At 34.2% G+C, this 487,587-nt stretch overlaps 4 protein-coding genes, 2 long non-coding RNA genes and 1 pseudogene across 18 annotated transcripts; 4 read left to right on the forward strand and 3 right to left on the reverse strand.

The window, feature by feature from the left end:
• Positions 1-49,656: 49,656 nt before the first annotated feature.
• SLC6A15 (solute carrier family 6 member 15) lies at positions 49,657-101,697 on the reverse strand. The gene is made up of 12 exons (XM_016923927.3): positions 101,389-101,697; positions 80,764-81,237; positions 74,859-75,016; positions 74,383-74,509; positions 72,810-72,991; positions 65,460-65,570; positions 62,102-62,343; positions 61,617-61,809; positions 59,485-59,677; positions 56,039-56,198; positions 52,443-52,605; positions 49,657-51,014 (listed from the first exon to the last, which is right to left on the reverse strand). The coding sequence occupies exons 2-12, from the start codon at positions 81,050-81,052 to the stop codon at positions 50,640-50,642; spliced, it is 2,193 nt and encodes a 730-aa protein (XP_016779416.2). The 5' UTR covers positions 81,053-81,237; positions 101,389-101,697; the 3' UTR covers positions 49,657-50,639.
• Positions 82,802-82,955, reverse strand: LOC112205190 (U2 spliceosomal RNA; annotated as a pseudogene).
• Positions 101,688-155,987, forward strand: LOC107967592 (uncharacterized). Of its 3 annotated transcripts, XR_010148093.1 has the most exons (6): positions 101,721-101,770; positions 103,625-103,730; positions 106,013-106,114; positions 110,015-110,156; positions 111,510-111,684; positions 153,727-155,987. It is a non-coding gene; the product is annotated as an uncharacterized LOC107967592 (long non-coding RNA). The 3 variants fall into 3 exon arrangements; XR_010148094.1 differs by lacking the exon at positions 153,727-155,987 and having other exon boundaries at positions 101,747-101,770; positions 106,013-106,130; positions 111,510-113,824; XR_001708149.3 differs by lacking the exons at positions 106,013-106,114; positions 153,727-155,987 and having other exon boundaries at positions 101,688-101,770; positions 111,510-113,824.
• A 17,452-nt stretch (positions 155,988-173,439) lies between these two features.
• On the forward strand, positions 173,440-181,439 carry LOC129136665 (uncharacterized). The gene is made up of 3 exons (XR_008538527.2): positions 173,440-173,629; positions 175,569-175,669; positions 179,201-181,439. It is a non-coding gene; the product is annotated as an uncharacterized LOC129136665 (long non-coding RNA).
• A 19,293-nt stretch (positions 181,440-200,732) lies between these two features.
• Positions 200,733-224,611, reverse strand: TSPAN19 (tetraspanin 19). Of its 8 annotated transcripts, none has more exons than XM_054664564.2 (10): positions 224,538-224,597; positions 223,476-223,599; positions 218,222-218,314; positions 218,060-218,132; positions 216,243-216,367; positions 211,663-211,737; positions 206,635-206,745; positions 204,465-204,608; positions 202,901-202,984; positions 200,733-201,562 (listed from the first exon to the last, which is right to left on the reverse strand). In XM_054664564.2, exons 3-10 carry the CDS (start codon positions 218,285-218,287, stop codon positions 201,494-201,496), a joined length of 747 nt encoding a protein of 248 aa, XP_054520539.2. In that variant the 5' UTR covers positions 218,288-218,314; positions 223,476-223,599; positions 224,538-224,597; the 3' UTR covers positions 200,733-201,493. The 8 variants fall into 8 exon arrangements, with proteins under 8 accessions (XP_054520539.2, XP_016779421.3, XP_016779422.3 ...); XM_016923932.3 differs by having other exon boundaries at positions 204,459-204,608; XM_016923933.3 differs by lacking the exon at positions 223,476-223,599 and having other exon boundaries at positions 224,538-224,611.
• A 24-nt stretch (positions 224,612-224,635) lies between these two features.
• LRRIQ1 (leucine rich repeats and IQ motif containing 1) lies at positions 224,636-447,607 on the forward strand. Of its 4 annotated transcripts, XM_016923928.4 has the most exons (27): positions 224,636-224,741; positions 226,504-226,639; positions 228,821-228,932; positions 233,036-233,127; positions 234,327-234,444; positions 235,573-235,796; positions 240,505-240,579; positions 243,879-245,516; positions 253,595-253,747; positions 255,081-255,231; positions 286,707-286,900; positions 287,219-287,346; positions 292,372-292,445; positions 294,893-294,986; positions 310,095-310,274; positions 312,485-312,934; positions 316,245-316,446; positions 326,317-326,436; positions 340,733-340,822; positions 341,477-341,598; positions 342,116-342,211; positions 342,465-342,547; positions 349,073-349,174; positions 412,953-413,082; positions 416,135-416,195; positions 428,200-428,320; positions 446,064-447,607. In XM_016923928.4, the coding sequence occupies exons 2-27, from the start codon at positions 226,508-226,510 to the stop codon at positions 446,207-446,209; spliced, it is 5,088 nt and encodes a 1,695-aa protein (XP_016779417.4). In that variant the 5' UTR covers positions 224,636-224,741; positions 226,504-226,507; the 3' UTR covers positions 446,210-447,607. The 4 variants fall into 4 exon arrangements, with proteins under 4 accessions (XP_016779417.4, XP_016779418.4, XP_016779420.4 ...); XM_016923929.4 differs by lacking the exon at positions 446,064-447,607 and having other exon boundaries at positions 428,200-428,433; XM_016923931.4 differs by lacking the exons at positions 412,953-413,082; positions 416,135-416,195.
• A 15,648-nt stretch (positions 447,608-463,255) lies between these two features.
• On the forward strand, positions 463,256-484,953 carry ALX1 (ALX homeobox 1). Its single transcript, XM_509250.9, has 4 exons — positions 463,256-463,657; positions 466,735-467,039; positions 470,022-470,150; positions 484,324-484,953. The coding sequence occupies exons 1-4, from the start codon at positions 463,432-463,434 to the stop codon at positions 484,642-484,644; spliced, it is 981 nt and encodes a 326-aa protein (XP_509250.2). The 5' UTR covers positions 463,256-463,431; the 3' UTR covers positions 484,645-484,953.
• The last annotated feature ends 2,634 nt before the right edge of the window (positions 484,954-487,587 follow it).

Genomic DNA, 487,587 nt, shown 5'->3' on the forward strand with positions numbered 1-487,587 from the left:
AAATTATATTATTGATTATATTTGTGTACCTTGCATATTTTTGTCGCCCAGGCTGGAGTGCAGTGGCGGGATCTCAGTTCACTGCAACCTCTGCCTCCCGGGGTTCATGTCATTCTCCTGCCTCAGCCTCCGGAGTAGCTGGGACTACAGGCGTGCGCCACCACACTTGGCTAATTTTTTTTTGTATTTTTAGTAGAGACCGGGTTTCACCGTGTTAGCCAGGATGGTCTCGATCTCCTGACCTCATGATCCGCCCGCCTCGGCCTCCCAAAGTGTTGGGATTACAGGCATGAGCCACCACGCCCGGCCAAGGTTTGTATTTTATTCATCACTGTCTCTCTAACGTCTAGCATAGCATGATGTCTAGAACATAGTAGGAACTCACAAACACTATATTTCATTACATCTAAAATACTTTCTTATGTAAGGAGCGCCATCATGTTATACACCACTAAGAAAGAAAAAAAATACTTTAGCAATTAGAACTCTTTTTTACATGGTATTTTCTTATAGGTTTTAAAATATATTCCTGGAATGTATTCACATTGAATCTGAAATTTTGGAATTCCTTTTCAACTTGGATAGATTGGTATTCTTTTTATTTTTCTCACAATGTCAAATTCTGTGTTATTACCAACACTGATGTTACGGCATTTCTTGAGAGCATCCTTAATAATTACGCTAAATTTTCTTTCAAGAATGACATGCATTCTTCAGGTTTTTATACTGGGCTTCTTTGATCTTAATAGATCAAGAATCCAAATGCCTTCCTCCAATAGTACTTAAAAGTTTATTGATGAAAGTGTCAATAGTTATGATTGTCCCATCGTGTCACCAAGAAGAATAACCAAGTTAGCGCTAAGTGTGTTTAAAATGAATAAATAAAATTAAAAAATATATCTTATATGTATTTCTTTTCTCTAGCGTATTATAATGAAAGCTTTCAAACATAGGGGAAAAATTGAAAAATTTTACAGTGTCTACTCATATACTCAGCACTTAGATTATATAATTAATATTTTATTATATTTGCTTTACCACATATCTACTCATCAACCCTTCTTCTATCCCTTCATAAACCTACGTTATTTTTAAGCACTATGAAGTTAGCTGCAGACATCAGTACACTCCCCTATAAAGACTTCAGAATATATATGATTATTTAGATTTTAAACTTTGTTTCATTTGAGAAAATGCTTACAAGCAACAAAATGCAAAGATATTTAGTATACCATTTTATAATTTTCCACAAAAGCATATGCTTGTGCAAACCAATATAATATCAAGATATATAATATTAGCATGACCCCAGGAATTATCCTCAGCTACTTTCACGGTAAATCATAGTATCAACTCCCCAGAGATAAACACTATGTTGTTTTGTTTTGTTTTGTTTTTTCTTATTATAGAACTTCTTATATATGTAACCATACAGTCTTATATATATATATGTAACCATATGTATGGCTATATACAACCTTACAATCCATTCTTTGGCACAATTCATTCATTCAGTGTTTTTGAGATTCACCCATGTTACACATATCAATTGTGTGTTCTTTTGATTGCTTAATATTATCCCATTTTATGATTATGTCACAATTTGTTTATCCATTCTCTTACTGAAGGACTCCTGATATGTTGCCAGAAAGTTTTCACTATTATAAATATAACCAGTATGAATATTCTTGTAGATATCTTTTTATGAACATGCTTTAAATTTGTATTGGGTAAAAGCTTAGGACTAGAATTGCCATGTCATGGAAAGTATGTGCTTGGTCTTGTAATAGACAGCCAGATAGTTCCAAAGTAATTGTAACATTTTAAACTCTCACTAACAATACTGAAGAGTTCCAGTATCTCCACATTCTTGCCAATATTCAGTGTGGTCAGTTTTTTTTATTTTAGCCATTCAACTATAAAAATAGGCAGTGGCTTCTCATTGTGGTTTTATTATGATTTTTTTGTGATGACTGAGGATATTACACACTTTTCGTGGTTTTATTGCTCATTCTTATATCTTTTATTTTTAAGACATCTATTAAAATATTTTGCTAATTTATGTCATCTTTTAAAGGTAAAGGAGTTTATATTTTCATGATACCAGTACTTTGTCAGACGTATGATGAGCAAATATTTTAAACATGTTTTCCACATCTGAGACGTAAATATTTGTTTCCTTTTTGACATCTTTTAATGAACAGAGTTTTATTTGATGAGGTCTAACTTATTTTTACTTTTATGGCAAAGTTGTATATCCTAACAAACTTTAGCCTACTTACAAGTTGAAAAGATATTCTGTCTTCTAAACCCTCAATGGTGGTTAACTTTTTCATTTAAGTATATCATCCAAATTATTAATCTCAAATTAATTTTGTATATAAGGAGAAAAGAATTGACATTTTCTCCATAAATTTAGTTGTTTTACCACCATTTGTTGAAAAAAATGTCTCCTTCCCATGTTTTTCCTGATTCATCAAAATATAATTATTTTCATATTTTTGTATTGCACATTATAAATGATCTGATGTAGAAATTCTGACTCTTATATTCTCACAAATACTTTATTTTGAAACCAGTGGTTTAACTTGGCTAAACTCTAGTCAAGAGTTCTTGTTTCCCTTTCAGTGAACAATAGCTTAAACCTCAGGTCAGGTCATTTAGCCTCTTCTGGACTGCTTGGAGACTTCCCCCAAGCATACATATTGTGGAGTCAAACAAAGATGTGAGAAGAGTATATATAGAACTTGGGATTCCCCTTTTTTACTTTCTTCCTCTCAGGATTTCACCCCTAGCTTTCCAGTAACTTTGGTCCTTTCCTGAGCTCTGCCTTGTTCTCAAGCAAACAAGACTGAGGGTTTTTCATTGAAGTTTTAACTGAACTACAATGTATAGTCTCAGACCTGCCTCCAGGCATGTAGTACACTGTAAGTGACAAATTGTAGCTATACGATCACCAGTACCCTTAGGTCCACTCAAACATCTTGCAGTGCTGACACTATGTGTCAGTTAGCAATCTAGCCCAGGGGTTTTTCAGCCCTGGCCCAAGGACTTCCAGGAGACAAGATCATCTCAGCACAGATGAAATTCTCATATACCTAAACCATAAAACAAAGCTTATCCTTACAAGTACAGCTTAAACTCCCTTTAAGAAAGAAACATCTTGTAACTGACATAGACTGAACACCAGTATAAGAAAGGAGGAAGTATCCCCCAAACTCTGAGAATGGTCTCCAGATGTAGACCTTCTTGGGCAGACAGTCCTCTGACCCCTAACTGCATCTCTCTATCTGGCCCATGCCACAAGACTGCTTTCACTATCTGTGGTGGCATATGCCACAATAAACTGCTTGAGTATCAGAGGGTATCTAAGTCTCTTTTTGTTGTTTGCTTATTTTTGGACATGGTCTCACTCTGTAGCCTAGTGGCGCTATTCTAGCTCACTGCATACTTCAACTTCTGACTCAAGCAATCCTCCCGTCTTGGCCTCTTGATTAGCTAGGACTACAGGCACATGCCAACACACCCAGCTATTTTATCTGTGATGGATTTCAAACTGGAAGTGAAAAGTAACTCCTGGGGAAGCTGATTAACTATGACCATCCAGGAGTCCTGAGTACGACAAGGTAACAGCTGTAAAAATGGGAAAATCTCCCAGTGTAATTCTTTTCTTTTTTTCTAAGTGTCACCTCCTTTTCAGTATCTGCCTACTTTTGGACAGTCTCCAGTCTTCTGGTAGTGGTTTGTATCTTTTCCAGAGTTTGTGGTTATTCTTGGTGATATGACTGGTCCTGATTCAACAGGAGATGCACAGCTGTACCTAATTACATTAGATAAATACACTAATTGTTTTACATCCACTTATATGTATATTCATTTCTTCTACAAATAGAATACATTATGATATAGTGTGATTTTTCAATAAGATTGATTATTTTATTCCATTTTTGTCAAAACCAATAGAAAATACTAGGTTTACCAGAATATGAACTGAGAGTGGAAAGATAAGCCATAAAGGGAAAAAGCGAAAATAAGTTTCTGTTTTGTTTGATAAGTTTATGCCAAACATGTAAATAATCCAAGAACAAGACTATTCCTTTTTCTTTTACTTTTTAGAACCGAAGGTATTTTATATATCCAATAGATAGCTTTTATGTTACTCTAAAAATGTCTTTGCTATCCAAGAGAAAACAACTTTTTTAAGGCCAATACTTTAAAAGAAGATATAAAATTTATCAAAAAATTCTGATGAAAATAATTTTTATTACTCTTATAATTCTAAATACAAAATGATATTTTCAAGCCTTCTGTATACAAGTGTATTATTTTCTATATATAGAAAGTATATTATATACATAATAGATATCAAAATAATGAAATACTATTACAAAGAAATCAATAAATAACACAGAAGCCAACCAATCTGTGATTATTTATTTTATATATCTACTTCCAAAACACCTCAATGAAAGTTAATATATCAATCACTTCTATAAAAATTTTGCCAAAAATTATCCTAATGTTGCTAAGTAACTGTCTGAATGTTTCTAACATACATAAAGTTGTTTTGAATTAGTTTTTGCAGTAATTCCACCAGGCAGTCTATATTTATGGAGTACCTATCTGTGCAGGCACTGTCTAAAAAACAATTGTTCCAAATGAAGAAAGCTGAAGAATGATAAATACAGAAAAACAGAGAAAGAGAACACAACCATATGAGAGAAACACAAATCATACTTTTTTAAAAAAGAGGATTAAGATTGGCATTTGGAAAGAATTAGAAAATAAGAAGTTATGAGATTTAAAAGTGTAAAAGGTGAAAATAATAAAATGTAAATAAATGAAATCCAAATCAGAACCAGCTTTGCAAAAATAAAATGAAATGCCATATAAAGGTTGGAAAGAACATACACAGAACATGTTTATAACAAACTAGAGGCCCAATCACTGGACACCTAAATGTGAAGTCCAGTTGATGTAGCACGTAGTAAACATAATTGTAGTTAAAATTGGAAAAAATAGTTAAGATTAAATAGGTTAGAATATGAGTTTGAAAAATATCCATCAAATAAAGTAAATAAAAGGTAAGTGGTCTATAACAAGTTGAAATAAACAGTGCTTGAAATATACCACCTTCGAAAGGTCCAATTTGAGATTTGATTATGCTTTCCTTCTAGAGATGAAAGAATAACAATTGACATTTGTTGCTTTCTATCTTAATTATTACATATTTATTTTCTCGGTCTCATGTATAAAGCTTGTGGTTCAGATCTATTTGGAATGGAGTTATGGTACACTATATTTTTTCAGGCTGTGACCTTAAAGAAGTCTTCATTTCCAATTCTAAGGGAATTGAATGGATTTTTTTCTCTCTTGAACTTATAAAAATGAGTAAATCTTCTAGTCAAACAATAAAAACAAGAAAACAAAAAGTGTTCCATTTTGAAAAACCTTTAGTGATATTTGGTTCCCACACACACATACATAAAAATCTCAGCACTTATACGTGCTCTTAAAATTTCCAAGTTATACTGTCTACTTTTGATTTATGAACCTGCTTTAGATTCCATTACCTAAAGTACACAAAATATGTAATAAATGATTTAACTATATTCTTCAACATAATTCTTAGATAAGAAAAATGTTGCAAAGAAAGATGCTAGGGTAAAATCTATTTTTAGTACATCTCATTTACTGAAAGTCCATATCCATTCTGCACTGATGAATAATGCGAATAAAACTTTGTCAAAATTATCATATTTCAAATATTATGATATGCACTCTTTTATAGTTTAACATCTTTTCGATTGGATATATCTTAGAACTGATAACATCTTACAGTCACTTTCTGCCAGAGGGCAGTTGTGACAGGAAATATGCTATGTTATTCTTTATGCTTTGACTTAGTTGTAATTCCTTGTACCATGACAGGATAATCACAAGTTCTCAAACTTTCAGTCATTACATTATCTAAGAATCATTTAAGAAAAGAATATCGGTTCCAGTAGTTACCTGAAAATGTTCAATTGACATCTTCTGGTAAACTCAACAAAGTGCTAGCATTAAAAATTAGAGTGTTTATCAGTGCCTTGTGTGAAAATCCTGGAAATAATGGTGAAGCTCTCTTAAGGAAAAGAGAATCAACAACCCTCTTGAGGACACAGAAGATGATATTGTAAGGAAAACCATGGAAATTGATGACTAATGCAAAAGTGATTAAAAAGATTCAGACTCTAAGTGGGAAAACATTTTAGTGATACCTTAACCAATGTATTTCACTTATATTTTTCTTTATATGAACACACAAGATGTGTGTGTGTGTGTGCGTGTGTGTGTGTGTGGTAAAATCTTTCAAAGACAAAAACAAAACTTACATTTATTCTAAATGTTTCTCTTCTTCTGTTAGAATATCTGAAATAAATCATCATTATTATTGAAAATTAGAAATCGATTTTGCTTTTAAATTAGTAACTAGAATAACAGTCATTGTTTCATATGCAGTATACATATACTACCCTATGATGTTAAAAAAGGGGGAGTTCTGGGGCCAGACTTTTGAGTTCAAATCCCGTCTTTGAATATTTAGTTACTTAACATTTTTATGCTTCAGTTTTATTATTTGTAATATAGGTATAATATGTTATATCATAGATTTATTATAAAGTTTGCATGTGTAAAGTGCTTACAATAGTGCCTCCTATATCATTACTCTTAGAGTTATATGTATTTACTATGCAATGAAGAGGAACTCAAAATTTAAAACTATGAATGTTACAAACCATTAAGTTTTTACTTATCAGTCTTTTCTTATCTTGTTATCAACAAGTGATCTTTGAAACCAAGAGTGAGGGATGATAAATGTGGAAGAATATCAATCAAAAGAGCATTATTTTTTTCAAAATTCTGCCTTGAATCCACATAAAGCCTACTGATTCAGTTTTCAGGACAGGAGTGAGGTAGAGAATAGAGGTAATATGTGTGGGTCACCTTTTTTTGTTTGTTTGTTTGTTTTGTTTTTTGAGACGGAGTCTGGCTCTGTCACCAGGCTGGAGTGCAGTAGCATGATCTCAGCTCGCTGCAACCTCCACCTCCTGGGTTCAAGCAATTCTCCTGCCTCAGCCTCCCGAGTAGCTGGGACTACAGGTGCGCACCACCGTGGCCTGCTAATTTTTGTATTTTCAGTAGAGACGGGGTTTCTCCATGTTGGCCAGGATGCTCTCGATCTCTTGATCTCGTGATCTGCCCACCTGGGCCTCCCAAAGTTCTGGGATTACAGACATGATCCACTGCACCCGGCCTGAGTCACCTTTTTATCCCAACTATTGAGAGTCATTTTTTTTATATATGATCTAGATTCCAGAATGACTCACAAAAATGAGACTACCCGATGTTTCAACATTGCAGCCTTCTTTTCTGTTTCTTAACAGCCAATTCAGAAGACCAAAATGTGGCAAATTTTTAGTTATTTATTTTTAGTTTATGCTCCTCTAGAGAGTCAAGGAAAAGGGAAAATTAACAGCTTATGCTTTTCTTTGTTTCCTTTGCCTCATGGAAATCTCCCTTTTCTCCTGAACTGTAATGTTACAGAATGCTATGACTCTTCCTCTTTGATAATAACAGCAAACAAATTTTCCTTACAAGATCAAAGAAATGGCAAAGCAAGGCATTTGAGTTGCTTTTAGATTTAAAAAAATTTTTAAAAATTAGCTAATTTTTAATGATTTTCAGTGTGATGTTTTGTGCTTGCTCTAAGAAAGGGTAAACAAAAGTTCTTTAACAACAAAAAGTTGAAAACTCGAACCAAAATCATGATTTAAAGTAAGAAATGTGTTTACCTTTCTGTCCCTGGCTTATTTCACTTAACATAATGTCCTCCAGTTCTATCCATGTTGCCATGAACGAAAGGATTTTGTTTGTTTTTTACTGCTGAATAGTATTCTGTTTGTGTATACACCTCATGTTCTCACTCATGTGTGGAGGCTTTAAAAAATTTCATCTCATAGAAGTAAAAGGTAGAACAGAGGATACTAGAGGCTAAGAAGGGTTGAGGAAGAAGGAATAGGAAGATATTTGTTGAAATTGAAAGGCACAAAATTACAGCCTGATAGGAGGAATAAATTCCAATGTTCTAGATCACTCTAGGATGACTGTAGTTAACAATAATATATGAAATAATTTCAAATAGCTAGGCAGAGGATATTGACTGTTCCCAACATAAAGAAATTATAAATTTTGAGATGATGGATATCCTAATTACACTGATCTGATACCTCTACATTATATGAATCACGAAGTCACGATGTACCCCATAAATATGTTCAATTATTATGTGTCAATGTAAAATTTAAGTAAAAAGAGTAGGTACATATGATTGCCTCTTAAAATGTTACTAATAATAGTCAAATACCACTTTCTGTTTTAAAAATAACTGATGACAAACTTGGATCATCAAATTTTGCCCCAATGAATATGCCTTCTTATAGATAACTTGTGTAACTAACTATAACCGTGTAACTAACTGTAACTGTACATTGAATTTTATAGCAGACTAGCTTTTCTATGAATCTAAAAGTCTTGCTACATATAATCTTTAACCTTAACCAGGGATCCAGAAATTCCATTTAAAGTCCAATCTATGCATGGATAAACATCAATAATAAAATTCCTTGAAATTTAGGTACAATTTATTATTTTTCCAGTCTATAGAAAACACACTGTAACCTGGAACTCACTCTAACTAAGATTGCATTAGGCTCCTCTCTACATATATATATGATTATTTCTGAAATGTTAGCTTTGTTTGGCTCTTTGTTAATTTGGAGGCTGCTCTTCAGTTCCCTCTGTTTGTGTGGATCTTTCCACACAAGTGAAGGATTCATGGATCCTTCATTTATTTATTCAACATAATTATTTGTGAGCCTATTATGAACCTGACAAAGCAAGGAACAAAAAAGTGCTGTTCCTGTCTTCTGAGTCACTGGAGGAAAAGTCTACACTTTTGAAAAAATAATGGAAGGGAACTCTCAAGCTAGGTTTACTTGAAGGTGGAGTTTTATTAGGAATTGAGAATTTCGGATTAAGATCTGAGATGAAGAGAGGATACTGAGAAGGAAACCCCAGCATTTCAAGGGAATGTTTTCCCCTGGTTTCTAGGTGACTTTAGAAGCAACAGTCATGGGAATCTTAACAGAGTAGAGAGAAGTAATTTCTTTGAAATACACCAAAAAGGTACTCAGAAAGAATCTTGGTGTTAATAAAGGACATTGAGTAAAATCCATACATTTTATTTATCCAGTCATTTAACAAACAATTTTGAGTGTCTGTAATGTAGAACTATGATAAACCTTAGGAAACAGATCCAGTATCTGCCCTCTTGGAATTTGTACTTTAGAAGAGCCAAAGTTCATTTATAAATATACTTATTGTGATATATTCTATGATAGAGAAAATAAAGCAAAAATATTTATTCAGTATCTATCATGTGTGTTCAGATGTAACGGTAAATAAAGCAGATTGGCTCCCTATAGGTGAGGAAATCATACCAGTCAAATACATACACAGATATGCAAACTGGCACATGTAACAAAGTGAAAGTATGGTGTATCACATGAGAGTACATAAGGGTTGACTGAGAAGATTGGGGACTCAAGGAAGACGTTCCTTAAGTAATGATGACTGAGCTTATAACCAAAGGACTGTCAAGAGTTAACTAATAAAGCGAGATGGAGGATACGAGTGGAAGGATCAGGCCTAGGCCAAGGGACCACCTTTAGCAATGAAGATAAATTCCAATGGCCTGATTAATACCTTTCATAGCCCGAGTTCTAATCTACCATGGTGGACCCAAAAGTTACAGTCATTCTCCTACACTTTGCAAAATGAGATACTGAAAAAGTCTAGAGAAAACAAATAGTGATTTTTCTGGGAAGAAACCTTCCTTAGCAGAATTCTATAGGAAATTATTTTTCCCCTTTCAAAACGATCAAATTGAGGCAAAAGGCCTTCAGTGGGTTGACATAGAAAATGCAAGTAAGACAGATTATGGAAGTCTTGGAAACCAAAATGGACATTCCATTGTGTGGAAGGACAGCTCTGCCTAAGCCAGAAGGTTAACATGTGAACACTAAGACTTGTGGACCTGATGACAAAAACAAAAGGAAAAGCATGAAGCCAGAGACATTTTAGGAGACCAGATGGCAAAATAAATAAATAAAATACCTCTTTAACAGCAGACCCAGAATACAGTGTGAGGCAACTGCATTCAAGCAAAACCAATGCAATGTTAAAAAGGAGAAGACCAAGAAAGCACATAGCAGTGGCATTAACAAAAGAAGCAATGATGAAGAGCATTTTGTGGTGCAGTTTAGCAAGCCCTTGCACTGTGACGATATGATGCTATATCTGAAAATCACTGAAGGCAACCTAAGAGCTCCAGCATTAACTGAGATGGATTAATGTATTTATTCATCAGTTCACCAAATATTGGTTGAACTCCCACTCTGTTCTAAGCACTGTGCTCGACATTAGGGATACAGCAGTTAACAACAACAAGAAAATCCTAGCCTTTATTCATTTAAAGAAGATCTATAAAAACATATAAACTAATCTTTAGTACAGTAAATATTTTTAAGTACTGCAGGGGGAAATGTCAGATAAGAAACCTAGAAAATTCTGGGAGTGGAAAGTCAACCATAGCTCAGTGGCAATGCAGCATTAAATAGAGTCCCACAAGAAGAGAAGGAGGAAACAATAGGGATTCCTGGAAAATATTCCAGGCAGAGAAGAGGAAATAGCCAAGACCCTTCCTCCAGAATTTTCCTCCTGAGTTCAGAGATTACATGTCTGTACAACACTAGAGAGTATCTTTAATAGTGGCTTAGACAGCATTCACTAAGTGCTAGGCACTGTTTCTAGTGATTAACAGAAGTACACTCAGGTAACTCATTTCATCCTTACAACAACCCTAGAAGTCATATACTATTATTATCATCATCCCTATTTTACAGATGAGAAATGGAGGAAAAGAGAAGTTGAACAACTAATCCAGAATCGCATAGTTACTATGCGGCATTGCTGGGATTTGAACCCAGATGGTCTGGCTCTGTATTGGTCTTGAGTCCTTCTCACATCACATCACATATCATCTGACCTCTTCCATAGCCACACCTTTCTTTGACTCTGTCTTTTCTGCCTCTCTTTTTTCAATTTGAAAAACTCTTGTGATTATGTTGCATCTATCTGTATAATCTGGAATACACTATTTTACAGTCAGCTGATTAGCAAACTTAATTCTATTGCAAACTTCATTCTATTGCAAACTTCTTTCTCCTTCGCCAGATAACATAACATATTCACAAGCTCTGGGGCAGAATGTTGACATTTTTGTGGTGAGGACAGAGGGTGGGCAGGCATTAATCTGCCTACCATAAGCTCTAAAAATGTACTCTCAACCACTAAATTACTCTACCCTTACAAACATAGCCAGAACACAGGTGGTTTCTGTTTGGGTCAGCCAGACTAAGTCTCATATCCTCTGCATATTCTAGGGCACCAACATGATTAAAGCTAGACAAATTTGGGTTCTGAAATATGTTTTGAGTCTAGTCATAAACTCAACAGGCATTGAGTTGAAATGTAAAGGACAGGCGTGCTACGCATTCAACTGGCATGGGATTTGAGTCATATATGATTACTTGAAACACAATTTTATTATTTCTATGTTATAAAAACATGAAAATATTTTTAATATAAAACATTTTAGTACTCTTGCTTCCCACTTAGTTCAGTTCTATTGTCATTTGTATAACTTGTTTCTAGTAGCTTTTTCTCTACTTTTTTTTTTTTTTTTTTGAGACGGAGTCTCGCTCCGTCGCCCAGGCTGGAGTGCAGTGGCGCGATCTCGGCTCACTGCAAGCTCCGCCTCCCGGGTTCACGCCATTCTCCTGCCTCAGCCTCCCCAGTAGCTGGGACTACAGGCGCCCGCTACCACGCCCGGCTAATTTTTTGTATTTTTAGTAGAGACGGGGTTTCACCGTGTTAGCCAGGATGGTCTCGATCTCCTGACCTCGTGATCCGCCCGCCTCGGCCTCCCAAAGTGCTGGGATTACAGGCGTGAGCCACCGCGCCCGGCCTTTCTCTACTTTTTTACTCTGCATTCATTCTTTTGTATTCCACATGAGAAGCTCCAAATGTTATTCCTGTCTGTGATTTGTGTTTTTCAATGAATTTAAAAGCAAAAATAAAGAGTGCTTGCCTACAATATAATTTCTCCCAAGGAGTGAGACAATTTTGCTTTTCCTAAACCCATCCTATACTTAGTCTTATCTCTACAGTCTTCATTCATTATTCCTTCATCCTCTCTCCAGCCTTGCTGGTAAATTCTACTCATCTTTCAAAGCCTGGTTATTTTTCCTGTGTGCTCTTAATGGCATTTGTTTCTTCTTTGAGATGACACATATTGTATATTGTCATAAGTTATTTGTTGTATTCATTTTTATGTATTACTTACTGAATTTATTTTGTGTAGCAGGATATACATGCAAATGATTTTGATAGATAAATGTAACTCTTTAAAATGTTTTTTTTTTTTTTGGCAAATTAATGCTGGTCACATTTTTCAGTTATATAAAAATGTGTTTATAATTTTCTAACATTTATTTACTTTCATGAAATTAAATTCATATATTAAATAATTACCTGCCTATGACTAATTAAAAAATAATCTCTCTAATATGTCTAATGCCAATTTGGGAATTTGGCATTTAATAAATAAAAATAAAATAATTTATAATAAAACTCTGCTTTCTTTTCCTGTCAATGCCCCAGCAGGTCTGCACTACACTATATGAAGTGGCAAAAAGGTTGTGCCTGTATATAAAATTACAATGGATTCACTGCCATGTATGTTTATTCATTCTGTGTATTTTACTGTGGATGTAAATATTATTAATTGGCATTACTATTATTTATTTTATTTCCCACAACGTGAAATACTCTTGGTAAGTTCCCAAACAGAAGAGTATGCAATTTTCTCTTGATATATACAGTACCGGCATTTCTACACAATTCAGTGAAAATCAAAATAGTGCAAAAATCCTTTATGATTACATGTAGAAGAGAAAGAAGAATAGATTACAAATAGAGTACATTTAAAAAATTGTAATAAGAACATGCAACATGAGATATGCCTTTTTAACAAATTTTAAGTGTACAATATAGTATTGCTAGCTATAGCCATGATGTTGTACGGCAAATCTCTAAAACTTACTCATCTTCTGTAACTGAAACTTTACATCTGCTGAATAGCTTTTCATTTCCTCTTCCCTCATCCCTGGGCCACCACCATTCTACTTTCTGCTTCCATGAGTTTGGCTATTTTACATACTTTATATAAGTGGAAAAATACAGTATGCGTTCTTTGATGGCTAGCTTATTTTACTTAGCATGATATCCTCCAAGTTCATCCATATTGTTGCATATTTCAGGATTTCCTTCCTTTTTAAGGTTAAAGAATATTTCATTATATATGTATACCACATTTTCTCTATCTATTAATCCACTGATGGACATTTAGGTTGTTTCCACATCTTGACTATTGTGAATTATGCTTCAATGAACATGGGAGTGCAAATATTAATTCTTTCCTTTCTCTTTTTTTCATTATTTACTCTCCCTTTGCAAAGAAATAGTGCTAGAGAGTGTGATTTTACAGCATTTCCTTTTCATAATGTTCTAAGATTTTTCTGAATCCAAACATCAAATTCATCTTTACACAATATGCAGCTAGTAATTGGTCAGACCAACTAATAATGATATATGTATATCTATGTATATTTGAAGGTGATATATTTTGAGCATAAAATAGGTATCTTAATAAACATTTGTTTAATTGGATTTAAAATCATTATAATCAGTACAACCATGGTCCTTTCTTCTACTTTTTTTTTCACATTTTGATAATAAAGATTGTTGAAGCTTTCTTCTCTAAGTATCCTCCACAACATTGCGTATGTTATAGGTTTCAGTAACTATTTTGAATGAATTTTAAAATGAATGTGTAAATAAAGTGACTACTAATTGTTAGGCAAGAGGCTTAGCAAAATACCTAATATGATTTGCATTCAGCACCTGCCTTGTCAACTCTGAAATGATTACTTTGATTTTCACCATTATCTTAGTTTTAGAAAATAATGCTATTGGATTTTGAAATTGAAATTGAGGATTATTTTTCATGCCTATACATACTTGTGTTTGTAGCTAGATCAAGAGGAACAAAAAATGCACAGCTATTTTTGGAACTTCAAGTATGGTCTCCTGTGCTACAAACTATGCAAATAAATCAACACACCTGGGTAACCTAGGTCAGAAAAAAACACATAAACAACAACTTCAAGTCTGTTTAGCAAATCTGGGTATTATTGCCTCATGCAGGCTATGCCACTGTGGACAGCTTCTACAGCTACAGCATGGCTGAAGTGCTGTACCCTGGAAAATGTAGGCCCTGCTGGATCAAAAGTAAACAACTATGCAACAGTGAAGTTTCGATAGACCACAAGTATATCTAAGTAGAAAAACAGCATCCCACCAAGTGATTACTTTAGCCAGCTGTGTGAATTTGCCTTGGGCTGAGGCAGAACCTTCACAGTGCCAATCCGTCATTAGTAGAATTCTGAGTATGTGTCTTTTGGAGCCAAGAAAATGGGATGGAGAGGGAGGGAATATCCAAATACCTAGGTGCATTTTGGCAAGCAAATCAACTGGACACAATTATATTCTAAACTTTTCACAGTGAAAGAATCATAGCATACGTGAGAAAAAATGTCTGATTTCTTTACCCTTGATCACTTGAATAAAAGTGCATTAAGTCAGCCATCAACACAAGACAATGTTTTTCTATACAGAGAAATGTAAGACAGAAATTACTTATCGTGTTATAGAAATGCAGAAAAGATAAAATATCTTAATTACCCCACTTTAACAAAAAGAGTCAACAAATATTTCTTTCTTATATACTCTGTATTAGGAGCTGTTATAATTGCTTACTAGATATCTCTGAGAAAATGCCGTTCTCCTTAAAGATTATATGTTCTAATAATAAACTAAAAAAATTAAGATTATATATGTGTATGTGTATATGGAAAGAGAGTACATAAGGAATATATAATAATATATTATAATATAATAATATAACAAAGAGTGATCAGGACAGGAAAGAAGTTTGAAAGTGGGCTCTTATTTTTACTGAAACTGTCAAAGAAGTCCTGTCTGAAATAACAATTGTGTTTGTATGCATTATTTTATTTATGAAACATATACTATAGGAGATGAGGATTTCTAAGAAATTTGCCAATAGTTGTGAATAGACAAATATCCCTACCATCACTACCTTCCAATGATGATGGAGAAGAGCAGTGAAAACCAAAATTATGATCAGTAAACATAATAAATAACTAATATAAGAGAGTGTGATATGTGCCATTTAGAGGTGATAACAGATATTTGGGATCCTAAGAGCTGGTGGAAAGCTGCCATTTAAATAGGGATCAGGTAGTTTTAGGGGAGAGATAATATTTGAGCAAAGATTTTAAGGAGGTAAGAGATCTAGCCATAGGATATTTGGAATAAGCATATTCCAGGCAGAGGCAACATCTAGTGCAGAATCTTGAGGTAGTTTGCTTGGAGATTATCAGAAACAGCAAAGAGGCCAGTATGTCTGCAGTAGGGTTAGGAAGGGGATATATTGCACAGAGGCAATGGGAATCCAGGTCATGTGGAACCCTACTGGACATTGTAAGGTCTCCAGGTTTGACTCTAAATGATGTGTCTGTAGCTATATGTCAAACTATTTTGCCTCAAAATTCAGCGCTGCTTCACTTGATAGAAAAGAAGCTTTGAAGGGAGGAGGGGCACCTGCTCAGAATGAAAACCCCTTCCTTTTCTCTCTTGATCTTACAAAACACTTCTACCCCAAATCTTCATGCACATATGTCTCCAACATGCACCTATACCTATGTGCACTCTCAGCAGAGAAAATAATTTGTCTAAGTCAGTGGTTCACCACCCTGGCTGGGACTCACGCTCACTGATGGAGCTTATTAACCACACATGTCAGAGGCCCACTTAAGTGAACCTAATTCAGAACTAGGTTTAGACACAGGCTTCTCTTTTGGTGTGAAACCTCCCTCAGGTGACTCTGATGGGCTGTCACATATAGGACTCACTGCTCTAGATGCTAGCTACTCAGTGTGCGGTCTGTGGTCCAGCAATATCAGCATCATCTGGGAGCTTGTTAGAAATGAGAAACTCAGGCTTCATCAGAAAACTATGAAATCAGAACCTATATTTTAACAAACTCCTCAGTTGATTCGTATGCATACTCAAGTTCGAGATGCATTTCTCTAGCTCTTTTTCTCAACTCTCTATTACTTTACACTCAGTCTTTGTACATATGCCCAGGTATTTAAAATCTATTTCTTAGATGAAAGTAATTGCAGATCAAGGAAATAAAATAATCTCCTTCCCAACAGAAACACTTCATCGAACTTCTTATGTAAATCTGTTTTCTTTCTCACCCATATTTTATAGCCTGGAAACAATTTGTAAAACAGTTTATGTGACCAGAAATCCTTCATGATAATTCTGTGTAATTTGATACCATAATAATACAATTATTTGTTAATTCTTTGTTGAAACTTTTTTTTTAAGTTTCTATGGAGAAGTCTTGAAATTAAACATTTCTCCTGATATAGTTTGGCTATGTCCCTACCCAAAATCTCATCTTGAATTGTAATCCCCATAAACTCCATAATCCCCACATGTTGTGAGCAGGACCAGGTGGAGGTAACTGGATTATGGAGACAGTTTGCCCCATGCTGTTCTCATGAAAATGAATGATTCTCACAATATCTGATGGTTTTATAAGTGTCTGGCATTTCCCCTTCTTGCACTCACTCTGTCCTGCCACCCTGTGAAGAAGGTGCCTGCTTCTCTTTTGCCTTCCACCATGATTTTAAGTTTCCTGAGGCCTCCCCAACAATGTGGAACTGTGAGTCAATTAAACCTCTTTCCTTTATAAATTACCCAGTCTCAGGTATTTCTTCATAGTAGTATACGAATGGACTAATACAGTAAATTGGTACCGAGATAGTGGGGCATTGCTATAAGATACCTGAGAATGTGGAAACAACTTTGGGACTGGGTAATAGGTAGAGATTGAAACCACTGTAGGGGTCAGAAGACAGAAAGATTTGGGAAAATTTGGAACTTCCTAGAGACTTGTTGAATGGCTTTGACCAAAATGCTAATACTGATATGGGCAATGAAGTCCAGGCTGAGGTGGTCTCAAATGGAGTTGAGTAACTTGTTGGGAACTCTTGCTATACTTTAGCAAACAGACTGGCGGCATTTAGCACCTGCCCTAGGGATCTGTGTAACTTTGAACTTGATAGAGATGATTTGGGGTATCTGGTAGAAGAAATTCTAAGCAGAAAAGTGTTCAAAAGGAAGCAGAGCATACAAATTAGGAAAATTTGCAGCATGACGATGTGATAGAAAAAAAATTCTGGGGAGAAATTCAAGCCCACTGCAGAAATGTTAATCACCAAGACAATGAGGAAAACATCTCCAGGGCATGTTAGATACCTTCATGGCAGTGCCTCCCATCCAGGCCCAGAGGCCTAGGAGGGAAAAATGGTTTTGTGTGCTGGGCCCAGGGCATCCTGCTCTATGCAACCTTGGGACATGGTCCCCTGTGTTCCAGCTGCTTCACCTACAAGCATGGCTAAAAGGGGTCAAGGTACAGCCTGGGCTATTGCTTCAGAAGGTGCAAGTCCCAAGCCTTGGCAATTTCCATGTAGTGTTGAGCCTGCAGATATACAGAAGTCAGGAATTGAGGTTAGGAACCTCCATCTAGATTTAAGGGGATGTATGGAAATGCCTGCATGTCCAGGCAGAAGTTTGCTGCAGGGGCAGAGCTCTCATGAAGAGCCTCTACTAGTGTAGTGCAGAAGGGATATATCAGGTTGTAGCCCCCACACAGAATACCCACTGGGACACTGCATAGTGGAACTGTGAGAAGAGGGCACTATTCTCCCATCCCCAGAACAGTAGATCCACCAACAGCTTGCACCATGTGGCTGGAAAAGCTGCAGACACTTGGTGCCAGCTTGTGAAAGCATCTAGGAGAGGGGCTGTACCCTGCAAAGCCACAGGGCCGGAGTTGTCCAAGGCCATGGGAGCCCACCTCTTGCATCAGCATGACCTGGATGTGAGACCTAGTGTCAAAGGAGATCATTTTGGAACTTTAAGGTTTAATATCTGCCCTATTGGATTTGGGACTTGCATGGCGCCTGTAGCCCATTTGTTTTGGCCAGTTTCTTCTATTTGGAACAGGTTTATTTACCCAATGCCTGTACTCCCATTGTATCTTGAAAGTAACTAACTTGCTTTTGATTTTACAGGGTCAAAGGCAGACAGGACTTGCCTTGTCTCAGGTGAGACTTTGGAATTAGACTTTTGGGTTAATGCTGGAATGAGTTAAGACTCTGGAGGACTGTTGGAAAGCCATGACTGTGTTTTAAAATGTGAGGACACAAGATTTGGGAGAGGCCAGGGATGGAATGACATGGTTTGACTATGTTCCTACGAAAATCTCATCCTGAATTGTAATCCCCATAATCCCCACGTGTCAAGGGTGGGACCAGGTGGAGGTAATTGGATCCTGGGGTCAGTTTGCCTCATGCTGTTCTCCTGATAATGAGTAAGTCTCATGAGATCTGATGGTTTTGTATGCATTTGGCATTTCCCCTGCTTGCACTCACTCTGTTCTGCCACCCTGTGAAGAAGGTGCCTGCTTCTCTTTGCCTTCCACCATAAGTATATGTTTCCTGAGGCCTTCCCAACAATGTAGAACTGTGAGGCAATTAAAGCTCTTTTCTTTACAAATTACACAGTCTTGGGAATTTCTTCATTGCAGTGCGAGAGCGGACTAATATATCCCCTCTCCTAGCTTGTAAATACACGTGGGATCTTCTACATGTTCAAAATTAGAAAATGTTCAAATTAATATAGGGAAAATTTGGGAGAGGAGCGTATTTTTTAGGGTCTGGCAAACTGTGTAATTTTTTTCTCATTTTGTTTTCTTTCTCTCTCTGCTTCTAATGAGTAGACATGAGGAATACACTTATGGCTCAAAATTTCTTTCTCCACATATGCATTTTAAATAATAAATAACAGTCTATAATTGAAACAAAATATTTTAATTAAAAAAATTGAAAGGAAATTATTTAGGGTTTCACATATATAAATAAACTCTAAAAGCCTGATTTAACATGGTACACTAGAGATTATCACTTTTTGGTAAGGTCAACTTTAATGATAAAAGATTATTAGCTGAATAAAAAATAGCAAAATGAGTAATTAGTTCAGGAGATAAAAATAAGTAAAATAATTTGGGGGAAGCATCACAATGCTGTCACGAACTTTAAAGAAAAAAAAAAAAAAAAAAAAGGCTGGCCTGCACCTTTTAAATCCAAAAGCTTAAAGCTGTCAGATAAAATATATTGCATGTAAAAAGTGTTATTTAAAGACAATTCATATATTTTTCTACTTTTTAAGATAACTTTTATTTGAAATATATTTCAACCTCACTATAATTTTGTTAGTTCAGAAGGTCAAAATCTTTAGGACAGCTCCTCAGAAATCCAAACCCTTTAGGATTACTCATCAAAAGGTCAAAATCTTTAGGATTGTTCTTCATATTCTTTAAACATTAACTAAGCTATCTTCCATCTAGGTATGTGCTTTCCAGAAATAATTATCTTCTCTAGCCCTTTGTACATTTTCTAAAGATCCAGTGGTTTGAGGAGCATAGAAGAATGGATGAAGAGAATACACAATAGCAGTAATTGGATTTATTGACATACCTAGTATCCAAGACGGAATGTCTTTGTGCCTCCATTTTTAAGACCAAAGAAATTGTTCTTTATAGTTAAATTAAATTGCCCTAATTTTAACTAGAACCATCAGATTCTAATACACAGTCATTATAGCAGAAGTTAAAATAAACTCAAGGTTTTTAATAGTGTATGAAATTAGTTTGAATAATATATGCCAAAAAACTTTCACTGAATTATCTCAGAAAAAGAGAAATCCGGATTATGCCTATTTTCTTGAGTACTGTGGGAGTTGTAGAGATAAGAAATTCACTGATTTATTTTTAGCAACTCTCGATGATAGCAAATGTTTCTTCAGAATGGAGCTATTGCAAGACCAAAATATATACATTTGAATCACTGACAATTTAGAGACTATTGTCTGGGGAAAAATTGTGAAAGAAGTTCAAATATTTTGAAAACTGTTTCTAAAGGAAAACAACTTTTTGATAACACTCACATCTTTTCATCCTATTTCACTAGTTCCCAAAATTGACCACACACTAGAATTTCTCATACTATTTAATGAAAACTACAGAATTCAAATGTTAATCCCTGAAGATTCTGAGTTGATAGAGCTCTAGAAGTGGAGTTTTTTTTTTAAAGATCCCAACAGACTTGGATGACCCCCTAATCTAGATATGAGGATTTATAATCTATGTCAAAAGATGCAAATATATAAGATTATGTTAAAGAGATAATAAAATAAAACATAAAAATAAAAAATAACTGGTTATATGTAACAATTCCATAAAAATCTATAAATATTATATTTGAGTGTGGAACTACTTGAATATTCAAATAAATTAGATTTTTTTTCTATAAATGAATCAGTCTAACTTGCTTAAGGCTATGTATTATCTCAGAGATCAACCATATTGACTACAAAGTGTAACTGGGCACTCATGCCAGTGTCAGCAGTAAACAGAATTTTTTTTAGACAAGAATAAAATCCCAAGTAAATATTTCTGCAATTACTATTTTCCACACTCCATTATGTCATGTTTATTCTTACCAGTCTTTCCTATGACATTGCTTTATCTATGACTATTTTTGGGAATCTACTTGAGAAATACAGGAATAAAGTGTTTGGTGAAGAGATTTTAGGCCTATTTAGAGTAAGCCTCTTTAAAAGTGTTCCCAATTAAATTCTGATTGGTGGATTTCTGTGTTACTTTATTTACTTTTGTAACTTTTCAGTATTTTGTAAATTTACATAATGTTTCTGAATTACTTTCACAATTAGAAAGAAATTTCAAAAATAGACCAAATGCAAATCGTAAATGGTATGAATATTGTCATAATAATCAAGGATATTTACACCAATTGCCTTATTCATGTGGTAAGACAATTCATTAAGTTAATAATTTATGTGCTTTCATTCTTGTTAATATTTTTCCTTCCCTTTTTATCAAACCATGTCCTTGGGCACCCCTTCCTCAGAAGCAAAGCAAAATACTTTCCTTTTCTCTCACATAAAAATTTGAGTTCATTGAATGTAAACGGACTGTGAGTAGGTGAAAGGAAGTATCCATGATGATATGATAAATGTTAATTATTGAAAGGTCATTAATAAACATGAATTTATGTTTTACAGTAGCTTTCAAACTATTGGGGTAAAAGGAAGCAAGGAAAGTGCCCATGCAGGGGAAAGAATTAGCCAAAGACTCTGTGTTGGGTCTAAGGAAGTCGGATTATTTAGATCCAGGTGTTTCACAGTAGGACAGAGTTAAGGGCATCTGGTAGAGTAAAATAGTTTGTGCACCTAAGTTAGTACAGTATGGAATATACTCACTACTTTTTTTTTTCTTCTTCTCAATTACTAAAGTTTATTTAATATACTCTATGGAATAATATTTCTTATAGTAAGTGACAAAAATCATTTGCATCAAGATCCCCAAAGTTATTTGTTTAAAAAAAAATGCTGGTCACTGAACCCCTTCCAGATATATTAAATTAGAATTTCTGAGAGCTCAGGAGCTATTATTCAAATGAGCAATGTAAGTTGTTTGAATCATAGTAAAGTTTGAAAACTATTGTTGTAAATGAATAAATTCATGTTTATTGAATAACTTTATATTCCATAATTAACATTTATCATATCATCATTTTAAATATTGGGGCAAATCTTGTATCCTTTCCTCAGACTGAGAGGAAGTCTTCTCTGATCCACAATAACATGAGAAAATAAGGATAATGCAGTGAGTGTATAACTAGTTCTCAGCCTCCTGGAGAACTGATTGCTGTGGACAGGAGGATAATGAATCTTTATCACCCTTTTCACTTCCATCTATTTGCTTCTGTTTAATCTAAGGTAAGTAAATATGGTATTTAGTTTTATGAAAGAACTTTTACTAGAAGAAGGTATCTGCAAGTGACAGATGCTTGGAAAATGCACAGCAATTACCACAGTTTCTCACTGGCTCATAACCCTTTGGGTATGGTTTTGGAATTAGGGAGAGGAACACAAGGGTGAGTTGTAACACTTTGGTGTTACATGGAAGGCAAGGTACCCTATAGATACATAGTTTATTTAATATGAATACGGGCCATATTGACAAATTATTATTTGAAACTTGGAGTACCAAAATCTGATTCCAGACCTGTGAGCTACACCTGAAGTCCCAGGTCTCATACAGACAGTTCCGTTTAAGCCTCCTCTACCTTTCTTAGGCAGTTTATTATAAACAGAATGACTTAGACCTATGATATTTACTCAGGTCCATTTATTATGTCCCCAGATTGTATTAATGGAAGGAAAGAACTGATTATAAAATAAGGCTGGACTCTTCAGTTTTCAGTGGAGTTTTCCAAGAGGGAAAAATGAAACTGTGATAGCTTACGGGAAAGTATTGTCAGGAGATAGAGAACAGAGAAGGCCTTCATAGGGTAGCAGGGCTAGGTTCTGGGGAGTCTTCTCATGGGGGCCTGGATTAGTCTGAAAATCCTTTGGTTTAATGGTTTTTAATAGCATGGGAATTTCCCTAACACTCATCATAAAAGGAAAGACATTTTTTCCCTTATTCTCTAGGGGTATAGGTGGGATTAGGAACTTTTGATTGTCAACAACGGACCTTAAAATCTGCATGAACTTTTCCTCAAAGAAGATAAAATTAACCATAATGGAAGTAACATGTAAGATTCATTGCTATTTTAGTGTTGTTTTTAGAAAATAGGAAGGGACCACCTGTTCATTGAACCCATCTCAAATGAGGTGATAGAATTGTAATTGCCTGTTCCCATGACCCATTGTTTCTGCCCAAGTGGAAGTCATAAAAGTGGCCAAATTCCTCTTTACTTTGCAACAGTCACCTGGTTGTAAGCAATATCAGAACTTCCCCCTCTGGGAAGCCCAGAACTTCTCAGAGATTTAGAAAAGGAGGAAGAAGAAAAGGAGTCCTTCTAATTAGAACTAAGCGATGAAACCTGTGGGGATAGAAACTGAATGTGTTTAATGCTGGTTTGGGGTAAATAATTAAAACGCATAGTAGATTGGTCTCTGCCTCTGTGTCATTTTTGTTTCTTACAGAAGAATCAAACTAAAATTACATGATGTCTGATATTTGCTTTAAAATATTCTAGAAAAAAGTTACAGAATATACTAAACAAGATTGGTAAATCGTTTATAATTATTCCAGTTGGATGAATAAGGGTGCAGGGGGGTTTGTTTATTGTTACCTTCTCTCTTCCTTATGTATTTCTGAAAATTACAGAAAAAACATTGAGTTTTAGCCCAGAAAATAGTGTCATCTCTGATTTTAGCTAGATCTAAAACAGTGACCCTTTTAAATGCCCCCCGCCCCTGCCTCGAGTCCCCAAGTGAAGTCTGGCCTTTTGTATAGCAACACCTCAGTTGAAAACATTGTCAAATATACTGGGGAGGGCAATGGTCCTGAAGCTTTAGACCATAATCAGCAAAGAAGTTGCCGTGAGTTCCATTTTAGAAGTGAGAGAATTGGGAAAGAACACTTTAAATATCTGCTTCCAAACAATCTAGTTGAAGATATAACTACCTTCTCTCCCAAATATAGTAGCAGAGAATGATCCTCGAGGAATATCTGTGTATATCCACATGTGTCTGTGTCCGCTAATACGTTGCCAACTGCCTCTTCTTTGAAAGAGTTGGCTTCAATTCTGACAGTATATTCTTCCTCCATTTTGTATTCCAATGTCTTTTCTTTATGAAGTGGTGAGGCTAACATATGGTAGTACGGCAAATATTTTTTAAATCTCATTTTATGTTGTTCTACAAAACTGTTTTGAAATTATTTTAAAAATCCAGGGATATTGTCTTTGTTTAATCTCCTTTTTTGTCTATTCCATCCCTTCATCTCCTTCCCTTAATTATCTGTTTCTCCAATTTGTTTACTTCTATAATTTTTCTCCTCTATTCCATCAAGTCTCATTATGTTGAGATTTGTACAATCACAGATTTTTTTAATTTTTAAAAAATCACTATTCACTCTGGTCACCATCCAAGATTCCTGTGAACACACAACAAACATAAAACAGAAAGATGCATATTATGTAGAAGTAATACCTTGATTTTCCATTTTGCAACAGTGAAGGAATGATGAAGTAAAAATTAACAAAGAGACTTTCACCTTTGTATGTCCAACATTTTTTCAGAGCTGTGTTGGTTGATGATGATTACATTAATAAAGTCTATTTTAAAGAACAGAAACCATACTAGTTATTTTAATAGATATAATTTAATATAGGTAATTTGTTAAAGAGGTATTGGTGGGCCTAGAATATTTAAAAATAAAAGGCATCACAGGCCGGGCGCAGTGGCTCACGCCTGTAATCTCAGCACTTTGGGATCACGAAGTCAGGAGTTCGAGACCAGCCTGACCAACATGGTGAAACCTCGTCTCTACTAGAAATACAAAAGTTAGCTGGGCGTGGTGGCACGTGCCTGTAATCTCAGCTACTCAGAAGGCTGAGGCAGGAGAATCACTTGAACCCGGGAGGCAGAGGTTGCAGTGAGCCAAAATTGTGCCACCCACGCCAGCCTGGGCAACAGAGCAAGACTCCGTCTCTGAATAAATAAATAGGTATCACAAAGAGAGTAAAGGAAAGAAGCAGCCACCATCCTTTCAGATGGAGGAAAAGGGAAGAAGTTGAAGGTATTAGAACTTAGAAGTTTGAAAGAGGAACCCTGTAGAGTTAAGGCTTAGTCTCCTTAGAAAGGAGGAAGACCAAGTAGTGCTAATATTTTAGGAGCCAGGGAAAGGAACTCAGCTGAGCTAGGACCTAGGCATTGGAATGAAGATGCTGCTTGGCTGGTGCTGGTACCTCAGGAGCTCAGATCCATGCTTTGCAAAGATGCAACTCAGATCTCTAAAGAGAGGGCTCTACCCTTCAGGAACTAGTCCCTCTAAGGAGAGGTAATAAGTCTGTTTGGTGAAGAAAGTTATTACTGGGACAGCACTGTCAGGAATAACACTAGCATCACAGAGCAGATAACAAGTGTAGGTTTGGAGATAAGAGAAAAATGACCAACATGATAAATCCCTTCTGCTACTAATCACTTGTACACACCTTTCTGCATATATTAAAATGTCCATATAACAATAAAAGCAATTTTATGCTTTTGCCTCAAAGTATTCAAATATCTTTTATACACATGAAGATGTTCTCATCTACTCCCTAAAAAAGTCAGATAAAATCTAAACAGTCATAGAATCCATCTCTGGATATTATCCATTAATCCCCACCTGAAAATACTGTAATTTAAAGACTAAATTATAAAATTGACCACCCATGACAATCCTTAATATGATAAGGATAAGAGTGGGATACAAAGTAACTGGTACACACACACACACACACACACACACACACTACATCACAACATGCTAGGAGAAACAGGCTTAGCTGCTCTAGTACTTGTTTTTGTAACCAGCCATAAAGTCATAGTTGATATTATGTTCTGATTTGTAGCATTGGCTGAATTCTGTGGGGGTAAATATTCCCACAAATGCCAATTTCAAGATGCCAAGGTGATGTCACTAAAAACAGAGTTGGGAAATGATGCACATCAGTGATTCTGAGGAGTCCATATGAACCTGTTGCAGTGTGCCAGCTCTTTCACAGCATTGGAAGTTAAACTGCACCTACCCATCTTGCACTTGGCCATTTTGCACTCCTCACGCTGTTGAAACAAGATGCAAAGAAGATAGTACACTGGCCAGGGTGATAGATCCTAACTAATATAAGATGAGGTTGCTACTCCACAGGGGAGCAAGAAAGGCTCTAAAACCTATGGAATTCTCTAGGGGCTATTCTCATTCTTCCATTCCAATTGGTAAAGGTTAGTCTGAAAAAAAAAAACAAAAACAAACAAACAAAAAAAAACCCAAAAACACCTTCAATGAAAAGTTGGAGCAAAGTGCAAAACAAATGAAAAAACCAACAAGCAACCATACAACAGATGAGGCAGGTCCACTCATGATTCAGACCTTTCAGAAATGAAGGTTGAGATCACTACCAGGTAAAGAACTTCAACCAGCTGAGACTTTTGACACAAAACTAGAGGCATATAGAATATGTAATCAAAAAAGAATACTGACTAGTCATATTTTTGTTCCCAAAATCTAAGAGTGTTTTGGCACATTTAAATGCTCAAAAAAGTATTTGCCAACTGAATAAAAGTTGTCTACCAGACTAATTAAATTGTCATTAAACCAAGTGATGTTTTCTGAACTAAATGATCAAATACACTGATGTCTTTGGGTTTGAAATTCCCATTTCCTGATACATGTGTGCCAAAATATAACCAAAAAGTGACTCAATTAATTTTGCCAACCTGATAAAAATCTTCTGAGTAATCCTGTACAGAGGTACCCAAATTTCTCACTTTGCTTTTTATTATATTGATATGAGGATTTTTGAAGAACTAAAGATAAAACATTTATCTTCACCTGACTAGAATGACAGTTGCTGAATAATAGCCATTAATTTGGATACTGAGCTTAAAGAAGAAATAACACCAATCCACCTGTATTAGACATTGTTTGCTAATTCTCAGTATCATCCCTATCCTTCAAATCTCTCCCCAAAACTGCAGGGGAAGAAAGCTAAAGGCCCCATTTCCCTAATCCCCTGTCAGTAGGGCTGTGAGAAACACTCACATAAGTTTGGGAGGTAGGAGATGAGAAGGAGTATCCTGCGACAGCTGTGGGCAAGTGTGAGGGCATCTGCAGGCAAGCAGCAGATGAAGGGTATTTTGGACAGGAATTCCACCTGAGGATTCCCACATTAGTATTCTACGACTTGAGATCATTAGTAGAGGCTCCCTGAGGCTTTCTGGGATCCTTCAGAAAATGACCCACCCTTGTACTGCAGGCAGCTGAGGTCACTGGCAACTACTTTTCTGCTCTATTTCCATTTCTCAATTTCCTAAAAGTGCTTTTCTCAGCCCTTATAATGGTTTTGGGAAGCTACTTGTTATTCATTTAAATCTTTTCCCTGTATTACATTAATCTGTGGTCACCTATGCACGATACACCATTCAATCCCATACTTTTCCTTCATAAATGGCATAATGAAGATAGATGAAGCAGAAGGAATAAGCAGAAAAGGCAAATAGATCAATATTTGTTTATTTTTCTTCAAAATTAATACAAAGATTTCCTAGTCCCAGGGATACTTAGAGATGGATCAGATGAACATTTGTCAGAAAATGCTGAAAATCAGTATCGTTTAAGGAATCTAATAATTATGTCTAAAATTAGCTTTAATGCTACAATGTTGTATTTATATGAACCATCATTGAATGGTAGGCATTTAGAACCATTGTGGAACTGTTATTAAGTTATCTAAAATGTGATAGAATAATAGCAGTAATAGGATTGATAGCTTATATTAGCACTTAAAACTGTTTTTCGGTACAGGATTGCATAATTTCATCCTAAAACTTTCCCTATGGAAGCATTATTCTATAATTCTTTTCACTCTTCTAATTATTTTTTAAATGATATAAAAATCTCCAGTTAATTAATATATAACACACACAAAATATTTCATACACGCAAGACCCTATGCTATGCATGTACTTTGGGACATAGCAAAGAGTATAATTTACATGCTCCCTGATTTTACAGCGAACCTCAGAGTCATCCATAATCGCCATGGGCCTGCCTCCTCACCCTTGCTTCTATACATTTTTCTCCCCATCCCACCACCACCACCAAGCCAATTTAAACTCAGCATGGACAGGACAGTTTTTTTAAAAATCAGGATCATACCGATCACCTGATTTTAAACTTTCAGGGCTTCCACTTTTTTAAATGACAACATCCATATGCCTTTGGCCACTCAAGTCCTGCAAGACAGGGCTCCTGCATATCTCTCAAGCCTTATCTCATAATACTGCACCCTTTCCCTTCCTATGCTGCAGCCACTCTGCCCTTCTGTATCAACCTCCTTCCTTTGTGTTAGCATCTTGGCATTTTCAATTCTCTCCCTGGTAAAATCACTGGTGTTTCCTTTGTTTTGTTTTGTTTTGTTTTGTTTTGTTTTTTGAGACAGAGTTTCGCTCTTGTTGCCCAGGCTGGAGTGCAATGGTGCAATCTCGGCTCACTGCAATCTCCGCCTCCAGGGTTCAAGCGATTCTCCTGCCTCAGCCTCCTGAGTAGCTAGGACTATAGGCACCCACCACCACGCCAGTCGTGGGGTAGGGGAAGGGTGAGGGATAGCATTAAGAGAAATACCTAATGTAAATGATGAGTTAATGGGTGTAGCACACCAACATGGCACATGTATACATATGTAACAAACCTGCAAGTTATGCACATGTACCCTAGAACTTAAGGTATAATAAAATAAATAAATAAATAAAAATAATTTACATATTTTTAGTAGAGACGGGGTTTCACCATGTTGGCCAGGCTGGTCTTGAACTCCTGACCTCAGGTGATCCACCCGCCTCGGCCTCCCAATGTGCTGGGATTACAGGCGTGAGCCACCACGACTGGCCCACTGGTGTTTTTTTTTAATAAAAATAAATGTATTTTGAAATAATTTTTGAATTCACATAAATGTTGTCAGCTAGTATTAAGAACTCCCAGAAACACTTTTTCTAGATTAGGACACTTGCATCAATAACCACAGCAAAATAATCACAATCATGAAATTATCATTGATCAAATATTGATTAAATATCATTATCTTATCCACAAACCGTATTCAAATCTCCTTGATTGTCCTTGTAATATGCTTCTAAGGACAAGAATCCAATCCAATATTGTATAATACATGTAACTATCATGTTTCATTAGCCTTTTAAGACTGGAACAGTTGCTCAGGCTCTCCTTGTATTTCATGGTTTTGAGAGATATGAAGAATGCAGGCTAGTTGCTTTGCATAGTGTTTTATATTGATTTGTATTCTCGTTACATTGTATCAGAAAGTACACAACAGCTAACTGTCATTTTACTGATGATGTTAACTTTTATCATTTTGTTAAGATAGTGCCAGGTTTCTCCACTGTAGAATTAACTAATATATGCTTTAATTAATACATAAGTTTAAGCATTTTGTAGAAATATACTCTGACACTTTGTAACTGTCCTGTTCCTCATCAAAATTTCACCCACCAATTTGCATCCATTTATGATTCATGCATGAATTATTGCTATGATGATTGCCAAATGCTGATTATCCAATTCCAGCATTTCTTTTGCACTTATTAGTCAGCAGTCTACTTAAGTAGAACTTGCCCTCTCTTCCATTTAATAATTATTCAGTTATCATTTATTTATTTATGGATTTTGGATTTCTGTCCTACTCAAAATGTTGACATTGTTACTACAGCTATTTTGACACTCAAATTATCTTATATTTGTTAAGTAGAAGCCTGTTCAATGTTGTTGCTGTATCTTTTTGACACACCTACATTATTCTTTGAGCACATTCTTACTCCAAGCCCAAGTGGTTCCCAGCTCATCCTGTATTTCCTTGCCCAAGCCTTGGAGTGAGCCACTTCTTCAAAGAATCTTGGTTCATTTTAGTGAATAATTATATTTATGAACCAAGACCAATGTGCTAATGTGCTCATTTCAAATGAAGCATCACTATATATTGGCTGGTCGGTGGAGAGATTTGGGAAATATATATGTGTATATATATATATATATATATGTACACACACACATGCACACATACACATATATGTGTGTGTATATATATACACACACACGTACAAACTCATACATGTGTATCTATTTTAATATCAACTTACATATAATTTATTCTTGAAAATCATGATTTCACACTGCTACTTCAAATTCTAGCCATTCCATTTCCATGTCTGTAACTCCATTTTTTAACAGTGTGAAACTTAGCTTCCTTCTTCCTCAATTTGTTTGCTTATTTTCTTCATCCTCTTATATCATATGTAGCAATCTTACAGCAGTCTTGGTAATATCTCAACACCTATGGAGGGGGAAAAAAAGAAAAGAATAACGAAGAAAGAGATAATCTCACCATGTCTTTCAACTAGTTCAATTTCACCCTTGAGGTCTTAGCTCAAATGCAACTACCCTTTACAACTGGCCTTTTCACACAGGGCCACAGAGGGCCACACAAGTCCCACGTAAAAATATAAGAAAATTGACTACCTAGTTTTTATAATGTTTTATTTTTTCAATGTGTCAAATTTTTGATGCTTTATTCCAGTAAACTGGTTAAGATCTTAGACTTTTTGAGATTTGATTCTGCCATTTATTAGCATTATGAACTTGGGTGATGGATTTTAATTCTCAAATATAAAATGGAGCTCATATTACAAAGACAGCTAACTCATACAGATGTTGTAAAGAACAAATGAGATCAGAACTTAAAGTTCTTGGCATGAGTTTTATCTGGCATGTAGTAATCACTTAAACAAGAAACGTTAGTTGTTGCTGAAATATATTTGGGGTAGTATTGTTGTTGCTATCAGGTTCAATTGATGTTAATATTAGCATTAGCACTCTTAAGATTTTTTCCTACAATAATTTATGTATCTTCCAAATCAGAATCATATGCTATACAGTTACCATTAAAGTATCTGAAGATTTTTTCTTAAGAAACATAAATTTACAACAATAAAAATCTTGCATAATTTTAGCATAGTATTCATAATGATGTGAATATATTGATTATGTTAGCCTGCCTATTACAAAGAGATTCTATTATTTTCAAAGTTGATTCATGGCATTATACACACACTAATACACACACACATATATAGACACATAATATATGCCTAAGCAATGACGAAAAAACTGGCAAATTCATCTTTTAACTGTTTATATTTTAATAAAAGTGTTTTTAAAATATATTACTAATGTCCAGAATTGTTACTAGAAAATCAATACATTAGATCAATTTTCTTGATGCCTGCTTTTATTTAGAAAAAAAAATGTTTAATGATTGTCTGTATTTTGTTTTTAGGAATCAATAATGTTGGTCTCTCATGTTTTTTGAGTAAAGGTTTTATTTCTAAATGGAAATAAAATACATTTTATTTTAAAAATGCATGATAATAGAGTACACAAAATAAAACTAAAACAACAACAACAACCAAAAACAAGAGGATTTTACATAAACATACACCTTCCAAGCAACCAATTATTAGCATCAATTTACTTGGACATAATATGAATGAAAATAGCTGAAAACCTATTGGTATGGAAATGTGCCACTGCCCTCTTATGGAAGATACTTGAATGACACTCAGTGGTTTCACAGATCACTTTTGGAGTGGAGATATAATTAAGATTATAGTGAACAATATGGTTCAATTCATTATACTTTATTCTGTTCACCTATTGTTTAGATTTTTGTAAGTTAATTTCCTTACTACAAAATATTTTAAAGTTATATTTGTATAATATTAAAATTCCCCTTAAACTAATCAACTAATCAGTATAGAATTTTGACAAATTTCCTTTTTATATAGCGTCCTTCAAACTTGTATCAGAATTATAATAGTATGTTTAGTGAAAAATTAAAATACAGTAGTTGAGCATTTATGTTTGAAGGTGGGTGACATAACTCATTTTAATGTTTAAATCATGGCTGGTTAACACAGATGGAAAAGCTGGATAGATGTCGAAAATAATAGTTCACATTATGTAACATGTATTATTTGACATGCATTGTTCTAGGTTTAAAGCATTCCACATTATTAATCCACTATATCCTTACATCAACCTTATGAATTAAGTACTGTTATCATTTCTAATTCAGATGGAGACATGGAAAAGTTACATTAATTATTCAAAGTCATTTGGATTCAAAGTAGAAGAGCTGGTATTTCAGCCAAGGCAATCTGGTTTCAAATAATTTATATGAAGATATTACACAGGCCTACCTTGTTTTATTACACTTTGCTTTACAGAGCTTTGCACATACTGTGGTTTTTCTTTTACAAATTGATGGTTTCTTCCTTTAATCCAGCTAGTCTATCAGAACCATTTTTCCAACACCATTCTCACTTCATGTCTCTATGTCACATTTAGGTAATTATTGAAATATGTTAAGCTTTTATATTATGATTACAACTTCTGTGGTGATCTCTTATGTTAGATTATTGCGGTTTTGGGGTACCATTAACCTCATCCTTATAAGACAGCAAAGTTAATAAATGTTGCCAGTATTCTGACTGTTTCACCAACTGGCTTTTCCCCAGTGTCTCTTACTCCTAGGGCTTCCCTATTCTCTGAGACTCAAGAATATAAAAACTAGGCCAATTAATAGCATTACAATTCTAAGTGTTCAAGTGAAAGGAAGTGTTGTTCATCTCTCACTTTAAATCAAAAGCTGGAAATGATTAAGCTTATTGAGGAAGGCATGTCAAAAGCTGATATAGGCCGAAAGCTGATATAGGCTGAAAGCTAGGCCTGTTGCACCAAACAGCCAAGTTGAGGGTGCAAAGAAAAATTTCTGAAGGAAATTAAAAGTGCTACTTCAGTTATCACACCAATGATAAGAAAGCAAAACAGCTTTATTACTGAAATACAGGACGTTTTAGTGATCTAGATAGAAGATCAAACCAGCCACAACACTCTCTTAAGCTAAGCCTAATCCAGAGCAAAGCACTAACTCTCTTCTATTCTGTGAAATCTGAAAGTAGTGAGAAAAAAAGAAAAAACTGAAGCTAAAGAAGTTGATTCATGAGTTTAAGGAAAGAAGCCATCTCCATAACATAAAAGTACAAGGTGAAGCAGAAAGTGCTGATGGAGAAGCTGCAGGAAGTTATCTAGAAGATCCAGCAAAGATAATTAATGGGATGACTACACTAAACAACAGATTTTCAGTGTAGATGAAACAGCCCTGTATTTTAAGGATATGCAACCTAGAACTTTCATGGCTAGGGAAAAGTCAGTATCTAGCTTTAAATCTTCAAAAGACAGGCTGACTCTCTTGTTACAGGCTAATGCAGCTAATGACTTTAAGTTGAAGCCATTGCTCACTTACCATTACACCAATCCTAGGACCCTTTAGAATTACGCTAAATCTACTCTGCCTGTGCTCTGCAAATGTAACAACATAGTCTGGATGACAGCATATATGTTTATAGCATGGCTTACTGAGTATTTTAAGTGTGCCATTGAGAACTACTCCTCAGGGAAAAAAAATCCTTTTAAAATCTTATTGCCCATTGCCAATGCACCTGTTCATCCAAGAGCTCTGATGGAGATGTACAAGGTTGGTGTTCTTTTCATGTCTGCTAATACATTCTTCAGCCCAAAGAACAAGGAGTAACTTTGGCTTTCAAGTCTTATTATTTAATGAATACATTTTGTAAAGCTGTATTCGCCAAAGATAATTATTCTTTTGATGGATCTAGGCCAAGTATATTGAAAACGTCTGGAAAAGTATCACCGTCTAGATGCCATTAAGAACATTAGTGATTCATGGGAGGAGCTCAAAGTATCAACATTAACAGCAGTTTGGAAGAAGGTGATTCCAGCCCTCATGGATGATTTTGAGGGGTTCAGAGTCTTAAATGGAGAAAGGAAGTATAGATGCGATGGAAATAGTAAATGAACTGGAATCAGTAAGTGGAGCCCGAAGTTGTGACTGAATTGCTGCAATCTCATGATTCAAATTCAATAGATAAGAAGTTGCTTCTAGTGGATAGCAAAAAAAAAAGTGGTTTCTTGAGATGAAATATACTCCTAGTGAAAATGATATGGACATTGTGGAAATGACGAGAAAGGATTTAGAATACTGCACAAACTAACTTGATAAAGCAGCAACAGGGTTTGAATGGATTGAATCCAATTTTGAAAGAAGTTCTGTGGGTAAAATGCTATCAAACAACATCACATCCTACACAGAAATCTTTCATGAAAGGAAGTCAACCTATGGGACAAGCTTTATTGTCTCACTTTTAGAAATTGCCACAGCCACCCTAACGTTCAGCAACCACCACCCTGCTCAGTCAACAGCCCAACCATCAACATTAAGGTAAGATCCTCCACTAGCAAAAAGATTAAGACTTGCTTAAGACTCAAATGAATATTAGCATTTTTTAGCAACAAAGTATTTTTAATTAAAATATGTACCCTATTTTTTATGCATAATACTATTGCACAGATAGTAGACTACAGTATTGTGCAAACATAACTTTCTATGCACTGGGAAATTTAAAAATCCATGTGACTTGCTTATTGTGATATTTGCTTGATTCAGGTGGTCTGGAACTGAACTTGCAAAATCTCTAAGGTATGCTGTGTATTTATCCATGATCCCTGAAGAGAACTTAGCAATGGTCAGCTCATCTCTACTTATATCATTATAATGAGTTTCCACAATTTAAGTAGGCAAACTAATTTGATCCTATAATAAGAGTGTAATTGTTCATATGGGGCTCTGTTTATTCTCCTCTAATATTTCTTCCTCTTTCAATACCTGCTTCTCTTCTACCCCACCTACTTAAAAAAAAATAAAAATGAAACGCTTGTGTCTTCTATGTCAAGTGCTATGTAAGTTCTGGGAACATGATTCTGAACAAAACAAAACACCTCACTTTTGGGAGTTTATAGACTAATGTAAGAAACAGATAATTTCAATATAGTGTGATGAATGCTGTGCTAAGGGTGAGCAGAGCACACAATCAGGACAAACAGCCCCACAAAAGAAAATACCATCTGAACTAAGAACTGAAAGATGTGTTGATTCTAGTCAAAGTTTAAGGGAAGAATGGAGAGGGATGTGGATATAGGTAATAGCATGTACAAGGAAATGAAGTAGAAGAAATTTAGAATACAATAGTTAAGAACTATGAATATAGCAATTGCTAGGGGACAGAGGCATAAACTTATTGCAGAGAAGGAGGGTTACCATCTTAAACACTTTGTACTGTAGGAAATAAAAAGACTTAAAATGAGTTTTGTACTTTAGAAGGTGTATGTTTATGTAAAATCTTGTTTCTTTTTGTTTTCTTTGCTTAATGCTTTATTTTACACACCTCTATTAATGTGTAATTTTAAAAGAAAATGTACTTTTATTTCTCCATAGAAATAAAACTTAGTAAAATAATATTAAAAGGTCAACATTATTGATTCCTAAAAACAAAATACAATCATTAAGTGTGTTTTCCTAAATGAAAGCAAGCATCAAGAAAACTGATATAATATATTGATATTCCAATAACAATTCTGGACATTAGTAAAATATTTTGAAAACACTTTCATTAAAATGTAAATAGTGAAAAGATTAATTAGTTAGGTTTTTTCATCATTGCTTTGGTATTATTGTGTGTGTGTGTGTATGTGTATTACTGTTTGTTAAATGCCATAAATCATCTTTGATAATAATAAAACCTCTTTGTATTAAGTAAGCTAGCACAATAAATTTATTTATATCATTTTGAATAATATGCAATATAAATCTAATACTGCTAAAAGTAATAATATAGATTTCACTATTTTCCTTCATATTTCTAGAGAAAAATACAAATCACTGAAATATTTAAAAGTATAATTCTAGTCTGATCATTCTCTTAAAAACCTAAGTCAGCCTTGTTAGTTATTCAATGAGCCAGACAAGGTTGCCATGTCTGGCTGATCAGTGAAGGGCATCAAAGAATGGAAAACAAAAGTAGGAGCTCACAGTCCATTACTCTGTCTAGTGCACACTTTTCTTTAATGATGTTACAAGATAATACAATTTTATATTAAAAGATAAAATCTCATCCACATATAATTAGTCCTTCCTCTCTGATAATCAAAACTATCATGTGAACACAGAAATTTATAATTCTATTCTGTCTATTATCAAGTAATTATAATTTTTATTAAGACAAAGCATAATTTAATGCCAAAAATATTTTTTCCCTATTCCAAAAACTTTTTTATGGCCTTAACATTACCTGAAATTGTATGACTATAATTTTTAAAAGTTATTATACTTTAATAATATACAACTATTGAATTTTCTGAAACAAACTACTTGTGAAATTTCAGATATTTTCATGTGGTAATCAAAAATTGATGAAATAGAAAATTAGCTGGCAGAATCAAGACAAAATCTCAGAATTAATGTTTATCAGCATTATATGCATCATGAAGTGCACGCTAATGATGAGAATATAAAAAAAAAGTGAATGTTTCCACCCATCATCCCCATCACAGAGGTATTTGCTGACTCTGCCTAAGTGAATCAGTTCTAACGGCTTAATTTAAATAAATTGGAAATTTGAAAATTTGGAACCTCTGGAAAATTGAAGTTTAGTATTGAACTATTGTATTTTCTAAAAACACACAGATAAATATACAACAAAGTCATGACAAAAATAACTGTTGTTTTTGCTATTGAAATGAGTGAATAGCAAAACCAGAAGATAGATTTATTTACTTATTTTGGTTGAAATTTGTTTGAATATAAATATTTTATTAACAGTTGAGAAAAAATAAAAGTGAAACAGTCCTGGATAAGAAAACGCTCCCTCTGCTTTATGGATAAGTTATTATTAAAAGAGTTATAAAGTAAAAACACAATAGAAAATCAGTTCCATATCATGATATTAAAGTGTATATGATGTAAATAGTCAAATTTATTTTACTGAAACTAATTACTAGAACCAGTTTGCCAGTGGCTTCATTTGGCAAAAGAAATGGAGAGTAGGGCTGGGCATGATGTCAAGTGCCTATATAGTCCCAACTACTCAGGAAGTGAGGCAGGAAGATGGCTTGAGCCTAGGAGTGTGAAGCTGTAGTGTGAAATGATCACATTTGTGAATAGTTACTGCACTCTAGCCTGGGCACCATAGAGAGACCTTTTCTCTAAAAAGAAAAAAAAGAAAGAAGAAAAGAAAGGGAAGGAAGAGGAGGAGAAGAAGAGGGAAAGAATGGAGGAAGAAGGGAGGGAGAGAAGGAAGGAAGGAGAGATGAAGAAAGGAAGAAAGAAAGGAAGGAGGGAAAGAGGAAGGAAGGAAGGAAGGTGGGAGGGAAGGAGTGGAAGGGAGGGAGAAATAGAGGGAGGGAGGAAGAAAAGAAAGTGAAAGAAGAAAAAGAAAGAAGGAAGGAAAGAAAAAAGAGAGAAAGAGAGAGAAGGAAAGAGAAGGAAAGAAAGAAAAGAAAGAAAGAAAAAGAAAGAAAGAAAGAGGGATGGATGGAGGGAGGGAAAGAAAGAAAGAAAGAAAGAAAAAGAAAGAAAGAAAGAAAGATGGAGGGAGGGAGGGAAAGAAAGAGAGAGAGAAAGGAAGAAAGAAAGAGGAAGGAAGAAAGAAAGGGGAAAATAGAGAAAGAGAAAGAAATAGGGTAGATACTAATATGTAGAATAGCTGGTTGTTTGGTTGGTTGTCTATTTCAACATTGCATTACTTGATACAAGAACTCAGAAAAAAGGAATTTGAAAAGATTAAATCTCTTGTAGGAATGCTTACAGAAAGAAAGAATTCAAATTATTATTTCCAAAAGTGGATTTAGAAAGTATAGAGTGAATAGTTAAACTTTGATTTGATTTGTTCAGCAGAGATTCGGACATCCAGGTCCCTTCTGCTCAGACAGGCAATCTTCATTGTTCAGTTCTATAAGATATTAATTTCACTATTGTAATGCTCATATGTTCCAGTATTAATCCTTTTAATATTTGCTCAAATTAAAATCTTTAAAATGGAGGTTTAAAAAGGCATATCCCAGATGAGACAGAGAGTGCTCTGGAGGGAATAAATATAAGCCAGGTGTCTGCATTATGAATTCTATTGACCTTGCACTAATGTGTGTAAATGCTAGTGATGAGCAGATAGAATGGCTGCCACATTGTTATTGTGCTTGAAATTTTTTAAATTTACTCTATATTATCAGGTCAAGGTGTGCTGGGGTTTCATGTTCTACTTTTTTTTTGCTTTTTATAATGAAACATTCCTTTAAAAACACTGAAACAACCCATTTTTGGAACTAGTATATTAGACTGTTCCTGAAAAAATTCTATTCTCAGAAAAACAAATGTCAATCTCTACTAATTAGTTTTTTTTAATCTTCTTTACTATGCAACTGAATATACCCTGAAAAGGCAATTGATGAAAAATAATAGCAGCTGGGATATCACCACTCATCTACAGGAGATGGTTTCTTTTATTTACGCAGCACCACATATGGTATTGCAGAGGCACAACATGGCACGTTTTTGCTGTTCAAACAATTCAGGTGTTTTTGGTTTTGGTGGTGACAGTGTGTGTACATATGTTTTGATGGTGGTACTAAAAAAGATCTTGGTGTGTTAAAGCAATAACCAAATCCAAAGGGCATTTAATTTAGGACAAGATAGTGTTTAGTCCCTTTTTTCTTTTCACCTCCACATGAGAGGTATTCTTAAGACAAACTTTTAGGTAGAATTTCATGTCATAATAGCTAGAGGATGAGTCAATTTTGGAGTTAAGCATTTGAGGCAAAATAACATATGAAGCATTTTATTTCAGTTCCAAATTTTGAAGGTGAAAATATGCTATAGTCAGTAATAGATAGCTTATGGAATGTTTTGTTTTAATATTTCCAATAGTTTTCTAGAGTTTTAAGGTTTTCTCTTTTTGTCAAAACTTTATGGCTCAAAAATTTACAACTAAGCACTTTCATTTTCATTCTGTTTGAGAAAAGGCAATAATAATTTGTCTTATTTCATTTTGTGTTGCTATAACAGAATACCAAAGTCCGGGTAATTTATGAAGAGTTTAATTAGCTCATGGTTCTGCAGGCTGGGAAGTTCAAGAAGCATGGTGCCAGCATCTGCTTGGCTTCTGGTGAGGGCTTTTGTGCTGGTCACAACATGGTAGAAGGTCAAAAGGCAAGAAGACGTGTGAAAAGGGACCAACCAGGAGGAACTTCCCTTTATAACAACCCAATATCATGGGCACTATTCCATTCTTATAAGAACTAATCCAGTCTCATGAGAGAGAGAACTCACTTCTGCAAGAAAGCCACCAAGCAATCCATGAGTGGTCCACTCCCATGACCCAAACGTCTCCCATCAGGCCCCATATTCCAGTACTGCCACATTACGGATAAAATTTCTACATGCATTTTAGTCAAGGAGAAACCACATCCAAAGGATATCAAAATCAGTATTTTACTTGTCATTTTTAAATTTTCTTTGCACCCATAATTCCTAACCAAGAATATATATTAGAATAACTGTGAAGTTTTAAAACTATACTCTTGTCCTGCTTCCAACCCCAAAAGAATTTTTATTTAGTAGGTTGGAAATTGATATGGTTTGGCTCTTTGTCTCCATCCAAATCTTATCTTGAATTCTAATCCAAATTGTATTGCACATGTGTTGGGGGAGGGAACTCATGAGAGATAATTAGATCACGGGGGTGGTTCCCTCATGCTGTTCTTGTGATAGTGAGTGAGTTCTCATGAGATATGATGGTTTTATAAGGGATTTTCCCCCTTCATTCAGCATTTCTCTTTCCTGCTGCCATGTGAAGAAGGATGTGTTTGCTTCCCCTTCTGCCATGATTGTAAGTTTCCTGAGGCCTTCCCAGCCCTGTGAAACTATGAGGTAATTATACCTCTTTCCTTTATAAATTATCAGTCTCAGATATTTCTACATAGCAGTGTGAGAATAGACTAACACAGAAATATAGCTTTAACAAGGGTACAGGTGATTGAAAACATAATTATAGTTAAGGAGCACTATGTATTGATCTTGAATTTACTGGAAACACATACTTATTTGATGATTTGTTAAAAAGAAGTAACTTCTGCATAAAAATACACATAAACACAAACACATGAAAATGCAAATATATTTTCATGAAATTATGTCCTAAGGTCTGACTGTATCAATATACTAGACTATCTCATTATGACTCTAATACCTTACTCAGTACCTTTTCTCCTTCATTCTTTTATGTTTTAATTTTTATTTTTAATTATTGTGGGTATATTGTAGGTGTACATATTTGTGGCTGATATGGTTTTTCTGTGTCCCTACCCAAATCTTATCTTGAATTGTAACTCCAACAATTCCCACATGTCATGGGAGGAACCCAGTGAGAGGTGATTGAATTACGGGGGCAGGTCTTTCCTGCGCTATTCTTGCAATAGTGAATGAGTCTCACAAGATCTATGATTTTAAAAACGGGAGTGTCCCCGTACGAGTTCTCCTTTTTGCCTGCCACCATCCACATAAGATGTGATTTTCTCTTCCTTTCTTTCCACCATGATTGTGAGGCTTCTCCAGCCACGTGAAAATGTAAGTCCGTTAAACCTCTTTCTTCCGTAAATTGCCCAGTCTTGGGTATGTCTTTATCAGCAGCATGAAAATGGATTAATACAGTGGCATACATGAGACATTTTTATACAAGCCTGCAATGCATTATAATAAAATCATGGAAATGAGGTATCCATCCCCTCAAGCATTTATCCTTGTGTCACAAACAATCCAATTATACTCTTAGTTATTTTAAAATGTACAATTAAATTATTATTGACTATAGTCACCCTGCTGTGCTATCAATAGTAGGTCTTAACTCATTCTTTATAACTATTTCTTTTGACTCATCAAGCATCCCCACCTCCCCCACACTCCCCAACTCTCCTTCTACCCTGCCTAACCTATGGTAACCATCCTTCTACTCTCTATCTTAATGATTTCCATTACTTTGATTTTTAGATCTCACAAATAAGTGAAAACATTCAATGTTTGTCTTTATGTTTCTGGTTTATTTCACCTTACAAGATGACCTCCAGTTCTATCCATGTTGTTGCAAATGACAGGATCTCTTATGCATTTTTATGACAGAATATGCTCAATTGTGTAAAAGTATCACATTTTCTTTAACCATTTATCCGTTAATGAGCACTTAGGTTGCTTCCAAATCTTGACCATTGCTGTGACAAACATTGGCATCTAGATATATCTTTGATATACTGGTTTCCTTTCTTTTAGGCATATACTCAGAAGTAGGATTGCTGGATCATATGGTAGCTCTATTTTTAGGTTTTCAAGAAAACTCCTAAAGGTTCTCCATAGTCGTTGTACTATTTTACACCCCCACCAAGAGTGTACAAGAGTTCCCTTTTCACCACATCCTTGCTTACATTTGCTATTGACTGTCTTTTGTTTCTGCATTCTCTATTCTGTTCCACTGGTCCATGTCTCTATTTTTATGACAGTATCATGGAGTTTTGGCTATCATAGCTTTGAACTATAATTTGAAGTTTGGTAATATCATTCCTCTGATTTTATTCTTTTTGCTCAGGATAGCGTTGGCTACTCTGGGTCTTTTGTGGAACTGATTTTGTATGTTGATTTTGTATCTTGCAACTTTACTGAATTCGTTTATCAGTCCTAACAGTTTTTTTGGTGGAGTCTCTAGGTTATTCCAAATATAAGATCATATCATCTACAACAAGGATAACTTGACTTTTTTCTTTTCAGTTTGGATACCCTTTATTTTTTTTCTCATGTCTGATTGCTCTAGCTAGGACTTCGAGTACAATTGAGATGTTGAATAATAGTAGTGACAGTGGGCATCCTTGTCGTGTTCCAGATCTTAGAGGAAATGCTTTTAGATTTTCCCCATGCAGTATGATACTAGCTATGGAGCTGTCTTATATGGGTTTTATCATGTTGAGGTATGTTCCTTCTATATCCAGTTTTTGAGGGATTTTATCATGAAGCAACGTTGAATTTTACCAAATGCTTTTTCAGCATCAATTGAAATATCATATGGTTTTTATCCTTCATTCTGTTGATACAATATATCACATTGATTGACTTGCAAATGTTGAGCCATCCTTGCATCCCAGGAATAAATCCCACGTGGACATAACGAATGATCTTTTAAATGTATTGTTGAGTCCTGTTTGCTAATATTTTGTTGGGGATTTTTGCATGAGTATTAATCAGAGATATTGGTCTGGCATTTTATTTTTTTGATATGTCTTTGTCTGGTTTTGGTATCAGAGTAATACTCGTCTCATAGAATTAGTTTTTAAGTATCCCCTCTCCTATTCTTTGAAATAGTTTGAGTAGGATTGGTATTATTTCTTTTTTAAATGTTTGGTAGAATTTAGCAGAGAAGCCATTGGGGCCCAGGTTTCTCCTTGCTGGGTGAGTTTCATTGCAGCTTCAATATCATCATTTGTTATTGGTCTGTTTGGGTTATGTATTTTCTCATGGTTCAGTCTTGGTGGATTGTATTGTCTGGGAATTTATCGGCTTCTACTAGATTTTCAAATTTATTGGCATATAATTACTCATAGTAGCCACTAACAATCTTTTCAATTTCTGCAGTATCAATTGTAATGGTTACGTTTTTCATCTCTGATTTTATTTATTTGGGTCTTCTCCCTTTTTTCTTTGTTAGTCTGGTTAAAGGTTTGTCAATTTTGTTTAACTTTTCAAAAAGCCAACTTTTTGTTTTGTTGCTATTTTACATTTTCATCATTTCAAATGCATTTACTTCTGCTCTTATCTTTATTATTATGTTTTTCTACCACTTATTTTAGTTTTGGCTTGCTCTTCCTTTTCTAATTACTTAAGATGCATCATTAGATTGTTTATTTGAAGTTATTCTCCTTTTTTGATGTAGGCACTTATAGCTATACATGTTCCTCTTAGCACTGTTTTCACTGTATCCCATGAGTTTTGGTATGTTGTGTTTCAATTATCATTTGTTTCCAGAAATCTTAAATTTTCTTCTGAATTTCTTCATCGACTCACTGGTCATTCAGGACCATATAATTTAATTTCAATGTGTTTGTATAGTTTCCAAAATTTCTTTTGTTATTGATCTCTAGTATTATTCCCTTGTAGCCAGATACGATGCTTGATATTATTTCATTTTCTTGAATGTTTTAAGACTTGTTTTATGACCTAATGTATGATCTATCTTTTAGAATGATTCATGTGCTGAGGAGAAGAATGTGTATTCTGAAGCTGATGTATGAAATTTTCTGTAAATATCTATAAGGTTTATATTTGGTCTGTAGTGCAGATTAATTCTGATTTTTTTTGTTGATTTTCTGTCTGGGAGATCTGTTCAATGCTAAAAATGGGGTCTTGAAGTCTCTGGCTATTATTTTATTGGAGTTTCTATCTCTCTTTAGATCCAATAATATTTGCTTTATATATCTTGGTTCTTCAATGTTGGTCGCATATGTATTTATAATTGTTATATTTTCTGACTGAATTTACCCCTTTATCATTAAATAATGACCTTCTTTGTATTTTCTTATAGTTTTTGTATTGAAATCTATTTTGTCTGACAAAAGTATAGCTACTCTTGCTCTTTTTTTTGTTTGTTTCTAATGATTTGGAATATCTTTTTCCACCTTTTATTTTCAGTCTACATGTATTTTTATAAGTGAAGTGTGTTTCTTGTAGGTGACAGATTATTTGTTCTTGTTTTTTCATCCATTCAGCCACTCTATGTCTTTTGATTGGAATATTTAGTTCATTTATAATCAATGTTATCATTGGCAAGCAAGGACTTCCTCTTGCCATTTTGCTAAATTTTTTCCAGTTGTTTCATTGTCTTCTCTTTTTTCTTTTCTTCCTGTCTTCCTCTTAGTGAATATTGTTTTCTCTGGTGGTATGATTTAATTTTTTTGCTTTTTGTATATCCATTGTATGTTTTTCAATTTGAGGTTACCATGAAGCTTGCAAATATTATCTTATAATACATTATTTTAAAATGATGACAACTTAACACTAATTGTATAAATGAACAAATATCCCAGAAGAAACCTTATAAAAACTCTATACTGTAACTTAATCCCCTACTTTAAAAACTGTTTTTATTTCTCTTCATATCTTATTGTACTATGTCTGAAAAGCTGTTGTACTCATTTTTAATATTTCATCATTTAGTCTTTCTACTTAAGATGAGTATTTTACACACCCCAATTACAATGTTATAATATTCTATGCTTTTCTATGAGCTTACTATTACCCATGAGTTTTGTATCTTCTTGCTTATTAACACTATTTTCTTCCAAATTGAAGAACTCCCTGTAGCAGTTTTTGTAGAAGAGGTCTGGTATGAATGAAATCTCTCAGCTTTTGTTTGCTTGGGAAAGCCTTTATTTTTCCTTCAGGCTTGAAGAATATATTTGCCAGATATACCATACTAGGGTAAAGTTTTTTTTTTTTTTTTCTAATTTTATTTTTGGCTCCAGCACTTTAAATATGGTTTGTCACTCTATGTTGGCCTGTAATCTTTCCATTGAAAAGCCTGCTGCCAGACATACTGGCATTCCATTATATGTTATTTATTTCCTTTCTCCTGCTGCTTTTAGGAACCTTTCTTTATGCTTGATCTTTGGGAGTTTGATTATTACATGCATCAAAATAGTTTTCTTTGGCTTAAATCTGCTTGGTGTCCTATAACCTTGTTGCATTTGAAAACTGATATTTCTAGGTTTAGGAAGTTCTCTATTATTATCCCTTTGAATGAATTTCTATCCCTGTCTCTTTCTCTATCTCCTCTTTAAGGGCAATAACTCTTATATTTGCCCTTTTAGGCTATTTTCTATATCTTACTGACATGCTTGATTCTTCTTATTTTCTTATGTCTCCTCTGACTGTATATCAAATAGCCTGTCTTCAAGTTCACTAATTCTTTCTTCTGCTTGATCAGTTCTGCTATTAAGAGATTGATGCATTTTCTGTATGTCAATTGCACTTTTCAACTCCAGAATTTCTGCTTCTTTTTAATTATTTCAATCTCTTTGTTAAATTTATCTGATAGAATTCAGAACTTTTTCTTTGTGTTATCTTCAATTTCTTTGAGTTTCCTCAAAACAACAATTTAAAATTATCTGTACGAATGATCACATATCTCTTTTTCTCCAGGACTGGTCCCTGGCGCCTTTTAGTTCATTTAGCGAGCTCATGTGTTTCTGAATCATCTTGATGCTTGTGGATGGTCAATGCTTCCGGGCATTGATGAGTCGGGTATTTATTGTACTCTGCAGTCTGGGCTTGTTTGTGCCTGTCCTTCTTGAGAACGCTTTCCAGATATTCAAAAGGACTTGTGCCTGAAGCCCAATAATGCTGTCTTTTGTTTGTTTGTGTGTTTGTTTGTTTTGTTTGTTTTTTTCAGATTCGTAGAGATATTCCCTTGGTGACTTGAATAAGATCTGGGAGCATTTTCTGGATTACCAGGGAGAGACACTTGTTCTCTTCCCTTAATTTCTCTCAAATAAATGGAGTCTCTCTTTGTACTGAGCCACCTGGAACTGGGAATGTGGCATTGCAAGTACCCCTGTGGTCACCACCACTGGAACTATGCTGGGCTTGACCTGAAGCCAGCACAACACTATGTCTCACCCGTTGCCTTCTGTAACCACCACCTGGCTACCAACTGTGTTCACTCAAGGCCCTACAGCTCCATAATAGGTAGGTAGCAAAGCCAACCAGGTTTATGTCTTTCCTCTCAGGTGTTGGGTTCTCCCAGGTCCCAGACAGGTCCAGAGATGCTGTCTGGGAGGCAGGGATTGGAGTCAAAAATCTTAAAAATTTACCCGATGTTCTACTCTTCTGCAGCAAAGCTGGCACTCAAACCACAAGACAAAATTCTCTCCACTTTTCCCTCCTCTTTCCTCAGTCAGAGGAGCCTCTCTCTGTGGCCACTACCACCAGCCCATAAGGTGCTCTGCCAGACCACCACTGATGTTCACTTAAAGACCAAGGACTCTTCAGTCAGCTTGTGGTGGATGCTGCCAGGACTGAGACTCACCCTTCAGAAAAGTGGGCTCCCGTCTGGCCAAGAGCTGGTCCAGAAATGCTGTCCAAGAGCCTAGTCCTTGGCTCAGAGACCCCAAGACCCTGCTTGTTGCCCTAGCCCATTGTGGCGGAGCTGGTACCTAAGGTGCAAGACAAAGTCATCTTTATTTTCTCCCTGATTTCCTTAAACAGAAGGAGTGTTTTACTATTGTCACTAGAGCTGGGAGTGTGCTGGGTCACATATGAAGCCAGTACATCTCAGAGCCCAAGGCCCATGGCATACTACCTGGGTATCACTACTGGTTATTCAAGGCACAAGGGCTCTTTAGTCAGCATGTGGTAAGTCCTGCCAGAACTGGGTCTTTTCCTTCAGGGCAGAAGGCTCCCTTTTGGCCCAGGATGTGTCTAGAAATGTCACCCAGGAGCTAGGGTCTGGAATGGGGACCTTGTCACAGCTCTACTCTGTGCCCTATCCTACTGTGGCTGAGCTGGTATCCAAGATGCAAGATACAGTCCTTCTTACTGTTTGATCTCTCCTCAAGAAAAAGGAAGGAGTCATTTTTGTTGCTGCAAGTCACACTGCCTGGGGTTGGGGGAGTGGTGGCACAAGCACTACTCCCTTAACCACCCAGGCTGGTGTTTCCCTAGGTCATGTGCCACCCTAGTCCACCCTAGTCCCAGCCCAGCAGTAGGAATTGCCTAGGAATTGCAGTCCTTGTGTCCTAGACTGCCTTTCAAGTTTACCTAGAACCCCAGAGCACTTTGGCCCATGTTGGTGATGCTTGCTGGGACACCCAAGTTTTGACTGCTGGGATGGGCGATTTCTTTCCAGATATGTTTGGTCTAAATGCTCTCTCTGTGCACAGGTGCTGACTCAGCCTAGCACAGCTTTTCTCTCCTCTGTGGCAGGGCAGCACTGAGTTATAAGTAAAAGTCCCTTAGTCACTGTGCTTTCCCTTCCCCAAGTGCACAGGCTGCACAGCAGGCCCTCTGTTAGGAAATGGGAAAGGGGTGGCTTCAGCAATTCAAGAATGTCCCCTACCCTCTTCAATGCCTCTTTCAGCAATATGAAGTTAAAACCAGTATTGTGAATGTTCACCTGAATTTTTTGTTCTTGTAATTGTGCTTTTCTGTGTACATGCAGTTGTTAAAATTTGGTGTTCCTGCAAGGAAGATAAAAGGTGTAGGCTTCTATTCCACCATCTTGCTCCACCCTCTCATCCTTTTATTCCACTTTATTATCCCTCCCGTCACAGTCCCTAGTCTCCTTTCTGTTTGAAGACAGACAAATCTTGGCTACATCACTTGGAGGTGCAACTTTAGGCCAGGGTTTATAGAAGTAGTGGAAAGTAATACAAATTTGAAAGCCTCAAATTTTACAGTATAGAGAAGGCTATTTCAAACCACCATTTGTTGATTAACTCTTACATTGCCTGGGGAAAGGCAGGTAGCAGGTCTCACTGGCAAAGAAGAGAAAATGGAAAAAAAAATCAATAGCATTTATACTCTAATTATAATGATGTCTTGTATAAAGTACTTAGAATAAGTTAGAATTTTAGTTAATAGAACCTGAGTGAATAAATCAATAAATAAGTGTACAGCTGAAGAACTGACTGCATGAAGGAAGCAAAAAGAAGAGAACTTTGTTCATTTTTCTTTAACTTCTTTGGCCAGATTTCCTTATCTGCCAAGTGAAACCATAATAAGGGTTTTAAATTCTATTTCAATTCAAAAATAAGATTCCTGCATTGTTCATATTACTCAGTGAATAGAAGGATGGAGAAATAATTCCTAGTGCAAGGCAGGTACCCAAACTGTAGATTATATCAAAAGGAAATGAAATCAGCACTTCATAGAAAGATCTGTGCTCCCACGTGCATTGCAGCATTATTCATAATAGCCAAGATATGGAAACAATTTAAGTGTCGATCAATGGAAGAATGAATAAAGAAATTGTGACATATATACACAATGGAATATTATACCATTTGTGAAAGCATGGATAAACTTGGAGGACATTATGCTAAGTGAAGTAAGCCAGACAGAGAAAGAAATATAGCATGACCTCACTTATATGTAGAAATGTAAAAAAAAAAAAAAATCAAGTGTATGGAAACAGAGAGTAGAACAGTTGATTATCAGGAGCAGGAAGAAGGTGAAAATGGGGAGAAGTAGGTCAAAAGATTCAAAGTTACATAGAATGAATAACTCTAGAGGTCTCATGTAAAACATGAAAATAATAGTTAATAATATTGCATTGAATATTGAAAAAATTGCTAAAAGAATACATTTTAGGTGCACTTGCCACCAGAAAATGTAACTATGGGAGATGATGGACAAGTTAATCACTGCAACTATGTTTATGTATATCAAAACAGCATATTGTACACCTTAGATATATACTTTATTTGCTTTCACTATATTTATATACATCAAAACAGCATGTTGTACACCTTAGATGTATACTTTTTTTTTTAAGAGCCCCCATGGCAAGAGAGTGAGAGAAGAAGAATGGTGCTATTTGGCAATACATTATTGTGTTACGGTTAAAGTCTGGCAGGTTAAGTATTAAAGATTAGGGTACCATATAAAAATATTGCCTCAACACAAAAATAAACAAAATTTTTATTACTTCAGCCTCTGAAATAAGGAAGCACATTTGTGAATATTCATACATAAAATGCTGTTCAAAATAAATTATTCACAGAAATAGGTAAGATATAGAAGAGAGAATATAGAATGCTGTCATTTATGTAATATATTGTATTTCCAGAAGGATACAGAAGAAACTGGCAATGATGATTGCCTTTAAAGATGGAGAATGGATGGCCAGGAGAAATGTTGGATGAGAACTTACTTCACACTGAATTGTCATAATTTTTTAGTTTTGTATAATGTGCATATACTGCCTATTTATAAAATATTAAACATTTTAAAGGGATACAAACACAATATTCATGAATATATTTTAAAAGACTAAAAATTTATGCACCAGTGGGTTTAATACTTTAAATGCTGTGATACCGTTTATTCACATCTATCTATAGCAGAGCGAGAATACTGGCTGAAATAAATCAATTGATATGGCATGTGTATTACCTCACCTATTTTGCTGCTATATCCATCATTGTTTTAAAAATGTAACTGATCTGGTGGTAGGATAAATGAAAGATTTTTAACTAGAGGGCATTCAGTGAGGTTCCTCTGCTCTATCCAATTTCATATATACAACAGTTTTATTTAAAAATCATAGTCTTTTTTACTTTGCAGACAATATTGAATCAGCAAGCAGTCAATTGTACACATGGTTTCTTGGGAGGCTGTAAGTACTTTTTCAAGAATCATAAGACTACATAAGAACACCATTGAACCATAATACTCTATTTTTCCTTAGACTCTGAAGCGGTGGTAACTCTATTCAATTAATGTAATTAATCCCACTTGGAATGCGATGTTTAGTTATTATGAAATGCCTAAGTGCTGACTGAAATGAAAGACAATCCAGTTCAGGTGATACAAAGAAAATCAATGTGAAAAACAAACATCATTTTTAAACTTTGTTTATTTGTAGATTAAAATGTAATGCATTAAAATTTTAACAATCACTTAAAAATGATTTATATTTGCATAAAGCAGAAGCAAAACAGAAATATATTAATTAAAATGCCATCTTGCTTCAAGTTTTCAAATTAGTACTTTAAGTACTTAAATGCATTGCAAGTATATTGTATAAATATACTATGAATAATCTTGAAACCACAATAAATATCAAGTAGGTTTTTAGGCACACGGCATAAGAAAAATGCAGAATCTGCATAATTCTTGAGAGTGCTGAGTAACTCACTCTTAGTTCATTTTCACACATATATTTTACACAAAATATACAGCCATCACTCACATGATTCTCAGTCACCTCTGAATCTCATCTTTCATCCCAGCGTTAGTGCCTTCTCATGCTTTGATTGCTATTGCTCTATACAGCTATTACATAAGAAAATATTTTGCAGTTTTCTTCAACTAATTGCCTAAGAAGGTATCAATGCTACCAAAATCAATACAGCCTATCTACATAATATATTCATGGAAATGTGCTGAGAGGCACCCACTTACAGAACTGCTCATTGTGACACTGGAAGTTACCCTGAAGGCAAACTTATAAATTTTAAGGTATACCATTTTTAATTGTCAACACTACTAAACCCAGAAATTATTAGAAACTGAGGTAATACCATTTTTTTTAAGAGATAGAAATATTTGAAAATACACCAAAGGTACTTAAAAAAAAATCCTGGCAAACATGTACCTCAGCCCTCCTAAGATTTGTCTGCAATCCTTTCTGCACAAATGTAAACCAAAGAATCCAAAAGAATGCTCAAGTTGAACTGACATATACTGTTAGGATTAAAGATCACAGCCACAGAACACCTGAGATTGCCCTCTGATAAGTGAAGCCTAATGCTTCTCTTACTAGGGCCAATGTTCATTGGTAAAAATGAACCAAATAAAACCCACTGACTTTTCCCCCAGCTACAAATCAGATTCTGGCATATCTGGCATAATATCTGCCATCAAGTACCCTATTCCATACCGTCCATTGGGAGCAGTATCCAGAGTTGGGGATCCACTCTGTTTTCGATAAATATTTTTACCAAAATTTGGAGATGGCATCTCGCTCGGTATTTTTCCGTGAATGAGGCTTGTATCATCGCCCTCTAAGTTCACAGGCTCTTTCAGGACCCTTCCTCTCTTATAGGTCACAGATGCTAAATTACCAGAACTATCATCTATAAGGTTGAAGCGACGAACAATGAAAACTACAGGGACTGGGAGTATTGCAAAGACAACCAGAGAGACACAAACAACCAGTCCCCACGTTGGATAGCTCAGAAATTCTTCAGATGCCTGTTAAAGAAGAAAATAATAATTATTAGTAATCTATCTTTCTTTGCACATACATAAAATATTGTACTTGCTTCAAGTTTGTAAGCAAAGAATCTGGGCTGGCTTTGTGACTTGCTTTGACCAATAGAAAGCAGTAGAAGTGACACTCAGCAACTTCCAAGACTAGGCCTCAAAGGCCTTCCAATTTCTGCTTCTTTCTTAGAATATTGCCCTGAATATGATGCTTGGAAACGTTATAAGTGAAAGACCACCTAAAGAGAGAGCCCAGCTCTCCTCCAAGCTGAATGCAACTGCTTGAGTTAGCCCAGGCAAGAAAAGAAGAAGAACTGCTCAGCTCAGCCACAGAACTGTAAGAAATAATAAATCAATGTCGCTCTTAGCCATTAAATTTCAGGGTAGTTTGTTACTAAGCAATAGATACCTCTTAAATGTGTCATATATCTTTCTAAAATCTGGAAACCAAACTTTTGAAGCACATCTGGCCCCAAGGGTTTTGGTGAGAGAACGGATTTGTTTATGCCTCAGTCTGGAATTATTAACCATAGGATAGTTAAAGGTCAGAGGTATCTCTGAAAATAAGCACTTTGATTTTATAACAGCTGACATATACCTAATGATTACATTATTATTCAGCTTGAGAATAGAAATTGAAATAGTTATTGCTAATATAAAAATTAGAACTTTACTTCAAAATTTACTTATTTTAAATTGTGTACTTTGCTAATATATATTTTTCATCATTATATAGAATCTGGGATACAATTTTTATTTATTTATTTGTTTATTGATTGATTGAGTGATTGATAGTGACTTGCTTTGTCACACAGGCTGGACTGCAGTGGTAATCATAACTCACTTTAACCTTCAACTCCTAGGCTCAAGCTATCCTTCAGCCTCAGCCTGACTAGTAGCTAGGACTATAGGCGTGTGCTACCATGCCCAGCTAATTTTTTCATCTTTTGTAGAGACAGGGATTCTCTATGTTGCACAGGCTGCTCTCAAGCTGCTGGCCTCAAGTGATGCTTTTGCCTTGGCCTCCAAAAGTGTTGGGATTATAGGTATGAGTCACTGCACCTGGCCTGGGATACAACTTCATAAATTCATATATTAAAATATTTCTGGAGTTTTGATTAATATGTTTTCTAGAGTCAAAGGCCCAATAATTATTGGTTCATCAGTGTTAAGATGGATATATCTGCTTTAATAAGGACAAGGTCAGTGTTTCACATGTGTTGAAAACATTCACAATGTATTTAAAAAATCACATATGCTCGGGGCAGAGCACAAACGTAAATCTCATATCCTTGCATAAAAGTTATGCCATTCATTAAACAGCAAAAAATACTGTGATGGAGACAAAAGAAAAAGCCCTCTAAAAAAGCTTTTTATGTATCTTTTAAAAATGTAATTCCCTTATTTTGTATTTACCTTATCTTCAATCCATGCGTTATAGCCAGGAGGACTTAATCCCATATTCACAACACTAGCTATTAGCAATGATAATAGCATTAGAGGAGAAATATATTTCCACATATAGTAGTAATATCTGCTGGGAGCAAAGCCCAGCATATCTTTTAGGTCTTCCATAAACCTGAATAAAAAGAAAGTATTTAATTATTCCTTAATTTAATATTGCTAAACCTTAAAAAATGTGCATTATATTAATGGTCTGACAAACATTTACCATTGATACCCTATGACATTTTATACTGTATCAAAGTTCCTCTTGGAAGATGACTATAAAGTAAAATGAAGCCAGGTAAGTACTATAATTTTTATTTAGGGAAAGCTCTCTTAAGCCAATTATTGATTTCTCCTTCTACTGATAACTTTCTATTCTATAAACAAAATATTTTCAGTATATTAAAAATTTCTTGTCTCTTTTTTAGTAATACAAGTAATAATTACAAAAAGGAATTATTTAGAAATTATTTCTTTTAGTAATTACTGCTTAAATATTATTAAGAAATATTAAGTAATTATATATTAAGGAATTATTACTATGCTATTAATACTATTCTATCAAGGAATTATTACTTTTAGTAATAATTACTTATTAGTAAATAATTTTACTAATTACTACTTTTCCTAATAATTTTACTATTACTTTAGTAATAATTAGTAAAAGTAATAATTCCTTAATATCACAGCATTAAAAGCATAATAATAATTCCTTAATATCATCAAATATACCTAATCAATGTTATATTTTCTGAACTCTTCTTTTTACATTCCGAATTTCTAAAAAGGTCTACATATAATAACTAATTGTTATGAATTGTTATGTCTCTTGAGTCCATTCTTTCTTTTTTTTTTTTTTTTTTTTTTGAGACAGAGTCTCACCTGTTGCCCAGGCTGGAGTACAGTGGCACAATCTCGACTCACTGCAACCTCATCTTCCCAGGTTCAAGCAATTCTCCTGCCTCAGCCTCCCGAGTAGCTGGGATTACAGGCGACCACCATCACGCCCGGCTGATTTTTGTATTTTTAGTAGAGATGGCGTTTCACCATGTTGGTCAGACTGGTCTCTATCTCCTGACCTCAAGTGATCTGCCCACCTTGACCTCCCAAAGTGTTGGGATTACAGGCGTGAGCCACCACACCTGGCCCAGTCTTAATCTCTATGTTTCTCCTCCCTTTTTCATTTCTTCCAAGTTGCTCCAGAATCTTAAAGGACATCTTCAATGTAAGAATTCTATACCTGCCCTTTAGAAAAAATATGAACTTTGAAGACCAAGAGACCTCATTTCAGATCACAGTTCTGTGTTCTTTTGATGTATATCTTAATCTCTCTAAGCTTCATTTTTGGTGTTTTCCAAAAAGATAATATAATACCCACCTTTGAGGGTTATTACTAGAACCATAAACAATGGATGCTTAGCATACTACCTCACATATGGTACAAAATCGACAGATGCATCTATTAGTAGTAGTATTTTTTCTTCTGTTGTTATAAATAGTGTTATTCAGGAACACTAGCATTAAAAAGAGAGATTCTTTAGTAAGTCTATCATGAATAACGAACTGTCTAAATGGAAATCTAAATTACAAATGTATTTATTTACAGATCAGTCCAAAAACAATATCAAATTCCATCATGGTACAGGTTATGAGTTTTGAGTAGCCTAGTAAAGCTTAGAGAAACCTGGCCTTGAAATGAAGGTCAAGGTTACAGTACTGGCTCTACAGCTAACATATTGTATCCTCCTGTAAAAGAAGGGGCAGTTTCCCATCTGTAAGATATGGATCATGTTAGTTAACAAGGAGTATTTTTTGATTACACACTTTATTTTTTAAGAGCAATTTTAGGTTCACAGCAAAATTGAGCTGAAAGAAGAGAGATTTCCCATATAGCTCCTACCAATATATGTGCATAACCTCCTCCATTATCAGCATCCCCCACGAGAGTGGAATATTGGTTACAATTGATAAACCTACATAAGTTAACACATCATTATTACCTAGAGCCCACAGTTTACGCTGGAATTCACTGTTTGTGTAGTACATTCTCTGGGTTTGGACAAATGTATAATGACGTGTGTCCACCATTACAGTGTCATACAGAGTAGTTTCACTGCCCTAAACATTCTGTGCTCAGCCTATACATCCCTGGATCTGGCCCAACCCCTGTTAACTGCTGATGTTTTTACTGTTTCCATAGTTTTACCTTTTCCATATTATAATATAGGGGAATCTTACAATATGTAACCTTTTCATATGTGACTTTTTTTCACTAAGTAATGTGCATTAAAATTTCCTCTGTGTCTTTTCATGGATTGAATAATATTTCATTGTCTGGATGTATGACAATTTATCCATTTACCTACTAAAGGATATCTTGTTTGCCTCCAAGTTTGGGCAATTATGAATATAGTTGCTATAAACACCCACGTGCAGAATTTTAAGTGGGCATAAGTTTTCAACTCCTTTGGGTAAATACCAAGTAGCATGATTGCTGGGTTATACACTAAGAGCTATTACTACTATTATTATACAGTACATGATTATTAAATGTAAGTTCTCCTAAGCTTCCTGACCTGGAGCTTTTGGCAACCACAAAAAACATTCTCTAAGCTTTGTTATAAAGCTCATTCAATACCCACAATATTCTTTATGCTGCTTAAAAGGACTCTGGCCTTCACTTAAGGTGCATGCATTACTACTTTACATAGGGCTGTAATGAACTTGGTGATCTTACTACCTCTCAGCCCATATATGTGATTAGAGACAGTGACTATAAAAAGTATTGGACAAATCCTCCAAAGGTCTTTTTCCCTTGAGAGAACTCTGGTGCTTCACATCATTTCAAATACATACACTTTTCACATCAGTGTACCTGAATGGTGTGAAAAGTATGTGTATTTGATATGAATTTATGAATAAATAGTGAATTTATTCATTATTTATGCGTATAGTGAATTTAAGTAATGACTCTATATAAAAATAATGTTTCTGTGCAGCAAATGACATATACATCTCAGACCTGGGAAAATATCATTTCCCAATATTGTCCTGCTATATAAGGCATTATGACACATGCACTCCTCTTATAAATCAATTTAGCAATATAATTAGGAGATAAGCTTTAGAGTTAAACAGAAATGGACATGAGACCCAGGTCTGCTGCTGTCCAGGTGGGTGACAGGCAAGTCACAGGGTGTCTCTCTAAGCTTGATTTTCCTTATCTGTGAAATGTAGATAACAATAAACAACTCAAAAGAAACTAAGGTTCTTGGAACTCTGCCAATACTTACTAAATCCTGAAAGTTAGCTATTTGATAACCAGGACCAAATCAAAGACCTAAAATTCTACATACTATTACATCCTATATAATTCTATTTGCCCAACAGGGAAATGTACTTTACCAAAACTGTTGAATCAGTGAGAGCCTGCAAAAGGTTTGATTTTTTAAAGAATTGTTCCCTCTATTCATTTATTTCCTCTTCTAAATGAAATGAACATTGATAATTGATGTTTTCAAACTAGAGATTAAAAGTGAATACATAAAAGCAAATATACTTACTTATCTATGCCATAAACAAAGCATACAGCAATATTCTCCAAAATGACTACAATTAGCAGAGGCAGTGTAGCAGAATAATCATCAAACATTGTAACAAAGTAATTTCCAGAGCGTTGCACAAATATCAGGCCAATACAAAATGCCAGAAGACAACAGATAACTAGACAAAAGAAATAAATGAAAAAATGAGACTCTATTCAGAGACAAGTCCTTTAAACTTTATTGTAAATTATTATATTCAAACTTTTAAAACTTTTATAACATGTCCATCATATAAACAGGCAATACCTTTCCTGATAAATGGCATATAACCTATTAGGAATTAGGTTACCTGGGTGTAGCCTCAACATTCATACAAATTTATTCTAAGACAGTAATTCATCTCCCTGAGCCCGTGGAAACTCATTTACCAAGTACAATAATAAATGAGTCAAAGTTTAGAGAAAAATTTAAAAGTATAAATTTCCATACTCTACTCGTATAATTAATAGCAAAGTGACTTCTTCAGGCACCAAATATTTATAGGTCGTTTATTCATTTAATAATGTTCTACAGTGTTGAAATATAGATGAGATTTTTGAATTAATAATGAGACTAATATTGCTTATATTATTATGAAATATACATATTATATATTTGATTGAAATATGGTTACTTTTCAAGCATAAGTGGAAAAATCTGACCAGACTTAACCTCAGCAACAATCCACATTTATATCTTTATCTTGCCTGAACAGATTAGTTTGGAAACAAATTATAATGGAGTTGAGCAATCTGATCATCCACATAACATCTAAGAAAAATCATCTAAAAAGTGTTTCGCCAGTAATAGCTAAGAAACAGATGCATAAATTTCTGACCAGCTACTACTTAGAAAAGTTTTTGAAATTCATATAATATTCCCATATTTTTGTTGGACTCTGTTCTTTTGTGCTCATTAGCAGAGAAGCCTCCAAAGGTAAAAGATGACTGCATTCCATTTCTCAACCACATTTCGGCAGAGGTGAGTAAACTTGAAAGAAGTAGAGTAGTAATGGCAGCTAAGGAAAAAAGACACCCATGGAGTCAATCATATGAACACTCCCTAACAATTTCAGCAAGTATGTGTGACATGAAGAAATTACCTCCATCTCTTAAGTACTATACTAGTGCTGTGAGTTACATCTTACAGAAATGAATGTCGTATGTAAACATATAATGTAGAATAAGAAAAGTAACATTTACTTGGATTCTACTGCATATTAAATTTAAATGCTTATCACAGTATAAAATAATATTGCATTCTCTTACTTAATTTTTATAACATCCCAGTTGAACAATGTATTGCTTTGTTTACAGATGAGAGAAATGATCCCGAAGAACGTTAAGTAATGTGCTTAAATTCTCAAGCTGGAAGTAGCAGAGTTTGGATCTGCACCCAAATCTGTCTGCCTCAACAGCCTGTGTCACTTTCACTATCTCCTAATTACACCCCAGTATGAGGCAAATATAAAAAAGTGCATTATAAGTGGTACAGACAGTAAGAGTTTTGCTGGAGATGTGAGGGAAAAAGATAATGAGTAATTCATTTGCCTAAATCTTACTGCATAAAGAAGTAAACACACCTACCAAAGAAAATAAGGTAATATTTCATTGAGGTCAAATACAACTACGATTTGAAGTATCAGTATGATCCCAAAAAACAAGAAGTGGGAAAGAGGGTACATTCCCCTTTGCTCTTTCCAAATAAGTCTTCCAGAAGGTCTTAGAAAATACTGCTTTGTGTGATTTTCCCTTTACACTGTTACTTTTTCCTTAACCTGCAAGCCTTTTACTACAGGAGGGGACAGTTTGGATATGGTGAGCAAGGATAAGAATACAAAAATGACTTTAGCCTGCATGTCAGGCAGGATATGGATTTTCATATTAAGTAGAAATCACTTTCTTGAATAATATAAAGCAGTTTCTCATTTCTGTTCAGCTGAATTGTGGATATATAGCTATCAATATTAACAAACTGCTGAAATTAAATTGTTTTATACACGCACACACATGCACATGCACAAACACATACAGACATAATTATCAGAGCAGCAAATGATAAAGGTATATATTTGAGACTTATTTAGACATATATTATTAGTAAATTTTTTATGGCTAAGAAAGAGCTGGGCACGGTGGCTCACGCCTGTAATCCTAGCACTTTGGGAGGCTGAGGCGGGCGGATCACGAGGTCAGGAGATTGAGACCATCCTGGCTAACACGGTGAAACCCCGTCTCTATTAAAAAAAATACAAAAAATTAGCCAAGCGTGGTGGCGGGCGCCTGTAGTCCCAGCTACTCGGGAGGCTGAGGCAGGAGAATGGCGTGAACCCGGGAGGCGGAGCTTGCAGTGAGCTGAGATCGCACCACTGCCGCACTCCAGCCTGGGCGACAGAGCAAGACTACGTCTCAAAAAAAAAAAAAAAAAAAAAAAAAAAGCCTTGGGGAATTGCACACCACTGCCCAGCATTCATGGTCATCTCTACAAAATTTGTATCCAATCTTATTTTACATCACTTACCAGTATTGTTTCTGTACTCTCGTATGGTTGGCTTTCTTATTGTTGCCTTTATCTTCATTTATGTATGTTTACTAGTTATCCTCTGACCCTTGAGAAGATCCTTCCTCTTTCCAATTCAACTTCCATCTCTTTCTCTGACAGTTCCATCATATATTTAGATGACCTAGACTCTTTTGAATTCTTACATGTAAAATCCATTATGCTATCAGTATTTTACATGCTGTAAGTCTTATCTATGCAATCTGATTTTAATTTTAGTGTTATTGTTTTTGGAGAAGAGTTTTTTTATATATTTGTATATCTCTTATAATTTATTTTATATCCTTTATAGCCCTTAAATGGGAGTATGATGCATTAAACTGGTACTTTAATAATCACTTGTAAATTGGACCTATTAACTACCATCCATATTGATAAATTGTTTTATTTTCTTCTCTACTTGGAGACATTAACTACTAGTAAATTACTACTGCTGCTGTATATGAGAACGGGATTTAGGTTTATCATTTTCAGCTATGCACTTTTTGGATAGGAATATCACATCTGAACTGCTCTAATTATGATTATTTGACTTGTATAAAAATTATACACAAACACTCCATGACTTTATTCTAGTGTCAGTCATTCTTGATAATGCATTACTATTAATGAATAACAATAAATATTTTTATAAATGATAAAATATAATTTATATTAAAACATCCATATTATATTATATATACAATAAAATTTATACAATTAAAATAAAATAAAATAAATTATACAATGTATACAATAATAAATAGTGATAATAGACATTAATAAAACTCAAAATATAAGACTTTCCACTTTTCATCTCTAATCTTTCACCAAGAATAAAATGGCCTGGATTTGTTCAATGAAAAGTCAAATACAAAAAAACTCACCAGTAAGAATTTCTTTCCTCACTTTGAAAGTGTCCACAATAGGCGTGACAATCCCTTCAATGGTTCCAAACATACTGCCAAGGCCTAGATTGACCAGCATGAGGAAAAACATCACTGACCAGAAGGGAGATGCAGGAAAATGTGTCATCGCTTCTGTAAAGGCAATAAAAGCTAAGCCGGTCCCCTGAACAGCCTGCAAAATACACAAAATAGCAACATTAGTACAGAGTAATTATTAAACAATGGCTCTATATGTCAGTTACAATGAGGAGGAAAGATCTCTGAATAATGTCCAGGACTGCTGGAAATAGACATGCTCACATCAGCTCTTAACCTGATAAATCATGTTGTCATTCTCAGAACCTGGATTTAATTAGATCAAGCGGATCCAAATAATGAAATTTTGTTTATAATTAATAAACAGAGTACACGATTGTGTTGTATATACTAACTATTTCACAAGGCTCCTAGAATGAAAAACTATATTAAAGAATACATAATATTTTTGGTTTTGTTAAAGCTTATGAATATGAATAGTGACATATTATCATAGATATATAAATACAAATATATATATACAACTATTTCTGGCTCATATATAAAGATTTTTAAAATTTGGTTTTACCTTACCTCAAAGTGGCTCAATCAATTGTTGTTATATATATATATACATATACACTATGAATAATAAACTTGTTTTGATTTAAGAGAAAACTGCAAATGCAAAATAAAAGGATGTGAACAGAATAAGTAGATTATAAAAAGCCAATTTTTAATTTAAAAAACCGACATCTTTACCTTTTTTTACTTCTGATATTCCTACCTCCCTGATTAAAAAAAAAAAAAAGTTGGGCTGATATACTGGTTTGCATAATTCAGAAGAGACAATGAATTTCCAGTCAAAACTAATAACAAAATGAATAAAAAGACAGATACTCCAATTGGGCAGAAAGAAATTGAATTACTTGCAAATATTAATGTGAGTTTATTTTATAAATATCACAAATATTGAGTTGTAAAATAACAACTTACTTTGTCTAACTAACTGTACCTATAACCAAACTTCAAGTTGATTGTGTTGTCTCATAAAGACAGATGAGAATTTAAAAAAAAAAACTTTGAACGGTACATTAGTAATTAATTAAATATTTCCTTAAGGAATTCAAGGTTTTTATATTAATGATGGCTTTACTTTTTAATGAATAATATCCACACATGATTCTTTATGTTAGTCTCAAGTACAGTTAACTATCTTAAAGCAAATAATTAGTGACTAATTTCTCCATTATATTTTCCTTTTCGACATACAGGAGACAGTGGCAGCCAATACAAGGACATTTATTAATGGTGACCTATTTCTTATTTAATACAACATAGCTAAGAAAAAGAACTTCATCGGTTGGGCACGGTGGCTGAGGCCTGTAATCGCAGCACTTTGGGAGGCCAAGGCGGGCGGATCATGAGGTCAAGTGTTCGAGACCAGCCTGGCCAAAATGGTGAACCGCCTTCTCCCGTCTCTACTAAAAGTACAAAAATTAGCCAGGTGTGGTGGTATGTGCCTGTAATCCCAGCTACTTGGGAGGCTGACCAGGAGAATTGCTTGAACCTGGGAAGCAGAGGATGCAGTGAGCCGAGATCGCACCACTGCACCCCGGCCTGGGCGACAGAGAGAGACTACGGCTCAAAAAAAAAAAAAAAAAAGAACTTGATCATGACTTGTGGAACACAACTATTAAAATTTCTATTTTAAATATTATTCATGCATCAAAGCAATCATGTATGTGTAAATGAGAGCCATAATTCTAATTCTGTATTGAAAATTATAGCAAGAAAGATTTCAGACTAATCATCATTCTATGATGAAAATCACTTTATATTCATATTTTAAATTATTGTGGCTCAATCAATGAAATAACTTTTTAAAATAAAGCAAATCTTTACCATTTAAGAAAACATATTCTCTAAAATTAAGAATGTAAATTCTGAAGGACTTATAATACCCAGGAGCTTCTCCGGGCATTTTAAGAGCTTCTTCGGGCATTTTAAAGCCCTTTTCCTGAAGGGAGTCTGCTGGATAATGCACATTTCAAGTGAATGATAATTATTTTATTGCTCAAACATGGCTTACTAACTTTATTTAGCTCTTCTTCAATTTTACAGGAATTGAGATGAAGAGCAGGAAACTCTTCTTCTTTCACTTTTTGAATGATGTCATAAACTAAATGATAATCTTCTGCAGTAACAGTTGAAAGGTTGATATGATGGGGAATAATATCCTGACTAATGTTCCCCATTTTCAAAAATTTCATGATCGTCTCTGAATTTCTGAAAAATAAAACAACATACAAATGAGCACATAAGAGTTCTTTGGTGTATAGTTTGTGAATGACTATGCCATTATAAGCTAATGAATGAGCAATGTTCCCAACACAAAGAAATGATTAATGTTTGAGGTGATGACTATCCCAATTACCCAGATTTGACCATTATACATTGTATGTTTGTGTCGAACTATCACATGTATCTCATAAATATGTATAGCTATCATGTATCAATAAAAGTATAAATAACAAAATAAAAACTAAGAAAAAAGGCAAATGGAAATTAGTATTCATACTGTGTAATGCATTTCTCATTTATGACATTTGCTTTGAAGCCCAGAACTGCAAACACCACCAATGTTGCCAGGACAGAAGTGAAAAAATTGATGAAGGACACCAGGACAGCATCAAAGTGGCAGTTGTTGTCTCTCTTGTTGTAGCTTGAAAAGGCAATGACACCACCAAATCCCAGACCTAAGGCAAAGAACACTTGAGTAGCAGCTTCTCTCCAGACCTTGGGCTCCAGCATTATTTCAAGCTGTTTAAAAATAAACATAATAGAATCAGCTACAAAATAATGTTTCAGAATAATTAATTTTTTATGGAATTTACTGTTTATGGAGTATACAATGATATTTATGCATCCAAAGTTTATTTAAATCGAGAAATAATATGTTCTTAAGCATAAACATCTATTTTTTAGGAAACAAATAATTATGAGTAAGAAAGTTGATCAGTCCTTTACATGGAGATTTTAAGTACATGGGGATTTTCTACTTACATGGTGGTTTTTAAATATTTTAAGAATATCAAAGGAAATATGAAATGAGAATATGAAGAAAAATTAATTATCCTCAATCATTTCCCATTATGTCTTTTATTCTTTCCATAGCAAAACAGGTCAATTACCAATAAAAGTTAATAGTTGCTTCACTAACACTCCATGTTTTGTGTTTTCTGCTGTTAATCTAATGGTTGAAGCAGAAAACAATTATAAACTTCGCAGAGTTGAACTATTTGTACTTTGCATATTCACATATGTATTCTTCATTCATTCAAAAGTCTGCTAAAAGATTTTTCTTTGAAAATTGAAGAAATTCACCTATATTGTCTATAAGATACTCTTTCAGATCCAAAGTTCTGACATTGAACAGATATTAAATATTGAACAGACATTTCATGTAGTTGTGCTTTATGTCTTAGATAATTATCACTGTATATAATCAAAACTTAAATGAAACAATTCAGATCAGCCATGTGTGGCCCAGACCTTAATAAACAGTTCCGTTTGATTTCAGTAATAATAGCGTTTAAATTGGCATTTTATCTCTTTTTGCCATTACAATCAAATTGCCTTTATTGAGAGCCATGTCAAACATGACTAAGAACACGAATTCTACAGAGAGTTTCAGATTCTGATTCTGCCATTTAGTAATTTTAAAATAGTTCAAACAATGGCAAATGGCGTGTCCTCTTTGAGTTTCAGCTTCTTCAGAAAGATCAGAATAATAAGAAGTGTACCACTTACCACGGTGCCTACCACACTCTAAAAATGCTCAGCAACCGATAACATAGATGAGCTATAGCGGCAAACACACCGGTAAGCATTTTACATGGTTTAACTCATTTAGTACTCACAACAACCCACGAAGCTGTTGCTACTATTAACTGATTCTTAGGAAGGTTATGTAACTTGCCTAAGTTTACACAGCAGCTCTGAGGTAGAGATGAAATAAGAACATAGGTAGATTCCAAAATCCATATTCTCTCAAACAATAGGATGTATTGCTTCAATTAATTTTGGTTATTAAAATCTATGAAATATGCTTATTAAACATAATCATGATTATCTTTATAATTTATGAACAATTAACATATGCACATTGTTTACTGATCATTGCTACATCATATTCTATTAAAATACACTCAACTGTCTATCTCTGCTTTAGCCACTAGGTGGCAGAAAAGACCTGTTAACTAAAGACATTACCAGCAGCCCAATTTCTGAACTAAATCTCCACTCACTGTTTCACAAGTATTTGATGTGCTTATGTACTTTCTCTCCTACATAAACAATGTAAAATTTTTAAAAATTACAATTACTTCTCATATTGAGTATCACATCCTACAGAAATGTAATACAGTCTTATCAACACTCAATGAAAAGTTAGCTGAAGGAAAACTAACATTTTAATAGTGATCCCTAGTCTAGGTCAGAAATGTTAATTCATGCTGCAGTTTTCAGTACTGGGGCTATATAGAATTATTACATATAAGCATTTAAATTCTAAAATATCTAGCTAAATCAAATGTTTAGAATTTTGTCACAAGCAATTGTCAGTTTAGAAAGAATATATTCTAGAAATTCACACAGAATTTTGGTTGTCTTGAACTCAGAAAACATTTTCTTCAATATTATACATATAAGTATTTTTGGTCATTAAGTGTGGCCCATTTGTAGCAGATTTAAATTATAGTGTGGCTGAAACTCGTAAATCTTAACTAGTTGTTCACAGAGAAGTTCCAAGAACTCTAAATGTTAAACAGGAATTTTGAAGTAGCTGAGAAAACCAGACACCAGTGCCAGCATTTTTGCTGCTACAGAATGAATACCAACCCAGAACTAAACACACAAAGAACACAGCTTCTTTTACGCGGTATCAAGGCAGCTGCCAGGAGTGACAAAGAATTCCAGAGAAGCTAATCCCTTATGCCCAAATCTCACAGCACAATGCTGCCTGCACATTCATCCTTCAGATAACTTTTAATTTCTAAACTAATTTTGAAATCATATCTTTAGACAGTTTCATCTTAATGTCTGCCTATGATAGTATTAGCAAACTAATAGTGGGGTGCTATATATATAATCAAAAACTTGTTTCCTGTTAAATCAGTATAAGAAGTTATGATTAAGTCCACACTTATGATTAACCAGGTTAAGTGTGCCCAGTGTTGAGTTTAGCTCTACAAAGTTGCATGATGGATTATAAGTTCTGAGCCCCTGATGGAGTCTAATGAGAATTTTCCTAAAATATATATGCATCTATAGAAGTTACAGAATTTCACAAGCTGATTACTATAAATATTCTTCCAAAAACTACAAAACTACAAAGCCTCAAAAAAATTAACTAAGAAAAGAAAACACTGATTTTCTCTGAGAGAGTATTTTAGGGTTCTTAATCTTATTTTAGGGTCCATGGATTCCAGATGATCAATCAACTTCCGGATACACTAAGCAAATTAATATGTTCATTTTTTTTTTTCGGTAAGAAAATCCTCATCACTTTTTCAAATGGATCCATGACACAAAAAGGTTAAAAACCACTAGAATAAAGGGGAAAGAGTAAATGAAGACTGAAAAATTCTGAAGTCTAATCAGTATAAAACTTAGAAATAAATTTATTATAAAAGAGAGATTTTTGAAGTTGAAATAGTGGTAGCCTTACTCTAAAATCAAAATGGGATATAAAAAATGGAGATAAATGGCTATAATTATACATAAAAAATGCTGCTTTTTCCTAGACTGGTTAACAACTATAAAAGTTTAATGTACATATATTAGAACAATTATTCCTTAAATATAACTTAGAATATTTTAACAATAAACATAATACTTTCATGATCATAAGCCTTAAATAGAAATATGGTACATACCTTAGGGGTAAACATGTGGCGAATGCCATCAATTGAACCATTTAAAAGGAATGCTCTGATGAGGAAGCATATAAGTACCACATATGGAAACAGAGAACTAAAATATATGATCTGCAAAGAAATAAAAATAAAAATAAGTGAGATGCAATGACCATTTTTTTATAGTTAAGATTTTATATGTTAGTTTCTGTACTTTGACAGTCACTGTTTCATGACAGGATTAATAAAACTATTAATAACTTCTAAAGCCATTTTTAAGAATGGTTTATGAGTCGTGATTCAGCCTTAAGATTTTATTTGAGATATAATTTAAATTTAAAATACTCTATCTCCTTTGAAAAAATCCATCAGCTATGGTGTAGCTTCAATAGTGTTGATTCCTTATAGTTCATAAAACAAGAAATATTTAAGACAGAAATGAACAGGCACTAACTACCTAATGAATTCCTACTTTTTTGTTGTTGTTCTAAGTAGCAAAATAAAGTCCTATTTCTTTTTCTTTTAACCAAATTTTCATTGTGATTCTGTAAAGCTTTCAATGCAGCATTGTTCCTATGCTGTATCTTCCAGAACCCAAACAATCAAACGTGTAAAGATTTTACTTTCCGCTTCAGCAATTTTCACTGTTAAACAGTTCAGCAAATATTTATAATAGAAAAGGAAGTGTGCTACTCAGACATTCACTGCCTCCTTGACATCTTCCTCTGGAGGCCTAATAGGTCTCTAAAATGTTTCAGGTCCAGAGGGAAACTTCTGAATTTCCCTCAAAGCTATTCCCACCCATCTCTATTTCAGAAAATGGCCCCACCCTCCATCCCATTAGTAAAGCCAAACATCTAGAAATGGTTCTGGACTATTCATAATATTCTCCTAACTGAATTGCTGGCTGCCCCTTGGTTTATGTCATACCCTGCTTAAAACACTCCAGGAATTTCTAATGTCGTTGGAGTGAAGTGCTGATTCCACCCTCTGGCCTGCAAAGTCTTACCTTAGAGTGCCTGCTTGCCTGGCCACCACTCTTCCCATGGAGCTCTGGCCACTCAGGCCCTTGCTATCCTGTGAGTCTACCAAGCTCAGCCAGCCTTAAGATGCAGGGCGGCACCTTCCTTCAGAAGCACCTCTTCCTTATTTGCAGATGACTTGCTCCTCCTTACTATTTTAGTCTCATCTTCATCTTCTCCCTGAGGTCTTCCCTGACCACCCAAAATAAGGTGATGCCTTTTTCCATCCTTTCTCTCCCATCTGCACCCTGCCAACCCTCAGTGATACTACCCTAGGTTTGTTGTTGTTGTTGTTTAGAGCACTTAGCACTTTTCGAATTTTATTTATGTGTTTCTGTGTTTATTTTTTGTATCCTCTACCAGGGTATAAGCTAGTGAGGGTAAAGATATTTTCTGTTTACTACCATATCTCACACACCTAACACAGTTGCTGACATAGTAACTCTATCATATGTATCTGTGGAAGGAAGGAATGGAAGGAGAATTGGAACAATGGAGGAGAAAGTGCCATAGCAGATGATGCTTCCGGGCAGGTAAAAGATACTGAATTCAATAATAACTACAAACAACATTAATATAAGGCAACACAATAAGGGGCACTTTCTCTAGTTTTACCCACTTAAGAATCATATATAAACACATGGCACACCTTAAGGAAAAAATATGGATAAAATGTCAGCATACTTTAGAACACAATATTTTAAAAATAAATTATATTTTAACTTAATTAGTTGTAATGAACATAATTTTTTAATAATTTCAAATTGGTTTAATCCTTTGATTAATCCTTCACTCAGATTTTTTGACTTTTTAAAAAATCAGAATGCTTTCAGATGGATTTTTTCATTCTCCCTGCGTACTTTTGGCATTCATTAAATTTGGCAGTTGCCTTGATCTCACTTGAATTAAAGTTATCCCCTTTATGATTCTTCTTCACAAATGTTGTGGCTAGCCAGAAGCATGGATTCACTTTTGAACAATAGCTTCTTTTTATGTTTTTAAACAAAACTCAAATGTACTGCTTTATAAATCATATAATTGACTTCCATTAATTCTGCTTATATAAAAGTGAAAATGAAGATTATACATTATAAAGTCTAGATAGACTGATTATGATTTTATCCAATAAAATATGCTTTTTAATTTTGTTTTAATTTTATATTTTATCTTTATATTTTTAATATAATTTCTAATTAGGTACTAAGAAAAGATTCTTCCTGTACTCATATTATTCGAGGCTAAAATACTCTCATCTACCCTTAGTATGTCCCACTTCCTCAAATCCCATAAACCAACTGATCACCACACCCAGCTAATTCTACCACAGAAATCTCACATCTGTCCCTTTGCTTCACCTCTCAATAGCACACCTTTCAGTATGAAAACAGTTTCCTGCTCATCTTGCCTCCAGATTCTGTTAGCTTTCCTCTGCATCCCAGAAATCCATTTTTCACAGTTGCCAGAGCGATCTTTCTAAAAATCTGGTGCTATCACTGAACTATTAAAAATCCTCAAATGTTCCACACTGTTTGCTAGCTAACAGCCCATCATTTTACAAGAGTCCACAGATCCTCCAATATCATCAGTCAATTTGCATATCATCCTTCGTCTTCCACAAGCTGCACAAGTTGTATGCAAAAGTCACACAAATACTCAGCAGTCATTGAGCTTTGTACATGCTGTTGTCTGTGTCTACACACAGTTCTCTGTGAACTTGCTAGTGAACTTCTCTTCAACCATTGAACCCTACTCCAAAATTTACATCCCCTGTGAAGCCTTCTTGCAAATCCAGTTTAACTGCAATTACTGACTCTACACTATCACACACTTTCTTGTTTTTGGAGACCGAGTCTCACTCTGTCGCCCAGGGTGGAGTGCCGTGGTGCAATCTCGGCTCACTGCAACCACTGCTTCCCGGGTTCAAGTGATTATTTTGCCTCAGCCTCCCGAGTAGCTGGGATTACAGGCACCTGCCACCATGCCCGGCTAATTTTTGTATTTTAGTAGAGACGGAGTTTCACCGTTTTGCCCAGGCTGGTCTCAAACTCGTGAGCTCAGGCAATCCACCCGCCTCGGCCTCCAAAAGTGCTGGGATTACAGGCGTGAGCCACCGCCTGGCCACTATCACACACTTTGTATGTGCTTCTGTTACTCCACTTAGTATGTTCTAATCATCATTACAATATGTTGCAATATGGTTGTACAATAATATAATACTAAAACATATTGCACATTAAGATAAAACTTATAGGAATTTAAGTTTTTCTTCTTGTACACAATTCATTCATTGAATTGTGGGTTCCATGAGGACAGACTGTGGCCTATTAATCTTTGCATATCCATCAGTGCCTGACAAATAGCAGATATTCAAATATATTGTTCATTGAGAGAGGATTTACAGGAATTTGAGTTTTTCTTCCTGCACACAATTCCTAAAATTGCAAGCTTATGGTTATTCTGCAGTATTTTGAAAATTATATTCTAATTATATGTCCAGACATTTCAATTTTCATTTATTAATTCAACAAACATTTAAATTCTTAAGGACACTGATCTGGATTCAGTAAGACTCTAACACAGTTTCCTAATAAGTTACAAGAACATTTCAAGCCTGCAAGATGGAGAAAAATAAGTCAATATTTCAAACATTTAAGTGATATTAAGAAGGCAACACATCAATTTTATTCCTCTGTGAGCAGGTAAGAGGACAAAATATTTCATTTTTAAATTCCATGATTTAAAAAGATGTGTCTTAGGAGTCAGCAGGTTACTTAAATATCTGTGTCATTTATAAACACAAATTATTTGCATTCAGTCATATGGCTCTAATCTTAATAGACCAAAACAGCCACTTGCATAATATTATTAAAATGAGTTAAATTCAACCTATTCACTGTATTTATACCAACCACTTTCTTCTCTCTATGTGTTACGCCTTATAACTTGAAGTTATTTTATAAATTTGTTTATTGTTTGCTGCCTCTGCCACTAAATGGAAACTCCATGAGGACAGGCACATTGTTTACCTTGTTAGTTGTATTTCCAAAACTAGATCAGTGTCTAGAACATAGTAAGTGCTTAATAAATATTTGCTCAAAATAATAATGAATGGGTGAATGATTATTACACATTGTCCAAGAAGTATACATTTTTAAAACTGGGAAATGATACAAAGAAACATGTTCCTTTGACTGATTTTTAAGACCCCTCCCCCGGGCCTTGACAACTATTATGCCTGTCAAAGCAAGTACGTTAGTAAGAGAGACTATTTTATCTTTCAAAATATTGTATAAAACATTTTCATTTTACTAAAGTGTTTAAAAAATCGAAAACAAAAACCATTGTTTTACATATGAAAATGTTTATTATAAACATACCTTCAGAATGTATCATTCTTTTTGAAAATTCTGTAGCCCAGTTTTAGCCCTGTCTATCATGTATTGGTTGCTTAATTCTGGCCAACTATTTATTTTTCCTGAGCTTGTCAACTTTGCAGTAAAATGGGGATAAAATATGCAAATTATCTAGCTGATAGAAAGAATAAACAAGATAATGTATGCATAGTATTTAGCATAGTAGTAGTAACAACAGGAAAGTAGTCAGAGTAGAAAATACTACCTTAGAGTTAAAAGCAAGCTTGGGGCTTCTCATTTCTGTCCTACATATTTGAGGCAGTCATCCCCTTAATAGATTCTGTAACTAGGGCACATGCTACCTCTGTGTGACCACCTCCAGTGATGCTGAGCTCTCTACCATTGAGGCAACTGATTTCATTATTATCAAGTTTGATTCTTGAAAGGTCTTTCTTTCTTTGAAGGCTTACCACCATCACAACCTCCTCCATAATACCCAATATTTGATCATAGTTTTGCTCTCTATGGCCACACAAAGCAGCCCTATTCTTCTTTTGGTTTAACTATTTGAAGACTTTGATCACTGAGCTGAAATTTCTCATAATAAAAAGGAAAATACAAGATTTCAGTAAAATCCAGTATTGCAGATGTGGTCCAACTGATATGTGCCTACCTAGCCCAAAGGACAATGTCCCTACATACCCCTCTTTTAATTCATGCAGTTTCCACTTAGCATTTTGGGGTATATGTATATGCATGTATGACTGTGTGTTTTGACCAAGCACATCACCAGCTGACTCATTCTTCTTTTAGCTGCTAAATCCTCTAAGTTGTTTTTCCATGTGCTAGCCTTAAACAATATTTCTCTCTTCTGTACTTGTGACACTGTTTATTTGGAGGCATTTTCTGTTTAGTAGGTAAACACAAAGCTTAACCTTTAATTCCTCATAAAGTCATTCTTGTTATATTTAACTCATTGTTTCAGATTGAGGAATTGTGACAATTTTGGCTTCCACATCTTTGCTCACATTACCTACAGCTAGCTTTCTCCCCATCAGTGCCTGTTAAATTCTTTCTTCAAATATTGCCCAAATACTAGTCTTTTCCTGAGGCATTCTCATTAAAATAATAAATGTATGTACTAAATAAATTGTATGACATTTTCTATATAAATTTACACTACATGACATGAGAAAAACAACCCCAAGATTCTGTGATAAGAAAAGGATGAATAGTTCTTTAAGTAATGCTAAGACACAGACTAAGAAGAAACAGAAACAAAACGTGGTAGTAAGAGAACCTGAGTACAAGAGTTTTTGAGCTTCTCTGGATGACCACAGTTGGTTTTCTTTCTACCAAATGATATTATGTTAGGAATCATATAAATATGGTTAGGTCTTATTTAAGAATCCACTCCTTCATTTATAATGTGACGGGAATGTGGCTCTGACATAGTGGAAGACACACACAATTGAACAATTCGAAGTTATTTAGTCATATAATACAATAACATTGCCAAAGACTTAAAGATATTTAGATGTGTTAACAAGTATATTCACAAATTCAAAAGACAAAATGATACAGAGTTTCCTTCAGGAAGATAAATGTAAAATCAGCTACAATTTACAAGTTAAAAAGTCACTGAAATTTTTAATTAAATATAAAGCAACAGGAAGCAAAGATGAATTAGACAGACTTCTGCCCTAAAAGAGTTCACTAATTGGTGGGACTAGGACGGGGTGAGACATTATAGTGTTGTAGTTAAAGAACATGGGCTCTAGATTTAGACAGACTTGCATTTGACTCCAAATGCTGGAACTTAATAGCCATGAAACTTTGGATAAGTTAACCTAATTCCTCAAACCTGTTTATTTTAAATCTGTAAAATGGTTCTGAAAATAAAAATTACTTCTCAAGAGTGGTTTTTATAATTAAATGGGATAAAGTATAAAAAGTAGTTATCACAGTACCCAAAGCAAAATAAATTTGTAATAAATAATTGGCTTCAATTACTGTTCTTACCCTAATTCTTGTCAGAAACATCTTTATCATCATTTATTATTATTGTTATTATGACTACTTCTACTATTGCTGCTGCTACTACTACTACTATTGCCATTCCTGCTAGTATATGATGATGAGTGGTAATAAGTTAGCCTGAAATCAGAGTTATACTTTGAAAAGGAAAATAGCACAGCTGGACAGTTAAACGGCAGAGAGAAAAGCCAACAGTAAATTCTTGCTATGATCCAGCCAAGAGATGTGGAGAGCTTTAGAACAATGGCTGTGATAATGAAAAAAAAAAAGTAATACGAAAGCAAAATAGTGAATAGCAATTACTTTCCTAGCGCGTCCTTTAAAAATAATAACAAACAAGCTACCTAGAATTCACTTAATGTCTTTTTAAACCACAACCATTCTAATTTTCAATTTGCCTTAGAAGGAATGATATTTAGTCTTTTACATTACTCTGAATTCCTTGTTGGAATTATTATTAACTACTTAATGATGTTCAGAGCGTTAAGAAACACTCCACATTACATTATTTCAAAATGTCTTATGCAACTATTCCTTAGAACACCTACAGCAGAGAGAAACAAATGATATCAAACAAACAAAATGAATGAATTACTCATTTTACCACTTTCCCCAATTTCCATAATTTAACTAATTGGTAATTAGAGAACTGAAACATTAGGTCTGATTGAATAAAGGGCAAAAAGAAAGGACTTTTAAGTATTCACAAAAATTTTAAAGACCTTGTTGAAATAAGGAAAGATTATAATTAACCTTAGATTTCACTATAAAACACTGTTTTTATTTGTCTTTTTAAAAATGTAAGCACACTTTTAAAGTGTCACTTTTCACTAATATTTAACTACCTAGAATGAAGTGTTATGTGTGATTTGCCCACAGAAATCTGTAACAGAATTTGAGAGAGGGATGAATCCAGAAATGGTGATTAGCAGAATGGGGAAGGGCTCTAACATACTAACTTTTCCAGAAGACTGAATGCCTTTGATCATAGCCAAGCAAACCATGACCCAGGCAGCCAACAAGCAGATGGTCATCTTCCAGTTTAAGCCCCCACTTTCAGAAATGGAACTTGAAATATTCAGTGCTTCCCTGTACCAGTAATAGGTGGTGGCAGAACTTTGTTCACATTCTGGTTCTACAACTGTAGAAAGAAAAGTAACACACAATTATTTCAGAATATAAAGAGCAATGAGACAATTTCTTTTCCAATAAACCTGTAAGTGAATTCTTAATGCTTCCTAGAAAAGTACTACCATTGTATAGCAGCATGTAAATTCACAATGAACAATAAAAATTCAACTGTGCAACCAACAGAAATGTATCCTGTTAAATATTTCTTATGCAGTCCTGCAGTAAGAATATGTGAACCTCTTATCAAAGTAATTTTTATTTATTTATTTTTATTTTATTTTATTCTTATTTTTGAGACTGAGTTTTGCTCTGTCGCCCAGGCTGGAGTGCAATGGTGCGATCTCGGCTCACTGCAACCTCTGCCTCCCGGATTCAAGTGATTCTCCTGCCTCAGCCTCCCAAGTAGCTGGGATTACAGGCACCCGCCACCAAACCCAGCTAATTTTTGTATTTTTAGTAGAGATGTTGTTTCACCACATTGGCCAGACTGTTCTCAAACTCCTGACCTCAGGGGCTCTACCTGCCTCGACCTCCCAAAGTGCTGGGATTACAGGTGTGAGCCACCGCACCCAACCCCTTATCAAAGTAATTTAAGCAAATCAGGTTTATCACCCCTACTACCCTTGGAATTATGGGATTGACTCCCTGGGTAAGCACTGTCAAATATGCTAGCTGCTGGCCACATGTTGCTTTTGAAATGGGGCCAATCTAAAGTGACATGGGTTACAAATGTGAAATTTGAACTAGATTTCAGATTCAGTATAAGAAAATTATTGTGAATTATATTAATAATGTTTAGAGTAATTATATATTGAAATAGTATTTTTATATAATAGATTAAGTAAAATATTTCATCTATTTCTTTTTACTTTCTTTAAACATGTTTACTTGAAAAATATAAACTATATCTTTGCATTACAATCTATGTTTACTAGACATCACTACTATAGGTGACTGCTCTTTAAAATATTTATATTATATTATGGGATTTAAAAAAATGATGGGAAAAGCATGAAACAACAGAACCAAAGACATAAAAGCAACTATTTTCATTCAAATTCTTATTTCTGTCCCCTTTCTCTTAGTTTTAATGAAAATGTAAGGCATCAATCAGGGCATACAAAATAAAGATTATCAAAGTTAATAAGTGAAGGCTTATAATACTTTACCCTAATATCATAGGGCATAGTAAAGTAACTTGGAAAGAGCTAGAAAAATTAGATGGTCCCAAAAGTCTATCTCTAAGAGTATGTCAATCCTGAATGTGAGCAAAGTCTGTTATAATGATAATTTTGAATGATGTTTCTACATTATTTTAAAAAGAAAAAAATCTTGAAAGCTTGTACCTTTGCCACTCTTATAATGCTTAAATACCAAAACACTATATTATACATATCTTACAAGTGTGTGAAGCATTTTTCACCAAAGGACACTGATCCCAAGGCAGGGGTTGCTGAAAAGACTGAGAAAAATAAAACAAACTCCAGCCAATGATGACGTTGTAGTAGAGAGCTACAAAATAGCACACCTGCAAAATAAAATGATATCCCATTAAACCTCTCATACCTCTTCCATTAAAAGAATGAGATCAAATGCATAAAATTTTATTTAACATTTTAAAATCCTCTTCATTTTATTATTTATTTGGGACACATTATCTTTTCTAAAAAGTTAATGTCTTTCTCAGGACTTAGAACAGGCATTAACAACATTGAGCTATATTAATATTTATAGTTAATCCATATGCCAGTAACGTTTTCTAAAACATAGTAAAAGAGTTGTTTATTAACACACACTCCAAAGTTTCATTTAAATGTTAATTATATAATTTGAAACCCTATAAAGATTAGAGCATACACCAACACCAGGAAACTTACTACACAACTTGCAAATCCAATCCCGCCCAGTTTAGGGCTTATGTAATTCCATACACCAATGCTGCCTCGCCGAATTCTTTGACCCACAGAGAGTTCCAAGAAAAAAAGGGGAATACCTATTACCATAAGTAGTATTAAATATGGTAAAAGATATGCACCTAAAGAAACAAGAACAAAAAATAGATTATATTTTCAATACAGTAGAAAATACACTAATTCAGTTTATCCCATTAAAGATAATATTTGAATTACTATATAGTGCAATTATGGAGAACTCTGAAGAAGACACAATTTCATTACTTTGCACTTTCTAGATTCTGAAACTTGAACTTGATTTCTACAAAGAGTTTCTGATAATAAAATAATTAGGGTAAAATTAAGAATATTAATGAATAGCTTTAGTTTAAATTTCTTTAAAGAGTAAAACAGTTTCATTTTCCATAAAAATAATTGATTATTTAAAATTCATTCTTTTCTGGGGCAGGTTTCACAAACTCCTAGAAATCTTATTCACACAATGTTTATGAACTCATTTATTAAAATTTATACGAACTCATTGAAATAATGCATTCTAAATCAGAAAAATTAGAGTGAATGAGATTTTATGGTATTAATGTTGACTTTTTTTTCCAAATAAAATAACATCATGGAAGAAGAAATGTCTGCTTAGACTGAAAAAGAAAAAAAAAAAACAGCAACATAACTTCTACCAGAGACAAATGTCATTTTTCCCATAAATACTACATAAAAGAAGTACACAAATAGTTTTTTTGTTTTCCAAAATTATCAGAAAAGGTAGTGAGAGTCATTAAGAAATTGAAACATTAATATCTATTGTAAAAATGTATATGTTATTATCCTTGTAATAAAATTTCCATATTTTAAAAAGTACTTTTTAGTTAAATCACAAATTAAGACATATGACTATGACTAGTGATTTCAAAAAGTACCTAGTTTGACAATGTTAATACAAGATTCTATTAACTGAATTATAAAAAGATGAATGTGAAATCTTTACTCATTTCTTTGTGTCTTTCTTTCCTTTTCTTTCCTTTTGGAGACAGGCTCTCACTCTGTCACCCAGGCTGAAGTACAGTGGTGTGATCACTGTTCACTGCATTCTCAAACTACCCAGCTCAAGGGATCTTCCCACCTCAGCCTGCGGAGGTCATTCCTACATGAGGCTACATGTGCAAATTATTATTAAATGACCTCTTAGCTAAACTTCTTACATTCAATTTTTTAATCTGCAGTTTTGTCCAACTAGATACTGTTAAATGTAATGGTCTTACAATCAATGGTAACTAATTCCTGTTTTCTATAAAGAGCCTTTTATTATACATTTCCTACATATTTATCATATGTTTAATGGCACTGAATAGATTTTTGAAGCTATTCGAATCGTCTTAATGGAATATTTAGTGGAACACAAATATTTAGTGAGTAACTGTATTCAGCTGAAGCAGTGAAATAATGGATTTTTTCAAATTATTTATCTCAGCATCTGTATATCTCTGTAATAATGATTATATCCAGGCACTTCCCTACATAGTGGTTGCTACATAATCTGAACCTTTCTATGACTGATTTTCAGTCTTTCATTCTTAGTTGATTCTAACAAAACTACATATACAATGTAAAAATTGGATGCATGAGCTTAGAAAACAAAATTCTAATTCTAAAATGATTAGTAACATTCAGGAACTGCTGACCTTAATGTTTTTCCCAAAGACTGAAAGTGAATTTTAACATCTGCATCAAATCTTAGATTATGAATGGGTTTTTTATACGCATGTGAATGAGTAAGAAAAAAGAGAGAGAGAAAGAATTATGACTGAACTCATTGGGGATTTTTTTCCAGTTATGTGTGCGTGACATGCTGTTGGATACTTAGACTTTTCTTCTATCTCAAATTCTTCTATAGAAAACAGTATGAAGAACCCTTAAAGAACTGAAAGTAGATCTACATTCAATCCAGCAAGCCCACTCCTAGATATCTACCCAAAGGAAGAAAAGTTATTATATGAAAAAGATACTTGAGGCTGGGCACGGTGGCTCATGCCTGTAATCTCAGCACTTTGGGAGGCCGAGGCTGGCAGATCGCTTGAGTTCAGGAGTTCGAGACCAGCTTGGGCAACATGGTGAGACCCCCCCGTCTCTACTAAAAAAAAAATAAAATACAAAAAAAAAAAAGAAAAAAAAAACAGCTGAGCGTGGGCTGCGCACCTGTGGTCCCAGCTACTCGGAAGGCTGAGGTGGGAAGACTGACTCTTGAGTCCAAAGATGGGGAGAGGTTGCAGTGAGCTGAGATCGCACCACTGCACTCCAGTCTGGGTGACAGAGTGAGACCTTGTCGAAAAAAAAAAAAAAAAAGCCAAAAACAAAAACAAAAAAAAGACACTTACATGCATATGTTTACAGCAGTACAATTCACAATTGCAAAGATGTGGAACCAGCCTAAGTGCCCATCGACTAATGAGTGGATAAAGAAAAGGTGATATTATGCACCACAGAATACTACTCAGCCATAAAAAGGAACAAAATAATGCCCTTCATATTAAATTGAATGGAGCTGGAGGCCATTATTCTAAGTGAAATAACTTAGGAGTAGAAAACCAAAAACTTTATGTTCTTATTTATAAGTAGGAGTTAGGCTATAAGTATGCAAAGGCATACAGTATGATGTAATGCACTTTAGAGATTCAGAAGGGGAAAATTGGGATAGGGGATAGGGTTAAAAAACTACATATTATGTACAATGTATGCTACTTGGGTGAGGGGTACATTAAAATCTCTGAATTCACCACTATATAATTCATTTATGTAACAAAAATCCACTTCTACTCCAAAAGCTATTGAAATAATTTTTCTTTTAAGCGTGGCACGTTGGCATGCTGGATACCTTGAACTAAAGGAAATTGGAAGGACCTCGGAAGCCAAGGCTTCCTGGCCTTTTTCTTTACTCCTGTCTCCCACTCTTTTTTTGTCCCTGAAGCAAGTCACAGACACAAGATTTCTTTCCCTCAAGGTGGGTCATAGAAACTAGAATGCCTCTTCCCCAAAGCAAGCCACAAAACCTAGAAAGGTCATTTTCTCCCTTCTCCCTTGAAGATCCTCATTCCGGAGACGTCCTGTTTCATATCCAGGAGGAAGGAATGCTACTCAGAGAGGTCAAGAAAAATCTGAACAGACAGGACTTGCTGGGTTTGCTTCCTTTAGTCTATTCTCATTAGATCTACCCTTTTGTCCAATCACATTTCTACATGGCTGCCTATTCTTCAGGTAATCTAAGCATAAAAACAGTTGCCTGGGCACGGTAGCCATGCCTGTAGTCCCAGCACTTTGGGAGGCCGAGGCAGACGGATCATGAGGTCAGGAGATCAAGACCATCCTGGCTAACACGGTGAAACCCTGTCTCTACCAAAAATACAAAAAATTAGCCGGGCGTGGTGGCGGGCGCCCGTAGTCCCAGCTACTCGGGAGGCTGAGGCAGGAGAATGGTGTGAACCCGGGAGGCGGAGCTTGTAGTGAGCAGACAGAGATTGCGCCACTGAACTCCAGGCTGGGCAAAAGAGCAAGACTGGGTCTCAGAAAAAAAAGAAAAAAAAAAAAAAAACAGTTTTCCCTGAGTCTTTGGGTCTTCATTTCTGAAAGTTCCCATGTTATGAAAGACTACGATTTAATAAATGTGTTACGCTTTAAATACATATATTTGAACATGTACTATTTGCCAGCCACATTTCTAAGCACATTACCTGTAGCTATTAATGTATCCCTTACAAGAATCCTTGGAGATAGATAAAATTATTAACCCTATTTTACAGGGTGGAAACTAAGCCTGAACAAATGAGGTAGCCTGTGAAAGGTCACATGGGTAGTGTGTAAAAGAACCAGGCTTCAAACAGTGAAATTGACTTCAAAACCTGATCTGGAAGTCTCTATACTATACCACCTACTTCGCTTAACCATTGTGTTTTAAAAGGATAATATCATTAGGCAAATAAACTTATATTGACTCTATTACCTTTTTTTTCTATTACTCAAAAAGTGCTTAAGTGATTCATGAATAAGATTTTGATAGCCTGAGGCAGAGGACTATCTTCTGGTTGTTTAGCCAGAAGATATTCCTCCAACAATTAGAAGACTCAATGCCATACTGAATGGTGAGTACAATCTTTGGTACTGTAACAACCATTCTAAAGTGAAAAATCGGTTTGTATTTTATAATATGTACACTACTGCTTTCTAGTATTTCCATTTAGTAGAAAAGAAATAATACTAGAAAAGATATTTTGACTTTTTTAATGTATGGAAATAAGAAGGAGGAGCCATTTGTGCTAAGAACCAATTACTACATATAAAATCTTTTAGCACTCTCCAGCAAGACAGAAATTGTACTAAATGGAAGTCAACCTGACTTTTCAGCCAAATCAGCTATCCTCCTTAATAGTGTGGTCAATACGATTTACAAGGCAAAAAAGTCTTAAAACCAGAATTGATATTCTGCTAGTCTTGGCAAATGGAATGATTTGTGAGAAACAAAAAGCAGGATAGTACATAGTTGCTTACAGCTGATTTAATAAATAATTCATGTGTGAGGTTACCAGCTAGCTAAGGAGCTTTTCAGTATAGGGATGCACAGTGCGTCACTGACTCTAGGTATTGATCTTTACCTCTAAGGCAGATTTGCCAAATGGGCTACTTTTTCCAAACCTTTTGTTTTGTGCCTGTTTGAATTAACTAAAAGATATCTTAAACATATTTTGTCACCATAACATCTTAAGAGTTTCATGTTTCAGTGGCCAGGAAAAAATTTACATACGCATGGGTTTTATTATTTTATTTGATGTAGGGTTTGTAGATTACAACCACATTAAAAATAAACCATATTTTTGTCCAGTCAATAAAATTATCACAAACTAGAATCAAATACCAAAATATTCTTTATATACTTTGTGTCCTGAAATGCATGACTTATGGAATATTTTGTTTTCAGCCACACTTATTTTAACAGCATGTACATGTACATAAATAATAATATTTCATATACATAGATAATAACATTTCAATCCAATGTTAGTTAAATTAAATTCAGTTTGGTTTTGGTGTACTATAGAACTAGCATCATATGTAAACAATTTTCCCCTTTGTAAAGTTTTTTCCCTAGACTTCTAAGATAATTTTGCTAAGTAAGCCTTTATAAGTACAAATGCAAATATTAATAGCAAGAATAGCAATGATGTTGCAGATAATTTTGTTTAAAATTAAGGTTGCTAATTTCTTTAAAGTTGTCTTTGAAATGGAACATTGTTCCAAAATACCCCCATAGAACTGGAAAGGAAATGCATAAAATGCCTAAGAATGAAGAATGTCTAGCATTGTATTATCTGTTTACATTCCTTCTACTGGGATCTAAATGTTCTCATCAGCATTTGAAGATTATGATTATTCTAAGTTACATATCATTTTGTATTTTTTGAAGAATGAGGCAACTTAAAATTAAGAATTAATAAATCACGGAGAGAAAATTCTGTTTTCCTTCACCAGTATTGTCATATATCAGAAGCTTTAGGTTATTCTTCAAAGGGAATAATTTACAGGCACAAATGATGCAAGAAAAGTTTCACTCAGTTATTCAGAGTTGTTTAATAAGCTTCCAGAGAAAGAAGTTGAGAATGTGTTACCCTTAAGCAATCCCTGAGCATTCACAGCAAGCCCATCTGCTCCTGTGGAAACGTAATCTGAAAACATATCTGGGCTCACTTCCCACAAAGAAGTGGGTTTCTCTAGCTTTACAATGAAATCGAAAGTTTCAAAAATAATGAGAAACAGCAATAATAGGAGCTATTTGAGAAACCCAATTGCAATTTACTACAGTAATTTATCACTTAAAAAGATTACTTACCACCCCCATTCTTCTGACATAGGTATGGAAATCGCCACACATTTCCTAAACCTACAGAAAATCCAACTTGGGCCAGGATGTATTGTAGTTTACTGTTCCAAGCTGGTCTTTCATCTTCGACTTCAGATCCTTCTTCAACATCTGTATCTTTCTCTTCCTGGCCATCAACAATTAGTTCACTTGTCTTAAAAGCATCATCAGCTGCGTCTTCATTGGAAAGAAGGTCTTTGACAGACTCAGTAACATCATCATCTAATTCTCTTTTTACCACCTTGCTATTTTTGGGCATTGGAGAGTATGCGAAGTATTTTAAAAAAAAAAAAACTCCCTTATGGCAAATGTGTTAATTCTGTTTTTCAAAACAATGTTACTTGATAGGAAGTAAAGACCGAGGATGATATCAAATAAATCCTTGATTCAAGGTGATAAAGCCTTATGGATTCTGAATCCGTATGTCCAGTATTCCGTAGGTACCTGTAAAATTATAAGTTGAAATGTGATCATATTTAATGATGAAAAAATTTAAATACAGAATTATTCTTTTTTGTTTATTTTTATGATAGAAACCCTTTCTACAGAGTATAAAACATGTAACTGTCTTTAGCATTTCAGAGCTTAATATTCCCATAAGTATAAGAATTTTAAAGCACATATGAGCTTCAAATACAACTTTCTTAGCTAACATCCTCCTTCTTGCAAAAATCTCAGATACACTCCAATGCATAATGAATATTCTGTTCATTAGTAACTAAACTTTTAGGACTCTTTTTCTTAATTCTTTATTTTTTCCTCCCTGACTAAAGCAGATATTTTCTTATATATCCCTGATTTTGTTCCTTGTGGAATTATAAACACAATTGCAAACCAACTCTGTAAATTTGTCTCATATATAATCTCTTCTGTTCAAACATTCGTCATTCACTCATTTGATATTAATTGTTCTCAAAAATTTAACCTAGTTTATTTTATTTTTATTTTTGGAGACAGGGTCCCACTCTGTCACCCAGGCTGGAGTGCTGTGGCAAAATCAGGACTCACTGCAGCCTGTACCTCTCCCAGAGATCCTCTTGCCTCAGTCCCAGAAGTAGCTGGGACTACAGGTGTGTACCACCACACCCAGCTAATTTTATTTTTCTTTTCTTTGTAGAGATGAAGTCTCACTATGTTGCCTAGGCAGATCTCGAACTTCTGGGTTCAAGGGATCCCGCCTTGGCCTCCCAAAGTGCTGGGATTATATTGCATAAGTGATCTCACCCAACCCATTTGATATTTATTGTGATGAGGCTTTATGGGATACAATAATCAATGAAACGTACAAAGCATGTTTTTAAGGATCTTATATTTAATAGAGAGAAAGGTACATCAAATAACAATTCTATAGTGCAGAATTTAAATGACCCAACATTATTACAACAGGAAAGATCAGGAATGTTGGATAAAATTAGAGTTGAGCATAAATGGAGAGAGGTCATACCCAAACATAAGGAAAAGTATAAATGAGACAAGAAATGATCAAAATGTACATTATATATGTGATCAGTCTCTTAACAGCTCAGGAAAAACACTGTAATCACTTTGGGATTTTTTTTCCTTTCTTTATTTGTATGTTACGTCTCCTATCCTTTTCCCCACTCAGATACAGACCAAGTAAGTATATAAGACATGTCTACAGACCAGCGACACTATGTTAAAATGTGACTGAAAAATATGAGTGCTTCTCTTCAAATCTGAATCAGGAAATTTATGAAATGGTAGCCCAAGAATTCCGCCCTTCATTTCTGGAATAAAATAGAATTTCTTAAGAGAACTGCTATTAGATTGACATTAAAAGTCAAAGAAAACAGCTATCATATTTCAATCTATAATCTTAATGAGCAAGACAAAGTGTTGGGTAACCCAGTGGAAAAAAAATTACTTAACTTACTATGTAACTAATTTGTTGCCTTTAGGTTGGGATGATGTTTAGTTGTTTTAAAATTAAAATATATACCCTAAGAGCAAACACTCCTCGTTTAGGATTTGGTGAAGATTAAGAGAAAACTGTTTAGAAAATTGTGAAAGAGATGCATTCCCAAAATATTTTGAGTGATAGACACATCTCCAGAATAGGTGTAAAACTTCCCACAGTGATTATTTTAAACTGATAAGAACAGATACTACACTTGATCTTAGCAAAAAGGCCGAGAAGTGATCACAGTGACTATTTCACAGAGGCCAATAAAGTTTTGATATGGAAATAATTCATGAGGTTTGACATTTTGTCTGTTTAATGTATATTATTTCCCCTACAGCTCAGTAAATATTAGTTGAATACATTAATAAATATAGCCATTGAAAAACTGAAATAAACAAATTTCTAGATGGTATTTGCTGGAAGAAAACAACCTGACATATAAAAAATTGTGATTTGTAAGACATGAATTATCCAGAAAAAAGTTTTACATTTATTAAATTATCTGAAGATAAAATGTGTTGGCATAGTAGCAAGTGATATATGGATAAGAGCATGGATTTTAGTCTGACAAATTTGGAGTTGTGTCCTAGCACTCTAACTTATTAATTGTGTAAATGCTGATAGTTATGCCTCTCTTAACCTCAGTTCCCACAATAAACTTTGGTTTCTTATTCCTTTTGCTTTTTCCATACAGACAGAAAACTAAGGAGTGTATCCAAGCTTAGAGATACTATTATAGTAAAAACACTCAACATTTTACAAAGAAAAAAAATTTTAAATAGTGTGAACCATGAATCTCCCCCAAATTTTTATGGAAAATACTATATCTCTTCTATACATTTCTATTCTTTGGACAAAAAATACACACACAAAAATCAAAATAAAAAGTAATACCTTTGGCTACTACTGCATGTTTTTTACACACCAAGTGAATAATCCTCACCAATTTGCGTAAGATATCCTTTGGCAAAGTTTACACTTAAAAATTCTGATCAAACTACCTGAAGGTCATATTTTCTATTTTAAAAAGTCAGTATCTAATGTAAATAAATTTTAAATGTAATATTATATCATAAACACTTTGAATATACATAAATATATACTATAGATATTGTATAACAACTCTAGCCAAACTTTATAAAATAAAATACTTATTAAAAAGGGAGTTGAAGTGGGTATTTGCATGCATTAAGAGCTCCTTTTCTCATATGAGCAAAAAACTATAATGAATCCTTAATGATATTATAAATAAAATTATCAAAGCTCTCTTTTCTTACTATTTTTCTTACCCTGTCCCACTTCTTGGTCTGTCTGGGGTGGTTGTAGGAAGATAGGGGAAGAATTGTAATTAACATTAAAATATTCACAATAACATGTAAGTCTAGGAGAAAATAAGTCATTGCCTTGAGAATGACATTGTTTATCTTACTCACCCCCATATTACCAATGTTTAAACTTGTCTGTTGAATGAATGAACCGAAAGGTTTAAAGAATAAGATCATATAACTAAACAAGTATTTTGCACTTAGATGTTTTCATTTTTGTTTGTTTTTGTTTTTGTTTTTGTTTTGTTTTGTTTTGTTTTTTTTGAGATGGAGTCTCACTCTGTCGCCCAGCCTGGAGTGCAGTGGCGTGATCTCGGCTCACCACAACCTCTGCCTCCCGAGTTCAAGCAATTCTCTGCCTCAGCCTCTTGGGTAGCTGGGATTACAGGCACCCGTCCCCATGCCCGGCTAATTTTTGTATTTTTAGTAGAGACAAGGTTTCACCTTCTTGGTCAGGCTGGTCTTGAACTCCTGACCTCGTGATCCACCCACCTCGGCCTCCCAAAGTGCTAGGATTACAAGCGTGAGCCACCATGCCCAGCTTGTTTGTATTTTTACTTTAAGACCATGCACCCACTGAACATAAGAATTCACTTCTTGTGCACAGGTTTCATATAGCCAAAAGTAAATAAATAAATTTAGTTTCTGAAGAGATTTATTAAAACTACGTATAGCAACAATAATTTAGAAGCCAGATCAATTTCAAATTTTTAAGAGTAACTTTCTTGAAGGATAACCATTTTTATAAATTCTAAAAGCCCGCCTAAAAACTAAGTCCATAAATGTAGTCCATAAACATAGACGAAAAAGAAAATCAAAAGAGAGGTTGGCAATTGCCAAAAATGTATTACAATTGTTACATCTGAGAACAGAAGAAGAAATGAAGAGAAATGTCCAGGAAGAGAGATAGAGTGATAAAGTATCAGTGCTCGATAGGTCATATGGACAGTAGTGGAATCAGTATCAAGTAACAGCACAATCTCTGCCAACTTAGCAGCATCCATTCTTGTGACAGAGAATCAACTAAGGAACAAACTATCACTCACTGCACTTCATCTGCCCCGAAGAGTTGTAATACTTGTCCTCATCATTATTGGGTAAGAGCCTCCTGTCTACAACTGTACAATAGAGCAGGAGTCAACACAATATTGCTCATGGGCCAAATACAACCCACCATCTGTATTTTGTAAAAAAGATTGCATTGGCATGTATCCATGCCCATAAAATATTGCTCATGGGCCAAATACAACCCACCATCTGTATTTTGTAAAAAAAAAAAAAAAAAAAAAAGATTGTGTTGGCACGTATCCATGCCCATAGATTTACATTTTGTTATGGCTGATTTTGTGCTACAACAACAGAGTTATTGTTATGGACCATAAAGCCTAAAATGTTTACTAACTCTTCACTGAAAACATTTGCCAACCTCTCTTTCAGAGAATAAATCTAAATTGAAAATGTGGAGTTCCCCAGCTCACTCAATTTATATGGCACTCAATTCCCATGTCAAAAAATATTCCAATATAGAAATTTTCCTATTGAAAATGAGTAGTTCCAAATAATGAAAAATATGTGTATGGAAATGGAAAGATAGAGGTGATAGTGGACAGAGGAAGAAACATAAGCAAAAGACATATACAGAATATAAATATACACCAGGAAACAATGTGCTTCAGAGTTACAAAGAAAACATTTATTTAAAACAAATTTCATGGAAGTGAACTAAAAGATTAACTGAAAGAAAAAGGTAAGTGGATGAACACAAGAAATGGGAGAATTCATCAGAGGACTGAAAGTCACATTAGAAGCAACTGAAGGCCAGGTGTGGTGGTTCATGCCTGTAAACCCAGCACTTTGGGAGCACTAGGCGGGTGGATCACTTGAGGCCAGGAGTTCGAGGCCATACTGGCCAATATGGTGAAACTCCCTCTCCCCTAAAAAAATACAAAAATTAGCTGGGTGTGGTGGCAGGCGCCTGTAATCCCAGATACTCAGGAGGCTGGGGCAGGAGAATCATTTGAACTGGGGAGGCAGAGGTTGCAGGCAGCGGTTGCACAAATCATACCACTGCATTCCAGCCTGAGTGACGGAGCAAGACCGTGTCTCAAATAAAATAAATAAAATAAAATAAAATAAAGAAAAAGAAACAACAGAAACTAGAATAAACACTACTGAAACTATATCTGAGACATGGAGGACAGATGTAAAGAAAGTTCACAAAAAAGAAATGAAAAGTTACAAATATCTTAAAGTAATTTAGAAGAAAGCTAATGAAAACTGAAGTCAGCTAAAGGTAATCCAACAAACTTCTAATTGGTATAGCCAAACACAATAATACAATTAATAAAATACAAAATACTAAAAGAAAAGCAGAGGTTTTGCTTGAAGACTTGTATTTGCAAATAATAATAACAATACAGAAGAGTAAACACTGATAAATTACCAAGATAAGAATTCCTAGGGATTTCAAGCAGAAGTAGAAAGATCAAATTAAAACACTTCTCATAATATCCATTAATAGATGAAATTAAAACGCTTCTCATAATATTCATTAATTTCAATAAAACTAAGAGAAAAATATGTGATCTCCAATTTTATACCCAATTAATTTGTATTCTGATTATAAAAGCCACAGGCAAATATTCCTAAGCATAAGAGAAATGATGAGCCCTATGGCATGAAGGAGTGGGGTATGGAGGGAAAGACTACATAATCATAAAATTTAGCCAAACAGAGAAAACAAAGTAAAAGATCTTAGTAAAGAGGAGCCATGTTGAAGAATAGAAGTGAACATTAATTTAAACAAGGAGATATGGTTTACTTTTTATAGAAATTATGTGCAGGGGACAATTGTGAGTTAAATTACAAAAAAAAACAAAATCGAAAATTGAAATGAGAGGAGAAAAAGAAATAAGAGTGTGAAAATATGCTCATCTTTCGTGTAGGAAGTAATAGATACTGTGTAAATATGACTTGGTTGGGCACAGTGGCTCATGCCTATAATCCCAGCACTGGGAGGCTGAGATGGGCAGATCACTTGATGCCAGGAGTTCAAGACCAGCCTGGCCAACATGGTGAAACCCCATCTCTACCAAAAACTACAAAAATTAGCCAGGCCTGGTGGCATGCACCTTTAGTCCCAGCTACTTGGTTGGCTGAGGCATAAGAATCACTTGAGCCAGGAGGTGGATGTTGCAGTGAGCTGAGATTGCATCACTGCACTCCAGCCTCGGTGACAGAGTGAGATCTGTCTTAAACAAACAAACAAACAAACAAACAAGCAAAAAACAACTTATTATATAAAAGAGGATAATGACCTCAAGCTCTTCATGTTTTCATATAATCTTTCTTATTTAATTGTAATGTGATATTATAAGAATCAATATGTTTTGATGTGAAAAGACATGTATTGGTCCCAAATATTTATACATAGATTTTAGAAAGAGACTATGTGAGTTCAAATTGTAACTCTGTCACTTATGGTTTTATGACCCTGGCCAAGTTACTAAACTGTGCTTCAGTTTCTTCATTTATAAAATGAGAACAATAATATACTTATCTACTGACACAGTACATAAGTCAATGTCAGCACACTGAGAGGACTCAATATATTCTCTCTTTTATTACTATGATTATCACAACACTAAGACTATAATATAACTGATTTGTTGTAGATGCTTCTGTAATATTAAGGACAATGTTAGGTCCAGAGCCAATGCTGCATGTTTAATTTTCTCCTTAACACAACTTTTTGTTTGTTTCAGTTATCCATGGCTGCACATCAAATCTCCTTTATATTTAGTGGCTTTGAAAAACAATTTAATTCATTCATGATTCTCTGAATTAGCAGTGTGAACTAGGCTTACAGGATCAGTTGTTCTTGAATTCGGTCCTGCACTGCAGTGATCTGTCAGTTCCAAGAAGGTGGTCTAATATGGTCTAATTGACATTCTAGCAAAAGTCAGGCTGTCAGCTGGAGCACTTTGGTTTGCTTATAAGTAATCTCTCCAAAATACTACCTGCAACTTGTTCATATTGTAGCTCAGATTTCCAACTGTAGCCAAAAAAAAAGGTGAGCCCAATGTACAAGTGCTACTAGAGCCTCTCTCTATTTCACATCGGCTAATGCCTCATTGACCAAAGAAAGTCTCAAACCTAAGTCCATACTGATTCAAGAGTAGAGATAAACCTTACTTTTTGATGGAAGGGACAAAAAAACCCTACTGCAAAAGGCATGCGTAGAAAGGAAAAAAAAATACTGCCACTATCTTCGAAAAAATTCAGCATTTGCTTAGTTTCCACCTCCCTGGAGTTTTAATCTTGAGGAGAGGCACAAAGTGATAAAAAGGTAGGCATGTCATCCAATTCCATCAAAGGCATTATGCCCAGGCTGTAAATACTACCGTAGTCATGGACATTGGCTCCTAGTTTTCAGAACTATTTTCATTCTTGCCTTTTTCCATTTCATTGCCAAGCATCCCATTGTTTCTTTGAGCTCCTGTGACTGCCAATATTACTTTTCTTTGCCTCTTATCCAGCATCAGTTTCTAAAGCTTGCAAAGAACCCCAAATGGCTTACAAATTATGAATCAAAAACTACTGCTATATTTCCATTCATCTATCTACGTATATGAACATAAATACATAAATATGTTGGGAACTTTACAGTATTTAAAATTGAACTTATATTTACCTCTTTCTCAATCTCTCATTTTTTGTATCGCTTTAGTTATCTTCATATATTTTTCAAAATAAATCTATTTTGAAGCACTTAAAAGTAGATCCAAAATTTTTAAAATCATGATAATAAATTTCCAACTCAGTGGTTCTTAACCCCAACCATTTTACTTTTTGTGTTCTTTTTCAAGATTGTTTCACCTGTTCTAGGTTCTTTTATTTCCACGTAATTTTTGAAATCAGCTTGACAATTTCTACCACAAAAAACCCAGCCTACTAGGATTTAAAATTGAATTACATTGATTTCATTGATCTATTTGGGGAACACTGATATCTACCAAATTGAGTTTTCCACTCTATAAACTTGGTGTATCTTTTTATTTATTTCATGTCTTTAATTTCTCTCAACAGTGTTTCAGAGATTTCAGTGTATTGGTCTTGCACAACTTTTGTTAAATTTATTTCTGATTAATGTGTGTTTGGGGTATGATTGCAAATTCTTTTCTTAGGTTTCAATTATATTTTGCTAGTATATGCAATATAACTGATTTTTAATATAGGCTTCTGCCCACAAAGATGCTAAATCAAGTTTTGCATCTTTCTAAGATCCCGAGGGACCTCCATTTACATAATCATGTCATCAGTCAATAATGATAATTTAACTTTCATTTTTATAATCATTATTTTTATATCTTTCTCTTGACTTATTTTACTGGCTAAGACATCCACCAAAACATTGACTAGAAATGCTAAAGGCAAACATCTTCATTTATGTCTCAGTGTTATTTGTAGTCAATATTCCCCTACGTTCAATGTTAATTGGACATTGTTTTCATAGATCCCTTTATTAGTTTAGAGAAGTTACTTTATATTCCTAGTTCAGTGAGGTCATTAGTTTGAATTACTGTGTTAAATTTTGACAAATTATTTTTGCCTTTATTAAGATAACCATATCATTTCTTCATCTATTCATATGGAGTATCACGTTCGTTGCTCTTCTATCTTAAAACAATCTTTCATTTATGAAATAAACCTCACTTGGTCAAGATGAATTACTTTTTAATATATCACTAAAATAAATCTGCTATATTTTGTTATAGATTTTCTTTCAACTACATTCATAGGAAAGTGGATGTATATATGTATGTATATATATACATATCTATACACATATATACATGTATATATGTATATATGTATACGTATATATGTGTGTGTGTGTATATATATATAAAATGTATTTTGCTTCTGTGGTTTTGGTGGTGTCTTAGAAAGCTTTGAAATGATTTATCTTTTATTTTCTGAGAGTACGTGTGTAGAATTAGTTTTATTCTTCTTTAAAAGTTTGGCAGCACTCACCAATAAAGCCATCTGGGCTTGGGGTTTTCTTTCTGAAAGGTTTTAAATTAAAAATTCAATTCATTTCATTGATATACAGCTACTAAGATTTTCCTTTTCTTGTTTTACTTTTGGTAAGCCATCTTTTTGAAGGATTTGTCCATTTTATGTAAGGTGCCAAACTCATTGCCATAAAGTGTTCTATAATATTCCACAGTTTTTTAAACACATATAGAATTCGTCATCATATCTTATCTTTATTACTGATATTGGTAATAGGTATTTTTCTTTGTTTTTATCTTGACCAGTCTTGCTATAATATGTTCACTAAAAAATTAACTCAATACTTTCCCCCATTCTTGTTCCATCTTTCAAAATTTCCTACCTCCCAAGCCATTGTTACAATCTCTTTTGAAATTATATTAAATTTTAATTAACATTTCCAGTGAAAATATGCAAACACTTGAAGTAGCAGGTAGGTGTCTGCATCTGACATATATGATGGATGACTCAAACATATATATCTGCACTGGCTAATTTTTGGCATTTGTCACAAGCTTAGTATTCTATAATAAAGCACTAGAACACTAGTAAATTATCTCCCTGTCTTTGACAACTTAAAATTTCACTGAAAAAAAAAGTTTTATTTAAATACGAACTAATTTGAATATGAAATGTTTAATTATTTATAGATTCAAATGAAATTCATTTTTCTATTTTCTAATATAGGACAAAAATAAAGACCATCCAAATAAAATCAAAATTTGGACCATACTGTAATGCTCAAGAAAAATTGTCACCATATGCCGATTAGTTTATAGTTACGGTATAATTATAGAGGAAAAATATTTTCATCAAGAGATTTCATGAAATACTGAAATAATAATCTTGATGAATAATGTGAAATATTTTTAACAATATAGAATTCAATAAATTGAAATGTATTTTGCAAATTGTATCCTGGTTTACATAAAATTTTTGCACTGAGTTATCAAATAAAAAATTACAGAGCCAATCAAAAGGAAGGGAACTTTTTTTACAAATAACAATACCAAGTCACAATTTATACTTCATTAAATGTATATGTTTTTTTCCCAAAAGGTGGGCTACAAATAACACACCTATCAGAATGGCTAAACTTTGTTTTTAAAAGTAATAACACCAAATATTGGTGAGGACATGTAGAAACTAAATCAATCACATGTTGCTGGTGGAAATGTAAAATGGTACAGCCACTCTGAAAAACAACTTGGTTACTTTTAACACTAATAAAGACTTCTCATAGTAACCAGCAACTATATTTCAGAGATATATCACAGAAAAATAAAAAAAAAACCTTACAAAACTTGTATACAAATGTCCATAGCAGCTTTACTTATAATAGAAAAAAACTGGAAACTATCCAGTATGCGTTTCAATGGGTGAATGGTTAAACTGTGCTACATTTGCACCATGAACCACTACTCAGCAGTAAAAAAGAACTATTGATACATGCAACAACTTGCATGTGCCCAAAGGAAATGATACTCAGTGAAAACAATATAAAAATGCCAATTTCAAAGAAATACATATATAACAATTTTTATATAACATTTGTAAAACAACATAATTATAGAAATAAACAACATATTCATGGTTTGAAGAGTTAGGGATGGAGAGGGTAAGTGGGTGTGCTTATAAAAGAGTAGCAGGAGAGAATCATATGGTAAGGCACACAGGTTACTATCTTCATTGTGGTAAGGGATAGAAGAAGGTATACATTTTATAAAATTTCATAGAGCTATAAACGTGGACATACTATGGATTATACCAACATCCATATGCTGGTTTTGATATAGTACCGTATCTGACATAAGATGTTAGTGGTGGGGAAGTCGAGTAAATGGTGCATACACCTCCATGTGCACCCTTCTGTGAAATCATAATTATTTCAAAATTAATTATAATCATAAAGCAATTTCCATAAATTGGAGTATATTTTTGTTGACTTCTGTGAATCAAAGATAGACAATCTTTCAAAATTCTTTTAGAGATTTCTGAAGTAGACAAAAAGTTTTTAAGACAAAGTTTTATTAACATAAGATATACCTCATGTAAGTGATGACTTCATGGGTGCAGCACACCAACATGGCACATGTATACATATGTAACAAACCTGCACATTGTGCACATGTACCCTAAAACTTAAAGTATAACAAAAAATAAAATAAAATATACTAATATGCCCTAGTATTAAAAAAATAAAAAAATAAAAAATAAAAAACATTGAGAATAAAAAAAATTACTTCAAATTTAATGTCTCAAAACAACAGAAATGTATTCTTTCATACTTCTGGAGACCAAAGAATCCAAATTAAGTTACAGTCAACCAAAATCAAGGCGTTACCAGGGTGGTATTTTCTTGGGAGGCTCTAGGGGAGAACATGAACCTTGCCTTCTCCAGTTTCTGGTGGCTGCTGGCATTCCTCAATTTGTGGCCTCATTACTCCATTCTCTGTTTCTGTAGTCAGATTGCCTACTTCCTTCTACTTCAGTCTCTCTCCATCTTTCCTATAAGGATGCTTGTCATGGCATGTAGGGCCCATCTGGATCTTCCGAAATCATATCTTCATCTCAATACTATATCTGCAAAGACTTTTCTTCCAAATTAGGTAACATTTATAGATGTCAGGAAGTAGGAACTGGACACATCTTTAGGAGGCATATACTATTATTTAAACTAATTTATACTATGTTTTCTAAAAATATTAATTTAAAGGCACTGAATATGTTTTATTTGTTCATACACCCTTATAGAATGTTGTTTGATCTTTTATAGTTATTTGTTGTAGTAGGCTGTTTTCCCTTCTTTTAAATCTGGGTTAACTTTGGTTTGCTTTGACCAGAAGGCAGCAGCAGTGAAACTATGCAAGTTCCAAGGCTATAGAAGCTTGGCAGTTTCCGCTTTCCCTCTTTTGGAAGCTAGGCACCATGTAAAACGTCTGCTTCTCCTGCTAGAAACCCCACATGGAAAGAGGGAGAGAAAGGGAGAGAAAGGGGGGGGGAGGGGGAGAGAGACAGAGAGAGAGAGAGAGAGAAATAGTCTCAAGCAACCATCATCTGAGGTGAAGCTCCAGGCATAAGAACAAAGGTATTGATATTCCAGCCCTAGCTGAACAGCCAGGTAACACACCAATTAGAGCAAATGAACCACCCAAATGAGCCCAACCACCCCACAGAAGAATGATTTTAAAAAGTCATTATTTTAAGACACTATGTTGTAGAATGGTTTGTTGTGTAGCAATAGATACCTGAAACATTTGTCTATGGATAAGATTAATTATGTATTGGATTTAACTAAAATTATACAAACTGTACTGAAATTTAAAATATTGTCCAATAACCTGTTCACAATGTGGCTAGATATATGTAGAGGATATGTGGTTTAGGTTTTTAAATACACACAGTGATTTTATTTTAACCACGAAATAGGTATTAACTTTCAAAGCCACATTTAGTCAATCATATGTAAAGCTGCATAAAGTCAATTTCATGCTTAAGGCATCTTGGATATCATAAGTGAAACAGGAATTATCATTGCAAAATCTGCAGACATCAAAATCACCACGAGAGAATACTAACAAAAACTCTACACACATAAATTTAGTAACTGAGGTGTAACCAATCAGTTCCTTAAAAAACACAAACTACCACAACTTAGCCAATAAGAAATAGATCATTTAATAGCTATATAACTAATAAATAAGTTGAATGCATAATTTTAAAACTGTCACAAAAGAAATATCACTGGAAAATTCTACCAAACATTTAAAGAAGAATTAACATCAATTCTACACAATCTCTTCAGGCAATAGAAGATGATAGAATAATTTGTATTTCATTTTATGAAAGCAGTATTACTCAGATACCAAAACCAGGCAAAGATCATAGTAAAAAATAAAAAACTACAGATCAATATTCCTAATGAATATAGACACAAAATTCCTTTACACAGTGTTAGAAAACAGAATTCAGTGATGTATAGAAAGAATTATATTCCATGATCAAGTAGGGTTTATTCTAAGTATTCAAGGTTGGTTCAATATTCAAAAATCAATATGTAATATACAATAATGACAGGCTAAAGGAAAAATCACATGACTATATCTACTGATGCAGGAAAGACAAAATTCAATGTCCATTTATGATCAAAAATGTCAAAAATTAGGAACAGAAGGAAACTTTCTCAACTTGATCAACAGCATCTACAAAAAATTTACAGTTGACATTATATTTACTGGTGAAAGACTAAATGCTTTTCCTTCAGGATAAGAAACAAGATAAAAACGTCTACTCTCACACTCTTATTCAACATAGTATTGGAAGTTCTAAGCAGTGGCATAAGGCAAGAAAAAGAAAATACAGTCAGCCCTTAGTGTCCAAGGGACATTGTTGAAGGACCTCCCACAAATACCAAAATCCTCAGATGCTCAAGTCCCGCATTCATCTGTGGGTCCTGCATCCCACAAGTACTATATTCACATCTGCATTTGGTTGAATCTGTGGATGCAGAACCTAAGGATACAGAAGCCTAACTGTATAAGTCACATAAATCAAGAAACAAGAAAAGTCAAGTTACAAATTTATGTATAAGTCACATAAATCAAGAAAGAAGAACAGCCAAGTTACAAAAGAGTTCCATCACATAAGGATTCCCTGTGTTGGCCTTTTTTAACTACAACCACTGTGCTCCAGTCCCCAGGCTCTCCTTAACTCCTGGCAACCTCTAATCTGTTCTCCATACTTATTTTTTGGTCATTTCAAGAATGTCATATGAATGTAATAATACAGTATTCAATTTTTTTGCAGATATTTTGATTGTCTATATTATAAATTCTAATGAATCTACAAAAATACCTTCTAGAGTAATAGTCCCAAAAAGTCACAGAATACACGGTAAACATACACAAATCATTTACAGTTCCATATGTTACCAATAAACAAGTGAACACAGAAATTAAAAATGCAATAGCATTTACAATCATTAAACTGACATAATTACACGAAAATGTAACAAAACCTGGATGGTACATTTTTGCTGACAACTACAAAGTGCTGATAAAGTAAATGAAAGAAGATCTAAATGTATGGGAAGACATGCCATGTTCATGGATTAGAAAACTCAACATAAGAAAGATGTCAAATTTCCCTAAATTGATATATGGTTAAATGAATTCCTATCAAAATATCAGTGACATTTTTCTACAAAGAAGATTATTTCAAAATTTATATGAACAGGCAAAAAATTAGAGGAGCTACAACAATTTTAAACAGAAGAATGAAGTGGGAGGAATGATTCTACCGAATTTTGTGACTTATTATATAGCTACAGTAATGAAGTCTATGTGAGGTTGGTGAAAGGATAGACAAAAATGAATGTAACAGAAGAGGCTACCCAGAAAGAAGTGCACACAATATGCCTAACTAATTTTTGATAAAAGTACCAAAGCAATTTCAATGGAGAAAAAAATAGCTCTTTCAACAAATTGTTCTGGAAATAATTGGACATCCCTAGGCAAAAGTATAACCCTGAACCTAAATCTCATATCTTACACAAAAATTAATTCAAAATGAATTACAAACTTAAGTGGAAAATATAAAACTTTAAGAAACAAGTCATCAGATTAAATCTTTGAGATCTAGGGTTAACCAAAGAGCTCTTAGACATGACAAAAGCAGGATTCAGAAACACAAAAATTGATAAACTGGGCCCCAAAATTTGAAACTTTTGCTATGAGAAAGAATCTATTAAGAGGATGGGGGAAAAAAAGCTTAAAAGTGGGAGAATATATTTGAAGGTCACAAATGACTGGTGTTTAGGATATATAAAGAACTCTTAAAACTCGACCGTTGCCAGGCGCGGTGGCTCACGCCTGTAATCCCAGCACTTTGGGAGGTCCAGACAGGTGGATCATGAGGTCAGGAGATTGAGACCATCCTGGCTAACACGGTGAAACCCTGTCTATACTAAAAATACAAAAATTAGCCGGGTGTGGTGGCGGGTACCTGTAGTCCCAGCTACTTGGGAGGCTGAGGCAGGAGAATGGTGTGAACCAGGGAGGCGGAGCTTGCAGTGAGCTGAGATCGCGCCACTGAACTCCAGCCTGGGCCACAGAGACTCCGTCTCGAAAAAAAACAAAAAACAAAAAAAACTCGACCATTATAAATAAAATAAGAAAACAGGTAGAGATATTTCAATGAATATTATATGTGAATGACAAATAAGCACAAGAACTGAGGCTCGATATTATTAGCCATTAGGTAAATGCAAATATAAAATACTATGAGATGTTGCTATATACCTATCAGAATGGCCAAAATATAGTGACAACCAAATTCTGGCAAGGATGCAGAGAAAATGGATCATTTATTCATTACTGGTGAGAATGTAAAATTGTACAAACACTCTGGAAAAGTTCGACTGTTCATTTAAAAACTAAACACACTGCTACCATATAACCGAGCAAGTGTTCTCATTTATCCCAGATAAATGAAAATTTATGTTCCAGAAAAGCCTATGCAGGAATGTCCATAGCAGTTTTATTTACATTAACCCTAAACTAGAAATAATCCAGATGTCATTCAATGGGTAAATAGTTATAAATTCTGGCACATCCATACCATTAACTACTATTTAGCAAAAACTACCAATATACATGACTTAGATAAATCTACAGAAAATTATGCCGAGTGAAAAAACATCAATTCAAATACATTGAATACTGTATGATTACATTTATATAATATTCTTGCAATGACCAAAAAATAAATATGGAGAACAGAGTAGAGGTTGCCAGGAGTTAAGGAGAGCCTGGGGACTGGAGTGAAGTGGTTGTGGTTATAAAAGGCCAACACAGTTAATCCTTATGTAATGGAACTCTTTTGTAACTTAACTGTATCAATGTCAATATTCTGATTAGGAAGGTTTAATATAGTTATTACAAAATGTTATATTTGCAGGAAATTTGTCAAGAGCTCACAAGAACTCTCTGTGTTATTTCTTACCAACTACATGGGACTCAACACCCATCTCAAAATTAAGACTTTTTTTATACCCTAAAATTATGCCTTTTTTGCTAGTATAATTGGTTAACTTTATTGAATCAAGTACTAAATATGCTTCTCCAATATAATTTTATTACTAAAACTCTTGAAAGAGGAAGCTTTCTTGTAAATTCAGAAACAACAACAAAAATCAGGGGGTCGTCAAAATACTCATTGACTTTTGTACCTTACTAATTCCATGGCATGTGATGAATGAATAAAACTCTACCAAAGGTGTTTATTTGCCTCTGTCTTTACTTTAAAATATTTTATATATTTATATTTTGAATACAAAATACTGTAATATGATATTAAAGGGCAAAGAGTAAAGAAACATACATATATATACATATATATCTTCCTACCCTTTCTCCCTAGAATATACTGTACCATCTGTACCTCCCAATAAGTAACCAAAATCTTCAATAAATATTTTCTGTATATTCAAGCATATATATATGTGTGTATACACACTTAAACACTCTATATATATTCAAGCTAATATGTGTTTTCTCCCCACCAGCCCCCAATCTGCTTCTTTTTATACAACTATTACTATGTGCATAATTCTACCTCTTAGTTTTTCACTCAAATAAATTCTTCAAAACTCTTGATCTCAATGTAATAGCTTCATTTAAAAAACTTCTGTATGATGTTCCTTGGTATAGGTATACCATATATTTAGATCATCACTGATAATTTGCTACTACAATGTTCCAACAAATTATTTTGTATATCTTGCATCTCCATATCTGTAGAATAAATTCCTAGAACTGGAACAGCTTGATCAAAAGGTACAAGCTTTTATAATTTTGATAAATATTACCAAATAGCCCTTGATAAAAATTGTGTCCATTTGCACTATCACCAGCAATGCATGAGAGTGCCCACTTTCTTCTACCGTCTTCTGTATAACAAATAATCTCTTTGATCTTTGCCAATCTGATAGGTGAAAAAGTTCCCAAAGTATGCATTCTATTTAAAAATAAAAGTCAATTAATCTTATATGAAAAGATACCTTAGCACATTAATGACAAGGAAATAAAGTGACCTTCAAGGCTGAACACAACTTACAGCTCTGCCCTGTGTCAAGTGATACTATGCATTTGAAATTGCCCTATATCCCAGTTTATTTTTAGGGCTTGTTGTTCACAGAAAAAGAGATGATCATTACTGGTCAAAGTTAATATTTAAGCAGATAAATACATCAAAAATTGTTTAGTAAAGACAGCCAGAAGAGTGGTATGATAAGCAAAGTGGAAATAAATCTAATGATTCCTGCTATGTAACCTTGAATGTTGTTCATGCATCCAACTATGCCTGTAGATTTTTATTAATACTATCTGCTGAGAAAACCATTTCAAAATCTACTCTGCACAGCTGCATAAGAATATACTAATATATTCTATCATGCATATGTATGTAGTAATAAAGAATTAACATACTCTTCCACAAGGTGAGAGGTCCATTGAGAAGTGAAAGAAAAGTTTTTAGGAGATTTTGATAGCCACCAAGCTCTCTTTTGGGTCTGCTATTCTAAGTCAATGATTCAATTGCCTAGATGATATAATCCCAGAGTTAAAAAGAATGCAAATATCTTACCTATTCATATACAAATTATATTTTATGACAAGAGAAGCATATTTACAATTTCAACTATGATCACTGGGTAAGGTAATAACTATGAATATGGACTTTAGAGTTTAGTAACTATTCTGACTTATTTTAAATGTTTCAGTAGGTGAAAAGGAAGGCATCTCATCTGATTATTGGCATCTCTCATAACTGTTATCCAGTTTTAAGATTCTGCATTATTTCATATTTATTCAGTGATAGAGTACTGATCTCCTAGAAACATATAAAAATACCTTTCTTAATTCGATTAAAATACTACATCTTGAGTTAACTACATTAGAATTATAAAATAAGTTTTCAATCAACTATATAATGTGCAATCAGAAAAAAGAAAAGCTTATCAACAGTAAAATATTATCTTTCTTTAAAAATCCTATTAATTCCTGTCATCCTAAAAAAAAACACAAACTGAAAGCTTTATTTAGAGAAAAATGGTTAATAAATTCCATTTTAAATTTGTTGGGATATGTTTTACTACAACAAATACACATGGATCATTGATGATTCCATAGAAAAGGCAACAACACATAAAAATAAAATCGCCTGATTTGATGGTCAAATATCTTGAATTTAATATGAGAGAAAAAAATACATACTGTTTGTTAGTCCAAACTGCACCATGTTGTAAGCTCCCTGCTATTTTGCAGACCTTGGTGAAAGCGAAACATTTCACAGGGGTTCGAGCTGTGAGAAACATCCCGTCTAACCAACTGACCACGAGTTGGACAAAGGCCCAACTAAAGAGACATCCCTATCATATCTTGCTGGACAAAGGTCCAAGGAACACCCTGAACACCAGAACGACATCGCGCCGGAACAAGAGCCAGAACCGCCTCTTCATGGAAGCATCTTATTAATATCCCGCGGAGCAGCAAGCCATACTGCTCAGACCCCTTCTGCCCATACCTATAAATTGCTCCAGCCTGTAAGCGGCTGCGGGCTCCCGCATTAGGCTGGTCCTCCACTTCTATAGGTTTTATGCTGGACAGAGCCGCCCTCTTCGTGTGTGTGTGTGTGTGTGTGTGTGTGTGTGTGTGTGTGTGTGTGTTTCTTTAACCCTTCCCTTCAAAACCTAACACTGTTCAAAGAAGATTTAGTCCATCATTAAGTGTTTATTAAGAACGTACAAGTCAAGCCCGCTACTGGGCACCTAAGACATAAATAGGTCTGTGTTTCAGCAATGATATTGCAGAAATGAGGTTGGGTGGGTGAGGGGCTTGTTGGGGTTGTGTCTGCAGATAATAACTCCTCAAAACAAACACTTTGTTGCTGGCATCGCGGAAAAGCAATCAGGCATTGACAGGTAGAAAATAGCTTTTACAGCATGGGCGATGAGGAGCCCCAGAGCAGCATATAAAGCAAATCCTTCATTTCTCCCATACGTCTTAAGTAGTGAACCGCAAGGATGGTGCAGACTAAGATTGGGTCTACCTATAAGATCTGGAGGGGAAAACGGCAAGACCAGAAGAAACCGTCGCAGACTCATTTGCATAAGCACCCAAACACTGCTTACGTCACTGCGCCGGAGTCCGGACCCCGCCCCGTCTTACTCCAGCCTTTCCCAGCTAGCGAGGAGGATGGAAAGGGAAAGCGGGACGCTGGAGAGCGCGAGCCTGGGGGCTTTGCTTCCTAAAACGTACATCAAAAGCTGCTTCTCAGCTCAGGAAAAATAATTCCCGTTCCCGCAGCCTGTGCCACTGGGTGGGTCATGCCTGTTCCCGAACGCCTCGGGAGTCTTGATTCATTCTTATGTATCCGATTGGTGCGCTACGTTAGAGTGCAAGGTTTTCCCTGTACTCAATACCATCTTCTTCCCAGTCACACACAGACCAGCCTAGTGAAAGAAAGGTAGAAACGATCTGGGTTTCTAACTGCTTCCCATCTTCTTACAGTCCCAGCAGCACCACCCTCACCGCCACACTCTCAAATTCCAGGATGCGCAGAAACACAGGAGCCGTGATTTCTCCAGCAGCCACGTGCCTTTCGTACGGCGAAAGGCCCCCTTTCGGGCCATTTATCACAGGATACCTCAAGCAAAAGGGAACTGTGGTCACGTGAAAACACTCTGTCCTCGGTAGTCGCCTTCTGCCTTTGCTAAAGCGAACGGAAGCGAATGAGGAATAAAGCTCTCTGCTCTCCCCGCCCCATCGCCCACCTGCACGAGGTTTAGCTTCCAATTCACCTCGCGTCTCTCTCTGCCCCAACCCTCCCAACTTCCCTCTTGGACTTTCCCGTGTTGGACCCCACCCTTCAACCAACCCCGACTTGGCTTGGAAACGAGTAGGTCTCTGGGGATGCTGTGGGCAATTTCCACGACGGGAAGAAAGGATGGCGGCACGTTTCAACCCATGTGCTTCCCCTTACATGTGCAGCCTGTCGCCCCCCACCCTGATTGTACAGAGATGCAGAGTTAGAAGGTTGCCCGCCCAGCCCAGCTTCTCCCTCCCAGGGCTTTTGAGCTGCCCTCCCTCCTTCCACCACAGGACGCAGCGAGTCCTTCCCGGCATCCATCCATCAATTCGTTCCCGGTGCTGGTGCCCAGGCTCCTGGGTGGCTAATGGCGAGCCCCACCTCACCCCCAGTTGTGCCCTTAGCGTAGGCCCTTGCCATTACCGTCAGTGTGTCTTGACCAAGCGCCTCTTGCTGCTTCCACGTCCGGGCAGCAGCAGCAGCAGTCGCGAAAGGGTAGGGTCCAGGTGGCTGTGACGGAGGCCGAAGAGGAGCTGTTGGCAGAGAAGCAGCTTCTTGCCTAGGTTGGGACCCGGAGCTGGGTTTTGGGGGTCGCCGCCCTGCAGGCTGGCAAGGAGAGACTCGTGAGCGCCTGTGTGTCTGCCAGGGAAACAGCACGGGATACAGGCGCGCGGGTGCGGGTGCGCGTGTACATGCGTATGTGTGTGTGCGCGCGCGCGTGTGTGTATGTGTGAGGGTGTGACGGAGGCGCCCACGTGCTCGGCCCGCCCGTGTTACGGCCGCCTACCGGCTGCAGAGGAGAAGGGTAGGCTGTGGGCGGCGGCGGGGCGCGGAGGGGTAGCCAGGAGCGCAGGCTGGGCTCCGCACCTCCCTGCCCCAAAACCCAATGATGCAGCGGCCACTGCGGCTGCCGAGCGGCGTCTTCCCAGAGCCCGGGGCTGTGCCCGCCCGAGGCAGGATGCAACTGAGGAAGCCCGCTCCAAAGCAAAACAAAACAAATTCCTCCAGCCATCCCGTCTTTCTCCAACCCATTCAAGCGGAAGAATGGACACCAGTTACCCGCCGCTGACTTTTGTCTCAGTGAGAATAATAATAGGCATGGTGCTACCTGGCGCCATCTGAATATTCTCAAAGAGTCAGTAATGGGACTAGAAAAAATGGGTGACCCAAAGAACCCTTTTCCCTACCTATCCCCCCAAGCAGGCCATTTACATCTCTTGCGAAAGAAAAAGCCTCTGGGCATTGGCTCCTCCGTCAGGCGATGGCCTCATAGCGCTCAGTGATTCTCGCCAGGTTATGAAAGGCCGTTTTAGAAAGCTGGCCCTCACCCACCCTGTGTTGGTGCCTCAGCAGCAGACTTTTTTCCAAGGGGTCTCATTACAAGATGAAGCCTGACTTACCTCTGCTAACAATCGAGGCATGCTCGTAATTAAGCCACGTGGAGAATTCCTAAAATATACACCTCTGAACACAAAGCTTAGCCTCCTTTTGAAAATGGCTGAACCGTCCCCTAAACAGTGCATATGCTCTAAGGATGAAATTTTCCGTCCTTGAAACGTTCAAAATTTGAAAGAAATACAAAATGAACCTAGAACCTAGGTAGAAAGGTTCAGTAACTTAGCAAAGTACATTTTTCACTTGCAGATTATTAATATTACTCTTTAAAAATACTTTTGTGCACTTTTAGGCCTTTTAACAATCCCTTAGATTTTTACGGTTCGTATCCAATTAAGATTGAATTAAATTAAAAAGGCCATTGCAAACAGGTTTTTCATGCAGTGAAAAATCTCTTGGAAAGAAATCACAAGACCTAAATTTCAGGTCAGAACATTGCTACTAATCCTTAGCTTTTAAAACAGCCAAGAGAGCTTTTTCTCAGCCTCTCTTCCAATCCCAACTTTGAAAAATTAAAAGTTAAGAAATTAAATTAGATTTGATTCCCTGATACCCCTCCCCTGCCATGAGTAAATAAATGCTCTTTGATAGATGCACCGCGTGAAAAAATAAAAACAGTCAAAATAAACCTTTTATAGGACTTTTTTTGCTTTTTACTTCACATTTTGGTGACAGGCAAATATTTAATGTTGATATATAAAGAAACTGAAATACAGTACCAACATTATCAGTAACAACTGAGAAAATTTTAGGAAAATAAGGAGAGCTGTGTCCACCATGATCAGGATTAGGATTATCTGTGGGAAACAAAGTTATCCATATGCTGGCAGAAATCGTTTACGGTAGTACCAAGAAGTACGAAAATTATTTCTCTCCCACGCTTTTTCACTAGTGTCTGATACCTAATTCCAATACATATGCATAGGTCACAAAATATTTGTAGTGCGATGCCCTCCATAATGACTGATACTAATTTATGTCTCAATGCCAATGAAGAGAAGTAGGAGAAAGCAACTATTGTTTTAAGCTTCCCTCTAAGTACCTGGGGCTTAATAATATCTTATTTAATCCTCTCAACTAATTAATGAGGTGATTTTTCCTAATTTAGAGATTAGAGAGAGGTGATACTCAAAAAAAAATTGCAAAAAGTCAGAAAACTTGTTCAATGACAGAATGGAGAAATAAATTCAGATCTGCTGGCCTCAAACTTCATGTGCTTTTATACTATCCTGTAACCCTTTAACAAATTATATATTTTTAACAGGAGGAAAGGGTGGAATCTCAACACAAGTGGTAGGCATCTTTGAAAACAATAAATAGATGAAGAATGGAGAGACCTCAAAAGGAGAGTCTGGGAACCCTAGCCAAAGGTAAAATGTATTCATTTTTAAAATTTAACAACAATGAGTCTTCAAAGATTTAAAATTCAATTGCTAATATCTTTTAGGCTAATGATTACAGAGTTCTTTCTCTGTCACCATAGGGCAAAATGGCCAACATGGGATTGGTGTGGGAGGAAGAGGCAGCACACAGAAAGGAAAAAAACAGAACTTGGAAGAATTAACTACAAGTTAAGGGAGACTAGTGCTTCCAGCCACACTGTATTTAATAATATTAACAAGGATTGATTAATGTTAACTATGTGTCTTTGAAATGTACAGAATAATTTCTATATTTTATGAATATATACTTCTTAATTCTTACACCAAGCCTGTGATGTAGGTCTAGTTTTTACAAAACATTGCCAGAAAAGAAACTGAAGCTTCGATTGTCCAAGGTCATACCGTCAAAAGGCATCTGTTAGATATTGTAAAAATAAAAACCTGCCCTATCTAAATCACTTTCTGAAATTGATACCTACTTTTAATCAATTAATATTACACTTGCTATTTTTAAAATTTGATAAAAGATCACATGAAGGAAAAGAGTATTCTCTTTGACTAGAGGAGAGAAGGAATCTGACTCACCAAGCCTTTCTACCTTATTTCTTAAACCAAATCCTTTAGAATAACAATATTATGTAAAAACTTCCAAAGATGTAGCACTAGAGTTCAGAAAAATAATTCAGACATTTACTAAAAGATGATTTTAAAACTACAATACTAAAGAAAAACATTGAAATCAATTCACATCCTAAGATTACATTAATTCATTTGCTTATATTGCTATATGGGCAGTAGAGTATATTGTGAGGATTTTTTTTTTGCATTTTAATAAAACTTTTTATTCTAATGTCCTCCATGCCAAATGTCATTTGATATATGGTCTCCAAATTTTTATGAAAACAAAGTCTGCACAAGCCCAAAATATCCACTGAATATTCTGTTCTGTTCATACTACTGATAAGAACTGAGAGGTAGATGCAAGGAAAGTAGGTTCTCTGATTTCTCAATGGGTAGAGGATGGGTTAACTGAATTGGCAAATGTCAGAGTAATCAAATCAATTTTTTAAGTAATTGACTAAGATAGTAAAGCAATCAAGACAATGTAGGAAATGATTGAATTTTACTGTTTCTGCACTTTGAAGATAAAGCCTAAATGGCCCTGGCGAGTAAAAATACCAACACAAGCTGTCATTTTTTTGACAGAGAAATGCATCCCCTACCTCTGTAAACTGATTATAACCACTAAGTTTTTAAGTTGCCCTTTTATTATAATATAATAGCAAACTATGTCTCTAAAACATTTTATGTGTGTCAGGTACTATGCTCAGCATTAGTCTATATAGCTACTTAAATGTCCGAAACCAAAATATTTAGTGGTATTTGTTTTGTATAAAGTATATGAGGTGCCTTTTATTTGCTGCACAATCTCATTGATATATACAGATTCTATAGGCTCCATGATTTTTATACGTACTTCTAAAATATAATTTGAATACAAAAGTGATACTTGCTCATTGAATACATTTCAATCTATGAACTTGTACATGGTGAAAAGTTAAGACCCCTGTGTTTATGTTCGCCTGACTTTGAGGAGGGTCCCAGGAAAGAGGGTAGAGTTAGATTTTAAATAGAGTGGTCAGGGTAGGTCTCATTGAGATTTTACTGGTGCAAGGACACAAAGGATTTGCAGGAGTTAGCCTTGTAGATATAAGGAGATAGGAGTAAGTTCCAGGGAGAGGTCAGTGAAAAGGGTCTTTTCAGTCAGTTTAAAAAGATTGTAGGATCAGTGAATAGACCCTAAAAAAAGAATTTAACTGGTATGTTTGAGGAAGAGAAAGAAGACCCAGATATTGCAAATATGTCTTACTCCGTAGAGACAAGCTTATAGTTTTTACAATTTAATTTATTTTATAAAATTCATATTCATAGATTTTCTGTTATTGAACCATGCTTGCATCCCTGGAATAAATCCTACTTGATTATGAGATAATATTCTTCTTTATATAAATTGATGGACCCAATTTTTTCATATTTTTATAGAGTTTTTCATCTATATACATAAATGTATTTGATAAGTGATTTATATTCTCCTTATAAGGTTATTCTAGCACTGTAAAATGAGATCCAAAGCTTACACTTGTAGTCTCTCAAATACCCTTTTATGATATAGACATTGTTTCTTACTCACCTGAGAAATCAAGGAAAGTAGGAAAGTGGTAAGATACAGATTTTTTATTTATGCTTTTTTTTTTTTTCTTTTGAGACAGGGCCTGGCTCTGTCATCCAGACTGGAATGCAGTGTTGGAGTCACAGCTCACTGCAGCCTCAACTTCTCAGGCTCAAGTGAACCTCCCACCCCAGCTTCCCAGGTAGCCGAGACTACAGGTGCATGCCACCATGCCCAGTTAATTTTTTAATATTTATTTATTTATTATTATTTATTTTTTTTTTTTTTGAGACAGAGTCTCGTTCTGTCACCCAGGCTAGAGTGCAGTGACGCGATCTCGGCTCGCTGTAACCTTCGCCTCCCGGGTTCATGCAGTTCTCCTGCCTCAGCCTCCCGAGTAGCTGGGATTACACATCACCATGCCCGACCAATTTTTTGTATTTTCAGTAGAGACGGGGTTTCACTATATTGCTCAGACTGGTCTCGAACTTTTGACCTCATGATCTGCCTGCCTCGGCCTCCCAAAGTGCTGGGATTACAGGTGTGAGCCACCGCACCTGGCCTAATATTTATTTTTCTAGAGACAGGGTCTCACCATGTTGCCCAGGTTGGTCTTCAACTCCTGTGCTCAAGCAATCCTTCCACCTTGGCCTCCAAATATACCAAGATTACAGTTGTGAACCACAGTACCCAGCAATATGTTTTATTATTTATTGAGTTTTTCTATTGGTCTATTCAAGTTAACTAGTTCTTCTTTAGTAAATGAGTAAATGTTGCCAATTCATTTCTTTTAAAGTGTTCATTTCACCTAATTTTTAAAAGTGCTTCAATAATTTTTGTACTATTTTCTTTTGAATTTTAAATCCTAGATTACATTTATAGATATATGAACTTCTCCATAGGTTTTGTTTCAACCTTTTCTTCATATCTCTTTTAATCTGTTAAATGCTAAACATTATCTATGAGTCTTTTCAAAGAAACAACTATTGATATTATTGGTGTTATAAATTTTATTTTCTGTAAATTTCTTTTCTTGTGTTATTTATATATTTCTCCTACTTTCTTTGAGTTCAGTCTTTTCCTAGGTTTTGAATTTGAACAAATATAGTACATTTTAATTTCTATATTGCTTCAAGGTTATAATTTATTTTATAAGTATAGCTTTAGCTGCAACCTAAACATTTTGGTTATATAATACTTTAAGTGTTCATTTAAAATAATTTCAGGAGCCTCTCTGAACCTATTCTGGCTTGAAGAGGCCGCCCTAAAAATAATAATCATAATTTCAATTCTTATTTGCTTAATTTATGAGCATATTTTAAACTTTTTTACTGTTTATTACTTATAGTTACATTTAAGTCATAAAACTTAATATTTGTGATATCAATTCTGTTGGATTTGTTGAGACATTCTTTGTGGCCTAGTACTTGTTCACTTTCATTTACATTATCTATGTTGTCTTCCAGAGTATGTATGTTTTATTTGTTAAATCCAGCTTATTAATTGTGGATTTTAAATCTTCAAATATGCAGCATAGACTTTTAAGACACATATGGTTGCATAATCCTATTCCAAGTAGATTTAGTTTTTTATTTGTTTGTTTGTTTTGAAAAGGATTTTTGCTCTTGTTGCCCAGGCTGGAGTGCAATGGCGCGATTTCAGCTCACTGCAATCTTCGCCCCCCGGTTTCAAGCAATTCTCCTGTCTCAGCCTCCTGAGTAGCTGGGATTATGGGCATATGCCACCACACCCGGCTAATTTTCTATTTTTAGTAGAGAAAGGGTTTCACCATGTGGGTCAGGCTGGTTTCAAACTCTTGATCTCAGGTGATCCTCCCGCCTCAGTCTCCCAAAGTGCTGGGATTACAGGCATGAGCCACCATGCCCGGCCTAGATTTAGTTTTTTTAAAAAATTTTAGATTAAAAAAAAATGTGGGATGTTGGTTTGTTTCTTTCTTTTTCTTTTTCCTCCTCCTCCTCCTCTTCCTCCTTCTTTGTCTTCCCCTTCCCTTCCTTCTCCTTCTTATTCTCCTTCTTCTCCTTCTTTGACTTCTATACCTCCCAGGGAAGACTTTGGCTATGTTGGGGTCACTTTCCTACACCTGAGCCAACCAAGGTGGCTTCAGAAATGAAGTTCATTTTTCCATATGATCAGAGTGGCATAAACTTCTCCCAATGAAAGAAAGCACTATTAACAGAAAAAGGGCAAAAGGGAAAAAAAAATTTAAACACTCAAAAACATGAACAAATAAAATATCTCCTACACTTCATGTATGAAAATACATTCTACAGGGAGTATAGCTACCTTGGATACTAGGAACTGAAGAGTTTGAGTCATTGAGAAAAAGTTTGACGGTCTAGCATATAATTAAATGGTGATGTTTGGGCCTGGCTTTCTCAGCTGATGGTGGAATCATGAGTCATGAGAACTCAAATGAATGAAGAGCATTGTCCCTGAGTAATGAATGGTGAACTCTGGCCACCCCCCAGTGTTATTTCTGTATCTCATCCTTGCCCCCCACCCCAACCACAAGCAATATAATAGGGGTGGACTAGACTAATAATTTGGTCACTAGTCTAATAATTTGGAAGTTGGCTTTAGACCTAGAGAATTTGGAATTCTCTAGGTGTGCAGGGATTTGGCATGCATAATTTTATGCGGGTAGTAAATATTTACTCCCCCGCCTCCCAAATCCGAATTTGACATATGCTAGAACCTCAGTAGGTAAATGCCCTTGGATTATCAGACCACATTCAGCAGTACAGTAGTCTCCCTTTATCCTGGGAGAATATGTTCTAAGACTTTCCATGGATGCTTGAAATCACGAACAGTACCAAACTGGATTGCCAAACAGTTGGAACATGTTTCTTTTAAGGTCTTTTATCCACAAATTTGATGCCTTTTCCATCTTATCTAAGCACTTATTATGCACTGTGGCTGTAACTTTTGCAGTTTGAAGTGCTATAGCAAAACCAGCACAAGTCTATTTTTTTCACAGTGACACAGATAGAAGAATTATTCTTAATGTAAATCTTAGCAACCTCAGCATACGATTGTTTCTTCTTTTCGTATTGAGAGCTTTCATCTTTTTATTTTTATTTTTTAATTACTGAGACAGAATCTCATTCTGTTGCCCAGGCTGGAGTGCCTTGGTTCAATTATAGCTCACTGTAGCCTCAAACTCCTGGGCTCAAGCAATTATTCTGCCTCCGTCTCCTGAATAGCTGGGACTACAGGCCTACATCACTACTCACAGCCTCACATTTTACTTAAAGAAAGCACTTTACTCCTTTCCTCTGGCATATCCAAATTGCTAGCATCACTACTCTTGCCCTTTGGGGCCATTATGAAGTCAAATAAGGGTGAATTGAACACAAGCATTGCCATCTCATGATATTCTATCCGATAACCAAGGCTGATACTAAGTGACTACTGGGCAGGTAGTGTCTACAGCATGAAGAATCTGGACAAAGGAATGATTCATGTCCTAGGCAGGATGGTGTGGTACAGAACAAGATTTCATCACACTACTTAGAAGGGAGTGCAATTTAAAACTGATAAAACTGTGGGTAAGGGGAGCCACTGTAGCTGCAACTCTTATTTCTATAAATTAATTTAATTTCTAACTCTGAACTCACATACAATTTATCTGCAAAGAAAAAAAAAGTATACCTCATTCATTCTTAGGGCCTCCTTGCAATCTCCAAGCATCCTCTGTGCCCCCACCTCACTCCTATATTTTTATATCAAGGATTTTGGGACTTCATATAGGTCCCAGGCAAAAGAGTTGGTATCATCTGATTATTGGGTTATGTATCTGCAGAGATAATCACTAAGATGTCCACTATCTTTGCTCATATTATTCCTTCAGGTTCTATGGGGTACCACTCTTCCCATTCCAAGTTTGGGACACAAGACTCTGCTAAGGCAGAGTCTAAGTCTATGCTTAGAATTGCCCCCAACCTACAGTTAAACCTTGCTGATTCCCTGTTGCCGCTTTAGCTTAACAGATGCTAATACTAAGCCAGAAGCTATTAGGGTTTATTAATTGCAAGGCAGTTTGCTTGCTATCAAATAAATACCCATGTATACTTCTTCACAGACCCACATATGCTACCATGTGGCCCTCCCTACTCAACCTCAGTATATCTTTACTGAAAAACACATGCCAAAGAACAACACCCAGAGAGCTGGAAACACTGGAAAAGATTTCGTGATGCCCCCAACTTTACTTTATAGGGAAGGTACGTAAGTAAAATCTCATTATAACATCCTCCACAGGGAATTGTCCAATAATTACAATGACAACATTGTAAGTTAATAAAATGGTTATGTTAGTCTCTGTTGCATGAGGAACACAAAAATAAACAAAGGCAAAGTTACTCACTGTTAGAGAATAAGAAATAAAGGAGGGAAGCCTGTCGTAGTGAAAAAGGGGCTATGTCATTCATGGGCATCAAAGTAAGGGGCAGAAGCGGTTTAAATCAAGATCAAATATTTACATTTGGGTTTCAAATATTCCATTTGTAGCTCCTATAGCTTGAGTTTAGTCCCCCAACTAATACTTCGGTGACATTTCTTAGACTCAGTTTTACCACTGTTATGTAGTCTCTTTCCTAACACTAGAGAGATTGTCAGAATCTCATTTACTACTGGCAGGAAAGCCTTTTAATGTAAGCAGATTCTGGAACCACTTTCGGACTCCTTTCCTTAAAGTCATTTCCCGTAGAACCATTCTTGTATGAACATTTTTATTAGTCCTGGTTTGGTCAGCAAAGCAGAGCCACCATAAATGTTACAGGAATAAGATATTTAATATAGGAAATAGGACTTCAAAAATTTGGCAGGAATTAATATAGGAGAGTAAAATTCTAGAATGCTACAGCCAGAGAATCAAATATTTACCAACAACTTTAGTTTCAAGCAATGTAGCAAGCTGGTTGTATGACCTCCTGAAAATTGTGGCTTCTATTTCTGTCTTCCAAAATACATGCCAATTTATCTTATTGTCAAGCCCTAAAAACCTACAGGGAAGATGATTCTTTGAAATGTACTGCCCACTACACTAGAAGAAAGTAACGGTAGCAAGAAATTGACAACAGCCAATCCAGTAAAGTATTTCCATGTATAACAGAAATTTTTTTCTCATGAGTGTGTGTTTGTGTGTGTGTGTGTGTGTGTGTGTTATTTTTGTTAGATGTTGTTATTATGGCAATGCTGATTTTTACAAAATGAATTGGAGATATTTTTTGTTTTACCAAATTGTCGAATAGCATGGATGTATCTTCCTGGAAGTATCTCTTCTTTGCAAGATTGAAATAAACTAGCTTGTAAGGCCATCTGGCCTGGTAGTCTTTGGGAGGTAATTCTTTCACATTTTCTCCAAGATCTTCTAAAAAAAATCTGCCTATTTAGTTTTTTCTTCTTTCTCTATAGCCATTTTGGAAATTTTTTTCAGAAATCATTACTTCAAGAATATTATTTTATATTGAAAAAATCAATTTTTCCTGTAAGCTTGTGTTTATGTTAGTTCAGGTTGCTGTGACAAATTACCATAGACTAGGTGGCTTAAATAACAAACATTTATTTTCTCACAGTTCTGGAGTTTGGGAGTTGAAAAGCAAGATGCTGGCAGGTCTACTGTCTGGTGAGGGACTGCTTCCTGGTTTGCAGATAGCTGACTTTTTGCTGTGTCCTCATATGGCAGAGAGCAAAGACAAGAAAAACGAACTCAAGAATCCCTTTTATAAGGACACTAATCCCATTCACGAGGTATCCACCCTTATGATCTAATTACCTAACTATGGATCAGTCCATGGCAGCTTGTCTCAGACAGCCTTACTGCACCACTATTTACCAAAAAATCTGAGTTCCTTACAACACAACACACATTTATTACTCACTCACATTACATTCCTGCAACTGTAGTTTGCTCAACTCTACTCAGCTCTGCTCCACTTTGCTCCATGTGTCTTCTCATTCTGGAACTTTGCCTGAAGGAGCAAACTTTCTACAGGACACACTTATTCTCTTAGGGAATAAGCGGGAAGGGAGGAACAAGAGGAGAAATCAAACCACACAATTACAAATAGAGCTTCTGTTTAGATGTAGTATGTTTCACATTTTTCAGTTTTCATTGTCCAAAGCAAGTAAAGTACATTTGTGGCTGCTTTTAATCTAGAGACATAGTATGGGGGGAAAGCCAAGTTGTCCAGCCTTCTACTCTTGCCACCAAACCCCACAATACAAATCCAATACTTAATGGCAGAATGGGGACAAGATTAGCTATGATAAGCACTACCATTTAGAGTATTCATTGGTTCATAGCAATTCTTAAGTCTCACTGAGCTAACTTTGTTGAGTGTTCCTACCCTGATCAAGGAAATGTTACTTAGAAGTTATGGTTCTCCTCCCCGGAAGTAGCACACTTGTCTTTTGTTCTCCATGGCTCCTGGGTTCCCACTTTTTTTCCATTATTATCTTTGGCCACATCTGAAATGGACAGTTTTGTGCCTAAAGTATCTCAGTCTCTCTAACTAGACTGATGGTGTTAGGGCAACAGGAGCCTGCGAGAGCCAGAGTAACACCATTTTAAAATCAACTCCATTTTGAGACTAGCAAAGCACATTCCTTGCCAATCACAACCCATATTCACAGATGCTTACAGCAAAAGAAACAACCTAAGGATACTGCAAGGACACACTCCTACAACAGCAAAGTCCAGATCTCTCAAAACCAATAACAATATATATTCTTCAGATAATAACAGTTATGATTTCATGTAGTCACAAACTAGACTGTCAAGGCTAGTTCTCTTTAAATAAATAGAGTAATAAATTTGTCATAATGCCGGCTCACCCACATGTGGACACAGCTTAGCTTAGTCTTTACATAGACAAGATCCCTATATGAGAAAAACTTAAAGCCAGGGCATTCCTCCTCTTGTTTGCTTGCTTAACCTACTGTGCACCCAGGCTGGAGTCCAGTGGCCGATCTTGGCTCACTGCAACCTTCACCTCTCGGGTTCAAGCGATTCTTGTGCCTCAAGCCTCCTGAGTGGCTGGGGTTATAGGTATGCACCACCATGCCTGGCTATTTTTATTTTTATTTTTATTTTTATTTTTAGTAGAGACGGGGTTTCACCATGTTGGCCAGGCTGGTCTCAAACTCCTGGCCTCCAGTGATCCATTCAACTTGACCTCCCAAAGTACTGGGATTACATTTTTACTTTTACCAGTCAGAGAAGAGAACAACTTATATTTCCAAATCCTGCAAGTGTTGAAATTTCTAAACTGCTTTTCTCTTTCATCTCATTTTGAAAATGAGCTGATTCTTCCCTGAACTTAACTCTTTCTTGGAAGATATCTTATCAAGTGCAGCTAATACCAAAAAGCTCATTTAATAACATTCTGTTTAAAAACTCCTTTTCCCAGAGCCACAGGTTCATTAGATACAATTATCTGTTTTTTAAATTATTGCAAGTGACATGTTTACCAAATATTTTACCATTGCATCATGTCTGTTGCCATTTTTCTCATCTCTAGTAACTGTTTACTATCTATCTACAATCTGATCACGAGCCAATATTACATGTGTCAGTTTCTTGTTGATATTTGCTTATTTGTTATGTGTTATGTCAGGACCAACTTCTTGTATCAATTTCTGTGCTAATCCTCTTTATTGAATAACAAACATGCTTAATGTGGCTTATTCTGGAGCTCATGTAGCAGATGCCTATGTGTCCAGGCAAAGAGCAGAGGCAAGAATATAAGCAAAACCACGTGGTCATATTCATAACTGCTAAGACATTCAGAATATTTTATTTTTGTGAAAGACCCAACTCTTAAACTTATTTGTATATTTTATCAATTTTCCTACTTTCAAATTTACTAAATTTGGCTTTAACTCTGTTATGTTCTTCTGCTTTTATTGATTTGTTTTTCGATTTCAGACTCCTTAAATTAATGCTCAATTCATTTTCCTTTCTTCCTTCCCTTCTTTCTTACCTTTTTTTTTCTTTGTTAATAAGGAAGTGATCTTGCCAGTCACAAAGTGATGATGTATTCAGCCTGTTTCCTAGAGTTGCTGACTCAGTGTCAGGAACTTTCCCCAGATGCCCTTTTATTTCAGCTTTCTCTGAAAGTTACTGTATGTTGTCTGTTGGCTTGTTGGCTTATTGGCTTATGGTTTGAAGTCCAGCTGCTTTCAAATTTATAGAGTTCCACTGCAGGAAAAAGAAAAGAGATAAATGGTATCTCTGCCTCATAGTTGATTAAAGATTTTACCCCTTGCTCTACAAATCAGAGTGCACTTAAGATGTTCTAAAAAGGCATATCTTTATTATTTAGAAGTGACACAACATTTTCAAGGAGAAAAAGAATCCTCTTTATGTCTTCATTTGCTATATCTAGTTAAAATTCTTCACAGTTGTTTTTTAACATCTTTCTTTAGTTTTCACTTTATATTCAGAAATTTCTCCTTTAAAATTCCCTTTGATCATTGCAGTGAGGAGCCAAGGAGGACTTAATTGCCTGTGTTCGTCTTACTCAAAACTTTTCTTTTGAATCATAAACATATAATGCAATACAGATTTGAATAATATCTAAATACGCTGAAGTTGTAAGGAGGCAGAGTTTTTACTGGTGGAGAAGAGTGATACAAATAAGCAATGCTAGAAGTCAAAGAAGGCAAAAAATGTAAAGAAGAACCCCCTATTCTCGCAGCAAAATTGCAGGTATCAGAATAAGTTCATTACTTAAAGGTATAATTTAAGCTTTAAATGATTAAAAAGAGATGGGAACATTCAAAAGGATACAGGAAATAGCTTGAAAGACTTCCAACCTGATATATATATATATGTATGTGTGTGTGTGTGTATATATATATATATATATATATATATATATATTTAAATTGTATATTTGAATGGAAATTCAGTAGAATTTTATAAATTTTATACTTGTATATATAACATATACATTTAAAAATAAAATATATTTATAAATAATAATATACATCAATTTTAAAATAAAATTCATGAAATTTTACTGAAAGTGTCTAAAGTCAAAGACACACCTAGCAATGAGTATATCTAGCAGCCTGGTCTTGGCTTCCAGATGTTATTCTCAATTCACAAGAATCAAAGTTTCTGAAGGGAATGGCTGCATGAAGTTCTGGGACAGAGACAATACAAAATGAGCTTGCAAATATCTTGTGTCAAAAGTGATTAAAACAGGATAGGGACATATCTAAAGGAAACAGAAGTAGCTTGGAAATTAATAATAACAGTGATGTAGTATAATTGAGTAAATAGAGTAAGCACAGACCATGCTCACAATAAATAAATCAATAATTATGGGGGGATAAAAAAGCTCCTTCTTACAGTAAAATGCCAACTAATAAATGTTGATGGAATGAAAGACTTAGAGGAACAATCATTTTGCATCCAGGAGAGTAATCATAGATTAGAGTAACAATATGATTTCGAAAGCTAGTGGTTAACATTTTTTTCCAATATTTATTATGAAAAATCTCAAACGTACAGAAAAGTTTAAGGAATTGTCTAGCAAACACTGATAACCCACCACTTTGATTCTACCATTAACATTTTACTACATGTGGTTTATCACACATTGTGACATGATGAGGATGTATATTTGGTCTCTGCCCCTACGAGCTCCTAAACTGCTTGTCATTTCCTGGTTGACAGAAGGATTTTTTGTTCTAATGAGGGAACTCTTGTTGGGCTCCTGATAGCTTCATAGTTGAGGCTGGTTACCAGAAAGACCAAGCCATAATTAGAGTCTTGGAACTTTCAGCCCCACCCTTTATTTTCTGGGAAAGGGAGAGGGGCTAGAGGTTGAGTTAATAATTGATCAAGCCTATATGAAGAAACCCCTATAAAATCTCCTAAACTATAGAGTTCAGGAGCCTCCAGGTTGGGGATGCATCCATGTACCTGGCATGGGGCACACCCCCACTCCATCAGGACAGAAGCTTCTGTGCTGGGAACTCTTCTAGATCTTGCCTGATATGGACCTCTTCACCTGGCTGTTCATTTGTAACTTTTATAGTATCCTTTACAATGAGCCTGTAAACATTAATAAAATGTTTCCCTGAGTTTTTTTGGCTATTATAGCAAATTCTCAAACATGAGAAGAAGGTGGTAGGAAGCCCAATTTGTAGCCAAGCCAGATAGAAGTGAGTACCCTGGGCACTAAATACTTGTGACTGGTGTCTGAAGAGGGAGCAAGTCTTGTGGGACTTAGCCTTTAAACTGTGGGGTCTGCACTAACTTTGGGTAGTTAGTGTGAGAATTGAATGAATTGTAGGATACCCAACTGGAGTCCACAGAAAACTGGAGAATTGGTTGGTGTGGAAAACTTACATCTTTGGTGGGAACTGAGTGTAAAGAAACAGTTTCCTATACACATTAGACCATCTTTTCATCATTCTACCTAACCATCAATCCATCATATTTTATTGAAGCATTTCCAAATAAATTTTAAACATCAATGAATTTTCTCCCTAAACACTTCAGCATATATTCACTGGAATTCAATATGTTTATAGTTCTTTTTTTCCTTTGGAGATGAAATTTACATAAGACAAAGTTAACAAGTCTTAAGTATATCATTTAGAATCTTGACACAACTCTGTAACCCAACTACTTGTCAAGATATAAAACATTGTCATCACTGGAGAAAATTTGTTCTTTCCTCTTCCCAGTCAACACCTACACCATTCCCCAGAGGCAACTACTTTTCAGATTTTGTTTTTCCAACATACATACATTTTACATCTCTACAACTTTATATAAATAAAATAATAGAGTAGTGTCTTTTATTAATGCTAGTTTCACTGAGCATAATGCTTTTTGATTCATCCATGTTGTTTGCGTTTCTTTTTATGGCTGAGTAGAATTCTTTCAGATGAATACAAATATACAATGATTATTCATACTCTTAATGATGGATATCTGTGATATTTTCAATGTGGAATGTTTAGAATACTTTTGCTACAAATATTCTTGCATATTTCTTTTTGTGTACTTTTTTTTTTCATTTCTTTTAAGTAAATTCCTTTGGTAGAATTCTTGTGCCATACCATAATTGTATATTTAGCTTTAAAGGAAACTGGTGGAACTTCTAAAAAATGGGTCTATCTTCCAAATTTGTGCTCTTAATGACTATGTATAGAGTTGAGAGGGACTTTACAGGAAGAATAGGATTTTTTTTTTCAAGGAGAAAATTTAGAGAAAGATATTTCAGATCAAGGGAATAATACCAAAAAAGTACACACCTGTCAGAATACATTTCGCCCATGAGAAGAAATTAGATATGTGTTTGGATATAGTGAGAGATGAGATTGCAAAGGTAATTAAATCGTGTCCTGGAGATTTGCTTGATCACAGTGCTAAAGATTTGGGACTTATTGCCACAAAAAGTGGGCAATCATAGCAGTTTTGGGGAGAAGGAGTAACCATTTATTCATTCATTCTTAATAGAAAACACTTCCAAACTGCTAAGCATACATAAGCACTATAGTGGTCTCTCTAGTAGTTTAAGAGGAGATGCAAGGGGTCTGAGATGGTATAATCTCAGGAAAGGAAAGAACATCTCTTGAGAATCACTGAAAAGGTGAAATCTAAGAGATCTTGTGGTTAATTAGATTTAGCTTTCTGAAAGAAAATAAGGGTCTGTTGTTAGCCCGAATCTGAAGAGTTGGGAAGCTAACATTGCCTTAACCAGAAGAGGAAACCTAAAAGATAGTCAAGTTAAAACCAGAAAGCTGGAAGCAGAAAGTGTTTTTGAAGACACACGTCTTATGAAACACAGCAGTTCTGCTAGGATACCAAGTACCTCATAAAAGAGCTTCTAATTGGGAGAGTTTGTGTTCCAGGTTTTACATAAGAAAATAAAACTTGTTTAAACTGTTCTGCAATAAACACAGGGCTATTTTAATTCTAAGTTGATATGCCATAGTCCAGTTACAGTTATAAGGATCTGTCAGATAATTTCTTAGAATAGTTTTGTTTGTTGTAGGAAAGAAATACAGCCAAGAAGATCATATTTCCTTTGAAAATAACAATATTCAATGATTTAAAATTGGATTTCAAGCCAAGTGCAGTGGCTCACCCCTGTAGTCCCAGCACTTTGGGAGGCCAGGATAGGCAGATCTCATGAGCCCAGGAGTTTGAGACCAGTCTGAGAAATGAGGCAAAACACCAACTCTACTAAATATAAAAATTAGCCAGTCCTGGTGATGTGTGCCTGTAGTCTCAGCTATTTGGGGGCTTGAGGCAGGAGGATCACGTGAGCCCAGGAGGTGAAGGCTACAGTGAAGTGAGATCATGCCACTGTACTTCAGCCTGGGCAACAGAGCAAGATTCTCTCTCTAAATAAATAAATAATTTAAAAATAGATATATATATAATAGATTTCAGAGCTTTTAAAATGTATTAATGTATTAGTATTAGTGCATTTTTGGACTTAGGCTAAACCAATATGCAGAACTAAGAGATAGAGGGAGATATAATAACTTTATATTTCAAGGAAAAGCAGTGTACACTTGTATTTAATATGTTACTTTAATTTTCTGCCTAGAAAGCATTTGGGGATTTGCGTAAAACCTGAGAATTCAGAGTGAGTCAGAAATGAATCTATAGTCTCATAAAAGCTCTACTAACAATTTTTCTCTTTCATTATTTTAAGATGTCCTACCTTGAGTCTAATTGTCATATTATAATCTGTTGGTTATTTGCACATGCTTCTCTTGTGAGTAATACTTGAGCATTGTGTTTTCCACCCAGTTAAGTGGATTTTTATATTAAATTAAGTTAAATTCTGCTTTTCTAATTGTCTAGAGTCTTCCTCTATTTCAGAATGCTGGGACCACCATTTAATGAACCCTTTTACCATGTACTCAGCTCTGTCAATTTCTGATTGTAAGGAAATTTATAATAAAAGTCACAGTTTAAAATAATATAGCATGGAGGAGGATATAGGAGGGACTTGGGACATTCAATTGAAAAATAGTGCTAATTCGAGAAAAAAAGTGAGGAACACTGAGTAAATCAGCTGTTGCCACAATAATGCTGCAAAACAAATCATTCCCAAGGCCAAAGTCTTAAAACTACAATTATTATATTTGTCACATATCTATGTGGTTGATGGAAAGTACATTTTCTAGACTGGCCTGAATCTATTGCTTCTAAACTTTATTTAGGACTGCTTCACAAGTTCCTCATCCATCTTAAATCGGTAGTGTCAAGGCATGCTCTTCTCATGGAAAAAGGCAGGAATGTAAAAAGGGTCAACAAAAACATGGTAACTCTTAAGGCCAGGGTTAATTCTGGGACAGTGTTAGAACTGCTGATATTCTACTGGCCAAAGCAAGTCACTTGGCCAAGCCCCACATGAGGAGGTAGGGAAGTAAATTTATTCCATAATGTTAGGGGAAAGAACTGAATATTTGTGAAGAGTAATCTAATACAACACAACCACTTAGGTAATCTAAACTATTTTCTGCAACCTAGAAGTATCTCTCTTGAATTTCATACCTATACATATCCCTGCCTGATCTTGCCCAGTAGCATCTTTTAAGGAAATTTTATTTGTAGGCACAGCCTCACCTGAGTCATCAATAAGAAAATAAAGCAATTTTTTAGTCATCCCATTTCTGTTAAGTCTTGCTGTAGAAACTAAACATCATAATGCCATAGGTCCTATAGGCTTGCTAGGCATCAGCCCCTGTGTTTCTAAAAAACTTTTGCAAAGAGGTGGGAAGTTTTAAAACTAGGATTCTGAATCACTTTTCCAAAGTGCATGCTAGAATCCAACCTCAGTATATCCTGTTAGAAAGGTCTAATCTATCTTTCTAGAGCTTGATCTGTTTCTTATGCCCATAGTGATTGGACTGAATTCTTTTCCAACCTCAAAAGTGGATCCACATGCCTCAAATATTGCTCATGGCAAGGATTTCCTGCTTGAAAACCTACTTGGCCAAAATATCACCTCTGAAAAGAGTTTTGGTTTTTTTGTGTGTATACTACATGCCAGATAAGCCCTTGGATGTTGACTTTATTCTGATTAAGGAAAGGTCCTTAGAGGTCTCAATCAAGTATCAAGAAAAACATTAAAGTTCATGGAGCTACCATCTTTTCATCTTTTTCTATGTACAATCACATACCACATAACAACATTTCAGTCAAGGATGTATTAAATATATGATGGTCTTCCCATAAGATTATAATGAATCAGAAAATTTCTACCACCTGATGACATTATAGCCATCATAGGGTCATAATATGATGCATTATTCATGTTTTCAGTGATGCTGTCTTAAACAAATCTATGCTGCCAGTTGTATAAAAGTGTGCTATAAGGTCATAGGCCTTCATATTCATTTACCACTCACTCACTAATGCATCCCAGAGCAACTTCCCATACTGCAAACTCCATTCATGGTAACTGTCCTATAAAAGCATATATTTTCTTTAAAAATCATTTATACTCTATTTTTACAGCACCTTTCCTATGTTTAGATATGTTCAGGTATACAAACTTACCATTATGTACAATTAATATTCAGTACAGTAACATGCTGTACAGTTTTGTAGCCTAGGAGCAATAGGCTATACCACAGAGATTATATGTGTAGTATGGTACATCTAGGTTGGTGTAAGTACACTCTTTAAGGTTCACAGAATGACAAAATCACCTAATGATAAGTTTTTCGTAATGTATCCCCATTGTTAAGCAACACATGATTATATAGTATATTAGCAAATTCTATCAGCTATTTCATAAAACATTTCTCATATTGATCCATTTCAAATTATTCTTTCTGTTTCTACCATTGTCTCAACAAACATTTTACTTGCAAAACAGCTCTTGTCGCTGAGCTGTAATCTCTGTGAGCTATCATTTCTAACTTTGAACATCCCAAACACAGCTAGACATTTTATTTGAACATTTGGCTGCTCTCTTCTGTATGTTAGTCTTGCTAACCTTGAATCTACACAGTCTTGACAGGCAGACAACACTGCTGAAGACCATGGACTCAGAAGCCTCTTTTATTGGGTTCGAAGCTCAACTCTGCCATGTGCTATCTGTATAGCTTTGGAAGCTCACTTAACATTTTTGTGTTTCAGCTTTCTTCTCTGTAAAATAGAGATAATAGCACCTACCTTACAAGATAGCTATAAGTGTTAAAAGTTATGTAAAGCATTTATAAAAGTGGCTAACATCTAAAGAGGTTCTTAAAAAGTTCATGGAAAATGTGCGTTATGAAAAAACTATGCATGAATTTCAATTTTTTTGCACCAAAATAAACTTTTACTATCTTGTTATAATATGTCTGAACAATACATAGTGTTGGGCACTAATTAGGATAAAACATAAGTTTGAAAAGAACCGCAGGCCGGGCACGGTGGCTCACACCTGTAATCCCAGCAATTTGGGAAGCCAAGGCAGGAGGATCACCTGAGCCCAGGAGTTTGAGGCCAGTCTGGACAACATGGCAAGACCCAGTCTCTACAAAAATTTTTTAAAATATCTGAGTCTGGTAGTGTGTGTCTGTGGTTTCAGACACTTGGGAGGCTGAGGCAGGTGAATCATTTGAGCCCAAGAGGTTGAGGCTGCAGTGAGCCATGTTTGGGCTACTGCACTCCAGCCTGGGCAACAGAGCGAGACCTTGTCTTGGGAAAAAAAAAATAAGAAAAAAGAGAAGAAAAGAACACCTATCAGAGCAATGTGAACTCTACTAAAGTTGAAGCAAGAACAAACATCAAATTCATGGTGGAATTTGGGTGGGAGAATGATGAAGTCATTGATACTTTATGAAAAGTTTATGCAGACAATGTCCTAAAGAAATGAGCACTTTACAAATGGAAAACTCATTTTATGAAAAGACAAGAAGATGTTGAAAATGAATTCTATGGTGGCAGACCATCAACAATAATTTTGAAGGAAAATAAGTTGTTCACTTTTTCATGCTCTAATTGAAGAAGATTGAGGATTAACAGCAGAAACAATAGCCAGCACTGCAGACATCTCCATTGGTTTAGCTTACACAACTCTGATTCGAAAATTTAAGTTCAACAAGTTTACCACTTGATGAGTACCAAAACCATTATACCCACATCAGCTGCAAATAAGACCACAGTTTTCCATGAAAATTTTAAACAAATGAAACCAAAATCCTGAAGCATTTCCTCAAAGCATTGTAGCAGAAGATAAAACATGGCTTTACCAGTAGAATCCTGAAGACAAAGCACAGTCAAAGCAATGGCTACCATGCCAGTCAGGAGCAAAAATCATGACAGTAGCTTTTTGGGATGTTCAAGGCATTTTTCTTGTTGACTTTCTGATAAGCCAGAGAAAAAATAACATCTGCTTTTTGTGAAGGTTTTGAGAAAGTTAATCAAAGTGTTAGCAGAAAAACACCTGAGAAAGCTTCACCAGAGAGTCTTTCTCCACCGTGACAATGCTCCTGCTCATTCCTCTCATCAAACAAGGGCAATTTTGCAAGAGTTTTGATGGAAAAATCATTAGGCATCCATCTTTCTGTTTGGATTTGGCTCCTTCTGACTTCTTTTTGTTTCTAATCTTAAAAAAATCTATAAAGGCCACCCATTTTTCTTCAGTTAATAATGTGAAAAAAAACTACATTGACATTGTTAGATTCCCAGAATGTTCAGTTCTTTAGGAATGGACTAAATGGCTGGTATTATTGCTTACAAAAGCGTCTTGAATGTGATGAAATTTATGCTGAAAAAATTGTTTTTATTTTTATCTTTTAATTTAATTTTCCTCATGAACATAATATATACAAGCTCCCTTGTGTATATATTATGAATTTGTTTCACTTTCCTTGTTCAATGCTAGAATTTCACACCTTGTTGGGGAGACCTAAAGAATCCATAATGGAAAAAAGTGAAATTTCCACTACATAAGAACAAATAAAAATAAATTATAAAGCCAAAGAGACCAAATATAATGTCAAATTCAAAAAAATTAAATGTGAGAAAATATTTACTATGTGCCTTGCTTTCCTTGCCTTTGTATAAGCTATTGCACTTTCTTTCCATCTCCAACTGACAAAAAGCTATTTGTTTTTTAAAACGCAATTTATTTTTTACTGGTATAACAGAAAAGTGGGGTAAAAGGTAAAGGAAAAGTTATAAAAATTCAAAATATTCAAGGTGAATAGTAAAATAATGGGACATCAATGATAGAAATAAAATTATCAGATGGGGAACCATTTTTGAAGAAAGACATTATAGAGATCCAACTGAAAGTTTTCTGGAAGCTTAGCAATTATGTAGAAGAAATTCTACATTGTGTTAGAAAAGAACTCTGTGGCCAGGGAGGTCAAATAATTTGTTTATTGTCACATGGCTAGTTAAAGAAGAATTAGAAGAAAAACACCCTAAATACTTTTTCACGTACACTATGCTACCTTCTAACAAGTAACATACTTGAGGTCAAAATTAGACCTCCAGTTAGACAGTCCATGAGAGCACTAGATCAAGTATCACTAGATATGATACTAGATCAAGTGTCAGGCCTGGATATTTAGAGGAACAAAGATTTATATTAAGGGCGAGAGAACATAAGTACACAGCAGTATGCATGCTTTGATATCTTAAGAAATAAGTCATGAAAGAAAGAAAGGAAACTATAAAAAAGGAAAGAAAAATTCTGAGAGGAAGTAAGCACAGAAAGAGAACAACAAAGGTAATATGAAAGAACTTTGAGTAACTTCATCCTGTTTTTGTTTTGTTTTGTTTTGTTTTGTTTGACAGAGTCTTGCTCTGTTGCCCAGGCTGTAGTGCAGTGGCACGATCTCGGCTCACTGCAACCTCCGCCTCCCAGCTTCAAGCGATTCTCCTGCCTCAGCACCCCATGTAGCTGGGAATACAGGCACCCGCCACCATGAGTGGATAATTTTTGTATTTTTAGTAGAGATGGGGTTTCACCATATTGGCAAGGCAGGTCTTGAACTCCTGACCACAGGTGATCCGCCTGCCTCGACCTCCCAAAGTGCTGGGATTACAGGTGTGAGCCATCGTGCCCGGCCTGAATAACTTCATTCTGATGGTCATTTGCCTCTATTAGGGTTCTATTTAGTTTCTGTAGTATTAGGAGAAAAAAACAGAGAAAAATAATCAGTAACAGGAAAATATAGTGCCCTAGAAATTTAAGGAGTAATCAGGCAACAGGAAGTTGCCATAATTTATCTTAAATAATGCATCGTTAGTACAGGAATAATAAGGAAAGAAATCATTGTCATTCTTATTAATTTATTCAATAAATATGTTTAGGAAAATCTAATTTGTGCTAGGCACTTGCCTAGATGTAGGTTTTAGAAATCTGAGAAAGAAACATTTGGACAGGAAGTTGACCTTGAATTTGGGAACAAAAGGAAAAACAAATGATAGGGTCAATAATAAAATAATTATTTGATTTTGTTTTCAAGTTTAACACATTCTGCTCTGCAGCAAGCTATGTATTACTAGCACATTCCAGTCTACAAAGTGTACATATAGATTTTTTAAAATCAGCCAAATTAATGCTGTTTTTTAAAAACTTCATCTTTCAATATTAAGGATTTCTTTCATTGTTTAAATTGATGACCATACAATGTTAATATGCATAATTGAAGTGTCCATGATATTGAATCTTAGGTAGGTCTTCTTGATCTTTGAATTTTTAAATTTGAAAATTATTCCTGATTACTATAAAAATAACTGAATTCAAAGATATGGCCAATTGTGACTTAGAAAAAAATCTATTCTTTTTTTTTTTTTTTTTGATGGAATCTCACTCTGTTGCCTAGACTGGAATGCAGCAGTGTGATCTCAGCTCACTGCAACCTCTGACTCCTGGGTTCAAGCAATTCTGCCTCAACCTCCCGAGTAGCTGGGATTACAGGTGTGTGCCCCCACGCTTGGCTAATTTTTGTATTTTTAGTAGAGATGGAGTTTCACCATGTTGGCCAGGCTGGTCTCGAACTCCTGACCTCAGGTAATCCGTCCACCTTGGCCTCCCAAAGTGCTGGGACTACAGGCATTAACCACCGTGCCCGGCCGAGAAAAATATATACCTATAAGATAAAAAATAAATATAAGAATAAACTTTATTATTTGTTTTGCGATAAAGGTTGAGGCATTTTTGTCTGTATTCTCGTGGATATTACTATATTCCAGGACATAAAATTGGGAAAGTAGGTCTATATACACATAATTACAGTCACAGGACAAAAAAAAAATCAGTAATACGTATTATACTCTACCCTCAATGGTCATTACATGGAATATAATCAAGTAATTTGTACTCTGTAAATAACTGGGTATATTTAACAGTGCTAAGTTTTTGATTTGAAAAAAAGTTGGCCCAATTTAAAGAAATAGTTCACGTCAACATCAAAAATGGCATTTTTATTTTGTCGTACTTTTTCTTTATAAAGAAATGATTGATGTGAACATATTGCATTTAAAGTGGTAGTGCAGAACTATGCCAACCTCATTATATTTGAATTACTAAAAATGTATCGTTTTGTAAGAACATTAGCTAAAAGAAAAAGGAAAATGAACCTTCCAATAAAAAGTTAACACCTTTAAAGTTACAGTTCTATCAGAAAACTTTCTTCTGCTTCATAGAAATAGTTCTTAAAATCAGAGACAATATAATGGGTATCAAGCTAGCTAAATAGATTTGATAATGCCTATTATCTTTTTGTAAAAAAAATTCTTTACTCAAAAATTTTTAAAGTTTAAATTTTGTGGTTAAAAATTGATTAGAAAGATTACTAATTTACATAAAAACTGGCTTATTATCATACCAGCTGCTGAAAAATTTGTGAAACAAGTTTCAGGTTGGCAAGCAGAACTACAGGCTGTCATAGATGTAAAAATATCTGCAAGCATGAAAGATGTTTTATGCAATTAGAGAAGAAGTACAAATCCAAGTTTTGAATTTCTCAGAGTTTCTCTTGTAGACAATTTTCATTCTCAGTGAAGATAGGAAGTAACAAGAGAAGTTTACCTGGCAAAGGTGGATACCCTGCAACTAAATTGACCTCTTCTCAGGTAAAAATATTATTATAGACAGGATCATGTAAGCTTAATGAATCAGCACGCTACAAGATATAGATGTGCATTACACATTTTCTTAATAAAATTAAATCAACGGGTAGTTCAGATTTTATTTTAAAGTCTTTCTATCCTTACTCCTGAGAGAGTTCAGAGTTTTAAAATATGTCCCTGTGGTTTCACCTATTTTCCACTCAATAGTAAAATAGTCAAAGATTAAAATATCTTTCTCTAAAAAACATTTCTCATTCTTTTTGCATTCGAATTGTTGACAGACCAAAATAAAACAAAAAACAAAAAAAAATTCACAAGAATGTTCTGAAATAGTTTCGTGATTTGCATAATATTATTCATTCTGTGGAATCTACTAGAGGTGATTTTTAGAAGAAAAATTATAAAATTATCCAATGAACTCAGCTTTTCAAAGAGCAGATGCTTCCAAAGTATTTTTAAACTGAACTCCTTGTGTTACATGATGTTTTATAAAAACTTATCTCTAATCATTTTATTCAGTGACCTAAATATCTTCAGTCTATCATTTATATTTACTAGTTAAAAAAAAAACTAGAAAAACCCTGGTTTCAATTACATTGAAATATAAATATCAATTTAAAGGTACATATAAACATAGTCAATATAGACAATGCATGGTTACTACAATAATGCAAACAAGATCCTCTGCTTCTCTATCGCCTGGACTTGTTCTCCAATTTATTGGATTAGTTACTTTCACTACTGTTATGGGCTTTAGATAAAAATAATTTAAAAATAAAATTAAGCTAAAATAATTAAATTTCCACTTTATATATTCATGTGTCCATTTTTTTTTACTTTAGGACCCTATATATTTTCTCAGATCAAAAATAAAATCCATATTGCCACTTATAGAAGGTAAAAACAGGGTTCATTTCCAATTTGTTGTCAGATTTGGGAGCTATATTACTTGTTTTTTTCTTACTACATAACTTAAACTTATAGAGGTTATTGGAAATTTCTGTTCATTTTGTGCTAAGTTTAACATAAATTTTACAAACTGTAAGGTCAAATGTAATTATATTTGATGCACTACTTTTTGTATCTTTATGAGAAGAACAGTACCCAAGAATACTGTATTAATTGTTCTCAAGAATATCTTATTGGCTTACTTTCACATTGCCTTCCAAAAAAGATTTGTATTTAAAATAATTTTTCACTCCTTTCTTTTTTCATCCATTCTCTTTCACTGGTAGTGTCTCTTTCTTGATTGCATATTTTTGTTAGGAACACAACAACTATTACATTCTCTCACCATAGTAATAATATAATTGATGAAAGGATTGAGTGAATTAACCTTTGTAATTATTTTATTAAAATAAACATGAGTATCTGATATTCTGAAACATATCATTAGATGTCACATAAAATTTTTCTTTACAGAACACATAATAAACAAAATAGCCAAACATAATTGAAAAATTTTTAAAAGCTTTCTCAAATTATTTAATTTAAGAAACTTTACAGCAGTGGCAAGATGGCAGAATAGAAACCTGTGTGGTTTGTCCCCAACACTGAAACATCAAATTTTAGCAACTATCTGCACACAGAAAAGTGCCATCACAAGAACCAAAAATCAGGTGAGCAATCAACTACCCCATTTTAACACCATATTTCTGAAAAAGGCATCGAGGAGGGCAGGAGAGACAGCCTTGATGTACCAACAACACCCCACTCCCATCCTCCACGCAATGGCTTTCTGTTGTGGAGAGAAAATCCATGCACTTTGGGGAGGGAGAGCACAGCGACTGGGAGACCTTGCATTGAACTCAGTACTGCCCTGTCACAGGAGAAAGAAAAACCATGCTGAGCCCAGTCAGCCCCTGCACACAGAGGGAGCCTTTAGACCAGACATAGCAAGAGGGGAATTGCCCATCCCAGCAGTCAGAACTTGAGTTTCTTGGCAAGGCTTGCCAACACAAGCCAAAGTGCTCTGGGGTCCTAGGAAACATGCAAGGCAATCTAAGACACAAGGACTGCAATTTCTAGGCAACTCCTAGTGCTGGGTTGGGCTCAGAGCTAGTGGTCTAGGATGGCATGTGATCTAGGGATACACCAGCCTGGGTGGTTAACCCCCAACCCCAGGCAGTGCAGCTCGCAGCAACAAAGTGACTTCTTCCTTCTGCTTAGGAAAAGGAGATCAAAGAGTAAAGAGGACTAAATCTTGCATCTTGGATACCAGCTCAGCCACAGTAGGATAGGGCACCAGGTAGGGTTGTGAGGTCTCCATTCTCCATTGCAGACCCTAGCTCTGGATGACATTTCTAGACACATCCTGGGCCAAAAGGGAGTCTGCTGCCTTGAAGAAAAGGACCCATTCCTGGCAGGATTTATCACCTGCTGACTAAAGAGCCCTTGTGCCCTGAATAGCCAGTAGTGGATACTCAGGTAGTAAGTTATGCGTCTTGGGCTCTGAGATCTACTGGTTTCAGGTGTAACCCAGCATACTCCTAGCTGTGGAGGCTGTGATGAAAGACTCCTTCTGTTTAAGAGAATGAAAGTTAAAGGGACTTTGTCTTGTACTTTAGGTACCAGCTCAGCCACAATGGGCCAGAGCAACAAGCAGGGTGTTGGAGTTCCTGAGCCCAGGCCTAGGCTCTTGGACATCATTTCTGGACCAGCTCTGGGCCAGAAGGGAACCCACTGACCTGAAGGGTGAGTCCCAGTCCTGTCGGTACACAACACAAGCTGACTGAAGAGCTCTTGGCCTTTAAGTGAATACCAGTGGTTGCCTGGAAGAACATCCATGGACTGGTGGTGGTGGTTGCCACAGGAGAGGCTTCTCTGCTTGTGTAAAGGGGAGGGAATAGCAAGAAGGTCTTTGTATTGTGGTTTGAGTCTTAGCTTATCCACAATACAATAGAAATCAGGGAAACTGCTAAAGTTTTTAACTCCAATTCCTGGCTCCCAGCCAGCATCTCTAAACAAGCCCAGAGACTGGGATAACTTACTGTCCTGGGCAAGACTCAGTGGTGTGCTGGCTTCAGGTCTGACCCAGCACAGTCCCAGTGATGGTGGCCACAGGGCTGCTTGCATCATATACTCCCAGTTCCAAGTGGCTTATTACAGAGAGAAGGAGACTGTTTGTCCGGGAGAAAGTAAGGGAATAGAACAAGAATCTCTATTTGGTTATGTAGAGAATTCTTCCAGATCTTACCTAAGACAACCAAGGTGGCCCATCTATGAGTCTGCAACAACCACAGTGTTATTAGGCTTGGGACCTATGCCCCTTCAAATACAAGGAAAGCCTTCCCAAGAAGGACAGACACAAACAAGCCCGGATTGTAAAGATTACAATAAATACCTAACTCTTCAACACCCAGAGAATGACGAACATCTACAAGCATCAGTATCACCCAGGAAAACGTGACATCACCAAATGAAATAAATAAGGCACCAGGAATGAATCCCGGAGGAACGAGATATACGATCTTTCAGACAGATAATTCAAAAGAGCTGTTTTGAGAAAATTCAAAGAAGTTCAGGATAACACAGAGAAATAATTCAGAATTCTATCAGATAAATTTAATGAAAAGATTCAATAATCAAAATCAAGCAGAAATTCTAGAGATGAAAAATACAAGTCACATGCTGAAGAATACATCAGTATCTTTTTTTTTTTTTAATGCAGTGCTTTATTATTCTCAACACCAATGACAGTGGCCTCCATAGGACAGGGGAGTGAGTTCCGTCGACGGAGGGGTGGCCCCTTCTTGCTGGCGATGAGCGAGTTCCTCAGAACCACGATGTCTCAGTCCTCACGCAGGAACGTCTTGGAGATGTAGTGGTCTTTCTTGACTGGCTTGGACTTCTTCTTGCCCTTGCCACTCTTGGGTACCTCAGTCCACATCTCCTTCAAGTATCTTAATAGCAGACTTGATCAAGTAGAAGAAAGAATTAGTGAGCTTGAAGAAAGGCTATCTAAAAATACACAGTCAAAGGAGACAAATTAAAAAAGGATAAAAAACAATGGAGCACTTCTATAATATCTAGAACATTGCCTCACAAGGGCAAATCTAAGAGTTATTACCCTTAAAGTAGAGACAGAGAAAGAGATAAGGGTAGACAGTGTATTCAAATGGATATCAGAGAATTTCCCAAACCTAGAGAAAGATATCAACATTCAAGTATACGAAAGTTATAGAAAACTAAGTAGATTTAACCCAAAGAAGACTTCCTCAGGGCATTTAATAATCCAACTCCCAAAGATTAAAGATGAAGAAAGGATCCTAAAAGCAGCAAGATACAAAAATCAGACAAAGATGTAACAAAAAAGGAAAATGGCAGGCTAATATCATTGATTAATATTGATGCAAAAATCCTCAACCAAATATTAGAAAATGTAATTAACAATACATTAAAAATATCATTTATCATGACCAGTGGATTTACCCAAAAGATATAAGGATAGTTCAACATACGGAAAACAACCATTGTTATACATCATATCAATAGAATAAAAGACAAAAAGCTTATGATCATTTTAATTGATTCTGTTGAAGCATTTGATAAATTTCAACATCCCTTCATGGTAAAAACCATCAAAAATTGTGTACAGAAGGAACATACCTCAACATAATAAAATCCATATATGAAAGACCTGCAGCTAGTATCATATTGAATGGGAGGAAACTGAAAGCCTATCCCCTAATATCTGGAACATGATAGGGATGCCCACTGTCATCACTGTTATGCAACTTATTACTGGAAGTCCTAGCTACAACAATCTGACAAGAAAAAGAAATAAAAGGCATCTGATTTGGAAAAGAAGAAGTCAAATTATCTTGTTTGCAGATGCTATGATCTTATATTTAGAAAAACCTAAGGTCTCTGCAAGAAAACCAGTAGGACTGATAAACGCAGTAAATTTGCAGGATACAAAATCAACATACAAAAATTAGTTTCATTTCCATATATCAACAGTGAACAATCTGGAAATGAATCAAAAAAGTAATCTCATTTACAATAGCTACATATAAGATAAAATACCTAGGAATTAACATAGCCCAAGAAGTGAAAGATTTCTTTAATAAAAAGTATAAAACACTGATGAAAGAAATTGAAGTGGCACAAAAAAATAGAAAAATATTCCACATTCATAGATTGGAATAATTGACACTGTTAAAATGTCCATACCACCCAAAGCAATCTACAGATTCAATGCCATCTCTGTCAAAATAGCAATGACATTCTTCACAGAAATAGAAATGACAATCCCAAAATTTATATGGAACCACAAAAGACGCAGAATGGGCAAAGCTATCCTGAGCAAAATGAACAAAACTGGAGGAATCTCATTACCTGACTTCATATTATAGTACAGAGTTATAGTAACCAAAACAGCATTGTATTGGCATAAAAATAGACACGTGGAGCAATGGGACAGAATGGAGAACAGTTTGGAGATTACTCAAAAAAACTAAAAAATGAGCTACCATACAATCCAGCAATTCTACTGCTGGGTATGTACCCAAAAGAAAGAAAATCGGTATATTGAAGAGATATCTACACTCCCATAGATCTTACAGCACTGTTCACAACAGCTAAGATTTGGAAGCAACATAAGTGTCCATCAATAGACAAATGGATAAAGAAAATGTGGTGCTTCACTTGAACCCAGGAGGTGGAGGTTGCAGTGAACTGAGATTGCGCCACTGCACTCCAGTCTGGGCAACAGAGGGAGACTCTGTCTCAAAAAAAAAAAGAAGGAAAAGGAAAAGGAAAAGGAGAAGGGGAAAGGAAAGGAAAGGAAAGGAAAAGAAGAGGGAGGGAAAGAAAAGAAGGAAGGAAAGAGGGAGGGAGGGAAGGAAGGAAGGAAGCAAGGAAGGAAGCAAGGAAGGAAAGAAGGAAGGAAATGTGGTCCTTATACAAATGGAGTACTATTCAGCCATAAAAGAAATGAGATTCTGTCACTGCAACAACATGGATGCAACTAACCTCATTATATTCAGCGAAATAAGTCAGGCACAGAAAGACCATCATTGCATGTTCTCACTTATCATTAGGATCTAAAAATCAAAACAATTGAACTAATGGAGATAGAGATTTGAAGGGTGGTTACCAGAGGCTTAGAAGGATAGCGGGAGGCTGAGGGGTAGGTAGGGATGCTTAATGGGTACCAAAAAAAATAGTCAGAAAGAATGAGTTAAGACCTAATATTCGAGAGCACAACAGAGTGACTATAGTCAATAATAATTTAATTGTACATTTTAAAATAACTAAAAGAGTATAATTGGATTGCTTGTACCACAAAGGATAAGTGCTTGAGGAGATGGATACCCAATTTTCCATGATGTGATTATTACACATTTCATACCTGTACCAAAATATCTCATGTATCCCATAAATATATACTCCTACCATGTACCCACAAAAATTTAAAAAAGAATATTTAATGCTAATATATTTACTGAGTACCTTGTAAAGTTAAGGCAAAGTGATATATATAATATGCACCCTGTCCTCAAGCAATTCACTCACCATTCATATGAGAGACAATACAAATATACTTAAAAGGAAGAATGAGTGCAACAATTTGAGTAAGTTATTTAGCATTATACGGCCATTTTAAGAACATAATATCTAGCTAAATTAATACAAGAACACATCAAACATTTTAAATGAAACTTAAAAATTGGTAAACTTCAAAACGCATTCAGATACGAATTACCTCTCATTCCTTCTCCATCTGTCATCCCTATATGAACCACCATCTTATCTTTTATCTACATTATTCTCATAGCCTCCTTACTGTTTAACCTGATTCTGCCATGTCTCTCTATACTTCATTTGCAGTAGCACATGTAATGAAACTATACTTTAAAAAATGGAAGGTATATTCTGTCTCTTCCATGCTTAAAAAGCTGCAATGACTCCCCATCTCATTCAGAGTAAAGTCAAATTTATCAAATGACCTATCAGATCTTCTATGATCCCCCCTCCTTTCCTTATCACACCATCCAAGCTTATTATGTGCGATTCTCCCTTGCTCATCTTCTTTGCTCAGTTAGCTGCTGCCACATTGGCTTCCTTTCTATTCTTGAACACTCCATGCATGCTCTACCCTTAGTAGGGCCTTTGCAGTGGCTATTTCCTCTACCTGCAATATTCTTGCTCCACAGTCAAATGTTATCACCTTTAACTTTGCTCAAGTATCCTTGACCATGTTTTTTTGTTTGTTTGTTTGTTTTTTGTTTGTTTGTTCTCTCCCCAAGATGGAGTCTCCCTCTGTTGCCCAGGCTGGAGTGCAGTGGCCCGATCTTGAGTCACTGCAAACTCCGCCTCCCAGGGTTCAAGTGATTCTCCTGCCTCAACCTCCTGAGTAGCTGGGATTACAGGTGCACGCCACGGGCTGGCTAATTTTTTTTTTTTTCTTTGAGAGGGAGTCTCACTCTGTCGCCCAGTCTGGAGTGCAGTGGCACAATCTCGGCTTACTGCAACCTCCGCCTCCCCAGTTTAAGTGATTCTTCTGCCTCAGCCTCCCGAGTAGCTGAGACTACAGGTGTGTGCCACCACGCCTGGATAATTGTTGTATTTTTAGCAGAGACGGTGTTTCACCATATTGGCCAGGCTGGTCTCAAACTCCTAACCTTGAGATCTGCCTGCCTCGACCTTCCAAAGTGCTGGGATTACAGGCGTGAGCCACTGCGCCCAGCCTAATTTTTGTATTTTTAATAGAGACAGGGTTTTACCATGTTGGTCAGGCTGGACTCGAACTCCTGACCTCCAGTGATCTACCCACCTCGGCCTCCCAAAGTGTTGGGATTATAAGCCTGAGCCACCGCGCCCAACTAACCATCTTATTTTAAATTGCATACTACTCCTTAGCCTGGCATTCTCAATTCTCCTCAACCTTCTTTATTTACTGTTTTTCCACGGCACTTTTTACATTCTAATGAACCGTAATTATTTAGTTATTTGTTATGCTCAGTGTTTACTTTTTCTCCTTAACTCCATGAGGCTAAGAGTCTTTGGATTGCTTGCTGATATATTTCAAATCAGTAGAGTAATGCGGGACTCACAGAGGGAACTTAATAAAAATGTGTTAGGTAAATGAACAAATGATTATATGAACGTATAGGAAATTCTAGTTTGATTTTTATAAAAGGTCAACTTTTACGATAATGAAAGTTACCTATATTGTATTTGGATTTTAATTTAGTTTTCTTCTTTATTTCTAGTTATGAACTTTTGCTAGAAAAAAACTAAAATAACACCACTATGTATGTAGGAGAAACAAGAAATAATAAAAGAAAAATTATCATTCCACCTCTGTTATTATTGATTAAATATAAAATTTCAAAGTTAAAGTCTAATTATTTTCTTATTTGCTATTCAAAAGGGAATATCTCTTGTGATGCTACATTAGATAAATTATTAGTCAGATCTTCCAACAGGCAGATCAAAGCCTGGGCTTTGGACCACTGTCTGAGACAGGCACCTTATGTAGGTTTGTGGAAGGATGAGAATGAATAGCTTTTCCCCCTTGATGAGAACAGACCTCTGCACACCTGTTTTGTTCCTGTCTTCATTGGTGCTGGCACTCTTTTTTTTCCCTTCCAGGACATAGGCCATGGATACATACTTAAGGATATAAACAGAACTATGTGAAATTAATTACTATTTTAACTATGGCTCTTCCTCTTTCTCTTCTGCAATAATAATAATAATAAGCGTATCAGAATGCTAGTAACATTAGTAATTTTATACATAATCCAAGTGATTTCATGAAAATATTTTAAAATTTATAAAAGTTAGCTTTTATTGCCTGCAAATATAAGGTAGGAATATAAATGACAAAGCAACAAAGGGTTTTGACACTGAGTGAAGAAACACTAGCTCATCAATTTCTGAGCACGCATTTGAGGGAAAAACAGGAAGTGAGAGGTTCCACTGATACATATTGACAGCTGACTATAGAACATTTATTGATTCATTGATTCATTAATTATTCAATAGATATTGAACCTTACGTCTCAGAAAATATATTATTATAACAGGGTGCAAATATAAGACATTGTCTTTTTAAAAAAGAAAGTATAAACTAGTAGGAGAAGGAGAGATAAAAAGATAATTAGAGTGAAATATGCGAATTTTGCTAGGCAGCAAAATATAAGCAAAAATTCTGTAGAAGAAATAAAATAAAACTTTATCCTCTCTGAAACTAAATAGCCAATATTCACTAAAATTTAGCTCAAGCAGTTCCCTATTTTGAGCATCCTATGATTTCGACTGTAGAATAAATTCTTTGACTTAAGTTACACAAAAATATGCATGTATAAACTAAATCTCTCATGGTGATATAAACATGGAATGGACATCTAATTATTTCTTTCTGTGCTCAAAGTATTCCAATGTGCTCTTTTTTTGTCAGTGACTACATGACTTTTTCTAACTTGAGCCTCAAACTTTACCTCTCATGTTCTGCCTCCACATCTTGCTTTTCTAAAGTCAAACTTCTCCCCTTTCCAAAAACTGTGCTTCTTTTGATTTAACAAGGCAGAACCACATATAGCTTCCTCAAAACAAACTATGCTTTTTCATGCTTCTGAATTGTTGTTTGTGCTGTTTGCTATTTTCTATGCCTATAATACCATTCCAACTTTCCCCTAAGAAAATTCTGCCTATTCTTTAAAACTTTTTATATCCAAATTATGTGAATTTTTCCCTGAGGTCAGAGTCACCCACTCCTACTTAGTACTCTTGAAATTGCATTTAAAAGTTTTTATTTTGCATTTATATATCACATTTTAAATGTTCTCCTATTTCTTTCCGTTTCTCATTAGCTAAAACATTCTGAGAATAAGAGATACAACATTCATTTATGCTTCCATTATCTCTCATAGTATTGGTATATAGTGGCTGATCAGTAAATATCAATTAAAATGAGCTTAATTTGAACATTATATGTTTTTGTTATTTTTTGTTTATGTCATGGGAAACTTTTAAAGCATCACATTTGCCATTTACTTCTCAATAAATATTTACTTTGCCTTAGTCTCCTAACCTACATGAATTCATCACTTTGTGTTAAACTCATAGACAGCTAATATTTTTTCATTATATCTTTGCCCAGAGCCACATTTTAAAACTACCAACATTTATATAACTTCTATTCACAACTCCAAATCAGGAAACTATGTATCTTTGTTTCTAGTTGAAGTACCTTCTAGCTACTTCATGAAACACATATATTTTTCAAATGATAGATTGCTCAATCTGGCAAAGACAATCTGTTACTGTAGAAGATACATATTCATTTTTCAATTCGTAAGAAAATCATATTGATATTAACCTAAATTACTCAGATTCTTATTGTTTCAGGCAAGAAGGAAAATATGAAGAACCCAGCCATGTTATAATAAGAGCTGATCCTAGTGCTTTCTGTGTATTGGCTTATTTCAGTGTGTCACATTTCTGTTATTTCACTGACTCAGCACGTTGGTGCAGGTTTACGAATCCTGACCTCTCGAGAAATGGTCCTATATTGACTAGCTGACAATATTTGAAACATTTGTGAAAAACAGAAGAATTTGTCTGCCACTGAGAAATATTTTTATATTTATCAGGTCATATGAGTGAAATCACAGAATTAAATTAGAATATTTATTTCTAGGCCAGAAGATTTCCTTAGTCATTATAGTGATTTTTCTGGGATGGGAGTGGGGAGGACAAGTTTTAAAGAAGAATTCTTTAATGCACCCATATTTTAAAATTTGAAAAAAAAATGTAATCTTCCTAAATCTTAGGCTAATTTTAATACAAATAATCAAGTTAGTTTAGAATATGAGGTAAATAATATACGAAGTCAATAGCTAGATAATAATATCAACCAGCACCAAAACATAAAGAATTGGGAGTTCACTCTAGAATAAATTTTGAGTTAGTTTACTCTACCCTGATTTACCCTGGAAATTTTAATAAGATTTGTGGCAATTATGACTTCCAACCTAGCTTTAAAAGGCAAAAGATTTATATAATATGAAGAGTAACCAGAGTTTAACCAAGTTTAAATCCACAGAGGAGTTATGATAAAGGAACACCAGACGTTCACACATATTTTTACCAATGAAAGTAGTCAGCTTGATTCTTGAAATTAAAAACAGTACTGTTTTATGATTGTGGAGATGCGGCAGGAAATGAAAACAGAGGACTGTGTTTTCACAGTCAGTTTCAGCTAGTTTCATTGAGCGATGTAATAGTACCAAACATCATCTGGATTCTGTGATTTTTGCTTCCTATGCTGTATTAATATCACAATCTCTAAAGTCTCCAACATTTGCATTTGTAACTCTCATCACCCATCAACCCATTTCAAAAGGAATCTTTGCATAATCTATATTCCTAACCTTGTTAGACCCAGATGCTAAAGTAATTTTGTGATTTTATTCTCAACACTCTTACTATCTGAAAATGGACACAGAGTATGATTTTATATGCAAATGTCTGTAGATAGTATTAAAAGAGGAGGCTAGCAACATGGAGATGTTATTTTCCTGTACAATATGATACAGGAAGCTTGGTATTATGAAATCCAACCTTGTTACTATCCTGTAGGTGCATATAAGAAAATGTATCGATCTTCTTATATACCCAACAGAATTCTCCATATACACTGCTGCAAATACATAGATTCCACTCTGTTAGGAAAATGTGTTGTTCATTAAATGATGTTTGGTGAAAACAAATCCGGTGACTGACAATCGCCAGGGGTAGAAGATAGGGAGAAAATTGCTACAAACATGTTGCTAAGATCAGTATACATGAAAAAATGGATTTATTAACAATGCCACCTAGCTAGTACCTTTAGCCAAAAAAATGGTAAATGATTCACTGTTGTCACCTTAAGACAGTGCTGCAGGTTTTCAGCACTCAAATGCATTGTGTCTAGAAACAGAAGCTGATGGGCCGTGCGCGATGGTGCACTCCTGTAATCCCAGCACTTTGGGAGGCCGAGGCGGGCGGATCACGAGGTCAGGAGATCGAGACCATCCTGGCTAACACGGTGAAACCCCGTCTCTACTAAAAATACAAAAAAAATTAGCCGGGCATTGTGGCGGGCGCCTGTAGTCCCAGCTACTCTGGAGGCTGAGGCAGGAGAATGGTGTGAAGCCGGGAGGCGGAGCCTGCAGTGAGCCGGGATCGCGCCACTGGACTCCAGCCTGGGCAACAGAGCGAGACTCTGTCTCAAAAGAAAAAAAGAAAAGAAAAAAGGAAAAAGAAACCAAGAAGCTGATGGTAGCCCTAGGCATTGGAAACACTGTAAAAGAATAATATTCTTTTTGATAAAATCTCAAAAGATTGACAACTCAAATTGTTATTTTTATTTTGAAATTCAAACTTCTCTTTAATAATTTGAGTTAAGAGTTCATTGTTAAGGATGTTAGTGTTTACAGAATGTTTTGTAAAGTCAAAAAATGCAAACTGATCAGACAAGTACATATAAAACCAAATTAAATGATACTACCCATACAACATTTTTCTTTGTTTATGTTATTCATGTTGTGAATTAATATTTGAAATGATTGGACACTTTAGGAGGTGAAAAAAATCACTGCAGTAAATTTAATATAAACTAATGGAGCAATATTGTATCTGTCAGATTGTGCTTACACTTTTTTTTCACTTTATAATTTCTCTTTTTAAAAATTTTTAATTAAGCTATAACCCAACCCAACAAACCTGCCACACATTTCCTTTAAAATATAAATCATGCTTCCAGGAAAATTTTTACAAGTTCAGTCAAATGTTGGAATGTATTAAGAAAGCCATAGTTGGGTAAAATGAGTTTAATATCAATATCCTATCATAAGGCACTTATGCAAAACAAAATGAAGATTTCTAAATAAATTGAAATGCTCAGACCTTCTCATGGTATGACTTACATTATGCTAAGACATGCCCCCTTTTTCAACTTAGTGTATGCTTGATATTACAAAATAATCATTTATAGTAACAGAAAAGCATTCATTTATTTATCCATCTATTTGGTTGATATTTATTCATTGGTTTGTATATGACCTACACTGTTTTTAAGGAATGAAACACGTAGTTTGTATCTGATATGTATTTTTTCTTTATCCAACATCAGTTCCTTTAAGAGTAATCCCCTGCTTCTTTTTTTTTTTTTTTTTTTTTTTTTTTTTTTGAGATGGAGTCTCACTCTGTCACCCAGGCTGGAGTGCAGTGGCACAGTCTAGGCTCACTGCAGCCTCTGCCTCCCAGGTTCAAGCAATTTGCCTGCCTCAGCCTCCCAAGTAGCTGAGATTACAGGTGGACACCACCACGCCCAGCTAATATTTGTATTTTTAGTAGAGACAGGGTTTCGCTATGTTGGCCAGGGTGGTCTCGAACTCCTGACCTCAAGTGATCCACCTGCCTTGGCCTCCCAAAGTGTTGGGATTACAGGCATGAGCCACCATGCCCAGCCACCCTTTCTTATACCATGTGTTTCTGGTAGAGTTGAGTTTTTTGTTTGTTTGTTTTTTGTTTTAAATGGAGTCTTGCTCTGTCACCCAGGCTGGAATGCAGTGGCATGATCTCAGCTCACTGCAACCTCTGCCTCCCAGGTTCAAGCGATTCTCCTGCCTCAGCCTCCCGAGTAGCTAGGATTACAGGAGCCTGCTACCATAATGAGCCCTAACTACCCCACCACAGAGGTGAGCACATAATCCAGGCTAACCAAAAAAAAAAAAAAAAAGTGAGAGAAAAGAAAATAAAAAAACAGATGATTCCACTGCACGTGAACAACTGTTCCATGATTGGGCACATAATAACTTGAAATCACTGTTTGCCTGTGAGTGAAATCTACACAGAAGTAAGCTCGGATTACTTGAGAGTGGAATCTACACAGAAGTAAGATTGTCTGAGAGCGAAATCTACCCAGAAGTAAACTCAGAGAAGAAATGATTTCCTATTCAGTGAATGGTACTGGCATAACTGGCTAACCACATGCAGAAGATTGACATGGGACCCCTTCCTTTCACCATATACAAAAATCAACTCAATATGGACTAAAGACTTAAATGTAAAACCTAACACTGTAAAAACCCTAGAAGAGAATCTAGGAAATACCATATTGAACATAGGCACTGGCAGTGAGTTCATGATGAAGATGCCAAAAGCAATGGCAACAAAAATAAAAATTGACAAATGATACCTAATTAAAGAGCTTCTGCACAGCAAAAGAAACTATCAACAGAGTAAATAGACAACTTAGACAGAATGGGAGAAAAGATTTGCAAACTATGCATTTAACAAAGGTCTAATATCTAGGATCTATAAGGAACTTAAACCAACAAGCAAAAACCAAACAACCCCATTAAAAAATAGGCAAAGGACATGAACAGACCGTTCTCAAAAATAAATAAATAAATAAAAGACAAACATGCAGGCAACATGCATATACAAAAAAATAAGCACCGCTAATCAGTAGAGAAATACAAATCAAAATTGGAGTGAGATACCATCTCACACCAGTCAGAATGGCTATTATTAAGTCAAAAAATAACAGATGCTGGTGAGGTTGCAGAGAAAAGGGAACACTTATACACTGCGGGTGGGAACGTGAACTAGTTCAGCCACTGTGGAAAGCTGTTTGGAGATCTCTTAAAGAACTTAGAACTACCATTCGACCGAGCAATTCCATTATTGTGTGTATACCCAATGGAATATAAATAATTCTGTCATAAAGACCCATACACATGTACGTTCAATGCAACGTTATTCACAATAACAAAGACAAGGAATCAACCTAAATGGCCATAATGGTGAACTCGATAAAGAAAATGTGGTACATATGCATCATGGAATACTACACAGCCATAAAAGACTACCCTTTGAAGATCATGTCCTTTGGAGTAACACAGATAGAGCTGGAAGTCATTATCCTAAGCAAATTAACACAGGAACAGGAAGCCAAATCCTGCATGTTCTGACTTATAAGTAGTCCACAAACATTAAGAACACATGGACATAGGAACAACAAACAGCAGAGCCTACTTGAGGGTGGAGAGTGGGAGGAGGGTGAGGATGGAAAAACTAACCATTGAGTACTATGCTTACTTACCTGGGTAATGAAATAATCTGTATACCAAACCCCCACAAGATGCAATTTACCTATATAACAAACTTGCACATGTACCCATGAACCTAAAATAAAAGTTTGAAGAAAAAAAAACACCAAGAAAATCATACAGAAACTGTCTAAAGAAATTATCTCTCAGACATGAGATGGAGGATATGCATTAAACTTACCTTTCATAATAAAAAGAAAAGAAAAGGAAAAGCAGTCACATCAACTTGAGAATGATAAGAAGAATCGTAAAATTAGTCAGATTTAAAACTGATCTTGAGCAATGCAGGGAATTCCGGCAAGTACATGAGTGTGAATGCTGTTGCAGGCCTGGGCAGTATGAGCACATGTGAAGTATCTGCCTGTTTGCCTTCCTTCTTTCCTCCCTCCTTTCCTCACTTCCTTTTTTTCTCCCTCCCTTCCTGTCTTCCTTGTCTCCTCCTTCCCTCCCTTTCTTCCTTCTTTCCTTCCTCCCTTCCTCTCTTCTACCCTTTCTTCCCTCCTTCTCTCTCACTCTCTCTTCTTCCTTTCCTTTGTCCATCCTCTCCCTTTCTCCTTTCTTTTCTTCCTACCTTAAGCATTTTGGGGGCAGTAACTAAAAACCATAATGGATGCTAAGGTTAGAAATGAAAATAAAGAGTTCCTGTCTTCTAGATCATGGAGTAAGAATGCAATATCTATATATATTTTTGATGGAATTTTAAATGATCCATGCAAAACAACTTTTTTTCATATTCCTCTTAGAATTCAGATAATACAGCATTTCTATAAGTAGAAATGTATAAGAAGTATGTTTTGTGGAAGTTGGATTTAAATCTTTGATATATGCCAAGTGATCAAAAATTATATATTGCCCTGAGTCTATTTAGAATATGAAAAATTGGGTATGAAGTAGAAAATAATTTGATTTTTACATGAAATATATAAATTTATTTGAAACTATAAAATACAATTAAACATTGTCTTTCTGACTCTATTGTTATGCTGTGTGATATGCATCTTTAAAAGAATGGTTTTAGCACTTTTTAGAGAACTGTGTGGCTGATGACTTTTCACATGGCTTAAATAATTATCCAATTAAATTTGTGCATATAAAGCCAAATGGAAAAACACTTTGTTTCTAACAGATGAATAATTTGATGAAGAAAGAATAGAGGGATAATGTATAGATAAATTAAAAATTACACACACACAGTGGAAATACTCTCATAAGAGGACAATTTCACCTTAATGTAATAAAAATTAAATGTCAATTAATTTAATGATTCTAAGAGAATAATTATATTATTTAGACTTCTTCAAGACTGTAGAATCTTCTATTTTTTTATATTGCCAACTATGAAATTGCTTTCTTTTTGTAGCCAGAAAGCACAGCTGACAGATAAAAAAAATTGTTAATTTCATAACTCTTAAAGACTAAATGGAGACTGGCATTAAGATTTGAGATATTCAATGCTATTTCTGTACAATATGTTTAGCTTGTTGTTTTCTCAATTTGATGTTGGGATATGGCCCAGAGTTTTTCTTTCTATTTTAACTGTGCTCTTGAGATATGCATTTCATAATTTTTGTCTCTATTACAATTGAAAAAAACGTCTACATAAATTACTCTAATTACATAAATTACCTAAATTAACTGAAGACAGTAAAAGGAAAACTTTGCAATTATCCATTTCACTTAACATAAAAGGCACAATATTATTTTAACAGATGTCTGCTTTATCCTTTGTTTAGACACAACTGTAAAGCACTTTTTGTGAGATTTCAACTGGGGAATTTTCTATGAAGATGTAAAATAAAAAATATGTTTGATTACAATAAAATAAAATTTATTCAATTATTCTATGATGTGCACATAATTAGACATTATAGGTAGTTCCAAAAGTATAAACATAGGTTTTTTCCAAAATTTTATTTATGAGAAAAAATTTTTTTAAGAAAGGGAAAATGAGTGGCTTTTCTACAGAATCTCATAAAGGTTTATTTTATCCACTAATAAGCTGTCTTACAGCAAATTAATACTCTGCTAATAAATGCCTGTGTATAAGACTACCCAGAGAACATAAAATGTTTTTTTAATAAGAATAATAGAATTAAGCAAAAGTTAATAGAAATTATTAACGAGAAAGAAATGAGACAAAATATTTTACGTTGATTTTTGTTCAAACATTGATCTGGGTAAACTTATACAGTTAAATAAAGAATTGTTTAAAGCAATGTTACTATATTGGACATTTTGGTTATCTCCATTATCTATGACTTTCCAATACATTAGCCCATTGGTTTGTAGGATTCATCTCAGCTCAGTTAGGTGCTGCAAGTAATCTAAGGTTCTCGTTCTCGACACTGACGGCACATTAGAATGAGCAGGAGAGGTTTTTGTGTTTTTTTTTTTAAATCTAATGGTGTTAGGGCCTCTCTTCATAGCCTCTGACCAGTATTTTTTATTTCTTGCGTCATTCTAAAGTGCAGCCATTACTGAGAATTATTGGTGGCAACTAATTACAATATTGCGTTTATCTATCCGACAAATATTTTAGAAACCAGGTTTGATTCAAGCGTGGGAATGTAGAATTGTAGATCCTGGTCAGGCAGTGGCATCTGGTGTCTCCTGGCAACATCAGAGAATGCATACCCACAGACAGATGAAACCTATGAGGCACTGCTCATGAGTGATATCTAGTGACTAGTTTGTAATGTGTCCAAGACATATAAAGATAGTCCCCATTGCATTTTAAGAAAATACATCTAAATTTCACATTTTAGATCCAGGTGACATGGGTTATTAGAATCAATTATGGTAACACTTTAAATTAAGTGTATTAGAGCTTCAGGGTGATATGTTAAGGTAGCTCCCTTGCTAAGCCCACTCTTAGGACTTGTCACAATCTGGAAGAACACACAGAATACTATTGCCAACATGACCAGGAAAACTGGAAAATGTCAGTTTTAGACATCCCAGTTGTCTCAGTGCTTTCTCAGTACCCTCCGCTGAAAATATATTGTCTACATTTATCACAGCAAAATATAACTTCTATAGAATTTGTCAGTGTTTATTTTTATCATGTCTCTAACCCATTTGCTTATGGAATTACCACAGCATATGATATAATTCTGTCCACTGACACATGAATGAAAGTTCATTGGGATTCCTAGAATACATTTTCACTGGGACTTCTACAAAAAAATTTCAGACACCTCTTCTAGATGTTGTAATATGGCTTTGAACCTTACAAAATGTTGTATCCTTTCGTTTGTATCAAATGAAAATGAAACTGGTGAAAGGAAGGTGGTGAATTGCAGAGAAGCACATTGGAGATACTTAGGGCACCTCTGCAGCCTGGTCTGCTTCTGGATTTCTAGTTACATGAAGCAGTAACTGCTGCCAAGAGCATGCTTGCCGTAAGAGTTAGTACATGTCTACCCAGAAAACAGTATGTTCAGGCCCACCATTTTTATCTAAAATGCTTGGGATCACAAGTATTTCATAAGCATTTGTATTATTTTAGGAAGGCCGTATACATGTTACATACTGTGAAATAAGCTTAGCAGAGCCTAGGACAGCACTACATTATCAAGAAAAAAAATCTCTGGAACAAAAAAACGTGTGTGGATGAATGGTTGGCTAGAGAGATGGAAATAGATATACTGCTATACAGGTATATACAGGTATTTGTGTACACATGTATACACACACATTCACACTATGTATCATAAAGACTATAAATAGTCTCACTTCAGTTCACTTCAGGTCTTGTCTAAATTAGTCATAAGCCACTTTCAGTTTTTGGATTTCAGATTTGTGGACAAGCATTGTGAACCTTTTATACTTATATGACTCTTCTCTTCCTCTCATTCTTTTTTCTCTTTACCCTTTTATGTTAATCTTAGATTATGGCACCAGAGATAAGCAGATAATGTGAACAACAAATATAATCACAGTCAGTCCTGTATGACTGATTTTTAAGATTATTTTGTTAATTTTCAAAACTCAATTTCTTCTAATTATATTTGGCAATGATAGGCCATATTAACTCATAATTCGAGCAATTTGAAAAAATTCAATTTAATGCTTATTCATTAAAATGTTCAAGAATCAATAATAATTTAATCATAAGACATAAGTACACATATTAAGATTGTAAAACTAATGGTCATCTAATTCTCTTAGATAATTAGGTTATATACAAAGATTGTCCAGAAATTGCATCTAATTAAAGCATGAATGAAGTAATCATCAGAAGTTCATAAAAGACTTTCCTTCATCATCTTCCTTTTCTCCCTGGTCATATTTCTCACTTTTCATTAGTTCACAAATTAATCATTCCAAGCTATTCAAATTGGGAGAGCAAGAAACTCAGAAGTAGCATAGCCTTAACAAGGGATGCATATGATAACACATTAAACGTATTTCAAAATTTTATTTCCAGGTTTTGCATACTGTGATTTTATATGTTTAGTGTTACAGAAAGGTTTAAAATATCTTAATCAGAATTTAAATGCACCGTGATCCTTGGGTATATGTTTTACATTTCAATCTCTACATTTTTTTCCACTGTAACGTAACTTTGCACATGAGTCATTTGAACTAGTTTATTTATAAACATGTAGCTCTGGCTGAAGAGACCTAAATGATTCCTTTAGTTTTAGACTCATCCCCATTTCTTACTCATCACCTGAATAAGGATATCCTACAGATACTTCCAATTCAAGAAGGTCAAAACTGACTGCAAGTTCCTAACAAAGCAAGCTCTTGTTTTTTAATTCTCCTTTTCATTAGATGCTATTCCATTTGCATTCAGTCAGGAACAGAGATACTTGGGGGTCATCCCCGACTCCTCTTCGTCATCAATTTCCACATCCAGTCTACTTGCAATGTTTGACAACATACTTCATAACTATCCATTATCAGTTTTCTTCTTTGTCACCCATATTAACAAGGATTAAGATCAGCTACTTAGTGTCCCTTGCAGTGGCTATACAATCATGTTGTGGTTTCCCTGATGCCAGTTGTGTACCCTTCATATTCCTCTGTCCTAAATTGGCCAGAGTGTTATTCCTACAATGTAAATATGGCCATGTCATTCCTATTCAAAATTCTGCAAGAACTTATGACAAATAATGTTCTATATAATGTGCCACTGCTTAACTCTCCAAATTGATTATCCGATAAATTCTGTTTTAAATGTTATCTTTCAATGTGTGTTTTTACCTACATAAACAATAATATGTTACCTGTTAGGACCAAGCACTGGGGATACAAAAAAAGTAATATATGGTCCCAACTGCTAAAAAGGCCACAGGCATGTAAACAAAAACTTACGAAGTTTTTGTAATAGTAGAGATATCCACCATATTTGATGACAACACAGGATGGGCTGAGGATAGCTAAATATACTTATTTATTTTCCATTTATACACCAACTAGTGCACTTTGACTTTCTCTCCTTACCACTTTGCAACAGGTGCATCTTTCAAGGTCATGAACATTTTAAATTTCTTATTGAACAATAATATTTGACATATCTAAAAGATAATCTCTTTTAAATTTTATAATCCTTTGGCGTACATTAGAAAATTAGACTCTATAATTCTGTTTTCTCCTTAATAACACTTTGTTTTGTTTTCTCTTAGAGCCATCCAGCTCTGTTTCCTCTTAATCACTGTGTTCTACTCTTTATTATCCTTAAATGCTTGTTGAACAACCTCATCCACTTTCATACATATCAACTACTTACTTTATATTGTAATGTTTCACAGATGTCTGTCTCTAGGCTTGACCATCCTTTTGAGATTTGGATTCCTACATCTGACTACTTAACAGGTATATATCCTCTAGATACTCCTGAAACAAGGTCTATATGCCCCATGCTATGAAGCAGCATCAAACATTCCAGTCCCCAAATGTATCATCATATCGTTCTGATTGTATATTTTATCTTTCTCTTGTATTAGGTAGTTTTTAGAAAGAATACAAGTCTTGTACTCATTCTTTTGTAATTATTGCTAAATATTTTATTCTTTTTGATGCAATATTCAATGGAATTATTCATTTAATTATCAGATTTTTAATTATATCTATTTGATTACAATTGATTTTTTCTGTAGGACTAAAACTTTGTGTGTGTGTGGGGGGGGGGGTGTGTGTGTGTGTGTGTGTGTAGACTACTATTTGATGTATTGCCCAGGTTAGAGTGCAGTGCCTATTCACAGGCATGATTGTAGCACACTACAGACTCAAACTCCTGGACTCAAACTATTCCCCTACTTCAGCCTCCCAAGTAGCTGGGACTACAGGCTTTGAAGGCAATTGATTTTTGTATATTGATCTTGCATCCTGTCACTTTGATAAACTCACTTATTAGATCTAATAGCATTTTGTGGATTTCTGAGGACTTTCTATATAGAAGATCATGTTATCTGCAAATAGTGGTTTTTTAATTAATTAATTTATTTATTTATTTATTATTTTATTTTTTGAGACAGAATCTCACTCTGTCTCCAGGATGGAGTGCAGTGATGCGCTCTTGGCTCACTGCAACCTCCGCCTCCTTGGTTCAAGTGATTCTTCTGCCTCAGCCTCCTGAGTAGCTGGGACTACAGGCATGTGCCACCACGCCCAGCTGATTTTTGTATTTTTAGTAGAGACAGTGTTTCACCATGTTGGCCAGGATGGTCTCAATCTCTTGACCTCGTGATCTGCCTGCCTCTGCCTCCCAAAGTACTGGGATTACAGGCATGAGCCACCCCGCCTGGCTTATTTATTTATCTTTAAAATTTGCATGTATTTCATTTATTATTCTTCCTCATTACCCTACATACCAGTACAATGTGAAATGGAAGTGTGAATGTGATTTTTTTTCCATAGAGGAAGCATTTCTTCTTCTTTTACCACTAAGTATGATATCAGCTGTGTATTAATCATAGATGCCCTTTATCAGGTTTGAGGTTGAGGTTGAAGTTTGTCAGGTTGAAGACATTCCCTTCTGTTCCTAGTTTGTTGAGTATTCTTTTCAGGAAAGGGTTTGAGATTTTGTCAAATGCTTTTCCTACATATATTGAGATGACCATGTGATTTTTGTATTTTATTCTTGTTAGTATGGTATATTACATGGATTAATTTTCACATGTTAATTCAAACTTACATTTCTGGGATAAATCCTACTTGACCATGGTACATCGTCCTTTTTATATGTTGCAACATTTGATTTGCCAGTATTTTGTTGAGGATATTTGCAAGACGTGTTTATCAGATTTTGGTATCAAGATAATGCTAGCCTAATAAAATGAACTGGAATATGTTTCCTCCTCTTTCATACTTTGGAAGAGTTTGTGAGGGACAAATATTATTCTTTGAATGTTTGGTAGAATTTACCAGTGAAGCTGAGACTGGGCTTTACATTGTAGGTAGCTTTTAAAATATTAGTTCAATTCCTTCAATTATTAAAAGACTATTCCAATGTTCTACTTCTTCTTGAATTAGTTTTGTTAATTTCTTTCTTTCTAGAGCATTGTCCATTTTATTCAGGTTATCATATTTGTTGGCATATAGTTGTTGATAATATTAACTTACAATCCTTGTATTTCTATAAGATCAGTAATAATGCCTCTTCTTTTATTCTTGATTTACTAATTTGAGTCTTTTATGGTTTCATTTATGTCAGGCTAGCTAAACTTTGTCATTTTGTTGATTTGTTAACAAACCAACTTTTAGTTTAGTTGATTAGGAAATCAACTAAAACTATTGTTTTTCCAATCTCAATTTCATTCATTTTCACTCTAATCTTTATCATGCCTCTCCTGCTTCCTTTGGGTTTTATTTGTTTTTCTTTTCCCAGTTTTTCAGGGGAAAGCTTATATTATTTGAAATTTGAGATTTTTTTAATGTAGGCATTTACAACTATAAATTTCTCTCTAATCACTGCTTTACCTGCATCCTATAGATTCATACATGTTGTGGCTTTGTTTTCATTTATCTCATGGTATTTTCTAATTTCTTTTGCTATTTCTTCTTTGAATGATTAGTTATTTAGGAATGTGTTTTTAAATTTCTACTTGTTTTGAATTTCCCAAATTTTCTTTTATTATTAATTTCTAGTTTCATTCCATTGTGGTCACAAAACATACTATGTATGATTTTATTCCTTTTACATATATTGAGGTTTGTTTTATGGAGTAACATATGGTCTATCCTGGAGAATGTGCCATATACACTTGAGAATGTGTTCTAGGGATATCTGTTAGTTATCATTGATTTATAGTGTTGATCAAGTCTTCCATTTCCATGTTGATTTTTACCTAGTTTTTCTATCCATTACTGAAAGTGAGCTAATAATATCTCCCACTATTACTTATTATTGAATTGCCAATTTCCCCCTTCAATTCTGTCAATTTAAAAAAATATATTCTAGGGCTGTCTTTAGGTCCATATATGTTCATAATTGTTTTCTTGCTTACGAACTTATACCTTTTCATTTAAATGTCCTTCTTTGTCTCCAGTAACAATTTTGCCTTAACATTGATTGGCATATACTTGTTGATGATATTATCTTATAATTCATGTATTTCTATAAGGTCAGTAATAATGGGCCAGGTGCAGTGGCTCACGCCTGTAATCCCTGCACTTTGGGAGGCCAAGGCGGGTGGATCACCTGAGGTCAGGAGTTTGAGGCCAACCTGACAAACATGGCAAAACCCCATCTCTACTAAAAATACAAAAATTAGCCAAGCTTGGCGGTGGGTGCCTGTAATCCCAGCTACTCGGGAGGTTGAGACATGAGAATAGCTTGAACCCTGGAGGCAGAGGTTGCAGTGAGCCAAGATTGTGCCATTGCACTCCAGCCTGGGCAAGACTCCATCTCAAAAAAAAAAAAAACCAGTAATAATGTCTCTTCTTTCATTCTTTTATTCTATACTAATAGTATAGCCACTACAGCTCTATTTTGTTTACTATTTGCATGGTATATTTTTTTCATCCTTATATTTTGAACTTATATGTGTGTTTAAATTTAACATGTGTCTCTGGTAGACAGAATACATGTGGATCATGTAGTTTTACCAAAAATTCATTCAACTAACTTCTGCCTTTTGATAGGAGAATTAAATTCATTTATATTTATTATAATTGCCAACATAGTAGGATTTACAGCTGGCATTTTACTATTTGTTTCTATATGTCTTATGTCTTTTTCTTTGTCTATTCTTTCATTACTATTTTCTTTTGTACTAAATTAATATTTTCTCATGTGCTATTTAAAACCCCTGTTTCTTTTACCATATTTTAGGATTTTTCTTAGTGATAGCCCTGAGCATTACAATTAAAATATTAACTTAAATATTTAGTTCAGATTAAGACCAAATTGATTTCAATAATAGTACATGAAAGTTTATTTTAATAGAGTTCCATTTCATCATCGCTTCTTTATGTTCTTATTTTTATACTTATAAGCCCATTGATACAGTTTTAATACTTTAGCCATTATTTTTAAATCTAGTAGGAGAAGAAAATAATTATAAACAAAAATATATTTATTCTTTCATTTATATTGACCTATGTGGTTACCTTACTGCTGCCATTTACTTTTTGATGTGAATTCAAGTAAAATTTTAGTGCCTTAATTTCTGATTGAAGGATTTTCTTTAGTAGTTCTTATAAGATATGTCTGCTAGTAACAAATTCTCTCAGTTTTCATTTATATGAATATCTCTGTATTTCCCCTTCAATTTTGAAGGATAGTTTTACTTGATGTAGAATTATTGGCTGACTGATATTTTCTTTTAGAACTTTGAACATGTCATTGTACTGTATTCTGGTTATCAATATTATTGAGGATTCATTGTATGTGATAAGTTTTTCTTCTTTCACTGTTTTTAAGAATCTATGTCTTTGGCTTTCAACCATTTGAATATTTTGTGTCTAGGTGCAGTTCTCTGAGTTTATCTTACTTGAAGTTCATTAAACATTTTGGATATAGAGATTAAATGTTTTTCATCAAATTTTAGAGTTCCAGCCTTGAAAATATAGTAAGACTACATCTCTGCTAAAATTTTAAAAAATAGCAATTTAGCCAGGCATGGTGATATGTGCCTGCAGTCCCAGTTGCTTGGGAGTCTGAGGCAAAAGGATCACTTGGGCCCAGGAGTTCAAAGTTGAAGTGAACTATGATTGCCGTTGCACTCTAGCCTGGGAAACAGAATGAAACTTTGTCTAAAAATAAATTTTTTGAGAAGTTTTTGGAATTTTTTTTCAAATATTCTTCCCATTTCTCTCCCTCTCTCTTTCTAGGATTTCCATTATGCGTATATTGTAACACTTGTTGATATTCTACAGGTGTCTGAGGCTCTGTTCAGTTTTTCTTTATTCTATTTCCTTTTCATTATTCAGACTGAATATACTCAATCACCAATTTTCAAGTTCACTGATTCTTTCTTCTGTCAATTCAAATCTTCTGTTAATTCCATTTAGTGGTTTTTTTTTAATTTCGTGTATTGGACTTACCTATACCACAATATTTCTTTCTTTCTTTTTATAATTTCACTTTATAGATAAGCTCTATTATGTGAGATATCGTTCTCACACTTTTCTTTCGCTCTGTAGAGAAAGTTTTTTCCTTTGTTTCTTGAATATATTTATAATAGCTTATATAAATTCTTTGCCTAGTTAAGTTCACATCTGAACTTCCTCAGGGATAATTTATTTTTACTTTTTTTCTATGTAGGGGCCACCCTTTCCTGTCTCTTTGCATGTCTCATTTTTTTTATTGAAAACTGGACATTTTAACTCACATAATGTGGCAAATTTGTAAATCAAATCCATAGCTGGTTGTTATTGCTGTTTCGATGTGGCTAATGCTGCTGGTTTTTAGTGGTTTTCCTGGACTTATTCTGTAAAAGCTCTATTTTCTGTCATGTACAGCTTTTGAAGTCTCTGCTCAAAAGACTATCTTAGTGGTAATCTCATGACTAGACAGTCATCTTTGGATGACTTAATCCAATAAGTTTTCTACCCCTTGCCAAATGATTCTGTGCTTGTGTTGGAACATGGAATCAATGCTTTGGCAGTTTATAGCTCTGCCTTCTTGTCTTTCCTTACTGGTCATTCAGAGGCTCATAGTCAGCTGGAGTTGAAAGATTAGTGATTCTGCATGACTTTCCTGAGCATGTACATATTTTTACACATGTATGTGGGCCAGATCATCAGAAAGATCTCAGTGTTTTTCAAGGCTCTTATAGTTACCTGATTTCCAGATCTCCCTTTTCAGATTTTTTGGCCAGCCTTTCGTTTGTCCCAGTTGCTATCACTGCCTCACATAGATGAGATGCTAAATAATTGCTGCTGATTGTTTTTGAAAAATTACCTAGGGATGTTTATTTTTAATTTTTTTTACTTTTTTTCTTCATCGAGTGAGCTCTGGGTCCATTCAAATAAAGACAATTCCTATAAATGGGACTTTTCCAGGGAACTGCCAGACATATCAAATAGTGACAATTCTCTAGAAATAAGGAATTTTTGAGGTGCTGTAAACTTGGTCTATGTTCTCTATGTTCAGTGACTGCTAAACTGTTGGTTTCAATAGCTGTCATCATAGTGAACCTGTTGGTTTTCAAGGCTGCTATGGAGCTGAGAGAGGGCAAATTAAGACACTATGAAGTTCACAGCTTTTGCCAAGATTCTGCTATTTTTCATGAATAAATACTCAGACCGTTGCAGGCCTTTGGTTAATTTCCAGAGTTCCAAAATGATTTTAACAATTAGTGACTGTTTTCTCATTGTGCTTACGGGAGAATAGATTTTTGATGTCCTTACTATGCCATTCTGGAAATACTGCATTCCACCTATTTTGAAGGACTATCTTCTATTCTTCTTTTTTTTTTTCCCTAGCAGAAATTTTACATAAACACACCTGCTATCCCATTATTCCAAATGCCTTTCCTTTGGTCATAACTGGGACAATATGAAAAACCTTCGATTAGCTGCTGGGGTTGATTACAAAGAACAATTCAATAATCACGACATTAAATCTGCCAGAATAGATGTTTAGATAGCATTGGCATAGAATAATAATTAATTGCTTCTCTTGATGTTTTGAGGGAGAAAGGAGCTGAGATAAATAGGGATGCAATTTTTCAGAGCACTTATATAGATTGAAACTTTTAAATGACAGTATGCTGATCTCCAGAGATAGGGTAAAATAAAACCCCATATGATGTCACCAGAGTTTCATTTCTTCCTGGAGATGATGAGGATGAGCATGGAAAAGTGTGGGGAGAGGGAGCCACTCTGCATCATCTAGAATAGATGGTCAGAGTCTACATATTGACTAACAAAAATTAGATAAAGATATACAGCAGTAGCAACATCAAGAGTAAGAAGGCAGTTATAACAGGAATGAATATAATTTTTCCCAGGGAAAGCCTGAAATTTGGATTAAAATGAATGATAATATATTAGCCAAAATAATTAATGCCAGCTACTGCAACAAAATTTTAGGGACTTATAACCAAAGTTTTTTTTTTTCTCACATAACATCGAAAGTAGCTTAGGTGCTTCTCCTACAAGAAATCTGTTCTTAATAATAATGAAGATACCCATATTATTTCCATCTTGCAGATCCACCTTCTTTGAATTGTTTCTAGCTGCACAGAGGAGAAAAAAGAAAGAATGAAGTGAAAAGACCCAAACATCCTTGGCTGCCTCAAAGCAGAGGTGACCCATCGCTTTACTTCTGCTCCTAATACATTGATGTTAAATAACTACCTACCTGTACCCAGCTAGACACGTTGTAGGTTTCTGTGAAATACAGGAAAAACATGTGGATAATTGGTTAGCACTAGCTGTCTCTGCCATACCCTCACAATCTAACAAACCAAAGGATAACCAACAACAGAAAGAAAATATTCTATTGTCTTTCTGAATTTGATGGCTTCAAACTTCACCTAGTAATTTCTATAAGTTAGAATTAAATTCCACTGTGTAAAACTTGTTAATATTAGTTTCAATTATAAGAAATCTGAAAAAATATGACTTTAAAATACAAATGCTGCAAAAACTGTTCGGCATTTTTGTATGAAGATATACTTACCATATGACCATCAATTCTTAGATATTACCCAAGGGAAACAAAAACTTATGTTCACACAAAACCTTATGTTCACACAAAACCTTATGTTCACACAAAAATGTGAATGGGAATATTTACGGTGGCAAGAATGGTTAATTTTGTCAACTGAGCTTGGCTGTGGTACCCAGTTGTTTTGCAAACATCAGTCTAAATATTGCTGTGAAGTTTTTTTTTAGATGTAATTAACATTAAAATCAGTACACATTGAATAAAGATTAACATCAAAATCAGTAGATTTTTGAGTAAAGCAGATTACCCCCTGTAATGTGGTAGGCATTATTCAATCAGTTGGAGGTCCTAGGAGCAAAGACTGAGATTTCCAGCTGGGAAGGAATCCTGTCTCTAGACTGCCTTCAGACTCAAGATTGCAACATTGACTAATGGCAGAATTGTCAGTCTGCCAGACTTGCCATCAGGGGATGGCATCATCACGTGAGATGATTCTTTAAAATAAATCTCTCTTTTTTATTCTCCCTCTTTCCTTCTCTCACAGAGTTTCTTCTCTCCCTCTCTCTCCATATACATACACACACCCTGTTAGCTCTGTTTCCCTGGAGAACCCGGACTGAGCATAAATTGCTTAGAAGAAGAAATGGCCAGATGTACAATTGCATACCAACTCATTAGTTGGGACCAAAGACTTGACTGAATGGTCAGGGACTTGGAAGAAACATTACTGGAAAACTGATAACAGGGAAGTCTGGAGAAGAGGTATATGGATAGACTTCTATGAATGGACCAAAAATGTCAGAAAATAAAGTGAAGATATTTATGCCCCTTGTGAATGTACAGTAAAGAGTGACCTCAGCATAGGAAAATTTTAATCATTAAATGGACAGGATAACCCGTTGTCTTTCCCCACTCACTTTCACTGTATTCTATTCTTTTTCAAGGGAGTCACTAGGTCTAACCCATGGACTCAATGGAGGAGATCACATAAGGGTGTAAATACCAGGTAGGGGGATGGAGATCATAAGAGTCCTATCTACTATGTAGGGTCTGTCTTCCTTGTTTAGACACTGGAGAAAAGGAGTTTCTTATTAGCACTGCTCACAGTATTTAGATGATAGTTTTGAAATAATAAATGTCTTCTTTATCTTTGTATTCCCCTCCTTCAGTATCCAGTGCAGGTTTAGCATGTAGGAGAAGTTCAATTAATATTCTTTGAACTGAGCTAAACTGAGATTCCCTTTGTGAACCCTTCATTCAAATTAGCCCTGAAAAGCCACCATCTCATGAACACATCATAGACTTTTTTTTTCCATGTTTTTATTCATTCTATTGTCTACTGAGAATGGCTTTCTCTAAACTCTGCTTTAAATCCATTTCAAATTCTATTTCCAGTAAATTTTTATAGAATTCTACTGAAAATCAATAATGGTCATATTTACATATATTACATTATTGTTTTAATATTATTTAGATCTTCTGCTGACTTTTAGCTTTTCATACTTTCCTATCTTCTCATCTTCTCTACCCGGCTAAATTGTAAATGTGCTGAGAACAGAAATGCTCTTGTGAAATTCTTTACATCACTCAAAAAGACGTATGGTGTAGCATGTGATTTTATGTTTTCATGGTAATGGATTGTAAGGCATTTTTAATATTAAGCAGTATTATGAAAACTTAATGTACTTATTTTTCCTTATGGTTATTATAATCCTTTTAAAATGACATGGCATTATTCAATAGCATTTTTCCCTTTAGGGTAATGTACATTAAGCCAATAAAAATAATGAAGTTTTATTGTACTGGAAAGTTAATTGTAAATTTCAGGCGTCAAAATATTCATATATACACAGAAGCACATTTACTGACTCAACTCATGTCAAATTTTGCCCAAAACTAAAAATTTCACCAAAACAGTCAAATACCTCTTCAACTTACAGTATTAATAAAAATATAGATACTTGTATATTTGCTACATAAATGATGACCACTTTTTTTAGCCAAATTTGTAATATGATAAAACTTTTTATTTTATATATTTTTTTGACTTTTTATTTTTTATTATTATACTTTAAGTTCTGGGATACATGTGCAGGCAGAACGTGCAGGTTTGTTACATAGGTATACGTATGCCATGGTGGTTTGCTGCACCCATCAACCCGTCATCTAGGTTTTAAGCCCCGCATGCACTAGGTATTGGTCCTAATGCTATCCCTCCCTTGTCCCCAGCATCTGACAGGCCCTGGTGTGTGATGTTACCCTCCCTGTGTCCATGTATTCTCATTGTTCAACTCCCACTAATCAGTGAGAACATGCGGTGTTTGGTTTTCTGTTCCCGTGTTCGTTTGCTGAAAATGATGGTTTCCAGCAAAGGTCATGAACTCATTCTTCATTCTTTTTTATGCATAGTATTCCACGGTGTATATGTGCCACATTTTCTTTATCGCATTGATTGGCATTTGCGTTGGTTCAAAGTCTTTGCTATTGTAAATAGTACTGCAATAAACATACATGTGTATGTGTCTTTATAGTAGGATGATTTATAATCCTTTGGGTATATAATCAGTAGTGGGATTGCCGGGTCAAATGGTATATCTGGTTCTAGATTCTTGAGGAATCACCGCAGTGTCTTCCACAATGGCTGAGCTAATTTACACTCCCACCAAGAGTGTAAAAACATTCCTATTTCTCCACATCCTTGCCATCATCTGTTGTTTCCTGACTTTTTAATGATCGCCATTCTAACTGGCATGAGATGTTATCTCATTGTGGTTTTGATTTGCATTTCTCTAATGACCAGTGATGATGAGCTTTTTTTCATATGTTTTCATATGTTTGTTGTCCACATTAATATCTTCTTTTGAGAAGTGTCTGTTCATATCCTTTGCTCACTTTTTGATGGGGTTGTTTGTTTTTTTCTTGTAAATTTGTTTCAGTTCCTTGTAGATTCTGGATATTAGACTTTTGTCAGATAGATAGATTGTAAAACTTTTCTCCCATTCTGTAGGTTGCCTGTTCACTCTGATGATAGTTTCTCTTGCTGAGCAGAAGTTATTTGTTTAATTGGATCTCCTTTGTCAATTTTGGCTTTTGTTGCAATTGCTTTTGATGTTTTAGTCATAAAGTCTTTGCCCAGGCCTATGTCCTTAATGGGATTGCCTAGGTTTTCTTCTAGGGTTTTTATGGTTTTAGGTCTTATGTTTAAGTCTTTAATCTATCTTGAGTTAATTTTTGTATAAAGTGTAAGGAAGGGATCCAGTTCCAGTTTTCCGCATATGGCTAACCAAAACCTAACATTTTAAAGTGAGACTCTTACACAATGTGAATGCATGGTCACCACTGACGTAAGCCATCAGCAAACACTTAATCCTTCCTTTGACCAAAGTTCTACATTCATTAAACTGTCCAGGACTATTCAGAGTGCCAGTGAAGTCTATTTCCACCAGTGCATTGGTTCACATCAAAATAAAAGAAAACTGGATGGTCAGGCTTTCACTTCTCAGTCACTAATTACTGAAACTTTAAAAATATTTATTTGATACAGCTTGATTTTATGTCTATATAATTCATTGAATTGAACATATTTATGTTTCCAATTTTACTCTGTAAGAAGTTACAGAAAATTACATATATTATGGAAAAACTGAAAATAAAATAACATTCTGGACACTTTTTCATGCCACTTATAATACTTTAAGTTTTTATTGTACTATCAATTTCTATTTGATTAAATCCACAACTACCCACATACATTTTACTTTTGCTTACTCTCCTAAATTTATAAAGTAATTTATATTCAGGTAAATTCATGCCACATTAACTGAGAGTCAGGCTAATTCAGAAGATGCTTTTCTTCACATAATGCTGCAGTAATAAGTAACTTCAGTAGACATTGGCTATGCTGAACAGATGCTGGAGACTCCAATGAGTCTCAATTTTATGGCTACACTAAGAAATGTTTGACTTCAGCTTAATTTTGTTATTGTTGCAAATCTGGACTGTAGTCTTAAAAAGGCAAGGGTCATATCTCTGTCCCTCTCTTTAATGTTTCTTATATCTAACTAACATAGCGCCGGGCATGCAAAATTCATTCTGTAAATACTTATTGAATAAATTAATTTATGCTAGATTAATTACGAATACAATAATCATCTCTCTACACTACTTATAAGTCATTCCCACTCTTTTTCCCATTAATTAGCTTAATGTACATTTTTTTTTCTTTTTACTCCAAATTTTCTTCACTTTTTCTCCTTATCTAACCTTGGTATCCATCTCATAATGTCATGATCATGAGCCACAAATGGTTCTGTGTAATAGAATAGTGTCTCATATGCACATCAAGATTCTATGTACAGGCCCTGAACTTGACATACATTAACTCACTGAATACTCCATATATTTGTGCTGGTGTTTTTATTTTTTAACTTGTCACTGACTTGAAGCTCATGTGAAGTTGGGAATATTAATATGTCTATTTCACAGATAATGAAACTGAGGCACCTAGAAACCGGTAATGTGCTTAAGGTCATACAGCTAGTGACACTAGGATTTTAATTTAGCCCATTGGACTCCAGAATGTGTATTCTAACATAACATTCTAGCCACTGCAATCTTATGCTGCCTCACCACTATGGTGTGATTTAAATTATGATTCACTTTTATAATCAACGTAGCTCTCATTGTATAAGAGCCTCTCCTTAAATAAATTCTTATAAATATAAATAATTGATGCTTATATCTCAAATATATTGCTGAAAAGTTAATGTTTGTATTTTAACAATATATTTTCCATCTACAAAATTTGTAATCAGGCCCAGATTCAAATTTTATATTTGCCTCGTATTAACTATGCCACTTTCACTATGTTACTTATCTTTACCTCTTTTAGTACAATTGTTTAATCTGTGACACAGCTAATACAACTGCTCTGAAGTTAAATAAGATGAAAAAAAATTTTAAAGTACTTAACACAGTGCCCAAAATATAATAGCCTTTCAATAAATATAAATAGTAATAATACATTTTGTAAGGATTCTAACATATTTACTGTATTTGCAATATTTGTGCCAAATCTCCTCCCATATTTAGTTAAGGTTTACGGTTCAACATCCTGGGTAGCATGTTGTTAAATCTTGTGATCAAACATATAGTTTAGAAAGATTACCTATTGCTTTATTATTTAATTGCAAAAATACGCATATTTCATGGGAGATGAATAAAAGGCCTCTAAAAAGTTTGTCTTTAAATATAAAATATTTGCATGAACTCATAATGTTGAGTGTACTAGATCACTATATTGACACTTTGAAAGTATATATGCATCAACTATGCCCTTCTAGTTTCATCTCCATTGATAATCTTATTTAAAATCAGATCTATTCATATCTTCAAATTAAGAAATAGAATATAAAAGGACCTTAATTTCATTTTGTTTTCAAAAGAAAAAAATAAGTCAATAAAAAGCTGTGTTGTACAGGAAATAACACATGTTTAACTAATAAATGCCAAAGGATTTATTTCAACATTATAGACTAATGTTCAGTTATGAATGTACACTTTGAGGATTAGCCTGTGGGTACAGGAAACAACATGTTCAAGAGATCACCTTTTCAGAACAATGAAATACCCTAGAGCATTATGAGGCTTAATTGAATAAAATTTCACCATATACACCCATTTATAAGCCTACAACTCTTGACAAGTTCAAACTTCATCAAGAATTCAACATCAATAAAAATTAATTTCTACCAGCCATGATGCGTGAAACCCTAATCCAGACAGGATGATATTACTAACATCTACATTCTTTCTCCAAGACACAGTTGCCTCTAAGCTAATTGTAAAATGTGTTTCTCTTTTTTCCATTTCCCTTGAAGAAAGTATCAAACAAATGACATCCCATTCTTAGATTATTTTTTAAAGGACAAGACTTTAAAATTTTATTTTCCTTCAAAGGAAGTGATCCATCACTGTAAAGCATTTACATATGTAGCTACAAAATATTCTTAGCCCTTCATAAATTAACAGTAGGATTATAAGAATAAATGCATTAGCAATATTAAAAGTATTATTCATTTATACAAATTTAGTACCTACTCAAAATCTCCAACAAATCAGGGCTTTCGACAATCGTTAAATACGAGTTGTGTGCCTACTATGTGAAATATGTATAAATTTCTTATTAATCAAAAATAAGGATAGTGCAGACTAAAGCAGAATGTGGTTAGTTTGTTGTAGATAATGATTTCATAGATTAGAGTCTTAAAGACTAAGAAATTTTGCTAAATTATATGATTAATTCTAAAAAGTAATAGCTATCTTATGTTGGATAATTATAAACAAAAACTAATGGGGTGAGCATGGTCTTAGTAAGTGCATACTGTGTCACTCAGCTTATTCATAAGACAAATGATTTTAAATATATTCAGTTGTTTGTACCTAAGTGTTTTCCACCCTTCTGTTATGTTTTGATTACGTACTCAGTCTAAGAAGATACATGCTGAGAGAATAGAGTTATTGTGACTTTACTTGTCTTACTTGTCAAATTATTTGAAGCAGACTTTAGGTCAACAGCATTTAAAATTTCTATTGAATAGTGAACAGCTGAAGGAATTTTCCAGGAAGAATGAAAAGGAATGAATAGATGTTTCATAGATCCTAATATAGAATAAACAAGCTATGAAAAATTCCCTTTGTCTTCCTCATAACATTTTCTCTTTTTCTTCTTTACTTTAAAATCTACTAAAAAATACAACCCTTGCTCTCTTTGGTCTTTAGAAATAAGTTTATTAGACTATTTAACAAGTCATTTAACTTCTCAGCGCTTCAGTCTTCTCATCTGCAATATAAGGTGACAGGATTAGAACATGTGGCCCACAAACTTTAGGTGTGTGTAAGAATCAACATGGAAAGCTTGTTAAAATACAGCTTCCCAAGGCCAGCTTCAGAAATCCTCATTTAGTAGGATTGGGGTAACCCTCTGAATCTGGTTGTTTTTAATATGCCCCTAAATATTTTTGAAGCTGGTAGTCTACATATCTTATTTAGAAGCCCTGAAAATGTGACAAATTCTCTCCAAGTCTCCTTCCATCTCTCATAAATCGCCAGGTCAATATTTCCCTTAGAGTCCATAAAATGAGTGAAAACTAATTTTCTGGCTCCCAAAGGTAAAGTAGGGAGAATCTTGATATTATCTTTGTGTTCCAGTTCATCCATTCAGTTTTTTAACATCTATGTAGAGGCCACTCTAAAAGTCAACAGAGTATTGCAAGAGAAATATACCTTCCTAGTGATTATATTGTAGGTCCTGGAGCATTTTATTAAATATTAAAAGACTATACAGAGATTGTATTATGATATCAGAACAAATACTCTTGTTTGAAAGTGTTGAGCTCTTACAGATTCAAGGTGATAACAGAAATAAAATGAATATGTGCCTTGTCTTTTCATTTCAGTTTGTAATGGAACATCAAGAGGAATCAAAATTACAAAGTTTTAGAGGTTGTCTATTATAAATATTTCTATTCCCTCTAAGGTGTTATCTGCTCCCTGATACCAACAATCCAAGTGTCTTTCTGTTTGTATTCTGGTAACACAGTTCTTCATTCACTGTAGACATTCAAAAAAGGACACTGAATGAATGAGAATAAATAAATGGAAAAGAATGCATTCCATCATTGAAGTACTGACAGAGACTCAGTGAAGAACTGGACTCATTTGTTAAAAGGCAGATCTATTTTTAGGGCATGGTCAGATATCTTCATTCCTAACAGAGGCTTTTAAACATTTGTGTTGTGCTTCTTTGTAAAATTAGCTCTTATGTCTCTAAAAATGTGTGAAGGGCTGCCTTTCCTCTTGCCTCATCTCCATTACCACCATAGGCAACATATCCTGAAATGCTCAAGGAAGTCCCATTTTATTCAAAAAATTTTGCTACTTACAGCCTGTATGATTGAAAATCTTAATAATTCCAGATTACTTTTTTTGAAGTTAATGAGTCTTTCTGTGTACTACTTAATGTATACCTATCATATGGCAATAATGTAACAGGTTACAAACAATAGCTAGTAACATCTGAAATCATGTGATTCTTGTTTTATTTTTATTTGTGAGAATTACATCATAAAATGAGGCTTATTATTTTATATCACACTAGCTCAAATTCTCATGATTTAAATCTTCACAAAATGCAAAACACACACTCTCACCATTTTAATTCTGATGCACAAGTCTGAAAACAACTGGGATAAGACTATCTTGGCAATCTCTTGTCAGTCTCCTTATTTTCTACATGGCCTTGCTTGATAGCAACATGTGTAACTGGAGTGAATATTTAGTTATTTAATTTAGTCACTTGCTCCCGAGGAAAGGGGATACTGTCATCTAGCTTGTCGCAGTGTACAGGGGATGAGATTTTTCATGTGATTTGCTTTAGACAGATAAGATGCCATATGGATAAGGCAAAACATTAGGAGTCAATTCAAGGCATAATTAATACTTAATGTTTTAGCAGAGGTAGATTTATTTACTGAAAAAAAGAAACAAATTTAACATACTCAAGAAGAGGCAAGAGTATTCTCATTGTTTTAGTTACCTACAGTCATCTAACAAACCACCCCAAAATACAGTAGCTTCAAATAACAACCATTTCATTATATCTCAGCTTCTGTGATACTCAGATTTCTGTTTACTACTTAATACTTAATACTTCTGTTTAGCACTTTCTCTGCTGGTCTTGCTTTCAGTCTTCACAGTGTTACAGTGGAATGGTGGCTATGACTGACATCTGGCTCATTGTTCCACCCCTTGGCCTCTCTTCATCCAGCAGATCTGCCTAAACTTCATTAATGTGGGGATTCGTGTTCTAAGAAGGAGAAAGGGGGAGTCGCAAGGCAGACTTTTACATTCCCAGACTCACAAGTCCCAGAGCATTTCTTCTTTCACATTATGTTGGTCAAAGCAGGGGCAAGCCCAGCCTAGATTCAATGGGAAGGGGCATAACCGGCACCTCTTAATAGGAGGAACAGCATTCAGGAAAACAGATGAGTGGAATTGTTTGGAAATTCGCTACCACACTTATGGATCTTCTAGGGAAATATTGATATACCCAGATTACAGATTATTGTGATCTCTGAGGACAGTTTTTGGATGCTTTCTGAAAGTATTTCTGTGAATTCTTTCTGAAGCCTTATATGGTTAAACTATACCATCCAGTATTATCTATGTACTTTTACAAAAAGGCAGAATAGCATTAATTGATTGTGTGGAGCAGACAAAGAAGAAAAGCTGGAAATCCTCTTATCACTCACACATCAACTCCTAGACCCTTGCTGGTATCACAATCCCACAATGAAAGATTCTTGTGGGTACAAACATTCTTTCTCTCTGAACTGACATCCCTAACAAAGATGTGATGTGTGAAGGATGCTTACTTACCCAGACTATGACCTTTGCCATTCTAGGGAGAGTTACAGGAATAGTGCAGGGTTTAAGATATTATCCTACACAGATGGAAGACCAACCAGAGCAGCCCTAATTTTCCATGAGGTGGGTTCTACATTTTAAGGTTCTTCCCTCTTCTTCTAATAGTTTTTTTTTTTAAGTCAGATGAAGATTGCTTTAAAGGGCCTTCTTTTCTCAAGGATGTGCCATCAGAAACTAAAGAGATGTGTCTGTTATAGACTTACTTCTTCCTGAGACTTATTTGGAGGTATGAGATAGATTTTGTATTGTCTGAACTGCTGCTTCCTGCTATTTCTATTTCTATATTTCTAATAATACAAAATAATCGTAGAAAAAAACCTAAATGCTCAGACTTAACAATTGCTTTATGATTTTTTAAAACCCCAATAACCAAGAATACTTAATCCAAAAATTACTTAAGAAATTTCTGGCGTGAGCCAGGGTGTCAGTCCACATATGCCTGAATATAATTCTCTTTGAATCATGGAAGAGGAGAAGAAAATAGCAAGCTTATATTTCTACAGTAGAATGGTTAAAAAAAAAAAAATCTCCTAGCCTTCTCTGAAAACTGGGTACCATGACAGAGCTTCACCACATGACTAGGATAAAAGACTGGGTCATGGCCTCAGTAATCCCTAGATTCAACTTCCTATAACCAGTGTATTGAACAAGTAGCTGTCATGAAATGTAACCATAAAACATACTTGATTTTGCATCTGTGGAGAAATTTTTCTTGGTGAAAACATGGGAAGTTTACACCTTGTTTTTAGACAATTAAAATTTCCTGGGTGTCTTTAAGTCATAAAACAGTGTCAATTTAATATTTACATTATCTGGTCCTGTATACTACTCAAAACTTTTGATTTCATTCAAGATAATAGCCAATTTTTTTTTTTTTTTCCTGAAGCTTCTAACTCTTCTGTCCCATCTTTTAACTGTAACTCTGATTTTTCAGAGTTGAAATAAAGGGAGGCAGAAGAGTAAGGGGAGAAAAATAAGTCATGCTTGACTGGTATTCTTTTATCCTGGCTACATTATTGATGAGCTTTCCAAGTTTTTAAAGCTGACAAAGTCCCTAGTGGCTGTCTTCACACATTCCTCAGAGGCCCCACATTCACATTCAGTTTCCTCAGTCTGAGTGAATGATTCTCTCATGTGACCTTTTGCTTAATCTTGCAACCCCAAAAATATATTAGTTTCTAGCACTTAATGCTGAGGTTCTCTTGCTCCTCAAAATTGATCCTACTGGTAAGGCCCAGGACTATCTGCATGCTGCTCTTTTACATGTGCCCCACACATGGGCTTCAGGAAACACTCACACAACCTTTGTTTCAACAGTTAGTAAGAGGAAATGCTGATCCTAGCTAAGTGGCAAAACCTTTTAACTCTTGCCTTTGGAGCAGTTTCCCAGGCCATCCCTGCTGTTTACTACTCACAGATGAGGGTCAGGAAAAAATCTACTATGCTTCCCCAAACTCAAAAGTGGAGGTCAAGTTTTCTGAGAGACCCATTGATGTGTCTCTCAAACTCTCATTCTCACTCTCGCTCTAAATTTGAAAGGAAAAGGGAGAACCCCACTTCACTCCTGTGGGGAAGATTCTAGTCAAGATCTGGTCTTTCAGCTGTTTTATGTGCCTGAGGTGAGCCAAGGTGTTCAAGATTCATATAAGTGGTTTTGATTATAGCTCCTTGGAAATCCTTGGGCACCATCTGCATTACTTTGGTATTTGAGAAACAGAGTAACGTAGTGGTCAAAAGAACAGCCCTGGAGCTAGGTTTCCCAGCTTCATATTCCAATATACTTAACTTAGCTAGTGTTAAGTCACCTCTTCAATAAAATGGTCTCACTTAGCTGGCATAAATAGTGCCTACTTACGTTCTTTGTGATGATTAAATAGGACACTGAAAGGAGTGGCCCAGAAGTCAACACAAGAAGAATCTTATTTTAACACCCTGTTAACATTATCATTATTGCCAGAAATGTCAATCAAAAGCTGGAATGTCAAATATGTTAGGGAACTTCCCTCCATAAGAGGAAGGAAGGTGAATTAAAACTCAGATTCAATTATCCAGGCAACCTAGCTAAAGGTTCAATACTGCTACTAAGTAACAATGTGATCTAAGGAAGATTCTTTAATAACTTGTATGCTTAGATTTCTTATTTATATGTAAGTTTCATAGTTTTTCCCACTTCAGGACATGGAACTGATGGCAGCAGGAGGCAGACAAATCCTAGGCAGACAGAGCCAGGTCCATGGTAAAACCAGACCTTCAAGCCTATGACAGTTTAAAGCCTAGCTACAAGTCTCAGGTAAATCCTTGGACTGGATTGAGAGCCTCTCTTCCCATTTGGAGTGCTTTCCTCTAACTGATCCCCACCATTCACCTATTTTACATATACCTCCCCTTCCCTAATTTGTTTTCTACACTGTCTTGGCCATCTTTGAGCCATACCTTTGTTTAAACCCTTTTTGCATATTCACAAACCCATCTGAGCCTATAAAACCCTTGGACTCAGCTGTACTGGGAGAGAGACCACCCGGCTTTGGGTGGGAAACCACCCCTGCATTCCCTTTCCACTGAGAGCTGTTTTGTCACTCAATAAAATTCTTCTCCATCCTCCTGACCCTTCAATTATCAGCGTAACCTCATTCTTCTTGGATGTGGTGCAAGAATTTGGAACACATCAAACGCAGGTACAAAAAAAGGCTGTAACACCGTGGCCCTCTGCCCTCTGCCAGTGAAGGCGGCCACCCCATGCAACAGGAAGCAGTGGCAGGGCCGAGCCAGCCTTGGAGCCATGGAACAGAGTGAGGTAACAGGGTTGGCAGAACTGTTAATGCACCTCCATCTGTCAGGCTGCAGACGGGGGACTAAAAGAGCAAATTAGCATGCTTTAACACTCCCTCTGGGGCTTTGGGGTCACAGACACCCACCACATTTCCCTCATCTGGGTGCCAGAGTCCACCACAGGAGTGGCTTGCTACATGCCTGGTCCAGCCACAAGCCCCGCAAGGATCCCACTCCTGTGTCAGTGCTTGGAATGGCTGGCCAGACCCCACACTCACTTGCTCACACTCCCCTCCCAACGAGGGTTGGGCATGCAGTCATGGCAGCTGCAGGATCTGTGCTGGAGTGCAGGCCTGGCACAGCCCAGTGGGCCAAGTGGATGGGGTGTCTCCTGTGGTGAGCCCAGGCCCCAGGTGATGCAGGGGCATCACCAGCCAGAGGTCTCTGGCTGGCAAAATGACTGAGAAAAATCCTGCATCAAAACTTCTATGTCAATAGATATTTATTCAATAGGTATCTATTGAATGAAAGGTATTTATTCAGTAAAGTACTTATTAAGCAAATACTATGTGCCAGGTTCTCTAGGCTCTGAGGATACAGCAGTGAACAAAAACGGAAAAAATCATCTCTGCCATCAGGTATATTATACACTGCTGACAGGACCCAGAAAACAAATGAAATATGTGTTATGTCTTACAGTTGTTTCACTGTTCATAAAACCACATGGGAACTGACTTCAGGAGAGGAGTAATGTGCCTGTGTGTCTGCACTTCATTGTTGTGACAGAAGTAGTCCCATGTTTAAGACATAAAATGATTTCCAGTCGTCTCAAGCACAGAGTGGTTATGGGACTGTGAATAGTATTCAGGAAAGGAAACAATGAGGCTTTCACTGGGAGCATGCAGAGTTCTGGTGCCATCTCTTTTGCTGAACAATGATGATGTTGAGACTAGCAAGGAGTAGCCTTACTTGAAGAACACAGATCTTCTGGACTTCCTCTTAACTCCTGATGGAGTCTTTAGAGGCTGAGGAGCGGTAGTCTTACATGGTGCTCCTTATCCCATGATCCTTTCTGATTCTTAAAGGAAGAAATCTTTGAGACTTGTTCCGGTATCCTGCAGATGTGGGGACAAAGGATGATAAAAAAAAAATCTGTTTTTAAGGCTTGTATGTGTTTTTGGATTCTTTCTAACTGGGATTAAATACTGTTTTGTGATCTGTAAAAGAAGAACCTAGAAACACTAGTGTCATTTTAAAATTCTTGTTGGATTTATATTTAACAGAATGGCTAATATGAAAAAGACTGACAACACCAAATGTGAGTAAGACTGTAGGCCAATCTGAGATCTCATACATTACTGGTGTGAGTGGAAAGTGGTACAACTACTTTGAAAAAAAATCTGGCAATTTTTATAAAATTAAGTATACACCTACTATGTGAACTCCTGAATAGAATTTATTCAGGAGAAAAGAAAACACATGTTCACACATATATAAAAAAATACAGTGATATTCATAACAGCTTATTCATAATAGTCCAAAACAAGAAACTGCCCACCAATTGGAGAATAGATAGACTGTGGCTTATTCATAGAAGATACCAGTCATCAGCGAAAAGGAATGAAACAACACAGAGGAATCTCGGCACATGGAGCTGAGTGAAAGAAATACTACACAAAAGAGTATGTACTACATGATCTATAGGAAGTTCTGGAACAGAAAAAAAACTAATCTATAGAAAAAAAATAAGACTAGTGGTTGTCTCTGGGATGGTAGGAGCAAGGATTGACAGGGAAGGAACATGAAGGAACTTTCTGTGGTTACAGTAGTCTTCTTTATTTTGATAGGGATTATGGGTTGCACAGGTGTGTGTCCTGTGATCAGTTCCTGAACGGACTAAATGGTACACTGAAGAACTTTGCAATTCATTATATGCAAATTTTACCTCAGCTCTAGTTAATGCCATGCATGTTTAAATATATGGGAAATGTATTGCTCTCTGCACCTTATTTGGAAAAGCATCAAAAAATAAGATGAATTGTTAGAGGGGTAGTGGGATTAATAATTATATGATCAAACAAATTTATAAAGGGTTAAAAATAGAATCTGGGTAATGGGTACATGTTTATTTACTAAATAATTCTTTTATTTTCTGTGACCGAGATAATTCTCAAAATAAAATTTTAAGAAAAAATTTTAGTTTGAGCAGGGCATATGATATTTTATTATCATATTTTCATATTTTAAAAATTCAAACAATAGAAATATCTTACAGTTTTATTATAAAAGATGCATTTATTAACTAAATAATTATTTATTAAGTAACTAATTGTCAATCTTCAGTGAGAACAGGCACAATAGTTTATTCCTGCCCTTATATTCTAATGGAAGAAGAAAAGGTACTTATTTTACAATTATTTCACAAATAAATAATATAACATTTATATTTAAAATAATGTTTTAAAAGTAATTTTCTTGTAAAATTCCCAATATTGCTTGAGTAGTTTACTTATATTTGATTTGAAATATTTGCAATTAAAAATAAGGAACTGTTATGAAAATATGTTGTAGAAATTGGTTTTCTGGTGCTTTCTATATTGAACCAATAGCTAGCAATTTGTCTCCCACTAATATTCTTCATGTGTTTCATGTAAAGCACATTAATACTAGCCCATAAAATAAATGTACCCAAAAAGAAACCAGCAGAATAAGTAATCATTAAGAAGTACAAACTAGAACATTTTTAAGAAAATCAAAAAGAAAATCTTTTTGAAACACAGCCAGCAACATCACAAGATTTATCCTTAATACCTACATAATATAAATTATATCTGGCATGTCTCCTCAGTAAAGTCACAGTGTCCAGACAAACTAAATAGCTTTAAGCAAGTTAATTTGTAATCTCGTCCAGTAAGTGTATATGCAGCTGTCAAAAAACATTAGTCTTCTAGTTACTGATTGAAATACAAATCCTATTATCTCTATTATTGAAATGCTAATACCAAGCTTTTAATCAGTGAGATGTTAGGTCCAGTCCTTAGTCTTTCTCCATTCTTTTTCTTTGTTCTTTTCTTTTGTGAATTTACCTAACTGGTCCTTTCCCTAAGCTCCAGTCTTATTTTGCCTAAATAATATTATGTATTTTTCTTTAAATATTTCCAACACTAAACTTTTCATCCTTCTCCCAAAAAGGACATGCAATTTTCTTTCTTAACCATAGCTCTACTATTTTCTCATCACCCAGAAGTTAAATTCAGTTTATTCTTCTGTTAATCTAGTACATTAAGCCACTGAATTGTATTAGATTGTTTTCTCTAAAGTTTCTTATGCCTCTTTTTTTTTCTTTTTATACTCATTGTCTCTAGTCTAGTTTAATGATCTTGCACTGAACTATTGCAATAGCTTTTAAAAGTAGAATTTATTGTTTTTCTGATTATTAAAAACAAATAGAAATAATTTAAAATATGAATTATTTAAAGCATAGTTTTTGGTATTGCTATGTTCTTGTTTTGCATATGCTTCTAGTTCCTTCTCCCTTTTCTTTGAAAACAGTTTTTAAATATGTATACTACTTTTTCATAAATACATCATATATATTTAAATCTACTTTTTAATATTTATTTTATTACTAATTTTGTCTCACTATAAATAACTGATATAGACATCTGTGTGTGTCTATATATAAACATATATATATATGTTTGTACAAACCTCTGATTATTTCCTAAAGATAATACAAAGAAGTGGAAATAGTGACTTAAATAGTATTAATTATTGAAACATAAAGTGATCTTGTCAAATTTCCTTTCAATCCTACTTCCAACCGTGTATGAGTATCTGTTTTGTCATCCTTGAAAAAAAAATTCGGCATTATCACTTATAAGTAATACTTATCAATTGTGTAGCTTAAAATTGTATCTTGTTATACTGATCAGCCCTATTTGCTTAGTGATAAAATAATTACTCCCTTATTCATAAGTTTTACAGATCACTTATACTTCTTTATTGTTAATTACCAATTCGTAAATTTTCTTATCGGAGGGGCTGGTCTTTGCTTATTTGTTTGCCATAGCTTTTTTTTTTTTTCGAGACGGAGTCTCGCTCTGTCCCCCAGGCTGGAGTGCAGTGACACTATCTCGGCTCACTGCAAGCTCCGCCTTCCGGGTTCATGTCATTCTCCTGCCTCAGCCTCCCGAGTAGCCGGGACTACAGGCGCCCACCACCACGCCCGGCTAATTTTTTGTATTTTTAGTAGAGACGGGGTTTCACCGTGGTCTCGATCTCCCGACCTTGTGATCCACCCGCCTCGGCCTCCCAGAGTGCTGGGATTACAAGCGTGAGCCACCGCGCCCGGCCGCCATAGCTTTATAATCAGTATGTCTGTCTACAATTTTTTCAATTCTAATTTATCCTGTGTTTCATTTCAAGAGAAATATTGCCAATACAGTATTTGCTTGTCCACATTGTAAGTGTTTCTGTATTGCCCTACAGAATCAAGAGTTCAACATTCAAGCATTCTAATTCCCGTCTACCTACCTATGTATTAGTACATTTTGAATTGCTATAAAGGAATATCTGAGGCTGAGTAATTTATAAAGAAAAGAAGTTTATTTGGCTCACAGTTCTGCAAGCTGTACAAAAAGCACGGTGCTGACATATGCTTTTGATGAAGGTCTCAGGAGGCTTCCAATCATGGCAGAGACCAGCTAATATCCTTATTTTAAATGTCTTCACTTATTATATTTGGAATACATGATTCAACTACATATAGAAATAAATGTGCACATTTGTCAGTTTGATAATATTTCAAAATATTCTATTAGAATATAATAAGCAATAATTTCTAAATTCAGATTATATTTTGGTGTTAGTTTGTGAGTATTCCTTTCTCTGTTTTTGTTTTTCACTTTTGCCTGATCTCTCTCTTTTTTTTTCTGTGTAATTGCTAAATCTAGCAAAGTCCTAAAACAGTAAGTCAGTACCTAATAATGACACAACACAAATGTATGTGAAAATATATTGTTTAAAAATATATTTACAGGAAAACGTTCTAATCCCATGTGATTTTCTATTTTACATATGAAGAAACTGAGACTCAGAGAGGTTAAGCGAGGTCCCATACCAGATCCTGTTGCCTCTAGGAGGAGGAATGGGAGCAGGGTACACCAACACTGGTATGCCAATAAGCTACACCATTATGGTGTGGTGGATGACGTAAGGGGGTGCTACATACAGCAGCTGTGTGTAGTATGTGCCTTTCTCTGTTGCCACCACAATTAAGAACAGGATTAAGAATTCAATTAACTATTACGATGCTTGTTTTTAAAAAGCTAGAGAAATGAATTTTCGGAGGAAATTCTTTTTCTGTAGTTTATACAACAGATGAAAATGAATAGAATTATTCATTTTAAGATCATATACATGGAGTAACATTATCTATGCCTAATGCAAAACTAAGATTTTAAAAATTATATATATTTGTGTATTGATATATGTAGGTAGTATATATATTTAAATATAATACAAATATAAATATACATATTTATATAATAGCCCAACACATATTTATGTGAAAATATATAACATATTTATAAATACATAATATATAAATGATATACATCATATATAAATATATCATATGTATTTTTAAAAGCTATTTTTAAAATATTTACATTTATATGTTCTAATCCCACGTGATGCTCTATTTTACATATGAAGAAACTGAGACTTCGAGAGGTTAAGTGAGATCAAATATTACATTTCCAGGTAGTGAAGGAGGAGAAATTCAAATCCTAATTTCTGATTTAAATCCATTTTCCTTCAACATCACCAAAAACTGAAGAACATAGAGGTAATACAGAAAATAGACAAATGACACCTAAAAACCAAATTCCCTTTCTGTGCCACCAAATACTTAAAAGTTTCCAATGATTTGATTATTTAAATAGCATTATTAATTTATACCTGCAATAGCAATGTGAGAATTGAGTAATGCCTCAGTGAGTTAGGTTAGTTAGTGTGCTCAATCCTCTCTCACTTTAATTAGCTGAAAAATTGCTTCAACTTTTCAATTCTCTTTGTCCATGGAGACTTAACTTGAGATTCAACTTTCGTTATGTGAAAATCACATTGTTTTTTTCTCAGAGAATCTGTTCAACTTTCTTCACCAAAATGATTGACAACTGTTCAGAATGAACAAAATTCAGATAAAACTTTACACTAAGAATTACTGATCCATGAAAGAATGGTTTCTTTACACTGAAAGAAAAAAAAAATACTTGGATTTAGAATTTTAAAACATTTTATATCATTTTATATACTTATATGTATTTATACCATAGCTGTCATCTACTTAAATATATTTATGCTTTTATATATCTGTATGTGCATATTAAGTAGTAATTTTTTTTTTAAATATGTGAGATCCCCAAGACTGAGACACATTTACTTGAAGTAAAATCACAGGAAAAACAGCATATACAATGAACTATGCAGCAATATGAAAATTAAAAATTAAAGTTTAATATCGACTGGACCATATCCTTTTCTACATATGACCTTGTATTTTACATATTTTATGTATTTTTTATTGTCTTTTAAATAAGGTTGAGTACAAGTTGCCATCTAAAATCAAGAGAAACAGCAACTGAAGAATCGAGGAGTTTATACAGTCTATTCTCATTATTCAGGCAAAAGTCTTAGTTTGTTATGAATCCCATTTTGACTCTTCATTTTATCTAGTCATAGAGGCAGTGAATTGATTACACATTAACATAGAAAGGAAATAAATTTTATTTAACTGAATTTAGAACCATATTTTAAAGGCCACATGATTACACGGCATATAAAATCATAAAACTTAAAGGTAAACTGCCTTTGAAATGTTTAAGCTCTTTCCAACCATCATGTGTTTGTGTGTGTAACGTGACATACGATAGCCAGTTTTTGCCATCTGTAGTGTTGCCCTTAGCAACAAAAAAGCATGTGACAGTGCTTATGTGACTCTGCTGGCCTGCAACAGTGTGTAGAAGGATTTAAGCAAAATGAAACAGACAGAAATATTGATCCAGACAACTGGAATTTTCAAGTGTATTGCAATGATAATGCCGACTGGAAAGGAAAGAGAAGAAGGTAACAAAGAAAAGCCAAGAAAACTATTTGGAGTGAGAGACTATGGTAATATAAAAGGTATATTTTCTAGAAGTTATTATAAAGTTTAAGTTAAATTATGTACATGTATAACAGATATAATAATTTTCTTCTTTTGCACCATCATGTTATAATTTGCATTTAGTAAATAAAGTTAAACCCTACTCTGTTGCTGGACATGAAAGGGGGTAGTTCTATGTCACACACATCTTTCTCTGTTGCCATCACAGTTAAGAACAAGATTAAGAATTCTATTAACTATTACCATGCTCGTTTTCAAAAAGCTAGAGAAATGGATTTTCAGACGATATTATTTTCTGTAGTTCATACAACAGAGTAAAATGTATAGAATTATTCATTGTAAAATCATATATATGGAATAATATATAATCAGGCCTAATGCAAAACCGTAAGTTATCTCATATATATATGTATATATATATTTAGTTTTGGAAGCTTCAATAATAAAAGTAGGAAAGAGAAAATTCTGTAGTGTACATTTGTAAACAAACCCAACTTATTCACCCTGTTTTTAAGAAACTCTGGCTATATATCTTCAACCAGAAAGAAAAAAATGCAGACGTGACAACATGAGGACATGTGCTAGATAAATAGCATGTAAAGAAATATGCTTCTGGGTCATTTAATTATTCAGTCAAAGTTTCAGTGCATTTAATAGTCTATTGTGAAGAGAACTATGGTGGAGAGAACAAATCTCAAAAGGGAAAATACCTTCACTTTTACTATTGTATATTTACTATTGTAAAGAAGAAAATCAATAGATGAACTTTACACTTCCCAGATAGTTCAATTTTTAGGAGAGCCCAAAATACTGAGCATTTGTGATACCTAATTCCTTTATATTACCTCATTGTGAAATTATACCCATCTTAGAGATGAGAAACGTGGGGTGTTTATAATAGAGTGTGTTAATTTCCCATTGCTTCTACTCAGTAATTAAGTCTATATTTTCACCCAAGCCTTGTCCCCTACTCTTTTTCTCCACTAATTCACTTGGATAGAAGGAAGTGTGTATGCATGCACATTCAATATCACAGTGTCTCGTACAACTGCAAGAAATGAGCAGTCCATTTGAACTCTGAGCTTCCAAAAAGTCAAACCAATAAGTACATGACAAGTTTTAGTTCTCTAATTTTTCCAACAAATATTCATTTAGTACTGTTTCTATGTCAGACATTGTGTTAGTCACTAGAAAGAGAATACAGGTAAAACAGGTGTGGTTCCTGCCTTATGTGTTCCAGCCTTGCCTCATGTGTTTGTGGCTTCATGGAATTACCATGGTCTTTCCTCTTAGTCCTCATCAAAATGGTAAAATACAACATTAATCAAGTGTTATGTTTAGTTTTGTTTTCTAATAAGAGTGATAACAAGTGATCTTATTTTCACTGCTATAACCTAGAACTGTGTCTGACTCCATAATTATGCTCTAATGAATTACTAAAGAAATTAGACCTAACTATGTAATTAAAACTATGGAAGGAGGCATACTGGTTTTATAAGGAGCAGAGAAAATGCCAGATAGCTTCAGAAATGAAGAAGAGATATGAAAACAGATAGTAATTGGAAAGAACACTTGAGAAGTTTGGCTACCAATGGGAATAACAAGATAAGATAGCTTGAAAGAAAAGAAGAGATAATAAAAAGTTTTAAATTTTTGAGTTTAACTTTGCTTTTTTTTTTCTTAAGGTAGAAGAAATTTGAATAAGCTTAACCATTGATTAGAAGTATGGCAGATGCTGCTTGTCCTCCAAAAGTTATTCTCTTTTTCTATAAAAAGTGTTAGCTTGGCACATGGCCACTGAGTTAGAGACTAAATTTCTTAACTTCCCTTGCAGCTAAGTATGGCTGTAGACCCTAGCCAGGGGTATACGAGTGAAAGTGATCTTCGCAACCTCCACAAGGCTTAGTTAAAAGCAAACTTTGTGCTCTCCACTTCTTCCCTTTCCCTCTTTCACAGGCTATATATAATGTGGTAAAATCGTGGGGACTTAATTCCATCATATGGAGGGTTACTGAATGTATCAGAGACAGCCTGCAGTTCATCACCACACAAATTAGGTAAGAGAGAAATAAGCATTTATCTTATTACTAATGTCTTTATTTTGGAGTCTCTTTTCCCCCACGCTTCTTTAGCTTACATTTTTAGCCTAGGAAGGATCCAGTGGAGGGAGAAGTTAGAGGCACCATAGTTAAAATAAATAAGTAAGGTTCATAAGAAATTGTAAAAATAAAGAATCACACTGTATATTGCATATATGAAAATATAATATGTATAGCAGTCTTTCCTGGCTCTGACACTTGAGAGAAATTTCTTTTGAGATCCTCATATCTTCAAGATATATTCAAGAACATTTTAAAATACATATATTGTATTTTATACAACTGCTTATTTTAACATTCCTCAATGCCTATATATGAACTAATGTCAAACCTTATTTAATAAATATGGCTCTGTGAATCTAAATTTATATAGAGACAGCTCTATTAATTGGTAATAGGATTTTTACGTAATAAAATTGGGCAATATACAGAAGCAAGTTTTGTACTAGAGGAATGAGGATGCTGTTAAGGATAAAGACATTTTAAGCACATATTGTGAGTCCTGCACAATATTAGGTAACTTAACTATATTAGTTTATTTAATAGTGATAATGATGCTCAGAGATAAATTTTATTAAATTAGGGTTTTAGAAATGTAGAGTCAGAGAGGCCATGTATTTGTCCATTGTCTCACAGCTATTAAGTGGTTTATACAGACAGAGTTCAAAGATGAAATATCCAATTCCTAATTCTCTGCACATTTCACTAGTCTCCTGATAACAAAATTCTTATTTGAATTCTAATTTAAATGTCTATCATCTTAAAAATAAAATATCTACTAATCCAACTCAAATATCTAATAAATTATCAATAAGTAGTTTAAGGGACTATAATTAATGGAATACTAGCTTAAAAAAATTGCTTATTCCATTTCATGCCCGTGTCTTAGGGGAATTATAATTAAATGTGATCCTACTCCAAGTCTACATACTAAGTCTGATTACATTCATTTGTAATTTGTCCTAGCCACTAGCCATTACTTTGTCATAATCAGGAGCTCCTCTTTTTACAAACTTCTCTAACTTGCAAACTTTCAAGGCCGGGCGTGGTGGCTCACACCTGTAATCCTAGCAGTTTAGTAGGCCGAGGTGGGTGGATTGCCTGAGCTCAGGAGTTCTAGAACAGCCTGGGAAACACGGTGAAACCCAGTCTCTACTAAAAAACAAAAAGTTAGCTGGGCATGGTGGTGTGCGCCTGTAATCCCAGCTACTTGGGAGGCTGAGGCAGGACGATCAGTTGAATCCAGGAGGTGGAGGTTGCAGTGAGCTGAGATAGCGCCACTGCCCTCCAGCCTGGGCAACAGAGCAAGACTTTGTCTCAAAACAAAACAAAACAAACAAATAAAAAACTTTCATAGATTTGAAGCTACTTTTCAGAACAAAAGTATGTCACCTCTGCTTGTTCCCAATAAAAGGAACATTCACTAGTGCAACACTGCTATGTCATTATAAACAAATGAATTTAGAAACAACCTTTCATAAGTTACTGTTTTCATAGAAAAGGGAGCTTTTGAACACTTTTGCTCCAGTGTTTCTCAAATCTTAGCCGTCAGTAAATCCCATGACTGGTGCTTAGCTGGTAACAACCTTCAGAGAATAGAAGTTGAAAAGGTTACTCTGTAGTCAGACTGCTTGTTCAAATCCCAGATCTTTTCACGTCCTAAAAGCAGGTTACTGTGCAAGTTACTTCATGCCTCTCTGCCTCAGTTTCCTTATCTGTGGAAAATGTTGTTGTGAAGGGAAAATGAGATAATTTATGTAATTACAGTTAAAGAATATTTAAGATGCATATTGGTTAAAATATCCTAAACTTTTGCATTTTATTTACACATATTCAGTCATTATTCTACCCAGACTTTGTTTTTTTCTTAAGAAAAAGTATTAACTCACTCAAACTACACGGTTATTAACAAATTTAAAAATTTTAAACTACTGTTAAAAACAGTTTTGAAAACATAAGATACACTTCTTAAATCTTAAGAGGAGATTTTTAAATATGTAGAAAGCTGAAAGCTTATACATAAAATGATGTTTCTTTACTAAACTCTAGTACTATACCTACCTTTGTCACAGCTTCGGTTTTTTAAAGTAATAATTCAAAGAATTTTAAATCTACACATATGTGTGCACAGAAACACACATATACAGCATGTGCATAAAGCTGGAGTTTTAGCTCAATGCTCAACTATATCCATTGATACAATTCACTCCTATGGGAGGTATGAAAGGGACAGTGTTTCATTATTTATTTATTTCATTGCTTCCAAACAAAGATTCACACACCAAATTATGGAGGTAAATTATGAATGATAAGATAAAAGCTAAGGCCTGGCACACAATGGCTTATGCCTGTAATTCCAGCATTTTGGGAAGCCAAGGTGGGAGGATTGCTTGAAGTCACGAGTTTGAGACCAGCCTGGGCAACAAAATAAGACCCTATTTCTTTAAAAATATATATATATCTATATATAGTCAGGTATGATGGCACACACCTATAGTTCTAGCTACTCAGGAGACTGAGGTGGGAGAATTGCTTGAGCCCAGGGGGTTCAAGGTTGCAGTGAGCTGTGAGGCACCACTACACTCCAGCCTATGCAACAGAGAGACCCTGTCTCAAAAAAGATAAAAAAAAAAAAGATTAAAAGATAAAAAGCTAAACTCTATAAGAAGAAACTAAACATAGAGTAACTTAAAAGAGGTTTCTCTTTTAATTGGTGGTCTGGTCCCATGTTCCTGGGTTCGCATGCCATCTTCGCTATCAGAGACTTCACTATTAGAGACTCAGATATTTTCCATCTTATTGCTCTGTCACCCCTAAAATATGGTCCTCGTCCACATAGCAAAAGGTAATTTACCACCACATCCACATTTCAGCTGTGGGAAGGGGAAGGGAGATAGGGTACAAACTTTTATTTTTATGGGCATGACCCCATAGTTGAAAACATAACTTCCAATTGTATTCATTGACGAGAAAGTGATTACATCCACCACCTTAGCAGAAAGAGAAGCTAGGAATTGTAGCCTAAGCTAGGTAGGCATAAGTCTAGCTAAGACTTATGTAGAAGAAATCGAGAAAAGGAAGTGGAGACAGAAACATCAGTCTCTAACATAGTACAGCAAAGCCCAATTCATTTGAATCCACAGATTCAAAAGTTGCTGACGATCTTGTTTGCCAACCTATTTTACTTCTTCTGAAAAATTTAGGTTTGTGTACAGAACAATAAGTAATGACTCTGAGAAAAATATTTTTCAGTTTATTCTTGAATACATTGTTTAATGCCATCTGAGCTTTCATTTTGAATGGAGAGTAAAGCATAAATAAAGCTCAGTTTAGGGGTTCAGCCTGGGAAAGGACCCTGGGCAGGCGAAGCATAATGTTACTGTGGACTTAAGGAAAAGGAAGTTGGAAATAATTTTCAATTTTCAGTGTTAAAAAAGAGTCTACAAAGAATATGCTGGGCATGACATCTTGCTTTCTTTTCTCTACTAGGAGCAACGTAAGAAGAGAAAAAGAAAAAGGAATTACAGATTAAAAAATGCAAGAGAATATAAACAAAAACATGTTCAACTGGAATTTGTATTGGGATTGTATTAAATGGATGAACTAATTTGTGAGGAAATGATATCATTCCATCCAAGAGCATGGAACTCCTATTTTTCCTATTGTCTTCTATGTTTCTTTTTAAAAAGTTTTAAGTTTTCTCTGTAGAGTTTTTTGCATTCTGGATGATTTTAATTGAAACATACTGTATAGATATTGTTACTATTATAAGTGGTGCCTCTTATTAGATTTTGTAATTCATTATGATTGGTAAAGCAAATAGGATAGATTTTGAACCTAGAAAACTGCCTCAATTACCTCATTACTTCAAAAAGTGTTGCCATTGGTTCTATTGCTTTTTTTAAAAAAAACATGATAATATCTTCTGCACATTATGAAATTTTATCTCAACACTTTCAATCACTGCATCTCTGTTTGACACCGATGAACACTTCCAAAGTGAAATATTTTGCTCTCTTTATTTTTCTCCTTTTGCTTTTTGGGGCCTCTTTACTTTCTAAACTTGTCACTTCTTGGTTTATCTTCCATACCTCTTGGCTTTTCTTTTGTGTAGTATACTTTAGCTTCATTCTGGGAGAGTTTTTCATTCTGAACTTTTCGATTTACTAGTTTATTCTCCATCAGTATGTTTGCTAATTTTTCTTCCATTGACTGCTTTTCCCAAATACTTATTTTTCATACTTTATATTTTCACTTGGAATTTGGGGGGAATATTTTGTTCTAGTTTCAAATTGATCCTATATTTTTTGTCTCCTTAAGTATATTTATCAGGCTTATTTTAAATTCTTGATTTATGTGTTATAATAATGCTACCTTAGATGGCATATGCTGCTCAATTTTTCTTTCCCTTTTCCACTCTAGTAGTGGTAGTCCTCTGGCTTCTGGTTATTTTTGTCTCTAGAGTTATGTTATGTTATTATAACAGATGTGAGAAAGGGCCCAAAACCAGGTTTTAGCCTGTGTCTGCTCTAATGAGTTAATGTGATTACTATGGATGATCTTCAGAGTAGAATACAATAAGCAATTGTTGTTTATTACAAGTTTCGAGTTTATAACTGTGAAATCTACTGTGCTTCCTAATTTAGCACCTTTAACAATCTATGATCTAGGCTATTGCTTCCAACTTTTAAAGTTTAAGGGAAGACACTGATTGTCCCAAGGAAATGTGGTCAGAGGAAATAACAGAGGTAATACTCAAAATAAGAAATACTCGAAATAAGTTAATGTGAAAAACAATAGTATAGAAGCAGCTCAAGAAGGAAATGATGAGTTGCAAGATCAGATTGAAGAACTGTTCCAGAAGGCAGCAAGAAACAATAATGTAAAATTTTAAAAATTAATAATAATAACAAAAAACTAAAAGACATGGAGGATAGAAATAGATATATATGGTGTGTTGTATGAGATGAGTCAGTTAGCTTATGAGCAAGCAACCCAACCATATCTAAACATATATCTGAGTATGCTTTAACTCATGTACTTACAAAATTGCATTTCTTAGTGAAAAAAAAATCAAGAAAGAAAAGAATTCCTAAGGTTAGTGATGAAAGTATAAAGTCAAGAGATAAACTAGTGATTTTCAAAAAAAAAAAAAAAGTAACTTTAGAGTGGCAAATCAAATGTCACTCTGTTCATACAAGATTCATGAAACTGTTTCAGAGAGGGTTTTGTTCCTTGCAAAAGTTGTTCACCCACAAGAGACAGATTTTGTAAAATTTAAAATGTAGCTAATTTTCCATGTGATTAGGCAGTGTAATTTAAAGAAACTCAAGATTTTCTACAAATAATTTTTTGAGGCAAGAAGATGCTAAAGTCACTTGTACTGCCACTAAACTTTACTAAAAGTTGGTTTGAACACTTTAATTGCTTTTGAATAGATGATTGAAGCTGTGAAGAGGTGGCAGCAGCTGACATGTTGCCATGGTAGCATTTCCTCCCCAGCTGAGGAGGCTATACAGAAGAAAGGATATAGGTCAGAAAGTGTTTATACTGACAAAACAACCGCATATTAAAATCAAATGCTTTTGTAAACATCATAAGCCAAATGAGAGTTGTGAAATCTAGTTTCAGGCTATTAAAGACAGACTGATTTATCTTTAGGATGATGTATCAAGCTGTACGGTGAGAATGGAGCATTCAAGGTCAAGAATACTCTCCTTCCTGCATATTGGCAATTCAATTTTAAAAGATTGAAACACGATGAAAGTGTTTCTATCAGTTTCTTCTGTGTTCCTTGCAATAAGGATATATTTAATTGAAAAATTCTTCTGGAAGGTAGTTCATCTCTGAATAAACTACTCCAGGGTAAGGAGGATCAACTCTATGATCAATAAATATCTGTTGGTTAATTACTTTTGTACTCTGACAAAATTTTATAAATGCAATTAAGGAAGATCTAACTACAATGAGAGAGGGAATAAGAGAGAGAAAGGTGGGAAGAAATGGAGTAAAGTTGGCCAGTAGTTCAGTGGGGAGACAGAATGAAAGAAATATGATGGAAAGAAGGAAGGAAAGAAAAAGGGAAGAAAGGAAGGAAGGAAGGAGATAGGTAGGGAGGGAGGGAGGAAGTGAGGGAGGGAAGGAGGGAAGGGCGGGCACTAGGAAGTGTCAGTCTTCCTGATGAAAGGAAGAGGGTGCCATTTGCAAGACAGTGGCTGAAATGGAAATTTGTAAATTGCCTTAACAGCATTAATCATTCCTCACATCTTCAGACAATTGAACTGTTTTTCATGAGGAATTCACACTTCACCATTTTTACTGAATTTGGTTTAGATAAGGTTAACTCAAGGTGCTGTTCTAAGTACAGCATCTGATTGGTTTAAGCTAATAATATATCCCATTCTTCCCTGGAAAAAGTAGTTAGTTCAGGGACAGGCAGCTAACCCAATCGAGCATACTTTTTTTTTTTTTTTTTTTTTTTGTTCCTAGAACATAAAAGCCCTTTTAACCTTTTCCTGGATTGTTAATACAAAAATTTGAGGTCTCTCTGCAGCCATCTCAGTACAACTAGGAAAAAGCTTGAAACTGGTAGAAGCTATCAATGAAGTCTGAAGATAGAGACACCATAGGAGAAGGTGACTTGCATCTAGTGACATTTAAGCCCTGAATCTGAAACCAATCCTATAAACATTATAAAAATTAGTCAGGGAAGAAGGGAGGTGGAGAAACAAAAATAAACCAAGATTGCACCAAACTTAGCATTAATCATTAGGTAAACTTGATCTCTGACCCACTTCCTAATAGTTGTTTCCTGCCTACTCCACCCCCACCCTAGAATCACATAAACCTGGTCACAAGATTACAGCTCTCCCTAAATGTTCTATAGATGACAACTTAAACATTATGAAAAGTTACATTTTCCATTAGAGATATTCATTCAGGTCCTGCATACTAATGAAACTACTGATGCTAGCTGGACTGAAGGATGTCATGAATTCCAGCTGATCTAAAAGACCCTATGAGGAGCTGACACACCAAAAGAAATGTAGTTTCCACAACCTGATGATTTCATCCCCCTTACCTTAACCAATTAATGACCCCAATTTTCCAGTCCCTAGCCCTTCACAATCCGCTTAAAAATCTCAGCCCAGAAGTCCTCAAGGAGACAGATGTAAGGGTCTCTTCTTGTCTCCTTACTAGGCCTCTCTTTGATCATTAAACTCTTCCACTGCTACAAACCCTGCTGTCTCAGTGTATTGGTCTGTAACTGCACAGTGGGCATATGGACCTGTTGGTTCTATAATAAACCTGTAAACTAAAAAATATAATTCTAAGCTCTTCAACTGACTGAATGGACCCACTCTTGGCCAAGGGAACCCTAGATAAACCTTAAAAACTGAGTTCTTGGCCATGATCAGAAGACTTATCAGACATGCCTTGTTGCCAGGTGCAGTGGCTCATGCTTGTAATCCCAGCACTTTGGGAGGCCGAGGCGGGCGGATCACCTGAGGTCAGAAGTTCGAGACCACCCTGGCCAACAAGGTGAAACCCCGTCTCTACCAAAAATACAAAAATTAGCTGGGAGTGGTGGCAGGTGCCTATAATCCCAACTACTCAGGGGGCTGAGGCAGGAGAATCACTTGAACCCAGGAGGCTGAAGTTCGCACCGTTTAACCCAGGAGGGGAGATTGCACCATTGCACTCCAGCCTAGGAGAAATGAGCAAGACTTCAGCTCAAGGAAACTTAAAAAAAAAAAAAAAAAAAGACATGCCTGGTTATACCCCCTTCTTTTTGGAGTTTAAGCACAACTGACAAACATTAAGTTAAAAATAGAGGTCATGAGACTGACAGAACGCTCTTTGTGTGAATAAGATAACAAGTTATAAACAAAGCCTAAGGCCATGGAAGGCAAGGGTTCAGTCAGGCCCTACAACCATAAAATCTCATTGAACAGTTTTTTAAAATTATACACCTGGTATAATGTGGCTTACATTCCAAGGTGAGTCTGGTATGGCATCACATGACAGATAGCAGACCCCCTTGCCTTAACTAAAGCATTCCTTTTAACTGACTTCAAGTCTTTAGACAAAGCTTAGCTCCTTTAACCAAATGCCAAACTAACAATCCTTAAAAACATCTTATGACTTAAAAATCCCAGCTTTGAGATGTCCCACCTTTTCAGGCCAAACCAATGTACAACTTCCGTATATTGAGTTAAGATTTTACCTGTAATTTCTGTCTCCCTAAAATGTTTAAAACCATACTGCAACCCAACTGCCTTGTGTGCACTTTCTCAGGACCTATTGAAACTGTGTTCCTGAGGCATGGTCACCATATCGGCTCAGAATAAAGCTCTTTAAAATGTTTTACAGGACTTAATTTTTTTTTTTCATTAGCAAACCAACTACAACAGAAGGCAGAACTATCCATGAGCTGCAAGAGAAATTACATCCCTTATTTTGACTGAACCAGTTTGAGCTGAGTTTTCCATTTCTTATTTTGTGAAAGAATGCTAATAAAATTTCCCTTGATTCCCAAATCTTCCCACCCCTTTGAACCAAATGAAGGTAACTGAAGTAATTAAGACAAAATAATGGTCATCTCTTTGGGTTAGGATTCCATGAAAATCCCTTGAACTCATATTTGTCACCTCCCATGTGCAACAGAAAGGGTTTAAAAATAAACAAGACAACATCTATGACATTGATCTGTGAAATCTGCAGATAATAGGATAAAATCACTTTTGCTAGATCCAGACAAAATAGGACTGAGAAGGCACAAAGGAGATGGGCTCATACAAACATGCTTAACTAAGAAATTGTTTCCAAGGACTTTCTAAAAACCCCACAAGAAATCCTTTCACATCCTTCACATGTTTCCTGTTTTCCACAGCGTGTACGTTTCACACATATTCATATACTCCTATGACAAGACTTATTACTAGATTTTCTTTAGGACTGTAGTAATTCGGATAAGATGTTCTGGAAAGAATATTTGCCCAGTAATGGCATCTCCGCCAATGAACTGACAACAACTCTGTCTTTGAGTCTCTAGAACCAATAAACTCTGTTTATAAGTAGCTTATGTGAACTTTTCCCATGTTACCAATAAGAGCTTCCTTTTACCTTTCTCTCACCAGATGCACTTGTGGCTGGCCACTCAGTGCATACTGGATCCTAATACTTATTTCTCATTCCCTCAAAAACTCAACATAGTTGGACATATTTTTCTCTAATTTTTGGAGGGAAGGGGAGCCTTGATAGAGCCTAGAAACTAACAAAGGCCAGGATGGGTAACAAATAATTAATAAGGAGGTAGATATTTTGTTGTCATTATTTTAAAAAACCTGAGGCATTAAATTTAAATAACTGCCTAGAGAGGTGACAGAATTGATGGAGTATAGAGCTGCAGACCAAGCTACTTTGATTTATATGAACTGTCAGCCAACACATAGTAGTAAATATTATGTGCTGTCTATGTTACATTCATATACCAATAAATCCCACCTGTTTATGGGCATTTCTATTAGTAATAAAAAAATAGCTGTTAAATTATAAAGAATTTGACTGGCATTTGCCTCTGGTTCCTAGGAAACAATAAATTATTGGGATTTTCCAAGTGATAGTATTTCTTTGTTATTCACAGCAGGCTTTGATAATTTATGTTAATGAGATGACCTATGATGGTCATTACTATTGGCTTCTGTTAGCCAGATGATTTGTGATGGGCATAAGCCACTGCCAAAAAACCAACCATGTGATAAAGGGATTGGAGCTTTGACTCACATGGTATCAGCCCAAGTTCCAACATCAGGGGAAAAAAGAAAGGCTGGAAGTTGAATTCAATCAGGTGCTCAATGATTTAACCAATAATACCTACTTAATGAAACTGCAATAATGACTCTGGACATCAAAAATTGATTATCTTCCTGGTTGGTAAATACACTGATGTGGCAGGAGGGTGATGTGCTCTGATTCCGTAGGATGAGTTCATAGAAGCCTTGTGTTTCTTTCTAGGTTGCACTGTATGTGTTCTTCATTTGGCTGGCTCTCCTGATTTATGTCCTTTGTAATACAACTGTAATCATAGGTATAGTGCTTTCCTGATTTCTGTGTCCTTTTAGCAAGTTATCAAAACTGATTTAGAGTCATGGAAACCTCTGAATTTATAGCCAGTCAGTCATAAGAAGTATGAGTGTCTCCTGATAACTCTAAAGTGTGGCTGTAGTGTATCAAGTCAGGGCAGCCTTCTTAGGGACCAAGTCTTATAATCTGTGGAATCTGTGCTAACTCCAATTGGTCAGCTGCAGAATTGAATTGCAGTGCACCCAGTTGGTTTTAGACAATTTGTGCTGAAATAGAACAACAACATAAACACCATAATAAAATTTCAGGAACTAAAAAAATCTAAGCAAAAAATGTATCTCAAGTCCAAATCTAATACAATGATATTTAAAGAAAAAATAAATTTTCCCTTGGCATTTTTTCATTGAAGTATAGCAAGGATTTAAGAAGAATTTTATGGAATGCACTGAGCTTTTGGGAGACATTTTAATGAAAGATTTGTGAAGACAGATATTTTTAAACAGCTTTTAAATTAGAGTTGCTGCTGTTCATAGCTCATAGTTGAAGACTGAGAGAATTGCAACTGCACATGAAGACAGCCATACCTGAATTCCTTCTGCACCTCATTCTGCAGTAAGGACAGAGTACTTCCAAAACATTTCATATGCCATTGGAGTCATTTGAAGTAAGTTAGGTGGGAAGAAGCTTCTGAGGCTCAAGCAATTATGTGACTCAAGAGTCTAGAAGTGGATCCAGGGCTCAAATTCAGGTCATTTCGTTCATAAATGTGTGGTGTTTTTCTGCTATAACATACTGGCCTAAGGATAAAAATAGGCTTCCACTAAGTCAATAAACAGGGAACATGTATTTACATATTCATTATTTATTATCATTTTTACAAATCCTATAAAATCCACTTCTCAAACCCTACTCACAGTAATATTCCCTGTAAGAGATGGACCTTATCAGAAATCCACTAGTATTGTCAAGAAATACTGAGTGTTGATTTAATGTCAGTTATCGTAATTTTATTCTGTTCTGTGCAGTTGTAATATTTTATCCAGCAAACTTCAACTACACCAGAGTCAGCGTAGACTTAGCTACTGAAATCAAGGGTGAGAGAAGGGTGGTTGAAAGATGTTACTAATGAATCCTGAATCTAAGTTAAAAAAGAGATGAGGACAGGAGGTGGGTGTTGACAAATAGAAAAAAATTCTAAGCACCCCTAACATATCTCTTCTTGGCCAAAGGGACCCCAGAGAAACCTTGGAAGCTGAGTTCCAGCCATGATGGCATAGGAGGTTGGGCATGCCTCATTATAATCCCTAATTTGCTATCCACCATTAGGCTTTCTTTCCTAAGGGATAAACAGAAATCATCCCTTTCAAAAGATTCCATCACCAATTTCAACCAACTGATTTAAACTGGTTCTGATTTCAACTGCTGCTCCTCCCTTTTGCAGTTTCAACACAACTGACCTGCATTCCTTCTTAATAAGACACCAGCAACTATGGAGTGATTCTGGACAGTCTACAGAGGATCCACATTAAGTATCTTCCTGTCTTCTCTTTCACGTTTTTTAGACAGCCAAAAACTCCACCCTTGGACCCATGAAGAGGCATGAGGCCAATTGTGCATGTGCATGTTTCTCCTTTTGGAAATATTTATGACATTCATGACTCCTTCTATAGCTCATTGAATATGTATATGTAGCCACCCATTCAGCATACATCTGTCTTATTCTTCTGAGCCTCCTCAAGTGCCTGTTTCTGGCCTCTGCCCAGAGGCTATGCTTCCCAGGCTGTGAAAATGGCCACTTGCAGGCTGCAACCCTTTATAAGAAATAAAGCTCTGCTTTCCAAATTTATGAACCTGTCATTCTTTAGTTGGCAGTATGATTAGCGAGGATGTGGAGGGCTCAATAGACTGGAGGACTATAGAGTAAAAGAAGTGTTTCTATGGGGCACTTAGAGGCAGGGTGGAAGTGTGGGGAGATACCAAGATATTTTTCTAGTCTCATTTTAAGCCCTCTGAGTTCAGAGGACCAAGAGGCCCAATCACCCTAGCTGGTTGGATTTAGAAGAAAATAATATAACTCAAAGTCAAACACTGGTAAATTCAGAAGTAAACACTAAAAGTATTTTTTTTTCTTGCAAACCCCTACATACCTGAAAAGCAAACTTCCTAATGCTGTGTCTGTTTTGTTCACAGTTCATTTTGAGGTGACTGGTAGAATTTGATGAATTTTTGTGTGAAATTATTCTAGACTTTTTAAAAGAATGTCCCTCTGAGGTGTTCCTGAAATCAGGCACAGTAGTAACTTACCCCATTTAAGCTGTTCCAGGAGACTAGGAGACCAGTTCAGTCCAGCTTCTTAAGACATGAAAACACTTCTCTCTCAAAGTCTACTCTGTCACCCTTACTTCATGGATTCCAGTGACTGGCATATCATGAATATTCCTCAGAGCAATTAAGATACAAATATCCTATATTCCTCAGAGCAATTAGGAATTCAGTATAATTTGTTTATTTTACCAATATGTGAATAAAATTCCTTTACAAGGCATTAGGTCACATTCTTAAATACTTTGTAAACATCAAAGCATTTAATCCTAACATAGTAATACCTAATTCATAGGGTTATTTTTTATTATATGTATATTTTGAATAAGGAAACTGAACTACAGAAAGGTGAAGAAACTTGCTTAACATCACATAATAAGTGGCATGATTTGAACCAAGACCATCTGACTCCAAAATTATGCATTGATCACTCCACTTTTCTGCTTCTCAGTGGTCTGTAAAGGACATTAGGTTTCTACCAACAGATTTGTAGGAGGCTTAAGCAATGGAAACAGAATGAACCAACGCATGGAAAGCAATAGGACATTTTTACAAAAAAAACTAACGTGCTCAGATGTGACTGATCTGATGCTGGAATGAAATAGGAGTGGTATGATGAGACAAGATGGCCTATTAGACACAGCTGGGAAGCAACTCTCTCACTGAAAGAAACCAAAATATTGAGTAAACCATCACATTTTGAACAGATCTTTTAAGAGAAAACACTGAAAGTTGACAGACATGCAACAGAAACACTGAGATGGAAGAGACAGGAAGCTGGGAACTCTGAATAGAGTTGCTGAGCACCAGGGCCAGCTCCCATCCCTGAAAAGGTAATTAGGAAGGGGTAAGGGAAGGAACTGCAGGACAACACACTCCCATTGTGGACCTCTGGGATCCTCACTACAAGAGATTCCACAATCCCCATAGTCAATTGAATTGGTGGGGGAAACTGCCTGCAGAGTAGGCAGAAGCAGAGCTCAGGCTGCATTTCTCTTTACTGATGATGTGATTCTATACCTAGAACACCCTAAAGATTCCACCCATACATAGGTTTCTAGGACTGATAAAGAACTTCAGTAAAGTTTCAGGATACAAAATCAATCTTTCTTTCTTTCTTTCTTTCTTTCTTTCTTTCTTTCTTTCTTTCTTTCTTTCTTTCTTTCTTTCCTTCTTTCCTTCTTTCAATGGTGATATGGTTTGGCTGTGTCTCCACCCAAATCTCAACTTGAATTGTATCTCCCAGAATTCCTGCATGTTGTAGGAGAGGCCTAGCGGGAGGTAATTGAATCATGGGGGATGGTCTTTCCCATGTTATTTTCATGATAGTGAATAAGTCTCATGAGATATGATGGGTTTATCAGGGATTTGCGCTTTTGCTTCTTCCTCATTTTTTCTCTTGCCACAGCCATGTAAGAAGTGCCTTTCACCTCCTGCCATGATTCTGAGGCCTCCCCAGCCATGTGGAACTGAAAGTCCAATTAAACCTCTTTTTGTTCCCAGTTTCAGATATGTCTTTATCAGCAGCATGAAAATCAACCAATATAGATGGGGTTTCACCATGTTGACCAGGCTGGTCTTGTGCTCTTCAGCTCAAATTATGCACCTGACTTGGCCTCCCAAAGTGCTTACAGGCAGGAGTCACCATGCCTGGCTTCTCAGTAGCATTTCTTTTTTTCTTTTTCTTACTTTCTTACTTTTTTTTTTTTTCTTTCTTTCTTTTTTTTTTGTTGTTGTTGTTGATGGCATCTCACTCTGTCTACCAGGGTGGAGTCCAGTGGCATGAACTCAGCTCACTGCAACCTCGGCCTCCTGGGTTCAAGTGAGTCTCCTGCTTCAGCCTCCCAAGTAGCTGGGACTACAGGCCTGCGCTACTACGCCTGGCTATTTTTTTTTTTTTCAGTAGAGACAAGGTTTCACCATCTTTGCCAGGCTGGTTTCAAACTCATAACCTCATGTGATCTACCCACCTCAGCCTCCCAAAGTGCTGAGATTACGGGTGTGAAACACTGTGGCTGGCCCTCAGTAGCATTTTTATACAGCAATAATGTTCAAGTTGAGAGCCAAATCAAAAATTTATCTAATTTGCAATAGCCACAAAAAGATTAAAATACCTAGGAATACATTAACCAAGGAGTTAAAAGTTCCATAAAAAAAGAAGTATAAAAAACTGCAAAAATAAATCAGAGATGATACAAATACGTAGAAAAATATTTCATGCTCATGAATTGGAAGAATCAATATTATCAAAATGTCCATATTGCCCAGAGCAATTTACAGATTCAACACTATTCCTACCAAACTACCAACGGCATTTTTTTTTTAACAGAATTAGGGGAAAAAAAATCTAAAACTCTTATAGAACTCAAAAAGAGCCTGAGTAGCCAAAGCAATCCTAAGCAGAAAAAACAAAGCTGGAGGCATCACACTACCTGACTTCAAACTATAATATACTGCTACAGTAGCCCAAACAACATGGTATTGGTACAAAAACAGACATATTGACCAATGGAACAGGACAGAGAACCCATGAAAAAACTTTCCACCTACAACCATCCAATCTTTGACAAAGTCAACAAAAATAATCAATGGAAAGATGCACCCTATTTAATACATGTTGCTGGGACAGCTAGCTGTCCATGTACAGAAAAAAGCGAAACTAGACCCCTACCTATCATAATATACAAAAATTAACTCAAGATAAATTAAAGATTTAAATGTAAGGCCTCCAACTATTAAAATCCTATAAGAAAACTGATATAGTTTGGCTGTGTATCCCCATCAAAATCTCACCTTGAATTGTAATAATCCCCACCTGTCAAGGGCAGGACCTGGTAGAGGTAATTGAATCAATAGGGGTGGTTTCCCCCATGCCGTTCTCATGGTAATGAGTGGGTCTCATGAATTTGATGGTTTTGTAAGCATCTGGCATTTTCCCTGCTCATTCTCATGCTCTCTCCTGCTGCTCTGTGAAGAGGTGCCTTCTGCCATGACTGTAATTTTCCTGAGGCTTCCCCAGCCATGTGGAACTGTGAGTCAATTAAACCTCTTTCTTTTTTTTTTTTTTTAATAAATTACTTAGTCTTGGGTATTTCTTCAAAGCAGCATGAGAACAGACTAATACAGTAAATTGGTACTGAGGTGGTGGGGCACTGCTGTGAAGATACTTGAAAATGTGGAAGTGACTTTGGAACTGGGTAACAGGCAGTGTTGAAACAGTTTAGAGGGCTCAGAAGAAGACAGAAAAATGTGAGAAAGCTTGGAACTTCCCAGAGACTTGGAGGGCTCAGAAGACAGAAAAGTGTGGGAAAGTTTGGAACTTCCTAGAGACTTGTTGAACGGCTTTGACTAAAATGCTGATAGTGATATAGACAATGAAGTCCAGGCTAAGGTGGTCTCAGATGGACCTGAGGAACTTATCAGGAACTGAAGTAAAGATCACTCTTGCTGTGCTTTAGCCAAAAGACTGGTGGCTTTTTGCTCCTGCCCTAGAGATCTGTAGAACTTTAAACTTGACAGAGATCATTTAGGGTACCTGGAGGAAGAAATTTCTAAGCAGCAAAGCATTCAAGAGAAAGCAGAGTATAAAAGTTTGGAAAATTTGCAGCCTGACGATGAGATAGAAAAGAAAAGCCCATTTTCTGGAGAGAAATTCAAGCCAGCTGCAGAAATTTGCATAAGTAATGAGGAGCCAAATGTTAATCACCAAGACAAAGGGGAAAATGTCAGGAGGGCATGTCAGAGACCTTCATAGCAGCCCCTCCTATCACAAGCCTGGAGGCCTAGGAGGGAAAAATGGTTTGGTGAGCTTGACCCAGGGTCCCCCTGCTCTGTGCAGCCTCAGAACATGGTGCCCTGGATCCCAGCTGCTTCAGCTCCAGCCATGGCTAAAAGGGGTCAACATACAGCTCAGACCATGGCTTCAGAGGGTGCAAGCCCCAAGCCTTGGTGGCTTACACATGGTGTTGGGACTGCAGGTGTGCGGAAGTCAAGAATTGAGGTATGGGAACTGTGCCTAGATTTCAGAGGATCTATGGAAATACCTGAATGTCCAGGCAGAGGTATGCTTCAGGGTGAAACCCTCATGGAGAAACTCTGCTAAGGCAGTGTAGAAGGAAAATGTGGGGTTGAAGCCCACACATAGGGTACCAACTGGGGCACAGCCTAGTGAACCTGTGAGAAGAGGGCCACCATCCTCCAGACCCTAGAATGGTAGATCCACTGACAGTTTGCACCGTGCACCCGGAAAAACCACAGACACTCAATGCCAGCACATGAAAGCAGCTGGTAGGGGTGCTGTACCTTTCAAAGCCACAGGGGTGGAGGTACTGAAGGCTGTGGGAGTTTTCCAAGTATGTGGGAGCCCACCTCTTGCATCGGAGTGAGCTGGGTGTGCGACATGGAGTCAGAGGATATTATTTTAGAACTTTAGGGTTTAATGACTATCCTATTGGATTTCAGACTTGCATGGGGCCTGGGGCCCCTTTGTTTTGGGCAATTTCTCCCATTTGGAACAGGTGTATGTACTCTATGCCTAGGTATCCCCATTGTATCTAGTAAGTAACTAACTTGCTTTTGAGTTTACAGAGTCATAGGCAGATGCGACTTGCCTTGTCTCAGATGAGACTTTGATCTTGGACATTTGGGTTGATGCTGGAATGAATTAAGAATTTGGGGGACTGTTGAAGGGGCATGATTGTGTTTTGAAATGTGAGGACATGAGATTTGGATGGGGCCAAGGGTGGAATAATATTATCTGCCTCTGTGTCTCCACCTAAATCTCACTTTAAATTGTAGTAATCCCCACATGTCAGAATCAGGTGGTGGTAATTGAATCATGGGAGCAGTTTCCCCCATACTATTCTCATGATAATGAGTGAGTCTCATGAGTTCTGATGGTTTTATAAGCATCTGGCATATCCTCTGTTCACGCTCATTCTCTCTTCTGCCACCCTGTGAAGAGGTGCCTTCTGCCATGATTGTAAGTTTCCTAAAGCCTCCCTAGCCATGGGGACGTGTGAGTCAATTAACCTCTTTTCTATATAAATTACCCAGTCTTGCATATTTCTTCATAGGAATGTGAGAATGAACTAATACAAAAACCTAGGAAATCTTCTCAATATCAGCTTTGGAATATAATTTATGGCTAAGTCCTCAAAAGCAATTGCAACAAAAACAAAAATTGACAGTGGGAACTAATTATACTACAGAGCTTCTGCACAGCAAGAAAAACTGTCAAGGGAGTAAAAACAGACAACCTACAGAATGAAAGATAATATTTGCAAACTATGCATATGACAAAGGTCTAAAATCCTGTATTTATAAGGAACTTAAACAATTCAACAAGCAAAAAACAACTAATCCCATTACAAAGTGGTCAAAAAACATGAACAGACACTTCCCAAAAGAAGACATACAAGTGGCCAACAAATATATGAAAAAAATACTCTACAACACTAATCATCAGAGAAAGGAAATCAAAACCACCATAAGATATTATCTCCCATCAGTCAGAATGGCTTCTGTTAAAAAGTCAAAAAATAACAGATGTTGGCAGGACTGTGAAGGAAAAGGAAGGCTTATCCACTGTTGGTGGGAATGTAAACTAGCTCAGCCACTGTATAAAGCAGTTTGGAGATCTCTCAAAGAACTCAGAACTACCATTCAATCCAGCAATCCCATTACTGGGTCCATAACCAAAGGAAAATAAATCGTTATACCAAAGACACATGCAACTCTATGTTCATCACAGCATTATTCATAATAGTAAGGACATAGAATTAACCCAGGTGCCCATCAACAGCAGATCGCATAAAGAAAATGTGATACATATACACCATAAAATACTACACGACTGTAGAAAAGAATGAAATTATGTCCTTTGCATCAACATATATGCAGCTACATGTCATTATCCGAAGTGAAGTAATGCAGAAACAGAAAACTAAATATTCTATGTTCACACTTGTAAGGAGAGCTAAACATTGGGTCCACATGTACATAAAGATGGGAACAATATACACTGGGAATACAGGAGGAGAGAGAGAAGGAGTGGGGCAAAGTTTGAAAAACTACCTATTGGTTACTATACTCACTACCTGGGTAATGGGCACTTCAGTTGTGCTTTAGACCTCAGCATCACACAATATACTTTTGTAACAAACCTGCACATGTATCCCCTGAATCTAAAACTTTTAGTCAAACTATTGAATTTTGTCAAAAAATTAATAATAAGAGTGTTAAATGAAAATAGTTACAAGATAGTAATGACATCAATGAAGGAATAAACATTCAAAGCAAATATTTTGGGTGAAGGTAATGTATTTCCGTGTATTGAAAGCAACATGTTCAAGCCCTTTTGGTAGACTAGAATTATCCTTTTTCAGAGAGTGTGGTGAGAGTTCCCAGTGTGAATCTAGGTTCAGTGATTCACTAGAAGAACTCACAGAACTCAGCTCATGACTATGACTTATTACAGTAAAGGATTACCAAAAAAAGTCAGCCAAAACAAACAAAAAAAATGGGGCAAAGTACAGAGGAAATCTGGCACCAGCTTTTAAGAGTCCTCTGCCAATAGAGTCACACTTTACACATCTATTTCCTCTAGCAAGTGGGTTGTGGGAACACATATGAAATATTTTCTACCAAGGAAGCTCATTAAAGATTCAACATCCAAGGTTTTCGTTGGAGATGGCCCACATAGGCATGTTCTGCCTAGCAGATACCTACATTCCAAAATCCCAAAGGGAAAGCAAGTATTCGGCATAAACCACATTGCTTGTAGCAAATTTTTAGGTACAGTAAGCCATTCTTATTTAAGAAAAGTTTTATATCCATGCTGGAAACTCTGTATCAGCCAAGTTCCCAGATGTCAGCTAAGGGTCAACCTAGCAAGCAGGACTTTCTAAGGCTAGACAGGCTCAGGCCTGCCACATTAACTCTTTTCTGCACAAAGCGTCACTAGAAAAAAAAAGTCCATAATTTGTCAGGTAAAGAATATTGCCTTCTATTTTGAGTATGAGATTCTAAGTGAAAAAGATATCCATGTTTTCTTAAATATATTCATTTATTTGGTGTATGCCTGTGATATGATGGAGGTACCAAATCACAAGAACAAAAACTGGTCTAAGTGTAGACTGTGATTGAGGCCTTAAAGCTGAGAATAAATAGCTGGAGACCCCCCTGTCTCGGTCCATTTTGTGTTGCTGTAACAGAATACCTATGGTGCATAATTTATTTAAAAAAAATTTATTTCTTGCAGTTCTGAAGGCTGGGGAAGCCCAATATGAAAGTGCTGTCAGGCCGGGCACAGTGGCTCATGCCTCTAATCCCAGCACTTTGGGAGGCCAAGGCGGGGGAATCACCTGAGGTCGGGAGTTCAAGACCAGCCTAACCAACATGGAGAAACCCTGTCTCTACTAAAAATACAAAATTAGCTGGGCATGGTGGTGCATACCTGTAATCCCAGCTACTTGGGAGGCTGAGGCAGGAGAATCGCTTGAACCCAGGAGGCAGAGGTTGCGGTGAGCCAAGATCATGCCATTGCACTCCAGCCTGGGCAACAAGAGCGAAACTCTTCTAAAAAAAAAGCAAGAAAGAAAGTGCTGTCATCTGGCAAGGGCCTTTGTGGTGCATCCTCCCATGGCAGAAGGTGAAAGGGCAAGCAAGGGCAAGGTAGAAACAACAAGAGAGGGTTGAATTGGCTTTTTACAACAATCCACTTCCAAAATAATGAATTAATTCCCAAGATAACGACATTATTCCATTCATGAGAGCAGATTCCTTATATCCTAATCACTTCTTATTGGTCCCACTTCTTAATACCATCACAGTGGCAAATAAATTTCAACATAAATTTTGGAGAGCCATTCAAACCCCATAGCACCTCTCTCATATTCTTAAGTATACTGCAAGAGATTCTTGCAAGTCTTGCAAATAGGGTCGTCCAAATGAAATGGGCAAACCTTAGTCTATCTCATATCTCAAGAACTTATACACATCAGTGTAGTGCAGGATGTAAAAATAATGTTTTTTTCTTTTTTTAAATAGGAAAAGAAAATAACTTATAAAGTGTATTAGTAGAGGGCTTAATGAGATTTGGATGCTCAGAAGATGAAAGGCCTCTTTTTTTCATCCTCTGGGCGATATACAACTCTCCCTTAGGAGACTCGGGAAGGAAAATTTCCACTCAGCAACGACTGTAGTATTGGGGCTCACAGGTTTAATTCAGAAAAAATAAAGATAAGTGATGTTTCTGAAACACCTACGCTTTCTGAAGGCAAATCTATATCTGGTATAAGGTCTATGGGTTGAAGAAAAATCAGAGATATCATGGAAAAAAATTAGTTGGCTTTGAAATATACTAAAACTCAAGAATGAAATTGCTGAGATGAAAAAATAACTTTGGTAATGTTTTTAATTAAAATGGATAAATATATGACCCTATAAATGCATAATTAATTGGTATGATGATCTACAGGGTAACTTCTTATGTTTAGTAAGAATTACTAATTAAATGCATAGTTGCAGATATCCAGTACTAGATTAGATTTGAAGGAAAGGCAGATTAGATTTGAAGAAAATGCTTTATGCCTAAAAGTCAGCTAACAATGGACACAAAAGTCAACACTAAATTTTTGTATCTTTATATACTACAGACTTGAAAAATAATCTCCCAATCCTGTTACCATCTTGTTTTTAATTCATTTGAGGTTGTTAATAATGTTTCCAAATTTTACTGTAGAATTACTCTAACACTTTTAAAACATTTTTTATTTTCTAACACAGAAGAAATTCTTATAAGCCTCAATAGGTTTAAATTGATCCATGACATGCTAGCCATACTTTTACTTAATAGAATTTGGGCACAGTATATAGCAATATACTTAGTAGAATACGAAAATTGCTTACTCACATCTGACATTGTTGTTTAAACATTTCCTAATACATTTTGTTCCTGGAGTTTTAATAGTAATAACACATTTCAACATTGAAAAAAGTTATATTTCATCCTCTTGGATGAAATAAATGAATAAATAGTAAACCACTTACATTGGAATATCGGTGATAAATTTTGATTTGCCAACACTTTAATGTGTCTCTATCCTAGAAATTTAACAATGAAAGACTCTGTTGATTTTGTATATATTATTTCTATTCTACTGCATATGATACTTTTTGTTTTGTGTATATCTTTTTGTAGGCATTTTATATATAATCTTTTGTATATAATATATTATTGTATACAATATACATTTTGTATATAACATATTCTTTTGAATATAGCACATTCTAATTTTGTATATAACATTCTAATTCTACTACATATGATAGTTTGTGCTATATATTCGCATATATTTATACACATATTAAATAATGATTTGTATTTTAATAAAAACCTGTATAGATTCTTACAGACATATTCTATTGTCTAGTATCTTTTACATTTTTCCCCTGAAATAAAATATCCTACTGAGAGGAATCATTAATCAAGGAAATCAATAGTTTTGCATATTTCAGTACATGTGTCTTCTCAAACATTAAGGAGGATGAATTACTACTATAGTTGAATATGGTCAGTTACAGATTTAATAATACATCCCAACAATTGTTAAGCACTTTCAATTTATAAATGCACCTATGTAAAAATGTTTTCATTATTGAAATATTGAAACTAGTGAAAGAGTCATCTCTATAATTTGTCCAAAAATAGCTTCTGCTCTCCGTTTTTGTCATTTATACAGTGTTAAAATCTGTTATTGTTCAGTAGTTATTTATAGTTCTACTAAAAATATGCTATCATTCTCTCTAATATAATAGGTGGTCCCCCACAAAAAAAAAGAATAAAGAAGCAAAATAAAGAAGCTAAACTTATATCAGTAAAACAAGTGGTGTAGAGCAGTTTATCTGTTTTTTTAAAAATATATTTTCCAGACCTTTATCATGGTAGTGAGAACATTGATTTTTAGTGTGTGTCTTCCTTTTGCCAGGGACTCTTATATCCCCGAACGGTTACTCCTCTAAGATCAGAAAGCTAAAATGAAGGTATACAAATATTAAACAAATGCCACAAACATGAAACAAAAGCTTAGGACTGGCTAATATGATTTCTATTGTGTTATTCTCTTAAACATTTGTTTCAACGAAATCTTTTTAAAGAAGTTTTGATTCACAAATATCTCTCATTCAGGTTCCTAGATAGAGGAGATGTGGGTGGCAGCGAGTAACTGAACTCGCATCTCTTATTTACCAAACACATCTGGACTTTATGATAGCCTAATGAAATCAAAACTATGGAATATAGTCAGCATCAAACTAAGAGGACAACTGGGCTTACGCTGATGGCATGTGGAATAACCTGAACTTTTAAAGTTTATTAACATTTATTGTTAGGTTCTGAGCAGGGCTTTGAAGTTTTAAAAATGACTCAAAAAATAGCTAGCCTTAAGTTTTTTTGCTGACTAGTGGGGGATGCAGACACTTAAGAAACCGTTTCAGTAAGATTTTTAAAGTGTTAAGTATTAAAATTACCTTGTTTCTTCCAAACTCTTTCCCATTTTAGAAAATGGTAATTCCATCCTTCCAGTTACTCTGGTCATCCTTAACCCCTCTCTTTCATATTCCTACATTCAAACTGTGGGTAAATTCTGATGACTCCACCCCGAAATGCATACAGAATCCGATCACTTCTCAGTAACTTCACCTCTACTCTTCAGCCTAATCCACCACCATCTATCTAGATTATTAGATAAAATCCAGTCTGTTTTCCCTGCTTCCACACTTGCCCCCTTTATTTTTAACATGGCAGCTATATTGCTCCTATTAAATACAAATCTGACCATGTCACTTATGAAAAATCTGCCAACTGCTTTACATCTTACTTGAGTAGAAATGAAAGTCCTGAGAGTGGTTGTCAAGTCCCATCAAGACCTTTTACCCCTCTGAACCTTTCTCCATTCCTCCCCAGCCTCTTTACTAGGCACACTGCTTTTCTGCCTTTCTTTGAACTCAACATGCTCACAGCGCACTTTCCCCTTATTTTCTTGTCTCTATCAGTACTTTACTCAAAAGTCATTTTCTCAGTGAGGCTTTTTTGTTTGTTTGTTTGTTTTTGTATATCCTATATAGAACTGCAATCCCCACAATCCCCCATCTCCTGCTTATTCTACTTCCTCATTTTTTCTCTATAGCACTTCCTGCCATGACATGATGTCAACTTTATATTTTGTTGTTTGGTTTCCCTGACTTGAAGGTAACCTTCATGAGGGCAATGTTTTTTTAAATTTTTTTTATTTTGTTTGATTCACTGCCATTTCCCTACCACTCGGTACAGTGCTGGACATATACTAGTTGCTGAATAAGTAATTGCTGAATTAATGACTTTTCTTTCAGAAGTGCTCTCTGAACCTCTAAGGCAAACTGGCATTCCCTCTCTTGGTGTCTATAAAAATTATTACATATATAAAATGTATTTGTTTTCATATCTGGCTGCATGACGGGACTCAAAATTTAATGACAGGGACAGGGCCAGCTACTTACAAAGCTACTTACATGGGCCTCTTCTAAATGCAGGTTGCATGCCCCTAAAGTCAGCCCTGTATATCTTTTCATCTTCATATCCCAATAATTAGCAGTGTCACTGGTGAAGGTATTATATGTTCTCCATAAATGCTTGTTGACTGAATGCATACATCCTTATCGAGAACAATTCTAAAATATTCTACTTACATAGTACCATCTCAATATAACCCTGATTTTTGAAGCATAATTAAAGTGGGGAGCCTGAAGCAAGTTAAATGTGTTTGTGTAAATGATATGACCATTTGAAGGGAAACTCAGAATTAGGTGTTATCCTAGGTTCTAATTCACTGTTTCACTTCTGATCCAGATTAATTTTTAGGCCTTTCCAAATGTTCTATCTCAGATTTAAAAAAAAAAAAAACAAGATTAAGAAGAGAAACATGATTCTGATCTACTCTATTTCATTTTGCCAAATAAGTAGTTATTATATCCAAGGTATAAAGCAACTTCCTTCAAAACAATATTCCCTAGAATCATAAAGATGATTGATTCAGTCAGTGGTGCATATAATTTTTGAATTAACTGTATTAACTATGAATAGGCAATCTACTATATACTTTTTGATGTAAAATCAAATGATCTATAATAGTTATTTGATTAACAATAGTTGGTTTTCAATTCCTAAGAGAGAGCTTTTTGCTATCAGTGTGATCCTGTGACATACTTTAGAGAAAACAGAAATTTGAAGATGAGTTTTAAATCCCAACAGAATATTTCCCAAAGAATAGAAGTTACATCTACTTGACATATCTAAACCTAAAGAAGGTTTCATTGAGGAAAATGGTTATTGTATTTTCTTTTGTGCTGACATTAAAAAGTCCATAAGTCTCTGAAATCTTCAATGTTCTAAATAGATGGATGAAAAGAGATATGATTGAATTCGTAAATGAGAGAGAGCTTTCTATAGGAGTTGGAGCAATGCAGGATCTTCAGTTAATCTATCTTTTCTTCATGTCCTCAAGGTCAAGACAGCCTTTTGCTATTAAGGACAACAATAATAGTACCTCACATCTGTATAGCACGTTTTACTTTTCAAAGAATTTATTTTTCTCACAGAATCATTGTTAGGAAAATAGGACAGGTAGGTTATTTTTATATTCTTCAGAGAATTGTGTACACATGCATTTAATACAATTTAAGGAAAAAGAGAAGAAAAATGAGCTAGTAAAAGGTATGGGATTTCAGTACTTAGAATGGATTATTTTTACTACAGTTAAAACTTCACTGTTATTTTAATATTGTGTTATTGCCATAAAAGTATAACCAAGCCTCTAATTTTAAGTTTATTATCCACTTGCAAACATTATCAGGAAAGACAGATAAATGATTTAGTACAGATGTTAGTGTCATGAAGATTTAGTACAGATGTTAGTGTCATAAAATATTTTTCTTTTAAATGTCCTATAAAATCAGTATTGTTTTCTTAAGATTTGCAAATAAAAGGTACATGATATGATTGATTACTTAATTAGTATTTTCTGAACATCATATAGGTATTTTCTCTACAAAAGAAACTCAAAACATACGGTGATACTTCTGAATTTGGTATATATGATAGTACCCTTTAAATTCAGGTGAACTTCTGAACGGTAGAATTTAATATTTTGAAAAACAAAATTAATATAATTTCATGAATGTTTTATTATAGTATTCAGTAATTCAATATTACATATAACTAATAATTTGAATAGATCTGTTATTTAATACAATTCAAAACGTTTTTGGAATAAAATAATATAATGTGATTTTTTTAAGAATTAACTGGTTTCTTCTGAACAAATTGAAATCCAAAGGTCACATTTCTGCATGGATTATATTCTTGATGTTTTTGAAGAAACAAACTGTTAATGAGACTTGGAAAACCTGGAAGAAAAGGGAACAATAAGAGATTAAAATTTAATCAATGATAAGAGTAATTTGCAAAGTTAACAATATATAGTCACCAAAATGCGTATTGTAAAGGGAAAAGGGATCAAAACTGGTGAGAAAATTTCAGAATAAGGTACATACAGTTGTGAATAGGAAGTCTGCAAAATGAGTCTTCAAGAATAACCCACCTGTTACCAAGTTCATGTACAGAGGAGAATAAGGAAAAACCTTTAGGTTTTAATTACATTAGCTATCACTGAGCTACATGCCTGGACAAACTGCTGATGGTTTTCTTGTTGTTGTTGTTCGATATCTTTCTAACTATGTCATTAAATGTACAAAACTGCTTCTTTTTTTTATAGATAATGAAAGGTGGCTTGTAAAGGGCAGAAGATAAAATGGAACATGGATATTACCTCTGCAGTTTTGTCTTAAGATATTCCGGCATGAACACAATAAACATTTAAAAACAATGATATTAATGTGTATAAAGAATGTCTTGGTTTACTACCATTCTGAGACTAAAATTGTTACCAATTGAAGAGATGAAAACTTAGGTCAGGGGCTTCATGGATCTATACAAAGTCAAATGCAGTATGTATTTGTTTTAGTGGCATAGTCCCCACTATAACACTCTATTTACTCTCACAGTTTCTTTGAATCCATAGCCTGCACTTATTCTTAATAGTTTTCACTGAGACTGAAGAATAGCGTCTTGCTTCTGAAACTTAATTCTGCGGTTGACACCTTTAGGTCATGGAATGTGTCTATTTTGCGTCTCATTGTATATTCAACATCTAGTACAGTACATGACACACAGTAAATGCCCCCCGTCCCTCCAAATACATTGAATGAATGAACATATGAGTGAATAGTGGATCTTACTAAAGTCAAACATCTGCCTAGATTTCAGAAGTCTGGCAACTTGCAGACTGCCCAACATGGTGCTCTTACTGCCAATATATGAACATATATATATATATATATATATATATATATATATATATATACACACACACACACACACACATAAAGATATCTATACATCAATAGATCTATCTATAGATATATATAGAAAGAAAGATAAAAATATACATAGGTACTATACATAGTAATAAAATCACTACCTCCAGGATGACCAGTTATTAATAGGCTCCCCCCGACCTGGCTGATTAAGGAATCACCTATACAACTCTTGGATGTAAAGAGCCTCAAAGTCCTGGCTCTATTATATGAACTTATCTGATTAGGTCTCCACCTGATGGCTCTGCAGTCTATTCTGTATAGCTTATACTTAATATTTTTCATTTTAACATTTGAACAAAAGCTTACCTCTGAAGTTAAAAGTCCAAAGTTAATTCCGATTAAGGTTAACACATTAACATTATACCATGTACTGATTTTATTTTCACAACCCTAAGAAAAAGAAGTTATTCAGATGGACATGGAGATGGAAATGATCTTATACATAAATCTTTACAAAAAATAAAAGGTAAACAGAGATTAGTAATTTACCAAAGTCTAAATAGTAAGTCAATATCTAATTGGCGAACTGGATTTTTAGTCCAGAAAGCTTTCTACGGCAGCAGGACACCTCAGTTGCTAATTTTAAAATTGCTAAGATGTTATCATGTAATTAAAATCAGAAATTTGTTACATTTTAGGAAGAGATTTTCTCTTCTGCAGACTATTGTAATTCATCAGGATACAGTAGTTTCCCCACTTACCCACCAGCAATACCCCCAGTGGAGGCCTGAAAACACAGACAGTATCAAACCCTAAATATATTACATGTTTTCCTATAGAAACATATATATAATAGAGTTTAATTTATAAATTAGGCACAACAAAAGATTAAAACAATAACTAATAATAAAATAGAACAATTATAACAATATGCCAGCATCACTATTCTTACACTTTGGGGTTATCATTAAGTAAATTAAGGGTTCTTGAACACAGGCACTGTGATACCTCAACAGTCGATCTTACAATGAAGATGACTACTAAGTGACTAAGGGTGGGTAGCATCTGCATCATGAATACACTGGACAAAGGGATGACTCATGTCCCAGGAGGGAACAGGGCAGGAAGACACAAGATTTCATCATACTACCCAGAACAGTGTGCAATTTAAAACTTATGAATTGTTTATTTCTGGAATTTTCCACTTAATATTTTCAATGGTTGAACTCTCACAATGTGAAACTGCAGATAGGGGCAACTACTGTATATATCACCACGTAAAATGGTTATTTCCCAAAGAGTAGATGCTTTTTTTTTAAAAAAAGTAATGTTCCATTTATTTATGAATTAATTATGCAATTGAAACAATACATCTTAAGATTAGAATAAGCTTAATATGTAAACTATACAAAGTATTAGCAGTTCTTAGGATGAAAAAATCTAGTTATCAGTATCCCACACCTGTAAATCGCAGTTGCTCCAGACAACCCTTTACTCTTGCTTCTGCTACACTTACTTGAACACCACATTCATCATTGCTGGGGTCCACTCCCTTTAGTTTTTCCTATTCTTTTACTCCTGGTGTTTTAGCTCCCTTTCCAATCTTATGCACCAAGGCTTTGACAGAAGTGCCTCCTCTTTCTGCAGGACTTCTCAAGGAAGGCTGGGGAGAAAGACTGATGATATCCCAAGTTCCAAGAATACATAAATCATATACTCCCAGGAAATTTATTTACTTTACGTATTATACACTGGAAATGACACTACAATTTACCTAATTACGTGTTCAACTTAGGGAAGTGGATTAAGAATGTAGCCACCGTCAACAACATTATTTTTATATAAAAATTTGCTCAGAATTCTAAATTGACTTGCAAAATAAACAAACAAAATACTATAAATACTTGGAGAAGCCTAGATTTACCTTTACCTCAAGGTAAGTTGCATTCAGTGGCTCATCACAAAACCATTTTCTTAAAGTTGACTTTGTGCAAGAACATGGCACCTGTCCTGAATTTTCTTTGTTCTTATTCTTTATCCAGTCTGTGTAATTATGTTGGCCACAACACTGTAACTAGGAAAAAGCTTATATGAATTTTACCATAAAATGTTCAAAATGCAGTTAATTATATGAGATTAATATTGAAGTGGTTTTTGTGATGAAGATAACTCATTAATTTTTCCCCATGAACATGTAATGAATTAAATAAGTATATCTGTGTTTGTTTAATTCATTACTTTGTTTCTGCTATTATTGTTGTCAGCCATAGATAAAGATCTCTGCTCACATTAGTGGCTTGTGGTTGGATAGAATTATTACATCTGAATTTTATCCAGGATAGAAGATATACTTGATATGCTTATGTATAAATGATGCTTAGGACCATAATATAAAACAATCACTGGAGCCATATCTTGCTCCCAACTGTAGCAGTTCTCTTTGTATTTAAAGAATATGCAGTCATAACTGTTTGGTATACCTAAAAAGAGATGCAGGGTAATATCTACTTTTCTAGGATTAATGTGAGACGTTAACTTTCAATTTTGTGTTGTGTGAAAATTACCATAAAGAACCAAAAGAAGATAATAAAAATAGTCATAAAATGATCCAACTTTTAAGAAATGTCTCATTTGTAGTGCTGATTCTGGAATCTTATCAAGCAGAGTTAGGAGGATATGAAAGAATCTGTTTACATATTTGTCACTTAGGAAATAAGAGAAAGGTGAAGTAATTGTTTTCTAAACTTTTATGGAAAATGATAACATTAGTACTGCCTATGTTTACAATATATACCAACAATCTACGACAATTCTAGGAAATGCTGACGACTAAAATATTGATTGAGAGTTAGGTTACTGAAAGTTAGTTTAAACAAACAAACCTACATATATTATCTCAGTTATATTAATGGCTAGGAATTGAAAGCTGGAATTTCACTAATAGTAGTGATATGATAGACAGAATTGTTTCCTCATCATTTTCTGCCCATAGGAAGGTTCACTTCTCTGCTGTAAGTTGTAATGCAGTTTGAAAATACAACACATGTACGGATCACATACATAAGAGAAAAAGACAATGAGTAAAAGTATTGGTAATTACATTTCAATTCTCTTAAAATGTATTTCCGTTATCATATGTACTATAAATAAAACCTATTTTTTTATGTGAGGCATATAATATAGCAGTAAAAAGTACAGAATCTAGTGCCAGATTGTGTGGGTTTGAATCTTGGCTCTGCCACTTATTAGCTGCACAATCATCATTAAATTACTAAATTTCTCAGTTTTTCATCTATAAAATGAGGATAACAGTTCCTATGTTATAGGGTTGGGAGGACTGAATTAGCTAATATATGCAAAGCACTTACAAAAAAGTCTGGGACTATGTAAATGTTTGGTATTTTTTTAATTGGGCACTTACTATATTCCAGGTGCTGATCTATTTCTGTAAACCATTTAGCCGACAATACCTTTCTCTTACCCTTCCACTGCACCTGTCTGGAAAAATCTGCACTGTGAAATAATAATCTTTAAAAATTAGCTAAAAAGTGTTAGTTGCATTTATGCCCTGGATCCAAGCCTTTCTATATATAGCCTTTCTATAATATATAGAATATCTATATATTACTTCATTTATTCCTGCCAACCAGAGGTAGAGGTTAGTATGCCCACTTTACGAATGTGGAACTTGGAGTTTAAGAGGGTTACTTGTCCAGAACCACAAAGCTATTGCACAGCAATCCTGGTATTCAGACTCAAATGGTAACCACAATGCTGCCAGCAGAGACTACTGCTTAAACTTATCTCCCATCAGGTGCAGCAGGATAGACTATCCCACTTGGCAAAAGACCAGCAGCACTTTTCCAGGTGAAACTAAGTTAAAATGCACATCCATTAACACAGAAAAGAAGATAGGAGTTACAAAAGGAGGATATAAATCAAGATTTGTAAGTGTGGAGAATGCCCTTTTTGCCCAGTTTGTTTGAAAGAAATACAACAAACTCTCATTCCTCTGCTCCATCCCCTGCCCTGACCTATTCTCTCTTCTGTCCCACAGTGGTCAACACTGACATCTAATTTTTTAGTTAATTTCATCTTACTGTTTTCTGTAAGGCATTCAGAATAGTCCACTTGGTTATATCTTCAGGCTTATCTTTAGATCCATACTCAGAAATGACAAAATCAATTTTGTCATGCCATAGTTGCTGAACCTGTAGAAAATTGTATTAAAAATGAAAATTTCATAGGAATGTATCCATAAAAATTTCATAGAAATTGATGGTTCCTCAAGAGTACCATCATGAAAAGAATATTCAATATTATTTTTCTGTTTTCTGTTTATTTCTTTTTAAAATAACTTTTTAACACTTTCAGTGGATATCAAATCATATGGTTTTTCAATTCATAATCTATAGGAAGAATATATTAGGCTCATTTTACAATTAAGAAGTAATGTGCCATTCTCATGCATATCTAAGGGAAATTTCTTTCTTTTTTTTTTTAACTTTTTTTTTTAATTATACTTTAAGTTTTAGGGTACATGTGCACATTGTGCAGGTTAGTTACATATGTATACATGGGCCATGCTGGTGCGCTGTACCCACTAACTCATCATCTAGCATTAGGTATATCTACCAATGCTATCCCTCCCCCCTCCCCCCTCCCCACCACAGTCCCCAGAGTGTGATATTCCCCTTCCTGTGTCCATGTGATCTCATTGTTCAATTCCCACCTATGAGTGAGAATATGCGGTGTTTGGTTTTTTGTTCTTGCGATAGTTTACTGAGAATGATGGTTTCCAGTTTCATCCATGTCCCTACAAAGGACATGAACTCATCATTTTTTATGGCTGCATAGTATTCCATGGTGTATATGTGCCACATTTTCTTAATCCAGTCTATCATTGTTGGACATTTGGGTTGGTTCCAAGTCTTTGCTATTGTGAATAATGCCGCAGTAAACATACGTGTGCATGTGTCTTTATAGCAGCATGATTTATAGTCATTTGGGTATATACCCAGTAATGGGATGGCTGGGTCAAATGGTATTTCTAGTTCTAGATCCCTGAGGAATCGCCACACTGACTTCCACAATGGTTGAACTAGTTTACAGTCCCACAAGCAATGGGGAAAGGATTCCCTATTTAATAAATGGTGCTGGGAAAACTGGCTAGCCATATGTAGAAAGCTGAAACTGGATCCCTTCCTTACACCTTATACAAAAATCAATTCAAGATGGATTAAAGATTTAAACATTAGACCTAAAACCATAAAAACCCTAGAAGAAAACCTAGGCATTACCATTCAGGACATAGGCGTGGGCAAGGACTTCATGTCCAAAACACCAAAAGCAATGGCAACAAAAGCCAAAATTGACAAATGGGATCTAATTAAACTAAAGAGCTTCTGCACAGCAAAAGAAACTACCATCAGAGTGAACAGGCAACCTACAACATGGGAGAAAATTTTCGCAACCTACTCATCTGACAAAGGGCTAATATACAGAATCTACAATGAACTCAAACAAATTTACAAGAAAAAAACAAACAACCCCATCAAAAAGTGGGCGAAGGACATGAACACACTTCTCAAAAGAAGACATTTATGCAGCCAAAAAACACATGAAAAAATGCTCATCATCACTGGCCATCAGAGAAATGCAAATCAAAACCACTATGAGATATCATCTCACACCAGTTAGAATGGCAATCATTAAAAAGTCAGGAAACAACAGGTGCTGGAGAGGATGTGGAGAAATAGGAACACTTTTACACTGTTGGTGGGACTGTAAACTAGTTCAACCATTGTGGAAGTCAGTGTGGCGATTCCTCAGGGAAATTTCTTCTCATACTCTCAGGAAAAAAACTGTAAAAGTATTTTATATAAGCCAAAAAAGTTTGTTGAGTGTCTTTTCAATGGACACTAGGCTTTTTCTGGCAAACTTCAACATTCCTTGATTCTGTGGGGGTTTGTACTGTACTTTTCATGGTTTATAATTTCTTTTACAACTTTAGAATTTGTAGAAAACTATAGTTATGCAAGTTATACTTGGTCAGACAAATGTACATTTTTCTCGGTGAAGGTATATTTAATTCCTTCTCTCTCCAAGCCTGTTTTGCGTCTATTAAGTGATGGCCTATATAAATGTCTTCTTTGGATTCTCCTTTGAATTAGTTTTCTATCATACTGGTTCCCTCATTAATTAAGATGTTAAATAAAATAATTGACTTTTGAAATCTACTGTATATTTCTACAAAAATTATGATTTTTAAATTTTAAATATTATCCTTTCATAGTACTATCAGGGCTCAGAATACAACAGCTCCAAAATATAGCACCTTGGTATGCTGAGTATTTTAAGCTCAAGGAAATTGAGAAAACTGCAGAAGCAGGAAGGTCACTTTCTGACCTTCTCCTGCCTTTCTCCCATGAGGCAGGTCATAATAGAATTCTCTGACCCATTTCCCCTGAAGGTATAGCATCAGATCCTCATTCCAGAGGGGTCCTGTCCTATATGCAGAAGCCAAGAAGCATCTGAACAGACAGGCCTTGCTAAATTTCCCCTAGTTTATTACCATTAGATTATATGCTTTTGTCCTCCAATCACACTTTCACATGACTGTCCACAAAAATAGATTTCCTTGGATCTTTGAGTCTTTATTTTTTGGTTAAGTAAATTTGTTATGCTTTTCATTTGTTAGTTTGTCTTTTGTTATAGGGATCTCAGCCAAGAGCCTTGTGATGAATGAGATATAACTTTTTCTCTCCAATACTAACACAAAAATGATCAGATTTGGATGGGGATAAACAAAACTCTGCAATTTCAAAAATCTAGGTAATGCAAAAGTAGAACGATTGTCATAGTAACTTAAGCATTTACAAATTTATATAATTTTTTATAACAAATTACTAATTTGGTCCTCAATAATACCAAAAGGTAGGAAGAATAGATATTATTACTGTTTTATGAATGGAATACAGACACTCAGAGAATTTAATTATTTACTTTTGTTTACAAGGAGCTGAGACTTTTAAATATAATCATTTGAATACTAGTCTTAAGGATTTTTACTGAATTATGCTGTCTTTGACAATAAAAACTAAGTAACTGGTGGGAATATCACAGTAATTATAAAAGGCATGTAAGCTAAAATCTTACTTAGTTACTTATATATCTGTATTTTAATACATTTAAGAAGATTAGAATAATGAAAAGGAGATTTTAGATCTACTTTATACTCTGTTCATTTTTATTTAGAATAAATAAGATATATAGTGCTGTTGGCAGTGTGTGGGGGGTGAAACTTATGGCCTCGTTTTGTTTCTAAAACATTATTTGGGAGATCCAGAGTGCATATAAATGACAATTTCATACATAAGTACTTTCCTATGTAACCTATGTGACTAATGTATAAATAAAATTCCCTTATGCTTACTCAAATTTGGTAAGCATCTATGAAAGGCCTAGTTTATCTTCCACACTGAGTTAGGTACTGTAAATGGCATAAAAGATTTAGAGGCTTTTAAGAACTTAATCCAGTTTGAATGCAGAAGACAAATTGATGTAAACAAAGCTGTTAGCTCTGGGGTCAGCTAATGAGTATTTGAGTCTAGGCTCTGTCATTTGGCCATGAAATACTTTAACAAGCATTTCTCATCTCAAAGCCTCAGTTTTCTCTTCTATAAAGTAGGACTTACAGTGCTTCTTTAGGGGTTGCTATGAGGATTAATAATACAATGGCTATAGTGTTTATCACAGTCTCTGGCACATGGTAGTTATAAATCAGTTCTTATTTCTAATATATAGAGAGATACAGGAGTGTGTGCATAACATTGAAGCAAATATGGGTGACTGATAAACTATATTTACATATTGATAGCTCTTATGTGTCATATTTATGTTCTATAATGAGGTTGAAAAGTTTGAGGATGATAGATTGGGATTTGGTGTTTTGCCAGCAAAGCAGCTTTCCAAAACTTACCCGCTGCAGCTAACATACCTTTAAAACTCACACACACACAAACACACGCACACACACACACACACACATTTTAGATGTGGAGAAAAGTAATTTTAGTTCTAAATGCCAGGCCATTAACAGTAGGCACTGGATGATGAGCTGTCCAGTAAAGAATGAAGTTCTTTCATTCTTTATCATACAGAAAAGATTGTTTTTGAACTTTGGCCATTACAGAAGAGTATAGATAGATATAAAGAAAATCTAGGAACCATATAAATTAATCAGGAGATCCTTCAAGATTAATTAAGGCGAGGTAAGAGAACTCTTGAGTAGCTACTTTACAACTGAAACTTGATAAATTGTCAGTTAATGACAACTCTGTAAGGTAGGTAGGTATTAATTATATTTTACAGATAAGGACATTGTATTTTACAGATACAGCAACAACTTGCTGTAAAGCAAGTTGTTGATCCCTAACCATATTCATATCTGTATGACTTCAAGTAAATGTTCATTTTACTATAGGACAATTAATCTTCCGTGATATAAGACAGACCTTGACTGAACTGAAATACTGAAATGTCCTAAAGGATTAAAAGTAACTGTAGGTTGTAATAGGTAAGTTTTGTTGATCAAAAGTTTTTTCAGGCTTATTATATGCTTTTTTGAACTAAATTTGATAAACCTAAATCTTGCTCTAATTAATCACTCATCACTCTACCTGTGGAAAATATAGGAATTATTCAGTATGTCTTGTTTAAGTGAAATTGCTAAATTTCAAATTAGTTAGAGTCTAAATTTGTTTCTTTGCAAAAACATAATACAGTGATTGGGTCAGTAGTGGTAGTCAGAATTGGTAAGAGGAGAAGGTAAAAATTTGAACTCCTAAATCTCAGTACCACCTCCTCTTCCTCAATACTGTTTGATATTTAAAGCTACTTTCTAATCATATGCAAACAGAGTTAAAGGCAAGTTCCCCTATCTACCCTTTTCAATGTGACTCCTGGCCCCTTCCTATACTCTAGTACTTTTGTTAAATATTATTTTCCCCTAAAGAAATTTACCTTTGGCTTTTAATATAGGATCAATGGTCTCAATACTCTAAGGTATCCAATTTCCTTTAAACTTCAAATAACAGGATGTATTGAAAAGGATTTACTTTCCATACCTCCTCTTTCTTTGTGATGATGAATGCTGAAAGTACAACCTGAACAGCAAAGGTCCATGTTATCAATACTGCATACTAAAACAAAAGAAAAATAGAGATGATGACTATGCTACTAATATATGTTTTGTATGCTCAAATAATGGGAAAACACACACCATTGGAAATATGTAACCATAAAGTATATATGGGTATTGCTGAGGCTTCCTGCCTTCACAAATATGAATGAAATTAGTGAAATAGCAAGGCAAAGTAAAAAACAAATGAACATTTGGATAAGAGCAAGAGAGAAAGAAGTGATACTAATTAATGAGCACCTTGGTCCAATAGAGTTGTCGATGATGCCATCTTAATTCAGTTCTAAAGCTATTATAGGGTGAATTTAATTATCTTCACCTCACATTATTTTGCTAAAACTAAAGACTCACTAAATTTCTGATGTACTATTTAAACTTATGCAGCAAGTAGAACGTATAACAAAAGCAACTGCAATAATAAACTTAATTCTTTAAGTATACTTGGGCTATTTCCTGAAAACTGAAAATACTTGTATCCAAACCAAATAAAATAATTTTTACATTTATTAGACTATTTAATTTTTTTAAAAAAAATGGCCAATTTAGTCTTCTTCATCATAGCTGTTGTCAACCTAAGAAAAAGGCACAAAAGAAAATTATCTCTAAATATGTTGAGTTATTCAAGAATAAGAAATAAAGATTATAGTCCAGATTGCATGAAATGGTAAACTACCAGTTCATTCTGTGAGGAGAGGGTAGCGAGAAGCATTTAGTAGCAAAATGGGCGAGATTTACATAAACTACTTAGAAACAGAGTTTATTGGTTCTAAAGATTCAAAGCCAGAGTTGTTGCCAGTTCACTGGTAGAGATGCCATGACTGGTCAAGTGCTCTTCCAAGAACATCTTATCTGAATTACTGCAGTCCTAAGGAATATCTAGCCATAAACCTTATAAAAGCAGGAGATGACTGAAGACAGTCTCTAGCTGGGAGTTTTCAGAAAGTCCTTAGAAACAGTATTTATTTCAGACACGTAAGCATGGGCCTCCTCTCCTTTAGGCTTTCCTGGCTCTATTTTTTCTGGATCTGACAAAAGTGATTTCCTGCTGGTAACTGCAACTTTTACACAGCACATATTAATATATAAGATTTAGAATTTGGCTGGGCACAGTGGCTCACAGCTGTTAATCCCAGCACGTTGGGAGGCCAAGATGGGCAGATCACTTTAGATCAGGAGTTCAAGACCAGCCTGGCCCACATGGTGAAATCCCTCTCTACTAAAAATACAAAAATTAGCCAGCCATGGTGGCTCGCACCTGTAATTCCAGCTACTTCGGAATCTGAGGCAGGAGAATCGCTTGAATCCGGGAGGTGGAGGTTGCAGTGAGCCGAGATCGTGCCACTGCACTCCAGCCTAGTGACAGAGCGAGACTCCACCTCAAAAAAAAAAAAAAAAAAAGATTTAGAATTCATAATAATTTTAAAAGTAAGAGGTCTGAATATTTACTAGGCAAAATATAAGTACTAATGATTTACTGTATTATTTATTTACTTTTTACTTGACCCTCAGAGATAAAAATTATTTAATTACACATATTTTATACATCTAATACTTTAAAATATCAGACCAAAATTTTCTTCTTGAGATAAGTTATGTTTCCTAGTTTCAGAGAAAAAAAAATTCTGAGACAAAAATGTAATCTTTACCTCTATTTAGATGTTTAGATTTTTAACTTCTACATGCAATATCTCACTTAATCTTATACTAATAAGGGATTGGTAGAGGCAGGAAAAATTATATGAAACCTTTTTTTTTTTTTAAATGGAGTCTCGCTCTGTGGCCCAGGCTGGAGTGCAGTGGCGCCATCTCAGCTCTCTGCAACCTTCGCCTCCCAGGTTCAAGCGATTCTCGTTCCTCAGCCTCCCTAGTAGCTGGGATTACCGGTGCCCACCACCACACCAGGCTGATTTTTGTATTTTTAATAGAGATGGGGTTTCACCATGGTGGCCAGGCTGGTCTCCAACTACTGGCTGGTCTCAGGTGATCTGCCCACCTTGGCCTCCCAAATGGTTGGGATTACAGGCGTGAGCCACCACACCCGGCATATGAAACAATTTTTAAAGTTACTGGGTATCTTAGATTAGAGTAGGAGTATGTTAAATCACCTTTAAGACATGGAATAGCTTTTTTTGTTGGTGGGGGGAGGTGGGGGATGGAGTTTCACTCTTCTTGACCAGGCTGGAGTGCAATGGTGTGATCTTGGCTCACTGCAACCTCCGCCTCCCGGGTTCAAGCGATTCTCCTGCCTCAGCCTTCCAAGTAGCTGGGATTACAGGCACCTGCCATCATGCCCAGCTAATTTTTTGTATTTTTAGTAGAGATGGGGTTTCCCCATGTTGGCCAGGATGGTCTTGATCTCTTGACCTCGTGATCTGCCTGCCTTGGCCTCCCAAAGTGCTGGGATTACAGGCGTGAGCCACCGCACCTGGCCCAAGACATGGAATAGCTTTTAGGCCTATAATATTTGCCCATAAGTTGACTGTGTGAATTAATTTGGTTCAGAGAAAGATATATTCATCAGAAAAATATTGGTAAATTCAGAGGAGAATAGCAAAAGTGTCACAATGGCCAAATTAGCAATACCTTTCCATGGAATGTCTAAAAGGAATGGTAGTATCTTGGTTCCAGGCCCTAATCTGTCAGATCCTATGTTCATGTATATCCTTATGATGGTGTCTATCAGGCTTTCTCATTCAGATGCCATTAATGCTTGAATTATATGAGGCAGAAACTTAGGAAATGTTTGTTTTACTCCCTCTACTTTCCCCCTTCATTTCCTATCCCCTGCCCACTACATTGTATAAGTAGTAGACTCTGCATTTCCTTTGCCTATATGGAAATTTGTGACAAGAAGAAAAAAATCAAGGTTTTCTTGCAAGCCATTTCTGTTCTGGTTTTTATATCCAAAATCTGAAGCTCAGTGAGAAAATTATGCTAAGGATCCTGGAAAGAGAGAAAGATAAGATTTGAGAAGAGAGGGTTGGCCTTGGAGGAGAATAAGAAGAAAGAGTAAAGTCTCTTCTTAGACTAAAAAGATTTTGAGGTGGAATCTGGAAGTCTGTGGGTTTCCAGAGCAACAGAGCATAGTCCTTGGAATCCTGGCACTGCCCTGGTAAGGTGGTAAAACCCCAGAAGGAAATCAGGGTCCATACCTAAAATGCCTGTGCCAGGGTAATATTCAAATAGTAGTAGAAATTACTATTAATAGGAAGCAACTGATTCCTATGTCAGGTGTACCTCCTAATTGCTGTGTCACTGGGGAGGTCTGACTGCCTCAGGGAAGGAAGACTGAAGGAATGGAACTGAGGTACTGGTTATTTACCAATATTTCACAAAAGGGTTTCACTGATATGCCTGTACGGGTAAATACTGGATGAATAGCAGCCCTACCTTTGCCACTCATGGCCATTCAAAGAGCAGAGTGAGTAGACCTGAAGGGACCATGTGAGCTGGGAAAGTGAGTGTGTTTGTGGTAACTGGCATAGACTGATAACTAGTGTCCAGGGTGACCACCCAGACTTTCAGTGCTCCATAAAAGCTGAGTATCTCTGCATTCTTCCTGGTAAGGGACAAAATGACAGCAGCTGAACTTCCTATCTGCTTGGCTGCAATTAAAATCAATTTGATTTAGAGAAAAATGTAAAGGCTATATTTCATCTGAGTATGTGAATTGTGATCCATAACTGCCACATGTATGGTAATTGGCTCATGTCCAAGTCAGTACTCTGGAATATAATTTGCCTTTTCACGTTACAAGCCTCGAGAGAAACAGTGGGCAACCAGATGCTAGAGTCTGCCTCTTTCAGTAATTATAGTTCTCTTTTAAAAATAACAATTTGTGATCTCAATTATAAGTTACCTTTCATGGCAACGGTAGACACTATTATTAAAGAGGGGAGGAAAAGAGTGGGGCAAAGGTTGAAAAGTAACTGCTGGGTGCTATGCTCACTCATTGGCTGGGTGACAGGATCAATCGAATTCCAAACCTCAGCATCGTGCAATATACCCATGTAACAAACTTGCACATGTACCCTGAATATACAATAGAAGTTGAAATTATAAAAAAATACATACATACATAAGTTACCTTTCCGCGTGCCATGCCCACAAAGAGAAAAATGTGCTGACTATAGATCATGTTTCTTTTTCCCTGGTAAGCTACATTCCTCATTGACTTGAATACACTTTATTCTAATTCTAGCCTTCAGATTCTTAAGTTTGGTGAATTGTAGTTCCCCCTAGGAGATGGAGAGTCCTATTGACTCTGTGTTGAAAATTAAATGTCCAAATGTGCTGAGGTACAGATTCAATTCATAGAAAACGCACTAAGAAAATCCTGTCTGGAAAAGTGACTTTGTTGGAGGGAGGAGGGTGTGCTTCATTTGAATTACTCTAAGGACATATTCTACTGCAGTGCCATGGTAATATAAATCAGTATTCATTTGTGTAACTTAGATACTTAAAAATCTAAGACAAAAATTCAAACTATTGACATGAAATACGTACCACAATTAGGAGCCATCTGATTTCGTTGTGAATTCCTATATAACCCAATAGACAAAAAAGAACAGTAGAAGATCCCATTCCAATCAAAATTTTAGAAATAGATACTATGAAGTGATTATTTTCATCTGTGAAAAGTACAAAATTACTTATTATGAAGTGGTATTTTATATGAAGTGGTATTTTATTTATTTTCTATTTAAGAATAATTGCAGCAATCAAAAGTTTTTCTGAGCAGCTGTTGCCAAACCACTAGGATTCTCTGTCTCTCTCTGTCTCTCAATTTTTGACCTCATGTACCAGCTCTTACTTTTAGAAACAACCTTTCTTCCTTTTCTGACATGAAGAGAATTTCTTAAATTTCAGAAGATCGCTTTACCCTTATCCTCCTTGTCTTCTATGATAGAATAATTTTTTTCTAAGATTTCTTCTATGTCCAATGTATATTCAAACATTCATGTATTCATTCATTCATCAAAAATCTTTAGAACTTAATATGTGTGAGTTAGATGTATACACCCTGAATTTATTGCTAATATGATCCCTTTCAAACTATATTTTATTTTTCCCCATCTAGACTGTGAGCCCTCAGTGCTAGAGATTATATATATTTATCCAGTCAACAGGCTGACTGTTGAATGCTTGATGCTATGGCACAAACAGCAGAGCAATAAATGCTCAACAAATAATTGTTTTAAAAAAGAAGGACAGATAAATAAATTAAACATGTGGGAGGTGTTATGGGAGAACAGTGTAGGCAGTGGTGTGCTGGAGTGAGCTTGTACTGGCTAATAAAAGCCAATTGTGATATTTTCAGGAAATCTGCAAACCAACTGAATTCACTTTGACACCTTGAAATTGGCCATTGAGGAACTGTTTAAACCATGGAAATGGGCAGATGTCATAAATCAATATTCTCTATTCCAGAACTGGTTGTTAAACGTTTGCCGGCATACTACTGGGAACAGAGGCACCTAAACCAGTTGGGGGAGAAGGTTAGGAGGTTTGGGCAAGGCTGCTGGTAAAGGTAACATCTGAGCATAGGCTTTATTGGTCATTGTAAATAACCAGGTTGGAATGGTGGAGCATTTCTGAGACATCCAGCAGCAAAGGGTGTGTAAGAAACTCAGCTTTGTTGGCACTTACAGTTTGAGTCAGATGAGACTAAAAATGTTTGCAGGGATGACATTATAGGCACTTTGTTTTTCAGTCTTCTTCACTGAAATAAAGCTCCATGTGGATAGGAACTTTATTTTGTTTGCTCACTACCATATCCTCAGCTCTTAGGGCAATGACTGACACAGAGAAGATGCTTAGTAATATTTGCTGTACGAGTAAATAGTGGCAATGGGGAGTCACATAAGCTTTTAATAGGAAAGTTACATGGTTAAAATTGCATTTTTAAATTTTCTTTTTAAAGTGACAACTAATAATTGTACATATTCATGGGTGTTGTTTTGATACATACTATATATAGTGATCAGATCAGAGTAATTAGCATGTCCGGTCATCTCAAATATGTATCATTTTTGTGTGTTGGGAATATTCAATATTCTTCTAGCTATTTGTGACTATGTAATACATTATTGTTAACTACAGTCATCCTACAGTAGCATAGAACACTAGAACTTTTTTCTTCTACCTAGCTGTAATTTTGTATCCTTTAAAAAATCTCTACAACTGATGAAGACTTTCAGAAGGAATGCTGGACACTTAATAAATTACAGAGAAATACTGCCACCTGCTGAATAAATTGTGTACACAACTGTTAAAAATTGAATGTCTATTTCACTGAGAGAAAAACAAAAATAGATACATACCAAAAGCTGTTAAAAAATTATTTCTATCTAATAAAAGCCATGCACCAAATCCCATGAATAAAAGTCCAAGAACCTAAAATAAGAAAATCAATGCTTATTTTTTTGTAATTGCCTATACAATAGATTACATTTTCTTTACTATATAATTATGAAGATTCTTACCAAGAAAGCTCCATTAATGAGATTAAGAAAGTACTTAATAATTATTGTTTTGTTATTTCTTAACATTCTTTTTCTTCCAAGATACTGATGATTCTGAAAAGACAACCATAACTTTTTAAACATTCTACACAACAACTTTAAATATTTCTCCCTACTTATGTTCTTTATTTGCACATTTTTCTTCTCAAATCAATTATCAGTATAACATACTTCCATCTCTAAATGAAAGGATATATTGAAGGTATCTTGAAACTGTACCTTGCCTGCATTTTCTTTTTACTAGAGAGTATCTGTACTTAAAATAATAAATATATATCTGCAATGCTTTGACTAGGCAATCAGGAGTAAGAAGACATTTGTATAACAAGTCAAGCAGCCTTACTGAATTTCTTGCAGTTTCAAAAAGTATAAGATATTTTGTTTTCCATCTTACTGTGTTTTTAAATTTTTATTTTAATCCTAACCATTAGATAGCCAGGAACATTTCCAGTCTTAATATACCTTGTTCCCTTGGCTGGAAAGTTTTCCTCACTTCTGCATGCCCTTCCCCTTTCTCAGAATAATATTAGCTCCTCACTGAGGTGTTGGTTTGGGGATCTTTCTCTTAACCCAATTTGTTGCCTCTCAAATTTATCATTGACCTGTCTTCTTCCCCACAGAGAGTCAGGGGTATTTAAGTGGCGAGAGTATGTCTTATATACCATTGTAACCTCCAGGTTTAGCACACAGCAGGTACTTGATATATATTTGTTGAATGCATGAATAGATAGATGAATTAAATTACTTAATCTATAATTTAGTTTGGTATGCCGTATATAAAAAAACTAAAGTAGCTTTCATTAAAACTTATTTTCCAGGTAGTCAATTTTCCTAAAACTTTCATGGAAAAATCAATACCTACTCCATTGGTTTTTGGTGCTGGTTAGCAGAGATGAAAGTTTCAAATCTAATCTTGAGTGTGTTCCCAGATTTTCTCTTTTCTCTTCTCACTGTTTTAATTCTAACTAGCACTATAATTTTAAACATACTGTAGTTTACAATGTTTTAATATATGTAGCGCATGATTGACATGATAGAAGCGGATTTAATAAGATTATTTTAAAGCTATTTGTCTGTCCCTAATTAGGCAGAAAGCAATTTATTTATTGAACTGAAGGATCCTTTGAAAAGTGGAAAAAAAAGAGATGTCTACATTAGTCTATGTACTACCTTCCCTACTTCATCATAAACCATCTTCCTCGTAAAATCTCCCAGTGTTCTTCTCAGTTTAAGGAGTCACTACAGGTTATATCTTCTACCTATGCTTTGAATTCTCTTGCTGTCATTTGGTTTTTCTACTTTCCATCCTATTGTCTTATTCTTTAATTCCTCTAATGCCTGGCATGTTTTGATGGAACACTCAGTTGGAAAGACTGCATGATTTTTATTTCAGTTTATTTCAAAGATGCTATAAATCTACATTTTTGGTTCCAATTCCATTTACTACCACATGTGAAAAGCTCTCTCACAGCCTGAACGAGAAGATAGGCACAAGGTCTTGGCCCCTGTCTGTGAACAAGAAAGAGAATGGATACTAATGAACCAGAAAGCTCTGTAGTAACTCTGATGTGAAATGTTGAAGGCATGGACTTGAGTGTTGATGTGGTAATAATTAGCATGTTAGGCAGGGTCAAGCTGCAGTACTTTATCAAAGGACCCAAATATAGAAATAAACTTTTATTTATCTCAGTTCAAAGTAGGTGATTGGTTCACTTCTAGAAAATCATGTTAGAAACTTGGAGCTAACTCTGGCCTGTTCAACATGTGGCTTCCAAATTGGCTCCAGGTGCCATCTTTTATACCTAACAGAAAGGGAAGGGGATGAGTAAACTCAGGCAGGCATCTTTTAAGCAAGTGAGGTTGAAGTTGTACACTTCTCTTCTGTTTAGAGTCCACCAGCACAGACTTGGTCCCACAGCAATACTCAGCTCCAGTTGAAAGCAACCATGTACCCAGGATGAAGAAAAGAAAATAGGGTGGTGAGGGCCAAACAAAATGCCCACTGGTCAGAAAAGGCCAATTACAGAAGATAATTAGAAAAAAAAGAGAGCTTGCATTAAGCTTTAATATGCTTTACTGTGGAAAAGAATCAAAGACAATCAGAAAGATTCATGTAGGATGGGAAAATAAAAGAATAATGGTAATCACTGGAAATTTAAAATTCCAGGAAAATGGTTTAGAAGAAAAATTCATAAATTCAATATTTCATGATTGAATTTGAATTGGTAAAGGATATCTGTGGGTTATGTCTCATAAGGACTATAAATGGAGTGCAGATAAATGGGTAGCATAGGCTGTACAGACTTGAAAGTCATTCATAGAGAACCAGTGTCATGGGTGTGAATGAAAGAGAAGAGGGACTGTCTATAGATGGAAATGGGCAGAGGTTTGATGGTAGAGAATGAAATGATACAATTAAGAATTTGGAATTTTTAAAGCTGACTTTTACAGACTGAGAAGACAATCAAGGCATGATCTCATGGAAACCAATAGAGAAAGACATTTCTAGATCATGGTGTCATATCATGGTGTTACATGGTATAGAAGTCAAAAGGGGTGAGAACTTAGTAAGCGCAAATGTAGGCAACGTGGTAAGGAAGATGTTTATGGTAATTTCAAAACTGTGGTTCAAGGTTACAAAGTTAAAACACAACAAACTGTGCATCCAAGCAACGATTCAAAGAAGCCCATGACTATGTTTACAAAGAATGGTAAAATGAGATGTTAATGTGTTGGCTTTTTCAGCCATAAGCTCCACATACTGGAAACAACGTCAATGAGAACAATGACGTGCCAACACAAAGATACACAGTAAGTTAAGTGTAGTTCTTATTTAAATATTTGTAGTGTGAAAGATCTACATTTTCTTTTGCTATAAACAAAGAATTTGTTTCTAACTTAATTAAATAAGGTCCCGGTGTGGCATTTATTTTGTTCAGTTCCTGATTAGTTAATTGATGTTGAAAGCTCAACAGCAGAGATGCTATAGGAATGGACAACTTACAATAATTAATCTATTCATAGGTATTATTTTGCACTAGTTTAATAAACTCTAATTGCTTCTTGTTATTGTTTTTATATTCTAAGTTCCAAGAGATGGGAACACACAAATGAACAAGTAAGAGAACGTCAAGGAGTCAAATATTAAAACCTGTGGCTGACTCTGAATTATGTGTTGAGGTGGGGACAGGAAATAAAGGAAACAGGAAAGTTTCATAGAGAAGATGATTTTGAGATGATTCTTGAAGGAAGATTAAGAAGGTCCTAGTTAGATAAAAATGGGAGAGAGATAGGAAATATTCAAGACAGAGGGAACACTATGCTCAGAAGCTTTACAATGAGGTGTAAGGAGGCATGGATCAGAGTGGCAAGAGATGAAAGATAAGCTAAAGAAGCAGACTTCGTAAAGATTGTGACAAATCTTATATGCTTTACTAAAGATTTTTTTTTCCTGAAGGTAATAGGGAGTCATAATTCTGGCCTCAATGTGGAAGCCAAATTAGAAAAGACACTTAAGATAGGGGGATAATTTATAAATGGCTGTGGGAATGGAAACAGTATCACAATATGAGAGATGTAGTAGGAAGTAGAATTGCCAGCATTGGGATAACCAAAGAATCAAAGATGGAATGTAGTCTGTAGAAATGATGTAATTAAACTTTGAACATTATCTCATATTCTACATTGTCTCATTTAAATTGATTCCCTTTATCATCGATATTTTGCAAATGCTATTATCCCCAATATCATCAATGAGGAGAGAAAGACTCAGCAAGGCAAAATTACTTGCCAAAGGTCACTTAGTTAATAAATGGCAGAGATGAGATTTAACTCCATAGATATAAACCACCCTCTCAATAACTTTCCCTAGCGCCAGTGTCATCATCTGTAAATGCAGATTGTAATAGTACACGCCTCAAAGAGATGTTGTGAAAATTAGATGAGATTATGTTTGTAAAGCTCTTAGCCCAGTGCCTGGCTAGATGTTAGTTATCTCGTTATATCATAAGGCTAGAATCTCGTTATATCATATCTCAGTATAGAAATATTAAGATTATACAAGAGTCATGCATGTGAGAATGGGGAATGGGATGGAAACTGTGGGAAAGTCATAAATTCTCATTTTTCTGTGAAGTGGTTGGTCATGACAGCAGCTTGGAGGGAGCACAAAGAGAGTTAGAGAATCTGAAGGCTTGAGACACACTTTAAGTGGAACAAGAGAATGAGAGGCCTAAGAATACAATATGTGGTACTATGAGCTACATAGTAAATTACTTTTACTCAATAATTACCGTGCCTCAAGAAAATGAAACAAAGAAATACCTGCTATGAAACTATTTTGAACACAACAATGATATTATGGGATATTTAAATTATATCACTGCCATATGAAGAATAAAGCAGTTGTTGAAAAATGCTCTTAAACTAAAATGATTTCACTACAACACATTTTCAAAGGAATATTAGTCTTGTCAGATAACAAAGAACAAACAGTTATCTCTCATTCTTTCATTCTCTCAATAAATATTTATTATGTACTCTCTAAAGGAAATATGCATTGTTAAGCCAATATGCTATAAATCAACCACACCTACAAATTGTTTTTAAAATTTAAATGAAATGAAGTTAACATGTTCAAAAGAAACAAAAGTCTACTCAGTCATAGGCAAACCAACATACTCAATCTGAAGTTACCGTTTCTAGGAATAATGCAATTAAAATGGACTTCTGCTAAATACTACATGGTTGATAAACAACAGTGTCAAGTTAAATTTACTTATAATCTACAAATGTATTAGATAACTGCTGCCTTTTATTTTTGATTAGTAATATTCTAGCGAAATTATGACTAATTGATAAAGTTGTCCTTTCTTCCAAAGTAAAAAATCGCATGACAATATAGGAGATCTATCACCATGAATTAATTTATCTTCAGAAAATCTTTCAGTGTTTTTCTTTTTTGCTGTCAATATTTGACAAAGTAAGCTTTGAGAAGGAAAGGAACTAAGGCATTATTTCCAAAATTATTTGATTATGAAAACTAGTTATTCAAAATTAATTTTGAAATTATTAAAGGATTTATAAATTTTAGAAGTCTGGATAGTTTCACAATCAAAAATAAAACTAATCTTAAGATTCTTACATGTGAACTTCAACACAATATGAAAGTCTATTTTAAATGAAGAGTTTGAGGTTCGAACACAGTAGCTCATACCTATAATCCCAGTGCTTTGGGAGGCCAAGGCGGGAGGATTACTTGAGTACAAGAGTTGGAGGCTACAGTGAGCAATAATTGTACCACTGCACTCCAGCCTGGGCAACAGAGGGAGACCCTGTCTCTAAAAAAACAATAAAAAATAGATAATTTCAATAGTCTATAAATCAGCAATAAAACCAAACTTAAAAAAAAGAACAAATTCCATTTGAGCATGGACTTTGATAATGAAAATACTCTGAATTTAATTAGACCTGAAACCAAGTGTAGTTTATTTTTTAAAATCATCTTTCCTGAAAAGGAAACTAACATGTGTGCTTTTAATATGAGAAATCTATTAACGTCTCACTTTATATTATTAGTTCTTATGTTGATGCAATTCAAGTTTATTGTTACCAGGAAATGTAGTCTATTTTTTTTTCCAGAGGCTCAATGAAATATTTGCTTTTAGCTTATTTTATAGCAGATACCTTTTACAATTATGGCTACTTCCTTTTAGAATTTAATGCCTTATTTGCAAACTTTAAAAGAAAATTAAAGTAAAAAATGTTATTAATTAAAATATTATTTTGTACCCTATGTATTTGCTCCACAAAAAACTTAATAAATTAAGTTAAAATTAAATAGCATGACATAAACTTAGAAATTAAGGTTTTATATTGAAATACTGTGTGACAATATTTTTACAGTAAAATAACTCCAGAAAATAATTTTTCAAATTTCTCACCCACATCCCTTCAGTTAGAGGTTTTTGATGGGCATTGATTGATGATTTTTTTCTTTTTTCTTTTCTTTTCTTTTTTAAAAAACTGTTGTCATGGAAGGCAAACAACTTATTGACTTCTCTTCCATACTTCTAGGTCCCACAAATCACTGTTCAGGATTAAGGGTTTGTGGAATGAACACCTTATACATGGTCAAATCACCAGATGGAAATATAAATATATGTAGCTCAGAAACAATTTAAACAATTTAAAAGTGAGATTACATCTACTTGGGTAATTATAACAAAATTTCATTTTATTAAGTATTTTCCAAAGTTACTTAAATATTAAAATCTACCTGTAAAAAACCGTAAGCTCCTCATCCAGTCCCTGAAATGCTGCGTTCGTTTCAATTTAGAATCGAGATTGTTTGTCCTTCTAGAGCACCTGTAGGGAAAAACCGGTCTCTCTTCCTTGTGATTGGCCGTTGCCATGGATACGCTTTGTGTAGCGGCTATGGGCGCTGTCTTACAACAAAGCCAAGGAATCTCGCTGCTGAGGGGTGAGCCGGGGCCTTAAGGCTGGGATTCCTGTTGAGGGAGGTGAACAGCTGTGGGAGCTCAGGCCGAGCCGGGACTCTCTCTGCCTGGCCAGACTTCCAGGAAAGGGAGAGACCGCGGGTCGGGGGATGGCTGTGCGACTCTGCGAAGCTCGAGGCTCCCTTCCACCCTGGAGATTTCGAGAACTCATTCAACACTTAACGAGATGTCTTGGCTATGTAGGGATCATTCGATGGTTACTCACTCACCGCTCCCCACAAACCAATTGACATTATTTTCCTTCCTTCCTTCCCTTCTTGTCGCCCTCCTTTGCACCCTTTCCTTTTCTGTCTCTGTTTCTTTTTTTTTTTTTTTTTGGTAATATATAATTTATATGAACCTTATAAAGTAGATTTCTCTCCCCTTTCTTTACAGGGGTTGAAGGGGGAGTTCCTTAAGCTTTTCTACTTTTGACAGCTTTAGTGAACTCCAAGTGATTCGTTATCAACTTAGAGGACTTTAATGTAGCCCATTTACAGTGAGACCCATCCGTGACTGCACGTCATATACAGTAACCACTAACTGCAGGTGGCTACTGAGGACTTGAAATGCAGCTAATCCTAACTGAGATGTGCTGCAGGTGTAAAACACACAACAGATTTCTAAGAATTACTGTCCAAAGAAAGAATATAAACTCTTTGCAATGATATTAATAATTAATTTTGTTATTACACGTTGAAATATTTTGGATATATTGGGTTAAATAAAATATATTATAAAAATTAATTGCACTTGATTCTCTTTTGTTTTTAAAACGTTGCTAATAGAAAATTTAAACTTGCGTAAGTGCTCAAATATGTAATTGGACAGGGGTGATCTAATGAGCCAGTAGATGAACAGAGAAAGTCATGTAAAGGAAATGACACTTACCTCCACCATACTCTCCTGCCTCTCTTTCTATATAAAGTTTAGTATACCCGTGCATTTTGCTTTGTAGGCATAAAAAAAAAATCTAGCTTTCCTTCTAATAAAGCTTTTTACATGCACTTTGAGTTCCATTACAGGATAATATTTTGCCCTGGTTCTGTCTGGAGTTCCATTTCACTTTGTTTTTCTTTTCTTTTCTTTCTTTTCCTTTTTTTTATTTTATTTTTGAGTGAGTGAGTGAGGGTGGAAGTTATGGGTAGAACTGATTTTGAGATGATTGAGTAGAGTGAAAGGAGGAATTAACAAAAGGGAAAGAGGATGGAAAGAAGGAATGAAGAAAAGAACAAGAAGACAGGTGGAAAGGTCAGGCCCTTGAGTAAAGAAAGAAAAGTTTAAACTAGTGTCATGAAAAATAAAGTGATAGCTGACTAGTACATTTTCAAACCTTTTTTGGGACTAAGACCAACAGTGAAAAATAAAAAACAGAACATTAACAACAACACATATTACATTGCAACTCATGCATACATACCTACATTTATATGTATTAATAACTGAAACAAAAATTTTATAAACAATTCTGATCTTTATTATATATAGTACAATTATATAAACATATAAATCAATAAGAGTATTAGCGTACAATTACAGTTGATCATTTTGTAGTCAAAGTTTAAAAAGAATGAAGAGATAAAACAATGTTTGGTGTAACCATAATAAGGTGTGATAAAAGTTTGTTAAATTAAAACATGTTTAAATAAATATGTTGGATTGGTATGACAAATTAGAGAACACATAATTTTTAGTGACATATTAGCCTCTTCATTTTTAAAAGCAGTTCTGTGCTTTATTATGAAGAATAATGGACGATGATGATGCAAAGCTCAAAGCAGAAATAGAAGCTGAATTGGATAAACTCAGCATTTCCTCCTTGGAAAAAGAAGACATTGAGAGTGATGCAAAATCAGAAACCCAGAGTGATGACAGTGATACAGTGAGTATTGCACTTTTGAGCCTTTTAGCAGGAGTAGGCTTTTCAGGAGAAATATTACGTTTCTCAGGATGTTTTTATGTACTTCTCATTTTTAGCAGCATTGTTATAAACAATTTATATAAATATAAATTATATTGAATATATATAGTCACCTATACATCTTCGTAAAATTGTGATTATCATTATATATATTTATATCCTGATTTTTGTTTTTACTTGTGAACATTTTAGCATGATTAAATTACATGGGAAGAAAAATGTATATGAAATCTTTTGACATATCAAAATGGTTACTTTTGGAAATAAAACAAATTATCCTTTTATTTGTGTATATTTACCAATGTTTATATGCTTCAGAGTTTATTCATAGATTTATTCATTTATACCAATATCCTTAATCCAACTGGAATTTATTTTCAGGAATGTTATGAAATGTAGAACTAATTTGAAAATCTCCTGCACATATTGAGCTAATATTTCCAGTGTCTCTTGTTTAATAATCTAATTTTTCTCAATTGATTTATCATATGTCTTACTGATAGTTATTGTACATATGATCTATCCGAGGCTGTCTGTTCTTTTCCATTACTTTATTCATTATTTTCCTGCTGTTGTATATTTGTAAATATTGAGTGGACCAAATTCTTCACATCTTTTTATCATTTGAAAATCTTAACTAAGCTTTTTTTGAAAAAGAAAATTTTTTAAAGATTTGAGAACTTTGTTATTTTATTAGGATTGCACTAAACCTACCTATTGCATTTAGAAAAATTAACATTGTTACATTATTATGTCTTTTATCCAGAGCTCATTTAAATGAGACAAAAAAATCTGAAATTCTTTATTTGAGTATGAAATCCAACAGAATAATGGATTGTTTTATATTTTATTATACCTTTTTATATAAAGGAAGAAGAAAATTTTAAAGCCCTTCTGTTTCAATTAAGATACCTCACTATTATTTATATCACTTAGAATCAATGTAAGTATTATTACCAGGGGAAAAAATTATTAACTAAGGATTTACAGATTATGAACTATATTTCCCAAGGCATAACAACAATCTCTACAATCCAGGTAGCTTAGAATTCTATTTCTTAGTTAAACAAGAAATAGAAATCTCAATGCAGGACAGATGTCAGAAAAGTAGAATTGATATTTTTGTCACTATTTTTAATACACTACTTTATCAGGACTCATTTTATGACATATAATTTTACATGCTTTTCTGTAGTACTAAAAGAAAGGTAATATTTTCTCATTATCTTCTAATGTTCATTCTCAAAACTAAACACTGAATTCCATTAGTTAGGATAGAGAAAATAAAGCTGGCTGTAAATCCTAAATTCAACACATGAAAACCCAGTATGGCAGACAATATTTGTTTTTAGTTAAATAAAAGCAGGTGCATATCATGTTCTTCTATATAGAAACATTTATATTGTTTCATCGATGCCATGCTTGAGGTCCCTCAGTGAAGTGTTGTCATCATGTAGATATATGTAACTTCAAGATTATTATTAAAGTTGTTCCTGGATGCTTCAAGTATTTTGTTGTTATGAATATTATTTATTTGCATTATATTTTCTAACTAGTTACGGTGTTTATGGAGGAAGGAATTTTATTTTTGCATTTTGCATATCAATATATTTAGCTATTTAGAAAATTTACAAATCGATTTACATAGGCTATATTGGTAGATATTTTATAATAGCTTACAAATGTGACTAAATTTGTGTATGATAATCACAAAGCCAGTTTTGAATGTAATAAATAATTATATCAGGTATTAGTTTGATATTAAATATTTTGAAAAAATAATCCTGCAGTTTTGATTAATATTTGATAATATTTATTTGAAGTTGGAATTAATCTAAAAATATATACAACTATTGAGGGCATTCAAAAATAAACAGCCTGTAATAAAGTTAACGAAAGTGATGTGTAGGTAACTCTTTTTGTTTGTTTTCTTAGAGTTTTCTAGGAATGCACAACCACCTGAAAATTAAAAGTAAACTCTAGCCAAATATATTTGTCTGAACTATGCTGTTTATATGGAATCTTTTTACTTCATTTACATGTTTTGGTCACATTTTTGCTGTGGAATGAAGGGTCCAAAATTTGACACATAATTTTGATAATAAACACTTTCACAGTTTCTTGTATTATTCAAATTTTTAGGATTCAGTTGAATTACCAGAATCAGTTCTTCACTGTATTAACATCATAAAGAACAGGAGTAAAGCTGTTGAAGAGCTCATTCTTCAGGACCTGGAAGATACTGATATTTTAAGTAAGTACTATTTTCATCTGTCTGGCAGATAAGCTTTCTGTAAGTATGAACAAATTATAATTTAGTAAACTAAATTGCTTAAAGTTCTTATCTCTTACTGTGCACATGTGTATACATTTAGTGTATTTCTAATATATCTACAGTATATTGGACTGTTGGGTTTAGTTCATTCATTATTTTTTTTTACTATCTTTCTTAGGTCTTCAGTAAATACCATCAGCATTTTGCTTCCGCAGTCCTAATTAATACCAGACATCCTATTATTTTATATTAAAGAAAATAAAACTAATCAAGAGACTTTTTTTGGCAGTATCAGTATATACATCTTTTTTTGGGAAAAATATAATCACTTATTTGAAAAGCCCAACAGTATTTTGCTTGAATTGTGCAAATTTACTTCTTGGAATTGTTCTAAGACTAATGGAAAGATCAAAGATTTAATTAGAATTAACCTTGGCTTGGTTTATAATGAGAAATGGCAGCATTCTAAATGTTCAACAAGACCTTTTTTGTTGACTAATAAACCTATTTTTTAAAATGACAGACAAATATTTAATGTAAAAAATATTCATGATATGTTAAAAGCTATTTTAAAATTAAATGGCATTTATGTATTAGTATAAATTACAATGTAGATATTCATATTCATTCAATAAATATTGCTTTCTGATAGAATGTGTTCTAGTCACTAAGAATACAGCAGTGAACAAAACAGGCAAAGATTCTGTTTCTCTATTTTAATGTTCCAGTGTAGGGAGACAGATAATAAACAAATATGCAATATTTCAATAGTGATAACTGCTATGAAGGAAAAAAATGTAAGGAGATAGAGACTGGAGTTTGCTATTTTAAATAGTCAGGGAAGGTCTCTGTGACAAGGTGATATTTGAGCAATGACTTAATGAATGTAAGGCTGAGCCACATGGTTATCTAGGAAGCCTGTATTCTGGAAAGAGGGAAGTATAAAGGCCCACTGAGTGGATTTAATATGTTTGAATAACAGCAAGTAAACGTTTCTGGTTGTATGTGAGAAAACAAAGGATTAGATGATATAGGGCTCTTCCAAACTATTTTGTGGACTTTGGATTCTATTCTCAACATATAAAAAATTTTGAGTAAGCAATGACAGTATCTCAATTTTATTTGGAAACAATCATTCTGTTGACTGTGTAGAGAATATGCCTTGAGGTAGTCAAGCTACTACAAGACTATTGCAATAATATGACAAGAGATGAGAGTGGTTTGGGTAGACATGAAGAAATATGGTCATATTCTGGACATTATTTTAAGGTAGAAAGAGAAGCATATATTGGTGGACTGGTACAAAATGAAGAAAGGAAGGTGGCTCCAAGAATTTTGTCCCGAACACCAGCATGAATTGCTATGTAAAGATTTGCTGTATATTTTGACAATGATTATCTGTGGTTGAATTATGAAGAATGTTGACATGTTTTGTTTATTTTTACTCAGGTTTAAACACTGAAAATATAAATACATTGACAGGTATACAGCCTATTTATAGCCTAATTATAAAAAAAATCAAGGAAAACACAATTGTAGAAATTAGTTACATGAACTGAGATACAACTACAGTTACAGCAGTGGTTTAGAAAATTATGAGATCTTGTATATAACTCTAACCTAATCTAATCTAATCTGATTTCTAATAAGATCAAATAAATCAGAGCCTTATAAAAGATATTTGACAATCGTAATGAATAAAGTAATTTTCCCAGAAAATTTAAATTAATTTAATTATTTAAAATCGTTAATTATTTAAATTATTTAAAATTATTAAATTTATCTTAGTAAAATAAAGTATGAATTATTAAAATTATTTTAATTTATTAAATTAAAATAATTGTTAAAATTATTAAATTTATTATCATCATAAGTTTATTATTCATTAAATTATACTAATATGTATTATTTATTAAATTTGAATTTATTGAAATTTAATTTAAATTATCCTGTGTAATAATTTAATAATTTACATTATGTATTCATTCTTATATGAATTATTTAGTTTAAATTATTTATTACATTATTTGTTACACGGGATGATAGTTTAAAATTAAATTAATGATTTTTCAAGAAAACAAATTATCAAAATTATTTGAAAAAGTGAAAAACAAATCAATAATATGGCAAAGAGGTGGAAAGAGATTTTTCAAATGTTATTAAACTAGGAAAGATGTTATAACTAAATTCTTACAACCTATTAAGGAGCAAAAATACTTTATTTCTAAAAGCTATATATTTCAGATCAAAATTGTACAAGCATAGCACAGATAAAAGAAACTAGAAGCTAGTTTCACTTATGAATATAGATGATTGGGGTTCTCAGTTGTAGAAAACAGACACTCTAGCTACTTTAGGCAGTAAGTTTTTTTGTTTATTTTTATAAGGAGAGATGTTCTAAATATTTATTGCTGTGTTATGAATATAGATGTATTGATCGGGGTTCTCAGTTGTAGAGAACGGGCACTAGCTGCTTTATGGGCAGTAAGGTTTTTTGTTTATTTTTATAAGGAGAGATATTCTGAATATTTATTGCCGTGAAACAAAGTTAGAAAGTTAAAATAATTTATTACTATATCTTTTGGTTCTGTTGGTTGACTGGGCTCACCTGGACAGTTCTTGCTTGGGTTTTTCATGCATTTATAGTCAAATGTTGATTAAGTCTGTAGTCATCTGAAGGCTTGACTGGATTACAAAAAAAATAGCTCATTAAAATGTCTGGCTATTGATGCAACCTGTTGGCTGGAGAGTTCAGATGTGGCTTTCAACTGGAGGCACCTACATGTAGCCTCTCTCTGTGGCTTTCGCTCCTCAGATCATGTAGATTCTGAGAAGTGTTCTACAGCAAAATACCAAGAGACCAAGGTGGAACCTTGTAGGGCTTCTCATGATCTTTTCTCAGACATCATGCGTCATTTCTGCCACATCCTGATGGTCACGCAGGGTCAGCTTATGTCCTATGTGAGAGGGAACTACACGGGATATGTATACCAGTAGGTGTGATTCTTTGGGAGAAACATCTTTGGGGACTATCTACTAGAATAAGTAACCGAGTTATTAATAAGACTGAAGAAGCAGTCTCTAGTCTAAACATCCAAGGTGTAGAACAAACCCCACACATATATCATAAAACTGGGCTGCATCAGAAGCTGCTGTCTGCTATACTTAAGAAGTTCAGAGACATTAATCCTCTACTATACACTCCTGTCTCCCAACTCCAAGCTCCTTCTACCACATTCTGGCTCATAGAAATAAAAACATCATCACCTGCCTCCCTTTATACATAATAATTTATGAAAAAAAGAGTTATGTAAATATATTTATGAACATAAACTAAATCACTCTCAGAAATCTAGCTGCAAAGGTATCTGGATGATGTCATTTTTTTCTTTTTGACCTCTCACACAGGAAAGCATGCCAGAAAGGTAGTGAATAGGTGTTAAAAGAAAATCTATAATATCTGACAAAATAGGTGTGAATAATCAGTTAGCCAGCAGAATGGTCCTCTGTAAAGTTAGTTTGCTATTAGGAAACATTACCACGTTATAACATATTAATTGAATGAAAGAAAATAAACATAACTACATCTGCACACATAATTAAAAATTATAAAATTCAACAACTCATAAAATAAGAAATATAATTCCTCTTCATTTACATGGTAATAATTATAATTTTTAAATTAATATTTTTATTAAAATATTTTCAATATCTTGTGCAAGGTCATGTCTGGTTTGTGGCAGATAGAGTTGAATTTTTGTTGATTTCTAATCAAGATGCCATTGCAATATCAAGCCAGGCATGATCCTTTTTGCCTGGGAAATAAACTTCAGGCACTAGAATATGGAAAATGATAGAGTCAAAGCACTTTAGAAATTTATTACTTTTATTTTTAGAATAAATATATCAGATTTCCTCTATTGTTTATTCTTAATAATTTTTCTGTTATTCTGAGTTACTCTTACTGATCAACAATATACCCTGATAGAATTTGAGGTTAAAAATTAAGAAAGGGTTTGAAATTTTGAGATGTTGTATTGTACTCTAATATTGGAAGTTATATACATTTTTTCTTTCTCTAGGCTGTAGTTATGGAGCAGTTTCTAATAATCATATGCATTTAAGAACAGGACTATCAACTGAATATGAAGAAAGTTCAGAGCAATTAATTAAGGTATATATTCAATATTTGACTTAAAATATTCACTATTATAATTAGAAATTTTCTCTCTTACACAAGATTGATACTTCACTGATTTTAAGTTCACTGATTTAAATATTAAAAATTTAATTATTCTTAAGCAAATCATCTGTGGTTTTATGGTTTCTTCTGGCATATGATATAAAAACACTCAATTTTCAGTCTTTAAGAATATTAAAAGTGGTGGGTTGAGCCATTTATACCTGGCAATTTAATGTGCATGTAGATAAAATAGTAGAACTATATTACACAAATTTTGTTGTCTAAAAATTCTGAAGAAAATAATGAATATACTCTTATTTACTCTTTCTTAGGATTGTACTATGTTCCTGCAGAGATGTTATAGAAAATTTAAATTTACAATACTTTATAGTAGTTTTTAGAAACAAATAAAAGAAAAACTTACTTAAAAAATAAGAAGAGCCTTAGCAGTTTAAGTTAAAATCCCACAAATGGATTTAAGAGAAAGTCTCTCCTAAAGATTCACTTCTTAGATTGACTTTTACCTCTCATTTTATCCAGCTTTCTCTCCTTTTACCTATTTCTCCTCCATAATGTGTTTAACATAATTTGAAAATTTCTTATATATATCATTCTTTTTTAATGTTTTACTCTATTGAATTTTTTGTAATACTCAAATTTGAAATATTAATTTTCAATTATTATACTGTTACTTCCTTGGAATAAATAGCCTGTATCTTTCCAACTAAAGTATGGTGAAAATATAATTATGGAAAATAATTGATATAAATGATGTATATATAATTTAGGTTACAGAATAGTTCTCTTTTGTATCATATAGAATATATAAAAAGTTTGTGTATGTGAACAGTCACTACAGTCAGAAAAATAGAATATATTAAAAGGAAAACATTAGTAGAAACATTTTGAAGTGATTGTCAGATGGTTTAATTGAATATTGTGGAATAATATTAAAGACTTATTAGAGTTCCGAAAAACATAAGGAGCGTTACTAATGCTTGCATGGGAAAATTTTTTATTCATTGTAAAGAGAATAATTATCAATGTGCTGCAGATTTGTATTTGAGAGAAATCTGGGGTACATTAAAATTCTTGGTATATACATATAAATATTTAATGTATTATTAAAACGACAGCTTTACTCTCTATTTTGATTTTCTTTAATCATTGGTACTCATTTAACCTCTTAGATATTATCTGAAATAGAAAAAGAAGAATTTATGAGAAGTAAAACCGATTGTGCCAGTCCTGATTTTGTTCCTGAGCCTAGTCCTCATGACTTGCCTATGGATGAACATGTTTTACCAGGTGGACTAAATTGCTCAATGATATGTTTGTTAATTTTTATATGATTGATCATAGTTATTTTAAAAAAATTGGACAGTTGATTTTTGTTCTTTTGATATTTAGAAAAGCAATTACAGTGTTTGAAGATTATTGTGCCTTTGCTATATTTATTAAATTACATATCATCATACTTTTATGCCTTCTAAATTTACTTGATTTAAATATTTTTTCCACATGTTCAGCTGATTGCAATAGATTTGACTATCCCTGACTTTATTTGGTATCTCTTAACTATCTCTTAACTATCTCTTAATGACACACATACACACACACACACACTTGTGGGTTTATTTTTATATTAAGTTTTGTGGAATATTTTAAGTCAACTTATGTAACTTTATTCACTTTGGTGAAATTTCTACGTCTATTCAACAATGTATTTTATTGTTGCATATTCTCGCTTTGGGAATATGTTAACATTATTTTTTTACTTTAAGATTCCTCAAGGATCTAGAACTAGAAATACCATTTGATCCAGCCATCCCATTACTGGGTATATACCCAAAGGATTATACATCATGCTGCTATAAAGACACATCCACACATATGTTTATTGCGGCACTATTCACAATAGCAAAGACTTGGAACCAACCCAAATGTCCATCAATGATAGACTGGATTAAGAAAATGTGGCACATATACACCATGGAATATTACGCAGCCATAAAAAAGGATGAGTTCATGTCCTTTGTAGGGACATGGATGAAGCTGGAAACCATCATTCTGAGCAAACTATTGCAAGGACAAAAAACCAAAAACCGCATGTTCTCACTCATCGGTGGGAATTAAACAATGAGAACACTTGGACACAGGAAGGGGAACATCACACACCAGGGCCTCTCATGGGGTTGGGGGAGGGGAGAGAGATAGCATTAGGAGATATACCTAATGTAAATGACGAGTTAATGGGTGCAGCACACCAACATGGCACATGTATACATATGTAACAAACCTGCACGTTGTGCACATGTACCCTAGAACTTAAAGTAAAATTAAAAAAAAAATTTAAAAAATTACTTTTATACTTTGAATTAGTTTTGACAGTTTTGATCTTACAAATGATGATGTTATTTTTCTTCATGAGTGCAGATGATGCTGATATAAATTTTGGATACTGTGAAGTGGAAGAAAAATGTAGACAGTCTTTTGAGGCTTGGCAAGAGAAACAGAAGGAATTAGAAGATAAAGAGAAACAAACTCTCAAAGCTCAGAGGGATAGAGAAGAAAAACAATTTCAAGAAGAAGAAGAAAAGCGACATTGCTGGATGAAACAATTTAAAGTTGAAAAGAAGAAATTAGAGAACATTCAGAAGGTATTTTGCTTTTGTTTTTCATGTATTTTTAAAATCAGTAGCTACCTCTGAAGAATATTGATATTTGGATTGTGTTGCAGATTGAGCTTAATAGTATGACTTTTAATTACTCTCTGATAGAGGAAGAAATTGACTGTGAATTAACAGTATTTAATATGAGGTCCTTGATTAGTTTTTATTGAAATTCATTGGAAGGTCAGACACACTTCTGATCTTGGGGGCCAATGGAGTCTATGAATTTCAGGGGTCATCGTGGATAGCCTGAAATTTATAATATAAATTGTTGTTTTTCTTTATATGCTTCGAAACATTGGAAAAAGCAATGAAAAATTCTTGAGTATGCATTAACCTTGCTCTGTGGTCTGGCATATGACATGTAAAACATATTTAAAAGTAGTTCAACCATTTAGAGACAGTCTGCGCCCCACCTTCATAATTGAGCTACTTCCTTGAACTGGAAACTTTTTGGTGTGAAGTTTTGTACTGTTTTCATTTCTGTCGTATGTGTTGTTGGTGTTGTTTTCCCCCTAGGAGATCCACACAATCAGATCATAGTGGTGGTATATCGGTATTGAGAAACTGGTGGATTTTAGGACACCACTTGCAGGTCATGAGAACCTTAGAATATTTGGATAACAGGCATGACTGACTTCTCTATCTTTCATGATTAAAGTTGATTTATACATTATCCAGAACTTGCTGGGTTTGAGTGTTGCATATAAAGAACATTAGCTTGTTCAACATTTTTTAATCCTCCATGTTGAGGACATTTCATTTCTTGACTGTGTAGAAAATAAACGCATTAAAGGCTGGGCGCGGTGGCTCACGCCTGTAATCCCAGCACTTTGGGAGGCCGAGACGGGTGTATAACGAGGTCAGGAGATCGAGATCATCCTGGCTAACACGGTGAAACCCCGTCTCTACTAAAAATACAGAAAATTAGCCGGGCATAGTGGCGGGCGCCTCTAGTCCCAGCTACTTGGGAGGCTGAGGCAGGAGAATGGCGTGAACCCGGGAGGCAGACCTTGCAGTGAGCCAAGATCGTGCCACTGCACTCCAGCCTGGGCGACAGAGCAAGACTCCGTCTCAAAAAAAAAAAAAAGAAAGAAAGAAGAAAAAAGAAAATAAACACATTAAATTGTAATATTGTAGAACCAGTTATGCCATGACTTTTTCTAATAGTAAGATATGAATCTTTAATTTTCCTTTAGTTATGTTTTCTTTCCCGTAGACCAGAATGACATAGTCATTTCTGAGATCAAAAGCTTTAAGAAAACGAAATCCAAAATAGGATTGAGTATAATGTAGATTATTGGAGTAGTATTTGTTGGTTTGTACTAAAATACATAATTGCTATTAAGTGTTGGTAGTATTTTCAGATTTAAGAAACATCTGATTTCAATCCTATTCAGCAAAGTTGTCATTTTTATTTGTTTTATAACCAAAATTTGCTGACTACCTTAAGGGCAAAGCATTCAGCTGTGTGCTTAGATGATGCAAAAGAGATCTAACAGCAAATCCCACCCTCAAAGAATTATAACTTATTTTTTGAAACTAATTTGCAATTTATCATATAATTATGATTTAAGGAAATGCAATAATATTAGGTGTAATGAATTCCTAAATATGTCCTTCATTATGCCTTGGAGCTTAAAAGTTTCCAATGGGACTAGCCCATATTTTGTATGATTGACTCTAAATATATAATTTACTTTCTGTCAGTAGTTCTTTCCTGGGTTGTTTGTTAGCTGCCTCTCCATTCCCCAAAATAGCAATCATAAATCTCTTAAGAATTACACCCAATTCCTCCCCTCTCATTATTAGCAAATAACCACATAACATTTTTTTGCATCAAATACAAACTTTCTCTTTTAATTCCACAGCTATTTAGTATCAACATCTGTACTCATCCTTTTTAAAATTATTATTGGCCTTCCCTCCTATCCCAGTAAGAAATGTTTCTTCCTTCTGCCAAAGGTTAGCTTTTCCTCCTCTACTTTATATTTTATCATTTTTCAACCTACACCTGCTTTTTCTATATGCTGAAACACTCCTATCATCTTCCTCCTTTTTTATTGTTTATAAGCATGTTCAATTTCCTCCCATCCTTAAAATAAAACAAAAGAAAAATCGTGAGATCATTCTTATGTTTTTCTTTAGCTGTTCTTTGATTGGCTTTTTAAAGGCTGTGTATGATAGGCTTCTTAAAGAGTGGTTATTTATACTGTATCAATTTTTTCATTTCTAATCCAATTCTAATCCTGCTAGGTTTTTGGCAGCATTACCACACTGAATGAAACTGTTCTTGAGGACGATAACCAATGACTTCTATGTATTATACTCACAGGTTTCTTTCAGTTATTTTGGACTCTGTAGCATTTTATGCCAGCAAAAATTTGATGGTTGACCATTTTACTTTCCCTTGACTTCTGTGAGATCACATTGTCTTGATTCTGTCACATCTTTGGCAATTACTCATTGATATCCATTTTAGACTTCATTTTCTCTCTCTGTCCTTGTGTTTTCCATTAGGCTGTTCCTGCATTGCTATAAAGAAAACGCCTGAGACTGGGTAATTTTTAAAAGTGGCACACACTTTTGAATGACCAGATCTAATGTGGACTCAGAGCAAAATCTCACTTATCACCAAGGGGATGGTCAAAGACCTTCATAAGGGACCTGCTCCCATGATCCAAACACCTCCCACCAGGCCCCACCTCCAACACTGGGGAGTAGAGTTCAACCTGAGATTTGGGTAGGAACTAACATCATGGATTCTATTTTTGTCCCTTTTTTTTCTTACTCCATATACCTCCACCTTGATAATTTCATCTTAATGAATTCCCTAATGTGTCCTTTATTATGCCTTGGTGCTTAAAACAAATGACCGTTGATAACCAAATCTACAATTGTATCAAAACAAGGTAGACTACATAACTCTCCTACAAAAACTGCATACTCAGAGAACTTTATGTATCTAAAACTGAATGCATTGTCTTTCTTTCTGAGTTGTTCTTCCCTGGGATTCTTAATTTTGATAAGCCACATTATTATCATTAGTCCAAGATAGAAAAATGAAGGTAATGTTTTATTCTTCCTTCTTTTTTATTACTATCTTTGCTCCAATTATTGTATTAGCCATCTTCTCATCCATGTACTTTACAGCTCCTTTGTAGTTCAAGCTGCCTGAGGGTCTAACTTGGGATATTTACTATATTCTCTAATTGGTCTCCCTACCTTTGGTCTTACGTTTCTCACACTTATCCATAGCACTGTCAGACAACTATTTATTTAAAAATACGTTACTTCCATGCTTAAACCTCATCAAAAATTCCCATAGCTCATATGAGATAATGATCAAAGAACTTTTCCCACTTTTTAAAATATCTAATGATTGGTAATTTGTGGCAATTTCATGTTTACGTTGTCTTTGCATTTGTTCTCACTCTTGCTACCTATCTACAGAAGGTCCTACTCATTCTCACATGGTCATTTCCGATGCTTTCTGATACAGTTTGGATGTTTATCCCCTTGAAATCTCATGGAATCACCAGTGTTGGAGGTGGGGCCTAGTGGGAAGTATTTGTCTCATGGAGGTGGATCCCTCATGAATAGCTTGGTGCTCTCCCCATAGTAATGACTGAGTGTTTGCTCCGTTAGTTGCCACAAGATCTGACTGTTAAAAGGAGCCTAGCACTTTCTCCTCTCTCTCTCTCTCTCTCGCTCCCTCTCTTGCCATGTGACTCACTGGCTTCATTTCTCTTCCACCGTGAGTAAAAGCATCCTCAGGCCTCACCAGAACCAGATGCTGGCACCGTTCTTCCTGTACAGCCAGCAAAATCGTGAATTAAATAAACCTCTTTTCTTTATGAATTATCTAGCCTCAGGTGTTCCTTTACAGCAACACACTAATATAATTTGCTCACTGATCTCATTGTCTCCTTGGTTCTCTTTTAATTTTATCTAATGTAAACTGATGATTTTCATAAAAACAGTGATGTAATTATTTTCCTAGCTCAAAATGCTTAATAAGTGCCAAAAATATGTTTCTCTTCTTGAAAACCTAGTGATTTCAAATACAGTCTTTTGCATAAAACCTTTCATGATCTAATTATCATGCCCATTATTATTTTTTATATTTTTCTCTTGCAATAAACTTATTCTGCTAGATTTTGGGTAATGTGTAAATTTATTATAGTGTCTTCACATTATCAGAAGAGTTTTTGAAGAAGGGGGTTGTATTTTACTGATCTGTTTATTCTGAGGAGTCTTATCGAATGTGTTGATAAAAACTTATTGAAAGAAAACCATTACTTACTGAACTGATTTATGTGAATTAAATGGTATGACATGGTGAGAAAACAATTGTAACACAAAACCCATTTTACAAACATTATTGTGATTTTTACAATGCCTAACAGTGTTTCGAGCCAATACATTATATTCTGTGAATAAACATACTCAAATAAATACAACAACTTTCCTAGGTTGCAAACTTCTTTATGTTCTCAGAATGGAAACCCTAGGTATTATGTGACACTTCAGTTTGAGATTAAAGTTGTTATCCCAGTACTAAAAATTGAAAGCCATTGGTTGGGTTGTCAGCTTTAACTATTGTTTACAAATATATGTTATGAGAATCATATATAATTAACATAATATTTTTGATATTTGAGTATAGTCATATTTATTATTATCATATGTTCAGCAAGAACAGGACAAGATGAATGATGAACTCTATAAAGAAGAGAAAATTTGGAAAGAGAAATTTAAACAGCATGAGGTATCTATTTGTTGTTTTTATTTAGCACATTAAGCTTTCTTTATTTGAAATACATTACTATGCTTGAAATGGTTATTTTTAGATAATGCTGCCTAAGTAGTATAAGATTTTAGTTTATTACGGCATTAAAAATTTATTAATCCTCAGAAACACTCCTTGAAATAGAATGTCTTAAAAATGAGAGTTAGCTGGTTTGGTGAGTGTTGTCCGTATAAAATTGTAATTCTAACATTTCTTTTAAGGTTTGATGAAATGTACCATTTTGAATATTTCTTTATGTTCAAAGATTGTTATGAAAGCTTACTCTTTTTCCTAAACACAATTAAATTTGTTTTGAATATAAGATTATTCTGATGATACATATACTGATGAAGTTTTAGTTTTTATTTACTCTAGAGTTTTCATATACAATTATTTTAAGTAATTACAAATTTAAAGTAGATATCTCCATAATCCTGTTATTTAGCTAAACATTATCCTTTTTTGTATTCCTTTCAAATCTTTTTTAAATTTATATAAACCCGCTCCTGCAAAAGTAGGTGTCTACTACACATTGTCAAATTAAAAAGCTGGTTAAGCATGTAAAGAGACAGAGTCATATGAATGACAAGTGACAAAAAAAGACATTAATAGCTCACCTATAGATAATCCAAATGGTAAGTATAGTAGAGCTGTTAAAATACCTATAATTATCATCCAGTAGCAAAATACTTAAACAGGTGATGTGAAAAGAAAAATAGCATCTATAATGAAGTACCAACTCTACATTCTAGAGTTTAAAAAATTCAGTATATAAAATTAAAATTTAGTGGGTGAATTTGATTGGACATAGCAGATGACACCATTAGTGAAATGAGACAGTTCAATAGAAAATATCCAAATTAAAGCACAGAGAAGAAAAAAAATTGCAAGAAGAGGAAAACAGCACAAGAAATATGTGACACATGGTGAAAAGATATAAAATTTGTATCATATCTTGAGAGGAGGCAGAGAATGGGGCAGAAGCAATGAGGTAAAGAGATAATGGTTAAAAAGATTTCAAATTGTTTTTAAAAAATCAACCAGCATATTCAAAGATGAAAAATAATTTCCAAGTAGGACAAATACAAAGAAAATGCTACCTTGGAATAAATAATACAATTATTGAAATTCAAAACAAAGGAAAAATAAAATCTTAGAAGCATCTGGAGGATAAAAGACGCATTACCTAAAAAGGAGTAACAGTAAAACAAATAGCCATCTTTAAGTAAAATGATGGAAGAAAGAAGACGATTCAAAAAACGTAAGTATTCAATGATAATGGTTTCTTTGTTTATTAGTGTTCTTTGAATCCTGACTCTTCCTCCATTTTCTGGACTCAATTTTTAATTTCCTGTAGTATACACTTAAATAGTTGTCAAAAAACATTTTTGGATGCTAGATTTTCTCAATCTTTGTTTGCATATTTGAAAATATTTTGTTTTGTTTTTTGTTTTTTAAGATGGAGTCTCGCTCTGTCGCCCAGGCTGGAGTGCAGTGGCGCCATCTCGGCTCACTTCAAGCTCCGCCTCCCGGGCTCACGCCATTCTCCTGCCTCAGCCTCCCGAGTAGCTGGGACTACAGGCGCCCGCCACTGCGCCCAGCTAATTTTTTGTATTGTTAGTAGACACAAGGTTTCACCGTGTTACCCAGGATTGAAAATATTTTTAGTTTGCTTTTAAAAATGAATGGTCAGTTTCTTCGGGTGTAGAATACAGATTTATTACCACGTTTAACAATGTAAAGATATGACTTTGTTGCATATTTATTTTTGCCTGTGCTATCTATGATTGCAAATTTGATGCCTTTTCCTTACATTCTTTTGAAGCTTTAGGATTTTTTCATTTTATACATTCATCCACACATATTTACTGGTTTTCTACTAGGTCAGGCACTTCTCTGAGTGTTTAAGATATGACAGTACATAAAATTGAAAATAATCCCTACTTTCAAATGCGACACACAATTTCCAAGGAGGAGAGATACAAAGAAAATCACACCTTGGAATTAAGTAGTACTATTCAAATTCAAGACAAAGGAAAAATAGTGTTGGAAGCATCCAGAGGCAAAAAGACACACCACCTAAAAAGGAGCACAGTAAAACTAACAGCTTACATTCCCCAGAGTTCTGAAATATTGCTAGCATCTGTCTAAGTGTGTTGTGTATGTGTGCATGCAATGTTCGGTCTTTCTCCCATGGCTTTTTGTTGTTGTTTTTAAGAAAACGTATTTTTCTATTATTTTCTTCCCTTCAGTTTTTCTCAGTTCTTTATTCAGGAACTCCTACTAGTCATATGTTGGAGTTTCTGTGTTAATCTTCTTTACCTCTGACATATAATTTTTATCTTTGTTATTATTTGTTGTTTGGGGAAAACATCTCATTTTGAAGTTTTTTTTTAAGTAATCAGCTATCCAGCCATTCTATTTTGATTATTGGTTTAAGTGAGTCGTTTTTATTTGAACACTTGAAATATGAGGTTATTCCTGTTTAAATATTTTTTCTAAAATATCTTTATTTAAATTTTTATCTAGTTTATTTAATAGTTTGATTTTCTCAGAAATTGGTTCTTCCTTCTGCTGATTAAGATATAGTCTCATATCCTTTTTGTTAGTTTCCGTTAGATATTTGCTCAATTTTGTTGATCTTCTTACTTTTGGTTTAGGACTCTAGTAAAAATAATATTTTCTCACCTAACTCTAAATATTTCATTAAATGCAGTAGTATGTGGTTATGAACTATTTTGATCATTGAGAAGGGATAAGATATGTGAGTAGGCTGGTTCTGTATATTGTTTGTATGTAGGGACTATCTGGCTTTCTTGGTACCATAAGTTTCACAAAATAATTCCTGTTTTTGCAGTCTCAATACTAGCTCTGAGTCTTCTTTATCAGAACTCTCATTCCAGAAAGTTTGAAGTCCTTTTCTTTTACATGGTTTTTAGCCTGTGGTTTCCCTTTTGTTGTTGTTGTTGTTTGTTTGCTTATTCTGTGTCTTTCTGATTTTATATGCTTTCTATCTTCAAGGAAATCTTCAATTCATATCTGGGTGGCTTAGAATACATGTAACATTAGAGTATCAACTTAACATGATTCAATCTCCTAAATATTAAAAAAGTAATACCTTTTAAGATAAATGACTTTAGTTTCTCTAAATAAATTTTATAGAAACTTTATTAAGACTTCAGTTTTAGTATTTGTTTTCAATCTACATTTCAGATGACATTTTAGTAACATCTCATGTTTAGTTTATGCTGACTACCATGTATCTTACTTTGTTTTAGGAGTATATTAGAAACTTGCATTTACAAATGGAAGAAGAAAGAACAAGATTTAAAGACCAACAAGAAAAAGAAAAAAATTGTTTGTTAAAACAGCAGAATAATGCAGCTGTTAAAATTCAAGCTAAATATAAAGCATTTGTAGCCTATAAAAAATATGGCCCAATTATTAAAGAGCAAATTGAAAGTAAGAAAAGGAAAGCACAAGAGTGGAAGGAAAAGGAAGCAAAAATACGACAAAAGGAGGAAGAAAATCGAAAAAGATTAGAGGAGGAACAAAGGATAAAAGAAGAGAGAAAAAAGCAAAAGGAAGAGGAAAGGAAAAGGAGAGAAAAAGAATATGAAGAAAAAAAGAATATTGTGAAACAGGAAAGAGAGCAACTAATAAGCAAGGAAAAAATAATATTAAGAGAAGATGCAAGCCAACAGCTAATAATAAGTAGTGCGTTAAAGAAGAGAGGATATAATAACAAACATTTAAGTCTTGAAGATATTTCAAATGATAAGGGTGATATAGCCAAAAATCTAGTGGATCAAAATTCAAAGAAGCAGGAAGATGTTCTCCTTTGGCTAGTTGAGGAATCAAATATGAAAGAAAATGTAGATAGACAGACTATATTAAAAGAATCAATACAAGTAAAGTTAAAAGAATCTATATCAAGCCAAACAATTCTGGCAGATTTTAAAATGGAAGAAAAAAATGAAAACCTAGCAAAAAAACGATGTTCAGAAGAATTGGTTAAGCAAGAAAGAAAATATGAAAATACAGATAACAAAACTGAATTGGGAAACTCTGATCTAAAAGGAAATCTGAAAGAACAGTTTCCATTGCAAGAATTAAAGTCTGATGCACAAAAAGAAGAAAAAATCATGAAACATGTCATAAATGAGAATACAGGACAAAAAACCCAGATAATATTAGGACATAACCAAGAAATCAGTGAGGTGAAAACCAATGAAGAGCAGAAAATAATCAAAGATAATCAGCAGAAAAAGATACAAAAAGTAGAAAAAGAAGAGATACAAGAACAGAATGGATTATTATATAAAGATAAGGATACTTTAGTTATTTCAGTGAAACAAAAATCACTCTCACTAACATCAGAAAATTCCAAAGATGTAGGAGAAAACGTAATATTACAAGAAAAAGAAATTTATTCAAAATCCAAAGAAATTGAGGAGACCCCAAAAGACAATGCTTGGAATAGTGGCATTGTGATTTTTAACACAACTGATACCATGATAAATATAGAAGGCAAAAGAAATGACCAAGATTATGTGTTAGGTAGACATGCTCCTTGTGAGGGCTTGAGTAACTATAATGCAGAAAGCTCCATGGTATCTAAAGAAGTCAACTCTCTTAAATCTGAGATTAGAAATATTTCAGAAAAATGCCATGAAATTGCACCTGAACCTGATAGCATGACCTGCTGTGTATCAGAGTCAACCCTTCTATATTCTATTGAAGAAAGGAGACTAGCCTGGATAAAATCATTTAAACCTTGGCTTGAAATTTTCAAGCAAAATCAACAAAAGAAAATTGTTAGAAGAAAGAGACCTGTGAAATGCCCAGCCAACATGACACCCGCTTTGGATAAACTGGAAATTCTTCGATGTGGCCCTTGGGATACTTTACAGCAGGTATTTCTAATTTTATAATAATTTTTCACATTTAATTACAATTAGCTCTTTAAACTATAACTTTTCAGATCTTAGAAAAAGAAATATTTTGTATACAAGAATTGTCTCTTGTTTAATAAAGTTATGAATGAAATATTACCCCATTTGGGAGGGGATATATCTCAACAAATTGTTCGAGGCATCTTCCCTAAGTGACACTCTATAAAAAGCTTTGATTTATGTTTTTTAATATCTTGAAGCCTGTGTTCAAGTCATTATTTAAACCTCTAAGAATGGAAGCATATAGAAAGTTAGGGTTAGAATTATAGTAGGAAACTCCTAAGTAAACAGAAGTTTGCTTTAAACTTGAGCCACCACACCACCTAGTGGCTGCTTTTGGAATAAAGTGGATTTTATGTCCATGACCACTGTTGTGAAAGAAGGGCTTGCATGACAGAAGACCCTGAAGACCCTAGAATTCCCATCTAGCAACAATTATTTAGCGTGTGCCATTTAAAGGTGGTGCATATATGTCTGAAATGTAAAATAGTTGTCATCAAATGTTACTAATTTTATATGGTTATGGATAACATAGTTTCAACCAAAATTAAGACACAGAAACTAATAAACGTATAGAAAAAGAGAAAATAATATTTTAAACAGTGTAACACTAGAAAGCACTTATGATTAAAATACATATATTTAGCTAAGGCCTGAAAGTCAAAAGTATTCAATAAAGTTTATTTAGTTTCTTGATAGACTTTCTTGCTAGACAGATGCCTAGGAGAAAGAACAATCATATTAATAGATAAACATTATTTTGTTTATTCACTCAGCAAATATTCATCTATCCAATAAGATGATCAATATTTATTGGTTGACTAATAAACAAAGAAAACCCAGTCTTTTACGGAGCTTAAACAAATAAATACACACATAAATACGTTATTATGGATCTTGAGAATTGCTGTAAATAAGGCTTCAGAGTATCCTGTGAGAGAATAATAAAATAGTGGGATTTTGAAGATATTTCTGGTATATGAAATAGCAATATAAGAGACGAGAACTGGGACATACACTTTTAAGTGTCTTTTATTTCCTGGGTAATGTATTTGCCACATCTATCAGGTCTGCAGAGCTACATATAGAATCTCTCATCTGCTCTTCTCCAATTTTTTCCTTGCGCATGTTATCTCTGGAATCATGTTTTAGCACTTTTCTTTCTCTAACATATTGCTGCAGGCCTTCCAATATGATAACATTAGCAATTATTTAATTTTCCTCATGAGTATCTGTTAAAGCTAGGCACGAGTGATGGCTTCATGCCTACAGTGTACTTGCTTCAAAAGTGAAAATGAAGTTACAGAAACAGTAGTGTTCCTCCCTTGCTTTGTAGGTCTCTGTTCTGTCCAATGAGAAGGAAGTTAAGATGTGTGAGCCTCTTTCTCCTTGGCATTTCTTCTCCAGCTGACTCTCTGTTCCTTCTTTCGAACGTTTGTCAATTTACATAAAATGATATTAACTCTTTCTTTTACTTCTTAGAGCAAGGCCTGGCAAACTATTAAAATCTATAGAATACCTGAAGCTTTGTAGAAATGTGGATTCTGATTCAATAGGTCTGGTGATCCACCCATTCTCCATTCTTGCAATGATTCTAAATGATGATGTTGGTGCTGGTGAATGGACTAATCTGAGTAGCAGTGTTCTAAAGGGCACCATAATCCTCTCATCCCTTCTTAAAACAACTATCTCAAGCTTTTAATTTGGCTTTGAAGCATCAAATAGGCAGTATAAAGATGAAAAATACATATGAATGTGCCATATAGATGCTAAAATGTTAAGAAAATATCATCTTTTGTTACCAGACAACTCCTGTAAAGATTCTGTTTGGTAGATGGCTTACCATGGTGTCTTTATTCACCACTGTTACTACTGATCCATGGCTCAGTTTCTTTTTGACTTTCTGATCTTTTAGCTTCAAATCTTTGTTCTTATCCTGATCACTCACTGCCATCCTTGGGATGTCCTTCTGGAGATCAACTTAGAAAAGTTTATTGCCTCCCAGTAATGCATTCATTTTGCTTACATTAATCTCTTACTTTGAGACTTCAAGACATAAATCAGATCTTCGTGTTGTTCATACTTCTTTACACATTGCCAGGCAAATAAAGATACTCCTCAAGTTACAATGAAGTTACATCCAGATAAACCTACATAGCTTACAACTGGGCAAAATCATCTGGCAACGTGGTACACTGTAGAGTATTTGTTGTTTACCCTCATGATCATGTGACTGACTGGGAGATGCAGCTCCCTGCCGTTGCCTGACATTGTGAGAAATGATCATACTTTATATTGCTAGCTTGGGAAAAGATCAAAATTCAAAATTTGAAGTATGGTTTCAACTAAATGTCTATTGATCTCACACCATCATAAAATTAAAAAAAAAATTCTACGTTAAACTATCTCTTGTCAGGAACTTTCTGTAATGACTTTCATTACCTGATTATAGGATGGATGAGTGGGGGAATGAATAAATTGATGAATAAAGAATTCCAGTCGAAATATCTAATGTAGAGGACGGGTTGATGGGTGCATCAAACCACCATGGCACGTGGCACGTGTATACCTATATAACAAAACTGCACGTTCTGCACATGTATCCCATGTATACATGTAACCTAAAGTATAATTTAAAAAAAAGAACTGCAATTGAATGTTAATCTTATCTCCTCATTACTACCAGTTTCACAGTTTAGATAAAGTATATCGACTGAAGAGGAAATGAATGTAAAATTATTGAAGTGTAGCTTATTAGACTACTAAGTTCTATGTTAATATTGTTTCTAATTTTATTTCTGCCACTTATGGCTGTGACACCTTATGCAAATGCTTGACCTGTATGAGCCTCAGTTTTGTCTTTCACAAACTGGAACAGCAATATCTATTATATAGGATCATTGAGTTTTAAAATGCTGTATGTAAAGAACATGGCCCAGGGCTTCTAATACCACTTGTCAAATGTGGGTCTCAAGCAAGCAAAGAGAAGGCAAATGGATTGTTTTCGAGGGCTGCTTAATAGCCTGTTTCATCAAAAAAGTTATAAAGTTGAAAATAATAGACCATTGGGTTATATGCAGTAATATCTCAAAAGAGAAGACTAAAGAGCAATAATTATGGGTAATGAATATATTTTTATTTTTTATTTTTAAATGTTTTAACTATTTTTTATTTTTGGCATTTTGCTACTAATGGTAACTTGTATTAAGTAATAACCACCACAAAAAAGGGCACTGAGCTTAAGGATTTTTAAATATTTCTTTATACCATAACGTGAATAATAATATTTTAGCTGCTTATTAACTATTAGATCAAGAAGTCTCACTTCTCTTATACAAAGTAAATTGTAATGAACTGCTATTGGAATAATAGGTGACATACCTGAAATTATTTTGTAGCTGTTTTATTCAAACCACTAATCAAACCTTGGACTCAGTCCCTTTGCAGCTGATTTTTAAAACAATATTATTTTTCCCTGCCAAATAGATTTGAGATTGGACCACTGAATAAATGTTCTGAAAAAGTAAAAAAAAAAATAAAATAGACTTGTTGCTTGCATTACTTTTGTAATTACATTTACCATAGATGACTGACACTTCTTAGGTTGAACTCAAGAATAATTGAGAATAAAATCTCTAAATGTATGTTGCTGAGTTAGGGAATTTTATCTTCAATGGGCTGTAAAGGATTTGGGAAAATACAGATGATTAAGTAGAAAATTGATTTGGAATCTGTTATTAAAATATAATGAGAGTTTCATAGCTTCTATAGGTGGAATAGTTCATTCTCAAGTCATGAGAGTCTGAAAGTATAACTTTTTCAAATGTTTTTACATAATTCTTTATAAGAAAAAGGAAGTAAAGTATGAGAGCTATAAATATAGTTGAGTTTTGCCACAGGCTAGGGAAGTTCATTCATTTATTTATTTTAAGAAACATTTACCCAACACCCATTATGCTCCAATTGCTGTTTTTCTAGTTGACCATACAGTAATGAACACATACGATTACTAATTCTATATTGACCTTAATTTCGAAGCATAAAGTGGTTTTATGTATGTGGCTCCTGTCATACATGTATCCATAATTAATACAAAAATTTATTTTGATCTCATGTATTTGGAAAAATCTGTGGTCGAGTAGGGGACTATATTGCTATACTATAAAGATTTTTTTTAAATGTTCAATGAAAAGAGTTTCAATTAAAGGAGGAAATAGGAAGCTCCTCATATTCAAAAGTAAATACCACTAACAAGGATACTGTAGCAGTTACTTCTGTACTATAATAAGATTAAAGGACAGAAATTGCCACATCATAAATAACTAGAACTTAATTGTGCTCGTATAGTTGATTGAAAGCAACATGTTACTAAATCACACTGAATAATATAAATTATAATGTTGAGTAGCATTTGTTACTATACAGCTGTAATTGTTGAATTTTCAATTCTTAAGTGCTCAATTCTAAATAATGTTTTCATTTTTAGTGTAGAGCCAGTTTTCCAATTACAGAATGTATATCTGTTTGTTACAGATTAACTAGGCAGTATATAGAAGTCATCTCCCTACAAATTGATGAGTATATTTTCTTTCTGAAAAAAATATTAAAAATAAATTTGTTTCAAAATTGCTTTAGATTATGAATAATTGAGACATTCTTAAAATGATTTTGAAACTAGAAGTCTTATTTATCTGAAGTTTTAATTATTGCTTTTGGTACTTAAAATGGAGTGGTCTAATTCCTTTCTTTATATCACCATGAACACATGGTCCTTCAATTTACTTACATAAATATGTAAATTTAAAACTTTTAGTTCAATTTAATGCACAGGAAATGTTCTGTACAAAGAGGAGTTACTGCATTCTAAAATTTTGTACTTTTTCAGTGTTTTTGAAATAATAGTGTTTCCAATTTTAATATAATGTTTTTATAATTTTAAGTATGGTATACACAAGAATATTCCTATCAAGCTAATGATTTTTAACTTTTACTTTAAGTTCAAGGGTACAAACGCAGCTTTGTTATAAAGGTATATTGCATGATGCTGAAGTTTGGAGCATGATTGAACCTGTCACCCAGGTAGTGAGCACAGTACCCAGTAGGTAGTTTTTCGACTCTTGTCCCCTTCCTTTACACCACTTCGTGTTTTCCCCAGTGTCTGTTGTTCCTATTTTTATGTCCTTGTTTACCCAATTTTTAGTTCCCACTTATAAATGAGAATATGTGGTATTTGGTTTTCTGTTTCTGTGTTAGTTGGCTTGGGATAGTGGTTTCCACTTGCAACCATGTTGCTGCGAAAGGCATGATTTCATTTTTTATGGCTATATGTTATTCCAGGCTATATATGTACTACTTTTTTTTTTTTAATCTAATCCACTGTTGATGAGCATCTGGGTTGATTCCATGTCTTTGGTATTGTGAATGGTGCTGCGATGAACATACCGATATATGTGTCTTTTTGGTAGAATGATTTATTTTTCTTTTGATATATATCCAGTAATGGGATAGGTGGGTTGAATGGTGGTTCAACTCTTAGTTCTTTGAAAAATCTCCAAACCGCTTTCCACAGTGGCTTAACTAATTTATATCTCTACCAACAATGAACAGGTGTTCCCTTTTCTCTGTAACCTCACCAACATCTATTATTTTTTGACTTTTTAGCAAAAGCCATTCTAATTGGTGTGAGATGGTATCTCATTGTGGTTTTTATTTGCATTTCTCTGATGAGTCGTGGTGTTGAGCATTTTTTCTTATGTTTGTTGGCCACGTGTATGTCTTCTTTCAAAACATCTCTGTTCATGTTCTTTGCCCACTTCTTCATGGGGTTATTTGCTTTTTACTTGCTGATTTAAGTTCCTTGTAGATGCTGCATATTATATGTTTGTCCGGTGCATAGTCTACAGATTTTTTTTCCCATTCTGTAGGTTGTCTGTTTACTCTTTTAATAGTTTCTCTAGCCGTGCAGAAGCTCTCTAGTTTAATTAGGCCCCACTTGTCAATTTTTGTTTTTGTTGCAATTGCTTTTGAGGACTTAGCCATACATTATTTGCCAAAGGTGACATAAAGAAGGGTATTTCCCATAAAAATTAATTTAAGATAGATGAAAGACTTAAATAGAAGACCTCAAACTATGAAAATCCTACAAAAGCTAATGATTTTATTTAATCTAATTTTTAACTTTTGTGGGTACATAGTAGGTATATATATATTTATGGGATACATGATATATTTTGATTCAGGCATACAATGCATAATAATCACATTATAGTAGATGGGGTATCCATTATCTCAAGTATTTACCCTTTCTTTGTGTTACAAATAATCCAGTTATACTCTTAGTCATTTTAAAATATACAATAAATTATTATTGACTTTAGTCACCCTATTGTGCTATCAAATACTAGATCATATTCATTTATCTTATTATATTTTGTACCCATTCATCATCTCCACTTCCCTCAACCCCACCCCACTACCATTCCAGCCTCTGGTAACCATCATTTGACTTTCTAATCCTATGAGTTCAATTGTTTTATTTTTAGTTCCCACAAATAAGCGAGGATATGCAAAGTTTGTCTATCTGTACTGGTTTATTTCACTTAATGACTTCCAATTTTATCTATATTGTTGCAAATGGCAGGATCTCATTGTTTTTGATGGCTGAATAGTGCTCCATGGTGTATATGTACCACTTTTTCTCTATTCATTTCTCTGTTGATGAACACTTAGGTTGCTTCTAAATCTTGGCTGTTGTGCAGAGTACTGCCATGAAAATGAGGGTACAGATAACTCTTCATTATACTGATTTCATTTCTTTCGGATATATACCTAGCAGCAGTATTGCTGGAACATATGGTAGCTCAGTTGTTTGAGGAATCTCCAAACTGTTCTCCACGGTGGCTGTACTAATTCACATTCCCACCAACAGTGTAAGAGGTTCCCTTTTCTCCACATCCTCTCCAGCATTTGCCTGACTTTTGCACATAAGCCATTTTAACTGGGGTGAGTTGATATCTCATTGTCGTTTTGATTTACATTTATCTGATGATCAGTGATAATAAGCATCTTTTCATATGACTGTTTGCCATTTATATATTTTCTTGAGAAATATCTATTCAGATCTTTTGCCCATTTTAGATTGGATTATGAGACTTTTTCCTATTGAGTTGTTTGAGCTTCTTATATATTCCGGTTACTAATCCCTTGTCAGATGGATAGTTTGCAAGTATTATTCCCTTTCTGTGGACTGTCTCTCCACTTTGTTGATTGTTTCCTTTGCTGTACAGAAGCTTTTTAACTTGATGTAATTCCATTAGTCCATTTTTGCCTTGGTTGCCTGTGTTTGTAGGGTATTACTCAAGAAATATTTGCCCAGTCCTGTGTCCTGGAGAGTTTCCCCAATTAAAAAAATATATTATCAGTTTCATAGTTTGGGGTCTTAGATTTAAGTATGTTTAATCTATTTTAATTTGATTTTTGTGTGTGGTAAGAGATGGGGGTCTAGTTTCATTTTTCTGCATATGGATATCCAGTGTTTTCCAGCACCATTATTGAAGAGGCTGGCCTTTCTCCAATGTATGTTCTTGGCACCTTTGTCGAAAATGAGTTAACTGTAGATGTATGAATTTGTTTTTGCGTTCTCTGTGCTGTTTCATTGGTCTGTGTGTCTGTTTTTATGCCAGTACCATGCTGTTTTGATTACTACAGCTGTGTAGTATAATTTGAAGTCCATACCACTTTAAAAATAAAAAATTGGTGAAAACTCAGGGAGTGAGCTAATACATGATTATGTTGTTGCTTTTATGTATCTTACCTTTGGACTTGAATTTGTCATAGATGATTGCAATATTTTGTCCTTGTATGTGGGGAACAAAAGAGGCCAGATAGCTTAACAAATTGAGTTGTTAATAAATGTAGGCTTCAACATGTAGTATTACTTTTCTTAAATGAATTTTCTAAACAGTTTTGTAAGGCTAATATTGTTTATATTCAGTTTTGTTAAATAACACTACACACTCCAATTTTCTTGGTTCCTCTAGGTTACAACAGTTACATTTCAAGATTTGCCAGGCTGTGTTCTCTCCACACTGGCAGAGTGTACAAATCTTCAGTTTCTATACCTTCGACGCTGTGGATTAACTTCTTTGCACAGCCTGAGTAATTGTAAAAAACTTAAGTACATTGATGCACAGGTATGCTCTCTGCCCTACTGTTATTTATTTTATAATAAAATATAAAATGGATTTATGTTTACATTTCAGAAATGACACTTTTGAAGAAACAATTACTAAACTAACCTGTAACTCAGAGCCTGAAGAGATCAGGTGGTATGGTAAAGTTTTGAGAAGCAGAGAGGGAAGTTTATTGGATGATACAACCTAAAATGACCTATCTCTTTTTGTAGCTAATATGGTTATTGTTTTCATTACTTTTGCTGCACAACAAATGATTATATTACTTAGTAGTTTAAACCAACAACTATCCTATTTGTTCATGGGTCTGTGGGCCATTAATTTGACTAAACTTGGCTGGGCATTTTTTCTGATTTCTATTATATTTACTGGCTCTCTTATGTAACTGCAGTGAGATGGAAGCTAGAGCTAGAATGTCCTAAATCACTTACCTTATACGTCTGCTGCCTTGGCAGGATTGTCCGGAAGATGGGAATCTCTCTAGTTATCTGGGGCTTCTTTCCAGGGTGCTTATAGGGTATTACTCAAGAGCAGGATCTGAAGAGTGAGTGTTCCTAAAAGACATGCTGCAGTATGCAAGTGCTTATAAAACATCTGCTTACATCATGTTGGCTAATGTTTTATTGGCTAAGCCCTGAGGTCATGTGGAAGGGGACCATATGGATATGCGAATATTGGTTTCTGATGTGTACTGGGAGCTACCAAGGTAACAGTCTATTAAAATCTATCCTCTGGCTTATAATGATTCACATCTTTCCCACATGCAAAATGCATTCATATCCCAAATACACCAAAGTATCATTAACTTAAGGCATCAGGCTCAAGCTCAAAGCACAGGCTTTTCTCATCTAAATCAGATCCAGGTGGAGATGAGGCTCACCAGGTCCAGTTCCTTGGATGCATCCACTGAGGTGAAGCCCTCTCAACTCAGATATCTGCAATCTAAAATTAAAAATTATCTACTGCCACCCCACATACAATGGTGAGACAGGGCCTGATTAACAACAATAGCCATTCCCATTCAAGATGGGAGAAACAAGAATGACAATATATTAACTTTTTAAAATTTATATTGTTTAAAATACTTGTTATCCTCTGTATTTTCTGTATTTTAAAACAATAATATTTAATATATTAAAAATTAATTATTTATTAGTTTACCTAATATTTTCATCCAAATAGTATAACAGTTTGCAGGGTTATCTTAGAAGTTAAAGATTCAGATATTAATTTGGAGATCCTATCTCATCTTTCTTTCCTCTTTTTGAAAGCTTTAAATAGTTCATTACTAAGCCATTGAAATAAAACTAATTACATTTGTTCTTTGCTTCAGGAAAACCATATTGAGGCTATTGAGTGTGAAAATTTGGAAAATCTCTGTGTTGTTCTTCTTAATAAAAATCAACTGACTTCTCTTCATGGTTTGGATGGCTGTACTAATATTCAATGTCTTGAACTTTCACATAATAAAATTACTCGAATTGGTAAGAACAATGAAATTTTAATATTTAAAGATATATTTCTCATAATTTATTGTGTTTTATTTATTCCTTTTTAGGAGTAGGCCACCATCACAAATCTGCATATTTTATTTATGTTATACTTTTAAAATTTTAGATTAAAAAAATAAAATTACTTTTAATGTCTATAAAAGGAATATGCTCTTCCACCACTGGCAACTCTGTAGTTCTTAGCAGCCCCCTAAGTTAGTATATTTACTTCTCTGTTTCTTTTCCTACAACCAATAGTAATTTGAGCTCTATGGGAATATAACAACTTGATATTGTGCCATGATATTTTTATGGATCATCTGCTTCCCAGATGCCTCAGCAATTGTTGTAACTATTTGCTGGTAAACCTTTTTCATCACCACTCTCATTAGCACATACATCACTTGGACTTATCTTTCCTTCTTTAGATAAAGTTGCTAAAACCACATGAAAGATTCATCAGGCTGCATCTCCCTAAACTTCTCAGTCCCTCCAGAGCTATATCTACATGTAACTATATTGACTTCCTTCCTTATATCTTATAATTTATATAGGTAGCAATGAAAATCTCTTTTCTTACTTAAAGACCAGTCCTTTTATTTTTTGTTTTAGCAATTTTTTTTGTGGACCCAACTTTTATCTTTTATTTTTTATTTATTTATTTATATTTTTGATATGGTCTTGCTATGTTGCCCAGGCATGTCTCGAACTCCTGGACTCAACGGATTTGCCCACCTCAGTTTCCCGAGTACTGGGACTACAGACATGTACCACTACAGTCAACTAGTCCAATTTTTATAAATATTCCCATCAGCCCGTCAAGACCTTACTCCATTATTTTACATCAGCCTTCTGTCAAAGTGTTTCTATTGCTGTGTCCTTTCTCTCACATTTCTAAATGAAATTAAAACAAAAGAGAAAATGAAAAAAAAGAAAACCTTTCCTCTTAACCTCACATTGAGTTCTGTCGTTGCCTCCCATCTCTTCTTCCCCTTTATTGTCAAGTTTTGGGAAAGAAAGAATGTTTTGTGTTTGCTTTTACCTCTTATCACCCAACTTCCCTCTTCTACCCACTGAAATGCGACTCAGGTTACTTCTGCATTATTGCCAGTGTGATGATGCTGAAATAAAAATTGTATTATTCACCTCCTGGCTTGATTTCTTCTATTGTTTTTTATTATTTAATTCATGATGAAATTCTCAAGGGCCTTGGTAGAGGCTTAATAATGGTTAATGAACAATCAAGTATCGCCAAAAAGTTGGGAACTGGATTAAAATTTTACTTTGATATGGGACAGATGGCTGAAATATTGGGCTCCCAGAGGATACCATACTGTCCACCTTTTCAGTCCTATAATCATTGGAAAGTCTAATCTCGACTGAAATATCAGAGTAGAAAGGGTGTAGATAGAGGAATAGAAATAAGCTTAATTTCTGTGTTTAGTCCTGGTTATACTATTAGTTTTGCTTGTTTGTGTATATTTTGTTTTTTCTTCTTTTATTGTGGAAAATTTCAAACATTTATAAATGTACAATAATACATAGAAATTCCATATAACCATTAGTTATATTAAACATTTGCTTCATCTTTACTTTTTTGGGGTTTTGATTTCATTTTTTTCTTTCATAAAGGAGATCCCCAGACCATGTAATTCCATTCCTTCATACTTCAGGAGACAGTTTTGAATAATATGGCCGTCTCTTACTTAACCCCATTGCATTATAACACCTAATGGAATTAATAATGAATCCTTGTATCAACTGATAGCACGTAATCAAATTTTTCTAATTTTCTAAGTGTCTGGGTTTATTGGAATCATAACATCAATGAGTATATATTACATTTATCTAGGTCTTTGAAGTCCCTTTAAATCTGCAGCAGTCCTCACGGCTTTTTTTTTTTTCCATTCCGTTGATATGTTGCAGAACCTGTGTGAATTGTCTTACAGAATGTCCTGCCTCAGGCTTTGTCCATTTACTTTTTTTAATTTCAATGAAATTGTTTCATTAAGCCCTGTATTTTCTTATTTATTTATTTATTTAATTTTATTATTATTATACTTTAAGTTTTAGGGTACATGTACACAACGTGCAGGTTTGTTACATATGTATACATGTGCCATGTTGGTGTGCTGCACCCATTAACTCGTCATTTAGCATTAGGTATACCTCCTAATGCTATCCCTCCCCCCTCCCCCCACCTCACAACAGTCCCCGGTGTGTGATGTTCCCCACCCTGTGTCCATGTGTTCTCATTGTTCAATTCCCACCTGTGAGTGAGAACATGCGGTGTTTGGTTTTTCGTCCTTGCAATAGTTTGCTGAGAATGATGGTTTCCAGTTTCATCCATGTCCCCACAAAGGACATGAACCCATCATTTTTTATGGCTGCATAGTATTCCATGGTGTATATGTGCCACATTTTCTTAATCCAGTCTATCGTTGTTGTACATTTAGGTTGGTTCCAAGTCTTTGCTATTGTGAATAGTGCCGCAATAAACATACGTGTGCATGTGTCTTTATAACAGCATGATTTATAATCCTTTGGGTATATACCTAGTAATGGGATGGCTGGGTCAAACGGTATTTCTAGTTCTAGATCCCTGAGGAATCGCCACACTGACTTCCACAATGGTTGAACTAGTTTACAGTCCCACCAACAGCGTAAAAGTGTTCCTATTTCTCCACATCCTCTCCAGCACCTGTTGTTTCCTGACTTTTTAATGATCGCCATTCTAACTGGTGTGAGATGGTATCTCATTGTGATTTTGATTTGCATTTCTCTGATGGCCAGTGATGATGAGCATTTTTTCATGTGTTTTTTGGCTGCATAAATGTCTTCTTTTGAGAAGTGTCTTCATATCCTTCGCCTACTTTTTGATGGGGTTGTTTGTTTTTTTCTTGTGAGTTTGTTGGAGTTCATTGTAGATTCTGGATATTAGCCCTTTGTCAGATGAGTAGGTTGCAAACATTTTCTCCCATTCTGTAGGTTGCCTGTTCACTCTGATGGTAGTTTCTTTTGCTGTGCAGAAGCTCTTTAGTTTAATTAGATCCCATTTGTCAATTTTGGCTTTTGTTGCCATTGCTTTTGGTGTTTTAGACATGAAGTCCTTGCCCATGCCTATGTCCTGAATGGTATTGCCTAGGTTTTCTTCAAGATGGATTAAAGACTTAAATGTTAGACCTAAAACCATAAGCTCTGTATTTTCTATAAATTGAAGTTGGTTAAAAACGGTTTGATTAAGTTAAAAAGTAAGCTGCTTTGGCGGGAATTCTTCATAGGTGGTGTTCTGTGTTTTATATTTGATTGCATCCTCAGTCATACAGTATTTGACGATTTACTTTTAGTGATGCTACACTTGAGTGTTTGGTGTAGCTGATGATAGCCTAAACGCTCCATTATAAAGCTCGCCATCAACCTTTCATCTAATGTTCATCCGTTAATTAATATGACCTGGATCAATTAATGCAGCAGAGGATGTGATTTGTGAATTTTCTATTTGATCATTTCTTCCACAGCCTTTAAGCTGGAATTCTTTAATCAATTAGAACTATTTTGTTATCCTGAAATGGTTTGTAGCAGAATGACAGGGCTAAATGCTTACTATTGTATTGAGAAATTCTTAAAGTCTTAGTGACTCTAGTTACTTTCAGTGGTGCCAACTTGTTTTTTGTTTGTTTGTTTAGTTTGTTTTACTACTTGTTCTACCTTTCTCTCTCTCTCTCAATATTCTTATGAAAATATACATTTTTACAGCTCAGAATATTTCAGTCAGTTGCTCTGTTATTCGTTTTGATACTCTAATTGTTTTGTATTGTGAACTTGAATTGAGGATAGCAAATATGCTTTAGACTTACAGCTGTATTCATTTTTTCTTCCACTATATTCCTTGGTTTATGGCAACATTAATATAACCATGTGCCATATCTTATCCATAAAATAGCTTCAAAACAACAATGCCGCTATTACTATTTATAATATAGCTTACTAATTTTAAGATTTATTTACATTTTTTGTCCTTGCACTATCCCAAACAGATATGATTAAAATAGTATGTTATAAAATCATTTGAAATAGTTTATCTTTGGGATTAGATTATAAATTGATAATTTAGTTTGCTAAATTAATTTGATAAATTAATTCACTTTTCCCATTTGATTGTGTTTAACTTTTATATGTAACACAGATTCATGATTCCAAGATGAAAACTACATTAAAAAAGCATACTCAAGATATTGTGCATTAGTCCGTCCTTTTCACTCTTCTCTCCCATTTACTCTTATATGTGGAATTTTTGAATAATATGTACATATATAATACGTAAAACATATATATGTGTGCATCTATATATATGCACATATCTAAGGAAATACATGTTATGTATGCTAATCCTCTCACAAAATGTAGCATATTTTAAGTACTGTTCTTTGTCTTGCTTTTTTTACTTAACAACATGTTATGGAACTTATAATTATTTTTCCATAGCTACTTAATATACTATTGTGTGAAATGAGCAGAGTTTTCCTATTTTTGCCTTGCTGATGGATATTGAATGGTTTCCAATCTTCCATATTACCATAATGAATATGACATCTATTTAATTTCATATTTGATCAGATATATCTTCAGGTTAATTTCCTGCAATTTGTATCAATGGGTCAAAAGATACCTATAATTTAGGAAGATAGTGTCAGACTCCCTTTATATATATTGTGCCTATTCTCATGCTGCTGATAAAGACATAGCTGAGAATGGGTGATTTATAAAGGAAAGAGGTTTAATAGACTCACAGTTCCACATGGCTGGGGCCTCAAAATCATGGAGGAAGACAATGCAAGAGCAAAGGGATGTCTTACATGGTGGCAGGCCAAAGGGCTTGTGCAGGGGAACTCCCATTTTTAAAACCATCAGATCTTGTGAGACTTATTCACTACCACAAGAACAGTATGGAGGAAACTTCTCCCATGATTCAGTTATCTCCACCTGGCCTGCCCTTGACGTGTGGGGATTATTACAATTCAAGGTGAGATTTGGGTGGGGACACAACCAAACCATATCATTGCCATTTAGTACTTTTACCACAAATGCATGGTAATACTAGTTTCTTGGCTTTTTCTTTTCTGTTTATTATGCTGTTCTTTTCTATTTTGAGTTAAATATTTAATACAATTATTTTTAAATTTTTTCAATCGTATTGACATACTTAAATCTATAGATTTTCCTCTGAGCAATGCTTATTCTGTAACTTGTGACATGTAGATATTTTCATCATTTTCATAATTTTAGGGTTTTTAAAAATCTTTTACCTAAGATTTAAAATTTCCATACAGAAAGGTCATTTTTTTGGTGATTCTTTTTAGTTTTATTGCTTTATAGCCGGAGAATAATTTTTGTGCTATTTCTGTTTTTGGAACTTATTTTGGCTGTCTTGCTAATCTAATATGTGGTCAATTTTCATGAATGTTTTAGGTGTACTTGAAAAGGAGGCAGGGTTTTTTATTATTGGGATAAAGAGTTTATTTTGTATGTGTAAGATCTACCTTACTGATAATTTTTTTAAAGGTGATCTGTTTGCTTGATTTACTTTGGACTGAGGAAGTTGCCTGTGAATTTGCCTGTTATTGATTTGTCGTTAATCAGCCTTTTTTTTTTTTTGGTAAATCCTTTGGTTTCTGTTTTGTGAATGTTACTGCCGTGCAATTTTATAAATGTCTTATCTTTTTCGTAAATTTTAGCTTTGACTATTATGTTTTTTTCATTCTCTCTTTGATGCCTTTGAAACTAAATTCTACCTTGTCCGATATGGTTTATTTTTATTTTTGTTTGCCTACCTGGCCATCTTTTTTATTTTTAACCTTTTGAATCAAGTTTAGACATTTATTTTTATACAGTATAGATTTAGGTTTTATTTTTTGCTCCAGGTTTAAATTTTTTTCTCATATAAGCTATAACCACTTGCATTTATTAATTCATCTTATATATTTGGTCTTAATTCTGTCATCCTACTCAGGATATTCCTTCTTTCTGGAAGAAAACCTTGTTGACAATACAGGGTTCTGCCATCACTTGGGCACCTCCACTTCTTACTTATCCCTCGCACAAGTCTGGATTCCAACTGGATTATGTTGGTCCTGGATACCTATTACCTCACTTACAAAAAATTCAGATTGTAATTTCCTTATCTCCCACTTATACTGGAATTGTATGTTGTGTTTATTTTTTATTTTGTTACTCTTTATGGATTTCTAGAGGAGGTATGGGGAGGGTTGGATCTAGGCAGTCACCATCATCTCCTTTATTTTTTTAAATATAGGTAAAATATAGCTGTTTTCACAAAATAAGCTTTATTTTGCAAACATTTCAAGGCACACTTTTGAAAATATAACATATAATATGCTTTAATGTGTTTATTTGCCCACGTTCTTGTGCTGCCTGCTTTGGATTACTATGACTTCTTCCATATGGAAATGCTGATAGTTTTGACACAAATATTTTTACTTTAAAATTTTAGTTTAAAATAATTTTGTTGTTGTTGGAGTGAAGGCAAGTGCATTGATAATGTATGTTACTATATTGGCACACACTGAAGCAAACTTTAAAAAGAAAAGAAAGGCTGTTTGTAAAAAAAGAAATGCTTGAATTCCCATTTACTTCATTTTCATTGCCAGCAGTGCTGTACGAATTTTTTTGGTAAGTAGTGGATTTCCTGGGATAGGATATCAGCAAGATTTATGTGAAAACTGCCATAGTATTAATTGATAAACCTGAGATATCTCTGTGCATGCAGTACAGAGCAAACAAGGTAAAAGACTTCTTTGGTGTCTGTTGGGTACAATGAAAACACTGTATTTATTGAGTGTGAGAATAGTATACATGAGAAAGTAGATTTTCTGAAGAGCAGTTGGAGCCTGTTTTTCATCTTCAGGAAATGCTTAGAGATTCTGGTTGAGCTAAGTGAAAAGCATAGATTTTGTCTTTCAGTGATATATTGATGCTAAGAACTCTTATGAAGGGAGACAAAGATAGATTTGTGTTTGTAAGTTAGTGAGTTACTATTCCATGCTATAATATTTCTTAAGGAGGTGAAATAAAATTGGAAGCAATACCACAATATTTCACATTGATAGTTTCAAGTTTAATTTGTTTCTAATTCTTACTGTGCTATAGTTATCACAGTAGTTAATATGTAATGTTAACTATATTCTTTTTATTAGAAAATATTAATGTACATATTTATTTGGTTGATACTATTTGCATTTAAGTGAATGAGAATAGTGAATGTGTCAATCTTTTTAAGGCAATTTATTTGAAATTAGTTATGAATGTTTTCCATTCTAATTAAACTATGCAATTGTAAAAACAAAAATATAACATGAAATATTCATACCAGTTTTATTTTATTTTTTAATTTTTATTTTTGTGGGTACATAGTAGGTGTATATATTTATGGGATACATGTGATGTTTTGACATAGGCATGCAATGTGAAATAATCATATCATGGAAAATGGGGTATCTATCCCCTCAAAGATTTATCCTTTGTTTCTACAAACAAATTACAATCTTTTAGTTATATTAAAATGTAAAATTAAGTTATTATTAACTATCATGCTGTTGTGCTATCAGATAGTAGGTCTTATTCATTCATTCTGTTTTTTTTATACATATATACATTAAGCAAGCATCCCCAACTCCTCCCAGCCCCTTACTACCTTTCCCAGCTTCTGGTAACATCCTTCTACTCTCTATTTTATGACCAATTTTAAATAAGAAAATCTTTCATGTTGTCCTTTGTTTGAAATTTCCCATAAGTAAATTTAAGGCAAAATTGGTAAAACTGTGTTTTCTATATGAGATGTGGCAAAAAATATATTGAATGAATGTTGCCACATGATTGTTAAAGTTTATAAAATGGTTCATGGAAAACCTTTAGTCCTTTGAGTCAGTATTTTTCAGTTAGTTTTTAAAGTAAGAATAGCCAAAGCAAATGAAAAACAGGGGATTTATAACTTAAAATCTAGTTTTCTTTATTTCTCTTATTTTATGTTGAATTTCATTGACTTTCTAGCAGAAAATTTTGAAACTAAATTAATTTTGAATAAATCCATATTTGAAAAAAGTTATTTTATACATTTTATTTACATAAAAATACAATTAAGTGTTATACAGTAATAGATAGCTTTCTTACCAATAGGTATTTAAGTGCTTTATACAAATTAACTCATTTGCTTTTCACATCACTGGCATGAGTTAGGTACTATTAAATATTTTCGGCTGGGCACAGTGGCTCACGCTTATAATCCTAGCACTTTGGGAGGCCTAAGAGGGAGTATCACTTAAGGCCAGGAGTTCAAGACCAAACTGGGCAACATAGTGGGGCCCTGCCTCTACAATTTTTTTTTATTAGCTAGGTGTATTAGGCCATTTATGCCTTCCTATAAAGAAATACCCAAGACTAGGTAAAAGAAAAGAGGTTTAATTGGCTCATGGTTCTGCAGGCTTTACAGGAAGCATGGTACTGACATCTGCTTGGCTTCTAGAGAGGCCTCAGGAAGCTTACAATCATGGCAGAAGGCGAAGCTGGTGCAGGCACGTTGCAAGCAAAAGCAGGAGCAAGGGAGACAGAATGTGGTGGTGGTGGGGATATTGCCATACACTTTTAAATAACCAGATCTTGTGAGAACTCTATCTCCAAGACAACACCAAGCCCTGATGGATCCCCCCCACCCCAATCATGATCCAAACACCTCCCAGCAGGCTCCACCTCCAGCATTGAGGATTAGAATTCCACATGAGATCTGGACAGGGACAAATATCCAAACTGTATCACTGAGTATGGTGGCATGCTCCTGCATTCCCTGCTACTCGGGAGGCTGAGTTGAGAGGAATTCATGAGACTGCAGTGAACTGTGATCATGCCACTGCACTCCAGGCTGGGTGATAAAGAGAAACCTTGTCTCAAAAAAAAAAAAAAAATTCTGACCCCACCAGATAAGAAAACTGAGACACAAAGAAGTAGAGTAGATTATCTAAAATTACACAGCTAGTAAATGATAGAGACAGGATTTGAAACTCAGCAGTCTATCTCTAGTGCCTAATTTTTAAATTACCTTATTCTTCTATTCTTCTACTTTTTAAATAAATATACATTTAATAATTTAGATTACTACTATTTTTATACTACATTAAAACTCTTTATGCTGAACAAATGTAATGATTTTGACATTTTTTCAAAATGAATTTATTGAGTACCTATATGTATAAGCGCTTTTTCAGCACTGAAATATTTCTGGGGATGTAGCAATAAACAAAATAAATGATTATCTTGACTTTTTCCACACAAAACAAACGACTCTCTTGACTTTAATATCATAGTGATATACATTTTCTCTATATATATGGAATTGGAATAAGTTATTTCTTTTATTAAATATTTAATAAAAATAAAAATAAATATAATGTTAACATGTAAGAGTAAATGATCATTTTTATATTCTTGTTCATGATGGATCTGTTTCTGTTTAGGAAAACTTTAATCTGAAAAAATATTTCTTTAATTTAAGCAATATATTTGCCAATTTATAAATTTCACATCATATATTCCTAAAAATTATCATGTAAATAGTAGAGATACTAAGAGTTTTTTTCCTTCTTTATTTTCTAGATAATACTGCTTTCTGGAAAATTGCCCACTAGTATTGTAAATATGAAAGATATGGAAATAATTTAACATTTTCACATAGGCTTGATTGCTGTGTCGTGGCTTATAGTGCTTGGAATAATTCTTGCTTTCAAATATTGTCTTTGAATCATTGGGAGGAAAAATAAAGTAAGAACTCTGACATTTTGCTTATAAGAATCTTCACTATTACCTATTCAGTGATTTTTTTTTTTTGGAGTCCACTAGATGGTGCTAGCTTACTTGTTAGTTTTGAAGGGCAACACAATGCTTAGTGTAAAGCTGAAAGGGATCTTAGGTATCTCGCTAGTCTAGGCTGCTTAGTTTACAGATGAAAAAACACCCACATAGTTTTCATCTAACTCATGGCAGAGGTAGGGCTGGGATCCAAGTTTCCTGATTCCTGTTTCAGTATTACTCTTTCTATACAACATGTATAATCCTGAAGTACTTTTGCACTAAAATTAAAAAGTCTCAAGTGCAACTTTGTATATTTGTATGTGTGAATGAAAAACCATCAGACATGGCAATCAGTGAACAGCTGAAGGAGGTTGATCTTCAGTGAAAAACCTCCAGCCTAATTTAACATTTTTAATTTTGCTGTTCCTTACAGAATTTTCTCCCCTGTGGCAGGAATGTTTTATTAGACCATTGGCTCATTTCTGTGGGAAGAATTATTTGAAATAGATATTTGTAGAAAGTATGGCCAAAAGTTAATTTTGCCATGGGCATGAGCCCTTTGAAGAGTGAACACACTTGACTTAAGTTTTATTTTGTGAGATCTAGGAAACTTTAAAAGAGCTGTTAAAAGAATATATTTAACCAGTAAGCTAAACAATATTTAAGCAAGTCTTTATTTGTATTATATTTAAGTCCTTTGAAAAGGCTCTTTAATATTTTTGTGGCTATTGTTTGTTTTATTTTGAATAGGGCAGGGGAAGAAATATTGGATATTTTATCTGGGAAAGAATAATTTTCTTAGAGGTGTTAAGGAATTAATGGTATCCTAAGATAGGACTTGCTATAAGTTTATTTTACTCAGTTGTCAGCCTTTATTTGACATTAAAGAATTTGTAAAATTAGGACAGGCATGGTGGCTTACACCTGTAATCACAGCACATGGTGGCTTACACCTGTAATCACAGCACTTTGGGAGGCCAAGCTGGGCAGATGGCTTGAGCTCACGAGTTGGAGACCAGCCTGGGCAACATAGTGAGACCTCATTTCTACTAAAAATAAAAAAAAATAAATAAACAAAAAATAAGCCAGATGGGGTGGTGCATGCTTGTAGCTCCAGCTACTTGGGAGGCTGAGATGGGAGAATCACTTGAGCTTGGGGGATCAAGGCTGTAGTAAGCCGAGATCACACCAATGCACTCCAACCTGGGCACCAGAACGAGACCCTGTCTCAAAAAAAAAAAAAATTGATTAAAGACAAAGGGTAGCAACCTACTCTAACTTCATTTACATCTAGAACCCACCCACCCCTTCCATCCAAGTGCATTTATGGAATCGATTACTGTTTAATCAGTTGTGCATAGAGTTTTTGGAATGTATATTAATATTGTTTCTCCTTTAATGTTTGACTCAAAATTCAGCCCTCTCTGAAGGCTTATTTGGTCACCACAAATTTATAGTTTTAAACTCCTTGTTTTATTAAGAATAATTATTGGGAAATAATACTAGCTATCATTTTTAGTAGCTATCTTGTGAAAATCCTGTATAATATTATTTTTAATCCTCATAATGAGGTGAAGTTACCCTCACTCTATAAATAAAAAAGCTAAAGTTCAGAGAAGTTAAGTCACTTGTCTACCTTCAAATAGCTAGTTTGGGAGTAGGCTTGTTTTTTACAACTCAGGACAGCCTACTTCTGAACCTATATATTTTTGTTATGCCACCTGCCTGTTGATTAAGTGTGGTACTGATAATATTAGCAATGACTGTCATGATTATTGTAGTTCAATCTTTTTATTCTTATATATTTTTTTACTTTAAATGTTTTTGAGGGCATGCTATTTGGTGCCTGCAAATTTATAACTGTTACATGTTTCTGTTAAATTGATCAGTTTCATCATTTTAAAACGTCTCTTTTCATAGGTAGTAAAGCTTTCTGCTTTAGTCTTCTGTGTCTTATATAATTAAACGAGCTTTATTTTAGATGCAGGACCGTTTTACATTCTCAAAAATTATTGAGGACCTCTCTCAAATAACTTATTTGTATGGATTATGTCTAGCAATATTGCCAAGTAGTCGAAAAAAAATTTTTTTACGTTTTATTAATTCATTTAGAATTTCAAATAATAAAACTTTTGGATTCACAAAAATTTTATAAATGTTAATTCTGTTTTCTAAACAAAGAGTTATTCTGGGAAGAAGGGTGTTGTTACACATTTTTGTAAATCTCTTTAATGTCTGACTTAACAAGACATCTGGGTTCTCATATTTGCCTCTTCAGTCAATTTGCTATAATATCACAAGTCATGTAGCCTCTGGAAAACTCCACTATACTCTCTTGACCAAATGAGAGTGAAAAACCAAATAGCACTTTGGAATTATTATGAAAGCAGTACTGACTTTACAGAACCTTTAAAAGCATCTCTGGGAGGTCTCTGGACCACACTTTGAGAACCACTAGTTTAGTGTTCACATGATGTATCTTTTTCTATCTTTTTTTTTTTTTTTTTTTTTTTTTGAGATGGAGTCTCACTCTGTCTCGGCTTACTGCAAGCTCCGCCTCCCGGGTTCAAGCAATTCTGTTGCCTCAGCCTCTTGGGTAGATGGGATTACAGGTGCTCACCACCATGCCCGGCTAATTTTTTGTATTTTTAGTAGAGACGGGGTTTCACCATGTTGGCCAGACTGGTCTCGAACTCCTGACCTTGGGATCCGCCTGCCTCCACCTCCCAAAGTGCTGGGATTACAGGTGTAAGAGCTGCCACCATGCCCAGCCTCTATCTTTTTACTTAAAATATGTCTACAAATTTTGTTTCCAGTTTGTCTCTTTTTTGTAACATGAAAATTTGTTGATTTTGTTATTGCTTTATCTGGACTGGCTTACAAACTCTAGCTTTGATTTGTAGCCATTAGTCCTTAGCAATTAATTAGTTATATCATTAATTTCATATAATCATTGATGTATTTGAGATTAAACCATCTTACTATTTTTTATTCTGTTCATTCTGCCTGCTTTTTTCTTTTTGCCCTTATTTGGTTTGACTGAGGTTTTAAATTATTTCATTTTTTCCTCTTATATTTACCAGCTACATATTATTTTTCTATTCTTTTAGGTTACTATAGAAAAGATGACTATACCAATGGTAGTATTATTATGTAATAATATAGTATAAACTTTCCATTGCTCTTTATTTTGTCTTTCATCTACAATGTTCCTTCTGCCCAAAGAATATCTATTAGTATTTCCTTTATTGTAGGTCTGCTGGTGATGAATTCTTCAGATATTATATGCTTAAGTATGTTTTTAATACACACGCGCACACACGTACCCACAAATACATATACGTACGTGTGTGTGTCTATTTGAGGTATAGACTTACATTTGTATTGCAATTTTTGCATTGTAAATATATTTTATTGTATTCTAGCTTTCCTGGCTTAAGTTGATCCTTGAAATATAATTTTCTTTTTCCATTTTTGAGATTTTTTTCTTTGTCCATTTTGGTTACCTTAATATTCACTCTGTCTGAATTCATTGTGCCTCCTAAATCTGTGGCTCAGTGTCTGTATTCAATGTTGAAAAATTCCAAATACACATGTTTTTAATGATTTAATATATGTTAACAGATATAATTATTATATGTAACAATATATATTTAATGTAATATAGAGGGCATAATATATTTAATGTCTTTTATATGAGATGTATGTCCTATACTTTTCTTATATATGTATATTTTTTATAATTATACTCAAAATTATTATATATTTCATTTGTCTCCATGTATTTCTCTGGATATTTTCTTTTAACTCAATTTACAGTTTCCTAGTCCTTCAAGCACATCTAATATAATGTTCAATCTATCCATGAAAGTGTTGTTTGCAGTTGTTGTAGTTTTTGGTTTTAGAATTTTTACTTGTTTTTTTTTTTACTTGACATTCAATTTGCATTTTTATAGTATCTAGTATTCAGGTATTTAATTTTAACTTTTATTTAACATGTTCAGCAAAGTTTTTTTATATTCTGTGTCTGGTAACTTCATTATCTTGATTTCCAGTGGGTAGTTTCTATTACTTATTGTTTTTCTTTATTTTTGGTCACTTAGTGTTATTTTCTTGCTTATTTTTTATTATTTGGCAGACAGAGAATACTATGAAAAAATAAAATTGTGGAACCAATTAGAGGCTAGTATATTATTATTTTCCTCTAGAGGTCCTTATTTTTTACTTAGGGCAATCTCTGTGTAGTTGAATCTATACATTGGTATTGAGATTATTTGAAGTTTAGCTTCAGGCCCTCAGAACCCTTTCTGTATTTGAATGATTCTTACTCTTAAGGGATAGTGCATGCTGATCCCAACCAAAAGTAAGGTAGGGGTTTCTTAGGTCTACTCTGATGAAGAGGGCCCTAGAAGCCAAATTGTGACCTCCTAGGTTTGTAAGCTTTCTTTCTGAGGATTACTAGATATCCTGAAAGATGTGATCTTCTCACTTTTGAATCTTAACCGTATGATTCGGTAGTACCATTTTAATCCTTTAATGTCTTGAGCAGATATGTTTATATAATTTTCAGTTTTTCTACTTCTCAACAGATGAACTGTCCTTCATTACCTAGTCCATTATTACTATAATCAGAAATCTTGTGCAACATATTCTATTTCTCCTTCCTCTCCTCTGTTGTCTTCTTTTGGATTGGCTTTTTTTTTTGTCATTTCCTGTTTTATTCATGAATTCCTTTAGTAGCTATATACTTTATTAATTTAATGGTTACTGCAGAAATTAAAAGTATACACTTAATTTATCTCAAGTTAATATCTTTACCTCCTGTTTCCTGACTTAAAGGTGTGTGTGTTGCAGGATTTTAAATGTATTTTTATTTAACTCTGCAAGGAAAACATAATGATTATTTTTATAAAGTTTAATTATATTTGCTGACATTTGTCATTTTTATGCCCTTTATTTCTTCTTCTTCTTCTTTTTTTTTTTTTTTTTTTTTTTGAGACAGTCTCACTCTGTTGCCTTGGCTGGAGTGCAGTGGTGGGGTCTCAGCTCACTGCAACCTGTGCCTCCCAGTTTCAGGCTATTGTGCCTCAGCCTCCTGAGTAGCTAGGACTATAGGTGTACACCACCAAGCCTGGCTAATTTTTTTGTATTTTTAGTAGAGAAGGGGTTTCACCATGTTGGCCAGGCTGGTCTCAAACTCCTGACCTCAAGTCATCTGCTCGCCTCGGCGTCCCAAAGTGCTCAGATTACAGGCATGAGCCACTGTGCAGGGCCTCTTCTTTTATTAAAACTTTGACTCACTTTTCTTCCTTTTGATGTAGATCCTTTACATTTTTCTCTAGTAAGAAAATTGGTAGGTGGGAAACTCTACTGGATTTTGTCTGTAAATATCTTTCCTTAACACTTATTTAAATTATAATTTGTATTTCTCTAGGTCGAAGTTTATTTCAGTAATTTGAAGTATCAATCTATTATTATTATTATTATTATTATTAACTTTTACTTTCACCAATGCTGTTAAGAATGCTATCAGTTATTTTTGGACTTTTGAGGATATTTTCTGTCTTCTTCACATATCTTTTCTTTGTCTTTGCGGTTATGCACCTTTACATTGATGTGTCTAGGCAGGGATTTGTTTTTGATTCATCCTGTCGGGGCTTATTGCAGTTCATGAATATGTGGATTGCTTTTTTATTGTATCTATTTGTCTGCCATTATTTCTTCAAATATTTTTTCCTTTTCATTTTGTTTTCTCCTTCTGAAACATTATGTATGTGTGATATATTTATTTTTATATCCTTGACTCTAGGCTTCATGTTGCCTGTATTCTATATCTCTATCTCTCTTTGATGCCCATAGGTAATTTATATGTATACATCTATGTCCCAGTTGACAAACTTGAAATTGCTCTTAATCGAGCTCATTGAGTTTTAAAACTTCAGCTAATTCTAATTTCCACGTAGTTCTGTTTCTGTGTGTTTTATTATTTCTGCTAACTCTTATGATACCATATTGCATTGTGTATTTCATGCCTTTTATTGTTTGGGTTTGGTTTACTTGTTTATTGTCATCTTTTTCTTTGCCCTGGAACATAAGTTTGTGATTATTCTTAGATTTGGAATGAAAGTTTGGTCTCTAGAAATAATTTTTCAGGTGTCTGGGGACACAAACAATCTACAGTCATTTATGGTACGTTTCTAGTGGCGGTTTTCTGATCACTATCTGAGCAAATCTGAGCTACAAACCTATGGGAGTGTCAGCTTGTGTTTATTATTTTTTAAATGAGATTTTTATCCCACTCTACTGAATATTGAGATTCAGGATAAGAGATTTAACTTTCAGCAATGTATAGCTGATTGATGTTCCAGGTTTGTGTGGGATTGTAGGTTATACCTGTCCACCTTAGGTGCATTTTGAATTTTGTTTCCTTAAGTTCTGAGGCTGCAGAAATGGATTGTCATATTCATCAGTTTAACAAGTTTTCTCACTTTAAAAAGTAGCTTTATTGTTTTGCTTATCTCTCTTTGCTTGCCATATTTATTTAGATTTTTGAATGAGAATTCATTACTTTCATAGCAGCTCTTTTGGAAATATTCTAAAAAATGATGACTTTTTAGTTATTTTCAGAGGTGAGGATGATCAGGCTATCTGAACAGAAATTTCTGAAAATGGATTATTAGTTTTTTTCTAAGTAACTTTTTTTTTTTTTTAAGACGGAGTCTCACTCTGTCGCCAGGCTGGAGTGCAGTGGCCTGATCTCAGCTCACTGCAACCTCCACCTCCCAGGTTCAAGTGATTCTCCTGCCTCAGCCTCCCGAGTAGCTGGGATTACAGGCATGTGTCACCACGCCCAGCTAATTTTTGTATTTTCAGTAGGGACGGGGTTTCACCATGTTGGCCAGGATGGTCTCAATCTCTTGACCTCGTGATCTGCCTGCCTCGGCCTCCCAAAGTGCTGAGATTACAGGCATGAGCCACCGCACCCGGCCTAGTAACTTTTTGTCTACATAATTAATACCTGCCTATTGTCTAAAAATTATACTGTAAAATGATAAAGCAGTAATCTATAATTGTGTCATCCAGATACAGCCAGTATGTATGAGCCTTCCAGATTGTTTTCTGTGCATTTGGAAAATCACTGCTGTAATTCTCTTAACAATAAATTGTATTTTTATATGTCAGTAATTATTTTTCTACTTGTATTTATCATATAAGAGATACTTGAAAGCAGAGATTCTGTCTTGTATTATTTTCTGTCTCCCAGATGACATGACAAAGTGCTGAAACTAGTAAAACCAGTCTCTTATGAGTTTTATATCAGAGTAAAGCTATTTTTGGAAAAATAGATTTTCATATTTTTAAAAATATAGAGAATATAATTGGTTTATATCTGCTTACATATAACATTCTATGCCTATTATTTCAAGAAATTAGAAACAAAAATCACATACAACTATTAAAATAAAATTGTAATAAAAATAGCAAACACCTGAATAGAAATTCAATAATCTTTGAGTACCAACAAATGTAAACACTAAACAAAATGTGCTCATATATGAAGGAGACATAGCATATGAAAAAAGTTGATTAAAATAATAATTTTTTTGAAATGAACATTGTAATAATTCAGCCAATGATGCCTACTTTTTCTATATAAGTAAATGTAGTTAGGGTACAGTTTAATTAGAAAAAGTTCAAGTGGATAATTAAGTAACTTTTAATTGATAATAATACTTATTATTGCTAGGGTATATGTAAACTGATATGTTTTCCGCATAGATTTTATATTTTAATATTAAAGAAATGTTTAAAGTTTTAGTACTGCTTTTGAAATGAAGTCTGAATTTTACACTACTGAAACAGAATATCAATTTTAATGTTTTAAAAGTACAGTGAGGCTGGGCATGGTGGCTCATGTCTGTAATCCCAGCACTTTGGGAGGCTGAGGGAGGCAGATCACCTGACGTCAGGAGTTCAAGACCAGCCTGGCCAACATGGTGAAACCCTGTCTCTACTAAAAATACAAAAATTAGCCAGGCATGGTGGCGCATGCCTGTAGTCCCAGTTACTTGGTAGGCTGAGGTGGAAGGATCACTTGAACCCAGAAGGCAGAGGTTGCAGTGAGCTGAGATCGCGCCACTGCATTCCAGCCTGGGCAACAGAGTAAGACTCCATCTCAAAAAAAAAAAAAAAAAAAAGAAGTACAATGATTTATAAAGTAAGTCATTCTGGAAATATATTATGGTACTAAAAATCATTTTATAATGCCAAAAAGCATCCACATGTCAATTATGGTTGTAACATTTATTCTCAGACAATTTTCCTACAGATAATTTACTAAGATGAGACATAGTATTTGTTTTTTTTTGCGTGTTTCCCGCCACCCCCAATTTATTTAGTTTCAGGGATTGTATTAGTCTGTTTTCACAGTGTGATAAAGAAATACCCGAGACTGGGTAATTTATAAAGGGAAGAGGTTTAATTGATTCGCAGTTCCGCACAGCTGGAACAGTTCTGCAACAGTTCTTCAGGAAACTTACAATCATGGTTAAAGTAAGCAAAGGAAGAACTTGCCAAATACTTACAAAACCACCAGATCTCATGAAAACTCACTCACTATCACAAGAGCAGCATAGGGGGATCTGCCACTTGGGTCTCTCCCTCAGCACTTGGGGATTACAATTCAAGATGAGATTTTGGTGGGGACAGAAAGCCTAACCATATCAGGGGGAATATGTGCAGGTTTGTTACACGGGTAAATGGCATGTTGCTGAGGTTTGTTGTATGCATAATCCCATTACCCAGATAGTGAGCATAGTATCCAATAGGTACTTTTTCAACCACTCCCTGCTTCACTCTCTCCCCTCTGGTAGTTTCTACTATTTATTGTTCCCATCTTTATGTCCATACATACCCAATGCTTAGCTCCCACTTATAGTTGAGAAGATGTAGTATTTGGTTTTCTGTTTCTTTGTTAATTTGCTTAGGATAATGGTCATCAGCTGCATCCATATTACTGCAGAGGACATGGTTTCATTCTTCTTTATGGCTGTGTAGGATTCCATGGTGTATAAGTACTACATTTTCTTTATCCAGTTCCCTGTTTCTAGTCATCTAGGTTGATTCCATGTCTTTGCTGTTGTGAATAATGCTACAATGAACATACAAGTGCAGATATCTTTTTGGTGGAATGATTTACTTTCCTTTAACTATATACTTAGTAATGGTATTGTTGGGTCAAATGGTAGTTCTAATTTCTTTGAGAATTCTCTAAACTGTTTGAACAGTCACTGAACTAATTCACATTTTCACCAATGGTGTATAAATGTTCCCTTTTCTCTGCAACCTCTCCAACATCTGTTATTTTTCGACTTTCTTACTAATGGCCATTCTGACTAGTGTGAGATGGTATATCATTGTGATTTTAACTTACAATTCTCTAATGATTAGTGACGCAGAGCATTTTTTTCACATATTTGTTGACTGCATGTATGTCTTTGATATAGCTTAGATATTTGTTCCTACCCAAATCTCATATTAAATTGTAATCCTCAGTGCTGGAGGTGGGGCCTGATGGGAGGTGTTGTGTCATGGGGGAGGCTCCCTCATGGCATGGTGTTGTCTTCTGGATACTGAGTTGTCGTGAGGTCTGGTGGTTTAAAAGTGTGTAGCACCTCACCCCCACTCTGTCACTTGCTCCTGCTTTTGCCATGTGACATGCCTGCTCCCCTTTTGCCTTCTGCCATGATTGTAAACTTCCTGAGGCCTCGCTAGGAGCCAAGCAGATGTCAGCACTATGCTTCCTGTAAAGCCTGGAGAATATGAAACAATTAAATATCTTTTCTTTATAAATTACCCAGTCTTAGGTATTTCTTTTCTTTTTTTTTTTTCTGGAGAGATGCACCCTCCTCCGAAAGAGGTTGTGATTATAAATAACAAAATAAATATCAAATTTGTGTAGATACAGTTGATGAAACTGAGATTCAGGGAGGTGGTGCCACTTCACCAGAACTCAACAACTAGAAAGTGACAGAGTGTTATAGAAACAAGTCTGTCTGAAACTAAAGCCTGGTTCTTTGTACTCAACAATGGAAATCTCTCCTCCTCCTGGCTTACAGGGGGAGTAGAAGCCCAGACTGCCTTACTCACTACTTTCTCCTCCACTTTGCATTCAACTATTGAATCTCAGATTGTTCTTCATTATTATTATTATTGTTATACTTTAAGTTCTAGGGTACATGTGCACAACGTGCAGGTTTGTTACATATGTATACATGTGCCATGTTGGTGTACTGCACCCATTAACTCATCATTTACATTAGGTATATCTCCTAATGCTATCCCTCCCCATCCCCCCACCCCACGACAGGCCCTGGTGTGTGATGTCCCCCATCCTGTGTCCAAGTGTTCTCATTGTTCAATTCCCACCTATGAGTGAGAACATGTGGTGTTTGGTTTTCTGTCCTTGCAATAGTTTGCTCAGAATGATGGTTTCCAGCTTCATCCATGTCCCTACAAAGGACATGAACTCATCATTTTTTTATTGCTGCATAGTATTCCATGGTGTATATGTGCCACATTTTCTTAATCCAGTCTATCATTGATGGACATTTGGGTTGGTTCCAAGTCTTTGCTATTGTGAATAGTGCTGCAATAAACATATGTGTGCATGTGTCTTTATAGCAGCATGATTTATAATCCTTTGGGTATATACCCAGTAATGGGATACCTGGGTCAAATGGTATTTCTAGTTCTAAATCCTTGAGGAATCACTACACTGTCTTCCACAATGGTTGAACTAGTTTACAGTCCCACCAACAGTGTAAAAGTGTTCCTGTTTCTCCACATCCTCTCCAGCACCTGTTGTTTCCTGACTTTTTAATGATTGCCATTCTAACTGGTGTGAGATGGTATCTCATTGTGATTTTGATGTGCATTTCTCTGATGATCAGTGATGATGAGCATTTTTTCGTGTGTCTGTTGGCTGCATAAATGTCTTCTTTTGAGAAGTGTCTGTTCATATCCTTTGTCCACTTTTTGATGGAGTTGTTTGATTTTTTTCTTGTAAATTTGTTTAAGCTCTTTGTAGATTCTGGATATTAGCCCTTTGTCAGATGGGTAGATTGCAAAAATGTTCTCCCATTCTGTAGGTTTCCTGTTCACTCTGATGGTAGTTTCTTTTGCGATGCAGAAGCTCTTTAGTTTAATTAGATCCCATTTGTCAATTTTGGCTTTTGTTGCCATTGCTTTCGGTGTTTTAGACATGAAGTCCTTGGCCATGCCTATGTCCTGAATGGTATTGCCTAGGTTTTCTTCTAGGACTTTTATGGTTTTAGGTCTAACATGTAAGTCTTTAATCCGTCTTGAATTAATTTTTGTATAAGGTGTGAGGAAGGGATCCAGTTTCAGCTTTCTACATATGGCTAGCCAGTTTTCCCAGCACCATTTATTAAATAGGGAATCCTTTCCCTATTTCTTGTTTTTTTAAGGTTTGTCAAAGATCAGATGGTTGTAGATGTGTGGTATTATTTCTGAGGGCTCTGTTCTGTTCCATTGGTCTATATCTCTGTTTTGGTACCAGTACCATGCTTTTTTGGTTACTGTAGGCTTGTGATGTAGTTTGAAGTCAGGTAGCATGATGCCTCCAGCTTTGTTCTTTTGGCTTAGGATTGTGTTGGCAATGTGGGCTCTTTTTTGGTTCCATATGAACTTTAAAGTAGTTTTTTCCAATTCTGTGAAGAAAGTCATTGGTAGCTTGATGGGGATAGCATTGAATCTATAAATTACCTTGGGCAGTATGGCCATTTTCATGATGTTGATTCTTCCTATCCATGATGATGGAATGTTTTTCCATTTGTTTGTGTCCTCTTTTATTTCGTTGAGTAGTGGTTTGTAGTTCGCCTTGAAGAGGTCCTTCACATCCCTTGTAAGTTGGATTCCTAGGTATTTTATTCTCTTTGAAGCAGTTGTGAATGGAGTTACTTATGATTTGGCTCTCTGTCTGTTATTGGTGTAGAGGAATGCTTGTGATTTTTGCACATTGATTTTGTATCCTGAGACTTTGCTGAAGTTGCTTATCAGCTTAAGGAGATTTTGGGCTGAGACAGTGGGGTTTTCTAAATATACAATCATGTCATCTGCAAACAGAGACAATTTGACTTCCTCTTTTCCTAATTGAATACCATTTATTTCTTTCTCCTGCCTGATTGCCCTGGCCAAAACTTCCAACACTGTGTTGAATAGGAGTGGTGAGAGAGGACATCCTTGTCTTGTGCCAGTTTTCAAAGGGAATACTTCCAGTTTTTGCCCATTCAGTGTGATATTGGCTCTGGGTTTGTCATAAATAGCTCTTATTATTTTGAGATACGTCCCATCAATAATCATGTGGTTTTTGTCTTTGGTTCTTTTTATATGATGGAGAAGTTTCTCAGTTATTTCTTTATAGCAGTGTAAGAATGGTCTCATGCAGAAAATTGGTATCAAGAAGAGGGGCATTGCTATAAAGATACCTAAAAATTTTGAAACAGCTTTGGAACTGCATAACAGGGAGACATTCAAAGAGTTTGGAGGGCTTAGAAGAAGATAAGAAGATGAGAGAAAGTTTGGAACTTATTGGAGCCTGGATAAATGGTTGTTGCCAAAATGCTGATAGTGATATGGACAGTGACATCCAGGATGCAGAGGTCTCAGATACAAATGAGAAACTTATGGGGAATTGGCAAGATTATGTGTGTTATGCCTTAGCAAAGAGTGAGGCTGCATTGTATTCATACCCTAGTGATTGTTGGGCATTTGGACTTGAGAGTGGTGATTTATGGTTATCTGATTAAAGAAACTTCTAAGCAGCAAAGGGTTCCAGACTTCGCCTGGCTGCTTCTAACAACCTGTGTTCAGATGTGGTAGCAAAATAATGACTTATAGTTGGAACTTGTATTTAAAAGGGAAACAAAGCATAAACGTTTGGAGAATTTTCAGTCTGGCATATGGTAGAGAAAGAAAAAAGCTTTTTGGGGGGGAGTAATTAAAGCAGGCTGTAGAGAAATTACTTGCTAGAGATATTTGCATGACTAAAAAGGAGGCAAGTGCTGATAGCCAAGACAATAAGGAAAAAGCTACGAAGGCATTACAGCGATCTAAGAGGCAGCCTAGGAGGACTGAATGGTTTCCTCAGCGAGGCCAAGGGCCCCACTGCCCTGTGTGGCCACAGGATACTGCTCCCCACATCCCGGCTGCTCTAGCTCCAGCTGTGGCTCAAAGGAGCCCAGGCACAGCTTGGACTTCCACTTTGCCTAATGCACATCATAAGCCTTGGCATCTTCCACGTGGTATTAAGCCTACAGGTGCACAGAGTGCAAGAGTGGTGGATTCTTGGCAGCGTCTGCCTAGGTATCAGAGGATGTATGGAAAACCCTGGGGGTCCAGGCAAGGCAGAGCCCTCATAGAGAACCTCTACCAAAGTAGGGCAGAGGGGAAATGTGTGATTGGAGGCCCGACACAGTCTCTACTGAGGCACTACCTAGTAGAGCTAAGAGAAGGGTACCACGGTCCTCCAGACTCAAGAATTGTAGATCCACTGGCAGCTTGCACCTTGCATCCAAAAAAGCTACAGACACTCAACTCCAGCCCATGAGAGCAACCTCTGGGGATAAACCCGGTAAAGCTACAGCAGTGGAGTTTTCCCAGACCTTGGAAGTCCAACCCTTACAGCATTGTACCCTGGAGTCAAAGGAGATTATTTTGGAGCTTTAAGATTTAATGACTTCCTTGCTGGGTTTTGAATTTGCATGGGGATTGTAGCCCCTTTCATTTGGCTGATTTCTCCCTTTTGGAATTGTAATGTTTACCCAGTTCTGATACTTTCATTGTATCTTAGAAGTAAATAACTTGTTTCTGATTTTACAGACACATAGGTGGAAGGGACTTGCCTTATCTCAGATGAGACTTTGGACTTTTGAGTTAATTCTGAAATGAGTTAAGACTTTAGGGGACTGTTGGGAAGGCATGATTATATTTTACAATGTGAGAAGGACATGATATTTGGGAGGGGGCAGGGGTGGATAAATATCTAAATACAACTTGGTTATTTGTTCCTGCCCGAGTCTCATGTTGAATTTTAATCCCCAATGCTGAAGGTGAGGTATAGTGGGAGGTGTTTGACTTATGGGGTGGATCCGTGATAGCTTGATGCTGTCTTTTCAATAGTGAGTTCTCATGAGATCTGGTGGTTTAAAAGTGTGTGGCATCTGCCCCCTCTCTCTCACTTGCTTCTTTTTTTTACCTTGTGACATGTCTGCTCCCTAATTGCCTTTTACAATGATTGTAAGCTTCCTAAGGTCTCTCTAGAAGCTGAGAAGATGCCAGCACCATACTTTCTGTAAAGCCTGTAGAACCAGGAGCCAGTTAAACCTCTTTTATTTATAAATTGTCCAGTCTCGGTTATTTATTTATAGCAATGCAAGAATGGCCTAATACAGTCTTCCTTTGAGAAGTGTCTGTTTATGTCCTTTGCGCATGTTTTAATGTGGTGGTTTTTTGTTTGTTGAATTGTTTAAAAATTCCTTATAGATTCTGTATTTTAGACCTTTGTCAGTTGTATAGTTTGGGAATATTTTCTCCTATTCTATAGGTTGTCTGTTTACTCTGTTTATAGTTTCTTTTGCTTTACAGAAGCTCTTTAGTTTAATTAGGTCCCACTTGTCAATTTTTGTTGTTGTTGTTGTTGCAATTGCTTTTGGGGACTTAGTCATAAATTTTTTGACAAGGCTGATATCCAGCATGGTGGTCCCTAGGTTTTCTCCTGGATTTTTATAGTTTTAAGTGCTACATTTAGGTCTAATCCATCTTGAGTTAGTTTTTGTATATGGTGAAAAGTAAAGGTCCGGTTTTATTCTGGATGTGGATAGCCAGTTATCCCAGCACCATTTATTGAATAGGGAGCCCTTTCCACATTGCTTGCTTCTTAAAAAACTTGTTAAATATTAGATAAGTGTACGTGTATGGCTTTATTTCTGAGTTCTGTATCCCAGGGGTTCCCATCTTCCAGGTAATGGACCAGTAGCGGTCCATGGCCTGTTAGAATCCAGGCCTCACAGCAGAAGATGAGTGGTAGGCAAGTGAGTGAATCTTTGTCTGTATTTACAATGGCTCGCTGTTGTTTGCATTACTGCCTGATTTCCACCACCTGTCAGTTCATCAGCAGCATTAGATTCTCATAGGAGCGTGAATCCTATTGTGAACTGAGCATGCAAGGGATCTAGGTTGCACACTCCTTACAATAATCTGGGGAGTAGCTGCAAATACAGATTAACATTTGCAGAGAGTTTTGACTGCCCAGAGATCATAATAAATCAGTTGCTTACAGAATCATATAAAAACCCCATCAGTGAGTGGCAAGTAACAATCAAACTGCATTTGGTGGCAGGCTTTATGGTGTCAAGAGAGTTGATGTACTTCAATTATACAGCTGCAACTTATGGCAGATTTTTAGTCAGAATCCAACACTTATTTTAGTCTGTGTGTGGCCCACTCATTATTTTATTTATCATTTCCATCCACACCTCTTTCCTGCACTGTGCACTTGCCTCAGTCACAGTTTTTGTAAGCCCACAAGATAACCTCAGCCAAAATGAGTAAAAGCCAAACATCACCGGAGAGTTTATTTGAAAACCGTGAAAGACTCTTCAAATGATGAGACATCAGAAGACTCTGTAAGACTGCCAACAAAAGGAAAGTTGCATCTAAAAGAAAATATCAAGATTTCCACTTAAATCACGAGTTCATTGCAACAAATGATTCACATTCTCCAAGTCCATTTTGTATAATATTTGGCATCTGGCTATACAATGAAACCATGAAACCTTCAAAACTTCTTTGTCACATGGAGACCAAGCACCCTGCACTAACCTTTGGTGTTTGTCAAAAGGAAAAACATGTAGAACAGAAGCAGTTATTGAAGGCCACCACTTTATCAAACGTGCCTGCACCGACGGCATCATTCTTAGAGACTAACCACATCGCTAAAGCAAAGAAGTCCTTTGCTATTGATGAAGAGTTAATCCTGCCTGCTGCTAATGACATTTGTCATGAAGTTTTAAGAGAGGCTGCAGTTTAAAAGATGACACATGTTCTTCTTTTGGCTAGCACCATAACCAGACAATTAGATGAAATAGCAGAGGATACTGAGAAGTAATTGTTGGAGAGGATTAATGAGTCACCATGGTACACAATCCAGGTTGATGAGTCTACTGATGTTGACAACAAGGTAACAATACTTGTCTTTATGCGATATATTTTTCAGGAGGGTGTGCATGAGGATATGTTATGTACACTTTTGTTGTCAACCAACACAACAGCTGCAGAACTATTCAAGTATTTGAATAATTACATCTCAGGAGAATGGAATTGATCATTTTGTGTCAGTATATGCACAAATGGAGCAGCTACCATGACTGGACAGCTTTCTGGTTTCACTACTCAGGTCAAAGAGGTTGCTTCTGAATGGAAGTTATGCATGGTGGCATCCTTAAAGAAATGCTGGCTAGCTCAAAAATGTCACTTGAAATTAATGTTTTGCAGGATATGACTAAAATTGTCAACCACATTAAAGTGCATGCCCTTAACTCACATCTGTTTGCACACGTACGTGAGAAGATGGATGCAGAGCACGCATGTCTTCTCTTATACAGAGAAGTGAGATGGCTTTCTAAAGGTAGATCACTGGCCGGAGTTTTTGAGCTATAAGAGCCACTCCAAAGATTTATTTTAGAAAACACCCACCACTGGCAGCACATTTCAGTAACACAAAAAGTGTCCCCACATTTGCTTACTTCTATGACATATGACACCTCAACAAACTCAACCTGTCACTTCAGAAGAGAACAATAATTGTGTTCAAGTCGGCAGATAAAGTGGCTGCATTCAAAGCCAAACTGGAATTTTGGATGCAACAAGTGAACACAGAGATTTTTTATATGATTCAGACAGTAGCAGAGATTTTTGAAAGAGACTGAGCCAAGGCCTCCTTTCTCCCAGCTGCTGCATCATTGCCTATCTCAGCTTTCAAAAGAGTTTGAGCATTATTTCCCAACCACAAAAGACCCCTGAACTGAGAAGGAATGGATCTGTGACCATTTGTGAATAAGCCAGGTGAATTGACTTTGGCCAGGCTAGAAGAGGATCAACTGCTTGAGACTGCAAATGATGGTGGCCTTAAAAGTACATTTGAGACAACTTCAAATCTCCATACATTCTGAATTAAAGTCAAAGCTAGATATCCTGAGTTTGCCAGAAAAGCGCTGGAAAGCCTGCTTCAATTTGCAGCATTTAATCTTTGTGAAACAGGGCTTTCTGGAGAGATAGCAACCAAAATGAGATTACGGTGTAGACTGGACATAAGCAACACACTTTGCATTTAATCTTTGTGAAACAGGGCTTTCTGGAGAGATAGCAACCAAAATGAGATTACGGTGTAGACTGGACATAAGCAACACACTTTGCATGTCACTGTCTTCCATCACCAACAAATGGGGCCCTGAGCTTGCTCAGGGCTCCCACTGATTCTACTTTGTGGTGAGTTGTATAATTATTTTATTATATACTAAAATGTAATAATAATAAAAATAAATTTCACAATAAAGGCAATTTGCTTGAATAATCCAGAAACCATCACCATGAAACCGGTCACTGGTGCCAGAGAGGTTGGAGACCACTGCTATATCCTGTCCCATTGGTCTATTTGTTTTTGTACCAATACCATGCTATTTTGGTTACTACAGTCTTATAGCATAGTTTGAAGTCTGGTAGTGTGATACCTCTGACTTTCTTCTTTTTGCTTAGGATTTCCTTGTCTATATGGTCTTTTTTATGTTCCATATTAATTTTAGAATAGTTTTTTTTTCTAATTTTATAAAAAATGATGTTGGTAGTTTGGTAGAAATAGTGTTATATCTGTAAACTCCTTTGGGCAGTATGGCCATGTTAATGATGTTGATTCCTTTAATCCATGAGCATGGAATGTTTTTCCATTGTATTATCTCTGATTTCTTTCAGTGGTGCTTTGTAGTTCTCTTTGTAGAGCTCTTTCACATTCTGGTTAGATATATTGCTAGGTGTGTACGTGTGTGTTTGTGTGTGTATGTCTATTGTAAATGGATTTGTATTCTTGATAGAGCTCTCAGCTTCAATATTACTGGTGTATAGAAATGCTACTGATTTTTCTACGTTGATTTTGTATCCTGAAACTTTACTGAAGTCATTTATCAAATCGAGGAGCCTCTGGGCAGAGTCTTTAGGATTTTCTAGATGTAGAATCACATCATCAGAAAGTGAGGTATTTTACTTCTTTTGTGTGTGTGCCTTTTTATTTCTTTCTCTTGCCTGATTGCTCTGACTAGAACTTCCAGTACTGTGTTGAATAGGAGTGGTGATAGTGGACATCCTTGTCTTGTTCCAGTTCTCAAGGAGAATGCTTCCAGCTTTTGCCCATTCATTATAATCTTGGTTGTGTCTTTGCCATATAGGGCTCTAATTATTTTGAGTTATGTTCTTTAAGTGCCTAGTTTGTTGAGAGTTTTTATCATTAACGGATGTTGGATTTTATCAAAAGCTTTTTCTGTGTCTATTGAGAGGATCATATGATTTTTGTTTTTAATTCTGCTTATGTGGTGAATTACATTTATTGATTTGCATGTATTAAAACAGTCTGGCGTCCCAGTAATAAAGTGTACTTGATTGTGGTGAGTTACCTTTTTTTATGTGCTGCTAGATTTGGTTTGCTAGTATTTTGTTGAGGATTTTTGCATCTAGGTTCATCAGGAATATTGACTTGTAGTTTCCTTTTTCTGTTGTTGTTCTGTCACTGCCAGATTTTGGTATTAGAGTGATGCTGGCTTCATAAAGCTTTGCATCATGCATGAGGTATGGGGGAGTCCCTACTCCTTACATTTTTTTGTGGAATAGCTTAAGTAGATCTGGTGCCAGCTCTTCCTGGTACTGTATAATTCAGCTTTGAATCCATCTGGTCCAGGGCTCTTTTTGGTTAGTTAGTTTAGTTTTTCTTTTTTTTTAAATTACTAATTCAATTTCAGAACTCCATATTGGTCTGTTCAGGGTTTCTGTTTCTTCCTGACTTACTCTTGCAAGGTTGTGTGTTTCCAAGAATTTATCTACTTCCTGTATATTTTCTTGTTTGTGTGAATATATGTGAATAGAATTATTTATACTACTCTCTGAGGATATTTTGTATTTCTGTGGGATTGGTTGTAGTATCAGCTTTGTTGTTTCTCAGGACACTTATTTGGATCTTCTCTCATTTTTTCTTGTTAATCTAGCTAGTAATCTATTTATCTTGTTTATCCTTTCAAAGAAAGAGCTTTCAATTTTGTTTATTCTTTGTGTGGATTTTTAGGTCTAAATTATGTTTGGTTCTGTGGTGATTTTAGTTATTTCTTTTGTTCCACTAGCTTTGGGGTTAGTTTGTTCTTGGTGTTCTACTTCCAGTAGGCATGATGTTAAATTGTTAATTTGAGATTTTTCTAACTTCTTGATGTAGGCATTTAGTGCTATAAACTTTCCTCTTAACACTGTTGTAGCTGTTTCCCAGAGATTTTGGTATATTGTATATCCTTTTTCATTTGTTTCAAATAATTTGTAAATTTCTGCCTTAATTTTGTTGTTTAACCAAAAGGCATTCAGAAGCCAGTTGATTTCCCTGTAGTTGTGTGGGTTTTGAGAGAACATCTTGGTGTTGATTTGTATTTTTATGCTACTCTGGTCTGAAAGTATGATTGGTATGATTTCTCTGTGTTTTAATTCATTCAGACATGCTTTGGGCTGAGTATGAATTTGACCTTAGCATATGTTCTGTGTGTAGATGAGAAGAATGTATATTCTGTGGTTTATGGGTAGAGCATTCTGTAGACACCTATTAGTTCCAGTTGCTCAAGTGTCAAATTTAAGTCTAGAATTTCTTTGTTGGTTTTCTGCTTAAGTGATGATCTGTCTAATGCTATCCATGGGAAGTTGAAGTCCTCCATGATTACTGTGTGGCTAAGTCTTTTTGTAGGTCTAGAAGTACTCTTTTTATTAATTTAGGAGCTCCAATGTTGGATCTGTATGTATTTAGGGTAATTATGTCATCTTGTTGGATTAAACCATTTATCATGATGCAATGCCCTTCTTTGTCCTTTTGAACTGTTGTTGGTTTAAAGCATAGTTTATCTGACATATGTATAGCAACTCCTGCTCTTCTATGTTTTCTCTTGCATGATAGACGTTTCATGAACCCTTTACTTTGAGCCTATATGTTTTGTTAAATGTGAGGTAGACCTCTTGAAGACAACAGATAGATGTGTCTTGTTTTTTATTCAGCTTCTCAATTTGTGCCTTTTAAGGGGGCATTGTATTAGTTTATTCTCACACTGCTATAAAGAACAACCTGAGACTGGGTAATATATAAAGAAATGAGGTTTAATTGACTCACCTTTCTGCATGCTTAACAGGAAGCATGACCGGGAGGCCCCAGGGAACTTAGAATCATGACAGAAGCTGAAGGGGAAACAAGCACCTTCTTCACATGGTGGCAGGAGAGAGAGAAATAGCAGGGGGAACTGCCACACACTTTTAAACTCATCATTTACATTAGGTATATCTCCAGTGCCCTCCCCCCTCACCCACCCTACCACAGGCCCCAGTGTGTGATGTTCCCCACCCTGTGTCCAAGTGTTCTCATTGTTCAATTCCAACCTATGAGTGAGAACATGCGGTGTTTGGTTTTCTGTCCTTGGCGATAGTTTGCTCAGAATGATGGTTTCCAGCTTCATCCATGTCCCTACAAAGGACATGAACTCATCCTTTTTTATGGCTACATAATTTTAACTAACAGAGTAACACCTACAGAAAAAAATGCATAGTCTAGTATCTAATTTAAAGAACATTTTCTAGATTTTTAATATCTTCCATGAAACTTTACACACTTCCTCAGCATCTTTTTCTCATGCTAACTCCTGATGGCTGATTTAAGCAACCTTCTCAGTTTTTTCCTTATGACCACTGAGTTACAGTTTCTAAGGCTCATCTAATATTTTGTAGATAGTATCGTACTGATTTTAAGTTTATCTGGTCAAAGAGGAGGTCCCTCATGACAATATTGAAATACCTGAAGAATTTGCTACTAATTCATTGGTTCTGTATTCAAATGGTAGGAAAATGACATTCTAATACTATACATGCAACCTGAAGCAAGGATTCAAAGTTCAAAGGCTCTGGAATGAGCTAAAAACTATTCTTTTAAGAAAAAAGTCGTTATATCTCTCCCTTGTTTTATTCTTATTTGAATATAAAGCATTCATTCCCAGTGTATGCCTTTTAGTACTTTGTGCAATTTTTAATTGATAGATAATTATGTCATTCAAAAATATGTCACCCAGATGCCAGTTTAAATAATAACACAGTTTACAAGATATGTTTCACCAGGAATTTGGACTAAGTCCTCACTTGTAATTAATGATAGTGAGAAATACAAAGGTGCAATTATTTAGAAAAAAAATGGAAACTTTCTTCTAGAGTCTGGAAGACTGTGTGACACAGGTGATCTTATAACTTTTTTCTTCTAGGTGGTTTAGAATCTTTGAAAAATCTTCAACAACTAATTTTGGACCACAATCAGTTAATTAATACAAAAGGTCTTTGTGATACACCTACCATTGTATACCTAGATTGCTCCCATAATCATCTTACTGATGTAGAGGGCGTTGAAAATTGTGGATTGCTCCAAATATTGAAGTTACAGGGAAATTATCTGAGTGAGGTAATTGCTTTGAATTAATTGATTTCTGTGATAAAGCAACACTTTTCTTTTGATAGAAATACCCATCACATATTAAAAGCAATTTTGAATAATTATTTTGTTCATTTTTCACCATGAAGTAACCTTTATCAAGAATATTAAATATTATACAGTTAATTAATAGAAATTTTATTCATATTTAAAAAGTCTTATACCTTATGATATGCATTTTATCAGAATCTATCTGTTGTTAGTTTTGGAAGGTTGTGTATTTTTTAAGTGGGCTAAATGATAAAATATTTTGCTTAATATAAACTAATGAACCAAATTTAAATATAGCTTCCATCCTTGGAGAATCTTGTTTTACTAAGAGAATTGCACTTGGATGATAACAGCATTTCAACTGTGGAAGCATTTTCTTCATACTGGCTGCCTTTACTACAAAATATTACTATCTCTCAAAACAGGTAAAAGCATACTTAAGAAATAAATTCAGTGAATGATTGTTTAAAATAAATATGTGATGTTCATAAACTACCATAAAAGTTAGATTTCTCTAATAATTCAATGAGATTGCATCAAAATAAATTAGTATATAAATTATAAAAATAACATTATAGAATTTTTAAAAATTAAGATGAATTATTGGCATACCCTAAAATTTTAGTAGAATTTTAATTGTCCATTTATCTTTCCAATTTTATTTCTTCTCAAAGATGCACTTGTATAAATCTCTCAGGGAAGATTTGTTTACGTTTATACGGAGCATAGTCCTTGGAAAATACAGGAGGTAGTTAATTTAATTCAGAAGGATGTCTCATTCTCTCAAATGGTACTTATTAAGTCCTGGAAGGACAATTTTTACTCTGCTCTCAACTTGCTTGTCTTTTTGAAACTGTTAGGATGGATTTAAATTTGATTTCCCTAAGGATATAAAGTAACACTTAAAAAAATACCTTAACATTCAATTGAAATGGGTACCTGCCTCAGAAGATCTATTTGAAACCACCAAACATCTGGATCTTTGCTGAGAATAACTGGCTAAACCAAAGCAGGAGCACAATATGTGTATTTCTCCTCTGCTTAATATTTCATTGTAATCCATTCACTATAATATGATTAATTTCTTCATCGAAGGCACAAGGAGTAGGGGAAAGAAACCACCTTTAACAAGAAATTGTTTCTTTAAGTTATACAATGCTCACAAAACACATGAATAAGGACAATATCATTTTTACATATATACCTATTTTCCCCCAAGACATATAAAATCATGTCTCAATCTCTTCCACAACAGTGTTCATCTTTTAAGCAGGCATATACTAAATGACTTAACTTCCACCTATTAAAACTTGACATTGAAAAACAAATATGTATTCAAAAAATCCCCTCAAATTACTTTAATCCAATGTAAAATTTAAAATTTGACTTGAGTTTAAAAGGACATTTGTTCCCAGAGCCAGCTCCATCAGATAATACTGTGTAAGTAATTTGGGCAATTTACAAACTCCTTGGATCTTTTCAGAATATTTTCCAGGTACAGAGTATACTTTCAAAATGAAATATTCAGCTATGTTTTGGACATACGCAGTAAGTCACGGAGGAATTGATATACCTAACGTATTTTATAAAAGTGGACCTCAAGCCACATTAATAAGCATAAAATATTTAAAGAGATTATAAAGAAAATCAAGAAATTTTTTGACAAGTAATGCCTTTAATTTATTTGGGCAATTTAAGTTATCAAAGATAGTCTATTTCTAAAAATTAAATTTAATACTAGCTGATAGACTTTTGCTGTATCAGTATGATATGACATATGCATATCAAGCTGATAAAATGGGAGTTATATAAACTAGAGAATTAAATATTTTTTAGAACTGAGCATGATAATTGGAATGATTAATACAAATGTTTTCTATTTATAATTTTGTTTGCATAATCTTATAACGTTTGACTGTTGAGATGGGGTTTGCTATTTGGGGGATAAAAAAATGAGTAATGTATGTTCTTACACCCACAGAGCATTTTGGCATAAAAGAACTTAATTTTTAAAACTCATCTATACCAAAAAGTAAAATTATTGTATAATATATGTGATTTTGACATTTCAAATAATACTGTCACTGATACTGGAATGTATTTCTTCTGAGTCTGTCAGAGCTCTTTGTACCTGTAACCTTCTGCCATTATTGAGAGGATGAAGGGAGAAGGCCCAAGAGCACCAGGGAAATGTCGTTGATAGCAAAGGACATATGGAATACTAAAATGATTTTGTAATGTCATAGTGTAAAGATAATCTTCAACCTTAGAATATTTCACAAGTTTATTTTCATTGACTGTAGAAATTATCTATTTTAATTTATTTTAATTTATGCTCTTACATGTGAAATGACTTTTTTAAAAACCATATTAGGTTTGATAAAACCAAATCTATGTTTGAATATTGAACCTACAACTTGGTCAGTAGATGTTGAGCAATTCTGCTCTCTGACCCTCAGTTTTTTCTCACAAGTAAAAGTGGTAATGCCTACCTTACCTAGTTTATGGGATTTTAATGATGATCCAAGAGGAAAGGGAGAATAATTTTATAATGTGATATTTGGATTTGTGTTTGGTATGGATTTTAAATTATATATACTTTTCCTTTAATTTTTGATATATTCATCACAAAGAAGATATTATGTGTCCATATGCTTTTTTTCCCAACAAATAATGGAATACATATAAAGAATGATACTTAGTACATATTGTTTGAAATACTTGTTTCATCCTGATTTCTGTTTTAAATTTTCAGTAAGACATGTGACTGTTTTAAGTTTGACTTAGTGGAGTTCTAACTGGATGACTCTCTGGCTTTATAAGCCTTTTTACTTCCAGTGAGACTCTAAGTAGGAGCACAAAGTGGAAACTATTACCCATTGGCTGTTCATTGTACAAATCTTTTGCTTTTTGTCGTCTTTGAAATTTATATCTTTTTAATGCCCAGGGCTAATGTGACAAGGTCAAATGGTTTTAGGTTTTCACTAATGTCCTTTGTCTTTCTGGTTTGAATTTTCTTGGAAATAATATGCACAGAATGTCGGTAAAAGGAAAAGTTCTAGAGGTTTTTTAAAAAAGGATTATACTATTAAGTTTCTACCATCCTAATGAATAGTTATAAAGGTGAATGAGTAGCCAGTTTTCTTGATTAAAATTTCAGAAGAAGAAAACAAACATGATTTTAACAGCACGGTTATCTGAAAAGATTACTTTCAATATTACAAAAAGATTTTTTCAAAGCGTATATTTCTTCACTTTGATTGATTTTTGCAAAGATTTATTGATTTTTGATTCTAAAAAAATTATTGGTTATTTGCATTTGAGGTCTTTTTATAACCTATATGTTACCATATAACTTATTGGCTAAAAACATGAGATACTCTGAAAAAAGAAAAAAAGTTGTATTCTGAATGGTTTAATATGCCATTACTATTAATATTTCAAAATCCTTTCACTGGAAGGGTGAAGAGTTAGTATTAGAAATATATTAAGGGTAGAGCACAGAAACAATTTTCTTGTTAATAAGTACATTTATTAAAATTTTATTTTTACTTGAATTATATTTATATATATATTGCATGTAACAATTATACAGAACGTGCTTGAATAGGAAATGTCATAAAATTGAGACTTAAACCCACTAATTATGTAAAGGTAAAGCCTGAATTTCCTCTATCCCTCCATGTCTTCCCACCCCACTTCCCTTCCCTTCCCTTGACTTTTTTTTCCTTTTCTTTACTTCAATATCAATGTGAAATTTCAGTAAATTTCACTGTTATGGAGTATATGTACAAATAATTCAGTGTATGTAATGGCCAATACATTCTCACTTTTATTACCTTGGATATTTTTCTCCTGGAAATTGCTTTTAAGAAGTGGGATCTTATATGTTTAATATGAATGTAATATTGTATTTAGGATTGGCAACATGCAGAGAAATGTTCTCCCAGCCTCATTATATCATCTACTTTTTCATCAGTAGTGTATCTTCTTTCTCTCTGCTAATGCTGAAAGGGATAGTACAAGGGAAGGGTGAAGGTCAATACAAGGGTTAATCTTCTGCCACACCCCATGAGGCTTCCACTCACAGGGTTACTCTGTGAGCTTCTGACCTGAGAATATAAAAATAAGAGATTTCGTTGTTGTTGTTGGTGGTGGTGGTGTTTTCTGTGGCAGTGAGTTTGTAGAAATAAAGAGGTAAAGGACCCTTCCAGGACAACTGGAGGGAGAGTATAAAAAACACGAAAGCAATAAAAGTGAAAATTAATGCATACTTACTTATTTTGTAGCAGAGATAGACCTTGAGCCAAAGCGTATTTTGAACAGCTATGGAATTATAGTGGGAATTAATTCAGAAGGCTTTTCTAATTGTGGCAAAAATATATATATATATATATATATATATATATATATATATATTTTTTTTTTTTTTTTACTAAGGAGTTTTTATCTTGCTTAAAGATTCAGATGAGCTGGCTTCATTTAATTTCCAAATAGCTACAGGTAATGTGATATTATGTTACACAGTAAGTGTAGACTTGTCCTAGTTGGAAATGCAAATCAAACTAGAGTTAATTTACCCTTTATAGCTTTTGTTTCCAATGACATGGGTATTTTTAATATCACGATTTTTGTTTGAATATGGGTTTTCGATAACAATTACAACTTAGAAGACAATAAAAACCTTTAAATGTAGGAGGAAAATTAATTATTACTATATTATAATATGCATAATTAATTAGTATTAATTTTAAATATCAGTGTGTTTTGGCCAAGTTTAAGTCCATTCTATTGAGGTAAAACATTTTGTGTTATTCTGTTCTTATACTCATTTATTTACATATTGAGTATATTTCCAATTTAAAAGTAAGCCCAGTTTAATTTTGAATACTTACAGTACTATAATACTTTCAATTAGTAAAGAAAGATTTTTTAAAACAAAACTAGTGATTAGTTAGTTCTCCTGTTGAAAAGTAGTAATTTCTCCTGTTGAAAAGTGATTTTTCATTTGTACCTTAAAAGTTTTGGTTATGTGTTTTAGGCAGGGAGAAAAATAAATAAAAAATGTAAATTCTTGGTAAATTTGGCCTTATATGAATACAAAACAAAATAATCAGAAGAAAACACACTTATTCTTATTTAAATAGCAAATACACATGAAAATCCATGATTTTTGTGATTGAAATTAGTAATTTCAGGATTTCTTTTACAAAATGAATAGAAGTCTTCCATCATAAATACGTAGAAGTCTGTAACTACTGCATTTGTAAAAAGCACTGTTAGCAAGTGCTATAATTTTATTGTACAATTATAATTGTATATATAAAATTGTATAAAATGTATATAATTATATAATTGTATTATAAAAATGTATTGTTATATAGTTACAATGGTAACATTAAGGACTTTCCAATTTAGAATTTTGATGAAGTTTTTGTTTTTGTTTTCAGCTTGACTAAAATCGTACCACTTTTTCATTTTGTTTCATTGGAAAAGCTAGATGTCAGCCACAATTGTCTTTCTGGTAAGTTTAGCATAATATATATATTTTAATAATAGACTTTTGACTTTCTGTTTCAAATATGATAAGGGGTTGTTTTAAATGCATAAGTTAATGGCATTTACATATAATAAACCTGTAAAATAAAGCATGCTGAAATAATTCACTTGAAATTTTATTTCCACTTTTACAGTCATATTACTTCCACATCTTTCTGGTAGGCCTAGCCAAAGTCACAGTTATCCTTTTATTTAAAAGTCATACATCTTTTACTTATGAAATGTATAGCCTAATGAAGATGAGCAAACAATATACCTTTCTAACAGGTATAGAGTAGTCACTCATTAAAAATTTATTAAAGAATCATGACTTGAATTGACTCCTTCCTTTCTTCAAAATTTCCTCATTCCCAGTCCCAGTCAGTCCACTCCTAGAGGCAGCCACAGACTGAATTTATCACCACACATTAATTTTGTCTTTATATTAATTGGATCAAACAGTACATTCCTTTTTTCTACAACTTTCTTTGTGTGATATTAGCATCTGACATTCTACCACTTTATATATTTATTAAATATATTTATTTTTCTGAAGTGTAAGGGATATATGAATATATCACAGTTTGTTTATCCATTCCCCTGTTGAACATACTTTGATTGTTTGTGGTTGGGGGGTTATGAATACAAAGTTCCTATGGTTCTTGTACAAGTATTTTTGCAGGCTTAAGTTTTCTCTTCTCTTGGGTAAATGTGTAAGAGTATAATTGTTGGATAATAGAGTAGGTGTAACTCTAAAAGAAACTGACATACTATTTTCCAAAGTAGTTGGAACATTTTACAACCACACCAGAAATAAGAGTTACAATTGCTCCATTCTTGAGAGCTTTTAATAATTTACTATGTTATCTCATTGTGGTTTTAGTTTGCATTGACCTGATAAATAAAGACGTTGAACTTCTTTACAAGTGTTTATTGGTGATTTTTGCACCCTCTTTTGTTGTGTCTATTCAAGTGTTTCACCATTTTGGAAATGTGACTATTTTTATTTTTCTTATTGATCTATAAAAATGTTTACATATTCTGGACATCATTGTCTTATAAATTTCTAGCCTTTGTTTTACCTATCAATTTTCTAAATGGTATATTTAGATGAGTAGATATTTTTAATTTTTTCGTTATTTTTTGTGTCCTTTTATAATAAAATTTTCACTCCCAGGTTGAAAAGATAATTTTCTGTGCTTTATTCTAGAAGCTTTTGTACTTTCAGTTTTTTACTGTTAGGCCTATGATCCCTCTCAAATTAATTTTTATGTATGGTGTGAAGTAGAGGTTGAGTTCATTTTTTATATGGATATCGAATTGTTCTAGCCACACTGGTTGAATAACCTTTTTTTTCCATAATCGAATTACTTTGCCACCTTTGTGCAAAAATTGTTTTACATTTTGTTTTCTTTGGGATATGTTTCCATTGATTGCTTTTCTCATAACTATGGCTTATGTTTTCCTATTTCTTTGGATGTCTAGTAAATTTTAACTATTTGTTGAACATTGTAGATAATTCTACATTGAACATTGTAGATAGTTCAGTAAGTCAGGGTGTTGTTGTCTTCTTTTAAAGGATGATAAGTTTTATTCTTGCAGGAAGTCAAATTAATTATGAATAATTTTTAAATAATTTTTTTCCTGCCGGGCTTAGTTTTATTCTATTTTAGGACAGGTCATTTTAGTTTTCTTTCTTTCTTTTTTTTTTTTTTTTTTTTTTTTGAGACAGAGTTTCATTCTTGTTTCCCAGGCTGGAGTGCAATAGCACGATCTCAGCTCATTGCAACCTCCATCTCCCGGGTTCAAGTGACTCTCCTGCCTCAGCTTCCTAAGTAGCTAGGATTACAGGCATGCGCCACCATGCCCAGCTAATTTTGTATTTTTAGTAGAGATGGGATTTCTCCATGTTGGTCAGGCTGGTCTCAAACTCCTGACCTCAGGTGGTCTGCCCGCCTTGGCCTCCCAAAGTGCTGGGATTACAGGTGTGAGCCACTGCCTCCGGCCCTATATTGACTTTTTTAAGGTAAAAAGGTCCATGCAATCTATTTTGTTGTATATACAATTTTAACACTTATCCTATTACTTTAGATTTTACTTCTTCAGATTTTGTGCTTACAATCTGTCACAAACTATTCTAAGTCTTTTACACACATTATCTCATTTAATCCTAACCCTATAAGACAGATATGAACTCGAATTGTAAAGCAGATTTGCAAAAGTTCACACAGCTGTTAAATGGTAGAAACATATATTCTGACAATAGTCTGTGTTCTTAACACAGTTTTCTTTAAAAAGCATATAGCATTCTGCAGAAGAAATAAAAATATTGCTTTTCTTTAATAGCAAACCAGTAAATACAGTGGTCATAGATTTATGATATTTGTTCTAAATCCGTGATGATACCTTTCAAAATGATTTTATTTTCTGTAGATCTTAAAAGTGCCATAAAATGGTTTGATGCATGCTATTCTCTCCATGAATTGTCTCTCACTGGAAACCCACTTCTTCAAGAAACAAACTGGAGGTAAAGAGGCATTGTTGCACCCCATGTATATCCATTATTATAGTTGCAGAAAAAAGTTTGATAAAAATTGTCCTGTGAATAACAATTACCTAGGATAAGTTAATCTAAAAATAAAGTCATTTTAAACCAAAAAAGTTTTGTAAAAGTAGTTTTAAAAATGTTTTTATTCTAAAATAATTTTCTTGCACATGTGTGAACTAATAAAAAATTGAAATTAAAATTGTAATGTAAACCATTAATTATGTGACAAGTTTAGTGTGATATTAACTTGGGTTTTGCATTTATAGAAAATATATTTGTTGAGAATTGCTTTTTTGCCAATAATATAATTACATAGCTTCCTACTTAAATTGTTTCCTTTTTGAGAGTAATTTGGTTTTGTTTTATTTTCCTAATAGAGAAGGATGGTGTCTGTTAAAAAGTTTGTGTTATAAGCATATTTAAATTCTTGCTCCTCTTTGGAATATTGCAATACCTAAATGTAAACCAAGAAAAATATTTTGTAATTTTTAATACACTTTTGTAGAAAAAAAGTATTCTCATTTACACTTCTAATAATATACTAACACCATTTCCCCCAAATTGACCACCATCTTTTTTCAAAAATTAGCTATTTTGTGATAACTTACATAGCATAATTTTTATCATTTTTGTTTATGAATATGAATATTTTGTGAAAAACTGGACATTTTTATCACCTTAAGAAATACCTCATGCTTTTTTGCAATAAGTTCCCTCCCCCAGTATTTTAAAAACATCTCTCCACTCTTTTATGGCTTTCATTGTTTCTGGTGAGAAATGTCTACTGACATTCTTGTCTTTCTTTCTCTAAGAATGATTTTAAGATTTTCTCTTGATCACTGGTTTTCAACAATTTGATTACAGTATGTTTTGGTGTGGTTGCATTTAGTTTCCTTGGGATTTATCACACTTTCTGGATCTGCCATTTTCATAAAATTTGGAAAATTTATGGCCATTTTTTTTCAGATTTTTTTGTTCTCCCTTTCACTACCTATTCTGCCCTAGTAGGACTCCAGTTTCAACAATATCAGACCACTTGAATTATCCCAGGAGTTGCTGTTGTTTTCTTTTACTTATTATTATTTATTTCCCTTTCCATGCCTCACTCACTCCGAATAGTTTCTATTGCTTTGTCTTCAAATTCTCTGATATTTTCTGTTTAAGTATCTACTCTGCTTTCAGACTCATCTATTTTTCATTTCTGATTGCAGATATATTTTTCCTCTATATAAATTTGTGTATTTCTTTAACATTTGTAATTTCTCTTCTAATCATGCTCATGCTTTCTGGAACCTTCTGGAACATATGGAAAATAATAATAGCTGTATTAATTTAACTTCCTTATCTGTTCTTTCCATCATCTCTATCATTTGAAGGTCTACTTGTATTGAATTTTTTTTCACTGATTCTGGATCATATTTCTCTGCTTCATTGCATGCCTGGTCAGTATTGGTTGTATTCTGGACATTTTGAATTTTATATTCCCAATGCTTAATTTCATTGTATTACTTTAAATAGCCTCTATTTTATGTTTGGTGTGCAGTGGCTAAGTTACTTGGCACTAATGAGATACTTTCTAAGCTTGCTTTTAAGTTCTGTTAGAATGGTCCAAAGAAATCGTTGGAGTAATGCTAATTTAGCCCTACTACTATGATGACAATTTTCTGAGTATTTTTTCCAGATGTCTCATATAGAGACAGGCTGGTCTCGAACTCCTGGGCTCAAGAAATCCTCCCACCTCAGTCTCCCAAAGTGCTGGGATAACAGATGTGAGCCACTGTGCCCGGTCTTCTATGTATTCTTTTAACTTTGCCTGTGGGAACTAATCTCCTATGTCAGTTCCTATAGTTCTGCCTTCAGTTTCTACTGGTCCTTTCCCCTGAATTTAGATGGCTTTTTCTTACACATCAACAGAAGATTACTGATTTGCCAAGTTTAAGTGAATTACCTCCCAGAATACTGAGAGAATTTGCATATGTCCACCGTGAAATTTTCCACTGTGGAATTGGTGATCATTCTGGCTTACACTTTTGTCTTTTTTTTATGCTCAGAACATTCACTTTTGAGATGGTTTCACATTATTTATTGTACATTTGACATTTTTATACTGTCATTTCACTGGTACATCAAGGCAGGATAAGCCAAGCATAAACAAGGCTACAATTTAGGAAAATGAGTTTGCCAATACAAACATGCTAAGTATAGGGGAAGGCACACATTTACTAAAATACATATTAGGTAGCAAAATATATATTAGGACCATTAGAGTTTAAATCGAATCAGGAAAACTTGTCAACTTGTTCAGGCAATTAAAATACATTTATGAACAAAACACAAACTAAAAAAAAAAAAAATAGCTATAACACCTGATCCTAGGGCAGAAGCTGTTGACTTTTTGCCCTGATTTGGTTTCTCTGCAAGGTGTAGCCATGTCCAGGAAGATCCTGGATCTGACAATTTCAGAGGAGTATAAGATATATTACAGAAGAATTAAATGTCTGGTTATGTTTAAAATTCCCATATCTGACTTAATGTACCTGTAGAACAAGCTATTAGAGTCTGGGGAATAGTCTGTCTTCCCACTCTTGTCTGAGGCTACTGCAAACCTCTGACATTCTTTCTAGGTTAATTTGTTTCCTGGATTTGTTACTTGGTCTTTGGTTAAGAAGGTAGAAGCATTTTTACACTAACTCAAACACCTATGTAATTTACTGCATATTGGTAACTTGTATATCTTAGAAGAGTTATTATCTTGGCCCAGAAAGTCCATTTTTCTTTCCTTTTTCTTTAGAGCCAGGTTTCCAAAAAAGTTTCTAATAGTACAATGTTATTTAGGGAAATCTGGCATGTTTCCACATTTTAGAAAAAAATGTCAACTTCCAGTTTAGAAATGTCTTTTCCAAGTGTACGTTAAGCTGTGCAGCACAGATGAAAGAGTATGACCTAGTACAGTGGTTCTCAAAGGTGTGTCTCTTGACCAGCATCAGTCATCATCACCTGGAAACCCAGCAGAAATGCAGTATTTTTGACACCATCCAAGCCTACTGAATCAGAAACCTAGGAATGGTGTTCAGTAATCTGTACTTTAAGAAGCCCTTTTGATGATTCTGATATATACTAAAGTTTGAAAACCACCATTTTAAAACAAGGATATTCTACCCCTACCCCATACTGTGTGATCCTGGACAAGTAACTTAATTTTCTTTTTTAGATATGTGGTCTTTCTCTGTTGCCCAGGATGGCCTTGAACTCCTGGACTTAAGCATTTCCTTTACCAAAGCCTCCTGAGTAGCTGGGACAAGAGGTGTATGCCACCATGTCCAGCTCTAACTTAACTTTTTTATGTCTCTGAATCCCCAGTAGTAAAATGAAGATGATAGTCTCATGGGGTGGTTATCAGAACTGAATGGTATAATACGCATAATTTATTTAGAACAATTCTTAGAACATGGTAAGATAACGAAAATTTACTATTTCCCATTACCATGTTAACCAGATTATATATGGGATCTTATTTAATCACCAAGTATTTTATGAACTCCTCCTGTATGCAGTGTCCTCAGTGTCCTAACATGTTGGACATTATGAAGGAAATTTAATATAACCCATAATTTTAAGACATTTTTCTAATCATATTGGGGAGATAAAATGTAGGCACAGAATTGATAACCATGAAAAATAATAATGATCAAAACCACTAATACAACATTCACTCTGTGCTCAACACTCTTCTCATTTAATCTATACAATATGCCTAATAATTATGTATGTAACCCAGCATCCCATTTTATAGTTGAGGAAACTGAGTCCCATAAAGGCTAAATAACTTGACCAAGGTTACATAGCTATCAAGTAGAGGAGCCAGGAAATCTAACTCATGCAGTCTGGCTGCAAAATCTACGCTTGTAACTCTTAGAGTTTTTGTGTCTAATAAAACACTAGTGTCAAATGATTATTGTAGGCAACATATAAGCTTTAAAAATTTAGAAAAATCATCTCAGTTTAGTGTGACAAGGAGAAACGGCCTTGGCTAAAGGGGCACACTTTTAGTTAAACCTCAGAAGTTTGCTAAGATTTAAAATCATAAAGAACTAATAAAAGCAATTCTGGTGGAGGAATATCCAAGAAAAGTAAGGAAGGTCAGATGTAGCTAGACTCTGTTTGAAGCTAGTCTATTCAGATGTAAAATGGGTATACTGGGAAATACCATTGGAAGGAGATGAGAAATCAAGTACTTACAGTGGTCAGAGAATAGACGAAGTACTCTCTCTATATATTACTTTATTTCACAGCAGCCCTGTAAGTTGGGTTCTGTAATTGTCATTCTCATTTTAGAGAGGTATTTACAAAAGCCTAGAAACCTTATGATTTGAATAGTACTTATCTCATAGGGTAATATAGGTTAGGCTTCATAAAAAATAACCCAGAAATCTGTGTGGTTCAATACTAGATTATTTCTTGTTTACATTACATTTGATGTGGGTTCAGCCTGTATAATGTAGGCAGACTCAGAAACTCAGGCTGCTTCCATTTTGTAGACCTGTTTCATGTGGCTTCACTGTACTTGGCTTTTGTAAGCTAGTGGATTGTGGTAGGAGAGAGGGAAAGGGACCGACCATAGGGAAGGGTACAACTGACATATAACCACTCTGCTTTCACAGGTGGCAGTCATCACTTCACTCAAATTCCATTCCGTTGACTGGTTCCATTCATGTAACTGGTCATATCACCAAACCTACTGCACGAGAGGCTAGAAAAGGTAAAGAACAAGGCAGTCATCACTTCACTCATATTCCACTCCGTTGACTAGTTCCATTCGTGTAACTAGTCATATCACCAAACCTACTTCACAAGAGGCTAGAAAAGGTAAAGAACAAGAATATCAGCCAACACTAACAGTCTGTGTGAAGGCTAAATATGCTACCACATGAAAGCATTTTATAGAGTGCCTCTCACCTGCCACACTAAGAAAATATTAGCTATTGTTTTTAGTGAGCAATAGAGAACATTTGAATATATGTGTGGTTATAAAAATGGTAGATTACATGTTTAGTTCTGAATATATTTCTGGCATTGTCCCAGACATTTTGTATTTCTACCAGAAATAAGCATTTTGGGAAGACTTTTTTCATCAGCAAACCGATAAGAGATTAGGAAACAAGTGACCAAATTTATTAGAGTCCAGGAATTATAAAGGGCTAAAATTCAGTCATGGAAATAGCCCCAAATTATTGTACAGATTCTTCCAGAATAGAGCTGGAAGGGGACATATGTACCATATATATGTATATGGTATTAGACATTTTATATATATATATATATATACACACACACACACACACACCCCCTCTCTCAATTCTTTCATTTTGTTAATAAATAAAAATTGAGGTGCAGAGATTAATTAGCATACATTAGATATGACATGTTTGCATGCACAGTTTTCTAAAAAATGTCAAAATATCTAAAAAATGATTTCTAAAAACATCTGAAGTATAAAAGTTTCCAGAGATGGAAAGATTAAATAAATATTGTTCATTTTATTATATCCTTGGATAGGACATTCTTCAATCTTGTATAGTTTATCATCTCCTGAATAGCTAGACTACATCTTCTTAGATTTGGATCTATTTTCTCTTAAAATGATTTTTATAGGGTTTATACCCTTGATATTATTTCCTCTCTTTTATTTACACATAGTTTTTAAAATCAATATTAATATTTTCTATTAATATTAAAGTTAATGTATAAATAGGCTATTTCTATACTTTTTATATTAATAGCATAAGAAATATTTCTAACTTGGAATATATATTGTTTTCCCATTCATACTAAACATATGCTATTCTTTTCTCATGGCTTTCTTTTGCTTTTTAAGAGTTTTGCTTCTGAAAGACAAAGCAAGAAGAATTTTATGTTCTGAAATAATCTCTTTGGGTACTGGGGATTCTGTAGTTATAAAAATGGCAGTTTACATTTTTATTTCTGGATATATTTCTTGCATTGTCCCAGGCACTTCTTATTTCTACCAGAGGAAATTGGTCACTGCCTCAAGGCATGGGTTATTTTAGGGAAGTCTCAAATATTTTACTCATTCAGATGTGATTTCAGGGAAGCCATTAAAAATGCGTTAGTTGGACTCATGTAATGAGAACATACTCTTCCCCTCTCATTCTCTTATAGATAAGATCTTTTAACTTACTATCTCACAGGCTATCTTTAGGGCACAAAATCCCTGTTCTCCCAAATGTCTGGATGGCTTTTCTTGCCTCTTATTTAATTTATAATAAGCTTATGGCTTCCCTCTTGTCTTTTTGCTTTAGCAAGTTGGCATTCTGTTTACTCAGAGATAAATATCTCTCTTCATTTATTGGGGAAAGGATATAATCACTTTTCCTTACTAATATTATACTTTAGTCCTTCACCATGTGCCCTTTGGATGCATATGGTCAATTCTCAATCCGGAGACATTTGTGGCACCTTGAGCACAAATGTTCAGACCAGTTTCCTTAACTTTTGTTGAATACAAGAACAGAATTGCAATTTTAAAGAGAACAGAAGGAAACATAATTGGTGACAGAATTACCATTTATATCTTGGAAACAAATTCTGGAGGGTGCAGAGTACATTTCCTTTATTTTTTTAAAGGACATATATTCATTTACGCAGAGAGTTTAACAGCTTGATCTGCAGTACTGAATTGTGTAGATTGCACTTAGTTTGTCCATTTCAGGTTTGTGTTGTAGCATTTCACTGAGATCTGTTAAATTGAGAAATTTTATTTATATCCATTAATTTTTAAAAGGATATAATCTAAAACAGCCAACTAAAATGTTATATCCCTAATGGAAAAAATTTTGTTTATTGTTTTTGCTTCAGTTACATAGTACCAGCAAAGTCCCTTGTATGTAATAGACACCCCAAAATATTTGTTGAACAAATACATTACAGTATTTAATTACATTGTAATGTGTAAAGGCTTGACAAATTGCGTGTTTCTGCCCCCCTCCACCAAGTTTTTCTATTGAACTCATTTAATTTTACATTAGTGATTAGAAATGTTATTCCTGATAAATTGACAACTGGTGTTATTGCTAATTCACAGTAATTGTCAGTATCAGGAATTGTGAAACTACAGTACTCAGACTTCTAAAGTGCTATAGTATTTATCACATTCCCCAGGTTTCCTGAGAAACTGAACTATAGGACATATTACTACAAGAAATGTCAACTGTTGATGTCAAATCATAAGGGTATCAGAAATTTCAATTATTCAAATGAGTTGTGTGTGTGTGTGTGTGTGTGTGTGTGTGTGTGTGTGTGTGTGAAAGGCCACCTAAATGTGTTTCTAGACCTTTCGTGCACTGGGTATAGGACCCCCTCATCTGGAATAGAAGCAATCGATATTTCCACTTACCTGTAGTGACTCAAGTTCTGGGGCTATGCTTCTTTTACACTGGGTTTAAAGTACTCCTAATCTCCAAGTTTGGGATCCTCACTTTTAGGAGCTAGATCTTAAAGTGAAACTTCTCATACAAAAACAAGAGTATAATTACATCTAAAAGGCACTGCTTGGCAAGTAATACTGTTTATAATGAAAATATCTGATGGGTTGTTTTTAGGTGGATTTTTTTTTTCCTAGTAACTATACGGGCCAAGCCTAGATGACAAATAAAAAATATTAGCTTTTCCCATGATTCAGAGCACGTCCTTTTAGGGCCATGAATTGTTTGTTAGTTGTTGAGCAAAAATGACATGAATTATCTTGCTGATCTGGTGTCACTTTCCATCCAAATAGCTGCCACATTGCCAGTTTCAACAACCAGAAACAAAATTAATGTCTCAAATAATCTTTCAATGTATTTTTTATCATTTTGTTTGCATGAAGCATGAACACTTATTTTATTGACTAAAACATACTTGTGGGAAAATAAATTGACATATTTTATTACAAATTTGTAAAGATAAATATTCACATTTTACTGCTTTTGTTGAGTTTATGTGATTTAGAGTTTTACAGAAAATATATAAGAATATGAAAGAAAATAAATAATATTTATATTATAAGTATGAAAAATGATTTGGCTATAATTTCTATATTTAAATGAACTTTTCTGGACTAGAGTAATTCCCACTTTAGAATGTTGGCTGTCAAATTTCATTTACATCAGTTGGCCTATACTTAATTTGAGAAATTCATTTATCTAAAGGGTTTTAAATCTGGAAACCTATAAAATATGGATTTATTAATCAAAGGATCAACTCAAACTTTAAGCAGTGTATTCCAATGAACTTTACATAACCCCATGATACCAACAAAAGGATTAGTTATAAATTTTCCCAACTGGCTTCTTACTTTCATGTCTAGCCAGTGATAACAGGGACAATGCTGATGTACTAAAAAATCTCTTTTTAAAACTTAATCCATAGACTCAGTTTGAAATCTCCTTTGGGAATTTCTCTCATTCATTCATGATTAATAGAGCTTCTTAAGTGGTGGAATATTCACCAGGAAATTTTCACCAAATGAAATATTGGTTCAGCCCTTGATTAGGAGGCGCCCAGCTGGAAAAACTAATGTTGAGATCTCACAGTATTCTGATACTTCATTTCCAACATTCATCAACTTGTTATGACACTTTCTAATATATTCATCATAAACTCTTATAAGTCTGCATTTAGAACTTGAGGCCAATCCATGCACTGCTCTGTTATGCAGTTCTGAGGATTGTTCTTTAATAAGTAAATAACATGAAGAAAATGTTTAAAATAAAACACTAACTCCAATCTGGATACTGATTATATAAATCACAAATTTCAAGATATTGTTATAGTCTTAAATATCCAAGCAAACTAAATATCTACATTCAAAGGAATTCCAAATACTAAATCATTTGGAAACTTTTTATATAAAGGTGATAAACATAACATCAAAGTATTCCTAACGTAAAAATTCAACCTCTCTTGATCCACATTCCCTAGAATTGTTCCCCATACCTGAAATATTGGATGTAATATTTATATCAGCATCTATGACCAAAATATAGTATTTCATGATAAAATCATTACTTTGTTCCTTGCTGATCTGGTATCAGTTTCCATCTGAACAACTTTTGTGTAGTAACAGTTCCAACAACTAGAAACAAACCTATACTTCCATATTATCTTTAAATGTATTTATTTTTATTGTTTGGAGTATAAAATATTTTTTATTAAATAAAATATGCTTATAGTAAAATATATTTATCTGTTCATTTTTCTGACAAAACAAATATTTATATTAGATTATTGTGTTAAGGTAGCTCTTCATTTTGTCATTAATTATTCTGCATAGAAGCCCAGTGTCTCTATGTATTTGAAATGTACTCTCTAAATTCAGAGTTCCAGGAATACCGTTCTAAGACACGGTCATACTCTTTATGTAAAACAAGTGGAAATGTTAACCGGTGAACAAATTATTGTAGTATAACTGCAGCAGTGCCACAATATTTCTTATTGTACTTAGCAAATTCTTTTTTTGTTGTTGTTTGTTTGTTTGTTTGTTTGAGACGGAGTCTCGCTCTGTCGCCCAGGCTGGAGTGCAGTGGCGCGATCTCGGCTCACTGCAAGCTCCGCCTCCCAGGTTCATGCCATTCTCCTGCCTCAGCCACCCGAGTAGCTGGGACTACAGGCGCCCACCACCACGCCTGGCTAATTGTACTTTTTTTTTAGTAGAGACGGGGTTTCATTGTGTTAGCCAGGCTGGTCTGGATCTCCTGACCTCGTGATCCGCCCGCCTCGGCCTCCCAAAGTGCTGGGATTACAAGCGTGAGCCACCGGGCACAGCCGGGTTCTTATTCTTTAGTGTGCATAAAGAAGGCTATATTTAAAAAATAAAGCTTACCCCAACCTATCAGCAGGGTTATTTCATACAATCAAAGACAGCAGTTTTCTTTTTTTCTTTTACTTTTATTTTAGGTTTTGGAGCAGATGTGAAGGTTTGTTACACAGGTAAACACATGTCATGGGGGTTTGTTGTAGATATTATTTCCTCACCCAGGTATGAAGCCCAGTACCCAATAGTTATCTTTTCTGTTCCTCTCCCTCCTCCCACACTCCTGGCTCAAGTAGACCCCAATGTCTGTTGTTTTCTTCTTTGTGTTCATAATTCTTATCATTTAGCTCCCACTTAAAAGTGAGAACATGTAGTATTTTGTTTCTGCCTTAGTTTGCTAAGGATAATAGCCTCCAGCTCCATCCATGTTACCACAAAGGACATGATCTCGTTCTTTTTTTTTTTTTATGGCTGCATATATTCCATGGTGTATATGTACCACATTTTCTTTATCCAATCTGTCATTGATAGTCATTTAGGTTGATTCCATGTCTTTGCTATTGTGAGTAGTGCTGCAATGAACATTTGCGTGCATGTGGAAAGACTGCATTTTTCAAAGCATCCCAGGTACAACTGATACAGTAGTTCATAAACAGTCATTTCAGAAACACTGCCCTGCAGTGTTGGAGGCACACTATAAGGATCTAGCCTTGAATTTCTTTCTTGAGGGATATAGAGAGTGAATAAGAAGCAGTTTGTTAGACCTTGGGAATATCAGGTAGCAGCCTGAGTATTATCTTGCTTTGATGACGTCTCCTCATTCAGCCAAAATGAGACTTGAAAGATGGCTACTCAAAAGGGTCTCACAGGCATTATTGCATTTGCACTACCACTGTGGATCCAGGATCACTTTTCCCGGTGAAAAGTATGGAAGTTTCAACAGCTTACTGTTACTATTTAACTAGAAATTATTATAGTAGGAGAAGAAAAAATCTGCTTCATATAACTCCAAAAAGATACAACTTAAAAAAGAAAATCTGCTTTATTAATTTTTCTTGTAAGATATATCTATTTCAAAGACTAGAACATGACTTTGGCAGACCTCCTTTTTTCACTTTCATTCACTCAGGTCCACTCTAGAGATCAAGGTGTCAGACAAAAATCTGCTTGGCATCCAAAGAATTAGAATAAACTGTGGGTTATTCTCAAGAGCTATTTCCATCAAGTTGTTGAAGCTTTATGTTTAGTCTTCTAATTTAGGAAATTGAATCTTGAAAAAGGTCCAGCAACAGAATCAGAGTATCTTCTTTTTGATACTGGTTGAAGAGATGCATTCTTAACTGCCAGTACACTTTATTGTCACATCTTAAAAACATCATTAGTTCATACCTGGCATTTTATAATCATAACTAAGTAAGTTATTTTGGCATCACAGTCATGCCTTTAAGAAAACTTGACTGAGTAATTTTATGGAGATTTAGAATACAATGTAGCTTCATCAGTAATACAGTAAACAACTTGGTGAGGTGGGTTATGGATAGCTGATTTCTTCATTTATTTTTGGTTATTACCAGTTTTATTTTCAGAAAGTAACCTTTCTTTGTTTTGAAGAAAGCCCTGGTCAAAGATTATCCCTGGTGATTATCTCTGATTATCTCCTAACCCCTCTGATGAATAGCTGTTATCTTAACATAACATTCTGCCTTTGAACCATGTCTTAAAATTAATGCAACCAGAAACACGATGTATGTTATTTATTCCTTTGTGGCAAATAGGGTAGTTTATGATTTGGTAAACATTGGTAGCTTCAAAACTACTGAACAAGTTCAAAATATATGGACTCATATTTTCTTAACTTGATCAAACTATTTATTAGCAAAGTGTCAAGATTTTTATCTGCTTCATAATATGTAGATCATCTGATAATTACCTTGAAGAAACAAATCCAATTTATTTCCCTCTTCCCTTATTTAAATATTGATGAGAAAAAAAGTTTCAGTTTTCTTTCAGGGGAGGGAGCAGAGTGGGGGTTGGGAGCTATTTCTGCACTCAGTACATGAAAAACTATGTTTTTTTTTTTTTTGCTTTTATAGAGGAAAATGTATTTATCTATCTCTTGTAATTATTTTTTAATTTACTATTACTACCAAGACTACCAAGATTATAACTATACACAGAGATATATTATTACTTTGGTTGGCCCTAGGCATTTTTGCCTTCATGGGCCACTTCTTTTGTAATACATATACATATGCTAAAATTATATTTCATAACCGTTTGTATAAATGAATATTTCATCTCAGACTATACAATCTAGGTAGAGATCTGCCTGAAGTTTTATTTCTTAAATCTTAACATTTTAATAATCTCGCTTTGTCATTCTTCATTTAGTGTTTAGGAATTGTTACTTTCTTTTTTTAATTAATAAAATTTATTTTTAGAGTAGTCATAGGTTAACAGCAAAACTGAGCAGAAAGTACAGAGTTCCCACATACCTCAACCCCATACGTGCACAACATTTCCTGCTATCAAAATTCTGCTCCAGAGAGGTATATTTGTCACCATCAATGAGTCTACATTGACATTGTCACTCAATGCCCATAGTTTACATTAGGGTTCACTCTTGGTGTTTCATAATCTATAAGTTTTGACAAACGTATAATTACATGTATCCACTATTGTAGTATGATAAACTATAGTTTCACTGCCCTAAAATCTGTGCTTTGCCTATTCATCTCTGCCTCCCACCAACCCATGACAACTAGCGATCTTACTGTCTAAATAGTTTTGCCTTTTCTAGAATGTCATTAAATTGGAACAATATAGTATGTGAATTTTTTCATATTGACTTCTTTCACTTAATAATATGCACTTAACTTTTCTCCACCTCTTTTCATGGCTTCCTAGTTCACTTCATTTTAGCACTGAATAATTTAGCACCTATTTTCTAGTTGTAGCACAGTTTATTATCCACTCACCTACTGAATGACATCTTGGTTGCTTCCAAGTTTTGGCAATTATGAATAAAGTTGCTATAAACATCTGTTTACAGATTGTTGTGTGAATATAAATTTTCAATTCATTTGAATAAATGCCAAGGAATATTATTGCTGGGTCATTTGGTGAGATTTAATTTAGTTTTATAGGAAATTATCAAATTGTCTTCCAAAGTGGCTGTACCATTTTGCATTCCCACCAGCAACGAATGTGAGTTTCTCTTGCTCTATATCTTCACCAGCATTTGGTATTGTCAGTATTTCTGGGTTTTGGTTATTCTAATAGGTACGTAGTGGTATCACATTGTCTCATTGTTATTTTAATTTTCAATTTTCTAATGAATATCATGTCGAACATCTTCTTATATGCTGGCTTGTCATCTGTATATATTCTTTAGTAAGGTGTCTGTTGAGGTTTCTTGCCTATTTTTAAATTAGTTTGTGCATTTTCTGATTGTTGACTTTTGTTCTTTGATATATTGGATAACAGTTCTTAAACAGATATATCTTTTGAAATGTTTTCTCCCAGTCTGTGGCTTGTCTTCTTATTCTCTTGAGATTGTCTTTCATACAGTAGAAAATTTTAATTTTAATGAAGTCAAATGTATTTTTTCTTTCCTTGATTTATACCTTTGGTGATTTTTGAACTCTCCTTCCTACACACTGACATACCTTTTGCATTTTATGTAAAAAATCATCATCATACCAAAGGTCATCTAGATTTTCTCCTATATTATATTCTAGGAGTTTTAACATTCTATATTTTACATTTAGGTCTTTGATTCCTTCTGAGATAATATTTTGTGAAGGGTGTAGTCTGTCTAGCTTCATGCTTACTCATGTGGATTTTGAGTTGTCCCAGGACCATTTGTTGAAAAGACTATCTTAGCTCTATTGTACTGGTGTTGCTCCTTTGCCAAAGATCAGTTCGCTATATTTGTGTGGGTCTATTTCTGGACTTTCTATTCTGTTCCTTTGATCTGTCTATTCTTTCACCAATACCATACTGTCTCTACTACTATAGCTTCATATTAAGTCTTGAAATCAGTTAGTGTCAGTCTTCTAACTGTTGTTTTCCTTCAATATTGAGTTGGCTATTTTGGATCTTTTACCTCTCTATATAAACTTTAGAAAGACTTTGTTGATATCCACAAAATACCTTGCTATAATTTTGATTGGCAGTGAGTTTAATCTATAGATCAATAAGGGAATAACTTATATCTGGACAATATTGAGTCTTCCTATCCATGAACCCCCCCACTGGGATATCTCTTGATTTATTTAGTTCATCTTGGATATCTTTCATTAGAGTTGTATAGTTTCCCCATAGGAACTATTAGTTTTTAATTAGGGGATTAACTTTATTGAAGGAGTTCACTTTTCCCCTGTAACTATCAGCAGCCTGGTGAAAAGAGACCTACACTCTCCTTGAGAAGGGTTTCGGCTAGTAGTTCTAAATGGCTGAGCTTGATGGAAAGCTCTTGCTGTCTGACCTGGCTTTTTCACAGCATTAGTTTTTGTTTTTTTGTTTGTTTGTTTGTTTTTTGTTTTTTGTTTGTTTTTGTTTTTTGAGATGGAGCCTCGCTCTGTCACCAGGCTGGAGAGCAGTGGCACGATCTTGGGTCACTGCAACCTCCACCTCCCCGGTTCAAGTGATTCTCCTGCCTCAGCCTCCCGGCTAACTGGGATTACAGGTGCGCACCACCAAAAATTGATATAGACTTTTGCAAATACCTTGAAGATTTTTACCTTTATAATCCTTAGCAAGATTCAGGAGAAAATATAATTTTAGATGTTCCAGATCATGATAAACAGGGTAATATCCTACCTCTTTTGTTTTAGTCCTACTCTCAGTATATTTTACTAAGAGAAACAGAATATACCTCTATTTCTGAAATAAAAGACAACTTTTGGTAAGATTATTATAGTTATCTTCTGTTTAAAAGTTTATCTAATATTATTATTCTTTTCATAATGCATCTTTTTACACTCCAAATTCCAGCCTGAGTTTCCAAGTTTCAATCTTTCATTTGTGTTTTAGAAGAAAAAGGTTAAAGAACTAACTCTAAAACTTACTTTGTATATGACCTGATGCCATGCTTTTTAAAGAAATGTAACAACAACAAAAACAAAATCTAACTCTATCATTTTCCCTACAGTCACATTTTCTGAGATATATATCCTATGCTTGTATTATTTAAATGATTAGTATATGGTTATTTAGATACATACTCTCCTTATCAAGATCAGGATTATTAACTTTTTTGTTGTTTTCAATAGGGATTCTCTACTTAAAGTGTTGCCTGCTCTGAGAATCCTTAATGGCAATATACTAAACTCTAATTCAGAAAGCCGCACTGAAGAACACAATCAACTGGGATCAGCAGGTTTCCTGGCACTTTGTCAGTCTCAGATTCGAGAATTCAACTTGCTAATTGAAAATTATATAACTGGAAAAGGGTAAGATTGTGATCTTCCCATTGATGTATTTAGAATCAATAATGTAATTTATAAATGTGATTTTAAAGTATTCTGATTAACACAATTATACTTTTTTGGATTAGAACAGTGTGTTTTGGGGATATTCTACCTTTAAAAACTTTGGACATCATGTTTTTATTCTTGAAATATATTAATATGTATTTTGAACATAATTTCAAATATTTAAATGCTACAATATTAGATAAAGAAAATGAAAGCATGTGGATAGCATCAAGACAAGAGGCAAAAATTCATAATTATTCAGTCATAATTTTATTCAATAATTATTGTAGGCAAGACTATTTATCCCCAAATAATTCACAAATTAACATAAGAGAAAATTGGGTAAACACCTAGAATAGAGTGAGGTAAGTTTTATAACACATGTAATTTATATTACATATTAAAATAGTGTACATATACTTACGTATCAAGGTATCATGGGAGCACAGTAGAAAAAAGCAGTCAGCACTTGCACCCATTTAGACTACAGAAGTTGACAGTAATCAGAATCAAATGTTGAAGAAAGAAAACTTCCTATTCCCCACCTCGAATTCTGAATGCATTATAATTGATATTTCTAAAACTGTACTTTTTAATTTGCATTATGTCAGGAAATGTAAATTATAAACAAAGATGATTTTTTATTGTTTCACTTACAATGACTCTTCATTGCAATTGGAAAAATAACATGCACTTCCAAATGTCTAAATTTTCCTACTAAATTATATTCTTAAGGTTTTGCTATTGATACTTTTATATATGCTTGTCCTATGTAAAAGTTCGTTTTCTGTGTAAATATTTTTGAACATAGTCTATTTTGATTAAAAAGAAATCTCACATCATTAAAAATAATTTCAATTGTTATAAGTAATGTTTAATGTAACAAATACTGTGATTATTTACATTTGTCTTTATGCAAATCTAAAATAATATTTACTTGTATATATGTGGTAATATACAATTTTGTATGTAAAGGTGACTCTTCACATTCCCTTGAAGTCCAAATTTCAACATGAGATTTTAAATGTAGTCCTTTGGACTATTTATTTTATTGCAACTTAAGTTTTATTTTAGCATTGAAAATGGAAAGACTATAGGAAGAAAGAAAATTCTAATTTTATAATACGTAAAATAGACTATATTTTATATGTTGAATGCATAAGTGGTGGTGAGTTCAACAAGTAACCATAAACACTTAATATTCTAATATTGAACTTTTTTTGCATTATTAGCCAATGAAATGAATGAAATACAAAATATAAAACATATATTGGATGAGCCTATGCTAATGTCTAAAATTACCTTTGTGAACATAGGAGCTATCAAATTGTCTCTACATTTTTGGAAATAATTGTAACTTTCATTTTGTTTGATGTGATTAACATTTTATTTTTTATATACTGTATTTTTTCAGAAAAAAATTAGGCAGCTTGTGGCAATATATTAAATATAGCCAGAAAATATAAGTTAAAAATAAGCAAAAATTTTTAGACATGAAATAAAAATAAAGGAAGACAAAATGTAGCCAAGAATAAGGCTCATACAAGTGAAAAGTCCTTTACATTTCTTACTGAGAACTTCAAATCCAGCCAACATTAAAATTGGATTAATTATACAAGTTATAAAATTCAAAAGCTAGAAATCCAATCATTGTTCAAGAGAATCTTAGCCATTAATGTCTTAAAGTACTTGAATTCTCTTTGCAATAGATTATTATTTTTCCAGAGATAAATGGGAATAAAAATTTTCCCATAATGTAAGTTCTTTGTTTAAAAGTCCAATACAAATATTTTGCGTGGCAAAAGTCAATGTAGAAAGCACTTTTAACTTTATTTCATAAATAACTTCTCCAAATTTAGTCAGCCATGATTTCTCATGTTTATGGTAATAAAAGCATGAATTTTTCTCATTCATTTATACCAAAAATACCTAGAATAAAAATGGTCCTAAAACTTCCAGACATTTTGTCTGGACTGATGGATCTAAATTAACTAAACAAATCTTTTCAAATTTTGTTATAAACGAGATCCATTTTTATATAAACAACTAGAAATAATCTATAATGAATGTTGTACTGAAGTTTAATATTCATTTGAGGCCATACAGTGAAATTTTCAAAACTTGCACAAGTTTTAATATTTGCTGGCACTATTCTTATTAAATGTTCTCATCATTTATTTGTTCAGAGATGTATTTACCTTGGATACTGCAGAAAATCTCTGTCATTATTTTAAGAAATTGATGATACTTAGTACTGAATACCGACATGCACATGAACGAGGGGATGTAACTATCACCAAGAAAGATGAATCAGAAGCCCAGAAAAATCATTTGGCCCCTACAAACAGTGACAGCACTCTGCAAAATGGAGTCTTCTACTCTTGTGCACGTGAAGGTGAGCCAGACTCACCAGATATTCCTGAGAAATGGATGGACTCTGTCTCCAGCCACTCCCCATTAAGCAAATCCTCCACATGTGAAAATATGGAAGGAAGACATCAGGAAATATTAGTATGTCAGAAGAGAGAAGACAGCAAGGCAAGCAGTATTCCCACCATAAGAATCCCATTTAAGGAAGTAGTAATGACAAATTCTTTGCTGAGGAATCACCAAAATATTGAGCCTAGTGAAAAAATGTAAGATATATAAATAATGTTTCTTTTATAGATGTATGTTTACTCCTTTTGATGGATGATATTAGTCAATGGTACCTAGTAATTTGCTGAAGGATTCAAATCACAATCATATTTCATACCGATTCCATTATGTTTTCGTGAGGTGCATTATGTTTTCATGAGGTGCACAAATCATTAATTATAGTGCATATTAATTTGATTAAATTCTCATTTAATTTCTAGTGGTATTTAAATGAGTAAATGTGAGTTTTTTTCTGCCTTGTAATTTCTAAATAATTAATATGTTTTAAGGAGAAATAAAATATCACAGTCTAAAAATAATAAAAACATTTTCTGAGTAATCAAGTATTTTCATTTTTTAAAAATATACCTTTGCAGGCCGGGCGCAGTGGCTCATGCCTGTAATCCCAGCACTTTGGGAGGCCGAGGCGGGCGGATCACGAGGTCAGGAGATCGAGACCATCCTGGCTAACACGGTGAAACCCCGTCTCTACTAAAAAATACAAAAAATTAGCCAGGCGTTGTGGCGGGCGCCTGTAGTCCCAGCTACTCGGGAGGCTGAGGCAGGAGAATGGCGTGAACCCAGGAGGTGGAGGTTGCAGTGAGCCGAGATCACGCCACTGCACTCCAGCCAGGGTGACAGAGCGAGACTCCATCTCAAAAATAAATAAATAAACAAAATAAAAATATATATATACCTTTGCACATGCCATTTATTTGCCCATTGATTTAATAAACATTTAAAGAGCATCTTTGCACGTATTTGAATGTATGTGCTATAGTTTTTTGGCATTAATAGATCTATAAGGTAGGGCAATATTCTGTATGATTAATCAAGTAAACCCCCTTATAACCATTAAATAATTTTAGAAAGCTAATGACTATTGAACCAGCAAGGATTAGGTTTTACTTTGGCCTGTCAGTTTCTTCTTGTTCTTTTTACTTTTGGCCTCAGAGTCAAGCTAAGAAAAGAAAAATTGCTCAGATTTATCTTCTCTTATAAATTACTGGTGCTGAGCAGTGCAAATATCAGAATATCACAGTAACTAGCAAATCTTGCTTTTCCCAGTCTTCCTTTTTTCAAAAGTTGTCAGGGTAAAGAGTAATTTTTATTACTCTGGGAGCTAGGTTAAGTAATTTGATATGCTGAAACTAACTTGTTTCCTAATGTAAATTTTTAATATTTATCAAAAGTGGCTTTAATATTTTCTGATTTATGTTTTATCAGTTTATTTAATTGGTTGCCTTTGCTCCAAACACTTCAAATGTTGCCTATTGAAATTTCATATAAACAATATTTTTAACTTCTTAATCCTAAATAAAATAGCCAAATGATGATAGTAAGTAAGGAAGAAGAACTGAAAATATAGATAAACTAAAGACCCAAAGAATAAACGGGAAAGAAAATGTATACCCGTTGCTGAATCTTAACATTCAGTGATTCAGGAGATTCATTGCCAATTGTATAAGAGTTTCCTAAGAATTATTTACATGTGCTCTTATTCTAAAGACACTTTTGACATTATAATTTTGCCAAAAATATGATGATCATGATGATGATCATGGAGTTGTTTTTCTTAACCTGTAGTGCACCCTACATTCAGGAAACCATAAAGTCAGCTTCTTTATCTGCTTTCAATGTAGTGAAAAGCAGTCCATATGTTAGTGTCACTGAAGAAAATACCCCTCATCTACCTTCTGTTTTTGTTTTCCCTGGGGAATTTTGATGATATTAGGCTGAGGAATTCATGCAATCAATGACTTTACAAGAAATTCACAGTTACAGTTCGTGAAACTTGCATGTGTCTATAAAGAAATATAAGATACTGTCTCAGGTTTTATGTGTTTTCCCATAAGCCTTTTAATTTTTACTGGTTACATATTACAAATGTGTTTTCTGATTCTTTTATCACCCAAAGTGCCTATTAAAGGTGCTTTGAAATCCCCTAATCCATTTTTGTTCAAAAGATGAAGTAATGAATGGATGATTGAATGAATAAATGTGAATTATATTTATATCAAAATTTACAAAGTTCTGTTTACCCTAGGAGGAGGAAATGATTTGTTGGAACATGAATATTTTTTTCAAAGTACTGGAAATTCAAATAGCTTATCTTAGACCATATATTTTAGCCTTTAACTTCAATATTCTATTCGTACTAAAACAGATTGGAGCCTTCTACTGGCCTTACATAAAATGGGGATGATGATGTTAACAATGATGATGATAGTAATACCGATAATAAGCCAAAACAGCAATAGAAAATGGCTTCATAATTCCTTTCTAATTTCCCAGAAATGTATTACTATGAGAAAAAAAATGTGTGGTCATATCTAGTAGAGTTTATCACTTCATTCCACTTTGCCTTAAACTAAATTGTATGAGGAATGGAGAAGTTTCATTGGATTTGGCAATTATAAAATTATTGAAAACTATTTCAAGGGAGCATTAGGAAATGGAGATAGGTCAAGAATTACTAATCTTTTTAAGCCAATGTCAGGAATTTGAAAAGAGAGTAAGAGAGAATAGTCAGCACTTTGACTACACTCTTTACCTTGATAATATTCCTCTAATAATCTATGTTGGGAAAGTAAAACATTTCTGATTAGTAAGAGTTAAATTACTAAACACACTGACAATCCACTTTTATATTCAATGTACATTTTAAATCACATTTTGCTAATGTTGCTGGGCAACTTAAGGAGATATGGAAAACACATAACATTGATCCATTCAGTGCCTGAAATTGGCAAATAGATGTGGACCAGAAAAATGTTAAGTATTTACTACTGAGTCTGTAAGAGTGTAATTTAACTGTTTGTGGGCAGAGAAGAAAGTGAAGCTCCTAAGCACCTGATAGGGTCCTTCCTCTTACAGTAAAGGAAGCCTCCTTCCTCTTACATTCGAAGGTAATTTCTCCACAAGGAATAGGATTTTACCCCTCTTGCCAAGTAAACATTGGCTCCTACATTTGTCCTCTCTCTTCTGCCTCACCACTTTTTCCCCTTCTCTCTGGACAAATATCCCCAGAATGATACAAGATCTCTATAAATCTCTCTCCTTAAAAGAAACAAATGAAACTCCCTTTTACCCACATACCCAACTACTGGCCCATTTCTTTTCTTCAGATTGGAAGGTTTTCTTACTATTTTTACTTCTATGACAATGGTTAAACAAAAGAAGTGGTCTTATTTTTAAATAATACTTTATGTGTTCTTTGTTTAAAATATTGTTTAGGAGGACCTTTTATCTACAACTCTGTATTTACAGATAATAAAAAAGTGTGTGTTTTTTTTCTCCTCTTAATAGTATGGCAGCTGTGGTAATCCAGTCATACTGGCGTGGTTACCTCATGCGCAGACAGATTCATTTCTCCACAAGGCTACATACTGCTGCAACAGAAGGCCTGCCAAATTCTTCCATCAAGAATCAGACTATTTTAAAGAAAGGAAAAAGAGAAAATATTGTGAATATCCGAAAACAGAGGGAGAAGGCTGCTATTCTTATTCAGGTTAATTTCAATCTTTTGGTAACATAGTTACAAAAGATATATTAGTTGTCTTTCATGATTTATTCTGTATTAAAAATAACCTCCAAATCTCAGTGATTACAGTTATGTAGATTTATTTCTTATTCAAGTGACATGTTGGCTGCAGGTTAGCTGCAGGTTAGCTGTGGGTTGGCTGTGGCTCTGCTTGATATCTGGATTGAAGGAATAAGCCTTAAATACAAAATACCATTGCATGACTGAGAGTCAAGCTGGACCACACAACCATATTTAAAACTTCTCATCAAGGCAGGATGTGGTGGCTCAAGCCTGTAATACCAGCACTTTGGGAGGCAAAGGCAGGAGGATTGCTTGAAGCCAGGAGTTCGAGATCAGCCTGGCCCAGAAAGCGAGACTCCATATCTACAAAAAATACAAAAATTAGGTGGGTGTGGTGATGCACACCTGTAGTCCTAGCTACTTGGGAGGCTGACGCAGGAGGATTGCTTGAGCTCAGAAGTGTGAGGTTGCAGTGAGCTATGATCATACCACTGCACACTAGCCTGGATATAGAGTGAGACCTTGTCTCAAAAAACAACAACAACAACTTCTCATCAAGTATGTCATTTGTCACATCTGCTAACATTTGATTAACCAAAGCAGGTCTTGCTTGGCCTTGATAGCTATTTCTATATGTTTGAAAATCTACCAAAATAATTGTTAAAGTTTTTCAAATACTTTCATTTAAAAATTTAGAAAGCAAATAATTAATAGACTTGACTCAATCTCACCAAGACCAGGGTTTTCTTTTTAAGCAGTATAAAACATTACCATTTATTATTGTAAAATTTTTGTAACTCAGAAGTCCGAGCACAACATGGATGGATTTTCTGCTCAGTGTCTCACCAGTCTGATATCAAAGTGTTGACTGGGGCCTTAGATCTCATCTGGGGCTTGGGTCCTCTTCCAATCCAACTTGTTGCTAGAAGAACTCATTTGCTCACAGCTGTAAGACTGAGGTTCCCAGTTTCATTCTTTCTGTTGTCCAGGAACTTCTCTCAACTCTTAGATACCACTGGCGGTACCTTACCAATTGGTCCCCACAGGCAGTTCACAAAGTGTATTCCAAGACCAGATTTTAAAACGAAGTTCATGTTGATCACACTCATTTTTAAAAATTTATTTACTCATCAAATTTTTTTAGAAGGTACAACTTGTCAGGAATTGTTCTAGGCTCGGGAAATAAAACTTAAAATCAACAAGATTCCTACCTTCATGGAATTTATATCCTGGTGGAGGATGCAGATATAAACTAAATAAAATAAGATCTGTAGAAATTCGTGTTAAATGATAGTAATTAAACAAAATTTAGCATTTCCCTTTATTCATTCAGCAAATATTTCTTGCTACAAAAATCTTTGTAGCTTACGTTCTGTTGGAATATGCAGTTCATAAATATGTTAGCTATGAGAAATATTGTGGGTGAAAATATAAAGCAGGAAAAGTGGGATGGGAGTATCAAAGAAAAGTTTATCAATTTAGATAGGATGGATGTGTAAGACCAGGAAATGTGACATTGGAGAGAGACTTAGCCATTCGATATCTGTGGGAAGAATATTCGAGGCAAAGGAACATCAGATTCTAAGGCCATGATTTAGTAGCCTACTCACAGTGTTTAGGAATTAGCAAGAGGCCAGTGTGACTAGAGAGTAATGAAAAGGAGCAAAGTAGGATTTAAAAGTCAAAGGTCTTATATGATATGGAAAGACACTGGTGGAATTTGAACAGTGGATTGACGTGGTCGAGTTTACTCTCTGTCACAATTATACTGTAAGAGGACAGAGGCAGAAAAAGCCAAATCAGTTAGCATCCTATTACAGTAAACCAGGCAAGAGATAACGTCGGCATGGACCCGAGTATCAGCAGCGGAGGTGGTAAGAATATCACATTCCAGAATATGTGTTGATTTTATCTTGAGAGTAAATACATGAGAGATAGGAATCAGGAAGGTTTCCAAGGTATTTAGGAAGAGCAACTGGAGAAATGGCCTTAAAATTCAGAAAAAAAGAAATTACCCTTCCTCTCAAGTTCTCAGCTCTTAATATTAAAGACATAGCTTTCAAGAGAAACACCTTTGCTGAGTTGCTAATCAAGGTATCCAGTATTTCCATTTACTTAATTTGTCTATACTGTACTCCTCCTGAGAACAGTGAATAGGCAAAGCTGTTTTTGTTACCTGATAGAAGTGGGAGTGAGGAGGCAGCAATTGATTCAAGGAAACTCTGAGAAAAAATAAAAAGAAACTTCACTTACTATCTCCAAATGTTATTTTGCTACCTAAGGAATGTAGACGCCATGCATCCAAACTCCCGCCTGTCATCGGTGGATGAACAATACATTTTTCAGCATTAACAGTAAACAACTATTCAACTTTTGCTTCATTCCTCTCCCTAAAGAGAAGGTTCATTACCTTATGAAGTAGTCTAGTTGTGACTGATACCTCTGTTGTGAGTTCTTTGGTTGAGCTTCTTTGTATCAGTAACAAAAGGAAGCATCATTCAGTCTTTCTTTGTAACTTAATGTAAGTCTCTTTTGTACATCCTATTACTTCAAATCATTGAAGTGAACTCCATTTTCACATCTGTTGGGAACAATCATCTAGCTTCTTAAATGACTCATCTTAAAATATGAATTTTAGACTGCCTAAACATTCTGAGGGAGTACAGTGTGATATAGCAGAAACAACTGGGGCTTAAGAAGGATCAAAATGAAAGGTTTTGTGAAGGATGTGCCAGAGACTGCTCTCTCTTCACCAAAACCACATTCTTCTCTTCTACCTGGCATAGAGCCAGACTAGATTTCCAAGCTTTCCTTGCAATTGAGCTCTCAGAGTTCTCGTCATTAGAATGTGAATGATAGGCCGGGCGCAGTGGCTCATGCCTGAGATCCCAACACTTTGAGAGGCCAAGGTGGGTGGATCACTTGAGGTCCAGAGTTCGAGACCAGTCTGGCCAATGTGGTGAAACCTTCATCTCTACTAAAAAAAAAAAAAAAAATTAGCCAGGCATGGTGGCAGGTGCCTGTAAACTACTTGGGAGGCTGAGACATGAGAATCTCTTGAACCCAGAGGGGAAGGAGGTTGCAGTGAGCCGAGATCACACCACTGCACTCCAGCCTGGGCAACAGAGTGAGATTTTTGTCTCAAAAAAAAAAAAAAAATTTCAGTGGTAGATTTGTGTATATCACTTTCAGATCTACCCCATAAAATTTCCCACAGACACTCCTTCATTTCATTTTCCCTTTCTGATTGGCTGAAATGGAGACAGCACCCAAGTCACCTCATGTTAAAGTGCTGTCCCACTGGCTTGTTTACTCTCAGTGTTTGTTATGTGATCAAGAGATAAACTCTTGTTTTTGGATTATTATGCATTTTTACTCTGTTATAGCACTTACCCTACCCCACTTAAAGGATATGAGCTACACCTTAAGTAATAGTAGGACTCAATGTAGATAGGTAAGAGATAGGAATTCCAGGTATAAAGGACAGTGTAAGTAAAATAACATAGGATTTAATGTTACTTAACATAGGATTTCATGTCACTAGAATGGTAGTAAGCTTCAGCACAACAAGAATACCATAAGAACTAGAATCTTAAGAGAATGTAGGAGTAACATGGTGAGAGATGTGTGCAGTTTCAACAAGGAGCAAGTATATAGTATGCTACAGGGGGTAAGAGTTGATGATAGTTGGAGAACAAAAAGATGTTAGATATGTCCAGTAGAGAATTGTCAGGCCAGAGAATTGATTTGAATATATGAGAAAGAGAGATGAGTTAATCATAGATAGATTACTAGGATAAAAATGTGACTTAGTCAGAAATAAATAAGTTAGAAGAAGAATCTGAATATTACTTACCCACATGTTTACATGACCATTATTTCTGATAAACTAAACAGAGATGGCTGGGTCTTGAATTTCTGACCCTAAGCAGATTCATGAGGGAGATATAGATATCTCTGTGTGACACACCAGAAAACACACATGCTATGTATTTTATAGTCTGTAGCTTTGCAGAAGCCCGGACCCTGATGATCTGAGCAGGATCCATTTTGAGCCACAGTGAATCAATCCTTTGGCTCATGTCACTTAGCGCTGGATTAAAGGTTGCCCTTGCCAGCTTCTTTTCACTAGGTCTGCACTCAATCTTGATATCATTATGTTGATATTTTAAAAAGGGAGGAAGGTAGGTAAAAAAAAAAGATAAGATGACCTCAGGAAAAAAGATAATCAAGAGAAAGAGAGCATGTTTCCCTGATTCTTGGAACCTTTCCAGGACAGGGTTGCAGAGGAAGGGATATGCAGGGTACCTCCCTAGCAGGAAGAAGCCACTTGGCCCATTTGCCATGTTAGGGAGAAGGCGTTCTGAAAGAAAGCAAGTAACCAAGAGAGCATAAATACCCAGATATGAAAATCTAAGGCTGGGCCTGGTGGAGCACACCTGTAATCTCAGCACTTCTGGAGGCCAAGTTGGACAGATTGCTTGAGCTCAGGAGTTCAATACCAGCCTGGGCAACATGGCAAAACCCTGTCTCTATAAAAAATACAAAAATTAACTGGGTGGCATGTACCTGTAGTTTCAGCTACTCAGGAGGTTGTGGTAGGGGATCTCTTGAGCCCGGATGGTCAAGGCTACAGTGAGCCAGGATTGCACCACTGCATTCCAGCCTAGGTGAAAGAGTGAGACCCTGTCTCAAAAAAATAAAAAATAAATAAATAAAATAAAATAGAAATAAAAATAATTTTTTAAAATACCAAAATGAAAGAGGTAAAAGAAAAATAGTGTTATTTATCTCTGTGGTAGCTTGCATGCACTAGTCATCCAGACCATGTGACATGCCAATCATAAAGAGGGCAAAGAGCTGATGGTATGCTCCATAATGGGTAAGTTAAAAAGAGTAAAAAAGTTAGAGGTAAATACGATTAAAATTAATCAACTGTATTTTTTAACATTATACAATGTTAAATATCACATGATTTTCTTATTTGTTGAACTAAGTGAATAAAGTTGTTAGAAATAAAGCATCAAGGAAATTGGGGGAAATATATTTATTGAGTGCGTATTAGGTGATAATCACATGCTTATCATTGTGTTTAAATTTTCTAGTTTAATCTACATGGCAATCCTATATGATTTTTTATATTTTTCCCTTTACAAATAATTTTGACCTTTCTTGAAAATATTGATAACAATCATAATTTGAGTTAGAATTTTGTAGGTTGGGTAAAAAGAAAGTTGTATCAGTAAAAAGTAGAAAAACATAGTTTAGGCAATAAATAGACTAGATAACATAGCCCCTCCTGGAGTCTCAAACCTACGCACACTTTCCTGGAAAAGAGATCTCAGTATGTGTAAATGGAATCTGAAACCTGACACATAAGCAATAGCAAAATAAATTGTAATTCTTCCGAGGGTGTGACAATATATTTCTTACTTCTCCTGTGGTGAGGTTGCCTTGGAGAAAGCTATAAAGGAGGCTGCTGAAATAGATGGTGAGGTTTGATTGAAACAGGTTTCTTCCAGGAAGATAAAGTGGCACTGGGGGTAGACGGAGTGGATATGTTTCAGGGTTTGAAAAGGATAATTGAATTTTCAAGCCAGACTTGTTGGATGGGTAAAGGAGTAGAGTTATGAGGAACTAGCCTCTTTGACAGTGCTGTCTCTCCACTCAGAAAGTAGGGTAGGTAACTATACCTATTCCTAGAAGCCTGAGCTTCTCACAGCTTTTTGGGAAGAAGGAAGGTTAACATTGAATGACTCAAGTATTTATCACAGTCTGGGAAAAGAAAATCTCTACTATACTGTATCAGAGAAATCAGACTATTAATAAGCATAAGTAAGGACTGGGTTCACCACTTGTGAAAAGCTTGTAAATTCCAACACAGTAGAATCACTGAGGCACAGTATGCCCATCTGTATCAGCATCTTCCAACTCCTGCTCAGGACCACAGTCTCAAGACTATTGGCAGCAGTAGAAGCTATAGCACAGCTTCTGATTTGAGTAGTGCAAGACCAGTTGGCCACAGAATGAGAGTGCAAGAATGCATAGAAAACAGCAGTTGTAGGCCACTGCAGAAATCTTGCTCTACTGAGCTTAAGCCAGAACAAGGGTATAAAGAATAACATTCCGGCTATTAATTTTGCCTGCTGATGGTATATTTAGGTTGGTGGCTCATAGGCTCCATTATGCACATATATTCAAATGTTAAATACACAGTGGGAGGTCCTTAGGATACCCTATTTAAAATAGCAATACCTCCCCAATGCTCCCCATCTCTTGTGACTGTTATTTTTGTCCATAGCATTTATTTAGCATACAGTTTAGTTCCCTTGTGTATTTTATTTTCAGTCTCAGTCCCCTTTAAAATGGGAAGTCCATGCTTAGAGATTTTTTTGTCTGTTTTAGTCACTGCTATGTCATGTGTGCCTTGTATATAATAGACATTCAGTAAATTTTGAAAACCATGCTACTTATTTACCCTCCTTGATTTGTATGGGGTGGGCTCCATGGAAGAATACTGTTCCTTTGCATTTCCATCAAGAATCGTGGTTATATCCTTAATCATTGGAAATTATGAATGACAACCAGCAAAAGAAGCTTGTAAGGTCACGTGAAGCTTGATTTCTCACTTTATGTAATTTTATTGATTGTAAGAAAAAAGATAAGTGCACTATCTGTGACTTTCTAAACATTTAGTTACAAAACATTTCAAAAGTACAGAGAAGATCCAAGACCACATATACCTACCTTCAACATGAGTTGAACTACTGGTCAATATTGACTCTTTTAAAACCAATTCACATCTCCCTCCTCATCACTAGATTATTTAAAATAAATTATTCCTTTCATAAATATTTTAGCATGAATTTCTATAATTCAAGCAATTATATTGCTTTGAATATAATTTCAGTACATTACCAACCTTAAAAATAACAATTATTTTTCACTATCACCAAATATCGTATCAGTATTACAAATTCCTGTAGCATTTAATACGTCTTTGCAGATTTTTCTTAATCAAAATACAAGTCATCACTCAAACTTTTATATGTTAAGTCTTTTATTATACAGCAACTCCCTTCTTTTTCTTGCAATTTATTTATTGAAGTAACCAGGTCATTTGTCCTATAGGGTTTTCCAATTTCTGAATTTTGCCAAATGCATCCTCATGACATCATTTAACATGTTTATCATCTCCTGGTTTTCTGTAAATTGATACTAAGATCTACTGTTTGTTCTGATTCAGGTTTTTTTTTTAGCAAGAATATTTCATAGGTGGTGGTTGTATTACAGAAATGAGATACATAGTATCTGGTTGCCTCTCTTTAAGGAATATTACTGGCCATTGGTAAACATTGCCTAGATCAATTATTGTATTAATGGTTTGCACAATGGTGATACTTTCTATCTACTATTCTTTATTTATTAACTAAAGTATGTAAAAATACAAAAAAAAAAACTTTATTTAACTAGTTATCCTAAGGTACAGTTCAAATTAGAAAGGCAAGTTAAATGCTTGATATTAATAATTTTCCTTAATTTACCAATTTTTAGATTAATGAGGTCTCCTAGCATTCTCCAAAGGTCACCAAAATGGGTACTATGATAATAAACACAGATTTTAAATATATGTGTTTGATTTCATTGCAGTTAGTATTATTATTGCTGCTTAAATGGTGGTCTTTTATTTGGCCAGTGGTAGTCTCATCAAGTTCAATTTTTGCCACAATTTAGTAGTCTTTAAAATTGTCCTTGCTTTCTAATGTGACACAATGTTCCAGGTTCATTTGACATACATTTTGCCCCAGGCCTAGAATCAGTCATTTGTCTAAAGATCCTTGGTTTATTTAATGGAAATGACATATAGAGCACCCCATCTGGATTTTAGAAATACTTGTTTCTACTGGTATGGTCATTATTTATATAATGTACATTCAATGTACTTAGTTTGCAGATAGATATTTTTAGGAAAAAAAAATATACCATGGGTACATATTGATGTTTTGAAATTATAGTTAGGACTATAGGATTTTTACTTATTTAATTGTATATTTGCATCTCTTTTCTTCTATAGAAAATCTTGTCTTTTACTGACATTATCATAATTGCTTTCTTTACTCCTCTCCCTCACTCCTCCAACCTGCGTGTACTTGTGTATGTGTATGTGGGTGTGCACACACACATACGTATACAGTGGAAATAAAGACCACACAAATGAGAAAAAAATGGGCCACTGAGAGTATATGCTAATGAGGGAGTCAGCCATCATCACTTGCCTTTGGCATAGACCCCAAAACGTGGAAGGGAGTGGGAAAGTTTTTAGTGGAAAAAGGGAATGCTTCAGGTATGCTCTATTGGAGGTTGTTGGCATGGGGAAAGTGGGTAGGGAGAGACAAGAAGTAGAGCATATTATGTGATTGGTTTGGGAAGCATATTTGGCTTTCTCTGGTTGTTCCTGAGTTCGAAGCAGAGTTAAAAACAAGGAAGCTGGGTCATTGATCAAGTTTTGACCATTCTTGGCTAATTGCTGCAGAGGTTGTCACTTAGCATTCTGGGTTATTTGCTTCAGAGATTATGGTTTGGCTTCCTAGGCTGGGTGTTAACAAAGGTTGTGGGTGACTGCTATTGTCATAGAGGGTTTCACCATTTTGTATATTTCACTTTGCTCTCTCTCTCTTTCTGTATATATATATATTTCAGAATGAAAATACCAATCTCATTACTAACAATATGATTACTGAAAACCATTTTAAAATCTCTTTTGTGGCCAAATTTGTCTTTTGAGTATATTTCACCTGGGGGTAGCCAAATAAATCTATTTTAAGTCACTTTAAATAACTTGTATGGTTATTCCACAGCATGAAACATTTTTTATATTTTAGGCATTTCTTTCTGTTTCATATTTACTTAATTTGTTTCACAATTCTCTTAAGCATGTGCATAGTTTGAAAGTCAAATCCAAGCAAGATGTATTTAGAGAAGTCTGGCTTCTATTGCTATACATTCTACCCTGTTTTATGCCTTTATAGGTAACCATTTTTAAAATTAATTTTATAATTCGAGCTTTTTAAAATTTATATATATACATATATACTTCAAAATATGTGTTAATGTAATGTATATATTTATACACAGTTTTTCATAGCTAAACAGTAACATAAAAAACACTTATTTCTCCCTTGGTTTTTACACAGTATATTCTGAAGCTCATTCCACATGAGCATAAATATATTCTTTATATTTATAAATATAAAGATATTCATTTTTTACAAGCTACATTGTACTTGGAGTTATAGTTAGGAAAGCTCATCCTACTCCAGGATTATTGAGGAATCTGAATGTTTTAAATTTTGTTATTTTATGCTTAATTTATTTAAAAATGAAATTAATTCATCATTATAGGCCATAATACTCCCTGTATAATATGGCCATTTATATATGTTGATGTTTTCTTAATTGTGCTTTATTTTATACATAATCATTTGAACATTAGCAAAATGGGTTTTGCTTTGTATCTGTTTCTTCTTAGTTTAGAATGGGTCCTGGAGGAATTGTAACATAATTGATTGGTTGACCTACATGTGCAGTTGAGGGAGTTTTAAAGATTCTTTTTTGCTTACTACAAGGAAAGTCTCCTGAGATTCAGAACTTTAGACACATGTCGTCGTTTAATTTATCTTTCAGTTTTAAGTGTCACATAAAGTTCAGAAAACAGATTATTGTGTCATTAAACTTAGGTCTAAGATGTTTTATCTTCCTAATGGGATAACACAGATAATCTGGTTTAGGGTTTGATCTATAACTTTGTATAACATACTTTACATTTTTGTTTAGGCAGTTTGGAAGGGCTTTATTTTGCGAAAGAAACTGACAACAGCTCTAGAGGCTATTAAGAATGAAGAATCCGATGAAGAATACAGAGAAATAGATTTAGAGGATTTTATATTTGATGAAGTAAGTACGAACTATAGTATATAAATATTGGTCTTAAAATACGTTTAGTGTACTGTTTTGAAGATAAACCAGTTTCTAAGGTGTTTATCCTATTAACATTGTTACAGACTTTTTTCCTAACATTGAGAAACTTTTCCTAACATCATCTTCTTTCATCCTACAAGCTTGTATAGTGTGCAAAGGTGGCAGCAAAATACTTACAAGAGCGTCTTTGTGCCCTTCAACCATGTTCTCCAGTTATCAAAATTAGGGAATTAACATTGATGTAATACTATGATCTAATCAACCTTATCAAATTTGTGAGTAGTCTTACTAATGCCCTATATTTAGTCTGAGATCTAATCCAGAATCATAAGTTGCATTTAGTTGTCATTTTTCCTTAGTCTCCTTTAAACTAGAATAGTTCCTCATCTTTTCTCTGTATTTTACAAATTTAATACTTTTAAAGACTACTGAAAAATTATTTTGTAGAATATCTCTGAATTTGTGTTTGTTATATAGTTTCTTCTCATTGTATTCAGGTTATGTATTTTTGGTGAGAATACAACAGAGGTGATATTGTGTTCTTCTCAATGTGTCACTGCAGGAAGGTGATGAAGTTTCTCAGGACGTAAAATTATCCTAAACTGCATTTGGCTTAGCTACACAGTTATAAATCCCCTGCCTTAAAACTTTTTTGTAAGTGGATGGGATATAAATTAATATAACTGTAAAGGTCATATGATATAAAACAGAAATTTTTAAATGCTGTAATTCCATAATTTAAAAACACTTAAAATCTTTTATGCTAGAAAAAAAGCCTATGTTAAACAAACATGAAACATACAAATTTCTCTTTATTTTCTTTCATCTACCTATATGACCATCATTTTTCCAAAGTTCTCCTTATCTTTTTAAAACCTGACCATAAAGTTTATACTCTGATCATTGTAATCATGGTAGTCTTACGTAGCAGATGTGTGAATGGAGTTCTAGTTAATTTTTTGCAGCACTTAGCCAAGGCTCATGAGGAGTGAAAAAGGATATGATGGTGAGAGAGAAACCTATGAAGATTCAGTGGCTCATCACAGCAGTGGAATTTCTAGGACTGTAATAAACTGGGACATGTTGGCATTACTTCCAAAGTAAGGGGTGGATTGTTGCTTCATGTAGTTTCCACCACTAAGAAGAATGAGTTGGTAAACCTCTTTAGGTTCTAGAGGCTGCATAGATCATTCTTGGGAATACTGCTTCAGGTTTTAAAAGGGCCCAGAATAGGAAAGATCTTTTCAGCACACCCATGCTATGTAACAAAAAGGGCATCAACTGTAGACATTCTGTTACTAAATCATTCAAAGATATGTGTAAGAATACATTTATTGAATCTTAATGAGCTTCAAGGTTCTCTTACCAGATGTCATCTCACAATAACTGGTCTAATTTATTTCTGGTAACTTTAATGTGTTGATAGGAAAATGAAATGGAAGTAATATCACCACGTGCCCTAACTGCAAGAGGTAAATATAGTCTTACGGTTTCATATGTACATATGTGACACGTCAGTGAGAATTTTGATATTCAATTGTATGGTATTTTTCAGAATTCAGCTAGGAGACTTGAACTCTATTTTATAAATTTTTCAATTATTTCTATCAAACATAATTTACTGAAAGTCTCCAAATTTCACTGCAATAATGAATTATGAATTTGTGAAAATATTATCAATAAGACTATGAAGATGAAGCTGTTGTAGAGACAGAACACTATTGCTCACGTCTGAATTATTTTCATAGGCATAATCATATCTTAATCAAAAGGAAGCCCTTAAAAATTCAACATTAATCTATTAGGTTAGGAAACTGCTTTTTTGGAACATGCTGCTGATTAGCACGTTTCTAGAAATGTCAGCATTAATATTTTTAGTTGATATTTGGGTAGTATAATTGTAAAATCTACCATTATTTTGCACTCTCTCAAATCTTAAATGCTCAAATAAATTGAACTGTTTCTTTCTTCACATTCTTGATAACGTCAGCTATTTATTCTCAGGAAAAACTGTGTTTCTACTTCTATGTAATGAAAAAAACTAGGTATCATGAAAACAATGTAAATGCTTTTAAAATACACTTATATGCAAAATCTTTCTGGCTACTTTCTATTCTAAATTTATCTCCAATGTTTTTCAAAACTGAATTTAATTTACCTTGTTTTTGAAAATATTGAGTAAATCGAAGCCTGCTTTCCTCACTTCAGTTTTCCACAACAAACCTCAATGTGGAAAATACTATTTCATAATGACTTGTATTAATGAGAAGTCAGTTTCTCTTCTTCTGATGTGTTAGTACTGACTATAATAAAATATTCAAAGCGTTTTGGAATATCTGAAATAGCAAGAAACCATGGAGATTTTGTTCGTAGTGGTCTTGTACATTTTTAGTTGGATTTGTTCCTAAGTATATATAGAAATACAATTTATTTTTGTATATTGACCTCATCTTCAACCACTTTGCTGAAATCACCCATTAATTTTAATAGATTATCTGTCAAATATTTTGAATATACTGTATACACAATCATATCACCTGAGAATGACAGTTTTCTCTTTTTTTCCAATTCTTATACCTGTTATTTATTTTTCTTGCCTTATTATCCTGATTACTGCTTCCATTATAATGTTAAATAGTGATGATATTAGCAAGCATCTTTTTCTAGTTCTTTGTCTCAGGGTGAAAGCTTTCAATATTTCACCACTAAGTAAGATGTTTCCTATAGGTTTCTTAGAGAAACTCTGTATGGTTTAAGGAAGTTAACTTCCTTAGAATCTTAGAGATTAAGATGCTGCTGCTGCTGCTACTGATAATGATGATGATGGTGACTTTATATGCAATTTGGATTTTATCAAATACTTCTTAATACATCTAACATTGACTTTCAAACATTAAACCTTGTATTCTTAGAATAAACTAACTTAGCTATAATGCATTATCTTTTTCTACCTATTACTAGCTTATATTTGCTATTATTTTATTTAGCATTTTCTCATTTTATTCAAAAAGAAATTCACTATGTAAATTCTATTTCTTATACAGCTCCCTCTTCGGGTTTTAGTATCATATTATGTTGGCCTTATACATTTTGTTGGGAAGTGTTTCCTCTGCTTCTGTTTTCAAGGGGAGTTTGATATAAGATTGATGTTCTTTGTTGTTCAAAATTTTGTCTCAGCATATACTATATTTTTTGAAATGTTTCATGTGAACATAAAAGGAGTATGTATTCTGTAGGTAAGTATATTGTTATTAAAAATCCCATTTACTTTAAGTTTATGTTTTTTTTTCTTTAATCTTCTGTATCCTAAGTGATTTGCAGGAGGGGCATTCTACGAGGTATTGAGAGAGGAGTGCTAAAATCTCTTACTGTGCTGGTGGATTTCTCTAAATTGGCTTTTATTTCTGTCACATTTGGCCTCATAATTCGGGGCTGTGTTTTTGGGGCATACACATTTTAAGGCTATTGAATTATTGTATCGCTGAACCTCTTATAATAATATTTTCCTCTTGAACAATAGTTTCTCTCTTTAACTAATTGCTTAAGGGCCATTTCCTTTGATATTTTTATACCTACAGCAGCTTTTTTTTTTTTTGGCTACTGTTTTCATAACGTATATCTTTCTAACCATTCTCATTCACCTTTACTGTGATTTTATATTTAAAATGTATCTTATAACTGCATATAGTTGGGTTCTGCTTATTTTTATATTTTATTCTGGCATTATTTTTATTAGAGTATTTAGACTGTTTTAATTGATTTTAATTTAGAATATAATTTGGTTTATACAATTTTCATTTGTTTTCTATTTGTTCTATGTTGATTTTTTCCTTTTTATTACCCTCTTTTGCATTTATCAAGTATTTTTGTTTTTCTATTTTTCCCTTTATTCACTAGTTAATTGAGTTTTATTTTTTCGTGCGCTTCATTCTTTCCTGCATTAACATGCTTCCATCTAGGATCATTTTCTTTTACCTGAAAGACACTCTCTAGTAGGAGTCAGTTTTTGATTGCTTGAAAATTTATTTCTTTTTTAAATATTTTGGAATATTTATCTAAATATTTATCTTCTCTAAAAATAGAATTCTAGTTAGGCTTTCAATTTTAAAATATGCCATTTTGTTAGCATTTCTGGCTTCCATAGTTCCTGTTGAAAAGTGAGTATTAAGTCTTAACTTTTCTTCTCTGAAGATATTGGCTTCCTATCCCATCCCCCAGGTAACTTTTAAGGTTGATTTTCTATTTTTGTTTTTCAAACTGGCTATGATTTTCTTTATTTGCCCTGCTTGGAGTTGGTGAGATCATACAGCTTCTTGAATCTGTGGTAAATATCTTTCATTAGTTTTGGAAATCTCTTGCCCAAATTTATTTCAAATATTTGTTCTTTGATGTTTTGAAGTATATATACATTGTGAAATATGTAAACCTAGCTAATTAGCATATGCATTAGTTAACACATTTTTATAGTGAGAATACTTTCATTCGCTCTCAACATTTTTCAAGAGCACAATCTGTTGTTAGCTATAGCCATCATGTTGCATAACAGATCTTTTGAACTTATTCCTCCTCTCTAAGTGAAATTTTGTATGCTGTGACCAAGATCTCCTGCAACCGCCACCACCACCCCCACTGACCACCTTAAACCCTAGTAATCACCATTATACTCTCTACTTCTATGATATTAAGTTTTTTGGATTCCCTGTCTAAGTGAAACCGTGAGGTATTCTCTTTCTGTGCCTAGCTTATCTCACTTAACATAATGTCCTCTTCGTTCATTCATGTTGTTGCCAATGACCAAGTTCCCATCTTTTTTATGGATGGATAATTTTCCATTGTGTATTTTCTTTGTTCGTGTATCCATTGATGGACACAGGTTCATTCCATATTTTGGTTATTGTGAATAATGCTAGAGTGAAGACAACGATACAGATATCTCTTCAACATACTGATTTTATTGCCTTTTGGTATACCTAGTAGTGGAATTGCTGGGTCATATGACAGTTCTATTTTTAATTTTTTTGAAGAGCCTTCATAGTGCTTTTCATAATGGCTTATACTAATTTACTTTTCCACTAACAGTGTGTGAGGGTTCCCTTTTGTCCACATCCTTACCAACACTTGTTATCTTTTATCTTTTTGATATAGCTGTTTTAACATGTGTGAGGTGATATCTCATTGTGGTTTTAATCTGCATTTCCCTGATGGCTAAAGCTGTTAAGCATTTTTTCATATACCTATTAGCCACTTGTATGTCTTCTTTTAAGAAATGTCTGTTCAGGTCCTTTGCTCATTTCCAGTTGATTGATTTGTTGTTTGTTATTGAGTTGTTTGAGTTCCTTATATATTTTGGATATTAACCTCTTATCAGATATATGATTTGTAAATATGTTCTCCCATTATGTAGGTTGTCTCTTCATTTTCTTCATTGTTTACTTTGCTGCACTGGAGCTTTTTAATTTGATGTAACTCCATTTGTCTATTTTTTGCTTTTGTTGTCTATCTTTGCTTTTAGGTTCATATTTTTAAAATCATTGCTCAGACAAATGTCATGGAGTGTTCGTGGTTTAATTTGGATGTTTCCTACTGACCTACTTTGTGTTCATTAATCATGCTCCCTACTTTAACTCATGATGTTTTTAGCCTATCTATTATATTCTTATTTTGTTATTCTGTTTTTTAGTTATAAAATTCCTAATTGATTCTTTTTTATAAATTCCATTTATATGTTGAAATTTTCTATCATGTCCACTATTTTCTTGAACATAATAAGTATGGTATTTTCAAACCTTTGTAATTTAATGCAATACCTGGATCACTTGCAGATATCTTTCTATCAGGTGTTTATGTTTTGTTTTTTAGTCAGCTTAAAGAAGCAAGAGGTGTGTCCCTGTATTGAGCCAGAACTGAAATCTTTTTAAAATTTTTAAATTTTAGTTTCAGGGGTACATGTGCAGCTTTGCTATATAGGTAAATTACGTGTCATGGGGTTTGAAGTACAGATTATCACATCATCCAGGTAGTAAGCATGGTACCTGACAACTAGTTTATTGATCCTCACCTCCTCCTGTCCTCCGCCCTCAAGTAGGCCCCAGTGTCTGTTGTTCTCTTCTTCGTGTCCATGTGTACTCATTGTTTAGCTCCAACTTATAAGTGAGAACATGCAGTATTTGGTTTTCTGAACCTGCATTAGTTCACTTAGGATAATGGTCTCCAAATCCAGAATTGAAATATTTATAAATGAGTATTTCAGTACTAAACAATCATTTTAAATCTTCTAGGCATTGTTCTTACCACAGTGAAGAAAAGAGATAAGATCCCTGACTTCATAGTATTTACATTTTATTTGAGGTAACAGACAATAAATACATATATAAATATATAGCAGAAAATAAGATATTGAAAATTACTGTAAAAATTAAGAAAGTTTAAGATATAGAGCATAGTGTTTAATTGGTTGATCAAGAAAGGCCTGTGTAAGGTATAACACTTTACTAGAGATGTGAAAATAAAGTGAGGGAATAAGTTTCATATAAACAAAACAGTATACTGTTTTGGGCTAAGTGTCAGGCAAGTATGTAAGGCTTGAAATAGGAAATCAGCGTAATAAAGGAAGAGAAAGTTTACAATAGGTAGACTGATTAGTAAAGGAGAAAAAATACAGAAGAGAAGAAATACAAAAGTAGCCAGGGATCAGTCCACATTAGGCCTAGGATATGATGTCAAGCACTTTGGATTTTATTTCAAGTGTGATAGAATATTATTATTGGGTTTCAAGTAAGGGAGTTAAATATTGTTCATATTTTAAGTGGATAATTTTGTTTGCAATGCGGAGATTACTTCCTGTGACCTATCCTTACCCCTTTTCCATTGCCATCACTTTATTTTAAAATCATCTTAAAACTTCAGATGATGTAATTGAATTGTTTTGTTTGTTTTTGTTTTTTGTTTTTTTGTTTTCTTTTTTTCTTGCTTAAATTTTTCTGTATACAAAACTTATCTGATGAGGATTTCCCTTTTTTCACTGATTTAGTTGAAAAAAATAGTTGCCTTTAGGATTAAAACTTCTGGATTTTTAAGACATATCCTTATGTAATTATATAAAATCTTTTCAAACTTATTTTTTCCTTTCCTGCCAACAATGCTTACAATATGGCAGACACCATGCTTAGTGCCAGGATAGGTAAATAGACAGAAAAAACATAGCTCTAAGTTTAGGGAATATCAGAAATATATTAGAATGTTTTCAGTTAATTATAATTTTTATAAGAGGAGTAAATATAAAATTATCATGATAAATTAGCCAGGATCCAAAAGCCTAGATCAACTGTCCATGAAATATTTCCTTAGATTGATTTGTTGCCTCTCTGAAATGTGATTTCATTTAACAAGTGATTAACCACGAACACTTACAACCAAGAGTCATTTTATTTTAGTTTTGTTAAGTATAGTTTACCCTAATTTATTAAGTGCCAAGAACTATGAGGGATCTGAGATTTTATCCTACATGAACTCTAACAAGTTAGGATGCTGATAGAAGAAATGAAACTTCAAGAGACAAATACAGTTATTACCTGTAACAGCAGGGAGCAAGAGCTTCATGTACCAATTCTCCTTTTCCCCCAAGTTCCATAGGAGGAAATCTGAAGAATGTCTTCCTAGTAGTCTTGAGCCTAGGATATCCCATGTCTTCTAAACGGCTGTTAGCAACCCTGCCCATCCTGTGCTCCACAGAAAGTTGTTATCTTTATTACACCAGACAGCAAACAAATTTCTGCCCTCTACTCCAAAGGGAAACACAGTCTCTGCCTTCCCATTCTGTTAGTTTTATGAACATCTTTGGAAAGATAGTCTGTAACAAAATCTGTCGTAAGTCACGCAGAATTGTTAGAGATCCATGGAGAATTGTATCCCAAAAATATCCATCCCTTGTTTTTACATGAGAAATTTTCTAATAAGTATACTATTCCAGTGGCCACCCTGAATAATCTGACAGGGGCTGGGACAAAAATCAATTAGATTTGCCTCATGGTTCATGCAATTAAGGTTACTATCAATAGTCCAGGTGTTTTCTCCTTAATTTTTAAATTGATCTTCCCAATAGGCTTGAGACTTTAATCCAACTATAGCTGGACTCCTTCTTTTCCCTCAGGAAGGAATTACAGGACAATTCTGCCATCCAGAATAACCCTGGTCAGCGAGTTGAAGCTGAACTGAATGCTTTCTAGGGCTATAGTGCTGTTGACTTAACACTTAAAAGTATGTTATGACCACCACACCTTCTAGGTGGTATTTGTCCACCCCATGGGATGACTGAGGATGGGGATGGGGAAAATATCCACATCTGTTTCACAAGGGAAGTACAACATCTGGGGCCATGCCCTGCTGTCTTGATGGATTTCTTAGTAAACTTAAGATAAATTACTATGAAATTCTGTTCAGAGCCCCTTGGAAGGGGATGGCAGGTCCATTAGTAAGTTAAATTTAAGGTGCTTGCAGCAGTTTGGGACAGTCCTGCAGAAGTTTTGTTTTTGTTTTTGAAGGAGGCTATAGGGGCAGTTCAAAAGATAAAAATCTCCCTCTTTCATGCTTCCCAGGATTTAAGGTATTCCTTTCAAAGATTCTGGTTTTTTGTTCTCCACCTACTCCCTCAAAATTAGGGTGTTACATTTCAATAGTTATAACTTCACCATTTTTCTAATCATTCTCTATTAACACTTAGACCTTTCATCTTGAAAGTTCAGGAACAAGGAACAAGTGCACTTTTATAAACCATAACTAAGATTAGTTTGAATACTCTTACTCTTCTTTTGGCCAGGCTGTACCTTGTTTAATCATTCTGGCCTATACTCGCTGTTAGAGAAAAGAGATACTCATCATACCCAGGAGTAGTCAGGATAGAATCCTGAGTTGTCCAAATAGATCTATATTACCTTCCATGCATTTTTCCTAATCATTGCCTAGGAAGTGGCTGCAAGAATATGATATTTTTTGGGAGAGAGCCATGCTCACTGATAAAATTGCTTTATATAGATGTGTCGATAGAAGGAGGTGATAGAGGTAGGCGCAGACTATCAGTTCATTGTTGATTAGCTTGTGTCACAACTGTCACAATCAAATGGTACAGAAAACTGAAAACTTAGGCAACTAATTTCAAAGGCCACATTTGTATGGCCAAAGCCAGCTGATGGATAACCTAAAAGATATTAACAGTGGCAAAGATTTGAAGGTGTAGTGTAGTCAATTTTCCAACAGGAAGGGGCAAAAATCCACAAGATGAGAGACATCCTTCACTATAAGACAAATGAGAAAATTTTTCAGGAATCACAAGTCTGATATAAAAAGTAGGTCTACCTTAGATATAAAGTTAGACCCAATCAGTTACTTGATTCCAGTCATTCTCATTAGGGAATGGGCCCTTACCATGGGCATCTGTATGAATAACACAGACAGGGCTATAGGCAGCTGTGATTTGTTTTCCCTGTTTGAGGGCCCAAGTCATGGTGTCTTTGGCTTTTCATGTGGCAGACCCAACTGTTAAGCCATTGGCAACAGTCCAATAATCAGCTTGCTTTCAGCTTAGCCAAACCATCACTGAACCAGGCTCAAGAATTTAAGCGAACTTGGGTGAATTGAGGTCCCTGTGAGACATCAAATTTGGTTCAGGCAGTGAAGTGGAGATGAGTATTCCCTGAGATAGATAGCTGCTATTTTTTTTTTTTCATGAGAAACCGAATGCTACTGAGGCACATTTTTGAGTATACCATTTTCTTTTTACAAGTGAAACCTTTTGGGACCTTCTCACCTTGTTGGTCATTGAATTCAAGTTGTCCCACCCAAAATGGGAATTATCAAGCCAGTGAGTCACAAGAACTCTAAGTGCCAGTCATTTAGTTTCTAAAGGAATCAAATAGAACGACAATAGGTGCCTTTCCATAGGAGTGTACCTGATTGCTGTATCAGAAAGGCTGCAAATCCAAAACCAGAAGTGATGTCTCCAGATGAACACTGCCTCCATTGCCAGTTAGAAATCTATCCAAGTTCAACTTCATTTTCAATACATAAGTAATAAGTACATTTGATAATAATTCTCAAGTAGCTAGAAAGCTTTCCAGATCCTCGGTTGTAATTTAAAGAATATCTGAACAGAAGGCTTTCTTTTTTTTTTAATGTATTTATTTATTTTACTTTTAGTTCTGGGATACAAGTGCAGAACATGCAGATTTGTTACGTAGGTATACGTGTCCCATGGTGTTTCACTGCACCTATTGACCTGTCCTCACAGATCCCTCTCCTTGCCTCCCCACCCACCAACAGGCCCTGATGTGTGTTGTTCCCCTCCCTGTGTCCATATGTTCTCATTGTTCAACTCCCGTTTATGAGTGAGAACATGCAGTGTTTGGTTTTCTGTTCCTATGTTAGTTTGCTGAGGATGATGGCTTCCAGTTTCACCCATGTCCCTGCAAAGGACATGATCTCATTCCTTTTTATGGTTGTGCAGTATTCCGTGATGTATATGTACCATCTTTTCTTTATCTAGTCTATCATTATTGGGCATTTGGGTTGGTTCCATGACTTTGCTATTATAAATAGTGCTGCAGTAAGCATATGTGTGCATGTGTCTTTTAGTAGAATGATTTATATTCCTTTGGGTATATACCTAGTAATGAGATTGCTGGGTCAAATGGTATTTCTGGTTCTGGATCCTTGATGAATCTCCATACTGTCTTCCAGAATGGTTGAACTAGATTACATTACCACCAACAGTGTAAAAGTGTTCCTATTTCTCCACAGCCTCACCAGCGTCTGTTGTTTCTTTACATTTTAATAATTGTCATTCTGACTGGTGTGAGATAGTATCTCATTGTGGTTTTGATTTGCATTTCTCTAATGATTGGTAATGTTGAACCTTTTTTTATATGTTTGTTGGCCATGTAAATGTCTTCTTTTGAGAAGTGTCTGTTTATGTCCTTTGCTCGCTTTTTGATGGGGTTATTTGTTTTTTTCTTGTAAATTTGTTTGAGTTCCTAGTAACTTCTGGATATTAGACTTTTGTCAAATGGGAAAGTTGCAAAAATTTTCTGCCATTCTGTAGGTTGCCTGTTCACTCTGATGATAGTTTCTTTTGCTGAGCAGAAGCTCTTTAATTTAGTTAGATCCCGTTTGTGAATTTTGGCTTTTATTGCAATTGCTTTTGGCATTATCGTCATGAAGTCTTTGCCTATGCCTGTGTCCTGAATGGTATTACCTAGGTTTTCTTCTAGGGTTTTTATGATTCGAGGTTTCATATTTACGTCTTTAATCCAGCTTGAGTTAGTTTTTGTATAAGGTGTAAGGAAGTTGTCCAGTTTCAGTTTTCTGCATATGGCTAGCCAGTTTTCTCAGCACCATTTATTGAACAGGAGATCTTTTTCCCATTGCTTATTTTTGTCAGGTTTGCTGAAAATCAGATGGTTGTAGATGTGTGGTGTTATTTCTCAGGTCTCTGTTCTGTTCCATTGGTCTATGTGAGTAGAAGGCTTTATTAAGCAACAACTGAAATTTGTATAAATTTGCAGTGGTAAGCATGATATATTAACATACATTTAAAAAAACAGTGATATATTTATAACTCCTAGCCAATTCCTCCTGACATTTTGAGATTTTATTTCCCTCAGCATACTAGGTAATGCCAAATCTATTTGATATTAATAAGCTTGAATACATATAAATTCGTTGTCTTGGTAACATATTTTTGGTTGCGATTATATAATTACCAAAAGCATCTTTAACATTTTATATACAACCTTCTCTTTATGCTTCTAGAAATTTCTAAGAGATAGTAGTTAAATAATTGTTCTGGGATTCTATAAAAGTTTCTATAAACTTTCTATTCAGCCAAAAAAAGCTATTTTCAAAGTTTTCTGTACTTTTAGATATTAATTAGAAAATGTCAATTTTATCCAGACTTTATGTAGCCTTTCCAAGGAAGAGCACTCTATCAACATCTCTATGATGTGGCAAAGAAGTTTATTGTGCTTTGTGGGATCTTGTCCTGCTGAAGAGAGAAAACAGCTGGATTTCTAGAGAATATAAAAAGTAGATGGTTTGGCAGGTGTTTAAGAAAACAAAAATTTTAAAAAGGCTGTTTGTATAAAATCAGTGTAAGAGTCAGGCAACTTGCCTGACAGTGCTGGTCGTTTTCCATAACCACTCCTCAGGTGGCATGTTGCCTTTGTAATATTGTCTCCTTCACATTTTCTCATCAATTTAGCAGTTTTCAGCAGAATAAAAATACTAATTCAATTATAGCTGATATAGTGGCCCTTGATCTTCCCTGAGATATGACTGGATTTTCCCTTGTCATTGAAAAGAAAAAACAAAAAAACTCTAAGTTCTAAATCCTGTTTACAATTTTACATCAAATAAAAATTTCCATCCCCACCTTATTTTAACAGAAAAGTCATTAGATTTATTTGTCATTCATGATGAGCTAAAGAGAGAATTCTGATTGTATAAATCAGTGGGAGTTTACTGAGTTACTAGCCTGATTTAACAAGCAATCAACATAAATGGCTTAAATACATTAGAAATAAATGGCCGTATCTTTTTTTTCTGTAATTTTCCAAAAGTACCAAAGCATATGTGTTTCCTTTTATTTTAGAGTCTCCCTGAACTGTAGCCATTGTTTCTAGACTGCCATTTTCAACCCTTTTCTTTCTGTGAGGATGAGAAGGAGGAATACTCATGGCTCTGGTGAGAGAGCTTTGTCTCTCTCTGCCTCTCTCTTTTTCCAATAACGCATTTTTTAACAAATATTGAATTATTTACAAATACTGAAATTTGAATTTTTAATTGACAAATAAAAATTGTATATGTTTATTGTGTAAAACATGACATTTTGAAATATGTATACATTGTAGAAAGGCTAAATTGAGCTTATTAACATGTGCGTTACCTCACATAGTTAACATTTTTTTGTGGTGAGAATGCTTAAAATGTATTCTCTTAATGATTTTCAAGAATATACTATATTGTTATTAACTATAGTCACCATGTTGTGCAAAAGAGCTCTTGAATTTATTCCTCTCATGTAACTGACAAATAGCAATTCTTCAACCAAATATATATTAAACCATATATAACTATGAGATATATATATATGTATATGTTAATATTCGCTACCTAGAAGAAATTTAACAATTGATCTGTCTAGCAACTGAATAGAGGCACACTATTTACATAACATTCAAATGGTGCAAGTTTGGTTAGGTATCCTAAGACTAAATTTCATTAAGTGAAATTCTGTCATTGCACTACCTGCCTGTAGTCAATATGTCCTAGGCCTGCCTTTCCAATGGTCTTTCAAAAGGCAGTCAAGACACACTGTAATTGTGTAAATGAAAAATTGCATTTACATCCCCTCAGAATAAATTATTCTAGTTTTAAATCATAAAATGTTTGATTATTTTACAACCTTTTTAAAAAAAATTGGTATTGTAAGCATCTTTTTCCCCCAAAAAAAATACAGAAACATAGAAATTAATTCTAAGCCATATTATATATTCAATCAAGTAAAAATCAGATAATTACATCCTAAATTATACAACACTAATATAATTAGCAGGTTCCATTGTGGAAAGATAGAGTAAATTTGGAAATTCCATAAATTGGAGAAATATGTCTTAAGAGAGGGAGTTTAAAACAGGAATTTCCAAATTTGGGCTTAAATTTATAATTTTGTTATTTGAACAGTTGAATTAGAGAATATAAATCAGGGACCATGTTCCTTGTATTGTTTAATTCATTGCCACAAAATGTGGTTTTTTACTCTATTCAGAAAATTTGTGAAAATAAAAAAATTTAAGAAAAAGCTGGTTTATAGACTGTTTATAGAAAAATTGACACTAACATATTAAAATACTATAAATTTTCAATAGTGATGTCTGTACTGTAAGAGCTAAAAAAATGACTTTACTCAGTTCCATCTAGATTTGGCTCAGAGTCATAGTTATAAACAGTTAAATACACTGAAGAGTCTGCACCTCATTTTTTAGAGCATTCAAATATCAAGTTTTCACTTTATCCAAAACTTAGGGATGAAAAGTCTTATCCCATTTTTAGCATGTTTTCATTAAACAGATGAATATCATCTCACAATAGTAAGTAGAAAATTTCCTGTAAATAAAAATTCTGATATACTTTGTCAACATTTGTAGTCTATAAGATGAATTAAAAGAAACATTGTAAAAGTTATGTAAGCTAAATTACATACATTTTAATATTATTTGTGCAGGCTGCCTTAGAAGAAGAATGGCTAGCATTAGATTCCACCCGCTTCCCTTCACAAACACTGCTTCTTTCAAACCAGCTGCATTGGCCAAAGGTAACATGTCATGGAAACTTCTGAGTCCTCGATCTTTGCTCATTTCTTAAGGTTATGCTATGTTGCAGTGATTAATAATACAATTTATTGACTTGAAAAACATAATTACTTTTAGAAGCCTCTGACTTCCTCCTTATCCCCAGATGTAATTTTTCATGTAGCTTTTCTTTCATTTGCTCCTTTTTTTCTTTATTTTGGATTTCTTTCAACACTTTATTTCACAGTAGCAAAAGAAAAAAAATGATATGCTTCAGCTGCATATTTGGCAGTAGACTAAAATCACTAGTTGACAGCACTTTAAAAATACAAAAATATGCATTAAGAGGGCAACAGCTGAAGATTTTCAGTCAGAGGTCAATGGACTGCAATATCTGTTATTTATTTGATAATCTTTGAAGTTTTAGTTTTCTGAGATTTTTAAAGATCTTTGCAATTAATCATTTTCTATATGAGAGCTATCCCAAAAAGCATAATTTCCACCACTACAACAAAGGACATGTATAATATATTACATAAATTTCATTTTATTATAATTTTAATTTTATAATGAGTTTCCCTTAGGAGGCTATTTGGTAATATGCATGTAAAATAATACAACATAAATGCTAGGATTTTTTATTTTACTTCACACTTATTTACTTTTTTTGTGAAAAGATTCCTGGAAACTTAAAATGGGATGATACTTCATTTAATTTACCAAGTAATCCAGCTCAAGCATGGTTATGTAATGACAAAGAAAATTTGTCTTCTTCAGAACACACACAATTTAATAGCAGGTAAGCTAAACTACTGTTTTAGAGAATCAACTTGTGAATGACAACAGTATTACATATCATACAAAAGTAGTACAATTATAAAACTAGATGTGAATTTACTTGTTTAGAAAACAGAATATTTAGTGTTAAAAACATCATGGTCATGAAGAGTTTTCAGTGTAAGGAAAATGAATGAAGTAGGTACATTAAAGCAACTACAAAATTTATATGTCAGGGAAACAACGTAATTAATTATTGTAAACAAGTGGATCTTTAAATACTATATAGGTACAGATAATGATTAGACTAAAAATTCCAGTGCTGTGTTACTTTTCACAAAGGGATTGAAATATGCTTCAAGTAATTGAAATGTAAACATTTTAAATTAATGGCAGACTTTTATTGCCTTTCAAGATAATGTTTTTTGCTAACTTAGATTTTATTTCCAAGTTTGAGACAACATAAACAGTTTGTAGTTTTAAAAAGTGCTGATATACTTGTGTTGATTCAGTTAAAAGTGGTTTTTTTCTATTGCCAGATCAGAAAATAAAACTTCTTCCTGGACACCTGAATCAAAGACCAGTAGAAAGAGTTTGCTAAAATCTGAAAAAGAAAAAAAAATTTCAGAAGAATGGTATGTAGTCAATTTGACACTAATAAATTAAAAAATTGAGAGATTGCTGAAAGTCCAAGACAGATACTTTTCAAGATTTTAAGAATACCTATATTAGTTTTTTATAAATTGTCCATCCAATTTAGTTTCTTAAATGGGAATTCACATTTATTTTAGTATGCTATAATTCAGATATGCATGTCTATTTTTATATGCATATCTAAATATGATCCGGGTATTTGTTTTACCTTTATTATATTTAATCTTTTAATAGGGGCTTTAAGGATATTTCTACTGCTCAGCAAATGTTGAAGAGGGCACAGAAAATGAAATCGAAGAAACTGAAGAAAAAAATAGGTGAGTAATTAGTGCTCTTTGAATAATAACTGTGTATGGAAAATTGAAGATAATTTCTTTAAAATATATTTTATAAATTATGTTTAATAAGAACAGTAATCAATTCACAGATGACTATGTCTAAGATACTCTAAAAAAAATAAAACTTACGAGAAAATTATGCTATGCCATTGAATGATTTATACTCTTAAACACTATTTTTACTTTTTTCGGCTCTTTCTTATATACTTTGCTATTGATTGTTCTAGCTATTGTGTACTGAGAATTATAAGTTGTTTTAAAACTGGTTCATTTTGGCAAATGTTGACTCTAAAGAGTATCTGTTTCACTCCTTAGTCTTTTGTGTGCTTTTAAATTGCTTGATTATTCAATAAATTATATAAATTTATCAGTTCAATGGATTTTAGCTATGAAAACTTCACAACTTAGAATCTTGGAAAAGCAAAGTTTATATATTTTATGATTTTGTAGGACTTGGGAAATGTTCTAAAGCATCTTTTATTCTATCCCACTTACAAGGCTACTCTTTAAATCATTTGTTTTTCTTTGGATACCTCTAATCATTTTAGTGTAATTACTTAATATATGGAGTCAGAGAAGAAATATCAGGATACTATGATATCTTTAATTAAAACTATTTAAAATAATTGCATGTAACTTTATATATAACTGTAAATATTTACTCATATAAATATAAGAACATGTATTTCTTTTGTACATCAGTTTTGTTTTCTAAAGTTCTTATTGTTAGTAAAAAGTTTCCAGAAAAGACCAGTTACTCATGAGCAGTGCCATAAATGTATACTTTTCCTATAGATCTAGCTTATGTAATCATATGAAAAAATATTTCATAAAACTATTTTTATCTTTTTCTATTAATTATATTTTAATTATAATTCAGTAAATTCTAAGAACCAGATATAAATATAACATTTTAAAACAAGTAAATGTTGCAAAAGTGCTTTTGATTTTCAAGGAATAACTGATATTTATTGGCACATCACTGACTAGCCATTGATAAGTTACTGGTGATTCATTTTTATATTCTGAAGTGTTCAACTTGCATACCTTATTGTTATATTAGTGATATCTTAATTTTTTTACTTTTTTGTGATAACATTTTTATTGAGTAGTAAATTTTTTCAGGTTTAAAACATTAACATTTCAAGCATTTTTAAAGAAAATATAAACACCTTGCTTTTTAATTTGTTTTTACCTCCTGCACTCTCATTTTGTAAGCTCCTGTTAAGTTCATCAGGCTTCTCTGAACTGAATGCTATGTGGTGGTTACCCAGTGAAATAGTAACTCCAGACTCTTAACGATAGTGAGATTCTCTTTCAGTTCTCTAGATATAGAATCTAGTAGTGTAAATCTGGTAGTGTAATAAACTCTATTATTGCTTTGATGTCTATTTCTACCCATCTTCAGCAGTATCAAAAACATTCTTTAAACAACTGTTTTGAGAATAATAACAATTTCTGAAACTCCTGGGGCAAGTTCAAATATCAGAGGTGGTTTAAGAACTGATTCAGCCAATATTCAACAAATAATTATGACATAGTTGTATTCAAGGAATTTTGCTAGGCCCACTTTTAAAAGTATTTGTAATGTTTGCAATAAATAGCCTCCAGTAGTGAAAGCAGAGGAAAAGCTTAGCTTGTCAGACTTCCCATATGATTCCGTCTCTGGGAAATATATAGGTCTTTCTTGCCAACTCTTGTAATTGAGGGTTTTGTTGGGGGTGAGAACATTTTTTATAAAGCAGCATAGCAAGTGTTTTAGCAAAGGATTCAGTAAGGAATATATGCTAGTATATAAAAATCATTGCTTTAATGGCCACGACTAGAGATAATTATCAGGCAAAAATTAAACCTCTTTTATCAGTCACAAGGGGGCATGACAGGGTAACAAATGAAAGAAAGTAACCAGACATCCAACTTAATGACCACATCTTTAACTTAACATTTTGGGTTAGGTTAAAATCCTAAATGACAATTGTATAATATTTATGGGGACTATTACTCTAATAACATGATTATAATCCAAATTGCATTCTTATGACCGTGTAAGGTTTTGTATCTCTATGTATCATTTTTGTTTTGCTTTTTTTATCAATATATTAGAATAATGAAACAAAACATTTTATGTTTAAAACATGAACGCTGAAATGTAAAATTTAGTGATAAGTTTTATACTCTTCTCACTTTTTTCATTCTATTTTTCATTCACAACAGATATACAGATTAGAAACATTAAAGGGAGGATTAATGGTGAAAGGCATGAAAAAGAAAATCTGAGAGATATTTTCTAATCATCACATTTTGTCTATCTTCTGTTCAGTTGATGATGTAGAACTTATTTCATTTTGTATCTGTGAGCAAATTATTTAAGATTCTGTGCCTCAGGTTTTCTTCTTATAGAATAAAAAATGTTCAGTACTTTTTCCAGTTTTATAATTCAATCGATCTGTGATATACCATTAACTTACTTGCATCTGTCTCAAATAATGACCATAATTTAAATTTTTACTCACTAATGAGTTAAAACAATGTTTTAAATATCTAAATTTGGTTAAACACTGAAAGATTTACTAGCAATTTTTAAATATACTTGGAGATACATACCTTACATAGACAACTTGCTAACTTGAAATTTTTAAGCCACTAGAGGGCAACATCGTCTATAAAACTGCTGCGAGACTAACTAGCTCTACGGGAGTGGGGAGCATGGCAGGAGGGGTGTCAGAGAATAAGAACAATTAATTAATGTAATAAATTATGGCCTACAATCTAACAAAGTAGTAATCCTCAAGGAAATGGAGCACAATTGCAAGAATTATGGTAGTTTTAATTCAAATTTCTGCCACAGAAAACCTTAGAGCGCTCAGTAGCAAGCACTTCATATTTTCTGTTTGTATTTTGTACATGTTTTTATCAGTCAAGGGATATGAGTCAATAATATTTTATTTATTTAAGATGAAAATGAAAATACAGCAAAAAGCAGAGGGTCAATTAATTTAAGAAAGTAGAATGTAATGGAATCAGTTGCAGAGAGAGGGAAGAATATGAGGAAGCTCATTTATGAAGAGGCAACAAACTGAGGAAAGATGTGGTATGGGCAGCTACTAGGGGAGACTTAGTATCGATGACTTCTATTGGTAGAAGTGAGACCATCTGATTAAAAGAGGAGGAGGGTGGAGAAGGAAGAGGAGGAATTGATTGGAAGCTACACGGTAAAATCTAAAATTGTGAGGAGTTATCATTACTTATACAGTTTATGTTTGGGTTATGGTGGTTGTTTTCCCTAGTGAGTAATTGCTTTTAACCTCTTGATTGGCATAAGCTTGAACCAATATTGACTGGTCTTGTATTTCTGGGTTTTATTTGTTTGTTTGTTTGTATTTATTGTTGCTTCATACACAGAAGCAGTTTCAGAATTTGGTGATCTGTGTTGAAATTTAGCAGATATCCAGGGAAGTTTAGAATTCAGTAGTGCAGTGAAGAAGATCCTGTGTAAGGTGAGAGTTACTGGTTTATTGAAAACATGCAGGGTCAATAATCTCACAACACTGAGTGTAATTGGTAGCAAGACTGAGATGAGGTGGATGCAGAAAGGGAGTGGGTGTTTGGTTTTGATGTGGAGCACTCCTCAGAGTGCTCAGAGAGAATGGGGTCTGAGTATAGGGATTTTGGTGGAGATTAGCTGGTAAGAGGTTTAAGGAACATAGGACGAAGACCTAACATGGATTTTCTGCCAGGAATTAAGCCAGCATTAAAAAAAGGCTAATTTTTTATGTCAAGTAAACAACTCATGGGCTATAGCAAAGCCATCAGATTGCAGAATGATAATAAATGTAACTAAAGAATGTTAAGGGGGAGGGACCAGCAGGGAATAGTATAGACAAAACTCTACCAAAATGAAGTTTATTCAAGATTTATTTTGTTTACCACATCAATTTTCAGAAAGATTTTACAAGAATTTTGATCAGATGTTACTGTGTTATGCTCTCAACAACAAAAAATTAATAATAAAATTCATCTGAATAGTAAAATCCTTGAGGGCTGAAACACTCTTGACATCTCAGACCTACTACCACCATGCCTAGCACCTGGTAGATATCCAATGAATGTCAATTGACTTAAAAAAAAAAACTAGATAAAAGTCACTAATATACATTTTACAGTATGTGTGTGCATTTTAGTCATGTAAATATATGCTTATATTTGGGAAAATTTAAATTAGTAAATAGTACTCCTTTTAAGATTATGAAATATTGCTAGTTATTCAAGCTTATTTTACAGCACTGCTATACACCTTATTTTACACCTGCAAAAAATGGGTAATAATAACCAGATTTGTATGTAAGAAGAAAAATACTAAAATAAAACAATGAGATAAATTAGAATTATAAAAGTTGAAAAGGGATTGTACAAGGATTTAATAATATGGATACTCTAATGCTTAACTAAAATTATATTATTTAAATGAAATAATAAACTGTTAAGTATAGAGATGCATGCATAATAGGGACATGGTTACTTACCTAGGGGTTTCTTGAAACATTTTTGAACATCTATTTAATACCTATTTCCCCAACACTGGGCAAGTCATTGCTGGGAGATACAAAGGTTATGTTTATAAGGCAACTTACACCTGCTGTTGATTACCACAGAGGAGTAGACTTAAGTGTACAAAACTGACTTTATAATGAATAAAAACGTGTAACAAACTATACTGTTTACAATTACCTTATCCCTTGGCTTTTTTTTTTAACTGGGTTGTGTTTTTATTTATTTATTCATTTTTTTTATTAAGGTAAGAATACTGCATTATTACCAGTGGTATTTTCAGGGACTATCAAAATCAAGTGATTTTTTTTTCTATCTAAAAGTACTATGTTTCTTACTTCTTATAATTATCCCTTTGCAATTTGAATTAATTCAAGATTAAATCAATTTATGCTGATGCAATCAGAATGACTGATAATGTAGCACTATTGCTCTTGGAGAATAAAATTATTTTGAGTAACTTGAGCTAGATAACCTTTCTAAATATTTTGTACATATTAAATTATTTGACCTTGATAATAGTATGAGGAAAGTATGATTGTTTTATTATTTGGCCAAGGAAATGCCAAAGAACTTATAAAATATCCATAGCTTCTGTTCAGTGCACTGTGTTAAATGAAATGGAGCCAATTATGGTTCTATGTATTTTTATATATTGCAGTAAATTTTATGAAGAATGTAAGTTTTTTTTCTAAGAATATAAACTGGAAATGTTTCATTGTTGATGTCATAATTATGTCTGTTAGCTGTTATTTGTTGAGAACCTACACGAATGTGTGCATGGGACTTGATTTTTTTTACACAAATGATCTCATTAATTTGTACAGTACTACTAGTACTTCAAAGACAATATTACTTCTGTTGGACAGAGGAAGAGACAGAAGGTGAGAACAGTTTTTCCAGAGTCATACAACTAGTAAAATTTGGCACTAGGATCTAACCCGGGTCTGCTGAATTGTTTGTGATGTTGTCAGAAAATACATAGATCAAATAAAAAGGCAAGAAGAGCAAGAGAGTAGAGAGATGGTTATAAGACACCAAACAGTTTGCAAGCCCATGGTAATGTCTTTCCTCATTGACTAATTGTTCTTTGACATGTCATTTTTTTTTGTAAGTGACTTAGATGATATATAATACTTATTTTATGAAATATATATACACAGATTTTATTATTCTTACTGATAGTTCATATTGAATTCATAAGAAACATTTAATAACACCTGAGATTACATATATTAATACTTACAAAATGTACCTAAACATTGTCCAACATTTTCCCTAATCTTGAGAAATACAATCATTGTGAAAAATGTAAATCATACTTAGTAAAGATGAATTATTACTAGAAGACTAATGGAAATTGTCAGGTTGCTCATGCTGGAGAATAGCTATGCAAATACTATTTATTTTTGCTACTTTAGCATTTAATTAAAATATGTAATTTGGTATTTACAACATTAAAAATCTTGTTTCTTAATTTGATATGTAGAGTCTGCATTCACAATCTATTTTTTGTAATATTAATAGATCTTGAATATTCTTGGCTTTGAATATATGGAGAAAATTTATACATCTTTGTTATCTGAAAATACATTAGGGCAAAGAGAAACCACTGTTTTAGGTGTTAAATTAATGAAATAACCTTTTCCTACCTGTTTCTTATTCCATTAGTTGTCTTGCTTCCATCTTTTGTATCCCATCTCCCCACAGTTTAGATGGAAAAGTAGAGTATTTCTGTTCTTTAAGTATTGGCTATTTGTTTAATCAGATAACCAATAATACGTACATGGTTGGCTACCTTTCCATGTTATGAAGCTTAATATAACATCATCATCAATTTCATAGAGCTTTATAAAGTGGATTTTTTTTACTACCACCATATAAGAAATATGTGAACATTTAGAGAAGGAATTAACCAAAGATGAACTTTGCTCCTTTCTTATTCATTTTGTTTAGATTCCACTGTGCGTCTAGCCTTATTCAAAAACAGTGAAAATAAAGTGTCTCTTCCAAAATCACCAAAGATGGTACAGCCCAGAAGAGATGGTTACTTTGAAGGTATGGCTTAATAACAGATACATAGAGAGGTAAAAAGATAAAGAAAGATTAAAAGAATTATATTTACAATAAATTTTTAATTCTTAATCATAAAGTATATATATAAAGAATTATGTATAACATATACTTGAATAACTCAAAATATGGCTCTTAAAGCTGAAGTGCTAATTTAGTGTGCTGAAATATTGATATAGTCATTGAAAATTTGTATCAGTGTTTACATAAATTTTAATTTTTTTATTTATATATGAACATTTTATAATGATGTATCATCAGTGACATTAATGTTATTTAAATTTTACAGTGACAGATATATTAACTTGTATCAGTGGAAGTGATCACATGTCGAAATGATATTCTGTTTACTGCCAATTTACACAAATTGTATTAAGCCCTATAAATTATACTCTGGAATTTAAAATATTTTACAATATTTGAAGTTTGCCCAACTCACTGTTGGAGTGAGGGATTTGCACATCTAGGTGGTGATAGTTCTGATTATATCTCTGATTTCAACGTTCAGAAAAAACATGAACTTAAATTATTAAACAGAAATATTTAAATGTAATAAAGTAGCAAGCATGATGCAAAACAGTGCAGCAAACATGACTTAAAACGTTTGCCATCTGCTTTCCTTTTAATATTAATGTTTTTTAGTTTTTATACTAAAAAATTGTACTACTTTTTTAGTATAAAATTTTTATTTAGTTTTAAATTTTCATTTTAGTATAAATTTTTTATAATTTAACCTATAGTTTGGATAGCAATTTTAATAGAAAAATGGAATCATATTTTAATGAAAAGGACCTATGAACATTTTCAATATTTTGTCTTCTATAAGATTTAAATAAATCTTAAAATTTAGGCATCTTCATAGCATGATTGAAAATGGAAACAGTTTGATTTACATTTCTGTTTTGTAATGTCTAAAACTAAAGAAAAGTTTGTTAACCACCAAATTTACACCATCCTAGAAATGCCTACTGAAGTATGTAGGGGTAGAAGTCATGGAGTCTAGAATTTTCGGTAAAGTAGATAGCAATAGTCTGGGCATGATGGCTCACGCCTGTAATCTCAGCACTTTGGGAGGCCGAGGCAGACAGATCACGAGGTCAGGAGATCGAGACCATCCTGGCTAACACGGTGAAACCCTGTCTCTACTAAAAATATAAAAAATTAGCCGGGCGTGGTGGCTGGCTCCTGTAGTCCCAGCTACTCGGAGGCTGAGGCAGGAGAATGGCGTGAACCCGGGAGGCAGAGCTTGCAGTGAGCCAAGATCGCGCCACTGCACTCCAGCCTGGGCGACAGAGCGAGACTCCACCTCAAAAAAAAAAAAATTAATAATAAAAACATACATAGAAAGATAAATAAAGCAAGTGTGGGAAATTATTTTGAAATTGTTGGACCAACAGATGATAGTGTGTAAAGGTTTCCTTTACATTCTTTTTTTATATTAAATATTTTCCATAGTAAAACATTTAAAAATTTTGGTGCCCATTATCCATGTCAAAACACAATATTATTTCAACAAATATTTATGGATTAATATTTTGATAGAATTAAAATATATTCCCATTTTAAAATAAGGCTTGGGTTTTAATCATTGAGTATATTTCATTGTTATAGTCTTAACTCTACCATTTCAGTCTTTTTTAAAAAAATGTAGAAATTCTGCTGAAATCAGTAATAACTCTACAGATATTGTTTATTAAATAGGAATGTTGTTGCATTAGAAAAGAACTGCCTAGGAAGAAAGATAAGCAGGGTGTTTTTATCCTTTAATTTAACACATATCTCAGACTCATAAAATAAATCTATCCTAATAGGTTCTCTTGCATCCTATCTTTTCTATTAAATGTGAAGCTACATTACCATCTAGAATAGTATAATATGTATGTATGATATGTTTATTGAATTGTGTACTGGTATAAAATATGCTAGAAATAGTTCAAAGTAGTGATAAATTCAAAGTGGCCTATAGAATATAAAACATTTCCACATAAGCTTTACGATGTGATGTTCTATGATTTCGTTTTCTTTCCCCCAAGTGAATTTTGTTTCGTTTGCTTTCTTTTGGAACCAAGTAAAGTACATTTGGCATTTCATTAATTTCACTGAATGAGTTTTATGTATTTACCAGATTTTCTAATGTGCTATAGGTTTTTGTTGTTGTTTGTTTAGGAATAGGCTTGGCAAAAACAGTTTTATATGGAAGATTTTTTTTAACAGTTAATATGTTTATTCTGGTCCCTCTTTTTAAGGGGAAAACAGTGACGAAAAGTGAGGCAAAATCATTTGTTCATTGCTGGCCAAGTTGAACCCCATGTTGTCTTTAACTGCTGCTCTGGAATTATTCACTTCAGAGAATCACAGATATTTCCTGATGCCACAGAGTGCAGCTTCCAAAGAAATATCCCAACTTACCCCTACTGCCCAGTAGAGAGTGCCTCCTGAACCCAATTCTTTTGAGATACAACTTTATTATAAAATGCACCTCTTTTAAAAGTGCAATACAATGAACTCTACTATATTTACAGTTACATAACCATCACCAAATCTAGTTTTAGAACATTGGAAGATCTTTTATTCCTTAAGAAAAAAATCAAATAAAATTAGTGGTTGGGCATCTGATGCCCCCCAGAAAAGTGAGGAAGATCAAAATTAAATTTTCCTGTAGGTTCATATTGAATAATTCCATGTGGAACAGTATCTCAGCACAATGGTATGCCAACACTGTCTTATAATTTCCTTGGTTTTGTTGAAATTGGATCATACTGTAGAACTGCTTGACTATTGCTTTCCAAAATCCACATTTATTTTAGTAACATTGTATAAATTTTTTAAAAAATTACTTTCTATCTCCACTCTGCAATGTTGACTATATGGGGTTTCCATGATTCTTCTTACAAATTTGATTTTTATTGTGGCTTTTTCTGAACATCCCTAGCAAAAACATTAGTAGCAAGAAAGGATGGTAGATATATCTCTGTTGGTCTATGATTAAAAATATGCTTAAATTCAAGGAATAGTTGATATTAAATATCAAATTATATTAAAAATATAAGGTAAAATATTATACCATTTTAACAGTCTATGTTTTACAGGATGTTCTTCTATTTTTTCTATGTTCATAAAATGTTGACCATTTTTGTCTGGCTACCAGATTTAGATCTTTAACTTAATCAAGTATGAGGAGCCTTTGACCACGCCTGTCCCCAGAGTCACCTCATATATGTGCCATGTGTCACCTATTAGCCAGTTGTTCCTATGAGACAAGTCTGAGAGCCTGAACACTTTGCAGATTTAACATTGGCTTATTTTATTTATTTGTTTATTTATATTTATTTTGAATCAGATGCCTGTCTTTGTTTACCTTTGTTACCAACCTGTAATACCTACTTGGATTTCAATATCCTATATTGTCTTAGAACTCAAAACAATTTCTTGGTTATTGCCTTAAAGATCTGCAGTCAAGTTTCTTTTTTTTCTGTCTTAATTGTTTAGTTTGGAGCTCTGACATCATTTATATTCATCACTTGCATAAGAACAAGCATAGCTTAATGGACGTTAGTGTAGATTCTGGAGTTAGTCCAACACAGTTTGAATCTTGACTTTATCGTTTATTAGCTCTGTGACCTTTGGGAAGTTGTTTAACTTCTCTGTTTCTCATTATTTTTCATCTATGAAATAAGAGGCGAACAGTACTTAGGCATGGGGAGTATTGTGAGGATTACATAGATTTTATTTGTGAGAATCTTGGAACACACAATCTAAGTACATATTAAGTGCTCAAAATGTAATCATTAGCAATAGTCATTTTAAAAGTATGGCATTCCTTCTTGTTCTTGTTTACAATTAGTTCTCTTTATTCCATTTATTATTAAGTACTGTGCTGAGAGTTTTACTTACGTTCTCTGATTCAGTGCTTTCAGAAACTTTGAGAAAGGTATTATGACTGTCAACATTTTACAGATGATAAAACAGTAGTATTGAGAGATTGATAGGTGACTTGACCAAGGTTTCTACATAGAAAACAAGTGACTGAAGGGAAATGGTAATAATTTCTTTGACAAATAAAGCTTGCAAAATCAAAACAAAATACAAATGTTAGAGAAAAAAGATTACCAGGTAACCATGAAATTTATACCACTTAGAATTAAAATACTTAGGAAAAAAGTAAAGACTAATTATTAAAATAAGGTAAAACTCTGAGAAAACCATAATCAATTTTGGTTTTTATTCCTTTCTCCTAGTTGCATTAATATAATTTAGGATATCATTTAGTGCCAACATGGTAATGAAGATTTTATTTGTGACCTATAGTTAGCTGCTATCTTGGATAATGTTATTATTGATATTATTATGATAACCTAATATTAAATATCAAGTCTGTGAGATTCTTAGTAAAGAGTGACCATTTTAAAAATAATTCCAACTTTTATTTTAGATTCAGGGGTAACATGGGCAGTTTTGTTAAATTGTGTATGATACTGAGGTTTGGGCTACAAATGATCTCATCACCCAGATAAAGAGCATAGTAACAAACAGGTACCGTTTTTCAGCCCCTGGTTTCCTCCCTCTCTCCCCACTCTAGTAGTTCCTGGGGTCTATTGTTTCTGTCTTTGCGTCCATGTGTACCTGATGTTTAGCTCCCACTTATAAGTGAGAACATGCGGTATTTGGTTTTCTGTTCCTGCATTAATTGCTTTAAGATAATGGCCTCCATGTTGCTGGAAAGGACATGATTTCTTACTTTTTTTTTTTTTTTTTGAGACAGAGTCTTGCTCTGTCACCCAGGCTCAAGTGCAGTGACACTATCTCTTCTCACTGCAACCTCTGCCTCCCGGGTTCAAGCAATTCTCCTGCCTCATCCTCCCAAGTAGCTGGCATTACAGGCACACGCCACCACGCCCAGCTAATTTCTTTTGTATTTTAGTAGAGACGGGGTTTCACCGTGTTGCCCAGGTTGGTCTCCTGAGCTCAGGCAATCCACCCGCCTTGGCCTCCCAAAGTGCTAGGATTACAGGCATGAGCCACCGCACCCGGCTGATTTGATGCATTTTAATGGCTCCATAGTATTCCATGGTATATATGTTCCACATTTTCTTTATCCAAACCACTGCTGACGAGCACCTAGGTTGATTTCAGGTCCCTGCTATTGTGACTAGTGCCGCGATGTACATACGAGTGCATGTCTTTTTGGTAGAAGGATTTATTTTCCTTTGGGTTTATACCCAGTAATAGGATTGCTGTGTCGAATGGTAGTTCTATTTTCAGTTCTTTGAGAAATCTCCCACATTTTGAATCACATGTTTTAATTTTCAGATATATGAGAACCTCCCCACAGAGCCTATATTTTTGCTTCATTATTCCTATTTTTATTTATACATAAATTAAGTCACTTTCCTGCCCTCATCTACTGAAACTTCTAAATTTGCTACTTCTAAAGTCAATGCCAAATTCAGACTTCTGGCTTTGGTCAGGGAAGGAAGTTAGCCAAGCCAGGAAAAAAATTTAGTCTGGCCCAACAACTTTCTCAGGAATGCGGGTTTATTTAGTCTTAGCTCCTCCATTCCCTAGGACAATTGTACTCGATTTCAAGTCAGATTTTCTTAATTCCCAGTCTGCTGCTGTCATCACTAACATGCTTCCTATTTGTTCTTTTATAAAATAGAAGATTTGCAGATAACTCTTGGTTTTATAAACATATATTCAAATATTTTTGTATTAAATGTTTAAATATTGAATGTATTAAGAAACCTATAACTTCTATAATTTTTACTCCAGAACATTTCTTTTGTGACACTTTTTACTTTAGAATTATAAGCATTTTCTCCTCCTGACTTCTCCTTTTTAATGCCAGCTTAGAGAACAGTTTATGTTGTGTAGATTGCTTTAAAGGAGGTCTTGCATTTCCCTAGCTGTTTATAGTACTTGCTAATAGTGCCAATGACTATGTATTAAGAGATGGCAGCATAAATGCCACAGGGCTTATGCAGGCAACAAAATACCTGAAGGCAGCCCCGTAAGAAGAGATGCTCATAATTTTATTCCACTGAGCAAGATTCAATAATTAGTCAAAATTATCATGGATGCGAAGATTTATAAAATGTGATTTATCAGTATGTCAGTCTCCAACAAACACTATATTTTGAATTACTGTTTTCCTACTAAGTTTTGAGCTCCATGTATTTCTTTAATACCCCTAGCCCTTAGCACAGTGCCTAATGTATAATGGATGCTTAATAAATGTTTTTTGATGAATAACTGAAAAATACGAAGGACCCTGGCATTAAAGAGTGTCAAACATAGATGGAGTTGCAATATGCTTATATAATATTTTTTAACATGCTGTTTGCTTTGCCAAATTAGACTCATTGCCCTATGCAATCCAGAAAAATCTCTTCACTTGGCTAATTTGTATTATCTCAGGCATTTAATTTTTTAGGAAGACTTTTCTGATTCTAGTTTAGAACACCACTCACTGTGTGTCCTGAATAAACTTTTATATGCCATATGTATTATTAGTCAGGGTTCTCTAGAGGGACAAAACTAATAGGATAGATGTATATATAAAGGGAATTTATTAAAAAGTATTGACTAACACGATCACAGAGTGAAGCCCCACAATAGGCCATCTGCAAGCTGAGGAGCAAGGAAGCCAGCCCGAGTCTCAAAACCTCAAAAGTAGGGAAGCCAACAGTGCAGTCTTCAGTCGTTTGCTGAAGGCCCAAGTGCCTCTTGCAAACTGCTGGTGTAAGTCCAAGAGTCCAAAAGCTGAAGAACTTGGAGTCCAATTTTCTAGGGCAGGAAGCATTCAGCATGGGAGAAAGATGAAGGCTGGAAGACTCAGCAAGTCTCTCTTCCATCTTCTCCTGCCTACTTAATTCAAGCCAAGCTGGCAGCTGATTAGATGGTGCCCACCCAGATTGAGGGTGGGCCTGCCTTTCCCTGTTTACTGACTCAAATGTTAATCTCCTTTGGCAACACCCTCACAGACACAACCAGGAACAATACTTTGCATTCTTCTATCCAATCAAGTTGACACCCAGTATTAACCATCACAAGTCCACCCCTTGTCAACTTGAACCCATTCACATGTCCTGACATCACACATAATCTTCAAATAAAGACAATAATAAGGTCATAATAATGCCTAACCTAACGCAGCTAGCATTCATACAATCGGAAGTGCACTAATCCTTAACCTAAATGCTATTACATAAAGTTAACAACACTTAAATCCTGTCATGAAGTCAATAAATTTTATGGCACATTATAAAGGAAAAAGAAAGGAAATAAAATGAAGATATTTTCTTAGTACAAGTGTATACGTGCACAAACAAGTTCTTAATGAAATAAGAAGAAAATACTCTTGACAATCACAGTCCTACCTTCTTCTAATACCCATCCCATTGCCTTCAGCAAGCACCTCAGCAGGTCATGGTTTTTTATCTGGAGGAGTGAACCAAACCTTCATTCCTGAAGGGGCTGGGCCATTTGTAGTCCTGCCTGGAGTGGGTTCCTGTAGTTACCTACTGACCTTAATCACAGGGCATGGTAATACTAAGGGACACCCTAAGGGATCTCCTGTCCCACTCATATTCCGCCTTACCTCCATCATGAAGTAGTAGACTTCATCTTGATACTCTGGGCCAATCACCCCAGCCAACACTACAGCTCCCTTGTTAGCCTATTGACTTAGAGGTAGGAGGAGCACAAAGTAGCCAGGTGGCAATCTTAACTTCCAGTTTAATGGAATTATTGTTGTATCTCCTGGTGGCAGCATTCCTCCTTTTGGAACTAAGACCTCTAGGCCAGCAGAATATAATGTCATAGGAACAGGAAGCAAAAATTTTGCTAGTGGGTCACTAGGGGTGATGGTGAGTGGTGCCACTTCCAATTCCGCCCCTTAATTCCTGGACCTGTGAATCCTGGCTATGGGAGAAAGAGTACCATATATTGGACACTGATTCAGGGAATACACAGCCTTCTGGAGAACTTTGCCCCAGGCCTGCAAAGTATTGTCACCTATTTTGTATTGTAATTGTGACTTCGAAAGGCCATTCCACCATTCTATCAATGCAGCTGCTTCAGCTTCAGATGATGGGGAATATGGTAAGACCAGTGAATTCCATGAGCATAAGCCCACTGCCACACTTCTTTAGTTATAAAGTTTGTGCCTTGGTCAGAGGCAATACTGTGAGGAATACCATGGCAACAACATATCATCAATAGGGTAAAACTAACCTGTCTCACACCACCACTCACTATGTTTCAATAGTATCCTGAGGAAATTATTATATACCATATAATATAATAGCCTCCTTAGTGTTGCTTATCATTTATCATTTGTACAAGGCACTGTTCTAAGTATTTTATCTCTACTAATTAATGACATTCTCACAAGCAGGCTTTTGAGATAGGAGACAAAACTTCATTCCTTTTGGAAAAGATAGTATCTTTTCCAAATCTGCCTGCATTTGCAAGGAATGAAGGATAAAATAGCAAAATCTTGTAATCTGTTTTTTGCATGATTTTTTTTATAAGTCTTGACTAGTAGGGAGAGAGGAACCTGGAGAAAGAGTCAGTAACAAAACTAAATAAAATTGAAATGTAAGTTGGAAGCCCTTAGATAATTGAAGATCAGGAGCTATGTTTTGATTTTTTTAATGTGATATGATAGCTCTTGATATAATTAAGTATCTAAAATCTTTTCATGGCCTCCTGTTGTCCTTTGAATAAAAGCTGGACTTGATATTAAATATCATGTCCTACCGGACTGTAATTGTCAAGCCCTCTTTCTGTTCCTCAAGTATGATAAGCACTTTATTATTTTGTAGCTTTCGTATTTCATCCTCTTTCTGCCTAAACAGTGCCCTTAGCATTTTACACAAATGGCTGTCTTATTGTTTAGTTTCACATTTATCCAGTGTGAGAACCTTTCCCTGTAACACTATTTCACATAGCCTTTTCCTCTCTTACCAGCTCCTGTCTCTCATAACACCTGTCATTTTGTGGCATTTATTTGCTATTGTCTCATTTATTTATTTAAACTGCTTACTTATATATTGTGGCTCCAGCAATAGTATGGAAGGAGAGCCATGTCAGAATGGTTTATTCTTATATCCTCAGCACTTAGAGCAGTGCCAGTAGTATATTGGTTCTCAATAAATATATGATTAAGAAAGAATGTAAATGTACATGACATCTTATAATTAAAACTTCCTAAATATATTCTAGGCAGTATCACATCATTTAGTAATACAAGGTTTGAAATAAATTTCAATTTTCTACAGAAAAAATAAATCTGATTAGAGAATTTGGTCCAGTGAAGCATAAAACAAACAATAACTTTTAAAACATTTATATCTGGATAAGGTAGATTCAGGGAATGGCAATCTAAGGTCTGAGAGCAACCTATTCAACTATTTTTTAATCCAAATCAGTTATAAATAGCTCATATTTTTTGTATTTCCCCCTAATTCTGCCATAATTGAATATTTGTGTTCTATTCCAAAGTATGTATTTGTATGTGCATATTATATATATATATATGTACTTAAATGCTCATATGAAGTCAGTAAAACTTACATCACATAATAAAGGAAAAAGAAAGGAAATAAAATGAAGATATTTTCTTAGTACAAGCATATACATGCACAAACGTGTTCTTAACAAAATAAGGAGTCATATATACTATGCATATACAAAAAATTGTATATGCATAGTATATGCACATATTATATGTATATATAATTTACATATCCCATGTATAAATATATATATAACATATATACTTTATAGATACACTTTTTATACATATATGTGTGTATATATGAGAGATATGTATATGGTTAAATTTTTAAATAGGAAGAGATTTCAGAGCTCTTAGAGTTTTTTGAAATGGACCATATGTAGCCTGTGTACTTTTTGTTAAAAAAAAAAAAGAGGACTTCCACTTCTCATAATAGAGGACTATGTAATTCTGATCAACTGTACTTCAGAGAACAACTACAAAAGCTGGAAAATTTTTGTTTTAAAAATTTCAGTGAAGTCATTGGAGACCTAACAAGTAAGAAATTATAAGTCAAGAAGGAAATCCAAAGAGCTGAGAAGCTGATAAAAATTTTTGATGTTACTTGCCTAGGTCAACTGGAAATAGATTTTTCACTAGCCTCTTACCTGAAACAAAAATAAATCATCTCCAAAAATAGATAACATAATTCTAGACTTCTTTTTATCTCCACAGTTTTTCATATAAAATATCTGGCACACAGTGAAAAATAAACATGGAAAGAGATGAGACATCATTATTGAACAAGAGAAACAATAGACGATGTAAGTAGAGCCAATGAGACTTTAGATAATGGAGATTTAAAAATAAATGTACATAATGTCTTTGAGGATACGGAAGAAGAAATTGAGAATTTCAGCAGGATATTAAACCTATAAAAATATCCAAATTGAAAGTTTATAACTTAAAACCACGACTGAACTTAAAAATTCAATGGATGGATTCAGCTACAGATTAATCAAAACTGAAGAGAGAATTATCAACTGAAACACATTTAGAATCCAATAAAGAGAAGTGTGAGGCAGTGGAGTACAAGTAACATTTGAAGGATTTATGGTTGAATATTTACCAAAAGTGAAGAAAAAGCTGAAGTTGTAAATGCAAGAAATTAATGTGCATAAAGAAAATATATACAATAAAAACCACATCTTGGCATATCATCATAAAATTGCTAAAATAGAAGACAAAGACAGAAATTTTAATAAGAGCCACAGAAAAAGATACATCATCTTCAAAGAAGCATCAGTAATAAAGCTAACTTCTTCAGAGAAACAAAGCCAGAAGATAATTGTTGTGGACTTAGTTGTGTCCTTCAAAAATTCATAGGTTGAAGCCTTGATGTCCAATTTGACTGTATTTGGAGTTAGGAACTGAAAGAGGTAATTGAGATAAAATTCAGTCAGAAGGTTGGGCCCATAATCCAATAGAATGAATGTCCTTTTTAGAAGAGGAAGAGACACCAGGAGTGTGTGGGTACAGAGGCAAGCACATATGAAGAGAAGGTGGCCATCTGCAAGCCAAGGAGAGAAGCCTCTGAAGAAACCTCACCTTCCAGCACCTGGATCTTGGACTTTTAGCTTCTACAACTGTGAGCAAATAAATTTCTGTTATTTAAGCATCCCAGTCTGTTTTGTTATAGCAGCCCAAGCTAACTAATGTAATAATGTAGTGGTAGCTTCAAAGTGCTAAAATAATATATCTTCCACCATGAAAGTTTATATCTAGCAAAACTTCTTACATCAAAAAGAAAGCAAAGCACACATACCACCCAACTCCCCAACTGCTGCTTTCCTGGACAGCTACAAGGAAGAAGAAAGAAGGCACCTGGGTTCCTGAGCCAAAGCTTCACAGAGAAAGTAGGGAAGAATAGTAACTTTGGTGAAGTCCATGGCACCCCTTTGTCCCTTGCCCCTTGTAAGAAACTTCTCTGTCATCTGTATCAGGTACCCCCCTACCTGTCTCATAGGACACTCTGTATTTCTGGAATAGCTAGAAATTCTATCCAAGTCTCAGAGAATTACTACAACATCTTGGAAAGTTTGTCATCCTTAAGAATATTGCCTTTTATCTAAACTAGGCTACATGAATTAATGAAGTAACAATGGATTTAGACTGAGAAAGTCTTGTGTTAAATCTTGCATAGACACTCACTAGCTAAATACTCCATGTCCTGTTTTTCTGAATTGCAAAATCAGAATACTAGCCTTTACTTCTCATGATATTTTGAAAATTAAATGAGAATCTAAGAGCTTCTGGATAAAAATGATGCTGCTGAAAATCTCCCTAAAATTTCTGTGGAGGTATTTTTAAGATATAGATGAGCAAATATGGGAATATTAGGAAGGGGCAACAGCAATAGAACTTTTTAGGCTAGAAAGTAAATATGTGAGTAATAATGAGAAAGCAAAAGCTTAAACCAGCAATGGGAAAATATGAGATCTGTCTCTATGTCAAAGGTTCGGGAATTGATGGTATTAGGCCCTCTTGATATGAGATGAAGTGGGCATTAAAATAAATATATTGGCCGGGTGCAGCAGCTCATACCTGTAATCCCAGCACTTTGTGAAGCTGAGGCGGGTGGATCACAAGATCAAGAGATCGAGCCCACCCTGGTGAACATGGTGAAACCCCATCTCTACTAAAAATTAAAAAAAAAAAATAGCTGGCATGGTGGTGCACACCTGTAGTCCCAGCTACTCGGGAGACTGAGGTAGGAGAATCGCTTGAACCTGGGAGGCAGAGGTTGCAGTGAGCCGAGTTCGTGCCATTGCATTCTAGCCTGGTGACAAAGCAAGACTCCGTCTCAAAAACAATAAATAAAATAAAATAAAATACTATTTGTCTTACCTCAACAAAATTTTTAACATTAATTCTGTAATAAAATTCTGTAAATTCTGTAAATTTAACATTAACATTAATTCTGTAAATACTGTCTCTGTATTTGAGAATACCAGGCTTATTTGAGATTCTTGGTGTCTTGTTAAAACTAAGAGTAATTGTAGGAATGTATATTAAATGCTAAGGCCCTAGGCCATTCTTCTAATTAGCTTCCAGAATGCTGATATATGTGTCCTAGTGAGCTTATGCTCCCATAACAAAATACCATAGTCTGGGTGCCTTAGAGAACAGAAATTTATTTCTCACAAATCTGCAGCCTGGGAAGTCCAACGTCAAGGTTCTAGCTAATTCAATTCCTGATGAGGGCTCCTGTCTTGGATTGTTGACAGCCACCTGCTTGCCATATCCTTACATGTGCAAATACACTCTTTTTCTCCCTGCTCACTCAGAAAGCTAGAGACTACACACGCAATCTCTCATACACACACACACACATGCACACACACATACACACACACACAGAAAGAGAGAGAGAGAGAGAGAGGTCTTTCTCTTCTTCTTCTTATAGGACCAGTAATTCCATCATGAGGATCCCACCCTCATTTCCTAATTTAACCCTAATTACCTCCTTAAAGACTGCATTACAAATACCATCACATTGGGGGTTAGGGTTTCAACGTATGAATTTTGGGGGTACACAAATATTTAGACCATAGCACCATGCCTTTAATCTCCAGGCAAGAGATTAGAAGAGTCTTTCTGAAGATTCTTATCAGTGCAAGAGGAAACATCTAAAAACTGATATCAGGTATTACAATATAGGACTCGTGTAAGTCACCTTTAGGTAAAACTCTCAGACAGTAGGGTTTGCAGTTTCCTATCAACTTTATAGACCCCCACTCTAAAAGAAGCAAATGACGATCATTAAACAAACTAAAGAAAATATATAACATGAAAATTAGGGGAAAAAGTAGCAAGCATAATAAAGATACCAGATGAAAAACATCTTCAAGAATACCATTAATATTTTCATAGACATAAAAAAGGGTATGCCCATGAAATAGAATGAGATGCTATAATAAGAAAGAGGGAGATCAGAGACCCAAAAATATCTCTTCGATAGCAGAAATAAAAAAAAAACTTGGCAGAAGATATTGATAAATAAGTCTCCCAGAAACCAGAGGAAAAATACAAAATACTAGAATAACATACAAAAGAAAATATAAATAGAGACTCAGTTCAGGAGGTCCAACATTTGATAAATAATCAGAGATCCAGGCCCGAAGCAGTGGCTCACACCTGTAATCCCAGCACTTTGGGAGGCCAAGGCGGGCAGATAGTTGAGGCCAAGAGTTCTAGATCAGCCTGGCCAACATGGCGAAACCCTGTCTCTACTAAAAATACAAAAAAAAAAAAATAGCTGGGCATGGTGCTGTGTGCCCTTAGTCCCAGTTACTTGGGACGCTGAGAAAAGAGAATCACTTGAACCCGAGAGGCAGAAGCTGTAGTGAACCAAGATCACGCCACTGTACTCCAGCCTGGGTGACAGAGCAAGAGTACAGCTCAAAAAAAAAAAAAAAAAAAAAAAATCTGAGATCCAGAAACAGAGAATAGCAGCAATGTCAACAACAAACAGATGGAAGAAAATTATCAAATAAATAATTCCAAAAAAATATTCCAAAACTAAAGGACCATTTTCCAGGCCCACTAAATGTTAGGAAAATGAATGAAAATAAACCAATCTTTTTGGCCCATATTTGAAAAATGTCATAAAACCAAGGACAATGAAACGAACCTCAAAGTCCTCCAAAAGGAAGACCAGATCTCTTGCAATGGGTCAGTTATCTAAAATATATTGAATTTCCCAACAGTAGCCTTGGATCCTAGAAAACAATAGAACAGTATTTTCAACATTCTTAGAAAACATTATTTCCAACCTAAAATTATATGAACAGGGAAACTATTAATAAAATTTAAGAATATAAAAGCATACTAAGTCTTAATTTATTTCCCTTGCAATCTTGCTCAGAAAGCTACTGAGGGAACTGCTCCACTGAAGTGGTAAACCAATAAAAACTAATACATGAGATCCAGCAAGAGAAAGAAGCAAAGGAATTTCATGATGATAGTGAAAAGAGATCTCAAGATGACAGCTCACACGGGCTTAGAGAATAAACATTCCATGATGACAGAGAACACCATGAGCAGTCCTTCTGAGCAGGGAGAAAAAGAGTATATTTGCTATCAATACATTCAAGTATATCAGATCAATTCTAAAGTAAATACTAAAGAGTATTCTTCGGGCAGAAGAAAAAGACTTCCAGATAAAATCTAGGAGATATAGGAAGTAATAAGAAGCAAAGAAGGGTTTCTATATGGTTAAATCTAAATAATCATTGGCTTCGTTCAGGGGTTTTAACAATAATAAGACATGAAGTCCTTGCCCATGCCTATGTCCTGAATGGTAATGCCTAGGTTTTCTTCTAGGGTTTTTATGGTTTTAGGTCTAACGTTTAAATCTTTAATCCATCTTGAATTGATTTTTGTATAAGGTGTAAGGAAGGGATCCAGTTTCAGCTTTCTACATATGGCTAGCCAGTTTTCCCAGCACCATTTATTAAATAGGGAATCCTTTCCCCATTGCTTGTTTTTCTCAGGTTTGTCAAAGATCAGATAGTTGTAGATATGCGGCATTATTTCTGAGGGCTCTGTTCTGTTCCATTGATCTATATCTCTGTTTTGGTACCAGTACCATGCTTTTTTGGTTACTGTAGCCTTGTAGTATAGTTTGAAGTCAGGTAGTGTGATGCCTCCAACTTTGTTATTTTGGCTTAGGATTGACTTGGCAATGCGGGCTCTTTTTTGGTTCCATATGAACTTTAAAGTAGTTTTTTCCAATTCTGTGAAGAAAGTCATTGGTAGCTTGATGGGGATGGCATTGAATCTGTAAATTACCTTGGGCAGTATGGCCATTTTCACAATATTGATTCTTCCTACCCATGAGCATGGAATGTTCTTCCATTTGTTTGTATCCTCTTTTATTTCCTTGAGCAGTGGTTTGTAGTTCTCCTTGAAGAGGTCCTTCACATCCCTTGTAAGTTGGATTCCTAGGTATTTGATTCTCTTTGAAGCAATTGTGAATGGGAGTTCACTCATGATTTGGCTCTCTGTTTGTCTGTTATTGGTGTATAAGAATGCCTGTGATTTTTGTACATTGATTTTGTATCCTGAGACTTTGCTGAAGTGGCGCATATACACCATGGAATACTATGCAGCCATAAAAAATGATGAGTTCATGTCCTTTGTAGGGACATGGATGAAATTGGAAATCATCATTCTCAGTAAACTATTGCAAGAACAAAAAACCAAACACCACATATTCTCACTCATAGGTGGGAATTGAACAATGAGATCACATGGACACAAGAAGGGGAATATCACACTCTGGGGACTGTTGTGGGGTGGGGGGAGGGGGGAGGGATAGTATCAGGAGATATACCTAATGCTAGATGACGAGTTAGTGGGTGCAGTGCACCAGCATGGCACATGTGTACATATGTAACTAACCTGCACAATGTGCACATGTACCCTAAAACTTAAAGTATAATAAAAAATAAAAAAAATAAAAAAATAAAAAAAATAATGAGAATTTTAGATGGGTCTATAATATTTATAGTCATGGTAACAATAACATTATGCTTTGGGTTTTTTAAACTATGCATTAAATTACTTATGCCTAAAATGGTTTTTGGCCTGTTTCTTTGTTTTGTTTTGGATGAGTCTTACATTTCTTTCTATTTTTGCTATCTATACAGCAGTGGTGGAATAAAAATCATATTCACCAACTTGGAATTATGTAAGACAGAGTTTTGACTCTAGTCCAAACCTACGTAATTTTGGTTAAGTTACTTAACCTTCCTGTACTTGATTTTCCTCATCAATTAATTGGAACAAGTAATATACACCACATAAAGTCACTGGGTAAATTGAATAAAAATGTATAAAATCTACAAGAATGAGCTCACCTTTAGAATGTGTTAACTAAGATTTAATTCCTTATCTTCCCTATTTATTCTACCAGTACATGTTTATTGAATTTCTGCTTTGAGTTTGGCATTGCAGAAAAAGATGAGGGTACAGTGATCAATGACATAAACACAAACCACGTGTAATAGAGTTCTCTATCTAGAAGCAGGGGTTGGGGGTGAGGGGCAACATAAATACTCCATGTAAGTGTATAACACAAATGAGTAAAGCTCTGTGGAGGGAAGCTCATTATGAATCTAGCCCAGAGACATGAGGGAAGAAGTGACACTTGGGCTGAGTTTGAAGGCTGAGTAAAAGTAACTAGGCAAGGTGGGGAGGTTGTGTAGAATGACTGTTCCAGACTAAGGCATGGTCCTATTGAAAGACTTTGAAGACTAGGTTAGCCTGGGCCATTCAAAGAACTGAAAGAAGGTTGGTATGGCTAGAGAACAAGGAGTGAGATGAAGCTGGAAAAATTGGTAAGGCACAGGGCAATTTTAGTCTGTCCTTTTTAGTCCATATTGAGGATTTGACTTTCTATATTCCAATGATTACAGCCACTGTAGGATTGTAAGCAAAAGATAAAATGGTCAGATTTGTTTTCCAAGTAACAATTATGGAACATATGGTGTGAAGGATTAATAGGAAGGAAACAAGAGTAAACACAATATCAGTCAAAAGATCATGGCAGTGGTTCAGCACAGAGATGGTAACTTAGACCAGGGAGAACATAATAGATATGGAGATTTAGGTGGAAAAACAGCAAATAAATCATGGTTACCAAGTATGAGTATGTGCAACTTGCATCTCATCTATAGAATGAGAAGAATAATACCTATCTCAGAGAGATGTTGTGAGGAGTGAGATAACTGCTTACCATAGTAAGCGGTGCTCAGTATATGACAGCAATTATTATTTTTATTTCCATTATCGTTCAAAATTTTTCTATCACTTTCTTTCCTTCTCTCTTAGCAATTGGTGTCCCATTTCCTTTTTATGGCTAAAATTTTCATCTTTCTTTGGATGTTGTCTTACCTGATACATGATGATCTTCCATGGTGATCCCATATTTAGTTATCTCCTGTAGTTTGTTTCTTAAATTTCTGTCTCCATCATCTACCTTAGTTTGTTAAAATAAATATGTAGAGAAGCTGTAATACTGCCATTGAAAATATTATTCCACCTCCTCCTCAGACCACTATCCCATTCATCTGTCTTTAATCCTTGCCAACCTTCTTAGGCAGTCTAATCAGTGTCTTTATGCCCCACCTTTAGTTATTCTGCATTTTTTATTTTTTCAAAACTCACTTTTGAGCTTTCATTTTCTTCCACTGTCCTTGAGACAGGATTCATGGTGCACATTCTACTCAAATTACATTCATTATAGTAATCAGTGTTAACCTCTTAGTTACTAAATTCAGAAACCTCTTTTCTATCCTCATTCTACTTATCTTCAGTATTTCATTCATCATTCTCCCCATAATTTATCTTAGTCCCTTACATCTTCGCTTCCATTCTCTCTTGGTTCTTCTATTTACCTGGGACCACTCCTTTTTAATTATCTTCTCCATCTATTCCTGTTCATTAAATATAAATATTACATAGAATTTTGTTCATATATGACCTCATTCTCTACTCAAAACACATATTTACTTACTGATACAGCAAATATTTAGCGTGTCAGACATTATATTAGGCTGTAGGGATACAAAGATGAATATAGGGATACAAAAATGAGTAGTACATAGTCTCTGTCTTTAAAAAAAAAAAAACCAGCCTCTGAGTCCAGTTGAGAAACCTTATGTAAATGGGCAAAACAAAATATTTTAGGAGTGTACAACACACCTATTCCTATGGCACAATGGAAAGATCAAGATAGAATACCTAATTCTGTTATGTAACCTATGGTTACAGGCAATAACAACCGAATATCTCCCTCTGTCCTTCCTCTTTTTATTTATACCATAAAGTATATTATATTCATTCTAATCAGAATCTGTTTGATTATTTTTATTTCCTGTGTCTGTTAATAGCATCATTAGCCACTTAATTTAGAAAGTCAGAATCATTCTTAATTCTGTTCTCTCTCTTTCTCTCTCATTCCCTAAATACAAGCACTACCTTCACATATCCCACTGACTTCAGTGTCTCTTGCCTTGAAATATTGTAATAGTGTCCTTGTGCAGTGCTTTTCAACAGCAGTGTGCCATAAGCAGTGTTATGGTTTGTGAAGACATTGCAGTAAAGAAGTAGATGATAGCATTTGCAAGATTGAGAGATGTGTGGATATTACAAAGGATACTATTACAATATTGTGATTATAATATTCTGTGATTACAGACTTGTGAAAGTGATGGTAGAAAGTGGACTAGGAACAATAAGTGAAGGGCATTGTATATGAAAGACTGGAATTCATCCTTGTACTTTCCTCCCCATCTCCTGAAATATTCACTAATTATACTAAAATAGTTCAGTATATCCCCAACTATGATAAACTGTGTTCTTTCTAAAATGTCCTGTTCTACAAACCTTTATGCTGTTTCCTTTATCTGAAATGACCCTCATCACCTTTCCATCCGACACTTCCATTTATCCTTCACAATTCAGATAAATGTCATTTCATCTGCAAGTCATTCCTAAGACACCAAGCCTCCCACAGGCCTTTGTCCATGTCTCTGTAACATCGTCTGTGACTATGTTTTTATCTAAATCCTCCCAACTGTTAATCTTTTCAAGGTCAGGGATCAAATCTTAATCATATTTCTGCTTCCTCCCATCCTCAGAACATAGTAACTGTATTAGATTCATCTATACTAGGCACTCAATAAGTGTTTGTTGAATTAATAAACATTTCTGACTTAAAAAAATCTTTGGATTCTCAGAAACACTCTTCCTGCCAATTGCTATTACTCAAAGTCAGACACTGGCCTATTTCCAACTTAAACTTACAACTCATTCAGTGTTCACATTCAAGCTATAAGTTCCCCTGTCTCAACCACCTCTGAGATCTATTTAGCACACTTTGGAATTTATTTAATCATTTCCTACTGAAGTTCAACCAACTGTGAGGTTATGGACCCTGAAAAACTTAATCATTATAAACATTGTCCCTTCATTTTAAGGTTTCATAGCTTCTGAAACATTTTTATGAAAGAATGGAAAGGGGTACTATACTAACATCAATATGTGTTTTTATGTTTCTCAAAAAACTAAATAATATTTTCCATGAAAATTTTATAGTACTTTAATAGAACTGGGGGATCCCACATATTTTCCCTAAAGCTTCAATACCTTCTGCAAGATTTCTCAAGATCATTATTTTAATTAAAAAAAAATGATAGTTCAACCTAATGGTTAGGAGAGTGGGCTATGGAGCAAGACAATTTAGGTCTGAATTTTAACTCTGTCCCTTTCTAGGGATATGACTTTAATTAACCCCATACATTTCTTTGTCCATTTCCTCATTTTTGAATTTGGCATAATGAGATAAAATAATGCATAACTCACAGAGTTGAGTAAATGAATTAGTATGTGTAAAATGCTGAAAACAATACCTAATGCATACAAGTTCAATGAATGTATTGAACTTGGCTATTGCTATTATCAGGAACAGTAGCCATTTGCAATGAAATGTGTTAAAATTTAGAATTTGATTATAGTAACTGGATACATTTTGAAATATTACATTTTAAAACATGGTGTGTTTGTGTGTCTGTGTGTTGGGGAAATTTATTATTCTGCTTAGTCAATCAATTTTCAATGGAAAGGAATTTTCTCGGTAATGGTGAATACAAATACTTGATAGATAAGATGTAGATTCTGATAAATGATCTATTCTACTATAAATTTTAGCTGGACAAATTTGATAAGCAGGTTTAATCCACATGTCTCAAGGTGATGTCAATCAATCAATCAGTCACACTTCTGGCATTAACCTACCACCCCCAGTATATATACTATCCCATGTCATTTCTTTTCTTCACCCTGTATAAGGTCTTGAACTTAGGTAGCCCATTGAAGCATGAATTAAAGAAGAAACTGATATCTTTAAACATTCCAGTAATAAATCTAATTATAAAAATTAACTTAGTTTTTATCCCCCACTTAGAGATAAAATATTTTCATTCAGATATTGATATATGCTTTATAAAGATAAAATTTATATTGCAATATTTTTCATGAAGAATAGAAAAACCAACCCTTCTAGAATTGCTGAGCTGGAAGAGTGAATATATTTTCTATAATTCTTGTGATTCTAGGATCTAATTTTTAACAATTTTGAGGCATTTATCAATATTATAGGGAAATAAAATTATCTTTTGAAATTTTCCAAAACATAACCCATGGTTCTTTGTACCAATGACCTTAAATTGTATATGAGATTTTTCTATTTAAAGAGAAATGATTATATCAATTACTATTTGAACATTAGTGAAGTGAATTATTATAAATAACATTTAGATTTAATTTTAAGAATTTAAAATTTATGTACCATAAAGTCAACATTTTATCATCACACAAATGCTAAACTCAGTGTCAGTTTCTCAGAATTGCAACTTTTGAATGACACACTTATGTTCAAATGGACTTATCTGTGTTTGTGGTAGTTTATACATTTAAGCTACTCTCCTATCTCATTGTGAGGAATCTGCACATGTACATATATACATATTTCCATCTGATGAAATGAGTACTTATTCTTGGCGGGAAAAGTTAAATGAGAATTTATAACTTTTCCATTAAATTGCTTGCCTTTTTATCAGGTTTTGTATTGAAACCAAGATTCTGCATTAAAATATCCCTTATTTTTTCATGTATTTTTCTTTGATATATTTGTTACTACTAGAAGAAATATATTATTTAAATATTGAGAAAGCCTTTCTATTGTTATATGTGTCAGTAATTTATATATCTGAAGTATTTTAATGTTTAAAATATTTAAACTTAACTAAAATGTTTATAATACAAAAATCCCATTGCAACTGGAACCTTAGGTTCTTAACTATTTGAACATGTTCCCAAAAAATCAATGAAAATCTTCCCCTTTTGTACCATTTCTTCAAAGAAGGAAAACCGTTTCTGTTTTTAAAAATATTAATAGTCATGTTCAAAAAGGTCATCCGATCATCTCTGAGTTTGAAATAGTTTGAGGACATAAAAACACCTGAATTACAACTCATCTCACCCAAGTTAAGAAAAAAAAAATGTTGAAGAAATAGAAACATGACAGAGGTTGGTAGATTAGAAGGAGAGTAGACCCTTTTATATGTTTTTGTTTGGCTATTAACTAAAATTATGTGTGCCAAGATTTAGGTTAGTTGAAAGCCCTACAAACTGGGCTTATGGAAATAGTAACTGAGCCTTCTAACATTTTGTTTTTTACTACACCACAAGAATGCATTTCCCCAAAAGTGTGAGATCCCTATCTTGAGATGTGATGAAATGCTTTAAAAAATTATATCATAAAAGAGAAACATCTTTCTTAAAATTCTAAATCATGTAGCTAATGTGAGCTCACACAATAGAGGCCCGCACATTGAAATATTTTCTCATTTTTAAGGGAATTAATGGCTCTCCACCAGCCCTTTAACATGTAAAATGAGTAGGTTACTTGTGTCCAGTACATCCAAAAAAGAGCCAGGATAAAATAAACATAAGGGGTTGGATATCTTGGAAAAAATCTGTCATGGGTTTGGGTTAATCATCTCCAGAAGAAATTCAACTTGATGCCTGAAATGTAAGACTTCTTGGAGAAAGCAGAAAGGCCCGAGGCAGTGTTGATCTGAAGGAGTGCTCTCCATGGGTCAGAGCTGCTCTGCTGGCAGAGTGCAAACCCAGTTCACAACCGCGGCCTCTGAAAAGTTGTAAAAGACTGCAGGGGCCTTCCAGTGCACGCACTCCAGCTTTGGTTACATAGTTTTAATGGCCTAGTTTCTTATTATAAAATAAAACTTAAAAATAAAATCTGTGCCTAATTTTCCAACCTTCTGTCCATCAATGACAGGATTCCTTCCTTCAACATTTGTAGAATAAAACAATTTCTTAAGTTTTAGTAATCATATAGAAAAGTATTTGGAAATACAGCACACTTGTATTTGATGCAGTTTTCATGATGTCCTATTTGTAGGCTTCTGAACTTTGGAACGTGAGTTATTTAAGCAGTACTTTGGATTAATTTTCTTCGATCACTTTTCATACATTTTTGAAGTGTTTTTTCCAGCGACAAGTTTCTCTTTGTCTAAAATCCCTGACACTACATGCCTTGTAGACTGAAAAAAAAATCATTTTAATTATCAATAATGATTGTGAACTCCAACTAAACTGATCTTATGCCAACTAGCTCAACTCAGATATTTGCTCATTTTGCCCCAAATTCTCCTTGATTTTTTTTCAGTTTCATCATCATACCTAGAGTATATTCACTTGAAATAAAATAAAGTGAATATAAAAATATAAAAAGAAAATATCATGGGCTTATGTTAATCATTATTAGCACAGGAATAATTATGTGATTTTATCCTGTATGGAAGTTCAATGTGCTGCTAAGTTACCATGACAAGTTTTAAATCCACTTTAGAAGAAACATAGCATAAAGAAATACTTTTTAGTTCCCTTTGCTTCTATACATAATTTTATTGCACCCAACTGCCAAGGGAATTAAACTCAGGTAAGGTCTTAATTAAAATACCTGAGCATGTCTTAAAGATGCTTACTTTTTATAGACATATAAGGTTGTTTGTTTACTGTTATACTCTTATAAAATCTGTTTATGTTCTATGTAGACTTTTCTTAAAATTACATACAGGCATAACCTTACTAGTTCTAGCAGAGAAACTTCAAACTTTAAACAGTGTAAAAGTCAATCAGTTCAATGAATAGAGTCCTAAGTGCTGAAGCATTTCAAATCCTTTTTCATTTGACCACTTGGTGACCTGATAACTATTTCCTGTCCCTAAATAAGGTTGTGACCCAGGTCTTAGAGTGCGAAACTCAGATAATTTTAGAAACAAGCCAAATACCATAGAATTAAAGAAGTAGAAGACAGTTCGACTGAAATTCTTTCTTTTAAAGTGGAGTATGTTAAATATGTAAAAAACTTGAAATATATTAACTTGTATTTATCCATCATATTTAAAACTATGAAATCATTGATTTTATCACCAGATGTCTCTAAAAGATTAACTTGCAGTGCAATTCCTCATTTCCATTTCATTATGATAACTGAGATTATAAAATAAATAAGTAAATACATCACATGTAATAATAACACTATTTGAATAAATCACCAGAATAGTTTGAAAACAAGTGATGTTAAAAATTATACATTAAACTTATACATATAGATGTGTATGTGTATGTGTCTGTATGAGTGTAATAATCTAAACTTTATTAATATTTATAACTACAGAAAGTTGAAAGTTATTAAAGAGCAGTAACTACAAAAGACCTGTACATTTCAGACAATATGGCAGGAATATTTCTAGCCACCTATTTGAGCTGTTAAAATGCCTTTGGCAATTGGATTAAGGGAAGGAAGACCCTTACAAGTGCATTTTGCTGATCTGAAAATGTAATTGACTATAGTTTGTTTTGATAATTTTTTTTTTGCTTTTCTGTAACTTGGATGTGAAATATAATGTTATGAAATGTTAATTATTTTAATGAGGTCAAGAAGTATTTCCTTAAAATAGCAGTTTTAATGTTAAACATACGTTTGATACTTTTTCTCTTTGTACAGTTAATAAAGCTATGGATTAAAATATATAAGAACTAAACTTAAAATATGATTTTTAAAAAGTAAATATTAAGAAAAGCCTCTGAAATTGACACTTAGCCTGAGCTATTTAAAGTAAGCTAAGGTTTACACTTTTCATAAGGATCATATGATTTATCAAACAGAAGAAATTCTCAGTGTTGGTCTCAAGCATTCTAAAGAATGATTATAAACTAAGCAACTAAAAACTATAGGGTTGATTAAACAGTGAGAAAGCATTATCTCAGATACTGTTTTAGAATGTGATATGCCATATTACTCATAAGGATTACACATTTTTATTGATAATATACCAATTATACACTCGGAAAGATAGAATTTCACTCTTCTTCAGATGAATGTTGAACTATTGCCAATTCCACTCTTAAAATTTTCTAATTTGTTTTACTGTGTGTTTCATATGGAATTATATCATGGAAATGTGTATATGTATGTGTTTAAATATTAAAGGTAAGGATTTTCAAAAGTGAAATATAAATTAATATAAAATAAAACAAAACATCAAACTCTTGATTTTCTTCTTAGAGTTTATCTGAACAAAAGGAGAGCCCCTTAAAATCATTCTATTTTAAGGATGATTTGTGAAAAATATGTACAGAAATAAAATTTATACCATAATAATAAAGTTTAAATATTTAAGTTATAGCAATAACAAAAATTATAGCATAACTAGAGATGTTTTAAACATTTATTATTAAATTAACAGCCTAGAATAAAAGTATGAATAAAGTAAATTTTCAAGTGTGATCTGAGGTTTCTAGCAAAGTGGTGGTAATGACTCATAAATTTCAAATTGTTGTTAAAGTGTGAACTAATATTGTGCATTATCTGTCTCATATAAACAGAAATACAATTTTATTCCACATACATTTTATTTTTGCTCTTTGATTTAAATGAATGTTTCAGCTACCTATTTATAAACACAGCTTTTGCTACATATTACTACTATTTATAAATTTTGTGTATTTTATCAAAAATTACTTTTTTGAATTTAATTGCTTATATATATAAGGTACATGCTATGATATATAAATGATAAGTAACTGATAAAATTTGAAATTGTTTAAGACTATTTTTATTGTTTTACGTATAATGCACTTTATACTTAATATTATAAAGTTTAAATCATATTACCACTGTAATCATAATTTTAAATAATATTTAAATAACATTGAAGAGCAAATAATAAAAATGCAATTAAGCTACAAATGCATACATTTATGAAAGTTTGTTTTATTGTTGTTAAGGTCAGACAACAAAAACTTATTAAGCATCTACTTGTTCAAAAGAAAGTTATAGTTATAAGATTAAAAACTGTCAGGGATTAAGACTAGAATTAAGCTCTAAGTACCAGGAAGGTAACTTAGATTTAACCTACAGATGACCTGGACTTGTTTGTTCAGATGACAGTTCTAAAAGTGTATAGGGAATATTCCTATTTAACACAATTATTTGCTGCAAGCCTTGACCTCAGTGATTGTCAGGGACCAAGTCTGAATTGGCCCATTCTCTGATATGGTGACATTGCTTCTGTTGCCTCGATTGTGACCTCTGATTGCATGGTACCCTTGAGAGTTCTGTAACAAGCGTAACTCCTGGTTCTTAGCCAGGAAGGTTGGTCTGCCTGCATAGATTTGTCAGCCCCTTCAGTCTGAGTAACATATGCTATCTACCCTGCCATGGTATACTAGTTATTTTATTTATATACATCTCTCCGAGTACTTTAATGGTAGCATTTCACAACTAGTGAAATATGCAAAAAAAGCCTGTGTAATTTATTAGTTCTTAGAACAAATGCTTATTTACTTTCAAGCAGGTTTATTGTCTTAGAGCATTGCTTTATATGTATGTAACAATTTCTCACCCACATACATACCTTTGCCTGCCTCAGAGAAGTGCACACCTCTTCCATCCCTCATCCCCTTAATCCTACAATATCTAGTATAAAGAGAGTTGATGTAGAGAAGTAGCATGGCATAATTTGATAATGATAATGATTATAAGAAAAAAATATTTTTTAAACTGCCTTAAAATTGCAGCTTCAGCACTGTCACCATGGACAAACTAGTTCTGAACCTCCGTAAAGCATCACTCAGAGTTTTAATCAGAATTAAATGAAAATTAATGTACTATAAAGGGCATATCACAACTTCAGAACATACTATAATTATTATTATGATAATGATATTTTTCTATGCTTCCCAAAGGAGAAAAAACATGGGAACCCATACATCAGTACATACAGGATAGTTCCTAAATTTTTGTACTCACAGCATGGAATGAAGGATGTTGCATGCACAGCAACCTGAACAGAACAATTTACATAGCTTTCCTTACAGTTTAAAAGCTAGGATCAAGATAATGTGGAATCATTTGTTTGTCAGTCATGTGTTTAGACATGGTTTGGTTATTTTAAGTTAAATTATAAATGGGCAGTAGAAATGGAAATTTAAACATTTTCATGCTGAGATTTAGTGCCTTGTCCACCAGATCAGTGGTTTTCTAACTTCATATTTTAGCAGAAAACCTCTGTTTTCCCATGAAATATTGCTCACAGTTCAATATAGGATGTAAATCAGCAAAGAGTACTTATGCTCTGGTTTAGAAAGTGGGTCAGCCAGGCGCGGTGGTTCACACCTGTAATCCCAGCACTTTGGGAGGCCAAGGCAGGTGGATCACCTAAGGTCAGGAGTTCGAGACCAGCTTAGCCAACGTGGCAAAACCCCGTTTCTACTAAAAATACAAAAAAAAATAGCTGGGCGTGGTGGCTCAGGCCTGTAATCCCAGCTACCCGGGAGGCTGAGGCAGGAGAATCGCTTGAATCTGGGAGGCGGAGATTGCAGTGAGCCAAGATGACACCACTGCACTCCAGCCAGGGCAACAAGAGCAAAACTTCATCTCAAAAAAAAAAAAAAAAGAAAGAAAATAGGTCTGATCTTTTTGCTGCTTCCCTAGTAGCCACCAAGATGCATTTGCAAAGCCTCCTAGGGCTTCACAGAGCACAATTTAAAACCCTGATTAGACCTTACCAAAGAACAATCCCCATTAAAACACTCTCATTGTACTCAGGACCAACCTACATGTCCTTAGTGTTTATCACACACACAGAAGTATACATTTAAAAGCTATGACTAGAATGTCTTTATGCTGTGTGCTGCCTGAAGTTTGGGACTCTATTGGCTTACTGCTAGGTCCTCAGTACTTAGAATAAGCCTGGCACATATTAAGCACTCAGTAAAAAAAAAAAAAAAAAAAAAAAAAAAAACAAGTAATCCATGCAAATACATCAAATTATATTGGAGTAACAACCAAAAATCATATAACATGATTCTTGTTCTGGTTAGGCTAATTTAATGACCCAAGATTGACTGGTATGGATAATTACATTTTAATTATAGAATACAAGGTGCTGTTAAAGTATTAACTATTTGGTATTTCATTGATTACAAGATGTACATTTTATTCAGATTTTAACCACTCTGAACACAGAATGCATAAACAGCATAATAAATGGCACAACTGATGGCAACTCAGAGTTGCTGCCAACCAGGTGATAGTTGGCAAATAATATAAAAACCTTTGATTGTTATTTTCCAGCAAAATCAAGATCAAAGCATTATAGATCCTATGAAATAATGTAGCCCTCTAAAATTTGCAGAGTACTCATAAGACTGACATATGTGTGACTGAAGCAGTAGTTAAAATATTGAAATACTCTCTTATATGATTGTTACATAGCTACTTCCTGGAGTCCCCTTCCCACTACAGCAATGCCAACAACTGTGGCTGTCTTAGTGCTTCCCTTGAAAACCCCTTGCAAGTTTACAATATTAAGTAACTAAAGGATTTACATCCTGCACAGCAGAGGCCCTTCAGAACTCTGTCCCTGTTTAAAGCCAGTGTCCTTCCTGATTGGTCAGTGCCAATGTCATACAGCTTAAAGTTCTTTACTATCACCTCTATTACACATAAAATTTTTGATATGATTCCACTCTGAGAGCGAGTCATAGGAATTATGATCCGCAAGTTTTATAGATGAAGAAATCAGGTTCAGCAAGGCAATGTTACCTATCCAATTCGGCAAACTTCATTTTGAACTGACGCCTTTGGTAATAGAGACTGCACAAGGTGGAGAATCTCAAATCCAAGCAAGTACAGGCACAAAACTTGATCGTAAGATTAAGTTAAAGTAAGCAAAAATCCCAGAAAAAAACATAAACAGTTAGCTAATTCAAAGATGCAACTCCACCAGGGAATGCTAAGATATGCTCCTGTTAGCAAAGCAGCCCATTTCCAAGAATGATTAGCTCTTGGGGCCTCCAGATGAAATGAAGAAAAGAGCAAATGGCTAAATTCAATATCAAGAGACACATTGCATATCAGCCCTCTCTGGGCAGCTCTGGCATTACTGTATTAATGAAATGACCCCTCTAAGAAGTGCCTTTACATACTGTAACTATGCTTCATTTACTGCTCTCTGATGTCTGTATTCTTGCCACAGTATGAGCACTAAGGAAATATTCAAATGGAAAAGACAATACAAGTAAAGGTAGGGAAAAACAAAAAACAAGTGAAGATTTTTTAAGAAAGGAAGTATTGGGGAATTATGAGAAATCTTGAAAAGCAAAATAACAAAATTACATCGATTATAACATCAAGAGATTAAGAAGCATAAAGGTATATCCTCCAAATAATACTCAGCCTCTGAAAGTCACCATGAAAAGTATAACAATATAAACATTAGTGACTGGATAAAAAATTATTTTTGGTACAAACTTTTTAGGTAATTCTTGACTGCAAAAACCTACATATGGTACTAGATAAAATAAGGAATTGAATTTCCTTTTCCTGGTGGGAAGATTAAAAATATATATAATATCTAATAATATATATTATTTATTATATCTGTAACTGTACAGTTAATATAAATAATAATTAAATATTATTGAATTATATATTTATTATAATTTATATATGTATATAAGATTATATATTATATATCATATATTATATCTGTAACTACAGTTAATATAAATAATAATTATATTATTGTATTATATATTAATATGTAACATATAGTAATATAACAGTATATTATATTATATATAATTTAATATGTTATAATTTTAATTATATATAATATATAACCTATATAACAGTTATATAACCCCTATACATAATATGTAATATAGTTAGTGTATATTATATCTGTAACTATAGCTCACATCAATAATAATTATATTATATTTATATATAATATAGTAATATAACAATATATTATGTATGATGTGTTATAATAATTCAATATATTATAATTATAATTTTATAATTTTATAATGATATATTAATATACATTATATTATATATTATTAACTGTAGCTACACAGTTAACAACTATAAAGTTAATAATTTATGTTATTAACTGTAACTATACAGTTAAAAACTACAGTTAATTACACAAATTATTAACTGTAACTATACAGTTAATAAATATACAGTTAATGTATATCATTAACTATAACTATACAGTTAATATAAATAATTATATCGAATTGTTTAATATTAATATAAATAGTATATTATGTAATTATATTTATATTATATTATATTTATATTATATATAATTTTATAGTTATGTGCATTAATATAAATAATATGTGAACATAAATAATATATATCAATAATACATATGCTATTATAAGGTAATATAAATGCATATATTATCTATATTATGTGTGTAAGTGTACAGTTAGATATTCTGATGGGCGTTTCAGACTGATTTTAAATTTGTAACTCTACCACTTTAAATGTTATACATAACCTCTCTGGGCTAAAGCATTCTTATCTTTTAAATGGAAATAATAATGTGGGCCTCTTGGAATTTTTGTGAGATAATGTACTGGAAGTGTGGACACCACTGCTGAGCATACAGTAGTCTTTAGTAGATGATAACTTCTGTTGCTGCTAAAGCCTTTTATCTCTAACTCCAAATTTCACCTCTAGCCATGTCAAACAGACTTTCTCATGTATTGTCTCTGTGATATTGAGCTTCTGATTGCACAGCATATGTTAAACAGGTTTCTGTTTCTGGCAGTGTGGTGAGTTAAATGTTCATGTGCAGCTCACCTAAAAGTGCTGAAGTAAAAAACCATTTTTTAAATAGACTCTATATTTTAGTATAGTTTATGTCCACAGCAAAATTTAACAGAAAGTACAGATAGTTTTCATGTACTCCGCAAATGTACAGTCTCCCTGGCTTTAAACATCTCTTAGTAGAGTGGTAAAACCTATATTGGCACATCATTATCACCCAAAGTCCATAGTTTACATTAGATCTCACTCTTGCTGTTGTGCATTATATGGATTTTGACAAATGTTTGATGACATGTATCCAGCCTCATAGTGCCATGCAAAATAGTTTCTCTGTCATAAAAACCTTACGTGTTTTATCTATAAGCATCCTTCCCTCCCTGATTTCCAGCAACCAGTGATCTTTTTACTGACTCCATAATTTTTCCTTTTCCAGAATGTCACATAGTTGGAATCATGTGGTATATAGCCTTTTCAGATTGGCATCTTTCACTTAGTAACATGCTTTTAAGGTTCCTCCATGTCTGGTCTTAACTTGATAGCTCATTTCTTTTTAATGCTAAATAATGTTTCATTGAATGGAAGTACCACAGTTTATGTAACCATCCACCTACTGAAGGACATCTTAGTTGTTCTGAAGTTTTAACAGTTATGAATAAAGCTGCTATAAATGTCCATGTTAAAATTTTTGTGAGTGCACACATTTTCAACTTATTTAGGTAAGAGTGACTGCTGAATTGTATGGCAAGAGTGTGTTTAGTTTTGTAAGAAATGGCCAACGTGACTGTACCATTTTCATTTTCACCAGCAATGAATGACAGTCCTGTCATTCTCATTGTTTTGGATATTCTCCATTATATTAGGTGGGGGGTAGTACCACATTGTTGTTTATTTTACAATTCCTTAATGACATATGATACTGAGCATCTTTTCATATGTTATTTGCTATCACTGTATCTTCCTTGGTGTGGTGTCTATTCAGGTCTTTTGACCATATTTTAATGGGGTTGTTCGTTTTCTAATTGTTGAGTTAAAAAATTTGTTTTAAGTATTTTACATTCATGGGTATACATGCAGATTTGTTACAAAGGTAAATTGCGTGTCACGGGGGGTTGTTTACAGATTATTCTGTCACTCAGGTAATAAGTGTAAGTATTATAGTATCTGATAAGTATTACAGCTTTTCAGTCCTTATCCATCTCCTGTCCTTCACCCTCAAGTAGGCCCTGATGTCTGCTATTCTCTTCTTTTTGCCCACCTGTACTCGATGTATAGCTGCCACTTATACATGAGAACAAGTGGTATTTCATTTTCTGTTCCTGTATCAGTTTGCTTAGGATAGTGGCCTCCAGCTCCATTCATGTCACTGCAAAGGACATGATCTCATTCTTTTTTTATGGCTCTGTACTCTTCCGTTATATATATATTTTATATATATAGTGTATAGATATTTATATAATTATATACATTATATATATTTATATATAAATATAGAATATAATATAATTATATATATATAATTATATATAATTATATATAATTATAATATAATTATATATATATAATTATATATAATTATATATAATTATAATATAATTATATATAATTATAATATAATTATATATAAATATAAATATATATAATTATATATAATAAAATATAATAATACATTTATAATATTATATTTATTATAATATAATATAATATTTATATTATATTTATTACAAATATATTTATAATAATCATATTTGTAATAAATATAATATTTATAATATTATATTTATTATAAATATATTTATTATAAATATAACATTATATTTATAATATTATATTATATTTATAATATAATATTATATATATTATATTTATTACAAATATAATAAAGATAATATATATAATAAAATATAATAAAAATATAATAAAATATATAATAAAAATATATAAAATTATAAATATAATTATATATAATTATATAATATAATTATATAATATAATTATATATAATATAATTATATAAATATATATAATTATATAATATAATTATATAATATAATTATATAAATATATATAATTATATAATATAATTATATATAATTATATTATATAATTATATAAATATATAATTATATTATATAATTATATAAATATATAATTATATTATATATTATATATAACATATATTATATAATATATTATATATAATATATGATTTATATATAATATATTATATAATATATATTTATATAATATATATTATATTATGTATTATATGTTATATTTATATTTTTATATATATATATTTTTTTCTTTATCCGGAATGGGCATTTAGGTTGGTTCCATGTCTTTGTTATTGTGAATAGTGCTGCAATGAACATACGTGTCCATGTGTCTTTATGGTTCTCATTTATATTTCCTTTGGTGTATACCCAAAAGTGGAATTGCTGAGGTAAATGGTAATTCTGTTTTAAGTTATTTCATAAATTGCTAAACGACTTTCCACAATGGCTGAACAAATTTATATCCCCACCAGCAGTGTATATGCATTTCCTTTTCTTCACAACCTCACCAGCATCTGTTATTGTTTTGACTTTTTATTAATAGCCATTCCTACTGGTGTGAGATAGTATCTCATTGTGGTTTTAATTAGTATTTCTCTAATGGTTAGTGATGTTAAGCATTTTTTTTTTTTGAGACGGAGTCTCGCTCTGTTGCCCAGGCTGGAGTGCAGTGGCGCTATCTCAGCTCACTGCAAGCTCCGCCTCCTGGGTTCACGCCATTCTCCTGCCTCAGCCTCCCAAGTAGCTGGGACTACAGGTGCCTGCCTCCATACCCGGCTAATTTTTTTGTATTTTTAGTAGAGACGGGGTTCCACCATGTTAGCCAGAATGGTCTCGATCTGCTGACCTCGTGATCCACCCGCCTTGGCCTCCCAAAGTGCTGGGATTACAGGTGTAAGACACCGCACCCGGCCGATGTTAAGCATTTTTTATATGTTTGTTGGCCGAATGTATGTCTTTATTTGAAAAGTGTCTGTTCAAGTCCTTTGCCCACTTTTTAATGGGGTTGTTTGTTTTGTTCTTGTAAATTTAAGTTCCTTATAGGTTCTGGATATTAGAGCTTTGTTGGATGCACAGTTGGCAAATATTTTCTCCCGTTCTGTAAGTTGTCTGCTTACTCCGTTGATAGTTTATTTTGCTGTATAGAAACTCTTTAGTTTAATTAGGCCCCATTTATTAAGTATTTGTTTTTGTTGCAATTGTTTTTGGTGTCTTTATCATGAAGTCTTTGCCAGGTCCCATGTGCCAGATGGTGTTTTCTAGGTTTTCTTCTAGGGTTTTTATAGTTTTATGTTTTACATTTAAGTTTCCAATCCATCTTGAGTTGATTTTGTATCTGGTGTAAGGAAGGGGTCCAGTTTCAATCTTCCGCATATAGGCAGCCCGTTATTCCAGCGCTTTTTATTGAATAGGGAAGTCCTTTCCCCATTGCTTTTGTTGACTTTGTAGAGGTCAGATGGTAGTAGGTGTGTGACATTATTTCTGGTCTCTCTATTTGGCCCCATTGGTCTATGTGTCTGTTTTTGTACCAGTACTATGCTGTTTTGGTTACTGTGGCCTTATAGTATAGTTTAAAGTCAGTGTATTAGTCTGTACTCACACTGCGATGAAGAAATACCCGAGACTGGGTAATTCATAAAGGAAAAAGGCTGAATTGACTCACAATTCTACATTGCTGGGGGAAGCCTCAGGATACTTATAATCATGGTAGAAGGCAAAGGAGAAGCAGACACCTTCTCAGGGCAGCAGGATGGAGAGAGTGCAAGCAGGGGAAATACCAGATGCTTATAAAACCATCAGATCTTGTGAGACTCACTCACTATCACAAGAAACTGCACCCATGATTTGATTACCTCCACCTGGTACTGCCCTTGAAACATGGGAATTATGGGGATTACAATTCAAGAAGAGATTTTGGGTGGGAACACAGCCAAAACATATCCGTCAGGTAATGTAATTCCTCCAGCTCTGTTCTTTTCACTAAGAATTGCCTTTGATGTTCAGGCTCTTTTTTGGTATCATATGAATTTTAAAACAGTATTTCCTAATTCCATGAAGTATATCATTGGTAGTTTGATAGGAATACCATTGAATCTGTAAATTGCTTTGGGCAGCATGACCATTTTAACAATATTGATTCTTCCTATGCATGAGCATGGAATGTTTTTCCATTTGTTTGTGTCATCTCTGATTTCTGAGCAGCGTTTTATAATTATTGTTGTAGAGATCTTTCACCTCCCTGTTTAGCTGTATCTCTAGGTATTTTATTCTTTTTGTGCCCATTGTGAGTAGGATTGCATTATTGACTGGGCTCTCAGCTTGGATGTTGTTGGTCTTTAGGAATGCTACTGAATTTTGTACATTGATTTTTGTATGCTGACATTTTGCTGAAGTTGTTTATCAGATCAAGGAGCTTTTGGGTGAGATTCTGGGGTTTTCTAGCTATGAAATCTGCAAATAGAGATAGTCTGACAAATCTCTTCCTATTTTGATGCCTTTTATATCTCTCTCTTGCCTGATTGCCCTGACCATGACTTCCAGTACTATGTTAAATAGGAGTGGTGAGAGAGGACATGCTTGCCTTGCTACAGTTTATAAGAGGTTTGTTTCCAGCTTTTGCCCATTCAGTATGCTATTGGCTGTGGGTTTGTCATAGGTGGCTCTTATTATTCTGAAACATGTTCCTTCAATGCCTAGTTCATTGAAGGGATGTTGGATTTTAGCAAAAGCCTTTTCTGCATCTATTGAGATTTCTTGTGGTTTTTGTTTTAGTTCTGTTTATGTGATGAATCACATTTATTGATTTCGGTTTGTTGAACTAACCTTGCATCCCATGGATGAAGCCTACTTGTTGATCATGATGGCTTAGCATTTTTTTTTTCTTTTTTTTTGAGACAGGGTCTCACTCTGTCACCCAGGCTGCAGTGCAGTGGAGCGATCTCAGCTCACTGCAACCTTCACCTCCTGGGTTCCAGCGATCTTCCTGCCTCAGCCTCCCGAGTAGCTGGGACCGCAGGTGCACGCCACCATTCCTGGCTAATTTTGTGTGTGTGTGTGTATTTTTAGTATAGACAGGGTTTCACCATGTTGGCCAGGCTGGTCTTGACCTCAAATGATTCACCTGCCTCTGCCTCCCAAAGTGCTGAGTTTATAGTCATGAGCCACCACACCTGGCCGATGGTTTAGCTTTTTGATGTGCTGCTAGATTTAGTTTGCTAGTATTTTGTTGAGGATTTTTGTGTCGATGTTCATCGAGGCTATTGGCCTGATGTTTTCTTTCTTTCTCTTCTTCTTTTTTTTTTTTCAATAATGTCCCTCAGGTTTTAGTATCAGGATGATGCTGGGCTCATAGAATGAGTTAGCAAGGAGTCTTTCCTCATCAATTTTTTTCAAATAGTTTCAATATAAATGATACCAGCTCTTCTTTTATACATTTGGTATAATTTGGCTGGGAATCCTCATCCTGGGCTTTGTTTGATTGGCCAACTTACTACTGATTCATTTTTGGAATTCATTATTGGTCTCTTTAGAGATTCAGTTTCTTCCTAGTTCAGTCTTGGGTGGCTGAATGTGTCGAGGACTTTATCCATTTCCTCTAGGTTTTCTAGTTTGTGTGAACAGAGGTGTTCATAGTAGTCTCTGAAGGTTTTTTGTATTTCTCTAGGGTCAGTGGTAATGTCCCCTTCATCATTACTGATTGTGTTTGTGTGGATCTTCTCTCTTTACTAAAAAAAATTAGTCTAGCTAGTTGTCTTTCCTATTAATGTTTTCATAAAATGACTTTTGGATTTATCAATCGTTTGTATGTTTTTTTGTTTGTTAATTTCCTTCAGTTCAGCTTTAATTTTGGTCATTTCTTGTCTTCTGCTAGCTTTTAGGTTGGTTTTCTCTTGTTTCTCTAGTTCCTCTAGTTATGGGGATAGGTTGTTATAATAATTTCAGGTTTTTCTTACTTTTTGGTGTGTGCTCTCAGTGCTATAAACTTCCCTCCTAACACTGTCTTAGCTGTGTCCCAGATGTTCTAGTATGTTTTATTTTTGTTCTTATTCATTTCAAATAATTTATTGATTTCTGCCTTAATTTTATTACTTACCCAAAAGTCATTCAGGAGCAGGTTTCCATGTAATTATGTAATTTTGAGTGATTTTCTTAGTATTGATTTCTATTTTTATTGTGCTATGGTCTTGATTGTGGTTAGTATAAATTCAGTTGTTGTTGTTGTTGTTTCAATTTGCTGAGGATTTTTTTTACATCTGTTTGTGTGGTCAGTTTTAGAGTATGTGCCATAAGCAGGTGAAAAGAATTTATATTCTGTTGTTTTGAGTGGAGTGTTCTGCAAATGTCTATTACATCCATTTGGTCAAGTGTCAAGTTCAGTCTCAAATATCTTTGTTTTCTGCCTTAACGATCAATCTAATATTGTCAGTGGTGTATTGAAGTCTCCCACTATTATTGTGCTATCTAAGCCTCTTCATAGATCTCTTAAGAACATGCTTCATGAATATGGGTTCTCCTATGTAGTGTGCATATATATTTAGGATAGTTAGGTCTTCTTGTTGAATTGAGCCCTGTACTATTATGTAATGGCCTTCTTTATCCTTCTTGGTCTTTCCTTGTTTAAAGTCTATTTTGTCTGAAATTAGAATAGCAACCCCTGATTTTTCTCTGTTTACAATTACTTGGTAGATTTTTCTCCGTCTCTTTACTTTGAGCTGATGGGTGTCCTTGCATGTGAGATGGAGACTTTTCAAGACAGCATACAATTGGGTCTTGCTTCTTTATCCAGCTTGCCACTCTGTGCCATTTAATTGGGGCATTTAGCACATTTCCATTCTAGGTTACTATTGATATGTGTGAATTTGTTTCTGTTTTCATGTTGTTAGCTGGTTATTACCAGACTTCTCTCTCTGGTGGCTGTGTAGTCTCACTGGCCTATGTACTTAAGTGTGTTTTTGTAGTGGCCAGTAATGGTTTTTCCTTTCCATGTTTAGCACTCCCTTCAGGACTTCTTGTAAGGCAGGTCTGGTGGTAGGAATTTGATACAGTTTGGCTCTGTGTCCCCACACAAACCTCATCTTAAACTGTACTCCCATAATTCCCACATGTTGTAGGAGTGACCAGGTGGGAGATAATTGTATCATAGTGGCAGCTTCCCCCATAGTGTTCTCGTGGTGGTGAATAAGTCTCATAAGATCTGATGGCTTTATCAGGGGTTTTCGATTTTGCATCTTCCTCATTCTGTCTTTGCCTGCTGCCATCCATGTAAGACAGGACTTGCTCCTCCTTGCCTTCTGCTATGATTGTGAGGTTTCCCCAGCCATGTAGAAATGTAAGTCCAATTAAACCTCTTTCTTTTGTAAATTTCCCATTCTTGGGTATGTCTTTATCAGCAGTGTGAAAATGGACTAATACAGTAAATTGCTATCAGTAGAGTGGGGCATTGCTGAAAAGATACCGAAAAATGTGGAAGTGACTTTGGAACTGGATAAGAGGCAGAGAGAGGTGGGAACAGTTTGGGGGGCTCAGAATAAGTCAGAAAAATGTGGGCAAGTTTGGAACTTCCTAGAGACTGTTGAGTGGCTTTGCCCAAAATGCTGATAGCAATATGGATAATAAGGTCCAGTCTGAGGTGATCTCAGATGGAGATGAGGAATTTGTTGGGAACTGGAGCAAAGGTGTGTCTTGTTATGTTTTAGCAAAGAGACTGGTGGCATTGTGTCCCTGCCCTAGAGATTTGTGGAACTTTGACCTTGAGAGAGATGATTTAGGGTAACTGGTGGAAGAAATTTCTAAGCAGCAAAACATTCAAGCGGTGACTTGAGTGCTGTAAAAGGCATTCTGTTTTAAAAGGCAAACAGCATAAAAGTATGAGGAATTTGCAGCCTGACAATGCAATAGAAGAGAAAATCCCATTTTCCGAGGAGAAAGTCAAGCAGGCTGCAGAAATTTGCATGAGTAACAAGGACCCAAATGTTAACCCCCAAGACAATGGGGAAAATGTCTCCAGGGCATGTCAGAGATCTTCACAACAGCCCCTCCCATCACAGGCCTGAAGGCCTAGGAGGAAAAAATGGTTTTGTGGGCTGGGCCCAAGGTCCCAATGCTGTGTGCAGCCTAGGGATTTGGTGTCCTGTGTCCCAGCTGCTTCATTGTCCCATGGCTAAAAGGGGCCAATGTAGAGCTCAGGCTGTGGCTTCAGATGGTGCAAGCCCCAAACCTTGGCAGCTTCCACATGGTGTTGAGCCTGCAAGTGCACAGAAGTCAAGAATTCAGGTTCAGGAACCTCCACCTAGATTTCAGAATTTTGCCTGGATGCCCAGGCAAAAGTTTGCTACAGAGACAGGGCTCTCATGGAGAACTTCTGCTAGGGCAGCAAGGAAGGGAAATGTGAGGTCAGAGTCCCCACACAGAGCCCCTACTGGGGCACCACCTAGTATAGCTGTGAGAAGAGGGCCACCATCCTCCAGACCCCAAAATGGTAGATCCACCAACAGCTTGCACAGTGTGCCTGGAAAAGCAGCAGACACTCAGTGCTAGCCCATGAAAGCAGCCATGTGGGAGGCTGTACCCTGGAAAGCCCCAAGGATGGAGCTGCCCACGACCATGGGCACTCACCTGTTGCATCAGTGTGACCTAGATGTGAGAAATGGAGTCAAAGGAGATCATTTTGGAGCTTTAAGATTTGACTGCCCTGCTGGATTTTGGACTTGCATGGGATCTGTAGCCCCTTTGTTTTGGCCATTTTCTCCTATTTGGAATGATTGTATTTTCCCAATATCTGTACCCCCATTGTATCTAGGAAATAACCAGCTTGCTTTTGATTTTACAGGCTCATAGGAGAAGGGACTTGCCTTATCTCAGATGAGACTTTGGACTGTGGACTTTTGAGTTAATTCTGAAATGAGTTAAGACTTTGAGGGACCATTGGGAAGGCATGATTAGTTTTGAAATTTGAGGACTTGATATTTGGCAGGGGCTGGGGTGGAATGATAAGGTTTGACTCTGTGTCCCCGCCCAAATCTCATCTCAAATTGTACTTCCATAATTCCCACGTATTGTGGGAGGGCCTAGGTGTGAGATAATTAAATCAGGGGGGTGGTTTCTCTTATAGTGTTCTCTTGGTAGTGGATAAGTCTCACGAGGTCTGATGGTTTTATCAGGAGTTTCCACTTTTGCTTCCTCCTCATTCTCTCTTTGCCCGCTGCCATCCATGTAAGATGGCACTTGCTCCTCCTTGCCTTCCGCCATGATTGTGAGGCTTCCCCAGCCATGTAGAACTGTAAATCCAATTAAACCTCTTTCTTTTGTAAATTTCCCATTCGTGGGTATGTCTTTATCAGCAGCATGAAAATAGACTAATACAGAATTCCCTTAGCATTTGCTTGTCTGAAAAATATTTTATTTCTTCTTGGTTTAGGAAGCTTACTTTGACTGGATATGACATTCTTGGTTGGGAATTCTTTTCTTAAGAATTCTGAATATAGGCCCCCATTGTCTTCTGGCTTGTAGGGTTTCTCCTGAAAGGTCTGCTGTTAGCCTGATAGATTTCCTTTGTAGGTGACCTGCCCTTCACTCTATCTGCCTTTAACATTTTCTCTTTCATTTCAACCTTGGAGAATCTGATGACTATGTGTCTTGGGGAGGGTCTCCTTATGTAGTATTTTGCAAGGGTTCCCTGAATTTTCTGAATATGAATATTGGCCTCTCTGGCAAGGTTGGGAAAATATTCATGGATGATATGCTGAAATATGTTTTCCAAGTAGCTTGCTTTCTCTCCCTGTCTTTCTGGGAAGCCATTGAGCCATAGATTTGATCTCTTTGCATAGTCTTAGATTTATTGGAGGTTTTGTTCATTCTTCTTTATTGTTTTCTCTTTATTTTTGCCTGACTGAGTTATTTTGGAAAGGCGGTTTTCAAGCTCAGAGTTTCTTTCCTCTGCTCCGTTGATCCTGCTGTTAATACTTGTGATTGTATTGTGAAATTCTTGGAGAGAGTTTTTTATCTCTATCAGCTCAGTTTGGTTCTCTGGCCCCTCAGGGTTGGGAACTTGCTGGATTGTAAGGGCTGAGGTGTTCCTGGACCACTGGCCGCAACACTCTGAAGGATGGTGCTGACCAAAGCATTTGTCAGGCCATGGCAGCAAGATCCTTGCTCATTTGCACATGCCAGCAGCAGCACTGGCTCATCACCTGGGGCAGAACACTGGTGAGCCTGGGGCTGCTGACTTCCAGGTGGGCTTTGGCAGTGCTGAGTTGCAGAGGGGGACTACTGGGGTCCATGTGTGTGTTTCCACCTGCAGCAGTGTGGGCACATGAGTGGGGTGCTGGCAGGCACTGGTGAGTGCATTCCATCTACAAGTGGTAGTGGCATAAGGCAGGTGGCAGGGCTGCTGGTTTCCCTGTCCATGTTCATACCAGTGACAGTGAGAGTGCAGGGATATGGGGCAGGGCCACTGGTGTCTGTGTTTGTTTTTGTGCTGGCAATGGCAGCGCAGTGGTGCAGTGGCGGTAAGGGGTGGGTATGCTTGCACTGACAGCAATGGTCCAGTAGGGTACACACACACCCACATGCAGGAAGTAAAGGGGAGACAAAGTCTGTCCACATGTTCACCAGCAAAGCAATGGGGGTGAGGGGGTGCTCCTGCATGAGTGATTGCTAGCAAAGTGGCACAGAGGAGAGTGGGGTTGGAGAGGGTGTGGGTGGACTGTGACTCCAGGAGAATGCCACTCTCCTGGAGGTCTCTGACAATCAGGTGCACTCTGCCAGCAGGAGGTATGATGCAGACCCCAGGAGGCATCCTGTTAGATATCCAAAGCTGCACTGCAAGCAAGCATGGCCAAGCTTGGGCCCCAGGGTAGGCCAGCAGACAGAGGGGAACTCAGGTCAAACGGGCCTCATCTCACAGGCAAGATTGCTCTGCTCTGTTCAGGTCTTACAGTTCCCCTAAGACTACCATCTCCTAGCGGAGCATGGAGACCCTTGGAAGATGGGCGTCACTGACCTTGCTCCCCTGCAGATGTTCCCACACCAAACCCCTGGAGCTCCAAACGGGCTAGAATCCTGCCACTACCACTTCCCTAGGCAGCTCTTCCTGACAGTTCATGTCCTGGAGGACCGTGGGGTGTCCTGCTGCCAGGATTCCAGAGGTCTTACGGCATGAGTGGGTCACTTGTCACCTGCTCTACTGACCTTATCACCAGGAGTGCTTGGGGAGCCGGGAATAAATCCCAGTACACAGTAGCCTTGTGCAGAGTTCCCAGCTTCCAACCACTTCAGCCCAGCATCTGTGTCCTCCCTCCGTCCACTCTCAATGCCTTCCTTCCAAAGATGTGTTTGAAGTGCACCAGTCTTCTACTATCCTGGTCTCTTGGTGGCAGGTGTGCCTCCTACTTTCATATGGTTGGCCATCATATGTCCTGAAAAAAAATTATTATTGAGTTTTAAGAGTATTTTGTGTATTTTTGATAACAGTCCTTTATCAGCTGCATCTTTGGCAAATATTTTCTCCCAGTCTGTGTCTTGTCTGCCCATTCTTTTGGTGTCTTTCACACAGAAGCATTTTTAATTTTAATGAAGTCTGAATTATCAATCATTTTTTTCATGGATTGTGCCCTTGATGTTGTATCTAAAAAGTTATCACCAAACCCAAGAACACCTAGATTTTGTCCTGTGTTATCTCCTAGTAGTTTTATAGTTTTGTGTTTTGCACTTGGGTCTATGATTCATTTTGAGGTACTATTTTGAAGGGTGTGAGATCTGGGTTTAGATTCTTTTTTTGGGAGTGGGGAGGCATGTATCCAGTTGTTCCGACATCATTTGATGAAAAAAGTATTTTTTTCTCTATTGTATTGCCTTTTCTCTTTTGGCAAAGATCAGTTGACTATATTTTTGTGGATCTATTTCTGACTTGTCTATTATGTTCCACTGGTCTTATTTGTCTATTCTTTCACCAATACCATACTGTCTTTTTGTTTTGTTTCAACACTCTTTATCTTAAATAATGCTTAAATTGAATATGAAATATAGGTTCCTTTTTAGAGTGGTAACTTTCCTCTCGTGTTCCTTTTTTTTCAAACTTATATTTTTAGTTGACAAAGTTTTATATATATACATATATTTAACGTGTACAATGTGCTATTTTGAGGTATATATATACATTGTGAAATGACTAAATCTAGCTAATCGATGCACTGTTTAGATTACTGTAGCTTTATATAGTAGGTCTTGAAGTTAGGTAATATCCATTGTCAAAAAAAAAAAAGAAATGAAAGTTGATAAGGAGTTCCTCAAAACTCAGAAATGACAATAAAACAAACATATAGGTATAGTAAGTTATTGCTGAGAATTATCTATCTAGAGTAAGGAGGAATGTGCCTCCAGGTACCTGCCAAAAAGTACTTAAAAAGCTTTCTGAGTTGAAACAGTTTAAATTCACACTTCTAGAAATTCACATTAATGCGGATATATAGAACATAAATTAACTAAAAAAATAAGAAAACACTAAACATCTCAGGAAATAAGCCACAAGAATGATAGTAAATAGAAATACAAACTACAAAATTAGCCCATTTGAATACTTAAGATAGTGGATTCATCAGATACAGAATATGAAATAAGTATCTTTAGTTTAATCAAATGCATAAAAATTGATTTGATAATGTAATTAAGCAATGAGACTAGTAAAATTAGAAAACTAAAAAAATAGTGATTCTAAAAATGAAAACTATTATTGATATTACAAACTCAATGGATGGTTTAAAGAAAATTCGAACTACGGTCCAAAAAAAGTGAACCCGTTCTATTGTTACTATGCATTATCTATGCAGTTATATATTAAGTTCCAAAGACAACACACTTTATTTGGGATTGTTATCTAATGTTATAAACTTGACATTTTCTTAGGACTCACATGACCTAAAATACTGGCAATTTTCTATAGAGACTTAAGAAATTTTTTCTGTCTTCTGGTGCTGTTACTCAAAAAGATATATTAGCAAGCATTCTTGACCCTTTTGAACACATAGAGCACTCAGCTATGAACTTAGACAACTTTAAACTCACCAGTTACCTTAATATTGGCAACATAGTGAAAAAGGGACCAGTCTAAGATTTAGAAAAAGGTTCCTAATTTGCCACTAAATAGCTCTTGCATCCTGGATGTCACTTAACTTAACTTTTCTCAATCTCATTTGAAAATATATCTATATTAGTTTGTTCTCATGCTGCTATGAAGAAATACCTAAGATTGGGTAATTTATAAAGGAAAGAGGTTTAATTCACTGATAGTTCTACAGGGCTGGGGAGGCCTCAGGAAACTTGCAATCATGGCAGAAGGAGAAGCAAACACATCCCTCTTCACATAGTGGCAGTGAGAAGAAGCGGTGAGCAAAAGGGGGAAAAGCCCCTTATAAAACCATCAGATCTGGGGAGAACTCAATATCACAAGAACAGCATGGAGGTAACCACCCCCATGATTCAATTACCTCCCATCAGATTTCTACTACCATATGTGGGGATTATGGGAACTACAATTCAAGATATTTGTGTGGGGACACACCGAAACCATATCAATCTGTGTATCTTCTCTTTATTTTAAAAAAATGCATTTTTATTTGTAAGTTCATCTGAGTATAGCTATAGTAAATATCTAAAGTTGATTTTTCTACCCTCAGGCTAGTAGTTAAACACTGATTAGGAGCTCTAGTAAATATCTGTACCTAAGAAATTGATGCCTAAGATTTATTCTTAATATTTTGAGGTAGCTGCCACAGGAGAAAAGAGCATGAGATGCTATTTCTTGAGCAACAAAAATATTATCTAGGGATTTTATATATCTGATTGTTTCTTCACAACATCCATGAAAAAAAAAAATACAATTACCCTCATTTTTTGGAGACTGAAACTAAAATTTTGAGCTTATGTAAGACTCATGAGAATTTGAACTTAGGTCTGACTCCAAAGCCCATGGTATTTCCACTTCATCAAGAAGCCATATTTTTCCATGAGACTCCTCTTAATGTCATGTTTCTTAATACGGAAATGAATGACATTTTAAAATGTTCTTAATATACTAGCTATAATAAATAATGCAGAATTTCTTTTTTTCTTGTGGAAGACTTTTAGAAAATAAGGAATAATTTTGAAATACAGTTTTTCATATTTGTTCCCAGAGGACCTTATACATTTCTACTAAATTTATTCAAATATTAAATTATGAAAATGACAAAGCACAATAAACATTCCAGTCATAGGATATTATGTATGAATTGGTCAAAAACCACAGTATTCTATAACTCCATAGTTTTCCTATGTAAGTACATTCTGAAGAATAGCTTTTTCACACATTTGGAGAATAAATATGTTTGTGATCATTTACAGCATATTTCTTGCCAATGCTTACGGAAAAACTAATATAATTTTTAGTTACATGTGTTTCCACGCTGCAAAAGGATGATAAAACACGATGTTTTTGATGTAAAGATAGTAGAATTTGTTGGACTTGTTTTTCCATTTTTGTTTTCTCTTTTTAAACTAAAATGTAAATGTCTTGGTTTAGCTTCTTTAATTGTTTTTTAAATTAAGAAAACAGTTTTATCAAGAGAAAATTTTTACAAATTGAACACTCAAGATCACAGATAGTAAATAAGTTGGTTAGATTAACTACATCTATAGTGTTACTATAGTCGGAATTCTAATAGAAGAAAGAAGCAAATCATTGGTTTCGTATACAAAATGTACTTAGTGTTGGGAGACCGATCTCCGTGGGACTCTCGTGTTTCTGAACATTCTGGAAGTGAGGCATGTACTGCCCTTTAGTTTCAGACTATGTTTAAAAAAATGTTTGTGTACTGAACAAACTTAGAAGATAAAGATAGTGTGCCCACTGAAGCTGAGGACAAATTCACTTGCTGCTCAGCACTAAAAAGATAACGTTTTCCTCTAGTGCAAAGGATAGGTTGGTTTACAAGCAATTATAAAATATTTGAACTCCCTAAGCTTGGGATTTCTCAGCTATAACACAAACCAACCATCTGCATGGTGTCTACCTGAACTCCTTCACTTTACCTTTGTAGAAATTGAGGGGCAAAGGAGACCCACACAAATATGCTGATGCTCATATTTCTTCTTGTGCTGTGAGTAAAACTTTTTCTTTCTGAATTAGGAGTCTTGCTTCTTTTTCAGCGTTCATAAAACTATGCCATGCTCACATCAACCTGAAAATAGGATAAAATCTCAAACCCTCAGAAGTCATGATATAGAAAAACTTTAATTTCACTCTTATATACCCAAGGATGAATACGTGGAATTATAGAACAAATCATTCTTGCTTTATGAGTTGTTTTTAAGCATATGTATATTTTTCCCATCTTTTTGACTTATTTACTTTGTGAAATGCTCTTTGTAACCATGAGTGTATAATTATGGCTTCTTACCCATATTGTAGTTTTAAGGAACACCAATCTACAATATTTTAGGACTGCAATAATGTGTCAAATTTACCTAGCAGTGGCTGTGATTTTGGGATACGTGTTATGTAAATTAGCACAAACAAGCCTTATCCCTAAAAACATGCCATTTTATGTAGCAGAGAGAGAGAAAGTATTGGAATCACACAAACTTTGGCTCAAAAATCAAAATTGCCATTTCCAAAGTTTGCATCCACCAGAAATAACAAAGTGACAGTTATTTTTATATTTACTGTATTCAAATGATTTCACATCTTGCCTCACATATTGACATGTATTATTCCTATTTCACAATTGATAAAATTGATATTTAAAATGGTAATAGTCACTTTCTGCCTCTTAGTACACTTTCCTCTCCACAATACCTCAAGTTACATTAAACTTGGATCATTCATAAATGATGGGCAATATTTTAATAATATATTTCTTTCCTTATAGAGAATCACACTGGAAATCAACTCTGTTTATCATTTCTTCTACTAAATTAAGAATCATTCAGTTGTATGTGGTCCTTTGACTTCAGAAAAGATGCTCTAAGTGATCAGATAAAAGGAAACAAAAGGTTAAAAAAAATGGGGGCCAAGCATGGTGGTTCACGCCTGTAATCCCAGCACTTTGGGAGGCTGAGGTGGGCAATTGCTTGAGTCCAGGAGTTTGAGACTAGCCAGGGCAACATGGCAAAAACCCGTCTCTACTAAAACTACAACAACAACAATAACAACAAAAAGTAGCCAGGTGTGGTGGCATGCACCTGTAGTCCCAGCTGCTTGGGAGGCTGAGGTGGGAGAATCACCTGAGCCCAGGAGATGGAGGCTGCAGATGGTGCTGAGATCACACCACTGCACTCCAACCTGGGCAACCAAGGTAAGACCCTGTCTCAAAAAAACAAACAAAAAACACCACCAGAAAAGAAAAGAAAAAAAACAGGGAAACTAAATAGTGCAGAATTACTCTAGGCAAAGAAAGGCACTATGGGTTTATGATATACAAGAGAAATACATTTTTTTAAAGGGGCAGTCTTTTTGGCCAAAAAAGTCACAGATGGAAGATCCAAGTTGCAAGAATATAGAAAAATTAACTAAGAGGAGAATATATTGGTGAAATCAAGCATAAATTTAAAATATTAATAACAGTAATAATATGAAATGTAATGTTACATGTAAGGAACACAGAAATATCAATATATAACTGAAAAATGAAGCTAAATTGAGTCAAAATGTTCTATGATTCTTGTATTCTCTAGGAGGAGAGAAAAATGGTTACTTTTAGATTACATTAAATTCCATGTATGTATGGAATATATATATGTTCCATAAATATATGGAATATATTTATAATACGTATTGAATATATATTTCATATATATAGGGAGAGAGAAAGAGAGAGAGAAAGAGAGAGAGAGAGAGGGTTCTAGGGTAAAAACTCAATGAGTAGGTTAAAACAATATTACTGCCACACTACTAGAAAGAAACCTGTAGGAAGAAAAGAAGTACTCTATCGAATATGGAGTCAAGAAAGTAAAAAAAAAGAACACAGTACAGACAGCATATGGAAGGCACAAAATGAGATTGTGTACTTATACTCAAAATATAAGTACTTGAATTACATATAAATGATTAAATAGCCCAGGTAGCAAATAGTAATTGTTTCTAGATTTTAAAAAAATCCAAGAAACAAACTTAAACTATAAAGGTGCAGTAGGTTCAAAAGCAAAAAGATAGAAAAAACATGCCACAAAACTCTAACAACAGCAACAAAAAAAGCTAGTGTTCTTATATTTATATAAGAAAAAAATACACATTGGGGGAAAAAAATTACCAAACATAAAGAGCAGAATTTCAAAATGATAAAAAGTTCCATTTACTAGAGATATGATACTTTTAATAAACTAGTATAACACAACCTCAAAAATAAGGCAAAAATTAAAGAATACTAAGAAGTAGCAAATTCCACAACTATATTGGATGATTTTAAGGACATTTCTGTCACATCTATATAGCATGTGACATCTATACTCAAAAAATCAGTAAGGGACAGGCTTTGATAAACTGGTTTAATACAATTTTCATAAAATACTTATACAGAACATTCAACAATTGGAAAATGTACATTATCCTTAGGCCCACATAGGACTTTTACCAAACTTGAACTTATACTGGCCTTAAATCAGGTATCAAAAAATGTCTTCAGGATTAAAATCTTATGCAGGGTGTTTTCTGAATACAATGCTAGTAAACTACAAATCAATAATACCAATGTAACTAGAAAATCATTTTATTGGAAGTTAAAGAACACTTAAAAACTTATGAGTAGAAGAAATCATAATGATTTTTAAAAGTAACAATAACAAAAACACCACATATTGTAGACAACAATAATTAATGAAATAAAAAAAGTAATAAAATGTATCAATAAGACCAAAATTGTTTGAAAAGACTAGTAAACGTGATGCAACCCTGGCAAGTTTGATCATGAAAATAAGAGAGAAAACACAAATAACCAGTATCATGAATAGAAAAGGGATACATTGACAGATGATACCAACTATAAAGCTTTAATAAAATAATATTGTGAACAACTTTATGTCAATGCATTTGAAAATTTAGAGGAAATTTAAAAACCTAGAAAAATACAATTTCCCAAACTGACCCTATTCTTAAACTAACTCTATGAATAAACAATCAGAAGGAAAAGAAATGCAACCAGTAATAATATTTTTTAATCAAATATTGAAGATACATCTAACAAGAGATGCATAAGACCTTATGAAGAAAATCATAAAACTTTACTGAAAATGCTAAAGAAAAGCTTTAAGTATATTTATAAATTGGAAGACTAAATATTAAAGAACTAAGTCTTTCCAAATTAACTTATGACTACAATCTCAATTAAATCCCACAAGGTGTTTATGAAAGCTGACAAGCAGAATCTAAAATTTCTATGGAAATTCAAAATCCACAAATAGCCAATTACACTCAACAAAGATAAAGTGGAAGAATTCACCATATCAAACACCACAACTTATTATAAAACTGCATAAGATAAGACAGTGAATATCATGTGATATGGTATGATATGGTGGTAATTGTGTGGTGGATAGACAGGGTAGGGAAAGGTAAGGATATAGAAAACAGCAGCGGGAGAGCCAAGACAGAGGCCCATACATATAATGTTTAGTTGATATTGTTATAGAGGTTGCATTCCAAATCAGTGAGGAATAGGTAGGGTTTTCTAAATCTTATTTTAAAGTTAGTTATCTATATTAAAATAAGTTATTCTGCCTACTTAAAAAAGACCTGTGTGTAAGAAGAAAAAATATAAAACTTACAGAAGATAATATGGAAGAATATATTTATAAACTTAGATATGCAATTATTTCTTTAAAAATATGCAAAAAGTACTAGTCATATTAATAAATATGTACGCATTATAGTTAAGAACCCACATACATCGAAAGATGTCATAATAGTAGTGAAACAGCAGCCACATGGAGAAGGTATTTGCTACACAAACCAACAAAGCACTCACATCCAGTATAAATAATTCTGAGGAAGCATTAAAATAGAGACAGTTCAAGAGAAAAATAAACAGGAAGTTTTAACGTACATCTCATAAAAGAAATCCAAATAACTCATGAACATATAAACAAGTGATAATCTCATTTGCAACCAGAGAAAGGCTAATTAAAACACACAAACAAATAAACAACAAAAACAGCCTAACAGAACTTAGTATTATAGAGGACAAGAACCAATGAAACTCATATTTTGCTAATTGGAATATATTATAATTTGGGGTAACCATTTGACAAACAACTTTGACACTCCAGTAGAGTTGAAGATATGCATACCCTATCATCCTTCAAGCAACACTCATAGATATTTGCACCATAGGAAGCCTTGCACAAGGATAGTCAGAGCAGTGTTGTTCTTTTCCTTTTTAAGTTCAGGGGTACGTGTGCCGGTTTGTTACATAGCTAGACTTGTGTCATGGGGGTTTGTTGTACAGATTATTTTATCATCCAGGTATTAAGCCTAGTATCCATTAATTATTTTTTCCTGATCTTCTCCCTCTACCCACCCTCCAACCTCCAATAGGCCCCAATGTCTGTTGTTCCTCTCTGTGTGTTCATGTGTTCTCATTTAGCCCCTACTTATAAGTGAGAACAAACTTTATCGGGTTTTCTGTTTCTATGTTAGTTTGCTAAGGATAATGGCCTCAAGTTCCATCCATGTCCCTGCTGAAATGACAGAAGTAGGATGCAAGTGTTGTTCTTAATAGTCCCAAACTGGAAACAACCGATGTGGCCAACAACAATGCAATGGATAAGCTCTAATTCATATAGTGAAATATACAGTACAGCAATAAAAAAAGAACCATATCTATACACAGCAACGCAGATACATTTTACAAACAATATTGAACAAATGAAAACAAAATAATACCTACAGAATTGTTCTATGTATAGTTCAAAAGCAAACAAAGCTACAATATAGCGCTTAAACATGTATGTGCTAAACATTATAAAGGAAATCAAGAAAGTCAAGGTTATAAGCTTAACTATAGTAGTTGCCCTTAAGAGAAGCAAGACCTTTTCTTTTTTGTAATTTTACTTTAAGTTCTGAGGTACATGTGCGGAACGTGCAGGTTCATTACATAAATATACACATGCCGTGGTGGTTTGCTGCATCCATCAACTCGTCATCTACATTAGGTATTTCTCCTAATGCTATCCCTCTCCTACCCCCCCCACCCCCTGACAGGCCCCGGTGTGTGATGTCCCCATCGCTGTGTCCATGTGTTCTCGTTCAACTCCCACTTATGAGTGAGAACATGCAGTATTTGGTTTTCTGTTCCTGTGTTTGTTGAGAATGATGGCTTCCAGCTTCATCTATGTCCCTGCAAAGGACATGAACTTCTTCTTTTTATGGTTGCATGGTATTCCATGGTGAATTAGGAGAGATTTTGAGCAGGACCGCTGGTATGCAGGCAGTGTTCTATATTTTGAAATGATCAGAGGAATATTTTTATGAAATTTCATTTATATAATTAATTTACATATAATTTAATATATAATGTATATAATTCTTTATATTTCATAGTATATTTATAAATCTTGCAATTGAATATACACATAGTATATGTAAAATTTTGTGTATGTGTTATATTTCAAAACAAAATCATTGAAAATAGCTTTCAAAAATTAATATTTACATGATTAATAGTTTAAAGCTAAAAAGTAATTTTACAGTGTAGACCAATAATTCCTACCTGTATTGACTCATTTCTCCAATAGAATATGAGTAGACAAGGACTGCTTTTACCTATTTTCAAATTAAACGTGAAATTCCTGTAAAAAGGACCTCATTTGTAAATTTCATTTACAAATGAAATTCTGCTACATAAAATAAAAGTCAGTCTTTCTAAAAATAGTACAATAAAAGATAAAACTTTGGCATTAATAAAGTATTCAGCTGGAAAACTCTTAAATATTCAGCCAGCTATAGGGATAATTGCTTAATATTGTTGCTTATGGAAAACAACAACTTTAGAACCAGGTTTATTACTTTCTAATATGTTGGCATGCAAATTGTGAAAGTTATTTTTAATTATTGCTTGCATAATGCACACAGTATTTTAATATATATTCAGTATTTCATTTGAACTTATCTCTGTATCAGAAACATCTATATAATTCAGTTTGACAAATACAAAAATTATCATAGGCAGAAGTTTATAATAAAATGATATAAATGCACATAATGGGAATTTCATTATGAACATATAGACATATGTGCTATGAGCATTTCTGTTATATAGCTATGTAATAATATAAAGTATGTTTTATTGAGTTTTTCAAGCTTCTATCACTAATATATCAACTAATGCACTTATTGGTTTCTTTTGAAATAAAAGTAGTAAAGGAAATAAAACCACCTACTTGTCCCTCAATTAATAAATATATGTAAATCAGTAGAATTAGAAATACATTTTTATCAATGAGTGAAAACCTTTAGATAGAGCAGGGACCTGAAGTGTATGTGTGCGTGTATATATATATATATATATATATATATATATATATATATACACACACATACACACACACACACACACATATATATACATATATATGTGTGTGTATATATATGTATATATATGTAACTGTGTGTATATATATATGTAATGTGTGTGTATATATATATATAAAATGTGTGTGTCTCTCTCTATATATATGTAATGTGTTCATACACACATATATATGTGTGTGGCAGTAATATTTATGTGGCCACTATCACCATGTTATTCTGAAAGCCAACCTACTGACATCATTAGATGCTCCATTATGCTATTGAGCGGGCCCTAGTTTGGATGACTTACTATATTAACACTCCCTGAGGGAGTCTAGGTTGGATAGAGGAATATTTTTCAAGGATAATTAAATTGAGACGGTGAAACAGGAGAGAATCATGTCAATGGAGCCTCCTTCATGGTTATTACTAATTGATAAAAATAATTGGTAATAACTTAAAATCAATTAAGATTTTACATCTACTCTTCTTATCGTGTGGAAATTGATTTTTCTTTTTAAGGATGCACTAAAATCCTTATATATTATGAAATAAAAGACATTTAAAAATATGGGTTACATATTTAGAATTCTGGTAAGGAGTGCTTCCTGGACTTACCCCCTAGACAATTTTTCTGACTAGTTTTGTGTTAATCATCAATCTTTCCCTCCTGTCAGTGACCCCCTAGAACCCCGAAGTTGACCTGAATTTAGAGTAAGTCTTGGCCTTTGGCACTTGAGATAGCATTAAGGCTATGCATGATGGAATTCATTTTACTTTTTTAAGTGAAAAATAGTAATATGGCTAGTAAATCCTTACTATATGTTACATACTCTATATGTTCATTCTATGTTATTATTTACCTTTTAAAAGGAGAAAACTGAGACAGAGAGAAGATAAATACTTTACCCAACATTATACAGCTAGTAAGTGAAAAAGCCAACTTACTATGTACAATTTCGTTGCTAGGCAGATACAAAGATGGATAAGGTACAGACCCTAGTTTTACAGACTGAATTAATTTATTCTCTAATGAATTTCCTATAAGTCAGATTCCAGGACCTCTTGTAATGGAAAATGAGGTAGTGTGACAGCCTCATGGGAAAAAATCATAAATTCCATGGCTACTGAGTAGTTCTAAAAGCAATATCCTATTAACATTTACATTAATATTTCTCAGAAATGAATAAATACCAGGACAGGGACAGAATTAGTATTACTGATTTTTCCTTTTGCATCAGGCTTCAATACAACTTGGCATAACACTGTTACTAGTCCTGTTATTTAAAACTTGGATATTTTGCTTCTCTTAAATTTTTGCATTACTTTTGATTTTTAAATATTACAGTAAAATATTATTTATCTTAATCACTGAGGGTTTTTTGCACTTTCTTAAATGTTATGCCTAAGGCAAGTACCTCACTTGTCCTACTCACCTTACTCTAGTCCCAGCCCTAGTTATAGCACACATGGAGACACATTACATGTTAATGTATATATGACTTAAGCAACCTAGGATTTTCCTGAGTTATGTGATTCTCTGGAAAGAAACCAAAGAATCACCCTTTATATAGTATTTGGTACTGCACGGTAAAGATATTAGTGAGGAAATACAGCCCAGCTGAACAATATACATGGCAAAACATATTTACTTTAATGTAGAGTTGTGTAGAAGTTGAATACAGATTATTTATTACAATTTGTTAATAAGCACAACTATAGTCGATTTGTTAAAGGATGTTTCTGCTATTGCAGAGGGATTCAGTTAAATCTAGTAATTCCATAATATCAAAAAATGTGTCTTGCAAAATCTAAATATTTTCCATGATATAATTTAATAACTAATTTTATTTTTCTTTGCCTTCATAAAGGTTATTCATACACTTTATGTACTATCCCATACCCCAAATGGACCAATTTTGAGAATGAATTCAAATGTCAGAAACTAGCACATAACTTTTCATTTTAGTTTTTTTTTCCCTCTCTGCCATAAAATATAGTGAAATATGTAAAGGAGTGATTGGTGCTAATGTTAGCCTTTGACCTTATATATAGGTTTGGCACTATTCCCAAAATTTCTGTTTTTTAAACTTTTGCACCAACAATTCTCTTTATTCATGAAGTCATTTTTTCTGAGTGATCAATTACATATATACTTAAATATATTTTTAAAGAATAGGGATGTTGCTTGTCACACACAAAATGGCTCTCATAGAGTTACTGGTTTCGTGCCAATGCTGTCAACTTTCCAACAACAGATTGGATTGGTTAAGGAAGAAACCATAAACAGCCTATCAACAAGTATTTATACAAATGTTAATGAAATTAAAATTCTGTTAGTGTAACATTTATGCCAAATTCCATTTTTAGTTGGGCTTTATTTGTGAGGTATAATGCAATAACTTATTTTAATAAACACATACAGACCACTTTTGCTTTATAGTGTAAATCAAAATTTTAGTATTGCCGACATAAGATACATAGAATCAGCCATTTATCAAAGTTACCAAAAATATTTCCATTGCATGAAGAAGTGTTTTTCTGAGCCACAACTATGTCCTCCAAAAACTTTTGGTAAAGAAATGAACTCATCTCTATTAATGAAACCAAGAGTATTTTATTATATTACTGAGAAAAGCCATTAAGGGAAAAGAAAATAGTCATGGGAAAGTTGCCATAAGTATTAAAAATATAAATAGTTAGCTTATTTTTCTGTGCCTTAAATGATAATTGAATCTTAATCTCCCTCACTTTAGGATATTATGTTATATTGAAAATTTAGAAAACTGATTTATTTGAAGCATATGGGTTTAATGAACACTTTTGTTTTGCTTTTCATGAAAAAAAGAATAATGTTTCCATTAATTTAAAAAGTACTTCATTTCTTTTGGTGAACTTCTTAAAACTAATCTGCTTTCCTCTATGATTGAGTATATTTCAAACATTTTATAAAGTAATTTTATATGAATGAGTAGTGTTTCTTTTTTTTGGTTTTGTGTTTTATTTTTATTTATTTATTTTTATTTTATTTTATTATTATACTTTAAGTTTTAGGGTACATGGGCACAATGTGCAGGTTTGTTACATATGTATACATGTGCCATGTTGGTGTAATGCACCCATTAACTCGTCATTTAGCATTAGGTATATCTCCTAATGCTATTCATCCCCCCTCCCCCTGTTTTTATTTAATTTTATTTTTTGAGACAAAGTTTCGCTCTGTCGCCCAGGTTGGAGGGCAGTGGCATGATCCTGGCTCATTGCAAACCCCTCCCCCCAGGTTCAAGCAATTCTTCTGCCTCAGCCTCCCTATAGTAGTTGGGATTACAGGCGTGCAATACCACACACCCGGCTAATTTTTGTATTTTTATTAGAGATGGGATTTCACCATGCTGGCCAGGCTGGTCTCGAACTACTGACCTCAGGTGATCTGCCCCCGTCAGGCTCCCAAAGTTCTGGAATTACAGACGTGAGCCACCATGCCTGGCCTGGTTTTGTGTTTAATTCCATACCATTAGTTGTTAATTTTTATCCCAATCTAATCTTGACCTTCAGAGCTAAAGTTTCTATTATAATAATTAAATTAATCATGTTTAGACATATGTTATCCTCCACAATGCACAGATTTGTCCACATGCTAAAAACCTCCAAATTCTAGTTCTACTTTTCTCAGGGTACTGAGACAACATTAATCGACTGTAATAATTATTTTATTTCACAAATATTTTTGAGCACCATCCTACTATGTACCACTTAAGGAGATTATATTGTATTAGACTGGTGGAAAAGTAATTGTAATTTTTGCCCTTGATAATAGTAGGAAAGCAGACACATAGATAAGAAAATAAAATATAATGTAATGAATGCTATCATGGGGTATCTATACAGTTCTTTGGAATGAGCATACCTAACCTAATTTAAATAAGGAATGCAGCGTTGGATGATCAGGGAGCATACCCCAAAGAATGGAAGTTCTAAACTGAGACCTAAAGACCTGAAGCAGGAATACCCTTGGCAAAGTGCATAGTCCCAAGCATAGAAGACAGTATGGGCAAAGGTCTGTGGGCAAAAGAGAACATTTGGGGTAACTACACTATGTCTAGGGGATTGAGACAGGAACCTAACAGAAGTGTCTGAAGATATAAAGTAAGACCTATACATTATGGAAAAAAACTTTGAATATTATCTAAAGGCAGTGGAGAACCAGGAATTTAACCTATGAGATGGCACAATTAGATTTGTACTTTAGCAAGATCATTTGCAGTATGGAGATATATCTGTGGGAGGAAGAATAAAAGCAGAGGCCAGTTAGAAGGCTGTTGCAGTAATTCAGTAGAAACAATGTTAGCCTGAATTAAAAATAGTGGCAGTGGGAATGGAGGGGATTTGATAGATTTAACATAGATGGTAAAATATGCAGTTGGAAGGTGAGAGGTGAGAAAGAATCAGTGCCACACTCTGCTTTCTCAGTTGTAAATTAATGATAGTGATAGCATTATAGAAAATTTAGGAAAAGGTTAAATAATAAACATGAGTTCAATTTTTTGACGTGCTTGAAGTATCTGTTGGATATATGTGAGGGGTCTTTGAATACATGTCTCAGAAGGAAATAAAGATGGCAATTGAAGAATTTGAATGGATATCATTATACAGAGAGAGTATAGCCTAAAAATAAAATGGGGCCAAGATAGAACTCCAGAGAAGAATCCTGAGATTGAAAAAGATGGCAAGGGAAGAGGGGCCCTTGGAAGAGACTGGGGTTTAGCCAAAGGATTGAGAATAAAAACATGGAGAAGGTAATGAATCCAGGGAAAACAAGCCTTTCGAGAAGGAGGGAGTGGATAACAGTGAATAATACTATAGAGAAGTCAGTAAGATATGAACTTCAAAAAGTCCCCCAAATTTAGCATTATGATGCTTTTGATGTGCACAGTTCCAGTGAAAGGGTGTTGGGAGAAAGCCATAACGCAGATGGCAAGTAAGTCAACAGAGACTAATCTTTGTCTTCAAGAAGCTCATTTGATTAGGGAAGGAGAGAGAGAAGAGTCACTGGAGGGGAATGTAAAAAGTCAGTTTTAAGAGATGCTGAAAATATAGAAGAAAAGGGAAACTGATGGCAAGGTATTCTAGATAATATGGAAGGATTGGGATCTGGTGCACAGTTCAAGGCGTTGGGTTTGAGAGGAAGAGAACCTCTTCTGTTGTGACAGGTAAGAAAGGTACCCTTACACATACATATATCACCACATATAGGACTGCTCACTCACGTTCAGAATGCGGCCTGAAGTAAAATGGTTGCAATGGCGAAAGAAAGAAGGAACCAGATTAGTAGTTTACCCAGGAGGTGGACTAGATCTTATTTCTGATTAGATATTTGTACTTAAAGAATAAGTAGCCAATATTGACTACAGACTGAGTAATCTGAGTTACTTCGGAATCCAGGAGGAAAAAACATACTTTAGTAGGATGATGATGGTAAAGACAAGTTGTGATTTTGAAGTTCAGGTGGAAATATGAGATACAAGAACAGGATTAAGGCAGAGGTTGGTGATACCTAGTCCTCTCCGCTGTTAGTTCATGAGATAAGAAACTATGCCAATCAGGTTGACTGTTGTCAGAAGCTAGCACAGTGCCAGATATAGAGTGGGAACTGACTCCTAGGTACTTGTAAAATTGGGAGCATCAACATCTAAAGGAATCTAAAAAGGATCCTGAAGGGTGGGAATACTTGATGTCTGGTGTCCCAAAGACCTGCAGAAAAAAAAAGAGTTGTAAGACAAAGGAAGTGGTCTGGAATCCAGCAGTGAGGTCCGTGAAATTAAGGAATGAATATAATTGTTAGATAAGCCAGTTTCAGGCCATTTTACAGTATCTCATAGTGATATTATTTGTGAAAAACAAAATATTGGAAGAGTGTCCAATTTGTCCCTGAAATCCTCTTATATCTCATGCAGTTTATAGAATTAGGAAATACCTATAAATTATGAGAGGAAAGTAGCCTATAGTTTAGAAGATTTGGGGCAAATATATAAATCTGTATGCCTACAGAAAATGAAAATTGCCCCTTTTGAAAACAGAGTAGAAACTAAAATCAACCAATGGTCAGGAGAAAATATTTGCACCAGGGATAACAGAAAAAGAAGTATAAATAGTCAAAAACAAAAAAGGAAACTAGAATCCAGTAGATAATTGAAGAAAACAAAAAAGATATTTTACAATGTACAAACTAAAATTATTAAATAATTATAATGTTCCATTTCACTAGCAAAGATGTATAAATTAAGACCATAATTAGACAGTATTGTTATCAAATTATCAGCAGTTTAAAAATATTTGCTCTCTTACTGTTGACCAGGACTCAGTAAAATAAGCAATCTCATAAAGTATGTAATTGGTGAGACCTTTTAAAACCATTTGACAATATAGATTATATCAAATTCTTTAAAATATTTATACTATTAGATATTTTATTCTTAATTCCATCTTTTAAAATGGATTAATTATTTATGCAGACAACAAACATATGAAAAAAAGCTCATCATCACTGGTCATTAAAGAAATGCAAATCAAAACCACAGTGAGATACCATCTCACACCAGTTAGAATGGCAATCATTGAAGAATCAGGAAACAACATCCTGGAGAGGATGTGGAGAAATAGGAACACTTTTACACTGTTGGTGGGAGTGTAAATTAGTTCAACCATTGTGGAAGACAGTGTGGCGATCTAGAACCAGAAATACCATTTGACCCAGCAATCCCATTAGCGGGTATATACCCAAAGGATTACACATCATTCTACTATAAAGACACATCCATACATATGTTTATTGCAGTACTATTCACAATAGCAAAGACTGAAGTCAACCCAAATGCCCATCAATGATGCACTGGATTAAGAAAATGTGGCACATATACACCATGGAATACTATGCAGCCATCAAAAAGGATGAGTTCATGTCCTTTGCAGGGACATGGATGAAGCTGGAAACCATCATTCTCAGCAAGATAACACAGGAACAGAAAACCAAATACCACATGTTCTCACTCATAATTGGGAGTTGAACAATGAGAACATATGGACACAGGGAGGGGGAAAACACACAGTTGGGCATGTTGAGGGGTGGGGGGCTAGGGGAGGGGTAGCATTAGGAGAAATACCTAATGTAGATGATGAGTTGATGGGTGCAGTAAACTACCATGGCACGTGTATAGTTATATAACAAAACTGCACATTCTGCACATGTATCTCAGAACTTAAGGTAAAATTTAAAAAGAGATAATTAAAAACCTATTATACAATAAGTTGGTAGATCATAGTATAAAACCATGAAAATTGTGTCTGAGTTTTCTATTACATATAATACATTTATTATAATACTCACTGAAAAATAGGATAGGAAGAAGACATATAATTACAGTCAGCCTCTCATATCCATGGGTTCTGCATCTGTAGGTTCAACCAACTGCAGATTAAAAAAAAATTTTTTAAATGCACTTATACTGAACATGTACAGATTTTTTCTTTCATTAATTCCTAAAAAAATTAGTATAACAGTTTATATTATATTGGGCATTATGAGTAATCTATAAATGATTTAATGTACCTAGGAGGATGTTCACAGATTATAAGCAAATGCCATTTCCTATCAGGGACTTGAGCATCCACCAATTTTTGTATTCAAAGAAGGTCCTGGAACCAATCCCTTATGGGTACTGAGGAACAACTATGTGTGTAAACTAAAGTCAAAACAAAAAAATGTGAAAACAGCTACAAGTAAATGCCTTTAAATATTAACCAGTGGTTGTCTTGATAATGGTGGTTGCAGATTGTCTTTTCTTTGACTTTTTACTTTCTAAATTTCCTATAATGAGTATGTATTATTTTTATAATAAAAGGTCAAAAAATGTTTAAATAAAATTACTTAAGGTTGTGTTTTGAAGTAAAAAGCATATATAAACAGTAGTAACTGGAGGACAGCAAGAATCAAAGGAAGGCATTTTTCTTAGGTTGATAATATAGGGAATTGATGATGCAAGACCCATAGAAGTAGCAAGGAATTGTGGACAAAGGGATTAGTGTTCTGAAGGCAGAAGGTTGCTTCTTCTAATATTGAAAGGAAGGAATTACTGGGCAGCCTAACTGGAAACTGATAAGTATCTGTTAATTTATCCAGGTCACCCTTATTCTTCCTACACAAGTTGCTAAAAGAAGGACTTCTGAAGCTTCCAAGAATAAATGTTACTTTCTCTTCCTCAGTAACAGGAGTAATTCTGAAATGATTTTGCTGAGACAGAACCACTTCCTCTAACATTTGAATTGCAGTATTTTCAAGTACATCCAGCCAATTTCACCACTATGCTTGTTCTGTTTCTTACACTGAGCTCATGCCAATCTACCAATTTATGCCTTGGGGTTAAAATGGTTAATAAGAATTGGATCCTTATGATGAAATCTCTCCTTTTTACTCAGGAATTGTTTAGAACTTTGGCTGAGTTTTGATGTAAAATTACTTAGTGTTTATGAAGTGTTATTGTAGAATTGAGGAAAGCTTTCCAAAATGAGTACTTTAAAAAGTGACCATTGCAAGTATATGTCACTATTTTTAAGAACGGGAAGACTGAGATTATTTCTGTTTTAACTAAAAGTTTGCTTATTACAAAAGGATTCTCTCCATATCAGGAGTAGGTGAGTTTCAAGTCTTGGGCTCAGTTGATCATCAGGGTCACTGAGTCATCACTGTTTTCTGTCACTGTGCTGTCCAACATCTGGCCTGGTCACTAAGGAAACCAGATCAGTAGCTGGGGTTTTGCTAGAAAGGAGACCCAATGCAGTGTGTAGCAATGCCAAATCTTCCCTTTGTTTGAGTGTGTCTTATAACTTTTGTATAATTATTTTTTTCTACTTCCTTTTTTTTTTTTTTACTTTAAGTTCTAAGGGTACATGTGCACAACGTGCAGGTTTGTTACATATGTATACATGTGCCATGTTGGTGTGCTGCACCCATTAACTCGTCATTTACATTAGGTATATCTCCTAATGCCATCCCTCCCCCCTCCCCCCACCCCCCAGCAGGCCCCGGTGTGTGATATTCCCCACCTTTTCCATGTGTTCTCATTGTTCAATTCCCACCTATGAGTGAGAACATGCGGTGTTTGGTTTTCTGTCCTTGTGATAGTTTGCTCAGAATGATGGTTTCCAGCTGCATCCATGTCCCTATAAAGGACATGAACTCATCCTTTTTTATGGCTGCATAGTATTCCATGGTGTATATGTGCCACATTTTCTTAATCCAGTCTATCATTGATGGACATTTGGGTTGGTTCCAAGTCTTTGCTATTGGGAATAGTGCCACAATAAACATACATGTGCATGTGTCTTTATAGCAGCATGATTTATAATCCTTTGGGTATATGCCCAGTAATGGGATGGCTGGGTCAAATGGTATTTCTAGTTCTAGATCCTTGAAGAATCGCCACACTGTCTTCCACAATGGTTGAACTAGTTTACAGTCCCACCAACAGTGTAAAAGTGTTCCTATTTCTCCACATCCTCTCCAGCACCTGTTGTTGCCTGACTTTTTAATGATCACCATTCTAACTGGTGTGAGATGGTATCTCATTGTGATTTTGATTTGCATTTCTTTTTTTTATATACTGTAAGTTTTAGGGTACATGTGCACAATGTGCAGGTTTGTTACATATGTATACATGTGCCATGTTGGTGTGCTGCACCCATTAACTTGTCATTTAGTATTAGGTAGATTTGCATTTCTCTGATGGCCAATGATAATGAGCATTTTTTCATGTGTCTATTGGCTGCATAAATGTCTTCTTTTGAGAAGTGTCTGTTCATATCCTTCGCCCACTTTTTGATGGGGTTGTTTGATTTTTTCTTGTAAATTTGTTTAAGTTCTCATGAATAGGAAGAATCAGTATCGTGAAAATGGCCACACTGCCCAAGGTAATTTATAGATCCAATGCCATCCCCATCAAGCTACCAATGACTTTCTTCACAGAAATGGAAAAACCTACTTTAAAGTTCATATGGAACCAAAAAAGAGCCTGCATTGCCAACACAATCCTAAGCCAAAAGAACAAAGCTGGAGGCATCACGCTACCTGACTTCAAACTATACTACAAGGCTACAATAACCACAACAGCATGGTACTGGTACCAAAACAGAGATATAGACTAATGGAACAGAATAGAGCCCTCAGCAATAATACCACACATCTACAACCATCTGATCTTTGACAAACCTGACAAAAACAAGAAATGGGGAAAAGATTCCCTATTTAATAAATGATGCTGGGAAAACTGGCTAGCAATATGTGGAAAGCTGAAACTGGGTCCCTTCCTTACACCTTATACAAAAATCAGTTCAAGATGGATTAAAGACTTAAATGTTAGACCTAAAACCATAAAAACCTTAGAAGAAAACCTTGGCAATACCATTCAGGACATAGGCATGGGCAAGGACTTCATGACTAAAACACCAAAAGCAATGGCAACAAAAGCCAAAATTGACAAATGGGATCTAATTAAACTAAACAGCTTCTGCACAGCAAAAGAAACTACCATCAGAGTGAACAGGCAACCTACAGAATGGGAGAAAATTTTTACGATCTACCCATCTGACAAGGGGCTAATATCCAGAATCTACAAATAACTTTTGTATAATTATAAGGCTATTTATGAAAATGGAGTCTGCTCATGGATTCAATGGCCAATCCCTTCATGTGAAGTAAGTGTTCCTCTAATTGTAGCAACTATGGAAGAGTTGGCCTAAGTTCAGGTTTCAAGGGCTGAAGTCATTTTAGAAACATAAGGTCGCATAAGAAGCAATAGGAACTTTACTAAGTAACAGAGTTTTAGATACCCAAAGCACCCAGATTTTACGCTTTCCAGAGACCTGGCTTCAACATCTGTTTAAATTGAAAACTAGAGTCATTTCACTAATTACAACAGTAACTTTTAAAGAAGAAAGACATGTTAGATATATCATCCACAACATATTCTGAATGACATATGCTAAGCTTGTGTGTATGTGTGTCTGCACGTACATGCACAGAGTATTCAAAATAGGTTTTGCACCATGCTTTATTCATTTTCCAAACAACTTGCAAATATGTAGACTTTTTATGTACAAACATCTATAACAAAAGCATATTTCAAAGTAATAAATTGACTTTAAATTTTCAGGTTTTTAAACTACAGAATTGTTCTGACTTGATTACAGTGATTTAGGTTTTAAGAGGTGTCTCCCTCTGGTGTACTGTCAATCAAGTTTATGAAGCCAACAAGCCCTAAACCAAAAATGGAGCAGTCTAAAAGATCAAGTCCATGGAGGAAGGCTTTAAAACAACTAGTCTTCAGTGTAACTCTGATATGCATGAAATACTATAGTAGCTTACACAAAGCAAGCTCAGTTTTATGTAAATGAAAATTCAGGTTCAAAAACACTCAATATAATTTATAAATTCTCCATATGGATAAGAGTGGTATAAAAACAATTAGACTTTAATCCTGAAAAGACAGATAGGGAACAGATGTTTTTATATTAGAAAAATTCTACAGTCTACCAAAAAATAACTCTCTGATTTTTCTAATTAAAAACTCAAAAACAAACCCTATAAATGGTGATTGATTTTAAGTATTTTTTTCAAAATAGATGGGTTTGAAACCTAAGCAGGAAAAGCAGTTAATCTGTGACTGACATGACTTTTCTTACTGACATTAGTTTTCTTACAGATTTAGCTCTCATAAGTTAGTATTTTTTTTTCTTTCTTGTGATAAAATGTTTAGCACAGATGGAACTGGTTGGCCAAAGTTTGGTCTCTTTAAATAATAAGTACACGTTCCATATTTCTTTCACAGGTGAAGAAGACCCTATCCACAAAGATACCACTGCAAATGAAAAATTAGAACGGAATAGAGAATATACATACCAATGGCTTCACACACAGGTTGGGGTTCATGAAACGACTAGTTCCAGAAATATGAAATGGTGAGGTCATTTCCTCTAAATTAGATTTTTGTACTGTAAACACATCTTGAAAATTGAAACCTAGGTTAATTGTGCTAAAACAAACATGACTTTATAGCCAAAGGCCAATACACTACGTTGCCGGGTAATACAAAGGCCTTTCATATAGAATAGATTTAATTACTCCTTCTATTTTTCACCCTGAAATGTTTGGGAACAACTCTATTCTGTAATACTTGAAACCAACAGATGAGCCACAAAAATAATTCTACTCTATAAAGTAAAAAATGTGGTATTCATTAAATGTTTTTAGATATCATGTATATTATAGGTTGTGTTTTATTTTGCTTTATTTTTGTTATTTATAAGTTTGACAGTTAAAATTATAATTCAACCCTGTGGCTGTCACTTTACCAGTCATGTAATTCATTTCACTGATGCCCCAAAGCTTCAGTTTCCTCTTTAAAAGAGAGAGAATAATTCTAACTCATGGCGTACAGGTGAGCTACAAGGTTGAAGATATCAAATGTTTATATTCTCTAGCAACAAGGTACCTTAAATCTAAAAGTTGCTTAATTAATTTTTGTTATATTAATGTATGTACCATTTTGCTAGGGCTGCCATAACAAAATACCAGATTGGGTAGTTTAAACAAGGGAAAATTATTTTATCTCACTCAGCTCCAGAGGCTACAAGTTCAAGATCAAGGTGTCAGCAGGTTTAGTATCTTTGGAGACCTTCTCCTTTGTTTGCAGATGGCTACTTTCTTGCTGTATCCTCACAAGGATGTGGGCTGTGTTGTCTTTGTTCTAATCTTCTCTTCCTATAAGGACACCAGTGATACTGGATTAAGGCACACCTATATGATCTTATCTACCTTATTACCTCTTTCCAATCTCTAAGTACAGCCATATTCTGAGGTACTAGGGGTTAGAACTTCAATATATGAATTTTAGGGGACAGAATCCAGCCCCTAACAATATGATATAAAGCATATACGCATCCTGAACCAAAGATTTAAGGAAATAAAAGTCCAGAGATGATATTTTTACATAGGTTTTCAAGATTTTTGTTTTAGCTACATATATCCACAAAGGAGTAAAAGTGTTATTATAGGCATTTATTAAAAATGTAAGCTTGGCTGGGCGCGGTGGCTCACGCCTGTAATCCCAGCACTTTGGGAGGCTGAGGCGGGCGGATCACGAGGTCAGGAGATCGAAACCATCCTGGCTAACACAGTGAAACCCCGTCTCTACTAAAAATACAACAAATTAGCCGGGCGCGGTAGGGGGCGCCTGTAGTCCCAGCTACTCTGGAGGCTGAGGCAGGAGAATGGCACGAACCCGGGAGGCGGAGCTTGCAGTGAGCCGAGATCGTGCCACTGCACTCCAGCCTGGGCGACAGAGCCAGACTCCACCTCAAAAAAAAAAAAAAAAGTAAGCCAATATTGAATATAAAGACAATTTTAGAAATATTTCCAGGCATTGTGGGTAGTAACTGTTTCACATGAGTATCAAACACACAAACAAAAAGCTATCATTATTACAGTTAAAACTTAGTTTAACAGCAAGTCAAAATAGGTTTAAAACAAATCTCGTTTAATAATATATATAAACCTAACTTTAATATGTGATCAATTATATCCATTTAATTCATTTAAAAATGTGAAAAATCATATGGAAATGAAAGTAAAACTTTGTGATCTGAATTATGTCAGATTGTAATGTGAACAGAAAAGTAGGAATAAAGGCATCAATATTTGAGAATTTTTATCTTACTAAGTATTCAAATTAATGTAAGCACAATTTATTTTATGTTGTTATTAATCGATTTAATTAATAGGGTAGTATTTTATTCTGTTTTGTGTTGCTATAACAGAATAGCTCAGACTGGGTAATTAATAATAAAAAAAGAGGTTTAGTTAGCTCATGGTTCTGCAGGCTGAGTTGTTCAAGGAACATGGCACCAGAATCGGCTTGGTGTCTGATGCCAGGTCACAACATGGTGGAAGGTATATGGGGAAATAGACACACATGAAGGGGCAAAACCCAAGGGGTATACTGGGTTTTCAACAACCCATTCTCATGGGAACTAATCCAGTCCTGCCAGAACTCATCCAGGCTAACAAGAACAAGAACTCACTCACTGCAAGAATAGCACCAAGGCATTCGTGAGAGGTAACCACCCTCATGACCCAAACACCTCTCCACTAGTTTCCAGCACCCAACGTTGCTACACTGGGGATCAAATTTCAACATGGGTTTTGGTGAGACTACATCCAAACCATAAGAGAAAGCATCCTTAGAACTATAAACCAACGTACAATAATAGGATTCATAACTTACTATTTCTATTAACCAGATATAAGAGGTCTTGTTCAGAAAATTAAAAACATTAGAACAGATGTAAAGAAAAATATAAGAAAAATGTTTCATGATGAAATTTTGATATACTTAAATATTTAACAATAACCCTTACTCATAAATAAGTTACATATAAAATTTTAAACAATAAGCAATTGTTAATAAACTTTCTCCTTTGAAAATATGATATATTAAATAGGTAGTCATATTTTAAGAAAAAAATTATTTTCAAAGGCAAGAGTTCTTGAAAAGCCAAATATCATTGTTCTAGTTTTAAACAGAATTTTATTTTGAATATTAGTATAACACATTAAACACACTAGAGCTATTTTAAAAGTAGGAAACTTCACTTTTTGAAAAGACGACTAAAACATGTAAGCAAATACAAATAAAATGTTGAAAAATTCTATAATTTGTTAACCATCTTTACTAGTACTAATCAACTGTGGCTCTTTGCATGTGTTTATGTTTGACAAAGAAGAGTGGTATTGAAGTGTTATTAGAAATTGAGTTTTATCTCAAATTGATTTTTTTAAATTAGGAAAAGATGTACATTTGTACTTATTTTTACTTGTAGCCTAATTTAAGAAAACTGTTGTTTCCATTTTGTAAATAACGAATTTCTCTCAAGCTTTTTAGTTGGGCGTTTCTTTTATATGCTTCCTCTACATTTACATTATAAAATACTTTCTGTTTTTGTCACTATGCAGCAATCACTTTTTGCCTGAGTTAGATCCAGATGTACTTAATGGTGGAAGAGTTCAGCTTGTGGTAAGAAATGTGCTTAAAGTTACAGAAAAATGTTGTAGACACTAGTGCTCAAATAAATGGCACTTTAAAATATGTTTATAATTAAACTATGAAAATATCACAACTGTATCTATTTGGGATAATATCAAAATATCATGTGTTAAAATAATAACATGTTTTCTTGACTTGTAATACAATTTAAAATGTGACATTGCTTAAAAATATTAATTTTATGTGATAGATGTAAAAATATTAGCATCCTACAACTTTAAAATAAAATTACTGTGGATGGAAAATTGAAACTTTTTTCTTGGATATTTTAGAAGAGTAGAATTTGTAGGCTATAACTGGAGGAAATACCAAAGCACCCTCATTACTCAGAAAATCCAACCATATAAAAAATTAACAAATAATTGTGAGCTCAACCACTCTATGTAATAAAGTGTAAAATATTGAAGCTTTTGGTACAACCAGGTTTTCAACATAATGATCAGAATAAAGACGCTATGCAGTATAACTGTATGTGCATTGCTAAAGTCAATTGCACTATATGCTACTAGATAAGCAGAAGGAGAATGGTCAATTTGGAGTCTAGAAAACTGATCACATAAAATAAGAATTTTTCAGTGCGTTTCTAGAAATTTCCAGAGAAGAGAGTATTCTGACCAGTGACAGAAGTGTGTGGCCTTTTTGGTAGGTGAAAATGGATGCATCAGGTGACCCTAAGTTTACAACCAGTCATTACCCCTTGCTCAGATTCTGCATTCACCAAAAACTGATTATAATTTAGCTTGTCTTATAGAATTTTATATTAAAAGATCATGTGTTTCTTGAATGAAATGAGTATTATGATTTCCAGACCAGTTATATTCATCATTTTCATGAACAACTCATGCAAGGAGTTTTCCTGAAAGAGAAGCAAATATTAAGGTAGTCGCTAGCTAAATTGCATGTGTTTTGGAAAATACTTTTGGAATCTAAGCACAGATTTGAGATAACTACTCAGCAAATATCTTCTTGCATTTTAATAGAGACCTCTCTAAGAAAGTGGCCTGTAGATTATCCAAGGAAAATTGCTAATTTAAGCCATTAACACTACACATATTATTGATTAGCACTTTGGCACAGATTGGTTAGTGGCCACTTTAGAGCAAGAATTGAGATCATAAATCTGCCAAGGAATGCAAGGATAAAGAAGTGATATAATATTTTGGTCAAGCATGGTGGCTCAGGCCTGTAATCTCAGCACTTTCGGAGGCTGAGGCAGACAGACTTCTTGAGCCCAAGAGTTCAAGACCACTCTGGGTAACATGGCAAAACCCCATCTGTACCCCCAAAAATACAAAAAAAGAATAGCTGAGCATGGGGGTGCACACCTGTAGCCCCAGCTACTTGGGAGGCTTAGGTGGGAAGATCATTTGAGCCTAGAAGATGGAAATTGCAGTGACTTGAGATTGCACAACTGTACTCCAGATTGGATGTCAGAGTGAGACTTTCTTTCAAAAAACAAAAAAGTTATAATATTTAATTTTTCCTTGTTTAAAAAGGAATGGAAACTGATTGGATAGATTACTGATCATAATAGGTTTATGAGATTAATGCAAGGATATTAATTCTTTTTCCATACTCCTCTATCCTCCACTATATACAAATAAATAATATACATTACAATGATACATTTTGTTTTCACATTGAAGAGATAGATACAACTGAACACAAAAACAAGGTAAATGGTAGTAGAATAGAAATATCCAGATGTCTCTTTTTTTAATTGAGTGGATGCAGGGAAAGGCATCAGTGGCTTTTATCAAAAGGATACAGAGCTGACTAAAGGACCAGAGTAGGTATCTAGAAGAGTATTGGAGAATGAAAGCACCCCACTTGCCCACTTGTGCCAGGGAACTGGAGGCAGATAATTACACAATCGGTACAAGGCTATAACTAGGAGGAAAACTGAAAGTAAAAACAGAAAGAAAAAACCACTGCAACTGTTACTAGTATAAGATTCTTAAAAATGTAATAATAACACCCACAATTAAAGGACAGAAGATTATGAAGCGAAAGTTATCAAATGTTAGAAAAGACAGATGGGTATGCAAGCAAACCAATTATAAACTCTGGAAATAAAACATTTCATTTATATACACTAGACTGGACTCTATAAAAGATAAATTTAGTAAATCAGAAGATTACCTACAAAGAAACAATAATTAGACTGACAGCTAACTTCATATCGGAAGCAATGAATGCCAAAAGACAGTGGATTTTATTTCTTAGTTATAGGGATGAGTATCATCCAGAATACTCTTTAGTAACCTTCAATAGTGAGGCAAGAATAAGGCATAATCAAACATTTAAATTCTGGATATTGAGGAAACTAGTAAATAACATTTCTGTCTTTCAAGGAAGAGCAAAGCATATTGCATGACAGGAATTAGAAAAATGGAAACAAAATATCATTTTCTTTACGTCCAAAAATATATCAGAAGTCACGTCAAATATATAGACAATTTTATATTTAATTGACTAAATGGATCCCCCCAAACTCCGGAATTTCCCTGAAGAAGACAGAATTATAATTCAGGTTTCCCAGGAAACATACTCTGATAGTTTTATGTTTGAATGCAGAGAGTTTATTCAGCAGAGCTTTCCAAAACGACTCCTGTGAGAGATGAAAGAAGCAGAAAGGAACAGAGGAAAATGGTGACCTTCAATAGAGATGCATCAGAGAAAGTGAGGTCTGGAGACGGGGAAGACCCTTTTGGGTTGTCCTAGCTTGAGGCAAGAGGACTAGGCTTTAATAGTCCTGTATCTCCTCAGGAGAAAGTATGACTTTGATAAGGCAGTTCTCTTCAGCGAAGGATAATTTCCAGAGAGGGATTTGTCTGAGACCCCTCAGGCTGCAGTTTTCTCAGTGACTATCTCTGACTCAGTTGTTAAATATGATCTAGGTAGGGTATGATAATATCAAGGCAAGTTTAGTATTCATGAGTGCAACAACTTAGTCTAGAAAATGTGTCAAATGTACCTAAATAAATCTATACATTAGAAGAAATCTCATCCAATATTACAATGGTTGTTGCAAGCCTGATAAATCTCATCTTAAAATGTGTATTGAGGATTAAAAACCCAAGAATATGTGGGTTAACTTTGAAAAAGAATAGTAAGTTGTGTCACAAGACATAAAGGCTTAGTAAAAAGCTAAAGCAAACTTCATGGTTCTGGCACAGGAATGGATGAATAGACCAATAGAAATGAATAGCAAGGTCAGGAATAGATCTATGACTCTGTACTATAAAGATTGGAAAGCTGAGATTGTTTACTAAATGGCATTGAAAAAATGCAGGAGTATGAATGCACACCTTTTACAACAGTGGACAGAATTCAGAAGGTTCAAAGATCCAAATAGGAAAGGTAAAGCTGTAAAACAGGTAAAACAAGGAATAATATCTTTGCAACTTAGCAGTTAAAAATACATTTTTAAAAAGGTATGAATAGTACAAACTATACGGCAAAAATATCAGTTGACTCTGTTAAATTAAATATCTCTTTGTATTAAGGATTTTATAGAAAAGGTTAACAGGTATATGACTACTGTTTTCAGTGCCTCATTTAACAGAGCTTAATATCTAAATACAGAAAGATCTCTTTCAGGTAACCCAATGAATACATTAGAAAAATAATATAAATTGGTGGTTCACAGAGATGATGCCTAAATGGGCAAGTGTATGTGAAGAGATGCTCGGTTTCCAGATGAGAGGAATGAAAATGAAAATTAAGTTGTCTTATGACAATACTAATCAAATGGCAAAAAATGGAAAACTGGATATTGCAAAGGGATGTCACCAATGTGAAAATCCTTGTGTACACTTGGTGAAAGTAGAAGCTGGTACAGTCATTCTGGAAAGAAACTTGTCAGTGTTTATTAAAGTAGGTATTTGAATACCCTATTAGTCTGCAAGCCCATTCTTGGAGGAAAAAAAGATACATATTTTTGGATACATATATATATTTGGATATATATATATGTATTTCTGGATATATGTATCTTTTTGATGTATATATATTTCTGGATATATGTATGTGTGTGTGTGTGTATGTATATATATATATATATCTCCCAGATTATTTTTACATACAGCCATCAAAAAATATATACCAAGAAGTGTGTTGCTGTATTATTTATACACATTTAGAGGCAACTTAAGAACTCTTTATTAAATAAATGAATAATTGGTTGGATATATATTATGAAACACAGTACTGCAGGCAAGAGGAATAGATTAAAACCATGCAGAAAATAGATATATTTAAATCATATATTATTGTGTTTAAAAATTAATGACCAAAATGTTAATACCAATTTATTTGTTTTCCTAATTGTTTCTGCTTTGGGCTATGATGTAGTATAGACCAGTCCTTCTGAAGAAAAACGTTTTTATAAAACCCGGATAAAATTAATCAAACAACTATTTTATAAGTTGAAAAACAGGCAGAACAGGACTATGATCCCTGAGATAAAAGAAACACATGAGTTCCACAGTCAATTCAGGTAACAGCTTGGAAACACTTTCTGGACTACAGCAGAGGGAAGGGAAGCCTAAAGAGAGCTCAGTAGTTTCACTGAGTTGAAAAGAAAGAGAGAAAGGGGTGTTCAGAGTTGCTGAGATAAATGGTATTTACAGGGTAAAATACTAGAGAAAGTGTTGCAAAAATTGGTATAGTGGTTTCCTTAAGTGTTTGGCCAAGTACTAAGCTCTGTATATAGTGCACTATGTGACTCATTGAGGTCCAGAAGGGAATAGCTACTGGGAATATCTGAACTGAACAGAGACTCTAGAGACCAATCAAAACCGGGAAACATTGGAGTTCTGACCTGCTACAGTGGAGAACGTCCCAGACATTTAGTTAAGACCATGTAAAGTTAAACTTTAGGAAGGGGTGACTCTAGCCCTGGATTAAAAAACTCCTCTAGATCCACATAGTAAAACATAAATGTAAGCCTCAAAAAGACCAAGTTAATCAACAAATAAATCAACTGCCTGCTAGAATAAAAACTGCCTCTGTTAGAATAAAAGCTAACAGAGTTTAAAGGATGCTAACAAAATCTACAGATTCAGCAAATGAAATTACAATGTCCAGTGTGCAGTAAAAAATTGCTAATCCTTCAAAGCAGCAGGAAAATCAGCCTTGTAAGAAAAAAAAAATCATCACTAGAACCAAATCAGATAACCTTTTTAAGATTCTTGCCTGCAAGTTATAACATCTATTATAAATATATTCAGAGATCTAAATGTTGAGGAAACAGATTGAAATCTTAATAGAGAAAATAAACTTTAAAAAATAAGAAGATAGAAAATCTAGAACTGGAAACTGTTTCACCTTAATTGAAAAAAAAATAATGGCTGGACTTAATAAATTAGACATTGGGAAGAAAAGTGCACTCAGAAACAAAGCAAGGTAAACTCTCCAAAGTGGGGCAGAGAGAGAAAAAATAACTTAAAAAAAATCAAAGCTTGAGTGCTCTGTCAGATAATAGCAAGCAAGCTAATAGATATGTTGTTGACTTTCCGGAAGAGAGATTAGAGATGAAAAAATATGTGAAACCTAATCACTGAAAACATTTAAAATTTGATGAGAAATATGAGAAAACAGATTTAAAAAGCTTAACACAAAAATTACACCTATGCACCTCATAATCAAATTGCTGAAAACCAACAAGAAAGAAAAAAATTTAAAGCAGCTAAAGTATACATGATATACAGGGGACCATTTGTAAGGATTATGGTTCATTGTCGATCATAAATATTGACATCCAGAAGAAAGTGGAAGAAAAAAATGTCAACCTTCAATTCTATATCTAGTAAAAATAGAATTGTAATTTACCACATTAACATAAAAAGGAGAACAATCATTATCTCAATATATGCAGAAAATGTTTACCACGAATTCAACAGATTTGTGGTAAAAATTCATAGAAAATTAGGACTAGAAGACACTTTCTTAACTTGATATACTTAGTGGTTAAAGGCCCAATGTTTTGTATCTAATATCAGGAACAAGGCAAGAAAATCTGATTGGAAAAGAAAACCATCTGATTTTCACAGATGACATCTTCTTGTACATAAAAGTCTTAAGAAATCCTCACAAACAGTTTAGACATAAGTGAATTTACTCAAGGACACACAATAAAGATTAATTTAAAATATGCTACGTTTCTAAATATTAGCAATAAAGTTTAAAAATTAAATTTAAAAATTTCATTCATGACAATGTCAAAAATGGAAAATATTTAAAAATAAATGTTAACATTGAAATGTGCAAGCCGTCTACACTAATAACTGCAAAACACTGCTTTAAAAGATTTCAGAGACATACCATATTTATAAATAAGTTGAAAAACTCAAATTGTAAGAAATTAATTCTCCCCAAATGTTCTGTAGATTCAAAGCAATCCCAGTAAAATATTTGGTAGAAATGTACACACTGATATTAAACTGTGTATGGAAACGGAAAGGACCTAGAATAGCAAATGCAATCTTGAAAAAAGAATAGTAAGACTCGTGCTACGCAGAATTCAAGACTTGCTATCAATCCCCAGTAATTGAGACTGTTTTATACACACACACACACACACACACACACACGTGTATATATATACACACACATATATGTATGTATATATATTTATATATGTGTTAAGATACAAGAATCTGTCAATGGAAAGTATAGGGAGTCCAGAAAAATACCCACACTTGTAAGGTCAATTGATTTTCTATAAAGTATCAAAACAATTCAAGGGGGGGAAGATAACCCTTTCTACACATAGTGCTGGACAACTAGATAACTATATGAAAAAAGAATCTTGACTCCTACTTCTTATCTTATGAAAAATGAATTTAAGATGAACTATGAGCCTAAATTTAAAAGCCAAAATTGTAAAACCTATTGAAGAGGCCTGGCATGGTGGCTCGCGCTTGTAATTTCAGCACTGTGGGAGGCCCAGGCAGGTGGATCATTTGAGGCCAGGAGTTTGGGACCAGCCTGGTCAACATGATGAAACTCCATCTCTATCAAAAATACAAAAATTAGCTGGGCATGGTGGCATGTGCCTGTAATCCCAGCTACTCAGGAGGCTGGGTCACAAGAATCCCTTGAACTGGGGAGGCAGACTTTGCAGTGAGCTGAGATCACACCACTGCACTGCAGCCTGGGCAACAGGGCAAGACCCTGTCTCCAAAAAAAGTAAAATATAATCAAATAAATAAAAATAAAACCTATTGAAGAAAACAGTAAGATACATCCGCAAACCTGGCATAGGCAAAAAGCCTAAACCAAAAGTTACAAATCAATTATAGTTCATATTTAAAAGCATTTGCCCTTACGAAGACACAATTCAGAAAATAAAGAGAAATGAAAAGTCAAACCACATTATCAGAGAAACATTCATACTCTTTATTTCTGTCAAAAGCAAATGAAAACGTGTTCACTTAGAGAAATAATTAAAGCCACTATATAATACCACTCTACCCCATTAAAGTGGTTAAAATAAAAAATACTGAAATTATCAAATGTTGACAAGTATGCAGAGCAACTGTATCTCTCATGCATTGCTGGTGAAAATGGTACAGCCACTCTGGAGAAAAAAACTTTATAAGCTTTATAAGCTTGTAAAGACTCTGGTACCTTCAGAAGCTTTATAAGCTTCTTATAAAGTTAAATATACACTTAACATACGACCTAATTATTCTTCCTTTGAGCATTTTTCCTAGAGAAGTGAACTTTCATTCAAACAAAAAACTGTACATAAACTTTCATAGCAGTGTTATTTGTAATAGCCAAAACTTAACACAACTCAAATCTCATTGAATGGGTAAAATAATAAAGAAATGAGGGTACATACATACAATGGATATACAACACACAATTAAAAAGCAATAAACAAGAAAGCTGTTGACATATACAAATATTTCCATCGATCTCAAGAACGTTATGTTGAGTTAAAAAGGGCTAATCTCAAAAGATTACATGCTGTATTATTTCATTAATATAACATCCTTAAGCATCACATAATTATAGTAATTGAGAAAACGTGATTAGTTGCCATGCTTAGATTGGGGAAAGGATGTGACTATAAAGGAGAACAACAGAGTTTCTTTGGGAAGACGGAATAGATTTGTGTCCTAATTGTGATAATAGTTGAATCTATACATATTAATACAATACATAATCTATACATATATGTATGCATAATTTATACATATGATAGAATGTCATAGAACTGCAAACAAGAAAAAATTAGGGCATGTGAAAGCTAGCGAAGTCCTAATAAGGTCAGTAGTTTAGTAATAGTATTGATACAGTGTCAGTTTTCTGGTTTTGTTGATCATGATTTGGTTATGTGAAATGTTGTCATTGAGGCATGCTGGGTGTAGGGGGCATAGGGAACTCATTGCTATATTTTGTAACTTCTATGGGAGTTTTAAACTTCTATGGGAGTTGAACTTCATGTTTAAGGTCTTTGCACTTTACGGCATGTACATTATGTCTTTTAAATATTTAAAGTGCCTTCCCTACCCACATATGTTATATAACAAGACATCTGTCTTATTACATAAGAAAAGGAGTTTATGAAAAGATGATGTATTATGAATTTAGGAGTATGCATAATTCATTTTCTTTACATGAAGTTAAAAAGCTTTTAAAATCACTCATATGTCTAGATATATTACAAATAATTATGTGATATATTTATAGTATATATTGTAATTTTGCCATAATTTGCAAATTATTCTAACAGTTAAAATAAATGAACTAAATCTAGATCTCACATATATAATGTACAGTGAAAAAAGCAAGCAGCAGAAAATATATCATTTATGTTAATTTTGAAATAATACTCTAAAATGTTTGATACATATGTAGAAAAACAAAGTAGCATGTAAGGGGGCTTCATCTTTATAAAACTTGCTTTCTCCCTTTATAAAGAAATATCTGGGTAATAAGTACATAGACATTTGTTTTTATGTGTGCTGTTTTGTATATCTTCACTTCCAAAAAGACAATACTTTTAAAATTAATAATTAATAAAATCTTGTTTATGAAAAAAATGTAGAAGAGGAAATCCCTCTTGTTTAATATATGAGAGAGAATCTCTTTTTTAATTAAGTTGCCAAAGTTGGAAGTGAATCAGAATCCAAATGCTTGGAAAGTCCTGTCCCAAAATGTACATCCCTCATTTCATTGTGAAATTATAGGGCGGAAGTGGGGAGAGCGGCAATTACAAACCTTGTAGGTAGGGCGATAAAAGAGATCCGTTCCAAAAACAAAGACCTAAAAGAATTTTGCAAAATTACAGTCTAATAAGTATTTGCCATTATGTTGTATGTGAGAAAATTCTTATCTGACATTAACTTGAGATTGTTTATTATATTATAACCATAAAAAATATTGCACTATTTTGGAATCCAACATACCTTTTTATAGAATAAATGTCGAATGTGTGATCAGTTATCTTCAGGTTTTTTAAGTTGGCCCTCCATATCTGTCAACCAACTCTGGATTGAAAATATTCAAACAAACAAAAAATAACAATACAACAATAAAAATGATGCAAATAAAAAAGCAATAGAGTATAACAACTATTTATGTAGCATTTACATTTAATTAGGTATTAGAAGTAATCTAGAGATTATTTAAAATATAAGGGAGAATATGCATAGGTTATATGCAAATAATTCTCCATTTTATATAAGGGATGTAAGCATCCATGGATTTTGTTATCTGTGGAAGTCCTGAAACAAATCCTCACAAATACTGAGGAATGACTGTATATACAATTTACATGACATTGAAGAAAATCTGTATCTTCTTTACCATTTCTCTATTTTTTAACACTAAGCAGAGAATGATGTTTAGTTGGGAAGCCAATGTTTTCAAAAATAAGATCTAAATATTGTTGCATATCGCTGTGCCAGATTCACTGAAAGACATTTAACTAGCCCATTTATGAAATTTCTAGGTTTGCTTTTAAGCTGCTAAATGGCATCATTGTGAAGCCATGTGTTTCCGGTAATTTTACTTCTAAAGTTTATTTCCTATATAATTGACCAAATTAGTAACTGACACTAGTTATTTTCTACTTTGGAAAAAATCATCTTTGGATGTTAATTACTTAGATGATAATAAATTTTTTGGAAGGTGTTTATTTACGAATATTTTCTTGACTGTAGGTTTTGTCTTTAGGGGAGAGTGGGAATTCTACTTTCTAAATAGGTGTAGTGAAATTATGTCATTACATTTAAATAAATAAACCTCATTTTATAATATTAAGGCTTATAATCTTAAAGCCTCTTTAGTCTTCAGGAGGGTCCCTTATGTGGTTCCCATGTTTTTTCTTGTTACCTAAGTAGCCTCTCCAAAATTGTGGTATTGCTTTGATATTTCCCCTTAACTTTTGACTGTTTTTTTTTTTTTAAGGTTTACCATTGATGGAACTTTTCTAATGCAGCTATTCTAATGTTAGACATGTACTCTTGGATACTATTGAAATACATTTCAAAAATAATGTATAACTTTTATTATTATTATTATTATACTTTAAGTTTTAGGGTACCTGTGCACATACAAATCACAAGTATACATTGGAAACGATTTTTATTTATTTTATTTTAATGTTTTCTACCGAGGTTTTTTGACAATGTCATTATATTACTTAGCCAGTTACATTAAGAATGATTGACATTATACAATGGTTTATATTCTGAACTCAGCAAGAGCAATACTTGCTTACTTAAAAATAGTATGTGAGGCAATACATATGTTAATTTGCTCAATTTAGCCATTCCACAGTGTATATATATATTTTAAAACAATGTGTTGTACATGATACATGTATACAATGTTTGTCAATTAAGACCAAATAAACAGGGAAAATATAAATAAATTTGGAAAAATAGAAGTATATTAAAATAAATAAATGTAAGTTCATATGTTTAAGAGTAGGAAGAAGGTGGGAGGGGGATGTAAAGGTGAAGGGCAAATATCTGAATTTTAAAGAGGGTCATTTTTGGATACTAGTTCCTTGAGTCTTTGTGGCTCATCTTATGGAGACAGCTTTTTAACCACAGTGGTGGTTTTATGCTTTTATTTTGCTATATTTAAGTTTTCCTAACATCAAACATTAAGAACAATGCATTTTCACAGGATTTCAAGCATAGTGTGGTTTTGGTTAAATCCCAGCTACTCTGAGGCTGCTTTGCTTTCCCTCATGGCATTTCCCCCTATTTCAGAACTGAATCCTAATATATCTTTATGTAATGATATTCAACATTATGTACAACAATGTTTTATAGGTAAGAAGCAATTATTTTTGGCACTTAGATTCGGTCTAAGTAATACAAATTCAAAGGCAATTTGAGATAAAATAAATAATTTTTATGTTCATTAAATAATGTCCTGAAATATCTATATATTTATAATTATCCCAAAATTAGTATTAAATATAATTTTTTATATTGATAATGGCTTTAATGAGAAGGTAAAGAGTGTCTGTAGCTTAATTGTATGCAAGCATGGGGTGAAAGGCATTTCAGAGAATTTTATTGATAAGACTAATACATATAAGTGGCAACATATAATTTTTGCAAAAAATAACCCCATATGACATGTCTAACATTCAATTAAAAATTAAATAATATACTTGGCAAATAAATAATGTTAAGCTCTTTAAAGTTTCATCAGCTACCTTTGATATTGATTTTCATCAAAATTACTGTACTAAAATGTTTTCTTTTGTTGTACAGACTCAAATAGCAATCCTCAATTTTACAATCGACTCTTATTTGCAAAAAATGCTTTGACATAGTGCATTTGTTCTGCCTGGGCAGCAATAAAGGATTGTGGTATCATTTTGAAGAAGGTTGTTTGACAGAGCCTGTTTGTTTATTTGGGGTAATGTGAGCTGCATTCAGAAAATGCCATATTTTGTTTCATGATTGTATACATTCTCTTCCATTGCTCCCAGGCAAGACTTGTAAGCAGAGAAGACACGGATTTAGACCTTTTTTCCATGACCAATGGAAGTGCTTTGTCTGTGAACAGAGAAAAAAAAAATCAGGCACACAGACACTCAGCAGGATCTTCAAGTAAGTTGTGGTTTCCTTCAAAATTAATTTAGAAATCACAAACGAATTGATGGAACCTAATGCCAACAAGCATTCTTTTTCAGATAGGGGGTAGGATGCCAGCAACCTGAACTGCCCAAAAATGTGTATTTAAATTTTTTCTTTCTTTAAATATCCTCTTTTGATATAAACAAAATTAAATTATTTCTAAAATTAACTGCATCAGTTTTTATTTTAATTGTATTTGGGGCTTCAATATCTCCTGCCCCCCACACCCTGTGAATCATATTGAATTCTTTGATCATTTAATTCTAAAAGAATTTTTTAGACTAATTGTTAAATGTTAGATTTATATATGAAAGTAGTGTGTCTTGGCCTTTTGCCATTGATTTAATAGATACTGTATGTAAAGATAATTTCCAAAGATAATTTTTTTAAATAGAAGAGCTTTAAATAATATTATACTGTCAGAAAGCATGCTTTCAAAAACTATTTCCATTGCATATGTAAGAGTTTGATTATGTCTATTAATGATGACTCTTAATTCATAAACCTGTCACACACATCTATTACCTTTAACTTGGTGAGAAATATACATATATATTAAATATATAATACATTTATATAACATATTTGTTATATATATGTAGAGAAAGAATATAAAAATAATGATTTCAACAAGAATTATATTGCAATTATTAACTCTGAAAAATGTAAACATTTAAAAAATAGCTGTATCTTGTGGTATTTCACGGGAATCAAGAGCGATTTCTTTCAAAGTCCTTATTTAACCCTAGACAGTTTGAGATCTCTTCTAAAATGTGACAATACATTAGTATAAAAGATATTTTGCTTAATATTACATTTTGTTAATTTCCCCAATATATAGTGAAACTCAAGATTTAATCATAATTAAGTCTTTATACTTAATTATAATTATTATTTTTGAAAGAGTTGTATTACTCACTGGTATTATAGTTACATATATACATATAGAGAGAGAGAGACTCACACACACACACACACAATACAAAATCAATATTTGATTGAAAGTGAAAAATTCAGTGATCCAGATTGTGCTCTCCAGATAAATGAAAACTTCAAAATGATTATCTGACTTTCACTTTTCATCCAAGTACTTGGCTTTATTAGATTATAATCATTTATATTTATTAATACATGCAAGTTCATTTTGATAAATTTTAATTTACTTTTGAAATAATAATTTTAATACGTCTAATTTTGAAATATTTTCCAAGTTTCAAAAACCCTGGAGAGCTTGAAGTTTTCTTACATGATTATAGAATCTGGTCATTGAAATGTTGCCCTAGTCAATATAGTTAAGAAATAAATATTTTAAGTTTAAATTATTCACCTAATGTAAACTTTTTAGTTTTTAACATAATGTACTAACTTTATCAAATTTCAAAATCTTTATTCCATTTCAGAAGTAATCAGCCTGTGTCAATATATATTAATAAATAATGATAATTATATGCATTGCATATTACAAACTCATATGATATCACTTTGGAGCATTGTAGGTAAGAAATAAGCAAATCAAAAACAAAAACAAAAAATTGCTTTTTCACTTTAGAATTTCAAAACTTCTGTTTATAATGTATTACCTGAATGTTAGCACATGAATAGCTCAATAAATCAGCAACTAGTTTCAAATATGCAAGTTTCATCATTCACTTACGTGATATTTAATTATGGATTTTAGAGATATAATTATATAGAGTTCATTTTAACACATTCTCCAAGAAGCTGAAATAATGCAATTCTCACTGTAATTCCAACTACTTGTCAACAAATAATATTACTGAAAACACTACTAATCTCTGAATGTGTTAATAAGCAACAATTTAAGGCAAACTACTTTAGAAGAGTAGAGTTTTAAAAAAATAATAAAATGATTATGAATCAAATACTACTTGCTTAATCACTGTAGTTGCTAAGTAACTATAACAACATCAGTATTATATAATAATAAGGAGTGTGGTCTCTGAGGTCAATTTGCCTGGATTTGAATGAGGACTTAATCTTTAAAATAGGAATGATAATAGAAGCACCTCTTTGTAGAGTTGTTGTTGGGATCAAATGCATACCAGTTAGAACACAAACTGGTACAAAATCAGTGCTTAATAAGTGTTCTTTATAATCATCACCTAAACATAGTTATATAAGAAGCATCTTTTGGGCTAAAGTATGGAAGTCTCAAGTATCTAGGCACATGGTCTAATTGGTTCAGCTTATAAAAAACCTACTCTTAGTTGCTTAATTAAAATATTTGGCTTAGTCTATTTTTCTGTAGAAATCAAAGTCCTTGGGCCCTAGGCCTCCATGGCCCTGGGTCAACCAGTTAACAGCTTTGGTATCTTGAAAGCTCTTTTTCCTTTAGCTTTCTCTCTCTGTCTCAAAATTTGTCACCTTATAAAGCTATTAATAAAATATTTCTTTTAGCTTTGCAGGCCAAATCTAGAGAGTACTTTGTGGACTACAGCTGTAAAACTCTTTTTGAGCCTTTGAACTTTTCTAGATATTTCTCTTTTAGTGTTATTATAATTTTATAACGTGTATTCTTTGGAATCAGATAAATTCAGATTTAAAATCCCAGTTCCACCATCACATATGAGTTGTGTGCCCTTAGGTAAATTGTTTAACCTCTAACATTAAGTTTACTGTCTGTAAAATGGGAATAGTAATGTTTATATTATAGTTTTAGTGAGGAAAAATTGAGTAAAAATATACATAAAGCATATGATATATTGCCTTGGGTATTATAGAGTCCTAAAGAATAGTACCTGTTGTCTTCATTGTTTCTTGTTGTATGTTTGGTAATTCTCTTGAGTCATTATGAAACAACCCCACAGTAGAATTGTCTTCCTTTTCTGTGTGTCAAAAATAATAAGACCAGGAGGAGTATACTTTGAACATACTGGCCATCTCAGGCAATATTGTCTTTTGTTAGAAAACTTCCTAAATTTTCTGTCCCTTTCCTTTTAGGCTTTACTGTTTCCTTACAAAGAGGCCAAAGCAGTCTTCTGCTATCTAAATTTCTAATCTTTCTTATGGTTTACAAAGTTATGAAAGAGATTACATTCTCATTCAAAAATTATCGTTTATAAAATGGACATAGCAAGAGATTTCCTCATTTATATAATATTTAGTCAAAATATTTGAATTTACTAAATGATTTTAGTTTTCTCAATTTCCTCATTTAATGCTTAAAGTATGCATTGCAATATATAATAATACTTCTATTGTTAGAGCAATTTATAGCTTTATACATTATCTTTATTTATCTTTTCTCATGTATAATGATCATATTTCTTTGACAGCTAACATAAATGAAACTCAGGAATCTAACTAATTTGCTTTTCACACAAAAATTAGCAAAGAAGAGCAGCAACTTGAATTTATCTTTGTTTTTGTTCTAAATCCAGTGATATATCATCTTTAATTTTTCTATGGACTAAAACATATAGCTTAGTTAGTAAAATAGTAGAAGAAAAATTATTATAATTTTTAATCATTAAATTATCCAAGAGTCATTTATTGAATGCTCACTGCTCCCTGCATACCCACGAGTGGTTTTCAGGTGCCTCCTTCTGATTATCTCTGTACTTTCCAGGATACATTACATTTTCACAGTTAGTTGGGGTTTGAAAACCCACAATACCTCTGTAATAGTGAGTAATCAGACCCTCCTGAAGTTGTTCTTTGCTTATAACTAAACTTATGAAAAGTTAGTCTTTTTAATATGGTATTGAATTTTCTGAATGTGACAGAAAACATTGTTCAGAAGAGAAGAAATTATAGTGGTTGAGGTGACTTAGAAAGACTTCTTAAAGGCACTATTCGTGATTTGTGCCTAGAATGACATTTGGGATTTAAGTAAGGAAAGAGGTAGAAGAAAACCATTTAAGCAAAAGTAAAGGATAAAATATGAATGTATCATTGTGGAACGTTGAAGAGTCTGTCTGGGCCAGAGGTTCCATATACTGAAGTAAGTAATATAAGGTTGGATTAAAGAAGAAGCCCAGTTTTAAGTAAGTTTGAAAGTAAAGTAGAAGACTTGAAATTTCCTGCTAAGTAACAAATGAAGATTTCAAAAAATGTTTTAGAAAACTAAACTATTTGTTAAGGAAAGGTATTCTGAATCTGTTCTAACATTACATACTTCCTCTAATATATTGAAAGAGTAATTTTATAGCTCTTATGAAAAAATATTGATTTTTGTGATAAAAACTTCAAAACGAAATAGATTGCTAGGAGTTCATGCCTAGTATTGTTTACAGGTAGAAGTCTAAGGATAGTACCTAAAGCAAAAGTAGATTCCAAAGATGGATATTGAAGTTTATTTCAAGTAGAATTAGCACATTTCAATAATATAATTTTAAACTTGCAAATCAAGAAGGTAGCATGTTGTGTATTTATGTATATTTATGTATATCTATGTACATATATTCATATGTATACATGTATATGAATATCTAATTTGTGCATACCTGGAAATAAATGTGTGTGTCTGTGTGCATCTGTGTGTGTGTGTGTAACATGCATAATAATTCCACACTGTGTGAACTCAAGAACTATCATTGCATGTATTTAGGTATTTTTATATAAACCACACATCATGATAGTAAGCAGTTACATACCTACAATGTGAAAATCACTTCCACAAGCCATTAAGAAAATATAAATATGAATTATATGTGCCTAGCACATAGTAGGCACTTACATTAAGTGAATAAATGAATATATGAGCCATTGTTGCTACTCTCCTATATCATGTGTTCCTATCAGTTTATTTTTAAATGGATATTGTTTTCCACAAAAACAAAAACATTTTCTTTAACATTCATGGACTTCTTTATAAACTGTATGTATGAGATTTAGATTAATAAATTGTTGCAGATATTAAAGTAATATTGTCATAGATTATAAAAAGCGCTCTATGATGGAATTTAATCGACGTGAAGATGGAATTTTCAAGGGCTTGGCTTATATCAGGGAGGAAAATCTCTCTTAAAAGCCCTAAACATACTTTCTTTTAAATTCCATTGTCAACAACAATGTTGTACTAATTTTTTTTTATTGTTTCTTCTTCTCCTCTGCTAGAGTGTATGCTACAGGGAAGCAGGGAGTTTAATTAAATATTCTAGATACCTAGAACAATTCCCTGGCATATTGTCTATTATATGTATTGGAGGAATTGATACATGGATGGATGGAAGGATGAATATCATCATTCTTTAGATGCATCAGAGCTAGGAAAATGAGTATCTGACATTTTCTTGCTCCGTAGTAAGAGGAAGGCTTTACCGACAAAGAAGCAGGGTAGAAGATTGCCTATTTAGTAGACATTCAACATCTATCATATCTTCTCAGAGCTTTGCAAAACCCTGGCATTTATAAGCCTTAAAAAATATAGTTGCTCCATATGTTAAGTGTTTCATTTCAGGTGAAGTTTTCAAATACCACAATCAGAAGATGTAAATTTCCACAGATCTAGCCTATATGAAGCCAATCCTGTAATTTCTTCATTCAAAAATATTTATGAGCCAGGTGCAATGGCTCATGTATATAATCCCAGCAATTTGGGAGGTCGAGGTGGGAGAATTGCTTGAGCCCAGGACCTTGAGACCAGCCTGAGCAACATAGTGGGATCCTTACCCTACAAAAAATAAAAAAATTAGCTAGGTGTGGTTCTGTGCACCTGTAGTCCCAGCTACTCAGGAAGCTGAGGTAGGAGGATCTATTGAGCTCAGGAGATTGAGTCCTCAGTTAATTATAATCACACCACTGGACTTCAGCCTGGGCAACAGAGCAAGGCTCTGCTGCTAAGAGGCAATAAATAGATAATGGAATATGGAAAAAATATATATATTATATTATAGATTATATATATTATATATAATATATATTATAGATTATATATTATATTATATATAATATATATACCTTAAATTACTATTTTCTGAATATAATAATTTTCATATATGTATGAATTTGAATTATAAGTGTATTTATGAAGAACGTCTTTATGAAAAGTAATTTGGACTCAATTTTCTTCTCTTTAAAAGAGATTTGCAGCTTGGACCACATGAAGTCCAAGTATTATTTATTCACAGCATTTTAGTCTAGAAAGTGTATTTGAGAGAAATTGAGGAAAAGCATAAGGACTGAAATTGTCAATAAAGCATTGTTTCATCATTCTTTTTCTCTTTCCTTTCCTCTAAGTTTTAGAAATTTATAGACTGGAAATAGCCTATAAGATTATGTCATTAGCTAGGAAAAACTGTTAACTAGAGAGTGACTAATAAAGTATAATATGGCTCTCATTAAACTGGAATTATGAGGTAAAGAGTAGTAAAAGATGATTAATATGCCGATTTAGGTTTTAAACATGGTGAGTGTGGTATCGATAAGAATATGTGTTTAGAGTTTGGGCAGTCTCATTCCTAGTCCTTGTTGGCTCTTTCCTAGCTTGAGGACTTGGTTAAATCATTTGCAACTCTTATGTAAATTTAGCAGGTAAAGGCAGCCTGGCATAGTGGAAAGAAATTTGGAGTAGACCATATCTAAATTTGAATTTGTTTTCTTACATATATGATCTTTGTAAACTTGAATAGGATATTTGAGGTCTAGTTTGTCCATTAAGAGAACATTATGGTGAAAATTAGAAAGATATATATGTGTATTTTGGACTCATGAGAAGTGGCGCAAAAAAAAAACAGATATAGAGGAGATCAAGATTCCTTCTAGCTTTCAAATTCCATAATTCTGCAACTAGAACAATACAACTTTGTAGTCGACAATTTCCCAAATAAAAAGCAACAGAAACTATCATTTCTGATATTTTTCAGTATGAAAATCATGCTTGAAACTCAAACTTTTCTCTATGCCAGAATACTTTGCAATGATTCTAATCTTAAACATTGTTTAAATGGTCTCTAATTATTGTAGCTCAGCACAATCAACTGAGAGGGGAAAAACTTAATATTTTCTTTAAATGATTTTAAAGTAAAGATCAGAAGACTACATTATATGTGAGATATTACAGCTATTTTATAAAATCAAGTTGAATTTTAGAATGCTAAAACTAAAGCCCACAACCTCTACAGAAATAACCTATTTTAAGAATATTCTACTATAAATATTTAGTAGTTGATTTTTAATGTCCCAATCCGTTTTCAAAGAAAAAGAAAATAGGTAGTTTTCTATTGAAAAGTCAGTCCCTATCTCATAGAATGGCATTTGAAAATGATATTTTAGTTAATCCATAGCTAGATGCTTACTTTTTAGGAAAATGTTGTTTGTAATTGAAAATTAAAGACGCTGAGGAAGAAGCTAGTTATAGACCAACAGATACAATGTAATTTAATAATTAGATTATTTTGAAGGTGGTTATTAAAGTGTATGAAGTTTTTATACAAGTATGAAATGTTTTTATGAGAAAAACAAAGGCGTAAGATGCTAGCCAGCCATCTTCTTTAAGAGAAATTTAAGTTTTTCAATTTATGGAATTCTGTGAAAGGTGACCTTGGTTGTAAATCTGATTAATTCTGATGAAGAATATTAAAAGAGTCAGGACTGAAATCTCTCTTGAAAAAAAAATAACAACAGTATATGTTTTGAAGAGAACTCTAGTATATTAGTGGACCAAAATTGGGAGGAGACAGAAAGTTTCCTTTTTTGAAGATAAAGTTAATAATACTTTAAATTTACCCTTAAAAATTGTACCTTTGAAGTTATATATGGCCGTTTGATTCAACAAACTCCTATTGAGCACTATTATATATTGAGCACTATTATATATTGTTGATATAATTTCAAATTTAATTTAATATCTAAGTTCTAAACATTAAAACCACAGGGCAGTCTCTGTACCTTATGATTACACTTAATATAAGTAAATGATACAGTTTTTTTTTAAGTAGAGCTTAAGTTTATTTTCAAAAATAAAAAAAAGTAATGGGATTTCAAAAAGAAAACAATGTCTTACGTGAAATAGGCTTTTTTTCTCTCTCTGAAAGCATTAATAATGAACATCATCCAATTAAAAATGTGTAATGAATTGCAGCATTAATATTTAAAGTTGGAGAACCTGCGTCTGGGGTCTTGAGTTTTCTCTTTCCATTCCTACAGCAAGGAGTGCTTGGGTGAGAAGGGTGTATTCTCCAAAGAAACCCCACTAAACATAAATACATGGTTCACTGTGGCCCATATGCCTTAGGAATTTATCTTTAGTAAATTACAGTTTGAGTAACTGCTGTTACTATTATCCAAGACTATTCCAAAATAGACTACTCACACAAGAGTCATGCAATATTCTCAAATCTAGGAGTCCCTTATATATTTCAGGGAAGTATAGCTCTGGTGCTGGACCAGCACCTGTTATTTAGAACCATCTAAGGAACCTTTCAACACAAAGAATGTGGAGATTTTCATACTTTATTGTCTCTTGCCAGCCAGAACCACAACATTCTCATTATAGTGTCTTCTCATTAAAGGAAGAGAAAATCATAATAATGTGACATTTTCATGTTACCAAGTTTCTTACTTGGATTATAAATTTACAGTTTTACATAAAATAGTAGGCCAAAGATGTAGACAGATAGTTCAATAGATTAGACACACAAACACAAATGGACACACACACACAGAACTTTACTTCCTAATCCTTGCTGTTACCATGTATGACTACAAGTATAAATTATTTTGTTTTAATTTATGAATATACTAATCACTGATGCTTCATCAGTGAATTTACCTGCCCATTTTGTCATCTTGTTCTCCAAGCTTTCTGCCATCTATTTCTAATACATATCTGCTGATATAGTTTGGATGTGTGTCCCTGCTCACATCTCATTGAAATCTAATCCCCAGTGTGGGAAGTGGGGACTGAAAGGGAGATGATTGGATCACAGGGGAGGATTACTCATGGTTTAGCGGCATCCCCCATGGTACTGTCCTTGCAATAGTGAGTCAGTTCTTCTGAGATCTGGTCATTTGAAACTGTGTAGCACCTACCCCCTCGCTCTCTCTTGCTCCTTCTCTGGCCATGTCATGTGTCTGCTCCCCCTTTACCTTTGCCATGATTGTGAGCTTCTGGGGAGGCCTCAAGAAGCTCAGCAGATGCCATCATGCTTCCTGTACAGCCTGCAGAACCATGAGCCAATTAAACCTCTTTTCTTCATAAATTATGCAGTCTCAGGTATTGCTTTACAGCAATGTGAGAACAGACTAATACATCTGCTTTGAAAAAAGTTTTTCCAAAGCTCCATGATGTTTAACTAGCATTTTGAACATTTTGGGAGCTCTGCTACTTCCTACTGGTCCCTTAGATTTCATAACTGAAATTTACAAATAAATTATTTCTACACTGGATGTTAGAAACATTTCACATTTACCTTAATTTTCTACTGCATATAGTGTTGAAAAAGTGAGCAAAAGTTATGTTTTATCATGTCCTTGCTTGCATGTTTTTTAATATAGACTGCAACTATATATAAAAAAGAAGAAATTTAGTTTTGTTTCATCTCTCCACTAATTAACTAGCATATTAATTTTACTTGTACATGGCCTTTACAAAATTCAAATAGTTATATATTTCTGATGTATTTTCCTCAGACACCATCTTAGAGAAAATGTCATTTAGAAGTCTCTAGTATTCTCAGTCTATTTTTGCAAGGTTCAAAGTAGTCACTACTCATTAATGTTTTATTAAAATATGTGTTCATGTAATATAATCGAAATCATTCAAATATGAATATTCTTTGAATAACTCCAGAACTTCTGGTAATGTCAAATTTACAAAGAACTTGAGGAGTGAACAGAAATTTAGCAAGATAAGTAAAGGACATGAAAGTGTGAATAAACCTTTTGATAAAATTTTTAAATTAGAAAAATCATGTTGGAGTTATATGTATATATATAATTTTTTATATATAGAAATCTTTCTCTTCTAACTTATGAATTGAAAATAGTATTGTTTTTCACTGATGCCTTTTATTCATTTTTAGTTTCATCGGCCTTATTTCCAGGTAATATATATTGCTGAAGAGCAAATGGATAATGAGGAAATATGGGCAATAAGCACATAATACTCTACTATAACTCCAGTAGATTTGATGATAAAAATGTAATTATTAAATGCAAAATAAGAAAATTTAAAATATGTGAATTACAGTAATACTGTTAATTAACTGGCAAATTTGTAAGTGATGCCATTCTACTTATAAACTCTTCTAATAAAATAATTGCCTGATATCCACTATCTATGTCAATTGTTGCACAGTTTCACAGGAGAAGTCAACATTGACTTTCATATTTCCTATTAAAATATTAAAACTTCAATCCCACTCTAGATTTATCTTTTTCCTCATATAAAAACAATAAAATGGTAATATCTTATAAATAACTGTGGCCAATTTAAACATTTTTGTTCCATACATAATGAAATCTGGGTCTTTTAAAATCCTCTTTTGCTTTTTATCTCAACTATTCAACTTGAAGTAATATATCAGTAATGAACTTATAGCCACATCTCATGGAATTATTTTTATTATTGTTATCACTTTATGGTCAGCAAGAGTTATTCTCTAGCAATGTAAAAATTTATATTTTAAGAGTCTTTTAAATTATTGTTTAAACCATTAAATCTGATTCTTGGACTGAAATTTTTGGCCAGGAACTTTAAGACACAAATTTTTTAGGTGTTGATATTTTGTTCCTGAACCCGGACAATTAATTACATAAAAACATTAACACTTAAACCCTTAAAATAGTCTACTGACTAGACCTAGAAGATGAAAATTAATTGCTGTTACACCAAGAGCATATTTACATGGTTAGTGGACTCATGTAATATGGATTAATTTTAAAATCTACTTTTTAGAAGAGTAAACACATAATAGTTATTGATTTACTGTCTTTTAACAACTTGTTACGATCCTAAGTAACAACATTCTAAGACAGTTAAATGAGTCAACAATTATTCCAGGCACAGTTAAATATCACAGTTATTAGTAACTACAGAATGATGTTTACGGAGCTAAGACAGTAGCTAGTTTCAACAGCAGTTGACATTATCCAGAAAAAGACAAATTTCATCTGTATTTTGTAAGAGAACTAGTTGTACATATGTTAGCTACATTTATTCTTTGTTAAAAATTTAACATTTTTTGACGACAGGATTCATGCATGCTCTATTGATAATACAGTAAATCATGATGTTTCCAACTGTAATATTTTAGTTCTTATCCATTTATATGATCATTTTCTTTCTTAAATTGTTTGACTTGTATTTTTGTTATTTTTTTCTTTCAAACCAATTTTTCACACTAGCTAATGTGCAAAAATAAATGGATATGGTTAAATATGAAATGCATTTGTCGAATGAATGAAACTGGAGTGAAATAACATAATAAATCCTCAGGCTAGTTATGTTTATTGTTGCCAAATGTCTCCCTGCTAAGAACTAATAAGTATGAAAATGAATAATGAAAGTTTCCATGAAAAATTTTTGGGAGATCTATTCAGAAGTCTTCACTATCTGGGAATGTGGAAATAAGTATTTGTTTTATACAAGTTCCATATGAAGATGGTAAAGATGAAATTAAGAAAATAGAGTCAAATAGCAACTACAGTATGACAGTTTCTAACATTATGTGGCTCACAGAAGAAAATTAACAGGAAAGTTCCATTGAAAGAAATACGTGTTGAATGAATATGTAAATAGAAGAAAGATTTTAAATTAAATTTTTCAAAGACTAAAAGTGATCTTGAAAATCTAATTTGAGTTTTAAATGTTTATATTCTAAAATAAATAGCTCAATAATAAGCATTTTGGAATTCACTTAAAATTCCTATTTTGCTAAAAATATACTTTGGCAAAATTAATTTGGGAAATATTGGGTGAGAGAAGATAATTAGAGGCTGAAATGTAATATATACATATAATATATATTATATATAATATATAAATATATCTTATATATTATATAAATATATAAATATATATAATATATATATTATATATAATATATATTATATAAATATATATATAATATATATATATAAAGACTGGTTTCAAAGGAACATGCATATCCATCCAGATCCATAAAAAAGATGCTCTCAACTATAAGCGTCACTTATGCCATTGTTCTTTAATTACAAATATTTGTAGACGCTTTGTTGTAAATATAATGAAACTGAATAGAGCCCTGAAGAGGACATTAAAAAATAAAAAATGATTGTGGAGTTTGGGAATAGACCTTTCCCAAACTAACAAAATAAACAGGACTTATATGACCTGATTTCCAGAATTCCTTTTAGAACTGTGTGCAGTAGAAAATGTGGGACCTAGATAGCTTATGGATTGTTAAATTGCATTCTTAACTGCTTATTGGATTACACTTTTGATTATCCAGTCAATTTAAAAGTTTAAACACCCAATAGGTATCAACTATTTCAGTGGGAAACCAGAAAACCACAATAACCAGCATTACATGGGGTAGTTATCAATGGAAAGATGGGTTTTAGTTAATTTACAGGCCACATGAGGAAGTCAATCTAGTTCTGAAACAAATCACAAAACCCTTTTAGATTTTATAACTAGAAACCACTCACTCAAAGAATTTGAAAAACCCTCCAAGAAAAAAGTATGAAAACAATGTAAGAATGACAGAATTTAGTGAAGACTTTTTTTTTAGCACCACATTTGTAGCGCCACATTCCAGCCATCATTTTGCAAACACAGCCACATGGCATCTTTAAGAAAAAATCAACACACTGGTATGTTAAAAATAAAACCTGGGAAAACAGTGCATATTATAAGGCAGCCTCAGAGATTCAAATGTAAAATATGCATGGTAGATATTATAAAAGGTAAATAAACAGGCAAAATACATGAGTTAAAAAAACTATGCATTTATCAAAATGAGATTCCCAACCCAATGTGATATGTATTAGCTTTTACAGTCATTCTGAATTGTTTTTTCAAAATAAATATACACAGACAAAAAATGTGTTACTCACGTTTTTTTTAAAAACATTTTGATTATTAACACCAGTAATAATGCTAGTAACAAATACTGTGGATATTTTTGTGACTATCAAGAGTACCAAACATAAGTGATTTTCGTATTTATATGCCACTTAAATTTATATGAGTAAGAAGAATAAATGTGTCATGGTTCAATTGGGATTTGGAGAAACAAAAGTTTTATTAATTTTTTATAATGTACAAAAATACTTTTATTCACTGAAAAGGTAAAAAGCAATCTCAAAAACAAGAAAAATCACAATATTACGTTGAGGAAATCCAAATATGGTATAAACAACCTGTTCAATATTTATTTTTTATTTTCAGTGTTAGACTTTATCTACTTAAAGTTCACTATAAATGATTATTATAATTCAAGCTTGGACACAGCAGTGACCTTACAAAGCAACTGTTATTTGAATATTGTAATATCTACCTCAACCCCAAATTTGCGCAACGTAACTCATTCACAGCACTTAAATTGATGTAAACGCTTTGCTGCTAAAAATTGGTTCTGGTCACTTTCATTAAAATGTTTAATTTTTTTTCTCCATGCTTTACTTATGCTGTATCTGCTGTTAAGTAATAAAATATGGAAAGGATTTTGAAATAATTTCTATATCCAGACACATAATGTTGGGTATATCAATGAAAATTCAATGACGTATTACTATACATCATGAAATTCCTATTTTGACCTGTTAAACGGTTTTTTATACATACCAGGAGAGTCATTCAAAGCATTTTACATATTAAATTACTTATCAAAACACAACATATATATAGACCTTGACATTTTTTAAAGAACCAAGGATTTAACAATAAAATATTTAAAGGACCAGAACAAATCTTGAGCAGAACACAGATTATGTAGCAAAGAAGTGACTTCTTGAAAAATAGAGCATAATCATCAAGACATAGTTTCAGCACTTGTATAAGCAATTGATGAGTTGATTTATATGCTCACCTGCAAATAAGCAGCAGATTGTTGTTAAACATAAAATCTATAACAATAATGTTGCAGAAAAGGGAAAACAATTGTCAAAGATTTGTTAGTCGTACATATTTTTGTTCTAGGAGTCCATCAGTAGGTTTAGCTCCAATATCAATATTTTGAGGCCAGAGTCTCTTGCTATTTTATTTTCATATGGGTAATTTTAGTATGATTATACATTGACCATATTAAATTGCTTCTTTTTATGTTTTTTCATTTCTGGAGTAATCATAGGACAAAGTAATGACTTTGCAATGAATGCCAATATGTGATTCTCTCAGAGATGTGTTATTTTGCTCCTCAATTTATTCTCTATATATGTAGTGATTTGGGAATTTATATGATAACAAAAAACTCTCACTAAATGCAATGAGAGAATAAGCTATATAGATTACTGCTCAAATTGTTACTTTACACATAGCAGAACAATACAACTCAAGCTTTTAATCACACCTAAAATATTGTTTTGACAAAACATTATATATTCACTTAAGTGTTTGTTAAAGACTCATTTTCTATAGCATTTTCATTCCACTTCAAAACTGCTATAAAGCTGTCTTGTAATATTACACAATGTGCTTTTTGAATTGTAATTATTATTTGCTTAAGGAATTATACCAAGCAATGGAAAGTTTACAAACTGTTTTTAAAATATAGATTTACGTTGTGAGTAAGTACAAAAAGATTTAAAGATTCATCAGCAGCTTCAAATACAACATAATAATATTGGGGGGAAATGTACCATATGGTAAATTTCTGTCAATAGAAAAGTCCCTTAAAATGTAGAAACACTGTTAAGAATAAAAGTTTGATCTAAAGAAAAGCTGGGCTTTAATGCAATTCAGTCTATTTCATTTTGAAATATTTTAGAAGCATATGAAATTATCTATATGTGTTTCAATACTTTATACCAAAAGTACTACCCTCCTTACATGTTACTTTTCATGTTGGTTTAAAAAAAAAAAAAAGCTTATATTAAGAATAAAACCCTTTGCATGCCTTTAGTCCCAGCTTCTGGGAAGGCTGAGTTGAGATGAGAGGATCACTTGAGCCCAGCATGTGGAGGCTTTGGTGAGCTGAGATTCAATTAATACACTGCACTCCAGCCTGGGTGACTATGAAACACTGTATCAAAAAATAAATAAAATGAAGAAAGCCCTGAAGACATCTTTATACTAAGATAGTTTTATCAAGAATATTAACTAATGAGAAATTATATTATTGAATTAAATTTTAAAATACATACTTACTTCTACTTATTACCTTGAATAATGCTTGGAAGGCACTTGACTTAGCTTACTGTAGTGGAACAAAATGTATTAGTCATTTGTGAAAATCTGCTTACTGTTTTATTAATCTCTTTTTTATCTTAAATAAATATATCAAAATTGTAAAGTTACTTCATTAGTTCATTACTCAGACACCCTTCTCCCTCTACCTCCACCCGTGGCCCCAGCATTCTCCCTATTTAATGTATTCTCATAAATACATATTCGGTATCCAGGCAACAGTTATATTTACAAACAATTTTTACTGCTGAGGCAAGATGAGGGTTTACTATTACTTTTATTGTTTTTTAAAATGGACCAAAGTAGACATTCCATTCTGTTATCTGGGAAAAAATATCAAGCTATAGGTTTCCAATGTATAAATAGTAAGTAGAAGGAGGATAGGTTTTTAAGACACTTTCTTAATGCATTTTAGGCCAATAGTTTATCATCTAAGAAACTCTTGCTTCTATGCTTAGTAATATTTCTGTTGCTTGAAAGAGTTCTTGCACTTTCTTGAAGGACTACTGACTGATTCATAGAGAGTAGCTCAGCGTAGAATGAATCTGGCTAACACATGGAAGTCAACTTCAGTTGGCATCTGTCTCAGTTGTTAGTCTCTCTACTGAGATTTGCCTTCACAAGTGCCAACCATGAAGGTCTCTAAATTCCTGAGCCATGATCTGTCTCTAGCTCCGTTACAGACTAGTGTCTGTAGACATGAGCATTAGTCTCTATTGTATCCTGCATGTCCTGTACTTAATCATTAGCCTTTAACTTTATCCCTGCTTTTTAGTGCTGTTCTCTTGGTGGAATAAAAGTAAAATATATTCCCTGTATGGAGGTTCATTAACTCCTTTGAATTTGTTTTGCTAATCATAATTTTAAGATTAAAAACCAAAATTCAGTATTCTGTATTTAAAGAGCTTTTAAACATAAAATGAACATTTACAATCAATATTCACCATCATGTTGCATCAAATTTGAAATTACAGACCAATTTCCTCAAATGGCCTAATGTTTGCTGACTCTTCTATTTGAATTTATATTTTTTAAATATTTAAAATTTTAGTTGGAAAAGTATTAATCTCAAAAAACATTCTATTTTTTTTTTCTCTAACCTTACTTAAGCACGAAAGCATCACAATGAGAATCATGTAGTTTCAACCTTTGCCTCAAGCCAGTACTGAGGAAGCCCTGGAATGCCTCACTCTGCTACCTCCAAACCCTTTCCCCACAGATACAGCCCTGTGCTCTTGCTTAATCCTAAGGGGATTTAAAGCAGAGGATCATAATTTTTATTTTTTTGTTTATTTTATTTATTTATTTATTTATTTATTTTTGAGACGGAGTTTGGCTCATGTTGCCCAGGCTGGAGTGCAATGGCGCGATCTCGGCTCACCGCAACCCTCCGCCTCCCAGGTTCAAGCGATTACCCTGCCTCAGCCTTCCGAGTAGCTGGGATTACAGGCATGCGCCACCACGCCCGGCTAATTTTGTGTTTTTGATAGAGACAGGGTATCGCCATGTTGGTCAGGCTGGTCTCGAACTCCTGACCTCAAGTGATCCGCCAGCCTCGGTCTCCCAGTGCTGGGATTACAGGCGTAAGCCACTGCGCCAGGCCATAATTCTTTAATAGTATTCTTGATATGGCATCCTGGGGTCTTACTGAGTAAACATTCTGAATCCACGAACTATTCTTAGGTCTATTGTTTTTAACCTCTCAAAGTTTTTATTATATATAAATAATAATTTCTTCCATTTTATGGCACCTGTGTACAAAGCAGTCTCACTGATCTTACTACCACTTACAACATAATCAGAAAGGCAATCTTCACAATAATCCTGATGTGCATATATTATTTCTCTCATTTATAAAACTGGTACTCAGAAAGACTGTTACCTGTCCAGAGTCACAAAGCTCTATTTTAGGTAGCCAAAGTAAAATTCATGAATATCTTGATATTCTAGATCTAATGTACTTTCCACTTTACCAAAAACTCCTTTTTCTGAAAAAGACCTTCATTCAACCGGACTATTTATAAGACAAATGTTAACATGTTTTATTATAATAATATAAATAATGATAGCAATTTAAACTATGAAAATATAAACAAATATAAGTACCTTAAAACTAAGAAGATTTATCATTTTATAGTTGTGAAACACCAATGATATTTGAATCTGTTGATAGAAGGAAACCATTATATCTATTTAATATTTTTAGTACCCTCCCTCTATTTAACCTAAACACATTTTATACCAATCTTGATTATACAGTATTACTTTGTAAACAAAAATAAGCTCAACAAAGATACGTCTGTTAAACTCGAAGATCATAGACTTTTCAACTGCATGTTTTTGACTTAAATATATTTCTTACTTTAAAATATAATGTATTTGGTTCATATTCAGTGAAAGTGTATATTTAATATCACTGTCTAGGTTGTTCAGTTAAGGGAATACCAATATCGCCAATAATAACAAATACAAGACCTTCTAAAAAAGAACGTATATCATTCCGAGACAATCCTGTACAACTCAGTGGTGGATGGGGAAGTGGCAAAAAGAAGGCGAACATTTCCAACTAATCCTTAAGGCTTCAGCATTCAAAACACGTGGCAAACTGTTTCATGAAGTCTGGATATCTAGTCATGTTACCAATTGGATACAAGGTTTTAGAGTCCTATATTTAATTTGGTTTATTATACGTATTTCACAAGTTTGTTTTCTAGTGGAGCTATCTTATTTCTCATCTGTAAAATGTAGTTTTGCATTTCTTCCTGTGTTCATGTGGAATGGCCTCCAGAAAATTCTTGAGATATTGTAATGGAACTTGCATATCCAGTTTTTTTAGTTTTAATTTTTATGACACATGTATTCAAGATAGCTTTTGTTACCAATAATAAATATTAATGCTATACACATAAAAGAGAATGTAACTGTCTTACTGATGCTGTTTAATGTAGCAATAATGATTAATATATTAATAAACTTTATTCTATTAGATTATTGTACTTGAGTATTTCAAAGATAAATTAATACATGGAATAACTGAAAATAAACAGTGACAAAGGCCTTTATTTTTTAATTTTAAATTATCTTAAATAGATTAGAGAGTAATGATAAAATGTATAGTCAGTTTAAATTAAAATAGAAATTTAAGTAATTACCAATTGGATAATTGGATATTTTATCTGTAATGTCAGATGTTTATTACCCTTATTTATAGAGGTAGATGCTAATTTTGGTTCATTAACATTATTATACTAATTCAAGAAATACTTTATCATTTTAATTTTTCATTAAGGTACCTTAAAATTGTCATTTAAAAGTACTTTTTCAAAGTTCAACTTACCATTTTGTAATATTAACCTATTTTCTAAAATTACAGACCCATTTTATTAAAGTCTTACTGTTGTGTGATTAATGTTCTACCCTATCTTAGTAAATTTACAAAATGCTGTGTTTACACTTAGTTCTCATTGAGCTGTTACTCTCCCGAGTCTGGAACTTTTTTCATAAAGCTAAATTCATAGTATTTCAGTTACTTTCTATAGCTGTGTTGCTCAATAATAGCATCCAGTGAACTTTAGTTTTTTTTGTTTTTCCTGTATTTTATTAAAATATTTCATCTAAAGATGACTGAAGTGATGTAGAGATACTTGTATTAATTTGTATCCCCCATCTACTTTTGGATCCCTATTGCATTGCAAACCTATAAATCTCTTTTAACTTGATTGAGATAGAAACGTTAATGAGACTTGAGCTGTCAATCAATAAAGAAGATGTAGATTCATATGTGGTGTCCTAGAATTTCCACTCCATGTATAGTTGGAACTACATCAAGATCAGCTTTAATCTATAATTTCCTTATTCTGTAAACTGTGTAATTGTTTCATAATATTAACTTTGAGGATGATGAATGGTGCTGATGCTCCTAAATTTGTAGGTAATGATTGATATATATGTCAATAAAATACTTTCCTAATTATGGTGTGAAACTGGAAGTTTTTTATAGTGCTGTTTATTGTGTTCAGCCTTGACATTATCTTTAAAAAATTCTTTCAATGCTCAAACTTATCATTTTGTAGCACTACTTTATTCATGTTGATGGAAATAGAAAAATTAAACTGAAATTTAAAAAAATTGGATAAAACATGAAAGAAATCAAACCAAGAAATAGTCTTTCTCCTGTTTCCTTGAGTCAACATTATAACTAATATTTGTTTTTAAGATTCAGGGAGGTAAAAATATGAGCCTTTCTCTTCACTTAGTTGGCACTGAATTTTGGACTAACAGTGATGGACCTAGGCAATGTTACTATTCAAACATGTGACCCACAATGACTTTTTGTCCTCTCCTGTGCTCTATATCCTATCCCCAACCCCTTACAAATTTAATTCTCACCTTTCTGTAAATACCCCATCCCACTGATGTAACACTTATCATCACTGCTAGCTAGTAAGAATGGTAAAATGAATAGCTAATCACAAAAAGCTTGGTAGAAGTGCTAGGTGGGGGGTGTTTGGAGATTTCAGAATATTTTGATGAGAATCAACTACGTTGGTTTATGGAGATAGCCCCGTCCCAAGGTCCAATCCACCAATATATTTGTGTATGTACTGACATGTGTAATACTGTGTCTGTGTAATACTGACATGAAGTTTAGACAAATAACATTAAACATTTATGATATATTTTGATTATATTTTACCCTAGTATGCTATAATAAAAGTAGCTGTAATAGGTTTCCTAGGAAAGAGAAACATAGTGATGTCCTTAAAGTAGTATTCATTATTATTTATCATGTAGCTAATTATTCATCATCTGTATTTATGGCTTTTATGACTGCACTGAGAGCAAAATGAGTTATAATTAATATATTTTAATTTAGGGGAAGAAGACCCCTAAGGGGTCTATGGAATTGCATTTGTCAAATCTAATTTCTAACTAGTCACTAATATGAGATGTAATTCTATTCTTCTTTTCAGTATACAATGAAATCTATTATCTGCCATGATATTTTTACTTACCTAGATGGAGTTGTTTTGCTCTAATTATTGTGAAATTCAGAGAAAGGCCCTTTCCGAGCACTGAAAGAACCATAATCTAGACCTTGCTGTGCAACACATTAGCCACTAGACAATTGTGATTAGGGTGTACTTAAAATATGGCTAATCTCAGCTGAGATAAAGTGTAAGTGTAAAATTCATATCAGATTTCAGAGATTTCATATAAAAATACAGAATTGCCCAATAATGTTATATTAATTAAAATAATATCTTGTTTCTTTTTAATTTTTTCAATGTAAGTACTAAAAAATTCAAATTTTATATATGGTTAACATATTTCTGTTGGACGACACTAACCTTGAAGCTGTTGTGTAAAATAATATAGAAAGGGTGTTTTATGCAGAAAATAATTGGTAAGATATTAGGAGACACAGAGACTACACAAAACAGGGCACACAAATCCTAGTTTATAAAACAAGAGAACTTGGATTCTGCTAAACATAGTGAATATTATGAAATAAAAAGTGGAAATAACCCTCCATTGTGGTTCTAGACTTTAAAGTGGCATAATTGAATTTAACCCTTCATTTCCTGTACTTATTTGTTTTTAATCAAAGACCATCTTACAAAGTCAGGATAAAGTCTTTTATGTTATTAAAATACTTGTTGTAAGAAATAGGATTAGCCCCTGACTTGTAATCTATTTCATATCAGGTTTTACATAGATAGAGTTATTAATTATTCAAATAGCACAATTTGCACTGTGATATGGATGGATTCTTGTAATGAGAGCCATATTATATTTGACATCCTGTTGGGTCATAAATCCAGTTTTAATCTAAAAGACACAAAATATAAGAGCCAACAGCAGTCGCGTAAGTGAATATATTTGAAAGATAAAAACAAGTATAATGCATTTATAACTTCCAAGAATCATATGATTATGTTTTATGTGGCACTTCCTGACAACCACTTACACTTCCTTTTCAAATATGCAGATCATCTACATTACTGGGAACCAGAATTTTACCCAAACCAAAAGTTAAACTGAAACGCTTCATGTGACTTCTCTATAATTCACATCCCTGTCAGCACTTCAGGGCAAGGGAGCAAGTAAGTTTCGAGAGCCCTCTCTAGTGGATCTGGAATAGCCACCTGTAGGAAAGGATCATGAGGCTTCATTAGATTTCAGTACAGAACAATGCATAAGGCAGCATGGAAGAGTGTCACAACTGCCAATGTCTGCTGTAGCAGTGGGAGGTTAGAGTGAGTGAGAACTTACTTGCTAGTAGTCTTTGCTGTAAGGCAATAACAAGCCAAGGTGCTACAGGAAGATTCTTTGAAGCTTTTGAGAAAAGTGAGCCAATTCAATTAGTAGTGCAACAGGAAAAGTTCTCCTTACATTTCATGGTTATATTTGCCATTAGTGATGAATATAATCTGCATAGCACTCCTACATTTTAGGAAGTGTTGTTATAACCACATTTATATTGCAAGAGCAGAGGTGAGAAAGCACTTCAAGTTCATAATTTCCTTGTGGAGGCCTGAATGCAGCTGCCAGTGATAACCAGATGAGTAAATGTAAAACTATTTTTTAAAATAAATACGTCTGAAAAGTAATTTTCTCCCACAAACGCTATAATAGAAACTTTCAAACTATTTTTATGACCCCCAAAGGATAGATCTAGATCAGCATTGTCCAATGTAAGTATGATGTGAGCCATGTATGTAATTTTACATTTTTAACAGTCACATTAGAAATGTAAAAATAAATTGGTAAACTTAATTTAATACTGTATTTTATTTAATCTAATATATCCAACAGATACCTTTTATTTAAAGGAATTATGAGGACATTGTCTTACACGAGAAAATTTTAGCCATGTTAGCCCCTAAAATTACATGTCTTAAAGAAACAAAAATGCATAAAAATAAAGTAATTTTAGATTAACATCTATAAGTATGTAGCTATTAGTAAATGTTAATACATGTTACAAATAAAATAATAAATGCCAAATTAATACTTTAAACTTTCATATGGATGTGAGGTTTTCTCCCAAAGTTATTGGATTCAAGAGATCTCTACCAAAGCTCATGTATCAGTAGAAAATTACAAGGAGACTTAGTAAGGGTGAATCTCCTTCTCATCTTTCTCCACATTATTCAAATTTGATCCAACCATGGATTTTCTGTTAACTTCAAAATAAAACCAGTGCTTAGAATAACTCAGTGTGATACATAGACAAAGTAAGAAATAAGCACAACAATTTTGTTCTGCTAAGCACATATTTTGGTGTGAGACATATGGAAGGAAGTGAAAAGAACTTTTGTTTTTTGTAATCTGATTGTGCTGTGTTCCAATCCTTGCTCTGATGGGCATCTTGAACAAGTGACAAACTCTCTGAGCCTGTTTCCTTACCATTAAGTTCAGATTAATGTATAACTCAATAGCGTCAAGTGACAAAGTATAATGAGAAGCCCCTGGCCTAATATCTTGATTTTCATAAACATTCAGCAAATACCAACTTGATACAGTAAACCTTTCCAGAACAATATTCCAAAATTAAACCAAAAATACTCTAAGCAGATTAAAATTGGATCAATTCGACATACCATATTTAGGAAATATTTCCATGAAATGATGGGAAATATTTCCATGAAATGATGGGAAATTTTTCAAAGAAAAACTTTGAGACCTGATTCCTCTAGATTTGTCTTGAAATGGAAGTAGAACTCAATGTTTTAAATACATCAATCTTAAGCCTCTTCCATTGTAAGTGTGTAGAATCTTTGGAAATGTAAAAGGTATAAATTTCTAATAGCATGTTAACTTATTTTTTCACATGGCAAGTACAAGATGCATTTCTAGAAAATAGGTGGGAATGTCAACACCAGGACTCCTTATGCAATGCTCTATACTCAAAAATACACCCAGAAAATGTTTCCACCACCAGGATCCCAAAGTGGATGCCAGATAATTGATTAGAGTGACCCATATTCTCTGTAAAATAAATTGGTAGAATAATTTAATATATACCTTTTATTAAATAGAATTATGAGGACATTGTCCTACAGGAGAAAATTTTAGCTGTATTAGCCCCTTAAATTATATGTCCTAAAGAAAAATAAAATACATAAAATAAGGTGGTTTTAGATTATTAACATCTGTAACTATGTAGCTACATTTTCATCCCTTTCCCTTTAAAGGGAAATATTGGCTAGTTGTCTTTCTAGGGAGACAAAGAGAAGGATATCCACCACTTTGTTTTGTTTCGTTGTTAATCTTATTCAGTGTTTAAACTGTGCAATTATATTTTCTATTGAGAATAAAAAACTTTTTTGTTTTCTTATCTTCATAAACTATTTTTAAAGTATTGACCTAGATCCAATAAACAACACTATAAGGAACTTATAGTTTAGTATCCTAAAGGGGATTAAAAAAATGTTTTGGAGGTAGGAAGGATTGGTTTCTAATCATAATGGACAGGGAGCAGGTGTTTTCAGATTCTATTTAACTGACATTGAAGGATGAATTAATGAAAGCATTTTAAGTGAAGAATACAGCCTAAATAAATACCTGGAGACAGATCACAATAATGTATCCAGGTAATGGAGAGTAGAACAAACCAAGGACTGGATTATTGGACAGAACTGAGATAGTTTGGTGAGATACCGGAAATTAGTGGAAAATGTGAGTGGGAAACAAGATTGGATCAACTACCCTGATACCTGTCCAATCTATAGGCTTCAGGGTATTTGTATAATCTCTAGGTGGAAAACTGCTACGTGATGGTTTTCAAAATAGGAAGGCAATAGCATTCTCAGATAATGTTCATTCCAATAATTATTGGTATATTTTGAAATAAAATTAGACATGGTTAGGGGAAATGGTAATTTAATTCAAATATGAAGCGACAACAATCAAGTTACCTACACTGAAGTCTCTACTTAATGGGTATATCAATTTATAAGTATTATTAAGTGCAAGAAAACTTGATCTACAGAGGTATTGGCATTTCATTCTGTTGATAGTTGATTTTACATGTGCTGATTCCTCTTAAATCTCAGTGAATCTGCTTCCAAGTATAGACATTGGTAGAACCATTTGTAAATACTTTCCTCACAAGAATATTGATATAGACAGTGATTTCCTGAACAAGCTAATCTACTCAAGGGATTGAGTTCCTTGAGGCCTTCAGGAGCACTATGATGAGTCCTCTAAGTCTAGTATTGGCTGGAAAAAGCTAGAATTTCTAAGATTATTTATCTGGAATACATTAGAATCAAAGAATTGGAATGCCTTTCTATCTTAGACAGCTCGGGCTCCTGTTACAGAATACCATAGACTTGATGGCTTAAATAACAAATATTTATTTTTCACAGTTCTGGAGGCTGGAATTCTGAGATCAGGGTGTCAGTATTCGTGGGTTCTTGATTAGGGCCTTCCTCTTGGTTAAAGAAAGCCGTCTTCTTACTATATCTTCACATATCTGGGAGAAAGATCTTGTATCTCTTCATCCCCTTTCAAGGTGATTAATCCCATCATGAGGACCCCACCTTCATGACCTAATCTAACGTTATTACCTCCTAAAGTCCCCATCTCCAAGTACCATCACATGGAGGATTAGAGTTTCACCATAATGAATTTTGAAGGATCATGTCCACTCATAGCAGCATCTTAGAGACCATATAGTTTAATTGATAAGAATTATATTTCTAATAAACTTTTAAAAATACATAGTCTTACAATTGGAATATTTTAACAGGAGAAGCTGAGACTTTAAAAGGTAACTGTACTTGTTTTAGGTTATACAGATTGTTAATGACAGAGTTAGGAGTAGGATCCCCATCTCCTGAGTCACAAAAATCATGGAAAATTTATGTTAGAGGCAATACCTATGTTTATAGCCTAACTGAATAGTACTTTGGGGTAAACACACTTACCTTAATGCAGTACACACACCTCAGGACCTAGCAACTTCACAGAAATTTATTTCTCATGTGTGATCCATTTTCTTTCTTTCCATCTTCTAACAATCATAATTATATACTTCATATTCTTAATGTAAATAGTTGAATCTGTTTCTGCTTTTAAGTCACTTTTCATTGCACAGCACCATTTGTTAATTATTTTTTCTATGTCCATAATCCTTAGTAAATGATCTCACAATCTGAATTTTAAAATATATAACAACAACAAACACATAGTGCTTATTTTATGACCAGGCACTGTTCTAAATGCTTTAGATACATTAACTTTCTTTATATTTACTCCTACCCTTGGAGATAAATAGCCTTCATTTGATAGAAGATAACACTGAATCAGATTCTCAGCATCCCACAGCCAGCGAGTGGTAGAGCTGGACGTAACCCCAGTGAGTCTGAAAGTAGTCTCTACATTATTACATTTTTGGTGTTATAGATGAAATAGATATGCAAAAATACACATTATGATACAAGTGTGTAACCAGTTAGCCAAACTTGCTTATCTGTATAATGAAAACATAGGCTAGAATGATACAATAGTTATTTGACGGAAGACACTCGTGTTCTAAGTTTAGTCTTTAATTTCAGCTTAAGGCAAAATATAAGGAGTTATTTTCTTCCTCTTAGAGAAAATTAATCCTAATTTAAGAAATAGTAGTACTATAACATATTTGTGAACAAACTTCAGATATGTAAACTATTGTGAGCATTAAAGATGTCGTTTGGAAGCTTTGATTAGAAAGAGACTTGCATGACAGGTTTAACCCTGTAACACACGTTGTTCAGTGCAACTGAATGTGAAATTTTGAGAATCAGCCACTTTAGTTATAGGGAAATTTCAATGTTAGAAAGTTAGTCTTTTACATGAAAAAAAAAAATCTAACTCAAGTCAATCCACTTAGTTCCACCACTGGGGCAAAACTGAACAAATTTAATCACTCTTATGTCTTAGCTAAAATTCACTGTCTTTCTTACAACCATTCTTTAATATGATGTGGTTTACAAATCCTTTTTGCCTCAGCCACAGTACACAAAATAGCTTCATATTATTATTCTTTCTCTATAAAAATAGTTTCCAGAGCTCTTCTTAATTCTCTAGATTTCTTCATATTTCAGTGTATTTTGAAGATCTGGTCTTCCTTGATGTGTGACTGCTTCATTTCTGTTAATGTAATATAAGCTAATTTTTTAAAGCTTCCTTAGCAACTAAGTCACGCTGTAGACTCAAAAATATCCTCAGAGCTTTATTGTTTGAACCCCATAAGCTTTGTTTTTCTTCTCTATATTTTTTGACTTTAATTTGCAATTTTGGGTTTGCATCCATTAATTTAATCCTATCATCCTACCTTTGCCCAAAATATCTGCATCCCAATTGTTGTGGTATTCTAAAGATTTAGATGGCCATCCTAGGAATGCATAATTTGTAAAACACAGTAAGTACAAAATATATATATTTAAGTTTTTGGTGAAAATATTGGATAAAGGTACACCTTTAATGGATGATACCTGAAGAAATTTTTTAAAGTGATTTACAGGATTCCATGGTGTTCACCTCTAGAACTAAATAGTTGCATGACGTACCATAGAGACACTTTTATATCCTATATGGTTTGCCTCAACTGTGATCCAGTAGTTAGAGATGCCCAAAGAAGCTAATATACCTTAAATGAAACAGTACATATAGATCTACTTTATTTCATAAAAGCAAAAATTAGTAAAGTTTCTTTAATTTATTTTGCCAATATTTATATTTCTTTTTAAGTTTTAAGCTAAATATTCAAAGTTTATTAACCTAAAAAAGAATGCAAGATTAAAGGGCATTTCTACTCAAAACAGAGTAATTGATTATTTAGATTTTGCTTAATTCAACTCAATTCAATTATTAAGCAATTCCTAATGTGGCAAAAGAGTGGCTGTATACCTCTCCCCAAAAATAGCATATATGAATCAAATACAGTGTAAAATAAAAAATTTCAAGAATATTAATCAGAAATGAACCCAAAACAAGTCCTTTTTAAAATTAAAGTCCTTTTTAAATACTTAGTTTATAGTAATTTTAATATTGCAAAAAGTGTTTGAAACCTCACAAAGAAATGGAAATAAATGTATTCTTTAAAGTCTTTTTTTTTTTTTCTTTTGGTAACTTAAAAATACTTGTTTAGTGGAATGGCAGGAAACATTTTAATTGCTTATTATATTTGAACTGTATTAATAAATTGTGCGTTCATGAAGTTTTGTGAACTGAGAGAGCAAGTGTGAAGGTAAGAAAGTGTTTAATTTTTTTAGGATTTTATAACGAGGGTCCATTTGGGGGCATCTGATGTTGGAAACTGAAAGATGATGTAATCCCATGAGGTCTCTGAGGCTTTTCAACAGAGGTCTTCGGATGCCCAGGGCGCCACCCTGCTAGAGGTAATGCATCAACTTTGTTTAATAAAAAGGACATAAAATATCCAGTAAAGGTTAAGAATTTTTTACTGTGTGGAACAAGATCTTAAGAAGAGACATTACCGTGGCCTGGCATTGAAAATATTGGCAGTCAGGCTGAAACCTGGCTTTTTTTTTTTTTTTTTTTTAATCGGGGGAGTGGATCATTACTTGTTGAGGACAGGTAGTTAAAAGTGAGGTATGAGCTACTTTCGGGCGCTCCCCCCACCCCCAATTTGTCCCCCCACGTTTGTGTGTGTGTGCAGGCGTGCTCTTTTTACTGTCAGAGAGTTACATGTCTCTTGACTAAAGTCGAAATCTGCCGCATTTTGTGATATGGATTAATTCTGATTGCCAACATGTGAAACAAAAAGGGCACTGTCCTTACCAAGGGACGGCTAGATGATCCATTTGCCAACATCAATATTTGGATGGAAAGCTTAAAATATGCTGTTTTTCCAAGGGTTAAACTTTAAAGGGGTGAAAGCACAACTGATGAAATGTTAGCATCAAATCGGTTAACCACTAACTCCTTTCCATATTCGTCGTCGAGGCTCTTTTAAGTTTCCATGAGAAGCGAAACTTCATTCTCTTTGCTCAGAATAGAGACTCCTCCACCTATGCGCGTTTAACCACAGAGTTGTGCTTGATTGTAAGGGACTTCGCCCACTTGGTTGAAGTGGAGAGCCGGTCCTCATTCCAGACGTCCCGCACGGCAGTCGCTCATGGCTCCCTCCAGGCCGGGAGCCAGGAGGGTGGTCCTTCACCGAGGTGCGCACCAAGCGGCGGTCCACCCAGGCAATGGGGTGCACCAATTTGCCTCCAAAAATTTGCTGCGCACACAACCTGTTCACAGTTCCTGATCAGAAAGGGCTAACGAGATGTCTGTCTACAGCTGTCGCTGGGCGAGGGCGCAGGCTTTGGGAAGTGGTTCAGCGCGATCGGGGACACCGCTTGCAGCCCTTGGTCCTGCACCCCTAGGAGGGGTGTCCCACAAGCTCGGCTTCCCTTTTGCGAGCCACAGAGAGCTTTTTGTTCCGAAACTCTCATTACGACAGATAGTATTTAAAACTCATCAAAATTCGCTTCAGAAATCTGTGTTGCTCGGGATAGGCAAGACAGGTTGGGAGGAAAAAAGGAGTGAATATTAATCTTTACCTTTCTCTAAAGTTCTTTGATGATTTTCGAAATAAAGGGGCTGGCGCTCTCTCCTCCCTCTTTTTTTCTCTCTGAATAATCCTTGATGTAATAAATGTGTTTGTGTTTTTCCTCTTTCTGTTGAACTTATAAAACACCATGACAGAGGATAAGCTAGATTTTGAGACGTTTTCATGGCCACAATGAGATGCATTCTAAGCTCAACACCTTGGGGTCCAAACCCTAGCCTCTTGTCCTGATATAAAAGGTATCAATGGGCACGGAAGGGGCACAGTAGGTGGAGAACTTACGGGAGGCCAATCTACTTCACTCCTTCGACTCTCTTTGATTTTGTATATTGGCTATACTCTGGTCGGGTTTGATTAATGACCACGGACTTCACATTTACGTTGCATAATTCCAGTCCAAAGGAGAAATATCCATGATTTTGTCTCAGTTATCTTTACTGAGATTTTTCTTTAAGGAAGTCTTTCCCTGAAATGGGAAAGCTCAAGGAGTGAATACACACGCACATCTTTTTGAAAATAAGCAGCCCTGTCTTTCAGACATACCTAGTAACTCAGCAGGAAAAAAAATGTATTTAAATATATCGAGTAGAAGTTTAACAATTCACTTATCAAACAAAATAGTGGAAAAACGTTTTAGAGACATGATTAATAGTTTAATAGTGAAATACCAGTCTATGAATTGAATACAGTTTAACTTACTTATGCACTTCTATATGTGTCATAGAGGAAGTCTAGCGTTAACGGTCTTTATTATGTTCAGAACTTCCTGGAAAAATGACGACAGCCATAGAAAGAAATAAAGGTGACTAGATTATTGCAGATAAATTATTTCTAAAGTTTGGAATAAAATACATTTTTATAGTAAAAGCAAACAATGTCTATTGTAATGTGCACACATATGCTAGATAAATCAAGATATTTGCACCAACGTCAAGGAGTCATACTGTATTTTTACATTTAAATTGGATCCTTTAGGAGAACAGAAGTTTATTTCTCTCTCTTTTAAGAAAACGCAACTGTGTGAAAAACTATTATTGAAACACATTGGTATTCAGAAACAAGTATCACTTTTTGAAAAACCAGAAGTTTATGAAACACCAAAACATTTAATAATATTATTACAATAAGTGTAAAAATTTAATTCATCATACTGGACAGCTTTGCAGCAGCATACTTTAAAGACTTACAATATTGATTAACATCTGTGTAATTTTTTTTAAAGGCAGAAACTTCAAAAATGTCACAAAGTTACACTTTTGTCTGTAGGTGTGTTTTCTGGAGTAGATGATGGTGGATTGGGCATATATTTTAAAGAAAAGCCTAAATATTTCTTTGTGTGTCCAAATATTTTTATTTTGATGAAAACCTCTTGAGCTGCTTTGATGCAAAATATATTTCAGTATCTGTTATGTCTGCAGAGCTGTGGGAAGGCTGAAGATGAAGGCAGGGAGGGAAAACAGCAGTAGAGCACACAAAAACACGAGGCCACCTGGCATCTTGCCATGCTACATGACATTCAATTATTTTAGTACTTTTTCATGAAAGTTTCTCTCCACCAGCTCCTCCCCTCTTCAGACCATTGCTCTTCTACATTTGGCATAGTTCGCCTGATTCAGCACACATTTTTTTCCTTGCTCTACTTACAATAAGCCTCAAACTCTCACTGCAAAAAGGAAGTGCTAAGACTAAAATCCTAGCAATCCTATCTTGACATTCCCACTATTAGTATGTAAGTGTGACATTTCTCTCAATAAGTCGAAATCAGAAGAAACTAGAGTGGTCTATACATTTATTCTACCACTGCTTTAATGCTGCATATGTAAATATTTTTTTCATTTCCCAAAACATATTTTCAAAGGGATGACTGGCTTTAAAAGCAGCTTTTAGTCTGTGAGGTTTTTTTTTTCTTTTTTAGTAAAATGAGTCAAGATGCCTTAACCTGCGAATCCTTTATCTGAATTTTACTTTCTAATAAAGCACTACTTTGGGGGTGGGGGAGGTTCAAATACTCATTTCAATGGACTTTCTAATAATTTTAACTTCTTTGATTATTTTAATTCTAGGCTCTAAATGGGAACTAAAAAAAAATACTTTAAAAAATATCCCAAATCACTGTTTGGGAGAGCTGCCACCTAACAACAACAACAAACTGGTCGCAGGAATAATATTAGATGTCACTTCAAATGGTAGCATCAGTCATCTTTATCTTCACAAAATAGCTTCCCCCTCTCTGTTAGGATCCCATGGTGCCAGAGGAATGATCTAGTTTGCTCCAACACATCTCAATTACTAGAGGAGAAAGTTTTTCAGAGAGGCTGAGACTTGAATCTGTAATAGCCTTGTTAACCCTCATTATTCCTCCTGATCCCCGCCCTACACCTCACCTGCAGGCACTGCTCCTCATCCCCATCAAGAAGATGTGAAGAAGCATCAATACGCAGTGAAGATCCAAAAGTGCTGAAATCCTAGGATGTCCTAAATTCTGTTAGGTTTTAAAAGAAATCAATTACTCCCCACCTCTGTTGCTCTCCTACCCCCTCTCTCACCCCACCACTTCCTGCAAGTGTTAGTGCCCATCCAGAAAGTTCAGATCTGAAGGAAGCAAATCAGAAAAGGATGCACAGCAGCTTATTCTAGTTAGATATCTTGACTGACATAAAAGAAGGAAAGCTGAATCCTGGGTTTATATCCTGAATATGGAAAAAGATGAACAATACTCTCAAAGGCAAAATAAGTGGGTAAAGAAGAAAACTGATGCCTGGGGTTGATGGGCTGAGGCCCCAGGAGATAAAACCCCAACTAGAACCTGACCTAATAAACTGGATCATATATATATATATATATATATATATGTATGTATATGTATGTGTGTGTGTGTATATATATATATATATATATATATATATATATATATATATAGTGAGCTGATTACCCCTCAGAACACACTTGCCCCTGAGGCCTGGGCCAAGCTGACTTGCTGGAATTGAGGAGGACTTTTAAAAGCTGTGGTGGTAGGAGCCAAGCTGGATCTGGACGACTGAAAGCATTTATCAAAGTACTGTGGCCAGTTTCCAAGAAGGCTATCCTCAAAGCATTGGTGGAAAAAGCCCAGGTAGATCTCAGGGAAAGTGAGACCATCTCCAATGTAATTTCTTCTCCCTTCTTGTGACTTTTAGAAATTATTGAATTATTATTGTTTTGATTAGTATTATTTTCAATGTATTATTAATGCCCCTATCTCTAGAGCTGTGTCATAACCATAAACTCAATCTCAACCTCTCAAAATTCATGTAATGCAGCTGTTGGCAACCAAATACCCAGCTTCTTGCCAAAAACTGCAGATTAAACATTCGTTAAGGGAGTTTGCCATTAGCTGTTTCCTCTGTTATGGGCACATGTGGTTACATGTCACAAAACACACGGGATTCTGTGTAGTATATTTGCGTTTCCAGGAAGCTCCAGGGATATTATGTTGGTTTGGTGACACCTTACACCCCACCCCTTCAACCATTACCATCAAAAGTGAGTTTTGGTAATGGGGCAGAAACGGGTTTACTAGACAGCTCTTGTCCTCGGCTACGCTGTACTTTTCTCTATGAGTTGGACCTTTATTGGCATACAAGTATCCTAGAACTTGTATCACATGTCTTTCATTTAAAAGACACCTAATGTTTTTCCGGAAATTTAGGGCTTTTAAGACATATATTTATAAACAAGCTGACAGAGCTCTACAAGATAACTTGGTTGATAACTAGTTTGTATATTTCCTCAAGTCAGCAATAGGTGTTGTTCTTGCTGCTGTGAATTTTTGTAAAACATATTAAACGACCATTTTCTTATCTTTCCTGTGTTTAGTAGAGAAAGTCAGACTTTCAGGATACCTGAAGATAAGAAGGTACCGAAGGGGATAGGAAAGAATCGAAAATGGCTAACCCAACAGGAGTGAGTGAATAACGCAACACTCAATGTTTCCACAAGGCTGCCCGGGAGCCCGCTAGAAAGTGTCCAAAGAACGCAGAGCTGAGGCTACTGCTCACGCAAGGTCGGGATGCTACAGGACACTTTAAGAAGAGCGTTTCAATGGCTTCTTCCGACACCTCACTCTCTCCCCCTGGGCCTGACCTCAGCATGCCAGGTTGTCTGGTTTGGAGTTCCTGCGGCCCGACTCAGCCTGGCTTCCTGCTGAAGCTCAGTCCCTAGTGCTTTTCTTTGACCTTGCTCCCCTGAAATTTAACAATCTGCAGTTGGTTCTTGCAGCACTGCTCTGGAGAGAGTAATAATAATACAGCAGAAGCTAGTTAGTCCCAGGAATAGTGTCCACTTGCCTGAATCTGAGTGCGCGCTCAAGGCCACACTGAGCGCTGCGCCACGTGAACTAAGCTTGTGCGCCTCCTTGGGAGAACAGTCTGGGTTGGACTCTGGCCGGGCGAGCAAGGCTGCTGCTGCCAGCTGATCTGCTCGGGATCCGCCGGTCGGATCTGGGTGCTTAAGGCCGACCCTGCCTTTCGCGCAACGCTAAGGAGCAGTTCCGGGGTGCACAGCCCTCCCTGATTGTTACTCTCTGGCTGAGGCCTGGTCAGGTCTCGAAGAAGGTCTCACCAAAGAGGCGTGGGTCAGCTAAGACCCCCGCAGAAGGTGGAAACTCTCAAACCCATCAGCATGCCCACCACAGCTGGGCTTGGCCTCACCATCCTCAGAATCCGGGCTGCTCGGCCTGCCCGAGGCCTCACCGTAATTGCCAGACTTGTCTGGGGAAACGCGACGGCCGCTGTGAGTGCCAGTGTTGACAAAGGCTGTGTCAGGACGTCTAAGCAGAGGCCTACCTGGACCACAACCTGTCCGGCTTATTTTCACCAAATTTGCTAGCTTAGGGTGCTTGACGCAAATGCGATTTTGTGCCCAGGGCACCGAACGCATTTCCCCCAAGCGCCGCGGGCTCCTAGGAAGCCAAGAGTCGTGCCAAAAGTCACACAGAAGGGCTTTCAACCTAGCAGTGCTGTCCTGCCTGCCCTACCATCCCCTCTGGTGGAAATGGAGGCCTTGGACCTGTCCGCGCCCAGGACGCCGCGCCGCGAGTGCCCGCAGCTCCGCGCGCTCACCACTCACTCCCAGAGCGCTTTTCGGAGTAACTCCACAGCAACTCTTTAAAATTAAAAGTAATTTCTGTAAAAATATGCAGACATTCCTCTTCTTCATAAACCCCTATTTGTAACAATCCTCACTTTGGCATTAGAGTAAAAGCCTTTCAAAGGCACCGATCATAACGGGTTTTCTTAAAATAATTTGGGTCTAATGATAAAATCGTGGACCAAAGGGAAGGGTGGCGAAGAGGGTAGGGAATTGGTTGGCATTAGTATAATGGCTTCATTGCCTCTTGCTCGGCTTCTCTCTCCCACCCATCGCCACCGCGTCCACACTCCGCCGCATTCCAGAGAAAAAGAAAAGGCCACGGCCTCGTAGAGCTCCCAGCTGGCCTGGACCCCGAGCTCCTCCCGGTTAGAAGCCGAAGCGGCCCCTCTACTACGGCGGCTGCGATTAACAGTTGCCAATGCATCTGGTTCCTTGGGCTTCGGATTAATGTGAATCTTCCACGTAAACGATTTACGGATGAAATAAAAGCCTTTTAGAGCAATGCTTCCTTTCAAGTTCTTAAGACGCCTCTAAATCTTTCTGGTAGTGAGTGGCCGGCATGGGGGCGGGGTGGGGACGGGTGGCTCAGGAAGGCGCAGGCAGTAGGGAGTGGAGGTTTAACTGCTTTGCGATCTCACCAAGATCTTCCGAAATGCCAGTCCACTGTCACGGCGGCAATGAATCTGGGTGTCAGGGGCTCGTCTCTCCTGGCATTTGTCTGAAATGGAGCTGTCTGTCTGTCTATCCTAGGCCTGGACGCCCTCTGCCCGGGTAAGTGGGGAAAATGGGGGTGGGGTAGGGGCGGAGGGGGGACCCGGGGTGGAGTTAGTCGCCCGCCTATTTTCATATTCATTAGAATTGGGAGGCTGCCCGAGGAGCCAGCTGAGTTTCAAGATATAAAAGCAACTTCGGGTGCTCCTTTTCCAGCCGGGACGTATTAAAGGGACCGGAGCGGGGCAGTTCCCGACGCCGCAGCGCTCGCTTTCCCTTCCCTCCTCTCTGGCCCTCCCTCCTCCCACCCACTGGCTCCCTCCCCCAGCGCTCTCCAGTTTCTGTGCCCCAGGAGCTACGCGACAGTCTTCCAGGATTATGGAGTTTCTGAGCGAGAAGTTTGCCCTCAAGAGCCCTCCGAGTAAAAACAGTGACTTTTACATGGGCGCAGGAGGTCCTCTGGAGCACGTTATGGAGACGCTGGACAATGAGTCCTTTTACAGCAAAGCGTCTGCAGGCAAATGCGTGCAGGCCTTCGGACCCCTGCCCCGCGCCGAGCATCACGTGCGCTTGGAGAGGACCTCGCCCTGTCAGGACAGCAGCGGTGAGTCGCTAGCGCCCCAGCCAGAGCCGCCGCAGCCCTTCCGCAATCGAAAATGCAGGATCTGTCTGATCAGGCAGGGAGGGAGAAGGGAGAAAAGTGGGAGCGAGGGACCTGGAAGGTGGAGGAAGGTAGTGGAAGGTGCTCGCTTTATGAAGCGGTGTTACTGCTGCTGCAGCCTTTGGGGGCGGAGGACGGAGGGAGGGAGAGATCCAGCACCGGGTTGCCTCTGAGCGATTCTCCTTTCGCTGTAGGGTCTGGTCGCCTACGGATCCCTGAGTCCTTCTGTAATATTGGTTCCTGGAGTAAACTGATAGGGCGCTAAATAGAGCGTAATTGAGTCAAGACAGAACGCTTCCTCTGCGAGCCCGCCTTGCAGTCCGGGCGGTAGGAACTGAAATCGATCACAGCTCGTTAGAGTACGTCACTGTCGTCACGAGTAGGAAAAAAAAAACCGGAAAACAAAAACAAAAAACAAAAAACCCTTTGAGCTCCTTTAGGTAAAGATAAATCTTTTTAATTTTCCAAGACGTAGCGATATGTTTTCAAAGTTTGAGGATCCCTAGATTTCTAGCGTGTGTGAATTTGTAATTTCTGCTTTTTTTTGCGTTTGCAATACAACACGCGTTGAATGTTTGTTAAACACTAAAGCACATTAAATAGCTTCGGGCAAACCATCCCCGGCCTAATCACTCATTCCCAGATTCTACGTTTTGTGTTTTTATGACTTCACATTAAAAGTCACCTAAGGAGTCTTTGGAATGCTTCTGGGTGAAATCTTCAACTTTGAATGCCCAAGTATCTCCAAGTCAAAATCTTATCAAAACAAACCATCTATCTTTTCTATCTTGTAACCTAATACGAACCTATTATTTCAGATCGCGACAGCTAAAGCACGTTTACAATTCCAAGAGAACTTTTCCTTATCATTGTATATATTCCACAGTTAAGCTATAAGGGGCGGGTTGCTTTAAAATAACAAACGAATTAAGTGTGAAATATTTACAACAAGCCCCCTGCCCCCTATTTTATGGAAATTCAAAATCTGACAAAACACTGGCCTGTAGAAGCTCATTTTCTAAATATTTTGAACACAAGTTTTTTTCTTTTATTAATCTCATATTTAACTAATTTTATTTAACGTTGCAAGTAACTTTTGACTAAGGGTAAATCAAAAATAAAGGTGCAAATAATAAAGAAAATAATCAGCTAAGTCGTTTCAGTCATTTATTTAGAAAGATTCGAGCGTATACTTTTTATTATTCTTACACTGAGTTGTTGGTTTTCTGGCTGCGTTTCAGACCTGGTATCTGTATTTGTGGAATTCTTAGGTGCATGCCTAACGTTATTTGAATTGACAGGTCTTTCTTTAATGATTCTGCAATGTCTTGTATTGACTCTGGATGGACTCGATCATAATATTTTATTTTAAATAGTCGAGAATCCAAAATAAGAGACATAATTGATGCGTTATCAACTTTTAAACAAATATCACACTATTAAGATGAATTTTAACAAAGAAGGGTTAAGGAAGATGAACATAGGCAGTCATCCGCTTAATTTAGGAGAGATCCTGTCTTTCTCTTGAGATGCCCTTAGCCTCTCTGATGCTTCCCCTCCCCCATCCCTAATTGCTGCAGTTCCCCCTTTAATTTTGCCCAAGGAGATAGAACCGTATTGTTAATCAGTCATGGCTCTTCTTTATATTTGGTTTAACATCACATCTTCCTTTGCATGAAAACCGTTAATTTAAAAAATTTGTTATATATATATTGACAAATTATAGTTGTATATATTTATGGGGTACAAAGTAATGTTACTTTTTTTAATGCAATGTGGAATGATTAAATTACATTAATTGGCCATCACCTCAAATATTTGACATTTTTTATTATGAGAACATTTTTGAGAGTTACTCCGTTAGTGACATTGAAATGCACAGTACTCAATTATTAGCTATTGAAGTTATATGCGCATTAAACTTGAATATATTTGTATAATGATGAAAAGAGTTGTAAAAATACATTATGGGGGTAATTTTAAAAAAGAAACAAATGAAAAAAGTATGATCATCTATTGGAAATTATTATTCTGGCTGGATTGACTTTACTTTTTAAAAAGTGCTTCCCATTTCACTATGTGCATCCATTGCATTTGTGGGTGTTTGGCATTATATGATATATCTTTGTTTTATATCACACTGCAAGCATGCAATCAAATCTGAAGAAAATTACTGAAATTAAACATCCCTTAACAGAATGCTAGATGTCATGCTCTGTAATGTTTTAATAGCTGTTTTAATTTCTGTGTTTCAGCAGAGAAAAAAGAAAAGTTTTCAATCCCAAAACTTATCTAACTAGCTAAGCAGAAATATGAAATGTTTTAAAAAGAACTGCGTAAGTTTTTAGGTAAAAAAAAATGCTGCTTAAATCTAATTTCCGATAGAAAGCGTATTCAAAATTTGGCATGAAATTTATTTTGTCAATTTAATAGATTATTTTTGAAGAAAAAGTGTAAATGCAGACATGGATATAAAGTTGAAATATTCAAAATTTAGTGGAAATAATGTCACATCTGAAATCTATCATCAGTACATTTTACGTGGAGGGGGATAATAAGTTTCAGATATTAGTACAGAGGTATTATTTAAGATTAAAATATATTTTCTGAGCCACATTAGTAGCTTGGTTTTATCTGCTGTGAATAAACACATGACATTAAATTTGCTTCAGTTTTCAAAAATCATGGACACTTAAAGTTTCTTTCATGAAACACCCAGATCATCTTTTAATTCGAGTACATGAATTTAAGTAAAAAACATGTGCATAAACTTATAAATCCTGTAAAATAGAACTGCGGATTTTGGCAGATCATAGCAGTTGCATGAACACGTTTTAAAATGGTATTTAAACCTGTCCTACAATGAATTAAGTATAGAAATGTGGTAATTGAATTAATACTAGCACAATAAATTATTAATAGGCCAATTTCTTGATACTCTTAATTACTTCTACTTATTGATTTAATTGAGATGAGTTTCACAATCCTGAGAACTGTTGTTTTTCCTCCTCTGGGTACAGTGAACTATGGGATCACTAAAGTAGAAGGACAGCCCCTTCACACCGAACTGAATAGAGCTATGGACAACTGTAACAGTCTCCGAATGTCTCCCGTGAAAGGGATGCAAGAGAAGGGAGAGCTGGATGAACTTGGGGATAAATGTGATAGCAATGTATCCAGCAGTAAGAAACGGAGGCACCGAACCACCTTCACCAGTTTGCAGCTAGAGGAGCTGGAGAAAGTCTTTCAGAAAACTCATTACCCGGATGTGTATGTCAGAGAACAGCTTGCTCTGAGGACAGAGCTCACTGAGGCCAGGGTCCAGGTAGGAGCCAAACAGAGGCCTTGATGGATGGGATAGGAAAATAAATGGTGTTAGAATAATTGAATAAGTGCATTTTGCCACAAAGAAACAAACTGATTCCCTAGCTGAAGATGAGAAACAGAGTAATACATATGAATATATGTCTACTAAAATTATTTTTTAATTGCAAAAATTTTGACAACTCACGCAATATGTAAAACAAAAGAACACAAGTTATTACAGAGACATAAAAATGAACAATCATTCAAACATAACAATATGATAATATATCTCTGATTTTCAAAAGCAGTTTTTAAAGGATTAAAAGCAGAATCATGACTATTTAGTAATTGGTATATTTATTTGTTTTTTTTTTTCGGTTTTATTAGCCACTAAGGTTCTTTTTTAGATTATATATCAGGTATTTTTAAATTATTTGTATAATAGCCCATACATCTAGAAATTTCTAGATTTGGAGCCATAATAAAAAAAAAAAATCCCACAAATTCCCAATTGTTATGTATACCATGGAATGTTTTCACTATGGATAATTAAAAATAAGATCAAATAGTGCTCATTTACAATTTTATAGTTCTAGTAGTTGTCAACATGTAAATATTCCATTATAATGGTTAAAGTCTAGATAAATCATATGAATTTTGCATAGGCAATAAAAATAATGGCTTTAAAGTAAATTTTTGTGTATACTCAATTATGTTTATAAGATATATTCTAGTTATTAAATTGGATGATCCAATATGCTTAATTTTTAAAAATAATTTGAGAAAGAAAAATCATACCAGGTAAAATTTTACCTCTTAGGAGTACTTTATTTTGACTAAATTTGATATTCTTAAACTATATTTTACTAGTTTCCAAGTAGTAAGAGTTTAAAATGCAACAATAATTCAGGATAATGGCCTTTGTCTTTGTGTGTGTTCTGACTCCTCTACAAAAGTATTGATTTTTGCAATTCCCATAAACTGCTAAAATGGGGGAATGAATAAAATAGTGAAAATTTTTGTTCTAAATCGAGTAACTGTATTTCTTCTTAAGATTAAGCCATTGTAAGGCTCTTACATCATTAGAGACAACATCTGGTGGCACACGGATAACAAGCAGCAGATTTTTACTTGAGTTTGTGGAAGCAAATGATTACTTTATCTTGGTTCAGGAAGTAAATATGTAGAAAGTTCATGCTAACAAAGAATTTTAGAATTGTCGAGTATTAACACCCGCTGTGTATGTTTGAGATTTTTGTCTTTGTCTATATTTAAATTAGTTATACTTGTAACCATAAACAAATATGTTTGCACACAGAGTGACCAACTGTACATAATGCATCTTTTCCCCTTAACATTCACCAAGTCTTGATTAATTTTTGTCTAAGAACATGCACAGAGAGCCAACTTGAACTTAATTTACTCAGGTCGTTCTCTTTCCTGCTTTGCACATAAGAGTGGTAACTATTACTCATTTTAAGGAAATTGTCAAGTTCTTTTTGTCAATGGAAAAAAAATAAAACCCAAAAACGTATTACTAAATTCCCTTAGTGTGTTCCTGGGGCTCATCTGCGGAGACAGCAAGAAGATTTGATTTGTTTTTTGTTGTTGTTGATGTCTTGAGCCTTGGCATAATGGATAATATGCATTTATCAGCAGTGTACTAAAACTATAATGAACATGTAGCTCTCTGGCTCATTTCAATTGCTGAAAACTCTGCAAAGTGCCATCTTAAATTTGTAATGTGTACTAAAAAATTAAACTGAGTATTAATATGTTGCCATAATAGTGAAGGTAAAGATATACAAGATTAGAATTGAGTATGAAAAAGAGTGAAAATTTCAAGTAAACTTCAACAAAAGGCTTTTACAACTTGCATTTTTTATATTTGATTTCTAGCCTTTTTCCTAAATATTTTATATTCTGAACATAATTGTGTGAAGAAGACTAAATAGATTCCCAAAAGCTACTCCTATAATGTTCACTTAAAAACATCAAAGTATATATATTGAATATAATCTTCTGCATCTCCCTTTAATATTAAAGTGAAGATATTGGAATATTACAGGTATGAATTAATGAATATCCAACCTGCTGAGGAAGATGGTTCTTATGATAAATACTTCTAATAGGTAATTAGAGAAATTGTGGAAGATAGCTTAGTGACCTTAGCTGCCACAGTAACTGATAGACTTTCTTGACACTTGGTTCTATCTGCCCTATTTCTTATATTATTTCCATTACCTGTGCTTTAAATTAGAGAAATTACGTAAAGATATCCGAGCATTTTCATAAGGGAAAATAAGTTGCATAATGTATGTAATAAGCACATTCACGTATTTTAAAACCATAGTTCAACTTTAGATGATTCCTTTTTACCTATAATTCTTGTCATGCTTATTATAATATGTAATCTCATTTTTTCCTATTTCTAGATAATCATGATGTTCCTGCTGCTGCCATATATTTAGGTGTAATCTTTATGTTTAAATTTTTAAAAGATTATGTAGGTATGAGCACAACCGAGAAGAGCTTTCACTTTTGTGATATATTTTAAAGATAATTTTTAATAGGCTCAGATATTAATTTGCTTATAGATTGACTGAGTTTACGTTACGGCATATACGTCTTCCAGACTTGCAGCATTCTCTTAAAGGAGACTTATCCATGACAATGTGGAGATATATGGAGTATTCAGGATCATATAATCTAATTGCTTTTTGTTTTCCATAAATGAGAAAACAGAGGCTCAGACGTATCAGATGTATTTCCCGAAAGTCTCCTGCCTCTTTCTATTAAATTATTTTGTCTCATGGGAAAATCACTTACCACATCGAGATACAAGAAAAAGTAAAATCTGTGGATCCTTTTCTAACGTAAATACATTTTTTTATGTAATTTTTTTAACCTGGTTTACCTTTCTTGTTTGATGTCTTTTAACATCACATTTGCTTTATCAAATATTCCTTAGCTAAAATTCTACTTTTTATTAAATAATTAGGTTTGGTTTCAAAATCGAAGGGCCAAATGGAGAAAAAGGGAACGTTATGGCCAAATACAACAAGCGAAAAGCCATTTTGCTGCCACCTACGATATATCAGTTTTGCCAAGGACTGACAGCTACCCACAGGTATGCTAAACTACACAGAATACTGATCAAGAAAAGGAGATTTGGTTTGTATATTCTCAAAATGGTTAGCATAGGCTTTATTATATGTAAGATAATAGTCAAGAATGAAAATCTAAGCTTCAGAAAACATTCTTCATGTCTGCTAAGTTTTAATTTTTCTGAATTATTTTCTTGTTGTTTTCTTACAGAGTCATTCATTTAAAAATATTTCAGGGTATTTTTTTCTTTTGAATTTTGTTGTATATTGCCACCAATGAAATAGCATCATTTAATGATACAGGTATTTTAATTATCCTACATTCTAATTACTCAGACTCTCTTCCTTTGTTAACTTTTAAAAATACTGTAAATAGAGTGTTGCTTAGCATGCAATCTCTGTGGATATTGTTTTATGAACTATACTAAAACCTGATGTCAAATGTGGCCTATTAAGCCCTTAACTCCATTTAAAACTGTGTCTCTTTTTCTATGTTTTTTTTTTTTCAGTTTTCAAATTGCTTATTCTCTAAAGGTCCACATTTGGTCCTGTTTGACTTAAAACGGAGATAGAATTAGTATCAGACATAATTTTAAAAGTTAATCACAGATGAGTAACAGCTTCCCTTTATAATGGGTGCTCTTTTACTTCATTACAAAAAGTGTTAGAAATTCTTTTTCTTCTCATTTTTCTTTTTCAATATAGAGACTATATATTTCTTTTTCATATTTTGTAATGAATGTAAATGTTTGTCTTTCTAATTTATTTTGTGTCACTTTTTCCTAATACTTAATAATGATATTCAGAACTGTATTTGATACATGATGAAAAAAAACCTACGTTATAAGCAACGAGCTATGCATTATTTTGTTATTTATTATTTAATGATATGCATTATAAGAGACCCCTGTGAAAACACATATGAAACATATATGCTGGAGAAATACCTTGATAGTTCACTAACTAGATGATCTGAACCCCAAACTTGAGTATTCATTTTCTTCAACACTATGAGTACAAATTCAGTTCTTTAATGTTGTTCTTTCCTTGTGTTCCTATGCCTTTTATGATTCTTAAAAACCAATTTTAGAAACCTCACTCCTCCAGATAAATCCCCCAAATTTATTAAAATAATATTATATGTTAAATAAAAGAAGTCTTGGAGGTCACCTTGTTCAACTCCTTCATTTAAAAAAGTTATGAAAACGGGCTCAATTGAGTTAAGGAATTGGTTTGTGATCATACAAGTGGGTTCCTGCAGGAGAGACTATAAAGGTCGCTACGTCTAAACCTTTACCCAATGGTTTGCTAGAAGACTATTCTTATGGATACCTTTTCAATAAATGCTTCCTATCTCCTTGCCATAGGAGGAATCTTGTTTCTCTTTTAAAATTTATCTTAAAGAGGTTACCTTATGTTTTCTCCTATTTTAAAGCATGAGGATACCTCTGGTGGTTACTTACCATCATAGGGCTAGTCAAATTTTGTTTGCCAAATATTTTTGAGTGCCTTAGTTGAGTCAGTGTGAGTTAGTTTGAGTGCCGTTAGTTTCTAAACAAAATTCTGTAAAAATGTTTCCCCTCTAGGCTGCAAGCTCCATGAGGACAGGGACTGCAGTGTCTTCATGGTTCTTAACACTACTGTAGCCCTCACTGTATATCTGGGCACTGTTCTAAGCAGATTACATATATTATCTCATTTAATCCTCACAACAACCTTATGTGCTAGGTGTTACTAATTGTCTCCATTGCTCAAATGAGAAAGAGGTGAGGTGAAGTTCAGATTTGACCAGAGACAATTTGGTTCCCACTTGCCAGATTTTAACCTGACAATAGACTGTCTCTACCTGTGAATATATTTAAATGATACCAAAGGAGCATAAAGTTTGAGCTGCATTATTGTAAGTCTGCGCTTTAGTGTCGGGAGCCACAACCAGAGAAATAACAATAAAAATATAGGTGAAATGGAGAATGGTTTATATCATTTTGAACTACTTGACTGTGGTGACTTTAGACGTAATAAAGTAACAAATTATGAGCTCTTCACATGGATTTTAAACTCTTACTAAGTATATCCCACAACACTTGACTATGACTACTTTTTTGTGCATTTTATTCTTTCAGTCTTCATTTCCTTTCAAACCCCATTTCTATCTGTTTTCAACTTTTCTGTCCCTGTACGTTGGTTGTTTTATATTTGACTCTTCTTGCTTCTTTGATAAAGCAATCAGAATAGGGCCTAGCATCAATTAAGACCTATATAAAGGGTAAAGCATTCAGAATAGTGCATATTCTGAATCTAAAACTTTATACAGCTTTAAGACATGTATAAAGGCTCAATATGACTCAGTGTACTCTGACTAACCATCTCTTTTCCCTAAGATTATCTTACCATTGTGTTATTGTACCTCAAAGCTTTATATATTATTAATTAAAAGAATGAGGTAACCTAGACACCGATGGAGGAACGGACATGGTACACCAAATTATATATTTGATCATCTTTTTCACTCCAATGAAAAATTAATTTAAAAAATTTCCCCCCACAAATCATGGGAATGTTGCACTAATTATTCCTCATAATTTTGTATACATTGGCTATACCACCTGATAATTTAAGAATGGAGAACATATGTTGGAATTACTTCAACAGTGCCAATCATGAATAATAATAAAAATTAATACCATGAAATCCATAGTACTTTCTTGTATTGGTAAATCATTTAATGTTTGGTTACCAAAATTTCCGAAATTATGTGGCTGCAACTCCCCACTGTAGATACTGGATAAAGCCGGGGGAATTTTTATTTTAACTTAAATATATACAAGATACTTTTTTAGTTTGTTTGAAAAAATAATTGGGCCAAGATCATGTCTCTCAAGAGTTAGCCTAAATGAAATGTTTTTTTTTTATCATGAGGCTTGAAAATAGGAACTTGTAATGGGAGAAATAGAAACAGAAGTAGAATCCAATATCTCAGTCTAATAAGACATTGGATTTGGTGACTGTTAATTACAGAAAAAATTATTAATTTCAGAAAAGTTGGAAACTAGAAAATGTTAGAGGCAGGACAGAAATAAAGAATTAGCAATTTGGCAGAAAGAAAAGCCATACATAGAAATACATGAAAAACAGAGATAGTTTAGAAAATGATCTCCTCAAGCCTGCTCAGTATGTACAAGCATAATATGTTTATTTCTATATAGTAATTAATACTTTCTAATATGTTCTAATAAATACTTTGTTTCAACTGGCCGTCTTTTTACTATAGTAGCAACAGCTGTAACAGTAAAAATAATTACTAATAATTGGGGGCATATTTAAAGCCAGACACTGTGCTTCCTTCTTGTATCTATTAACCTGTTTAATTTAAGCTCAGGTTTTCTGAGCTCAGGAACCCAAAGACCTTTATGTAACATTATCTCTTTAATTCATCACTGAAGAGTGAAATTATTCAAATTGGATCCTAAAATATCACATCCTTTTTGGAAGGTAAAAATGCTTCTGTTTTTAAATTTATAAACATTTAAAAAGTCTAAACACCTCATTGACTGTTTCAAGATTTTTTTCTTAAACTTACTTATCTTTGATAGCAAACGAATAAGAAAGTGAGAGACGTGATGTTCATATTTACATATTTTAAGGTAGTATATTTTGATGTACTGACAACAGTATCTTTTTGTTTAAGTTCTTTATTTTGGCTCAAGATATCAGTTGCCATTTGGCAATGCTGTGATTTAACTAAATTAATCTATTCATTTTTCCTCAAGAGTTAACGTTTTTGAAAGCATTCTCATTGCTTGGGATGAATTTGTTTCCTCTGTCTTGAATTTCCCTCCCTCACCTAAGCCATATTTACTCCATGAAGCCTCTGGGATGTGCCATCTATCTGCACATCACTTTCTCGCTGACATTTTGGTGGGTTGTATTAAAGGTCTGACTTCCCATTTACAATGTAAAATATTTAAAAGATGACCCAGTTACTAGTCACCTTTGTATCACCAAGGATGGTCTGCTATGAATTGAGCAAATTATATAGACATTGGATAGATATGAGTAACAGTACAGATTCACTTCAATATATTAATATATTAAGTAGTGTATCATAAAACAAAAATAATCAATTTTCAATAAAACAGATTCTGAATTTGTTATTAACCAGTTTTGTGATATAAGCAATTAACTTTTCCTCAATTTCTTCCTCTGTTCAAAAAAATAGGCTAGAAATATTTTGCAGACACTTTTCAGCTGACTTTTATTCCAAAGTTATTTGCCTTTCAAAACAAATATATGTCATGCACTGTTGCAGGGATCAGGGATATATAATTGATCTAGACAAAATTCCCTGCTTTGTAGAAAGACTAAAAACTGGGTAATATTTGTACTAAATTTGCAAACACTTCTTGGTGCAAACTAGGCCCAAGAAACCGTAAATCTAAATAATTTTGGCCTTAAATTTAAAAAGTGAGCAAAGATCTAGTGATATTATATTTTAAATTGTTTCTAATATGGCAAAACCAAAGCATTTTAAAAATAATTATTTTAGTGAATAAAATAATTTATCTTAAGGTATAAGTATTTCCTTGAGAATTATAATTACCCTTCATTTCTTACAAGGAACTTTACAATTTCATGTTCTTAGGTTTGGATTACATGAGCATTGACATTATTATCTAGATAGATAACTTTGAGTTACAACTTTGACTTGATCTTCAGATTCTTTATTTGTAAAATGGAAGTATTGTTGGTGCTGGTGTTGGTGGTGTTGATAGTGTAGATGATCAAGACGATGATGGTTTTTCTGTTATTGTGAAGACTAAATGGATTTCCGAAAAGGAAAGCCCTCTGTTTATAGACTACAGAGGTGAATCCTGGGATTTGAAGAGGGCCAGGGGTTAACATTAATGACTATGAGCTTTCCAGTCAGAGAGATGTGGGTTCAAGTTTTGGCTTTTCAGTTTAATAGCTTTTAGACCTTTGGCAAATGAATTTACCATGAGGAACAGTTCTTTTCATTTATAAAATGGGGGTAAAAGCTCATATGATGTTTGTGAATGTTAAACAAACTTGTTTATGCAAATTACTTAGGGCATTGCCTAGTACAAAACAGAACTTAATAAGTAGTAGGAATTCTATCATTTCCATTAGTCATTATTAATTTTGTTCTAAAGTACCTGCCTCTCCAGGTAGCTAAATTGCTTGTTATCTTATGTTGTAGCGTTTTAATTAATCCAATCTCTGAGTAAATTTACTATGTAGGGATCTAGGGAAATATTAATTTCAGTTAAACATACTTTCCTTTTTAAATTGAAAACCAAATACAGTAACTTTAGAAAAGTTTAAGTATATATTCAATTCACCAGAATTATTTTCTTGTAAATATTTTCATCACAAATTTCAGAAAAAGAATTGAAGTGCTTTTCCCACCAAAATTTTGAATGAGGTTTCACTGAGTATTGTATAGTGAAAACTATCTCTAAATCTATGCTTACCAAATGTACCAAGGAATCCACACAGTGTCTTGTCTTCCATTGTATTATTGAGGACTTCATAAATATATGCCACTTAGAATTTGAACACGCCAAGAGGTAGATTCAAGTTATAGGTAATTTGTGGTCATTTTTATAATTTAATACATAGATTAAAGCTGTAAAACATTTTAGTTTAACACATTCTATTTGAAATATTGTAGTTATACAATTAAAAAATGAAATTTTAAGGTTTTCATGTAATGGTAGTTCCCATATAATAGATTGTAGACATATTGCTTATCTACCTTGGTTTTAATGGCAGTTTCTATATTAATCTTAATGGTTGTCTTAACTTAAGCTAAATAAGGAACATAGGACTTGTCTCCTTCAACCACTGTGGTTTATAATTAAAAGGCATTTGTAGCATTTTTTACCTTTGGAGAAAATATAATTTTGTCACTATAATTTCTATTTTTTCCCAAATATTTGAAGTAAACAAACCAAAATCTTTTAAAAATATTACTAATACAGCGGTAATTAATACATTGTATGATGAATGCTTTTACATCCATGAAACAACCAATGAATGGTCATACAATGATACAGTGAAAATTCTTGTATGACTTATGACCAAAATGTTACCATCATTTTCAAAATATCATCTTGATATTGCACAATTTGTCACTGATAATAAACACAAATATTTTAAGTGACAGAAGAAATATAATGATAATCTACCTTACTAAAATATAGTTTTTGCAGCGAGTAAATATACTGATTTAATTAAATTTATATAGTTTAAATAAATATGAATAAAATATTTATATATGTATGTGTGTATATATATATGTTATGTGTAGCATGAGACAATTTTTGTCAGTATCATTAGGTGAAGGTACAGTTAGCTACAGTGAATTCTTTTCTTAATTTTTATTTTGTTGAAATATTTTAATTTTAATGAAATGGAATTCATTTAATGAAAAAAATTTTAATAAAAATGAAACATTTCATTTTTATTAAAACTTTAATTAATTTTTATTCTGTTGCATATACAAAGACTCTAAAGAGGCAAAGAATATCCTCCAAAAGAAACAAAGTTCACTCATGTCAATTATGAAAATAATTAGGCCTATTCTTTTGAAAATGTAATATTCTAATGTGACTGTACACAGTAAGTTAACAAAATTTTTTTAAATAAGTGTTTTTTATTTTACAAGGAAACTAAATCAGTTAAGTTGAATAGATAACCAAATAAATAAGAAGAAAATAAAAATGAATGTTGCAGAGTGCCAACGTTAGCTTATACATATAAAAACCTCACAAGAAGATGGAGAAATAACAGGCAGAAAATTAAGCCATCAAAGCCCAGGAAGTCTATGAGCACAGAACTGTTGTTTAAAATCTGCAGTTCACACTATTGTTAGTGTGAACCTTATGATATACTTTAATCCAGAATTATATGCATGCCATGTTTATGAAGCCTCATGTGTCTATGGATTTTCTTTTTTATTCTGCATCATAGACATTAAATAGGTAAACTTCCGTACAAACTCACAGTTGATTTTTAAAATTACAAAAATAAAATGTCGACTTTGTAGTTAATACAAAGAGATGATGAGTAAAATCAATAGCTTCACTTAATATTTTAGGAATAAATTCAAAGTCCATAAATGACTCCAAGCAAGATCTCTAAAATTAAAAATTTTCTGTACAAATTAAAATATTTGTGTATTTTATTCATATTCTAAGCTATTTATGCATAAAAGCTTAATTTACAAGCTTACATTTTTATCTTTATTTCTTATATTGTGAATTTTGTTTCAATAGGATAATTTCATCACTAAAATGAATCAGACACTGATGAATCAGCAATAGCTATCATACATGTATTAAAATACATGAAAAATAATGCAACAAGTGTCTGGAAAATCCTCCATATGATAATTATTGCTTGATAGTAATAAAATAGCAAAGGTTAGGTGTTACCATTTTATTTCTTCCTTAAATGAGTTGATTTGAAAACTTTCATTTTAAAGCAATCGTGAGAGTTTCTATAAATCTTCTTTTTAAAAGTCACTTAATATAGAATTTAAGAATACAGTCAACACCAAAGAAAAATTTTCTTAATGTTCTTATATCTTGGACTTGGAGCATTTTTCAAATATTATTTGAATAATGAAAAATGTAAACACATTTATATGATGTTATGCTGAAAATTTACAGACATTAACATTTCTTATTAAGCTTCGTGCTTTTAATTTTGCACTAAAAGTAGACATACACATTTATTTTTCTGCTAAGCAGTTTTCTTCTTAAATTATCAGTCTCATATGGGTGTGATATTTAATGGTGATTTTTTTTAATGGAAAAGGCACCTTTCTTGTTTCAAATCTCTGTATACATATCTAAGATGGAATTTTACTAAAAAATAAAAGTGACAGTATTTAGTATATGATCTGTTTCTGATGAATAAATGATTTCTAATCACTTTAGTTTAATAATATATATTGGAAAACTACTTTAAGAATGTTTGAAATGTCAATAGACTTATCAAAATCTAAATATTTTATATATCACCTTAAAATATTTTTTGATGAAAATTAGATCTAATGAGTAGACACTGATGAAAATGTGCCCTCACTTTTACCTTAGGCAGTACCTAAAAAATACTCAGATTAATCTTTTCATTGCTTAATTAATTCAAGTTGGGATCTTTTTTTTTCAGGTAGACAAAGTCTCAGTGTGTGTTAGTTACTGGTGGTAAATTCAATATTTAAAGATTCACTTATACTCTTTCTCCCTGCCAGCAACTTACTGATGTAGTAAATAGAAAAGTTAATGGGATCCTAAAGTTAGTCAATAGCTAAAAATATCTGCATGTTGCTAAGCAAATGATTCTTATTAATATTTTGTCATGTAAATGTTACAGGAATATACTAGTGAATTTCATAAAAGTCTCTTTAAAAATTTAGCTGTTTTCCCAGAAATCAGTGTTTTCATTTTTAAGAGAACATGTACAGATCTAGTAAATTCAATTACATAGTGTTACTGTCTTAATACATTTATATAGTATTAAATGATATACAGAAAATTAATAAATGTAAACATTATGCCAAAGAGGAAAACCAAATCAGTTTTTAGATTTTCATGTAAAGAGGTATTGCTATAACATCATCACAAGTAACTCTATAAATCTCTGATCTCTGTCTTTTAAAGTATCCTTTAATTCCCACAGGAAAGTGTGTGAGCATGTGATGCGAGAATTGTGTGAGTGTGCACATGGAGTGTGTGTGCAGACGTATGGGTATGTATGTGTGTTTATGCAAGTAAATATGATCGATGTTGGTGGCAGGAGATAGGAGCACTCTATATATAGATGAGAAGTAGAGTTAAATAAACTTATTTTAGTAGAAAAACGTTACTTAATTAGTTGTTTTGGAGATGCTTTAAAATTAAGGGAAGGTTGTTACTTACATATTTTCATGTTTAGTATTTCTATGAAATTTGATAGTGTTGTTTCTTCTAAATAGCACTAATATTAGGATATTGACTATAAAATGCTATCATGAAACTATTTTTTTGTTACACCGTGCTATTTTACAATTAAGTAAAAAACTAACAAACTCACTATTCTTTTAAAAGGCCTTTATAGAAAAATATATTAAAAAGTACTCACTATATAAAATCAGTAAATATATTAGAAATGTAAACCAGGGTTAGAACAACAAAATCCACTTTGTAGTTCTGATTACAAAGAATATATTCATATCAAGGTTCTAAGGTAAAAAATAAATAATTTTCTACCCATAACTTACTGTAGTAATTGAATTTATTACAAATATATATCCACAGTAAAAACCTCTTAGTATTTATGTTTATGTTAATATATATTTATGTATTTTCCCTTCTTCTTCCTCTCTACTGCTTTTAATCCCTTGGAAAAAAATGAGTATTAAATGAATTAGGTTTCAGTTTGGAATAAATAAGACAAAAATAAAACTTTTCTCTAAAACTCCAAAGTCATGGGATAATTAAGTGTTAACGTTTATTTGGTTAGAAAAACATGAAGTGGCAAACGTTCAAAGTGAAGTGCAGTAAATCCGCTGTACTTCCATTCATGCTAATGGGAGGTAGTTGGCTAAGTTCCCTGGACAGAGTTCCCTGGACAGTGCTTTGAACACACCCCTAATATTTAAAAAAAAAGTTTCAGAGAACGTTAAAACATGAAATGTTTTTAGATTCTCCACTCCTTTTAAACACAACAAAGAAAAAAAAAATAAAGGCAGTCAATCTTTTTCTCTTTCTTTTTAAAAAACACACATACAAGAAGGATATGGGAATTATTTGTTTCTGGTTGTAAAGCCCTTGAATATTAAACAGAGGCCTACGAAAACACCGTAAAATTATATGGTGCCAGGTATTGTCATTGCAGTATCTATGAAATAGTTCAAAATAAGAGTAGTTATCCTATTTAGGAAGAAAATTAATATTTTTTTACTTCCAAAATTGAACCACAAATATAATTTTTCCTTTAACGAATCAGAGTGCGATTTTGATGGGCTTCCCAGTTGACAAAAATGTAATAGGCACTTTTAGATAATATGCACATGGATTTATACTTTCCAGGGCATAGTTTAAAAATTACTCCCTATATGAGAATATATTGGTGTAGGGATGGAGGAACAGTGTGAGTCCAGCTTGATAGCAGTATAGTCAACCCTTAGCTCAAATAATGTTGTTGTTTAATCGGATCTAGATGGCCTAGAACAAAGATTTTATCTGCCAGCTTTTTCCTACAGCAATCAGATGATATGCAGTGTATGATATTCTGGTGTAAATGCTATGTATTGGTAAGGGTAAACGGTATTGATAAGCTCAGACATATCCAGAATAACATGATCTGAATGATACAGTGTCTACAAACCAAGTCATATGAGGAATGGTTAAAAGCACTGGAGATGATTACCTGGAGAAAAAGGATTTGGGGGTTGTATCATCATGCCCGATTACATTTTAAGATTTTTACATGTAAGAAAGATGATCTTATTCTACGTCATTATAGGGCACATAAATGGAAGCCATAGGTAGAGGTAGAGGAATATAACAGCTTACTTTTATAGAAAAGAAATGGAATTTTTTTTTAAACAGGTGAGCTTCTTATCACAAGAGGTAAACAAAATTGGTGTACAAAGAATTTTTCATTTGGAAGGAAGTTGGACTCCAGTAGTGTTTCCTAATTTCAATTGATTTTCAGAATTCCATGTGTGTATTTTATTACTATTATTTTAATACAGAGCCCCTGAGCCATACTAAATGAATCAGAGTCTCCAAGGATATGTATCTGTTGTGGAGAATCAGTGTTTAATAATAAAAATAAAGAACTTCCCAGGTAAATGCAGTTAGCAAGGTCTAGGAATGTAATTTTCATGATCACTGTTAAGATTATTGAGTATGGTGATTTGGGAGTTCATATTATGAAACAAAAATTTTGATATATTAACATAAATCATCCATAAAATTTTGATTATATCTGCAAGATGGATCAGTCCATATTTTTCAAGCACTTAATAACTTTGTATTAAGGACTTACCTTGTACCACATTAGACCTGAGGATGACAAAACAGTTGTGAGAAATAATTGTGGGTTTTTCTTTCAGAGAGTAGAGACTATGAACCTACACAAAGTAGGGATAATGAGTAAATAAATAATTTCAACTCATAAAACTAGTCATTATTACAGCATTTCTAAGGTTTCCTAGGTTGAGATTTGACCTCCACCATTGGAACTATGCAATCTTGGGTGATCTTCTTCAGCTCTGTTCTATAGTGTTACCATCCTCAAAAGGGGGATAGCAAAAGAACACGCTGTTTAGTGTACTGAAACAATTAAAAGTGTTCATAATATATTTAACATAATGCCTCAAGCATGGTAATTAATTGGTAACCATTAGCTATAATGAACATGGTCTTGAGCATTATCATCAAATGTTTAAACACCCAGAGGGCAGGCTTCAGAGAAGTAAAATCACAATATACCGAGGATACTATCTTTTATGAGTTGCATCTAAATAAATTTACAATGTGGAAACCAACAATGTTTCTAAAGTCAAATAAAGATTTGCTGGAAATTTAAAAAAGGAAAGATCAGCAGTGGTGCTGGGGAGGAGGAAGAAATAGATATTTTGAAAACAAGATAGATCAGTAAAAATGTGTGAGGATATCTCTACCTATGGGAATAAATGACAATCTTCAAAATATTTAGGGTATCTTCGCAAGCCCAACTAAAATATTGTTATCATATTTACTTTACCAGTCTGTTCTGCCCAGAAAAACATGTCTATATGTTAGAAATTATTTCATCAAAAGTAATGCATATAACGTGCTTGATCATGTCCAGATAAGAAGTTTTGATCAAAATAAAATTTGCTTTTTTATGTACTCTACAGAATATTTTTCAATTTATAGGTAGATTTATGTTAATTATGTTAGGGAGGCAATATTTTCTTAATTTATATCTATAGGTTACCTCCCTTGCCTTTACCTTTCTGATTTTAGCTTTTTCATCTAGTTGGTGAACATATTTCTGTGCATTTGGAATATGAATGAATGATTTTAATAAAAAATTCAAGAAACACTGTATAAATCAAGCAATTCTTTAACAAACAAAATATAAATAATCCTTCTCTTTCATTATCTTGTCTTCCTTTTTTTTTTTTTTTAAGTAAGCAAGCAAAGTTCACTTTCATTTCTGAAAGCTCTTTTATCAGACATGTGACTATGGTTTTTGCCGAGTAGCACAATGTGTGTGATTGAATGTCAGAGGAAAATCACCCAGATGAAGTTAGAAGAGGTAGTTTGACAGAGTAATGACATTAGCAGCCCTCTTGTTGGTTTGAGATACATACTCAGCAATCACTGATACCAATCATTATGTTTTGCCTAAAGTGGAACACATATAGTAGAATGAGCCAGAATTAGAACATAGCCTGAGACAATTTAAGGATTAACAAAATATGCAAATCATATATATATATATAATATATATGTTTAGATATGGATATGTAGATTTCTCTCTTTGTCTCTTTCTACATATGTATATATTTAACAACTTTAAAGCAGCTTATACATATATTTATATAAAGAATTATTTTTTAAGACAACCCAGATATGTAAGCACCTTGCCAATCACTAAAACCCCACCTAAAGGTTGAAATTACTTATTAAGGTTTTTCTCTTACGTTTTGAACCTGGTTAATCAGTCCTTTCTTGAGTGACAGAGTACCTTTTTACCAGTGTGATCTAGAAGATTTATTAACATATTTTTTGCTCTTATTTGAAAATTAGTTGCCATAGAAAGTACAACTCAAGCATGGGTATTGTAAGACTACACCAGACCTTATTTGTAGGTGCCTGGAATCTTTATGTAGAAACAAATATAGGAAGACATATGTGTCCTACTCATTGATGATTCTACTCTTACATCATGATTTTAAAAGATAAGGAAACCTGATGTGATTAACATGTGTATTGCTGCTATGTTCTAGTCCAAATGTATTATAATAATGTTGCTAAAAGCATTCAGTTTTATTTCATCTTCAAAGGGCTGCATCATAGTATTACTATCCCATGCAACATTTTCTTTTTTTACCTTCCCCAGCTCCTGCCATTTGTCATGATTTTTTCTGAGCTTCCCAGTAACGTATGGGGTTCCTGTTTTTGTTTGTTTAAATAGCTTGTATATTAAGATTGAGATATGTCCTACTTAAAATTCATGTTACATAAGGTCTATATCATGTTTCTTTTACATGCTAGTAACTTTAGATAAATTTGTACTTGTTAATATTGCATTGAATTGTTTCCTGTAGAGATTTAATAATACGAAGTGTGAATATCTTGGGTGTGAATGATAAAGCAGTTTCTACTCTATAGGAGTACTATATAACACAAGAGTAACTGCATTATACTCATCTGATGTTTTTGCTAAATAGTTGCACCTCTTTCTCAGCTATGATTCCATTATTTGGTAAAGGCCAATGTTTTAAAATTCTAACTTTGTTTTACATGTCACATGTCTGTTTCAAATTCATTATATCATATATAAATCACAGAATAAATTTTAAAAATATGTATATTTACATATTTTGTAATTTCCCAGATTCTCAGAGCTGTTTCTTCAAGACTATAGGATACGAAAAAGCAATAGGAGGGCAAACATGTTCCAGAATAAGTTTGATCAAAAATATCTTTGCAGAACAGTCTATTGTCAGCAATGGTTTCCAACGAAAACTGCCACACCAGGAGTCCCAGTTAGAATTTTTTTAAAAAATGCATTTGTGTCATTTTGTTTAGAAAGACAAAAACTATCTTTAAACTTAAAACCAGATTTTAAACTACTTTTCTAATCACATGAATTGGTCATGACTCAATCTTCCAGATTCATTTTTAAAATCATGACTATGAAAATAATACTTTTTTATAGGAGATAGACATGTTTGAGAGTACGTTATGTGGCCAAAAATGTGAGATTTGTTGCTCTATTTCAGTATAACAAACTAGAAGGATCTCTCAAATAATTTTTTTTAGTCATTGTTGTATGTAATTACAGACCACCCAACAGGAGCAAACAATGAATAGTTAACCAAATTTAGTAAATACAACTTAACAAAAGTAAGAGAACAAAAGTGAGAACATGTAAATGTAATATTTGTTGTTTTATATATTCCAGATTCAGAACAATTTGTGGGCAGGAAATGCAAGTGGTGGTTCTGTGGTTACTTCATGCATGTTACCACGTGACACTTCCTCCTGTATGACACCTTATTCTCACTCGCCTCGGACAGATTCCAGTTACACGGGGTTTTCAAACCACCAGAACCAGTTCAGCCACGTGCCCCTCAACAATTTTTTCACTGACTCTCTTCTTACTGGGGCAACCAATGGACATGCATTTGAAACAAAGCCAGAGTTTGAAAGGAGGTCTTCCAGTATCGCAGTTCTTCGAATGAAAGCCAAGGAGCACACCGCCAATATTTCATGGGCCATGTAACATACAGTACTCTTTTATTTTTCTTTTAATAGCAAAGTTAAACATTCTTATTTCTCATATTTAAAGGATACCACAATAAGCTGCTGTGTGTGGAATTGCTAAAGGTCAAGATATTCAGTGAGACCAGCTTAAATGAATAGTTGTTATTTAACATTAAAATCTAAGAATGAACCTCTGAAAAGACTAAATAGGTTTACCATGTGCCAGTCTCCACAAACCCTGTTTTAGTAGTAAGGTTTTCTTTTTCTATTGTACAAGTCAATGAAATATGATCACGCAACTTATTAAAGAATAAATGTGTTAAACAAATTCTTCTGTTATAGATTGATTTATGTTACTTCTGTATAACAAGAAATCTCTTGTAAAATAATACCTGATAAAGAAGGAAATGCACTGGGGAAAACGTCAAGATGCCAAAGTCGTCAGGTAAATATTGAATCAGGGTGTTTTGGGGAGTTAACTGCTCTCTCTCTCTCTCCAAAAAGCAGTGGGCAAAAACCCTGTTGCTGAGAATTTATTTTCAAGCCTCATTTTTGTTTTTGTTTTTACCCTTTGATGTTTTAGTGAATTTCCACTCTGTTAAACAAGAGATCTTTTAAAATAACCAACATTCGCATGAGATATTTGGGCATGGTTTCCTGAAGCCACATGGCTAAAGGTGATAACTGAAGTATTCTGGTGTGATTGAAAATATAGTCATGGGAGCGGACTTTATAAATGTCATTTTTCCAGTGAAGAAGCCAGCATAGACTCAATTACTTAATCATCACAAACAAGAAAAAATTTATAAACCTTGCTGTTGCTTTTAAACTAAGATAGTGTTGATTAAACTGTGCACATAAACCACTAATTAATACTACACTGAAAGTAACATTTTCTGTTAAAGCATCAGTGAGTTGGAATTTATATGTATTTTGTGGGTATGTGCATGCTTACATGCATGTGTGTTTGTTTCTCAACATATTATGCCTTAAGCATTTTTTGCTACTGTGGTTTTTGCATAGAGAATTAAAATGTCAGAAAGCTTTCTAAAATTTCTGTTGGAAAAGAAGAGAAGAAAAATACGTTGCATCTGGAAAATTGCTAACCCCTTTGATTTACTTCTCCTCCCTTTACCCTGTCACATTCCAAGCTTTTTCAGATGAGTGAAATGTCAACCTCCATGAAAGATTCTTAAGTTCATAAAGGCAAAGTAAATTAATTGAAATGAAGATGACTTCCATGGCTCAGATTAGAGCTGAGCTCTTTGTACTCTGTAGAATCTTCTTGTGGTTCCTGCAGACTTTAGGAATATGCTTGGGAGCTCTAATGGCTAAAGGACGAGAAAAAATGAATTTTAAAATTAAATTTTGGAAAAAGTACTTAAATCCCGTAAGTGTATCTTCTTAGTGGGAAAATATTTATAGCAATTAAACATCTTTTGTAATAAAATTTTAAATCAAGCTGATGATAGAAATGAGTAATGTCCTAAACAAACATTCCCTGACTTCATAATACTTTATTCTTTATTACTTTTGTGTTCCCTTTCTTTATTTTTGTTTCTAAAAGAAATGTGTTCAATTTGGCTGTGAGAATTATGCTTTCATGCAAGATCTTTTGTTAAAAGTCTATTTAGGCAGCTGTTAAATATCCTTTATGGTTTTAGAAGAGAATGACTTATTTTCATATATATTCATATATGTGGTTAATAGGAATTTGTGAACTAAAACTTAAAACAAAAATGTAAGATTTTCTTTTCAAAAATTTCACAAATTAATAGTGTTCATTTTCATTTTCTTCCTCTTTAATTTAAATTTTAGTATCCCTTGGCTAGTACCATATATTTTTCAAATGAGAGACAGAAGTCATATTGTCAAGTTCAAATTTCATTTTCTTCCTCAGTTTTTCTAGTCTTTTTCTCCTTATACTTAATAATTAGGTAATAATTAGTTGGAGCTTCTATAACTATTTTTTCAATTGAAACATCTTTTTAATTAAGGTTTTACATCTATAATTCTCTGTATAATTCACATATTTTAAAAACGTAGATGAAGGCTATTTGCAATAATAAAATAAGTAATGGAATCATAGTTCTTGTCCTTTATGAGTTCACAATCTTCCTGGACAAACACATGCCTGAAGTTTTTACCCTCAGCCATGCCTCAAATTGTATTATGGCAGTAAGAATCTCATGAATTTTCCTGTGTTAACATTCCAACTTCCTTTTGTACACAGTGAATTTTTATTATGTATTCAAGTTGCCAAAAATAAATAAAATGAACTTTTGATATAATAGGGTAAGATAAAGCTAAAACAAAGTACATAAAATGAATTTCCTGAATTTTCTCTTGCTCCTTCTGAATTTAAGTTTCAATACTAGAATTCATATTGATGTTATATACTTTTCTTAAGAGAAAAAACTAAGGAACATTTTACTTACTTTTATTTGGGCTTATTATTGACAGTATTATTGGGAGTTTTGGTACAATAAGTAATTTGAACCACATGGACATTTGTTCCTATAGCTATCTCATCCCCTATTTGCCCCTTCCATACATTTTCCTTGCATACACGGTTTAAAAGATGCTTCTTGTACTCTTTTTCTTGAGCAACGTGGTTAACCCTTGAACCTCATGAGGAGAGATAAATTTATGGGAAAATTAGGTAAGGTTGCAGTTTCTTAAGGATAAAATGAAATTTAAGAAATGGTTTATAAATTTTTGAAAGTGTCTTATTTATTTTTTATGAATATTAAATAGTATTTTATTCTTATATAATATCTTATGAAAGTAGAAAAATAAAGTCACTGCAGTCTTTGCCCTGAGTCCTGACAACATATCTTAAAGGAATAACAGTTATATAACCTATATAACCTTGAGGAAACTCATGAAATTGTGTGTATAAATTATGGGAATGTATTAGTTTCATCGTTTCATCTGACTGCTTATTTTGCCTTCAAGGGAG

This window comes from Pan troglodytes, chromosome 10, assembly GCF_028858775.2.
Source record: "Pan troglodytes isolate AG18354 chromosome 10, NHGRI_mPanTro3-v2.0_pri, whole genome shotgun sequence".
Taxonomy (NCBI): Eukaryota; Metazoa; Chordata; class Mammalia; order Primates; family Hominidae; genus Pan; species Pan troglodytes.

Bases quoted from the DNA above. Each gene is read 5' to 3' on its own strand.
- SLC6A15 (XM_016923927.3), bottom strand. From the start codon at position 81,052: ATGCCCAAAAATAGCAAGGTGGTAAAAAGAGAATTAGATGATGATGTT. The intron at 72,992-74,382 runs GTAAGATATGTA...TTCTTTCTACAG, and splicing joins GAAAAATGCTTCACACACTT to TTGTAGAACCAGAATGTGAA. The intron at 65,571-72,809 runs GTTAGTATGTTA...ATTTCTTTGCAG, and splicing joins GCATTCAGTCTTCTGGAAAA to ATCATATATTTTAGTTCTCT.
- TSPAN19 (XM_054664562.2), bottom strand. From the start codon at position 218,287: ATGTTAAGAAATAACAAAACAATAATTATTAAGTACTTTCTTAATCTC. The intron at 211,738-216,242 runs GTACGTATTTCA...CTTTTGTTTTAG, and splicing joins TCAGATGGCTCCTAATTGTG to TATGCAGTATTGATAACATG. The intron at 202,985-204,458 runs GTAAATCTAGGC...TCTTTTTCTTAG, and splicing joins CAACTTACCTTGAGGTAAAG to GGTTGTGAAAATAAAATCAG.
- LRRIQ1 (XM_016923928.4), top strand. From the start codon at position 226,508: ATGGACGATGATGATGCAAAGCTCAAAGCAGAAATAGAAGCTGAATTG. The intron at 253,748-255,080 runs GTATGCTCTCTG...TCTTTGCTTCAG, and splicing joins TTAAGTACATTGATGCACAG to GAAAACCATATTGAGGCTAT. The intron at 349,175-412,952 runs GTATGGCTTAAT...TTTCTTTCACAG, and splicing joins AAGAGATGGTTACTTTGAAG to GTGAAGAAGACCCTATCCAC.
- ALX1 (XM_509250.9), top strand. From the start codon at position 463,432: ATGGAGTTTCTGAGCGAGAAGTTTGCCCTCAAGAGCCCTCCGAGTAAA. The intron at 463,658-466,734 runs GTGAGTCGCTAG...CTCTGGGTACAG, and splicing joins GCCCTGTCAGGACAGCAGCG to TGAACTATGGGATCACTAAA. The intron at 467,040-470,021 runs GTAGGAGCCAAA...TTAAATAATTAG, and splicing joins TCACTGAGGCCAGGGTCCAG to GTTTGGTTTCAAAATCGAAG.